General features: G+C 55.6%; 2 protein-coding genes and 1 pseudogene across 2 annotated transcripts; 1 reads left to right on the plus strand and 2 right to left on the minus strand.

The window, feature by feature from the left end:
* The first annotated feature begins 21,017 nt into the window (after positions 1-21,017).
* Positions 21,018-82,295, plus strand: TAF4 (TATA-box binding protein associated factor 4). The gene is made up of 16 exons (XM_059705156.1): positions 21,018-21,349; positions 21,426-22,424; positions 54,123-54,289; positions 55,476-55,595; positions 57,650-57,769; positions 58,362-58,484; positions 58,948-59,037; positions 59,744-59,989; positions 62,150-62,297; positions 62,637-62,751; positions 65,332-65,501; positions 65,761-65,891; positions 66,603-66,728; positions 67,128-67,184; positions 67,594-67,713; positions 80,847-82,295. Exons 1-16 carry the CDS (start codon positions 21,127-21,129, stop codon positions 81,012-81,014), a joined length of 3,123 nt encoding a protein of 1,040 aa, XP_059561139.1. The 5' UTR covers positions 21,018-21,126; the 3' UTR covers positions 81,015-82,295.
* Positions 39,045-39,637, minus strand: LOC132240212 (glycine cleavage system H protein, mitochondrial-like; annotated as a pseudogene).
* A 7,552-nt stretch (positions 82,296-89,847) lies between the features above and the next one.
* Positions 89,848-431,430, minus strand: CDH4 (cadherin 4). Its single transcript, XM_059705157.1, has 16 exons — positions 431,217-431,430; positions 429,139-429,250; positions 198,125-198,351; positions 183,404-183,592; positions 138,038-138,193; positions 136,478-136,622; positions 125,550-125,722; positions 113,765-113,902; positions 108,153-108,338; positions 102,027-102,280; positions 101,303-101,445; positions 97,771-98,004; positions 94,873-95,106; positions 94,296-94,435; positions 93,533-93,697; positions 89,848-90,746 (listed from the first exon to the last, which is right to left on the minus strand). The coding sequence occupies exons 1-16, from the start codon at positions 431,271-431,273 to the stop codon at positions 90,543-90,545; spliced, it is 2,757 nt and encodes a 918-aa protein (XP_059561140.1). The 5' UTR covers positions 431,274-431,430; the 3' UTR covers positions 89,848-90,542.
* Positions 431,431-571,307: the final 139,877 nt, after the last annotated feature.

A 571,307-nucleotide genomic window follows, 5' to 3' on the forward strand; every position in this document is an offset into this window, starting at 1 on the left:
CCAAATTTTTTAATACAAAAACCAGTTTAGCCGAAACCAGTTTGGCTCAGTGGATAGAGCGCCGGCCTGTGGACTGAAGGGCCCCGGGTTCGATTCCAGTCAAGGGCATGTACCTGGATTGCAGGCACATCCCCAGTAGGAGATGTGCAGGAGGCAGCTGATCGATGTTTCTCTCTCATCGATGTTTCTAACTCTCTATCTCTCTCCCTTCCTCTCTGTAAAAAACCAATAAAATATATTTTAAAAAAACACAGTTTAAATTTAATTGATATTCTTTATGATAATTATAAAAAGTATATAATCTTTAAATCATATATATATATATATATATATATGTTTGATGGTTTTTCCAAGTTAAATTTCAAGGCTTTAACCCAGGGATAACTTTGGAACATTCCAAGGGCCTGGAGTGATTCAAAGAATTTGTTCTCTCTTCTTAAAGGAAATATTTTAAATTTAGCCAATCTAATATACTTGAAATCGCATGGAAGGCTTTATCAAATAAAAAAATTAATAACTATATTTTACTTATATACATATATCTTAACTGTTATGAAGGTTTTGGCCTCTAAAGAGAGCAAAATAAAGTAACAAAATATTTCTTAAAATCCAACAGCAGAATTTTAAGACGAAATTTTATTTTATTTTATTTTTTATTTTTTAAAATATATTTTATTGATTTTTTCCAGAGAGGAAGGGAGAGAGATAGAGAGTTAGAAACATCGATGAGAGAGAAACATCGACCAGCCGCCTCCTGCACATCTCCTACTGGGGATACGCCCGCAACGCAGGTACATGCCCTCGACCGGAATCGAACCTGGGACCTTTCAGTCCGCAGGCCGACACTCTATCCACTGAGCCAAACCGGTTTTGGCAGGACGAAATTTTAATAACAAAAGCCTCTAGCAGCCTGCATTTTAAATAGGCTGGAGGGGGGGCATCGTTTGTGTCTTGTGAATTAGAAGTATAAGTTTACTAAATTTACTTGCTTTGCTTTTTTATTAAAGATGCCTACTTAAGCCGAACCGGTTTGGCTCAGTGGATAGAGCGTCGGCCTGCGGACTGAAGGGTCCCAGGTTCGATTCCGGTCAAGGGCATGTACCTTGGTTGCGGGCATATCCCCAGTCGGGGGTGTGCAGGAGGCAGCTGATGTTTCTCTCTCATCGATGTTTCTAACTCTCCCTGTCCCTTCTTCTCTGTAAAAAATCAATAAAATGTATATATATTTTTAAAAAAGGTGCCTACTTAAATTACTTAATAAATTAGCTTTTTAAAATATAACCAAGGTCTCATATAAATTAAGTTATATGAGAAGCCAATATTTTTATTGAAATTTATGAAAATTATTAAGACCTCCCATAATCCCTCTGTATATGCAAATAAGCCAAAGGGGATACTCTTTAAAAATATAATTCTAAGCTTAACAAAAAGAAGAAATTTAAAAATTTTGAAATATCTTCTGCTAATATTTACAGGGTAAACTAAAGATTGTTATTAAAGTATTAAATCTGAAAAAAATAAAATAAAGCACTAAATCTGACAATAATAGTAGTCACCATAAATGTAAGGGGAGTCATTTACTGTGACTACATGGACTGGCAATATCAGCCAGCATGAAAAAACAACCAGTGTTTGTTAAATTTATTGCTTGGTGTGAAAAAGACAAATTTTTTTTAAACGACACTTTCTACATATGGCCAAAATGTTATTCTGGAAGGAAATAAAGGTTTGCTTCAAATGTCTAACTGTAGTCAAAAGTCATTATGTTAGGCCTCAAAAAGAAAAATAAGTAATTTGTATTTTTGCCTTCCTAAACAATGCTTATGTCAAGTTACTCAATGGCTAATAGCAGACATTTAATTAGTGTCCATAATCTAGGATAAGTAAGTTAAAAAATAAACTTTACTTCAGGTTAATTTAAGTTGGCTAATTGATATAAGTGAATATTCAAGAAAACTTAATTGTACTGTGCAAGAAACTGTTCCTAAAGCATTAACTAATTTTTTTCTGATGGTTCATCTCATAGTAAAAATTGCTTAACATGCAATGAATCCAAAGCAGTCATATTTCTATGCAGAAAAATTAAAATTAAAAGTTTTCAAGCCGAAACCGGTTTGGCTCAGTGGATAGAGCGTCGGCCTGGGGACTGAAGGGTCCCAGGTTCGATTCCGGTCAAGGGCATGTACCTGGGTTGCAGGCACATCCCCAGTAGGAGATGTGCAGGAGGCAGCTGATCAATGTTTCTCTCTCAGTGATGTTTCTAACTCTCTATCTCTCTCCCTTCCTCTCTGTAAAAGATCAATAAAATATATATATATATAAAAAAAGTTTTCAAGACTGCATTGTAAAATTTCCCAAAGTCTCCTAATAATATTTATATCAAAAAAGGGGAGATAGTAGAATAATCCCCTGTAAGAAAACTTCCCCTGTAAGTAAATTACATCAAGAAAATTTTTACTTTAAGAAAATTATTTTTCACTTGTAATGCTGATAGCAAGACACCCATAAAAACACACATGGTGTCAAAATAAGCCAAAGAAAAATCGTTTGGGCTAAGAATGAAAGGATCCCAAGTCTAATTTATAGAATGATTCCTTTATTAACCTTTGGTCGAGAATATGTTTGTGTATTTCCAGAAAACTCCTTCAAGCCCCTGTGGATTCCTGCAACAATGGATTCCAGAGAGGAACTGACCAGATTGCTCCAGCCACAGAATAGCAGTGACCTCCAAGACAAGAGCAGAAACAGTCCAGAGATGGAGGTGGTGAATACGCCTTGCCATGCCAGCAGTCAGCAACTGTGTGTTGCTGCAGGTTGCCCAGGACCAAGCCAGAGAAGGTCGGACCTGCATTGCCACCATTTGTCCACCATCCAGAACTGAAATATCATTGCTGACATGTACACATAAAAAACTGTTGAACATTGAAATTGGGGCTCAAAAGAACTGTTGGCCCAGAAAGAAACTTACTGCAGACTGATTCCTTTAATGCCTGACAGTAATTTAAAGGAACTTAGAACTCTATCCTTTCCATTGAATTTAAAATTCTTAAAACATAGATTCTTTTTGAATTTATAAAATCAAAAAGGGTGAGATGTCAGGAGCCAATTCCAGCATGTCAGCAGAGCTGAATCATCTGGAAATGGCTGAGGACATTTCCCCAAACCTGAAAAGGATGCATTAAATGGTTGCTTGCTGCCAGACAGCTCAGGGCATTTCAATCTACATGTTATTGCCTCCTACTGGCCAAACACCTGAACAGCTGTAGGCAGTTTCACCAATCTGACAATGATTCTGTATACCTAACCCTACCCTTTGATGTGTATATCTATCTTGCCTTAGGACAATTTGTGTTAATAAATAGTAAGGGGTCCTGAGACAAGGAAAACTTGATTTCTTCAGCCAAGCTCCTCTGGCCCCCAAATGCCTTTCAAAATTGTTTCATCTCTGGATTCTTGATTAATCTACACACAGTGCCTTCTCCAGATTCCTGAACCCTTCTAGATGCTGGATCAAGAGCACCGGCACTAGATCACCAACTTACACCATACACAAGAATAAACTCAAAATGGATGAAAGACTTAAATGTAAGTCCTGAAACCATAAAAATCCTAGAAGAAACCATAGGCAACAAAATCTCAGACATCTCTCATAGCAATATGTTTACAGATATATTTCCTAAGGCAAAGGAAACTAAGGAGAAAATAAACAAATGGGACTACATCAAAATAAAAAGCTTCTGCACTGCAAAAGAAACCATTAACAAAACTAAAAGAGAGCCCACTGTTTGGGAGAACATATTTGGCAATGTTACATCTGATAAAGGGTTAATATCCAAAATATATAAGGAACTCAGACAAATTAACAGAAGGAAGACAATCCAATTGAAAAATGGGCAAAGGACCTAAATAGACACTTTTTCAAAGAGTACATTCAGATGGCCAAGAGACATATGGAAACATGCTCAAAGTCATTGATCATCAGAGAGATGCAAATCAAAATGACAATGAGGGATCATCTCACACCTGGTCAGAATGGCTACCATCAACAAATCAACAAACGACAAGTGCTGGCGAGGATATGGAGAAAAGGGAACCCTAGAACACTGCTGGTGGGAATGCAGACTGGTGTAGTCATTATGGAAAACAATTTGGAGTTTCCTCAAAAAATTACTAGGTGTACCAGTTAATAATGGCAGATATTTTAATCAAAGAAAACATGATAATTTCAAGAGAAACATCAAAAGTGATTTATTCAAAGTAATGTCCATCGCTAGCTACACATTTCTCCCATCTTTCAGGTAATTTGTGGATACCGACCCAATAGAACTTTTCTTGTTTTGAGGCAAACCATTCAGAGACCAAATTTTCCACTTCTTTGTACGTTTTGAAGTGCTGCTCAGAATGTGCATGTGCCATCGATCAGAACAAGTGGTCATCTGAAGGAGCAAGGTCTGGTGAATACGGCAGGTGGGTTAAGACTTCCCAGGCAAGATCTTTTAACGTGTCTTTAACTGATTTTGAAGTGTGTGATGGTGCATCATCACGAAGCAAAATTACTTTGCCGTGTCTTCTGGCCCATTCTGGTCGCTTTACAAACAAAGTGTGGTTCAAATTGATTATTTGTTGTTGGTAGCGATCAGTATTAATGGTTTCATATGGTTTTAGAAGCTCATAATACACCACACCTTCCTGATCCCACCAAACGCAGAGCATTGTCTTCTTTCCGAAGTGATTTGGCCTTGCAGTCGATGTTGATGGTTGACTTGGATCAACCCTTGATTTTGTGTGTTTGAGATTCTCAAAATAAATCCACTTTTCATCGCCAGTCACAATTCGATGCAAAAAGACTTTATTTCATACCGTTGAAGCAACATTTTACTGATGACTTCAGTTTTCCATTTGTCTTTCGTTCAGTTGATGTGGTACCCATTTTCCTTCTTTTTAAATCTTTCCCATTGTGCCCTAGCTGGTTTGGCTCAGTGGATGGAGCGTCGGCCTGGGGGCTGAAGGGTCCCGGGTTCGATTCTGGCCAAGAGCACATGCCCGGGTTGTGGGCTCAATCCCCAGTGTGGTGCATGCAGAAAGCAGCCGAACAATGATTCTCTCTCATCACTGATGTTTCTATCTCTCTCTCCCTCTCCCTTACTCTCTGAAATCAATAAAGAAATATATATATATTTTAAAAATCTTTCCCATTGCTTGTAAATGATCAGAAATTGTTTGCTGAGCAACGTTTAATCTTTCTGCAAGTTGTTTTTGAGTTTGACACATATCTTCATCCAATAATGCTTGTCATTGTTGGTCTTCAAACTTTTTCAGTTGACCTGGACGTTCTTTGTCTTTCACATAGAAATCACCACTTTTAAAGCATTTAAACCAGCATTCACAAGTATCTTGAGATGGAGCATGTTCATCAAAAGCTTCCCAAAGTATTTAGCAGCACTTTTCTTCAAAATAAAGTAATGAATTAAAACTTCCCGCAAATGCTCTTTTTTGGCACGAAATTCGACATTTTTAAGTGTAAAAATATGATGTTAACACCTTCAGCAAATTGACATATGAAGTTTTGAAGCTTGCTGTCAATACAACAAAATAGCATACATATCAAATCGCATATATATCAACATATGTGTAACTCCATCTATTGAAAAACATCTGCATTATTAACCAGTACACCTAATAAATATGGAACTGCCATTTGACCCAGTGATCCCACTTCTAGGAATATATTCTAATAAACCTGAAAAACCAATCAGAAAGAATGTATGCACCCCTATGCTCACAGCAGCACAATTTACAGTAGCTAAGATCTGGAAACAGCCCAAGTGCCCATCAGTAGGTGAGTGGATAAAAAGCTGTGGTACATTTACACCATGGAATACTATGCAGCAGTAAAATAGATGAATCTCTTACCCTTTGAGACAACATGGAGGGACCTGGAGAGTAGCATGCTGAGTGAAATAAGTCAGTCAGAGAAAGACAAGTATCACATGATCTCCCTTATATGTGGAATCTAAGTAACAAAATAAACTGATGAACAGAGTGGATGCAGAGTCATGGAAGCATGGAACAGAATGCGGAATCTCAGAGGGAAGGTGGGTGGGAGGCAATCAACCAAAGACCTTCTGTGCAAATATGCATAACCCATGGACACAGATAATAGGGTGCTGAAGGCCTATTGTCTGTGTCCATAGGGAGTGCGGGATGGAGGGGGTTAAGAATTATTTTAAGAGAATTATTTTTTTTAACAAGTATGCACTACTCCATAAGCAGTTACAGTTGGTGCATATAGTGCCTTCTTAAGTCTGGTTAAGACCATATAATTCACAGGTCTGGGCTGACCAGCAATTAGGGAGTCTACCTCCCTTACACAAGGAACATTTGGTTCCATCAATGATAGCGTAGCCATTATGTCTCTTTCCCTCTGTTACCCAGGATGACCCATCAAGGAACAGCTTGGCCCATCCTGCAGTGGGATGTTCACTTGTATCCTAGGATGTGTAGGCAGCTGTGTGCGATGCCTGGTTTTTCTCTCCTTTCCATAGGAAACTGGCGGGGTTCAGGCAGGCCCCGTGGTCAAAACCATATCATCCCTTTCTAATAATATGGCCTCATCCTTCAGAACTCCGGAGCCTGTCCCCGTCTCCCGCTCTCTGATTCAGCATGCTCCTGACCGATGCGGAGTGCTCACTATTGAGGCTCCTCCAAAAGTTAGTTCCTGCTTTCCTCTGCCAGTAAGGTGGTAGCCGCCACCGCCTGCACGCCTTCGGGCCATCCTCTGGAGCTTGGAAACTGGAAACGGAGGCCTCGGGTTGTCTTTCCCACCTCTCCCCCAGGTCTAGGCGAGCACCCCAAGTGCTACTCCCTGGTCCACTGTTACAAACAAATGGAACGGTTTCTCCAAAGACGATAGGGCGAGGACCGGGGCTGCAAGGAGAGCTCGTTTTAGTTCCTCTGTTGTCTGAGTTTCCTCTGGAGTCTGTGTGAGGGGTCAGGCTCTCCTTCTAACAGCTTGAGATGAAGCCTTTGTCTTTTGAGCTTATGAGTCAATCCACAACTGGCAATAACTAGTTAGCCCCAAGACCCTCTGAGCTCCCTCCTCGTTTTGGGTGTAGGCAGACTCACTACGCCTGGGATCCTCTCTGGGTTTATTCGTCTTTTTCCTTCACTAGCTAAATGCCCTAAGTACTTAACTTCCTTTCCTACAAATTGCAGTTTATTTTGGGGGACACACAACCCTTTCCTCCCAGAAAGTTGAGCAGATTTGTCGTAGTTTTTGACACTTTATCTTTCCTCTCCCCATTATGAGGAGGTATCTGTGTTCTATAGAAGCTGGGTCCCTGCCAGAGGCTAAAACTCCTCTGTGCTCTTTCCAGGATCTGGCCAAATACATTTGGGGTCTCCGTGAAGCCTTGGGGTAACACGGTCCAGCGGTCCTGTTGTTTCCCACCACTTGTCGGATTCTCCCACTCACGGGCAAAGAGGTCTCTGCTCTTACGGTCTGGGGGACATGCCCAAATGCGTCTCTTAGATCCACTACACTGAACCATTTGTGTTCAAATGGGATTTTGCTGAGGAGGGTGAGGGGTTAGGCACAACAGGATGGCGGGCCTGGACAATCTGAGTATAGCCCTCAAGTCCTGCACTAGTCTGTATGACCCATCAGGTTTCTTAACCGGGAGGATTGGGGTGTTGTACGGCGACATACAGGGCTCCAACAGTCCATCTTTAATTAACCCCTTGATTACCGATTGTAGGCCCCTCCTTCCTTCCATAGGGATGGGGTATTGCCTTCTGCAAACGATTTCCTCCCGCTGTTTTAGCTCAGTCTGTAATGGCGTGATTTTTCAGCCTCCCCTGTTGCCCTCCTTGACCCACACGAGAGGGTCCATCTTCTTTTCCTCCTCTTCCATCAGAAGAGCCATCATTACTTTTATTTGTCCTTCTTCTACCCCCAACCCTAGACCGAACCTCAAAATCAAGTCCTGACCCAGAAGGTTAACTCCTGCCTCAGGAACACATAATACTGACCCCTCGATTTGTTCTGACCCCATCGTGAGTAGCATTTTCTTGAAAATTGAAACCTGAAATCCCTTCCCTTTTACCCCTAAGACAGGGAATTTTCCTTAGATACTTCTGTACTCTTCGGTTGATACATAAGAGACTAGTGAGCAGACCAAAAAAATCACCTCTTCTCCCTCCAGCCCCACCCTCAAATTTACCAAGGGTTCCTGGTGGGACCTAGTCAGAAGCAACCCCTGTCCCCGCTAGCCCGCATCGAAGGTCATAAGGGGATCACTTTTTCCTCCATCTTTAATTCTGGACATTTTCTTTTAAAGCGTCCCAGCTTTTAACACTTGTAATACCCTTTATATTTTTAGAAATCTTCCCTTGCATTTCCCTTTTGTCTCTGCTGGCACCTGGGGTTAGCATTTCTCCATGTCTGCCGGGAGGAGCCTGACCCACCGCTGTCTGACCACCTCGTCCACAGCGGAGACCATGCTGCTTGCCTTCTGTTTCTGTGTCTCCTCCTCCCTCTCATAAAGATTTTCTGAGCGTCTCTCAGTAATCCTTCTATTGGTTTTTCATTCCAACCCTCAATCTTTTGCAACCTTTTGGCAATGTCTGGCCAGCTCTTGGTCACAAACGTGGCCTTCAAAAGGCCTTGTTCTATTGGGTCTTCTGGGTCGAGGCGGGGATATTTTCCCATCCGATCTCTGAGTCTTTGTAAGAAGGCCGAAGGGTTTCCTCCTCTTGCTGGACCTCAAGTGCCTTAGACACATTCTGTGACCTAGGAGCAGACTCCTTTAACCCCTTAATGATAAGCTCCCTGAGGTCCTGCGTTTACACTTCGTGCTTAGGGTCATTGTTACCCCAGTTGGGGTCAACATTTGGAAACTTCTGTTCTGCTGGCAAGACCCCCTGCCCAGGAGGATGTTGTCTCTCCCAGATGTTCACGTCTGCCCTTCCGATCATTCCTCTCTCTTCCCCTGTAAATAAGATGTTCACAATGAACATCTCAGCCCAAGTCTAGAAGCTGGGTCCTATAAACTGGTCCAACTGGTCTGCTAGACCCAGGGCATCTTCTAAAAATGGTTTCATCTCGTTCTTAAAATTCCTAACCTCTGTGCTGGTGAGAGGAGCATTCCCAAATCCAATTTCCTCTCATTGTATGGGAACCCCTCAGAGAGCAAACACTAGCTGCTTATAAGGGATTGGGAAGTTCTCAATGTCTTTCGTACATTGCTCTCTTTTTTAATATATATTTTTTATTGATTTTTTACAGAAAGGAAGGGAGAGGGATAGAGAATTAGAAACATCAATCAGTTCCTCTTGCACACTCCCTACTGGGTATGTGCCCGCAACCACGGTACATGCCCTTGACGGGAATCGAACCTGGGACCCTTGAGTCCTCAGGCCAACGCTCTATCCATTGAGCCAAACCGGTCAGGGCTAACTCTTCTCTCAGATTTGGGGGAGGAGCGGTTGGCTGGGCTCCCCACAATCGTTAGTCCCTGTCTCTTCTGGCTCCTTGGTCGCCCTCTGCTCCTGCTACCTCCCAGTCTGTGGAATGTAAGGAGGGGTAAACATGATAAGGGGCCCCAAGGTTTTTCCTTGAGTCCCTCCTCCTCTTTAAGAGGAGACATACTGGCCTGTCCCTGTAACCAGCAAAGGGCATACCTTTCTCCTCCTGTGTGGACGAGGTCTTTTCATTCCCCTAAGTCACTAGAGTGTGGCACACCCAGTCTTCATCTGAGCCAAACACGGGTCAAAAGACAGAAGGTCTACAAACTGGGTCTTTAGGCCATATCAAGCTGAAAGATCAGCTGGGAGCTGAGAACCAGGTATTACAGGCTGTATGAGGAGAAAGTCCTGCCGGGCTGTCTCCCACGGGGAGAGCAGTAGCCCCTGCAGAGGTGAACACGCCTTTTGAGGGGCGGAATGGGAAGGAATGGGGGCTCAGGGTACTCGGCGCGCTGATTGGTGGCTTAATGCGTGGTCCATAGAGGGTACATGGTTAGGCACTCAGGTATTTCCGGGCTGCAGGTTATGTCATGTTTGCTGTTCCTCCACCCACCAATTAGGGGAAGGGAGGACCTATCAGAAACAGCAGTACTTGATCATCTTTTGTGTCTTTTTGTCCCTGGTTGGGGACTTCCCCCCTAGAGCCTCAGCATTCTCCCCAATGGACTATCTGGGGGACTGCTAACCGAGCCTCTCTGGCTCTGCTTTCCTTGGTTTCCCTAGGCCTGGAATTCTTGTTTCCCATGTTCGGCAGGTCCTTTGTGCCTACCCTATGTGCTCACCCCCCCCCCCCCCCACTGGAGGTTTCTTGCACACCCTCAGATTCGCTTCATCCATCTCCCACCGTTTCCGTCCCAGGAGAACGAAAGTGTGGATCGGGATTCTGCACTCACTTCATGTCCAGGACACGCCTCAGTTATACACTCCCTGCCTCCAAAAATACCCAACCACCAAGGCAGTACTTACAGTCCAATTTTCCTACCTTGTGCCATGCATGAGGTTGTCTGGTTGCCATGGTGCCTTCTTCCTCTTCCCTGTGTTGGTCTCGGGCTTGTCTATGGCTTCTGCGGGGAGATGGGGCACCCAGGCAGAGCAGGCCCCTGTGGGATGTGTCTCCTCCTCTACCAGGGCCACGCTCTGCATGGGCACTGAGATCTTGGACGAGCCCCCAAACTTGTGAGAAACGTGCTAACCTGTCCAAACTCAAATAATGGACTTGGAGACACAAAGTACAGCAATAGCGAAACTTTTTAAAACATCAGTATATTTTATTGATGTTTTACAGAGAGGAAGGGAGAGGGTTAGAGATTTAGGAACATCGATGAGAGAGAAGCATCGATCAACTGCCTCCTGCACACCCCCTACTGGGGATGTGCCCGCAACCAAGGTACGTGCCCTTGGCCGGAATAGAACCAGGGAGCCTTCAGTCCGCAGGCCGACAGCTCTATCCACTGAGCCAAACTGGCTAGGGCAGTGGTCGGCAAACTCATTAGTCAACAGAGCCAAATATCAACAGTACAACGATTGAAATTTCTTTTAAGAGCCAAATTTTTTAAACTTAAACTCTATAGGTAGGTACATTGTTATTAACCTACCTGTATAGTTTAAGTACTGTTGGTATTTGGCGCCGCCCCTGCGCTGCATATCCCGCGTCTCCTGTCACCCGACCGACCGACACCCCCCACTTCTTCTAACGCCACTTCTTCAAAATAGACTCGCCCAGGCCGAAAACCGACTTCTGTGCATGGGCCACGAAGTTCCAATCGCACTGTACGTGCGCGCCCGCACGTGGTATTTTGTGGAAGAGCCACACTCAAGGGGCCAAAGAGCCGCATATGGCTCGTGAGCCGCGGTTTGCCGACCACAGGGCTAGGGCAATAGTGAAACTTTTAATGGTGGTCTTGATAGATTCGGTGTCAGGTAGGCAGGCACACCAAGGGTGGTTACAGCTAGCAATTTATCCCTAGTGCTCAAGTCCCTCCCCCGGTTCCTCATTGGCTGAGCACTATGGCAAGCACAATCTTCCCAGACACCGCCCAAGCTTCATGATTTCCTATTGGGCTGTTTAAAAAGTGGCTGTGGGCTTTGGTTGTCATCCATCCTCCCCTGTTGGTGGGCTCTTTCTAACATCCTGTTTGCCTGGGGGCTTTCCAGGTGCAAGAGCTTTGTCATGTCCACAGGCCGCCATGCAGTAATTTTCCATTCCAGGCTAAATGCCTTGCCTTGAAAACGGACCACCTCTGGCTCTGTTTCTAACATCTGGGCTCAGGTTGCCTTCTCTTACACAGCGAGGGGTTTGTTCGAGGCTTTGCAGCTCTGAGAGCTGGTGTGCACAGTGAGCCTGTCACAGTCCTTCATCAGCTTTCCCTCAAGTGTGACATCTGCAAAAAACTACACACATCGACACGTTCTGTGAAGCGAACACAACTCTTCACTGTGTGACTAGGCCACCGTTTACTGCAGATAGGGTTTGGGTTGTGTCCAGTTTTGGGTGGTCAGGTGCAGGGCTGCTCGGGCCACCCAGCCCCCTGCCTGGTGCGTAGAGGACATGCTTCAATGGGTTCCGTGGGGACAATATTGGGCCCAGGCTGCGCAGTGACTCCGCTTTAGTATAAATCGCCCTTTTCCAAGGTGGTTGAACCCACTCCACTCTCGTCAGCACGTGCTCTCTTCCTCACCAGCGAGGTAGCCTGAGTCCCTGGCATGTGCTTTGGCCTGAAAGTGAACTGGTGACCTTTTGGTGCGCGGGATGACACTCTAACCCACTGAGCCATCTGGCCTGGGCACCAGCCATTATTTTTTTGAATACATCCCCCCGCTCCATTCTTTCCTGTCTCTCTCTCTGTGACCTCAGCTGCACAGAGGTAGATATTTTTATATTGTCCAAGAGATCCCTCGGGCTCTTTAATCTACTCCCCACCGTCTTTTTCAGATGGAATAAATTCTATTAATAATCTTCCAGTTCACTGAGTTCTCCTCTGCCCTTGTACTCCTCTGTTAGGCCCATCCAGTTATTAACTTTATATTTATATATTTATGCTATTCTAATGTTTAGTTCTAGAATTTCCACTTTTTAGAGATAATTTCTAGTTCTCTGTTGTGATTTAAAAAAAAATCGTTTCACTTGTTAAAGGTACTTTTTCCCTTACATGAGTGACTATAGTTACAATAGTTACTTTAAAATCTTTGTTTGCTAATTCCATCATTGGGGTCATATTAGGGATTAACCTCTATTACTTTTTCTTTTTGAGAATAGCTAACATTCTCCATTTCTTTTTTTTTTTAAAATAAATCTTTATTGTTAAGATTATTACAGTTGTTCCCCCTTTTACCCTCCATAGCTCCCCTCCACCCAGTTCCCACCCACCCTCTGCCCTTACCCCCCCCACTGTCCTCATCCATAGGTGTACGCTTTTTGTCACCAGGTCAAAGGTCATACACATGGAAAATGTAGCTATTTCCATCCGTAACGTGTCCCTGTGCTCGGAAAGGTCTCTCATGACTTGTTCACACTCTACTCAGAAAGGGTGCAGAGCCACGTAATGGCTTTTTAAAATAATGTGTCCTCTTATGTTTAAAATGAGGATTTCGCTACCAAAAGTGAGGAGAAAGCAACACTACAGCTGCTCTCGCCCCTCTTGCCCTTCAGGTGATAGTTGTGCGTGGGGCTGCGAGCTGGTTCGCGGGCCGTCGACGAAGCCGTCTGGGCAGCTCGTGCAGTTCTGCCGGCTTCCCAGGGGCCATCGCAGCCTCGCAGGGGCCGTCGCAGCTCCATTTCTTTGTATACTGAGTAATCTTGGATTATATCATGGACATTGTGAGTGTTATTTTGTGTTGATGCTGGATTCTCTTATAATAACTAGAGAGTGTTGATTTTATTATTTTTGTGTTCCTGTTAGCACAAGGCGGTTAACTCAGGGCTCAGGCTGCAAGGCGTTCCGTGGTCCCGCACACAAGAGTTCAGATCTCAGCCCAGCTGCTTGGAGTCTGCTCCACATCTGTACTGAAATATCACCTGGAGATTTAGGCCCAGTTTACAAACAAAATTGGGGGCTCTCCTTCTCCCACTGGTTCCCTCTGGGATGCCCCTTTACTTTCCAGAGGGTGCCATTGCCTCAAATGTGTCTCCTAGGGCAAGAGGATTGCAGGTGTTTGGTTGGTGTAGTATCTGCCCTGTGTGGCGGGGATGTGGCCTGACCTTAGACTGGTAGCTGTGAAAACAGGCAGCTACCCAGTGTTCCCTCCTTCCCTGGCTCCACCAGTCACCTGCCTGCTTGTGCTCGCCCTGGCAGCTGCAGCTGCTATTCTGTGTTTAGTCTAGAGTTCACAGTCCGTCTATGGGAGGCAGTTCCATTGGAGTTTATGCCACCACACTGGAAGTGGAAACCCCAAGTGTCCATTTCTGTGATAAAAACCCTGCTGGGATCTTAGAATCCCTTTTGCACTGAATCTGTAGGTTATGTTGGGGAGAAATGAACTTTCTGATTCTTGAACTTGGTATGTCCCTCCATGTGTTTATTTTTTCTGTAATTTCTCTCAATAATGTTTTATGATTTTGTGTCTATAAGTCTTTGGCTTTTTTAAAATCCTCACTTGAGGATATTTTTCCACTAGAGGCCCAGTGCACAAAAATTTGTGCACTGGGGGGAAAGGGGGGTCCCTCAGCTTGGCCTGTGCCCTCTCACAGTCTGGGACCCCTCGGGAGATAACGCCCTGCTGGCTTAGGCCTGCTTCCGGGTGGCAGAGGGCAGGCCCAATTCCTAGGTGCAGCCCCTGGTCGGGCTAGAGCAGGGCCGATTGGGGTGTTGGGGCGCTGCCCCCTGTCATGCACAGAGCAGGGCAGATCGGGAGGTTGCGGCGCCACCCCCTGTCACGAACAGAGCAGGGCCAATCCGGGGGTTGGGGCGCTGCCCCTGTCACACACAGAGCAGGGCCCATCAGGGGGGTTGGGGCTCCTTACCCTGTCACGCACAGAGCAGGGTCGATCAGGGGGTTGGGGAGCTCCCCCCCCCTCCCCGTCACGCACAGAGCAGGGCCCATCAGGGGGTTGAGGAGCTCCCCCCTGTCACTCAGAGAGTAGGGCCAATAGGGGAGTTGGGGCACCACCCTCTATCACCCACAGAGCAGGGCCGATCAGGGGGTTGGGGCGCTGCCACTCTCACACTCAGGGCAGGGCTGATGGGGAGGTTATGGCTCTACCCTGTCACACACAGAGCAGGGCCCGTGGGGGGGGGGCGGGTTGGGGCGCTGCACCCTGTCACACACAGAGCAGGGCCCATCAGGGGGTTGGGGCGCCTTCCCCTGTCACAAACAGAGCAGGGTGGATAGGGAGGTTGTGGCCCCGCCCCGTCACACACAGAGCCGCAGGGCGATCAGGGGGTTTGGGCGCTGCCCCCTGTCACGCTGATCCCGGTGCCGGGAGGCATATTACCCTTTTACTATATAGGATAGTGGCCTGGTGCATGGGTGGGGCTGGCTGGTTTGCCCTGAAGGGTGTCCTGGATCAGGGTGGGGGTCCCCACTGGGGTGCCTGGCCAGCCTGGGTGAGGGGCTGAGGGCTGTTTTCAGGCTGGTGGGTGGCGGAAGCTCCCAACCGCTCCATTTTTCTTTTTTTTTTCTTTAATCCTGGGCCAGCTTTAGCTCTGAGGCTCCAGCTCTTAGGCTTCCGCTGCTGAAAGTAGGTATCTGGTTTGTTTCGGTTCGAAACAATGTATAACTCCAGCTCTGACTCCAGCTCTGAGATCCCAGCTTGCTGAAAGCTGGTTTCTGGGGTTTTGTTTATCTTCTATATTTGTTAAAATGTTTCAAACTGCAGGCTCAGAGGCCTGCAAGGCAGGCGGGGAACCCTCCATCACTGAAGTAAGCAAGCCTCATGTTAGTTTCAAGCTGCCTGGCTGCCTGCCGCCATCTTGGCTGACAGTTAATTTGCATATCGCCCTGATTAGCCAATGGGAAGGGTAGCGGTCGTACGCCAATTACCATGTTTCTCTTTTATTAGATAGGATTGATTTTCAGAGAGAGTGGAAGAGAGGGAAAGACAGAAAAACGTCAATGTGAGAGAGACACATCTATTGGTTGCCTCTCGTATGCCCCAAACCAGGGCTGGGAGCCTGCAACTGAGGAATGTACCCTTGCCGGAATAGAACCTGGGACCCTTTGGTCTGCAGGCTGACACTCTATCCACTGAGCCAAACTGGCTAGGGCTGTCTTTGGCTTTTTTTTATTAGTTTTATACCAAGGCATTTGTTGTTGTTGTTGTCTTAAATATATTTTTTATTGATTCCAGAGAGGAAGGGAGAGGGAAAGAGAGAGATAGAAACATCAATGATGAGAGAATCATTGATTGGCTGCCTCCTGCACGTCCCCTACTGGGGATCGAGCCCACAACCCGAGCATGTGTCCTCGGTTGGAATTAAACCTGGGACCCTTTAGTCTGCAGTCTGACACTCTATCTACTGAGCCAAACCAGCTAGCTAGGGCTGTTTTTTTTTTTTAAATATATTTTTATTGATTTCAGAGAGAAGAAGGAAGAGGGAGGGAGGGATAGGAATATCAGTGATGAGAATCATTGATCACCTGCTTTCTGCAGGCCCCCTACTGGGGATCAAGCCCACAACGCGGGTACGTGCCCTAAGCATGAACTGAACCATGACCTTCTGGCTCATGGGTCGACACTCAACCACTGAGCCACACCAGCTGGGTGGCATTTGGTTTTGCGATGCTCTTTTAAGTGGTGTCATTTTAAAAGTTTAATCTTTTACATCTGAACTGCCATTCAATGGTCAGTGCCTAATATTTTAGATTTGGATAGCCTGTCCGAACGATCAATGCTCACTACACGGACTTTGCCAATGACTAACCCATGGCTTGTTGCATTGCCCAGGGCACTTGCAGGGAACCTAAAAGTTTTCAGGGGTCGGGGCTTGAGCTTTATAAACTCATTCTGGAGCTGAGTGAGGGGCAACTTATGCTAGGCAGTAACCACAGCAACAAGCAATTCACCATGGGCATGGTGCTTAGAAAGTGGAGCCTGGCAGTGCCATCCCTGTCCAGGTAAGGGGGACTCAGAATGCCACCAGGCCTCACCTGAGAGCAAGGCTGTTCCAGGCTTGCCCTTGGGGTAGTCAGGGAGACGGCATGAGGAAGCTGGCCTGTCAGGGTGATGCCAGGACAGAGAAGTTCCCACTTGAGCTTTGAAGTAAGCTCCTCTCTGAGCAGAACTGGTAAAACCATGTACAATGGCTACAGTTAGCCCGTTGTGGGAGTCAGCCCAGAGGCTGTTGTGAGTCATTGGAGAGTTGCAGACAGTCAGCCCCATCGGAGATCTGGGGCAGTCTGTTTGCAGCAGGCCCGACTCTAATTTAGGAGCTAAGATCTGACCAGTGGGGTCCTGCTGTTCCAGAGGCTGTATGTCTGTCCCGCTTTAAGTCTCAGTCCCAGGTGTGTCCCCCACCTCTCTCCCCAAGAGACACCTTGGGCCATTGATTGACCCTCCCAAGCTTCAGTTCCCTCTTCTCCAACAGTCTTGGCTTGGCTCAGAGGCAGAGCTTTGTGCATCAGTCTGGTTTTTACGGTGGCCACTTTCTTGGCAAGGCAGAACAGAGAGGGACTGTCTTTTCTCCAGACCCATCAAGTCACAGGCTACTGTCTAGTACTCCAGCCTCTTACAGCCATGTCCTGGGGCAAAGGGGCCAATCAGGCTAAGGAATGCCTTCTGACTTATCTGATAGGTTTGCTCTCCATAAGTGGACAAGCTGGTCATCTGGTGTACCTGGTTGAATACTGCCCCCCCTCTCCAAATTCATGTCCACCCAGAACCTCACATATGACATTATCTGGAAAGAGGGTCTTTGCACATGTAATTGTTAAGAAGTTTGATAGGAAATAATTTTGGATGTAGGATGAAACTTAAATCCAATGACTGGTTTCCTAATACAATGAGAGGGCAGAAAGAGAAAAGCCATGCGACTAGAATGAATGTCTGATAAGTCCCCAGGTCTGTGATAATGTTCCGAAGGCCCTAAGAAATGAATATGTGAGTGTTTACAGATTAGCTATGTGTTCATGAGCTGGGATGTGGATGTACTTGACCAAGCACTGCTGGCTGGGGTGTAGGAGTCACCCAGATAGGACTCCAGGAACTGGGTCCCCACAGCTGCCATCTAGCTGCCAGCCTTTATTTTTTTATTTTTTAAAAAATATATTTTTATTGATCTTAGAGAGGATGGGGGAGAGAGACAGAAACATCAATGATGAGAATCATTGATCAGCTGCCTCCTGCACACCCAACACTGGGAATCAAGCCTGCAACCTGGGCATATGCCCTTGACTGGAATCAAATCTGGGACCCTTCGGTCCACAGGCTGACGCCCTGTCCACTGAGCCAAACCAGCTAGGGCTGCCAGCCTTTATTAAAAAGCTATTGTTATGTACTTCAGGCAGACAACAAAAGCACAGGTAATAGAGCAAACACACTTTGTACCTTTCGTACAGCAGAGCAAGGCAGAAATGATTGACTTAGTTATTTGTTCTTATATTAAACTAGTGGCCCGGTGCATGAAATTCATGGGGGGGGAGGGCGGTGTCCCTCAGCCCGGCCTGCACCCTCTCCAATCTGGGACATCCCTCTCACAATCCCGGACCGCTGGCTCCTAACCACTCACCTGCCTGCTGGCCTACTCGCCCCCACCTGCCTCCCCCCCGAGCCTGCTTGCCCCCAACTGCCCCCCCCCTCCCCTGCTCGCTCCCAACTGCCCTCTCCTGCTGGCCTGATTGCCTCCAACTGCCCTCCCCCGCTGGCCTGATCACCCCTAACCACCTCTGCCTTGGTCCCGCCACCATGGCTTTGTCCAGAAGGTCTCTTAGTCTAATTAGCATATTACCCTTTTATTAGTATAGATGAGTAAATCTGTTGCTTTTTCTACTTTATTGAAAAGACAGTACACTTTTTAAAAAAATATATTTTATTGATTTTTTACAGAGAGGAAGGGAGAGGGATAGAGTTAGAAACATCAATCAGCTGCCTCCTGCACACCTCCTACTGGGGATTTGCCCGCAACCAAGGTAGGTGCCCTTGACTGGAATTGAACCTCTGGGACCTTTCAGTCCGCAGGCCGACGCTCTATCCACTGAGCCAAACCGGTCAGGGCGAAAAGACAGTACACTTAATCAGTGGCCGACAAAGCTGCCAGCCAGGGAGTCTGCCTTTTGCCCATGGCCTTGCCCATCTGCAGTGTGGCAGGTGACGAGGGAGGGTGTACTGTTTGGGGTTCTGCCATTCTCACAGCAAACATTTTTTTCCCCATATTTAAACCTGGTGTTTAAATATTTACACTAGTTTTCATCCCCCCTTTTCTTTTTATGTTTAGGTGTGATCTTACTTCCAAGCTACAGAAGTCATAACTTTTCAGGGCAACAAATGAAACCACACAGATATTCGAAGAAAATGCCCTCAGTTTCTAGGGTGACCAAGGTTGACGGGCTGGCTGGTCTCCCTCCCCTCTGTTAGGGGGAGGGCAGGAGCCAAGTGGCTTCCCTCTGCGCGTGGGCAGAGCCCTGGAGAGCACCACACCAGCCTAAACTGCCTGCAGCTCCCACCTTTTCCAGGGAGCTGGGATGGTGGGGGCAGGGCACAGATTCAACCTCCCACACTTCCTGCTGTGCCGGAGGGTGCCCCAGAGGACTCTGGGGGGTGATGTCAGCACCAATGCGGGAAGAGGCCTGCTGCAGAGGGGCGGGCCCTGGCAGGCACCCAAGGACACAGAGTCCCGCCTGCCGGCGGAGGAGGCCCCGGGACTAGGCTGGGTTGGAGGATCTTCGCGGGCCTTGGGGGGCCACCGCTCTGTGGGGCACAGCAGAGCCTGAGATGGCGCGTGGACCTTTACTAAGTATCTCAGTGAGGAACCGAAATGGGCCCCTCCCCCGCAGGCACGTGGCCCTGCCAGGGCCTCAGAGTCTGGAAGCTTTGTAGCTGCGGTTTGCATTTCCCCTGACTCCTGTTTTGAGGGCATATGGAGGCCCTTTGTGTTTCCCACCATGGATGTCTACACCAGGCTGAAGTCGTCTTGTTGATACATTTGTTCAGCTCACTTTAACATTTTCTAATTAGTTAGTTGTTAGCATTTAAGATCTTACACACAATTCCGCACGTCTGCTCTTGTTTGAAAACCAGGCCACGGGCGCACGCTGTGCTCAACGTGGCTAGGGTCAGTGCCCATCCCAGGGCTCCCCGCTCCTGCCTCCTGGGCCCTAAAGTTCAGGTGCAAAATTCCGGTTCCACATTCGCGGATTCGCCCGACACACTCCCGGGAAGGCAGGCACCTTTCCCGGGCTCCAGCCTCCATTGCTCCTGGACTAGAAGCCGGGGGCGAGGGAGGACAGACACTCCGGGACCGGGGCCCCAGGACTCAGCCCGCACACCGGATTGTGAGAGCCAAGGCCACTTCTCTCCGGGCGGCTGGAGGGGGCATTAGCCGTCCACGGCGGAGGTGGGGGTCACCGTGGACACTGTCCCTGCAGCCGGAGCCTGGCCCTGTGCCTCCCGCTGCCTCTCCCCAAAAAGGGGAGAAGAAAACCACTGGAAACGTCCATAGCATGGCCATCTTTTGGTGAACCCCCCCAAAAACCGCACAGAGATAACCTTATCCGAAATATTTTATCAAGTTTCGTAAACACGATTTCAGATGACTTACAGGAAACCAGGGGCGGGCAGGTTCTCCAGATGGGTCCGCTGCCCACGGAGCACCGGTCCCCGCGGCGCGGCTGGCTTCCCATGACTTGTCTGGAGACCGAGCGGCCGGGTGACAGGACGGTCACACCGGGGAAGCCTCGGCGGGCCTGTCTCGGGGCATCGTCCTCCCGCCGCGCCCCGGAAACTGCTGCGCGGAGCCGGTCGCGGACACCACGCCGGGCCGGAGGGCAGGCCCGTGCCCGCTCCCACGCCCCCGCCCCCCGCCCGGAGCAATGGCGCCGACAACGGGCGCCACCCTGCCCGGGCCCGCGTCCTTCCCGGGCGCACGGTCTCCGTGGCGAAGGACTTCGGGGCCGCGGAGTTCGCCGCCCCGTCCGCTCCCGCCGCAGCCATTTTGGAGCGACCGCAGACAAAGAGTGAGCCCGCCCCCGCCCCACCAGGCCCCAGGCGCGGTCCCGCTGCCGTCAGACCCGGCCTGCCCGGCGGCCCGCACCCCTACAGCCCCAGCCCCCAGGCGCCCACCCACTGCAAACTACCCGGCAGCCCACCCGCGCCCCTGCCTCTGCTGCTCGCAGCCATTGGCTACGCCTTTTAAGAGAGCGCAGCGACCAATCGTGAGGCGCTGGGCGGCGGGCGGGGGACACCGCAGCCAATGGAGAGGGCCGAGCGGCGGGCGGGGGCGGGCGCGCTGCCGCGCCTGCGCAGTGCACCAGCGCGGCCCTCCCCCGCCCCCCCCCAGCGCCGGCCTCCCGCGCCCCCCGCCCGGCCGCCGCCCCCGCCCCGCCCGGCGCGCGCCGCCCCCCGCCCGCCCCCGCCGGCTGCCCGTCTGCCCGCCTGCCCGCCCGCACGGAGCCGCCTCCCCGCCCAGCGCCGGCCGAGCGGCGGCGGCGGCGGCGGGCCGAGGAGGAAAGATGGCGGCGGGCTCGGATCTGCTGGACGAGGTCTTCTTCAACAGCGAGGTGGACGAGAAAGTGGTGAGCGACCTGGTGGGCTCGCTCGAGTCGCAGCTGGCGGCCAGCGCGGCCCACCACCACCACCTCGCGCCCCGCGCGCCCGCCGCCGCGCTCGGGAACCACACCGGAGCCGGAGCGGCCGAGGGCGCGCCCGCCGCGGCGCCGGAGCCGCCCCCCGCAGGTAGAGCGCGGCGCGGCCTGGGGCGGGCGGAAGCCGCCGGGCTGCTTCTTCATCGCGCCGCCGCTTGTCCCCGCAGGGCCCGCCGCCAAGCTGAGCACACTCGAGGCCGGAGCGCCGCCGGGGCCCGGAACCGGGGCCTGCGCCGGGCCCGGGGCCGCGCCAGCCGCTAAGCCCGCCGCCCGCAACGGCCCGCCCGGCGGCCCCGGCGCCGCGCAAACTTTGAATGGGAGCGCCGCGCTGGGGAACTCACTCCGCGCCGCCGCCGCCGCACCTGCTGTCAGCCTGCTGCACAACGGGCCCCCGCCCGCGCCGCCGCCCAAGCCCGCCGCCGCCACTGTCATCCAGACACCGCCCTTCCGCGGCGCCCCCGCCGCGCCCGTGCCCCGCGCCCCCTCGCCCCCTGTGCCCCCCGCCGCGCCCGCCGCGCCCCCCGCGCCCCTTACGTCCGCCGTCGCCCCGCCGCCGCCCGCCGCCGCCAGCCTGGCCCGGCCGGCCGGCCACCCGGCGGGACCCCCAGTGGCCGCGCAGAACGGGGCCAGCGCTGCGCCCGCGCCCGTCCCAGTCCCCGCGCCTGCCCCGGCCCCGGCCCCGGCCCCGGCCCCCGCGCCCGCGTCCGCCCCCGCCCCCGCGCCTGCCCCGGGTCCCGCGCCCTCCCCCGCGCCCTCCCCCGCGCAGGCCGCCAACAGTCAGCCCGGGCCCGCTGCTGCGCCCGGGCCCGCCGCCGCGCCCGCGCAGGTGGCCAAGGCAGACTCACCCAAGACCGCGGTGCAGCCGGCGCCCCCGCCACCACAGACCCTGGCGGCCAGCTGCCCAGCCGGCGCGGGGGCCGGCATGATCCTCGGGCCAACTATGCAAGGGGCGCTGTCCACGGCCACCGGCCTCCCGCCGCCCGCCCCCGGCACCCCTACCGGGCTGCCCAAGGGCTCTGCCAGCGCGGTCACCCAGAGTCTGCCCAGGACGCCTTCGGTCACTACCAGCGGTATCCGGGCCACGCTGACGCCCACGGTCCTGGCCCCTCGTCTGCCACAGCCGCCCCAGAACCCAACGAACATCCAGAACTTCCAGCTGCCCCCAGGTGAGTGACCACTGGCGGGGGGAGGGTCTTTGCTGCCCTAGTAGGGAGTCCAGGAAGTTGTAGGACTGGAGGACCTAAGGTCATGGGTCTTGCACGGGCCTGCAGCAAGCTCAGGTGCACCTCAGCCCAGGTGCTGGAGAGTCGCAAGTGTGAGTGTGAGTTCTTGCACACCCAGTGTGATGTGGCAGCCGGGATCTGTTACCTTGTGCAGCGGTTGGCTTTGCGTTGCAAAGTTTTTGTGCCAGTGCTCACAGTTCCTCTGCTGGCCCTGTGTGCCCTTGCTTGGTGTCTCCTTTGTGGAGAGCAATAGCAGGCGCTCCCAGGCACACCTTACTGGGTTTTACAGGGTGTGGAGACATAGCCTGGTTCCATGGTTTTCCCACACTTGGTGATTTCCTCTCCTGTTTCTGGGATAAGGCATATGGCCTGTATTCTCACTGAACTTTCCTGCTCCTTTGGTGTGATGTGTCCCCTCATGGTGGGTCAGGCAGAGTGACACCCCTCCTTGAGGCTGGGCAGGTCTGCATGGAGAGGTTCTGCTTCCCTGCTAACACCCAGGTGACAGAGGTCCTGGGGCACCTTGGGGGACTCCTGGGCACATACCCTTCCTGGGCTGCAGGAATATTTCCGTCATTTTCTTGTTGAGCACAGTGTGATCACTGAAAGGACCTCAGTTCCTTTGGTTACTACCGTCAGTGACATCAGCGGTGGGCAGGTGCTCTCCAGGCTGCGGGTTTTTCGGAGGTGCCGACGGGCAGCTTCTGTGTCCTCCACTCGGTCTCCTGTCAACTCGCCATCCTTTCGGGTTCATTGGTGTGACAGTGCAAGGGCCCCACAGTCTGACTCGTCCCGCTGCTTGTTCTGGGATTCTTAGGCAGAGTGAACCTTTACATTTGTGGCGCCTGCTTTCTGTTCTGTCCGCTCCGCCTCGCCTGCGTGGACTGAGTGCTGAGCTTCTGGAGCGCTCCTCCCGTGCTGTGTAGTGACATGTGCTGGTGTAGCAGCTGCAGAGGTGGCAGGAGTAGTAGAAACAGCACCTCGTGTCCCCTCGTGCTTGCTGGAAAGAGCCACAGGTCACCCTGAGAAAGAATTCCAGCGAGTTAAGAAGGAAAGGCTTCCTGTCACCACAGGTGAGCTGGTCCTGGGGGCAGAGCTTGGCGGGCATCTGTTTTGATGGGGTGGGGCAGGGAGGGACCTGGCTGCCAGGACCAGTGCTGTGGGTGGTGGTGGGGCGAAGTTACCTGAGCACATTGTGCTTGTTTCGGAGTTTGTAGGGGTGTTTTATTGGTGGCTCTGTTTTCTCATGTGTATTTTGACCTTTTAGTAGAAAGTATGGCTAGTTGTTAGGGCCATTTACAAAAGGGAATTTGAGGTTGTGGTACATGATGTAAGCTGTCAGGAGGCTGTTTACTTGTCCGTGAGGGTCCCTTCAGTGGCCTTGCTGGCTTCAGCACTTGCCTTGTTTTCAGCAAGGACAATGCCTACTCAATACTTTCATTATCTAGACCTGCTGTGAGCTTGTCCATGAAGTTTGTGAAGTGGGTGCTGGGCCTGGCTTGCAGGGGCTGTGAAAGGTGTGGTGTTTGGGGTTCATGGGATCCCCTTGGTGTGATTCCTAGTGTAGGGACAGTGACCCTAGACTCACTTGCATCTTTTGTTCTAACGTCAGTGTGAGGGATGTCTTCATGTGACAGGTAGACAAACAACGTAGTAAAAATTGTGCCAGCTGTCTTGTGAGTCTTTGCATTAGTCCCGTGTGTGAGAGCACAGGACAGCTCATAGTGACATGTGGGTGACGAAGGCTGAGATCTGTGCTTTAAAGGAGCCAAGTGTTTTCTAGAAAACAAAAAGTTTACATCTCTTCATACCCCTCCTCCCCAGTTGATATTCTGATTGGGAACTCTGATTAATTAAGTTACTCCATTTTAATAACAGTAGAAGCAAAAAAAATAGAGTTGAAACTTCTCCCAGTGCCCCCAGAACGGTGTCCTCTTTTAAAGAGTACAATTTAATTCTGTAAACCAAAGTGACAGGTGTGAATATTCTAGCTACATCATGTAATTGATCAGAAAATACTAAATCCTCCTATTGGATGTTTCCTTTTCATTTAAGTCTTTCATCATAAAAAGGTATAAAGCGAGGTAGAAGTAACTTATAAATATGATTCTTGTTTGGCTAAAGATCATTCTTGTTACAACTGTGATACAAACGCTTGGGAGGGATTAAGGGTCTCAGGGTTGACAAAGCCACACACACAGGTGCCAAGTGAAATAACAGATTGTAGGCAGTTGAAATGTGTGAAGGAAGCCGGCCCTCTCAGAACCCTCCCTTCCTGGGGTCAGTCTGGGTGGCAGGGAGACTACCAAGACTGAGCTTGCCAAAACCAATTCAGCACGAGCCCACCGTGGGCTGACGCTGAAGTACCAAGGCCCAGGTGTGGCCTCCAAGGGATGGTGACCCTTGTCCCTCTCTCCTTTACACCTTGTCTGTCCTGCTTCCACAGGATTTGCTCTCCTGTGGCTCTAAGGCTTGGCCAGTGTGGGCTCTCATTCCAGGGCAACACCATTTCCCCCCACTGGCCCAGGGACCTTGCCCTCGGGGACATTTGCACGTGACTTATTTGAAGTGAACACTTCTTCCCTGGCCGGTGGTTCAATTGGTTGGAGCATTATCTGTACACCAAAAGGTGGCCCGTTCCATTCCTGGTCAGGGCAATACCCAGGTTTCGGGTTTGAACTCCGGTGTGGGTGTGCATGGGAGGCAACCCATCAGTGTTCCTCTCTCTCCCTCCCTCTTCCTCTCTTCTTTGCTCTCTCTAAAATCAATAAAGTGAACACTCCCTGGAGTAATATGCTTATAGAGACCAGTGTCTGCGACATTGCTTCCCTGACACGTGAAGTGAGTTATTTGTTGGTGGGGAAAGAGACAATCTAGTGGTAGCTGCCGGTGCTGCTTAGCCAGCTGAGTCGGGAGTATGGTCCCCAGCTGGGCGGTGGAGCATGTAGCGCCCAGCCCTGAAGTTGCAAGAAATGGAAATTATGGTGGCTGACTTGTAGCAAGTGCTGTGGCATGAGTGACATTCTTAGAAGCTGAGATTTTGTTACTCAAGGACACTGTTGCTTTCTGACCTGGGGCAGAACAGGTTTCCTTAGAGCCTCGGCTTTCCCGGCTGGAAAAGGGGTGGGCGTTTGTGAAGCCTGTGAAATGGTATCTGGTGAGCCCTGCACACCGCCACCACGGAGCCTTCGGCACGCACACGTTGTCCCGCCCCTTATGTTCGCCCTGGCTTTAGAACTTCACGTGGCTGTAGAGGCAGCGAAGACTCCGCTCAGCTTTGTTCCCATTCAGACTGTCCAGACGGCCGTGTTCTCAGGGACCCAGGAGCCTGCTGCTGTGGCTGACGCTGGTTCTGTGAGAAGAAACCAGCCCAGCTTGTTGCAGGGGGTCACAGACAAGTGGGCCTCGCTTAGGCCAAAGGCCTTAACCGAATTTTTCTTTGGCTATACTTAGATAACAGTGATGTTTGGAAAGAAAAAGGACTAACTTTTTTTTTTTTAATATATTTTATTGATTTTTTACAGAGAAGAAGGGAGAGGGATAGAGAGTTATAAACATCGATGAGAGAGATCGACCAGCTGCCTCCTGCACGCCCCCCAGTGGGAATGTGCCCGCAACCAAGGTACATGCCCTTGACCGGAATCGAACCCGGGATCCTTGAGTCTGCAGGCCGACGCTCTATCCACTGAGCCAAACCGGTTCGGCATGGGACTAACTTTTTGAGAGCTGTCCATGGCCAGCACTGGACAGCTCTCCTTGGCCTAGCACCTTCATACTGCCCATGGAAGGAGGCCCAGGGTGTGAGCAGGGGTCCCTCTTTCTCACCCTCTGTTCAGGCTTCCCTCCTGGCTGTCCCCAGCATCATTAGGGTGGACAGAGCTGTCTGGGTACTGGGATTGGGATAAAGTTTCACGCCGATGTGGGTGTCTTTTGGAGTTGATGGTCCTCACATTTTAGCAACAAGGTTGCTTAGTCCCCCCACCCCCCGCCGTAAAGGGGGCTGACTGCCCTGTGCTGAGGGCTTAAGGCTGAATTACCTGAGGTTGAACAGTGGGCGGCTCTTCCAGCTGTTTACAATTTGCCACACAAGGGCCCTCTTTGTGAGGGACCCATAATAAAGCGTTTGGGGAAGTGGTCTCCTGGCTACATGGGTGGTTGGTGGACCCAATGGGCGTGAGGCCTGGCTCCCAGGGCGGTTCTGGCACCACCAGGGGGCCCAATGCCTGGCCCAATGCCTCTCAGGTGCACTGAAGGAGTCGCTCTTAAACACCTGCCCAGAGTTCCACACATTTATAAATATATGATTGAAGAGCTTTTTTAGTCATATGTGAGTTGATCAAAATCTAACAACTGGTTTTGAAAATCTTGAAGCAGAGATTTGAAAGGACTCTGGAGAAAGTTGCCTCAGATTTGGGGAAATTTGCACAGTTCTCAAAAGTACTTTAACTTTTCTTCATGTTGATGCATCAGGAGTCTCAGGCTGGCTGCCTGGTCCTGGGAAATAGTGACTGCTTAGTGCTCTCAGCTCTGACAGTTGCCGCAGGCTGGAGGCCAGCAGCTGTGACTTGATGGACCTCTGACAGTCATCAGGCAGGTATAGGAAGTCAGAAGGCAGAGGGGCGGGGCTTCCGCAGCAGGCCCCTCTGTTCTGGATTCTGTGTGCCAGGAGGGTGATGGGGACTATCCTTTCCTGTGGTGGCATGGTGCGTTACACACACGTGTATATGGCATGCCTTAGAATAACTCCTCTACCCCCTGTGAGGTAGTGAGTGCTGTAAAGTTGTGTGTGAGACTGGAAACTGGGTAACTTTGTGGTGGGGCTACGAACTCTTTGAGTTAGAACTTCCGATTTTTATTTTTATTGATTTCAGAGAGGAATGGAGAGGGAGAGAGAGAAACATCAATGATGAGAGAGAATCGTTGATTGGCTGCCTCCTGCACGCCCCCTACTGGGGATCGAGCCCTCAACCCGGGCATGTGCCTTTGACCGAAATTGAACCCAGGACCCTTCAGTCTGCAGGCCGATGCTCTATACCAGTAGTTCTCAACCTTCCTAACGCCACGATCCTTTAATACAGTTCCTCATGTTGTGGTGACCCCCAATTTCATTGTTACAAATTGAACATAATTAAAGCATAGTGATTAATCACAAAAACAATATGTAATTATATATGTGTTTTCCGATGGTCTTAGGCGACCCCTGTGAAAGGGTCTTTCGATCCCCAAAGGGGTCGCAACCCACAGGTTGAGAACCGCTGCTCTATCCACTGAGCCAAACCAGCTAGGACTGAACTTCTGATTTTTACATATCCTTAGATGTCTAGTCCAAGTAATCAAAGCGTTTAGGAAACAGATATAAAAATTGCCCATACCTGAAAAGTGCATAGGTGTCCCCCCCTCTCTCCCATTTGTCTGGCTCCCTTCTCTGGCTGCCTGCCCGTCCGCACACTGCTGTGTGTGAGGACTGAGGCTGAGGCAGGAGATGGAGGCCAAGGCTGGAGGCAGGGGGACTGGAGTTTGGGGCTGAGGTTGTGGATGGGGGGTGGGGGAAAAGGCTGGGAGCAGGGGACTGAGTTAGGGGGTGGAGGCTATGGAGCTCCCCGCCCTTCCACTGTGGGTGTCGTGAGCTCAGCCCTCTGCAGCCCTTTGGGCCTGTTATGCTGGGTTGGACCTTCGAGCTTCCCTCCTGAAGTTAGAGCCTTGATGGGATCTTTCTGCCTCTCCTACGTGGCCCGGGAGGAAGGAATGCACATGCTTCTTCTGACCCCTGAACTCATGAGGAGCAGTGTGTCCATGTGAAGGGGGTCGGGTGGGATATCCCATGGCTTTGGAGAACTTGCACCCCAGAGGGCCTATATCCAAATGGTTTCTGAACCCAGAGGTTGGGGAGAAATGAAGACAGTTCTTTATGATGCCATCAGATGGATGTCAGATTTCAGAACTTGAGTGGCAAATGATAGGAGCTTCTCAGCCTGAAGTGACTTATTTTGGGGCGTCAGTGGTCTGAGTGGACAGAGCAGGACTCTAGGAGCCAGGACAGCTAATCCCTCCTCCCCAGGCTGTGTTTGTGTCCCGGTGTCAGTGTGGCAGCCGCTGGCCCGGAGCAGGCCGCACAGGACAGGGAAAGGCTGTGGCGGCAGCCAGTGAGACTGCGCACTTCGGGGAAAGAAGGTGCTGGTGAGGGGGCAGCCGTGCTGTGGACATAGTCACAGGACATGCTGATAGATTTGAAGTGAGGGTTGACTGAGATTGGGACTGCCCTCCCTGGAATCTGGGCAGTTGCGGAGGGGAGGAGAACCAATGTCCCTGTTTTGACATGTTTCTGAGGAAGTGTATGAGGAATTGAATGTAAGGCAGGGGTGCAGGGAGAGGTAGGAAGAGGTCGGAATTTGGGAGTCATGGCATCTGATGGAATTTAGAGGGTGGCAGGGGAGAGGCGGCGATTGGGGCTAGGCAGAGTGGGTCCTGAATGCTGCCAGGTCTCTGGGAAAGCAAGGTATATGTGGGGCACTTGTTTTAAGAGCTTTTAAAAAAAATTTTGTTAATTCTCACCCAAGAATATTTTTCCATGGATTTTTAGAGAGATTGGGAGGGGGAGAGACAGAGAAACATGGATATGAGAGACACATTGACTGATGCCTCCCACACAGGCCCTGACTTGCGCTGGGGATTGAGCCTGCAACTGAGGTACAGGCCTTTGACTGTGATTGAACCTGTGACCCTTCAGTTAGGAGGGCTGGCGCTCTAACCACTGAGCAACCAGTCAGGGCTGAAGAGCTTTTTTTTTTTTAACAGATTAAAAAAATATTTTTATTAATTTCAGAGAGGAAGGGAGAGGGAGAGAGAGATAGAAACATCAGTGATGAGAGAGAACCATTGATTGGCTGCCTATTGCACACCCCCCACTGGGGATTTAGCCCGCAACCCAGGCATGGGCCCTTGACCGGAATCGAACCTGGGATCCTCAGTCCACAGGCCGACACTCTATCTACTTAGCCAAACTGGCCAGGGCATAAAAGTGTTTTATAATGTAGGGATGTTTGTCATTAAGAGTAGCAATTGTCTCCTGGCTTCTTTGCCTTTTTATTTATGAAAATGGCTTAGAATGGACATTATTACTTGGGATGGGTAGTTGAGTTGATAGACTTAGGTGGCTTGCAGTTTTTGTGTGTGCAATCCTAGACTTCCTGCCGTCTGTGAGGGACGGTTCACGAGTCTATAGGTTTCTGGAGCTACATGGACCCATGAAGAAAAGCTCCCTTGGACGAAGCTACTGAGGCCAGCAGAGGTGAGGAGCTTTTCAAAGACCTTATGGACACTTAACAGAGGGTGAGGCCTGTAGAGAGGCCCTCTGGGCTGGCTCCTTCCTGTGGCATCTCTTCTGGTTGTGTCCACATGCAGCAGAGGATGCAGAGGGACCAGGCTTCTTAGAGAAATGCCACAAAGGGAAGTGTTTGCATGCCCAGCGAGAGGCTGACTGCGCCTAGGATCTGACACATGTGTGCCAGAGACCTGGGGGTAGGAGGTGAGCATGTGCCTGGTGGCCGCTGGACTTCCTGGGTTAGCAGGCACTTGTCCTTCATGGTCCTACCTTGGAAAGTCTGAACAGCTCCTCTGGGCTCTACAGTGATCACACCAGCTGGAAGGAAGGGTGAGTGCCTGGAGGCATCCTAGTCGGAGTGGTCCCTTTCTCCAGCACAGGGAGCTGCAGGAGCCGCTGTGCCTGGGGGCTGCCTTGGTGGACAGTCATCAGCCCTGACCTGGGCGCTGGCTTGTGAGTTTGGTCAGTCAGTCAGCAAATGTTCACTGAGCACCAGCTTCAGCCAGGCCCATGTCCTGCCCTCTGATGGGCTTGTGCTGGGACCACAGCAGATCCGAGTGTGGTGTGGGTGTCCAGTTGGCGGTGTCGTTTCTGAATGGAGTCTCGTTAGCTGCTCTGTCCCAGCACACTGTCTCAGGCCGGCATTCTGTCTGTCGTGTTCACATGGGCACTACAGTTCCTCTACTGCTTTGACCTGATTAGAAGCAGTCAGGTTGGTGCCACTTCGTCATGTACTTACAGTTGGGAAACTCGGTCCAAAAAGTCTGTTCTGAGAGCTCTGGAGTGAGGTGGTGAAGATGGTCCCAGACTAGCCACAGTTGTGGTGGGCTCAGGAGGCACAGGCAACCCTGAGTTGGCACCCTTCAGCGTCCTGAATTCAGGCGGGCCTCCTGCACCTTGCAGCCAACCCTGCTTTCATGTCACACTTGGAAGTTTGGAAACCATACACTGGGTGCCATCTAGGGTGCTGACCCTGAACCCCTGGTGGAGGCTGCCCTGCCCAGACATGCCTCTGTGGCTCCCTAAGACTGTGCTCCGGGATGGTGTTGGCTTGGTGACTGCAGGGCTGCCACCTGCCGGGACCTATTGCTCTAGAGCAGCGGTTCTCAACCTGTGGGTCGCGGCCCCTTTGGCGGTGAACGACCCTTTCACAGGGGTCGCCTAAGACCATCCTGCATATCAGATATTTACATGACGATTCATAACAGTAGCAACATTACAGTTATGAAGTAGCAACGAAAATAATTTTATGGTTGGGTCACAACATGAGGAACTGTATTTAAAGGGCCAGAAGGTTGAGAACCACTGCTCTAGAGAGAACCGAATCCCGAGTTGGGAGAGCCAGAGGCCCAACAACCTGTGAAAGCACAGGTGGTAAGAAGTCACCAAACTCAGTTCTGTGTCCGCATGTGAGATGGTGAGGTGTCTGTGTGTGGGACACAGGTGGGCACGGTGTCCCGTGTGATCCTTCTTGGCATCTGTGAAGGGCCACATGCTGGTGAGGTCTGTGCTTACCTGTGTGTTGAGGGCGTGTTGGTCCTAGGACTCCCTGCAGGTGTCCTCTTCTGGGGACTGGAACGCGGGCCTGGACCTCGGGATGGGTTCTTTACCTTTACCTGTGCGTTTTTATTTCTCTGAAAGAGGTCTGAGCTATTAGGGTAACTTCAACAACCACTTGTTCTGGCGGGAGGGCCTGGAGTGCTTATCTCATAGTCTTGTGTATCTTTGAACCTTGATCAAGCCAGTCTCTGGGTGTTCCGTGCTGGCTGGTGGGCGGGTAGCTTCCAGCGGGGAGGGCGTGGTCGCAGTCCCCTCAGTGCGCAGGCCGAGCACGCTCTTGGCTGCTCCTTACTCGTCCCCTGGCTGGGCCTGCTCCACTTGGGACCTCATGGTTTCTGTAGCTTCCGGAGTGAAGCCTGGCCTCCGGATGGTGGACCGAACCTGGGAGGTGTCACAGTCTTGTCCCAGCTCCTCACTGGTCAGCAGGCCAGGTCATGGCTGCCCTTTGCAGTTGCTGGCCCTTCTGCCCAGGACATGGTTTTCTGGACACCCTGCTCAGCACTCTGGCCCCAGGCCCCGTGTGCCTGCTGGACGCCCGGTGCTTCCTCAGGACGCTGTGTCTCACTGGGGCCGTGTCCATGGGTTTGGCCATCGGGCAAGTGGTGCTGAGCCTGTGAGGTGGGGCTCTGTGGGTTCTCTGACGGCAGAGGGCATGGCTGGCTGGTCTCATTCTGGAACCTGAGCATGAGTGTGGCACTCGCGTGGTGGGCGTGCCTGTGGCCTGAGTCAGGGAGTTTCCTGGAGGTGTTTGTGGTCTGTCCACTGGGCAGACAGGCTGGGACTTTTGATGGCCTTTAATTGAGACAGGGACTAAGTGAGGACAGGGCCCATGTTTAGGAGTCAGATGCATGGATTTGAATTAGTCACAGTCTTTGGTCCGGGTGCAGCCTGCCTTATTTATGTGTCATTTAAACAGTTTAATAAGCACCTATAGCCCAGCCAGCGTGGCTCAGTGGTTCAGTGTCAATTTCCGGTCAGGGCACATGCCTGGGTTGCAGGCTCGATCCCCAGTAGGGGGCGAGCAGGAGGCAGTTGTTCAATGTTTCTATCTCATCATTGAAGTTTCTATCTGTCTCTCCTTCTCCTGTCTTCTCTGAAATCAATAACAATATATTTTAAAAAATAAGCACCTACAAACACCACCCCAGAAGAGCTGGGACCTGGCCAGCGTCCCACTGCACCTTTGGCAGCCGCTGTCTCACCCCATGGTCACCACACCTTCGCTCCTCTTTCGTACCTGCTTGTGGCCTCTTCCCAGACATGGCTAAACACATGGGTTGATTTTAGCTTTAGTTCAGTAGGAAGAGCACCACGCTGTGGGTCAGCTGTTGGGACAGTGTGGCTGGAGAGCAGTCGCCTTGCCAGGGTGGCGGGTTTGGTGAGTGCAGAGTGACCGAAGATGGCTGGGGGTCTGGTATTAGGTGGGTCACACAGTGTGATGGCGATTGTTTACCAGGTGTTATTGGGAGTGGAAGGAGGACACTGATAAAAGAGCCCAGATAGAAGGATTGTCTTGAGCAGGGTATCCCAGAGTGTCCCGTGGCTGTCCCACTCCTGCTGCTGATGTCCTACTGGGACTAGTCCCAGGTCACTGTGGAGGAGGCTGCATGTGAGCAGATGGCTGTGCCTTGCATGCCCGTGGCATCTGGGACTGAGCCTCGCCTGGCTGAAAGGAGGCGCCTTGAGCTTGTGTCCCATGTCCTGTCCCCCTGATGTGTGATGTACACGGGCTCCTGGACGCATGCCCTGAGGCTTTGCCACTGTACTGGGGCCCAGACATCCTAGTTCTGCCGGTCAGCCAGCTACCAGAGGCTTCTTCTTAGGGGGTTTAGGCCATCTCCTGGAGTCTCTAATACTAGCAACATCATTAAAAAAAAAAAAAAGTAAATACAGTTTGTGTAGAGCTGCTTTTGTTTCACGGTGATTCACCCACCCACCTGCGGAAGGACGCCTGGGCTGCTTCCCATCCTGTCAGTCAAGAACACAGCTGCTGTAAACGTCGGTGGGCAGGTTTTGGGTGGACATCAGCTTTCAGCTCCTTTGGGTAAATAGCGGGGAGTGTGACTGCTGGGTCCCACGAGTCTGTTCAGTTTGGTAAGAGACCACCCAGCTGTCTTCCAAAGTGGCTGCGCCCCTGCCTTCCCACCAGCAGTGAAGGGGGGTTCCCGCTGCTCCGCTCCTCGCCGGCACTTGGTGTTGTCAGTGCTCTGGGTTTTGGCCGTTCTGACGGGTGTGCAGTGGGATCTCATTGTTTCATTTCCGTTTCCCTGATGACTAGGACGCGGAGCATCTTTTCATTTGGTTACCCGTCATCTGTGTATCTATTTGGTGAGGGGTCTGGGAAGGTCTGGGCCCATTTTTAATCGGGTTCATTGTTTTCTTTCTGGGTTTAGAATTCTTTGTATCTTTTGGAAAACAGTCCTGCATCAGATGTGTCTTTTGCAACTACCTCTCCTCTCCATGCTTGTCTTCTCATTCTCTCGGTATTGTTTTTGTAGAGCAGAAGTGTTGAATTTTAATTAAGTTCAGCTCATCACTTTTCTCCTTTCTGGGTCGTGCCTTTGTTGTAAAAAGTCACCTCCAAACCCGAGGTCCTCTAGGTTTTCTCCTGTGATACGTTCAGGAGTTTTATAGTTCTGCGTTTTACGTTTAGGTCTGTGGTCCGTTTTGGGTTAATTCTGCGTGCAGATCCTTGTTTTGCATGTGGCTGTCCAGCACTTCCAGCACCACTTGTCGAGGAGACTGTCCTCTCTCCATTGAGCTACCGTTGCTCCTTTGTCGAGGTCAGTTGACCATATTTACGGGCTCTATTTCTGGGCTCTCTGTCCTGCTCTGTTGGTCTATGTGTCTGTTCTTTCACCAGTAACCACGCTGTCTTGATCACTGTAGCTTTACAGTCAGTGGTGTCAGTCCTCCAACTCTGTTCTTCACCTTCATGGTTTCTTTGGCTGCTCTGGGTCTTTTGCCTCCATATAAACTTTAGAATCAGTTGGTCCATATCCACAAAATAATGTGCTGGGTTCTGATGGGGAATGTGTTGAATGTACAGATCAAGTTGGGAAGAACTGACATCTTGACAATATTGATTCTTCTTGTCCATGATCATGGAATATTTCTCCGATGACTTAGTTCTTTTATTTTATTTACAAAAATGTTTTTATTGATTTTAGAGAGAGAGGAAGGGAGAGGGATAGAGAGATGGAAACATTGATGAGAGAGAAACATTGATTGGCTGCCTCCTGCATGCCCCCTACTGGGGATCTAGCCTGCACCCTGGGCATGTGCTCTGACTGGGAATCAAACAGGAGACCTCCTGGTTCATGGGTCACACCAGTCAAGCAACTTAATTTTTCTTTGATTCATTCTCAGAGTTTTATAGTTGGCTTCAGATAGACCTCATATGTATTTTGTTAGATTTGTACTTAGCTAATTAATTTTTTGGGTGCTAGTGTGAATGGTATTGTGTTTTTAATCTCAAATTCATTGCTGGTTTATAGGAAAGTGACTCACTTTTGTGTATAAACCTCATAACCTGCAATCTTACTGCAACTGTTCACTAGTTCCAGGCCTCTGCTGGGACAGGGGAGGGGCTGCCCTGTGTGGGAGGGGATGGAAGGAGGAGCCCTAGAGGCTGATGGGAGGAGATGTCCAGTTCCCACTTGCAGGTGGTTCTGCCCGTCTCTGTCCTTCTGGACCAAGGGTAGGAGGGGTCCTGAGAGAGCCAGATTCCACTGCCCCTCAACCCTTGGAGTGTCAGCTGTCCTACCGGTAACTAGGCAGTGAGCAGTGCCCCTTGGGAGGGAGGGGGTGTGTCTGGGCTTAGTGCAGCGATAGACTGTCCCTCTTGTCAGTCCCTGACCCTGAGTCCTGTGTCTTTAGAAAAAATTTTGGTACACCAGGATCCTCATAAGGCAGGCCTCCTTGCTTTGGGGTTCAGGGAGCAAGGGCCCCTATGCCTGGGAGGGAGCTGGCTCAGCCCGAACTCTCTGGGGCTTTAGGAGACATTCAGGGTGATTTTGGTACTTGTATCATGGAGCCACCCTCGGCAATGACAGAGGGTGCCTCCTCATGGTGGGGCCGCATGGGCATGGTGGCCAAGGAGTGTTGTTGGCCCTGCCTGTCTGGGTGGCGTGGGAGTGGCGGATGGTGGCGGTAGGAGGAAGAAGGGCTTGGGATGAGGCTGGTTCGTCAGCTGCCCCAAGTTGGGATGCCCTGGTTGGGGAGCCAAGGCGCGAACTTCCTTGACTGTGTCACTTCTTCCCACAATTGAAGTGTGATCATGTGGGTTTATATCGCTCTGTGCTCTTACTGAGGAGACGGGGGTACCCAGCTGCCTCAGGACAGCAGTGTCCCCGGAAGTGAGAGTGAAGCCCTGCCCTACAAGAAAAGAGCACCTGTAGGAAGACAGATGGTGAACTTTTGTGACTGCGTGTTGGGAGGTTTCCTAGGACAGGAGCAGCACGCTCTTGGAGGAGGAGGTGACAAAGTGGACTTCAGCATTGACAGACGTTCAGAAAGTGGAAGGCGGGCGTGCAGTGAGGGTGCAGCTGGCGAGAGTGTGCCCAGAGTGCAGGGGGAGGACCCACAGCTCCCAGTAAGAGGACTCAGCTCTGTTAAGAACAGCAGGAGGTATGCACAGACAGTAAGAAGATATGAAAACCAGCAAGCATGTGACAGATGCCCACATCCCACAAGGCCATGCAGGTGAAAGCCGCATGGCGTACCCAGCCAATCCACCCTCAGCACGCTGTCATTACGGGACCCACTACTCCTCCTGGTGGTGGAGGTGGAGGGTGGGGAACCAACGGGGGCAGTGGGTAGGAGCACAGCTTGGCAGTGTGTAATGCCATGTCCAGCAGTCTTGCTCCACGAGAAAGGAGACACTGGTGGGAAGCTTTGGCTTCATTGATAATAGCCCAAATCAGGAAAAACCTGGAGGTGAACCAGGTGATCCAGCCACAGTGCGCCCTCAGCCGCACCAGGAGCAGAGTGCTGGCACCTGCAACAATGCGGGGGCGGGGTCTGAAACTCTGCCCTGGAGAAGCCAGGCAGCCAGCCCATCATGTCTGACCCCAAGGCGCGGGTTCTAGCAGTTCAGCTCCCCAGTGGGGATTGCTGCCCCGCCGGGACTGTTCAGGTTGATGGCAGTCTGTTCAGTCTTGATTGTGGTAGTGACTGTACAAATGTGTGCATTTGTCCAGATTCATCAGATTGTACATTTAAAATGGGTCATCTTTTCCCTGTAAGCTGCACTTCACAAAGCTGTACAAAAACGTCCCATCCCCCGTGGTTCTCCCTCCTGCCCTGATGCTGCAGTGTTTCAGGCTGCAGGGGGAGTTGTGACTTGTGTCTGTTTATTGGTTTGAAGTTCAGGTCTGCTGTCTCCTGTGCGTGAGAGAAGTTATCGTTATTGTTCCCGCAGCCCAGGGGCCACGAGCAGCCTGGTAGGAACTGCAGGTAGCACCTGCCACTTCCACCTGTCTGCTCAGGTGATGACCTCTGTCGTCTTCACTGGAGAGAGAAGACTGGGTGTCTGTGGGGGCTGTGCACTGAACCCCAGGTCTGCTGAGCCTTCCTCTGGGTGCGCTGGTTTTGGGGGTGGCCACGAGAAGACAGTCTGTACTTACAAGTCTTTAACAGTTGCTTTCTCCCTAAGTAATACATGCTCATCATGGAAAGTTGGATAAAGACAGAGAATGTGGGAAAGAAATGAGTAGTGATCTGTGGTCCTGTCACCAGAGGTCTTTATAATTGTCCCTGATGTTGTCCCGAGTTTTGATGTTTCCCACACCACATCCTTACCTGTTCTGTGGTCAGCACGACTATAATGGACGGGTAGTGAGTTAACATTCGTGCGTTCATTCTCCAGGGCTTATCGAGTGCCAACTCTCTGTGCTGGGCACTGTCACCTGTGAAGGGGGTGCTGCCGGAAGGAGAGCACGTGCCCTTTCCCTGCAGCTCAGATACAGTGAGGCAGGCAGGTGTGGAGCAGATCAGGTGTTTGGGGCTGGTTAGGGAGGCCTCTCTGAGGACGGCGGGACAGGGAGCCCCTGAATGCTGGCAGAGGAACCTTCCAGACAGCAGGCTGAGCTGGAGCTGCGTTCTGGTGTGGAAAGTGGTCAGAGGGGTTGAAGAAGTGTCAGGCTTCTTGTGAGCGTGGTGGGGGTGCGCGTGGTGGGGGTGCGCGTGGAGGGGGTGCGCGTGGAGGGGGTGCGCGTGGTGGGAGTGCGCGTGGTGGGGGTGAGCGTGGTCGGGGTGAGCGTGGTGGGGGTGAGCGTGGAGGGGGTGCGCGTGGTGGGGTGTGCGTGGTGGGGGTGAGCGTGGTGGGGGTGCGCGTGGTGGGGGTGCGCGTGGAGGGGGTGCGCGTGGTGGGGTGAGCGTGGTGGGAGTGCGCGTGGTGGGGGTGAGCGTGGTCGGGGTGAGCGTGGTGGGGGTGAGCGTGGAGGGGGTGAGCGTGGTGGGGTGTGCGTGGTGGGGGTGAGCGTGGTGGGGGTGCGCGTCGTGGGGGTGTGCGTGGTGGGGGTGCGCGTGGTGGGGTGAGTGTGGTGGGGGTGTGCGTGGTGGGGGTGCGCGTGGTGGGGTGAGTGTGGTGGGGGTGCGCGTGGTGGGGGTGAGCGTCGTGGGGGTGCGCGTGGTGGGGGTGCGCGTGGTGGGGTGAGTGTGGTGGGGGTGCGCGTGGTGGGGGTGCGCGTGGTGGGGGTGAGCGTGGTGGGTGGTAGGTATGAGTGGGGACAGTGTGCGGTGGCTCTCCCTGCCTTAATTTACCTGGATGTTACCCGTCTTCATGTGTGTGTCCTGAATGTCCTTTTCCTGTTAGTAGTAAACACCTCTGGGATTAATTTTTGCATATAGTAAGGTGATTGGCCTTGGGGGGGTCCCAGAGGTGGCCTCTTTTGGTCCCCTTACATCTCTGTCCTAGTTGGCAGTGAGCGCTCCCTCGCCGGAGCAGGAGTGCTCTTGGCTCCTGGGTCCTCCTTGCCCTGGGCCTGCAGGGGGACTTTCCCGCCAGGCTTGGGATTGCTGCGACATGTCATTGCTTCTGGGGTCTGAGTGGAGGTGGCCAGGAAGTCCATTGCAGCCACATGGATGAGCTCAAGACAGTATTGCCGGTTCAGTTTCTGGTGTAGCAGGTTTCGCCCATAAATGCTTTGATATGTTTGCATCGCTCCTCTTGCACAGAGAATCTTGGGTCCTGATGAAATGAAGCATCTATGTATCTGGCATGTGCTACCATATACTTAGCTACGACAGTGAGACTCAGTGGAAGGTTCTTTGTGTGTTCAAACTCCACGGAAATGATTCTGTGTGTGTGTAATGTTACCACTTTGATATACAATTAACTTTTGTTTGTTTTAGTTTCTATTTTCCATTTGTTTTAAAAGGTGAAGGGTTATGCAAAAAACAAACAAGCAAAAAAACCAAAAACCCCAAAACAGACACAGACAACAGTATGGTGATTACCAGAGGTAAAGGGTAGGGGGAGGTAAAAGAGGGTACGGGGGGATAAATGGTGACGGAAGGAGACTTGACTTGGGGTGATGAACACACGATACAATATACAGATAATGTATTGTAGTATTGGACACCTGAAACCTATGTAATTTTATTTACCGGTGTCAACCCAATAAATTCAGTAAAAATGAAAATTAATAATTTTATATTTTGTTATTTATTTATTTATTTATTTATTTATTTAGTTAGTTTCAGATTACTTTATTTAGGTGGGTTCATTTTCACTCCTCAGTAGATTTTATGTATTTCTCACAGGCTTCTTCACTCATTAGTTCATCTAGTTCAGAAGGGTTACTCAGTGTCATCTTGATCAGCCAACCGTCTTCATAACAAGATTTGTTGACAAGTCCTGGATTTTCCACAAGCGCTGTATTAATTTCAGTCACTTCTCCTGACAGAGGAGAATAGAGTTCACTAGCAGCTTTCACACTTTCCAAAGCACCAAACTCCTCTTGCTTGTTCAGTTTTGTCCCAATTTCAGGCAGACTACAGAAAACATCTCCCAATGCTTCCTGTGCAAAATTGCTGATTCCCACTGTTCCAATACCATTTTCTATTGTTATCCATTCATGTTTCTCTGTGAATTTACGCACCAACAGCAGATTGGGACCGGTGCGCAGCGTCCGGATGGCGCCCGCCCTCAGGCCCCAGGGCCGCATCGGGCGCCCACGCGGTGCGCAGGCTGCAGGCCGCGGCCCGCACGGCCCTTGCGGCTCGGAACGCCATGTTCACTAGAGGAGTTGCGGCACTGCTCCAAGGCCGCCCTGGCGGGTTGAGCAATAATTTTATATTTTGAATCTGTGGAACAGATTTTTGAGATGCACTTTTGGTCTGTTCCCCTTCCGTCAGTACCTTTCCAGTGCTAACTTCAGTGCTTTCTGGGCCATCCTCTCCGGATGCACTTTGTAGACTGAAACAGGTGCGAACATGCATGCCTTTGGTTCTTTTTCTCACACTAGCAGGGGCACAGGCATCAGTGTGCAGCTTGACGTTTTTCTTTTTGTTTATTAATCCTCACCTGAGGGTATGTTTCCATTGATTTTTATGAGAGAGAGGAAGGGAGGGAGAGGTGGGGAGATAAAGAAAGAGAAATATCGACCGAGAGAGATACATGATGGCTTGCCTCTCACACTCGCCTCAACTGGAGGTGGGGATTGAATCTGCAACCGAGATCCATACCCTTGACTGGGAATTGAACCTGTGACCCTTTGGTGTGTGGGCCAATGCTCTAACCATTGAGCACACGCCTAGAGCTCAGTTGAGTTTTGAGAAATGTGTGCACCTGCCTCTCCACCGTCACCATCAGACTCGATGTCCCTCTCCCCTGGAGGCCCTGCATGCCCTTGGAAGGCAATTCTCCCCGTGGGGCAGACCTTTCTGCCTTTTGCCCAGTAGTCTTTCTCACCTAAATGGCTTGAACACTGGTTGTATCTGGCCTAACTCTGTGCATGTCACCGCATGCGGCAGTGATGTGTTTTTATGGTGAGAGCATCCGTGTTTCCACACTTAACATCCACTCACCATTGGCAGGGTGCTAAAGCTCCTGTGCAGGCCCTCCTCTCCTCTCCTGGTGCACATTAGGAGAAATGGCTGAGCTGTGTGGCAAGTGTGTGGTTAGCCTCGTCAGGAACCGCCAGCCCGTCTCCTAAGTGGCTTGGCAGTGCCTGAGGGTTCTGTTGTCCTTGTCCACCAGTACGTGCATGTTTCTCACTTTAACGGGCATGGTTTAGATCAGGAGCACTCACCCTTCTTAGTATGTGTGGTCTGTGATTTTTCATAAGCACACACACCACAGACCTTTCCCTACAGCAAGATACAGAAACACTCTAGAGCAGTGGTTCTCAACCTTCCTAATGCTGCGACCCTTTAATACAGTTCCTCATGTTGTGGTGACCCCCAACCATAAAATTATTTTCATTGCTACTTCATAACTGTAATTTTGCTACTGTTATGAATCATAATGTAAATATCTGATATGCAGGATGTATTTTCATTGTTACAAATTAAACATAATTAAAGCATAGTGATTAATCACAAAAACAATGTGTAATTATATATGTGTTTTCCGATGGTCTTAGGTGACCCCTGTGAAAGGGTTGTTTGAGCCCCAAAGGGGTCGCGACCCACAGGTTGAGAACCGCTGCTCTAGAGCCTCAGAATTCCTCTCGCCCTGGCTGGTTATCGGTCTCCACCCTCATCCCAGCACCCATTGCTGCCCTGTCACAGGTTTTATGTTAATCCTCACCCGAGGATATTCTTCCATTGATTTTTAGGGAGAGTTGAAGAGAGAGGGAAAGACAGAGAGAAACATTGATGTTAGAGAAACACATCTATTGGTTGGCTCCTGCATGAGCCAGGTCCCGGTGGGGAAGGAGCCTGCAACCAAGGTTCATGCCCTTGACTGGCATCGAACCTGGGACCCATTGGTCCGCAGGTCAATTCTCTATCCACTGAGCCAAACTGGCTAGGGCTGTCACGAGTTTTATATAAATGAAACGATTCACCTGTACTGCTTCCTGTCTGGTTTCTTGCACTTAGCAGGGTTTGTGTGAGATTTCCGCAGTTGTGTTCAGAGTCTGCGCCTTCTCACCGTGGAGGAGGATTCCATGCTGGGATGGACTGACTGCTGGTTCCATCCAGGTCCAGCTTTGGGTTGTTTCCAGCTCTAATTGTTGTGAATTATGCTTCTGAGAAACATCCCTGTGAGTCTTGTGTGGACTTAAGTTTTCATTTCTCTTGGGTAGACCCAAGGCGTGGGTAGTTGGGTACAGGAGTGCCAGTGCTCTTCCCACTAGCAGTGTGTGCCAGCTAGTTTGAGTCCTCACCCAACGTCCAACGTTACTGTGGTCAGTCTTTAATTTTAGCCATTTTGGGCTGTAATGCTGGCCCAATGATTTTTTTAAAATTTAAATTCTTTATTGTCGAAAGTATTACATATGTCTCCTTTTCACCCCATTGACCTCCCCCCGGCCACTCCCATTCCCCAGCACATGCCCTATTCCCCTACTGTCTGTGTCCATTGGTCATGCCTATGTGCATGCATATAAGTCCTTTGGTTGATCTCTTACCCCACCTTCTCCCAACCTCCCCTGCCTTCCCTCTGAGGTTTGAAGGTCTGTTTGATTTTTCTATGTCTCTGGATCGATTTTTGTTCATCAGTTTACATTGTTCATTATTTCCACAAATGAGTGAGATCATGTGATACTTATCCTTCTCTGACTGGCTTATTTCGCTTAGCATAATGCTCTCCAGGTCCATCCATGCTGTTATGAATGATAAGAGTTATTTCTTTTTACAGCAGCATAGTATTCCATTGTATAGATGTACCACTGTCTTTTAATCCACTCATCTGCTGATGGGCACTTAGGCTGTTTCCAAATCTTAGCTCTTGTAAATTGCGCTACTATGAACATAGAAGTGCATATGTCCTTTACAATTGGTGTTTCTGATTTCTTGGGATATATTCCTAGAAGTGGGATCACTGGGTCAAATGGGAATTCCAATTTTAATTTTTTGAGGAAACTCCATACTGTTCTCCACAGTGGCTGCACCAGTCTGCATTCCCACCAGCAGTGCAAGAGGGTTCCTTTTTCTCTGCATCCTTGCCAGCACTTGTCATATGTTGATTTGTTGATGATAGCCATTCTGACAGGTGTGAGATGGTACCTCATTGTTGTTTCGATTTGCATCTCTTGTGTGATTAGTGATTTTGAGCATGTTTTCTTTCATATATCTCTTGGCCTTCTCTATGTCCGCTTGTGAGAAGTGTCTATTTAGGTCCTTTGCCCATTTTTTAAAAAATATATTTTATTGATTTTTTACAGAGAGGAAGGGAGAGAGATAGAGAGTTAGAAACATCGATGAGAGAGAAACATCGATCAGCTGCCTCCTGCACATCTCCCACTGTGGATGTGCCCGCAACCCTGGTACATGCCCTTGACCGGAATCAAACCCGGGACCTTTCAGTCCGCAGGCCGACGCTCTATCCACTGAGCCAAACCGGTTTCGGCTGCCCATTTTTTTGATGGGATTCCAGTGGGGTTTTAATTTGCATTTCCCCAAAGACTAATGATGAGCATCTTTTCATGCACTTATTTGTCATTTACATATCTATTGTGAAGCGTCTATTCAAATCTTCTGCCTGTGTTTTTAATTGGGTTGTTTTTATTATTATTGATTTGATAAGAGTTTTAAAAACATATTCTAGATACAAGTCCTTTATCAGATAGAATTGTTTTATAAATTTTTTTTTTTAGCCTGTGCCTTTTTATTAAAAGAGCACCTTTTCAATTTTAAGGAAGTGTGGTTTATCATTTTCTTTAAGAGTTTATGTTGGGTCTCATCAAGGAGATTTTGCCTAACTCTAAGCACAAGTTTTCCTCTAGAATTTTTATGGTTTTAGCTCTCACTCGATCCAGTTTGAGTTAATTTTGGGATAGTTGTAAGGGAGGGGGAGTTGAGATTTATTTCTTTCCTACAGGATATCCAGTTGTTCCAGCCCTGTTTGTTGAAAACACCTTCTGTCTCTGTTGAATTCGCCTGTCACTAAAAGAAAAAAATTTTTTTATTCATTTTTAGAGAGAGGAAGGGAAAAGGAGAGAAACATTGATGAGAAAGAAACATCACATCAACCACCTGTCTCTTGCACATCCTCTATGGGGATCTAGCCCACAACAGGGCATGTGCCCTGACTAGGAATCGAACCAGCAACCTCTTGGTGTATGTGACGATGCCTAATTCACTGAGCCACACCAGCTGGCCTCTCCTGCCACTTTTATTTTATTATTATTATTTTTAGTATATATTTTTATGGATTTCAGAGAGGAAGGGAGAGGGAGAGAGAGATAGGAACATCAAGGATGAGAGAGAATCATGGATTGGCTGCCTCCTGCGCGCCCCCCTGTTGGGGATTGAGCTCGCAACCCAGGTATGTGCCCTTGACCGGAATTGAACTCGGGACTCTTCAGTCCTCAGGCCCACGCTCTATCCACTGACCCAAACTAGCTAGGGCTCTCCTGCGACTTTTATTGAAAAATCAGTGGACCTTGTGTGTATGTATTGAGTTTCCAGACTGCAGAACAGAACCTGATCCATGTAGCCCTTCGGAGGAAGGCCTGGACTTAGACTGAGCCTCGCTTCTTTTTCAGAAGTGTTTGGAGGCTACTTGGGTCCTTATATTTCCATATAAGTTCTAGAATCAGCTTGCCATTTTCTACAAAAAGTCTTCCAATATCTTGCCTGGGATTGTGTTGAATCTGTATACAGACAGCCCTCGGGTTACGTCGGACTCGACGTACGTTGCTTCGTGGTTATGTTGCCATCTCCTATTTATTTATATATATAAAAAAAGCTCAGTCATTTCGATGTATGTACATATGTGCTTTGTTTGTTTTTTTTAAAGTATATTTTTATTGATTTCAGAGAAAAATGGAGAGGGAGAGATAGAAACATCAATGATGAGAGAGTATCATTGATTGGCCGCCTTCTGCATGCCCCCCCCACTGGGGATCGAACCTGCAACCCAGGCACGTGCCCTTGACTGGAATTGAACCTGAGACCCTTCAGTCTGCAGGCCGATGCTCTATCCACGGAGCCAAACCAGCTAGGGCTGTGCTTTATGTTTTTTATTATTTATTTACAAGTAAAGGTTAGAAATTGTTATCTTTCTTTTACTTTTTTTTTACTGTTTCACTTTATTACTGCTGTGTATATGCTTCATGTGAGTGATGTAGGTGCTTATGTTGGTGCGTTTCGACTTAACGGCGAAAATTGTGTTACGTCGCCTGTAGGAATGGATCTCCGATGTAACCCGAGGACCTACTGTATTAGATCTATGATATTGACATCTTAACAGTATTGAGTTTTCTGATCCATGAACATGGTAAGCCTCTCCATTTTATTTGGATCTTTCAGAGTTTCCACCAGCATTGTTTTATAGTTTTCAGTGTTTGTCCTTTGCATGTTTTGTGAAATAGATCCTTAAACAGTCATTTTTATGTTGTATAAATGGTTTTTTTGAAAATTGAAATTTCCAGTTATTTGTTGTTAACATTTAAGATACAATATCTTTTTTAAATACTGACTTTAAGTCCTGTGACCCTGCTTAACTCACATATCGGGTCTTGTAGCAGTTTTGTAGCTTTCTTAGGATTTTCTATGAAGACAAGCATAGTGTCTGCAGCACTTTATCCTTCCTGATTTGCATCGTCTGCCCTCTAATTTCTTGTTCCTGTCGTACTGCCTGGCTGAAACCTCCAGTGCACGTGGAACAGAAGCAACGAGAAGGGACGTGTGTGCCTCTTTTCCCACCTCTTGCGTTAGGTCTGGGTTTTCAGAGACACCCTTTGTTTGTGAGGTGGAGGACTTTCCTCCTCTTGCTAGTTGGTGAGGATTTTTATCACAAATGATGCCTGATCTTGTGAAATGCCATTCTTCATATATGATGCTCACGTGATTGTTCTCTTTCAGTCTAATGTGGTGAGTTTTCAGAAATTGTACTCTAGACCTGTTCATTGAAAATGTCAGCCTGCGTGGCAATGTGTGATGCCAGCAAGGGTCCTCCTCCTGTCCTCATGCTCATTCTTCGGTGGATGCCTGTGCGTGCACCTGTGCACTGTAGTGAGGTTCTTAAACACAGCACCTGAGGACTTCTAGGGCAGCGGTCAGCAATCTGCAGCTCGGCAAACTACGGCTTGCGAGCCACATGCAGCTCTTTGGCCCCTTGAGTGTGGCTCTTCCACAAAATACCGACTTCTGCGCATGGGCCACGAAGTTTCAATCGCACTGTATGTGTGCGCCCGCACGTGGTATTTTGTGGAAGAGCCACACTCAAGGGGCCAAAGAGCCGCATGTGGCTTGAGAGCCGCGGTTTGCCGACCACGGCTCTAGGGGACCTGCTGCTTTAAACCGCGGTGGCCCTAAGTCTCATCAAGACTGAGTGTTGTCTATGAAATGATAAATGAGGTGTCCTCCTGGCTGAGGCTTAGGCCACCCTCCTCTCCGACCGCTGCCCTGGGCTTTGCTTGCGTGATGTTGACAGGTGTGGGGTGGGAAACCCCACCTAAAGGTGGGAGGAAGATGGGCGGGGTCTGCCTGTCAGGGCCTTTTTGTGTGTTTTTTAAAATTTTTGTTTTAATCAGCTATTTCAGATATCTTTTCTAACCTTTAGTATTTGGAAGCATTATAGTACAGAAAAATAATTCTTTATGTGTGCATCAGCCAGGTTGACACTTGCTTCTTATTTTTTGGGCTGTTTGCCTTACTCTGGTCGTGTTTGGAGCTGGCCTAAGGGGTGTGGTTTGCACATCAGATAGAAAGGCACTATGCTGTTGACTAGTTGGGTGCTTTTCCTGTGATGCCGCTGTGCCCAGGCCTCCCGAGGTGACGTCCGAGAGTGTGTGTCCCCGAGGGAAGCTTCCTTCAACCCACCCTCATGACAGGGCATAAATGGGCCACCAAACGGCGATTTTAAGAAAAAGTCATAATGCACACCGCTAGGCGGGGGAGCTTTCATTACGAGTATTATTACATGACAGAAAAGAATTCTAACATTTTGGGCTATTTTAAATTATGTGTCTATTTACATCCTAAAGCAAATGTGAGTTAGCCTTACACTTTTATGTGAAGAAGCCATCTGTGTAGCTTTCAGGTGACGTCTGTGGCCTTGAAGCCAGTTACTGCATCTGTTCCAGGGATGCACTAAGGGGCACATAGCCACTGTCCCCTAGTGCTTGGAGGTGTGGGTGTGGCTCCTCTGCTACAATGCTGCTCACTGTGTGCCTGGTGCCCCTGTGGCCTGTCACCCCGAGTTACCCCCGCCCCTCTCCCTGGCATACTGTTGTCCTCTGCCTGGCCAGCTCCACATGCCCACATCATCTTCACGCACCCATAGCACTCTGTTCTCCCCGCTTGTCCAGATCCTGGCTGACCCCTGGCCACCTACAGTCCTCTGGTTGATGAAAGTGTTTTCTCTTTGACTGTCAGGCCTGGAGGTCAGGGGCCAAGCCCAGGACTGAATGACTGAGACTGTGTGCCTGGGGGCACAAGGTCCTAGGGTACCGAGATAGCAGGGGTCTGGCCACTAGGGACTCATCACCAAGCCCCAGCATGAGTCAGGCACTGGGACTGCACGTGCTTGCCTTGCCCGCACCTCCCCTGCCCCCACCCAAACCCCGCTCCTGCCACCTGAGTTTGTGTCCCTAGAGAGCAAAGCATGTTCTGGCTTGTTTGTATTTTGACAGACTTCAGGCTCATACAAAAGGCCTCCAGGGGACAGTTCTGTACTCTCCCCGATTCACCTGTCCTGACCATTTTATCTAAGCGACTTAATCCACAGCTGACATGGGTGGGCGTGTGCGGGATCCAGCCTGTGCTGGTCTGTGCTCTTGGGGTCGTTAGGCAAAACGCCATGTGGCTCCCACATCTTCAGTGTGCAGCGAGCGCACTGTGGGCACGGGCGTCCAGTGGGTCTTGAGCTTTCGGTGGTAGTTCACAACAGCGCTGCGTCCAGCACCAGCTGCTTACACACTCACTCACACCCACGCACATCACCTACATTCAGTCTAACTCACCCACCCACCTTCACACACACATTTTCACACACACTCTCATAGTCAAATACACTTTCACTCTCACTCACTTGAATTGTATGTTACATGTAAGCACATTTTCACATTGATAATTTTGTAATCTTAGCAAAGTGTATTAGTCAATTAAAGCTAACTTGTACTTGAAGAGAATTTAGGAGCTAAATTCCTAAAGTCATGTGTGTGGGGAGGTGTCAGGGCCCAAAGCAGCCCTGGTGGGACGAGGGCTGGAAACAGCCGCATGCTGGCAGTGAGGACAGAACCCTGTGCTGTCGCCAAGGACATCTGAGTGCTCTCCACTGAGCAGGGTGGAGGCTGGAGCAGGCCCTGCCTGGGGGTCCTGGGTCTACTTCTGGAGCCTCAGCTGAAGCAGTGGCAGCACTGGCCTGCACTGTGGGAGGGCCTGGCCGTCGTGGAGGTCGTGGCTGTGACACATGGACAGTCCTGCCTGACTGCGAGTTGCAGGGGCTGTGGTTTCTGCCTGAGCAGACTGGTCACAAACCATGGCAGGGCCACTGAGGTGGAGAGTGAGGGGCCCTGCAGCCATTGAGGGGTGAGAGGGAGGGGCCAGGGCACTTCCTAATCTGTGGTGCTTCTCTTCCTGGTCAGGGGGTGACGTGACGTGTGCTCACCACTGTGCCTAGCACGATGTGAGCTATCGTAAAGGTGAAGTTAGCGGGTTTTTGGTAAACCAGTGCAGAAGTGTATTTGCCAAGTACACTGTATTCCGTTCTGAAAGCACAGAACTGAGGAGGACAGTCTGGTGGGAAGGACTTTGTGGGCGGAGGGTAGCTGTCCTCCTGGGCTCTTGGCTCTGTCCAGACTCCTCCTCCCGATCCACAGGGACGTCCTCGAGAGTCCCCTTGGGCAGTCAGGACTCCGCGGGGCAGCCTCAGAGCGGATTCTCCGAGTATTTCAGATAGTCCCTTTCCTGGCTGCTTCGGTGTCAGCATCAGTGTTTAGGGGCAGCTTCCTTCTGCCCATGTTTCCCTGCAGAGGCCCTGCCTTTTGTACCATTGTCTTTGCAGATTCTCTGCTGTCTGACAGGCGACAGCCTAGGGACCTTCATGGGGGTGAGGGGGAGTGCAGGAGTCTGGTCCCTGCTCCTGTCATTACGCCTGGGCTATTTTCCCAGGTGATGTGCTCTCCCAGGGTTGGGGGAGCCCCTGAACCGCATGTGAGAACAGCGTGTGTGAGGGGCTGTGGCGGGTAAACTTATGCTGACGCGTGTGACGCGGGATTCTTCCAGGTGGAGGCCAGGCAAGTCCCAAAATGCCTGGCCACTGTGCAGTGCAGCTGGGCTGACCTAGATTTTCATTCCGGAGACAGTAAAACATATTGGCATGAGAAGGATCAGAAAAGCTGTAACTGGGTAAGAACACTTGAGTGTTCCTTGAAATCTGATGAGTCAGGGAGGGGAGGGCTCATTCAGTCCTTAAGACCTAGTGGTCGTGCTTGGGTGGAGATGGGAGTGGCCTGGTGGCCTTGGGCTGCCCGCTGCGCTGCTGGTGCCACATCCCACCCTGGTGGGGCCACGCTGGCCTCCCAAACAGGTGGCTGTATCAGTGAGCAGCTCGCGCAGTTCGCACAGCTCACACAGCTCCGTCTTGGCCTGCAGTGTCGCCTCTCTGACTGCCGGAGGAGGGTGTGAGGCAGCACGTGTACCTTTAAAACTGGAGCTTTCCTGATAACGAGCAAGGGAAACAGCCCGAGTTTTCACCAAGAAGGACATTAAACATACATTTTGGATGAAATCTGTAGCCACTGAAAATTGTTTTTGAAGAATGTTGAATGACATGAAATTACTTATGATACAAGAAGTAGAAAGAAGCCCGGTCAGTGTGGCTTAGTGGCCGATTGGCGACCTATGAATCAGGAGGCCATGGTTTGATTCCTGGTCGGGGCACATGCCCTGGTTGTGGGCTCGGTCCCTAGTATGGGCATGCAAGAGGCAGCTAGTCAATGATTGTCTCTCATCATTGATGTTTCTCTATCTCCTCCCTTCCTCTCCGAAATCAATAAAAATATGTGTTTTTTTTTTTTTAAAAAAAAAGTGAAAAGAAGAAAATGAAAAACTGAACATCAGCAAAATGGCCCCAGTTTTCTTCACAGTTACTAAAGCACACACGGCAATGTGGACATTGGGCAGAGTGGAAGAAGGATGAGTGCACCTGGTAACCACAGGGCAGGGTGTTTCAGGAGGTTCTGGTTCCTCATTTCTTGTTTTCTATCATGAACAAAACGAAACCCTAGTTGTCTTGTGTCTGCTTGATCGGGGTGCATCATGACGACTCCTCGTGGAGATGGGCTGCTCTGGTTCAGGTGGCTTGAGTACAGAGGAGGGAGACAAGGACGGCTCTGTGGGCTGAGGGTGGGTGGCCGGGCGGAGGTGGTTTGATCACGCAGCAAAGTCCCAGGCCACACTCCGGCACCCCTGTTCACGGTGTTTGGGGATTGACCTGGAATGGGCCCCATTGGTGGGAAGGTGAATCTGAAGGATCCTTTGAAGTTGAAGTTGTTTACTGTGTGAGGTGTGGCCTTCTCCTTCCCAATGTAAAGGTTGGAAGAATACGGTCCATGGTATACAGCCCTCCTTGGTCACTGTGGAAGTGAAGCCCAGAGGGTATGTGTGGAGCCGGAGGCACTGGGGTGTGCCAGCCTCTGCCCTGGGCACTCTGGGAGAAATCACTCCTCCGCCGGCCTCGGTGGCCCCATCTGTAAGGTGGGAGTGGGCCATACCTGCAGGGTCCCTTCCCTGATGGAGGAGGACAGAACGATGTCCCCAGCCAGGAGCTGTCTGTGAACTCAGGCTATTGCTTCTTCATAACCTTTTCTCTAACATTCTTCAGTTGCATTTTGAAGCAAAGTTGTGTTTCTTTGCTTTTGCATGAATAGATACTGTAACTAGTATGCTGTGCGTCTGTTTGAAATGAGTGATTATAATCAGTTCACAAGATCCCGAACTGTGATAATGTCATTAAAACATGCACTGATGCAGCTGTTGGTGTTGGGATGCCCCCCAGGCCACCACAGTGTGTCTGACTTTTGCCTGTGATTGTGATACATTATATCTAGGGAAGGCAGAGGAAAGCACACCCATTACAGCCTGCAGGCCTACCCCCCACGAATGCAAACAAACTTTCTTTCCCCTAAGGAGCCACAGTTTGCCTTCAGGTTAGAGCAGTTCTTTCTACAGCCTCCTGCGTTGCCTGTATGTCCAGGGGCATTTGTCATTTCTCTTGCTTATCCACTCACAGATATTCTCTATAATAAAAGCCCAGTGACCGAATGGCAGGACGACCAGAACAACCAGTCGACTGGTCACTATAATGTGCACTGACCACCAGGGGGCAGATGCTCAATGCTGGGGCTGCCCCTGGTGGCCGGTGCACTCCCATAGTGGGAGCGCCGCTCGGCTGACCGGGATGAGTGACGCTCCCATAGCGGGCTGATCCCCACAGGCCATGCCTCCCACAAGTGCACAAATCCTGTATACTGGGCCTCTAGAATATATATATATTAGAGGCCCAGTGCACGAAATTTGTGCACAGGTAGTGTCCCTAGGCCTGGCCGGCAATCAGGGCTGATCTGTGGGGCAACCGGCGGGGCAATCAGGAGGCCCCCGCTGGCATCCACCTTGGCTGGCCTGGTGCCACCCGCTCACCGGCCCTGCCCCCTGCCGCTGCTGGTCGCCTCCCTCTGCAGGGTAACTGGTGGGGTGATGGGGGGGGCGCCCGCTGGCACCCACCTTGGCTGGCCTGGGGCCTGCGGGCTGGGGGCAGCTCCTGCATTGAGCATCTGCTCCCTGGTGGTCAGTGCACATCATAGCGACTGGTTGTTCCACCGGTCATTTCGCCATTCGGTCAGTTTCCATATTAGGCTTTTATTACATAGGAGACACACACACACACACACACACACACACACACACACACACACACTCATACACTCATACTCTAGAGGCCCGGCGCATGAAATTCGTGTGCAGGTATGGTCCCTAGGCCTGGCCTGTGATCAGGGCCATCTTCCCTGCCCCTGCCACCATTCACCCCCGGTTCCCCATTTGCCATTGGGTGATCAGTGCCTGACAGCCAGGGGAAGGGACTGAGAGGTCAGCTGTTCCCGTCCACTTGCTGACCCCGCCCCGGCTGCGAGTTGCCCTGCCGCGAGTTGCCGCCCGCGTCCCCCGCCACCCACCCCCAGTTTTCTGTTTGCCATCAGGCTATCAGAGCCTGCTGGCCAGGGAAAGGGACCGAGAGGTGGTCAATGGTCTCATAGTGACTGGTCCAGCGGTCCTTCTGGTCATTCTGCTGTTAGGGTCAATTTACATATTACTCTTTTATTATATAGGAGGATATGTATATGTAAACATGTTTTTATTGATTTTAGAGAGAGAAAGGGAGAGGTAGAGAAAGACATTGGTGTGAGAGAGAAACATTGATCAGTTGCCTCTCGCGCAACCACTCTGACAGGGAATCGAACCTGCAGCCTGGGCTGTTGCTGTGACTAGGAGTTGAATCCGGCAACCTCTTGGTGCATTGGACAACACCTGAGCCACACTGGCTGGCTTGCAGATACTTTCAGTGCCTGAGAAGCTGCGTCCCCTGTTAAGGTCACATCACTCTGGCAGGACCTGTGATCCCTTTCCTGACTTTTGTTCTAACGACAGGCAATTTGCCAACAGCATATGTTTACTTATACTTTTACTTCATTAGTTTTTATTTTTTTATTTTATTTTTTATGAATGGAACTGAGATTTATTGAGAAAAGCCAGCCCTGGAAAGGGTGTCTTACTTCATTAGTTTTTAACCCACACTGCAGTTTCATGAATATTTATTCTTTAAATATTTCTTTAACTTTCTGTGGATGTACCTTTTTAATCAATAAAGCATCTGCTAATTAGAGTATATACATCAACTGCCATATTACCAAGGGTGACATTGGGTGTTAAGTGTGGGTACTGCTAAGGCTCATTTGGTCCTTGTCCCGCCAGTGCTGACTCTTGGTGTCCGGAAGGGAGGAGTAGGCTCCCACGTGGACGGATGAGGGAGTGTGATGAGTGAGTGGTGGGTTTGGGAGGATGGCATCAGGGAATTCGCCATGTTTTCTCTTCTGCGGGCTCCAGCAGAGTGTGGACCTGAGTAGTGGCTGGGCAGTCCCTGATGTCCTACCCCAGCTCTGGTGGCCCGCATGGCTGCCTCCAGCTCCTGCCTTGCCTGCCTAACAAGCTCCCTGGTTTGGGGGATTTCCACAGCCTGGTTTTTGTTTTGTTTTTGTAATTTCAGCGTGGTTTACTTTAAAAGGGATGTTAGTGGGCATAAAGGTGGTTCTTTTGGATCAAGCCTTGTAGGTGTGAGTCCAGGGAGGGGCCTGTTGTTTCTTGATGACCTGATGGGTGTTGAAGGAGCCAGAGCCCAGCACCTTCAGAGGCTCTTCTCAGCCACCGGTCAGACTCAGGAGGGTATGACGCCCACAGGACGCCCTCGCCCTGGCTTTTCCTTTCCCAAGGGCACCCTTTCCAGCTGTGCCCGAGGGGAGGACAGGGCTTGGCCAGTGGTGTGCTGAGGCCCCACCAGAGGAAGAGTGCAGGTTCTCCTCGAAGCTCCATCATTGATTGTCATGGAATTAAATGTGAACTTAGACACTTGTGTTATGTGTCTGATGGCGTCTGTGCTATGATTGCTGCTGGTTTTTGAAGCTAAAATTAATGCTCAACCTGCATGATTGGATTTGCTTTCCAGTGATGGAGTTCAAGCATGTGCTGTGTGAGTGGTTCTCTCTGTCTGTCTGTGTTGTGAGGCCCCCTTCTGGTCAGCCATGGGCACCTTGCTGCCCACACCTAGAGAGGTGAGGTGCGTGGGTGCTACAGGGTCCATGTGCTGGAGGGGAAGTTTGTTTGGGGTTTCCCAGGACAGGCCCCAGCTGCCCCTGGTCACAGGGCCAGTGCGGGCAGGATGGAGGGAACTGTGCTGGGCAGTGCTGGGGTCTGCGGCTCCAGCGGGATCTCTGACTTCTCTTCGACACCACCACCTCCTGAGCACTTGGCAATCTGTGTCGGGGAGAGTGTGTGCCTGTGGGGACTCTGCCAGGCCTTTGGCGTCCCCGCTGGCTTCCTCTGGAGTGGGTGCATGCCGAGGCCAGTGTGGGGCAGCTGTGGGGTGGCTGTGGGGCGACAGTGGGGCTGGCAGAGCCGTGGTACTTGGCTTACAGACGGAAGGCTCGGTTGCTTTTTTTTTTTTTTAATAGGTTTTTATTGATTTCGGGGGGGGAGAGAGAGAGAGAGAAAGAGAAAGAGAGAGAGAGAGAAACATCAGTGATGAGAGAGAATCATCCATTGTTCGGCTGTCTCCTGCACGCCCCACACTGGGGTTTGAGCCTGCAACCTGGGCATGTGCCCTGACTGGGAATCGAACCATGACCTCCTGGTTCATAGGTCCACACTCTACCACTGAGACACACTGGCTGGGCGTCAGTTGGTTGCTCTTTGAATCCATGAAACTGCCCTGTGCGTGTCCTCATCCTGTGCACCGTCTGGTAGGCATGTCAGTCAGAGGCCGGTGACTCCGTGTTTCACCACCGGCCCTGTTTCTCCTCAGAGCTGCTAGGCCGCCCCATAGAGCCACTGCTTCCCGGGCTCTGACGCCAGATGTCCTTTGTCCCCAGGTATGGTCCTCGTGCGCAGCGAGAACGGGCAGTTGTTAATGATCCCTCAGCAGGCCTTGGCCCAGATGCAGGCCCAGGCCCACGCCCAGGCCCAGCCTCAGACCACCATGGCACCCCGCCCTGCAACCCCCACAAGTGCCCCACCTGTCCAGATCTCCACCGTCCAGGTGAGTCATGCGTACACCCTGCGCCTGCCAAGGGCGTGTGGCAGGTGTCCTGCCCCACCACCGGGTGGCTAACCCTGGCATCCAGGACAGCCCTGCTGGGAAGAGCTGGCTCTGAGTCCCTGAGAGCTGCCCTCTCTCCATGACTCCACCTTCCCATGCCTCAGTTTCCTTCCTGTGGAGTGGACAGTGTGCTAGTGCTTACACCACAGAGCTGGGTCCCAGGCTGGGCGGAGACGTGCAGTGCTAAGCTAGTGGGCAGAGCAGGTACTGCGTGAGCGCGGGCCTTCATCAGGGAGGCACAGAGGACTTGGCACACTTGCATTGAGCAGAGCTGCCTCCCCACACACAGGCACTGGAGACTGGCGGGAGGCAGGCTCCGATGCTGAAGAGCCGGCAGGGCTTGCCCCCGTCTGGGTTCCGTGTCCGTGTCATGCTTTCCTGTGGGCACGTGTCCGCACTGTCCCGTTCCCTCTGTCTGCGGGGCTTTCCTGTCCACTGCGTCTTCCTCTGTTCTAAGCTAGTGAGTGGCTAGTGACTGAAGCGGAGACCTCCTTCTCCGTGATGCCAAGCGCGTACCCTGGGTGGCGCCCTGCACTGCAGCAGCGGCTCTGTGTGCTGGGAGACCCACAAGGGCCCCTTCGCTGAGTGGAACGGCTCAGTTTCCCAGTCTGTTCTGTTCAGTGTGAGGCAGACGTACGGTATCTGTGGTCTCACTTTAGCTGTTGGCTGTGCATATCACCGTGTGACCATCAGCATTTGCTGTCCATCTCCTTTCAAACCAACTTCATCATTACCTTGCTCAGGACTCGAGCTTCCCATGGGGCTAGTGTGACTGGTCTTAGACCCAGGGGACACGTACTTCTTAGTGCCGTTGTCACTCTTTAGTGCTTGTGGGCGAGATCACAGAAGTCCTCACAGGACCACTCCCAGGTACATGTGTTTTTCAAGGACCATGCTGATTGGATAAAGAAGTCTAAGGCATTTTCATTGTAGTAGCAAAGATGGGGAGCCTGCACTTTTACTTTGGAAACAGACATTTAGAATTAGGGTGCTCTGAGGAAACTGCGAGTGAACTTGTGGATGCACTTGAGCACTGGTTCTGTGTTCTGGATTGCTTTGGGTGCACGGGGTGGCGGGGAATTCTCACGCTGTTGCCCCTTTTAGATGGGTCTTGCTTGTTTTCCAGGCACCTGGGACCCCTATTATTGCCCGGCAGGTGACCCCGACGACCATAATTAAGCAGGTGTCTCAGGCCCAGACGACGGTACAGCCGGCCGCCGCGCTGCAGCGCTCACCCGGAGTGCAGGTGAGGCCCGGCGTCCTGCACGCAGGGACCAGGCACGGACTTGGGTGTGGGACTCAAGGCAGAGTTTTGGGAGGAAGGTGTAGAAAAAGGGGGTTCTTCTCTGACGACAGCACAGGCTGTGGCTGGGTCCCTCTTCCTCAAAGCCGCACGGACTTGAGCACCAGCAGCACTTTGAAAGCTGCCCCTGCCAGAGAAGAAGGAAAGGGTCACCTGATCAGTATTTGCTTGTAAGGCATCTCTGGAGCAGGGAAAGCCTAGGGCAGAGAGTCTGTGTGTGCACCTGTCTCCCCGTGAATGCGCCGATGGTGGCAGTGCTGTCGTTGACTGTGTCTCAGGTCTTACTGTGTGTCCTTATCACAGCGATGGGCTGTGATGCTCTCGACAGCTCAGCCTCTGGTGTCCCGGACAGGCTGGCCCTTCCCGTCACAGCAGAGGAGACCTGGCTGGGGCCAACAGGCCAGAGTGTACAAAGCAGATGGCTCAAGCTGCGGGGTGAGGTGTTGGTGAGCGTGCACTGTGAGTGCAGGTGCTGCACCGTTGGCCAGGTTTTACCAGGTGTCTTTGTGGCCCAGGGTGACTCTTTGCTGCGTTGCTGGTCTGTGTTGATCCCCGTGGCAGTTGGTGCTATCCTGTTTTTCCGAATGAGGGAACCACAGCCCAGTGGTGGCGGGGACAGTGGTGGTAGAGGGTCTGGAGCAGCCCAGCACCACACTCTTCCCCACTGGATCTTGTCTTCTCTTTCTTACCTGTGGCGTCTGCAGTGAGTGGCAGTGTTGTCTGAAACACGGGAAGGGTTGTCCAGGTGTGGGGGACTTTCCAGGATGCAGGCTTCAGCCTGGGCTTCTGTCTGGTTGGCGCATCTGATTCTACATTTTGCGAAAGGGTTTCCAGAAAGCAGGAGGCACGGTCAGCTTGGCATCCGCTTCTGTGCAGTCTGGATGTGTCTCGTGAGTGGGAGTTGGTGGGGCCAGCAGGAGCAAATGTGGGGACAGGCCCCTGTGTGAAGGAAAGAAGCCCCGCTGCCCCGAGATGGCAACCATGGCTTGCTCCTTCTTTCCTCCCTGAGATTGGAGTTTGATGTTTGCTGGCGACAACAGTGATGACTCATGCTTCATGTTACAAGTGAGAGAAGACAGACTGACTGTAAAGCCCGTCACCACCTGCAGCTCCCAGGCCTCCCCAAAGCTGGTGTCCACAGCCTGGGGCCACTGGGACACCCGAGAGCTTGGAGGCGTCCATACAGGGACTGCGTCAGCTCCCTAATGGGCACTAGGCCACACCGGAGGCGTGCGCAGGGGTTGCACTGCCCCTACTTTCAGAAGTCGTAAGAAAGGGACATTTTAAAAATTGGAGGGAAAATGTTGAAAGCTAGATTATAAATTGGAGGACCAGTTAGAAAGCCAGTTAATGTTGGCATCACGACCCTGCTGCAGAACCATGGTCGGTCAGGAGCCTGACCTCGGGCGAGGCTGGAGCTGCTGTCCATTCATTCTGCGAGGGGCTTCCTCACCGACTCCCACCCATTTCTCCTGTTGCTCCCCAGCCGCATTAGTGATACTTCACGATGAGACTCGCTCTTGAAGTGCAAGGAAAAGGCCGGTCTGGCGGCAGAAGGGGCCAGGACCCCAGCCCACTCCCTCCCAGAGCCGCCTTGCAGGAGGGCTGACTTGTCACCAGGCTCTGTACAGACCAGGTGGTGACATTTCCCATTGCAGTTAGTTTTTGAACTTTCTGAGGATGAGACCTAGTTTGCTTATTAAAAGGCCATTGGTACTGGTCACCATGTGACTTCCAGAATCCACTCCTGAGCACCAGGTTCTTCCAGCGATTGGCTTTGTTTCTATCAGTTTTTGCTGGAGATGCACCATCCTGCTTCTCAGGTGCTGAGGACAGCAGTGCTCAGGCTTGGCCTGTCGCTGTGTCTGCAGGTCCTCAGGGTGCGTGTCCCCCAGCACACCTGGCCAGCGGGGCCCCACCCCTACAGGGAGCTCTCTTCTCAGACCTAAGGCTGCTGCCTGCAGCCTCTGTTTACCTTGTATTTTGGAATCTTGCAGCCTCAGCTTGTTCTGGGTGGTGCTGCCCAGACAGCTTCGATTGGGACGGCGACAGCTGTTCAGACGGGGACACCTCAGCGGACTGTCCCGGGGGCCACCACCACCTCCACAGCTGCCACGGTGAGTGCCGTCTCGTGCACCCCTCAGGTGGGACAGCGTGTGTAGAGGGCTCCCCATGGTGACAGGCCCAGACAGTAGTGTTTGAAGCAGTCCTTCATGGACTGTGTGCATTGCGTCTATAGAACAGCACTCTTACCCATTTGGGTTTACACTTCAGTAGTTCCCTGCATGTGCATAAATCTTCAAACTGGGATCCCGCTTTATTTATGGCTTTTTCCAGTTTCTTTGCTAAGTAGTTCCGTCAGCGTTAGTAGTTGTGGTGCACTGTAACCCTTTCACTGTGCATCAGGGAGATGCCGGTTCTTCTTTGTGATGAACAGCATGCCGGGACCATCTGATGGAGTCACCTTTTTACCTTTGTGGTTTTCGCCTTGTTACGTTTCAAGGGAGGGAATTGGCAGCTGAGGGAAGTGTGAGCCGGGCCTCTTTTGGTTGTATGGCCAGGTGTCCTTGGGCACGCTCCTTGGGCACCTGCCAGGGCCATGCCCTACCAGCAGGCTAGGAGAGCACTTAGAGAAGAAACAGTTCTCAGGGTGATGATGGGCATTTGCCTGTAAGACTTTCTCACAGGTGTCTTTTTACTTGAATGCAGGAAACTATGGAAAACGTGAAGAAATGTAAGAACTTTCTGTCTACGTTAATAAAGCTGGCCTCATCCGGTAAACAGTCCACAGAGACGGCGGCGAACGTGAAGGAGCTGGTGCAGCACCTGCTGGTAAGAGCTTCGCCACCAGCCCTGTCCCGCGCGTGACACGGCAGCCTGTCCTGGGATCTGCAGAGCCTTCCCCTGCGGGGCTTCCTCCCCGAGGCTTGGGGCCTCGGGGGGAAAGTGTCGTCCCTGAGGACAGGCGTCCCTGACCCCTCTGTGCCTGCGCTCGCAGCTCTGACTGTGCCAGTGAGGTTCCCTCAGGCTGGTCTGGCTCCTGGCAGGATGCCCTGACATGTGGTCAGGGCTGGGCAGTGTTGAGTGACAGCTGGGTGAGGGAGATCGGGGGTGGGCTGGTCAGCACACACCTGGGATGCCCATATCGCCTGAGCACGGGGCACACTGACTCTCCTGTTGCCTCTGTCAGCCCAGACCTGGCAGAGAGACCAGGAGACCAGAGTAGCACTGCCTCAAGAGGTGTGTGTGCGAACTTTCAGTCCTGCAGGAATTTCATGTGAGTTTTATTTTTAAGGATGGAAAAATCGAAGCGGAAGATTTCACCAGCCGGCTGTACCGGGAACTTAATTCTTCACCTCAACCTTACCTTGTGCCTTTCCTGAAGGTAACGGCAAAGCCCTTGTCCACCTCCGTGCTGTTCTGAGGGAGGCGTGGGCACAGTTGGCACCTTGTGTTGAAAGCCTAAAGCGCCTGCAGCAGAATGTGCGGTGCCCTCTTAGATGCTTTTCAGTACTGCTGGCATTCGGGCGTCCCACTCCAAGCACAGGGCCGACCCGCGGATTGTCCGTGAGCGTGAGGGCTGATGGGACACCCACCCCAGCGAAGACCCAGGGTTCCACAGCAGCGGTTGTCCCTTAGGTAATCTCTGGTGCCACAGCATTCTTAGAGCATTTCAGAAGTGCTGCTCTATCTTTCTGGGCTCAGGGTCAGTGAGTGCTGGAGGCTGCCACCCACACCAGAGGTATCTTTAAGCTCTGAAACCGACACTATTAAAAAAAAGTTTGTATTTATTTTAGAGAGAGAGTGGAAGAGGGAGCGATAGAAACATGAATGAGAGAGAAACATCAATTGGCTGCCTCCTGTATGCCCCCTATTGGGAATTGAACCTGCAAACCCGGGCATGTGCCTTGACTGCAATCCAACCTGTGGCCTCTTAGTGCAGGGGAGCACACTCAGCCCACTGAGACACACTGGCTGGCAAAACCGGCACTTGAGCTCAAGAACTTTACCTCAGAATGGGGTGTATCTGAGTTTCAGAGAGGGGACCCCATGCTGTGCTGCCTGCCGACCCTGTGTTTGTGTTCACCCAGAGGAGCTTGCCCGCCTTGAGACAGCTGACGCCTGACTCCGCAGCCTTCATCCAGCAGAGCCAGCAGCAGCAGCCGCCTGCCCCGCAGGCCACCACTGCGCTCACAGCCGTGGTGCTGAGCAGCTCCGTCCAGCGCACGGCCGGGAAGACGGCGGCCACTGTGACCAGCGCCCTCCAGCCCCCTGTCATCAGCCTCACGCAGCCCACACAGGTTGGCGTTGGCAAGCAGGGGCAGCCCACGCCGCTGGTATGCAGGCGACAGCCCCTTACCCCTGCCTGCCTCTCGGCTCAGGGAGCCTGCAGGACAGCCTTGGGCGTTAGCTTCCATGGTTAAGCCAGCAGCCTGGGCCCCACAATTCTGTGATTCATTCCTCAGTAGCATGAAGTTAGTGTGTTGGCTTTCACCCACTGTCCATCCAGCACCTGTATCGGGGGTGATCCTGGCTTACAGGGACATGGTGAGTTTATAGTGACTCTTAGCTGGATATTACCTTTGATTGGGAGCAATGGTTCACATACAAGAAATAGACAGTGTGTGCTGGTGTTGGATGAGCAGGCGGCTGCGTGAGCCTTTGTTTCACAGTGTGGGCCTGGGTGTGCAGCGAGTCTGGGCCTCAGTGGCTCCAGGAGCTGGAGTGGCAGGCTGCTGTCATTCGTTTACTGCCAGTTTGGATTCCGTGTTCTGAGCTTTGCAGCTGGAGAAAGGCTGTCTTTGCTCCCATAGGCAGATTGGGGGCCTTTAAAAATAATTTCAAAGAGATTTTGTTTCTCTAAAGCCAGTTACAGAAAAACACAACCCAGACTTCATGGCATTTAGTAGTGTGTTTTGCAACATGGTAACCCAGAGCGCAATGAAATCCACGTGGGGCTCTCTCACCTGCACAGGTTGGTTTTGGCCTGGATCGGTGGTGAGGAAGCAGGCTGACCCGGTGGTGGGAGGTTGTGAGTAGTGTCAGGGCCGGAGGTGCCCATGTGACAGCTCCACGCTCCTTTCAGTCCAAGGGGCAGACTTCCTTTCCTTTCATGAGGCGCAGGTACAGAGCTGCCCTGTTGGCAACCCCTAGGGCTGATTTTCACAAAAGCTGGGTTCTCTTGAAGAGAGCCTGATGGGAAGCCATTCGTTCTCAGAGATTGACCTTTGGTGCGAGCGTGTGGGTGACGCCACCGGTGTTCCCTGGCTTTAGACAGAGGCTGTGTCGACCAGCAGGGACCCTTTTGCACTCAGCTTCCCCGGATTCTGTGCAGATTCATGTGTGTGTGTGTGTGTGTGTGTGTGTGTTGGAGCGGGGAGTGGTCAGCAGTGGGCAGCCAGACCCGAGTCTGACTGGTTTCCTTGAAGCTTGTAAATGTGAAAACTGGAAGCTTTCCCAGGTTCAGGCTAAACCTGACCTGAAGGCCCGAGGCGCGTCACTTTACTCATCCTGCACAGCATGGGCTTTCACAGGTGTCGGTGCAGAAATAGTTTGATGCTAGGGTACCACCCTGTCCCCTCTGTGCGTGCCCCAGAACACATCCACCAGGTTACCTTTGTAAAATTCAGAAACTGGATTTAAAAACATATATTTTTATTGACTTTAGAGAGAAAGGGAGAGGGAGAGAGAGATAGAAACATCAGTGATGGGAGAGAATCATTGATCAGCTGCCTCCTGCACACCCCACAATGTGGATCCAGCCCGCAACCTGGGCATGTGCCCTTGACTGGAATTGAACCCAGGACCCTTCAGTCCTCAGGCGACGCTCTACCACTGAACCATACCGGCTAGGGCCAGACACTGGATTTTGAAACTCTCAGCCTCAGAGGTGTGGAGCGAGGCCACATGGACTGTAGCTGTGTGGCTTTAGAAGCGGCCACAGTGTCGCTTGGCCCCTGCAGGATAGTCGGTGCTGCCAGGATTTGGAGTGCTGCCGTGTGGGAGGTCGGACCGAGGCTGGACGCGGAAGAGGTGGGCAGACTGGACAGGTAGATGAGTAAATGGGGAGCAGAGCCAGAGACGAGCACGTGATCAGTGGCAGGAGTCTCAGGTAGACAGAGCCATGCAGGCCGTGCAGGAAGAGGAGCAGGCACACCGCCGGGGCCAGGCTCAGGCCGTCTCAGGGACAGTTCAGGGCAGGATGTCGGAGATCTAGCCTCCCCCCAGTTAAAAGGCCACCTCACCTCTTAGAGAAAATGTGGAGGAGAAACAAAAACTTCACCTGTAGCCTCAGGTGGCCATATCACCGCCGCTGACCTGTGGGGGAAGTAGCCTCCCCACACTGGGTCTTAGGCCGCCTCGGTGCAGATCTGCCCTGAAGCTGGTGTGGTCCTCGCAGCCTGACCTTGCCCTGGCCGGGCGATGGCAGGAGGACGGCGGGGGACAGCTGGGAACCCGGTGCTGTTAGTGCTCATGGGCACGTGGCTCTGCCTCAGGTGATCCAGCAGCCGCCCAAGCCCGGAGCACTGATCCGGCCCCCGCAGGTGACGCTGACGCAGACGCCCATGGTGGCCCTCCGGCAGCCCCACAACCGCATCGTGCTGACCACACCCCAGCAGATCCAGCTGAACCCACTGCAGCCAGGTGAGGCCGCAGGCCCAGGGGCACTCACTGAAGGTCCTGTCTTCCAATTTTCTTACTGTTTTGGGACACACACAGCAAAAGCGACCATTTGAGCCATTTGAGTGTCCAGTTCAGTGGCATTGACTACTCAGTGCGGTCAGCCTTCACCTGTCAGTGTGGTGCAGCGAGTAAAGGCTTGAGAGACGCCATTCAGCCTCTTGCCTGTGGTTTAGGGTTAGAAACCCATTGCTTTTAAGAACTTTATTGTGGTGGGTGGGGACACGCTCCCCGACTCTCTGCTGGGCACGGGCACAGTGCACATGCACCTGCATCGGGGTTCCTGGGTCCCTTGTTTTGCAGTCCCGGTGGTGAAACCTGCTGTGTTACCTGGAACCAAAGCTCTTTCTGCTGTCTCGGCCCAAGCAGCTGCTGCGCAGAAAAATAAACTCAAGGAGCCCGGGGGAGGCTCGTTTCGGTAAGGAGTTCTGCTTGAGAAGCCATTGTGATGGTCTTGAATAGCCCAGTACTCTGAGGGCGTCAGTCCTCCGGGGTGCCTCACTCGCCCTGCTCTCAACCTCAGGGCCCTCAGAATGTGGATGGGGTCTCTGACGCGCAGCTCTGAGCCTGCTCGTGGTGGAGTTAACCTGTTGGGGCAGAGGAAGGGCTGTGGTGGTGACCGTCGTGATGGAGCCATAGGAAATGTCTCGGGTCAGAAGGCTTTCATGGGACCTTCCCTCCCACAGCCATCAGATGGCTGGAGCCGGGCCAGTGGCAGCAGGGCGAGGGGCCATGTGCCTGGGCAGCCCAGCTCGTGGGCAGCGCCAGGGTGTGGGGAGGGGGCAGGTGCTGGAGATGGGAGGTGAGGTCATTGCAGCTCAGAACTGGGAGTGGATGGAAGGTGGGAAAGCCTGGGCCTCTCCCTGGCAGGGAAGGGAAGGGAAGGGAGTCAAATGCAGAACAGAGCGAGCTGAGTGGACCTGTGGTGTCGGGTTGAAATGGGACATGGTGGTGTCACCTCCTGGTGCAGTGTAGACAGGTCTGAAGTAGCAGGTGGAAACTCCTCGCTCTGCCCACCCAAGGAGCCAGGAGCAGTGACACCTGGTGGTAGCAAGCACCCGGGCGCTCAGATCTCATCTTCTGACAACTGTTTTCCTGCAGTGACCAGGGTGCCTGGAAAAGGCCGGGTCAGGGGAAGTTGAGGTGGGCTCGGCGCATCTCCTTAGGTCAGAGAGCAGTGTTCAGGGTGGACGGGCAGGGGTCAGAGCTCACAGACAGAGGTCTTCAGAGTGGCCTCCCTCCTGATGGCCACGTCTGTAGGAATAGACAGTGCTCACAGCAGAGACAAGAAGCCAGGAGCCCATAAAATGAATAACTGATAGTTTATGAGGAATGGGACACCCAGTTTCAGAGCGCACACAGGTGCACAAACACACAGGTCCTCACGTCCAGCCACAAGGGGGTGGCGCAGAGCACCCTGGTGGTGGGGAAGCCGGGCAGGGACCATGGTGCTGGAGCTTGGAGGACACGCTAGTAAGGGACCAGCAAGACTCAGGCCCTGTGGAGGTGGCGGACATGACTTGTGTGAAACTCCTGCCAAAGATGCATCTTGTCACGAGCGGACATCAGTTAGATGGAAAACAAGGACGCACGTTAAAACCAGTGGCCTGTGACCTAAGTGTGAAGGGCATGAGATCAAGGAAGGGCTTTGGAGCATTCCAGGCCTAAGGAGGCTGAAGACACTGAGTAAAATGCCAGACGTGCCTGTGAATAGGACCTCTGCTGTGGACGGCACTCCTGGGACAGTCCGCCGATCTGGGCGGGTCTGAGCGCGGCTGGTGATGCGACCTGGTTCTCTCAGGAGTACCCTTGTCGGCGAGGACGCCAAGTAGGAGTGTGGGGGCGGCAGTGTACCCTCAGGTGGTTCAGGAAGGAGTTCTTCATACTGAGCTCCAGTTCTCCTCAGGGTCTGTGATTGTGTGATACATAAATTGATGCTCTTTTTCATTTTTAACCCTCACCCGAGGATATTTTTTCATTGATTTTAGAGAGAGTGGAAGGGAGAGGGAAAGACAGAAAAGTATTGATGTGAGAGAAACACATAGATTGGTTGCCTCCTGCATAAGCCCTGACCAGGGCCCTGGCCAGGGAGGAGCCTGCAGCCAAGGTACGTGCCCTTGACTGGAATCGAACCCAGGACCCTTCAGTCTGCAGGCCTATCCATGGAGCCAAACTGACTAGGGCAATGCTCTGTGACTTTTTTTTTTAAAGTAAAATGGGCACAGTTTTGTTTTTTTTAAATGTATTTATTTTTATTTTTTTTAAATTTTATTTTATTGCTTAAAGTATTACAAGAGTATTACATATGTCGCCTTTTTTCCCCCCCTTGACCTTCCCCCGGCCTCCTCTACCCCCCAGTGTCTTGTGTCCATTGATTATGCTTATATTTAAAACGTATTTTTATTGATTTCAGAGAGGAAGGGAGAGGGAGAGAGAGATTGAAACATTAATGATGAGAGACTCATTGATCGGCTGCCTCCTGCATGCCCCCTAACTGGGGATTGAGCCTGCAACCTTGGCATATGTGCCCTTGACTGGAATTGAACCCAGGACCCTTTGGTCCACAGGTCAGTGCTCTATCCACTGAGCCAAACTGGCTAGGGCAATGCTCTGTGACTTTTAAAAAAGAGTTCCATTTGGGGGAACTCCTCGAGCAGTGAGTAGTGTGTTGGGTTTTACTGTGAACTTGGCATTGACTGTTGGAGAGCCCCGTGCACACGTCCGTCCATATGCAAAGACTCACGCCCGCTTGACCCTGAATGGGTATTTCTTTCAAAGACCGGGGTCACTGTCAAAGAAGACCCCTAGGCTTCCTCATTCAGGTGACAGCACCGAGCATGAGACATGGCGGACGCGTGCCTGGGGAGATGTTAACCGCGCTTTCTCCAAGGGCTCCCCTGTTCCCTCCACCTGTTCATTGCCCCTAAGTTGGAACCACCTGAATGCGCTTCTGCTGCAGCCCGTGCTCGGCACAGTCATCTGTTGTTCTTATCTGAAGGGACGACGATGACATTAACGATGTGGCGTCAATGGCTGGAGTAAACCTATCGGAGGAAAGTGCAAGGATCTTAGCCACGAACTCTGAGTTGGTGGGCACGCTTACACGGTCCTGCAAAGACGAAACCTTCCTCCTGCCAGCGCCTCTGCAGAGAAGGATATTGGAAATAGGTACGTTCCTGTTTCACGGCTGTCACAGGTGTCTGCGTCCCCACGTGGGTTTGTGGGCACCATGACTTTAGTGCTTGGTCGGGGTCAAGCTGCCCTTTCCAGCAACTCCCCACCACGGGTTTGCCTGTGTTGTACCTTCGACGAAGTCGGTGGTGATGGTGCTCTGCCCAGGGCCTGCCTGGGCTGCCCCAAGGCTGCGTAAGGCAGCAAGTGGTGAGAAAGAAGTGCTTAAATGCGTGAACTATTGCCTGACCCCCAGGTAAGAAACACGGCATAACGGAACTGCACCCCGATGTCGTGAGTTACGTGTCACACGCCACACAACAGAGGCTACAGAACCTCGTGGAAAAAATATCAGAAACGGCTCAGCAGAAGAACTTTTCTCATAAGGTAACGTGCTGTTCTCTGCACCCAGCGTCCTGCTGTCCAGCGCAGGCAGGCAGCCCCGCCGGCTTGTTCCAGGTCCCCTGTAGAGCTAGGTGTGGGGAAGATCCACTTCCTGGCTGCACAGTGCTCTCAGGTGCTCTGTCCCCCAGGCTGGGGATGGAGGGATTTGTGGCGGGGGCAGAGGTGGAGGTGACTTTCAGCTTGGACATGATGGATGGGGTCTGGCACCCACTTCCCCCAGGGGTTTCCAACTAACCCTGCAGATGGGGGGCTCCAGTCTGCTCAGTGACTCGGAACATCACCCATTGTGTTTTGTTGAGGTTGCCTGCACCAGAGGCCTGGCCTCCACAGCAGTGGTCAGCATGCATCCTTGTTGCGCTCCAGCGAGTGCTGTCCCACAGGCACCGAGGAGCAAGATAGGCCGGCAACAGTGCCTACAGAGCAGCTGTTAAAATGAAAGCACGGAGCTGTTTTACTCTGAAAATGTTTCTGTTACTATAAACGTGGTTAAATGTTACTTAAAAACAAACACATAGCGAAGTGTATAAAGTGGAAACTCCCCGTGAGCTCACCGCGCCTTTCCTTGTGTAAACGTGGGGGCACATCGGGTGCGGGGCCTGCAGGGTGGCACTGTGGGCACTGGACCGGGGAGGGGTGCAGACTGTTCAGCTGGGTTTCCAGTTGATCAAAAGACCATTTTTACCTTCTTTGTAGGATGATGACAGATATGAGCAGGCAAGTGATGTTCGGGCTCAGCTCAAGTTTTTTGAACAACTCGATCAGATTGAAAAACAGAGGAAAGATGAACAGGAAAGAGAGATTTTAATGCGAGCAGCCAAGGCAAGTGCTCCTGAGTATCCTGGGACGACAGATGCCCTTGGGGTTTCTAGGGCGCTGAAGCGGTGTTTGGGGTGCAATCAGGAATGGGGCTGGGGCGCGAGGCCTCAGGAGCCATGGCACGTGGGGCAGGGCGCATCCTGGCGCCTGTCCTGTGTCCTACCCAGTCAGGTCCCTGTAACCAGTAGGCACATCAGAGACTGTATCTTAGTTTTTATGTCCAAATCGGTATTGTTTTCTGAAGAATTATGTTTGTTTTATTTTCTGTGACATGCAACACAGATTTTCATCTTTTGGCTTTCAGCATTTAAACAGTGTGCCTCCTGTCACGACCTCGGTGTTGCCATGTCGTGAGCATTTAGGTCATAGTGTATCTTTCTTCTTTCCCTCTTTGAAAAATAGTCTCGCTCCAGACAAGAGGATCCAGAACAATTAAGGCTGAAACAGAAGGCGAAAGAGGTGAGGGGCTCTTGGGGTGGGAGAGCCTTCTCAGCTGCTGGGACCTGTCCCCGTCCCCCGAAACGTGCTTGGGGAGTGGGTTAGTGATGGCGTTGGCGAGGCAGCATTTCTGTAGACGCGTGAAGTGCTTGCCCAGGTGTCTCGGAGCTGACTGCCCACTTCAGAGCTAGTGCACGTTCTCACCGGTGCGTTCCGTCTGTACTTGTAAATTTGTCCTGAGCTTTGTGCGATGAGCGCCACTTGGTTTGTTGTTTTTCTGATTGCAAAATATGCTTTCTGTTCAAAAAACGGTCCAAACATGAACATAATTTTAATTTAGAAAATTTGTGCCAATCCCTTGTCTGTGAATCACTTTGTTGAGAGCAGGAAACACGCATGAGGTGACCATCCTTGTTTCCTCTTCACACAGATGCAGCAGCAGGAGCTGGCGCAGATGAGGCAGCGTGACGCCAATCTCACCGCGCTGGCAGCCATCGGGCCCCGCAAGAAGCGGAAAGTGGACTCCCCGGGACCGGGCTCCGGGACAGAGGTACAGCAGCTTGTGGAGGTGGGGGCTTGAGGGGGCCGTGGGGCACCTGGAAGCTCACCCCTCGGGTAGTCAGACTCATGTAGGAGAATGGGTGCTCTCACATGCGTGGTTGACACTTTACATTAAAATCGATTTATTTGTGAACATCACAGGGGATGAGACTGGCTTTGAAAAGAATATGGGCGATTATAACTGTCAGGGGAAGGGCCTTCACAGGAGAGCTGTTCCTACTGGACAGGACAGGGATCAGCATAGGGGACGGTCACTCCCGGCGCCGTGTCAGTTTCCTGCTTTGTTTGTTGGCATATCTTCATATATAGTTAGAGATCGAACCTTAAAGAACGCTAATTTTGCTTTAAATTGTCAGTTGTTTTTAAGCTCAATTACAGGAAGAGAAAATGTCATCTCTGACTTGTCCCTACTTCTCTACTGTTCCCGGTGTTCTCCGTGCCCTCCCGAGGCCCGTTCTAGTGCAGCACTTACCTGGTCATTATAGGGTAGCGACTGGCGGTGGAGGCCTTGCTTTTGAATCCTGAAAATGGTTGTATTTTTCTGTTTCAAACAATGTTTTCTCTAAGTATGAAATCCTGGGTTGACAGCCTGTTTTTTTCTTTCAACTCTTTTTAAAATTTAAGATTTAATTTCTCCTACATTCTTGAATAAGCCAAGCAAAACCAGATATACGTCATTTAATTTTATAGAACAACAGACTAAAGGGACAAGTGAATCCAGGAATTAGCCATCCCTGACGTTTTCCCTGTTCTGCGGACCCCTCTGTTGCACCACTGGTTCCTTCCTTTCTAAGGAATGTCCCAGTGCCGTGGTTTCTTGACCAGCTCACAAAAGAAGGGAGACTAAATCGCGTGCTTTGCCGAACTGCACACCTATTCTAAACTAGGAACAACCACAGGTGTGTAACCATCCTCCTACTTCTTCAAGCTGTTGTTCCACTGTCTTCCAGGTCCCTGTTGCCTGTACGTCTCACTTCTCTGCCTTTATTTTTTTGAGATAGTCAGAAGTTTGTCTGTGTTGTGTTCAGACTCAGTTCTGTTGATACTTAACCTGCTTGGAGTTCTTAGATTTCTAGGAGAGTATTTTCCCTCAAATTTGGAATATCTTGGCTTTTATTTCTTCAAAATTCTTTTCTGTCGTCTTACTTTTTTCCCCTGGAACCCCCAGTTACATGTACATTCCACCTTTTTTTCAGACTAGATAATTTCTAGTGACTTATCCTCAAGTTCCCCAACCACATCTCCAGGCAGCTGTGAAGCAAGCCCCTTCAGTGAAATTTTCATTGCTTACGTATTCTGAAGTTGTAGGGTTTTCACTTAGGTCTCTATGGTTTCTAATTCTTGGCTGAGCTTCCCCGTTGCCCCTTGTGCAACCATACTTTCCCATTTTTCTTTCATCCTGTCTGTGAAAGCTGTTCGATATCTTTGTCAAGTGTAACATCTGTGCTGTCTCAGGCTCATCTCAGGTTGCCTTTTCCCCCAACTGAAGGTCATACTTCCTGTTTCTCTGTGTGTTTAGTGATTGTTGATCAAGTGCTGGCTATTGTGCCTGACGTGCTGGTTGACTCTGGATTTTGTCTTCCTCTGAAGAGCGTTGTTCATGTTTTAGCAGGAATTCCTGCCACTCGGCTGGTTTTCACTTTGGTGTTGGAAAGGGTCTGTAGGAAGCTCACGGGGTCTCAGAAGCCCCTCTGACCTAGCAGACTCACCTGCAAGCTCTGCCTTCCCCGCCAGGTTGGTTTTAGGTTTTTGGAGGGTGAGAGGGTGGGTCTTGACTCCTGGGTGCCAGGAGAGTGGAGGGTTGTGGCTCACCACAGAAGTACTGCACTGTAGCGCTTCCCTGGTGTGCCCTCTCCCTGTAGCTCCTCTACTCTCAGTTCAGGAAGAAACTGTGTATTTGATACTGATGACTAGTTTCTATGCTGACATCGGTTTTGTCATTTTGTTTTTTTGAATCTCACTCTACCAGACTTTTTTGGAATGGTTCATGGAGACACCGTTTCCCAAGTTGTCGCATCTTGATAACTGCCTTTTCCATTTGAAGGTCAGTCTGACAGCCATAAATCCTTGGCTCACATTTCTTTCCTTGAGAACCTTACATGTGTCACTCCAGATACTGGTTTCTAGGAGAAAGTGCTGTCCAGGTCTGATGATACTGCATTTCTCATGTGTATCATGTTCTTTTTTCCCAAAGATGCCCAGAGAATTCTTTTCTTTAAGCCTTTCGTTTACGTGGAGTTGGTTACACTGGGTTGGCCTTTTCAGTGTCGGTATGTCCTTTTAGCATGCAGCATCAGATCTTACTTCATTCAGAAACACTTTCTTTAATGGTGCCTTTCTATTTTGTTTTCCTTTTCAGAGATTCCCATTACTTTATGTTATACCTTCTTTGCTTGAATATTTTCAATCTATCTTTTTTTTTAAGTTATACTTTTCATTTTTCACCTTTATAATTTCTTCTTAAGGTGTTATTTGTTGTGCTTCTTTGCTCTTGTGTTCTTTTTAGTTTATTCTTCATTTCTCAAATGAAATTTTGTTTCTAATTTCTAATTCTTGGTTTTGTCGCCTCATCTCTAAGTTTTGTCAGTTCTGATTTTTGTTGTTTCATGCTTGTCATTATTTCCTTAATGCCTTTAGTTTGTTTGAATTAGCACATTACAGTTTTCATCTGTTTTTTGTCGTCTCTAGCGATGTTATCTTGCTCCTTTTTCTCCTTTTCCCTGTAGTGTCTTGTATGGGATTTGATGCCGATGCTTTCAGTTGCTCACTTTTGTGAATTTGTTTTCTTGAACTTTTAAGAGGCAGTGTGGTTTGAGGGAAATTTGTGACCTGATTGGGTTGTTTCCATGGTGACACAAGTGTGGGTGCTCATGTTCTGAGAGTCCATGGCTCAGCTCCCCACCCTATCTTTCTGCACCTTTCTCTGTTCCCACTGCCCCCTCCTGCTCAGCTTGATTTCCTGACCGGGAGCCTGGCCAGTCCTGTAAGGCTTCCCAGCACTGGGCTGCTGTGTGAGGAGACAGAGCCTCCCAGGTTTAGCTCCTGCTCTTGAATGAGCCATTGCTCTTCCAGTGAAGGCCTGCTGGCCCCTGGGTTGCAGACTTGGTGGTGCTGGTGGCCTTTTTCCAACTTGCCCTGCACCGTTTGACAATACCATTGAGGCGTGTGACTGCTGTGGTTCACCTTCACTGGCTTTGTTCTCAAGAGTGTCTGCTGGCTGTTCTGGGTTTTATATACTACTAGAGGCCCGGTGCACGGATTCGTGCACCGGTGGGTTCCCTCGTCTGGCCTGTGCCCTCTTGCAATCCGGGACCCCTAGGGGGATGTTGGAGGCCTGGGGCACGGATTTGGCCCGATTCCTGCAGGCCAGGCCGAGGGACCCCACCAGTGCATGAATCTGTGCACTGGGCCTCTAGTATGCATATAAGATCTTTGGTTAATCTCTTCCCGCCCTCCCCCTTCTCCCCTTCCCTCTGAGATTCATCAGTCTGTTCCATGTTTCCATGCCTGTGCGTTGAGCATCTGCCCCCTGGTGGTCAGTGTGTGTCATAGCTACTGGTCAAACGGTCGAACGGTTGCTTAGGCTTTTATCTATATAGATGGGCCTTTGGCAAGATGCTAAAAATGCTGCCCCTGTTATCATCTCCCTTGGATATGTTGATGAACTTCTTTCAAAGTGTTGTTATTTTAAAATAGTTTCAAACCTACAGAAGAATTTTAGGCCTAGTACAAAGGACACCCTTCATTCAGATTTTCCATTCTGAACACTTATCACATTTTCTTCTTTGCCCTGTCTCCCCCACCCCCATGTCTGTGTGTATGTGCATTTGTGTATTATATATATAGTATTGCACACTCACAGAATGGGGCAGAAGTAGGTTTATAGTTGTGAGTACACGAAACACAGTTTCTTCTTTTATTATTGTACTAGGGGCCCGGTGCACGAAATTCGTGCACTGGGGTGTGTGTGTGTGTGTGTGTGGGGGGGGCGGGGGAGTGTCCCTCAGCCCAGCCTGCCCCCTCTCACATACTGGGAGCCCTCAGGCGTTGACCCCTATCACTCTCCAATCGCAGGATCGGCCCCTTGCCCAGGCCTGACGCCTCTGGCCTAGGCATCCGGCCTGGGCAGCGGGGACCCACAGCTGCAGCGGCCCCACGATCGTGGGCTCCGCTTTAGGCCCAGGCAAGGGGCCCCTAGCTCCCGGGACTGCCAGCTTCGACCGTGCCCAGCTCCCATCGCTGGCTCCACCCCTACTTCCTGCGATCACTGGCCAGGGCGGAAAAGGCACCTGATTCTCCGATCATGGCCCCAGGGCCGCCTTTGCCCTGCCCCCCAGCTCTTAGCTCCCCCCTGGGTTTCCGATCACTGTCAGTGGCAGGGGGCTTCTTCCTCCTTTCCCTTTCGCCTCCCTGCATTGTGCCTACATATGCAAATTAACCGCCATCTTGTTGGCAGTTAACTGCCAATCTTAGTTGGCAGTTAATTTGCATATAGCCCTGATTAGTCAATGAAAAGGGTAGCTCGTACGCCAATTACCATTTTTCTCTTTTATTAGTGTTGATTGATCTCCATATGTACACACCCACACAGTGTTTCTGATATGCTGTTCTGTCATCCCCTCGTGCATCAATGCTGCCTATCCAACCTTGTCATGGGGGAGTCAGCACGGATCCGGCCACCGGCCAGTCCTCAGACTGGTCACATTTCGCAAGCTGTCCTGGCAGCATTTTTCTCCTTTTCTCTTTGGTCCAGTTCACGTGCCTTGTTAGTCTCTTCTGAGGGTCCCTATGTGGGACAGGGTTAGAGATCAGGCCTTGGGCTCAGGATCACTGGTTCTCTGCTGTGGTCATCAGTCAGTAGGCCCCCATGTTGACCTGGTGACCTCGATGCCATCTGGTTCAGCTGGCGTCTGCCATGTCACTCCTGTGTACACTCATGCTGCGCCCTCAGAGAGATCAGTCCTTAGTGAGGAGATGTTGCTGGCTGTGCAGCCCTCCTTCCCACAAGACCTCTACCCTTAGCACCCTCACAACTGCCACCTGCACGCCGACACCACAGGTGCCAATTGGGGTTGTCTGTTGTCACACCTTCCCCATCATTAGCTTCTCTCCTGTAAGAAGAGCTTCGCCTTCTCCCTCATCCCTTCATCCCCATCTGTTCACCATGCGCGCGGACTGGTAGATTCCTTTGCTCTCAGTGGGTGGTAATCAATCCTCTCGTTATTTCTAGATGGTCAGTGGAGGCTTCTTCAAGCTGCTCTCTATATCCTTTTGAAATGTCACCTTATTCCTCAGGCGTCCCATTTCTACTGGCGCAAGGGCTCTGGGCACCCCGCCAGCAGCTGGTCCAGAGCCCTGGTTCCTTTCAGGGTGGCGCCTGTGCATACGTGTGTGAGCGTATGTGCATGCTGAGTGTTGTGCGTGTGCCTGCATGTGCTTACGTGTGTGTGTACTGCGTGTTGTGTGTGCATGTGTGCAAGCGTGTGTGCGTTCATGGGCATATTGTGTGTGTGTGTGTGTGTGTGTGCGCGCGCGTGCGCGCACGCGCTGTGTGTCACGCGTGCCCCTTTCAGTATCTGAAGCCAGCTCAGTGTTGACGTCGAAATGGAGACTGGGTTGGGTACCCAGGGCCTCTCTCCAGCACGCTGCCCTGGCCTATCCCCTCCTGGTGGAAACTTAGTCTCTGTTATTCTTAGTGTGTGCGGTGTTTTGCTTATGAAACTGATTTCCCGACCATGTCCGTGGCTCTGGTCCCTGTGCGAGGATGGGAGGGCAGGTTTCCCCGGAAGAGTGTTTTGACTTAGGTGGTGAAATATCCAGAAAAACTCTAAAGGACAGACAAGGCACAGTGCTTCCACATGGGTGGGGGTGCGGGCGAGGGTGGAGGAGACCGGCCTGAGGATGGGGAGCCAGATGAGCGGGTGGGAAACTTGTCACCAAGGACGGCTGGGGGGCCTCCCCGCAGTGTTGGCGTTGCCCGTTTGGACTTCAGAAAAAGTTGTGTTATACGTGCGATGGTCAACACCAAGCCCAGAATTTTAAGTCCTCTCTCTGCCTCTCTATTAGAGATGGTGCTCAGTCTCTTGTCTTTTTATTCCCAAGTTTAAGATTATTTCCTCACGGTATTTTTTTTAAATAGTTTTTATTTTGAACTAATTTTTACACACGTAGAAAAGTTGCAGAAACTTTGGAAATTTTTTTTAAAGTTTTGGATTATTTTGTTTTTGTTTTTAAATATATTTTTATTGATTTTAGAGAGGAAGGGAGAGGGAGAGAGAGATAGAAGCATCAATGACGAGAGAGAAGCATTGATCAGTTGCCTCCTGCACGCCCCCCCCACCCCCCCCACCCCCCCGGGATTGAGCCTGCAACCCAGGCATGTGCCCTTGACCGGCATCGAACCTGGGACCCTTCAGTCCTCAGGCCAACAGTCTATCCACTGAGCCAAACTGGGTAGGGCGAGAGTTTTTGTATATCTGTCACCCAGCATTCCCTACTGTGTGTCATTGGTATTATACTGTTCACTGAGGACTCTATTTTGTTTTTCAGAATTTAATTGTTTAAATTAATAAGCTTTTTCTAAAGTGGTTTTAGGTTCACAGCAAAATTGAGAGGAAAGTACAGAGAGTTCCCTGTAGCCCCTTCCCCCCTATTCACAGCCCACCTGACGGGGCATTTGTAACAGTCAGTGGCCCTGCATTGACATCAGCACCCAGAGCCCTCGGTGTGCACTGGGGTCACTCTCGGGGTTGTAGGTTCTGTGGGTCTGGACAAATGTGTTACGACATGTGCCCACCATCATAGTACCACACAATAGTTTCACGGCCCCCTTGTCCATCCCTCCCCCCAGCCCCTGGCCACCATGGTCTTCTCTGTCTGCACAGCGCTGCCTTTTCCCCATGTCGCACAGCTGGAGTCACACAGCCTGTAGCCTTTTCAATTGGTTTCTGTCATTTAGTCATGCATTTCACGTTCTTCTGTGTCTCTTCATGGCCTAACAGCTTATTTTTTTCGGTGTAAATAATATCCCCGTCTGGGTGGACCACGGTGATTCACCCACCCACCTGCGGAAGGACGCCTGGGCTGCTTCCCGTCCTGTCAATCAAGAACACAGCTGCTGTAAACGTCGGTGGGCAGGTTTTGGGTGGACATCAGCTTTCAGCTCCTTTGGGTAAATAGCAGGGAGTGTGACTGCTGGGTCCCACGAGTCTGTTCAGTTTGGTAAGAGACCACCCAGCTGTCTTCCAAAGTGGCTGCGCCCCTGCCTTCCCACCAGCAGTGAAGGGGGTTCCCGCTGCTCCGCTCCTCGCCGGCACTTGGTGTTGTCAGTGCTCTGGGTTTTGGCCGTTCTGACGGGTGTGCAGTGGGATCTCATTGTTTCATTTCCGTTTCCCTGATGACTAGGGCGCGGAGCATCTTTTCATTTGGTTACCCGTCATCTGTGTATCTATTTGGTGAGGGGTCTGGGAAGGTCTGGGCCCATTTTTAATCGGGTTGTTTGTTTTCTTATTGAATGTTCAGAGTTGTTTGTATATTGTGGATAACAGTTCTTTATCAGATGTATCTCTTGCAACTTTTTCCTCTGGGTTTGGTTTTTTTCCCATTTCCACCAATGTCCTCTCCCGCTGCAGGTCCTTGTGGTGTTTTGTCCTCTCTCTCCTTGGTCTCTTCCCATCTGTGACAGTCCTCAGTCTTTCCTGTCCTTTCTGATCCTGGCGCTTTTGAAGGGTATGAGTTGGTTATTTGGTAAAGTCCCTTAATTTGGGCCGGTAGTATGCTTCCTTGTGGTTAAACCCAGGTTATATCATTTTGCCGGGCTGTCGCAGAAGGGGTGCTGTGTCCTTCCCAGCCTGTCACGGCGGAGGCCCCAGTGCTGGTGGTAATGGTACACTTGGTCCATGTGGGGCTGCATGGGCCTCGCTGTGAAGTTCCTGCCTGTCCCTTTGTGACTGTTGTCCTGGGAAACACGGGACTGCACTGCTGTCTGTGGGAGACACGGGACTGCACTGCTGTCCTGGGAGACACGGGACTGCACTGCCGTCTGTGGGAGACACGGGACTGCACTGCTGTCCTGGGAGACACGGGACTGCACTGCCGTCTGTGGGAGACACGGGACTGCACTGCCGTCCTGGGAGACACGGGACTGCACTGCTGTCTGTGGGAGACACGGGACTGTACGGCTGTCCTGGGAGACACCGTCTGTGGGAGACACGGGACTGCACTGCCGTCCTGGGAGACACGGGACTGCACTGCCGTCTGTGGGAGGCACGGGACTGCACTGCCGTTCTTGGAGGCATGGGACTGCACTGCTGTCTGTGGGAGACACGGGACTGCACTGCTGTCCTGGGAGACACGGGACTGCACTGCTGTCTGTGGGAGACACGGGACTGCACTGCCGTCCTGGGAGACACGGGACTGCACTGCTGTCTGAGGGAGACACGGGACTGCACGGCTGTCTGTGGGAGACACGGGACTGCACTGCTGTCTGTGGGAGACACGGGACTGCACTGCCGTCTGCGGGAGACACGGGACTGCACTGCCGTCTGCGGGAGACACGGGACTGCACTGCCGTCCTGGGAGACACGGGACTGCACGGCCGTCTGTGGGAGACACGGGACTGCACTGCCGTCTGTGGGAGACGCGGGACTGCACGGCTGTCCTGGGTCTCGTCATCAGTCACTCATGGTGACCTCCTTCAGGTTGGCTCCTATGTCCTTCAACACGACTCATCAGTTTTTAAAGGTTTTCTTTCTCACACTACAAACTGTTCCAGGCTCATTTTACTTTTCCTGCCATGACTAAGAGATCAGCTATTTCTTCAAGGAGCCCTGTTCATTTTATTGGAGAGCCATGTTTGGGGATCAGGACCTGGGCCCCGGGAGCTCCTGCTCCTGGGATGTGTTGCTTTCACCCCCGCGGCTTCCGCATGCACACACTGGTCTGTGTTGTGTTGTTCCTGCCCACGTACACCTAGCCTGAACACAGTGGATTTGTACTTGCACCTGAGGGTCAGTCTGAGGTCACAGGCTCCTCCCAGCAGCCCCTCCTTCCTCTGGGCTGACTGGCCTGTTCCGTCCTAACGGGCAGGTAAAGGGTTCAGAGTTGCGCAGCCCTGTGAGATGCCCCGTTGGGAATGTAGGTTGTCGTGGTCCTTGTTCTGTTTGGTCTCACAGCATCAGGCCCAGCCCTCACTCTGAAGTTACTCAGATGGACTCGCTCTCCCAGGGCTGTCCCCGCTGGCATGCAGAGACCTTCTCTGGTGGCTGTCAGTGTGCCGTGGGACTCCCACAACTGGGCTGATTTTCATGGCTTGTTTTCAGGTGAAGCGTTGCCGTGCCTGACAGTCTGAGCTGTACACACGCAGGTGCTGGTCCCCCACCTGCCTCCTCGTTTCCGCTCAGCACTGTGTGTTCCGGGGTCCCTTCCTCCTTCCCGTCTGCAGCTGTATTCCAGCGGTTACTTTGGCACTTAAATCTTTCCCAGTGTTTATTCCCCTGGTTTTCACTTACCTGTTTACTATCCAGCTTATTCATTTTTCTTGACCTTCAGCCCCACCTGTTGGCTGTCGGTCATCAATGAACTCAGCCTATCCCGTTCTCTCCCCTCCTCTTCTGTGTCACACCAGTTCCCCTCTGTCACAGCGTAGGACACTTGTCACTCGTCCTCCCGCCTCATCCTTCCTTTGGTGTTGCTGCACATTCTCGTATTCCAGGCGCTCATTTCCACTGTCTGTGATGTGCTGTCTGTCACCTGTCCGGATGGTGCCGTCCTGTGACAGAGTCTGCATGCGGCCTTGGGGCACGGTCTCCACGTTTGTACGCTGGAAGGGGCTTGCTTTGGCCGGGGATGGAGGGCAAGCTGGCTAGGAGTGCTGGGCCGTGCTTCCTCTCAGGCTCAGTGCAGCTCCGTGGCCTTCTGGCTGTGCACGTGGGCTGTGAGAAGCCTGATGCCAGGCTAACTCTTGTCTTCAGAGTTTGTTTTCTCTTTCTACCAGAGGACTGAGCTTTGACTCCGAAACTAAGTGCTGGGAGGTCACAGCAGTGAGTTGTGGTTAATTTCCCAGGCCCTTTCAGTGTGGGGTGTTGCTCTTTGTCCTGGAGGGTTTGCTTGGATTGTAGTTCAAGTCCTAGTGCTGACCTGCCTGCCTGCCCTCTTCAGAGCTCCCACTTCCCCTGCCCTTTTCCCGACCCTTTTCATTCTCCTCACCTCCTTTCCTGCCTTTCTACACTTTTATTTGTCTGTTCTCCCCTGTACACTTTGCAGTGAATTTACTCATTTCGGAGCTACTTTTGTCTTTTCTGTCCATTAAAAAAAATCCTGACCCGAGGATATTTTTCCATTGATTGTAAGAGAGAGGGAAAGACAGAGAGAAACATCGATGTGAGAGAAATACAAGCCCTGACTAGGGCCCTGGCCGGGGAGGAGCCTGCAACTGAGGTACATGCCCTTGACCAGAATCAAACCCAGGACCCTTAGGTCCACAAGCCAATGCTCTATCCACTGAGCCAAACCAGCTAGGGCTCTTTCCATTTCTTTTCTTGTGTTTAATTAACTCTACTGGTTTTAAATTTGTTTCTTCCCTAATTTTTGAGTTTTTGATTTAAGGTGGTTTTCCTATTCTCAGATGCTTACATCTATATTGTTTATTGTTGAAAGTGCCCTCCTGGTTTTCTTGTGTTTCCAGACAGTTTGCCTCTGACCGTGTGGGGTCCTGTGCTCTGATTTTTGCAGCGGTTCTTCAGGGCCTTGCGAGGCTGCTCTTGTTTGGTGTTTTACAAGATGAATGGGCGGACGGCTCCCTCTTCTGGCAGCATTTCAAAGTCGGGGTAGCTGGGCAGGTTTTTTGTTTGGTTAGACTGAGGGGAGGGCTCACCTGTCCTTTGATGGTGACATTCTCGTCTTGCAGGACCTTAACTTGTCCCCACTCAGTCCCCCTTCACTCTCACACACTTGAGTTATGTCCAGGGTCACTCCGTCTAAGCTAGGAACAGATGCTCTTTATCTGAGGTCCTGTGGGTCCTTTGGCTGCAGGGCTGGGCTGTCCTGACGTCCAGGCCAGGGTTCTTCCTCAGGTTCCTTTTACCCCCCAAGGCCGGACCCTCCTTTGGAGCCAGGTGCCGTAGTATGACCTGAACACTGCCCTCCGATTGGGGAGAAGTAGAAAAATAGCTCCCCTCCCCTGTAATTAGAAGGAACCTGAGCGTCAGGGAGGGTGCCTTGGCACCGGGTTTTTATAAACGTCAGCAGAAGCAGGAGAAGTGCTGGTTTCCTGTGTTCTTTGACCTCAGAGCCCTGGCTGGAGGTGTGCGGCCACACCCATGGGCCCTGTGGGTGCTTGCCCATCGGGATTTTTTTGGTAACAGTTTTGATTTCAAAAAAAATATTGCATTAAAGTATTTGTCTTTTTTCGAAAAGAAATACAGTTGACTTACAACATTGTATTAGTTTCAGGCACACACAGTGACTTGCTTATCTATATGCATTACAAGGGAGCCCGGTGATACGGCCGTCACCGAGCACACAGGTCACGTCCCCGTGGCCTGCTCCGTAACTGGGAGTTTGCAGCCCTAGTTACCTTCCTCGGTCTCGCCTGCTCCCACCCCTTGGCCCTCATCAGTTTGTCTCTGCCCATGACTGTTGCTATTTTGTTTGCTCATTTGTTTTGGTTTTTAGAAAATACTGTTCATGTTGATTTCTGACTTTTAACAGTTTTAGCCGCTCAGCTGTTCTGAAAGCAGAAACACAAACATGGTCCAGGTTGATAGTGTGTGTCAGAGACACATGGTCCGTGATGTAGGTGGTGCCTTTGTTCCTCCGAGTGACACACTCCTGCCTCCGTGAGCTCAGGTGGGGGAGAGGCCACTGTCCGAGAGCCTCCCAGCTTTCCTGCCCGACACTGGCCTCTGCTCTGCGGGCTGACCTGTTGCCTCCTCTAAGCTGTGTTGTCAGCACAGCCTTTTCAGGAGCGCTGTTTGGCTCTTACATGAACCACTCCATTGGGTAGTTCTTTCTGACAAGGAAAAGCAGTCATGGAAGGGCTGCGGGGCTGGGAGCTGTTGGGGGGCCTAAAGGGGTGCACAGACAATGTAATTTATTGGTGGAAGATGTGCCTGAGATGCCTGGGACCACCAGGTCCCCTGGGGAATGAGCTTCAGGTAGGGGGACCGGGCATGGCCTCACCTGCCACCTGCTGGCCGCCTGCAGTGCTGCGGCCTCGCCCCTCTGCTCCCACCTTAAACCTGGAGAAAATGCTGTAAAAACGCCATGGTGATTTTGCACTTGAACTATACACGAGCAACTTTAACCATCAGACTCAGAGACTTAGTTTCCACTCCACTTGGAGACACGAGAGCCGTGCAGTGGGAGTTGTGTGGTTTGTGCCTGAGTGTGCGATGGAAGCGATGGATGTGCTGAGACCACGGATGCTGCTGCTGCTGGGCCTACAAAGTGCTTCTGGGAGGACCCCCAGACCCCGTCTCTACAAGTGCCAGAGACTCAGACCCATGCCGGGTGCCCAGGGTGCAGGCTGCATCCGCTCAGACCAGCAGGGAGTCCCTCCCTTGTCCAAGTGACCACGGAGTGCTGCAGCCCAGCCAGCTGACCACCAGCCTGTCCAGTTCCAGACCTTGTCGCGTCAGGAATGTGCCTCTGTCAGTGAAGTGGGGATGATACTCTGGCCCCAGGCATCGGCCCCGCCTGAGCCCCCAGATGCGTGGAGACTGGGGACATTCACCACAAGCCCAGGAGCCGCTCTGCTGTGCCTGTGGGCAGGAGCCACCACCTCTTCCCTCTTTAGACCACAGGGGTCGGAGAGTGAGCTCTGGGGAGCTTGGGGCTAGTGTTCTGGGGTGCGGCCCTGCAGGTTGGTGTGGGTTCCTGCCCCTGCCTTGCCCCACCCTGTGGGGACTCATAAAGCACTTCAGCTCAAGGAGTGGGCCTCTCGGATGGGGCTGTCCCAGCCTGGCTTCCTCCACAGTCAGGGTTCCTTGGGACACTAAGGGAGACTCGATTTGCCCCCAGACGTGCCATCCTGGGGCCCTCACCTGGCCCTGCCCTTTCTTCTGCCCTGAGTTCTGACTACCCTGTGCACCACTAACTCGGCTCTCTCTCCTTTGTCACCAGGGGTCCGGCCCGGGCTCTGCAGTCCCCGGCAGCTCCGGCGTGGGAACCCCCCGACAGTTCACACGACAAAGGATCACGCGGGTCAACCTCAGGGACCTCATATTTTGTTTAGAAAATGAACGCGAGACAAGCCATTCACTGTTGCTCTATAAAGCGTTCCTTAAGTAGCACAGGACCTGCGGCATCTCGTTAGAGACGCCTGGGGACGTTTTTATATATTTGCAGATTACGCCTTTTTGTAACAAGCAAATGGGATATTGTTTAAAAAACAGCCACCTCTTTGCAACGGAACCGTTTTATATTCCTGTTTCTAAGTCAACTCTTCAGTCCGGAAGAAAACAAGTTTCTGTAACAGAGAAAACAGAGGCCCATGGGCACTCTTAACGGATAACTAAATCCTAACTCATCTTTGATTGAGTGGCCTTCTTGCCAAACAAGCCATATATAGAAGCTGACAGAATCGTTTAGCAGATAATTAGCTGCCCTATGTCGCCTCCCAGCGGCTTTTACATTATTTGTGCATTTGGTTTTAGTTCAGCCCCACTTACTGCCTAGGTGTGTGTCTGCAAGCCAATGACCTCATTTCATTTATTTTATTTTTGTATCAGTCAGTTGGCAAAGCAAACTGATTTTTAGACTATTTATCCCCCTTCCCCGTTCAGCACTAGGAACACGGCCCACCACGGCCTCCGGGTGAGTCACTCTCCTGCCTCACGGAGCCGGCCTGGCGGCTCCTGGCTGTGTGGCCGGCATCTGTACAAATGCATTTTATTTGCTATAGTTTGTAAAGCTGTAAAGTTAAAAGAAATGAAAACCTTTTCAGCATAAATATATTTTACTTGCACTGTGTTTTTTAGCTAAAAGTGAAAACTTAGATGAAATAAAATCAAAGTTGAGAAGAATCATCTAAAGACTTTCTCAGTGTGAATCAAGTGTTGAGAATGGCTGGTGTATTTTGTCAGTAATTGTACATATTTTGGCACATAACATGAAACGCCTCTGTAAACTGTAATTATTTTGCTAAGAGACTGTGTGCGAGCTGTGGGCCCTTTACAGATGCCCAGAGCAAGCCCCTTCTTTGTACCTATTTTTTTATTACAAATATACTAATTGGTTCTTTATATTTTCAGAGGTTATTGTATTAAATTGTCTATTGATAGTACTTTTATGACTGTAAATACTTGGCTTTCTCCGTGGGAGCCTCGCAGTAGACTGATTCGCCAGAGTGGGAGCTGAAAGATCAGTATTTTTTACCGACACCTGAGAACTGTTACACCTTTTATTTTGTCTTTTAGGAAATCCCGTCTTTCCATTTTTTCATGTAAATTTTGCACAGTTACTTGTTCATATGTAAATATTTTACTTTCAAAAATGAAGTTTTTAATTGCTATTGTTTTATATAGGGTTGAGAGAAAATTAACTCCTTTATTAAAAACAAATTTATCTGTATTTGTTTTGCCTATTTTTCCCAGTTTCCAGTTTCAGATGCTGCAAGAGACTCGGCTCTGGCTCTGCTGAGGTGCTTACTTAGGAGCCACTTGTTAGAACCAGCATCTAAGCCCCTGCCACTCACTCACCTCCATGGACGGACGCCACGGTGCAGAGCAAGGCCTGGCAGGGTTGAGCTCACACCTTGGTGGGCTCTCAGTCTGGGCCACCCCACGGGACACAGATGGCCCTGTGCTGTGTGGGCAGCAGGGCTCTTGTCCCTGCAGACGAGCTGGGGCCCAGCTGGGTGAGGCCAGGCAAGGCCTGTGATGGGCCCTGCTGGTGAGCCTGTGCGGGCGGCCTGGATGGCCAAGCCCCGATGAGGACCCATGACCACGGAGGAAGGTGGGGTCTCCTGGCGGCCCTGCCTCTGGTGTATCTAAGGGGTCAGGTAGGACCCCCTGCAAGGCTCAGGGGTCACATCCACAGCAGTGCACTGCCTCTTGAGCCATAAGTGACGAGTCGTTGGCTTAACTGGAGTTGGTGTCTACTTCTCACATTAAGTTTGGTTGGTTGGATGGATCTCCAGCAATATGTGGGCTTATTTACAAGTCACACTGGAAACCACCGCTCTCAGAGCGGTCGGTACCTGCTGTGCCGGCCGCGGCTGTGCAGCCAGTCCCAGCACGTGGGGCTTCCACAGTGGACATCTGCCGTCCAGGTCTGCAGGCTGGGTGTCCGAGAGGCGATCCGTTTCAGGCCCCTCCCCCAGCTCCTGGCTTGCGGCATCTCGGACGGTCCTGGGCTTGGGAAGCATCACCCCTTCACCTCTGTGTGGTGTTTTCTCCCTGTGCGTGTCCGTCTGTGTGTCTGAGTCTCCCCTTTTTATAGCCACCACGAGTCTCAGAGTCATCGTGAGGCAGCCTGGGACACAGAGGGACCTGTGACAGCCGTGCTTCCTGGGAGTGGGGAGGGGCTTGCTGCTGGCCATGGTGCGAACGTCAGAACTTGTCGAACTGCATTCCATAAGCACGTGTGCAGTTTATTGCACATCAAACACATCTCATTGAAGATGCAGAAGTAAATGAATGTGAATGAAAAACAAAGCTGTGTTCCAGTGTGAAGACACTTGGCTGGGACGTAGTGAAGGCAGTAGTGGCAGTGTGTGGGGGATTGGGTGCAAGTCCAGAGGGCGGGCACAGGGTCTCTGGGGCGCTCTTGGGACCCCTCCCCAGCGCAGGGGTGTCTGGGTGGCGGGGGTACCTCGCCCAGGAGAGATTGCTGGAGGCCATGGCCAGGAGGCCACGGGGGAGGCTGGGGCTAGTGCATCCATCGAGGACACACAGGGACCGCACTCCAGCACTGAGGCCACCAGGTGCCAGCCAGATGGCAGCTGGGCCCCAGGACCTGGGCTTACCTGGGGGTAGGGTACACTGGGAGGAGAATGCAGAAAGGGGAGAGAGGTGGCTTGACATGGGTGGGAGCTGGGGGCAATGGATGGGGGCCATGGAGGCTCATGGGGGTTGGGCAGGAGGGCCAGGCACAGGAGTCTGGGCACACAGAACACATGGGAGGTGGGGCAGGTGGCAAGGTCAGGGACTTGAGCGTTGGGGGTTGGGGTGCACTGGGGTGGGGATGTGCAAGTGCCAGTCACCTCTTGGAGCTGACAAGCTCTTTCTGCTAAGGGCGTGGCATGTGGGTCAGAGTCGGCACCTGCCCTCCTGAGGATAAGCCAGGGATCCGTCCAGTGGACACAGGCCCTCCCCTCACGCTTCCTCTCCAGCAGCTTCTCCACACCCATAGCCCTGACCCCAGACTCAGATGACCTGAGAGAACCCAGACCCAGGCTCATTTTGGTGGGGGCGGAGGGAGAGGTGCAGAGCAGGCTGGGCAGTGGCATTAAAATTTCGATTTTTCAATGTCAACAATTGTGGCCGATAGAAAAATGGCCCCAAAAGGTAGGTCCCAATCCCCAGAGCCCCGTGCTGTGACCTTATTTGGAAAAAGGGTCTCTGGGTGTAAGTTAAGGGTTTTGAGGTGAGGCCATTGTGGGTCCTAAACCCAGTGACAGGTGTCCTTAAGAGGGAGGCGAGGGAGGTTAGAGAAGCCTCGTGAAGACGGGCAGAGACCAGGGCGATGCAGTCCCAGCCCCGGCCTGGGGCTGACAAAGTTGGAACAGGCAGGTGGGTGCTCCCAGAAGGAGCCTGGCCCTGGGTCAGCCCAGTGACACTGGGCTCGGACTTCGGGCCTCCAGATCTGGGAGAAAAGAGATCTGTGTCAACTGCCCAGCATGTCCTGTCACAGTGACGCCGGAAACACACCAGCACTTAGTTCGGTGTGGGGGTGAGCTGGAGGAGCAAACCTCGGCTGAGGCTGGGCCTCCTGGGTCCGGGGCACAGACCCTGTGAAGTGGGCTCAGTCTCCTCATGGCCAGAGCCCCTCACGGCTGGCATTGCTGCCAGGCGCTTCCTCTAGGCAGCCGAGGGAAGAGAGGTGGCTTGGCATGGGTGGGGCTTTATGGGGCTGGCCACGGCCGGGTGGCAGGGATGTGGAGGTGCACACCGAGGGGCCTCTCCACCACCCCTCCCAGCAGGCCCAGCTGATCGGTGTTGGGCAATGGCTCCTGACCCCGGGCCTCAGTTTCCATGATGACCATTCCCTAAATTTAAAAGGAAGGGAAAGGCAGGGTGGCTGAAGCAGAGGTCTCTCATGGCTCCAGGTGCAGCGAGCTCAACCCTCCTGCCTGGTCCCTTAGCATGCTTCTGGGAGTTTCTCTGCCTCCCTTCCCCACCTCACCTCCAGATCTCTCCATGGGGACTGAGCCCCCTGCTCTTCGGGGACTCCTCCCCCAGCTGGATGACCTTGGAAAGTACGAAGCCAGTGCTCTGGAGCCCGGCCAGGCCCTGCCAAGAGGTGGAGACAGACCAGAGGAAATAGTCAAGGAAAAGCACATAAGTAAAATAATTCAGTTGCTTTAAGAAGTCAATGAAACAAGGGGTTGTGAGGACCACAGGAGGGTCTTGGGCAGAAAAGCTTCCCCCACAAAGGAGTCTGAGGACTCAGCACCCCAGGTTCTCCCAGCCTTGCAAGGGGGAGGCCACCGAGAAGAACTGGAGCTGCCGCGGGGCCTGCTCAGCAGGGAGGGATGGGCCAAGGGACCTCCTTGTGCCTGGAGCTCTGTCCCCACTCTCATCCTTGAGGTTGCTTTCCAAGCAGACAATTTCTTCCTAAGAAGCAGAAGCTGCTGCAGGCATGTGAAGCCACGGCCACCAGACCCACACCTGGAGGGTCAGCACCACGGACAGCTCCCTGCAGCTGCCCTGAGCCGCAGCAGGTGAGTGAGAGTGCTGCGGCCTGGTGGTGGGCATGCGTTAGGGCTGTGATACGTGTGTGTGTGTGTGTGTGTGTGTGTGTGTGTGTGTGATAAGAGCACTTGGGTTGGCAGGGAGGGTGGAGGAAGAGGCCCGCCTGAAGTCTGCCCCTGTGTGTGACCTGTCACTTGGCCACACCCCACTCCCTCGACCCTTTAGTAGGCGCAGGTCCAGGTTGGCCGGGTGCCCCGCGGGGCTGTCGTGAGCTGTGGGATCAATGAGTAGCATGTTCCTGGGACAGTGGCCCCCAAATTAGAGTGGGAGTTAGAGTGTATCTCCCAATCTTACCATGAGATGCTTTGTCCTGGCCTCAGTGCTGGCAGATTCGTGCGGGATAACTGTGGCCAGCCCCTATGCCCCTACACCCGTAGCCCTTCTTGGGGGGTATCTCTGCTCAGGGGCGTTTCCCACACCCAGGTCCTGCCTCCATCCCCATCCCCTAGCCTGGCCTTGATTATCAGGGGCTGGGGCAGCTCCTGGGGACCTGTGATGAGCAGCATGTAGGCGGGCAGATGGGGTAGGGACATGTGCATGTGGGACAGAAATTTCCCTCAGGGCACCAGGGTCTGGGTTAGATGGGACAGGAGGTGGGCACCTGCCGGGCCCCGCCTCTGGGCCAGCCAGCCCTCTGCTGTGGAGCCTGTGTACACAGCAGACTTCCCTCAGGGCCTGGTGCTGGGCCCGGTTACAGGAACATTTGTCCCACCACAGGAGCAGGCCACAGCACTCGCTTAGTTGTGACTGTAAGGAGCTGCTCTGCTCACAACCTTACAATTAGCAAGTGGCTCATTGTGCCTGTAATGATCACCTGCACTGGGATTGCTGTGGATGCAAATTTGTGGCCCAGGAGAGGCCTGGGAGGAGTGCTGGGGTCCAGACCAGCTCTGGGTCTGACTGTGCCACTTAGTGGGGTTTCCCTGAGGAGGGGGGAGCCTCTGTGGGTCCAGCCTCCTGGTTGTCTCTGGTGTGTGGCCTCTGCCAGCTGGCTCTGCAGCCCCTCCAGCTCAGACTCAGGCTGGGGATCAAGGGCAGGCTGGGTCACATGACCAGGCTGGGCCAATCGGAGAGCTTCCAAGGATAGCTGAGCCTGGGGGTTAGGGGGTGGACTGCCTGTCTTTGGGTTCACAGTCTGGGGTAAGGGAGGCCTGAGAACTGTAAATTTGAGCCAGATTTCCATGGTCTCATGGAGGTTTACTTTGGGGTAGGAGAGGGATATATGCTATTTTAGTTTGTTAGCTTGCATTGGGTCATCTAAGAACTTTGAAATATTGAGATACAGTGACGTGGCCCTTCATTTGCACACTTTCCTGGGCCTCAGTGTGAGGGGCCTGGCCGTTTCTGTCTGTGCTCCCAGAGCCCAGAACAGCACCAGGGACAGAGCAGGGGCGCACACAGCATTGCTGAGTGGACAGGTCCCACCGACACCAAACCCTACACGCCGGTCCACCCCGCGTCCGAGTGCCATCCGCCTTTGACCACGGGGACAGAAGCAAGCCAGGGGAGGCAGCTGTTTCAAAGGGGCCTTTATTCACTCCTCAGAGCAGCGTGCGGCGCCGGCCGCTGCGGGACAAGCGTGCACTGCTCCTCACTCGGCAGCAGGACTCGCCGCTGCACTGAAAACACTGAAAACATCGACACGTTTCCCTTTTATCCTGTTTTTTCTTCTTCTTTTTTTTTGGTACAAAATGATACAAACAACAATACAAAATAGTTGTGCTGTTGACGATTACAAAAGAAGTCGGAACGTTTGTCTCACTGCGCAATGCTCAGAGCTGCAGCGCGAATACATCACACTCCAGTATCTTTCGCCAAAACAACCACAGTCATGCGGGCTGCTACACGTTTTGTCCTTTTTCAAAAGAAACATGCAAAAAAAGAACCCGAATGGAGAAGGAGAAAGGAAAGCAGAACGCGTTCCCGTTGCACAGAGATGTGGCCCAGGGAGGCACCGGGCCGCCTGTGTACACCACGGCGCGCGAGCCGCGTCCCGGGACGCCCTGTGCACGCGAGGCTTTGTCGTGGTTGCGGTGCTACTCCTGTGAGCGCTGACCGCTCTCTCCCCAGCTTCTACCAGAGCTGTGCTCTCGGGGCCTGTGTGGGCTGTGCTCTCACTGGGGGTCTCCGGGCCTGGCACCCTGACACTTCGGATGTGCTGAAGGACATGAGGAAGCACAGACCTGCTTGGCAGACATGGGGGCCCTGGACTGGGGTGCCAGTGACCAAGGTCAGGGCCTCCTGACACGGCCCCGCAGCACTGGACTGTCCTGCTCACAGAACAAAACTCCCCCAGTACCCAGCCACGCCCCAGCTCTTTGCCATGGCTGAGTCTGGGCCCAGGCCAGCTCCCTGGTCATGGACACGCCATAAGACGTTCGACACCGATTGTACGCTTAGCTAATGCTAACTCGTTGGCCTCAGAAGAGTTCCAGCGTGGATCTGGATCTGGGAGGGGGTTGGCACATCTTTCTTTGGCCCCCAGGGGCTGCCGGGTTGGGAGGGAGAGGGCACAGCTGTCCCGCTGTCTGGGAGCAGGGACAGGCATGGGAAGGCCCCTGTGACGTCCCCAGCAGGCTGCTGCAGCCTCAGCCTGCAGGATTTAGGCAAAATGAACCAGGGGCCTGGCAGTAACAAGAGGCAGGGGGAGGGGAAGGAGCCGGAAGGAGGCACATGAGACGGACATCCACCTCGGGGCAGAGGGACAGGAAGGGTGAACAAGGAGGGGTGGGTCGGTGCACGGGCTGCTGAGTCCTGGGCTGGCTGGGCACCGCCATCCCTGAGGTGAACCCCTGGGGGCCCAGGAGGACTCGGCTGGAGAGAGGGGCCCACAGCTGCCTCAGCTGGAGAGCCACAGTCACACCTAGCACGTCGCCTGAAGGATGCACTTTCCCCAAAGAAACAAAAACAACATCCCAGCTCACTTCCTACCAGCCCTGACCCCACCACCACGCTCTCGCGTGGCCACGCTGCAGGACCAATTCTCTCCCCGACCCGACACTCTGCATAGCCAGGCTCAGGACTGGGGGCCTGGTCCCCTCCCCTTGGAAGGTCACCCCCTGACTTCCAGCTTGTGACACAGTGACCTCCCTCCCTGGGCAGCCAGGGACGGGTCAGGGACAGAGCCTACACAGCCCTTCGTGGGACAGGCTGCAGCTGCAGCCCAGCTCGGCTCTGGGAGAATGGATGGAGTTGGTGATGAGTGTGGTTTGGGGAAGAACCCTGATGTCCAATGGGGACATGCCCATGAGCACTCAAGTTCACCTTCAAGACCAAAGCTGTTCTGAAAAGAGGGTGACCATGAACGGGGACAGGCCCTAGGAGGAGGAATGACTCAAGGACCCCAGATGGAGAAGGGGGAACACTTGCCTTGCTGCACCCCAACTTCCCCAGGTTCCTCCCTGTTCCCAGGAGCAGGCCAGTTTCCTTGTCCTTGGTCAGCTGGGACTCCCCTCCCCCAGGGGGCCCTGATGCCAAGTCCTGCCCAGGCCAGTGGCACCCTTCCCCCTTCCTCGGGGAGCCTGAGGTGGACCAAGCACAAGGGTCCCCCTTGTGGGTGCCTGTCTCCTGCCGGCCGGAGGCGCCTTCACATTCGGGGTGCCCCAGGGGCTGCTTCTCACTCAGCGTGACTGCAGCCGGGGTCTCCCCAGGGCCCTGGAACACCGCCCGTCACTGTCCATCCTGCAGAACCGACTCCCCAGCCTCTGGATTGAGCCAGACTGGTACTCGCAGGGCAGTTTCAGCTGCTGGGCGTGGCCTGGTCCAGAGGAGAGATGGGCTGCTGTCTCCAGCAGGTGCCACCCAGCTGCATCTCAGGACATTCCAAGCAGGTCCCAGCCATCCATGCCGCTCAGCAAGTGAGAGCTCTGGCCGCGCAGGGTGGGGCAGGGACAGAGGCTGCCTCGGCCTTGGAGTCCGCACAGCCCCGGGCATGGCCGCGGTCTGGGCTGTGCTGTGGGTGCTCGCTGGGCCTGTGACAAGGTTTGGTCTGGAGGGGAGGAGGGCTCAGGCCATGGTTGGTGAGATGCTGGCTGGTTTGGGCTGTGGCTTCTTGGGACACAATACTTTCCTGGACCAAAGGCAGTGGGAGCCTGGCTGGTGTTCAGGGTGGGGGAGCCTAATGGTTGACCAGGGACACCCGGGGAGACAGCCAAGGACAGAGATGGCCCCTGGAACCTCACCCGCCCCAGTTATTTAAGCATTTTGGGAGGGGGGGACACGGCCAGGCCACAGTGAAAGCCATGCTCACACAGCAGTTTTGGTCACGGGCTCTGGCGTGCCCGGGGAACACAGCCACAGGAGCCGAAGCTGGGCTCCCTGCCCCCCTGGCCTCAGGCACCCCAAGGGGTCCAGGAGACCCAGGCTGCATGAGGCAACACTTGAGCTGTTGGGATTTGGATCCCAAACTATGTTTTCTCTATAAATTTTGTCAAGCGAGTCACCCACTTTTTTCCTTCATAAAAGGCCTAAAAAATAAAGAGACACATTCTCCTGATTCCTAAACCGGTGCCTTCGGAGCCAGGAGGAGCTGGGGTAGGTGCTGGGGCTGGGGTGGGGGCTTGGTCTGCCTGCTTCAGTCACTCCTGAGTTTGAGGGAAACTGATACATGTACCAAAAGGCACTTTTTTTTTTTTAAGCAGCGCTTCTGTTCTAAGATCAAGTCAGGACCCAGTGCCTCTCGCTTCCTTTAGGGACTGTCAGCTCCCGTGATGGGCGGCGGCGAGAAGTGTTCATGCCAGACAGCTCAATGTTGGGGGGCTGGGGCGGGGAGACCCCCTAGCGCACCACTAAATGACGTGTCTGCGGGGAGTCGGGAGGACCAGCGGCCTCCCCAGTCCTGCTCCTCTGTCTGTCCGTCTGTCCCTCCGAGTGCTGGTCCGGCTTTGGTCCGGGGAGAGGTCGGTCAGTCCTCGCCACCTCCGTACATGTCCGCCAGCTTCTTGAACCGGGGCCCCCAGTCGTTCAGGTAATCGTAGTCTTGGTCCCCGGAGCTGGATGAGTTGAGGGAGCTGACGGAGCCCGCGGTGGAGCCGCTGCCTTCATAGTCGAAGACCAGCAGGGAGTCGTAGGGGGGCGCTGTGGGGTCGTTGTCTGCCGCTCTAAGTCCCTGGGGGTCATGAGACACGGTTAGGGTGGAGGGTTTGCGGCCTCAGGAATAGGAAGAAGATTAGGGGAGGCAAAGCTATAGGGCCCTGCATACCATAGGTGCTCAATAAGTGCTCCCTACATTTAACCAAAGGGTATCTCAGATAACCAAGCAGAGAAGGGTCAGAAGCTGCTGGAAGTGGAAAACTCAATGTTAGCATGAGGTAGGGGGGATGGGCAGGGCTGTGGCTACATGGGCCTGTGGCTGTGTGGGGCCATGGCTGTGTGGAGCAATGGCTGTGTGGGGCAATGGCTTGGTGGGGCCGTGGCTGTGTGGGGCCATGGCTGTGTGGAGCAATGGCTGTGTGGGGCCGTGGCTGTGTGGGGCCGTGGCTGTGTGGGGCCATGGCTGTGTGGGGCCGTGGCTGTGTGGAGCAATGGCTGTGTGGGGCAATGGCTTGGTGGGGCCGTGGCTGTGTGGGGCCATGGCTGTGTGGGGCAATGGCTTGGTGGGGCCGTGGCTGTGTGGGGCCATGGCTGTGTGGGGCAATGGCTTGGTGGGGCCGTGGCTGTGTGGGGCCATGGCTGTGTGGGGCCATGGCTGTGTGGGGCCATGGCTGTGTGGGGCCGTGGCTGTGTGGGGCCATGGCTGTGTGGGGCAATGGCTGTGTGGGGCCGTGGCTGTGTGGGGCCGTGGCTATGTGGGGCCGTGGCTGTGTGGGGCAATGGCTTGGTGGGGCCATGGCTGTGTGGGGCTGTGGCTGTGTGGGGCTGTGGTTGGGTGGGGCTGTGGCTGTGTGGGGCTGTGGCTTGGTGGGGCTGTGGTTGGGTGGGGCTGTGGCTGTGTGGGGCTTTGGCTGTGTGGGGCCGTGGCTGTGTGGGGCTTTGGCTGTGTGGGGCCGTGGCTGTGTGGGGCCGTGGCTGTGTGGGGCTGTGGCTGGTGGGGCTGTGGTTGGGTGGGGCTGTGGCTGTGTGGGGCTTTGGCTGTGTGGGGCCGTGGCTATGTGGGGCAATGGCTTGGTGGGGCCGTGGCTGTCTGGGTCAATGGCTTGGTGGGGCCGTGGCTGTCTGGGGCAATGGCTTGGTGGGGCTGTGACTGGAGTTCAGTCCCTCCAGGGAGGCCTGTGGGTCTTGAGTCCATGATCATTGTCACATGGAATGTGCACCTGAGCTGGCCAGAGTCAGAGGTTTGAAGTTAACTATCCCCATGAACAAAAGCTGGCGATGTTGCAAGTGTGGCTGGAGCCCCGCCAGGTGCTACCCTCTGTCCTTGAGTGTGGCTGGCTGACTGGCTGATGGTGACCATTGGAGCAGCCCTCCCCCCTTGCCCGTGGCTGGGACAGCTTGGAGGTGCGGGGTCTAACCTAGCTCTGGGAGGTCCCCAGCAGGGTGGCCCACATGTCCACGGTGCTCACTGGCTGGCTGATGCCTCACTGCCCAACCCTTACGACCATTCAGCACTGAATAGTCGGTAGTGTGTCCATTTTTATTCCTGGAAGAATTATTCAAAAGTGAATTGGAAAAACGCTCAAAGTCACTAATCATCCGAGAGATGCAAATCAAAACAACAGTAAATAGGTATCACCTCACACCTGTCAGGATGGCTACCATCAACAAATCAACCAATGACAAGTGCTGGTGAGAATGTGGAAAAAGAGAACCCTAGTGCACTCTGGTGGGAATGCAGACTGGTGCAGCCACTGTGGAGAACAGTATGGAGTTTCCTAAAAAAATTAAATATGGAACTGCCATTTGACCCAGTGATCCCACTTCTAGGAATACTTCCCAAGAAATCAGAAACACCAATCAGAAAGTATGTATGCACCCCTATGTTCATAGCAGCACAATTTACAACAGCTAAGATCTGGAAACAGCCTAAGTGCCCCTCAGCAGATGAGTGGATTAAAAGACAGTGGTACATCTACACAATGGAATACTATGCTGCTGTAAAAAGAAATAACTCTTACCATTCATAACAGCATGGGTGGACCTGGAGAGCATTATGCTAAGCGAAATAAGCCAGTTGGAGAAGGATAAGTATCACATGATCTCACTCATTTGTGGATTATAATGAACAACATAAACTGATGAACAAAAATAGATCCAGAGACAGAGAAATATCAAACAGACCTTCAAACCTCAGAGGGAAGGTAAGGGAGGGTGGGTTGGAGGGGGGGCAGAGGGGGAAGAGACCCACTTGTTTGCATATAAGCACAATCAATGGACACAGACAATGGCCGGGGGGGGGGCGGGGGGAAGGCCAGGGCTGAGGGACGGGGGTGGCTGGGAGAGGACAGCGGGAGAAAAGGGGACATATGTAATACTTTCAACAATAAAGAATACAAAAAATAATTTAGACTGCAACAAAAATAAAACAAGGAAACTTTAAAAACATGGATTGGGGAGGGCCTACTTTCGGGCGTTTTAAAACTTTTATTACATGGGAGCCAGCGAGCGCTGCCTAAGCCGAGTGAACTTCTGGGCAGGTGTGGGAGCCTCTCTTGCTGGGACGCGGCCTGCGTTGGGGGCTGTCCTGCACAGTCTCTGCTTTTACCTGAGCCCCCACGTTTCAATAACGTCTCCCCAAGTCAGATTCTGGGGGTGTGAGTGCAGCCAGCCCCCCTGAAAATGCAGTCAGAAATGAGGGCAGGGGAGTAGGCCCCTCACCGGGTGCTGAGGGTGGGGCTCAGCCTTCTCCCCGCACCCCAGGGCCCAGTGCAGAGGGCACCGCTGTAGGTTGTCTGTGTTAACAGGGTTTCACCGTTAGGAGGGGCCCTGCTCGGGCCTCCCCACTGCCTGGGCACCCACCTCGGTGATGAAGTCTCCGATGTCCCCTGGGTGGGGCACCACAGGCCTGACCGGGTACAGGGGCTCGGTGCCCGCCGGCCGCTCGTCCACCCGCCGCACCCCGGCCGCCGTGCTCAGCACGTGCTCCGTGGCCTCCGGCTGCTGCAGCTGGCTGAGGTCATAGTCCTGGGCGGGCCAAGAGGAGTCAGGGGGAGGCTCGGCGGGCAGCAGGCAGGGCGCCAGCGAAATCCACTGTCCTATTCCCTCCCCTGGTCGCCTTCCCATAACGCCCACCTCCTCTCCGTCCAGACCCTGATTGTCCTGAAGGCACGCGGGGGGCCTGTGCCCCTGGCTGCCTTCACTGGCCTAATGGGCCCACAGGGGACCCCGCTGCCCATGCTGCTCCACTCCCTCACACGTTCCTCCTCTGTTCCTCAGAACACCCCGAGCTAGGGCTGCTGTCACCCTTGTTCTGGGCGGGGACAGGAAGCTTTAGTGGGGTAAGGACTTGCCCCGACTCCCAAAATGGCTGTGGTGAGCGCAGGGTCCAACCAGGCAGCTCCTGGTCACCCCACAGCCCTGGCACACAGGTCTGTCCTTCCCAGCCCCTGGGGCGCAGGGAGCAGGGTGGGGGGACCCAGAGCCGAGGCGGGATCCCCTCGGGGAGGCAGCGGTGCAAGTGCATGGAAACACGGGCAGAGAGGCCCCGCTGGCGAAGAGGGCTCTGCTGTCCTCACTAGACACGGCCGCCTTCCCCATGACCACGGCCGCACGGCCGCCTCACCTGGTCTTCCTCGCCGCCGCCCTCCTCGTCGTACTTGAGGATGTTGTCACGCACATCGTCCTCCGGGTCGATGAGGAGCTGCTTTGTGTGGCGCTCCTTCTCCCGCCGCTTCATCCACCCGACGAACAGCAGGACCATGGCTGTGGGGTTTGGGGGCGCCATGAGCAGGGGTGTGTGTGCATGTGTGCGGGCAAGCACCATGTGTTATGTGCACCTGTGTGAGCATGTTATGCACATGTGTGCACTGGGACGAATATGGGTGGGCTGTGCACCTGTGAGAGTGTGCATATTGCTGCCTGTTGTGTACACGCTGTGCACGTCCACATGTGGATATGCATGTGCATGCATGCAGAGCCATGTACACACATATGCGCATGGACAGCCCATGTGAACGTGCTGGGATGCATGCATGCTCATGAGCGTGCCTGCGATCACACAGACCGGTTCAACGGGCTTTCTGAAAGGTCCCTGGGGGTTGGGAGAGGTGGGGAGATATGGGCTGCAGGGCCCACCCAGGCTTCGCCTACTCCCGGACAACCCTGGGTGGTGTGCGCCTGCAGTGCTCGGCCGTACTCACTCAGCAGGATGACGATGCAGACGAGGATGGCCACGATGGCACCTGTGCCCAGGCCAGCTGCCGCCACCGCGCCAATGGTGGTGCAGTCGCCGTTCTCGTCGCATGGGCACACCTTGACTTTGATGATGGACGTGTTGGACAGGGGGGGGTTCCCAGAGTCTGTGACCATGATGGGGACATCGTACACTCCCGCCTCCAGGTACAGGATGCGCAAGCTGAGCTGGGCGTAGTCGCCTGGCACGAAGCAACAGCATGCGCTTTGTTAGTGAACACCCGGCCCTCCTTCCTGAGCACAACTTCTGAAGGAAAGACTGAATCTGACAGCATGAAACTCTCAGTCTGTGTGGCACACACACACACACACACACACACACACGAGCATACTCATGTACAGGCACACACGCATATACATACACAGGTGTACTCATGTACAAGCACACACACATACATAGGTATACTCATGTACAAGCACATGCACACAGGTATACTCATGTACAAGCACATACATACACAGGTATACTCATGGACAGGCACATACACACAGGTATACTCATGTACAAGCACACACATATAAAGGTATACTCTTGTACAAACACACACACATACACAGGCATACTCATGTACAAGCACACACACACAGGTATACTCATGTACAAGCACATACATACACAGGTATACTCATGTACAAGCATATGCACACAGATATACTCATGTACAAGCACATATATACACAGGTATACTCTTGTACAAACACACACACATACACAGGCATACTCATGTACAAGCACACACACACAGGTATACTCATGTACAAGCACATGTACACAGATATACTCATGTACAAGCACATATATACACAGGTATACTCATGTACAGGCCCACACATATAAAGGTATACTCTTATACACACACACACATACACAGGTATACTCATGTACAAGCACACACATACACAGGTATACTCAAGTATACTCATGTACAAGCACACACATAATATACTGGTATACTCGTGTACAAGCACACACACAGCTATACTCATGTACAAGCACACACATACATATACAGGTATACACATGTACAAACACACGTGTACTCATGTACAAGCACACAATGCACACACAGGTATACTCATGTATAATCACATAAATGCACACACATACACAGGAATACTCAAGTATACTCATGTACAAGCACACACATAATATACCGGTATACACAGGTACAAGCACACACATACACAGGTATACTCATATACAAGCACACACACACAGCTATACTCACGTATAAGCACATGCATACATATACAGGTATAAATGTGTACAAGCACACTCATGCACACACATGTGTACTCATGAACAAGCACACAATGCACACCCACATTACTCATGTATAACCACACACATGCACATGCATACACAGGTATACTCATGTACAAGCACACACATACACATACAGATATACGCATGTATAACCACATACATGCACACACAGGTATACTCACATACAAGCATATAATGCACACACAGGTATACTCATGCATGAGCACACACACATACACAGGTATAATCATGTACAAGCACATGCATACACATACAGCTATACACATGTATAACCACACACATGCACACACACAGATATACTCATGTACAAGCACACAATACATATACATGCACACACATGTATACTCACACACAAGCATATAATTCACACGCACAAGTATACTCATGTATGAGCACACACACATACACAGGTGTAATCATGTACCAGCACATGCATGCACATACACACACTACATCTTACCACGAAGGTAAAAGACACTGGCAATTCAAGAAAAGACACTGAACACGTGGGATGAAGAACTATCTCCTTACTATATGAGGAATTTGACCAAATCAACTATAAAGCAAAAACCTCAGAGAAAAATAGGTGGGGCACTGAGCAGACAGTTAACAGAAGAAACAAAAAGTGCCAATAAATATCTATACTAGTAAAAGGGTAATATGCTAATTAGACTGGGTCAACCGGCCATCTTTGGATGTCCGACTTTCTTCCGGACAAAGCCATGGTTGTGGGGGCCAAAGCAGAGGCAGTTAGGGGCAAGATCAGGCTGGCAGGGGGTTAGGGGTGTCAGGCTGGCAGGGAAGGGCAGTTGGGGGTGAGATCAGGGTGGCAGGGGAGGGCAGTTGGGGGCGAGATCAGGGTGGCAGGGGAGGGCAGTTGGGGGTGAGGCAGGTGAGTGGTTAGGAGCCAGTGGTCCTGGATTGCGAGAGGAATGTCTTCACAGGGATCGGGCCTAAACCGGCAGTTGGACATCCCCTGAGGGGTCCCAGATTGGAGAGGGTGCAGGCTGGGCCCAGGGACACCTGCCCCCCCCCCCCGCACGAATTTTGTGCACCGGGCCTCTAGTATGAAAGAATGTCCACCACTAGTTAAGAAATACAAATGAAACAATGATTTGGGTTAAGAAATCAGAAAGTGGTTTTCAAACAGTAATACTCCGTGTTGGTGAGGCTTGGGGACCAGCCCACTCCTGCACATCTAGTGAAACTGGAAATTGTGTCACCTTTCTAGACACATTGCACAACGCTAGCAGAACTCAGAATTCCGGCACCTTCTCTATGAGCCCACTCCCAGGAAATATATTGGTCGGGGGTCAGCTGCAAGGATGTTCACGCTGGGACGCTGGGATCGTTGACACAGTGAGAGCCTAGGACTGGGCGTGGCTGAGCACTGGAGCACAGCGGGGCCCCAGCCTCATAGGGACTCCTACAGGCGAGGCCAGGTACCCCTCTTGTGGGGCCAGCTCCCCTCCCTGCTGCCCGCCTTCCCGGGTGACGGGCCCCTGGGGGCTGCACCGCAGACTCAGTCTGATTCTCCGGGTGCCTGGGTGAGGCTCACCATTTAAGCGGGTGATGGTCCAGTTCTTCCGCACAGCGGCGGGAACAAAGGGCAGCTCAAAGACGTAGGGGCCAACGTTGGGGTCGATGTCGGCGTCGGCTGCTGTGATGTTGATGGTGTCCAGGCTGGGCTTCTCGCAGATCTGCGCCTCCTTGGGGAGCAGCTCGGGGGCGTTATCATTGATATCGATGAGGTAGATCTGGAGGGTCCCGGTGCCACTAGCTGGGGGGATCCCTGTGGGACAGACACGGGTGACCAGGCGGGGTCACTGCTGATCCTCCAGGGCCACAGGACATACCACAGCCCCACCCAGAACATCCCAAAGCTGCACCAGCACCCACTTAACCGCATACAACATATGCACAGACAGACGTAGAGCCATGGGAGCACTTGCCCGCGCACATACATGCACACACACACACGCACACATGCCATACACCTCCGTGCAGAGCACAGCTGCAGGAGACGGTGCCCACAGAGCTCACAACCACACTCAGGACCCTTCCCCCGTCTTCCAGGTTGCCTGCCCCTCCTCCCAGCGGGGCTCCCTGTGGCCAGTCGCCCTGTGCTCAGACTCATAACCAAACAGAGAGTCTTAGGAACTGTGTCCCTGGGGAAGGGAACTGGCAAGACGAGTTTGGGATTGAGGGCCTCTGCCCAGCAGTTCCCCTCTGCCCCAGCAGGTTCCCCTCTGCCCCAGCAGTTCCCCTCTGCCCCAGCAGGTTCCCCTCTGCCCAGCAGTTCCCCTCTGCCCAGCAGTTCCCCTCTGCCCAGCAGTTCACCTCTGCCCCAGCAGGTTCCCCTCTGCCCAGCAGTTCCCCTCTGCCCCAGCAGGTTCCCCTCTGCCCAGCAGTTCCCCTCTGCCCAGCAGTTCCCCTCTGCCCCAGCAGGTTCCCCTCTGCCCCAGCAGGTTCCCCTCTGCCCCAGCAGGTTCCCCTCTGCCCAGCAGTTCCCCTCTGCCCCAGCAGGTTCCCCTCTGCCCAGCAGTTCCCCTCTGCCCAGCAGTTCCCCTCTGCCCCAGCAGTTCCCCTCTGCCCAGCAGGTTCCCCACTGCCCCAGCAGGCGCCCCTCTGCCCAGCAGTTCCCCTCTGCCCAGCAGTTCCCCTCTGCCCCAGCAGGTTCCCCTCTGCCCCAGCAGGTTCCCCTCTGCCCAGCAGTTCCCCTCTGCCCCAGCAGGTTCCCCTCTGCCCAGCAGTTCCCCTCTGCCCAGCAGTTCCCCTCTGCCCAGCAGGCACCCCACTGCCCCAGCAGGTTCCCCTCTGCCCAGCAGTTCCCCTCTGCCCAGCAGTTCCCCTCTGCCCAGCAGTTCCCCTCTGCCCCAGCAGGTTCCCCTCTGCCCCAGCAGGTTCCCCTCTGCCCAGCAGTTCCCCTCTGCCCAGCAGTTCCCCTCTGCCCCAGCAGTTCCCCTCTGCCCCAGCAGGTGCCCCTCTGCCCAGCAGGCACCCCACTGCCCCAGCAGGCGCCCCTCTGCCCAGCAGTTCCCCTCTGCCCAGCAGTTCCCCTCTGCCCCAGCAGGTTCCCCTCTGCCCAGCAGGCGCCCCTCTGCCCCAGCAGGCGCCCCTCTGCCCAGCAGTTCCCCTCTGCCCAGCAGGTTCCCCTCTGCCCAGCAGGCGCCCCACTGCCCCAGCAGGCGCCCCTCTGCCCAGCAGGTTCCCCTCTGCCCAGCAGGTTCCCCTCTGCCCAGCAGGTGCCCCTCGGCCCAGCAGGTTCCCCTCTGCCCAGCAGGCACCCCTCTGCCCAGCAGGTTCCCCTCTGCCCAGCAGGCGCCCCCCCGTAGCAGTTTTTCCGCTTCTGCTGGCCTCTAGGTGCTAACAGACGCTCTGCTGAGGCCCAGAGCTCTTCAGGGCCTCCCCGCCCCTCGCGCCCCCCATGCTTTGGCCCAGGCGATGGTATGGTGGGCGCAGGCTGGGCAGCCGCAGAAGCATGTGCTATCTGCCCTCCAGGATGGCAGGGGGTGGCGACAATTTCTGATAGCGGCTGTGCCTTGGGAGGCCAGCTCCTGACCCCGACACCAGCGACCATGTTTTTTGGCTGAGACAAGTGGAGCACGTTTCTTTAATCTTCACCATCATCACGGCCACGCAGCTCGGTGCTGCCATTAGAAGCTGTGTGAGCAGCACCGGCAGGTCCTGTTGCCCCGCGGCTGGCGCTCCATTCGGGGTCTTCCACGTGCCACACTCCAGCCACGGAGCCACCGACAGTCCCCGCCTAACCTAACCTGGGGCGGAGCCCCTGGAGAAGAGCTGGCTGCAGCGCCTTCATGGACCCGCTGTCAGGGAGGCGGGAAGGAGGCGGCGGAGGTTGCCAGGACCTGGCTCTCGCGGGCTATGGCACGAACCTCACGAATTCTAGCCGCACAGCTATGCCTAGAACCTAGCAGGCACAGCGTGCCCCGTGGCCTGCACAGGCTGCTTCCTGACTCTGGGCCTCCCCTCCGCCCATTTCCCCGGTGTGTCCTTGTCCCGCAGGTCGTGGCCCCCAGGCAGCTCCTCAGAGCCCAGGGATTGCAGGAGGCCCTGGCCGCCCCTCTCCTCCCCTGTTCTGTTTTCTCCCAGCACTTCTTGCTCCTGAAATGACCTGGTTAACTTGTTTCTCACCCGTCTCCCTGGGCAGACTGCTGAGTCTCCCTCAACACCCAGGTCCCCTTTCTTCCTTCATAGAAAGAACTGGGCCTCCGTTTTATCTGGGGTCACCCCTGCCTGGTTGGAAGGCCAAGTTTCTCAGCATCCCTTGCAGCGAGGCATGGCTTCAAGACTAAGTTCTGGCCTTCGTGAGCTGTGAATGGACGTCCTTGCCCTCCCTGCTCCTCCTGCTTGCCAGATGTGGTCAGGATGGCTGGAGCACCAGCAGTCATTCTGCACCACACGGCAGCTCCCCAAAGACACGGCACGGCAGAGTGAGCCATCTCTCAGGCCGGACCCTGGTTGCCTGCTGCCAGCCTAATCGGGTTGAATTACTGTCATTACCATGCAGCTGACTCTGGTTCTAGTGAACACACCGGCCTCTGGAATGCCAGCCATGCAGAGAGGGTGTCTGTCTGCGTGTCCACTGAGGAGCAGTGCCAGGCGACAGAGGGGTCAGGGAGCAGTCACAGCAGCAGCCGTGCTGGCTGGAGCCAGGCCCAGTCCCCAGGGTCCTGGGCCAGCGCTGCTCGGCAGAAACGTGCATGTGCCTTAGTTTCAGGGGGGAGGCTGAGAAGCAGTCCAGCCACCACCGGGTGGGGACAAACCCAGCCTGACCGCACCATCCCTGGCTCCCTCCCCGCCTCCTCCTCCCTGGCGACTGTGGGAATGGTCGGATGGTGAGAGAGTCGGTGGGCAGGTAGAACGGCGATGCTCTGAATAAACGCGGGGAGGATGACTGCCTGGGGGCCCTGAAGGACGGCGAGGCCCTGGCCCGGCTGTGCACAGCGCTCCTGGCACTGTGCCTCCCACTGCAGCCTCCCCTCTGGGTGCCGGTGGGCCTCCCTCAGTCTCCCTGCCAGAGCCCAAGGCATGGGTGAGCACCCACAGCCACCCGGGGCGGGACGCACCGTTGTCAGTCGCCAGGAAGGTGGCCTCGTAGACGTTGTTTTTGGTGTAGAGGGACTCGCGGTCCAGGATGGCCGCCGTGGTGACCTGCCCGTTGGTGGCGTTCATGCGCAGCCAGCTGGCCGGGTCTGACAGCTTTGAGTATCTGTGGAGGGAGAAGCGGGGGTGAGCCGAGGGCTGGGGAGCACGGGTCTGTCCTGGAGCCCCAGCCCCTGTGGGCTGCCAGCCCACTCTTTGGGGCACCAGGTGGCTCCAGCCCCACGCAGGGTCCTCCCACGGAGGGACGGTGACAACAGGGACTCATGGTCACCAAGGTGGGCGGGCTCCACACCCTCACAAGGACCGCTGGGGCAGACTCTCTCATCACCCTCATTCACAGGTGGGGAAACCGAGGCACAGGGAGGCGAGGGACCTGCAATCATGCAGCTATAGAGCGCGGCCGGGAGCAGGACCCAGCCCGACTCCGGACACTGTGTGTCAGTCAGGACAACCCCGTGGCTGTGGCATCGCCCGTGCGGCTGCCCTGCCCGTCCTCAGGACTGGGCCCGTGGCTCCCGCCTGGAAAGACACGGCTGGTCTGGGCTGCCTGAGCCCCAAAGGGAGGGGGACGTTCTGTTTTCAGGTTTCGTGGGGCGTTCAGGCTCCTCTCCTGGAAAGTGGGGGCCTGAGTGTGAAGAGCCCTGGTCCAAGGGCCTGAGTGGCAGGACGCCCTGTCCTCGGACCCACCTCACGGCCTGCTGCATGAAGCGGTCGGGGTCCACCGCCGAAAACGTGGTGAGCACGGTGCCCGGGGGCACGCCCTCCTCCAGGCGGATGAGCTTGTGGTTGGAGGGGAAGTAGGGGGCCTCGTTGACGTCCATGACCGAGATGGTCACCCCCGCTGTGGACTGGAAGGACATCTGGATCCCACTGGCCAGAGGCGCCTGGTTGGACACCATCACGGTCAGCATGAATGCTCTGTTCAGCTCGTAGTCCACGGCCTGGGATGAGAGAAGACATCGTGTGAGCTGCAGAGGTGCGTGGGGTTGGACGGAGGGGGTGCCGCGGGGCTGGATGGTCAGCACCCACCGCCCTGTTACATTTCCCTGCTTTGTACCCAGGAGACTGGCCCCAAGGGATGCCATCCCCCAGACTGCCTTGTCTCTGGCTTCCTGCTGAGTTTGACAATGGGAGGAGAGAGTTTGGGGTGAAGGACCCCGACACCCTGCCCTCATGTCTGTGTCACAGTGGGCCGTAGCTGGACTCCCCTCCATGGCTTGGCTGTCATCAGGCATGAGGATGCCATGCCTGCCCTGTTCCCCCAGCTGAGTGTCATTTGCCCAGGGGTGACCTGCTGGAAACCAAGATCAACAGTAATTAATATAAATGCAGGAGTCCACCAGAAGGCTGAGTTTGGGCTTTGATATTCACAGGGTGAATATTTGCATTTTATTACCTACTGCTGACTCAATGGCCTAAAGCAAACTCCCCCCAAAACCTGATAATCTTACTGTTTACTAAACATTACCACTGATATGTCTGTTTACATTCCTAAAAGGCAATTGTGTATTCTAGTAAATAAAAGCAGACAGGAACGGAGACTCAGGGGAACTGGACTACTACAGTCGAGTTTTCCCCTGGCTTCTCCCATAATTTCAAAATTAATATTTCTTGTCTTGTGTGTCAATTTGTGCGTCAGCTATTTCTCCAAACCTTTGAAGCCGAAAGCCATGCTGGCTGTGGCCTTTCACAGTGTCCCCCTAGGTATCGTGGGTTGAATAGTGGCCCCCCAAAGATATGTCCCCCTGGAACCTGTGAATGGGACCTTATTTGCAAATAGGGTCTTTGCAGGTGTGATGAAGTTATAGATCTTGAGATGAAGTCACCCTGGATTGAGGCTGGGCCCAACCCAAGCACAGGTGCCCTTGTGAGAGGAAGGCAGGGAGACAGAGCACGGACAGGCACGGGCAGAGGCCAGGTGAAGACAGAGGCGGGATCGGCGATGCAGCCGGAGCCAAGGGACACCAGATGCCGACAGCCACCAGCATGGGAGAGGTGGCAGGAGCTGCTGAGCCTCCGTAGGGAGCCCCGCCCACACCTGGATCCCGGACTTCTGGTCTCAGAAGCACGAGAGAACCCATTCCTGTTGTTTAAAACCCCTGTGTGTGGTGATTTCCAGGTACCTCTTTTGGGGGTGCCAGGATTCCCAACCCCCTCACTGACTAGACCGGGTCTACAGTCTACTAACTAGGGAATTAAGTGCAAAGGGGAGGGATTAAGTACGTAAGCCGATGGGCCTGGAAAAGGACAGACGCCGGTCATGGAAGCAGGAGTGGCCCCGCAGGAGAAGCCAGAGGCAGTGGCGGAGGTCAGGGCTCTGGTGCTGATGCTCCCACTGTCCTCCCACAGCTCTCCGTTGGGGAGCCCTCCTCTCCAGGCGTGGTCTCCTGTCCACCGAAGGAAGGGGTGGTCCCTGCCGCCTCCCTCCACGGCACACGTGTCCTCATGGCTGAGGTCCCACCCCTCGCGGCGCTCAGCATGCTGCCATTTGGGTCAGCAGTGCCCCACAGGTGCCTGGGGATGTAGGGGTCATCTGACGCGCCCTGCTCTCATCGCAGCTGGGCTGCCCCCTCTCGCTGTGGTGGGACCCATGGCTCAAAGCTGAGGGGGCAGGGTGTGCGGGCAGTGCTGGCTCCAGCATGGCACCCCGGGGCACACGGGGCAGCAGGCCAGTCATGCACTGGGAGGCAGGACTCCAAGAACTGCCAGGGGCTGGTGGGAAAAATGGTGGAGGGGAAGCCGACCCCCTCACTGACCCCTGCCCAGTGTTCCTGCCACCCAAACCGCCTCAGGCTCCTGGGCCACAGCTCACTCACTGCCTCAGACACCCTGTCCCAAGGCCCACAGCTCACTCACTGCCTCAGACCTGCCCTGTCCCCAGGCCCACAGCTCACTCACTGCCTCAGACCTGCCCTATCCCCAGGCCCACAGTTCACTCACTGCCTCAGAGTCCCTGTCCCCAGGCCCACAGCTCACTCACTGCCTCAGAGTCCCTGTCCCCAGGCCCACAGCTCACTCACTGACTCAGACCTGCCCTGTCCCCAGGCCCACAGTTCACTCACTGCCTCAGAGTCCCTATCCCCAGGCCCACAGTTCACTCACTGCCTCAGAGTCCCTGTCCCCAGGCCCACAGCTCACTCACTGCCTCAGAGTCCCTATCCCCAGGCCCACAGTTCACTCACTGCCTCAGAGTCCCTATCCCCAGGCCCACAGTTCACTCACTGCCTCAGAGTCCCTGTCCCCAGGCCCACAGTTCACTCACTGCCTCAGAGTCCCTGTCCCCAGGCCCACAGCTCACTCACTGCCTCAGAGTCCCTATCCCCAGGCCCACAGTTCACTCACTGCCTCAGAGTCCCTGTCCCCAGGCCCACAGCTCACTCACTGCCTCAGAGTCCCTGTCCCCAGGCCCACAGCTCACTCACTGACTCAGACCTGCCCTGTCCCCAGGCCCACAGTTCACTCACTGCCTCAGAGTCCCTATCCCCAGGCCCACAGTTCACTCACTGCCTCAGAGTCCCTGTCCCCAGGCCCACAGCTCACTCACTGCCTCAGAGTCCCTATCCCCAGGCCCACAGTTCACTCACTGCCTCAGAGTCCCTATCCCCAGGCCCACAGTTCACTCACTGCCTCAGAGTCCCTGTCCCCAGGCCCACAGTTCACTCACTGCCTCAGAGTCCCTGTCCCCAGGCCCACAGCTCACTCACTGCCTCAGAGTCCCTATCCCCAGGCCCACAGTTCACTCACTGCCTCAGAGTCCCTGTCCCCAGGCCCACAGTTCACTCACTGCCTCAGAGTCCCTATCCCCAGGCCCACAGTTCACTCACTGCCTCAGAGTCCCTATCCCCAGGCCCACAGTTCACTCACTGCCTCAGAGTCCCTATCCCCAGGCCCACAGTTCACTCACTGCCTCAGAGTCCCTGTCCCCAGGCCCACAGCTCACTCACTGCCTCAGAGTCCCTATCCCCAGGCCCACAGCTCACTCACTGCCTCAGACACCCTGTCCCAAGGCCCACAGCTCACTCACTGACTCAGACCTGCCCTGTCCCCAGGCCCACAGTTCACTCACTGCCTCAGAGTCCCTATCCCCAGGCCCACAGTTCACTCACTGCCTCAGAGTCCCTGTCCCCAGGCCCACAGCTCACTCACTGCCTCAGAGTCCCTATCCCCAGGCCCACAGTTCACTCACTGCCTCAGAGTCCCTATCCCCAGGCCCACAGTTCACTCACTGCCTCAGAGTCCCTGTCCCCAGGCCCACAGTTCACTCACTGCCTCAGAGTCCCTGTCCCCAGGCCCACAGCTCACTCACTGCCTCAGAGTCCCTATCCCCAGGCCCACAGTTCACTCACTGCCTCAGAGTCCCTATCCCCAGGCCCACAGTTCACTCACTGCCTCAGAGTCCCTATCCCCAGGCCCACAGTTCACTCACTGCCTCAGAGTCCCTATCCCCAGGCCCACAGCTCACTCACTGCCTCGGAGTCCCTGTCCCCAGGCCCACAGCTCACTCACTGCCTCAGAGTCCCTGTCCCCAGGCCCACAGCTCACTCACTGCCTCAGACCTGCCCTGTCCCCAGGCCCACAGCTCACTCACTGCCTCAGACCCCCTGTTCCCAGGCCCACAGCTCACTCACTCCTCGGAGTCCCTGTCACGAAGGCAAGCAGAGCCCAGTGTTGGGTTTGCGTTGAAACCCCAAGGCCCAGGTGAAGACCTGGGAGAACCTGATGATCTGAGCTGGGGTGTCTCCTTGGAGGAAGTTGTGACTCCATGGCTGCAGGAGCGGGTGTGAGGGAGGAGAGCATAGACAGGGGCTCCTGAGGGAGGGGCGTGGTGACAGATGCTGCTTCGAGGGGTCTGAGAGCCGACGAGCTGTGTGCCCCTCTTTGGGCACAGCTCAAAGGTAGTGAGGCTCCAGGAGCCCCCAGGTCCAGTTTGCCCGGAGGACAGAGCTGGGGGGCTGGTGGGGCTGGGCGGGTCCCAGAAGACCCCCGAGATGACTGTGGACTTCCTCTGACAGCGAGCCAGTTGGATCGCAGGGTGGGAGGGAGGTGCAGCCAGGAGCTGAGGCAGAAGGCTGAGGACCAGGCGAGCGCCGACACCTGTGCCCAGGCGCCCCCGCGTCTCCACGCCCCTCCCCGCTGCATCAGCCCCAGACGCACAGGACCCTCAGAGAAGGGCAGCGTCCCCGTCCAGGGCACACGGGGGCCAGAACTAGACGCTGGGTGTGTCCGAGGAGAGGCGCTCTGCCCGCCTTGCTGGGCTGGGACCTCCAGCACGCACCTGCCATGAGGTCACTGGACATCCCTGCCCCATGTCCCTCTGTGGAGACAGACCCTGCAGGGCGGGTGGTGGCGGGTCGGGGCCGCAGTGTGTGTACATGGCACTGAGAACGAGCTGGGGAGCAGCCAGCCCGTGAGGACGTGACAACAACGCCTGCAGCTGCTCTGGCTGTCGCTGAGCTCCTGCTCCGTGGCAGGCGCTGGCCAAGGCCTTTACACCCAGGATCTGTTCTATTGTGAGTGTGAAACTGGGCGCCGCTCCCCACCCCCCCAGCCTCATGTAGGAAACAGCACCGAGAGGGCGGCCGGCCGTGGCAGGGGCCCAAGAACGAAGACCCAGCATGGGCCCAAGAACAAATGTCCCCAAGGCACCGACTTCCCCTTGGGCTGGGTTCCCTAGTTGTCCCCGCACTTCCATGTCCCTGTCACACACCAGCCCCTCCGGGCCACCCCCTCAGAAGGCGAGTGTCCAAAAGGATGGGGTCCCTATCAAAGAACGCAAACCCGATTTGAAAACGCTAAGATGAAACATCTCGCCTTACACACACTTTAAGTGGAAATCTCAGAGGAAAGCCCTGTAGGAAATAAAGGCAAAAATGAAAGAAAAATGGGGAAAGTGTGGTGCCTACTGCTGAGTTCTGCCTGGGACACAGCGACCATGACACTGTGTGCCGTGGGGCTGTGTGGGCTCTCAGCTCAGTGTTCTAAAACTTATTTTAAAATTTTCATACGCAGCCCTGGCCAGCATGACCCAGCTGGCTGGGCATCGTCCTGTGCACCAAAAGGTCACTGGTTCGATTCTGGGTCAGGGCACATGCCTGGCTTGTGGGGTCGATCCCTGGTAGGGGGCATGTAGTAGGCAGCTGATCGATATTTCTGTCTCACATCGATGCTTCTCTCTCTCCCTCTCCCTTCCTCTATGTCTAAAATCAATAAAACATTTAAAAAAATTTGCATACACCAAGAGTCACTTGTGGATTTTGACCAGTAGAGTCATATACCCGCCACCATGACCAGACACAGGAGTTCACCCCAGGTCCCCCTCCTGCTGCCTGTGTAACCAAGCCCTCCCCACCCCTCACACTTCTGCAGACTGTAATCTTGGTACCAAAGCCTAGATAGAGACAGTATGGGAAAGGAAAAGTATTGGCCTAAACTGCTCCAAAAAATACAGGGAAAATGTTCAGGTGGCAGCAAAGCCAGTCCTGCCACGGATTACAGAACCCTCCTCTGTGACCACGTGGCTGCGACTCAGGAATGCAAGGGTGGTCACCTTCAGTGTTCGGTGGAGGTCACCCATGACAGGCTAAAGAGCTAGCCTTCAGGCAGGGGCTGGGAGAGTAACTCTGGGGGGTGAGCGGGTCAGTCTGCCAAGTCCCTGGAGGTCACATGACCAGGTCCTCGTGAAGGCTGCCTCTGCCACCAGCGTGTTGGGTGCCATCCTTTGTTCTTGGATGTTAGGGGTGAAGATCATTTCTGTTGAACTTGTCCTGGGGCACGTGCCAGGAGCGCCTGGCAGGAAGCGAGGTGAGCACCCACCTTCACCACGGTGACCATGCCCTCGTTGGTGACGGGGTCCGTGCGGATGGTGAAGTGCCCCGAGGGGTCCCCACTGATGATGCGGTAGACGGCATTCCAGTTCGGTGATCTGGGCTGATCTCGGTCCAGCACCGTGAGGTTTGCGACCACGGTCTCCACCCGGTTTTCGGGGACTTCCCCTGCGTACTGCAAAGCGGAGAGAAGGGGGCGTCAGAACCCGTCAGCAGCCGGAGGGGTCGGGAGAGATTCTCCTCCAGCTGCTCTCCGACTCGTGGTTCCTGTGGGTGGCCCCTGGGCCCCTCCCACGTCCTTGGTGGCGCCTCCAGGGAGGCCCAGCAAGGCCGGACACTCGCATCTGCACATATCACATCCTTACCTGCGTGCACGCACACACAAGCACACGCGTGCACGCCACGCCCCTCTCCTAGTCCCCCTCAGGCCGTCCCCCGTCCCAGAGGACTGCTGCAAGAGCCAGGGACACACGGGAGCCCGGATGCGCTTGCAGGGCGGGGACAGGGCAGTGGACGGCGCTCCGGAGGAGACATCGGTTCTGCCGTTGGCGGTCCTGACACAGGCCGGGCTCGGGGTCTGCGCTGGAGGCGAGCGGGTGACCACGCCTGGGACTCAACCCTTTGACCCGTCGCAGCACCATGAGGGCTTCAAGCCTCTCCCATCAGTGTGCGTGGCCCACGTGGCAGGGTAGCTACGTGCAGGGAAAGGCATGTGTGTGTGCATGTGGGTGTTGGGTGGCCACAGACACCCGAGTCCCTTCTCCCTGCCGCGCGTCACTGCTCAGGCTGGCTTCGGGCGTGTGGCCTGTGCTGCTGTGGCCCAGCTCAGGAGGGCCCCGAGTTCAGTTGCATGCCCTGCTGCCACTGCCTTGAAATTGTAGCAGTTGTGGACAAGGGGCCGCATTCTCATTTTGCACCAGGCCCTGCAGATTGCGTGGCCAGTCCTGTCACCATGGAATGTGCTTCTGAGCCACAAAACCTGGAGACGAAGTTTGTACAAATATCCAGGGATTGCTGGTTGTATTCCCAGCAGTGAAGCCCCAACAATGACCACTGGGTGCCCTCTGACGTGCCTGCTGGGGGTCATGCCAGGCTCTGCCCATGCATGGTCTCACTGCTTCCTCAGGGTAACCCTACCTGTACCCTACTGACTGCAGCGAGAGAGGGTAAGACCCTGGGGTGCCATATAGGGAGGGGCCCAGAGTGTCAGTCCCAAGTGCTGGGCATGGTGCCAGGGCTGCCTCTCAGAAGGCACTGGTCACTGTGGGGGTCACAGGAGGGGAAGGGAGGGGCCCAGGGGCACTTGGCGCGGCCCTCCTCCTCCTGAATTCTTTGCACGGGCCTGACTTCAGTGAGGTGCCCACGCCTCACAGGCCCCTGCCACCAGCCCCCCGTGGCAGAGTGCCTGGCTTGCAGCGAGGTGACCGCCTGTTTCACACTCTGGAACAGACAAGGTGCCACTTTATGCCAAAGGAAAGCCGCCCTGTGCCCTTGAGGCTCCAGGCCTGGGCCTCTGGCGGCTCCAAGGCTGACCGCCACCCCGGTGAGTTTCAAAAGCCAGGTGTCCCGGGAGCGTGTCTGGCCACCAGCTGCTCAGGCCCCGCCGTCTAGGCATTTTTAAGGCTTCTGCAGTGGCAGGTTGCAGTGGGCAGCACCCCCTCCAGCGTCGGGGACAGGAGCTGAGGTCCCTGCGCCCGGCGGCCCCTGGCAGAGCCCCTGCACCGGTGGACCAGCCTCCGGATTTCATAGCCACTCACATGCGGTGGCAGCTCCCTCTCAGCTTAAACCACGAGCCCTGCCCCAGCTCCGCTCTGAGCAGCACCAGGCCCCACCAGGCCCCGTGGGCGCTCCATCCTCTGAAGCTGGTTTCCGTCCCTGGGAGCCATGGGCCTTGGTTCCACGGCAGGGGCAGAGCTGTGTGTCCCCGAGTCTGACTCCTTCCGACTTGGGGGTGAAGCTTATTCGAAGAGTCTGTTTTAATTCACGCCAGTTTAATGAAGATTCACAGAGAGAGGCCTGAGCTGCTCAGCCTGGCGTGGGATGTTCACGTGAGCTGCCCCAGCCGTCAGCTGTCAGTTTAATATCTCGGGCCCTCTCTCCTGCCCCAGGGGAAGGTCGGTAGCACAGGGGCCCAGCCAGCACGGCCAGCAGGCTTTGGGGGAGAGCAGGAAGCCCAGCCAGGATGCAGGGAGCACCCTCAGCCAGGCAAGAAGCCCGAGAGTGATGCCCTCGGCATCTGCGCCCCGCGGACACCGTGACCCCAAGATGGCGCTCTGCTTCTGCCCCGAGTGCTCGGAAGCATTGCTGGTCCTAATGAGTCTCAGGGAGGACTTGACCCTCCCAGCTGCCCCTCGGGCACAGGACACTCGCTCCCCGCCCCCCAGGCCCTGGGCCTGGGGTTGAGGAGGACATCTAACTAGCTCTCCCGGCCTGGGACCCGGATCTGGCAGGCGGGACCAGAGCCCAGATCGTGGCCCTGGAAGCCCGTCCTGCCAGGATCTGGTGGAGGAACCGGAGGGGCTGTGGACGCCTGGGGACCCGCCAGCACTGTCCCTGCATCTGTGGTGGCTTCTGCAGGGGAGGAGGCCAGGGGCTCCTTGGGATGTTATGATGTTTGTAGTTTTCTGTCCCGGAAAACTGCTGATTTCTGCTGGCTTCTGAGCTCGGAATCAGTCAGATTGGTGGGATTGTGGCTCTTTACTGGAGGGACCCTGGGTGCTGTCCGCCCTCCTTCTCCATCTCATCCCCATGAGGCCAGGAGAGGTGGTCATGCTGGCGAGGCCCCTCTGCGAGCCCCTGTCCACCTGGTGGGGCTGCTGGAGAGCAAATGGGCAGCCATGGAGAGTGCTCCCGTCCCCGCCCTGGCCACTTAGCTCAAAAAATGGCTTGAAAGACCCTCCCCGGCCTTTGGGTTCACAGAGCAGGTTTGTTCCAGGAAGGACAGGCTTCCTGACCTCGACACAGATCGGCCCGCAGTTCCAAGCAGCTTTTTTCTTCGAGGTTGAAGGATCATGTTGTCAACAGTAATTGTTATTAATATACGGCAACAAGAACCACTTTACTCTTTACCGAGCCCCCTGCGTGCAGGCAGGGACAGCGTCCCCACCCACCGATGAGAAGCTGAGCGACAGAAAGCCCCACCGAGGCCCCACCTCCGCGCGCCGCTGGCGGTCCTGGCTGGGGTTCAGGAGCCCCGCCACGGAGGTGGCCGTCCCACGTCTAAGGGAAGTGGACCCCCGCCTGGCGGGGCAGGTGGCCAGGGGCCAGGACGCTGGGTCTCCAGGCTTCACTCCAGGACCCAGGACGAGGCAAACAGGGGGTCCTGGGGGCCCGGCCCTGCAGCCGACCCCAGGTCGCCCTGAGAGAGTGCTGATGCAGAGGCCGGCCCAGCGGGGCGCAGGCGGCCAGCAAGCAGCCAGGGCAGGGTGTACGTGCAGAGCAGGTGAAGCGAAGAAAAGGTTTAATTAACATTTAACAGGAGTCAGATCGTGCAGAACCCGTGTCTCCTTGGCTTCTGCTGATTGTTCCTGATTGAGCTCCCTTGCTGCGAGGGGTGTGGCCAGCCCTCAGTCCCGCCCACCCCAGGGGCGGAGAAACCAGGGTTGGGGCTGCCTGTCACCCAACCCAAGGGCCACATGCCCCAGGCCACCCAATCCCAAGAAGCTAGAGGCCCAGTGATTGCCACGGGACCCAGAGCGTTCGTTGTTCGGATGGGAGATGCCAAGGGAAAGGAAGGGTGTGCTCTGCGTGAGTGCCCCTGGATGACGGTCTAGAGCAGCAGCAAAGCCCTCGGCAGTGGACATGAGGCACATGCTGGGCGGGGGTGGGGGGGTGGGGGGGTGGCGGGAGGAGCGGCTGGTGGGCAGGTTCTGTCTCTGTGGGCGCAGACATTGCTGAAAACCCACCGAGATCTGTGGGTCTCGCCCATCAGACCTCAGGACCATGAACATGACCCTGTCAGGCTTGAAGCAGGAGGCCAGAGGCCCTGGGAGCGGGTGGGACCGCCGGCTTTGGCTCTGCCGACTTGGACGTAAAAGATGGAATCAGCCAGATTGGGGCGGGAGGGTGGGCGAGGGCTCTGGTCTGCCTTGTGCGGGACCCACTGGCTCCCCATCCAGCCTGCAGCCCCGAGTCCGTGGGATCACGTGCGAGCCCTGGCTGGCTGCAAACTCCATCAGGGCACCTTGGTGCAAGAAACCCTACTGTGGATGGAAACAGGCGTGGACCAAGACTGGGAGCAGGTTGGGTCTCTCGGGTCTCCTGCCAAAACCCAGCTCCCTGGGGTACTCCCTTCAGCATCCCCTGGGTGCTCTGCACCCAACCCATGGGCGAGCTGAGGAGACCAGCCGGGGGCGCTGAGCCCCGACTCTCCAGAGCACCGCAGGCCTCAGGCCCGGAAGCCACCCTTTACTCACATCAGGGACACTGGCTTGGCTGCTTTCTGCCCTGGTCTCCATGGTGACCACAGCCGTCCTGAGGCTGTTTCCTGGGGAGCCGCCCCCTGACACCTGGACCAGGCTAGCACCAGGACAGGACTGTGTCCCTGGAAATGGCGTCCTTGCACCTGGCACCTGCCCATGGCTGTTTGAGACCCCCGAGAAGGCGGGCTGCCCAGGTCATGCACCCGCAGGGGCCTGGCGTGCCCTAAAGACAGCCATGTGTTCCTGGCATCATCACCAGAGGCAGCGCAGGTGGAGGAAAGAGGGCCAGGTGAGGGCGAGGCCATGATGTGGTCTTGGGCCTGGGTGCCGTTATTCTCCCATGGCCCCTAGGAAGCTGCTCCCCCCGTGTCTCAACTCCCGGGATGTGGCCTGAGGGTCCTGAGGGAGGGTGGAGGTTGGTGAGGGGGAGGGAGCGGAGGCCGGGTCCTGAGACCTCCACGTGCCGGCACTGAGTGAGCCTTGAGGGTTTGACAGGACAGAAGCCTCGTGACTTGTGGCTGTAACTGCTCAGCCCCACACCTAGGACGTCCCCTCATGCGGGGAGTTTGTTTCTGTGACTTGCTGGCTCTAGACCCAGCTGGACGTCCAGTACCATTCTGGGAGTGAGTGAATGAATAAATGTCCACAGAGGGGGCTCAGCCACAGGTCCACCTGGTGCGGGGCCTGGTCACAGCCACCAGCCGTGCCCTGGGGAAGGCGGCGCGGGGCAGTTTATCTGTATACCCCGTTTCCTCCTGCAGAGACCTGCCCTGTCTCTGGCCGAGGCCCCACCTGGCAGCCCCAGCGGGTGCACCGCACACACAGCCACACGCAGGCTCCAAGAGCAGCTGAGACATCGCCCCTCGCCAGGGCCCGAGCACCACTGGTCAGCTCTTCAGGATTCAGAACGAGGGTCCAGCTCGCTCTGTCCTGGGAACCTCTCAAGGTGCCACCCCTCGCTCCCTAGGGGGTGTCGCTGTGCCAGCCCGCCCCCAGCAGGCCAGCCCCCGGGTTCAGATCCCAGAGGTGTCACCTGCATCAGCCTCCCTGTCCAGGGCCTCTGCCCCGCCCCCCCCGGCTGTCCGTCTCCTCCTGTCTGCAGCAGCGAGGACAGAGGAAATGCCAAGGGTCAGGGAGTTACCTTGCATGGTCACGTCCCCAGGGGGCCCCCGGTACTCACCGTGCTTGCGATGAATTCTGGCGGGTTGTCATTCACGTCTGTCACTGCGATGATGGCCGTGGCTGTGTTCGAGAGGCCGTAGTTGAGGTTTCCCTCCATGTCTGTGGCCTGAACAATGACTGTGTACTGCTGAACTTTCTAGAAGGAACGAGGTGGGGAAGAGCAGGGCGTCAGTTGGGTTTTAGTTTACAGGCTGCTTATACTTTTCATCAAAGGAGTGTGCTCTTAGGCCAGCCGTGGGCAAACTACGGCCCGCTTGAAATGAATAAAACTAAAAAAAAAAAAAAAAAAAAAACAAAAGACCGTACCCTTTTATGTAATGATGTTTACTTTGAATTTATATTAGTTCACACAAAGACTCCATCCATGCTTTTGTTCCGGCCCTCCGGTCCAGTTTAAGAACCCATTGTGGCCCTTGAGTCAAAAAGTTTGCCCACCCCTGGCTTAGGCAGAGCTCGCAGCAGCTGGGCCTCAGGCCCGCACGAGGCCCGCTGGCCGCATGGCTCTCCCCAGACTCTCAGCGCAAGACCTGGTGGGCGGATGTTCTGTGGGAAACCGCGCAGCACGAAAGCCGGCTGCACGCCATGTCAGTGGCTCTGGCTGTTATAAGTACAGATCATAATTGGTGCCAAGATTGAGGGGGCCACTGGGTACTGCACTGGGTTTGCAAAGCCAGGGACGGGCAGTTTGCAAAGAGAGCACCACTCCCAGACACGTGTCTGGAAGGACTCGTGCCTGTAGCATTTTCAGTGTCCAGCTCAGCTGCAGGTTAGACGTTCAAACAAGCGACAAGCCCTCTCCGCTCTTTGCAGATGCGTCGATACAAGCGCACTGTCTGAACGGAGTCCAGAGGAGCGCTGAGCATCCAGGCGCATGCAGGTGTGAGCTTCAACAGGCGGGCAAAACTTGACGGGAAGCGTGAATTCCATCAGGTGCCTGGCCTTGTCCGCCTGGCGCTCGCTGAGGCCACTGGTGCGGACACCCCTGAGCAGCAGAAGTGGCCTTTTCTATGTCCCTATTCCGAGCCAGAGATCACAGGAGCTTCTGAGGTGACAGGAGAGGCTTGGTGGCAGCTCTCTGCGGGGACCGCAGCCCACATCTCACTGGCACCGTTAGGGGAGGAAGGATTCGGGGGCCCGAGGCAGAAAGGGACCTTAGGAAACGTCTTCCACGTGATAAACTATCTCAAGTCCTACTCCTCCACGAGGTTAAGGAAAAAGGCTGGCTCCCAGCCATCCTATTCAGTGAAGTGGGCTCAGGCTCCAAAAACTGGTTCCATAAAGAACTAATTATAAAGAGCAGATGCTTACCAGACTGTCTCTCTTTCCATCCATCCATCCCTCCCCTCTCTATCCATTCATCCACTTATCTTTCCACTCATCCACCACCCCACCCCGCACCCATCCATCCATCCATCCACTTACCTTTTTACTCATCAATCCATCAACCCACCCATCCATCCACCATGCACCCATCCACTTATCTTTCCAATCATTCATCCATCCACCCACCATCTACCCACCATCCATCCATCCACTCATCCATCCATCCATCCACCATCCATCCATCCATCCACTCATCCATCCATCCATCCACCATCCATCCATCCATCCATCCACTTATCTTTCTTTTTTGTTTGCTTTGTTTTTTAATCCTCACCAGAGGATATTTTTGCATTGATTTTTTTTTAGAGAAAGTAGAAGGGAGAGGAAGAGAGAGAGAGAGAAACATCAATGTGAGAGACATCAATTGGTTGCCTCCCGCACATGCCCTGACCAAGGCCGGGCATCGAGCCTGTAACCGAGGTATATGCCCTTGACCAGAATTCAAACCCAGGACCTTTCAGTCTACAAGCCAATGCTCTATCCACTGAGCAAAACTGGCTAGGGCCATCCACTTATCTTTCTACTCATCCATCCACCATCCATCCATCCATCCATCCATCCATTCATTATCCACTCACCCACCCATCCACCATCCATTACCCATCCATTCATCCATTATCCATCCACCTTCCTTCTATCATTCTCTCCCTTCATCTCTCTGTTCCTTTCTCCCTTCCTCCCAGAAGCTAGTGACAGATGCATGGATGAGCCCAGCCAAGGCCAGAGTTTTCCAGATGAGCCCAGTCCAAATTGAGAATCTGTGGAATTGAGAGTTAAGTAAATAGAAACCAATGGACATTGTTTTGGTTGCTGAGCTTTGAGATGTTCTGTTATGCAGCAGTGCTCACTGGCTCACACCCATGTCCTTCCTGTGGCCCTGAGGCTGCGTGCCTGGCTGCTGACCGCCTCTCAGGCCTCATCTGAATCAGGCTCCCCTCACCTCCCATAAACCTCCCTCAGCTCCTTACGCTGACCCCGCCTGGCCTTTGCACGTGCTCCTCCCTCTGGAACTCTTATTCTCCCCTAGTCAATGCCAACTTTTCTTTCAGATCTTTGCTCAAACCCCCCTTTCTCAGGAATTCTGACGCTCCCAAGCCAGGCCCCAGGGATGGTGTGCTGGGCCGGGTGCTAACGCTGGTCCCCACCCCCCTCACAACCAAGGAGGCAGGTGCCAGGAAGCCGGGCCTCAGCACAAAGTCAGGCTCCTCCACAGGCCCAGCGAGGTGCTGGGCGGGGGGGAGGGGCTGCGGCCCATGATGCAGGAGCCAGGCCCACCAGCCGGCCAGACGAGCCCCGAGCCCCGGCCCTCGCTGGCCTCCATGTTCCAGTCTGAGACTCCACCGGTGGTCACACCAGCCACTGAGGCAGTGAGCAGGGCACGCTGCTGTGATCTCATTGCCACCAGGAGCTGATGCCAGCCACTGCTCTCAGGACTTCGTTATGGCGCCAACGTTGCCCACACAGCTGTCAGGTCTGATCAGATGACTGAATCAGTGCCCCTCCCCTGGGAACTGACCTTAGGCCACTTCCCAACAGACGTTCCCGTTTGCTGAGACCATTATCTCTCCCCTCTGGCCCTTCCCAGGACCCAGACCCGCCCAGAGAATTCTCTGCCCAGAAAAAGCCACCTGGAGTCCTTTAAAGCCTCTGCCTCCCCATCCCCCGGCCGTCTCTGGACACGGACACGGACGCCTGTGTGCCGGTGCCATTTTGGGGCTCAGCCCATCTGTCTCCCGATGACCTAATAAAGTATAATCCCTCACCGCTGCGGCCTTGTGCATTCTTCCTTCGCGACCTGATAACAGCCAAACGCCTCTGGGCCCCTAGCATGCGTGTGCGGGGTGGACAGCAGGCTGGAGCTGCCGTTGTTGTACAAACGCACACGCAGAAACCCACCAGGCCCCCGACGTCAGGGTGTGGCCCAGCCAGCGTCCCTGGTCCTGGGCTGCTGTGCCTCCAGGTCCCAGAAGGAACGCGCTTTGTTTTCCTGTCCAGCAGAGGGCGCTGCTTGCCTGCTCAGGGCCCTGCCTCAGCCAGGACACTGCAGGGACAGGCTGGGCACGGGGACTGGCTAGTGGGGAGGCCGGCAGACCGAATGCGAACCCCAGTCCCACAGGCCCGTGGGGAGGGGCCCGGGTCCTGCCCAGGAGCCACCTCTCATCTGTATCTCGCCCACAGCTGCCCACGACCCCACGGACGGGCCTCGGTGACTCCGGTGCCCTCCCCGAGGAAACGTGCGGAGGGAAATCAGCTTCTCCGACAAAGCCGCAGGCAGCCTCCCTTCAGTTTCTCGCCGAGCCTCTCTCGTTCTTTACAAATCTGCCGCCCTCCCTCCCAGGACGGGCGGGGAGACTCAGCTGCAAGGACGCAGCAGCTTCAGGGCAGGAGGCCGGGCAGGCCCTTCCGCACCAGACGCCACCTCTGAGGCTGCCTGTCACTGTCAGCAAGACTGCAAGGGCCTGCCCGGCGAGCGTGGCCCCTGGCCCCCGGCCCGGCTCGGCCTGTCTGACCGCCTGGCGGAGGGAAGGAGACCAGGGCTGGCCACTCGAACCCTCAACCCTCACACCCCTACCTCGCCCTCAGGACCAGCTGCTACCACAAGGGGCCAGAGCGGAAAGCAGGAGGGCAGAGGCCGACAGCGAAGGGAGGGATTTAGCCCAGAGGAGAGAGGAAGAAAGTGTTAGCCCCTAGTCCTGTGACTGCTGCATGAGGTGCTTCTGCAAGTCAGCGGATCACAACCTCCCCATGGACCATCCAGGCCCTGCCTCAGAGACCCTGCAGAGAAACAGTCTCAGAGACACGGCACAGGTACGCGTACGGGTGGGCGTAAGTACCCACGTGTACCCTTGGTGGGTAGCCTGTGTGTGCAGCTGGCTGCCACTAGAGGGCGCGCTGGTCTGGCTTTTGACAGCCGGTGGGCGTCTTTCCTGGCCTGAGTGCGGGCACCAAGCAAATGCAGTTGGCAGGAGGAAATGCTGGCGGGCACCCCCTCCCCCCCCCCCCCCCCCCCGTCTTCCCCCCGCAGAACTCGGTGCCTCAGCCCCTCCTGAGAGTGCGGGAGGGGGAGGTGGCGACACAGGCTCCTTCGCGTGGCTTTTGGTTTAGAAAGTGTGCTTTTCAGACGCAGTGGTGATCGCCGTTCTCTTCCACCAAATCCCTTTCAGGAGTGGTGCTCAGAGGCAGGCCCGGGCGCATGCCGGGGAAGGTGGGCGTCCTGGCGTCTCTGCACGCGGCCACCTCTGCCACACTTGTCCCACCTTCACTCAGGGGATGGGCCTGGCGTGGTTGGGGGTTTCGAAGCCTGGATTGAAAAGCCGTAGGCAGGGCTTGGCTTCTCGGGCTCACGGGCTGGGCATCCTTCCCCTGCAGCCGCGTGAGTGAGCCTGCGAAGCGAGGGCAGCTCCGGCCGTGTTTGCGGCCCAGCCCTCCACCGGCCTGCCCGCGAGCCTGCCCCACGCCCGCCCTGGCGCAGGACTTGGCCGCTTTCAAGTTCAAGAAGAAGGAAGAAACTGGAAGTGGCCATCCCTGCGATTTCACTGCCTCTCCTAGCTCAGCATTTAAATTTTGCACGACATCCATCAATAATGCAGCCACTGCCCAGTGGTCGGCAAACTGCGGCTCGCGAACCACATGCGGCTCTTTGGCCCCTTGAGTGTGGCTCTTCCACAAAATACTTCTGCGCGTGGTCCACGAAGTTTCAATCGCACTGTACGTGCGCACCCACACGTGGTGTTTTGTGGATGAGCCACACTCAAGGGGCCAAAGAGCCGCATGTGGGTCACGGCCCTAGAACAGCACGTAGGCTCCTCTGTGCCCTCCCCTCCCGCTTCCCATGCGGGGTGCCAGGGCTGCCGCCAACGCACACTGGCCCGTATCAACCCCACGCTCTGGCCCGAGGGGACCAGCGCTGCTTGGGCGGCTCAGCCGCTGTGCCTGGCTGTGCTGCGAGTAGAAGGCTGGGAGCCGCCCTCCACCTCCAACCCGCAGCTCCTGCTGGCAGCCCCGCCCCAAGGCCGCGCTTCCCTCCTGGGCCAGTGCCCTGCTGGGACCCCTGTCCCCTGAGGCTGAGCCGGCGCCCAGGGCTGGCCCGGCCTGTGTCTCCTGCTCCCACTGCCCAGTCCTGGGGTCTGCTCGGTGCCCAGGAACGCGACCGGAGGACCTGCAGGCTGCACACTGCAGACGGGGAGCCACAGGCTCTGTCCTCGTCCACGCGGTGCATCGAGACGCTGCATCCCCAGTCACACGCCACCCGTTGCCGGCCATTCCACTGCTGGGCACACACCCGTGAGACCGGGACACCGGAGTTCAGACCAACACGGTGCCGGGGTTCCAGCAGCACCAGCCCCAGCAGCTACAGTGGCAAGAATCCCACGTCACCGACAGCTGAGTGAGCGACCGGACCTGGTCTGGCCCACGGCAGGACATGATTCAGCCACAGAACGAACGCAAGCCCCGGGGGCAGCACCAGCTCACCCCACCCCAGGCCCCTGCCCACCGACACATGCAGGGCCCAGGAGCAGCACCAGCTCACCCCACCCCAGGCCCCTGCCCACCGACGCATGCAGGGCCCAGGAGCAGCACCAGCTCACCCCACCCCAGGCCCCTGCCCACCGACGCATGCAGGGCCCAGGAGCAGCACCAGCTCACCCCACCCCAGGCCCCTGCCCACCGACGCATGCAGGGCCCAGGAGCAGCACCAGCTCACCCCACCCCAGGCCCCTGCCCACCGACACATGCAGGGCCCAGGAGCAGCACCAGCTCACCCCACCCCAGGCCCCTGCCCACCGACGCATGCAGGGCCCCGGGGGCAGCACCAGCTCACCCCACCCCAGGCCCCTGCCCACCGACGGATGCAGGGCCCAGGAGCAGCAGAGGTGGGAAAAGGTCGCCTGCAGCCGGCGTGCCCGCGAGGGGCCTGGACAGCAGTGACCGGTGAATGGCCTGCGACGGGCTCTGGGGTGACTTTGCCGGCTCCGTCCCCTGGGGCAGAGACTCACACCGGGAACCAGCAGCAGAGACAGGGCCTTTTATTTTACACTTTAATTTTCCTTTAAGGGGCATGTGGCTCTCCTGCGAGGGCTTCTTTCTTCCTGGGAGACGGTGAGTGGTGGCTGTCAGGGAGCCGGCGTCTGGAAGCCCCAGAGAGGTTGGGACCAGGATGCTCAGGGCTCCCAAAGCCAGGTCCCTGTGTGCTTCTGGCTGCGTCTGAGGGGGGTGGGGGCGTCAGGTCCCTCGTGCAGCCCAGCGCGAGGCATTTACACACACCGCCCACCATGCTGACCGCCAGACGCGTGGACCGCAAACCTCACAGTGATGAGAACGCTCCCTGGGAGACCCAGGAGAAAGGCCGGCTGAGTTTCCTCTCGAGCAGTGGTTCTCCACCTTCTGGCCCTTTAAATACAGTTCCTCATGTTGTGACCCAAACATAAAATTATTTTCGTTGCTACTTCATAACTGTACTGTTGCTACTGTTAGGAATCGTCATGTAAATATCTGATATGCAGGATGGTCTTAGGCGACCCCTGTGAAAGGGTCGTTCGACCGCCAAAGGGGCCGTGACCCACAGGTTGAGAACCGCTGCTCTAGAAGCACCTGCCCCTCAGAGCACACACTCTGGCAGGTGCCGGAGGCGGGGAGGGCTCCCGAAGGCTCAGGAGAGCCTGGGGCCACGGAGCAGGAGGGCGCCGTGGAGCCCGGGCAGGGAGCACAGCGTGAGGGTCTCCTTGGCAGGACCAGAGGCAGCCAGGTGGCCGGGGTGCAGCGCAGGGGCCGGAGGTCCCGGGGGATGACAGGCCTGGAGCCAGGGCAGGGTTCCGGTTTCAAGGGTGAGTCAAGCGCACGAGGAAGCGAGTTTCACTCGGTAGTCGCTGATGCCCCTCTAGTGACTACTGAACGGTCCCTGTGGCCCGGCGTGCGTGTCCCTGTCCTGCGCTGGCCTTGGAGGTCCCGCTGCAGAACACCCTCCATCCTCACAGGGAGCGAAGGCCGGTCCAGCCAGGCCGGCCGCAGGGCCACGCGGGCTCGCCTTGGGGGCGGCTGAGGCCTGAGGGCCGGCAGCCAGGGGAGAACCTTCCAGGCCCGAGCCCGGGGCTCTTTGAGGTCTCCCCTCCATCCCTCAGGGGCCGCGGGGTCTGGGACTCTGGATTCTGGCCGAGACCCTGGCTTGTGCTGTGCATAGAGGCACAGGCCCGCTTCCTCCTTCGGCGCTCTGGGCGCCGGTCGCGGGCGCATGGCACTGTGAGCTCAGGCACGGGCCGCGCGGAGCCAGGAAGGGGAGTCCCCTCACCCCCAGAGGTCCCGCTGCGGGTGACACCCACCGGACCTCCTCAGCACCGCCAGCCCGATGAGCACCCTGCCTGCACACCTTCGGGAGACACGGCTCGTACACACATGCGCACGCACAAAGGCAATGTACCCACATGTGTGCACACGCGCGTATACAAACACACACGTGTGCACATGTGCATCATCGGCTCCACCCTCGGGAGGGGTCGTGTGCAGAGTGGCTGTCGCACTCACACTGGCCTTTGATGTGGCCTCGGCCTCAACCAGGCTTCAAGAGCTCTTTCAATGAAACAGAAATTCCAAGTAAGAAAGCGGTAAGTTGGGTTTACCGGTGACTTTTTAAAAGCAGCTTGTGAAATAAGTGTTTCACACAGAACTTGGAGTCGTAGATGCAGCGAACAATAAAAACGCCATCCTGGTCCCCTGACCCCGATTTCCTGACTGCCCCGCGCCCCTCCCTGCACAGCCTCCCGGACCTCCGACCCGTCCCCACTCCCGTCGTCCCCGGGCCGGCTCTGGGACTCACATGCCAACAGGACGGAGGACAGCGGAAGGCCCGCAGAGGGGGCTGTCGGAGTCACCCGCACCCGCGACGGGAAAGCAGCAGCCGGGGCGGTTGTGATGGGCGCGAGCGCCCGGCTGCACGTGTGCCAGCGTAAGCCTGGGCGGGATGGGCCTGCTGTGCTGGAGGGCAGTGGGGCGGGGGGGGGAGGCCCTCGTTGCCTCTGGGCTTCTCCGCCTGTCCTGCCTCAATGTGCTGCTTCTGGGATGAGGAGAAACCCAGCAGGGGTGGCTGGAAGGCAGCTGCGCTGTCGGGGCGCCCCGCTGCATGGCTCAGCGCCCTGGTGTGGCCAAGAGCGTGGCCCCGAGGCTTCCCAGAGAGGCGCCCGCACGCCGTGCGTGGACAGGCCTCTGCGTCGGTGCGGGCGCCAGCCGGTGTCCCCACGCCCCCACGCCAGGGAGGCCCCCTTGTGCCCGGAGACCCTCCGGCGGCGGCAGGGAAGTGATGCTAGCGCTTTGCTCAGTTTTCTCCTTCTTCCTCTTCTCTATTTTGGGGGACAAGCAAGACTCCAGGGATGAATATGCAAATGAGGTTGCTGGTGGCAAAGTTGTCTTAACTGTTAACTTTCCTCTCTGAGACCACAACACTGCGCTGGGGTCTGAGAGCGGGACCCGCAAAACTGCGTCACAGCTCGGCCTCCGAGGAACGCTGGCCCGCCTCCCCCGGACGGTGCCGTGCCCGCGCAGGGCTCACGGAGTCGCGTCCTGGGAAGACAGTCAGAATGTCCTGCGTGGCCGCCATGACGCTGCTCACAGAGCAAAGGGCCAGTGGTCTTGTCACCTAAGAACGCTCCCTGGGTCTGCACCGCGTGCCGGTCACTGCGTCCGCACGATGCCCAGCAGCCCCGGGCAGAGCTGTGTTAGGCCCCCGGCCGCCCCCTCTCATGAAGACGTAGGCTGGACCGTCTTGAAAACACATCAGGAAACCCAGGGACCCTGAGAGAATCCATCGGCCCCCTAGTTTGGGAGGGAGTTTCAGGTCAATGAAGATGGGGTCCGCGCGCGCGCGCACACACACACACACACACACACACACACACTGCGCGCGCGCACACACACACTGTGCACGCATACACACTGCGCGCGCGCACACACACATGGACACACACAGACCCATACGCGCGCGCGCGTGCACACAAACACACACACACACACACACACACTGCGCGCGTGCACACACACACAGACACACACAGACACACACACGCGCGCGTGCACACACACACACACACACACACACACACGAAGACAGAGGTCGGGCGGAGGTCGTCAGGGTGGGATGGACTCCACCCACAGCCAGGAAGTGGCCTGGGCTGCGGGGCTCCGTGCACCTCACACCGCTGGGCCATCCGAGCAAAGCTACCCTCAGCGTGAGTGGAACCCGCCCGCCACACCCCATCTTCTCAGGCCCGGACCCTCATTAGCGAGCCGGGCGGATGAACGGGCTCCCAGAGGGCACCTCCCTCTGCACAAGAGACTGGAACGGCGTGCGTGTCGTCCAAGCCGCTGCCGACATTTCAGTCACGCAGAAGTGCTGCCCTCACAGGCTCTGCTACCAGGAGGGGTGGGCTCTGCCCTTCCTGGACCCCCCCTGCCCAGCAGGGAGCCACTCGGTGCCCGGTGCCCGCAGAGGGCTGCCACGCAGGGTTGGTGCTCCCACAGAGGAGGAAGCGCCCTGGCCAGTCGGTTGTGCAGCCACAGCCCACGAGCGGGTCTTGGGAGAAACTGCCCACACCAGCCCTTCCTGGCGGGAAGCTGAGGCTCCCCGAGCCACCGCAGCCAGGCACTGCCGGCCACCTCCGAGGCTGGCCCTCTGCAGCTCGCCCAGGGTCATTTTCCGGGAGGGCTCCTTCGGTAGCTGCCGGCAAACAGCTCCCCGCGCGGGCAGGATCCTGTCTTGGGTGACAGCTGGGCCGGCGCGGCGCCAGCCATACGATCAGCCCTGATGTCTGGAGGGCCTGCCTGCTGTGCCCCTGCTTGCCCGTCTCCCTGGTCAGCAGAGCTGGCTCTCAGGGACCTTGTCGCCCGTCGGCACCATCTAGCTTCACCTCCGCAGGGGTCCCCCGGTGCACCGAGGGGGAGGCGCGGAGCAAGCCAGGCTTCTCAGAGAGGCGCCTTGGCGGATGGCCGACCCCACCTGCCCCGGGCCAGGTGCCGGCTGGAGAAAGGGGTGTCGCTCTAGCCTCTCCCCAGGGCAGGCAGGCCGCCTGAGTTGGGGAGTGTGGGCATGGTGTTTGGTTTGCTTAGTGTGTGGGTGGACCTCACTGTGTCAGATCACAGGACACCCCTTCCCCCGCCTCCCCCCTCCCCGCTAATGACAACAGACTTCCAGAAGCCAGGCTGGGCTCCTGACCGGCTCCTGCAGGCCTCATGGGGCAGAGCAGGCACCTGGTGGCCACCCGGAGGGTGGTGGGGCCTCCAGGCACGAGATGGAGGTGCCTGGACTGGTTGAGGCCCCCTGAGACCAGGGTCCCGGCCCACCTTCCCCATGAAGCCCCACCCACACCGTCCTTGCCAGTCCTGGCCGGGCCGCAGGGCCTCTGTCCATCCTGCGGAGCCCAGGAGGCAGGCGAGGCTGCGCCCACTGCACAGAGGCAGGTGCCTGGTCTGGAGGCAGCCTCTGGGTGCCCACGGCCCTGAGAGGCAACTGGGGACGCCCTACCTCCTGCTGAGCCACCAGGCGGCACAATGACCTTCCCTGTGGCTGCCTGACCTCCCGGCACTTCCGAGGGCAGGGGCGGTGGCACTCTCCATGCCACAACCTGGCACTTCCACTGGTGTTGATTTGACAGGCACGGGGGTGACAACGTGCTGAGACAAGACCCGGCTGGTTTGCCGAATCTAAGGTCTAGGCTCACGGCACTTGGGGTCCCCACTGCCATCCAAACCACACGCGCCAGCAGGACACACATGCTGGGCCTGTCCCAGGCACCCAGGACATGTCATCCTGGGTCTGTCCCAGGCACCCAGGACACCCATCCTGGGTCTGGCCCGGGCACCCAGGACACCCATCCTGGGTCTGTCCCGGGCACCCAGGACACCCATCCTGGGTCTGTCCCGGGCACCCAGGACACCCATCCTGGGTCTGTCCCGGGCACCCAGGACACCCATCCTGGGTCTGTCCCGGGCACCCAGGACACCCATCCTGGGTCTGTCCCGGGCACCCAGGACACCCATCCTGGGTCTGTCCCGGGCACCCAGGACACCCATCCTGGGTCTGTCCCGGGCACCCAGGACACCCATCCTGGGTCTGTCCCGGGCACCCAGGACACCCATCCTGGGTCTGTCCCGGGCACCCAGGACACCCATCCTGGGTCTGTCCCGGGCACCCAGGACATGTCATCCTGGGTCTGTCCCGGGCACCCAGGTCATGTCATCCTGGGTCTATCCCAGGCACCCAGGACACGCATCCTGGGCCAGCATCCCGGTGTCTCTGGACTGTGTCCCACTGGAGAGGTCACGCTGGAGCTCTGATGTCCTCTATGGAGCAGGGGGCTCAGGGGACACAACCAGAGCTGAGTCAGTCTCTCCCCAGGCCACGGTGCCCACCTCACCTCTCGGTCCAGGCCGGCGGCCACGGTCACAATGTCCCCCGTCTCGCTGTTGATGGTGAACATGTTCTGGGACGGGCTCTGTGGGGTCTGGGTCAGGATCCGGTACCGCACCATCCCGTTAGCCGTGGTGCTGTCGTCGGCATCATTGGCCGTGACTGTCATCACGTAGGTGCCTGGAACAGAGAGAGCTGCTCAGAGGGAAAGGTTTGCATAAGGGCCGCTGCTACACCTGCTCACTCAGGACAGACATCACTGGTCGATCGCAGATCCTGGCTTCATCTGGAAGGTCATCCGGAAGGACGTCCGGAAGGTCATTTGGCTGTTTGGTCTAATTAGCATATTATGCTTTTATTATTATAGATAAGTCATATACAATAAAACTCACACTTTAAAAATACACAAGTCAGGGGGTTTGTTTATTCACAGTTGTGCAACTGTCTAGAATCTAATTCTGGGGCATTGCCATCATCCGAGAGAAATCTGCATCCCTTACCAGTCAGCCCCCTCCTGTTCCCTGGCCCCTGGCAACCACTGACCTGCTTTCTGTCTCTAGGGATTTGCCTCTTCTGGACACTTCCCATAAACAAAACCCTGCACTCTGTGGCCTTGTGTCTGGCTTTTTCACCAAGCTGAGTGTTTTCAAGTTTCCTTCCTTTTCATGGCAGAATAACATTCCATTGTTTGGGGTTACTCGCCCCTGTTACCGACTGAGGACTTGCTGGGGGTGGACAGCAGGCTCTGTGCTCAGGTCATCGCAGTGAGAATGACCGACACACCGTGTCCTGCTGTTCACGTGCTGGGGAGGGAGAGAGGAGAGAGATGCGTCACTGCCAACTAGGACCAAGACAGTCCGCATGCGCAGATGGAGCTAGGTGAGAAGGGGAACTCGAGAGGAACCCGGAAGGCCTCTCTGAGAGATGCGGGGGTGGGGTGGGAGGGAAGGAGGACCCTGGGCAGCGGGGCAGGGCCTTGGGGCAGAGAAGAGCTCTGCATGTTTGTGGAACAGAGGCATGTGATGGAGTCGAAGATGGTGGGGCCCATGGTGAGGATTCTGGACTTTATTCTAAGATCATAGGGAAGCCAGTATTGTATTTTCATCAGGGGAATGAGTGATCAAGTTTGTGCTTTTCAGACATGTACAGAAAACAGACTGTTAGAAGTCAGAAGTATTGGTGGTTGGAGGGTGGACAGTAAGAAGGCTAATTCATTCATTGGATTTTGTATAGGATTGGTTGTAATTAGACCAAAATGTTGCACCCACTAGGATATTCATTCATTCATTCATTCATTCATTCTTTAACACATCTTTATGAAGTGTCTTCTAGGGGAAAAATGAATGTCTGTGATCTGAGAACCCTCGAAAAAAGTTCTCCAAGTACCTCTCCCACTTATTTCATGCAAAGAATATATTCTCAAAGAATTGTGTGTAAACCCAACTTTAATGAATTTAATTATCAGCAGAATTTCCCCAGAGGGAAATTAAGTATTTTTTAAAAAATCCAGGAAGTTCTTTTTTTAGCAAATGGTGGGCTATGTTTTTAAACCAATCTTCTCCCAAGGAAAACCAGAAAAGCTAGGTAAAATCCTATATAATAAATGCCTAATATGCTAAGTGTTCGGTCATCTGGTCAACCAACCAAAGTGTAATCTTATATAATAAAAGCCTAATATGCTAAGTGTCCAGTCGTCCATTCAACCAATCAAAGAGTAATAATGATATGCTAAGGCTGCTCAACTGCTCGCTATGACATGCACTGACCACCAGGGGACAGACAGTTGACTGGTCGACCAATCACTATGATGTGCACTGACCACCAGGGGGCAGATGCTCCAACCGGTAGGTTAGCTTGCTGCTGGGGTCTGGCCGATCAGGACTGAGCAAGACGGGCCAGACATGCCCTGGAGCCCTCCCGCGGTCCCTCCCTGGCTGGCCAACCTCCCGTATTCCTCCCTGGCCCTGATCATGCACCCGTGGAGTCCCTCAGCCTGGCCTGTGCCCTCTTGCAATCCAGGACTCCTCAGGGGATGTTGGAGAGCCGGTTTCAGCCCAACCCCACAGGCCAGGCTGAGGAACCCCACTCGTGCACAAATTCATGCACCGGGCCTCTAGTATGCTAATGATATCCTAAGGCTGCTCAGCCGCTTGCTATAACGTGCACTGACCACCAGGGGGAAGACAGTCGACCGGTCACTATGAAATGCACTGACCACCAGTGGGCAGATGCTCCGACTAGTAGGTTAGCTTGCTGCTGGGGTCTGGTAGATCGGGAATGAGTGACACGGGGCCGGACATGCCCTGGAGCCCTCCTGCATCCCTCCCCGGGCCCGATTGTGCACCGGTGGGGTCCCTTGGCCTGGCCTACGCCCTCTCACAATCTGGGACCCCTCAGGGGATGTTGGAGAGCCTGTTTCAGCCTGATCCTGCAGGCCAGGCCAAGGGACCCCTCTGGTGCACGAATTCGTGCACCAGGCCTCTAGTGTAAAATAAAAACACCTGCTTAAAGGCATTAAAGAGCCACCAAGTAATGCAGATAAAAGATAAGTACCTGGAGCCATCTTTTCTTAGAAGACTTGCTGATTCTGGAGTTGGCTGCTGACAGCTGAAGAGCTACATCGAACATTCAGCAGATGTATAAGAACAGGAGTAAACGACCTGCGCTTAGGGTTGCCCAGGAGGAAAGTCTCCAGAGAACTCTCTGGTCCTAGGGCTGGACCCTGAAGGGCAGCACCCAGGAGTGAGTGTGACCTGGGAGTAAATAGGCTCTAACAGAGGTAGCTTAGGTTAAGAGATTATTAGTGTAAATTTCCATGGAGATAGCTGACATCCTACAGAACTCAAATGATCTCTGCAATTCTTCCTACACAAGAGGCAGCACCTAACTCACTAGGTGTACAAGCACCCAAACCCACTGACAACAGAGAGGAAAGCAGGCAATGGCCAGCCTGGAAGAGGCAGCTGATGGAGCAGGCTTGAAAACAAACACATCTCAGCTTAATATGTTCAAGGAATTAAAAGGATGAGATGGAATTTCTTTTTCAGAACTAGAAACTATAAAGAAATAAAACAGAAAATTTATATTTGAAAAAGTATTGAAATCAGACTGTGAATAGATGTAAAAGCAGATTAAATGTAACTAAAGAGAGAATTAATGAACTGGAAGATGCACCAAAGAGAACATCCGGACAAAAGCATAAGAAACTCAGCATAAGAAACTTGAGACGTGAGCAGGTCCACCGAATGTGTAATTGGAGTCCTAGAAGGACCAAAGAGAAAGAATGGGGCAGACACAATATTTGTGGGGATGTCGGTGGAAAAATTCCCAAAGGAGACATCAAGCCACAGATTGGAGAAGCACTAAACATTCTAAGTGGGATAAAGATGAAGAAAACACAGCAAGTCCCATCACAGTCAAACTGCTAAAACCAAAGATAAAAAGGTGACTTTGGATGTTGGGCACACAGTGCAATATGCAGATCTTGTAATGTAGAAATCTACACCTAAAACCTGTGTGACCTATTTACCAATGCCATCCCAATAAATTGAATTAAAAAAGATAAATTTAAAAGCAGCTGGAGAATTTTTAAAATGGCATAAAACTTTTAATGGAACTATAGGCCTTAAAACCAGGCCTCCGTAGAAATGATGGGTGCCAGAAAACAATGGGGTGAAAGAAAATAATGGACAACCCAGAATCCTTTATTGTAAGCTTTCTAGAAATGAGAGTGAAATAAGGGCTTATGTAGACAGTCAAAAAGAGGTCATTCCCACCTGGAGGCCCAGACGACTGGCTGGTAACAAGACCCGCCCTCCGTTCCAGGCTCATCACAACACTGTCTTAGATCTGGGCGTCCGCCTTCTTGGCTAAGCTCGGAAATCTGATTTCTAAAAACCAAAGGGCATACTTTTGATCATTCTTTTCTGGTTGCAAAGTAAAGCACACTCACGGTAACCAGTGTGCGCTCACTGGAGCCTTTCTAGGGTGCTGCCCCTGGACACGCCTCCGGCCCGCATCCCAGCCACAGAGCCCACTTCACGCCTTCCCCCCTCTGTTTTTGCTTTTTACAATCAACTTTGTTAGTCATCAAAGAGATGAAGGGAAGGCATGTTGCACGTACCGGATGAGCAAATAGAATTTTAAAATAATGATGGGACCTACTGGTGGAGACCTGACCCATAGCCTCAGGTCCTGGCGCAGTTTGGCCGTCTGTGTCCAAACGCTCTTCCAATGTGCCCACCTGCAAACCCACATGTAGGACTTCGCCGCCCCAAGGAGCAGGTCACAGACTGTCGTGCCCTGGCGCCCCTGGGGGCAGCAATGGGTGAGTCCTCAACACCTGTTTACTGAACTCCTATGATGGGCCCGCTTCACATCCCCGCAGGACAGGGCTGGGTGTGGCCTCCTCTGCTGGTGGCCGTCTTTGTGGTCCTTGCCTTGCGGTTGCACCTGTCCTCGCATGGCCATCTCCTCGGTATCAGCGTCCTAATCGCCTCTTCTCATATGGACACAGCCACGGGGGCTCAGGCCCACCCTATTGGCCCCATCTTAACTAGTTTCATCTGCAAAGACCCTTTTTCTGAAAAAGGTCCCATCTGAGGTTCCGGGTGGACATGATTTTGGGGTTTCCATTCCACCACCACAGGGAGTGGCTGGGGCTGAGGCGGGCTCATGCCGCCAGCAAAGCCCGGCGGCAGGCAGGCCTTTCTGTGGCCTCAGAGACTGGAGAGGGGCTGGGTGCTCCATCCGGTCAGATCCCGGCTCTGTCTCTCCCAGGACCCGGCTCACCTGCCCCCGAGCCGCTCAGAGCCAGGGGCTCCTCCTCTGGAAGCCAGGTGTCCCTCATGGGGCCACGGGGAGAGCGGAAGAGCCCCTGGGGGCTGGGCACCGGGGTCTGAGCAGGGTGGCTGTGTCTGGGCAGTCGTGACCCTGGCACCAAGGTCCCCTCCTGGCCCCTCGCCTTCTTCAGCTGGTGGGTCTGAGTCCACACACAGCCACGAGCCCCCAGCTCCCGGATGCCACAGGCCTCGGTGGGCAGTGCCAGGCCACCTGAATGATTTGTGCAGGGCCCTGCACGCGCTCTGCTGAGGAAGGGGCGCGTGGTAGCAAGTGCGGTCTCCGCAGCCAGGCCGCCCGGCGGTCTGGGCTGGGAAGCGGGAGGTGCCCGCCCCGGGAGCCCTCAGCCTCTGCGCAGGGGAAGGAGACGGGGAGTCTTTCTCAGCAGGTGAGACAGGACGTGGACACGGAGTGCTCTGCCCGCCGGGGCGCTGGCTCCGGACTTTATCAGTCACGCCGCAGACGAAGGAGGCCGGGCTGGGCCTCCGAGGGGCTCCTGTAGGTACTGCCAGGCGCCTTAAAGGATTAATTTCACAAGCCTCAAATTGCAGTTTAATTTGAAAACTAATTCAGCCCCATAATTGGCTTTCTGCTCAAATCACTGAGGCTAAAGATTTAAATTCTTAATATTCAGACGACTTCCGAGTGTGCGCGCCATCTGTGCATGGGGCCGTGTGCTCATCTCGGGGGTCCTCCGCCAGCCCGGAAATAAATTAATAAATAAATGGGCTCACTAATAGAATAATCTATTTAAGCGCAGAACCGGAGGTATATGGATGAAGGTTTCTTGGACTTCATTTGCTGCTTGTAGGTTTCTCTGCTATTTAATATTTCAAAGTGACATTAATTAAAAAATTTAAAGCACACAACCTCACACAGTTATAAGGGGTGAGAGAAGCAGGAATTCCACTTAGAGCCCTTTTAGAAAAGGTAACACGAAGGCATCTTTTCTCAGGAAGCTCGAGAAACTGGTCTGGGCTGGGCTGGGCGGGGAGCCACAGGGACGCCACCGGGACCTCCCCAGGAGAAGGGCCGGAGCGTGCGCTGTGTGGCTGGCGGGGAGGCGGGTCTGGTGGGAGGCACTGCTTGAGGTCTGCCCTGAGCGCTGGGAGCTCATTTTCTGGAAAGCTGGCTGCTGGGCAGTGTGGCAGGGAGTGTGTGACTCAGGGAGTCGCAGGACGGGCGCGGGCCAGGTGCCGGCTGCTGCAGGCCTGGCAGAGGCCCCCCTCCCTCCACATGGGAGTGGAGGCTCCGGGTAACCCCCCAGACTCCGCTGCCTCGCGGGCCTGACGGTGAGCATGGCCAGGTGTGCATCAGGTCCCATCCGCTAGCCTGTACTCAGTGCCAAGCTACAGCAAAAGGCCTCTCCGAGGGGGAGGCAACAGCACTCACTGACGTCAAGAAGAGCAGCTATTCTGAAGCCATTAATTCGGGCAAAAGCCCGAATAGCTCCAACGAAGAGACAAAGGCGATGGGCGTCTACGAGAAAGGGAGGGGACAGGACCATCCATGGCGGGAAGGCGTCCCTATTGGTGCAGATCTGGTAACGTTGTGTCACTGGGAGTCACAACATGTGTTTTATTGTTAACTAGGGGCCCGGTGCACGAAATTCGTGCACTGGGTGTGTGTGTGTGTGTGTGTGTGTGGGGGGGGGAGTGTCCCTCAGCCCAGCCGGCCCCCTCTCACATACTGGGAGCCCTCAGGCGTTGACCCCCATCACCCTCCAATTGCAGGATCGACCCCTTGGGCAGGGGACCCTCATTTCCCCCCATCACTGGTTCTGCCCCCAGCCTAGGCCTGATGCCTCGGCCAGAGGCGTAGACCCCCATCACCCTCCGATCGCCTGATCGGCCCCTTGCCCAGGCCTGACGCCTCCGCCAGAGGTGTCAGGCTTGGACAGGGGACCCCCATCTCCCCCCGATCACTGGCTCTGGCCCCCTCCCAGGCCTGAGGCCTCTGGCCCAGGAATCATGCCTGGGCAGGGGACCCCCATCTCCCTCTGATCGCTTGCTCCACCCCCCGCCCAAGCCTGATGCCTCTGACCCAGGCTTCAGGCCTGGGCAAGGGGACCATCATATCCCCCCAATCCCCGGCTCAGCCCCCCGCCCAGGCCTGATGCCTCAGCCAGAGGAGTTGACCCTCATCACCCTCCGATCACCAATCACCGGATCGGCCCCTTGACCAGGCCTGAGGCCTCCGGCAGAGGTGTCAGGCCTGGGCAGGGGACCCCCAGCTCCCCGCGGTTGCAGGCTCCGCCCCTGCCCAGGCCTAACACCTCTGGCCTAGGCGTCCGGCCCGGGCAGCGGGGACCCGCAGCTGCAGCGGCCCCGCGATTGTGGGCTTCGCTTTAGGCCCAGGCAAGGGGCCCCTAGCTCCTGGGACTGCCAGCTTCGACCGTGCCCAGCTCCCATCGCTGGCTCCACCCCTACTTCCTGCTATCACTGGCCAGGGCGGAAAAGGCACCTGATTCTCTGATCATGGCTAGGGGGCAGGGCAAAGGCGGCCCTAGGGCCGCCTTTGCCCTGCCCCCCAGCTCTTAGCTCCCCCCTGGGTTTCCGATCACTGTCAGTGGCAGGGGGCTTCTTCCTGCTTTCCCTTTTGCCTCCCTGCATTGTGCCTACATATGCAAATTAACCGCCATCTTGTTGGCAGTTAACTGCCAATCTTAGTTGGCAGTTAATTTGCATATAGCCCTGATTAGCCAATGAAAAGGGTATCGTCGTACGCCAATTACCATTTTTCTCTTTTATTAGATAGGATTCTGCAAACAGTTGTTTGGGATACAATGGTGCCCAGGCCGGGCCCAGAGGTGACTTTACTGTTTTAACATCCAAAGATTTGAGGCCACAGAAGAGGAAGCCTCCCCAAGAACAAACCCACACAGAGGAGACGGTCAAACAGTGGCCAGGACTCCAGACAACGCCCTCCACCCCGGTCTCCACGCCTGAGGCTCCCACCTCAGGCTTCCCCGTTACTCAGCCAATGTGTTCCCTTTTCAGGGGTCACCCAGGGGGCCTTGGCTATCTGCTTACAAAGAGACCTAAGGCTGTGGTCGGAAGGAGGGCGCTCTTGACCCCAGACCACCAAGCACATCGGTCCTGAAAGGGACAGGCCCATCCCAGGCCTTCCGCACCCTTTGAGCCTGTCTGATCCAGCTACACCAAAGAGGAGTTTGTAATGAAAGGGCGAGTCGTCTCGGGGCCTGACCACGCTGCTGGCGGCCTCGGGCACCGACTCCCCAGCCCACGGCGGGAGCCCGGCGCAGGCTGCCACCCGCCCGCCGCCCCCGGACCGGACCCACGCGGCAGCAGCGGCGGCGGGGCGGGGCGCATGCCCTCGCCCGAGGAGATGGAGGAGGAGGCGATCGCCGATGCCCCTGGGAACAAGACGGAGGACGTGGACTTCCTGCCTGGGCTGGAACTGGTCGATCTACTGGACCCCCAGCAACCGGACTGGCCCCTGGAGCCCGGGCTCAGCTCGCCCTGCGGGGGGCTAGGACTGCGCCCTCCATCTTGCCCTGGGTCCTCCATTTTTGGGGCGGCTGCCATGTGCTCAGGAGAGTGCCTTCTTCCCGGAAGCCCAGGCCCCTGCTGGCCACGCCCAGGATTTCTTTAAACTAACCAATGACAATCAAGGGACGTGCGCGCCATAGAGATGACCTGACTCGCGCCTGGCCAATCGGCGGGGCCCACAGTCCCCTCTCCTGCCCTCACTCCACCCCCCTATAAAACCCCCTGTCCCATCAGGCCTCTCTCTCTCTCTCTCGGCCACTGGAGCTTACCGTTGCATCGGTGAGTGTGGCAGGGGAGCCAAACCTAGGTTTGAAAATAAATGACTCTTTGCTTTTGCATCGGACTGACTGGCTCCCTGGAGGTCTTGGGAAATTTGAAATCTGGGCACAACAGTAAAATGGAGGGGCTTAGGGTGGGAAAGAACACGGGGTGGGCAGCCCCATGTGGGCTTGCTGATGTCCCCAGACGAGCACCCCAAGCCCTGGAAAGGCTCTTCGGAGCCGAGTCAGTCCTTCACACCCTCCCCTGGTTTCCCGTGGGAGCCACCTGGAGCCCTTGCCAGCCTGGCCTCCAGGACCACCCTTTCCTGGCGGGTTCCTCTGTACTGTGCACAGACCCGGGTGAGCCTGGGGTTGGAACTTACGTTGACAGGGAAGAAACGGGGGCCTGATCCAGGCCCTGGGAGTCTCGGGGCTCCAGAGGCCATGCTGGGCTCTGTTGGGACGTCGGCCCTTGCCCTGACCAGCGTGAGTGAGGACGTGGAGCTGGGCCAGCAGTGAGGGCTGTTCTGGGACCGGAGACGGACTCAGGGTCCCTCTGGGCTCTGAATGTCAGTCACATTTAGTCCAACACAGCCCCAAAGGCACAGGAGGGAGTGGGAAAAGCAGCCCGTCTCAGGGTCCGCGGGCGGGGGGCGGATCACTCCATCCCAGGCTCAGGGCTGCTCAGGGCTCCGGGAGCAGACACAGCGATGTCTGCCTCTGCTATCCTAGCGAGGAGAGCCAGAAGCACGACGGGGAAGACTTCCGCCATCAGTTTGTTTTACAATAAGACAAGGGAGGTTTGATTTGCGATAGAAAATCCAGGCACCTTTAGGGATGCCCTGGGCCCCAGCACACCTGTTAGCAAGCGAGCACCTCGAGCCCGACACCCCCCCCCCCCCCCCAGCTTCTGGAAGAGGGGCTGCTGGCAGCCCTCCTCCGCTTTCTTTGTCTTGCAGCTCGTTTGCCCACCCACCGCCTGCCCCTGCCCCTCAGGGACTGCAGGGACCAGCCACCCAAGGTTGTGGCAGAAATAATGCCACATCCTGTTCCCTTCGCTGACCCCAGGCTGGCCCTCACCTCAGGATTCTGAGACAATCAGTCGAAAACACAATTCACCTGTGAAACAGCAGCCCCGAGACGCTGTGACAACCGCCTCCGGCAGCGGCAGCGCAGTGATGATAAATGTTTGTCCTCCCCGCCCCAGAGGGGGCGGCGGAGCGGAGGGGGCAGCGGGGAGGCGGCCTGGCCTAGAGCCCTCCCGGGATCAGAGCTCGTGGACAGCAGAGTCCAGATGAACGCGGGACACGGTGTTACTGCAATTCTGTTCCAAGTGCCGCACGGGGCCAGCTTACAGGTGACAATGACTCGGTGTTTATCTGAACTCCACATGCAACCGGCAGCCTGTATTTTAGTGGCTGCTCCTGGCAGCCCCACGGGCCTCATGGGTGGCACTTGGCTCAGACCCCTGTCCGACCCCTCCCCATCGGAGGCGGCAGAGCGGGCCGTGCTTCTCAAACCTGGGCGCCTGCAGACACCACCTGGGCCTCTTGTCTGCCCAACCAGGCCCGCCCCCCCCTCCCCCGTGTGACCTGCCCCCGACGCTTCGCTGGTCCTGGGCTTGGGGTTGTGACCCGCAGCTGCACCGCGTCTGGGCTGCTCATTTTCCCTCTCGAACCTTGAGTCTCATCTGTGCTAAGGGGGGCGGGGCCCACTCCTTGGTAGTTACAGATCCAGAGACCACACAGGCCACTGGCTTAGCAGGAGCGGGAACGTGCCAGTGATGGTCATCACTGATGCTGGGTTAGATCTGCAGGGTGAGGGGCTCCGGGGTCCGCGCCAAGGGGACCGAGGCTCAGGCTTGGCTCACCTCTCTGGGCGGGGAGGTCTGGCCTCCACGGCTTCCTGTGGTTGGAGTGAAACCCACAGCGTGGTCCCCGAGACTGCGAGTGGCAGGGCTGCTCTCTGACCTCACGCCGCCCCAGGACCTTAGCACGTGCCTTCTCCTTCCCCAGCCTCCCTCCAGCTCTGCACGGTCCCAGCCCTTCTCTGCCTCCTGCTCCTTCTCACCCGCCAGCTCTTGTCCCACATGTCAGCTCCGAGGAGGGGCCCTCCCTGACCTACAGGGTCCCCGTCTGAGCCTCCTCATCACTGCGATGGCTCCATGCACTCGGTTTGGCTCATTTTTTCTCTGTCCCCGTCTGGACCGCGAGGCCCCGCCCCCATGCAGCGTCGCCTGAGTGGTGCTCAGTGAACATCTGCCAGATGAGCTCATCCAATGGGCCCCTCGGCCCCTCCCGTCCCAGCCGCAGCCTGGGGCTCACCTGGCTTGGAGCCCTCGTCCACGGAGCCGTTGTAGACCTGGTTGAGGAACTCCGGACGGTTGTCGTTCATGTCGATGACGTAGATGTACAGGTCGATGGGGTTCTCCACCTTGTTGCCGTTCATGTCCACGGCGTGGGCTCGGAGCTGGAAAGCAGCACAGGTGGGTCAGGGCCTGAGCGCCTCTGGGGGACACTCGGACTGTTTGCCTCGGGGAGCAGCGACAGCAAGATCCCTGGGACCTGAGACGCTGGGGCAGGGATGTTATAGCTCTGGCCCCCCCGGAGACAGGCTGGGGGGGTGGGGGTGGGAGTGGAACACATCCCAAAGCTTCTCTGAGCCTCGGTTCCCTCTTCTGTGGAGGGGGGGCCGCGAGGGGCAGGGAGGCATGGGAGGCGGGGGAGGTGGGAGTAGGGGTGGCAGGGAGGCGGGGGGCGTGGGGGAGGGACGCGGGGGGGCTGTGGGAGGGGGGAGGCCATGGGAGGGGGGAGGTGAGGGAAGCCGGGAAGGTGGGGGAGGCAGGAAGGGGGGGCAGGGAGGTCGTGGGAGGGGGGGTCCGCAGGAGGATGGATCAGGTGATGGGCAGGAGCTGGGGCTGACAGAGGCCCAGTGCTGAGGCCACCTGGGACCCCTGCTCCGCTCAGCCCTGCACCAACAGCAAGTGCACGTCCACCTACAATGGCTGAAGAAAAGCCCTGGCCAACCTGAGGCTGGACCCTAAGTCCTGCTACTGGGAGGTCAGGCCTGGGAGACCCAGCCGGGAGTGGGCTAAGGTTCACCGGAGCCATGGGCTCAGCCAGAAAGGAGAGAAGTGCAGTCAGGCCCGAGGCGCCGGCTGACCAGGGACGGAGACCTCGGGGCGGGGCCCCTGGCCATGATGGAGGGGATGCTGGGCCCGGCTGGCAGAGACCTGGAGTCGCTATTGCTTGGGACGAGGGACAAGCCTTTGCGCCCTCCCCTTCCTCTCTCGCTCACTCAGATATGCACGGGGCCCACGTACTGGCTGAGCATCCCTGTAGGCCCCAAACGAGGCGCCCTCGAGGGGCCGTGCCTCTGGGAGGGAGAAGGAGGCCAGAGGGGTGGAGTGGCAGGGCGGGCACCGCCAGGTCACTGCTCCTACCGTGCCCAGCTGCCCGCCTTGTAGCCACCCTGTCAGTTCAGTGAGGCCCCAGAGGAAAGGAGGCGGCCCTTTAAGGAAGGCCTGCGCCTGCATTTTCTCGCTGCCCCAGCCCGGCTCAGAGGCGGCAGCAGGGAGGTGGCGTGGGGGAGGTGGTGGTGGTGGGGGTGAGGGGGGCGGGGGGGAGGAGGCCGGGTGGCGCTCAGTGGCTGGAGCCCAGGGCCGGAGTGTGCAGCCCCGTGACCCCACCCACCGGACCCACCAGCACCTGGGCGGCCACGTGGACGCGGACCGTGACCTCCTTGACCACCTGGGAAGGAGGTACAAGTGCAAGTTCTCGGGCTCCCCGACCCCGAGTGGAGACCGGGGCGCGGTGCCTGCCCGTGGGCGCTGAGCGGCTCAGCGGTGAGACCCTGCGCAGCGCGGACCCGAGGTGGACACTCACGTGGTAGGAGGCCCGCTCCTCCCGGTCCATGGGCCGGGTGACGCACATGCGGCCGGACATGGAGTCGATGCTGAAGACCTCCATGGGCGGCTGGTCGGCGCCCACGCCCGTGATGCTGTACCGGATGGGGATGTCGTTGTCTTTGTCGGACCGGATCTGGAGGAGGGAGGAGGGAGAGGACGGTCAGCGGCGGCGGAGCGGGGGCCACGCTCCCCCATCACACACCCAGGCCTCAGCTCGCGCTCCGTCCACGCGCCCAGCACCGGGGGCAGCCAGTGCTGGGGACTAGCTGAGCAGCTCAGGCACCAGGGAAGGACAGCACATCATACTCCAAGGGCGCGGCTCTGCGGGAGCCGGGGGCCGGCAGGGACACAGCCTCCGCTGAGGGACGACGGCCAAGGCCCTGGCGCAGACGCTCCTGACCGCCATCAGCCTCAGGGAGACCACGGCCAGCACCCGGCAGAGTGTACGGGACTTTGAGGGAAGAAAGGTGGGGACCCAATACGTTTGTGCGGCTGAGTTGTCATCCGTGCGGGAAGGCCAGGGGCACGTTTGGATGTGCCCAGAGGGAGCATAGCCCCGGCCTCCTGCTCCTGGGACAGTTGGTCGCTCCGAGGGGAACCGCAGCGACGACCTCAGAGCAGGGCTGGCACGGAGCCGCCTTAGACACGGCACCCACGGGGAACGTGCCTTCGGAAGGTGCAGCTTTGCGTCGGAGCCCCGGGGCCCGGATCACACTTCGGAACGAAATGGACCGCAGTGAAAACCTGAAAGAATTCCACTACGCAGAATCGGGCGGGCCTCGCATCGGAATAACGCAGTTACAATTGCGTGCTGCCACTTAGAGAATTTTAAAAACATTCTGAAGTAACCACGGGGCCAGGTGGGAATCGAAGCTGCATTCAGAGGCTATTTAAAAACCGTAACAACGGTGAGACTATCACATGGCCAAGCCCAGGGAACTGGGCCGAGGTGGGGCCATCGCAAAGCCTTCACTTTGAATGTTTGATCCTTGAAACAGCCGCAGGGAGGGGAGCGGCACAGCAGGACAAGGCGGAGAGCTGGGGGGGGGGGGGGGCGCGAAGGCAGGAGCAGGAGCCCGCCTCTGGGGACGGAGCATAGAAGAGCTGATAGACCCACTCAAGAGCTGCCTCAGGGGAAAATCCTCAAGAAAACAGACGCACCTTCGGCAAATTTAAGATAAAAATGTGAGTTTTCTTAACGTTTTGTTATTTACTTCATTGGTGACTCAGTGGGAAACCTTAATAACACGGACTTCTTTTTTGAGAAAATATAAAAGTTTGAACTCGACTCGAAGACAAAGCAAACCTGAAGACCACCACTCCATCCCCGAGCAGAGCGCCTGCCCCCGGGGGCCTCCACCCCCCTAGGGGTGCGCAGGAGGCAGCCCAGCAATGCTCTCCGTCACATCAATGTTTCTCTCCCCCTCCTCCCCCCCTCCCCTCCTCTCTCTAAAAATCAGTAACACATATTAACAAGGCAGTTCTTAAAAAGCAATAAAAGACGGAGATAACTGGGCCTCCCCACTGAGGGCGAAGGTGGGGCAAGGACTCCTGCCGCAGCCGGAGGAGGTAAGACTTCCCTTACACAGGCATGTAGGTCCGTGCAAGCCTAGGGTTGCGGGGTGGTGGCCTCCGGAGAGGAAGCACACACACGCTCATGTGCACACATACTCACACACGCTCATATGCACACACTCATGCAAACACACTCACACCCGTTCATGTGCACTCATACTCACACACGCTCATATGCACACACTCATGCAAACACACTCACACCCACTCATGTGCACACAAACTCACAGACTTATGTGCCCACACACATGCTTAAAAGCACATACACTCATGTACGCACACACTCTTGTGTACACACACACTCATGCTCACGCATGCATGCACACTTACGCATGCATACACACTCATGCACTTATGTGCACATACTCACACACAGGCACATGCACTCATGTGTGCACACACTCACATACACATCTCATGGCATGTGCACACACACACATATCGTCCGCAAGTGGTGTCTTTGCTCTGGGTCCTCTGACCGCCTCACTCTCCTTGGTCAGGCAGGGCTCTCCCTGGCTCTGTCCGAGCAGCACACATCAATCCTGGTTTCAGGCCTTGGTCTGAGGACAGATGCCACCCCGACACTGTCCCCTTGGGCCCAGAAACCCCTGAACTTGGCTTTGCTCTGTCAGCACAGCTACCCCGGGTCCTCCTGCAGGTGACATGCTGGGCCCCGGCCTCCCGCCTTCGGCCGGTGGTCTCACGGATAGTGCCAGGGTCCCAGGACCAGCTCCGCCCGCTCTTCACCACATGCCTCCCTGCTGCCCACCAGGTGGCGTCCTTCAGACACAACGGCTGACCTGCTCAGACCAGCCCTGGCCAGGCAGCCGAGTGGGGATTCAGGGAGACTTCTTTGGGGGCCTGGCTCCATTCCCAGGGGTTGTTGAAGAGCAAGGTTGCTCTCCGTGGCCAAGACTCATCTTCTCCACCCACGGAGAGTTTGCACCAAGACTTGGTCACCAGGGAAACGGGGCAAAAGCCGCAAGTCTAGGTCAGAGAAAGGAAAGGCCCTGCTTGCCGCCTGGGCTGGCGCTGTTCCTTGGTGCTTGGAGAGCAGCTTAACTGAGACCACACTGTGCTGAGGAGAGAAGGGAACGCTCAGCCAAGGCTTGCTGTGTGCGAGGGACCACTTCTGCTTCCAGGAGTGCGGAAGGTTCTAGAACAACCATGTCAAACTCAAAGGCTGACACGGGCCAAATAAAAAGGTTTATGTGGCCACAAAAAAACAAAAGCTTCAATTTTCATAGAAATGTAGGTTTATTTCGATAGAGACATGCTGACTACAAAGGGCTGAAATAAATGAATCATTGTTAACATAAAATAATAGAACATTTTAATAAAAATTAGTATTTTTTCTTGAACATTGACTTAACAGACACTGAATAACTGCACAGATTAATAAGCGTCAAACAAATAAACCTATTTTTCTTGTTCTCTGAAAGTGAAATATTTCCTGTTGCGCACACTAAACAAGTCAGTACAAGACTAATGACGTGGCGATCGGCTGCTAAAATATTTGCTGCTGGTATTAGTGGAGAGAAATGGTGCACCTGTGCATAAGGCGTGTAAGGGAAATGAATGTAACATGATTATAGTATCAGTCATTAGAAAACATTGTAGTTCGTTATTAATAACTAGAGGCCTGGTGCACGAGATTCGTGCACTGGGGGGGGGGGGTCCCTCAGCGTGGCCTGTTCCCTCTCATAGTCCGGGACCCCTTGGGGGATGCCTCCCTGCTGGCTGGGGGATGGAGTGTAAGCTGGCAGTCAGACATCCCTCTTGCAGTCCAGGGCTTTCACAGTCTGGTACCCCTTGCTCCTTACCACCTGCCTGCAGCAGAGGTGGGAGAAGGCTCCTGCCACCGCCTCTGCACTCGCCAGCCGTGAGCCCAGCTTCTGGCTAAGCGGTGCTCCCACTGTGGGAGCACATTGACTACCAGGGGCAGCTCAATGCAGGAGCTGCCCCCTGGTGGTCAGTGTGCGTCATAGCAACTGGTTGTTCCACCGTTCAGTCGATTTGCACATTAGGCTTTTATTATATAGGACTAGAGGCCCAATGCACAAACATTTGTGCACTCGGGGGGGGGGAGGGGGGTCCCTCAGCCCGGCCTGTGCCCTCTTGCAGTCTGGGACCCCTCAGGGGATGACCACCTGCTGGCTTAGGCCCGCTCCCCAGGGGATTGGGCCTAAGATGGCAATCAGACATCCCTCTGGCAGCCCGGCAGCCCTCGGGGGATGTCCACTTGCCAGCGGGGAGCAGGCCTAAACTGCAGTCGGACATCCTTAGCGCTGCTGAGGAGGCAGAAGAGGCTCCCACCACCACCACTGTACTGGCAGCCATTAGCCTGGCTTGTGGCTGAGCAGAGCTCCTCTCATGTGAGAGCGCCCTGACCACCAGAGGGCAGCTCCTGCATTGAGCATCTGCCCCCTGGTGGTCAGTGTGTGTCATAGTGACCAGTCATTCACAGTCGCTCTGCTGTTAGGGTCAGTTTCCATATTACCCATTTACTATATAGGATAGAGGCCTGGTGCACGGGTGGGGGCCGGCTGGTTTGCCCTGAAGGGTGTCCCGGATCAGGGTGGGGGTCCCCACTGGAGTGCCTGGCCAGCCTGGATGATGGGATGATGGCTATTTGCAGCTGGTCACACACCCTTCAGGGTGGGGGTCCCCACTGGGGTGCCTGGCCAGTCTGGGTGAGGGGCTGAGGGCTGTTTTCAGGCTGGTGGGTGACTGAAGCTCCCAGCCTCTCCTTTTTTCTTTTTTTTTAATTCTGGGATTAATTTATCTTCTATAGCTGTCACTGGAGCTGAGAGCAGGCTCCAGCCCTGAGGCCGTTGCGGGCTGAAAACAGGTACCTGGGTTTGTTTAGATTCTATAATTGAAACTCTGTTGCCATCACTGGCCGCTCTAAGCTCTGAGGCCGCGCTGGCTGAAAGCAGGTTTCTGGGGTTTGTTTAGGTTCTATAATTGCAACATTGTTTCATCTGGAGCTCAGAGCTGAGCTGTGGCAGGCAGGGAACGTTGACTTCCTCCATTATTGGAGTAAGCAAGCCCCATGTTCATGTTCGCTTCAGCTGCCTGGCTGCCGGCCGCCATCTTGGTTGGCAGTTAATTTGCATATCTCCCTGATTAGCCAATGGGAAGGGTAGCGAAGTTACGGCTAATTACCATGTTTCTCTTCTATTAGATAGGATTATGTATAACAGGATATTGTAAAAATTAAGTTAAGAAATTTTTATTAAAATGTTTCTTACAGACCGTTATATTGGCTGGGCTGCAAAGATATTCGCTGTGGGCCACATGCGGGCCATGAGTTTGACATGCTTGTTCTAGAATATTGGTGAGTCCAGGGGCTCCCCTTGACTATAGATTAAGAGCAGGGCACTTGGAGTGCACAGTAGGCCCTCAAACAACATTGGCTAACTTGCATTGGATGGAGGAGGGTGTGTGAGCCAGGCCCAGTGCAGCTTCCTGTACAATTTCTGGGCCAGACAGCCTGTCTTTCACAGGGACATTTAATTATAAAACTGCGGAAAAGAGCCCACCACGTATTTTAGAGATTTTATTTTTGCAGAGAAATCTCATTATATTTTGACCATCGGCTCATTTGCCAAATTCTCTGGGCACCGTTCAGTGGCGCCTTCTGAAACCCGGGTGCTGTGCTTCCGGGGCTCTTTGGCCCAAGCCCCCCTCGGTACCGTGGGGAGAAGAAACGCTGCGAGTGAAGTGCAGGCCAGGGGAGCAGTGCCGACTTGTGTCTGGAAAAGGGGAGGCCTCAGGCAGCACACCCGCCGCGAGCGAGGGCCCGGCCAGCAGCTCACCGCGGTACTGCGCCCGCCCGAGAGCGCCGCTCTTTTGCGTTTGTTATCGAAGGACACAGCAGACGGTGAAGGTCGGGTTACTTTGAAAGGATGTCTACATTAAAATAGCTCACGGTGCCGGCGACTGTGGGGGCCGGCTGCGTCCTCCACTGAGGATTCTGGCGGGATCCCCCCAGGAGGAGTATGTGCCTAATTTCAAATGAACTGGAAAGTGGAGAACAGCCTGTGCTTGAATTGCAAGCGCCTCAGAGACACGCCCCGGTAGCACGGAAGGAGCAGACACCACGGGGACAGAGCCACCGGGACGCAGCCACCGGAGGCCCTTGGCTGCAGGTAGCGCCCGCCAGCACCCCGGCTTCCAGCACCACTGCCCACCCCGCGCCCTGTGCGCCCAGCCCGGAACCGAGACACGGCCCTCCCCCCTGCGGCACGGGCCCACAGGAGAGGCACCTACGAATGAGGCCTCTCGGAACTGTAAAGTGGGGTAAGGATCGTTGGGGCAAAATATGTAAGTGAGAGGCCTGGTGGAAGGGCTTAGGGGCAGGGTGGTCACAGAGAGTCAGGTTCCAAAGGCGTCTTTGGTCTTGTCCACTGCTGCACACGCTTTCCGGACACACACACACACAGCTGTGCACACATGTACACAAACTGCATGCACACAGACACACACACAGGCATGCACACACACACAAACTGCACACACAGGCACACACAGGCACACACATAGGCGCACACATACACATAAGCACACACACACAGGCGCACACACACAAAAACTGCACACAAAGGTACACACAGACATACACATAGGCGTACACATACACATAAGCACACACAGGTGCACACACAGGCACACACATAGGCACACACAGGTGCACACACAGGTGCACACACAGGCACACACATAGGCACACACAGGTACACACACATAGATGTGCGCACACATATACAAACTACACACAGGCACACAGAGGCACACATACATAGGTGTGCACACATATACAAACTGCACACACAGATGCACACTCACACAGGCACACACACACAAACTGCACACACATAGGCGCACACTCACACAGGCACACACACACAAACTGCACACACAGATGCACACTCACACAGGCACACACACAAACTGCACACACAGATGCACACTCACACAGGCACACACACACAAACTGCACACACAGATGCACACTCACACAGGCACACACACAAACTGCACACACATAGGCGCACACTCACACAGGCACACACACACAAACTGCACACACAGATGCACACTCACACAGGCACACACACAAACTGCACACACATAGGCGCACACTCACACAGGCACACACACAAACTGCACACACATAGGCGCACACTCACACAGGCACACACACACAAACTGCACACACAGATGCACACTCACACAGGCACACACACAAACTGCACACACATAGGCGCACACTCACACAGGCACACACACAAACTGCACACACATAGGCGCACACTCACACAGGCACACACACAAACTGCACACACATAGGCGCACACTCACACAGGCACACACACACAAACTGCACACACAGATGCACACTCACACAGGCACACATACATAAACTGCACACACAGATGCACACTCACACAGGCACACATACATAAACTGAACACACATAGGCACACACAGACACACACAGGCACACACACATAGGTGTGCATAGGCATACACAAACTGCACACACAGACACACACATAAGCACACACACATAGGTGCACACATACACACATACTCACATATGCAGACATACACAAACTGCACACACACACACACACGTGCATACATGCATCACCAGCCCTCCCAGGAGGTGACGACTGCTCTGCATCTGAATGGGTTTGCCCACCATTTGGAAGGTGCCTTTGACGGTGTGGGAGCAGTAAGAGATGCTTTCCAAGTCCGTGGGTCCTCTCTCCCACACAGGACGAGATTCTGTAGGGAAGTGTTGTAGCTCTTTCTCCTCGTGTGCTACTAAACTCAGCGATTTCCCAAGAAAACGGATTGTGAATTCTAGTTTTGTTACCTGTTGGGCATGTGAGCTCCCTCCACAGCTCCCATGTCTCAGGGAGTAAAACTCCCTGGACGTAGGCGGCGGGTTCGCGCTTGGCCGTGACTGCAGTGGCCAAGAGGGAATTTTCTTTTAAACTCCGACTCCACGGAGCGCAGAGGTGAGAGTCTGTTTCATCGAAAGGCACCTGCAGTCGCCGCAGCCCCGGCCAGCCCTGCTGCCAGGCCTCCGTGGGGGCAGCTTGATTTTCTAGCTGAGAAGCAGGCCTTTCTCAGGCTTACGTGTTCGCCCACCACATGCCCGCCCTCAATGCTGAGCACTAAGGATTCCCTGCACCAGTTTCTGGTCCCTACAAACACAACACAGCTGTCTCGGTCCCCAAGGGCGGCACAGCCACGCCTGGCAGCCTGCACACAGTAGGTGCTCAATAAATTTTGGGTGAGTAGACGAAACAGGGACACACTGCCTGGTGGAGGAGCGGCAGCCAGACAGCTGGTGCCAGGTCACGGTGGGGCAGAGGGACCCTGAGGGTGTGTGGTGGCGAGAGGGCTCCCAGGGGGAGCTTCACAGGAGGGGGAGGCGGGGGAGGGGGGACGTGAGGGAGGCTGCAGGGGGGTGGGCGGGGCCTCTCAGGCACAGGGGCTGCTGGATGAGGGGCAAGAAAATGAGCAGGGAAAGGGGAGGGAGAAGAGGAAAGAAGGGGAAGGGTCTGGGAGAGCATCGAGGTGCGGCCCCCCTCCCCAGGCTGGCTCACCGGGTGCAGGGCCCCCCTCTGAAGAGGACAGCCAGGACTCCCCGCCCCCACCCCGGGACTCCTTAGGGGACCATTCAAGAGAAACCCCAGAATGCCGGCCCCACCCACCGCTGGTCCAACCCATTCTGCAGATGGGGGTCAGGCCCGGAGAGGAGGGGTTGGGCCAGGTTCGGCAGTAGCTGGGGACGCAGGTCCTATTTTGGTGATGCCCCTTCCTAAGAAGCCTCTACAGCAGGAAGGGGAGATGAGGAAGCCGTGGACTCCCCAGGCCCGCTCGCCTCTCGGCCACTCCAGCCCCTCTGCGCACACGGCTCGGGTGCCGGGGCCGCCGAAGCCCCGCGCTCTAAACGCCACCGTGGCGCCAAGGTCCAGGACGAGCGCTTGGCGTTCATTGCCTTGGAAAGCGATTATGGACGCCAGCAGCCCCGCGGGCGTCTCGTTCAGCTCGCTGCGCAGTTTAATCCAAACGCCCTGGTCGCGGCCGGGGCAGCAGCATCCAGCCACGGGAAAGGGAAAGCGTTCTCATCACATCACCGACAGCGTGGGCGCGGGTGACGAGGGATGCGTACGATCGCCCCGGATTCTCGAACTTCTCTGTCAAGAGGCCTGGGGTGTCTGTGTTTCTGGCGGTACGTGCATGGCGAAGTCCCGCCTTCCAGGGCTTTCCATGAGGGGCTCGTAAGGAGCAGAAAGCCCCGCGGGTGCCAGGAGAAGGCAGCTGTGGAGCCACGCAGACACCGGTGTGCATCGCCCTTCCCAGGTGCTTTGCAATTTATAAATCACGAAAGACTCCTCAGTCGCAGGAACACAAGGAGGCCGTGAGGATGATCGGAGGACGGCGGGGGGGGGGGGGGGGTCGTCTCACGCTTCTGGAAACGCCCTCTGGGCGCCAGAGAGCAGAGGTGGCTGCTGGGCTCCGGGTGTGGGGCATGGAAGGCTCCCCACCCTCCCGCAACAGAGGCCCGACTTCCTCCTGGGGAGCGCTGTTCCCATGTGAGTGGTCTGGGGAGACAGTCAGGCATGACGCCCCTTCCCCAGCCCACAGGCAGGACCGGAGCCACACTGGGACAACCCGCTTCTCTTTCAAGCGTGGACCCTGAGTGAAGAATGCATCAGGGGAGGGTGGGGCTGGAGCCCGGGGTGCCTGCCACCTCCCTGCCGGCCGGCCGTGCAGCCCGGGCGCTCCCACAGGCTTTCTGCTTGGGTAGCTGGACTTGCTTCCCGTCCCAGTAAGGCAAGCCCCCACCTGCCCCCGGCTTAGCGCGAGGAGCCCTGAGCACGGCCTGCCCAGGGAAGGGCAGCCAGACCTACACCAACGCCCACCCTGAGCTTTTTTTTTGCTATTCCTCTCCCAAGGATATTTCTTCCATTGCTTTTTAGAGAGAGTGGAAAGGAGAGAGGGAGTGTGGGAGAGAGGGAGTGTGGGAGAGAGAGCGGAAGAGAGAGAGCGAGAGAGAAGAGAGAGAGATTGGTTGCCTTCCGCACATGCTTTGACCAGGGCCTGGGATCAAACCTGCAACCCAGGTGGGTGCCTTTGACCGGGAATCGAACCTGCAACCCCTCGGTGCTGGGCCTGGCACTCTAACCACTGAGCACACCAGCCGGGGCTCACCCTGACCTCTGGATCCTAGTGTTGGGGAGGGGTTTCCCGAGAAGGGATTCTGTGGGAATGCTTGATTGGGCAGAGCCTCAGGAACAGGCAGGAGGGAGGAGGGCGTGGTCTCAGCGTGGTCAGCGTCAGCCTTCTCCGGGGGTGGGGCCTCAGGCGTGTGAACTTCACAGAGAGAGACGTGAGCCTGGGGGCGGAGAAGCCAGGCTCTTGTGGGCCAGACAGGGTGCTCCCAGCACCTCCCACTGTGGCCGGAGCCCTCTCTCGTGTCGGGCTGGGCGGCGTGAGGCTGGACTGCTCCTGGGGCCGGCTGCAGCCAGTGTGGGCGCCTGCACAGCCACACTGCCAGCGTGTCCTTGCTCACTTTGTTCACTGCCCCCTTTCCGTCTCCCGCAGGACAGCGCTCAGGACCAGGGGTGCAGCGTGACCCACGGGCACGGAGCCAGCGAGGCCGCTCTTCCTTCCAAAGACCCGGGCGAGGAGTCTCCCTGGCTGTCGGGCGCGGAGCCATGCGCGGAGCGGCGGGAAGGCGGATTCTGCCCGGGCTCACTGTCTCGCGGCTTTGGCAGGGTCTGTGGACGCGTGACATGGCGAGACAGCTGGTGGGCTGAGCGTTCACTCTCGGGTTTGTCGTCCTGGCCCTGCCTGCTGCCATTTCCGTCTCCAAATGGCGAGTGAAGAGTCTTGTCAGAAAGTCAGCCTCATTAATGTTTAACTCATGTTCCCCGCCGCCTCTGGTCTGTGCCAGCTGGCTGGGATTTGCGATGGCCCCAGACAGGGTCCAGTCCTCGGGGAGCACAGCGGGGGGTGGGGGGTGGGGGACTTTGGCAGCCAGACCAGGGCTAGGCTGGGGGAGAGGCCAGGCGGGAGCCTGAGGGGGCAGGTCCCCACTGAGGATGGAGACCAGCTCCCAGCCCCTGAAAGAGAACAGGATGGAGGATGGGCAGGGACCAAGGGGCATTTGGGGGACAGTGAGGAGGGATGAGGCTGGACACAGGTCGAGATGGGGTGATGAGGCATCCACCAGCCCGGCCTCTGCTGAGCCCCACCTCTGCTTCCCTTTGGAGAACACTGCCCATCTGCTCTGTATGGACAGGTGGGCAGGACCCTGCCATGGGCCCCAGGCGCACCGGCCCTGGCACTGTGAGGGGCTCAGGGAGGGGCTCGTCACCCAAGCTGGGACGATGGTGATTCCCTTCAGAGCAAACCTCCTCCTTTGTCTGTCACCCGGTTTTTCCTGGGAAGGATGGCTCCACGGGACTCACCCTGCCTCTCCGTACTGTCCTCACCCGAAACAGGATTCTTATGCCAACCCTGCAGGGCTGTGGTCAGGAGGATATGGGAGGCGGCAACTGATGGTCCGCACCACCTCTGACTGGTAGCACTGAGTGCTGAGGGCTGTGCTCAGTCAGTACTGAGGGCTGTGCTCAGTCAGCACCGAGGGCTGTGCTCAGTCAGTACTGAGGGCTATGCTCAGTCAGTACTGAGGGCTGTGCTCAGTCAGCACTGAGGGCTGTGCTCAGTCAGAACTGAGGGCTGAGGACTGTGCTCAGTCAGCACCGAGGGTGGAGGACTGTGCTCAGTCAGCACTGTTTTTAATAAATGAGAGCTGAGTACTCTGAGTTGGGCTGAGTACTGACTGAGTCAGCAGTGGGCTGGGTCCTGAACTTTGGGGATGAACCAGGGCTGAGTTATTGGTGGTGCAGAAGCAGAGGTGGTGGAAGTGTGACCACAGTACGACAGCAGATGCTCCCATGACCAGTCCACAGCTGCCACGGCTACAGATGAGGACGGCAGGCTGGCCAGGCCTGGGGTGGCAGCAGGAACCACCCACCTACTCAGGAGACAGAGTGGGCGAGGAGGTCCCTCCGGTGGAGGTGAGGTGGGCAGGGATGCCAGGCGGGTTCCAGCCACTCCTGCCCAGGCCAGCGACTCCCAAGCTGGCCCTGCCTGGAGGTGGAGGGCCCGTGGCCTGTTTCAGTGACTGTCTGAAAGGCCCAGCGACACCCCCCAACCCCTGCAGGGTGATGGCCAATGTCCGAGGGGCTGAAGGGTCCAGAACGGGCGGCACTGGGGCCACGACACCTTGCTGCTGTTACCTGTGGGATTCCAGCCGCCGCTGGAGAGTTCTCTGTGGCTCCTGCCCTGCTCCAGGAGCCGACCCCGACCCCCGGGGTGCAGGGCAGGGCGGGCTGGTCTGGAGGAAGCTGCCTGTGAGCCCATGGGACACCTGCTCTGTGAGCGCATCCAAGGGGGGCAGTGAAGCTGCCTGGTTCAGGGAGGGATGGCTGAGAGGGGACCAAGGAAAGGCTGATGCTGATGGAGGGCCCGGGAGTGGTGCACCCGTCGGGCTGGCCTCGTCTGACAGCCCCGCCCCCGGGCGCTAGGCTGGCTGCAGACAGTGACTTGCTCAGTCCCGGTGGGATTTGACCGAGGCGTCGGAAACAGATGCCGGGGACTCGCCTCCCACGATTTTACCGCTAAGCACCGTCAGCTTTTCAAAGAAATGGCTGCTCCTCAGCGAAATCCAGCCTGAAACGGAGGCTGGGGCTCCACCCTCACCACGAGGAATGCATCACCGTGATTTATCCTTTTAATTGAAATCGCACTTTCTGTTCAGCTGTGGGAGGGCTGGCACACTTCCCGGCCGGGGCTCCAGGGCAGCGTGATCGGACACAGGCAGAAGGTTTACGCGGGGACACATGCGGCCTGTGTGAGGCCACTGAGGGACAGGGATGATGGATTGCACGCAAACCCCATCACAGGCATGGCCCCTAGAGCTGAGAGTAGCTGGTCTCTACAAAGTGTGAGACTCCACCCTCTTCCCAAGGGACCGTCTGCACCCTGCCTCTCACAGCCTTCAGATCTCAGCCCAAGGCTACCTCCTCGAGCAGCCCTCCCTGCCTGCCCTGCCTGCGGGTGACTGTCCAACTGCCTCTTTTAAGATCATCTGTAAACCTGGAGTGTGCGGGCTTATTCATCGCCCGTTTCCCCCTCCACTGCCTGCCTCACTCTGCGTAGGTCCTAGCACCTTGGAGAGCTCCCTCTCCCCAGTGATGGGGGACTCCACTCTGCAGGTGCCTGTCCCCTGGTGGTGATTGCACATTCTCGTCTTCCTCCTGGGCACTTACCAGGTGACTGCTCTGCCCCAGGCCTGCACTCAGCCCTTCAACACGCCTTACCGCAGTGACTCCTCCGACACCCCGAGAGAGATGGTGCCAAGCCCCTTTAGATGTAGAGAGTGGCGGTCAGGGGGGCAGAGCCAGGATTAAAATACAGAACTACCACTCTCTGCTAGTCACGTGACACCCCTGGGGGAGGGGAGAACATCTCAGAGCACTGGGCCTAAGCCTGGCCGGGGGACTCCAAGAGGGCTTCTTGGAGGAGGCAAAGTTGAAAGGCGCAGAGTCTTCTTGGTGCCACACCTTGAGCCCTCAAGTCTCCATCCAAAGCAAAGTCACCAGGTGTCAGTGACTTTGTGGGCAGCAGCGGTCAGTGCACTGGTAGCTTGTGTGTGGGGCCTCCGAGTCCAGGGCCGTCATTCCCCAGGACTTCTGCCTTGTCTCCCTCAGGCCTCAAGCCCTGATCAGTGTCTGAGCCTGGGCCCAGGCTTGGCATCTGCGCACCCATTTCCCTGCACGGTGCTCCCCAAACCGCCCGGGAAACAGCACGGCGGCCAGTAGGGGCCGTCTCACTCAGGGGCCCGTGTGGGTGTGGAATCGCAGCATAAGGCATCTGTGCGCTGACAGTCCTGGAGGAGCTGCTGACACATGGGGCCGTAGCCGCTCCGCTGGAGTCATCCGGGCATTCCCGGCAGCCCTGTGATGACCACAGATACCGGGCATTCGGAGGCTGTGGGGCCAGCTCTCTGGGTCCCCCAGGACAGTCTGGGCTTGGGCGGGGCTGGGGACAGCAGCAGAGCCGTCACTTCCTGGCATCCCCAGCAGCTTTCGGGGAAGGTGCTGTGGGGTGGGGGTGGGGGGCGCTGGGCTCACAGTGAAAGGCGGGTTGCTATGACATCAGAAAGGAAGAGCCGGACCCTCTGCCAGGAACCAGCCTGTGCTGCGCCCCAGTGGGTCACGACACCCTGGGACCCTCAGGTCAAGCCTGGGGGGGGGCATTCCCACCCCCCCTGCCTCTGCTAGGACTGGCTGTGCCGGGCCAGCTGTGGTCTCCATGACCCAGGCCATGAAAATGTGATCCTGGCGTGGGGGTCTTGGGCCCTGTTGGCTATGGGATCTAGTGTTGGCTGGAGGAGGTGGGCAGACCTCAGATTGTCCACAAAGGTCTTCTTGTCCTGGCCCTCACCCCAAACCAGGCCTGCTTCCTGGCCTTGCTGCCCAGCCTCTCCCACATCGTTTTGCTCCTGTTCTCTCCATGCCCAGCCCGGCCCACCAGTTCAGCTGTGACCACACTCGCCCTCTCTCCTCCCCAGCCACGCCGTCTCCCTTCAGCTCCCAGATGCACTGTGCTCGCTCCCCCCAGGACCTTTGCGCATGCTGTCCCTACACCTGCCTTCCTGTTCCGTATTAATGCCTGTTCACACTTGAGTTCTCAGCGTAGGTGCCACCTCCACTCACCCCAGCCAGCAACTCAGAGCACAGGTGCTTCCTGTTAGCATTCCCAATAGTTTCACTTTCGTCTTCACTGTATTACGGTGACTCCTGTTTGTCTGCCCTGAGGTGCAGGGTCCTGTGAGGGGCCTGTGCCTGCCCCAGGGCAAGGGCGGAAGGCCACAGGTTGTGAGACTAGATGAAACCTCAGGGGCCATGTTACATCCAAACAAACAACCAAAATGTGAGGCTAGTTCCCCCAAATCGGTTCTTCGTGTTCTGGTAGAGGGAGAGCATTCCCTGGGCAGATGCGTTTGGGAAATGCCAGCCGATCTCAGAGCAGCCCAAGGAGGCAGGGCCTGGCTGTGGCCAGGGGATGAAAGAAATGGCCCTGGAGTCCCAGGAGAGGCCGGGTTTGGGGCGATCCCACCTTTACACACCCGGTGGGAAAAGCCTCGTGTGGCAGCTGCCAGCGCCCAGACGATTTGACCTGACACCTGAGGAGGGCTGAGCCTGTTCTGACCCTGCTCATGGCCCCCGAGGGAGGAAGGCTGTCGATGACAAAGGCCTCACACTAAGGTCCTTCCCTTCTCAACACCCCTGCAACTGGAGCACATTCGACCCGGATGTCTTGTTTGCCATCGGATTACTATTTCGTATCAAGACCTCTTTTCTCCCAAGTCTCATGCTGGTTCATTCCAGACACATTAATGAAGCCAGTCGTAGAAACACTACCTGTCCGCACACAGGCTCTCGAAGCAGAGGCAGGCGGCTGCGCAGGGAGGAGACCCATGAGGCTCTCGCCTCCTTGGCAAGGCCTGTGGCCCGCAAGGTGCTCCCGGAGCCCCTGCTCCCGCTCCTTCCTGCCTCTCCATTGTCAACGCACTGAGTCGCATCACGAGGACACGAGGGATGGGAGGCCGGCATCGCTTCTGTGGTTTTATCCATCTTTAGAAGATTCAAGCCAAACCCAGCGACCCACCAGCAGCCTGCACCTGGCAGTCAGCCGGAGGAGGCCTCTGGAGAGCCGAGTGAGGAGACGGCCTGAGGTGCAGGGAGCTGGCCTGCACAGCCAGCTGTTGGCCCTTCGGAGGACAAGAGGACCCCGGGACCTGCTCTGACACCTGGTGGAAATGATCAGGGAAAAGGAAAATGGCCAATGTGGTCAACTGGCACACAAAACGATGGCCCTGAGACTTGCACTCCTCCAGCAATTTCTCTTTTGGTTAATCTTCACCCGAGGATATTTTCCATTGATTTTTAGAGAGAGTGGAAGGGAGGGGAAGAGACAGAGAGAGAAACATCGATGTGAGAGAGACACATCGATTGGTTGCCTCCCGCACGCACCCTGACAGGGCCGGGGATTCAGCCTGCAACTAAGGTACATGCCCTTGACTGGAATCAAACCCGGGACCCTTCAGTGTTCGGTTGACACTCCATCCACTGAGCCAAACCAGTGAGGGCTCTCCAGCAATTTCTTCTCTACCCCTACGACACCGTCTCTTCCACGCTTCTCAATAAGACACACCTTCTGCCCTAAGAGCTGGCCCATGACACGGCTTGACTGCAGAGCACCGATTGGTGGAGCCACGCTTAGGCATGAAATTCACCCCGTGGACAATCGCATGTCTTATTGTTTAAAGGCTTTACACGAACTGGCAACATAAACGTGCTGCATGCATTTATTCTTATGCTGCCAAATATTTGAGTGGACATCAAGGGCTTAGCAGTTCATCTGGTGCAGGACACACAGATTCATGGTGAAAGCACTGCACCGATGACCACAAGCATGGGTTTGAGATGCCAATAGTTCTGGTTCAAGCCCCCATCCTGCCACTTATCAGTGTGGACATGTTTGGCCTCCCGAGCCCTTGTCTCCTCATGTAGAAGGTGATGATACCTACTACATCAAAATTTCCAAGAGGGTTAAAACAAAGATGTTTGTAATTTAGAAGATTCATAGAAGAAAGTGCTCAAGATATGGGGTTGCAACTTCCTCTTTCTCTACCATCACCATCATCCCACCATCACCATCACATTTATCCCCACCATCGTTATCACATCATCCCATCACCTTCATCATCATTACCCTCATCATCCCATCATCACCATCATCACCATCACATTTATCACCACCATCCCATCACCTTTATCATCACCTTCCCCTCACCACCACCATCATCCCATCATCACCATCACATTTATCACCACCATCCCATCACCTTCATCATCACCTTCCCATCACCACCACCATCATACCATCATCACCATCACATTTATCACCACCATCATTATCACATCATCCCATCACCACCATCTCCATAATCACCATTATCATCATCAACATTGCCCTCCTCCTCCTCCTCCTTCTCCTCACCACCACCACCACCGTCACCATCACCATCATCATGATCACCATCGTCACCCTCACATTTATCACCACCATCAGCATCATTGCCAGCACCACCCCTCGTCATGGTATGAGGAGTCACCTGCTCCTATAAAGGGAGATGAAGAGATACCGCACACGTGTCACCGAGCCATGCTGAAGACTATTAGTGAGCCCCAAAGATGGACGTATCTAAGAGTACTTGTGGGGCAACAGAAAGGAGTAGCTGACCATTCCACTTCTCAAGAAGAATTCTTACATTGCGGCTGATTTCACAAGTGAAAGCTGTGGTGAAGGAAAGTTTTCTTTACTTGGCACCTTGAGACCAGCGTACTTGATCTGGGAGAGAGCCCAGTGGCCCAAGGAGGGACTCCCCAGGAGCTCGGTGGAGAGCTCAGCCAAATGGACCAGGGCGCTGGACAGATGTCCGCTTCTCCTGCACACGTTGATGAGTCTCACACAATGACAAAGAGCCACAAGAAAGTGTCCCTGGTGGCGGGAGGCGGTGTGGGTGGTGATCCAAAGAGGCCGGCTCATCCGGTGGCACCTGCTGGGCGGCCCGGGCAAGCCCCTCCTCTTGCTGGACTTACATGTCCTTTGTAAAAGAAGGTTTGGACCGAACAATCTCTAAAACGTTTCTCCTGCTTCTAAACCCTGTGTTTAAAAAGCCTTTATTGATGAGAGCATTACAGATGTCCTCCCCTGTCCCGCACTGCCCCTCTCCACTGGTTTTTATGATGATAGGAAATGCAGATTTAGGGAGAACGAAAGACATGCACCTCAGTGCATGATTCTGAAGCAGGAGGTTGTAAGACCTGCTTTATTTCTCTCGTCCAGTTGGAGGCGACCTTCACAGTGGTGATGGGCTTTAGCTCAGCCGGTCCCGCCGTAGCCCCTCTAGTGTCGTGGAGAAGACTCCGCTCACCCTCTGGGGGCCAACAGGACTCCCAGGGGAGGGGGGTGGCGGTGGGTTGGCAGCCATGCAGGAGGCTGCTTGGCTTGCTTCCCTTGGAACCAGCTGACAGGAAGCACAGCAGATCTGGCTTCTGAGTCAGGGCATGTCCAAGGGGGACGGCAGTGTCTCCCCAACTCTGTGTGCCCAGCTCCTGCCTCAAGGAAGGCAGAGATGTGACCGTCTAGTAGATCTCTGGTTGGGAGGTCTGGGGGTGCAGCTGCATTTGAGCCTGGACTCTCTGCCAGGAGCCAACGTGGGCACCAGGGATCGCCTTCTGTGCAGGCTGCTGTGGTGAATGTGTGGGATGGGGCGTGAGAACACGCTGAAGCGACGGCTGTGGGCTTGGAAGGGGCCCTGTGAATGGCGGGCCCTCCCGCAGGCTCTGTTTGTCCTACTGTTTTCATAAGAATTGGGATATTTTGTTGTTGTTGTTGGGTTTTTTTTTTTGGATTTTTTTGGCTTCTCTTGAAAAACTGGGGCATCTGGGCACAGTGGGCCCCTGGCAATATCCAGCGCCTCTTCCCTGGGGCGCCTGCTCTCGGGTCCACCGCAGTCTCCCCCACACCCCGTTGTCTCATGCTCAGCCTGGCCCCGGACCTGGGCCCTTGTAACAGAAACGGGAAGCCCCATAGCCCCAGCTCCCACCGTGCACCCGCTCAGCCTCGGTCCTTACAGTTTAACCCTCGATGGCTGGCTGTTGATGCCAGGGAAGCTGGTCCTCCAAGATCCTGTCGACTGGGCTGGCACCGCCTGGGACAGAACCGTCACAGTTTCCACACGATCACAAACGGCCACTGTTTCAGCTCTTCTCTGAATGTGGGTCCAAACTCAAGGAGAGTTCATCGGTTTTCATTTTAGCACCAGGAGGGGTGTCTCCTGGAATACTGTGTGCCTCACCCCAGATGCTTCCAGACCAGAGACACAGTCAGGGTGACGCAGCCTCCGGAATGAGGCCGCGACGAGTGCCTGGCCTGGGGCTCTAATCCCACCTGTAATGGCTGTTGTGTGTCACCTTTCCTGGCCGTCTTGGCTGAGACTGCCCTTCGAATCAGTGGACTCTGAGAAAAGCAGATTCTCTCCCTCAAGTGGGGGCCTCATCTCATCAGTTGAAGCCTAAATAGGACAAAAGACCGGCCCCCCGAGGGGGGTCCCCAGCAGACAGCTTTCGGACTTCATCTGACCATCGCCCCCCGAGTCCCCCGCCTGTTGGCCCGTGCTGCGGATTTTGGACTTGCCAGACTCCATACCTGCACGAGCCAATTCCTTATAGTAAATCTCCTTTTCTACTGCACACGTGCCTTTGGTCTGTTTCTCTGAGAAACCTGGCTATCATGTCGCCGTCTCTCCCACCTGCCGTGGACGGGCAGTGGCTCGGTGGTGCCGCCCCAGGTGGGCTGCACACGGTCTCCAACCTGCTGCCCTGGAAGTTTATGTTCAAAGATCATGGCGGGGGGCGGGGCGCGGTCTCCTGTTGCGTCTGGGGTCTGACTGGGGGCAGGGAGAGGGGTGAGGAGGGCAGCTGGCCATTCTGACAGGCCCAGGGGCCTTTGGTCGGCCATGCTTGGCGGAAGGCGAACTTTCCCACCAAAAACTTGGTGAAGCCCAGCACTCCCCAGTGACACCCTTGGCGGGCACTCCCTCTAGGGCCTCCTCAGAGCTCTTCCCACCCGCCAGCCCCACCCTCGAACCGGGCACACGGAGGGCACCCTGGACACCTGGGCGCGTGCTGGCTGGATCACGCATCCTCCGCCTCAGAGCCCGGGAGCCACAGGTGTGCGAGGCCGCTCCCTTATCAGCTTTCACTTTAGCCAACAAGCATTCTGATCACCGAGCTCTGCTCTATAAAAAGTGCCGTTTCCTCAGTTGTTGCTGTCACCAGAGGCTCAACCATGACACTCACAACACGAGACAAGATGTTATTGTACTAAAAGGAATAAGTGACAGAGGTTTTTATTCACACGACTCATGTACGCAGGCATCAGACGCTTTTTACGCTGCTCCCAAGAAACAAACATATAATTCACCAGCATCTGACGGCACGGTCACTGCAAACACGTAAGTTATTAACGAGAAGGTGTCTAAGTATAAACCTCAAAGCCCCACCTTTCTCCCTAAAGACGAAATAAGACATCTACTCACTCCCGAAGCCAGAGGAGCTGTGAAGGGAGCTGCCCGAGGAGCCTCCCAGCTTGTGAAGGTGTGTGGAGCGTGGCCAATCCCGCATCCACCCTCCCCCTTCCCTGTCGCTCACCACAGAGTCTAGAATTTTGCCCACATTTGCTGTCCCAGCCCCCCGTGCAGCTCAGGGCGATCTGGGACCAGTCTCTGAAGGATGAGACATTGGGACGGAGTGCAGGGGATGCTGGGTATTTCAGCTTTCCCAGCAACTGGCATGAAAAGGTCGTTACTACCATCGCCTTTCCAAGGGGACAAGATGGCAGGCACATGGCAGCCCTCTTGCAATCATGAGAGCAGACAGCCAGCGGCTAAGGTGGGAACCAGGAACTAAAGGGGCTGAGTCCTTGAGGGCATCGCTGAGCTGGTGAACCAGCCCTGTCTTCATTTCTCATGACACGAAATAGCCAGTGCTCAGGCCTGGAGGTCGGACACTCAGTTCCTTGCGAGGGAAGCAGCCCCAGGGGTGCAGAGGGGCAGGGTCCTCACCACCAGGCGGGGGGCTCAGAGGGAAGGCAGGGCTGGCGGGCAGCACAGGGCCTGTGTCTGAGGTGAAAAGGGTCCGTGTGCTTGGAGATCCGAGGGCCCCTCTGAACGGAAGAAGAGGACTTGATGGGCACGAAGGTGTTAGTGAGAAGTCTGTTTTTGTCGTGAGTGTAGGACTCCAGGCAAATGCCTTGGTGCGGTCGGCGCAGGTGCTCAGACCGGGGCGGGGGGGGTGCGGTGGGGCAGCCTCCCACACCTGAGGTGGCTGGACACTCGCTCTCGCACCTGCACCCTCGGCCGACCCCGCTGGCCGGCAAAGGCGGCTGGACTTCTCTTGGGGGCCCTGCTGCCCGACCGCCGAGGCCGTTCCCGCCACCAAGGGGACGAGGCGCCGGCAGCCCGGACAGTGGCGATGGCGAGGGCGGCTCTCGCATCTCACCCTCACCAAGGTGCACGCGTGCACATCCGCACCGGCTCATTTTTGGGGAAAGAAATCAGAAAAGGTTATGACCAAGTGGGTGGAGGAGAGGAGGGCTCTACTTTCTACTATGCTACTTTGTAGAAATTCAAGAGAATTTTCTAAGCGTGTTCACACGTTCTATTTAAATAAAAGGTCAATAATGGTGAACTGAGTCGGGGGCAGAAACCACTTTCTTTCCCTTATTTCTTTGTGTCGAAGAACTAAGAAATGCTATCTATACTTTAAAAAAAATCAACTGCTCCGCTGGTAACCCCACCCCAGGCTGCCCACCCACGCGGGGCACCGTGTGAAGCTGGGTGGGTCAGCGGGCCCCCCTCCTCGGCACGCGGTCAGAGCCGGCCCCTGCACAGGTGCTCGGGCTCCCCGCTCAGCTCCACCAGCAGCTGAGTCGGGCCTTGAGCTCAGGAGAGCCCACAGGCTGTGCGGCCCCCTTCAGGAACGTTAGAAGTGGTGCCAGCTGGGTGGCCCTATTTGCCCCTGAGCTGGGCTGGCCCACCGTGAGCACGTACCCTGGACCAGGCTCCTTCCAGCCACCATTCCGGTGTGGCCTCCCCTCTCTCCTCCCACCATCCCTGGCGAGGCTACTGCTGTCCCTATCCGACTGACGTGGACGCCAGGCCGCTGTGAGCCGGACAGAGGGCCAGCTGCTCCGCAGGGAGGAGGCGGTGTCACCTGTGAGCACAGGTGAGCTTGGGTTTGACTGAGCCCAGACCCTGCTTTCCACGTTCTCCCCTCAGCCCACGGAGGCCCCTCTGGCCAAGTCCGCGCTGTCCATGTGGCACAAGTGTCAGGTGGTCTGCGTGGTAAGTGCCCGGTGACACTTGGCTGTGCCACTGCAAGGGGCATCCAGGAGAGGGCACTGTGGGGGGGCCTTGGGGACCCCAAATGACCATGGGGCTCTCTGGGAAAAGCAAGGCTTGGGGGAGATGAGTGCAGAGACAGGATGGGGGCGAAGATGGGGGCCCCATGTCTGAAACAAGGTGCAGCCAGGGGATAAGGGAGGCGGACGGAGGCCAGAGATGCTCCCGAAAAAAGCAGCAGGTCTCGTAGGAGGAAGGAGACCGTGAAACTGGCCCAGGGGTCCCTGCGTGAGGAGTTCTGCTCGGGCCTCTCAGAGTCACTGTGTCCCAGTTCCGGCCACAGAGTCGGATCAGCAATACCCGCCCACCGTGCCGTACTGCCCCGGCTGGCCGGTCCATCCCCGAGAAGCCCCCGGCATGTCGCAGATGACTGTGCCTGCCACCCATAGAGCTTGAGAGCCCACGAATGTCTCTCCTCACGGGACAGAGCTGCAGGGAAGGGCTAGGAATCGCGTGTGCCATTAGCTGTCCCAGCCTGGCGGGGCTGCGAGCCCACATGTAAATTACACCAACAGGCGGCAGTGGGAATGACCCGTCCGGGCATCAGAAGTGTGCTTCCTTCTGACTGGTGCACACAGGGCTGCATCTGGGCCAAAGGGGCGGGAACAGTGAGTGTTGGCGCCCGATTGCGCCTCCATAACACACCGACCGTCTCCATGGTTATTTGGAGGCGAGGTGACCAATCGCAGAGCCGAGGGCTGCAGAACGCAAGTTAAATGCCTCTGGAACACGCAGCTCAGGTGCACACAAGCTCCGTCCTCCCCTGGGCCCCGCCCTTCCCGAGGGGACACGTTCCGGGACGCTCTCCAAGGAAAGGTCTTCCGGGAAATGGAGGTGAAGTCCGTGCAGGTCCACAGACCCCAGGCCTGGGCAGGGGGTGTGAGGGTGGGGGTGGGGCTGAGAATGGACAGAAGCCAGAGGCCCGCCAGGCAGGGTCCGGGGTCTGACGGGGACAGCCGGGCGTCCAGATGCAGCCCTGGGGCTCCTGTGGTGGCTCCCACCTGAGCACATTCCAGGGGCCCCGACAGCTCTCTAGCCGTTCAGGATGGAAAGACCGATGAGCAGGAGGAGTTGACAAGGACCCACTTTTTCTGTGTCGTGAATTAGGGGGACTTGCAAGGTCTGTGGGGACGAAGACGGGCAGAGAAGCCAGAGAGCCAGTCTGCAGCTCTGTTCCTGGGACCCGGACAGACCCCACCGGGTCAGAAACCTTCCAGGCCCACGGGGGGGACAAAGGCAACTCCCCACACTTGTAAGCCACCTGGAGGCCGGAGGCAGCCCCGCCTGACTAAAGCCTGAGGTGGAGGCCCAGGCGCGAGGACTGCGGGCTCCTGGCGCTCCGGGAGGCAGGCCGCCTGGGAGTCCACGACCCAGGCCCAGAGTCCGGCGAGCACGCGGCCTCTGGGCCCTTTTCCTGCTATAACGTTGACGTCACTTATGGAAACAAGTTCAGGTGGTAGAAGGGGTTGAGCACAAGTGTACATGACCCTGCAAGCCCAGGTTCGCAGTGGGGCCTTAGGAGACCCTCTGTCCTGCTGGTGACCAGAGGCAACCGCGCCCCCTGTGCGCCTTCTAGATCCCAGTGGACTCTGCCCGCCCGGACACAGATCTCGGCTTCCAGCACAGGCTGGCCCCTTGCAAGGGGTGAGGGGTGGCCTCTGGCTCAAGCTACACTTGTAACCAGTGAGCCTCTCTGGGTGGCAGGAGCACAGCCTCTGCTATCATAAAAACTAGCACCTCACAGGACAGAAGAAAATAGATTTGGTGCTTAAGGAAGTGGAAAATAGAATTTCCCGTCCTATTTCCAGAAGAAGGTCCCCTGAACCATGCTGGCGGAACTGCTGCTTTTGCATTTAGAAAATCGGGGAGCAATTGTGAAAGTGTTTTAATCTTGCTGGTGTTTTATCCCCTGTGAACGTCAGGGGAAATATCGTTACCAGGGAAAGAATGATGAGAGCAAACACCAGCCTTAGTGGGTTTTCAGGCTGGGAACGGTGGCCACACCTCCAGAAAGAACCTCCCTCTGTTGCCTTCCCCTCCAGGACCAGCTTCCAGGCCACAGCTCAGCAAGACCGCACGGGCGCCTCCCAGGGGTCCCAGGGAAAGCCCCACGTGGCTCCCCAACGAGGGCCTGAGCTGGTGGGTTTTGGGTGCATTAGCGCCTGCGTGCCAAGGCCAAACGGAAGTGCCTGCTCAAACCCTCTTGTAAATGAGAGCACGGAGGGCTAAGCAGATAAGCGGGAGGATGAGCGCAGCCTGGCGCTGCTCCGTCTCCTCTGCGTGAGCGCTCCACTCCTGGCCGCCACGCACTGCGTTCGATCATCTAGGGAGCAGTTTCAAAGACTTGACACAGGAAGCCGGCGTCCGGGCTTATTCCCAGGCTGGCTTGGAATCGCCCCGGCGGCGGCGGCCCTGGGGCCGGAACGCACTCTCCAGGCCTGTTCGCGGCCGCTGGTTCCAGGGAGCAGGTTTTCCACTGGGGGCGGACGGAGGAGTTCAATTCTGAGGGCGCATCCCGAGGCCTGTGAGGCTGTACTCTCCTGGGCACAGATGAGGTCACCAATGTGCTCACAAGCACAGAAGCTGCTGGAACCCCGGCCGAGGCCATTCCTGGGGCCGCCCAAATAGGTCGTGTCATGAAGCATGGTGCCTGTGACCCGCCTACCACCCCGCGGGGGTGGCCCGGCCAGGCTCTGAGACCCGGCTGCCTCTGTGGTGGATGTCAGCCCTGGTCCTGGCGATCGTCTGGGAAGACTTGGAGGCCGAGCAGCACCAGCCTTTCTGCCCGGCCTGTCCCCGTCCCGCCCTCCGGCACACCTATGCCCATGTGACACCCCCACTCCCCAAGGCAGTGCTCAGGGTGAGGGATTTCCCAGTGTCCTGTTCAGCGGCCCTGCCTGCTGTGAAAGTAGGCAGGGATCCCCTGGTTAACGACGGGAAGAAATAGTTTCAGGAGCCGTGTCCTGCGGCCCACACCTGTGTGCACGCGGACTGGGCACCCTGGTGGAGCAGAGGAGCTGGGCTGCCGCACACGGCGGGTGGGGCACACGGATGTCTGCTGTGGGGTACGAAGGAGCATTGCCTTCACTGGGGCTTCATGCGAAGCAGTGACAGCGTTGATACCGCCCACTGGCCCAGGTGGGACATGCTGTCTTCGAAATGTGGCTCAGTGGCAGGTGCCTGGCCATGAGGACGCGTTGATTCCTGAGTAATGCTCCCTGCCCCGCACAGCAGTGCCGCAGCCCTGGGAGGTGCGGATCAGGAACTTCTGAAGGCACCAACATTGCCGCCCAGCACCTGGAACACGCATTTGGTGGGTCTCCCTTTAAGGGCCCATTGGCAGCTCACACAGAGCACCGTTTAACCGTCCGCTGCAGTGTGCCCCAACCGGTGCTCCACTGGTGTCTCTTGCTCAGTGAGTTTCTGCAAGTTATTTTGGTGTGAGAGGTCGGTGTGCACCAGCTTACGGGGGGCGGGAGGGAGGTGGGAACGCAGAGACTAGGCAAAGGGGCTGTGAGGAGCGGCTCATGGGGCAGCTCTGCCAGCCTTGCCCCTGGGCTGCGTTGCTCCAGGGACTGCTCAGCTGGCCTGCGTTCCCACCCTGCTCTTACGTCCCTGCCGTGTGACCTTGGACAAGTTACACACAGTCTCTGTGACTCACTCTGCTCGTCTACAAAATGAGGGTAATGGTGTGAGGAGGAGACGGCAGTCCCTGGGGCGTGCTGGGTGTCAGTCCTCTGTCTGGGAGGTGGGCCTCGACTGTCCCCTCTCACAGACGAGGCAAGCAGGTGGCCCACAGCCACACAGTCACACAGTCGGGCGAGGCTACCGGCTCTTCTCGCTGCAGTGTTCCCACTGGGGCTTGGGAAGCAGGCAGTGCTGGGTGTGACGCTGCTGCCTCCCAGCTGTGTGACCTTGGGCAAGTGACTCAGCCTCTCTGAGGCTCCGTTTCCTCATCTGTGATGCTCACTCCATCTGACCTGGGCGTCAGGGCCGGGCGAGAGGTACAGGCGAGGCCAGTGGGTACCCGAGTGCCCCAACAAAAGGGCGCTGTGATCACCCACACAAGCGCTCGCGGCACGAGAATTGGCGAGGATTGCCGAGGGCTGGCGCGGCGGCTGGATCAGCACCCTGGTTGGCGGAAAGAGATTGGGGCCGCTGTAGTGCCGGAGGGACCAGAAGCACATTTTAAACCCCAGCTCAGTCTTGTTTACACGGATAATTCTCAGAACTGAAGGGGTTTGCCAAGGGTGTTAGCGATTCTGGTTGGAATCTGCGGCAGGAATAATTTAAGGCCCCTCTCTCCGTGTGAGGGGGGAGGCGGTCGCCTGTGAATCTGAGTCGGTCTCTAGTCGAACGAAGCGTGAAACTTGTGACCCTGGGAGCCGCAGGCCGGGCGGCGCGCTGTCCTGAGTGCGGTGGGCCCTCGGCCGCCTGCTGGTCAGATGCCAGCCCTGCGTGTTCCCAGGTGGCATGGCCTCCCCTGAGCTGTTTTTGTGAGGACACCTGGCCGCCCTGTCGCCACACCGGGGGACAGGCAGCTGCTTAGAACGAGTCACTTCTCCACACGCTGGGGCACGCTTGGCCGAGGGGATGGGGGAGGAGGCTGCAGGACTTCTACACAGAAGCAATCCCTGGAAACGCCCACGCTGCACCCTGCCACCCTCAGCTCTCCCACGGGCCTGCGGTAATGAGCCATCTTCTACACAAATGCCATGGGTTCCGGCTGGTCGGTGGCGGAGAGCGGAGAGGGTCTTCATCAAACCTCAAGGCCGTGCTTGGGATGGTCTGACTTACAACACAGGCCCTGCGGGGAGGGAAGCTCTCCCGGGCGGTTAGAGGACACGTTCAAGAGAGGGGCTCCCCCTGCAGCTGCGCCCGCACCCGTTCACCAGGCAGCAGGCCCTCCCCGCTGCCTGCAGCTCCCAGCTGCCCTGTCAATGGTTTGCTCCTCTTGGCCAACCGGAGCCCCCGGACAGCCCTGCCCAGGAACAGCTATGCGAACGGGCACCCAGGAGGGGTGGGCCGGGGCTGAGGGGCAGGCCAAGGCTGGGCTCCGCTGAGACCACACCCTCGCTTAGCTTTCTCCCCACCCATCCTGCCTGCTCCCCTCCCTCCTCTTCTACTGGGCACTTCCCCCCACCCCCCATCACACGCGCCCAGTCCCAGTCTGAGTTCTGCTACCAGGGACGGGAGCAGTGGAGGCAGCCACCTGAGAGCCCATGAACCCAGGGACCGTGGAAGGCTGGTGCGGCGCCCAGAGGGGAAACTGCTGGGGGTGCCCAGGGGGTGTGGCCAAACCACCCAGGTCGTCAAGCAGGAGCCCCGCGTGGACCGTCCTCAGGACAGCCGGCCGGGCTGCAGGCCGGGGGCCCTGCGGGGGTGCTGCTGGGCTTACCCATGGGCGGTGGGTGCCACTCACGCAGCAGCCCTGGTGAGGCTGGGCCCCTCAAGCCCCACACCCTTAGACCGTGAACGTTTTTCCATCTCTTTTCCCTTTTCAATGGGTTGATTTTGTTGGCTTTGTTCCTCGCGGCAAAAGGTCCCGAGAAACGCACGCTATACAGGGAGCTGCAGGCTCGACTCAGCATGTCCTACTTAAAAGACGAATTCCTTAAAATAAGGGGGGGGGTAGATTTTATTTTAGGTTGCCTAGCTTGGCCTAGCAATTCTTTTTCTATTGAGGTAAAAGGCCACCTAATGTTAAATCCCCCACCCTCCTCCTGTGAGTGGCAGCGCAGCCATGCTGGGTACGCACACTGTGGCCACAGAACTCCGGAACTTCTACTTCTGGCAAAACCAGAATTCTGTGCCCGGTGAACTCTAAGCATGCCCTCTCTCACTGCCTCTGGCTGGGCCAGTGTTTGCTGGGAGAGTCTCCGGAACCTGCCACAGGAGAGCGATCAGGACGCACATGGGAGCCAGCAGTGACGACACCGAGGACGGGGATGAGAACAGCTGGCACACCGCCCCGCCCCGCTGCCCTTGACGGGGTGTGGGGGGCGACTCCAACAACACGAGGCTGCTGGCATCCATGCCGACGGCCCTCGCCTTCCTGGGTGAGCCAGTGCCCTGCCTGGCCAGGGCCACCCTCTGTCTGCAGGATGGCCTGGGTCCCCTGGAGGTTCCCAGACCCGCTCAGCCCAGCCCCAGCCAGGCCCCCCGAGGTGAGCAAGAAACCCAGGGTCACGTGGGTGGTTGTTCGCAGGGCACCTGCAGCAACCCACACAGGGATCTTTTAAAACAAAACCCAGATCACCTCTCTCCCCACAGAACCTGCCGTGGCCCCAGAGACTTAGACCACGTTTTCAGCCTGGCCCAGCCTCCGCGCCCGCCGCCCTGGCCCACTGGAGGCCGGTAGCTGTGCGCTCGCTGATGTGCTGTGTGCGCGCAGTCAAGCTCTGCCCTGTCCAAGCTGCTCCCGGGCGACGCAGAGCCCGTCCTGGCGGGGCCACCGCTCTCTGTCCTCCTCGGCCTTCAAGCAGGAAGCCTAGCCTTGGTCTCCTCACCTCCAGCTGCCCCGCTGCCCATCCCCACGCCAGACTCCGCCTCCCCTCCCCCATGCGCAGACCTGGTTGGTCCCGCGCTGTGGGCACGCCAGCTGCACCTTAAAGGAGGTGTCGCCTGATTCGGCTCCTCCGACGGGGGTTTGGTTTGCTTTTAGTTCTGAAATCTGTGAAGAAACAGATCCCTTTGTCTTCCTGGGTGACATGTACAGTTTCCCACGACATTCAGGGCTGCAAGTTGATTTCTGAGCCGAGCCAGCCGGCCATCATTCCCGGAGACGCTCTGAGCTGTGACAGGAGGCGCGCCGCCTCCCGGGCAGAATCAGATCCACGCACTGTGCTTCCACGTGCAAGTCCTCAGCCAGGGGACTGCTCACCGCTGCCCCGTTGCTGACATTCACTCCCCAGGCTGTGATATTTGTCGGTGACGGATGGTTTAAACGATAATGTCATTTTTGCTGCCGTGTTGGGGGTTCCAGTCTCTTTAGGCCAGTGACAGCGGATGGTTACATAAAATGTCCTTTAAAGTAAACTTCAGTGTAAAAGGCGAGTTGGTTTAAATAACAGCATTGGGGAGCAATAGGATCCAGCTGAAGGCGGAGAGCGGGAGGGAGGAGTTGGGAAGGGCGCGACGGGCCAGCGTGACCATGTGGCCGCGGGCGAGGGCTGCCAGCACTGGGAGGGCGAGTGGTGCTGGAGGAGCTGCTCTGAGGAGCCGTGCCGGATTGCTCTTCTGTTGCAAATCTCATTAGGATGAATTTTTATACATTCCCCTAATGTGCCGAGACGTCCTGAGATCTGGGAAGGGCAGCGCCGGGACTGAGGAAATCCTCCACATCGTCAGACTGAGAGCTGGTCCGTAACGTGCCACCCTCTCCAAACGAGGCTGCACAGAGGCTTCGTCCTGACGCAGGCCCCAGTGACAGTGTGTCCTCAGCTGTGTTCCTCCCTTCCCTGCACTGAAAACAGGCCCAGGATACAGATGTACCCGTTAGGTTCAAAAGCAAAGTTGGATTCTGGGAGTGAGGATTCCTTGGTGACAGGTGGAGAAGACACAGTGTTCCTGAACCAGAGCTCTGTGGGGTGAGGGCCCTGCCGCTGTGGCCTCCCCGTGGCACCTGCCCCCTGCCACCTGGCCGGGGCATGCTTTCTAAGCTACTGTACCGGCGTGCAGTCAGCTACACCATCTCTGAGTGACCCTAATGGGGCAGGAGTGAATTTCCCTGCACTTAGCCGCCTCCCGCACACTGCGGTTTGGACAGGGACGAGCTGGCTCACTGTCCACTTTCACGCTGGAGACGCGCCCCGGCCAGGGTCACTGTGTCTGTGGCAGGCTTGCCCGAGGTGGTGTCCAGCCCAGCTCAGTCCGGCCAGCACGGTTCTAGAGCCTGCGTCCCGGCCATGCCCACAAGCGAAACGCTGGGTGGATGCTATTTAACACAGTGACAGATGATGTGATTGGCTGTGAGTCTCTGGATTTGCTGAGCAGCTCGAGACATCCGGAGGGCTGATCAAGTACCAGGTGCAGACAGACCTCTCCGTCACCTCCTGCCTGTATTTCAAAGTGCCCAGCGCCCTGCTCATCCTCTCGACTCAGCACATTTCCCAGTGGGTTTGCTGTCCGGTCCCTTGAGCCTGAGGGCTGTCATTCCTCAGGCTGTCTGTCCTCTTGCTTCTGTTTACTTTTCTGAATGCTGTTTGGTCATTACTACGTGGCTGCTTCACACACACGATCACAGCCCAGGCCGCTGCTCTCCCAGATGGCAGGAGCTGCCAAGCCTCACAGGGGACAAGGGCCTGTGGACCCCGGTGGAGAGGAGCAGATGGGGAAGGGAGATTCTGCATCCAGCGATTTGAGCTTGAACAGCCTCAAACTCAGACACTGTATGGGTCTGGGCACCCTGGTACCAGCTGCTGAGAGCAAAGCCCGAAGCTGGACTGTCCAATCGAACCCCGACTCCGGCTGGGCAGGGCGAGGCTGGTCCTTCCTGTGGTTCTAGAACACGGAGGCTGTGGGCTTGACAACACCCACTCTTTCTTCCAACGGCACAGACTTTCCCACGTTGGCTTCTCTGCACAGGCGACCCCAGCCTGGCTCACCCACCGACAACTGGAGTCCCTCCCAGGCCCCCCCCCCTCCCCCCCGCAGTGCTCCAACGGGGGCGGCTGTGCTGTTTCCATGGCGCTGGAGACTCATATACATCAAAACAAATGAGACGTTTTCTAAATCGTCTCCTGTGGCGGTTTCTTAGCAACCTGCTATTAGAGGGCCTCTGGGCAGTTAGAAAGACCTGTGCTCTCCGAAGTGCAGTTCTGGTTTCAGGAGCCCAAGCCCTGTCCACGCCCCACACTGGTCTCAGGAGGAGATGGCCCTGAACGCGTCCTTGGGGCCAGATGCCACTCTGCCCGCCCCGCCCGGCCTCATGGGCGCCGACTCAGAATCTGTGCCCACGTGTGGACGGCACACGCGTGCCCTGGACAGTGGCACCCTGAACAGCTGCCATGGTTGGGACGAAGATTCCCACCTTCATTCCGTCACCTTTTGCCCCGGAAATTAAACAGCTGCCAGAGTGAAGGGTGAGGCAGTGTTTCCCCGGCTGCCCCCCAGTCTGCTCCACTGCGGCATCGCACCCCACGTCAGACCCGCTGCGGCATCGCACCCCACGTCAGACCCGCTGCGGCATCGCACCCCACGTCAGACCCGCTGCGGCATCGCACCCCACGTCAGACCCGCTGCGGCATCGCACCCCACGTCAGACCCGCTGCGGCATCGCACCCCACGTCAGACCCGCTGCGGCATCGCACCCCACGTCAGACCCGCTGCGGCATCGCACCCCACGTCAGACCCGCTGCGGCATCGAACCCCACATCGGCACCCCGAGGCTCTGAGGCTGTGGCCGGTGCACATGCGCCCGGGACGAGGACTCGGCCTGCAGGGGCTCAATGTGGAGACGAACTCCGTCCGGCCCATCGCTGCCATTCGGCGGCTCTCGGCAGGCTGGCGGTTTGCAAGCTGGCTGTCACCACCTGCACCCCCGCCCCCCCCCCCCCCGCCGCCTAACATCTGTACCCTATTGTGCTCGCCCTACAGAAACAAACTCAGTGAGAGAACACATGCCTCTTTGGGTAACTTCCTTGACAAAGGACTCACGGACAAAAACAGAAATTTAACTCTTTTATACCGTTGACCCCTGAACAACATAGGTTTGAGCTGTGCAGGTCCACGTGTTCGCGGATTTTTCAATAAACGTGCAGTGCTGTAAATGTGTTTTCTCTTTTTATACTTCTCTTCGCAGCACTTCCTCTCGCTCACTGTTGTGAGAAGACAGCACAGAGTACACGTGACGCACTAGCACTGTGTGTCCCGCACGGGTCTAGCGGGGCCACAGGGCCGCCTGCAGCCGCGGACAGCAATGGGGTCCAGCACACGGTGGGGGGGCCCCTCCCAGAGCCAGCACCCACGTCTGCAGTCACCCCAGCAGCCTGCCTCCAGGACCGCGTGGAGTGCCCACATCCCAGTGGGGAGGACGAGGCCCCGGATCTGTGCACTGGCCAATGCCCTCCCCCACCCCCAGGGGGCGAGGCCCCACCCCAGGCCTGGGCGGCTGCTGCCTGAATGGGGAGTTCTGGGCAGAATCCTGGGTCTTTATTTAGAGTTTGACTTCGGAATGCGGACGGCTCGCTCTAATTCTCCTGATATTCACGGAATGTCGAAAACAATGCTCCTACTTTCTGAAACCTATGGGACCTTCCCCTTGAGGACAACAGCCGGTGTCAACCAGCCCACACTCACCAGCCAGACCCACGGGCCGCCTCTGTGCTCTGACCTCCTGACTTCATTTAAGACATTCAAATACTATCTGATTATTCAGAAATGTTTATTGGGGCTAATTATAAGTAACAGTTGATCAGAAATGGTTCAGCTATAAATCAATCCTCAGTGACCACGGCTCTGACAGTTGCTGGCGTGTATTTAACCACATGAAAAGCTTTTCAATTTTGCATTAAGAGGACTGAGGCTCAGGGAGAGCTCAGAGGACCCTCAGCCTCTGGTTCTCAATGGGACAGGGTCGGAGGGGCTCATTTTTATTGGCTGCCAGCGTTGCTAGGAGGCAGGTGTCAGCCAGTGACCTGCTGAGCGGGACCAGACACAGTGGGTGTGGACCAGAGGACCACGCCCCATCCCAACCTGGTTCCTCGGGCAGAGGCTGCTGGCTGCACGAAACCAGGCTGGGCCTTACTGGGAAAACAGAGGCCCCAGTGACGCACCTTCCCCAGCCCAGCCAGGTCAGCAGGGCCCGGGACCTGCATTTTAACACACTCCCCAGGCTGCAGGTCCGGGAACCAGCCTCAAGGTCTCCCTCTCCTCCACCTCCCACCTCCTGAACAAGGCCTGGGTCCTGCCCACGCTTCCCACCTACCTCGCTGGGCTCCCCCACCCTTCCTCTCCTCACCGACGCCTCTCTGGTCCTGCCCAGGCCCACGTCCACTCTTGGGCCGACTCCCTCCTTCCCTGCACTCTGGCGCAGCTCTTGTCCTTATACTTCCACCCCGACACGGCACCTGAAGGCGCCGGGCAGACAGCAAACCCGATGGCGTTCTTCAAGGCTTCCTACCCTGTGATGGGCCTCCAGAGGCCCCGTGTGACCTGCTTCCGGCCCTCCTCACGGGCCTGCTCTCCCACCGCCTCGGCTTGCTGGCCGCATTCTTGCCGCAGACTTCCGCCCCGTGGTGTGCCAAGCTCAGGCCTGCACTTGCTGCTCTTGCTGCCTGATCGCTGCACAGCCAGCTCTTAGTCTTGCAGCAGCTCAACAGTGGCTCCTTGGAGCAGCTTTCACTGACGTGCCCCATTTAAAGCATCTGCTTCCCGCCCCCCACCTGCCCATTCTGGCCTGTCTCATCCCTGGGTTGTTTTTCTCGTGGTTCCTTCCAGGTTCTGACAGTTTCCGTTCTCTCTTCTGTCTCCACCATCACGGGGTCAGCTCTCAAAGACAGGATGGGGCCACGAAAGTGTGGCCACCGTTGTGTCTCAATGATGGCAGAGTCCATGTGTAACAAATGCCTCGATGGTGACCAGGTGGGTCCCTTTTCCTCTGACCCAAGATGGACTAGCCTCTAAAACACTAACATTTCCTCCAAGGAGAAATCCGAAGAAACACACACGGTTCTTTGATCAGCCCACATTTCTGTTGCTGTTGATGATTTAGGAAGACAATCTGGACATGTTCTCTGGCCCAGCGCCCTCCTTGGGGGTCGGCCTCCTTGTCAAGTCAGAGTTTTATAGGCTTATAGTCACACCAAATGGAATGGCTGTCCCCGACCCCCTGGAAGAATTGCCCACCACGGTCACCAACGTATTACCTTCATCCTCATCGGGGAGTTTTCAAACGCTGAAACGATTTAAGGGTGGGAAGTACTGCTGCAGGGTTTCTGCCTGTTCGGTTTGTCCTTTACCTCAAAGGGTTTGAGTGTCTTGGAAAAGCAGCAGGAGTGTCGCTGTGGCTGTGCCCGAATTCTGACCTCAGGTCCTGCTGCTGCCAGGAGCAGTGGGGGTGTGGAGAGGGGCGGGTACTCAAATGGCCACATGGGTGGGTAGATGGGTGGATGGACAAGTGGACAGATGAATGGGTGGAGGAGTGGGTGGGTGAGGGGCAGATGGATGAATGTACAGATAGGATGGATGATGGGTGGATGGGCAGACAAATGGACGGATGGACAGATAATAAATTGGTGGGTGGAAGGACGAATGGATGGATGATGGATGGATAAATGGACAGATGGATGGATAATAAATTGGTGAGTGGAAGGACGGATCGATGAGTGATGGATGCATAGATGGATGAAAGGACGAGTAAGTGGAAGGGTGGACAGATGGTCAGAGAGATGAATACTGGCCTAAATGAGTATGGATGTACTAGTCCTATCCACCTGTCATCCTTCACCAACCAGTTTAGGACTGAGCATTATGAATTTGTGTAAGCCCCGTCCAAATCTGCATGTGAAACTTGCAATCTATGTCACCTTTGGATTCCATTGTTCTTTAAAAAAATTTTTTAATGGCCCTGGCTGGTTTGGCTCATGGGATAGAGCGTCGGCCTGTGGACTGAAGGGTCCCAGGTTTGATTCTGGTCAAGGGCACCTGCCTGGCTGTGGGCTCGATCACCAGTGGGGGGGTGTGCAGGAGGCAGCCAATCTCTCTTATCATTGATGTTTTTCTCTCTCTCCCTTTGAAATAATAAAAAATTTCAATGAATTTATTGGGGGTAACATCTATACTAATAAAAGCGTAGGTGGCGTCTCACCCTCACGTCATCACAAGATGGCGGCCCCCACATTGTCACAAGATGGCCGGCAGGGGAGGGCAGTTGGGGGCGACCAGGTCAGCAGGGGAGGGCAGTTAGGGGTGACCAGGCCCACAGGGGAGCAGTTAGGCATCAATCAGGCCAGCAGGGGAGCAGTTAGGGGCTGTTCAGGCTGGCAGACAGAAGCAGTTAGGAGCCAGCAGTCCCAGATTGTGAGAGGGATGTCCGACTGCTGGTTTAGGCCCGATGTGTGGCAGTTGGACATCCCCCGAGGGGTCACAGATTGGAGAGGGTGCAGGCTGGGCTGAGGGACACCCCTCAGTGCACGAATTTCATGCACTGAGCCTCTAGATAGTTAATAAAATTATATAGTTTCAGGTGTGCAATTCTATAACACATCACCTGCATACTGTGTGGTGTGCTCACCATCCCAAGTCAAGTCTCCTTTCGTCACCTTTTGCCCCCTTTACCCTCTTTGGATTCTATCAGTCTTAATGGAAAGCCCAACCTTGATCTGGCCCCTCACTTCCAAAAGCAAAGTGCCAGGCCTGGTCCATCCCAGGTTGGCCACAGCAGATGGTCAATGCTGCCTCCCAGAGGCAACAGGCGAATTGAAAATGCTGTGTGCCCAGCTCTGCCCTCTTGGGACAAAGGAGCCTCAGCGCAAGTCACAGCGGAGACAGCAGGTCGCTGCCAAGACACAGAACCCTCAGCCTCTTCCCGCTCATTTCAGGTGTGCAGACTGTTCTTGAAGCCGTGAGCTCGGGTCAGCTCCCGGCCGTCCTCTGGATGCGGATGCGCAGGCAGAGCTGAGCTCCCCGTGGAGGGGGCGGGAGGGAGGCTGCCGGCGGTGTGTGAGTGTGTGTGTGGGGGGCGGGGCACCTCCTCCCAGGTGCTCTCAGGTGCTGCTCAGCTGCCTGCTTAGTTTTGCTTTTACTAGACACTGAGGCTCTGTGGCTTTTCTTGTTTTTATTGCCCCACATTTTAGGAAAATGAAATCAGCATCTCAACTGAAATAAGCATTACAGCTCACGAACCCCCAAAGCCCAAGTCAAACGCCTAACTCAGTCGCACGGCCCGACGGCCAAATGGCTCAGAGCAGAAGCAAGCACCTCCTTAGGCGTCTCGGGGTCTGAGACACGGAGGGCCCCCACCGCCGACGCCCCTTCCCGGTGGCTGGCACAGCGAGGTTCCCTGCCGTGCTGGGGAGGCCACTATCAGCCAGAGCAAACAAGACAGAGCACCGGCCACAATCCAGCCATCAGCACAGCCTCTTTCTGGGGCACTGTTTTTCAGGTTTTTTTTGTTGTTGTTAACATACATATTTTTATTGATTTCAGAGAGGAAGGGGGAGGGAGAGAGAGATAGAAACATCAATGATGAGAGAGAATCATTGATCGGCTGCCTTCTGCACACCCCACTGGGGATCGCAACCCGGGCATGTGCCCTGACCGGGAATGGAACTGTGATCTCCCAGTTCATGGCTTGATGTTGAACCACTGAGCCACACCGGCCAGACTGGGGCATCATTTTTAAGAGTAACTTTAAAGCCAGAGTCCAACTGTTGCAGCGTTGCCAGGAGGCTGCTCTGCAGCCCGTTCAGTCACCTTCTGCAGCTCAGCCGAGGTCTGATCTCCCCACAGCCCTCCCGGGCCTCTCCCCACTGCCTGGCTTTGCTTTTGATGTGGTCTCTGCTCGGTGGCCGTGAGTGGAAGAGGTCTCTTTGCCCAGAGCCTTTGGAGCAGGCACTCCACTTGGTTCTCTGCTGCTCAGAAGAAAGGTGTCTTCAGAGTGAAACGTCTGCGGTTTGGAAGAAACCAATGGGAAAGGCGAACCTCATCGGAAAAATGACCGGGCCTCCTGCAGGGTGCAGTCACGGGATAAACTGCCCGATCGGGCATCTTGTCACCATCCCAGAAGGCAATGCCCTGTAGGCTGCCTCATCCTTGTTTCAAGGGGACACTCACTGGGGGCATGCAGGCACCTCCTGACCCATCGCTGCGTGCCAGCCAGGACCTGGGAGACGAACCCGGGACAGCGAGCTGACCTGCTGCGTGTTCCCGTGTCAGTGGCCGTCCGGCCTGCGAGGGCCTGCTCTCTGTCCGCCACCCCGGAGTCATGTGTCTTCCTGTCATTATCATCCTCTCCCGCCAGGAAGGGGAGGGCCACGTGAAGAACGGAGGACCCCCTTCCCAGGAAGGCGCTGGCAGCCCTGCCTGCATGCCCTCCACAGCCCCGGCCCACTCGTTAGCGGGAACCTCAGGGGCAGGAAGTGGTTTCCCTGATCACGTCCCAATTGTCCTGGAGGTGACTTAGCAGAAGATGGACCAGACCGGTGGGCCGGGAATGAGCCTCCACCCTCAGAGCCACCTCTCCCGTGACGACCGGCACTGCTCGCTGAGTTCCGGAACACTCCAGCCCTCACCTCTTCCTGGCTGCGCATCGAGGCCCATCGGGGCCCTGGGCGAGTGTCCGCACTTACAGACGGCGTCTGGTCTGCGGACTCGAGGCCTGGTGGCTGTGGCCGAAGCCCAGCTGGTCGGAGCTGTGGCTGGGGCCCCAATTCCAGGCGGCCAGTCTCAGCAGGTGCTTAAGCTCCTGCCCACGCAGGGGGCTACCACCGTTCACGGACCAGATGAACCCTCTGACTATGCAATCACTCAGGTAAATCTAAAACATTAATACATCCCACTGACTATTCACCAATAAATTATCGGAGCCTCTGCAGCATTTTGATTTTACTCTCATTTTTAAGGAACGTTCAGAGGCATAAATCTAGTCATGAGAGCAGTTTAAGACGGAACGGACACAGAAAGGAGCCGCGCATTTTGCTCACGACTGCTTTCCCGTCGCCTCCGGCGCTGGCGGGGATGGTAGGAGCTCCCCAAGGTCTCAACGTGGTGTACACTGGTCGTCACGGGGCAGCTGACGCTGTGGCGCAAGATCCCACAGGGCACCTGTGTGTCGGGGTTGAGCTGTCAGAAGCCACGCTAGGGTAGGCGGTGTCGGATGCTCCCCATGGGCTGGGAAGGAGGCATTCCTGCACTGCAGGTGGCAGGCAAGTGGACGTGCCTCCCGTCTCACAGAAAGAAGGGCCCTTGCACCTGGGGGAGGGCCCCTTACATCTGGGGGAGGGCACCTTGTACTTGGGGGAGGGCCCCTTGCACCTGGGGGAGGGCGCCTTGCACCTGGGAAGGTGCACAGTCAGAGGAGCAAGTCCCGTTACCTGTACAGTGTTCATCAGACAATCCCATGCGACAGGCAAGGCTTGGTTCAGGGTTTGGGGCACATCTAGTCCCCTTCCTCAGCAGGTCCTTATTATTATTATTTTTTTAAAATTTTTTTAAAAAATATATTTTATTGATTTTTCACAGAGAGGAAGGGAGAGGGACAGAGAGTTAGAAACATCGATGAGAGAGGAACATCAATCAGCTGCCTCCTGCACACCTCCCACCAGGGATGTGCCCACAACCCAGGTACATGCCCTTGACCGGAATCGAACCCGGGACCCTTCAGTCCGCAGGCCGACGCTCTATCCACTGAGCCAAACAGGTTTCGGCAGCAGGTCCTTATTGCCATATTTATCACATCTACATCCATTACAAACATTATAATACAGTGTCATATATTTTTGCTTTAAGTAGTTTGCTGTCTTTTAAATAAATCAAGGGGAAAATATAACCTTTTATATGAACCCACAAATGTATCTTTTCTGTGCTCTCCATCTCTTCCTTCAGATCTGAATTGCCAACCACTTTTTGCCTTACAATTTGAAAATGTCATTCCAGTGCTGAGTGGTCTCCATTCTTTCTTTTTTTTAAAAAATGTTTTTATTTCAGAGAGTAAGGGAGAGGGAGAGAGAGATAGAAACATCAGTGATGAGAGAGAATCATTGATTGGCTGCCTCCTGCACACCCCACACTGGGGATCGGGCCCACAACCCAGGTATGTGCCCTGACTGGGAACCGAACTGGTCATCAAGGGGCGGCTGACGCTGTGGTGCAAGATGCCACATGGCACCTGTTTGTGCTCTCCACCTCCCCATGGGCTGGGAAGGAGGCAATCCTGCACTGAACCTCCTGGTTCATAGGCTGATGCTCAACCACTGAGCTACGCTGGGCTCCATTATTCCTGCAGAGAATCCAGTCCTCATTCGTCACTGTCATCATTTGTATGTAACGCATCTTTCCTCTACTCTCAAGATTTTTCTCTATTTTTTAAAAAATATATTTTTATTGATTTCAGAGAGGAAGGGAGAGGAAGAGAGAGGTAGAAACATCAATGATGAGAGAGAATCATTGACTGGCTGCCCCCTGCTGGGGATTGAGCCTGCAGCCTGGGCATGTGCCCTTGACTGGAATCAAACTCGAAACCTTTCAGTCTGAAGGCTGGTGCTTATCCACTGAGCCAAATAGGCTAGGGCAGTGGTCGGCAAATTGCGGCCCCGTGAGTGTGGCTCTTCCACAAAATACCACGTGTGGGCGCGCACGTACAGTGTGATTGAAACTTTGTGGCCACACTCAAAGGGCCAAAGAGCCGCATGTGGCTTGCGAGCCGCGGTTTGCTGACCACGGGGCTAGGGCTTTTTCTTTTTTAATTTCAGCAGTTTGACCCTGATCAAGGTATGGCTTTCTTTGTAGTTATCCTACTCGGAGTTCACTGAATTTCCTGGATCTGTAAGTTTGTTTCTCCACCAAATTTGAAATTTCAACCATTTTTTTTCTATCTTGTTATCTCTCTCTCCTCTCCCTCTGGGACTCCAATGACATACATTAGGTCACCAGACTTTATCTCACTGAAACTCTATGTTTCAATCCTCTGCCCTGCCATTCTCTAGATTGGATAATTTTTACTGTGTTACCTTCGAATGCACTGAGCCTTCCTTCTGCCTTCTATAATCTATTTATAAGCCCATCTAGTGAGTTTTTCATTAGAGATTTTATACATTCAGTTTTACCATTTCCATTTGGTTATATTTTTAGAGTTTCTATTTTTCTGCTGATTTCCCATGTATTCATTCATTGTGACCATATTTCCCTTTAAGTCTCTGAGCATATGTATAAGAGATCCACTATCTGGGAAACCTCAGGGTTAGATTCTATGGGCATTCTTTTCCTCTTAAGTATGGGTCACACTTTTTTTGGCATACCTAGTAATTTTTTATTGTATACAGATCATTGTGAATGATACATTGCAGAGATTCCGGCTCTGTTATCTTCCTCTGAAGGGTGTCGATTTTTGTTATAGCCCGGAGTTAACTTGGCTGATCTGAAATATACACGTTTCCCTTGCATTAGGCAGCAGCTGAAACCGCTGCTTAGTTCTTTTAATCATCTCACCGTTGTTTTTCACTGGGTTCTTTGGGTCTCCCTTGTGCGTGCATAGTTCAAGGGGCAGCCAAGGTTCTGGGCAGAGTTTATAAGTGGATTTGGGAGTCTCTGCCTCTAGCTACATGTTTTATAGGCTTCATCCTTTCACATTCCAGCTGCTATGTCATTCTAACCCCATCTTCCAACTCCACTGACTGGTAAGACTGTGTTTTGTTTTGTTTTTGTTTTTGTTAATCCTTACTTGAGTATATTTTTTCCATTGTTTTTTAGAGAGAGTAGAAGGGAGAGAGGAAGAGGAGGAGAGAGAGAAACATCAATGTAAGAGAGACACATCGATTGGTTGCCTCCCACATGCTCCACAACCTGGTCCAGGGATGAACCTGTAACCAGGTACGTGTCCTTGGCTGGGAACCGAACCTGCCACCCGTGCGTGGGCCAACGCTCTAACCAGTGAGCACACTGGCCAGGGCAGGCTGGTGGTCTTCTGCGTGAGAACTAGCCACCCTTGAAGCAGGACTAGGAGTGCCCTCAGAGGGAAAGCCACACAAACACAGACCTCAACCAGGGCTGCTTTCTTCTCAAGGGTTGAGTCCCCACATTTTTGCCCACTAGTGACCACTCTCAAGTAACTGCAAAGTTCTTTAACAGTTTCCCTCCGACCCCGAGTTTATAATTATTGTTTTAGGAGTGTTAGTCTGATATACACTATCCCACCATTACCAGAAGCAGAACTTGCAATTCCATTATTGTCAGCGATGGTATAGCTCACCTAGCATGTTTCACAGGGTGCTCCTGGAAGGCTGCCTGGTGGAGGTGGCATGGGGCTGTACCATTCATTCATTTATAAAGAACTGATGACACTACTCTGTCCCCTCTGTTGTGCTTGACAGGTGGACTATCCCTCAAGGACTTTCATGTTTATGGAGAAGTCAGACCGATAATCACTGACAAGACAGTTTCAAGAACTCTGCCACCATGGCAGGCGGCGGGGCAGGGAGGGCAGGGTCCTGAGAAGTGGGGCATTCTCAGAGGAGGTGGGAAGGAGCCAGGCTGGGGTGCCAGGTGCAGTGAGAAAACACTCCAGATTGAGGGCAGAGCTCATACCCAGGCCTCCAGGTAACCAAGCACAAGATCAAGTCTGGAAGCTGCAAGAAGTCCAGCATGGCTGGATTTTGGCGTCTGGGGCAGAGCCAGATCACGGAGGCCTGTGTGACAGGCTAAGGAGTTCGATTTTTCTCCTGGGGACAACGGGGAAAGGACGGAAGGGAATGACATGACACACAGTGTGCTTGGCAAGCCACCTGCCTCCATTGGCAGTGAGCAATGACCATGTCCGTCATTCATGTTGGTTGGGTGTCTTCAGAGTGCCAGCAGGGAGGTTCCCAGGTGGACCCATGGTAAGTGTGCTGCCCAGTCACCCAGCAAACATTTGTAGACTCGCACTGAGCGCCATCTCCCGTGTGCAGATGGACATTCATGGAGAGTCTCCCTGGGCCACACATGGGACTCACCGTGTCCCTGGCAGGCCCCCGCGCAGCTCTCGTCACGGAGCGCTTGCCCAAAGACCCAGCCTGTATCCGTTCATGCAGAAGGTCAGTGCATCCTGCGGCTGGATGTGAAGCAATGTGCCCGAAATGGGAGCCACGTTTGCCAAGGCAATGTGCAGACAACCCGGTGTCAGTCCGCGTTCGCTCACCGGCATTGCTCCTGTGAGGAGCTGCTTTTACCAGGGCCCCGCTGTGCCCCCCGAGCTCCTGCTCCAGAAATGCTCTCCTGCTCGTCCTCGCCACGCGCTGCCTTCACGTTGAGCACCTGTGCCAGGGCTTCCTTCCGAATCCTTTTCCAGGCCTTGCTCCCTGGCAGGCCCCCAGGATGGGTTTGCACGACCTCCTGTCTGTTAAAATACCTGCTTCCAGAATTCAAGGACTGGCCTCCCATCCTCTGGGGCAGTTCCCACACTGCCCTGGACAACCTCGCCCGTTAGCACAGTCTGAACGCTGCTGATTAGACTCAGCTAGGAAACGCACCTCTTCTTAAAAGCTTGCTTGACCCTCACCCTGAGTGTTGCCAGAAGGCAAGCCTCCTCCGCCTGCGAGGGAAGCCCTGGGTTTCAAAGCCCGCATTCGTCCACGGGGGAAGAATCCCAGGGACAGTGAAGGGGCCGAATTCGGAGTGAGCGGCAGAGCTGACGGCCTGGCGGTTCTCGAGGCGCGAACGGACTCCCCGCTCAGAATCTCCGTACCCGCAGGCGCTTGGCACCCGAGGATGGCCCCGAACTGTCCCGTCAGCATGAAGCGCCTTAACGAGCGGATCCCAGCTGCACCTCCCCGTGCTGCTCGCTCCGCCTCCCGCTCCCTCAGCTGGGCCAGGGGCCCCGGCCGGCCGGGAAACTCATCAGCCTCCTGGAGACAGTGACAGGTGAGAAGCACCCGAAAGGAAACACCTGTCTGCGGGAGAAGAAATTAATGCGGGAAAGGTGGGGAGGGAAGCAGAAAGCGAGGCTATGGGAGTGTGTTTGTGGGCTGAGTTCTTACATCATAACTTGGAGTCCATTTGGAAAAGACAAATCTTTTACAGAAGCCGTAACGGAAATCCCGTTTCCCATTTGCTGAAGATGAAGTGCCCCAGGAGAGCCTGGCGTGGCTGGGCCCTCACTTCGGCCTGAGTACACCCTGAGGAGACCTTCACAGGAGCAAGAAGTAAGCCTCCACGTGAGGTTTCAGATATCTGGGATGCTCGTCATAGCAGCCAGCCAGGCCTCACCCACACCCCACCCTGCACTCACAGCCTGTTCAGATGGACATCTGGCCTGGAGGTGGCCCTCCCCAAAGGGCTGCTAGCAGATCCTGGGCATCCTCCAGGGAGGGCTCTGTCCACAGCGGCCGTCTCTCCTCTGGCACCTTTTACAGGTCTGTGTATGGACGGGCCCAGAGGAAGAAGGTTCCATGTGTCGGTACCGGGATCCTCAACCTGAGAAACTACAAAGCCAGGCCTGCAGGACACTCTGGCACAGCTCACCAGACACCCGCCAAGCATCACACGCGTGCCCTCTGGGGTGTGAGCAGATGAGAGTGCTGGGTATTCATTATAAACCCATTCACTCACTCTATCCTTCCTGCTATGGGGGCCAGATTTGGCCCCCTGCCTGTGTTTGTAAATAAAGTTTTATTAGCACACAGCCACACCCCTCTGTTTACATGTTGCCTATGGTAGCTTTCACACCTTAAAGACCACAAAGGCAGCCGGCAAAGCCTCAACTACTTACTCTCTGCCTTTTACTGAAAATGTTCCCCCTGAGTCAGACCAACCTGTTTCCACCAGAGGTGACCTTTACCTAGAACAAGCACAAACCTTTAACTAGCACCGAATCACAATGGAAGGCTCACTCCCTTGCCAGTCTGTTCAATCCTGACAACATCTGGGCTAAGCTTCAGGCCCTGTGTATCTATTTTTGTTGTTGTTGTTAATCCTCACCTGAGGATAATTTTCTGAGAGAGAGAGAGAGAGAGAGAGAGAGAGAGAGAGAGAGAGAGAAACATTGATGTGAGACTCATTGATTGGTTGCCTCCATACACTTCCTGACCAGGGCTGGGGATGGAACCTACAAGCCAACTATGTGCCCTTGACCAGGAACTGAACCCCAGCCCCTTCCTTCAGTGCAGGCCACGCTCTATCCACTGAGCCACACGGCTGGGGGGGGGGTCCTGCTGCGGACGCTTCAGGGTCGCCGCCCCTTCGAACACAGGCAGGCAGCTCTGGGCTGCCGTGGGCAGCGAGCAGCCGGCATTCGCACTTGCCGTGCCTGTGGCTGCTTCGCAGGAACGCCGGCTTCCCAGTGGTCGCCTACCAGGAAGTCTTGTAGCATAAATTTATATTAACAAGCAATCATTAGGGAAAAATTTTCACTAAATGACAAGTGATTATCAGATGCGGCGAGGGCCTGGCGGGTGGAGGGGCATGAACGAGGGACAGCCCTATTGCAGTGGCTGGGGTTGGCAGGCGGCCTGGAAGGCGGGAGTCCGGGGAAACTGCCCAGGTTGGGGTTTCGATGGCCGAGTGCTTCGCCACGTCCTTACCTCCATTTCACAGCGACATCCCCAGTCGGGCCACTCCGGGCGGCGAAGGCCCGGAACCCCTCCCCCGCTGGGGGCGGGGAAGGAGGGCCGGCTTTGTGCGGTGAGCTGGGAAACGCCTGTGTCACTGACACCGACACCGCTCACACTCTCACACCCGGTGGGGTTTCCCCACTAAGCTGTTCGCTGTGACACCAGCTGGTGTCCTACAGTTTAACTCACTCCTGCCCTGACCTACCCAGTGACAGCGCCACCCCTCCCCGCCCCACTCCGGCCCCGTGAAAGGCTCAGGCCCTCAGGAATGCCCACTGCGATGCCAAACCCCCATCCAGGCTGCCACCGCTGCTGACCTGTGGCTGTTTATCCATTGGAGGTTCCAATGACCCTTTCTTGCATCGCTTAATTGGCCACAGCAGCTCACAGAATTTAGGGAAACAGTTCACTCACTAGATTGCCAGTTAATCATAGAGGATATAACTGGCGACAGGCCAGTGAGAGAGATATGCAGGGCAAGGTATGGAGAAGGGTGTGGAGGCTCCATGCCCTCCCCGGAGCACCACTGCCCCCACGCCCCCGTGGCCACCACCCTGGAAGCCCTCCGAGCCAGGGCCTGTGGGTTGTGGGGGCCCTCACTACGCAGCCGGGATGGATTCAGTCATTGGCTATGAACCCCCCGCCAACTTGGAATCACAGTCCAGACTCAAGTCTTGTGACTTTTCAGCAAGATCATCATACAGTCGCGCCACCGCTCAGCAATTTCGTCATTGTTTGAAAGGCGTGTGAATGATCAGGCCAAAGACAGGTGTCGGAGGCCAAGGGCCTGAACCAAAGCCCCTCCTCCCCTCCTCCCACTCTTGGGTGCAGTCACTTGACAGTAACTGCGAGAGAGGGGACCCAGGGGACCCAACTCACGCAGCCCATCTGCCCTGGACAACTAGATGCCCCCTGGGTTTCTCTGCTCTGTCATTCGTGTAACTCTCACTGAAAAGGCGACATCTCAACCCTAGATACCAATGCAAACCCTCCCGCCACCAGGAGCAAGCCCATCAGACCTGCTGGGCAAGATCCGCAGAGCAGAGGCTGGGAAGCCTAGACCTTCCCCAAGCAGGGGCTCCCCATGCAGGAGCGGCTCCCCATATAGGAGGGCTCCCCATGCAGGAAGTGCTCCCCACGCAGGGGGCTCCCTACCCCACACAGGAGGGGCTCCCCACATAGGAGGGGCTCCCCGCCCCACGCAGGAGGGGCTCCCCACATAGGAAATGCTCCCCACACAGGGGGGCTCCCCATACGGGGGGTCCCTGCCCCACACAGGAGGGGGTCCCCACACAGGAAGTGCTCCCCACACAGGAGGGGGTCTGCATGCATGGGGGCTCCCCGCCCCACGCAGGAGGGGCTCCCCATGCAGGAGGGGGTCTGCACTTACCCGCACGAGCTGCTGCGGGAAGGGCCCGCGAGAATTCTCCGGCACGTTGATGGGTGGGATGACCCAGTCCCGCTTCTGCCTCCGCAGGCCCAGGCCACTGGAAGGTGGGTGCTGGGGCCACGGCAGTAGCACGTCGCTGGGAGGCGGGGCGAGGCCCAGGGCTGGAGTCTTCCTTCCTTTCTGCGGCATCTTCGGGGTGGGGTGGGGAGGGGGAGAGAAGAGCCACCGTGTGGTTAGGTTCTGCTCTGAGGAGACGGCGTCAGTTAGAGAATCCGAACTTTCCTGATCCACAGGGAAAGCCGGGATGATGTTGTGAGGAGGGGCTGTGTCAGGGAAAACACCAAACAAGACGCATCTACACAAAGAAACAGAATTACATTGCGGGGAGTGGGGGGAGCGGGGGAGAAACCACAAAAAATAAGAAAATGCAGTTAACTAACCCATAGAGTGGACTGAGCTTTTAAATCCCGAGTGGAAAACAATCACAAAGGGACAGACAAATACATTTTAGTTTAAAAACTCCTGGCTAGGAAAACAGGTCTTAAAAGCAACTGCTGGACTAGGAGCAAAGGGTTAACAGCCTTGCTATACAAACAGAACTTAGAAACCAATAAACATTTTGAATCTTTTTTATAACAGGAAAAGGACATGAATAGAAACTTAATAGCAAAATAAAGGACCAATAAATTTCTAAAACCGCCCATGTGTCCCGGTAATCAAACAAAGCAAAACAATGTGTCCTTTCACCTCCCAGACCGAGTGGGCACTCTGCAGGGAGAGGTGCGCTGTGCGTGAGCCGCAGAGAGAGGGCCGAGGGCGCGGGCTGGGCGGGGAGCAGACCTGGGGTCTCACACTTATGTGCACGCAAGGGTTCACGGGACACCGGCTAAGTCCCTTCATCTCGCCAAATTCCAGCCACTTCTTTTTTTGTTTTAAATATTTTTTTATTGATTCAGAGAGGAAGGGAGAGGGAAAGATAGAAACACCAATGGCAAGAGAAAATCATTGCGTAGCTGCCTCCTGCACGCCCCTGGGGATCGAGCCCACAACCCCGGCATGTGCCCTTGACCGGAATCGAACCTGGGCCGACACTCTGTCCACTGAGCCAAACGGGCCAGGGCCAAGTCTTATTTTTCAAAGGATCCAGAAGAGATGGGACAGACGCACTCAGAGGCCGCCTGTGTTCTCTGGTCACCAGCGGGTTTCATTTTACTTTACTCCTTTTATATTCCTGTGTATCTGAACGCTATCACATGCACGGCTTTCTATAATTAAAGGAGCCATCAGAACTTCATGTGTGCACGGGGCACTTACACATCTGTCACCTCCGTGTTTACTCTCAAGGCGCCCCATATGGCGCCTCAGCCGGTGTTCCTGGCGATGTTCACTTCACGCCGGGTCTCGGGCCCTGAGCCGAGAATTCACACGGCAAGGCTGACCTGGGCCAGGACAGCCAAGGCAGAGGGACAAAACCGGCTGGGGGCGTCTGAGCAATCCTGGCCGGGCCCCCCTCCACCCCCAACTGAGCTCAAGGCCCCTCGAGGCCCCCGGCTGGTCTTAGCATCGTCCTCTGTGGACAGAGAAACTTCCCACTCTGTTTTGCCAAAAAGCTGCATAGCAGTAAGTTAAACATGCACACAAAACTGCCTTGTTGATGCCAAAAAAACAACAAACAAAAAAACTTCTATACGCCCAGATGCCCAAACTTAAAGCTACTCCAAGGGAAAGCCCATCTGGCCACCCACACTCCCGTGAGAGACCCGCTGGGACGTCCCATCGGTCCCTGCTGTCTCTGTGTTCCGCTCCCAAATTTAAGAGTTTGCCCCAATCAGAGCCGAGGGCTTTCCCAGGCCACTGTCCTCCTTCCTCAGCAAGGAGCCCCGGAGGCACGTGTGCCCTTGTGGCCCTGCTGCCGCGGGCTGGGACACTGCACCCACTGCTGGACGCTGCCTCGGGACCGCCTGTCGGGAGAGGCAGGGTGGGTCGTCTCCAGAACTGCATTTAGGACAGTCCTGGCCACATGCTCTCCCGGCATCCAGGGCGCAGCTGCTTTCCACGCCACAGGGGCTGAGCGTCCCGCCGTTTCCACCCAAATCCGCACATCGCTAATTCGGTGGAGGCACCCCCACTTTACTAGGGACCCAGCAGGGGACTTCAGAGGCGCCAAGGAACACCCGAGGGTACAGCTCATTAGGGAGAGGCAGGATTTGAACCCTGGAGCCAGACTGCAAGGCCAGAGCACCAGGCGGGGAGTGACCCTCCCCTGCTGGAGGCTCGTGCCTGTGAGGTGGCACCCCTTTCCCAGTCCTGGCCTAGGTGGCTGTGCAGAAACCAGGGTCCCCACTGAAGACGTGGTGCTAAACCCCAGGCTGGGGAGGGAGCGCTCCGAGGTCCCGGCGAGTCAGCTTCAGGAGCTGTTAGAAATGCCAGGCTCAGTGCCACCTGGATCTGCTGCCTCTGGGGTGGGCCCGGAATCTGTGTTGAGGGGCCCTCCAGGCGCCACGTGCTCCACAAACTCACAGCCTTGCCTGGGACTCCTCCGCCGTCCCCAGGTCCCTGCTCAGAAGGGGCCGCGCGGGGTCTGCTCTTGAGCATGTCCGCACAGGGCAGCAGGCAGACTCCGCCCAACCCACCTCGTGCACCATGACCCGGGAGCCCCCGCCACAAGCATAGCCTCTGGGGGGCTGTCCGTGTGCCCCCACACCCCGCATGACGGTGGGAGAGTGTGCCACGCCGGCACAGCCAGGGGTGATCCCAAGTGGGGGGGGTGAAAGGATTAAGGAAAGACAGACAAGAGAATAATAGCTGGGTCTCGGTGGGACGCTGCTCCCTGATGAGGAGACGACAGCACCCACCAGCCGTGCCTTTATTTTATAGCAGATGCCACGAGGCAAAGTAGGGGCGTGATCACGTTGTTCACAGCATTCTCATGAGTTTCAACCTCACTCAACTACATGCACCCGAACTCTATCACAAGGCACGTGGGGCCACGTGTTCGGACCATAGGTTCAAGCTCACAACCACAGCCGTGGCTATGATTGTGCTGGGAGGGCCCTGCCTTCCAGCTGGGACTTGCACGTGGCAATGAGAGGACCCTGTCCTTTCATTAGTCCGAGGCTTGAACCTGGCCAAAACACCCTAACCGCGCCCCACAGGAGAGCACAGGCCTGCCTCAGCGGGGTGCTTGGGCCCCAGTAGATGCTCGCCTGAGCCTTCTGAGTTATAGACACAGAACTTTAAAGGGCTTCAAAAAGCCATTGAAAAGCCCAGACGCCCTGTTTTATCTTCATTTGCTCAGGAAGAGCTGGCCCGGCATTAATTTCCCTAGTGCTGTTTAAATAAATAGCCTGTATTTGCGACTATTTTAAAGCTATGAGACAAATGTAGTAACAAATCTGGGGAAAATCGGCGCCAGCTCTGCGCCCGCTTCAACCAGCAGGACGTTCCCACCTCTCCGGGAGGCCCAAGGTGACAGGCAGGGACTTGGATGGGGGAGTGTGTCCCGGACACCCGTGACCCGGGCCCTCTCGGAGCACGGCATGTAGCAATGCCCGGCTGAGCCCCCAAGTTCTTGGGCCAGCTTCATGATGCCCCCAAATCCCATCATTCACCACCCGCATCTCCCCGGCCCAAACCTGCACTCCAAGTGACCTGTCCTCCGCCTCCACCTGCTGGCCCCTTATCCCGCACCCCATTTTCCTGAGCTCCCTTCCCAGGCCCCCACCTGCGCCCGCCTGGCCCCTCGTCGGGGACTGCTGTCTGACTGTGAGTGTAACTATGACTCCCAGGTGAGGCCCTCAGGGACTCATCACTGTCACCTAGAGGTGGGCCACCTCCTCCCAGCGTCCCTTGCAAGTGAAAGATGAATAATGCAAGACTGACCTGGGCCAGGCTTTAAATTATCGCCTTAAAAAAACAGGAAAAGAAAGTGCCTGGGAGGAGGGCGGTCACGCACCTCCTCCAGTCACCATGCAAAGGTATAATGCAGAGCTCCTCAAACTTTTTAAACAGGGGGCCAGTTCACTGTCCCTCAGACATTCCACACATGCGCACTGCGGGCCCGGGATGAGTCGGCTGCTAAGCAGGACAGGCAGCGGCAGCAAAAACACCGGCGGGCCGGATAAATGTTTTCGGCGGGCTGCATGTGGCCCGCGAGCTGTAGTTTGAGGACCCCTGGTATAATGTTTCCTTCTCTCTGTCCAACTGCACAGACTGAGAACACAGGGTTATGAAGAGCCAGGTGTGCGCGCGGGCTGCGAGCCAGCGGGCCGGCCCCTAACACACTCGGGGGTCACTGCACGGGGGGTGTAATAACCCAGGGTTGGCCTTTGGGGCAGGAGCCCTGGGTGCCTCCCCGGGCCTCCCGCCATGAAGGTTGAGGTGGGTGTGGACTGGCTGGCAGGTGAGTGAGCGATGTGTGTTTCCAGGCGATAGGAATGCCGAGGGCCACGCAGTCTTGACCCAACAAATTAGGCTCCCCAGGTGGGCCAGGGGTCCGCATGGTGGATGTGCCCGGGAGATGGAGCACCACGTGGGAGCTCCACGGTGCTGCAGGAGCGCCTCTGAGACGCAGGGACACTAGAGCAAGGGCTGGGCCGGGCCAGCCTCAGGAGCAGCGGGCGGGAGGGAGCGCGGGAGAGCTGGGCGGCCGGGACTGGGCACCTGTGTGGGGAGCGAGGCTCCCGTTCTCCGAGAAGGTAGCGCAGTAGAAGCTGCTCCGAAGCCAGCCGAATGTGGCAACATTCTAAGGATGCCCAGCAGCTCACCCTTTGAAGGCAGGGTCCCAGATGACAGCCTGCTGTCCCCACAGGCCTTCCCAACCGCCGGGTCCTGGGCGGGCCTGCTCGACGCTTCCTGAGCACCTTAGATTCTCCCGTTTCAGAAAACGGCATGACACAAGCCCACCTGATTTGATAACGCAATTAACGGAACAATGTCCTTTAGGTTCCCGTGGGACACGCCCACCCGCATGGGGACCACTGATATCTTCGAGGCCTCTCCTCAATCAAGGGCTCCAGGTCGGCCCTGCCCCAGATGTAATCTTCAGCTTCCCTGACGCAGGACAGCAATTCCTCTGATGGGCAGCGCAGCTGGGCAGACCCCCTAATGCCGAGACTGGCTTCTCTGGAGGGGGCCTTTGTTGCAATTTGCATGAGCAGAGAACTGGGGGGGGGGAACTCCCCGACTTTTCCTGCTCTCCCGGTCTATCTCGCCACAGTCTGCACGACCCTTGTGTGTGGCCGAGGGGTGGATCCGTGCTCGCCCAGGATGGAAGGTCTGGGAGGCCCGCGAGGAGGCCGCGACCAGCCCTCCCTCGTTCCAGGGCGCATACAGCAATCTCCACCCAGCCTGTGGGCCCTTCCTTCCTTTTGATGAACTGTGTCCAGCCTTCCACCTGTCACACCCAGACCCACCGACACCGGCTCGTCAGGCGGCTCTGATGTTTGGGAACGGCCCAGGCCCCGCATGCGAACACCACGTCTCAGGGCCCTGGAGTCCCGAGGTCGCTCAGGTCCTAGGGGCTGTCCTCCGGATGAAACACGTGGGAACCCGCACTGCTTCTGTCCTATGAATGGACACGACTCACCTTAGGACTGGGCGGGGGAGCGTGCCCAGATGCCAATGCCATTTCCACTCTTCTGTGTCTCCCACTCGGCCGTCCTCCCTTTTCTGCTTCCTCATAGCTTTGGGGTAAACATGCTTTAATAAAGGAACAGCGTGTCCTCCCCGCCCCTCCCCCAAATGTCAAACCTGCTGCTGATTGTCAGCGACAATAACTCAATTTCTTAAAAAGAAAAAAAAGGCACTATAGTCTATGCAGCTGGTTCTCCTTCCCTTCAATGTATGTTTCAGAAGCGGCACAGTTTGCTCACCTGCAAACACGTATATTTGAAACACTTAGCCAGGGCACTGAACGCAGCCTTGCGCCTGGTTTCCATGGCAGCTAAGGACGGACAGAATGAAATGGTGCTTAACTGACAGAAAACAAAAGGACAGAGACACCGCCACTCTTTACCAGCAGATGCTGTGAGCCATTTAAATAACACAGGCGTGCCTGCGGCGCTGAGGAGGCACGTAGCTGAGCGTGCTCTTCCGTCCATGACACTAGGGGGCCGAACGCGTGGTTCCCCACAAGCTCCACGCTAGTCCTCATTTCCCGTCTCTTCTAAGGCGGGTTCCTTCTGGAAAGTTCCACAGACACCAGAGAAAGGTTTCCTGAGTGGCCAGCACAAGCACTTCTGCATCATCCACTGGAACGGAAAGCCTCGGCGCTAACTTTCCGCACCCGTCCCTCCTGTGTCACGGGCTCACCCACGTGAGGTGGGGCTGGCCTGCCCGCGCTTACACCTGGGGAGGGGGCGCCCAGGGCCAGGGTCCCCTCTGCCCCTTGGCTGAAAGGGTGGGTGTGGCATGTGGGCTGTGGCTCTGAGGGTGTATGCTTGTACATGTGTATGCCCATGTGCATATGTGGATGTGTATGCACATATATGTATGTGCACATATGTATGCATGTGTGTGCGTGCATGTGTGTATGTAACTACCATGTGGCTGGCCTTGTTCCCCCATTCTCACCTCCCCATTGTACCAAGACCCCCAGTATCTGGGCTGCCCCTCACCTGACTGTTGACCAGGGTCTACCCCTTGGCACAGCTGACTTTGGGCCAGATCACTGTCTGGGGGCTTCCTGGGCACTGTGGGGTGTGGAGCAGCCCCCCTTGCGCCCCCTGCGGGGACAGCCCAGATGTCTTCCCATGCCCTGGTTGAGGACTTGCTCTAGAGAATCAAGAAATCATGTTTAGTGAGAACTATCTGAAATGAAATCACCTTTCAGTATACAGGGAAAAATAAAATCACAGTAAAAATTTAAATTAGTAAGTTAAGCCAAAATGTGTCACTTTTCCCAGAGTTGTTAATGGTGGAAATGAATGGAGTGGTTCATGTTGGTGTCAGTTAGTGACAAAAAAGGTCAGTTCCATCTGCTTGGATGATTCTGGAAGGCCACGGCCAGGACGAGGGAAGGGTTTGACTGAGGCCTAACCAGACAAAACCAGGTCCAGGCAGTGGCTCCCGGGCACCCCCCACTGTCATCCTCGGGAGCTTCCCTGCCTACATGCCCTTTCTTGCCCCCTTGCTCCCCACACTGCCCTGGGCCCAGCAAGTCACCTGTGAGGGCTCGCTTGTCTTGTCCTGTCCCAGCAGGTCTCACTGAGACAGTGCCGGGCAGTGTCCTCCACGGGGACCGGCCGGGGAAGGTGACTGAGGACACCATGCCGCTGCCACTGCTGTTCCTCAGCCTGGCTGTGCCCTGGTCCAGCTGCAGGGGCTGCCCTGTGAGGCCATTTGTTGCCTGGAGCACCGCCTAAGTGTGACCTCCACCCTGTGACTCCTGCCTGCCCAGAGAGCGCAGCCCCCGGCAGCTGAGGTGCATGGGCCGGGGCTGCCATCGGAAAAGCCAGGGCAAAGGAGACTCTCACCCGATGAGAACAGTCACTCCCGCCTTCACCCCTACGAAGAGTTAAAGGCGGCGATTATTTTGGGGAGCCCTGTTCGTCTGTTGAATACCCACCTTGGGGTGGGGCACTGACAGGGCTGTGGGCTCTGCCGGCCGCTGTGCAGGTCTTTGCCGTGGAGGAATGCACAGAGCACATGGGGACAGGGGTCTCACCCCCACGGCCGTCGAGCGGGTCTGCAGCAGCCTCACGCGTGGCGCTGTCTGAGGGGAGGGGCTGGGAACGGGAATGGCCCATGACACTGCTGCCACAGAGTCGCTGTTTCTCAGCGCACAGGCAGGGCCGTCTCTGGGAAAGGACAGGAGGACCAGCTCGCTGCTTCCGGGCGGCACCTAGCGACCTCAGTTGCTTCCCCAAGATGACACCTGGCATGCAAGCCCCAGGTGGCTCCTTGGAGAAAGCTCTGGACCCGTGTGTCAGGGTTCAGGCTGCACACCAGCCCTCTGGCGCTCATGGGGACACAGGCCACGCGGGGATCCGCATGCGGCGGGCCTGACCTCTGGCGCCTCATCTCTCGGGTGGACACAGGAATGGTTCTCAACCAGGTCCTCCCTTCCACTGTTTTATAAATAACCTGGGCCCATGGAGACACACTCATGGGGATGGAGGGGTGATAACTGTGGGGATGGGGCAGGGGAGACCATGGGGATGGAGGGTCACAGGCCACGGGACACGGGGCTAAAGAATCGGGGCTCAGCAAGCCTGGTTCTCGCTATTGTGGAGACCCGAGTGGCTGAACGAAGAGGCCTTGAGGGCGTCTGGGGCGCTGGGTGGGCCCCAGGTCGGGACTCATCCTGCCTTCAGGGTGATGGGGCATCTGCACTCCCGGGGGTTGAGTCTCCACCTCAGCAGTAAGACACAGGTCCCACCCCTGATGTGAGTGCCTGGGGGCCACCACCCCCCACCTCAGACTGGGTGCCTCAACAGCAGACGTTCCCCCTCAGCTCCGAGGGCTGGAAGTCTGGGGTCCAGGGCGGGCGGGCAGGTTCCTCCGGAGGAAGGAGAGGCCTCTCCAGGCCCCTCTGGAGGTGCCGTGGTGGCCTGTCACCGCTGGGGCCCTTGGCCAGCAGAAGCACCGCCCGACCTCTGTCACAGCGCTCCCCTCTGTGTGCCCGTCATAGGGCGCCAGGCAGGTGAGGTCGGGCCCCCGCCGGCCTCGCTTCACCAGTGACGTTTGCTCACCCTGCAGACACACAGGCCCATTCTCTGGGCCTGTAGGTTAGGGCTCCGACAAGAGTTTCAGGGGGACACAACTCAGCCCACACGCCTGGGGGGCAGAAGCCCGAGGGAAGAACACGGTCGGCCGTGGGCAGTCTGACACAGGGGTGTCGCTGCGCTGAGTCTCTTTCATAAATGCTGACGCAGCCGTAAGACCCAATATTAGCTTCATAAACAACGGTTTCCTCTTTGCAAACTATACCCACAGGCCCCATTGCCCTTCCAAGTGCCACTGCGCCCGAGCTGACAAGGGGGGCCGCTTCTCGTCAGCGAGTACTGTGGCCGGGCTACTGCTCGGATCCCCGAGGCGCTCGGCACTCTCGAGGGAAGCGTGTGACCGCATTTGCATTTTCTAATTGAATTGCTATCGGCTTTCCTGCAAGACTACACACACCAAGCGTTCTCCCCACCCAGGCGCGCTTAGCCTGCCCGACGCCTGCCTGTCAGCAGTTGCTAGGAGCGGAGAGGATGGGGAGGAGAAGCGCTGCCAAATCTGTACGGCTCATCTGAGTGTAAAGCTGCCGGCCTGCCCAGCTCCACCCAGGGCCACTGAGCAACAGGCACGGAGGAGCCTGGACCTTCGGGGATGAAAGGCCCCTCCAGGGCGTCGCTTCCAGGCTCCCTTTCTAAGAGCGCCCCCAGACTTCCAACACTGCAAACTGCTCCTTTAATGGAGGCCCTGTTTCTAGAACCTTCTGCCGACAGAAACCTAACCGGTTTGGCTCAGTGGATAGAGCGTCAGCCTGCGGACTCAAGGGTCCCAGGTTCGATTCTGGTCAAGGGCATGTGCCTTGGCTGCGGGCACATCCCCAGTAGGAGGTGTGCAGGAGGCAGCTGATTGATGTTTCTCTCTCATCGATGTTTCTAACTCTCTATCCCTCTCCCTTCCTCTCTGTAAAAACTTAATAAGACATATTTTAAAAAATATAAAAAAATTGTGAATTACAAACTACCTGCATTCAAGTGCTTAAAACATCAGTGAGCAGTTAAATGATCAGAGAATGAACACCTGCCCCCAAGCCCTGCCTCATGTTCTCTGGCCCCACCCAGCTCCTCCTCCCGCCTCCCACAGGCGACCTCTGTCCCGACTGTCACACACGGGGACCCACTTGTGTGCAGTCACACAGTGTGCGTGTCCTGCCTGGTGTCTGCCTTCTCCCCTCACGCATGTCACTCACTCATGTTGCTGCTGCTTGGGACTGGGATTGGACCCCGAGCCTGGGGCCTGCGTGGTAGGACCCCCAGCTGTGTCTGTGGAGCTGGAGAGCAGCTCAGGCAGAGAGCTCTTTCCTTCGGTGTCGGATGTGCTGTGAGTAGAGGAAGTGGTTTCCTTTTACTTGACTACACGTATGTTCAATGAGTGAGCACGCCGCATCAGGGTCTAAAGACGTTGCACCAAAATACACCCCCACGTGAGTGCAGGAAAATGCCAACTGCACCCGTCCTCACCCATATGGGTGTTATCACTGTCGGTGTGGAGCCCGGGTCTGCCTTGCCCTGCGAGGCTGATGCGGCCACACTGGCCGAGCCTGGCTCTCCTCCTTCACCCGGTGACTGACATCCTCTGTGCACTCGGATGTGCGTCCTTAGTTGTCAGGTGTCAGAAATACCCTCTCCCATCCCCAGGCTCAACGTTTCATTCTTAAGTGGCTGCTTTGGTGAGCAGAGGTGTGAGAAGGCGGCCCCACGACACCGTCCTCACATGCTCTGCCAGTCGTCTCGCCTTGTCTTGCTCACGTAGATTCACAGTCCACGGGGAGCTGGTGGCGGGGTGTGCGTGGGAGGCACCGTGGGCCCAGTGTCACTATTGAAAGACAGTCCTCCCTCCCTATTCAAAGTAGGGCTTGGCAAACGTTTTGTTAAAGGGCCAGAGAGTTAAAGATTTTAGGCATTGGGGGCCATGGAGCGAAACCAAGGCTATTAATACAACACTTTTACAACCATTTAAATTGTAGGAACCATTCTTAGCTTGCAGGCCACCGAAAGGCGAGCGGCAGGCCCGAGCTGGCCTGCCGCTTGGCTGGCTGACCTCTGGTACACCTACAAAAACCAAGGGTCTTCAGCATGTGCGTGACAGAATTTGCCAAACTGTCTATGTGAAGTGGGCGAATCTTATTGTACAAAAGGGATGCCTTTATGAAGATGACCTTTTATTAAAGGTTTAAACATCTTTTTTCTGGGCTCACTCTTCTGTTCCATTTGTCCATCTGACCCTCTTCGCGCCCAAACCATACCATTTTAGCTCTAACAGTTCAGTGGTTCTGCCACAGGGGGCAACGTTGCAATCGATGACTGGAGATTGCATTGGCTGCATATGGGGTGGTGTGGGTGCTCCTGGCCTCCAGCGGGTGGAGGCCAGGGTTGCTGGCAACACCCTACTGTGCAGGACAGCCCCAAATGCCAACAGCGTGAGGCCGAGACGCTTGGCTGGGTCTACTAGTGTGTCTTGATGTCCAAGTCCCGTGTTCCTGTTATTCTAGGCCATTCTTGGCCTTTGCATTCCCTTTAAAAAATGTAAAGTCAGCTTGTTAACCTCCTACGAACAAGCAAAAACCATGCTGGGAATGTGCTGAGTCTGCAGAAATCTTTGGGTAGAATCGGCATTCCCTGCTGAGTAGCACACCCCTCCCTTTTAAAGGGTTCTTTAATTGTTCTCAATAATATGGAAGGGTCTTGAACAGTTTTGTTAGGCTTACTTCTAGTTACATGACCATTTCTATACTTTCGTAATTCATATCCGGCTCAAATTTCATTTTCTGATGATTTATTCCGGTCTGTAGAGGGAGGATGGCTTTTCCATCCTTGCTACCCTCACTCATTGACTGCAGCGTGCTACCTACAGGTTCTTCCAGATCTTCAGTCACATCGTGTCAGCTACAAATGTCAGTCCTATTTATTTTGATCTCCTTTTCTTGCCTAACCTTGGCTTGAACCCCCAGCATGTGATGTAGGAATGACCTTGTCCTCTTTCCAATGTCAAGGAAGGCCTTGTAGACTTGAGGCTTGCTGTCTGCTTTTCAGCATTAAGACACCCTTTACAGTATTAAGGACAGTCCTTTCTTTCCCTAATTGGCTGAATATTTTCATCCCGAATGAAGGTGAAATTTTACAATCACTATGCACTTTACTCTGTGTTGAATTACATGGACTAACTTCCACATGTTAAACAACCTTGCACTCTTGGACGCACTGGTGTGGCCGTGGCTTATTTTATGTATACATGGCTGGACTCGTTTGTTAATATTTTGTTTGGGTATTTTTTTTCCATCTACTTGTGAGCAGGCTGGCCTATAATGACCTCCCTGCTGTTCTTTCAAGGTTTTGGCTGGCTCTGAGAAGAGCTCGCGGTGGTTTGGACATGGTGCTTGCTTGTTTGGGGAATGACTCCTCTTGCTCGGCTCTCTGGACAATGTGTACAGGATTAATTTCAATAGCTCTTTAAGGCTTAAGTAGGATTTACCAGTGGAGCCATGATGGTGTGGGCATTTCTTTATGATAAGGATTTGAATTTAAATTTTGTTTGGAATAATAAACAGTGCAGATTTCCTTCTCATGCTAGTTTTGGTGAGCTATATATTTCTAGAATGTTATCCGTTTCACCTGTGTTTTCAAAAGGTTGGCACAGATCATACATAATATCCTCAAATGCTCTTTTAGTTTATGACATTGGTCACGATGCCCTCTTTTCATTCCTGATTAGGATAATTTGCAATTTCTTTTTTCTTATACAACCTGATTGGGTTAGTAGTTTATTTTATTGTAATCCTCGCTTGAAGATAGGCTTTTATTTTTTTTATTTACTTATTTTTTAAGAGAGAGAGGAAGGGAGAGAGAAACATCGATGTGAGAGAAAAACATTGATCGGTTATATGTGCCCTGACTGGAAATCAAACACTCAATCTGGGCATGTGCCCTGATTGGGGATTGAACCTGTAACCTTTTGGTGTACAGGCCAATGCTCCAAGCAACCGAGCCACCCGGCCAGGGCTTGGCTTAGTAGTTTATAGAGCCAGGTTTTGTCTGTTGATTCTGTCTATATATTCTCTCCTCTTGGTTTTTCTGTTTCCTTCTTTCTACTTTGTGTTTCATTTCCTATTCTTTTCATAATTTCTTGACATCGATGTTTAGATATGATTTTCTGCCTTGTCAGCCTGTAAGTTGGAGATGCCCTGGTTCAAACCCACAGCCCGGCAGGCAGGCCCCTCCACGAGGGGGCTCCACTGCACTAACATCCACTTTTCACTCCTCTCTAGAATATCGCTTCTCCCATGTAGCAAAGGGGTTGCAGTCACACGGCTCAGTTTCTCTGTCTGCAGTGCCCACTGTGGACACGTGAGGGTTAGGAGAGACGATCCCACATAGAGCAGGGTCTGTGTGACATCCGGAAGTCAGGCCAGGCTGCTTTGGGTTCAGAGTAAAAGGAAAAAGGAAGCCATGCAGGTGACGAGACTGGAACCAGGCCCGGTCGGTGGGCTGCAGACTGCCCGCCGTCTCTTATGGTCACAGTTCACACACGTGGCTGTGCAGCCCCACAGATGCTCCAGGCCTGGGGCACGGATTCCGTGTCCTGTTCTGCCAGACCAGCCTGGGCTGGCGGTGCACTCCTACCGGGACTAATCGCAACCACCTTCCACGGAGGACCAGGGGCTGACCACATCAGAGCCTCCTCATTAACATGCCTAACAAGAGGCATGTTCTCAATTAGTGCCTTTTATCTGAGGCTTAAAGGAGCCTGCTCTTTGCTCAGGAGGCACACAGGGTCTGCACCAGAGTCAGGGATGGCAGCTTACTACCGCTCTCCTGTCCTTTGGCCTCTGCCCCCGCCCCCCCCCCCCCCCCCCGCCACCTGCAGGGAGGGGCCCCGCATGGGACAATGTCCCGGGGCTGCCCTGGGGCTGGCTTTGCTCACTGCCTTTTCTTCAGGACACGGCTTGTGATAACCACTCAGGAGAGAGGAAAAAGTAGTCATCGGACCTGGTTTTCGTCACCACAGGACGAGGCCCTTGCCTTGGGGACACCTGGTTCAAGTGTCCCAAGGCGCTCGAGGCGTCCCTCCCCGTGGGGTCAGCTCACCAATGAGAACGCTGCCACCTGAGTCACAACATTCTCTTTCGCAACCACCTCTAAAAACAAGATGCAGACCCCATTTTCCTAAAGTGGGTTCCCTGGAACACCTCTCTTGCCAAAAATTCCATGAAAAGGGTTCCGTGGCCAAGAGATTTGGGGAAACTTGCAGACTGTCCCAGTGAGGTTCAGACAGCAGGTTTGCATAAGGTTTTGGGCAAGTCGATAGAAAGGATTCTGGTCAGCGTGGTTTAACTCTTTACTGCCCACGGGCCCTCTCCCGAGGGAGCTGTGAACGTCACCTTGTACTGCTTCACCGTGTGCTCCTTTGCTAACGGGCCGCACATGCAGTCCCGATGACACGCACCGCACAGGCCTCCCGTGGGCTGTCAGGGGCCTCACCTACTTTCTCCCCCCACCAGTTGTCCCTGGGGCAGGCGGCCATGAGCAGCAGGGCTGGGACCTCCCTGCTGGCCCCGCAGCCCCCACACCCAAGGCCGATGCAGCAGCCGAACATGGGACCAGCAGAGAAGGCCTAAGACCTGGCTCCCTTGGACACGTGAACCCTAACATTGAGGATTTGGGGGGCTGGCCATGGGTTGCTAGGCAATGTAGCAATGAGAGAGGCCTTTTAGGAACAGGGGAGGGTGAATTCACCCCACTCCGACCTACAGAGACAGGCCCTGCAGGCAAGTTGGGGGAAGTGAAGTCAGAGGGAGGGTGGTGAATGTCGCTCCATCTTTTTCCTCCGCCTCCTCCCTGCCTCCCTCCCTGTCTTCTCCCTCCTTCTGTCCTCCCCTCCCCCTTCTGCTGAGGCCCCTCCTGCTGTCCCAGCCACCGGGGTGGCCTGTCTTCCGGGGCCTTTGCAGGGTACAGGGGCCTGAGAAGGAAAGGCATGCACCATGACCACCGCGGCGGCCCACCTTACCTTGTGTCCAGAGCGGGGGGACGAGGTCTGGGCCACCAGCAGCCGCACCAGGGCGTCCCATCGCTGCGCCATCTGGCGGTCCCACGCGGTCACAGTGAAGGCCACCTCCTCAGACGGGATCCACAGTTCCCGGGCGGCGAAGATCGTCCCGTCTCCCCCGACTCTGAAGTCCATGCTGCTGGTCTCATACTGCGTCCCCTCGGTCCCCAGACAGTTGCTGAACTTGACTGCAAGAGGAGGGAGAGGGGGTCAGGACGCGGGGGTGTGGGCGGTGGGCGAGGGGAAAGGCAGGCGTGGTCACGTGGCTTCCTTCCAGGCAGGTCTGGTTTCTAAGGACAGCAGGAATCAGCCATGACAGGGATGTATTTTGTCAGGTCTGGGACTTTCTCTCTCCCCCTGGGGAACACGGAGAGGCCTCAGAAAAAGGAACTAAAAACCAGTGGTGGCTTTTCGATACCTAGGCCAGCTGTGCCGCGCTGTCGGGAGACCTAGGCCAGCTGTGCCGCGCTCTCGCGAGACCTAGGCCAGCTGAGCCGCGCTCTCGGGAGACCTAGGCCAGCTGAGCCGCGCTCTCGCGAGACCTAGGCCAGCTGTGCCGCGCTCTCGCGAGACCTAGCACAGCTGTGCCGCGCTCTCTCGCGAGACCTAGCACAGCTGTGCCGCGCTCTCTCGGGAGACCTAGCACAGCTGTGCCGCGCTCTCTCGGGAGACCTAGCACAGCTGTGCCGCGCTCTCTCGGGAGACCTAGCACAGCTGTGCCGCGCTCTCTCGGGAGACCTAGCACAGCTGTGCCGCGCTCCTGCGGGCATCTCGGAGTCTGGGTGCGGGGTGTTGTCCACCTGAAGCACGACCCCTGCGCCCACCACACACAAACTGCGCCCCACAGACATTGAAGGCCCTAGTGGCCATTTCCCACCCAAGACGGCCAAGTGCGGGACGGAGAAGAGCAGCTCTGGGCAGGGCTTGCATCCGCTGCAGCCTCAGGTCCGTTTTATTCTGGACACAAACCTGGCCCCTGCGAACTGTCCACCAGGCCGGCGGCCGGCGATGGGCCGGCAGCGACCGCGGGGCAGCCGGTGCTTTGTCGGTGACCGGGAGGCGGAGTGCAGGCAGCTAGGCTACCCCCCTGCCAGGCAGGCGTGGTGTTTGCTTCCCAAACATTAGTTAGGCACCGGCCTGCCCGCCCCCAGTGAGGCGCTTGCCACTCCGCACAGGGACACCCCCGGAGCCGGCGCTGGACCTGCACGCACCCTCCACGCACGCGCCCCCGGGCCGCCTTGTGCCTGTTAACTCCGAGGCCCTGCAGCCCCTGTCACATCCTGCTGATAAGAGCGATGGATAAAGTTACCCCGTATTTATAAAAATGTGAGTCCCTCAGCAATTATGGTGGGAGGATCGGTTTTTGAAGCAATTTCACTGTCACTGCTTACATGATTTAATTGCTATTTATTCTAGAAACTAAAAAAAGCTCCTCGCGGCTACACCGGTGCAGTGTTTTCCCTCCGCGTTCACCAGTTACCGTCGCCTGCTCAGAAATAACAAATAACACGTGTTCCCTCTATCAAATCCTTCACCTTCCCCAGCGCCCCAGTTACCCGCACCTCCCACTTGCCGGTTGATTATAAAACGTTTTTAAATGGGATGAAACCAGGCGTTTCTGCCTCGCCTGGCCCAGGAGAGCCCACACGTGGAGCCCCCGTGCGGACAGAGTGGGGTGTGAGTGGCCTTGGCTCCGTGGAATTGTCCCTTTGACAGAGGAGCCATGGCCTTGTTTTCATGTGACAGGACAATTCTGAGCTGCTTTAGAGCAGCGCTCCTCACGGCAAACATTAAAATCGGCAAACACGGAGTCCGCCAGTTGTGACACAGACACACAAACATGACAGCGCCGTGACTGCCGGGAGATTAGCCCTCGATGCAGAGATGAGCACCTTTGTTCTCTACGAGCAGGTTTCTAACACCAATGGGCTTGCACAGCCCGGGGTTCAGCCTCGGGATCCGGGCCATGCGTCCCGTTGAAAAAACAGGCCCTGGCTGTGCTGGCGCCTGTGCAGGTGTCAACGCCCCTCAGAGCAGCGCAGCTGGCGGCCCAGCCGGGCGGGCTGCTCAGGTGATGGCGTCCCCTGCGGCCGGGACCCTCGGGGTGTCGGAGATGATGCCACCAGAAACGGCTGCCATGTCCAACCTCTGAGACACCACACCTGTGGCTCAGTCAAGGGCTCCCCACGCGGTGCTCACATGGTCTGTGGGTTTTACACGCCAGCGCCCTTCCAGCCTGTGTCTAACTAGAACCCATTCAGGCATGAACAAGCAGGGGGCCTGCGACAACCGGAAGCCCCGCGTCCGGCTTCAGTGTGACTACGACCTGGGCGATCTGCTCCGTCCGACGGGTCGTCACCTTATATTTGTATTTGTTTTTGATCTAATTTCTCTCTTTGTCCTAAGGAGAAATTTAAAATGCAGTGGCATCGCTAGAAAGTGTTTCCCTCAATGTATTAGATAAAACCATCGAATACGGAAAACCTTGGACTGTATTCTGACTTAAATTCAGAATTACACATCCACCCTAGTTCACCTGAGGTCGCTCGGGGAAGTGCCTCGTTCCCCATGCCCAGCACCCCGCGCGAGCCGACAGGAGGCACAGTCGGCAGGCGGCATTGTCCCATTTTGCAGCTGAGGAAACTGAGGCTCACAGACACCTCACCTTCTGGCAGCGGCAAGCGGAGGCAGCGGGATCGGAACCCTGGCCTGCCACGTGAGGCTGGTTCTCTGGGAGGGGCAAGGCGACCCTCGGATGCCTAGCGATGTGGCCTCCAGGTCCTCTTGGGGACTTCCTGCCGCTGCCTAGAGAAATCTGACCCTGGGGGATTCCTGTCCACTCACGGAGGCTGCGATTCCCAGGCCTCCATGGCCACACGGTCCCTGCGTGGGGCTGCCTGTGGCTCTGCCCTCTGGGACCAGAGACCCAGCACTAACTGTGAGGCGGAACGTCGTTTCCTGGGGAGAAATCAGCTGTGGGGGTGCCACAAAGGTCACAGCCCCTTTGGGCTCCACTGATGGAGACCTGCTTGGAGGGCGCCTCCTCCATCCTGGACCCCACTCGGGATCCCTGACGCCTACCCACAGCCCGACTGCTGTGCGCATCGCTGCGCGCGCTAATCCCTCCCATTAGTGTTTAACACACTTGACAAGAGAGAGAAGATATCCTGAGAGAAGTTAAAGCCAAAGTTTAAACACACACAGTCCAGCCCCCAGGCCTCCGTCCCCCGCGGGGTGGTGGCCGGGCACCTGGACAGTCAGCGCTGGGGAGAAGGGCAGGGTGCATGGGCCCTGGCACAAGAGTCAGCGCTGCTTCCAGAGGAGGCCTGGGAGGGGTGGGGTTAGCATGACTGTCCCCTGGCCGCAGACACCAACAGATGGTCAATGTCAGGGTGCCATCCCTGCCAGCGTGCCCTGTGGGCACCGTGTGCCCCGTGGGGACCGTGTGCATGGTGGGGGGGGGGATGTGCCCTGTGGGGACCGTGTGCATGGTGGGGACCGTGTGCCCTGTGGGGACCGTGTGCATGGTGGGGGGGTGTGCCCTGTGGGGACCGTGTGCATGGTGGGGACCGTGTGCCCTGTGGGGACCATGTGCATGGTGGGGACTGTGTGCCCTGTGGGGACCGTGCACATGGTGGGGGGGGTGTGCCCTGTGGGGACCGTGTGCCCTGTGGGGACTGCGGGCAGTGGTGTTCATGGTGGGGGGTGTGCATTGTAGCCACACCCACATGAGCCCGGCCCCTTTGGGATGGGGCTTGAACCCCAGGTCTATGACTGACAAGCAGTGGCTGCTCTGAGCACGGTCCTTGTCCCCTCACGTGGGAGAAGCAGAGGGCGGGCGGCACCGGCACAGGGTAGACACTGGACAGACGCCAGCCTGCCTCCTTCACGCTCCGGCTGGCATGCTCTCCACCCATCTGAGGACGATGAGGCACTTGCCCAAGGTCACACAAGGTCATTCATTCCACAAACGTGTGGCCCCTGGTGCCAGCTCTGGGTCTGCCTGGGAAGACAGAGCGGAGGCTGGAGGGGGAGGTGACTGGGGCACAATAACTCGGATGGTTGGACCACCCCGGCTTCTGTGGGGTCATCTAGAGGGGCCCTGACTGGTCTGGGAGTGCCGGGGTGGGTTAGGGGCCCTGCAGGCTGTGCGGGGTCAGCCGGCATGTGGGGCTCCGACCCGCTGGGATCCTGCTCCTCACCCACTGGGAGCCCAGGTGCAGAATCAGGAGCTCTCGGGGTGGGCGCTGTAGCCCACGCAGCACAGGCGTGGGCAGGACAGAGTCCCTTTCCAGGCCCGGGATCTGTCCTGGGAAGATGCCCAGAGAAGAGTGGTAGCCGCTCCATTCAGTGCCTGCCAGCGTCTGCCCGCTCCTGAGCTGTGCCTGCACGTGGCCGGGCTCCGCTCCGCCTCAAAGGCTGTTCCGGAAGAGCAAGCGAGGACTGATGGCCCAGGAAGCCCTCCGCTGGCTGCATGGTGTGGGGAGCGCTGAGAACACTCACCCAGCTCGGGAATTCACGTCACTGGCGGCCCCCGAGGCCATGTGGACCCGGGGCCTGGGTCTCATTGCTACACCATGTCCTGCTCTGCAGACATCCTAGTCCTGGGGCTCGCAGCTGCTCCCCACATCTCACTGCCACCCCGTGAGGACCAGTGTTCTGCTGAGCCCGCAGGGCCCGCTCTCAGAAGACAGGTCCGCCAGGACGCTGAGCCCTGGGGCCCAGCTGGGCCCTTAGAGCCTTATGGGGTGTGTGTTCAACTACACGTGAGCTGCCTCCAGGCCTGACGGGGCACTGCCCTCGGCACCCCGCAGCCCAGAAGTCAGAGTTCCAAGTCCCCAGGTCACCGCTGCCCCCTCACCACTTGGTTTGTGAGGTGCCAGCGCTTCCTCTGGAAGCCCAGCCTCAGACGCCCCTGCCTCTCGCCCCTCCGAGCTCCTGCGGCCGTGATGGGGACACAGAGCTGAGCTAATCCCTTCTGAGTGGTTCAGTGCGAGGCCCTGTCTTCACAGTCGTGCCCGCACCTTCTCCGAGCACAAACATGCGTGTGCCCCTGCCTCCCGGCAGCGCCTAGTCTCTAACTTCCCAGGAGAAAGCGGATCGTAGGGAGTCCCGGTGAAGTGGGTGCAGGCTCCAAGGTGTCCTGTTCCAAAGCGTGCGGCCAGGGAGGGCCGCCCGGGCTGCCCGCTGACCTCCCCGCTTCACATGGCTCAGCCACCCCAGGCCTGCTCACCCGTAACACTGCCCCTCGCTCACATCCACTTTGTGCATGTGGACACTCTCCCCCCCCGCCAGGTGGCTGGGGGCTGTCCTTTGTGCCCCCAAAGCCCCCAAGGTGCTTGCTTCACCACGGCTCCAAACCTCTGCCAGGCTGTAAGTGTGGGGCCCGCATGCTGGGCCCGCCCTCCACAGTGAGGTCCCCAGAACCTACCACTGGGGTTGTCTGGCGCCCAGTAGGTGCTTAAGAAATTCCAGTTGGATAAATGCACAAATTCTGTTCCCCTTTGCTTTGAAACTGAATGTCCAATGAGCTGTCGAGCCATGAAGAGACAAGGAGGAACCTTAATGAGTGTTACTAAGTGACAGAAGCCAATCCCAAAAGGCTAATGTGATCCAACTGTGACACTGGGGAGACCAGTGGTGGCCAGGGGTTACTGGGGAGGAGGGATGGGCAGGGGGAGCACAGGGGACTTTAGGGCCATGAAACTACCCGGTGTGACAGTGTCAAGGTGGACACTTGTCATTACACGTTTGTCCAAACCCACGGAACGTTCCACACCGAGTGACCCCAGTGCATACAGAGCTCCAGTTACAATAATGTATCAACACTGGCTCATCAGCTGTAACAGCACAGGTGGGAGCGCAGCGTGGTGTGGAGCTGGGCACTTCCTGCTCCATTCTCCCATAAATGTAAAACTTCTCTAAAAATAGTCTATTAAAAATGGATATTCACCAGAGGAAACACTGCTTAGAAATATTAAAAATCCCATTTTAAAGCAAAACATGGAGCCCTCTCGTGCCATTTCGTTTACAGCAGGGAACACAAAACCACTCTTCCCTCCGGGCTCCCTCACCCCGAGCCGGACCACGGTCTGAGACGTTACTGACACATCTCCCAGGACTCTCTCCGTGCTCAGAACACATTCATTAGCCCGCTGGTGGGCAAAGCATTGAACACAGACCATCCTATCTAATAAAAGAGAAACATGCAAATTGACTATAACCCTGACACCCTTCCCATTGGCTAATCAGCAGGATATGCAAATTAACTTCCAACCAAGATGGCAGCCAGCAGCCACGCAGCTGAAGTGAACAGGAGGCTTGCTTGCTCCAGCGATGGAGGAAGCCAAGGTTCCCCGCCTGTTGCAGCCCAGCTCTGAGCTGCACTCTAAGCAACTATGTTGCAATTATAGAAGCTAAACAGACTCCAGAGACCTGCTTTCAGCCAGCTTCAGCCTCAGAGCTTAGAGCTAAAGTGATGGCAACAGAGTTTCAATTATAGAAGCCAAACAGACCCAGAAACCTGCTTTCAGCCCTCAGAGCTGGAGCCGTCTCTAAGCTCCAGTGACAGCTATAGAAGGTAAATAAATCCCAGAATTAAAAAAAAAGAAAAAAAGGAGAGTCTGAGAGCCTAAGTTGCCCTCCAGCCTGAAAATGGCTCTCAGGCCCTCACCCAGACTGGCCAGGCACCCCAGTGGGGACCCCCACCCTGAAGGGGGTGTGACCAGCTGTGAACAGCCATCAGTCCGCCATCCAGGCTGGCCAGGCACCTAAGCGGGACCCCCACCCTGATCTGGGACACTTTCAGGGCAAACCAGCCGGCCCCCACCAGTGCACCAGGCCTCTATCCTATACTACAGGCAGGGAGGGACAGCGTGAGCTGCCATCCGGGCCCCATGTGCAGCCCTGGGCAGTGGGGCATAAGCCCCGCCCCCAGCCGGGACCCTATGACTATTGGAGAGCAGGAAAGTGCCGCTGAGCCCTGGGTTGCTGTGGTGATCCAGCCATCGGTAAGTAGAAAAGTGCGGCCTGTAGGCAGCCCCCAGCTGCATCTGATCTGGGAGCAGGAAAGCAAGCCTGGCCTGTGGGCAGCCCCAAGCTGGGCCTGAAACGGGAGCAGGAAAGCCTGGCCTGTGGCAGCCCCCAGCTGGGCCTGCTCCCTGGTCACCATGGGGATCCAGGAGCAAGAGAGCAAGCCCGGCCTGCAGGAAGCTCTAAGCTGGGCCTGCTCCCTGGTTGCCATGGAGACCTAGGAGCGGAAAAGCCCGGCCTGTGGGTAGCCTCCAGCTGGGCCTGCTCTCCGGCCACCATGGCGATCTGGGAGCAGGAAAGCCCGGCTTGCAAGCAGCACCCCCATCCTGGCCATAGCTCAAGGGAGAGTACAACATGCAGTGGAGGCCAGGAGCCTGAGAGGTCAATACAGAGGGGCTCCTGCTCCAAGCCTCCATGGTGCGGCTGGGGGCAGGCCCCCAGCAGACACACACACACACACACACACACACACACACACACACAGTGCTGCTCTGAGCCTCCAATGTGGCTGGGGGCAGACCCCCAGTGGGGACACACACACACACACACACACACACACACACACACGGCAACTGCTTCGAGCCTATGTGGCATGGCTGGGGGCAGGCCCTAGCAGACAGACAGACAGACAGACAGACACACACACACACACACACACACACACACAGACAGGACGCCTGCTCCGAGCCTCTGCTGCCAGACTCTGGCCATCAGTAGGACATCCACTGAGGGCTCCCGGACTGTGAGAGGGGCAGGCTGGGCTGAGGGAACCCCACCCCCCAGTGCACGAATTTCATGCACCGGGCCTCTAGTCTTACCTAATAATAGACAAACATGTAAATTGACTGTACCTTCGCTATGCTAACCAGCCAATCAGGAGAGTATGCAAATTAACCCAACAAAGATGGCGGTTAATTTGCATACATAGGCTCCAAGCAGTGGAGCGAAGCCTGATGGCCCTGGGGCCAGAGCAGCGAAGCCTGACGGCTCCAGGACCGGCTCTGGCCAGAGCCCGGCCAGAGCAAAGGCCTGGGTCCCAGGTGCCAGAGGCAAACTGGTGCCAGCAGCCAAGGGAAGAGAAGGCCTATTGCACGAATCTCTTCATGCAACAGGCCTCTAGTTTTATAATAAAGTGCTGACTAGCCCATGCACCATTGAAAGTCAAAAAATCCCAAGTCGAGCCATCAAAAGTCGGGGACAGTCTGTGGGGCCTTACCACGTGTCAGGAACTGTGGCACCCAATCAATGCCCAGACCCCCTCCTTCGCCCCCACAGCATGGCAGCGACAGCCATCACCCAGCTCACAGTGAGAGCTCTGGGAAGTAAAGACCAGGCGTGTCCAAGCGCCCACATGTTGTCTCTGCCATCAGGAGGCGTCCACTGAGCAGGGGTCCCTGAGAGGACACCGGGCCAGGGCAACTCTCAGTAGGAACACCAGGCAGGACACACCGGGCAGCTTGCCCCCAGCACAGGGGCGGGGCCTGCCCCCCCACCCCCATGCCTGCTGAGCTCCTGGCCTCACTCTCCTGGGTGCCCCTCCCCGGCATGTCCCCCCCCGCATGCTTGTTGCTACAAGGGCACAGGAGTCCACAGTGCCCTCCATGGACCACTTTCCCTCCATCATCTCCTCCCTCTGCAGGGCTGGGGCTTTGGCGGCCTGGGCCCGGCTCCTGCTCCCTCCTCCTGGGGCTCATAGCACCCATGTGAACACTGTACATGTGAAGTGGCGAGGAAGAGATGGCGGGGCTCAGGGGAGAAGACCCTGGGAGTATCGTCTGCAACACAAGACTGCTCTTTTCAGGACCCCAGCCTCCTCTCAATAGCGGCTGTGCTTTGGGACTGAGCTGGTGAAATCGCTCACAATTAAGGCCTAGGGAGAGAGAGGGCTCTCTTGGCTGTTCCCAGAGGCCATCTCCCCAGCCCCTCCATGCTCCTCTTTGCAGACGGGAGCCCAGGAGAGGAAGGGTGGCCTCGATGGCATCCAGGCGTGGTGTGTGATTGGACTGAGTTTTATCAAAGGGCGGTGGGCTCTCTGTATGCCCTCCTCTGGGCTCTCTGTGATGCCCTCCTGTGGGCTCTCTGTATGCCCTCCTGTGGGCTCTCTGTGATGCCCTCCTGTGGGCTCCCTGTATGCCCTCCTGTGGGCTCCCTGTATGCCCTCCTGTGGGCTCCCTGTATGCCCTCCTGTGGGCTCTCTGTATGCCCTCCTGTGGGCTCCCTGTGATGCCCTCCTGTGGGCTCCCTGTATGCCCTCCTGTGGGCTCCCTGTGATGCCCTCCTGTGGGCTCCCTGTGATGCCCTCCTGTGGGCTCCCTGTATGCCCTCCTGTGGGCTCCCTGTGATGCCCTCCTGTGGGCTCTCTGTATGCCCTCCTGTGGGCTCCCTGTGATGCCCTCCTGTGGGCTCTCTGTATGTCCTCCTGTGGGCTCTCTGTATGTCCTCCTGTGGGCTCTCTGTGTTGCCCTCCTGTGGGCTCTCTGTATGCCCTCCTGTGGGCTCTCTGTATGCCCTCCTGTGGGCTCTCTGTGTTGCCCTCCTGTGGGCTCCCTGTGATGCCCTCCTGTGGGCTCCCTGTGATGCCCTCCTGTGGGCTCTCTGTATGCCCTCCTGTGGGCTCTCTGTATGCCCTCCTGTGGGCTCTCTGTATGCCCTCCTGTGGGCTCTCTGTGATGCCCTCCTGTGGGCTCCCTGTGATGCCCTCCCGTGGGCTCTCTGTATGCCCTCCTGTGGGCTCTCTGTATGCCCTCCTGTGGGCTCTCTGTATGCCCTCCTGTGGGCTCTCTGTATGCCCTCCTGTGGGCTCCCTGTGATGCCCTCCTGTGGGCTCTCTGTGATGCCCTCCTGTGGGCTCCCTGTGATGCCCTCCTGTGGGCTTAAACCCTCACTGACCTCTTCCCGAAGGGAGGACGCGGCATGTGAGGCCTGGGGAGGTTCAGGAGGGCAGGGGGCCCCGAAGCTGGGTCTGCATACGGTCGGCTGCACCTGAAGCCGTGGGGACTGGGGTTCAGGTGAGATCGAGGGCCACACCCAGAGAGGCGCTAAGGACGCTGTCTCCAGGCCTCACAATAGCAGGATCAGCAACCCGTCCGCACCGCCCCCCCACCCCGCTCTTTAGATTAAACACACACACACACACACACACACACACACACACACACACACAGAAACAAAACACGTGCCACCCTTTGCCCTTGACCTCAGATGTACAAATCAGAAGGAGGACCTGGGGCAGAGCAGCCCGACCACCAACGGCGGCGGCGGGAGGGCAGGCCCTCTTACTCCTGGCGATAAAGGTGACTGTGGCCTCAGGACGGCCCCCACTGCTCTTTCTGCCTGAGATTGAGGGACGGGGCATGTCTCGGGCAGCTCTGTGCCAGGAAGGGCCTTGGTTTCAGGAGATTCAGAAACCCAATTCCGAGGCTGCAGGTGGGCAAACGTCTCCGGATCTTCAAGGGGTGGCGTGGGCACCTGAGGCTGGGACCTTGCAGCCTCCTCCCAACTTCCCTGAACTCACAAATCCCAGAGCCTCTGGGTTCTGATCGAGGGGTCTTCCTGGGGTCTGGGCAGGACGTGGGGTCTGGACTCTATGGGTACAAATCTGGTGGCACTGAATCCACTGCCCAGGCTGCTCTGCAGGGACCCGAGGCACCAGCGCTGTGTGAGGGCACACTCCCGTGCGAGGCACACCATCATGGAGGGCACACCCCCGTGCGAGGGCACCCCCCCATGTGAGGGCACCACCCCCCGTGCGAGGCCACACCCCATGTGAGGGCACACCCCTGTGCGAGGGCACATCCACCACCGCTGTGGTTGGGCGCACGCTGGTGTGAGGGGCGGCCTGAGACGTGCAGTGCCCTGGATGGTGCAGAGCCCTGGTGCCCCTCCTGCGTCGGCTCAGAGGCCCGGCAGCTGGCAGCCCCCTGGTCTGGCAAGTCCTCGGCCTCAGTTTGCTGGGACTGAGTCCAAACACCACCCTGAATTTTACCGCCGTTCCCTCTGCAAACACATTTGCGATGGCCGCCAACCATTTTCTAAAGCAAAGAAAAAGGACTCATTTTCTCCCCTCTCAGGCACACCAATGGCCTGGCCCCTCTCTGGTCTCCCGGGCACATTCACGGCTCACTGGAAGATGCTGGGGACCCCCTAGAGATGAGGAGACCCCGGGGGCCTGCAAACGAGGATGGGAATCTCCGGTGCCTACGCTCCACCTGAGGCTCACGGGGGCCAGGCTGCCTGGGGCACAGTGCCTCCTCTAGGACAGCGGGACGATGGCACAGACAGCACACTGACAGCGCTCCACCTGAGGCTCACAGGGGCCAGGCTGCCTGGGGCACAGTGCCTCCTCCGGGACAGCGGGACCATGGCACAGACACTGCACACTGATAGCGCTGTGGGGACTCGGCACAAGGTGCCAGGGGAGCCAGGAGGGGCCTGACGGTCCTGGGCCCCGGGCGGACCCAGGAGGAAGAGGAGCCCTCGGTGAGGGGGACCGTGATCCGGGCCCACCTCGTCCCAGGCCTCCCAGGTGCATGAGGCCCCCCGGGACTGTATGGGAGAGTCCTCCAGGAAAAACGGGCCCAGTGCGGCCCCTCTGAGCTCCTTTGCAGGGCGGGCTCGCGATCAGCCGGGACGTGGGGACACATTGATGGGGTTCGGGCTAGGGATGCTCAGTGGTGGGGAGTGAATTCCACCCCGACCTGGGGAGGGAACACCCCTTCCTCTCTTCCCGGGGCTCAGGGGCACCTCCTCCTCAGCCAGGGCCGACCCTGAGGAGGCAGCGTCCTCGGCTGGGGTTTGGTTGTTCCTGATTCTAAAGAACACGGAGGAAACATCTTCACGGCCACAGCATCATGGTCCTAACAATGTCCAAGGAGCACGGGCCAGGGCTGGCGTGGGGAAGGGGCAGGGACACGGTGTCACTTGAGTGACAAGTATGTGTATTGCTCTCTCCCCTGACAATCTGTCGCGCACGCTAGAGCATGACAGGTTCTGGGGAGTCCCGGAGGGTGAGGGCACCTGTATAACCTGAACACTCTATTGTCCCCGGAAGAAATGCATGCTGGGAAACCAGGGTGTATCAGTCAACACAGGTGGGTTAAGCGGCGTAACAAAGAGCTCCCGAATCGCATGACATGCCCCTGTGGGTCAGAGGGCTCTGCGTGCAGTCCTCGAGCTGCTTCACAACGGCTGAGGCCAGGGCCGCGGGCTCTGAGGAATGGGGCTCACGCTTGGCTGTCCCGCCTCCTCCTGTTGGGGGTGTGGGGACGCACCTGCCTCTGCTCCCACGCCTTCGGCCAGAGCCAAGCGGGCATCTGGCCCTAAGCACAGGAGTGAGAAGCCAGACCCACCGTGTGTGCACACAATACATGTTAACAGTAGTGGCTCCTGTGCCTGCTGTTCCCTCGCAGACCGGCCACATTTGGGGGTATCGCTACACATTCCAACTGCGATTTCTGTCCTACGAGAAATGAGACGGCACTTATAGGACGCACGCCAAGCAAGTGCTGCCTCTGTCTACAGCAGTGGTTCTCAACTTGGCTGCACATTAGAATCACCTGGGAATCTTTTTAAAATCCTGATTTCTGGGCCTCATCCTCTGGAAATTCTGTTTCTTTGTTATGGGGTGGGGCCATAACATTAGTAACAAAGAAACAGAATTTCCGGAGGATGAGGCCCAGAAATCAGGATTTTAAAAAGATTCCCAGGTGATTCTCATGTGCAGCCGAGGCTGAGAACCGCTGGGCTAGAGGGACAGCTGTAAGCCTGCCTGCAAAGTCATCCCCCGCCCACCGCGGCCGCGTGTCCCTGCCAAGTCCCCATCACGGTGTCACTCGGGTGGCTCTTTCTCTCATGTGAGGCTGTGAGGTCCCCGAAGGTGGGGGTTGCGATGCTCCCACTCTTCTGTCCTTGAGCCGCGCGGAGCCCACAGCCCATTTCCCTCACGGAGGCCATTCAGTGTGGTGCACTGGGCCGTGTCTAGCGGGAACAAGCCTGCCGGTTCCTGCCCATCGGAGCTACACGTGGTGGTGTCTTGGCAGGAAAAGCAGCCAGTTACCCAGGTCACTTTGGAGGCTGTGGGTCCTGGCCTCGCCTGGGCCGCACACCACGCCCTCCCGGAGGAGCGCAGCGCAGCGCAGCGCCGGCCGGCCGCGGGGAGACTGCCTCTATCCCGAGGTAATTACTCCTTGAAGGAGTTCGACGGGAAATCTCAATAAAGAATTGTTTGTTAATCTAACGGTGAAAAAGCTCAGCCAAATGTATAAAAATTATATGACATTTTCCTCCTCAGTGTCAATTAAAATTTGCAGAAAGGTCAATGAACCGGGGATGATTCAGACGATGAGAACTGGGAAGGCTGGGCAGGGAGAGCCCTGGGCGACCCCGCCGGCCCAGCTTCCGACCGCCGGCTTCCTGCCGCCCAGCCAGCCCACCTGGCGAGTGCCACCGTCCCCGGTGGGCCGCTCCTTTGCAGGCTCAGACGGCGAGGAGGGCTGGGTTTTCCTGGAGAGTAAAGGCACCGCTCGGGGAAAGGCAGCCTGTGGACTGGACTCTTCTGGCTGCTGCAGAGAGAGACCTTCACTCCCTCACCGAGTCCCGCTGGGGGGCAGCACTGCCTCCAGGCCTCCTCTATAACAGGGGAAAGTGCAGCCTGCTGCCTCCAGGAGCTAAGGCCGGGAGCTGGTGGGACGTGCTGTGTGGCCTCGGACACCTCGCTCAACCTCTCTGAACATGAAATGAGATGACACAGAGAGGGACCGGGTACAGTGCCTGGCATTTGGAGGCTGCTGGGAAGATGAGCCCACCGTCTCCCTGGAGGCAGAAGGGAGCTGGTGGGTGACTACAGGGCAGCTTCCTGCCCCAGGGCCGCCCCCCCCCCCCACTTCTGTTACCAAGAAACAAAAAGCAGTTAAAGGGGGAGGACGCTGACCTTGACAACAACCAGACACACAGCCCTGACTTCTCAGCTGTCCAAGGAACACAGTGCATTGCCTTATCACCTCTCTTTCTCTGCACAAAAGCAAGGTGCTTCCCCACAGGCCCCACCCCCTTTATCTGAGCGGTCAGGCAGCAGAATGTACCTTAATTTAAAAAAAACAATGACAAGTGAACCGCCCACTCCCAGGAACGGAGCTCTTCAGAAGGAAAGAACAAAGGAGTTTGTGAGACACAGCCTGGCCTTGTCCTACACGGGGCCCCAGCACAGGCACTGCCGGGAGGAGCAAGCCCCTCTCCCCAGTTCCCACTGCTCCTCATGCGGGGGGGGGGGGGGGAGGGGGGGGGACCAGGTGCGGGGAGGGTTGGGCTTGCAGGTGAGCGGGGTGAGAGCATCTCTGTGCCTTCTGCATCCATATCTCTAAAGGCGTTTGTGATTTAAAGCGGCAACTACAGGAGGAGCCAGATAAAGATGGAGAAATGATCTCTCTGGGCTGGGAGGGGAGAGAAGCCCACTGAGGCTGAGGCTTTGGAGAAGTATTTCCAGTTATTTCCCGAGACTGTTTTGCAACATCCCTAACGCTTTCGCATGTCATGGTTCTTCCAGGGAAACAGCTTTTGTTTTCAAAGAAGCAAAAGCCTTGGCCCCGTGCCTGTCTGGGCCTTGGAAGGCGCTGCCCGAGGCTGCAGGCGGCACGCCTTCACATCAGGCGCCAGCCCGTGGGTGCCTCAGCTGTGTCAGGGGTGAACAGAAACTGCCAAAACCTAAAAAAAAATCTCTGGATCTGCTGGTTTGGCTCAGTGGATAGAGCGTTGGCCTGCTAGCGAAGGGCCCAGGTTCGATTCTGGTCAAGGGCACTACCTCAGTTGCAGGCTCGATCCCCAGTGCCTGTGGGAGGCCACGATAGGTGTGTCTCTCTCACATTGATGCTTCTCTCTCTCTCTCTCCCCTCCCTGCCACTCTCTCTAAAGGTCAATGGGAACAAATCTCTGACCAGAGCCCCCGGAAGCTCACAGTGGCCTGCCGCTTTCAGCCACACCATTTGCAGCATTGGGAACGTGGGTTGGATTTTGACCACGGCTCTGCCAGCATCTGCCACGGAGGGCCCGCCGCACAGGTGTCACCACCGTGTTCCTCTGGTGCAGGGCAGGGGGGACCCGATGAGATTCGAGGGGGGCTGTCACCTCACCCCGAACCACCCTTTGGGAGCAGTGACATGTAAATACGACATCTGTGAGGGAGAGCTGCCTTTCTTGCCGAGCGCATGTCTGCTTTCCACAGCGCCCACAGGTCTGTGGTGGGCCGTCCCCTCCGTGGGAGAGAACAATGGCCCCTCACAGATGTACTCGTCCTGGTCCCAGAACCTGGGGATAGGTGACTCCCATGCGAAAGGCTCTTTGCAGACCTGAAGTGAGGGGCCTCTGCAGGGAGGTGACCCTGGGTTCCGGGGGCCCAGGGGCATCACCAGGTCGTTGTAGGAGGGAGGGAGGAGGTCAGAGTCAGAGAGGGACACGTGACCTCGGAAGCACAGGCAAGGACCCGCCCCAGAGCCCAGGAGGCGCAGGCTGCCCACCTGGGCCTCACCCTTATTTGGACGTCTGACCTCAGAATCCTACGGTGATACGTTCCTGCTGTTTAGGCCACGGAGTCTGTGTGCTGCTACACAGGAGTGTGGCCACGCTCCCGAGGGCCGGCTTGCAGTCCGAACCCGTGTCTCCCGAGAGCAGTGCCGAGTGTGGAGCTGGAGCCGGTGCTCAGCAGGCGTTTGCTGAGCGAACGAAGGAGGTCAGCCTTGCTGGCGTGAACCGAATCAACCCCTCGTGTCTGCAGCACTGACGCACACGTGGTGGGTGACTGAGGCTCTGGCTACCCTGCTGCACCCTGGCCCTGCCCTGCTCACCACCACCCAGCAGGGGACTGCGCAGCCCGCTGGCTAGGTCCCCGCCCATCGATTTGCATCACTTTCATGACAAACTGCAGAAATCCACACCTGAAGCTCCCCAGGAGGGCTCTTCCCCAGGAGGGCTCTTCCCCAGGAGGGCGCTGCCCCAGGAGGGTGGTGCCCCAGGAGGGCTCTTCCCCAGGAGGGCTCTGCTCAGGAGGGCTCTTCCCCAGGAGGGCGCTGCCCCAGGAGGGCGCTGCCCCAGGAGGGCTCTTCCCCAGGAGGGCGCTGCCCCAGGAGGGTGGTGCCCCAGGAGGGCTCTTCCCCAGGAGGGCGCTGCCCCAGGAGGGTGGTGCCCCAGGAGGGCTCTTCCCCAGGAGGGCGCTGCCCCAGGAGGGTGGTGCCCCAGGAGGGCTCTGCCCCAGGAGGGTGGTGCCCCAGGAGGCTCTGCCCCAGGAGGGCACTGCCCCAGGAGGGTGGTGCCCCAGGAGGGCTCTGCCCCAGGAGGGCACTGCCCCAGGAGGCTCTGCCCCAGGAGAGATGAGGGAGCTGCGAGGGTGGCTGCAGCTCTGTGCTGTGGCCCATCCTGGGAATCTCTCACGGATGCTGCATGGCCTCAGCGTCCCTTCCTAGGACAGGAGCCTTGAGAACCACCAGCTGCAACTTCTCCGGGTGCTGAGGCTCAGAGAGGTGAGCTGACTTGTCTGAGGACACACAGTCAGCTGGCAGCAGAGACTTCTGGCCACTGTTTTTTCTGAAAGTTCTCCGGCTTGGTTAGCATTCCCAGGAAACCGCCGAGTCAGGGCCGGCTGACCAGGACAGCCCGGGACCGCGGCCCACCCAACACGGCCTTCTGGACTCTCTGTCTCCAGCTCCTCCCAGGCAGCCCAGCACTGGTGACGCATCTGCTCAGCCACTGTTTCTACATTTAAACTCTGCTGGTGGCAAACTTTCCACTAAATACACAGATGATCCTGCCCCCGGCCTGTTAATGAGAAAACTCTCACACGGCTACAAAAGCAGACTGATCGTCTGTTTTCTAACATTTTGAAAAAACCCCACAGAGGACCAGGTGCTGTGCAAGTGAGAACAACGAGCCAGGCCCGCCGCCCGCGCTGCGCAGCCGCTCTGGGCCCAGGAGACGGCGGGCGCTGCCCTTTGCTCCTGTTACTTGGGAAACGTGGGACCAGCTCCGTGTCCCCTGTCATTGGCTGGCAGTGGAGGTCGCCATTGGCAGTGGGCTGAGGTCCCGACCGCCCTGATGAAACGCACGGACGGCAGCTGTCCTGGAGCGGCCAGCTTGGCTCCTCTCGCCCCGGAGAGAGGGCCAGGTGTGTGCTGGGCTCCCATTTTGGGCATTGGGCCACGCTGTCCAGTGCCACGCTGTCATGTGGAGGTGGTGGCAGGGCCTGGGATACCTGTGGACTCCTGCCCGTCTCCTCCACGTGCCACCTGGACACTGCCTGAGCCAGGCCCGGAGCTGGGAGAAGCCAGGCCCCAGGCAAGGCATGCGGGCCAGGTGTGCTGAGAGCGAGTGCTGTCCACTCTTGCAGGGACGCCCCGAGTGTCCCTCTGACTGGTCTCTCACGGCCCATGAGCCGGGTGAGCTGGGCGAGTTCCCACACCACGAAAGCTCACCCCGGGCACCGTGGAGTGAGGAGGCTCGCGCGCACAGGTGTCTCTGCTGGAAAGGAGGCAGACTCGGCAGGGTTCACGTCCCTCAGCAACTGTGGGGACCTGGGCACCTAGGTGGCCACACAGGCCACACTTCAAATGGCCAGGGGCACCAGGACAGTTTTGACCTCGTGGAGATTAACCTCAGCCCCTGACTCCTGGTCCCCAGCTGGTTGACGCTGTTGCTCTTGAAAGCTGAGCTGGGGGATCCCAGCCTTGGGGGGGGGGGCGCTGGGAGGGGTCCCTGGACTCCAGGCTTCCTGACGGGGTGTCCTGAGCTCAGGGGCATGGCTGCCAGCCTGGCCACCTCCTGGTAATGACATTAACCACAGCCACTGAGCATCTGCCGAGCCCGCCGTGGCTCCCGCTAGGCCACCTTTCCACTTCATTGGGAAAGTTGAACTGGGAGTTCTGAAAGGTCACAATTAATATTTCCCAATGAAAATACAGGTAAAGCAGCTCTGAGTAAATGCTGTTCAAACACAGACACACACACACACACACACACGCACACGCACACGCACACGCACGCACACGCACACGCGCACACACACACATACACAGGACGCGGGGCAGGACTCGGAGGCTTAGACCCTGTGCCCTGGCCTTGCTCCGCTTGGCCTGCCCACTTGTTGCTGTGGACAGATGGTGTCTTCCCCACATTAGCTCAAACTCCGCGAACGCAGCCCGCACCTCACCCGTCCCGGCCACCCGGCCCCGGCTCCTCCCTGTGGAAGTGGGAGCGCCGTGCAGGCCCCTCCGTTCACTCAGACATTAGCCCCGGCCGCGCAGGAAGGAAGCTCCGCGCCACAGGTCCTGGCCACAGAGCCCGGGGCTCCGCTCACACGGCAGGTGGGGGATGGAGGCGCGAGGCTGGCAGGCTCAGCTGCTCCAAAAGGCCCCCCAGCTGACCATTGGCTTGGTCTTTGTGGTACGCTGAGCCCCTGGTGGCCTCTGGTAGGTCTGCCCCCTCCCCCCGCACCCCGCCCAGAACCGCAGGCCTGCAAACTCTGCAGAGGGGTGTCACCCACCAGGCCGCCCCCCGGCATCAGTGGGCCGGCGTCCTGCCTCCATTTTGCTGAGGTTCTTCCCAGGGACGCTCACAGCTGGCTGCCCACCTGCTTTAGCTGAGCCGCCGCAGCTCTTGCCTGTGCTGCCTGGCCACCTCTGCCATCTTGTCCTGCTATTTCCTCTGTGGTTTCCACTGCAGGGGTTCCTGCACAGGCCCAGCACGGACCTCCTGTCCGCTCACCGCCGACCCTGCGTCCAGCACGGCGTCCACTCCTGTGAGGGTCAGAGTCAAACAGGCAAGTGGAGACACGCCGGGGCAGGCGCCTGCAAAGGCCCTCCGCCGGCAGCCGGCAGCCGCAGTCGAGCTCGGGCCTCAGTGGCCGTCCAGAGGGGGTGCTGCGCCCTTCTGCCTCACCGGTTGCTGAGGCCCCAAGGATGAGGGAGCCGTGTGACCTGTGCCCAAGCGGAAAAGAATAATCTCTTGAGTCAGGAGGGCTGTGCACGTGACGCTGCTTTGGCGTGGACACGGCGGTACCCAGGCTCCGGCCTCATTCCTCCATCCCCACGGGCCCTGCGTGCTGGTATCTGGGTGGGGGCGGGGTGCTGAAGACCTCAGGGCCGTGAGCGCCCCTCCGCCTTCCTTCCTCTCCGGTCTCAGTGACCACCTGCTGGGCCCCAAGAGCCCTCAGCTTTGCTGTTCTTGCTGGTTTCTCGGGAGAAGTGTGTGCTTTGGGTGGGACAGTCAGTGGGGAGCCCGTCCCCATCACAGGCTTTGTGCTGGGTCCCCTTCTGCCTGTCGTCCTCTAGGCCCTTCATTCCCGCTTATCGTCAGCTCCACCTCACGCGCCGGTCTCTCCCGGTGACCTCCCGGTGACCTCCGGGAAACCAGTGCCCTGGGGCGCGGCTGGGCTGCTCTCGGGCTGGGACGTCACCAGGCAAGCGGTGCCGGGGACTCTAATCTCTGAAAATGCTCATCTCTGGAGCTGAAGAGCTCGGAGCACCACACAGGTGCCGCTTTGTCCTCAGGGCCACGTGGGGCTTCGGGCCGGGGAAGCCTCCTGCCCCCGGCCGTGTCTGACTGTCGCCCACACCCCACGCTGGGGCTGGCATGGTTTGGGGTCTCTCATGGGTGTGCGTGTGAGCCACGGCAGGCCTCTCTGCTGCCACCTCACTGCGCGCATCTACAGCCACAGCCACCTTCCGGAGGGACGGGTGACCATCCCTTAGGCGCGGGACCTTCCGGAGGGATGGGTGACCATCCCTTAGGTGCGGGACCTTCCGGAGGGACGGATGACCATCCCTTAGGTGCGGGACCTTCCGGAGGGACGGATGACCATCCCTTAGGCGCGGGACCTTTTGGAGGGACGGGTGACCATCCCTTAGGCGCGGGACCTTCCGGAGGGACGGGTGACCATCCCTTAGGCGCGGGACCTTCCGGAGGGACGGATGACCATCCCTTAGGCGCGGGACCTTCCGGAGGGACGGGTGACCATCCCTTAGGCGCGGGACCTTCCGGAGGGACGGGTGACCATCCCTTAGGCGCGGAACCTTCTGGAGGGACGGATGACCGACCATCCATTAAACGCGGGAGGCCGGAGGAGGTGCGAGTGCCTACGCCCTCCCAGGTCCCCGTTAGGTCACAATCAGGCCTTGGCCAGGCTGCGCTGAAGACAGAAAAGACCATGCACACACATCCCACAGGGACGGGGGTGTCCTTGGGACACGACGTGGGGAGACTTCAGTGGGAGTGGCAGCCCAAGGCCCCGAACCTTCCCGTGGAGCGGGCTCAGTCAGTCACTGGCTGAACAAATAGTTACTGAACCTTAGCACCTGGGGCCTCAGGAGCTGGGCTGCGAGGGCAGGAGCGCGGAGAGGCCTGTGGCCAGCAGGAGGACTGGGCACATGCTGGGCAGGGAGCCCCTCCAGGCCAGGCAGCCCCAGGAGGGAGGCCACGCCCTGGGCGCAGCCGTCCTGCAGGCAGCTGGCGCCTGCCGTGCCCAGTGCTAGTGACTCTGCGTGCCCTGCTCCCACGTGGTGGTCTGGGGCCTGGCTTCAGAGCATTAGCATCTGCCCTCAGCCAGCAAGGTTGTTGTGCTCGTTCTCTGCAGCCAAGCGGCGGCGACTGCGCGTTCCCGCACCGTCCAGAGGGAAGCCTTATCAGGCCACAGGCCGCAAACGCGAGGAAAGATTCAGCTGTCAGTCTCTGATGCACAAGCCGCAGTCCAGCTCTCGGCGTCCCATCGCTGGTGACATTTCACTTGGCTCTGTCAGCGCTATCTCCACGGACCTCGTGCACCGCCAGGGACCGCTGATGGTGGCGCCAAGCAAAGGAGGAAGCCGCCTGCTGATCTCGTCTTTACAGTGTCTGGGGGGTGGGGACCACAACGTCTCTGCCGGCCTGACACCCCCAGCACAGGTGTGGATGCCGCCCTGAGGGTTTCTACTTCTAACCCGGGGCCCCATTCAGCCTTCCTCCACTCAAGCTTGTCTCTTGGGGGGCCCGTGGCCCCTTTTTCCAGGAAAGCATCTCACTTCCACCTCGGCAGGTCACGGCGATGTAAATGCGGAGCCTCCTCACTCCCCGGAGCGTCACCTTTGCCTTTTCCCCTTGGCCTAGGCAAGAAGTCCCTTTCTCCCGCGTCAGCACCGGAAGGGGACACTCCCCCAGGGAGGATGCAGGGCTGAGACCCGTGGCCCTCGCCAGCCAGTGGAGAGCAAACAGCCCCACGCCTCCCAGAAAATGCAAAGCCAAGGACAACGCGGCCCTCCCGCTGCATCCTGCTCGCCTTGCAGGCTGCGGAGGGGCATGCTGGCGGCCGGGACGGTGACGTGGAGCTCCGAGTGGCCACACTGCGTTCTCACAAACTGCACCTGCCACCCCTCCACGGGCAGGGGCACCTCCTGAAGAGGGGTCCGGCTCTGGTGTGCGGGTACCGATGGGGACAATGCGTTACTCACGGCATTCTAGTTGGAAAAGCCGGGAACCCATAAAAACGTGTGCCTGCACACTCCCCGTGGCATGTGCTGCTCAGGACGCAGGTGAAAGGGCAGAGCCAGAGCCGCAGTGGCTGGGCTGCAGGGCACAGGTGCTCTGGGGGTGCAGAAGAGAAGGGGCGACCCTTTCATGCTCAGGGGACCCAGGGACCCACACACTGCTCACCGACAAGGTCCGAGCCTCCATGTGCGGACAAGCCCATGTCTTTCAGCGCCGCCCAGGCTGCCCGCTGGTTTCCACGCAGGGACTGGTGCAGAGCAGGCAATCAGGGAGGCATGCGGTGAGAGGATGACCCAGAGGCTGCGGGGGCCGCTGACGGCTGTCCCACCCCACTGCCACGCCAGCAAATGCCCAGTCCACCGGCGAGTTACCAGGTTTAGTAGTGGCCAAGAGTGAAACAGTAGGCTGTGGCTTAAGTAGTGACCAGTAGGTTAACTAGGGACCGGTAGGTCTGGGGATGGGTTAAGAGGCTTCTTCTAGATCCCAAACTAGCCACTCCCAGCCCCAAAGCCCTTTCCTAGGCTCCACCTGGGCTGGCTGCTGCCATGGATCACTTTAATTGGAAGCAGAAAAAATCCATCTTTCGTAAACCTCCCGACGCTATTGGCTTAAAGGCCTTCAGGAAATGGGCTAACCTTTGACCAGTACCCACGTGGGCATTTCCAAGGCCCCGGCTAGCACTTGCCAGATAACGCTTGCTCCCTGGCAGAAAGCAGCTCTGCAGCAGGATCTAAATCGGTTTTGCTGATCAATTGCTGCAGAAATGCATATAAGTGGATACAAATGGAGTCGCACAGAGCACGGCGGTCTTTGCCACAGAGCAGCGTTGTTACACCGTCTATCTGCCCCCGGCTCGAGCGCCGACAGAAAATGTCCTGGTTCAGTCAATACGCTTGTTAGGAAGCGTGGGCTAACACCTCCCGCGCCAGCTCACGTGGCCCCGTCTTTCTTCCCGGCTTATTTTCCCCAAGTCTGAAGGCAGATCAGCGTTAGGTTACTATCTATTCAAACAGGTCCCTATAGGAATACATCTGCCGGAAAGAAAATAAAATGCCTGTGGTGCCCCTAGAAAACATTGCATAATCCTTGATTAAACCTGAGGACATGGTGGTAAAAACAAACATAAAAGTTACACACACACACACACACACACACACACACACACGCACACACACATCTTCTTTTGTTGTTGTTAATCCTTGCCCAAGGATATTTTCTATTGATTTTTTTTTAGAGAGAGAGTGGAAGGGAGGAGGAGAGACAGAGAAAACCATTGATGTGAGAGAGACACATCGATGGGCTTGACCCTGCAACTGTGGTACCTGCCCTTGACTGGAATTGAACCTGAGGTCCTTCAGTCCATGGGCTGGTGCTTTATCCACTGAGCCAAACCGGCTAGGGACACACACACACACACACACACACACACACACACCTTGATCCCCCAGTGGACTCCCCTCCCCTCATGCCTAGAAATTTCCTTGCATCAAAAAAAGTAATGTTTTTTTTTTAAGAAACAAAGGCTTTTATGTCTTTATAGATTAACATGATAGACATGTAAGGAAGGCTGTAATAGGTGCTAATTGATCTTAAGGATTCAAATGTTTGCATCTATGTTTACACACACGCACGCACACACATGCACACCCACAACACACACACGTACACAACACAACACATACACATGTGCGCACACATGTGCACACACATGCATGGGGCTCTTCTCTCTGAACCTTCGGGACCCTGTGCTCTGTCTTCGTCTGCCCACGCTGTTCACACGGGTGGAGTTATTCTCACAATTCTGGAGGCTCGATTTGGTGTCTGACGGGGCCACTTCCACTTCATGGCGTCCTCTTGCTGTGACCTCCCAGGGTGTAGGGGTGAGGGGCTCTCGGGGGTCTCTGTTATGAGGGCACTAATCCCATCACGGGGGCTCCATCCTCACAGCCTAATCACCCCCAAAGGCCCCAATTCCTGACACCATCACATGGGGGTTAGGATTTAACATGAATTTGGGGAGACACATTCAGTCCATGCATCCTCACAGTCTCCTTAGCCAAGAAGATGTGGGGGTGTGCGAACACTGAACTGAGGAGAGGGCTCTGCAGGGGGAGGGGTCTGCAGGGAGAGGGCTCTGCAGGGGAGGGCTCTGCAGGGGGAGAGGGCTCTGCAGGGGAGGGCTCTGCAGGGGGAGGGCTCTGCAGGGGGAGGGCTCTGCAGGGGAGGGCTCTGCAGGGGGAGAGGGCTCTGCAGGGGGAGAGGGCTCAGCAGGGGGAGAGGGCTCTGCAGGGGGAAGGCTCTGCAGGGGGAAGGGCTCAGCAGGGGGAGAGGGCTCTGCAGGGGGAGGGCTCTGCAGGGGAGGGCTCTGCAGGGGGAGAGGGCTCTGCAGGGGAGGGCTCTGCAGGGGGAGGGCTCTGCAGGGGAGGGCTCTGCAGGGGGAAGGCTCTGCAGGGGGAGAGGGCTCTGCAGGGGGAGAGGGCTCTGCAGGGGAGGGCTCTGCAGGGGGGAGGGCTCTGCAGGGGGAGAGGGCTCTGCAGGGGGAGAGGGCTCTGCAGGGGAGGGCTCTGCAGGGGGAGGGCTCTGCAGGGGAGGGCTCTGCAGGGGGAAGGGCTCAGCAGGGGGAGAGGGCTCTGCAGGGGGAGGGCTCTGCAGGGGAGGGCTCTTCAGGGGGGAGGGCTCTGCAGGGGGAGAGGGCTCTGCAGGGGAGGGCTCTGCAGGGGGAAGGGCTCAGCAGGGGGAGAGGGCTCTGCAGGGGGAGGGCTCTGCAGGGGAGGGCTCTGCAGGGGGAGGGCTCTGCAGGGGAGGGCTCTGCAGGGGGAAGGGCTCAGCAGGGGGAGAGGGCTCTGCAGGGGGAGGGCTCTGCAGGGGAGGGCTCTTCAGGGGGGAGGGCTCTGCAGGGGGAGAGGGCTCTGCAGGGGGAGAGGGCTCTGCAGGGGAGGGCTCTGCAGGGGGAGGGCTCTGCAGGGGAGGGCTCTGCAGGGGGAGAGGGCTCTGCAGGGGAGGGCTCTGCAGGGGGAGAGGGCTCAGCAGGGGGAGAGGGCTCAGCAGGGGGAGAGGGCTCTGCAGGGGGAAGGCTCTGCAGGGGGAAGGGCTCAGCAGGGGGAGAGGGCTCTGCAGGGGGAGGGCTCTGCAGGGGGAGAGGGCTCTGCAGGGGGAGAGGGCTCTGCAGGGGAGGGCTCTGCAGGGGGAGGGCTCTGCAGGGGAGGGCTCTGCAGGGGGAGAGGGCTCTGCAGGGGAGGGCTCTGCAGGGGAGGGCTCTGCAGGGGGAGAGGGCTCTGCAGGGGGAGAGGGCTCTGCAGGGGAGGGCTCTGCAGGGGGAAGGCTCTGCAGGGGGAGAGGGCTCTGCAGGGGGAGAGGGCTCTGCAGGGGGAAGGCTCTGCAGGGGGAAGGGCTCAGCAGGGGGAGAGGGCTCTGCAGGGGGAGGGCTCTGCAGGGGAGGGCTCTGCAGGGGGGAGGGCTCTGCAGGGGGAGAGGGCTCTGCAGGGGGAGAGGGCTCTGCAGGGGAGGGCTCTGCAGGGGGAAGGGCTCAGCAGGGGGAGAGGGCTCTGCAGGGGGAGGGCTCTGCAGGGGAGGGCTCTTCAGGGGGGAGGGCTCTGCAGGGGGAGAGGGCTCTGCAGGGGAGGGCTCTGCAGGGGAAAGGGCTCAGCAGGGGGAGAGGGCTCTGCAGGGGGAGGGCTCTGCAGGGGAGGGCTCTGCAGGGGGGAGGGCTCTGCAGGGGGAGAGGGCTCTGCAGGGGGAGAGGGCTCTGCAGGGGAGGGCTCTGCAGGGGGAGGGCTCTGCAGGGGGAGGGCTCTGCAGGGGAGGGCTCTGCAGGGGAGGGCTCTGCAGGGGGAGAGGGCTCTGCAGGGGGAGGGCTCTGCAGGGGAGGGCTCTGCAGGGGGAAGGGCTCAGCAGGGGGAGAGGGCTCTGCAGGGGGAGGGCTCTGCAGGGGAGGGCTCTTCAGGGGGGAGGGCTCTGCAGGGGGAGAGGGCTCTGCAGGGGGAGAGGGCTCTGCAGGGGAGGGCTCTGCAGGGGGAGGGCTCTGCAGGGGAGGGCTCTGCAGGGGGAGAGGGCTCTGCAGGGGGAGAGGGCTCTGCAGGGGAGGGCTCTGCAGGGGAGGGCTCTGCAGGGGGAGAGGGCTCTGCAGGGGGAGAGGGCTCAGCAGGGGGAGAGGGCTCTGCAGGGGGAAGGCTCTGCAGGGGGAAGGGCTCAGCAGGGGGAGAGGGCTCTGCAGGGGGAGGGCTCTGCAGGGGAGGGCTCTGCAGGGGGAGAGGGCTCAGCATGGGGAGAGGGCTCAGCAGGGGGAGAGGGCTCTTCAGGGGCGGGGGCTCTGATTCTTTTAGGAAAAGCTAGCAAGACCCCCATTGTCCTGGCAGAAAAGTAGTAAAATTATCCGTACAGGTACCACTGGTCTATTTTCACTGGAGGAAAATCCCTGCATGGAGCTCAAGATGGGCCATAATGATGCCTCCAGTGTTCGTAGAGGCTGGGCGGCAAGTCTCCTCTGGCGTCAGGAGGGTGAGAGCTGGAAGGGAAGCTCTCCCTGCAAACGCCGCTGCGTGGCGATGGGCGTCACCCACAGGGCCCCGCGGGTGGTGTGCACAGCCCAGGACAACGGGAAGGCCTGCGCACTGGGCACCCACAAGGCTTCTGCTGTGTAAGAGGTGACCCTGCGAGGGCTGGGGTCCTGGAGACCCAACAGGGAGGCGCTTCTGGTGCCCCAAGTTGTGGGGGAGGGGGCTCAGAGGACTGCCGCGTGCAGATGGCGGCAGCAGGAGCTGCAAAGAGCTGAGTGGCCAGGCTGGAAGCCACATGACACAAGGGCCCCGACAGCACAGCACGAGGGGCAGGACTGGGGCGCGCCTTCTGCACCCCCACGGGGAGGATTTGGGACCAAAAGAAGGGCAGTGTGTGCCAGGAGAGCGACCGTGTCCTGTGCGGTTGCTACGAGGCGGCAAGCCAGCCACGGGCGCACAGGCTCCTCAGTCCAGGAGGGCTGGCATCCCCGGGGCACTCTCGAGAAACAACGGAAGCTAAACACTCAGACACGGTGCTGGGGAGGGAGTGGTGGTAATGACTGCGTGTGGCAGGCTCCACGCTGCGCACCGGGCACCAGGCACCAGGCAGACCACGGGGACAGGCGCACACCGCTGGGATGGAGCCGCTCCTCGGGTGCGGGTCCTGGGGAGGAGGGTGTGGAGTCAGGCGGCGGCGGTCGCCTGTGCAACAGCCGCCCCCTCATCTGCGGTTTCGTTTCAGTGGTTTCTGTTACTCGCAGTCAAACGGGGTCCGACAATATTACATGGAAAACTCCAGACAGAAACAACTCATCAGTTTTAAGTTGCTCGCTGTTCCGAGCAGAGTAACGAAATCTCACTGTCCGCTCCGTGTCCGGTGTCCGGCGTCCCCATGCTGCCTTCCCTTAGTAGCCATGTCAGCTGTACCCCAGGGCTGTGTGAAGTCACCGGATGCCACTTCATGAGGCCCCACTGCGCAAGAGCAGCGACGCTGCCCCTTGGATCCGCCCGGAGAACCGAAGGCGCGTCGCTCACGTGAAAAGGAGGGTGCGTACAGCGTTTCGGGCATCCTCTTGGGGTCTGGGACGCATCCCCTCGGGTCGGGGGACTCCTGTCTCTCTCCCGCTGTCACTGTGCGCCAGGTGGGCCCCTGTCGCACCCACTGCGGCAGGAGACGCCCCGAAGCCCGAAAAGCTTCCATGAAAGGGTTTGAATCGGACCGTTCCCGCAGCGCAGGGCGGGGCTCAGCGCGAGAGGGCCACCCCGCACCTGGCGGCGGTCTTCACCGGGAGCCTGACGCCGCGAGAAGCAAAGGCATTTACTTTTTGGTTGGATGATTAAATTCCGTTACGGAAAGTATGCGTTTCATGACATCGGCGAGTGACAAGTTGCAAGCAAGGCTCCAAACTGGCCCTCTTTGGGCACCAGGACAGCCCGGAGCGGTGCGGGGCGTTCCTCCGCCGGGCGGGCAGACGCGGTCCTCTCACCTGGCCCACACGCCTTGGTATCAGCCGTGGCTTCCCGGATCGAGGGGAACCACACGGGATTTAGCCCGCGGCGCCCTTTGTGTGGCAGAACCAGCCTCTGAAGTGCATGCTCCCCTCTGCGCCACTGTCCTCTCTGCCGTCCCAATGTCTACCTCCCACTTTCACAGATCGGGGCTCATGAGACCAGCACACGGATCTCAGGATTCACCAGGTGCCCGGGGCCACCCAGACGTGGGGAATACAGCACCAGCCCACCCAGCGAGAATTCAGGGAGAAAACAGCGGCTCAGCATCACAGCAGGCGCGTCCCGAGCCAACCTCCACGACTCCGTGGCTTCGTATTTATTCTCATAGACTCTGCTCTGTGATTTCCATCTTTATGAAAAGGTGCGGACGTTTTAAAAACCTGCCAAGAGAGAACCATTCACAATTTGCTCTCATACATCTGTTCAAAGTGCTTTCCCAGAGAAGGGTCCTGCGGGATGAGTGAGCAGCCGATTCCCACTTCCTGATTGTTTACCAACACGCTGCTTCACGCGGCAAACGTTCCCATGACAAAGGCCACAACCTACAAATTTGAGAGGAACACAGTGTCACACAGGTTAGAGCCCTGGGGTTCCCAAGGCCCCTCTCCACTAAGCAGGAAGCACACATTTCACACTCCTCCAGGCGTTATTTCGTTCTTTTTTCTTTTTTAAATTGAATTTATCGGGAGTGACACTGGTTCACAAAACCATATAGGTTCCAAGTGTACAACTCAAACATCATCTGTACATCGCCCATTGCCCCAAGCAAAATCTTTTTCCTTTCTCATTTTCCCCTCCCTGTGCCCCCTCTCCCATCCCCTTTCCCTCTGGCTGTCAGCACACTGTTGTCTGTGTCTGTGTGCTATGTATATGTGCTTTTGGCTAATCCCTTCACCCACTTTCATCCAGTCCTCCAACCCCCTCCCCTCTGACAGCTGTCAGTCTATTCCATGTATCCATGCCTCTGTTTCTATTTTGTTTGTTAATGTCTCTCTCATTTCCCACCCCATCCATCCACCCACCCATCCACCCATCCACGTACCCATCCAGCCACCCACCCACCAATCCATCATCCATCCATCCACCCATCCATCCTCCAGCCATTCATCCATTCTCTATCCATTTACCCATCCACCCACCCACCCATCCATCCTTCATCCATCCATGCATCCATCCAACCTATCCATCTTCCATCCACCCACCCACCTACCCATCCATCCATCCATCCATCCATCCTCTGTCCATCCATCCATCCATTCATCCATGCACTTATCAATCCATCCATGCACCCATCCATATATCCACCCACCCATCCATCATCCATCCACTTACCCATCCACCCACCCATCCATCCATCTATCCATTCATCCACCCACCCACTCATCCATCCATCCACCCATTCACTCACCCATCCATCCACCCACCCACCCATCCATCCATTCATCTATCCATCCGTCTACCCAGCTTACTCTCCTCCTCCCCCCTTCCCTTCATCTTCCTCTCTCCCTCCCTTCCATCTATCTCTCTGTCTGTACATCACCATCATCCATCCATCCATCCATCCATCCACCCCCCCCCCCCACCTTCTCATGCCCACTGAGGTAAACGCTATAAAGGCAGGAGCCTGTGTAGATGCCAGAGTCCAGGCTGGAGACAGGTGTGTGGCAGTGACGTGTTGAGGGCAGTACTGGATCCACCAGCAGCTGAAACCCACTGGGCCCTGTGCTCCCTCCCTCCCCTGCTGTCTGTCACACGCTGCTGCAGAAGGCCCTGTCCCTCACCGCTGCAACTCCCCAGGGTCAGTGATTGAGCTGGGCAGACAGAGGTTCTCTGAGGGGTGGCCTCGGACCTGACTGCTGTTGGGTGGCTCGAGGCTGCAGACCCAGGCAGGGTCCGGTCTGCTCAGAGACAGGCTCCTGCCAGGAAGGGCGCAGCAGTGCCATCAAAGGCACAGGCTTGGGGACGTACTGACACCTGTCCACCCCACAACCCTCTCCAGCTTTGTCCTGCAGGGGCACCCTGGTGTCTCCCAGCGTGTGAGGGTTTTGGCTCAGGGAGTGGTGGGGTGGGCTTGCCCATCATCGCCTTCATTACCTGGACAACCCCATCCTGCTCTGTGAGACAAACACGGCCACACCCCAGAGCCTCAAACAAAGTCAGCCCTGCTGTGGCCTGGTCCGGGACAGCAGGCCCAGCTCAGCAGCCCACGCCCCGAGGCCTCTGGGCCTGAGTGTCAGGGAGTGGAAGTGTGGACTCCCTGACCCAGAACTTCCTCCTGGGGGAAGGGACTGGTCTGGGTGCACCACGTGTGTGGGGACCTGCCCGGTGAACTGGGCAGACGGCTGATGTCACATCAACCGAACATGGGGCTGAGCTGGTCCTCCTGGTTCGAGCACTCGGTCTGGTCCACAGACCAGCAGTGTCAGCATCGGCTGGCACGGTGGGCGGCATAGTGGTCCCACAAAAATGCCATTATCCACTCCCCCAAACCTGCCAACATATCACCCTCCATGGCGAAAGGGAGTCTGTGGATGAGACGAGGAACCTGAGGTAGAAGACCGTCCTGATGACTGGCGTGGCCTGGCAGAGCGACAGGGGTCCCAGAGCTGGAAGACGGGTCAGGGTCAGACACGGCAGGTGTCACGCGCTGGCTCTGAGGTGGAGGAGGGGCTGGGGCGAGGGCTGCAAGGCAGGACCAGAATCCTCCCTCCCGAAAAGCACACCCACCGACACCTTCACCTCAGCCCGGCGACACCGCTTTGCCTCCAGAACTGTAAGATGAGTGGTTTTTAAGCCACGAGGCCTCTGGTCATTTGTTACAGCAACATCGGAGACTAACACTCTTGGGACTTAAAATGAAGACTCTCGGGCCCGGCTGGCGTGGCTCAGTGGTTGAGCGTCGACCAATGAACCTGGAGGTAACGGTTTGATTCTGGTCGGGCACATGCCCGGGTTGTGGGCTCCATCCCCAGTAGGGGGTGTGCAGGAGGCAGCTGGTCAATGATTCTCATCATTGATGTTTCTCTCTTTCTCTCTCCTTCTTGCTTCCTCTCTCTGTAAAATCAATTAAAAAATCAACACTAATAAAAGAGAAAAATGGTAATTGGTGTACGACGATACCCTTTTCATTGGCTAATCAGGGCTATATGCAAATTAACTGCCAACTATGATTGGCAGTTAACTGCCAACAAGATGGTGGTTAATTTGCATATGTAGGCACAATGCAGGGAGGCAAAAGGGAAAGCAGGAAGAAGCCCCCTGCCACTGACAGTGATCGGAAACCCAGTGGGGAGCTAAGAACTGGGGGGCAGGGCAAAGGTGGCCCTGGGGCGGCCTTTGCCCTGCCCCCCAGCCATGATCGGAGAATCAGGAGCCTTTGCCGCCCTGGCCAGTGATAGCAGGAAGTAGGGGTGGAGCCAGCGATGGGAGCTGGACACGGTCGAAGCTGGCAGTCCCGGGAGCTAGGGGTCCCTTGCCTGGGCCTAAAGCGGAGCCCACAATCGCGGGGCCGCTGCAGCTGTGGGTCCCCGCTGCCCGAGCCGGACGCCTAGGCCAGAGGTGTTAGTCCTGGGCAGGGGCGGAGCTTGCAACCGCAGGGAGCTGGGGGTCCCCTGCTCAGGCCTGACACCTCTGCCGGAGGCCTCAGGCCTGGTCAAGGGGCCGATCCGGTGATTGGTGATCAGAGGGTGATGAGGGTCAACTCCTCTGGACGAGGCATCAGGCCTGGGTGGGGGGCGGAGCTGGGGATTGGGGGGATATGATGGTCCCCTTGCCCAGGCCTGAAGCCTGGGTCAGAGGCGTCAGGCTTGGGCGGGGGGTGGGGCAAGCGATCAGAGGGAGATGGGGGTCCCCTGCCCAGGCCTGATTCCTGGGCCAGAGGCCTCAGGCCTGGGCGGGGGCCAGAGCCAGTGATCGGGGGGAGATGGGGGTCCCCTGTCCAAGCCTGACACCTCTGGCGGAGGCGTCAGGCCTGGGCAAGGGGCCAATCAGGTGATCGGAGGGTGATGGGGGTCTACGCCTCTGGCTGAGGCATCAGGCCTGGGCAAGGGGCAGAGCCAGCAATCGGAGGGGTCTGGGGGTCCCCTGCCCAGGCCTGATGCCTGGGCCAGAGGCGTCAGGCTTGGGTGGGGGGCAGAACCAGTGATGGGGGGAAATGAGGGTCCCCTGCCCAGGCCTGACGCCTCTGTCTGAGGCGTCAGGCCTGGGGAAGGGGCCGATCCTGCGATTGGAGGGTGATGGGGGTCAACGCCTGAGGGCTCCCAGTATGTGAGAGGGGGCAGGCTGGGCTGAGGGACACTCCCCCCCCCACACACACACCCAGTGCACGAATTTCGTGCACTGGGCCCCTAGTACACTATATAAAACAGGACCCTCAGGCCCCCCCTCCGAGCTATGAAGTCGGTAACTGCAGGGATGGTGCCCAAACCTGCATGTGGACGGGTCTCTGGGTGCCCCTGGTGCCCCGCGGCGTCCCGGCTGTATCACTCCCTCCACACGAGGACACCCACTCAGCCCTCCATGCACATCCTTGCAAGCAGCTCTCACCCACGCAACACAGAACCTGGGGCATGCAGCCCCCATAGCAGGGACAGATGGACAGCCGGGCCGCCCTGGTCCCTGCGCTCACGTGGGTTCCCGCCCATGTGACCGTCAGCGTCACGGTATCGCTTCCTCAGCCCCCGCTCCACCCACTGGTTTGCTTGGAGACAGGCTCCAAGTCCAGGAGAGAAAGGCCTGTGGGCCAGCCTGCCAGGAGCCCTTCCAAGGCAGATGCAGAAGCTCCAAACGCACCCATGCCCATTTGCGGAGGGAACCCCAACTTTCTTGGGGCTCTGCAAGGGCCACTGAGCCCCACACCTTTCTCCGGGAGGACTGGGGCTTTCCTCCAACCATGGCTAGCGCCCCAGGCTCCCCTCCGCCCCCCGCCCCCCGGGGTACACGGGCTGGGGACTCAGACACCTTCAAATGTGAGACACACAGTTATAAGTCTCCAAGAACTGTCTAATGTGTATCGTTGTCACACATTTTTGTCACCTTTGGGTCATTTAAGTAAGCCTCATTAAATGTGTGGCAGACAATCTTAACTCAGAAAGGGTCTTTTGTGTGATCTGGATGAAAGAGAAAGTCAGCGGAACCCTGCAGAAAGCTACCGCAGACAATTTGTAGGAAATGCACAGCCAATTACGCCTCATCTGCCTGCGTGAGGCTGAAGGAGGAGCGGCAGTGAGGACCTGAGGCCGGTGCTTCCCCCTCGCCAGGGCCACGAAGTCTTCTCCGCAATCTCTCCTGCATCACACATGAAAGTGACTCTATCATCCCTGCCCTGTGTCACACATGAAAGTGACTCCATCATCCCTGCCCCGTGTCACACATGGAGGTGACTCCATCATCCCTGCCCTGTGTCACACATGGAGGCGACTCCATCATCCCTGCCCTGTGCCACACATGGAGGCGACTCCATCATCCCTGCCCTGTGTCACACATGGAGGTGACTCCATCATCCCTGCCCCGTGTCACACCACACATGAAAGTGGCTCCATCATCCCTGCCCTATGCCACACATGGAGGTGACTCCATCATCCCTGCCCTGTGCCACACATGGAGGCGACTCCATCATCTCTGCCCTGTGCCACACATGAAAGTGGCTCCATCATCCCTGCCCTGTGTCACACATGAAAGTGGCTCCATCATCCCTGCCCCCGTGTCACACATGGAGGCAAACTCCATCATCCCTGCCCCTTGTCACACATCAAAGTGGCTCCATCATCCCTTCCCTGTGTCACACATGGAGGTGACTCCATCATCCATGCCCCTCGTCACACATGGAGGTGACTCCATCATCCCTGCCCTGTGTCACACATGGAGGCGACTCCATCATCCATGAATGAGCTGTCCGGGGTGAGAGAGGCCAACTCGCTTTACACTCACTCTTCTTTCTGGAAGGGGACCCGTCTGTCTCCCCAGAGAAGTGGGCTCAGGAGTGAGGATGCTCAATCCCAGGAGATGTGGGGGCTCAGAGGCAGGAGATAGGCTGTTGAGTAGCCCAGAAGGAAGTGGAATTGTGTTATCATCTCCTCCTGCCCCTTCTGATCCGGGTCTCCCGAGGCGTCTGCCTTCACCTGAAAAGGAGTTTCCAGAGCTTGGAAGGGGGTGGGGAAGGGACAGGGCGAATGGTGGCGTCTTGGGTTCCCCTCCCGGCTAGATCTCCTTTCAGAGCCGGTGGAGTAGGGTCCCTGAGTCAGGCTCCCTGTTCCTCTAACTAGGGCTCCCTGAGTGTGCCCTGCAGTGTTCTAGAACCTTCCACACACCCTGAAAAAAGAGGGTCCCCTGGAAGGAGCCTGGGCTGGTCATCTGTCTCCCTGAGGTGACATTGCCTTTCAGGAAGACTCAGCCCCTGCCTCTGAGTCCCTATGGGGGAGGCGGCCCATGAGCCCGGGGTGGGCTCACGTCGGCCTTCCGAGGCGGCAGGGTGAGGGCCGCGTCCAGGGTCAGGTCGGCGCACACCTGTCCTCGTCCTCCCATCCCATCCTCTGTCCCACTCCATGTGTCCATGTCTATTTTGGGGCAACTACCTTGTAAAAGCCACGGCTAGAGTTTTCAGAATTCCCTTTCGGCCTTCAGAGGCTGCGCTCAGGGGGCTTGCTGGGGAAGAGGCGGAGGGCTCGCCGGGCTGGCCCGCGCAGACAGCAGCCCCGGAGCGGCCTCCTGGTGGCTGGTGCCTGTGGCATCCAGACTTTTATGTGAAACCCCAACATTTTTAAATGCTGGCAACCAGTTAAAATAACACAGAACTCTGCCAGGCAAGCGAGGCTTACTTGCTGCTATTATTCTTTTGAATCAAGTTTCCTTAGATCTTTGCCCTTTAGAACTTTTTGAATAAAGTTTCCTGTTAGATCAATCCAGAATGAGAAAAATAAGATTTTATTTTACCTTCATTTGTTCCTTCTCTGATCTGAGTCTCTGACCTATGTATCATTTCTCTTCACTCCGAAGAACTTCCTAGAATGTTTCTTGCAAGAAATCGTAAACGCAGCCCCCTTAAGACAGAGCCTGAGCTGCTGCTGTCCCAGACGAACTGCCCTGCAGGTCTCACACCTCAACCCTTTGGAGGTTAAATCTGGACAAGTAACCTCTGGACCCAGGGCAACATCGTATCCCAAACAACTGCCTGCAAAGGTAAGAAGAAAGCGCACATTATGGTACCAGACGGGAATCAAAACATTGTTTAGAGTCAGCCTCACTGTTACCGGGTCTGCACCAGCAGCCGCGCCTTCCTGCTGAGGACGAAACTGTCCCTTCCCTTTCTCGTAGACACCCATCGCCTTGGTCTCCTCATCAGAACATTGTGTGGGCTTCTGCCTGAATTAAGGATTCCAGAATAGCTACTGTTACTAATCTCAATAAATGCTTGTTGCTTCTCACATTGAAGGGCTGTTTTATTTTTCGGTTAACACAAAGCAGGTTTACTGGTGACAAATTCTCATTTTTGTTTGAGAAAGTCTCTGTTTCCTTCACTTTTTGTTGTTGTTGTTAATCCTCATTGATTTTTAGAGAGAGTGGAAGGAAGGGAGGGAGGGAGGAAGGGAGGGAGGGAGGGGAAAGAGAAACATTGGTGTGAGAGAGACACATCGATTGGTTGCCTCTTGCACGTGCCCCTACCAGGGCTGGGGATCTAACCTGCAACCCAGGTACGTGCCCTTGGCCGGGAATCGAGCCCAAGACACTTTGTGTGGGAAAATGATATAGGGTTGAGCCTCGGACTGACCTGCTGGCAAAGTCACAAACAAGTCCCAGCTTAGAGGGCTCAGTCCTCTTAGCATAATTAGGCTTGACCTTATAACACTCCCCAGATCTTACCTGGGAAGCTAATGGGCTGAGGTAAGTGTAGGGAGTGTAAACATGGTCAAAACAGGTGAAACTCACAACTGTAACTATGGTAACCACTGCCTTGTTTACCTCAGACTATAAAAGGTCGGTGCGGCCTGAGCACAGGGGAAGTCCTTCCGCCTGAGTTGGACTTACCAGCCTAGCCCCCCAATATTTCCAAATTATCTCGTGTCTTTTCTCTTTCATTTGTGTGCGGCTCCTCTTCCAGATCCTGAACCCTGAACCACGCGGGACGTGGAGGGAAACATTTACGACAACTTTGGTCCTATAACCACTGAGCCCACCGGCCGGGGCTATTTCCTTCGCTGGAAGGAGAGTCTGCCGGATGCAGAAGTCCAGGGTGGTGGTTTCTCTCTCAGCACCGGGGTTTGTCGCCCCCTCTCCGGGTGAGCGTGGGCTCCGACGAGGTGGCCCCGGAACACTCCCCCCGTTCCTGTGCTGCGCACATGCTCTTTCTCTGGCACCCTCAGGCGTTTCCTCCCCGCTCCCTGTGGCTCCTGGTCCCACAGGTGGCCCCGCCTGTCCCAGGCCTGCTCTCCTCCACGTCCAGCTTCCATAGGAGGGTCCTAAGGGTCCCAGGCTCGGCAAGCCCCACCACCTGTAGGGAAATGCCTATGCAGCGGGGGCATCCCAGAAGACTGGAGATTCCGTCTCCTCCTGTGTGCCGGACCCTGTGCCAGGCCCTGCCACGTGTGTGACACACATGACAGACCTACTGTGTGTTCAAGTGGAGGGTCTCAAAGCGACTTCAGGACCAGCCGCCGCTGCCCTGGGAGCTTGTTGAATGTGCACTTCTGGTCCCACCTGGGCCTCCTGACTCAGAACCTTCTGGGTGGGTGGGTGGGGGTGCCCTTCCTCCTGACACACCTGTAATTCACTGCAAGCACATCCCTCCCACAGCCAGGCCCCCGCCCCCGCCCCCGCCCCTGCCCCCTAATGGACACAGTGCATTTTTAATGGATTAAGTGCTTTCGCTGGTGCGGGTTTAGTGCTATTGATTTTTGGTTCATGACAAATCCGTGAAGCCCTGCCTCCATGTGAGGCGAATGCCTGCTCACGTTACTACGTGTTCTGCGCACGTCTTCACGTTGAAACCCTCTGGTCAGCGTCCCTTCAGCAAAACTCAGGGTGTCAACAACCAGGCCCAGAGACAAGACGTCTTCCGAAGCTCTTTCCACGACAGGGGTTTACGTGAACATGCCACATGCCACATCTCCTCCCCCGGGGAACCAGGGAGCCGCTACCTGTCGCATCACAGACTGCAGATTGGTTCTTTGATGATCAAGAAAAAAAGAGCCTAAAACTAATGGTATAAGACGAGCATCTACAAACTGCTTTGAAAATAGATTGTGGAGTTATCATTATAACCCCGAACCCTGGAAATCACTCAAAAATATGCCCACAACAATGCGCAGTTACCATCTGAGACTGTTGAGCAACCTGTTTTGGGAGCCAAACACCCCTCTTCAGGATTCGGGGCACGGGGAGGGATGACCTTGTGTGGTTAGCAATTACGTTTACATGTTCAAGTGTCAGCTCCCCCTCCGTGCTGTGTGGGGCAGAGGAAAACCAGTCCCCGAGATGACAGGGCACAGAAACACTTGCGCCAACCTGGCACGCAGCGACGGGGCCAGAGCGTCCCACAGGCAACTCCTGTGAGGCCCTCGCCATGTCATTCCCTTCACCCAAACATGTGTCAGGCCTGCTCTGACCCAAGAATATTTTAGATGCTGAGGATGTCTCAGCAGTGGCCTCAGAGGACTGAACCATTGTCATCTCCGCCTGGCACGTCCCCAGTGGGTGTTTCTGGGCGGTAACAACAAGGAGCCCTAGCCCTCGTGGAGGTTGGTGGTGCCACTGTGCCACCTGTATCCTTGAGCAATGATGCAGGCGGCCAGAGGGCTTGCCCAAGGGCACTTGCCACCTGCTCAGGAGAGAAACTGCAGAGCCCGAGGCCCCTGGTGACTGAGGCTAGTGACACACAGCAGCACATGCAGCCCCCACCACGGCCAGAGAAGGAAGCTGCTCCCAAGCTGGGTGTCTCACCCTCCGCTGGGCCTGGCACCCTAAGCCCAACCGCCACTGTGGGCACCTCACCCAAGAAGTAATTTCCATCAAGTCCTTCCTCCAATCTCTCCACTTTCACTACAGGGTCATTTAGCTCTTTCTTGTTTGGGGAAATGCATCCTCAGTGCCTGGTTGCTCTCTCTCAGCCTGTCGCATTCCCTGGGCTGCCCTGAGCACCCGCTGTGGACTGGGGACCATGCTAGGTGCCCAGGCTGCAGGGACCTCTGCTGGCTGTTCCCTGTGGTGTCGATGCCTAGAACAGAGCCTTGTGCCTGAATGAATGAATAAATGAATGAATGGAGGATCAATGGACAAACTAATAAATGAGTGAGTGTAGGAATGAATGAGTGTAGAAATAATGAATGAATGGATGAATGGATGAACAAAGGAATATAGGACTAGATGAATGAATGAATGGACAAATGAAAGAATGAGTGTAGAAATAAATGAATGGATTAATGAATGAATGAACGAAGGAATGCGAATGAATAATAGATGAATGAATGAATGGATGGATGAATGGACAAATGAATGAATGAATGCGTGTAGGAATGAATGAGTGTAGGAATGAATGAATGAATGAATGAAGGCATGTAGGAATGTATGAATGAATGACTGTACAGATGAGAATGAATGGACAGATGAGAATGAATGGACAGATGAATGAATGAATGGGTGAGTGAGAGGAATCTACTTTCTGAGCTGATGGGCCAATGGATGCACAAACTACCCACGAACAAAAATGCAGTGATCTGCTTGGCCAGGGTATTACCTTCTGCAGAATCTGGACTCTCGGGAAGGTGGCCTGGCCTCCTGGAGAGGGGGCTGTGCTGGTAGCCGGGGAGGCCAGGCAGTACCTGCAACATGACCACTCCTTTAAACGGGGTCCTGTTTGCCCTTTCACTGTGATGGGCCAGAATAAAAGAATGTGTGTGTGTGTGTCTGCGTGTGTGTGTCTGTGTGTGTGAGTGTGTGCCTGTACTGTCGAAAGTGACCCGCACATATTTCTTCTTTTAAAGAAGTAAAGTAACTATTCCAGCACTGGAGGCACACACGTGAGTGACAATCCAGAGCCGCTGTCTCACCACGAAGGACTTGGGCTGTGTGGCAGGTTTGCTTCCAGCTCTTTCTGTGTTCGGATACACACATAAGGACACACATGCATACCTGCAGACCGTTTTAATGCGATTCCAAATGTAACATTCTTTTTTAAAGTGCTTTATTCTTGTTTATCATATGCTCCTATGTGATACAGGGAAGCTTTGTTTTATTTTTATTAACTTTTACAGAGAGGAGAGGGAGAGAGAGAAACATCACTGTGAGAGCGAAACATCAATCGGCTGCCTTCTGCACACCCATCACCGGGGATCAAGTCCCCAATTTAGGCATGTGCTCTGACCAGGCAGGCATCAAACCAGCAACTTTTTGGTGCACGGGAGAACACTCAACTAACAGCCTCACTGGCTAGAGAAAATGTAATATTCTTGTTAAGAGAACTAGTAAACTTAAATATATGGGATAAAAACGAACGTGCCCCCTGGTGCATGTTCCCCGCCCCACACAGCATTCACCGGCTCCCGCGGTGGCAGGGAGCGAACCTACACCGAGCACCGCGGGGAGACAGTGCCGAGCGAGCCACCGCTCTCCGCACCAGGCTGCCTAGAGTCACATCCTGTGGTTTGATGGCTGTTCTAGGCGAGGTTTACACTGGCGAGACCACTCTCCCTATAAATTTTACATCCTGCTTTTATGTTTAACCTAACTTTATAACCGTGTTATGCCATTTAACTCTCTTTTGTAAACATTTTTAGTCAGTGTGATTTGGTGCCAAGTGAACCCCAGCAGTGGGTTGAGACACATCTAGTAAATAAGACGGTGTAACAAAGCACAAAAGAGCAAAGTGAGAAGATCCAATAATGGTGCATACAGCTGTTTGTAAAAGCAATCCATAGCTCCTCATGCAATGTAAACACACAGCTAATTCACACCGCTTCCTCACAATTCCTGAACTTTCTTTGGAATGATTATGGGAATGGAAACATACATGTTCCCCAAATGAAAAGTCAGCCCAGGGGTTAACATCTCCAGCATGACCCTGGGGCAAAAATCAGATAAAATTAAACTTCAGGATTCCATGGATTTGAATGGAATTCTCAGACACTAAGAGTGGGAATGCATACAATCATTTTTCTCAGGTAGTATTTAGTAAAAGCATTACAAAATCCTATTATTTATAATATTGGAAAATTAGAAGTAACCCAAACATCAGTCACAACGGACCAGCTAGAGGACGGTTTCCCCTAACAGGGAAGCCAGTCACTTAGAATGCTGCTGGGGGTTTGTAACATGGACAGGTGCACGGCTTTTGCCGTAACCGGCGGTTTCCTGTGGAGAATACAAGCCTGTGCAATAAATGAACTCTAAACAGGGCGGGGCAAAAGTGGGGTTACAGTTGTGAGTACGCAAACACAGAGCTATCGTATTATCATTCATTAATTACTGTATTACTTTCCACACGGACAGCTGCATCCCTCCCTTTGCCCCGCCCTTTGTTCACATAGAGAGTAACGGGCACGTGGAAGGGACGGTGTGGAAGGGTTACGGCCATTACACAGTCACTGGGGTACGGATGCTTTTTCTTCTTTTCTGTAATCCCCACTTTTTCCTCATGAATGCTTGTGATGTGCTTTAACGAGGTTAAAGAGACAGTGACATTAAAATATGCTGACACTGATTCCAACCCCCTATCATCCAACTGGCTTCTTTTCTGTGCTTACAGACGACAGTCCTAACCCGGGAGGCCCTCTAAGCAAATCTGTGGGAGACCACACCCGTCACCCTTGCCATGGACGTCTCCCCTGTTCTCTGAGGATCATCTTGGCAGCAGGACAATAGCAGGGGCCTCCCCTGGGCATACAACCCACCAGCAACCCCAAAATGGAGCCAGTGAAGAGAAGAACACCATTTTCCATGATTCTGTGTGAGAGAAGGGAAACTGGGAGGAGCCTGAGGCAGGTCCTAAAACCACTAAGTCATTGGAAAATAAATGCGCATAGAACAACATAATTGAGCCCTGGCCAGCGTGGCTCAGTGATTAGAGGGTGGCCTGAGTACCGAAGGGTTTGATTCCCGGTCAGGACACATGCCCAGGCTGTGGGCTCAATCCCTGGTCCAGGAGCATGCTGGAGGCACCAATCCATGTGTCTCTCTCATATCGATGTTTTTTTTCTCTCTCTCTTTCTTTCTCTTTTCCTCTCCCTCCCTCCCTTCCATCCTCTTTAAAGTAAATAAATAAATAAATAAATAAATAAATAAATAAATAAATGGGAAAAAGATCCTTGCGTGAGGATTAACAAAAATAAAGATGGAAGGTTCTCCAATCTGGAGGAGAGGAGGCTGGTGGGATTCCCCTCAGCAGGGTGGCACAGGTGGCCCTTTGTTTACCTGAGAGGTGGGCAACCTGTCAAGGTCACAGGCTCTGAAGGGTGAAGCCGAAGTTCCTGCCCAGGTGTGAGTCCAAACCCACACGCCGGTCCGTGTGCCACAGCCTCAGGTGAGGCTGGCTGTGCCGAGGGCGCCGGCGACAATGGGCTGCTGGTGTCACAGACGCAGCCTCTGTCCTGGGGGCTGTGCGTTCCCCACTCAGGTCGCAGGGACTCGCTGTGGGGACTCAAGCAAGACTCAGCCCCTGTGAGTGTGGGGAGCCCCCTGGGAGGGCAGTGTCCTTCCCACCGCCCCTCACCGGCGGTCAGAAGTTGCTGCCATGGCAACCATGACGCTAACCCACACAGCAGCACCAATGTCTGCCGGGCCCACATTACTGCTTTAAAACGTCCTCCAGAAAGTCTGATGTCACCCTGGGTAGAAATGGACACGAGGGCCACTTGAGAACATAATTACATGGACGGGTGTGTTGATTGAAACCCGTGCTAATGTCTAGGACAGAAATTCCACATGTGTGAGAGAGACTGAGCTAATTGTTAGCTCTTGGAAAAACTAATAAACACTACTTCTTTCTGGACTAGCAGTGCTAAATACCTGTAATTATTATTACCTTGAAGAATGAAAGTAAACCTCTTCAAATCCCGTAGACGAGCAGCATAGGGGTGATCATATGCTGATGCTAAAATACAGCTTTCCCTAGAGGGAGAGCCTGCCTGTCTCATTCCAGGACCTGCCATATCGGAGGTGCTCAACCAGTATTTTTTTGGAAAAAATTAAAAGGGCAAAATCTGTAATAAGTGCTCCCCGGCTAATATTAAGATGAACTGCTTAACGACAGTATTTGCCCAGATGCTCCCAGATATCCAAACTTTATGCAAAAAATGTAAATACAAGTCAGATAACAAGCCGTGTCCGGTGACCAAGTCCTGTGGAAGGTGTACAAGCCGATGACTGACTGCGTGCCAGGCGTCACAGGCGTGAGAACGCAGCTGTAAAGCACACAGCCCTGACCTCGGGTGGGGACATTCGTCTGGAATAAATGTGTACTGAATGGGAACCTGCCCGAGAGGAAGGACAGGCCGGGGGAAGAAGGGAGTGTGGGGGGTGTGCAAGGCACACCGAGGGGCGACTGCAAAGGCAGGAGAGGGGCTGTCAGGACAAGTGCAGGGCCCCGCCTCTGGAGGTGGTGAGCCGGGGACTCCGAGGGAGGAAGCACTGGGTGCTCAGGACCCCAGAGAAGGGCGCCAGGTGCAGTGACCGGGCTGAGAGCAGCAGTCACCATGGGCCGGGCCCACAGGGAAGGGTCCGACTTCTCCCTAAACATGATGCAGAGCTCAGAGCAAAGCACTGGCACGTTCCAATCCGATATAATAAAAGGCCAACATGCAAACTGTCCCCTTGACTGGGAGTTCGACCGGGAGTTCGGTGGGCCCCACCTGTGCACGGATGTGCGCACTGGGCCTCTAGTTTCTGTTATAAAAACATCGACTGCCTGGCCAGCGTGGCTCAGGGGTAGAGTGTCGACCTATGAACCAGGAGGTCACGGTTCGATTCCTGGTCAGGGCACAGGCCCGGGTTGTGGGCTCAGTTCCCAGTGTGGGGCATGCAGGAGGCAGCTGACCCAGGATTCTCTCTCATCATTGATGTTCCTGTTTCTCTCCCTCTCCCTTCCTCCCTGAAATCAATACAAATATATTTAAAACAAACAAACAGACAAACAAACAAAAGAACTCATGGACTAGTAAGGCTGCTCCTGGCAGAGAACGAATAGGAGGAGCTGGAAGAGGTGGTGTGTGCGACTGGCCATCAGGAAAGCGACCAGCCCCGGACACAGTGCTGGGAGGGCGCTGACTCGGCCGGCATCACCGGGGTCAGCCTGGGGTACACCTGCGGCACCCGCTGCTGCAGCAGGCCGGGAGCTGCTTCCTCCGCGGTGAAGGCACCGTGGGATCACGGGTGCTGTGTGCCCTCCCTCAGCCGGCAGCCCACTGCATGCTGGGAACACAGTGCATGCGAAGGTCCCTAAACGTTCTTCTCCCTGGTCTCCCAGCAAGCCAGTCCCTGGCCAAGGGACTGTCCTGGGAGCAGATGGTCAGAGAGGCTGCTTAGGGCTCACGAGCTTTCCTTGCCACCTAATCACAGGCCCCGACACCTCCCCGGGGCTCCCGCAGGAAGCGAAGTGCGGTCGTGAGCGAATTGCTCCTTGGCTCCCGCCTGCACTGTGGGCAGAATGGCAACCCTTCACTTAAAAAAATGTTTTTATTGATCTCAGAGAGGAAGGGAGAGGGAGAGAGAGCAACACCGATGGTGAGAGAGAATCATAGATCCGCTGCCTCCTGCACACCCCCCACCGGGGTCAAGCCCCAAACCCGGGCATGAGCCCTGACCGGGAATCTAACCGTGGCCTCCTGGCTCAGAGGTCGATGCTCACCCTCTGAGCCACGCCGGGCGGGCAGCCTTCATTTGGAAGCAGAGTTTCACACGACTTAGATACTGCGACCTGATGTACAGCGTCTAGAATCTCAAAAATGCGTTCGAGGGAGCAGCATGCAAGAGGAAGCTGAGAGGAAGTTGGGAAGAAAGCTACAGGGCGTGGCTGCTCCCTGGCAGAGTGGAGTCCGGCTCATACCGCCGACCTTGCCTCCATCCTCCCGGGACCTGAGCTTGATGCGAAGGTGAGCCTGTGTCTCTGGGGGGCGTGGCCGAGGCCTGGCTGCAGCCCCGGGAGGGCAGATCCCAGGGGCGGGCGACGGGCACGGAGAACGAGGCGGCCCCTGAAGCAGCACCTGTGGCAGAACAGTCGGGATTTCTCCAGGACAAGGCGCTGGTTAACTCATCTTCAAGCCTAAGGCCTCCGCTTGGCTCTGGCGCAGGGCCTTGCCCTGTGACCCCTCCCCCGGTTAATGAAGACCGTGGCTGCCGGTGGCTGCTCCCCACGGACCAGAGGCGTGGATCCGCCTCCCGCTGCTCACTCCCTCCTGCCACTCAGAGGTCCTGGCTGCTCCGAGGGCTCTGGGGAGCCGCTAAGCCCAGGGAGTTGGAGGGGAGGCACCGCGGGCCCCAGGCCCGACCCGGAGGGCGCCCCCTTCCGCCGCCCACGCCCCCGGGCCTCATCTCCGGCCAGAAAGCACTGTGCTCTGCGCCTTCGCGGGATGGGGCTGCTTACCTCTGCGCCTCTGAGCGCCGCTCCCGGCTGGCGGGTGTGGCCGCTCCCTGCGCAGGGGATTCCAGAAACCCGCAAAAAGCAGCGCCGTGTAAGGGTCCCTGTTGAACAGGGTCCGTTCCGTTCCCCGCTTTGCCTGGACGCCGCCCATGGAGGCGAGGGGAGGCCTGGGGGTCTCCTCCCGATGATCCTGCCCAGATGAGGCTCCGGGCCCGGCTGTCTCACCTGCGCCCGGCCGGGCCCCCTCTGCCACCGTCCCTCAGGGACCCAGCGCCAGGCTCGGGACGGACAGCACAGAGGTCTGGGGAGCGTGGGGAAATGAGGTCGGAGGGCAGAGCTGCCCAGGGCGTGGGTGTTGGGATCTCCAGGGCTTGGCTTTTGGCTTGTTCCGCTCCGTGTGGCCTGATACAGTCTCCACATCAGGGCTCAGCCCTGGCTGTGCCCAGGCCACCTGGCCGAGGCTCCAGGCGGGCTCCGCTGCGCCCTCCTCCCACCAGGCACCTGCCTGGCTGCCACGCTCAGCGTCACCAAAGAACCGAAGGCAGATTAAGGACCCCTCCCGCTCGTGCCATCTGCTTGTGTCTCGCCCCACCCTTCACAGCCAACCACGCGGCGGCCGTTAGTGGGAAGCGCTACCCTGACCTGTAGCCAGCTTCCTCTGTGGTTCCCCCACTCCCCACCCCCCGTCCGTCTGGCTGCCCGGTGACTCCCCCGACGTCTTGCCGTGTGGAGTCGGGTGCAGCCTCTCTCCCTATTGCAATCGTCTCAATAAAGTCCTCCTCGCCCTCCCTAGTGAGCGTGAGAGCGATTCTTTCTGTAACACCTACAGCTCAATACACGACGCTGCTGCAAGATCAATGCCAGAGGCAGGAGGAAACCCAGACGGGCCGGGGAAAGGCAGGGCCGGAGCGAGAGAACACGCACAGGAACCTGAGGAGCCGACGGCAGTGGCTGGCCCCCACCCGACGCCTGCAGCATCGCGTTTGCTCAGCCAGGAACCAGCAGCCGGGAAACGGGTGAACCTGACCCCTGGTAGAGGGTCCAGTGAGGCTCTGCAGGCCCCCTGCCCGCCAAGCTGCCCCCTTCTGCCCGGGCACCCCTTCTGAAGCTGCCCCCTTCTGCCCGGGCACCCCTTCTCAAGTTGCAGTGTCCCCCAGCGCCCCCCCAACCCCCCTGCCAACAGAGAAAAGAGCCTCTTGCCACCCAGGGCGTCTTTGCCAGTCTCAAAAGGGGGCAAGAAGGGCCTGGACACAGGGCACAATAGGGAACTGACCACCCCTCTGATCTGTCATAGTCTCATGGTACCAACCCACTAGCCAAGATGGCACACACAAGGCCACCATGCCTCCTTGTGGGAACGGAAACGCAGACCCAGTGTTCCCTGAGCAGCTGCTCCGCCCAGCACCTCCCGTGGCCACGGTCACGCTCTCCAACTCGGAGCGGGAACTTGTGGGTTAGAAGTTAGGAGCAGAACTGGAGCCACTGATCAGAGAGCCCTGCAGTGGCCTGACCCGCTGCTCCTCAGACACTGGTCGGAATCGCGGGTTTAATTAACCTCCGCTGAGTGTGCTGGGTGAGGGGGCAGAATGTTCTAGCAGCGGGGGAATTACACGTGTATTCAAGTCTCTTCTAGAACTCTCTGCCAGCAAATTCCTGCCACTCTAAAGACCCGCCCCCAGTCCTGCCCGTATCTCCTCCCAAGGGGGCGTGGCCAGGACCACCTGCAGCATTTATTTCCACCTTTCTCATGCTCATGGTAGGACTTCCTGCCTGTACACGGGTCTCGACTCGCGGAAATGCGCCAGGACAGTGGCAGCCCTCCACGTGGGTCCCGGCAGCCGGCGGGCAGGGCGGCTGATCTCCCTCAGTAACACCTGGCTCACCGCACTCTTGATGCTGCGCTGTGTTTGCATGTGCCCGGGCCAGGGTCCCATTCCCCTCGGGAGGCGGCCTGTGCACCCTGGACCAGAGTGGGCCACGGGGTCCCAGCGAGTGTGGCCACAGAGCCACACGCGGCCATCACTTGCCCTCCAACGAGTTGGCCTTCAATCTCTCCATGCGGGAAGGCGCACCTGGCTGCACTGCTCAGATGCCACGAAGATCAAGAAAAGTAAACGATTTTGTGCACCTGCCTTCCTCCAGCTAGAAAGAGATGCTGCTATTATCTTTGGGCTTTTTCTATCGAAATCCAGCACTAAACATCAAAGCCGCCAAGTTTCGCGGGGAAGGCAGATCTGCAGCTCCCTCTCTCCCCCCGCCTCCCGAAGTGAACCGTCACCGAGATAAAGCCACAAAAGCTCCTCTGAGAACGCAATTACTTCAAAAGCGAACAGAAGGCAATTATGACAAAACAGAAGCGCGTTTGGGTTCAGCGTCTGACAAATCAGCTCCGAGATGACAACACGGGCGTTCCCAGTGCCAGAGAGCCGTGCCGCCCGCGCACCACGGTCGCCTTTAAAATACACATGTTTTTATTGATTTTAGAGAGAGAGGAAGGGGGAGGGAGAGAGAGAAATGTCAATGATGAGAATCATTGACCTGCTGCCTCCTGTGCCCTGACTGGAATCGAACCGTGATCTCCTGGTTCATGGGCCGATGTTCAACCACTGAACCACACCGGCCAGGCACCATGGTAGTCTTAATCTAAAAAAGGATGTGCAGTAATTGGCTGGCTGACCCCAAGTCCACCAAGAAATAACGACGCTGCTCACGGCTCTGAAAGGTCCTGCAGGGCCTGTGCCCTCAGCTCGCGCTAAGAATGTGGGTCACAGAGGAGGCTCAGTGGGTCTTCCGGGAAAGCAGCCTCGCTCCCCGGACCGTGCAGGGTCACAGCCCATCCGTGGGCGGCACGGCCGGGACCCCCATCGGGTTAAACTCCAGTTCATCAAGATGACCTACCGCCCCGCGTCTTTATCATGTCTTCGAAGAGGTCACGTGTTCAAATTAATATTGTAAACGGTTTATTTCAGGTTGGGAATGGCGAGCACTGACTAGTTGGCAAGCGTACAGAGACAATGACTGCGGGCTCTCAGCGGCGCGGCCCACGGTGCAGTGATCACCTCAACACGCGATCGCCAATCTCCTGAGTAAACAGTGGTGTCTGACTGTTCGCCTGCCACAGGCTGGGCCAGGAAGAGAAGCTTCAGGGACATTTCCATCCACGGCTCTGGATCCATCCTTCAAGGTACAGCTTCCCCCTCCACCCCTCCCAGGAGCAGCAGCATTTGTTTGTTTGTTTTCTTGCTTCTCTAACCCTCCTCACCTCCCTGTGCGGGTGTCTTATTAGCTAACGTCTGAGCTGGATCGTCCAGACGCAGGGCCCCCGGCAGCACACCAGCCCCACTGAGGCTTCGCTCAGACAGTGGCCCCGGAGGCCTGTCCTCAGGCTGGTCTGACGGGCAGGGTGCGAGGGGCAGGTGCTGACATTGTAAAATCACGTCCTCTGGCATCTGCAGCTCCTCATCGCCCGGGACATCAGAACGGTTGCCAGAGGCTGTTGCACACACATCCCCCGTGCTGGGCAGAAGCGAGGTCCAGGTGGGCGCTGCTCTCTCACCTGCATGCGTGCGTCCGTTCGTCCCACCACCGTTTGCTGAGCCTCACTAGGTGCCCCGAACGTGCTCGGCGTGGGGTGCTCCACGTCACTCCCATGACGACGCTATGCACACTCTCCAGCCTTCCTGCCTGCTGGACCTGACCTGCGGGAGTCCCCGGACACACTGCGTGGAAGCCCCAGTCTCCTTTGGTCTCTGGGAGCTGGAAGGCAGGTTCAGGTGTGAGGGTCACCTGTGCTCCCACGTTCCACACGAGCACCACTGTTCTGTGTTGCATCTTTCCAGATGTCAAGGCAAAACTCTAAACCAACCCCTTCTCAGAGCACTCAACTCAAGGCGTGGGCAGAGAGGGACAACGGGAAGGTTTGCACGCACAACACACCTTAAACTGAACACGAGGCATCTCCACGCTTCACCAGGTCCTTCTGCCAACACCACAGGACCTACCAGGAGCCCTTCTCCCTTCGCTGGTCGCCAGACAACCCCACATTACCCGACGCCTCTCCTTAGCTCTCCTCTAGACTATTCTTCCCATTGTTGCTTCCCTCCCAGATCCCTTTAGAGTTCAAATACCTCCCTCCTCTTGCAGATCCCAGTGGTCTTCTGTCTTATGTTGGGCTTTTCCCTTCCACCCATCCATGCTGGATGCTGTTGTCTTCCCATGCCATTGGCTGTTTGCTGTCTTCCCGCTGGCCTCAAGCCACTGGCCTTGGCATCTTACCTTTTTTCATCCATCCATCCATCCATCCATCCATCCATCACCCATCCATCCACTTATCCATCCATCCATCCATCCATCCATCCTCCATCCATCCATCTATCCATCCTTCCATCTACCCATCCATCCATCCTACATCCATTCATCCCACATCCATTCACCCATCCATCATCCATCTATCCATCCCACATCCATCCATCCATATATCCCCTATCCATTACCTGTTAATCATCTATCCATCCCTATCCATCCATGCATCCATCCATCCATTATCCATCCATCCATCCATCCATCCATCCATCCATCCATCCATCCCTATGTTCACTCTTTCTATCCAATTTCCATAGAAGGGTCTTCAAGGCCATCAATAACTGAGACACACACCACCTCCGACCTGGGTCCTTGCTGTAACTCCCCCTCCTGAAAGGCCTGGCTTTGCTGAGCGTACTCACTCACAGGCCCGTCTTGCCATCTGACTGCCAACCCACTTTCCAAGCAGCCAGACACACCCCTCCCCTGGCGAGCAGCGAGCCCTCTTCGGGGCGCCCCTCGCACCCTGCCCGTCAGACCAGCCTGAGGACAGGCCTCCGGGGCCACTGTCTGAGTGAAGTCTCAGTGGGGCTGGTGTGCTGCCGGGGGCCCTGTGTCTGGACGATCCAACTCAGATGTTAGCTAACAGACACCCACACAGGGAGGTGGAGGGTTAGAGAAGCAAGAAAACAAACAAACAAATGCTGCTGCTCCTGGGAGGGGGAGGGGGAAGCTGTACTTTGAAGGATGGAAATCTCCCTGAACCTTCTCTTCCTGACCCAGCCTGTGGCAGGGGAACGATCAGATACCACTGTTTACTCAGGAGATTGGTGATCGCTTGTCCACAGAGCCAGCCCAGTGTGTCGCACAGGCTCTCCTAGCACCAGGCCAGTGCGAGCCTGGGCGCCAGCCAGGAGCACGACCAGGTCTCCAGTGAGCGGAGGACCCCGTGACAGAGTGGAGGCGGGTGTGGAGTGGAGGCGGGTGTGGGGTGGGGGCGGGTGCGGAACGGGGGTGGGTGCGGAGTGGGGGCAGGTGTGGAGCGGGTGCGGAGTGGAGGAAGAGTGTGGAGCGGGGGCGGGCGTGGAGCGGGGGCGGGTGCGGAGCGGGGGCGGGTGTGGAGCGGGGGCGGGTGCGGGGTGGGGGCGGGTGCGGGGTGGAGGAAGAGTATGGAGTGGAGGTGGGTGTGGGGTGGGGGCGGGTGCGGAGTGGGGGCGGGTGCGGGGTGGAGGAAGAGTATGGAGTGGAGGTGGGTGTGGGGTGGGGGCGGGTGCGGGGTGGGGGCGGGTGCGGAGTGGGGGCGGGTGTGGAGTGGGGGCGGGTGCGGGGTGGAGGAAGAGTGTGGAGTGGAGGCGGGTGCGGGGTGGGGGCGGGTGCGGGGTGGAGGAAGAGTATGGAGTGGAGGTGGGTGTGGGGTGGGGGCGGGTGCGGGGTGGAGGAAGAGTATGGAGTGGAGGTGGGTGTGGGGTGGGGGCGGGTGCGGAGTGGGGGCGGGTGCGGGGTGGAGGAAGAGTATGGAGTGGAGGTGGGTGTGGGGTGGGGGCGGGTGCGGGGTGGGGGCGGGTGCGGAGTGGAGGAAGAGTGTGGAGTGGGGGCGGGTGCGGGGTGGAGGAAGAGTGTGGAGTGGGGGCGGGTGCGGGGTGGAGGAAGAGTGTGGAGTGGAGGCGGGTGCGGGGTGGGGGCGGGTGTGGAGTGGAGGAAGGGTGTGGAGGGGGGTGGGTGCGGAGCGGGGGGCGGGTGCAGAGCGGGGGCGGGTGTGGAGTGAAGGGCACCGCGTGGGGAGTGGAGGGCGGGGGCAGGGCTCCCGTGACCCCACTGGCAGCGATGGCAGGCAACAGGTGGAAACATGACTGCTCTCTGGGTCCCCTGACGCCGTGCCCCATGACACCGAGAACTTACAAAAGGGTAAGTCAGAGGATGAATGTCACCGAGCGCTCATAACTGCCCAGGCCGCTACATTCAGAGACTGGGCGGTGCGCTTCAGACGGAGCCCTTCACAGCACCAGTGAAGAGACTGGCTACAGCGGGAGGCCCTGAGCACAGGACAGGCTCTGTCACCGCCCGGGCTTTCGGTGAGCCTGAGCTCAGGGACAAGCAGGGGAGAGTTCCCACTAGCCGTCGGGAAACCGACTTTATGTAGGAACGTCCACCATTCAAACAGGGAAAGGTAAACTCCCAAAGCCGGCCCCTGCTGACTCAGCCTGCAGATACGTTCTTTGTATCGTCCAGTGCGCAAGCGCAGGGTGACTCGGGGGGCAGCGAAGGAAGGAGCCGGACTCCGAGGACAGAGGAAGAAATGAGTGAGCTGTGCACGGGAGATGCCGGAGGCGTCCTGTCTGCAGGGCTGCACAATCCATAATTTGTAATCGATCGCTTCTCCAAAGCACATTCAATATCCCCTGGTAGGGCAACCTAGTTTTGCAACAATGCAAATGCGATCAACATGTGAGTTATTTTTATGTCACTCTTCTTACAATGTCACGGGTGCTTTATGCTGGAAGAGAACACGGCTAATATTTCGTAAGGTTGAGATGCTTGCTAAAACATGACAGCAGAAGGAAGAAAAAGAAAAGGACAGAGAAAAGGAAGAAGGTGAAATGACCGCACACATCAGGCCAGGGCAGCGAGAGGCCCGGTCTCTCAGTTACTGCCCGGATCCAGCTTCACGGGAAGCGCGTCCCGGGCGCAGGCGCACCTGCCTGCCAGGCCCCACCGCGAGGCCGGGTCTCAGCAGCAGAGCAGGGCGTGTGAGCGCGTGTGTGTGTGTGACAGAGCCTGGGAGAGAGGCAGCCGGAGAGAGAGACAGAGAATGAAGCACCCAGCACGCCCACCTGGCTGCAGAGCAGCGTGCCCTTCTCCCCGGGGCCCCTGCTCCCCGGCACCCCGGGGGCCTTCCTCAAATCTGAGTTCCTCAGTTGCCAGCGGGTCCACCTGCCTGTGCCCGGTGGCGCAGGGCTCATTAGTCTCAATCACAGTGACGCAAGCCCATTGCCTGACCGTGGCCGTCCCTGCGAGCTGATGTCATGGAGAAGAGAGCAGGCGCGCACTCCGCGCTCCACACGTCCACGCCGCCATTCCCAGTGCAGGATGCTCCGAACCCAACCAGCCCGAGCCCAGCTCCTTCCCAGATGGGGGCCAGCGGCAGCAGGACCAGCCCTCTCTCCTGTCCATCCCCCAGATGATAGCGGGGTCCTTGCTGTCTCCCCCCTGCCCCCCCGCCCCCGCCCCGTGACCCCTGGCAGCGCTCAGCAGGAGCTTCCTCCTCATGAGGCCGTGGTTGCAGCTGCTGGAGGGAGGGCAGCCTTGGCACAGGCTTGTCCAACAGGGATCATAGCAAACCCACACGTGCTGGTGCTGGGGCGCACGGGCAGGTGTGCGCTCAGGTACACCCAGGGAGGGGGAGCGGCACGAAGAGCAAATGCCAACGGCACAGACTCCTCCGGAGCCCCTGTCCCCACTCCTTCCACACACGGGGCGGGGCCCCGGCGAGGCAGCCTGGCTTCTCGTCGGGTCGCTCCCTTCTGCCCAGGCGCAGTCGGAGGGAGAGGCCACAGAGCATTTCTTCAGCTGCCACGTCTCTTCCCCTCGGGTCCTGCGCTCTTCCCGCGATTATCTAAGCTGCATCACAGTGTCAATAACGCACGCAGATCAGCTCAGCGTCCAGCAAGGCTCATGAGGGCACAAGGCAGGCCCCGCCGCGGCCACGGGCAGACCCCGTAATTAGGTGAGAATCTCACCCTCCGCAGCCTCTCCGCTGTGGAGAGGGATGGATGCCTCTTCCGGGCCTGAAGTAGATGGTCTTCTTGGCTTCAGACACCGGTGACTTGGGAAGAAAGCAACGAGCGCCTTGGACTGGAGTTAATTCCTTATAAACAGCCGTCTCATCCTGGTGAGGGCCGGGGTGGAGGACGGTGGTCATTGTTTCCAGGTGGGCTTAGAGGAGAAGTCCCCGCTATGCGTGTGCATGTGTGTGCGTGCTTGCATGTGTGCACACATGTGTGTCGTGTCTATGTGTATTGTAGACTCGCACGTACATACTGGAGCTTATTATAAACCTAATGCTTTTCTTGAGGAATCCATTGCCTTATCAGACTCTAGGAGTCAAGCTCTGGTTTCCTGGGTCCTTGGAGCCCTCAGAGCTCCTGCCCCAGGGCCTTTGCACTGGCCCCTCCCCTGCCCGAAGCTCCTTTCCCAGCTCGGCCAGCCTCCTGCCTGCAGGACTCTCTGGTGGTTACCTAGCCAGCCCTCCTCAGGGCGTAAGGACCATTCCCTGCCGGCTCCCTGTCTCAGCTGTGGTTGAGACCGTGGTGGCCCTGACTACACTTCCTGCCTGTTGTCTATTGTGTTGGCTGACCTGCTCTCTATATGCCTCCCTGAAGGCTGGGAGTCCCTGGGGCTGGAGACCTCGCCTTCCTATTTCACCCTGAATGCTCGTCACCTCGCAGGTCTCCCAGGACGAAGTAAGTTTTGGACTGTCCTTGTGGGCTCACCTCTGTACGTTACTGTTGGATCACGTTGAGCTACAGGCCTAGTAGAGTCCCCAACACGGTTTTTCCAGCAGAAAACAGCATCCGGTAGTTTATCCCAGATGAAGAGAATAAACAGAGCCGGCTCAGGTAGCTCCCTTCCACCGACCTGTAAAGCTCAGACGGAGAAGCAGTGGCTCCTGATGGGTCGGATCTGCCTTACACCTCAGTGAGCCCGTTGCTGTTCCCGTCACTCTGCGCGTGGGCAGCAGGAAGACGAGTGTCTCCAGACAAACGCCGAGTCTTACTCACCCACTTCCACGGGAGCACAGGAAGCGCCAGGAAGCCTGTTTGCCAGAAGCTAATCAGAAATCGGAGATTAAGTTGTTCCCTTACGTGAGGCCCACATTTAAGGTCATGAAGAAAAACTCAAAGCCCACAAATCATGTTCTACAGATGACTAACGCTGGGGGCAGACTGAGACCCGAAAGCAGCCGCGTGCGACTCGTGTCCAAGTGCGCACACGCCTCTGATCTATTGTCAAACGGCTTTAAATGACACAGTTGGAGATGTTTGCCTGTATTTATTTTCTCGGGCTTTTGCGAGCGATGCTGAGAGTGCTCGGAGCTGCACAGAAGATGAAACGGGCCGGCCGAGCCTCGGGCGCGCAATCAGAGCGAGACAGATGGAACAGTGCAGGCACGAGGTGCCAGGGCTCGTCGGCTGCTCTGGGAGAGGCAGGGCAGGAAGGGGCCCAGTGACGGAAGGCGCCATGGATGTGTGAGTTTTCGGAGGGAAGCTGAACAAAAGAGCTGGAGGAAAGTGGGGGGGTGTCCGCACGCAGGGTGGGGTGCGGGTGCAGAAGCAGGGTCCGCAGGTACAAAAGCCAAAAGGCCACCTGAGCCTCAGGTCCGGATGGATGACTGTTTCCCCGGGGGACGTGCCATCACACAGGTTTATAAAACAGCCACTTGGGTCTGGAACCGGCCCCTCTACTTAGAATCCGGGGCCTCGCACTGAGCACCGGCTGGGCCTCCGTGGGAGGGGAGCAGTGCAGAGAAAGAATCGCCTTCTTCCCGCCCTCACTGCCTCGCTCTCTGCCCAGATGCTGCCCCTGGAACCTGCCCCGCATTTCCGATGCTGGGACCCAAGACCAAGGCGGCTTTAGGAGTAAGTGACCCTCTCCTGGGTTCAGGTACATGTTAGCTGGGATTAAAGCCATTTCAGAAACCAGCAGAGAAATTGGTAGTCTTCCCAGTTCACAAGTCCCAGTTCGGTCTCTTCCCCAGTTTTGCCATCATTAACAAGAACAGGTCACATTAGAATCGTGGCAAGGGCCAGGCCCTGGCTAAGTGCTTCCCGGGCACCACAGCGGACGCAGACGAGCGCAGTGGGCGCTGCCTGACGCGCGGGCCCTCATCGACGCTCCCACACGGAAACAAGCCTGGCACTTTCACATGGGCGTTGACCTGCACAGGGAAGCCAGCACCAAGGCTGGAGACATGGGCGACCCCAGGGAAGAATCGATCGAATGGGGCTGTTGTTGCTTGAACTGTACTCCGTGACTTTCAACAAAAGTGGGAAATCACGCAGGTGTTACTTGCGCAAATAAAATGAATTTAAAACAATGATTGTCAATGAAAGTGCTGCTTTCTGCTGTTTAATTTTCCTTCAGAAAAGGCGCCAGGAAGTGGGTGGGCTCTGCTGGTGATGGGGTTGGTGGGGGAAGGGAAAAGGGCACAGGACAGTCGCCTCGCCGCCGGCCTTCAGGCCCTCGCTTGCTGCCCAGAACTCTTCTGACTAGACGAGCTGAACCCAAGACCTTGATAGGAAGACACAAGTCCAGGTCTCAGAGTCAATGTTACCTTGGTTAAATCGAGTTGGAAATCAGTATAAAAGCCCAGCAGGGAAGTTGCTGTGGCCCCTGCCCCCTCTGCTCGGTGGGGCCGGCGGCCCAGGGTCTCTGTGGAGGAAGAGGTGAGCAGAAACAAAGGCGCAGAGCTGGAGGAGGAGAACGCCTCCCCATAGAGGTGTTCATCTGCTCAGGCATCCAGTGGCTCCCACCTCGAGCCACCAGGCCCTCCCACCTTCCTCAGGGATTTCTCAGCCGGCCTACCAGGAGCCCAGCCGCCAGATCTCCACAGGGCGCCTCCCCGCCTGGCCCTCCCCCTTTGTCCTCTCCATTCTCAGTCTTTCTTTAGTAACCACCTGGAGACCCCTGATGCCAAGAAGCCCTGCCCACCTTTCCCACATCCTGCAGCTGTCGCCCACCACACCTCCTTCCTCAGTTGTGGGTCACCTGGGACCCGGAAGGGCAGCTTCTCCCTCCTGCCTGATGGTGGTGATGGTGATGATGATGATGGTGATGGTGATGATGATGGTGGTGATGGTGATAATGATGATGGTGATGGTGGTGATGATGATGGTGGTGATGATGGTGATGGTGATGGTGGTGATGATGGTGATGGTGATGATGATGGTGATGGTGGTGATGATGATGGTGATGGTGGGGATGATGATGGTGGTGATGGTGATGATGGTGATGGTGATGGTGGTGATGATGGTGGTGATGGTGATGATGATGGTGATGGTGGTGATGGTGATGATGATGGTGATGGTGGTGATGATGATGGTGATGGTGGTGATGATGATGGTGATGGTGGGGATGATGATGGTGGTGGTGGTGATGGTGATGATGATGGTGATGGTGGTGATGATGGTGGTGATGGTGATGAGGATGGTGGTGATGGTGATGATGATGGTGGTGATGGTGATGATGATGGTGATGGTGGTGATGATGATGGTGGTGATGATGGTGATGGTGGTGATGGTAAAGAGTGAATCTTATATTCTTCAGCACTGATGGATTACTTGGTACAGTTCTAAGCTCTTCACACATATTAAATCATGTGATGCTCACACAGATGGGGAACCTCAGGCATAGGAAGCTGAAGTGATTTTTCCCGCATTGCTCAGCCGATGAGTGGCAGAGCTGAAATCTGCACCTAGGCCGCCTGTATCATAGGTCATGCTCTCAAACCTCCATCCCACCTGCCTTCTTGGAGAACTTACCAAGTATGGGAGACCACACACACACACAAACACACACACACACACACACACACACACACACACACACAGAGTAATGAAATAATTGTCCTGAAATAAGCAGCATGGCTCATCAAGCATTCCCAGAAGAGCTGGGGGTGGGAGGGCCCAGCATTTCCTACGATTAGATGCCACCCACTGCGATGCCTGATCTCATTTCCCAGGTGGTGGGCTGAAAACCGACACCTAGTCTTCCGCAACAAGGCCCCTCAGCTGCAGCCAATGGCAGGCAACAGGGACTCACTTCCCCTCCAGAGTGTCAAGCTTGAAACCAACAGCTTGTCCTTTGCGCACAAGCTCAAACGGCCCCAGCACTTCTCATTAAGCCTCGAGGATCTGCTGCACATGCAACCCCACACTGATGATGTGGTAATAAAAGCTCACACACATTTAAAAAAATAGAGTTTGTCTTGACTTTATACAGATCCCCCTTTGCACCAACACGAGAGTCTGTAAGTTGAGGCCTTGACCCTGGGTTTCATACGAACGGAAAGGGGGGACTGCAGTGGACTAACTGATATCTGGCTGATAGAGATGCAACATTCAGAGGGTTCTGGATGAACCTCAAGTGCACAGATGCTTGTTTTACAGTCTCCTTTTTATTCAGAAAGTGTATGCAATTTAATTAGCCATTTTTTACACTAGAGGCCCGGTGCACAAAAATTTGTGCACTCGGGGGGGGGGGTCCTTCAGCCCAGCCTGTGCCCTCTTGCAGTCTGGGACCCCTTGGGGGATATCCACCTGCTGGCTTAGGCCCGCTCCCCGGGGGTTTGGGCCTAAGCTGACAGTCAGACATCCCTCTGGCAGCCCAGAAGCCCTCGGGGGATGCCCACTTGCCAGCAGGGAGCAGACCTAAGCTGCAGTCGGACATCCTTAGTGCTGCTGAGGAGGCGGGAGAGGCTCCCATCACCACCGCTGTACTGGCAGCCATCAGCCTGGCTTGTGGCTGAGCAGAGCTCCCCCTGTGAGAGCACACTGACCACCAGGGGGCAGCTCCTGCATTGAGCGTCTGGCCCCTGGTGGTCAGTGTGTGTCATAGTGACCAGTCATTCTCAGTTGCTCTGCTGTTAGGGTCAATTTGCATATTACTCTTTTATTATATAGGATAGAGGCCTGGTGCACAGGTGGGGACCGGCTGGTTTGCCCTGAAGGGTGTCCCGGATCAGGGTGGGGGTCCCGCTGGGGTGCCTGGCCAGCTTGGGTGAGGGGCTGATGGCTGTTTGCAGTCTGGTCAAGTGCCCCTCCCCGCCCCCCAGCGATGAAAGCTCCCAGCCTCTCCTTTTTTTCTTTTAATTCTGGGATTTATTTACCTTCTATAATTGAAACTTTGTAGCCTAGAGTGGAGCTCAGAGCCGGCCAGGGCAGGCAGGAGGGAAGCCTCCTGCTAGCTCCAGCTCTGTAGCCATGGCCAGCTGAAAAGAAGGTATCTGGGGTTTATTTATCTTCCATAATTGAAACTTTGTTGCTTTGAGTGGAGCTCAGAGCCAGCCGGGAAGCTTGGCTTCCTCCATCATTGGGGCAACCAAGCCTCCTGCTTGCTCCAGCTCCATGGCTGCCAGCCGCCATCTTGGTTGGGTTAATTTGCATATAGTCTCTCTGACTGGATGGTGGGCGTGGCTTAAGGCATAGCAAAGATATGGTCAATTTGCATGTTTGTCTTTTATTAGTGTAGATAAAAGGGTGCTACTTGGCTCCAAGAGCTTCTGCATGGCTCTGGTCTAGAGGAACATCTGTATTCGCAACCAGCCGCCCAGCCGCATGCAGCAATTGGACGGAAGCTTTGACATGAAGGCAAATGCCATCAGCTCTGCATGGAGGTTGGCAGTGATTTAACTCCAGTTACATCTGCTGCCCACTCTGTGCTCTGCACTAGGCTTGGTGGAGGAGGATATGGGCGAGAAGCCAACATGGGCTCTGAGTTCATGGACCCCAACCTGGGGCCTGGCACCTTTGGAAGGTGGACATTGTGACCTCCATGGGGGAGAGTTGGAGAGAATTCCCAGCTCACCTGGGTAGGCGTGGTCCTCCCAGTTGCTTAGGGACAGGGATGGGTCACCTGGGTAGGCGTGGTCCTCCCAGTTGCTTAGGGACAGGGGATGGGTCACCTGGGTAGGCGTGGTCCTCCCAGTTGCTTAGGGACAGGGGATCGGTCACCTGGGTAGGCGTGGTCCTCCCAGTTGCTTAGGGACAGGGGATGGGTCACCTGGGTAGGCGTGGTCCTCCCAGTTGCTTAGGGACAGGGGATGGGTCACCTGGGTAGGCGTGGTCCTCCCAGTTGCTTAGGGACAGGGGATCGGTCACCTGGGTAGGCGTGGTCCTCCCAGTTGCTTAGGGACAGGGGATCGGTCACCTGGGTAGGCGTGGTCCTCCCATTTGCTTAGGGACAGGGGATGGGTCACCTGGGTAGGCGTGGTCCTCCCATTTGCTTAGGGACAGGGGATGGGTCACCTGGGTAGGCATAGTTCTCCCAGTTGCTTAGGGACAGGGGTTGTGCCGGGGTCCAACCCCAGCAGGTCCAGGGGTTCCCAAAGGCGTAGACGGAGTCGGCGAAGAAAGAATGACACGGAGACAGCGTTCAGTTGATCAGCAGCCTAGCCAGGATCTCCAGCCAAGTTCTGGTCTCGATCTCCAGAGAGGTTCTGCTTAGGATCTCCAGAGAGGTTCTGTCCAGGTTCTCCAGTCAGGTTCAGTCACCAGGTTCTAGTCAGGCTCTCCTGCCAATCTCCGCAGTCAGGTTCAGTCCAGGATCCCCTGCCATGCTCTCTCGCCAAGCTCTGCCTCCAGGCTCTGAGGCCAGTCCCTGTCCAGGATCCTCCGGCATGCTCTCTCCAGCGAAGTTCTTCTGTCTCTAGAGAACGTTCTGTGTAGGTTCTGTGCCTAGGCTCTGTCTCTCTTGGTCCTGTCTTCCAAGCCCTGTGTTCTTGATTCTGTGTTCTGAGTTCTGTCTCTGTCTCTAGATTCTGAGTTCTGTCTCTTTCTGTCTTGTTACATCTGTATTTATACCAGTTCATTTTAATCCTGTCAATCTCTATTACAAAGGTTGGGGCGTTTCTTATCTCCATTCCAGGGAGTAAAGATTATGTAGCTTAAGCATGATTGTTTGTAGTTAAATTGATTAACTACCCGCCTGGCACTTAGTTAAGGAGTTTCATCCCCTCCCTAACTTCAGGGAAAAATCCCTACCTGGGGAAACAACCTTTCTCGGAGAGGTGACCTTGGTTAAAACACAGCGCCAAGAAGGTGAGCAAACATATTAAGAACCGTATGCCATATATGCCAGGTCCCTTGAAACAGCAAGGATGGACCGGCTCCCGGCAGGGTTGGGTCACCTGGGTCGGTGTGGACAGGGGATGGGTCCACTAAGTTCCTGTAGACATGTGTGTGAGGGTCCTGGAAGGAGTGAGTGTGGTGCATATTTGATAATTGGGACTTTATATCTCCCTTGGGAAGCCCTCACCCCTGTTCTCAGGTGTTGGGTTTGAGTGGATGGACCCGTACCCACTTCCAGTCCTTGGATGGGCCCCAAAGGGCTAACCAGCATTTCCTGTCCCTCAGCCAGAGTGGTTCAGGGATGGCACTCAACCCTGGCCAGGGGATTCGGGGAAGACGAGTACCCGCCCTTTCTACAGACCCATGGGGCACTACCTTCTCTTGCCCTGGGTGGGGCACGTGACAGGAGAACCTGGACCTAAAACGAAGGACAAAAACTGCTGTAAGTGACATCAGCCATTTTCAGGTTGAATTTGAGTTTGGTTTTGTGTCTCTCACAATCTAGGCTTTCAACAGAACAGCAAGCAGGGGTCAGCATGTGATGAGAGGAAGGTGGCCTGACTGTGGCCTGACTGTTTGGGCAGCTGCACGAACACTGTCTCGTGAGGTTGAGGGGTCTGTGTGGAAAATGCTGGGGTACATGTGGGACGTGCTGGGGTACATGTGGGGAATGCTGGGGTACATGTGGGAAGTGCTGGGGTACATGTGGGGAATGCTGGGGTACATGTGGGATGTGCTGGGGTACATGTGGGACGTGCTGGGGTACATGTGGGGAATGCTGGGGTACATGTGGGGAATGCTGGGGTACATGTGGGAAGTGCTGGGGTACATGTGGGACGTGCTGGGGTACATGTGGGGAATGCTGGGGTACATGTGGGAAGTGCTGGGGTACATCTGAGAAGGGCTGGGGTGTGCGTGGGAAATGCTGGGTGCAGATATTTCCTCTGATGAACTATATGTGGTCTTTCTCTACCTTTTACTCACTGTCAAGTTCAACCCCAGGGAAGTGAGACCACGCCCATGGTTTCGCATTTATTTGAAGAGGGTGTTGGCATCTGTGTCCAGTGATGTCACAGATGCTATGGTACTGGGAACTCCTGACAAACCAAACAATTAAATAGGTTTAGAGCGCCCGGGTCTGCACACGCCTGTTCCAGGGGGCCCCAACCTCGCCCTGCCTGGTGCCAGTGGGCCTCCAGGGAGCCCCAGCCTCACCCTGCCTGGTGCCAGTGGGCCGTCAGCAGAGCAGTTCTGTCACCTGCGGGCGGGAGGGACCTCTCTCCTCTCCAGGGGTCCCCCTGCGAGGAAGTCAGCAGTCTCTTCCTGGGTGATGGCCAGCAGAGGGGCTTGGGAAGTGCCGCTTGATGTGAACAGAGTGGGGGTCAGGATGCAGAGAGATGATGGCCCTGGCGGAGGCAGATCCGCCCCGGAGTCTTGCTGTCACAGGGACGGGTAGGGGGCGGGGAGCTGTTGAGCAGGAGCTGGGAGGAGGGAAGCTTGAAGGAGGGAGAGGAAATTAAGAGGGGTGACGGGAGAGAGGAAGACAGCCTTGCCCATTCCACAGCTTTGCCTCAGGCTAGTTTGCTTCTGAGACGGTACAGGGGAGGGAAGACAGCGATGAGAAATGTTAATTACGTGAAGACACACGCATCGTCCTAAGCATCCTGTCCTCCTGGGGCTGCCCAGGGCCACCAACAGGAAGGTTTCATCAACCGGGGCACCTCCTCCCACTGTTGGTTTCCAGAACACAGAACAATGGGCACCCCAACAGCTCATCCACCAGTTCCATCTGTGCCCGGGACCCCGATTCCAGGCCCACAGCTGTGTCCCAGATGAGACATTCAGCTAAGCTCCGGGACTACGGTAGTCTCTCCCCTGCAGGCACCCCGACACAGGAGGAATCTGTGTGGCTGACACAGGTGGACGTTCCACACGCCTCTTGCAGCCGTCAGCTGAATTTTCTATGCCGCTGCTTAATTTCCTTCTGCACTTATGGCTGTTGCAGTGACATTCTTGTCTGGCATTAAAAATAAATAAATCTCTCAAGACCTAGAGTCCCAAGGCTTAATGGGCTAATTGTGGGTCTGCATTTCAATCTTCCAAATGCACTGCTTAGGGGTGCGCTCACTACCAGGAGAAAGGCATGCACTGCAGGCTGCCCTCTTACTGTCATCTGCCCAATGTTTCCAAACACCCAGGGCGAGGTGGCAAACGGGGCTCCTGCCGGGTGACGGCAGTGGCTGCCGGGTGCCGAGTTAAGTGATTTCGGGAGGCTGCATTCAGGCCTTGGACCCCAGGGGAGAGGCGCACGGGGAGAGCACGCCCTGCGGGGTGGTGATTCACGCAGCATGACGCGGGGCATCCACAAGCCGTCCGGCTAGAGCCCACACCCTGCACGCCCAGCTCAGGGCAGAGAGGCACCTGGGGGGCCTCCCCCACTCTGCACCCTCGCGAGCAAGCACGGTGCATTATCAGCCCTAAAACGCACCCTCTCTCGGGGCCCCGCACCGACACACAGACCCACGGGAGCTCCGAGAGTGGATGTCTTACTGGGAGAAGCTGCCTTCGCTCACTGCACCCCGAACAGCACACAGGGGGAGGCAGCAGCTACGGAGGCTATGGGCGGTGGCAGAGGCATCGCATTTATTCTAGAGCTTCCTGCAAACCGCCCTCAGAAAAGCACCCCCCCCGCAAACGCTGCCCACCTGTCTCGCACTCCTGCGTCATGGGAGCCTTGTTTTCCGAGTCCCGGCTGAACAGTCCAATGTCCTCATTACACCACCGCCCTTCATGGGCAGGGCTCCAGGCCTCAGCGAGCACAGAACTCAATGGGACCCCAAACAGAGGCCCTGTCATCTGCATTCACAGCCCCATCCTTAAGCTTGGCCCCAAACACCCGCCTCTGGAAACAGCACAGACCAAGATGCCGGAGCCACGGGCTGCCAGGACCCTCAGCCCCACGCTGCAGCCCCGCCCGGGTGCGTGTCCTTGAAGCAATGTTTCCTGCGAGGCCGGGGATGCGGCTGTGCTGGGCACCACACGCCTGCCTCCCCCCGTTCTGGCACCTGCAGATTCTCTTCCGGAATTTTAACTAAGACACCTACACACATGCATGTATGAGCGTCCTCTCGCCTCCCCCGTGATCCCAGGGAGCCCAGCTCATTGAGGCGGAGCTATGACGCCTCGTCCAGAGCCTCCCACCCGCTGCCCGAGGAGCAGGCCTAGATATTGTTCCATGGGTTGCTGCACGGGGTTGAGCCCAGCAGCCTCTTTTTCCAGTAACTCCTGCATGTCAGCACCACAGTCACTACTTTCCTACTCAAGTGGGCACGGGATGCAGGCATGCTCAGTGCCAACTGGGGACAGGCCGGCTCAGCGTGCTCCCATTTTACCCACAAGGCTGGCCTTGGCCTTCTGTGAGGAGACCTCGCGTCTACGACGCCGCTGGCGAAAGCGAGAGCAGCTTCATCAGGCCACGGCACACAGACCCACCTGAGGCACCGCGCAGCGAGGAGTGCCAGCTGAGGCTAAGAGGGTGCGAAGAGCCTTGCGGGACAGATGGCAACACTGGAGCTTGGGCTGTGGGGCAGGGTTAGGGCTGTTGGTAAGTCCCTGAACCCACTTCACCGTCATGGCCTTTGTCTGAGCACTTGCTGTGTGCTCATGTCTCTTATTTTATGTAACTTCCACGGCCACTCGGCAGGTCACAGACCAGAAGACCCATCTTGCAGATGTGAACAACAAGGTGCAAGAAGTTCGGAGGCTCAGCACAGCAGACAGGTGGTGCTCCGGAGCTCATGCCCCCTGCTGCCCATGACCCAGTGGGCCCTCAGCTGGCTCATCGGTTTTAGGGTTGCCCTTTCATCTGTTGAGCCTCTAGGAAGGGCCTGCTATGTGCCAGGCCTGTGCTGGGCGCGGGAGATGCATGCTGACCGTGTACAGACGCCGCCGCCTCTTAAGGGGGCAGAATGAACAACGCAGAGTGGGTGCTGCCTCAGCACCAGAGGGAGAGGCAGACAGAGAGGCCGGAGCCCTGGGGTCAGGGCCCAGGTGTGGAATGAGATGGTCGGGGGGTAGGGGTGGCCACAGGACATGCCAGCTCCCAGCAGAGCAGAGAGGGGCTGAGCTCCCCCTCACAACCTCCCTGAGGCCGTGCTGCCTGGGTTGGCTCGGGTACAAGGGCGAGCGGTAGTGACGCCAGGACACCAGGAGCAAGCTCTGAGGAGGTGGAGCAGGTCCCGCTGCTGGCCCAGCGCCGCCCTCAGGTGCCGGCTCTCAGCTGCAGACTTGCCCAGCTTTGGAATTCTGTATTCAGAGGGACCTCGTTCCCAGGTCACATCAGAAAGCAGAACAAGAAACTAACCTGTAACACGTGAGCATCTGTCTTTGAGGTGCTGTCCCTACGTCACTTCCCTGGTGCCAGCAAGAGGAGGCTGGGAACAAGCTGGCACGGTGCAAAGGCAAGCTCAGTTCCCGTGAGTTCACACCCAGATTTTGCAGGTAACAGAGGCTGTGCTGGGGCCAGGAGGAAACAGCTCTGATGAAGCCAGACTGGCCTGGCCTCCTGGGAAGGACGCCCCACCCGGGAGCCAGGCCCCCGCGGGTGGAGTTACAGCATCGGGCAGGTCGAGTTTAGTGACTGGGGACCTGTCAGGATTGTGCGCTCATGGCTGGCAAGAGCCTGCATCTGTTACCTGTGATAATTCCCTCAGCCACGATTTACATAGAGAGACAGCATATTTAACTTTTTAAATTAAAGATGAAAAGCTCTTCATTAAAGTAGTAAGTCAGGGAGCCATGCCTTTGTCTGGCGGGAGTAGCCGATGGAGCCCCTCCTCCGTGCACCCACAGCAGGTCTGAGTGGTGGGGCGCCCCCCAGCTGTCCCCCACAGGATTGCCTTGGGACCCTGCGAAGCGGCGACCCTGAAACCCAAGTGCGTTCTTCTGCTCTGGGAGCGGAGTGTGTCCAGGTCTCAGGGAGCGGTGTTGCCACCATCTGGTCCCAGACGTTGCCCAGAAAGAGGGAGGTTCAGGGGCTGGAAGTGGAGGTGAGCCAGCTGTGAGCAGGGAAGAGTGTGAGTGTGGATTTCCTCTCTCTCTTTGTTAATCCTCAACTGAGGGTATTTTTTCCATTGATTTTTTTTTTTTTTTTAGAGAGAGTGGAAGGGAAGGGAGGGAGGAGGGGAGATGGAAGGAGGGAGGAAAAGAGGAAATTAAATCTGTGACCTAGCCAGTATGGCTCAGTGGACAGAGCACCGGCCTGTGGACTGAAGGGTCCTGGGTTTGATTCTGGTCAAGGGCACGTACCTCGGTTGCAAGCTCAATCCCTGGCCCTGGTCGGGTTGCATGTGGGAGGCAACCAATCGATGTGTCTTTCTCACATTGATGTTTCTCTCTCTGTCTCTCCCTCTCCCTTCTACTGTCTCTAAAGTACCAATGGAAAAATATCCTCTGGTGAGGATTAACAAAAAGAAACCAAAACAAACAAACAAAAAAGTCCACGACCTTTTGGTGCATGGGCCGACGCTCTAACCATTGAACTCACCTGCCAGGGCTTGTTTTCTCTTCCCACCCCCGGTACTGGAGCAGGGGCTGCGGACACTTCCGGCACAGGAATGGGTAGCAGGTGTTTGGGGTGGTGGAGGGTAAGGGCTCGATCACCCCAACTCCACGCTGCAGCGGTTGCGGGGAGCAGCCACAGACGACGTAAAAGCACCGCTTCCAAGGCAGCTCTGCTCGGAGGCTACAGGCTGTGCAGGTGCGTCTGTCCCTGCGCCCCGTGGCCAGCTGTGTCCAGAGCAAAGGAAAGGCTTATTCTTAAACGCTCAGGACCTCCAGGGCCTTACCCAGTGGGGCCTCCAGGGGATGTACAAGTCCTCCGAGTCCTCTAGGATGAGTGGCGTTATCCTCCCGCCATCGAGAAAGGGGAGGCGACAGACGGTTAAATAACCTCCCAGTCAGCGGCGGCAGGCAGCTTGGCCCCAGGCAGCCACTTGAAGATACTGACCGCTAGAAACGTCTACGGGACAACTTTCCCCACAGCTGCTACGTGCACTTATAAACTTTAAAAGATGCCTGGATTCAGTTAGAGTTGCTCCCAAAACATTGTGTTTTTATAAAGGACACATGCCCTTTAAATCTGTTCTCCTGGACTTAATTAAGGAGCCAGCAGCCCCGGGAGAGGGAATCGCTGTCCGTGGTGCTGGTGCTGTGGCTGCACCCGAGGGCGCCAGCCTCCAGCCTCGCGAGGAATCCGTTGTCTGGTGATCGCAGGAGCAGTGTCGGTGTGTTGCAGGGCTCATCCACTCTACGGGAACTCTGCCCGGGACTCCACTACCTCCTCTTCGATGGCAGCCTGAGTTATGAGATAGCTCAGGGGTGGGGAACGTCCAGGCCCGTGAAAGCATTTGGTCTGGCCCTGCCAGGGCATTAAGGGCGAGTTAATTGAATGTTTGACCAAATATAGCAGACTAATTTTTTAAAAAAATATGTCTTTTGCCGGAGACCAATTCCAGCATGACAGCAGGGCTGAATCTGGGAATGGCTAAAGGATTTCCCCAAACCTGAATAGGATACATTAAATTGATTTCTTGGCTGCCAGACAGCTAATGGGCATCTTAATCTAGATGTTATTGCCTCCTGCTGGCCAAACACCTGCACAGCCATAGGCTATTCTCCCATTCTGACAATGGACTCTAGGAAACCTGACCCTTTGAAGTGTATATCTCTGCCTCGCCTCAGGACAAATTGTGTTAATAAAAAGCATGGGGTCCTGGGCTGAGGAGACCTAAGACCTTAGATCCTAGATCAGCCGTGGGCAAACTACGGCCCGCGGGGCCGTTGGAAATGAATAAAACTAAAAAAAAAAAGATTGTACCCTTTTATGTAATGATGTTTACTTTGAATTTATATTAGTTCACACAAACACTCCATCCATGCTTTTGTTCCGGCCCTCCGGTCCAGTTTAAGAACCCATTGTGGCCCTCGAGTCAAAAAGTTTGCCCACCCCTGTCCTAGATCCTAGTTTCCTTTAAACTAGGCTCCTCTGACCCTCAAATGCCTTTAAAAATTATGCTTTGTCTCCGGACTCTTTATTAATCTATGCACAGCCTTCTCCAGATTCCTGAACCCTTCTAGATGCTGGAACAAGAACCCCGGCAGTCTTTATTGATTTTTTTTAGAAAGAGGGGGTGTCCCTGTAAGGACCCTTCTTGCGTTTAATAAAAGTGTGTGACGAGCACCCAGGTGCCCTGGTGGCTGAGAACCCAGGCTCTCACACGAGGACCGGATAACCTCCCAGACTCTCTCTTCTCAATCACATAAAGGTTGCAGGGCTCTCCCCCTTCTGGGCCCCGGTGGCTCATACGTTGGGAACCTACGAAGGAGTGAGGCCTGCATCTGCCCAGCTCAGCCGGGTGTGTTTTCTGGAAGAGGCCAAGCTGTGCAGGCTCAGCGCTGCCCAAAGCGAGAGTGGCTGTGGTCACAAGGAGTCTTGCACAGAGAGGGGACGAGGTGTGCGCCCTCGGGTGTCGGGGACCAGCCTCCTGCCGGGGGAGGGGGGCGCTCTGGCCACAGGCAGCCTCCCAGGGCTGCGTGTTTCTCTAACACCGTCTTAACGTACAGCCAACCTCTAGAGCCTGCAGGGAGCAATGGGATGAAGTCACCGCCCCACTGCAAACCCTGTGCACCCTGTTAAAGCCGGGATTGTACCCCATTTCCCGAGCAACACCAACGGTTCCTTGGGGTGGATGTGACTTGTTTCTAAAAAACGAACATTCCTCGTGATTTAAACAAACCTAAGATGATGAAAGCATGCGCCCTGGGCTCTGATGAGCCCACAGCGCACCGTGTGGGTCCAGTTCATCCTGAGCTGGGCTGCCTTTGTGGGGGTTTTCCAGTAAAGGGGTGATCCTGCGATTCATCACACCAAGTCCTTTCAGTCCCTGCCAAGTGGCTCTAGAGGTGAATCTAATAACAAAGACAAGCCCTGACCGGTTTGGCTCAGTGGATAGAGCGTCGGCCTGCAGACTCAAGGGTCCCGGGTTCGATTCCAGTCAAGGGCATGTACCTTAGTTGCAGGCACATCCCTGGTGGGGAGTGTGCAGGAGGCAGCTGATTGATGTTTCTCTCTCATCAATATTTCTAACTCTCTATTCCTCTCCCTTCCTCTCTGTAAAAAAATCAATAAAATATATTTAAAAGAAAGACCAAAAAAAAGATGAGAGCAGCGCCCCCATCCCCCACCGGTAATGACACATAGCGCCTACTGATTCTGGTAACTTCCAGTCCCTTCTCTGATTCCTAACCTGTGACGTTTCTTTTGGTGAGAACAGTGTCGTGTTGTACCCAGTCACCCTCTTTTAAAATCTCCCAGGGCCCGGCAGGTGTAGCTTAGCGGTTGAGCGTTGACCAAAAGTTCACCGGTTTGATTCCTGGTGTGGGGCGTGCAGGAGGCATCAACGTTTCTCTCTCATTGATGCTTCTGTCTCTCTGTCCCTCTCACTTCTTCTCTCTCTAAAACCAATGGAAAAATACATTTTAAAAAATCTCCCAGGGTTGTGCTGTGCGATCTGAAGCTACACATTCCTGCTTTTTCTCTTTGAATTGCTTCAAAATGGGAACTGTTAGAGGCAATTAAAATTTCTATAAAATGCTTTAATTTTTTTAATAGAATGTGAAGCTACTAAAATGCAACCAATCCGAATAAAACGTTGCCCCAAGAACTGAGCTCGATAGCTAAAAAAAATTAAATTTAAAATATTCCGGAGCCTCAGAGGAGGGATTTAATTTCCACATAAACAAATACCTTCGTTTCTTCCTGCTGTCTGTGCTCTTCACCGCTCCTGGCCGGCTGACCCTGGCCCGCGTCCTCCCTCCGTGAGCCCAGCCCACAGCCCCTGACCTCACCCGCCCACAGCCCACAGTCCCCACCCCCGCTCCTCCCCAGCGCCAGCCCAGTGCTGAGGTCTTGCAGGTCTTCGAGGGACGCCATCCCTTTGTCTGCGGATCGTGTGGGTCCTCGACTCCCTCCGTCACACACCCATGCACACCTCTCGGATTTCCTAGCTTTAAAAGCGCACGCGGACCCGGCCCTCATGCCCCCAGGGAAGCTCCACTGCCTTTGAGAGTCTGCTTCTTCCCCACAGGTCGCCCGTGGCCCTGGCCGGCCCTGTCTGACTGCCCTGCCAGCGCTTGTGGAGGAAGAGGGGCCCCTAAGCCACACCCAGGGCACCGGACACAAGTCCAGGGCAGCACAGCTGCTCAACAATCCGAGACACGGCGAGGGAGGCCCGTCCGACCAAAGACAAGGAAAAGCCCAACAGCGATCACAAAGTGTGGACCTGACTGGATCCTGATTCAAACAAGCCATTTAAAACATTTTATTTTGTTAATCCTCACCCAAGGATATTTTTCCATTTTTTTGTTTGTTTGTTTTTGTGTGTTGTGTGTTTTTAGAGAGAGTGGAAGGAAGGGAGGGAGGAGAGAGGGAGGTATTGATTAGTTGCCCACAAGCCAGGGACATGCTCTTGACTGGGAATTGAGCCCGAGACACTTTGGTGCACGGGCCGACACTCTAACCACCGAGCCACACCGGCCAGGGCTCAAACAAACCATCTTCAAGGACAATGACACTCAAGAGCCTGGGGCATCTGGACTCAGTCTGCAGGCTGTGGACGGGGGCTGCCTGGTGTGAGGAGTGAGGGGCTTGCGGGGAGGGGTCCCAGCAGCACACATGCTCCAGTCACCAGAGCAGGTGGGAAAGGCAAGAGCTGAGCCACGGTGCAGCCCGTCTGAGCTCCGGGTCCGTCTCCGGGAGGAGGACTCGCCCTGGTGAGAAATGTGCATCTCCAGCTGCCCCTCTGGTCCTCCTCAAAGGAGCAGCTACGCGGATCTGGACGGGACAGCTTCCACCAAGTGCCCAGGTGACCCCTCAGGTCAGAAGGCCCCTGTTATGCCGTGTACACAGTTGCCTTTTGTATGTGACGGTTCCACACCCACATGCCTGGGGCCTGGACCACTGCAATGAGTATGCCGCACCATGCTGCCCTCACACATACGCACACCGCACACCCACATAGACCCCCACAGGCACACCCACGCACACGCGTGTGCGGGACAAAGCCCGGTCTGGGCCACCAGCACCAATCGTGGGGGCGCCAGTCCCTAAGGCCGCTGCTGCCTCGAAGGCTCTGTGGACAGTGAAGGATGACAAGAGGAAGCAGCCTGAAGTGAGTGCACGACGACCATGAAACGGAAACCGCCTCGCCGGTGCCTTCACAAGAAAGCGAGGACGGTGGGGTCGGGGCGCCGAGGCGGGTGACCCTGTATCAGACGCCAGGGCTCGGAGACGCTGCAGGCGAGGCATGACAGGCCCATAGCCACGGCCCTAAGGGGAGAGGGGGCCTAGCTCTGACGGGCCATCACATGTCAGTGCACTTCAGCCGTGTCTGAAAAGTTAACTGGTCTTTCATGGAATTTACCACCAGTTCCCAAATGTGCACTCGATGAATGTGGCCATAACTTTAGCATTTTAAGGGTAATTTAAAAAAATATATATTTTTATTGATTTCAGAGAGGAAGGGAGAGGGAGAGATAGAAACCTCAATAATGAGAATCATTGATCTCTGCCTCCTGCACGCCCCTACTGGGGATGGAGCCTGCCACCCGGGCATGTGCCCTGACTGGGAATCGAACCGTGACCTCCTGGTTCATGGGTTGATGCTCAACCACGGAGCCACGCCGGCCGGGCTAAAGGGAATTTTTAATGTGGGACTCCTTGGCCTTTAAAAAGCTGTGTGCTCCCAGGTGGGAACAACCCATGCCACTGTCCCCGAGGCTGTCGGCACAGCGCTCCGGGCGTGGCGTCTGCTATTGGGCCGAGTCACCCCAGCCCTGAACGTGGCCGGGAGGTGTGGCCTTCCAGGTCCGGCCCTTCGGGATCCGAGGTGTTCCTGGCTTCTCAGACAGCCCGCCTGCCCCCGGTCACCGGCCATAGCCGTCCTCATCCATCTGCGCATTTCATTCCTCCTGACATACACTGGCTTTACTGGCAGCTGTATTTGCCAGATTCCAAAATCCCAGTGTTATGTCCCTCCCCCAAGTGCAAGATTCAAGTTTCAGAATTTACTAGAATGCTCCTTCCCAGGAGCAGAGAGCGAGCCAGGTCTCATGAGCAAATTGTCGGTGGATAGGATTGCTGCCCCGGCCCAACCTCATTCATGCAGTTGGTTTCCGCTTTCTCCTCCAGAACGAACCTGAACTGGCACCCATCCCTCAGGGAGCAGGCGCTGGCAGTGTGGTGTCTGGGGTCCTGCTTTACCCTCACAGCACCCATCGCTGATGTAGGTCCCACCCCCGTCACCACAGGACACTGCCATGCCTCCCACGTGCTGTCTTAGTTAACGGACCTGCATCCCCCACAGCTTTCCGTCGAGGATCCCAGAGGCCCTCTGCTCCCAGAACAGCCCGGATGCTCACAGCTGTCCAGGGAGGCCCGTTCCCACTCCCCTGGGCAAGCTGTATGGAGAGGGCGCCCACCCTCACGCAGACCCGCGACTTCGGGGCCGGTGGTTCTCTATGGACTGAAGGACGTGAGGGCATCCCTGGCTCCTGCCCACCTGGCAGGCGACAACTGGCAATGTCTTCAGATGTTGCCCTTGTCCCCTGGGGGCAGGGGCAGAATCCCCCTGGTTGAGGACCACCATCCAGAGAGACCCACGTGGCCTTGAGGGGCCACACACCTGAGGGTCCATTCCCACCGAGGCTGCTAGGGGTCTGGGAGGCCCTCCATGTTGGTGTGGCTCGGTTAAAAGGGCGTCCTTGCTGCTGCCAGAGGCACCAGGTCGGAACCGGAGTGGCGGCCCCACCTGCATCAGTGGTTTGCACTTCCTTCCCTCAGCAGCGGCAGGGCGAGGAAGGAACCGACTCTGGGAAATAACTGTTACAAAAGGCCAAGGCACCCTTCGTGATCACCTGCGTCACGCGGCGTGGGGGAGAGCCCGTTCCAAAGCTGCCGCTGTGGGTTTTACAGCAGCCCTGGCTGTGGGTCCCCGGCCTCGTGCTTCTCCGACTTCCACCTCTCCACCTTCATCTCAGCACCAGATCGCAGAGGCGCCATCAGCTTTTTGGGTTTAAAACAGTTTTTTTAAAGTTACTGAAGTTAGAAGGAAACTATTGCTCAGTTTGGCAATGTGGTAAGTGACAAGTGAAACCTATTAAGGTTGTGAAATTCGCAGACATCCCAGGATCTCACTCTTTTATTGCCCAACCAAACACTGCGCCCAAATTTCCACTCGCCAGAGAAACTGTCATCTTTCCAAACCGGGGGACTGGAAACATCGTTTATGGAGTCATGTGGACACTCCGAAGGGCCAAGGCCACGCCCCAGCTTTCGTCTCAATGACAAGCACACGCCGTGCTGGTGGCCCTTCCACGCAACAGCTCTTTATTCCAGGGAACAGAGAGGCCCTTTTAGATGCTCTGCTCAGGAAATATCCCCACATGTTACCAAAAGTTCACTCAGGTGGTATGGGCCTTGCTGTTTCTTCTTATGCCAACAGAGAAAAGTGCCCAATATTGTGCAAAACTGAATCATTGTTCATCACATGGGCTGTTCCTTTCATTCCCATGGAAAGCTAATATCTCAGCGCCTCGTGTGTAGAAAGAGAGCATCCACTACAAATGAAAGCGATGAAATAAGTAACTTCACACTCATCGCCTGGAAAACGCAGCCTCCAGTGTGTGCTGGGGTGAGGACTCACACGGTGGGGTGCGACTGGTGCGGCCTCTGTGGACAGCAAGTTAGTCACGGCAGGAAAGGTGAAAATGCAACTCCGCTTTGACCCAGAGAATGCCGGGAACTGCTTTCTTTTATTTTGAGAGCACATTTATTTTTTTAAAACTGGGGACAGTGAAACAACGAAGGGCCTAGGACAGAAGCAACAGGAGAGCCTAGGCTGGACAGTCCTGGGCAGTCAGAGGAAAGGGGGTCTGGGAGACAGGCTAGGGCAGTGATGGCGACCTTTTGAGCTCGGCGTGTCAGCATTTTGAAAAACCCTAACTTAACTCTGGTGCCGTGTCACATATAGAAATTTTTTGATATTTGCAACCATAGTAAAACAAAGATGTATACTTTTGATATATCTATTTTATATATTTAAATGCCATTAAACAAAGAAAAATCAACCAAAAAAAATGAGTTCATGTGTCATAGGTTTGCCATCACTGGGCTAGGGGGTGAGCCTGGGACGAGCTGCCACTGCCCGTTGCTGACCTGGTGGCAGGACTCATGGGGTCCCTTAGAGGTTAGGGGATTCGTGCCTGTGGGGGATGAAGAGGAGGAAGGGAAAGGCGTAGGCGTGCTCCTGGGAGGGGGAGCGTACCGGTAACTGGTAACCGCTGTGGAGAGGCTTAAGCATGTGGGCCGGAGATGCAGGGCAGGCTCTGCTCTGCCACGCGGCTTATGTGGCTCAAAACGGAAAGCTTCTGCTATCAGTCAGGAAAGGTGGGTTCTGCTACACCAACAACCAGCCCCATGTCTCAGCAACTTCCCCCAACACGAGTTTACTTAAAGCCTGGGCAACCCTGCAGACCAGCTCCCTGCGGGCGCTTGATGGGTTTGCATAGGAAAGAGGCCCCGAGTCAGCAGCTCACAGGGGCTCCTGGGGACAGTCCCGTTGTCACTCACAGCTCACGGCCCCCAGTGAGCTGCGGTCACACCTGACTGGGAGGGACTGCAGTTTGGAGTCAGTCCTTTGCCCCCAGGAGCAGAGGTGGGACAATGGCCACATCCCCGGTGTCCTTGGGGGGAAGGCATGCCTGAGGCACATTCCCTGGCACGCGTGCCAATGAAGGGCTGCAGCAAACCTGATAAACCAGCGGGCTCCACAGCGCCACTCAGACCCACTCAGACGGTAGGTCAGTCTGCGTGCAAATCTAACGCAGTTTCTGTGCACATGCAACGCAGAAGGAGGACGAAAGCATGGACGCAGAGACATCACACTCCGAAGTGCTGCTTTTGGGCACTGCCACCTCTCCCACGAGGACCTGATTTCTGTAGAAAATCTAGTAACATCCACTAATTCTGGACAATGGACACCCCAGTGCTCTCTAGGTCAGTGATGGCGAACCTATGACACGCGAACTCATTTTTTTGGTTGCTTTTTCTTTGTTAAATGGCATTTAAATATATAAAATAAATATCAAAAACATAAGTCTTTGTTTTACTATGGTTGCAAATATCAAAACATTCCTATATGTGACACGGCACCAGAGTTAAGTTAGGGTTTTTCAAAATGCTGACACGCCGAGCTCAAAAGGTTCACCACCACTGCTCTAGGTCATCTGCACTTCTCAGTGCATCCTTGATTTTTGTTGTTGGTGTTAATCCTAACCTGAGGATATGTTTTCATTGATTTTTTAGAGAGAGAGGGAGGGAGGAAGAAGAGAGAGAGAGAGAGAGAGAGAGAGAGAGAGAGAGAGAGAGAGAGAGACATCCATTGGTTGCCTCTCAATTGAGAAGCCAACCAGGGCTGGGGATCAAATCTGCAGCCCTTCTGTGCATATGCAACGCCAGCAAGGCCACAAAACTAACCAGTGTGCTGTGGAAAGCAGAAACACACCTGCGGGGTGACACCCAAATGGAGATCTGGCGGAGCGGGACGCGGCTCACCTGGGCGAGGCCCCCAGCGCGTCGTTGCGGTTTTGAGGGGTGGCTCTCCTGACTTTTGTCCCAGAACAACCGAGAACTTCACGTCTGGATTAATAACCTGAACAAATATATGTGGGATGAAGGATGACGGGGGAATTTAATTATTCTCTGAAGAGGGGCGGAAAAGGCGTTTACAGTTTCCCTTCCAACACTTTCGGGGCACACGGGTGACACGGCAGTTCATAAGCTACTTTAGGCAGCCGCAGGGAATCCTCATATGTGTCCTCCTTCACACCCTTCCATTTTCGAGGCTTTGTCAGGTCTTCCTGGGACAGGAGACTCTGCCCCTCACTACCTCTGTGAGCACCCAGCATTTTATAGGGTGCACTGCACACCCTGCTAAGAGTTTATGAATGGAGGCGAGACCCACAGGCCAGAAGCTGAGATTATGGGACGGAATGCACACTGGCTGGTCTCACGGAGCCGGGAAGTGAATTTTCCAGAATCAGATTCAATATCCGGGTGTTTGTGCTCCTGTTTCAAACATGGCTCTCGGTGCTTCAGGAATATTCCTGGTTTCCAGACACAAGCACACCCTAACCAATACATTTTGGGCTGGATTTTCAGGTAATTTCTTCTCTTTCAATAAAGGCAATTCTTTAAATGTGTGGCCACACACAGACCTTTCTTTTTTTTTTTTACATTTTATTTTATTGTTTAAAGTATTACAAATAGTAGTACATATGTCTCCTTTTTTGCACTTTTAAATAACAATGAGCTTTAGCAAAAAAATAGATAGATGATAGATAAACAGACAGGTATACACATAACATGTATATGTTCAAATCATTCAACATATGGAGCACTTACTATAGAAAAGACAGTGTGCTACTTGCTGTAGTGGATCCATAGGTAAGTAAAGACAAGGCCTCGTCTAGTCCAGGTTCCCCAAAAGACGACACATATAAACTTCCAGGCACAGAGCAAGTGCTAAATAAATGTTAGTTCTCTCACCTCACTTTCTCCCTTCCATATTCTCATTCTTTTTTTTTAAATTTAATTTTATTGTTTAAAGTATTACAGATAGTAGTACATGTCTCCCCCCCCCCCCCATTGACCTTCCCCCGGCCTCACCACCCCCCGCCCAGTGTCTTGTGTCCATTGGTTGTGCTTATATGCATGCATACAAGACCTTCCGTTGATCTCTTACCTCCCCCTCCCCCCAACACTCCCCAGCCTTCCCACTGTAATTTGACAGTCTGTTCCATGCTTCTCTGCCTCTGTATCTATCTTTTTGTTCATCAGGTTATAATGTTCTTTATTATCCATAAATGAGTGAGATCATGTGGTATTTTTCTTTCACTTCCTGGCTTATTTCACTTAGCATAATGCTCTCCAGTTCCATCCATGCTGCTGCAAATGGTAAGAATTCCTTCTTTTTTATAGCAGCATAGTATTCCATTGTGTAGATGTACCATAGTTTTCTAATCCATTCATCTGCTGATGGGCATTTAGGCTGTTTCCAAATCTTGGCTATTGTAAATTGTGCTGCTATGAGCATAGGGGTGCATATATCCTTTCTGATTGGTGTTTCTGTTTTCTTGGGATATATTCCTAGAAGTGGTATTTAGACTATTCTAAAAAATTCAAGAAGAAGGCACATTTCTAAGCTCTTTCTATGAAGCCAGCATTACCCTAATCCCCAAATCAGATAAAGACACCACAAAAAAGAGAACTACAGGTCAATATCCTTAATGAACAGAGATGCTAAAATCCTCAACAAAATCCTAGCAAATCAGATTCAGCAATACATTAGAAAGATCATACACCATGACCAAGTGGGATTTATTCCAGGGATGCAAGGATGTCTCAATATCCGCAAATCAATAAACATGATACATAACATAAACAAACTGAGAGACAAAAATCACATAATCATATCAATTGATGCAGCAAAATCCAACACCCTTTCTTGATAAAAACTCTCAGTAAAGTGGGAATAGAGGGATCATACCTCAACATAATAAAAGCCATATATGACAAACCTACAGCCAATATCATACTCAATGGGCAAAAACTAAAACCATTTCCCCTAAGAACAGGAACAAGACAGGGATGCCCACTTTCACCACTCCTGTTCAACATAGTACTGGAAGTCCTAGCCACAGCGATCAGACAAGAAGAAAAAATAAAAGGCATCCAAATTGGAAAAGAAGTAAAACTGTCCTTATTTGCAGATGACATAATATTATACATAGAAAACCCCAAAGACTCCATCAAAAAACTACTAAACCTAATAATGAATTTGGCAATGTAGCAGGATACAAAATTAACACCCAGAAATCTATGGCCTTTTTATACACCAATAATGAACTCACAGAAAGAGAAATGAAAAAAAAATCCCATTTACCATTGCACCAAAAAAATTAAGATACCTAGGAATAAACTTAACCAGGACGTAAAAGACCTGTACTCAGAAAATTACAGGACCTTGAAAAAAGAGATAGAGGAAGACATAAACAAATGGAAGAACATACCATCTTCATGGATTGGTAGAATCAACATCATTAAAATGTCCAAACTACCTAAAGCAATCTATAGATTCAATGCAATACCTATTAAAATACCAATGGCATATTTCAAAGATCTAGAACAAACTCTCCAAAAATTCATCTGGAATAAAAAAAGACCCCAAATAGCCACAGCAATCCTGAGAAAGAAGAACAAAGTTGGAGGGATCACAATACCAGACATCAAACTGTATTATGAAGCCACAGTTCTCAAAACTGCCTGGTACTGGCACAAGAACAGACATATAGACCAATGGAACAGAACAGGGAACCCAGAAATTGACCCAAGCCATTATGCTCAATTAATATTTGACAAAGGAGGCAAGGGTATACAATGGAGTCAAAACAGCCTCCTTAATAAATGGTGCCGGGAAATGTGGTCAGATGTGTGCAAAAGAATGAAACTAGATCACCAACTTACACCATACACAAAAACAAACTCAAAATGGCTGAAGGACTTGAATGTAAGACGGGAAGCCATAAAAATGCTACAAGACTCCACAGGCAGCAAAATTGCAGACATATGTTGTAGCATTATCTTTACAGATACAGATCCTAGGGCAAGAGAGACTAAGGAGAAAATAAACAAATGGGACTGCGTCAAAATAAAAAGCTTCTGCACAGCAAAAGAACCATCAACAAAACAACAAGAAAGCCCACTGCATGGGAGAACATGTTTGCCAATGTTATCTCTGATAAGGGTGTAATCTCCAACATTTACAGGGAACTCATACAACTCAACAAAAGGAAAATAAACAATCCAATCAAAAAATGGGCAAAGGACCTAAATAGAATCTCTTCGAGAGAGGACACTCAGAAAGCCAAGAGACACATGAAAACATGCTCAAAGTCCCTAATCATCCGAGAGATGCAAATCAAAATGACAATGAGGTACCACCTCACACCTGTCAGAATGGCTATCATTAACAAATCAACAAATGACAAGTGCTGGAGAGGATGTGGAGAAAAAGGAACCCTCCCTCACCGCTGGTGGGAATGCAGACTGGTGCAGTCACTGTGGAAAACAATATGGCATTTCCTCAAAAATTTAAAAACAGACCTTTCAAAGTGTGGCTTCTAAACCTGGGTACGGACAAGCTGCTGCCGTTTCATCGCCCACCCAGCTTCCCGAGCCGCCCGGAGGCCCTGCTACAGGTGCCGAGGGTGGGGCAAGGGACCGCACAGTGGAGGCAGCTCTGCCACCCAGCCCGGCTCAGACTTGGCTGCCTGTCCCTCCTCTACTCTCAGGTCCACACCTGGCCACAAAGCAATGAGTCACCTCCCTGGGCTGAGGCTGCTCAGGATTTGGGGAGGTGTGGGGAGCTGAGAAAAGAGCAGGGGACATGGGGAACACCACGCTGCTCACCCATGTGCCCTTCTCCCTGACACCTCGTGCACAGAGAATGGCTCTCTGGGCTCCTGGAATGAGGCCTGACCATGTGACTGGCTCATCCAGTGAGAAGTCTCATGGCCCCTGGACCAAGGCATGACCATGTGACTGGCTCTGTCCAGTGAGATGTCTCATGACACCTGGACCAAGGCATGACCATGTGACTGGCTCTGTCCAATGAGATGCCTCAGGGCCCCTGGACTAAAGTGTGATCATGTGATGGCTCTGTCCAGTGAGATGTCTCATGACATCTGGACCAAGGCATGACCATGTGACTGGCTCTGTCCAGTGAGATGTGAGCAGCAGTGAGGTGTTCCGGAGCTCCTCCTGCCATGGTGACTATGGACACAGTGATATGGGGGGGGGGGGCATGAAGTCGAAGCCACAGAAACTGCAAGCCAACTCATGGCCTCAATTGCCCAGGACAGTCCCCACAGATAGGGGCTAAACTGTGTCCCCCAAATTCATATGGTGAAGTCCTAACCCCAGACCTAAGAATGAGACCCGAATGCAAGAAATGAAGAGTAAGAAAATGCGAATTCAAATATTAGAGTTCACTGGCCCTAAGAAAAATTAGGTTAGCAATCTTCTTAACATGCTCCTGGCACCGCAGCGTCGGGCTGACCCTCGGCCGCCGCACACATGCCAGTGCTAACATTGCTCCCAAGTCGCTGAGAACCGTGGGCCTGGGGTGTGGTTTGCTACTGGTGGCACCTGGAGGCCTCACATGGTGCAGGGAGGCTGGGCCCCTTTGAGGCCCCGTGGCCGTGGCCAGGGGCGCGAGCACCGGCTCAGGGGCCTGGGAGGAACCCGCAGGATCCTGACTCCTTTCACGGTGCTGTGATGTCTGTCACTCAAGGGGACCATTCTCTCCAAATCCAGGTCCAGCGGCTCCTTTTCAAGCTTCTCTTTGAAAGGCTCAGCATTTTGACCTGCACAGGAAGGGGAGGCGGCAGGGCACTGGCGCTTCACGGAGGGGGCTGCGCAAAGCCCGTCCACCTCCCGAGCCTCACTCTGGCCATGGCGTCTCCTTTTCCCTTGAGTGGAGGCTGCTGGGGCGGGGAGAAGGGTGGAGGGGACATGCATGCTCCGCAGTGTCCCACCAGGGAGGCCCCGGGAACAGAGAAGGCGCAGGTTAGGGAAGGACCCACACGAAGCAGGACCCCATGAGTGCAGAAGCAGAGGGGTGGCTCCTGCAGCTCCAGACCCGAGACCGGAACAGACAGCAGCCTCAGGACTTCTCCTCCCTCGCTTCCTGAAGCAGGCGCCTGCGGGACAGCGGGCTGCCCGCCTGCCGGGTACCTGGCCTTGGAAGTCCACGAGCCCATTTGCTTTTAACCAGCTTTTTACAATGGTATTAAATATGGAATGCACACGCCAAGGCACACACGTAGTCATGGAAACCAAACAACAGGCCCAACTTTGCCCAGTCCCACAGTCCACTCCAGCCCCGGGTCGCCTCCCAGACGCCCGTGATGTCAGGCAGGGCCCCGTCCGCACCATGTGCCACAGTGAGTGGAAATGAGGGGGAAATGGGACAACCTCCACAATACTTTAAGCCGCAGAGGAATATTTCTGTAGCAGAGTGCAAACAGAATTTACCTAATGCACAGAATAAATGCCTCCGAAAATCAATATTTCCAGCTGGCTGTACAAATTAAATGATGATATTCAAGTGCGAGATTAAAACAATGACTTAGGATAGAAATTGAGTTATATTATCTCACGCCTGCCTACTGCTGAATATGTTAATAGAACAAATTTGTTAGCATTCAGTCAATTTATCTCCCTAAACAGGAGGTCGAGATTCCTGTCTGAAAAGCAAAAGGAATGGAGAGAAACCTGAAATGAGTGTAGGATGGAAAGACTGCATAACCAGATGCTCATTGGGGATCGAGGAGGCCTGGGCGTCCTGCCCTCCCTCTTCAAGGAGACACGGGGTTAATTTTCCAGAAGATCCTGGCTCCCTCCCTGCGGGTCTCGCTGGATACCTGTGCAGAGCGGTGACCAGGCCTCGCACAGGCCAGGCCTGCAGAGCACGCGCCGGTCACCCACGTCACGTCCTTCCTCCATGTTCCCCTTGGAGAGGGGGAGGCCCGCTCCAGCCCCACGAGACGCCTGCGCGATGATGCTCAGGAGGCTGCAGTGTTAATGGCTCCTGCAGGGGAAGAGCCTATAATTGCAGAGAAGGGAGCAGAAGAGACTGGAACGGAGGAAGCGAGGGGGCGGCCGCTCTACATCCCGGCACTGGCCAGGCCCTGGGTCCTCCCATGCGAGGGGAACAAAAGGCACTTAGTCCGGGCACAGCTTGCCAGCTGCTGCTGCAGGGTCTCAGCCTTGGTGACAGTGCACCCTACTAATGGCGAAGCAGGGCACGCGCACTCAGGCCGGGGCTACCTGTGGACTGGAGGCAGACGGTGCCACTCCTTCCCCGAGGCTGCCCCGCTCACCTGCAGGCCCCAGACCTGCCCTCCGGTGCCCTTGGCCTGATGGCCTCCAGCTGCTGAGCTGGGTGTGCTGCTCTGGATCCTTCCTTTTCCTTAAATTCAACTCCAGTTTGAGCTGCACCTTGCGCTCCCCAGGTCGCCCCCTTCCTCTCTGACAAGGCCTCCGGAGTCCTCGCCCGGGAGCCGCTGTTCCAGGCACGGATGCTGGGTGGCTGTGGGAGAAGCCATGTGGAAAGCAGGAGACAGATGAGTCCCACCACAGCTCTGAGCCATGAATGGCCCAGCCTGAACGAGAACGGCAGCCCAGGCGGGCACCTGGCTCTGACACCGTGAGGCCCTGAGCAGAGCCGGGCTTTGCTGACCCCCGCCCCACGCCCCCCCATCCCGGCGGAACTCTGACCTAAAGAATGAGTCTGCTTTTAAGCTGCCACTTTTGTGGTCACTGTTACTCAGCAACCGAAACGAAGATATCTATCAATACCCCAAACCGAGCCTTGGCATTCTGTGGGCGCTCTGCCCGGGGACCGTTCCCCAGCCTTCTCAGCAGACCCGAGCCTCCAGCTGGTTAGTTAGCAAGTGTGGCGCTTTGCCTTTAACCAATTCCCAGGTGGGTGGAGCGTTTCCACATGCTTATTAACCAGTTCCTCTGCGTTTTCCCATCTACGGCTCTCGCCCACTCTTCCATCTCATTTCTGTCGAGGGCCCTTTGCTTACCAATCTGTCCACGAAGCTGGTCTTTCTAAATGAGAGCTGCATTTGACACAGGGTCCAATGGCGTTAATCTCATCCGATCCTGCTTCCCCTTGACCCATGTGTGTGGGGGGTGTGAGGTTCAGGGACCCACTTTGCCAGGTGGCCCGGACTCCGAGTCTGCACTCTGTTACCTGTTCTCCCATCAGAGCACCTTCTGGAAGGTCCTTTCTGGGTTAAGGCCAGGTAAGGACAGAGGGGCCTGCAGGTGATACAGTTTGGGGACCGTTCTGCCTGGAGGTGGGGGGCAGAGAAAGCCCAGCACCCTCACCTGCAAATCTGTGTAGCCTCCTGGTGGCCCTGCCCGTGGGGCGCGTCCCCGGGGAGGGATCCAGGATGGCCCGCAGCCACGGGAATGGAGTCAGTGGCTGGCCTGGGTTTTGCTCACATGAACGGTGATCAGCAGCGCCTCCTCGGACAGCAGCAAGCCTTGGGTCAGCAGCGGTGTCTCAGCTGGAGACCCCCGATCAGGGCTGGAATTCCCTCAAGTCCCCACACTCGAGTGTGCAGAAGGTGGAACAAACTTTAAAATCCTGATAAGCCTCCTGTTACTAATCAGCAGTTTTATCTAAATCCTGCTTTTGAAATTGTGCTTCCCTGACTGATGCTAGCGGAAGCAGGTCTCTACACCCAATTTTCAGTCTGCACCCAGAGGGTGTTAATCCCGGGACTCCGTACCCAGGCTGAGGGCTCGGCTCCCCCCGCCCCACCTCATCGCAAAACCACCCTCAGTCCCCGCCACCCGCACTGCTGCCCTGCCCCGACCCGGCGCACCTGGGAGAAATGGGAGGCGTCTCAGTTTCTTGTGGGTGAGATGGACTCCCTGCCCCCTACGGGCCCTCCCCAAGGATGCTCCATGAGCCCACTCAGGAAATGTACTTATTTTCATTTAGGACACATTTTAACAGCTCACAGGATTGTGTGCCAGGCACTCTTGCACTTTAATGCTGATCCATTCATTCCGTACAACAATGAGGTAGGCCTTTTGCAATGATCATTTACAGATGGGAAAACTGAGGCAGGAGAGAGCGTGCTGAGTTCTGGAGCCGAACTGAGACACATCAGGCTGGGTCCAGGGTATCTCTCCAACCCCCGACTCTGCCCCCAGAGAGCAGATGTGGGTGGTGAATTCCAGTGATGTTAATCTCATCCAATCCTACTTCCCCTTCACCCATGTGTGTGGGGCTGCAGAAATGAACTATAAATGCGGGTATTGACTGTCCCAGTGGCAGTGATGGCAAAGGCATATTCAGCACCCCACAGTGGACAGCGCCAGGCAGCTAGGGAGGCAAAAGGATGACGGTGACAGGATGCTTGAAAAGTCTGTCTCTCCCTGTCAGATCACCCGGAAAGCCGGGCTGCCTTCACCGGCTCTTAGACGAGCTGCCCGTGCTGCTGGGCCCTGCCTCCTGGGTCCAGCGTCCACGATTTGGCGAAGCAGACCTATTTCAGGATATTAAAATAAACACTTTGGGGTAGCCTCTTCCCACCAAAGCATTGTTCTCATTGCCGGCCCATTTCCTCAACCATCCCTGCTGTCTTCCTATAGATCTGCCCGGTTCTCAAAGATTGTCCTAGGTGCCAGGGTAAGGGACTGCTTTGCTAGGACCCAGCCCTGTGGGTTCTAGTGTGCAAATCACTGGGCCCGCCCCCACACTGACCGTGCCACTCAGCCTGCCTCCCCTGCCACGTGCAGCTTTAATCAACCCCGGACGACCCAGGTATCATCGGAAAAAGAGTCTAAGAAAAGGGCCATTGGGAGCAAAAGGGCCATTCACAGTTAGCTAAAGGCAAAAAATAACGCTTATGAACATATTCTACCCGGCAAATAATTCTTCTACTAAAGGAATCCAGGGTAAGAGAAGTTCTGAAGGTAACCTACAAATTCTCGGAGAATCATGCTATAGATTTCCTACAAATGGGTTCCGCGTCACGTTATAACACATTTGAATGAAATTATAAAAACCAATATTCACCCCGGGATTGCGCAATAAATAGAATTTATTAAAGTACTTGTGAGGCGCCTCCAGTGAGAAATTCATCTTCGATCCAGATTTTAATAAGGATTATATAATCATAATGAGACTGTAATAAAACCACATTACCTGAATAATCCACTTTATTACCAGTTTTATGATGAGTTCTCATTTATTACGACTCATGGGATCTTTAAGGAGTATGTAAATGACGCATTATAAAACACACGAGGACAGGAATGATGGCCCAGGCCTATGCAAATTCACCTTCCTGAGGCCTGCGACCTCCGATTTTCCAGTTCACACCACCACCAGCAAGGATCTCGACAGAAGTTCAGACATGCGGCTGTGGGTCTCAGGAATGAATATGAACGTCTCGCCATGAAAGTGGACATTCCTCCCTAGGAGATGAAACCTGAGGTCTGCGGGGTTAAACCTTTATTAGGCGGAGAACACTCCAGGCAACTGAAACCCAAACAAGCCCCACGACATGAGCAAAGCCTGTAATCTTTGGCCTCTGCTGGAAATCTCTCTGAAATGTGTAACTTCACCGTGTGGGCCATTTGTAATCCGTAATCAAGGACTAAGAAGGAGGGAAGGCAGACGGCCCCCATCAGATGTCCTGACAGTGTTTCCACCTTGGTTTTTGGGTAATTTCTAAGTGGTCTAAATAATGTGTTCTGTCTCTCAATTCTCTCCTACCTCTGGTTCTTAGCATTTCCTGCCCTTGTCCTCTCTCTTGCGCTTTAGCCCCTGCTATCCCAAAGCCCAGGATAAATGCTCTGTAGAGTGTCCAACATGTCTGATGGCGCTAACACACCCCGTTACTCTCCAAAAACCAACGTGCCACAGAACAAAGGCGAGAGGAGGCTGCCCAGCCAGCTCTCGTCACCGCCGCCCTGCTGCCTAGCTCTGCAGCCTTGGTACAGTGTCAGGTCCTGTTCACGCAGCCCTCACGCAGCCGGGACAAGGGACACGCTGCCTCTGTGTGGGAGACGCCAGGTCACGGCGACAGCTTGTCACAGTGCACCCGCCGGGGGCATGGGGACAGGATTGTCGCTCTCTTTCACAGGAATATACAGAGCCATGTGTGTGTCTCCCAAACCACAGGGGACGTGGGGCAGGAGAGGAGAGCCCTGGCCCCTCACTGCCTGTCCCCGGGGAGGTCGGCACAGACCCTGCTCAGCTGGCACCCAGCCCTCCGATGTGAGCACGCGAGACGGAAGGACTGGATGAGACAATGAGACGAAGGGTGACCGCCGGGGTGACAGTCACATGCACAGGAGGGGCAGGCCCCAGAGACGCCACAGCACAGCCCCCGCGGGTAGTGAGGAGGCACCCGTCTTCCTTCAGGGTGGCGCTCATGCTGCCGGTTCTCACCACCAGCAAACAAAAGCCACCACCTAAGGGACACCTGTGGGGGTGCCGGACATGTCATCCCCTGGAATGTGAGAACGTACACATATGCTCACTAATGTCAAACACATGTTCAACGGCATACATTAAATACGTGCAGTGTTTCGATCTATACCAGTTGTACCAGGAAGCTGTTAGTGGGTGTGTGTGTGTGTGGGGGGGGGGGAGGCAGGTCCCAGGCTTTTAGCAACAGCTCTTATTTATAAAGTGTCTTGGAGAGAGGGAGGCAGCAGGGATGCTGGGGGGCGTGTGTGTAACTGCGCACTTCTCTTGTGTGACTGTGAGGATGCAGGGGGCGTGTATACGCCTGCTCACTCTTGTCGTTTGTTGGAGTTGGTGAAAAGTTTGAGACTGTCAGCAAGCCGTCCCAAAGCCTCTACATACCGTGAAGTGCAGAGAGCCCTGCCCGTCCCCAGCCCGGAGGCCCCTCGGTCTCCGTCCTGTCACGGCTGCTGGTGTCAGTGCCCTTGACAACCGAGCTTGAGCCAGCTTCCACAGCACGTCCCGGAAGAACATAATTGGATTAGAACGTTACATTTGTTAATTTTTCAGTTGCCCATTAAAGTTGACGTGCCATTTGATTTTGACAGAAACCTTTTCATCTCGATGTAAGGCTGTAGGCTTTTTAAAGCTGCATTTGGGGAGTTCTGAAATATGACAACTGCAATAATGAAGTTGAAACCACCCTCTCCATCACTCACATCTAAGAATCACAAAATAAATCACCTTCCCCATAACATTTAAAAAGAAAGACAATCGGGGCCGTGGTCTTTAACTAAACGTTTACAAAGCCGAGTGGGTCCGGGTCCGGGTCCGGGGGACGGGCTCTGCTGAGCTGCTCGGGCTCTGCGGAGTGCAGAGGGCCGGGCTCCGGACGCGGGCAGGCTCTAGGACTGTTTCCCTCCCCGCCCCCCCCCCCCCCCCACCAGCAGCACAGTGCGCTCCAGCTCTCCCGGCAGAGCTGAGGGGCCCTTCTGCTTCTGACCATGGGGGCTTCTGACAAGTCAGAACAGATGCTGCCGGGTGGGGGGCGGCGACCCTCAGATAAGAGTGGGCTTTAGGACACGAACACCCTGGGCCTGGGGGCCTGGGGGCAGCCCCTCCTGTACCTTAGCCATGTGCTCGGGGCCCGTGAGCTCAGTGCTGGGCCCTCCGTTTCCCTACATGCCCAGCGGCGCCCCTGCCATGTCATGCAGACAGAGGTGTTTCCTCAGCCGCTCTCATGCTGGCTGCCCTCCCATCCATTTCCCACGTGGCGTTGTTTGGGGTTAAACACATTGCCCAGTTCCCCTCATCAGGCCCGGCCCTCCCTGTCTGGTTCCTCCGCAGCCGCCCCTGCGTACCGGGGGCGGGACAGGGGGACCCTTCCAGCACTCAGTCCCGTGAGGGGCTGTGCCCTGGTCCCCGGACACCTGGACCAGACAGGACCCAGGGCTCCACTGTGTGCTCACCTAGGACACCTGGGACAGAGCATGGGAACCTGGTTCCCACAGACAGTGTGTGGCTCCCCTGGGAACAGAGGCCCTCCCTGGCGACACTCTGGGGCCATGATTCGCTGGGTTCGCTGTCTGTCTGCTGGAGAGCTCATCTCAGTGGATGGGCCGGTGGGCAGACACCCCATGGGGCAGCCTTCAGGGCCTGATGCCCTTTTGTGCCGACCGAGCCCCTGAGGGCCCCAGCCCCATGCTCTGCAGGGGCCCGCCAGGAGGTGACCCCCGTGCTGGGCCTGCAGGGCGCCGGGCTACATGGCGCTTGAAAGCTTTCTAACCATCAGCCAAAGTGCAAAGCAAGCAGATGCCACGTGAGCAGGGCCTCCAGTTCCTTCTCCCAGCACCGCATGATGGGTCCTGTGCCCTGTGCGACCAGCCCACAGGGACAACGGCGCCTGTGTCCTGGTGAAGGTCGTAGCCCTGTGGTGTCAAGGGTCCTGTGTCCCCCGCCAAGGCCATGCATCTCGAAAGAACCCATGTCTGAGGCCTCGACTGTGGCCAGTGGGCCTCTTGTCACCGCTCCTAGAAACCGCCACATTCACCTCGTGGGACACTCTGGAGCTGCTCTGGGAACGCAGTTAGGGCCAACGTTCCATCTTCGTCCCCGAGGAGGCGAAGGAAACCGCCGCTGGGACTCAGCGCGGCGCCAGGCCCTGCCAGGTTCCTCCGACGGCCGGCCCTGCACAGAGGGCTCCGGGAAGGGTACGGTAACTCACTAGCAGTTAACGCCGGGCACCGTGTGGACCGGCGACAGAGCCAGGACAGGGCGGCGGAGGCGGAGGCCACCAGCAGAGCCGGGGGAGCGTGGGGTGAGCCGCCGGGAGGGCGTCCTCCTCACCTGAGCCATGTTGGGGTGAAGCCGGGGTGTCGATTTATTAAATATGTTTTTAAGAGACTCCGTGGGAGGGAGTGGAGGCGCGGCTGAAGGTGAGCGTGAGTAACCCCGTGAGAAACGCCGGGCCACGGCGCCCAGGATCCACCGCCGACAGCAGCGTCACCGAGGTCCCTGTGCTGGCCTCCCATGCCTCGGTTTCCTCCCTGTAAGGTGGGTGGCAGCAGGGCGTGGCCTGTGGCTGCTGTGGGCGGAGCTGGGTGTAAGTAAATCCCAGCAGAGCCCCGAGCTGTGCAGGCCTCGTTGCGTCAAGACCACGTGGAAGCCCTGACTGGTTTGGCTCAGTGGATAGAGCGTCCACCTGCGGACTGAAGGGTCCCAGGTTTGATTCCGGTTGGGAGCATGTACCTTGGTTGCGGGCACATCCCCAGTGGGGGGTGTGCAGGAAGCAGCTGATCGATGTTTCTCTCTCATCGATGTTTCTAACTGTCTATCCCTCTCCCTTCCTCTCTGTAAAAATCAATAAAATATATTAAAAAAAAAAGAGACAACGTGGAAAGCAGACAGGGAGCTTCAGAAGGAGCCAACGCCGGCCACCCACGGAGACCCACCGCACCCTGTGCCTTCAGACTGAGGGACCTGCTCCAGGTAGTGACAACAGGGGCCCCAGGGGTGGAAGGGGCCAGGGCAGGCCCGGAGCACAGGCTGCGGCCGGGCACAGGCAGCCTTCAGGCTGCGAACGGGCCGCGTGGCTTCCAACCTCATGTTGCCATGAAGGGCTGGGGGGCACTGGATAGAAAAGAAAAAGTCCACTGGTGTCCTATTCAAAACAATCTGCTTCTGATGAACTGAATTTATAATTTGCCAACAAACAAACAAAAACCCACCCTCAACTTCAAGCGGTCAGTGCCCTATGGGGCGCCAGCGCCTCGTTCGGGAATGAAAACTCCCTGAGCTCCGGGCAGTGAGGTTACTCAGCAGGAGAGACGGCCACCTGCCCCGCAGGCCAGGCCCCCTGACGAGGGGAGGACAGCGCGGGATGCTCCAGGCTGCTCGGCCGCGTGGGAGGCCAGCGCCGGGCACTGGGGTGCCTGCTCGGGAAGGATCTCTCGCCCTCCTCTCCCGAACCTACTTCTGCTCTCAGAGCCGCACCTGTGCAGCTGGGTCCTGAGGGGAGGAGGCGTCAGCGACCTGCGTCCACAGGCTCAGCCATGGAGCCTCCCGTCCTTTGCATATTGTTCAAACTGCAAACAGGCGACACGGAGGCGAGACGGTCCCTTCACATGGCCAGGGCACGCAGGCCTGGTTGCTGGGACTCTAGAGCTCACACAATCACACATGCACACTCCACTGCCACCCGGGGGCCTGAGGGAGGGAAAATCTGGTTTGGCAACTGATTTGAGAGAGCGCAGCAGAGCAGGCCAGGCCTCATGTGGGCCTCACAGAGCAGGCCAGGCCCCGCCTCCCCCCCCCCGCCCCCCCGCAGGCCTCACAGAGCAAGCCAGGCCCCCACTGCCCCCCGCAGGCCTCACAGAGCAGGCCAGCCCCCCCCTCTCCCCCACAGGTCTCACAGAGCAAGCCAGGCCCCCACTGCCCCCCGCAGGCCTCACAGAGCAGGCCAGCGCCCCCCTCTCCCCGACAGGTCTCACAGAGCAGGCCAGCCCCCCCCGTCTCCCCCCGCAGGTCTCACAGAGCAGGCCAGGCCCCCCCCGCCCCCCGCAGGCCTCACAGAGCAGGCCAGCCCCCCCCCCCTCTCCCCCACAGGTCTCACAGAGCAAGCCAGGCCCCCACTGCCCCCCGCAGGTCTCACAGAGCAGGCCAGGCCCCCCCGCCCCCCCCCCCCGCAGGCCTCATAGAGCAGGCCAGCCCCCCCATGGGCCTCAGGGAGCAGGCCAGGCCCCCCTCCCCCCCCCATGGGCCTCAGGGAGCAGGCCAGGTCCCCGTGTGGGCTTCACGGAGCAGGCGTGTGGGATTGTCTCACTGTACGGTATCTCCATGAAAAGAAGTTTCATACTCCAGTGCATCGGTGCCTTCAGGCAGGAAGCCAGTCAGGGCTGGACCTCGTGCCTCCACCACGTCCTGGAGAAAACAGCAACACGCAGAGTGCCAGGTCAAGGCCCGACTAGTAAAGCAGGGCCCGCCGGCTCTGACATCCCGAGTCCTCGCGCCCACGCCTCTCCTGGGCAGTGCGCGAGAGTGCAGACAGCGCATCCAAACCACCACATTTCTGATCAGATTTTCAATCAAGTTTAAGCAAATGACACTCCACTGAGGCACACACACAAACTTTCATTGGGAAGATTTCAAATGCTGAGTAGGAAACGGTTGGTATTGACAATGATTTCCGAAGGAGGCTGACCCCGCCAGCAGCGGACCTCACAGCCCACTGTCATGAGGAGCTTTGCCATCCGGAGCCCCACCCCCTTCTCTCCCTCCTTTTTATCCCTAAAATATGACACTCCCCGCTGTAGGGTCCTGAGACACCAGCTGCAAACGGGAAGTGAATGACACGCCATCTTTCTCAGACTCAGGGGGCCGTCACCTCTTTCCTGCGATACAGGCACTGCCAGAGCTGGCCGCCTCCTCCCCAGTCCACGACCCCCCAGGCTCCCGCCCTCCTCCTCTGGCCTCACTCGGCTTCAGGTGAGTCAGAATGATTCCCCTGTGCCTCAGATACGTGCGTCTCCGCGCCTCCTGCCTTCCTGTCCAGTGGCGGGAAGAACCTCCCCATCTCTGTCACTCACATGCCGCCTCCTCCAAGAAGCCTGTCTTGATTGCCCCAGCACACAGAACTGAATCTCAGAGCAGCTATCGGTGCTTCTCTATGGCTCATGTGCTACCACCTCAAAGCACTGTTACTGTCGTCCAGCTAATCTTCCTCTGCCGGGAGGCACTGGGGGGACTGGTTGATGGGTGGGAGGCTCCGAGAGCTGGCACCCGATGGACGACCACACAGCTGGGAACCAGGCCCTGAGCTGGTCCGAGTTCTCCAGCCACCATGAACCCTTACTCTTAGCAGAAGATCCCACTCACCTGCCCTTCCTCCTGCAGGGGACACCGTGTTCATGTGCCCACACCACCCCTCCCTCCTCCACTGTCTGTGGTGGGCAGGGGTTGACGGTCCAAACTGTCTGGAGAGCCTAGCCACCCGCTTCCAGAGGCCGACCCCAGAATCTGGCAGGGGAACATGCCCCTGGCAGCAGCAGGGGCGGGGGTAGGGCTGGGATGGGTCTATCTGTGGGGAGGACACGAGCACAGAGACCAACAGAGGCTGGCAGCTGTGGAGTGGCTGTCCCAGCCTGAGTGTGCGCCAGCCCAGCCAGAGCCCTCCTTCCATTCTGGGTGCCAAGCACTAAGTTAGCGCCACCTCGGTGCTGCTCTCAGGTGCAGACACAGCTGGGAATCCTGGGGCCACCATCCTAAACCCTCACGTGTGTGTGCCACCCCAGGCTCGGCCGTCCCCATGGCTGCTCCTGAGAACACCCGCTTATAGCTCTTCCAACACCCCTCATGCAGGCCACCTGCTCAGGGTCAGCCATCAGCAGGAGGGGACTCAGAGGGGCACACGCTCGGCTGCTGGCTGGACAGTGCCTGGGACGGCTTCCAGGGGGGAGGAGGCTGCTCCGGCTCAGGCCCCCTGCGAGCATCAAGAGCCTCATGGTGGGCAGACACGGGCCACCAAACAGAAGCCATTTCTGAACGTACTTCCATCTTGGGAGGGTGCAGTGCTCTCCGAGATGGCATTTGTTTATATATTGATCGATTGATCAATGCCAAATTGTTTTTAGTGACACAGAGACAAAGCTTTTGTTCCTACAACATTGTGGGGGGAGCATCACAGGAGCTTGTGTGCCCACTGTGGTCTCACTCTGTGACACTCTGTGATGGGGCAGCAGCAGCGTACCCCAAAATATCCAGTGATTTCCCTTGGGGAAGAATGATGGGTGTTCTTGTTCATACTTTTTAAAGCAGGCCTTTTATTTAAAACTAGTGGCCCGGTGCATGAATTCATGCACATTGAAAGGAAATTAATTAGAAGAAATATTTTAATATCGCTATTTGCCCTTTCTCTATAATAGAAGTGTCAACCAAATTCATGATCGACAATGACAGATGGAAACACATGCATGCGATTAGCACCAGCGAGAGCTTTATATGTATCGCACATGTGCGAGTCAACTTAGCCTTTTATAGATATAGAAGAAACTTGCTTAATTAAACCTGCTTTCTGATGTAGCTAAACTTTCTCCAGCCCAGTGAAGCACCCCAACTTCTCTTTCAGGTAATTGTCAGCAACACAGCAGTAAATAACAACAAGAAGCAGATTATTATTGTAGATCACCCAGGGAGAACAAAGGGTAAAATATTTAACTGCAGCAGTGTTTGACTACATTCTGTGCAGTGAGAAAACCTGAAGTCACTTTCAAGGTCCACCATTTCTTACTTCTTTTCAGTCGGGTCAAGTTTCTAAACTTTCTAAATCTCCATTTTCTGGCTAATGAAAAGAAAATAGGATTCTACCGAGTCTCCTATCCACCTACTCCAGGACTTCTGTGAGGATCAAATGAGATGAAGCACAGGAATACGTTTCGCAGACATTTGGTTAAAGTGTAAAATGTTTGCACCTGGCTATAAAGCAAGTCATGTTCCTGGGCTGAAGAAACTGCAAGGAGGCTAGTTGCTAGGGAGAGGAAACCAGGTGTTACTACGTGACATCAATGTGGACACTTAGCATATTAGCCTTTTATATATATAGATTATAGATTGAGATTTACAGAAAAGTCACTGAGACAGCAGAGAGCCCCATCCACCAGCACCACTTCCTGATGCCAACGCCTGCCTTCGTGTGCAGCGTTTGTGATGACTAACCGGCCAGTGAAGTTCATATTCTTTTCAGATGCCATCAGTTTTCACCTTATTCTGTCCCAGGACCTCGTCCCATGTTGTCCCCGTGTCTCCTGAGGTTCCCATGGCTGTGGCAGTTTCTCAGACCTGCCTTGCTTTTGGTGACTGGACAACTGGAGGGTTCAGGTCAGGCCCTGGGTAGGAGGGGCCATTCATGTTCACACGCACCACAGCTGTTTGCTCTCCTGGGAGCGGAGCTCTTCTGAGACCGGTGAACCCGCCCGCATGCCGGCTTATCTTCAGCTTCAATCCGGAAAAGCTCGGCCAACTCCTCGGAGTAGCCGCCAGGCTGGGAGCCTCGCCTCTCCCCCTCGGCCTCACGTGCTCACTGCCACGTCTTCTCCACTTGGATGCCTGGCTTCAAGAAGAACTAAAAATAAACCACATCCACTTACAACATAGATGCAGAGTGAGCTAATTTAGTGGCATTATCTGGAGACCGTTATTATAATCAAGATGGTTCTGTCTTGTTCTACAATCTGCTAATTAGATGTGGCACTAGAAGCTACTCTGGCTGTTAGAAAGTCACCTTTGGAGAAACTGTATGTATTTATACATGTCTGTGTGTATGTGTGTGTGTATTTGCAGTGCGGCATCTGACTTAAGAAACCACATTCTACTAAAAAACTCATATGGCATGTGGCAAACTCAGGAAAACAAAAAACCCCAAAACTCTCAAAATGGGGTACACGAAGCTACAGCTGCTTTGTAAGGAAACCGGGTTAGCCATTGGCCACCAAGGGATTCTGGATTCTTCCAGCACCTGGAGTGGCCCAGCCGCGCAGCCAGCGCTTGCGCATCTGCGTTTTCTGTGCCTTCCCACGGCTCAGCTGCGGCTCCTTTCTGGTCCAATGTGGTCCCACTTGTTTATTTTTACTTTTGTTGCCACTGCCCAGGGAGGCATACCCCCCAAAATATTGCCAAGACCGATGGCTTCTGCTTTCTTTAGGGGTTTTTGGTTTTAGGTAGTACACTCACGTCCTCAGCCGCTTTGAGTTTGTTTCAGTATACGTGGAGGCCGTGTTCTGGATTCATTTTTATGCGTGCACCTATCTATCCAGTTCTCCCAACACCATTTCTGGAAGAGACTGTAATTTCCCCTTTGTGTAATCCTTTATAGGTTACTTGACCATATCCTTCTCAAACTATTCCACAAGTCAAGAGGAAGGGACGCTTCCAAACACATGCTACGAAACCACTACCCCAATACCAAAGCCGTGGCTCCTTCGGCAACATTTACAGCCCAGCCAGCACCGGCCGCCCCCACCAGTCCTGGCCCGCAGGTTTTAATGGATCCCCAAGCGCTAACCCTGGAGGGGCAAGTGCCCCTGGCGAGCTAGGAAGCCGCCCTCGGGGTTTAGGGTCGTGGCAGCCACCCTGTGGACAGCCCAGTATCGGGGTGTCACGGCGTGGTGGCGCTGCCCTTCTCCCGCTCTGTCCTTGTCTTTGTTTAGCAATTTGTGGTCGTGACCTGTGGGAGACTCTGAAACGCCCCACGCCGAACCAAGCCTGTCCCACCCCCGTCACAGCCCCTCCTCCCGAGACGTGAACGACAGCAGGGGCTAACTTAAAAATAATTTCCGCAAGAAAAACCGCCTCGGACCTTCATCTCCAGTACGATGTTAAAACGTGAAAAAATGAACCCGAGCTGCCTCATGAAGGAGACACCCGGCCCCCACGCTCGGGGGCCTGCTCTGTGGCTTCATCCTTTCCCTCCACATTGAACCAGACACTTGCTTGGCATCAAGCCCTCGGGGCGGAGTGGGAAAGCGATGCAAACACACCGTGTGGATATGGAAGTGGAGCGTGGTCTCCCTTCAGCCTCCGGGCCGAGATCAAGGGGACATCCCCATCCCCAGTCATCAGGGAGGAATCAGTGTGATTCTGCCTCCGGTACCAATCGAGGTGATTAGTCAGATCTGCACGCCGCACAGACACCAGGCCTGGCACGTCCTGATCGCATGGCAGGCAGGCGGCCGGCTCCCGCAGGAGGTGCCCCGAGGGCTCCTGCGGGGAAGATCGGGCCCTCTCCTGTTTGGGTGAACAACGCAGGGAGATGATTGATCTTGGGTAGCTTCCTAAGTCCTCTGGGCCTCAGTTTCCCCATGTCAAAGTGAGGGTAAGGATCATGTATGCCTCATGGAGCTGAGCATTCAACAAGCTAATGAATGAGGCGGGCTCTGGCAATTAAACGAAGGCTTACGTAGCATTATCATGTTAAAGTGTTTGCCGTCGGTTAACTCAGGGTCTCTTAAGCTCACCCTGTTCGCACTGTGGGCCAGTGTGCCTCTCTGCTGGCTCCCTGATTTGTGACAACACAACTCCAGGCAGCGCCAAACATCCCTGGGACCATCAGGCTGGCCAGGAGGCACCGGGTTAGAGTGAGAGGAGCCCAGAATGCCGCCGCCCATGTCCCAGATGGGCTAGTGTTTAAGGACCAACTCTGAGCCTCCTCCAGCAGCAGACGTGTCTCTGGAGGGGGTGGGAAAGCACAAGGTCTGAAGTTGGTATCTAATAACACATGCTTGCCTGCTGAGTTTCAGACCAAATGAAGACATAAGTATCCAGAGAGAACCACGGGCTCGGGTCCCGGTGGGCATCCAGCCACGGAGCTTGCACACCGGCACGGGTCACTCCTGGGCACTGGCACGGACACCTGGGACTCGAGTGGCCTTGCAGACATCTGCGAACAGTGAGGTCCCGTTCCGAGGGCAGCAGTCCCCTGACCCAAGGTTAGGACACGAGAAAGGCCCAAGAGGGGAAGCCCCCTTTCCCCTCAAGCAGAGAGAAGGGAGGGCGTTTCCCTAGAAACCCAGCCTCAAACCAGGTTTTCAGGGGACCTGCCTTGTCTCTCTGTTGTTCCAGGGTGAGCCAGGGACAGAGCGTTCAAAGGGCAAAGTGCCTTTTCCTTGTGAGAATAAATACCAACAGTGAAACGGAATTTAAAAATGAACATTTCATCCACAGCCTTACCTGACATGGTGAGTGTTAAGGACATGATTCATTGAGAATGTGGCTTGTTACGCCTTGGATTCAATTATCCTAAAGCCAAAAGCTACGCCCGGGCTCAAGGTGAAGTTCGACCTGTGTCCTTCCCCCGACTCGGGGAGAGAGGGCAGGGCGGGGCCTACGCGTCCAGAGAGCCAGAACGCCTTCCCTTCCCACACTCAGGACCCAGCCAGTGCACCGTCCCGGGGACAGCCAGGCTGCTTTCCAGAGAGGCCGTGCCTCCGGCGAGTAGTGGCGTTCTTGGTTGACCTCCTTTCTGCTTCTCTTTGCCCGTTTTTGAAAGGAAGGCCTTCCCTTTTGCACTGCAGTCGCAGCCTGCGGTGCCCGTGATTTCAGAGGGTGGTCAGTGCCGCCGGCCTCCGCCCGGATCTGGGCCGAGCTGCTCCTTTTCCCCAAAGGACCACAAGCTGCTCGTGCCCGTCATGCTTCCTGAAGCCAGTTACTCCACTGACAGCCCATCTCTCTGTTGGTCTCACGCAAGACGGTAGGACAGCAGGTGCCTCCTGTCCCGGCCTCACCCTGCGCTCCCAGGGACGCACTGCCCTCAGTATCTGACTCACCTACTCTTCCAGGCACGCTAGCTCTCCCCGAATCCCGCCAGCCACTGCATGCTAACCCACGCCGCCCACAGAAATGCTCCCAGCGAGCTGCACGTCAGTGGGGGGACCATTGTTGGTCCCGTCTCACCAATCAAGTGGCCAGGCAGCCACACGGAGCCGCCATGATGTCTGTCCAGGAACATCAAGGACGGCATCCAGTGCGTTGCTCCGTGTTGCCCACACGGGAGGCCCGCCCCTACAGAATATTCTTTTAGAAGCTGGTTCTGGTGAGAGCATTCCCTGCCACGAACAAGGAAGAAGGAATGTTTCTCTTCTCGGTGCCTGCAACTGTCTTCACTGCTCTAATTCCCCTCTACCCTGCGGGCGCCAGGAAGCTCACAGACACAGGAGGGCCAGTGCTCAGGGAGCCCTCACTGCGTGCAGGCTGGGGAGCTTAGACCAGCGATTTTCTTTTCTTTTCTTTTTAATATGTTTTTATTGATTTCAGAGAGGAAGAGAGAAATAGAAACATCAGTGAGAATCATGGATCAGCTGCCTCCTGCACGCCCTGTACTGTGGACCGAGCCCGCAATCTGGGCATGTCCCTTGCGTAGGAATAGAACCTTGACCTCCTGGTTTATAGGTTGATGCTCTACCACTGAGCCCCTCGGCCGGGCTAGACCAGCGATTTTCAACCGGTGTGCCACGAAAATGTTTAAAACATGCAATACCTGACTCCTTAGTCAGAGGCACTAAACTCCTTTCCCTCAGTTTGTCAAATACAAATGTCAACAGCCAACACAACAACAGCCATATGATGTGAATGAATGAAAATTAGATCTATTTTTTTTTAGATTGGCAAAAAATATAATAGATATTTTGGTGAGCTGCAGAAGTACTTAGTTTATGTGACACGAGATGAAAAAGGCGGAAAATCGCTGGCGCACTTCTACCCTTGGCCATCGAGCTTCTTCTTCTCCATTTTACTTTCTGACTCACTGAGCTTCTCCTCACTACTGCGTACGCCATCCCCGGCGCGGGGCTGCCGCTCCACCGGCCTCATTGCTTTTCAAGTGTCACACAGGTGAGCGGCCTCGTCTGGCCCTGCACAGGCCGCATCTCCAGACCCCACGAACTCAAAGCTGCCTTTCAGTGTGCAGGGCGCAATCTTTAGATCTTTACTTTGAACATTTTCTTTCAGCGAAAACACTTTTGGACCAGTTGCCACAGACCAAAAGCACAACCCTGCCTCATCAGAAGCAGCCTCACCGCAGCCTGGGAAGGTGGAAAAGAGACACTGGGGAAGGTTCAAGCTTAGCAGTGGATGCTCCGGCCAGGCCCCTGCTGCTCTCCCAGTGGGAGCAGCTTCCAAGGGCAGGGTCCCTCCGAGCGGAGCGAGCCGAGGCGGCTGTGTGCCAGGCGGCTTCTCCTGTGAGGCGTGCACACCACGGCCCGTTTCCTGGCGCCCTGCTGCTCTCTCATTGCCACTCCCTCTTCTTTTGCCCGAGTTTGGCCAATAAAGATCAAGCAATGGGTGACAGGCTGGGAATGTGACCGTTAGGGCTCACACGCAGACCAGAGACCGATGGCCTGGGCAGATGCGCTCACTGGGACGGCGGCACCCTGGGAGCAGCAGGAGGGGATGCGTTCTGGAAGTGAGGCGGTGAGGGAAGCCCTCGTGTGCAGGCGAGCCTGGGAATCACTTACCTGGAGGAAGAGACCAGAAAAGCCCATTAGTGGAGCCCAGCGGCCTGTCCCATCTGGCGCGCTAACGAATTGGTGGCCTGGCAGGTGTGAGAGGGGTCATGTCACCGGTGTCCTGGCCCCTGTGCAACGTGCAGCCAGGTCCTGTGTCCGGGACACGCCCCTCTGCATGTTCCTTTAAGCTCACAACAGCTCTGTGGGTGAGCAGGGCCATGGAGAGGCGGGGCCCGGGCAGCACCCCTCATCCCTCCTGGAGTCTCAGTGTCTGAACAGGGAGCAGAGTACCAAGAACCTGCATTTCCCAAGGAGGCTGCTCCTTCCCATCCATTGAGAACTGCTCTTTGCACAGAAGCCACATATAATGTAGCGTCTGTATTATTTTGAGCTGCAGGCTTACAGGAACCTTCAACAACGAAACTGAAGCTTAAACATCAGATATAGAGAAGTAGTTTGGATCAAGATGTGTACACAGACATGGCCTGGGTAGGGCTCTAGGACAACACGATTCTGGTGCTACCCAAGACAGGCTGGAGGTCATGAACCACATCCCGGAGAAGAAAGGCATTTCTCCCCGTGCCCCTCACCACCGGCCAGTGCCACGCTCTGTGGTACCACTGCCGTGGACGTGGGCAAACACAGTCTCCCGGAGATACGCTCAGTGCGCCGTTCAAAGAGAGTTATGTGTTCCTGCCCTTTAATGCAATGAGTGCATGTCCTGTCCAGGCCCAGAGGTTGCGGGCCTCCTGGGTGTGCAGGGCTGGCCTGGAACTCGCAGGCGTCCTCAGGACCCAGGTTCACTCGGGCTTCCGGGCCACGAGGTAGCAGGACACGTGCATGACGGCCCAGTGATCCTGAGAACACGACTTATAAAGATTAAATGTTAACGTTTATAGGAAAGGCCTCCCCATACAATACCATTTTATGCCCCGAAGCGCTAGGGCCCCACAGGTCTGTTCCCCTCTCTGCCTCCAAAGGGAAAAACAAGGGCCAAACAGTCACGTCCATCCTGTGCTTTCCCCCCGTCACACAGGCATGGTCACGGGAGTCCCTGGAGGGGAGCTTGGTACGGCCTGAGATCACCTGAACCCCGGGCTAGGGTTAGGCACCGTGCATGCAGCAGAGCTATAATGAGCAAGTCCTGGGAGTGGGTTCTACTTCCAAACAAGCCTTGAGGTGTGCGCTGCGGCTCCAGAAGCAGTGAGAGCTCCAGAAGCAGTGGGCGCTCCGGAAGTAGTGGGAGCTCCAGAAGTAGTGGGCGCGCCGGAAGCAGTGGGAGCTCCGGAAGTAGTGGGAGCTCCAGAAGTAGTGGGCGCGCCGGAAGCAGTGAGAGCTCCGGAAGCAGTGGGCGCTCCGGAAGCAGTGGGCGCTCCGGAAGCAGTGGCTGTGCCAGAAGCAGTGGGCACTCCAGAAGCAGTGAGAGGTCCGGAAGCAGTGGGCGCTCCGGAAGCAGTGGCTGTGCCAGAAGCAGTGGGCACTCCAGAAGCAGTGGGAGCTCCGGAAGTAGTGGGAGCTCCGGAAGTAGTGGGCGCGCCGGAAGCAGTGGGCGCGCCGGAAGCAGTGGGCGCGCCGGAAGCAGTGGGCACTCCGGAAGCAGTGGGCGCTCCGGAAGCAGTGGCTGTGCCAGAAGCAGTGGGCACTCCAGAAGCAGTGAGAGGTCCGGAAGCAGTGGGCGCTCCGGAAGCAGTGGCTGTGCCAGAAGCAGTGGGCACTCCAGAAGCAGTGGGAGCTCCGGAAGTAGTGGGAGCTCCGGAAGTAGTGGGCGCGCCGGAAGCAGTGGGCGCGCCAGAAGCAGTGGGCACTCCGGAAGCAGTGGGAGCTCCGGAAGTAGTGGGCGCGCCGGAAGCAGTGGGCGCGCCGGAAGCAGTGGGAGCTCCCGAAGCAGTGGGCGCTCCGGAAGCAGAGGCTGTGCCAGAAGCAGTGGGCGCTCCAGAAGCAGTGGGAGCTCCGGAAGCAGTGGGCGCTCCGGAAGTAGTGGGAGCTCTGGAAGAGGTGGGCGCGCCGGAAGCAGTGGGCGCGCCGGAAGCAGTGGGAACTCCGGAAGCAGTGAGAGCTCCAGAAGCAGTGGGAGCTCCGGAAGTAGTGGGCACGCCGGAAGCAGTGGGCGCGCCGGAAGCAGTGGGAGCTCCGGAAGTAGTGGGCGCGCCGGAAGCAGTGGGCGCGCTGGAAGCAGTGGGCGCTCCCGAAGCAGTGGGCGCTCCGGAAGCAGTGGGCACTCCGGAAGCAGTGGGCGCTCCGGAAGCAGTGGGCACTCCGGAAGCAGTGGGCGCTCCGGAAGCAGTGGGAGCTCCGGAAGCAGTGAGAGCTCTGGAAGCAGTGGGCACTCCAGAAGCAGTGAGAGCTCCGGAAGGAGTGGGAGCTCCGGAAGGGGTGGTACTCCGGAAGCAGTGGGCGCTCCGGAAGCAGTGGGCGCTCTGGAAGCAGTGGGCGCTCCAGAAGGGGTGGTACTCCGGAAGCAGTGGGGGCTCTGGAAGCAGTGGGCGCTCCAGAAGGGGTGGTACTCCGGAAGCAGTGGGGGCTCTGGAAGGAGTGGGGGCTCCGGAAGGAGTGGGAGCTCCGGAAGCAGTGGGCGCTCCGGAAGCAGTGGGCTCAGGGCTTTGTGATTATTGACAGTTAGCAAGAGCCCTTGCTGGCCCCTTCCTGCCTTACTACTTACATCCTGTTACACATTTAATTTCCATTCCCCAGCACAGCCTATAATATGTTCATTATTTAACAAACACAACAAACACAACAGTAAACAAATTACTGACAGAGTCCCCCCCACCCCTCCCTTGCTGAGGAGGATGCTCTGATGGTTCCCCAAAGGAAAGTGGCCATCCTCACATGGCTATTGTTATGGCAACAAGAGTCATCTATACTAATAAAAGGATAATATGCTAATTAGACCGGACGTCTTCTGGACGTCCTTCTGGACAAAGCCATGGTGGCAGGGCCGTGGTAGAAGCGGTTAGGGACGATCAGGCCGGCAGGGGAGAGCGATTAGGGGGATCAGGCAGGCAGGTGAGCGGTTAGGAGCTAGCTGTCCCGGTTTGCAAGAGGGATGTCTGACTGCCGGTTTAGGCTCGATCCCTGCGACACCCCCTGAGGGGGTCCTGGATTGGAGAGGGTGCAGGCAGGGCTGAGGGACCCTCCCCGCCCCGTGCATGAATTTCGTGCACTGGGCCTCTAGTCATAAAATAATAATAGTTACAATGGCCCAGGGGACAACTTGGTGACACTTGAGATGTGCCTGTTGCCCCTCTGAGCACTTTGTATGTGTCACCCATCGACTCTCCCATACTCTGGAGCAGACAAACTGCCACCCTCCATCTTGGCTTATTGGGAGGTCCCCCTGTGACTGTCCCCAACTTACTGCAAAGTGGGACAGGGAGAGGCTCGCTATCCTGGGAGTTTCCCTTCAAGGCAGTGCTGCTGACCTTGAGAATGGAGTCTGAAGACTCAAGTTCTTAGAGAGATTTCCAGAGGCAACTGAAAGGGGGGCTGCGCTCTCCCGAGTGTTCACCATTAGTACAAAAACATCGCCACAGCTACGCGGAGGGGGGTCTGTGCGCATGTTTGTGGCCATGCAGCCAGCGCCTCTGGATGCCCGTCCTCCTGCACTGCCTGAGCAATGAACTGGCCGGCGTCCCTGACCCGGACCCCCTCCTGGGGCCACTGGTCCCTGGGCTTTTCTTCCAGGAATGGCAAGGGAGACTGTGGCGCCCTGCGGGCCCGCACCGGGCTCTGTGAACGAAGTCTCTGCCTGGTGCAACCGCCCTCCAACACGGGCTCCCTGAGGACAGCCCTGCTTGTGCCTCAGCTTCCCCAGTGCGGAACCTGAACCTGGCAGACAGAAATGACTAAAGAACGTAGGCTAAGACAGTGGAAGTCAGCTTTGTTATTTGTGCTTAATCACATTGAACTTGCACAAAATGCTGGTTTAAACAGTCAGCCACCGGAGTGCCGCCTCGCAGAAGAAAGGAGCGGGACGCACAGAGCGGGAATCGCCGCCTTCAATAAGTTCCGTTCTCTCCTGTGCTTTGTTACCCCAAAGTGATGCCTTTGACTAGATGTCTCTTGGAAAAAGTCTTAACTGCTATGTAATAAAATCTATTAGAGAGCAATTCAAGTTCTCCCACATATAGATTTCTGTAGACACAGGATGTTTCAGAAGAATTATTCTCTCACACGTAGTTATTGAAAAGCCGGGCTAAACATTGCGCTTCTTAAAGCAAAATTGCTACCTGCTAGGAGCTAGCGTGCCTGAAAGGAGGCGGGAAGCAGAGCCGCCCAGCAGGCCTTTCTGCCTGGCGGAGCTGCTGGCTAAGTACCGAAGGGATAATGAATAACAACGCGCTTGTTAAGTGACAAAGCTTCAAACATAAAGATTCATTTATGGGCTTCTTTCTTAGCAGCAGATGGGTTTCTAGGTCTATTCGAGGTTATAGATTTTAGCGATTTGCACACAGCACGTGAGAGCCCAGCCGGAGATTTCATTACCAAGTTGAGAGAAAATGAGGAAGATGAAGGCAGCACTGAACCAAGACTTCTCCACAGTTCAGGATGCAGAAGCAGTGCGTTCAGAATGCTCAGAGCCGGAACGCAGCCTCTAGGACTCGTCCATGGGGACTGTCCCATCGTGCCAGGGCGGCCAGGGCCCGCTGCCGTTTCTAACAGGACCTGGTGTCACGAGGTGCCATCTCTCCATCCATCTGCCTCGCTCCCGGGCAATCCCCGGGGTAAGCCGTCTCAGCAGGAGGAGCTGGGATTCCAGGCCTTGCTTCAGGGAGACTCACAGGCCCCTCCCCTGCAATATCAAAACCTGGCACCAGGCCGGCCGCTCGGCCTCCCCTGATGCCAAGCCCCTCACTCCAGCCCCAGCCCCTCTCCCAGGTCCAGCACTGTGTCCAGCCATCTCCTTTACACGCCTCCGGGGTCCCCACAGACACCTTGTTTCCTGTCTGAGTCCCCACGCCTGCTCCCCAGCAAATGCGCAGAGGCCCCTGGAGCCCCCACTCCCCCGCCCCAACCTTGACGCATGCGCATTTTATAGATTTTTCTGTTCTGATTCATAATATCTCAGAAATGGAAAAACAAAACAAAACTCGCTCACCCAGGGAGGCAAATACAACCCACAGTGCCTGTCTGCTCGTCGCATGTCGCATCCATAAACCTGCAAGAGTTCCGGGTGCTGACCTCTAACCTTTCACGCGTGGGATATTCCGGGAGAGAGTCGGTGCTGTGGCCCCGAGCCCCACATCAGCCAGGGAGGGAGGGCTGACGAGTGGAGGAGGTTGGCCTGCTTCCCTGCCACTCTAATTACGTGCAAGAGGCAGACTGAGGACAAGTCTCCGTCAGGGATCTTTAAGGCTCGCGGCCGCCGGCCCATCCCACACAGAAACATGGGTGCTGACTTCAATTCTGAAGAACTCAACTCCTTTGCCAAAATCATCAAAGTGAAGAGCAGCGTGCCAATTCCCGCCCGGAAATAACCCCCCGTTGGACAGGGATGACGCTCTTTATTTCCTAGCAGGGAGCTGGCCCACCACGTTAATTTTCACCCTCATTCACCGTGCATCCCAGCAGTCTTTTCTTCTCCGCCCCAGGCAAAAGCAGGGACAGGTGATGCTCTGATCTTATCAGATCTGCTCTGAAAACAGGAGACAAAACCCTGTACAGGCGGCCTGTGGGCAGTGGCTAGGAGCTGGCTCGGTGCCGTGGCCATGGGTTCAAATCCTGGCTGTGCTGCTGGGCAGGTCGCTTAACCTCTCGGTGTTTCGGGTGAAGGGGGTCATGACAATTGCCCCCCCTGGCTGGCCTCAAGGATCTAATGGGGATGAGGCAGCCTCTGCATCTGCGAGCCTGGCGGGCACACTCCGCGAATCCAGGGCGTCCGGAGTACCACGACTGGTCCCTGTAGGCTGACTGTGCAAAGCCTGCCCTGCCTCTTCCGCTGCTTACGGCCAGGCTGTGGTGATAAAGGGACAGAAGCCAGAGGCTGCTGAGCATCCGAGGGGGCAATTAGCAGCAGACAAATGTTCCTGCTGAAGAGGTGCGCGAGCTGGACAGACAGTGCGGGATTCCTGCTCAAGTGTGAGCATCTAGGGAAGCAAAACAGGCCCGTCGGGCTGCCTCGAGGCTTCCTGGGGAAGCAGTCTGCGGGCCTCTAAGAGGCGGACAACCCCGGGAAAGAGACGTGCACAGTGTCGAGAAGGCAGTATTGAGGCACAAGAATAAACGCGGAGCGCACGTGGCAGGCGAGGCCTTTTTATTTGAGGGGTGGTTGCGCGACAAGCCTGGGGAGGCAGGAAGTCTAGACTTCGGGACCCCAAGTACCGTCCAGATGTTTGACCCTGGCGTCCTCCCAGGTGTCTGAGAGGCCGGAGCATCTGGAAACCTGGCCGTCAGGGCGGGGCAGGCGAGGCCGTGTCAGGAAGATGTGCTACAGCGAGAAAGAGCCAAGAGCAGGTGTGGAACGAGGAGGCAGCTGAGGAGGAAATGTTGGAAGTGGCCAGCCACGAAGTGAGCAGGGCATCGGAACGATGGAAAAGGAGCTAAAAGGAATGAAAACGCATGGCAGGCCCAACACGGCTTTGGCGGCTCGGCCAGCGTCCAGACACCCAGAACCTGTGGTCAGCAATCTGGCAAGTGTGGCCTGGGGTCACCTGTGAAGCCACCAGGCATGTGGGGCCCATCAGGAGGCGGTTGGTGGGGTGTCCCTCCTCCTTCACCAGTTCAGGCCTCTTCACACCCTGGCCTCGGGCTCCAACAATGGTCAGAGTGAGCTGGCCCGGGGCCTAGGCGGCCCACGCCTCCACTCACAGCACGTGCTCATGTCCCACTGGCCAAAGCGCATCACCACTTGATCAAGCCCAACCCCGGAGGGAAAAGCGCCAATGTCGCATGCAGGCTGCACATGGTGGGCGTGTCTTGTAACCATTGCTGCACACATTTGGCAAGCTGGAGGCAGAGGTAGCGAGCGGGCACTGGTGGGGCCCACGGCTTTGAGCTTGGGGGTTATGTTAGAACAGACAGTCTGTTGGGAAGGCATGCACGCAGTCCACATTGGCTTCAGCTATGATGTGGAGGAGGGTGCTGCCCCCTTCAGGTACAGCTGGATCCAGGGCTCACCCTTAATCAGAGGCCCAGCTCTCCTTGTGGCTCTCACCTCCGCCCCGCCAGCCTCGTTAGCTGCTGGCCCCCAGCCGCTCGGGGCTCAGAGCTGAGAGGAGACATCAGCTTCTTTCTCCCAAAAGTTTGTGCACAGAAGCTGGAGGGGATGTTGGACCGGCTCAGATGGGGAGCCGAATAACTGGTTTCAGATCTCACTCCACCATTCCCTAGCTCTCTGAGCCCCCTGCCTCAGTTTCCTCATCTTAAAGTGGGAAAGATGATGGCCTGACCTACCTCTCAGGTGGCCACGGGGAGGTGTATGGCACATGGGCAAGTGCTGTCTGAGTGGCTGTTACTGCTGCTGGTGTCCTCACATCAGCCATGTGGCCCACAGCCCGTCTATACCGAGAGCGGTGCCCAGGGCAGGGACCACGCTGACTGCCTGGCTCTGAGGCACAGATCTGCCCCCAGCATCCAACCACACGCGGGGGACGGTCAGCTAAGTGACATGTAGGCCTCGGTTCCTTGGTGGAACGGAGCCCTGAGCACTGAGACCACGTGCCCAGAACTCGACCCTCCTGCCCCCAGAATGCACTGCAGCTTCTCTGCCTGTGATCTGAGCAGGTCAAAGGGACCGAACATTTTCACAAGCATCTCCTTATGAATGGGAGACGTGTAAGCTGACAGATGTACACACATCTTTTGGGAAACGTTGCTATGCGTGCATCTCCGCTTCCTCCCCCTGCCAGGTCTCTGGTAACACCTGGCGTTCTCGGGCCCTGCAGAACCGTTCCGTGGTTAATCTGCATTTTGCAGAGAAGGTGGCAGGTGCAGAGAAGTTCAGAGCCAGAACAGGCAGGAGCCACGGGACCTCGCACCTCATGGCCACGGCCACGGCCACGGGCACATTCTTCTGCAAACCAAGTTGCAGACCTCTGCTTGGGCTGAGCCGGCTGAATCTCCCAGAGAGGAGCGGGGAGACGAAGTCACCAAAGGTGAGAAGGAGAAGGCCACGGATATGCATGCAGCCAGGGGAAAGGCCATACGGGAACGCTGAGCAGGCAAACTGTCCTCTTGACCTTAGCCAATGTTCCCTGGGGGCACAACTGTGTTTGAGAACAGCTGGTGCAGGAGAAAAGGGCTCAACTTGCCATCAAGAAACCTCAGCTCTAAACCAAGGATGGTCACTGTTCAGTCGCGTGACCTTGGACCAAGTTACTGTGCGTCCGGCCCTGTGTCCACCTGTAGGACAGACGAGAAGCTGCCTGCCCCTGCCCCTCACAGATGTCGTCTGACAGGCAAGTAGAGAGCTCAGTGTGAATTAGCTTCAAGCAAACTAGCATCTCGGCTGCATGAGCGTTCTGTACAATCCACTGCCTACGTCCTCTGTGCCCTGTGCAGCCCTCCCCCACCCCTGCCCCTGGCCTTCACTGCCTTTCCCAGATGTCACACAGCTGGAACCACACAGTCTGTAGCCTTTCAGATTGGCTTCTTCCACCCAGTCATGCATTTCAGCTTCCTCCCTGTCTCTCCATGACGAGGCAGCTCATTTCTTTTTGCTGCAGAATAATATTGCACTGTCTGGCTGGACCACAGTGCCCCGTGTATCTTACTATGTCAGAGACGTTGGAAATACATTACATCAGGAAGCAGGTTTCTAAAATGCAATGACTGAGCCAGAGCTCACGACCGGCCCTGCAGCTGGGACTCCTGCCACGAGTCTGAGAAGAACGGCAATGCCGTGAAATCTCACCCGCGGCAGAAACAGGAATGGGCCACAGCAGGAGTTTTCTTAATAGGACATAAGATGCCCAGGCAGCATCCAAACACGTAAAAAAAAAGAAAGAAAACCTATTTCCAGGAAAGGACGCTAAAACAATCCCAACTGCCTTGGAGCGAGGGTTTGGTTGTTCCCCCAAGTCACGCGGGGCACAGTGACTGTAACTCCTCTCTTCCCACCCGTGACAAGAGGCCTCCCTAACATCCAAAACTACGGCGGCTCCCTGCCCACCTGTGAGGAGCAATGCTGTTCCCAGCCCGGAGGATCACATGTCTTTCATCTCAAGAAACACCAGTAGCGCATTATTCCATTACCAGAAAAATCTCGAGTTTTCTAAATACCCAGGAAATGGAGGGAGCTTAACTGCACTGTCTGTCTCTCCACAAAACAGCCTGGACCTTTCCAGAGAGCCAGGGGGACCAATATTCTGTGATGCCTTTTACGACAGAACCTGTAAAGCCGCGAGCTGACGTCCAGTGAAAGGGGCGAGAAAAGGGGCACAGAGAGCTCATGCCGTCAGAGCTGGTCGCAGCCACTGTTCCCGCTTCCCTGACACGGATGGAGCCAGAGGCACACGCATGTGCGCATGCGTGTCTCTGTGTGTGTGCGGCGCCATGCTGTGTTCCTCGCCTGATTAAAGCTGCTTTTTAACAGAACCATACCGACATGGCGGACTTATTTCCCCACCATGAACTTTATCACAAATACACTTAACCGAGAACTATAAGCAATCTTCTAAATGGACCAGAAATTCAACTTCCTGTTTATGAGCTAAATTATGGCGCCTACTGGTTAACACGTGAGCCCCTGACGCAAGGTTGGCGAAAACAGCGTCTGGAGGGAGGGAGATGCGAGGCTGCTGTCACGCCTGGTGCGGGGACAGCACTGCCTGCCTCCGTGGGGAGGGGACACGGAAGCCACCCTGGACTCGCCCACGAGCCTCTTCCCTCAGCTGTGTCCTTTGCTGCAAGAAGCCCTGACCATGAGCAGACAGGTGTTCTGAGCTGAGCCCTTCCCGTGAAATCCGCACCAAGGCTGCCCTGGGCACCGGCGGCCGGCTCTCCCCCTCACGGGGTCCCTGTCTGTGCGGCTCCAGCAGTGAGGCAGGACGGGATCCCCATCCCGCTGGAGACGCGCGTCTCAGGCTCGGCCACAGGGTCCCCAGAAGTATGGAAAGTGGGGAGACTCCTGAGCTCCTGCCGTTCGCTCTCAAGCTGGGACGTAGGGCGTGCTGACAAGTGCTCGCTAGTGGTCTGTGCCGGCTGGGTGGGGGGCGTAGGTAAGTGTGGTGGCTTTGAGAATCTGCCATAAAGACGAGTGGGACCTTGGGCAACATGCTCCCTCCCAGAGGCCAGCGTCCTGGCCACCGACTCGGAGGCGATTCCGACACCGGTGGGCTGCGGGGCGGGGCCCTGGCGTGCAGTCAGCTCCCACAGAACGGCAGGCATGATGGGGTCACTGGGACTATCCCTGCCAGCTGCCTCGCTGGAAAACAGGCTCAGGCGGGACTTTCAGACACGAGTGGATGTTTTCAGCAACTATGAAGAGTGCCAGTGTGACCGCCAGCCACGGGGCCACCTCCCAGCCCAGGACTTAGCCGAACCCACTGGGCCGGCACCAGGCGCAGCCGTCTCTTCCTCAGGCGAGGGCTCTCCAGCCCGGGCGGTTCTGGGTGAAGCCGAGTCACCTGACACGCGTTTCTTCGTTGAGTCACGGTCTCATGACAACCAAGTCTTGTCTTTTCCCGTCTTAGCCACATGTGAGGAGAAGAGCAGGGGGAGAGAACTGCAGCGGAGTCCAGCATCGGGGTAGAGATAATCCGCTGTGTTAACACATTGGCAGACATCTGGACAGAAGGTTAAAAATAACCCCTTTGAACCACAGGGTCTGATGTCTGGGCCCCGGAGCGTGGCCTCTGCTTGGTTCTTGGCAAATAGGTATCTGACGAAATCTTTTCATTTCTCATCAGCGGCTGATGTGGGGGTGGCCATGGAGAGAAATAGTGGAAATGCACGTCTCCTCCGTGGGACAGGAGCACTTACGTGGGATCCACCTGCTGAGCTAAATGGGATGCGTTTTCTAAATTAAGGAGCGTCCCAAGGGAAGACGCCTTCTTCCTCGGAGAACGCACGCGGGCAGAGTGGCTGGAGGCTGGCCTGATCGAGTGGCCCTCCCGCCAGCATCCTCCAGCCTCTCCTCCAGCTCACCCCAGCGCTATAAATGCCCCCCTCGTTTCAGAGTTTCGTTCAGTCTCTCCCCGTTGCAACAGTCTTGTATAACATCTTCCTCCTGTTTCACCGCCTGGTGCTGTGAATTGATGAGTGCGACTCATCACAGGATCCTCAGTCTCTCACCCGGAGCCCGGCGGTGCAGCTCCGGAGCCTCGGTCTCCATCCTCTGGTGAGTCCGACTCCTCACCAACCTCCGGACGCCAGGCTGCTGGCAGCCGGTCAGGTCCATTGTGATGCTTAGGCTTCTGAGCTCACCTGGCCGGGTTGGAGCCCCGGCTTCTTGGTGAGAGGAGCCTCATCTCGCCTGGCTGGACGTCGCGCTGCGGTATTTAGCGCACCTTGTCTTTGTGGAGATCTCATTTGGGTTTTCTGGCTGTTTCAGCTACTTTGCACCCCGCCCCCGCCATGGGGATCCTTGCCCTTCTGCCCCTGCCCCCTGGGAGCTCGCTCCCCACTGTGTGCCCACTGGCATGACGTTACTCGGGGGACTCTGCGGCTTCCCCAGGGCAGCGGAGTGTTCAGGCAAGAGAGACCTGTTCCACTGGACTTTGAGAAAGGTCGGCCAGCGAGATGGAGGCGGGACCCAGCCCCCAGCCTGTCTGGGGCAGGTAGGCGGCAGGTATGGGCTGACTTGGGGCAGGAGTGCAGTCAGCAGGATTGCGAGGGAGAGGGGGCAGCCAGGAGACCACGGAGGGAGGGGGACAAGTGAGGCGCCGGGCGCAGAGGGGAGCTGGGGATGAGGCAGCGTCTGGATCTGCCTGGGAACCAGGCACAAGCTCACAGGCAGGGCATCTACAAAATGGTTCCTTTAACGTAATTTTGCTCCTTTCACAATATGAAAGCAGAAAAAGGTTAAGGAATCCTGAGTCGGACTGTGGGTCCTGGCTTAGCCAACAGGACACGTCACCGAGAGTACCAGCTGTTTGCGTGAAAACGACGCTCCCTCCCTGTGAAGGGCGGATGCGGAAGAGACCCGTGTGCTGCTCCGCTGGGTCAGACGCGGGTGTGGATTCCCCCGCTCCAGGCTTCCTGGCCTCCCGAGGGCGCGGGCGCAGGAAGGCAGGCGTCCGCGTTCTGATCTGTAACGCGGTTTCGGGAAGGCTGATGGCGGAGGGCGCAGGAAGGCAGGCGTCCGCATTCTGATCTGTCACGCGGTGTCGGGAAGGCTGACGGCGGAGGAACTCAAGCACCAGCTCACACCTCATTCTCGGTAACTTTCTCGTCAGAAAGCCTTACTGTTGATTAGTAACTTCAAGTGCATGTGTGCGCCACGCTGGAACCTGGGCCGCAAGTATTAACTGGCAATCCTCTCGCAAACTCAGTTTTGAATGGCATCTTAATTCTCCATGGTTTCACGTTACTCCTTGACCCTGGGAACCGGCCCAGCCCTGAGCCGTGGGCAGCTGAGCAGAGCGGCTCTCAGCACGCACTGGCCCGAGGAAAGTGCACGTGGCCCGTAAGATGGCTCTGCACACGGCATGCGTCTCCAGGTCAGCGCGCAGGTTAAGTGAACAACTGCACAATCACAGACATGACAGGGAGGACAAGACACCAATTCCGAGAGCAGCGGTTTCGGGACAAAGTAATCAAGCCCCCGGCCCGCCTCCCGCCACCTGGCCTCGAGCCAGCACCGTCCTCTGGAAAAATGCCGCACCACCAGGCCTGTGGGCTCGTCCCTCGGGGCAGGAGAGTCCCTTTTAATTTCTTGCAAAGGGATCTACGGAGGCTCCGTGCCTGAGCTGGCGAGTCACTCTGACAGTTGCTATGTTACTTTCCAGTGAACCTAGGAGCTCATTCACCCTGCAAACTGACAAGGAGGAGATGTCTGGAAAGCTTGACTTCCCCTAAAACGCTTTTCAGTGGCGGGGAAGACAGGCCCCTCCTCCGGGGGGGTGGGGGCTTGCAAGTCCAGGCTTAGGGATTCTGCACTTTCTAATCCAGTTTGCTTCTGAGCTTGCCAATATTCCCTCTGAAATGTTTTGCATAAAACTGAGGAGGGGCAATACCACACTCAGTCTCAAAGTCCAGCCCAGCTCTGCGCCAGGCCGAGCCAGGCCCTCGGGGGACCGCCTGGGACTGTCCCTCGGGAAACAGCGCCAGCAGCCTGGAGCAGGACGCTGCTTGTCAGGGCCGCCAGGCGGGGGCGTCGCCCGATGGGTGTGGGGCTGCTGGAGCAGAGAGCTTCAGCAGATGAGAGGGCTGCCCAGGAATAGCAATATTATTCACAGAAACAGCAATAAAGTGAGCTCTGCCTGCTGGGCTGGTACTCCCACTGCTGACCTCACCCATCGCTGCAGCCTCCGGGGTCTGTCTCCAGCCTCTCCTGTCAGGCCAGCAATGAAGGGACCCCGCCAGCCCTAGGCCCAGGTGAGGGAAGCAGGTCTCACCTGCACTCACCGGCACACCCTCCACATTAAAGGGGCCCAGCAGCCCTCCTCTGCAGCGAACAATGCCAGCAGGAGGAGGCGCTGAGTGGACAGCCAGTTTCCCTTCCTGGGTAACAGCTGAGGTGCCAATAAACGTCGACAGCCCTAGCAGCCAGGGCCACATGCTAATCCCATGTTTGCTCCATGCCAGCCTCGGGTGGACAGCTCCTGACACCTCTTCTCCTTGAGTTTCACACCTGTGCACATTCACTTACCAAATATTTATTGAATTCCTACTAATGAAGCCATCGGCTGATTGGCAGAGCGTGGTGGTGACCCCAGCGCCGGCTGCTGCGGAATACGGGCGGTTTCCTGGCCTCCAGCTGCCCAGCATCCTGCCCCCTGCAGGTGCTTCCTGGGAGTGAGCCCCGGGTGGAGGTTGCTGTAGGCCCTGGGTCAGCGTGGTTGGCACTGCAGTGTGACTGTGGCAGTCACTGAGGTTCTCCGTGCCCCATCTGGGTGGTGTCGGGTTCAAATAGGTCATTTCTGACAATGCTCACTGCGGTCTCTGAGTGCACACGCGTGCCAGGGTCAGGGGACCTCATCTGCCTCAGAGACAGACAGGCGCCTGGAAAGACTTGATTCTTCAAGAGAACAACAGGAAGGAACCTGAGAGCACAAAGCGCAGGAGAGGGCAGGCCTCCATGCCTCCAGGCTGCCCCCACCCGCCTCTGGAGTCTGCTCCATGTCTGTGGCGCCATCGTCCCTCTCCAGCATCTAGCCCAGCGCTCACTATGAGCTCCCATCACCCACTGGCTCTCAGCTTCTGCTGACATGGGAACCCACTGGGGATCTGGATGGGTGGCCATCACCTGGGCTGGGGCCTGGGCTCCCTGATGGCTCCAAGGTGTGCCCGATGGAGGACTGCTGCTGAGATGAGACGGGCTCCTGGCTGGGGACCTACAGCCACCTACACCCTGACCCAGTCCCACAGGTGCCTAGAAAGCTCTGGCTCAGGGGTTCTCAGTGGTGGCTTCTCCTTGGACCCCACAGGGATACCCAGTGCAAGCACCTGCTCTCGTGGGACTCACCTCCTAGAGAAGGCGATGACCAAACAGGCCAGAGAGAAGCTGAACCCTCTACCAGGCAATGCCAGCTCCTGAAGGCACTGAGGCGGTGATGGGGCATTGGGGAGGAGACTCTCCAGGGCACAGCTGGAGTCGCAAACTGACAAAAAAAGAAAAAAAAGACAACCAAAGGGAGGTCCGGGTGAAAAGCTGTTAGAACAGAAAATGCAAAGGCCCAGAGGCTGGGCCAACTCGCCAGGCCCAGGAGGGATGAAACGTGGGAACAGCCAGACCTCAGAGGCAGGAGGTACAGGGACGGAGCAGGAGCTGAGGCAAGAGGTGTGCAGGCAAAGGGTGCAGATCACTGGGGGCAAATGGAACAAGAGAGGTTCTGCTGACCCCACTCACCCATTGCCACCACCACCACCATCACATCACGGCCACTGATATCATCACCAGTACTACCATCATCATCACTACCTCCGCCATCATCATCACCATCACCATCATTGCCATCACCATCACTATCACCATCACGGCCACTGATATCATCACCAGTACTACCATCATCATCACCACCTCCACCATCATCATCACCACCATCGTCAGCACCATCACTATCACCATCATCAGCATCACCACCACCATCACTGCCACTGATATCATCACCAGTACTACCATCATCATCTTCACTACCACCATCATCGCCATCATCACCATCACCATTACTGCCAATTTCATCATCAAATCAGTGCTACCAACATCATCACATCATCGCCCCCACCAAATACTGGCTGCTTTGCTGGTCAGTTGTCTCCAGGTGGCTCTCTATCCTCTAACATCTCTCGCTCCTCTACCCTGGTGGTTCCTTTTTCCAAGTTACTTGCAGGAGGATAAAACAGGCTACCCCTCACTCAGAGAGGGCACAGGGAAGGCAGTCCTTTGTACTGCTCAGAACTTTCCAAGAGTCCTTCCCCATTTCAGAGAATTACGTCACCAACAGCAATGCTGACTCCAGGAACCAGAGTTGAGAATCTAACTTGTGTCCATCAGCATATGTGGCTGTCACCTTCTCAGAGGTTCTACGGACAAGCCACAGGCTCCTCGCGGGTCTTCTGGCAAACTCCTGCCTGGGTGTTTACACACTGAAAATCCCTATGCTTGTGTAATTTTCATTACAGTGACACTATGCATTGATTTATTCAAAAGATGGAACAATCTGGTGTCTCTATTGCGGTGGTTAAACAATCTATACATAAGATAAAATTGCACAGAAGTTTTTGGGGTGATGGAAATGATCTAAAATTGGACAGTGGTGCCAAGAGACATATGAAAAAAATGCTCAAAGTCACTGATCATCAGAGAGATGCAAATGGAAACAACAATGAGGTACCATCTCACGCCTGTCAGAACGGCTACCATCAACAAATCAACAAATGGCAAGTGCTGGTGAGGAAGCGGAGAAAAGGGAACCCTAGTGTGCTGCTGGTGGGAATGCAGACTGGTGCAGCCACTGTGGAAGACAGTATGGAGTTTCCTCAAAAAATCAAAAATGGAACTCCCATTTGACCCAGTGATCCCACTTCTAGGAATATATCCCAAGAAATCAGAAACACCAATCAGAAAGAATGTGTGCACCCCTGTGTTCATAGCAGCACAATTCACCATAGCTAAGACCTGGGAACAGCCCGAGTGCCATCAGTGGACGAGTGGATAAAAAGCGGTGGTACCTTTACACCACGGAATACGAGGCAGCAGTAAAAGAAAAGGATCTCCTTGCTGTAGGCAGAGTTTCTTTGGGAAAATCTACGATGTGTATTCTGAACTCATCACTGATCTGCCATTTCCAATGACAAAGTAAATGTCCCAAACACAGGAGCCGCTCCCTCACTGTGCGGGGCGGGTCCTCTGGGGTATCGGGCCAGGCAGGGCAACCACTCAGGCCAAAGACCATTCACAGTGAGGGCGGGTGCTGTGGCCAGGGTCTGAGCGCTCTCCATCTCTCTCTCCCCAACAAGTTGAGTCTAAACCAGCCGTGGGCAAACTATGGCCCGCGGGCCGGATCCGGCCCGTTTGAAATGAATAAAACCAAAAAAAAAAAAAAAAAAAAAAGACCGTACCCTTTAAAGTAATGATGTTTACTTTGAATTTATATTAGTTCACACAAACACTCCATCCATGCTTTTGTTCCGGCCCTCCGGTCCAGTTTAAGTACCCATTGTGGCCCTCGAGTCAAAAAGTTTGCCCACCCCTGGTCTAAACCTTCAGGTAGACAGGAGCTGAGGGCAGGTGCCCTGGAGGGACATGCCACTGACTTCCACTTGGTGTCCAAGCCCCTGGGGAGGGGGCCTGAGGGGCAGATCAGAGGAAGAGAAGAGGAAGCTGAGGCTGAACCCCGGCCCCAGGCCAGGCCTGCAGGGGGGCTCTGGCCCTGGGAGGAACCCTTGCTGCCAAGGTGAGTGGCCGGCGAGGGTTGGCCACCTGGCGCTTCGCCTCATCAGCATTTCAGTGAAGGTCGGGGGAGCACGCACGGGCCCCCCACCCCAATGGACTATCGGCATCTCGCTCACTAAGACACGCAGAAGGTTTGGGTTGTAAATAAATAAAATGGGTCTGCAGTCCACACCACCTTTTCTCCCTGGTGGGAGCGCTTCCCCGGACCTGGCTCCATGCGAGCGAATTCCACATGCGCTCCTCTGCTTGGACGACCTGCTCGCACCCAGACAGGATGCTGACTGGGGCCGGGAGAGGCCCCGTCGCCTGCGGGGGCCTCCTGGGAGTCGGTGTGAGGTCTGGGCGCCTCTGCATGTGACCCGGGCGCCATTGGTTAGCGCCGCGCCGCACCTGGAAGACGAAGGCTTCAACGTGGCAGTTTGCGAGAACTGTAAACTGTTCCTGCTCCGCGGCATCACATGTGACATTGAAATCACTTAATCTAATATCCACAATATACTCTTCATTGGCTCCCCCCCTTCCAATGCCTTATTGTAGACGGTGTAATTCCTTCCCAGGAAGTCTGATTTCCATTTCCTCATTTTCTTCTTAATAAAACCCTTTCCCCTACAGTTAGCCTGGGAGGAGACCCTCCCTAGTCTATCTTTTAAGAAGTTGCAAGATTAAGTTAGATGCCCGCTGTGCTTCCTCCAAAGTGAGTTATTAGCACAGGTGCCTCGGTGAGAGCACAGGCCGCACGCGAGGGGAGAAAGGCGGCCCCGGCCCCGTGCACCTGCCCCTCCTGCCGGAGCAGCTCTCCCGGGGCTGCCCCTGCCGGGTCCGCAGGCTCGAGGGGTGCATCTGAGGATTCAGTGAAGGGAAGAAATCAAATAACCCATCTCTCACGCTCCCCACCTGACTGTCCTGCAACATGTGGGGGAACCCTTCAACAACCACAGACATTTAAAAACCAAATAAAGAACAAACCTCAGACAGCAAGCCCACCAGCTAAGGTGCCTCAACAACCCTCTACCTGTGAAGCTCATTACCTCGGCGACGTACAAGCCGCCGGACCTGGCATCCACACAGGAAAACCGCACCTGACGCGTGGGAGGTCCCAGCCCGCAGGTGCTTCTGCGTAACCCACCAGGTCAGCGATCCTTCCACCCGTCAAACACCAGAGACCGACCTGCTTCTCCACAGGCGGCGCGAGGAAGTCTCTGAACGAGGAACTCCATCTTCCTGGCCCAGAACGAGGCATCATCTGGTATGATTTTCTGATGTGCGATTAATTCCAAACACAGGGGGAACTCGGCGTGTGAGCCGCCCACCAGTCTGGGCCCAAATGGGGAAGAGAAGGGCTCCCAGCACCGTGAACCCACAGCCACGACGCGGCCGGGCCTGGGCACGTGCGCCGCCCGCCAGGGACACGGAAACAAACAAACACGCCCTGTTCTGGGGCTTCGGCCAGAGCGATTTTCCAAGGACACAAAATGCGTGCGTGTCGGGCTGACAATCAAGTTTACATTTTATAAACGGAATTTAAGTGTGAGTCAATTATCTGGATAATTAATTTTAAATGGCTTCTGCCTAAATCATCTAAGAGCCCATCCATGCGGCGACGCTGGGCGCGGTGTCGGGACTCCCTCCGCATGAGCCTGCAGATCCGGCCTGTGCAACAGGGGGGTGGGCGCTGCGCTCACGCTCGTGGGGCGGCCTGCTCTGCAGACCCCACGCCCAGCAGCGCTGCCCAGACAACAGCTGTCTAGATGCGGCCGCGCTGGGTCTGGGCTGGCTGGCCTGGCCGGCACACAGGCTCCAGGTGGCCGTTCAGCTCCTGCCTGTGCACCCTCCTGCCTGCTGGCCCCTGGGGGGGCGCGGGGGACGACTCAGTTTCTCTGACCCTCTCCTTCTCCCTCTGCGAAATGAAGATGAGGATGCTAATGCCTGGAGCATTGCCACGCCGGCCACCCACACGGATTAGGGTTTCGGATGAGAAGCACTCAGGTTAGTTCTTGTTATTTTTATTGATGGGACAGAGCAACCTTGTGTAGTGGCTGCTAGTTCCCTGGTGACAGGCCTTTGGGGACTGAGGGGCGTCTCCCCTTCTCCTTTCCCGACATTTGCCAGGTCCTCTGGGTCGCCCAGTCCTGCACCCTCCCCTCCCCTGCCAGCCCCACTCCCAGGCCCGAGAGCAGGTGACTGACAGGGAGGATGGGGACCCTGGAGAGTCAGATGAAAACCTCCTGCTGCAGGCAGGCCTGGGGCTGGGGCTGGCTTGGAGTGGGAGAATTGGGGGGCCAGGCTGCCTGCTCTCGCCCTCTCCGTGGGGCTGTCTGCTATGTGAGAGCCCAGACCTCCCAAACTTCCAAACGGTGGGGACCCAGATTTCAAGATGGAGTCTTCCGATTGTGGGCGGCCTATCTCCTTACAGACGCTGCAGGGTACCCACGGCACAGGTGACGCCACCCCCGGCCGCCGGTGCAGGCCTGTTCTGTGGCCTCCCCAGCTCCCCATCCCTCCGCCGCCTCCCGAGCCCCATGCCTCCGCCTCCCTCCTCTCCCTCCCCTGAGCAGGTGCACAGGTCTCTGTACACAGCTGCCACTGAAGGTCCAGGCCAGGTGCCACCCCTCCAGAGCTGCCTGTGCCCTGAGCCGACCTGGAGGGACTTTTCCACAGCCACCTGCACCCCGACAGGGGCCGGGCCCCAGCCTCAGCCTCCGGTGCTGCGCTGACCCTGACTGAGCCGTTCACCTCACTGAGCCTGGACTGCCCGTAGGTGGGACACCATTGGCTCGGCGATGCTGTAAAAGCAACACAGCAAACAGCTGCAAGGAGGGCAGTCGCCGCGAGGAGCTGCCTGGCCTTCAGGTTCACCTGCCCCAGCAGGGCGTCCGCCCAGCTCCCAGCAGTGGACTCAGAGCCCCGAACCCTGAGGACAGTCCCCACAAAGGGGCAGCAGAGTGTGGGCTGGGAGGGAGGGCCGTCCTGGCTCATGGCCCAACCCTGCAGCTCGCTCTGTCACCGAGCTACTAACAGCACAGCCACGCTCTGTCAGAGCACGTGTCCACCTTCGGCAGCCTCTGTCGGAATCCGTGTCCCACAAACCCTCACTGGTGGGGTCAGAGGTTGGTGTAAACATGTGGCACCCTGCTCGGCTCACATGAGCAGGGAGGGTGGTCTGAAAGAAGAGCCAGCCTCGGGCCTTTGGGTCCTGTGCCCACTCACTGGGCAGCACCATATGGACATATGAGTGTGGGAGCCTCCTGTCCTGGGGCCTTGCTCAGCCTCTGCTGGAAGCATTGCTTTCCTGACCTCGAAAAGATCCAGCAGCCCGAGCGTGGGTCCCACGAGGCCCAGGCCTGGGGTGACCCGGGGAAGGGGTGTGAAACATCCGCAAACACGCCCACTCAGGGTTACTCAGAACGACCTCCAAGAATCCACGGACAGAGTTTCAATCAGAACAGCATCATCGTCTGAACAGCCTCATTGTCACCCCTGTAGAAACTAGCACCCACCCACTCTCCAATCTGGACGAGGGTGCCGATCAGTAAGAGGAGTGGAGATCAGCGCTGTTACAGCGCCCGGTCCCCCAGCAAACCCCACCCACTTCCTGCTGGTGCCACAAAGCCAGCCCACGCAGAACGCCCTTTCCCCCTTCCATGGTGGGAAAGCCGAAGTAAGGCATGTTCTGAATCGGTTACAGAAATCCCTGCACGATGACCCTGGCATCTATGCAACTCTTTTTTTTTAAATATATATTTTATTGATTTCAGAGAGGAAGGGAGAGGGAGAGAGATAGAAACATCAATGATGAGAGAGAATCATGGATCGGCTGCCTCCTGCACGCCCCCCACTGGGGATCGAGCCCACAGCCCGGGCATGTGCCCTTGACCGGAATCGAACCGGGGACCCTTCAGTCCCCAGGCTGACGCTCTATCCATTGAGCCACACCAGCTAGGGCTCTATGCGACTCTTAAACACATGGTACAAACCACAGGTAACAGAGAAAACCACAGAGCAGGGCTGGGAGAAAGGTGTGAGTACACAGAACACAGAGTTCATTCTTGTATTATTATTTATTGGTTACTGTATTAGTTTCCATAGGAACAACTGTAAACCTACTTTTGCCCAGCCCTATATATGAGTAAGATGGGAATACACCGAACTCATTTGGCATGGTTTCACTTTTGCAGTTTTAAGGCTAGGAAGGATATTTGTTGATCAAACTATCAACAGCGGCGATTTTTCATTCTTAATTCTTACCCTTATTTTATCCTCACCTGTGGACATGCTGCGAGAGAGGAAGGGAGAGAATGAGGGACATCGATGTGAGAGAGAAACATCAATCTGTTGACTCCCCACTGGGGATCAAACCTGCAACAGAGATATGTGCTCTGACTGGGAATTGAACCCGCAACCTTTTGGTGCACAGGACGATGCTCAACCGACTGAGCCAGTCCAGCCAGGCCAATTCTTACCCTTTTTAATTAAAGTTTTCTGCCATCAATATACATGACTATTAAAAGTAATGTTTAGACAGCAATGAAAGTTGTTGAAGTTCTTTCTTTCCCCCTGATGAGGTGACTGCAAAATTATTTAAGCAAGATGAGCTACACATTCAATGAAAAAGTGTCCCCATGTCCTGTGAGGTGAATGTGAGCCTCTGAAGGCAGGACACGGTCCTTACTAGCACAGGGACTTGGGGAGCGATCAGGGAGTTGAGAGGAGCCCCCACAGAGCTCAGGAGAAATCTGGCTACTGGAGACGATGTAAATGAATGGCTTTAATTTCCTCTCTCCTTGGGTTGGGTGGCAGCTGCCCGCCATCCACACTGACCCTTGCCGCCAGGCCCTTCCTCAGCAGAGATGAATGGGCCACGCTGTGCACAGCCTTGGCCAGGGTTCAGGCCGGCAGGCTGGTGCCGGGCCCCAGGACGCCCCCCCACCAGCCCCCCAGGTTGCATGCCCCGGGGGCGATGCCAGGCGGCTCCCAGTCGCTTCCCAAGGCCATGTGTGGAGTGACAGAAGCTCATGAGGACCTGGTTTTTAAAAATGGGAGCGAAGACCCTTCATATTCCAGACCCAGCAGCACCGCACATCACCTGCTGTGCAATCCTGTCGCCACAGCTGTTTCCTAATGCAAATCTAAATATTTCAGGGCCTTTTCATTTTGTTCTTATGTGTGCTGCTGTCATTGCTGCGGTGGCTATTTTTCCATCACTCCACTGGACGATTGCCTGAAAAACACACAGAACGGCTTTCTCAGAGTAACAGGGAACGCCTCGGGCGCGGGTGCCCATTTGTCTCTCCAGTAACAGAGCCGCGTCCACGCCAGGGAGAGCGCGCCATAGCAAGGTTAATGCAATGACGCTTCCTGAGGCCCCGGCTGTGTAAGTCGCTTCCTCCCCAAATGGCAATAATGGGACCCGGGCACCCCTCCTGCTCCTACCGCTGGCGGCTGGCGGGCCGACTCTTTGTCCTTTTGACGGCGCCCATTACCTCCCCAGAGAGCACAATGCGTGTTTATCTCACAAAACCGCCAACACACAGGCAGGAAGCCCGTCACGGGGGAGGCGAGAGGAGCCTGCGTCAGGTGCACGGTGAGCGGTGTCTGCTCCGCGAGAGCAGCAAACGCTGCCCCACAGCCTGGATTTCCAGTACTTTCTTCGCTGTTGTTTCCTACAGTCTGCTCATGAGCGTTCACATACGACTTTGCGGCCTGGGAGAGGGCAGGGTTGCTTAATAAAAAGCCCTCCGGAGGCCTGGCGCTTCCTGGGCACCAACAGGCTGTGGGTTCCATGCCCGGTCAGGGCACGTGCCTGGCCTTCAGACTTGATCCCCAGTCAGGGTGCCTATGGGAGGCAACCGCTCAATGTCTCCCTCGCATTTATGTTCTTTATTTTTATTTCTCTGTCTCTGTAAAATCAATAAAAGCGTAAGGAATCCCCATGGAAGCTGTAACAGCACTTCCTTTCCTTCAGGACTGGTCACGCACGTCGTCTGCGGCCGGAGTCCTGGGACACGGAGGTCAGCCGTGGTCTCTGGGCAGGTGGGCATGGGGGTGGAAGAAACCAGCAGGGGGGGGGCCGGGCCATCCGGATTTCAGATCTTTCAGGTCCTCTGTAAACTGGCCCTGTGGGAAATTCAGCGCCCAGTGAAGGAAAGGGAGCTGAAGGCCAAGCTGATGACAGGAACCTGGGGAGACCCAGTGAAACCCAAAAAGTGAGTTTACAGAAAAGGAGGGAGGACAAAGGAAGGAAGAGGAGCAGCCAGGGGAGTGAGAGAAAGTGAGCAGGGGTGGAGCGTGGGGCCGAGACGCAGGTGACGACGGAGGACGAGGTGTGTGCGGGAACACGGCGGGCAGCCTGTGAGTCTGAGTCGGGACACACCCACAATGAAGCCAAAGGCCCCAGGAAAACGAGGGCGATGCTTGTCATGAGTGAGGCAGACAACACAGGGCACCCCAGGCCCCCAGGGAGAGCTCAGTGAGCGCCAGGCAGCGGGCCCCCCTCTGGAGCTGGTCTAGAACGTGAACAGGTCCCTGCATGGCAGGGCAGTGGGGCTCCAGAGGGGCCAGGCCGACCCTGCCTGACTCCACAGCCCCTGCTCTGCCTGCGGTCCATCTGGATCCTGCAGCTCCATCGTCCAGCTCCATCGTCCAGCTCCATCGTCCAGCTCCGTCATGTGGGAGCTCCTGATGGGTCTCTGTGTGCAGATGGCGGCTGGGATGTGCTCTCGGCAGTCAGGAGCAAGGAAGGAATGGAGAGAAAAGGAGGGAGAAGCATTGTTGTGCTAAGACGGGGTAGGGGGGGAAGCGGGGGGCGGGGGAGAGTTCCTCTTTAACACACACACACAGACAGACAAACACACACACAAACACCGACATACACACGCACAGCACACAGAGCCCAGTCCTGCAAGCCTGACTTGTAGTACACATGACAGGAGTTCTAGGTCTCAGATGCCTTCATCTTCACAGCTTCGCCGCAGTCCTCTCCAGAACTAACATCTGCTCCAGCGCCGCCAGCTCTCCTTGGAAACTCGCGGCGGTTAGGGGACAGGCCGCCAGGCGCTCTGCCTCGGTGCTGTCGGCTGAAGCCGTGTGATCAAGGAAGAGAGGTGTGTGAAGGCAAAAGGAATAATTAAAATGCGCCACCAGAACCAGCCCTGGATTTAAATGTTTAAATGTTTTAATTTGGAAGAACAATGGCTTCTGGAAGCGGCTTCTTCAGCGGTACTGACAACCTGCCATTTACTAATCAGCGTTGCTAACACCTCGCCGGGTTTGACACCAAACACCAGATGACAGGCGACGATCCCTAAAATAGCAGCCACGTCTCAGAGCCGATTCTTAAGTGACTGGCAGAGCAGGGGGGTCTGGAGTGTTCACTGTAGCAGCTAAAGAGCACGAACAGCGCTCACGGCAAAGAACATCCTGGGAGTGGAAGTTCAGTGCTCAGAGCCCTCCAGGTAAACCGAGGTGCCGGACGCGGAGGCCTCCAGGGAAACCGAGGTGCCAGACGTGGAGGGGGAGCCAGAAGTACCACAGGGCTCACAGCAGAATATTTACATGTTTACAAAAGCACCTCATTACCAGGGCTCCCAGTCAGGAGCTGTCTGGTCCCCGGGAGACACCGAGGTGTCAGCAGACATGTTTGATTGTCATAACTGGGGATGGGGACGGAAAAAGGGTGCTACTGGCATTGAGTGGGTGGGGCCGGGATGCTGGTGACACCCTAGTGTGCAGGACGCCCCTGGGAGAATGACTAGGCCCTGATGCCAGTGATGCCCAGGGGACAAACCCTGCACCAGCAGGTCTGTGAGTCTGGGAATACAAAACCCGCATTCCCACAAATATGGTTTTTTTTTCACTCAGCTAACGGAGACCTTCTGTGCTGCGCGCTGTATGCAGAGCTGCCCAGGCACCCTGTGGGCCTCCCCACGCCCTCCCTTCTCTGGCATGGCTGGCAGTGGCCCAGGCTCAGTGACCACAGTCCCTACCCGGCATTCTGCATCTTGTGCCCCAGAACACACGGTGCTCTGACCGCCAGCAGCTTACGTGGGGTTCAACCTGTGGCCCCAAAGTGAAACACTGACATGTCCCTGGGCCACTCAGAAGGCCCCTTTTACTGGAAATGGTGCCTCACTCCGCAGTAAGTTTACTGGAGTTCACACATCTGTTATTAGTATTTTCACCATAAACATTTCCACAGGATAAAAGCACGAAGCAGAGCACAGGTCTCCTTGATCTGACAATGATGTTTGTTTAAAATCATGACTGGAGGTGAAGTGTTTGGAGGTGCCCACACAGGAAGGCTCTGTCCTGTTCCAGTGAGTGTGACCCCCTCTTCCACTGTGCGCACACTGCCTACAGCCCTCGACCCTCTTCCACTGTGCGCACACTGCCTACAGCCCTCGACCCTCTTCCACTGTGCACACACTGCCTACAGCCCTCGACCCTCTTCCACTGTGCGCACACTGCCTGCACCCCCAGAACCCCCTCTTCCACTGTGCGCACACTGCCTGCACCCCTAGACCCTCTTCCACTGTGCGCACACTGCCTGCACCCCCAGGACCCCCTCTTCCACTGTGAGCACACTGCCTGCACCCCCAGAACCCCCTCTTCCACTGTGAGCACACTGCCTGCACCCCTAGACCCCCTCTTCCACTGTGAGCACACTGCCTGCACCCCTAGACCCCCTCTTCCACTGTGAGCACACTGCCTGCACCCCCAGGACCCCCTCTTCCACTGTGCGCACACTGCTTGCACCCCTAGATCCCCTCTTCCACTGTGCGCACACTGTCTGCACCCCAGACCCCCCTCTTCCACTGTGTGCACACTGCCTGCACCCCTAGACCCCCTCTTCCACTGTGTGCACACTGCCTGCACCCCTAGACCCCCTCTTCCACTGTGCGCACACTGCCTGCATCCCAGACCCCCCTCTTCCACTGTGTGCACACTGCCTGCAGCCCAGACACCCCTCTTCCACTGTGTGCACACTGCCTGCACCCCTAGACCCCCTCTTCCACTGTGCACACACTGCCTGCATCCCAGACCCCCTCTTCCACTGTGTGCACACTGCCTGCAGCCCAGACACCCCTCTTCCACTGTGTGCACACTGCCTGCAGCCCAGACACCCCTCTTCCACTGTGCGCACACTGCCTGCACCCCTAGACCCCCTCTTCCACTGTGCGCACACTGCCTGCACCCCTAGACCCCCTCTTCCACTGTGTGCACACTGCTTGCACCCCTAGACCCTCTTCCACTGTGCGCACACTGCCTGCACCCCTAGACCCCCCTCTTCCACTGTGTGCACACTGCCTGCACCCCAGACCCCCTCTTCCACTGTAAGCACACTGCCTGCACCCCAGACCCCCCTCTTCCACTGTGTGCACACTGCCTTCACCCCAGACCCCCTCTTCCACTGTAAGCACACTGCCTGCACCCCTAGACCCCCTCTTCCACTGTAAGCACACTGCCTGCACCCCAGGGCCAGCCAGTCCTCCAGGCCCAGGGGCACTAGCAGGCCTTTACACACACTTGCTTAGCTCCTCATTTACTTGCTCAGTTTAGCAAAGACAGATGAAACCCCTCCTACTCGCGAGCAGCCCTTGAACAGTGATCACTGTGGGAAACCCAGCCTGGTGTTCTGGGTGGTTCCACGTGTGGGCACGTCCTCAATCTCTCGTCACTGGGAAGGACACACTGATACGGAAACGTGGTGTCTGAAAACTTGCAGTAATTTCCACCTCACCGAGACCAAGCTTCTCTGAAGCTGTTTTTGTTAGTTGAAAGGACGCCAGGGAGTCTGAATGAGCACACCTCGGAAAGAACCAACGCCATCGACGCTCTCTTTTCTATGGGCCCACGGGCGTCAAGTGGCCGTGGGCAGAGGGTGCCACTCCCAACTCTGAAAGGTGTCAAGCCCCAAGACAGAAGCTTCAGAAAGGAAGTGGGTAGAGTCCTATCCGACCGAGCTCAGCAGGAACTTCCCCCTCAGACTCGGTCTCCGGCTGATGACCCGGGCCCGCGGCCTGCTCACCTGGGCTCTTCCCCATCACCACAGCTCAAGCAGTGGCCCTGAGCCTCCTCATGATGGGGAAAACGAGACATTTTGGGGGGCTAGCAATCTGAATCTGTGCTACCTAACGCACATTCTTGTTATCCTATAGGCTAGTCACTGCCCCTTCTTTAATTATCTGGCCCTGCAGGACCTGTTCACCTAAGTCCTGCTCCCATTTTACAGAGGACATAAACCATGAACAATACACCCCCAGACGGAGTTATCAGCGCTGGCGCCAGGCCAGGCCTTTAGATGTGGTCTCACAGCCCCCACCCCAACACACGGGGCTTTTTGTAAAGCCCGCGAAAGGTCCGGAAGTCCCACCCCATCTTTGGGGGACAAAGACACCAAAGGGTGTAAAGGGAGAGCTTCCTCCATATTGTCTTGCTCAGGATTTGGGGAGAAACAGTCTCCCCTGAGTCCTGTACTGGTACATGGGAAACATCTGAAAATAAGTGGGTTTTTCCTGTGCCCCCGGTACTCCTGCGTATTTTTCGGTCGCCTGGTAAATTCTGTAACACTCACACAGATGCCAGACCCCACCTTCCCTTGCTCTGGCTCGGCAAAGCACCCCAGCACCTGGCGACACCAGGTGGGGGCCAAACACAGCAGGTGCTCTGCAGAGCTTGACCCCCGGGGGGCGGACGGCTGGACCAGCCCCATCACCTGGACTTCATTCGGGGGAGATCCTTGAACAGAAGATGGTGCAAACTCTCAGAGAGACACTTAAAGTGAAATCCCCGAATACTGGGGTGCTAACTTCTAGGAAACAGTGCAAATCAAATATCTGATTAGCACTTCATAGTGAAAAACAAAACTAAAATTTATTCAAAATAGTTATTTTATTTTTTAAAAATACATTGTTATTGATTTCAGAGAGGAAGGGAGGAGAGAGAGGTAGAAACATCAGTGAGGAGAGAGAATCACTGATTGGCTGCCTCCTGCACACCCACTACTGGGGACCCAGCCCGCAACCCAGGCATGTGCCCTGACCAGGGAATCCAACCATGACCTCAACCACTGAGCCATGCTGGCCAGGCAAAATACATTTATTTCATATTTAATAAAACTTCAGTTATGATGACAACGAAATGCTGCTTTTCAGAGGGAAGACATGACTCCACAGCGCCGTGTCTTCGGTGCAGCTGGCTAACCAAAGCCCTGGCAGCCCCCAGGGTGTCCCACACAGCTCCTGCTCCCTGGGAGAGCAGCTTTCATAAAAACAGTCTACTTTCATTAATTTCCCCAAGGTGCTTCTTACGCAGTTAATGCTCCAGTAATTCTCTTTTAATGAATATATATTATTACTATTGGCAAAAAGTGGATTTTTGCATCTTGGGTGGTTACCTGGTCAAACCCCATCCTCATCTGCCAGCAATCGTGAGTATAATTCCTACAGTTTTCCAACAATCCTCTCATCGTCATCGTGAACTCCTGGATTTTCGCATTATCTGCACTGTCACTTGGCAATCAGTTTACACTGCCTGTGGGGCTTTCTGGGGCCCATTGGCAACACTGGGCAGCAGGCTAAGGCTGGCCTGAGGAGCGGAGGCGGAGGAGGCAGAGGGGTCAGAGCGGCGAGCAGAGCACACGTTCGAGTGGGAATTTGGCGCATGAGTGGTCTGCCTGAGGACGCCCTGCTCTTCTCCATCGCCTCCCAGTGAGGGAGGCAGAGTGAGCTCAGGCGTGGGGACCCGCTCTCAGGGCTGAGGTGGGTGGTCTCCAGTGATGGTGTCATCGACCCTTCTCGGTACCTGTAGGCTGCTCTTCCCACCAGCGGGCAATGCTAGCCCCTCTCCTTGAATCTGGACTGGCCAGCGGCTGCTTTGACCAACAGAATGTAGTGGGAGAGATGCCCCTGTCCCTCTGAGGATGGGTCACCTGGGCCCCTTGCAATGCTCTCCTCTGGGGTACACCCCTCAGAACCTTGTCCCCGTGCTCTGAGAAGCCTGAACTGTGACCAGCCTTGAGTCCCAGCCAATCTCCCAGCGACGCCACCACCAGGCATACATGTGCGCCACCGCGGACGTCCAGGCCACCCATGGCTGGGGAGGACTCCAGCCCCGCCCGCCACCGGATGGCAAAGGCATGGGAAACGCCAAGATCAACCATCTGCCAGCCCTGCCTGGTTACGCAGACCAAGGACAAGACAACGTGCTGCTGTCTTGTGCTTCGGCGTCTGGGAAGAAAGGCTCCACTGAGACGCGGAAATGCACACGTCAGCACTCCTTCTGGAGGTTGGCACCCGCGTCTTCAGATGACACAGCGTCAAGCACCGAGATTGTTTTGACCATTTTGACAAAAAGTCAAACTATTTTTCAGTTCAGAGACGAGTCTTTTAAAAGGTGAAAAGAGGTTCAGTCAGAACAGTCAACACGGCGGACACACTACACCGAGCAGGCAAACAAAAGAGGCGTGGACGCCCCCCCCCCCAATGTTTTCATGAAGTAAATAATCGAGTTTGTTTTCTTGATGTTTTAAGTGAGTTGCGTCTCTTGACGTTTTTAGTGAGTTGCGTCTCTTGACTAATTTTTGCTATTTGCTGGGAGCATTGAAAATGAATAGGGCTGCTTCTCTCAGGTTTCTGGGAATATTACTATTCTTTTTAATTCTCACCAGAGGATATTTTTTTCCATTGATTTTTAGAGAGAGAATGGGAGAGAGAGAGAGAGAGAGAGAGAGAGAGAGAGAGAGAGAAAGAAACATCAATGTGAGAGAGTCACATCAACTGGTTGCCTCTTGCACGCACCCAGGCCGGGCTGGGGATTGAACCTGAAACCAAGGTACATGCCCTTGACCAGGAATCTAACCCTTTGGTCCTCAGGCCGATACTCTAACCACTGAGAAAAACTGGCCAGAGCTCTGGGGATATTATTGACTTAACTAGCGGTCCAGTGCACGAAATTTGTGCACTTGTGGGGGGGGGGGCGGTCTCTCAGCCCAGCCTGTGCCCTCTCACAGTCCAGGAGCACTCAGGGGGATGTCTGACCAATAGCTTAGGCCCACTCCCACGTGGGGAGTGGGCCTAAGCCGTCAGTTGGACATCCTTAGCACTGCCTTGAAGGTGGGAGGGGCTCCCACCACCGCCACGGCACTCGCCAGCCGTGAGCCTGGCTTCTGGCTGAGTGGCGCTCCCCCTGTGGGAGTGCACTGACCACCAGGGGCAGCTGCTGCGTTGAGCATCTGCCCCCTGGTGGTCAGTGCATGTCATAGTGACCGGTCGTTCTGCCATTTGGTTGATTTGCATATTAGCCTTTTATTATATAGGATAAGATGGCAGGATGTATTTTTTGCAAAGGATATGTTTCAGATACTGTGGGGCCTTTCTGTGGGCAGTTTATTCAGCACCCCATCAGCACAGGCTGCAAAGTTTGGCCGAAAGGTTTAGAAGCACAGAATCTTCTTTTCCAGAGGCCATGTTTCAGGGCAGCTTTTCCCTCCCTGACCCACTCACCGGAGCTCTGACACTCAGATACATGTTGCATGAGCAGAGATACACGGCACCTCAGTTCAGGGCTACGGCCAATCGGTTACCCCACGTGCCATTTGGCAGTTTCACAAATGCCCGATAAAAGAGAAAACCTTGAAGAAAGTGCTTCTCACATAAAATGTTTCTTTTACCGCCAAATGTGTCGAGTTGATTTGTGAGGTCCCCTCCGGGGTCAGAACACACAGTGTACAACCGAGACATGCAGCAAGGCTTCCGACTTCCCCACAAGGAGTCACTCCGCTTGCGCGATTGGTTGCCTCCTGCACATGCCCTGCCTGGGGCCAGAGGTTGAACCTGCAACCTGGGTACATGCCCTTGTCCGGGAATGGAACTCGAGATTCTTCGATGCAGGGGCTAACATTCTAACCATTGAGCGACACCAGCCAGAGGGAGACTAACTTTTTAAAAGTCAGTCAAATTTCTCAAGTGCTGAGGCTTTCATTTGAGGCATACTTGGTAGTTTGATGCATAAATCAGGGCGCTGTGGGGTCCATTTTGCCTGTCTTGGGGTGCAGAATCAGAACTACGGGCAGACGACGGCCCATCTGGCTGGCACTGTATGTGGAAAGGAGCTGGTGGGGTCTGGCCATCTGCTGACACCGTCTCCACACTGTGGTGGCAGAGCAGAGTAGCTGCACGGACCCCAACACTGAAGACATTTCTGGTCTGGCCCGTAACAGATCCAGTTAGCTGCCTTTGGACCAGCTGGGAATGGCCACTCCCTTTGGAATGATCAGGGTGACTTCATTGTCCGAGGGACACGTGGGCTCAGAGGGACTTTCCCGGCGGTCCCCCGTGTGCAGGCGGATGGGAAGCTCCATTAGAGCCGTCATTAGGGCCCCGCGGCGTAATTCCTCCCACGTGGAGCACAGGGGACCTAAAGGACTTGCCGACAATACCAGGCAGTGACATGGGAGCATTTCCTTGTTCCCTGAACACACTGAGAATGCATTTCTCTAAGTGGGCCCAGCCAGCGCCCTCCCTCAGGCAGCCCCCCTCCAGGCGGCCCCCTCCAGGCAGCGAGGTCCCTGCCTGAAACTGATTAGGACCCTCTCAGGATGAGCAGTGAAGCCGGAACCCTGCTCAGCAGTCAGGGCCAGCGACTTGCTCCGCCCACGAGAAGAAAGCGAGGCGTGTTCACAAGTCACAGCGGTTTTGCTGTGTCACAGGGAGACAGCTGCTATTTCGTCGGGAAAATGCTATCATTTTAAGCACCGTTCCAAAGAAAACAGGGATCTTGCCAGAGGAGAGTAACATTCACCACAGAGGGAAAAACGGACACTCAGGTAGTAAATAGATTGCTCCTGTGGGCCCAGGACTAGCCGGGAGCCCTTCTCTGGATGAAAAGCCACGAAAGAGCAAGAGACGAAGGGGCTCGGAGGGGCCCCTCAAAGACACCGAAGCTTCCGCCGAATGCCTTTCTCCTGCCTTCTCCCAAGGCCGCTGCGGCCCCGCTACCACCAGGTGGATGGGCTCCCTCCTTCAAACATGAATATTTGGGGAGCAGCCCCGCATTCTGTGCACAGTGCTGGGAGCCAAGATACAGAGGAGAGCGGACCCAGGCGCGGTCCTGCCTTCCCGAGCTTCCTGGGGGGGAGGGGGGGCGCAGACAAGAATGAAACAACCACACTCTGTGCAGTAAGAATTGGGTCTTTGATCCTGGTCCCTGGCACAGAGCTTTGGAAACCCCAGGGACTTCCTGAGATGGGGTGTCTTTGTTATGCTAATGAGGACCTCACTGCAGGCTCCAGTTTGGGATGGGGCTGGCACAGGGAAGATCCACTGAAGGCCGAGGGGCTTGGCCCAGCCTGACCTTGGGGAGGGGCACAGTCACCCGGCCCAGAGTGTCATCAGCCAGGCCTCCTACCGAAAACCACCGACACTGCACAGGGAGGGACAGGGAGCTTCCTGGCTGGTGACCACTCTGATGTGTCCCAGGTCTCACCACCTGTCTCCTTTACTCTCAAGCTGCGCCCCTCCCCCAGTGCTGCTCCCGGGTTCCCAGAGCTGCTGCTGAATTCGAGCCTGAGCGTCCTGGGAACTCGGTGATTCATAACCAGCTGGTCAGAAGTACAGGTAGCCTGGGGCCCCCAAGACTTGAGACTGGCTTCTGAAGTGAGGGCCTGTCTTTTGCAGGACTTTGCCCTTTGCCCTGGGTCCGAGCTCACTCTGGGTAAAATGCCCGGATGGTGTTGAATGAAACGGAGACCACACTGACCCGAGTGCATTGGGACAGTGACCACAGTGTCCGGGGGGCAGGCATGTCCAGGCTGAGACTGGCAGGGCCTGGCCTCTTCCTGGAGGTGGGAGCAGCTTCCCGGAGGATCTGAGGGCCGAGTGGGGCTCACCAGGCCAAGACAGGGCACTGCAGGCAGAGGGAGCAGCACAGGCAGAGGCCCTGGGCGTGGCCAGAGGGGTCAGAACAAGGGGAAGGCCACCGCGTCTGGCCTCCAAGGTCGTGGGGAGGTGGCCCCAGCCCTGGGAGCCCACACCAGCGCCAGGGGCCCTGACAGACTCTCTAAATCCCAGAGGAGGGGCCCGGTGCTCTCACCTCCACACGAAAGCCCGGAACTTGGCTCCCCCAGCCCATCTGGGTCCCACGAACCCATGACCTTTGCGTGTAGTGGTCACTGAAAGGAAAGGAAGGAAAGAGGTAAATCCCTGTGAACCACTCGGCTCGGCAGCCAGGCTCTGCCTTGGCACTGGAGGTGCCGGGGGTGGGGCGGCATCTGTCACTTGGTCAACGGGGTGGGCTGGGCCGGGGCCAGACAGTGAGCAAGGCTGGGGAGGCCACTGGGAGCAGACACCTGGGCCCTGTGAGCTGAGCTGCAGGAGGTCACCTGCCAGGATGGGGCCACACCTCACAATTGCAGGTAGGAGTGGCCTGGGCCTCCCGGAGGTAAGAGGCTCAGAGCCAGCCTGTGGGTGGGGTTTGGCCCTGGGTCACCTGAAAGCAAATCCTAGCATCTCGCCCCCCCCCCCCCCCCCCCCCGTCCTTCTGCCTCACTTTTCCTTTCCTCTCCTGTCTGTGGCCCTCACGTTCCGCCCTCCATCATGTCACCCTGAGTGCACCCGGAGGGGGACTGGATGAGACAGCATCCTGGGATCTCAGCCCAGGAGGAGCCTCAGAAATGAATCCCGAGTGGCAGCGCTCCAGGTGGGGACAGGCCCGTGGTCTCAGAGATGTGGGTTCAAACCTTCCTCCCTCTGCTTTTTACTCCTGTCCGGACCAAGCCAGGCCGCTCCTCAGAGCCTCACTCTCCGCAAATGGACGCAAAACGCACACAGAAAGGATTCCAAGCCCCGGCATTCTGAAGACGCGGCGATCACACAGCCACCGCCTGTCCATCGGTTACAGTCCTGGGGCTTCACGGTTTCAGGAGAAAAGCCATGTGTCCCCACACTATCTGCTTCAGCAAAGGGCAAAGTCATTCATCTGTGGGGGCGGGGCTGGGCTGGGTGAGGGCTGCATGGCACCCACGCACCAAGAAAGGAAAGAATAAAATGGACTGGTTGTTTCCTCTCCTCCTGCTGGGGTTCCAGAGCAGTAAACGAATGAATGAACAGGATCGCTAGCAAGGCGTGTCTTTAGAAAGACAGGTGAAAGGAGCAAGCACGCGAAGGCACACGCGGGATGCGGCGGAGGCAGGAGCACCACGCACTGGGTGCCGTTTGCCCTGTCGCACCCTGGACACACGCCTCTGGTGGCTTCTGGGACGGTGGAGGAGGCGGGTGGGGCCTGGAAGAAGTTTCTGCAGCTCTGCAGCGTCCAGGGCATTCTCCGTTCTCTGACTCCAAAAGGCTCCAGCAGCAGGCACGTCCTCCCAGCCTGGGTGGGAGCAACTGCACACTCAGCTTCCGCAGTTGCCTCCTCGCCCCGGGGGACAGGGCACCTCAGGCAGCCGGAGGGGTCAGGCGCTGAGGGCCAGCATGCACTCTATCTCATGAATGAGTCACAAAGTTCCCCCAGTCACCCACAGTTCCCCCCGGGGCCTCTTTAACTTGGGGCTTAGAGCTACTAGTGCACGGGAATTCTCCCAGGGATCTATTCTCTCAGACAGCAGAGAGGGGGCACAGCGCTTTTGTAGGGCCTGGCGAAATATGACCATGCAAAATCCAATCAGGATTATTCAGAAAAACAACGGAACCACAGTGGGTCTGAGCTGCAAGCCAACTCCCATCCGGGCAGTTATCCAGGGGTCAAATGTCACCGGTGGGTTAGTTCCAACAGCGACAGGGTGGTGTGACTCCTGGAATTAAGTAAAGCGCTATGTGGTTTTAGCCCCAATGCAGATATCTCTGGAGATGGCATGTTCTAGAACAGCAGTCGCCAACCTTTCAGACCTCATGGACCATCCGTTGGTGATCGCTGTTCCAGAAGGTACAACCTAACCCTTGATGAGGTATCACACCTGATGGTCAGGACACAAGAAAGCCAAGCTTCTGCATGAAATACCGTCTTTGACAGGCAGGCAGGTGGGTGGGTCTATGCAGCTACATTTACTTGAAATCCACAGCATTTGCAACTTACCCAATAGGTGCCCTATTTTATTTAATCCTCCCAACACTGAACAGCTCTCATGCCTGCGGAAGCTGCAGGGGCTAAGACAAGGATAGGAGCCTCGAGGGTTGCTATGGGAGCAGCTCTGCCGCCCTCAGTGGGAAGGGAGGGAAGCTCTCTCCCAGCAGACATAGGCCTGCACGCACACCCTATGGCAGTTTTCTTTCCTCATCTCCTTTGGCCCAGATCCCTGGTTCCCCACTTCTGTACATACCAGAATTCATCACAGGGTCCATGCCCTCACCCTTGCATGGAGCACTTCAGAGTCAACTTGAGTGATTTTAAGAGTGATTCTGACAATCCCCATAAACATTCCAGCAGAGGCAGGACTTCCTGCCCATCTCAGGACTCCCTGTGATGGCAGTCACATCAGGCAGAGGCTTTGGCAGAAGGACGGCGGCTAGAACATGCACGGGACAGGACATTGAGATGCAGAACCATATGGAAAGGGCCAACGGTATTTGACAAAACTGCCAAGATAACAGAGCAAGAAAAGGAAAGTCTTTTCAACTAACGAGCTGGACAATTGGATATTCCTATGGAAGAGATACACTGACCCTTAACTCACTCTGTACATAAAGTTTAACCTAAAACAGGTCAGAGTTCTGAATGTAGGCGCTAAAGCCATAAAATGTCTAGAAGAAAACATAGGAGAGGAAAGAAGTTCATGACTTCACAGTAGAAAAAGATTTTTAATATACAACACATAAAGCATGAACCATAAAAGGAAAAATGGACAAATTGGGTTTTATAAAAAATAGAACCTTTACTCTTGAAAGATATTCTCAAGGAAACTAGGCAAGCCACAGAATCTACACTAATAAAAGACAAAGATGCGAACTGACCGTACCTTCACCACACCCATCAGCCAATCAGAAGAGTATGCAAATTAACCCAACAAAGATGGCCATTAAATTTGCATACTGTAGGCGGGGCGGGACAGTGCAATCTGCTGCCCGCCCACTGCCATCAGGCCTGCCATGTGTGACCCGGGGCAGCGCGATCCGCCTTCCGCCCCACCACCATCCGGGCCTGCCGTGTACGACCCAGCGCGGGATCCGGGCCTGCCATCTGTGACCTGGGGATTGGGCCTAAGCCAGCAGGTGGTTATCTCCCAAGGGGTCCCAGACTGTGAGAGGGCACAGGTCGGGCTGAGGGACCCGCCCCCCCCTGCAGTGCACAAATTTTTGTGCACCGGGCCTCTAGTGATAAATAGTATTTTTCAATATACATAGACAAAAAATTCTATCTAGGATGTATCAAGATCATTTCCAACTCAATAGTATTAAGACAAACAATGTAATCTAAGAATGGGTCAAAGATGTAAGTAGATACTTACATAGATATGTAAATGGGCAATGAAGACATGAAAAGCTGCCTCAAGTCATTAGTCTCTGGGGAAATGAAATTAAAGCCTTCCCATCTTTTCCTGCTCATGTGGAACGGAGATCCCTAGCACATGTCTAATGTCACTTGGGTACATGGATGTCACATGCTACAGCTGAGCAGACACATGAGGTCCAGAGCACTCGGTAAAGCCGATGGCAGCCCTCTTTACCAGGAGGCATCTCGGCACCTTGGAGCGTGGGGACTTGGTCACCTGGTAGACCAGGCAGCTTAAAACTCAGTTCCGCAGGGAACTCAGGGCCCGGGGGCTGTGGGCACAAAGGGACCCTCGGGCTTCTCTGGCTGGTCGTGGCCAGTAGGAAATAAAGAACACGCTTGGCTAAATGAAAGCTGGTGTGCTGGAGGGGCGCCGGCAGTACATGCAGGCCGCCCAGCGACATCCAGTTTCCAGGTGCTGGGCAGGTGCAGTGCGCGTGGAGCGGCTGCTCTGCATGTCACACCAGACAGCAGGCACTAAGGAGGAGGCAGGACTCGCGATGGATCTGTCACCGGCAACACCTTGACTGCCCCCTCCCCCACCTCCTCTAACCTCACACTGCAGTGTGGATTCAGAACACGGTGGCCCATGCAAAATGTCAGCATTCTGCCAATGGCCTGGATCTGCGGGCAATTCCCACAGCAGCCGCTGCACAGAAAGGCGATAAGGCACTAGTTCCCGCCACGCTCAGCAGCTTTCCCATTCCTCCCGCAACTGCACATCAGCTGTTTTAGCTTCACAAGCTTCGGCAGAGGCCGCCCGGCACACTGAGTGCAGGCTCGGGTGTGGGGGAGACTGCCGACACCCGCTCGCCTTCTTCCCTGCATGCACACACCCACTCCGCAGAGCCCCGAAGACACGCCCCAGAAATGATCCTTTCATTATCTCTCCTTAGTCCCACTAGCAGAGGTTTAGGGAAACATGAAGTTTCCTTGCAAGAGACATGGCACCAAAGCACGGAGAGCCTCCCCGCCCTCACCTCCAGTGTGGTCCCCGGTCAAGCACAGCAGCATCTCTGGGGAGCTTGTTCGGGGTCCCAAGAGCCATCAGGGACCTGCTGATGCTGAGACTCTGAAGGTGGGCTCAGGAATCTGTTTTAATGGGCACCTCCAGGTGAGAAGCACAGCTTGCTCTCAGCAACACTCTCAGAACCCAAGCATGCCCAGGCTCCTGGTGCTTTCTCAGGAATCACTAACCTGAGGACCCAGAAGCCAGACAGGCTCAAAGGGAGGCTTCTGAAGGAACACCTTGTGAAAATCTCGCCCACACTATCCATCCATCCACTACCCATCCTTCCATTCACACATCTATCCATCCATCATCCATCCATCCATGCATCCATTCATTACCCACCCTTCCATTCACATCCATCCATCCATCATCCATCCATCCATCATCCATCCATCCATCCATCCATTACCCATCCTTCCATTCACACACCCATCCATCCATCCATCCATCATCCATCTATCCATTACCCATCCTTCCATTCACACATCTATCCATCCATCATCCATCTATCCATTACCCATCCTTCCATTCACACACACACCCATCCATCCATCCATCCATCCATTACCCATCTTTCCATTCACACATCCATCCATCCATCCATCCATCCATTACCCATCCTTCCATTCACACATCCATCCATCCATCCATCCATCCATCCATCCATTACCCATCTTTCCATTCACACATCTATCTATCCATCCATTACCCATCTTTCCATTCACACATCTATCCATCCATCATCCACCCATCCATCCATCCATTACCCATCCTTCCACTCACACACCCATCCATCCATCTATCCATCCATCCATCCATCCATCCATTACCCATCCTTCCACTCACACACCCATCCATCCATCATCCATCCATCCATCGTCAGGAGACGTGAGAGAGTCTGATGGTATGTGTGGGTGCTGGAGACTGCCTGTAAGGCTTAGAGTGTGGCCTTTGCCACTGACCAGCTGTGCAACTCTGGGCAAGCTGTGGGCAAGATGAGGCTCAACTCTGTTGGGTTTGTGAGGTGGAGATAACAATAGCCTCTGCCTCAAGGGTTGTTTGTAATGATTAAATGAGTTAATAAATGGAGGACAGTATTTGGAAAGAGTGAGCAGTCAAAGATAAGCTGCCATTATTATCACAATTTTATTATCATGGGTGAGAACAGGGGACAATGCAAACAAGTATAAGATAATTTCTACGGAAGTGCTGGACAGTACAGAGGAACACAGAACATGGAGCAAACGGATCTGTCTGCACAGTTACCTCTGGGACACAGTAAGTAATCACCATCTCTCTCTCCACCCACCCACCCACCTCCCTCCTCTCCACCATCTTTCTTCCAATCTGACAGCCTTTGATTTGGGGTAGTCTGATTCCAGCCACTCTGCCACTTGGGGACGGGAGGTCCCAGTTGCTAAGCATGGATGCCTGCCTGGCATGGGGGTGGGGGAGGAGTAGCTAGCTATGATGACAACCGGTCTGGAGTTGGTTCCCAGGCAGAAGACCCAGCAGGGGCTGCACCCGAGGCTGCAAGTGCAGGGCCTGTGCTGGAAACCGAAGAGCAACTCGGCCTGGCAGAGAACATTCAAGGGGCAAAGAGTTGAGGCTGACAGACCGAGCTGGGCGGCTGGAAGGCACAGGGGGTCCAAAAACAACCGTAACTGGGACACAGTTCCGACTGCCGGCAGGTAAATGGATTCGGGGAAGGTGGCTTCTGCTTCCATGCCACAGCCCCAAGACCTGCGGGGGAATGGCTGTTATTTCCGGCCGCGGCGCTGCCTGGGTGGGGCTACGAGCTCCTTCCTGGCCCTCTGAGAAACAGGCCTCGGACCCCATCCGTGGAGTGGGGTGGACAGCGGCGCTCAGAAGGACACACAGCCCTCACTGCGCAGAGCCGCATTCCTTTCACAACTCAGCGCAAAAGGTCTCCCCAGCAATGCCGGGAGCTCCGAGCTCCAAGCTGCAAAGATGAGCAGAGCAATCAGGGTGTTTCCATCTCAGGACATGAAAACGCGCAGGAAGCTAAGCGATGGGCTTACAGTTGCTCTTAATTGCTGTTCCGAAGCTGCCAGATTCTTCTCCCTAATTAGACCTGGAGCTGCTACCATACATACAGGGCACACGAGTGACACTGACATTATTAAAGAAAACACCGCCTACCGGGAACACGGCAGCCAGTACAGAGAAGTTACCAACAATTAGCCAGGACTCTGCACTGGTTTTACATGAAGGTCACCACTTAGCTCTCTGTTTAGAAGAACATCTTCATTGCGAAATCCTGAAGCCCAGACAGGTCCCTGCACATGCACGGTGCTTCCCAGACAACCTGGAAAGAGCCCCTGCCTCCATCCTCTCGGGAAAGGGCCTCGGCCCACATGCTCCGCCACCCTTGCTGCTGTCAACAACCCAAGTCGCCTGTGGTCGCGGGCGACGCTGTGATCTCAGAAAGTCTGGGAGGGCCCAGCCCGCAGCGAACAACGCAAGGTCGGTGAGGATTTCCGTGGTGGTCCTAACTGGGACTGTGTGTCACAGGCAGACGGAGACCGTGAGGGAGGAGTTAGCGAACAGGCAGAGGGCCGCGAAGACCGCGAAGTTCAGCACGGGGCAGGCACGGAGACTCTAGGTGAATGCAGTCAAAACGAGGTAATAATTAATAAATCCATCTAACCGAGGGCATCCAAATGAACCCAGTCCCCATAAACTGACACTGAACAACGACAGAGGTGCCCCACTCTGCCCCACGTCCCTGCCACCAACCCTCTGGAAACCTCTCAGCACCTCAGACCCAGGCATGGGGGGAGGGGCCTCGTCAGTCCCTGTTGAAAACCTCAGCCAAGTTCAATCCCTTCTTTCTGGTTTTTCTTGAAGCATAACATCTCCCGAGGTGTGGACGCATCGCAGGTGTGCAGCCGATGGCTTTTCACAGCTGACCTTTGAGAAACAGCACCCAGAAACCCCTGCGTTCCCCTTAGGCATCACACACCCTCCACGCCAAAGAGGAACACTACCCCGACTTCTAACAGTGCAGGCGAGGCCCACCTCACTCCGTAGTTCACATCAATGGAAGCGTCCAGAATGCTTGCTCTGGCGTCCGGTTCCTTTAAATCTAAAATAGGTCTGTGCCTGTCATTCATGCCCCTTCTGGTGGTTTCCTATTGTCGAGGACAGGGATTTTCAACCGTGTGTCACAGAATTGCTAGCACATGCAATGCCTGACTATTTAGTCAGGGGCACTGCCCTCATTTCTCTTAGATTATCAAATTAAAAAAATGACAACAGCCAACACAACAATAGCCATCAGAGTGAATGCCCTGTCTTGAACCATAAATATATAGGTCCTATACTAGAGTTGCATCTTATTGGTCACATCGCATAAGGTTGCATCTGATTGGTTAATTTTTGGCACTAGAAGTCCTTATATACAAGAATAGGCACCTGATTTTGCTTCACCTTGGAACAAAAAGGGTAGGTAATTACTATTATTTTTTGTAAATCAATCAAAATTATACCTTTTTCTTTTGTCAGATTGGCAGAATATGTATTTTTTTGGCATGCCACAGAATTTTAGTAATTACTTTATGTGTGTCATGAGATGAAAAAGGTTGAAACTCGCTAGTCTAGGATTATGAAGTCTCCTCCTATTTTTGGGTTAAATAAAGATTTCCTGGTAATTTGCTTGGTGACTTTTTGAAATTGAAATGCACAACCTATGTAGCCACCCGTCAGTCAAGGTGGAGATTTCAGGCGCCCTCCCAGCAGCCAACCATCCCTCAGAAACAGGACTGGCGTGACTTTGTTGGCATGGGCTAGCTTTGCCCATCTTGGCACACCACACAGACCTCGCGTCTGTGAGTTCCACCCGCTTCTGGTCCTCACCGCAGCATACACTGCCCCGCCATGTGACGATGCCTGGTTCACTCACCCAGCCCGCTGTGGACGGGCAGCGGGGCCCAGCCAAACCTGGACTGTTGTGAACCTTCTAGAGCACGCATTCCTGTTGGCATAATGTGAGGAGAGAAGTAGCTGGGCCCTGGCAATGCGTGTGCTCAGTTTGAAAAGACCTGCCACATGGTTTTCCAAAATGGTTGGGCCATTTATTTTCTTTTCAATGACAAAAATCAGAGCCAAATGTAAGCAGAAGTTGTAGTGAGACCTTCGCACACACTCCCTGCGCCCTCCACTCGGGTGTCCCCAGGACAGGTGCATCTTCCCCTGCTGAGGCGCCTCGCTCCACTGTGCCTCGGTGACCAGGCCAGCCCACTCCTCCTCCTCCGGCTCCTTCATCCCTTTTAGCTCCAGACCCACCAGGTCCTGGTCCTGTGCCTCCCTCCCACCCCGAGGTCTACCCGATGCCCGCTGGTTCCCCTCCAGCAGGAGGGGCTGTCTGCAGGCAGGACCCTCTCAGAGAAGAGGATCCCCACTGCTGCCCACACTCCTGTGACCCACAACCCTCACCAAGGGCGGCACGGGAAAGCTCCGGTGTGCGGTCAGACGGCTCTGGTTAGTTAACACCTGAGACCTGGTGGCCAGCAGGAAGCCAAGGACCACCTTCCTTTACCAAACATGACTCTGAGAATAAAGACGGCCTGGCTGTGACCTGCTGGACTGCTGGACAGGACGGCCAGGGGCTCAGCACCTTGGGAATGGAGGTGCCCCGAGTGCCACCTGTGCCTGGCCTCAGGGGGTCACTGCTGTGTACCCCTCTGCCTCTGCACAGCATCTGTCTCCAAACTTCTCACCCGTTCCAGAGGAAAATCAAATACGGAAGTCTGGAGAAACTGACATTCCAAGAGGTAAACTGAGAGATTTCCTCCCAAACCCACGGTGCTCATTTACAGCCCGTTACACATCCACATGTCAATGTATCCCAGCCGGAGTGGGGAGGGGCGTGCTGGCAGTTGTTGTTAATAATCAGCTGAGAAGGGGAAACACTGTGCCACTGGACTCCGGGCACCGGACCGTGCTCCAGCACCGGTGGCATTTTTAGAGGAAACAGCTGGCGCTTCGGTGTGTGTCCCACACCCCACAGCGCAGGTAGGAGAGGCAACTTCAGCAGGTTTGTGGGTACAGAGGCGGGGGGGAGGGGAGGAAGGGAATGAAGGAGGAATCGATGGAGGGGAGGAAGAGTGAGTGAGCAAGAGAGAGACAGAGAGAGAGAAGGAGGGAGAGAGAAAGGGGACGGAGAGAGAGAGAGAGGAGGGAGAGAGAAAGGGGAGGGAGAGGGAGAGGGAGAGAGAGAAAGAGAGAGAGAGAGAGGGAGGAGGGAGGCAGGTGGGCAGAACACACAGACTGAGGCAGACAGAGAGCAAGCCTCCCAGAGACTGAACCGCATGCCCCCAACAGAGGCCTTTTCTTGACAAGAGGGAAATAGGCCGCAGAATCTGGGTCCCCTCCAAGCCCCAGGGTCAGCTCTGCCGCACGCATTGTCCCCGAGCCGTGATGCTGGCTGGGCCATCCTGCTGCACCATCAGTCAGTGTTTCCAAACACCTCCCCAGTGAAGCCTCTGTTTGGACCCAAAGTCATTTCCTTCCAGCAGCTGGGTCAACCCCAGGACATGCACCTCCGTGTTCACGTGCAGACATGAGTCAGGAAAGCAACTGTTCAAAGATTTCGTCCCCTCAGAAAAAACAACTGCCTTTTATTCAAGTGGATGAACCCACCGTTCTTAAAACCACATGTGGTGAACTCCGTCTCCAACATCCGTTAATGATGAAAACTCAACAAACTGGGCAGAGAGGAACACACCTGAGCGTCATGAAGGCCACGGGCGACGAGCCCACAGCTCACATCACACTCAGTGGTGAAAAGACGAAAGCTTTGCCTCCAAGATGAGGATGCTCAATCTCACCACTTCTCCACTAGCCCTGGAGGCCTCGCCAGAGCAAGGAGGCAAGAAAAACAGAAGGCACCACGCTGGGAGAGAGCAAGTAAACCCGTCACTATTTGCAGATGACATACTCTCAAATATAGAAAACCCTAAAGAGTCTCCCCCAAGCTGTTAGAGCTAATCCCTGAACGGAGTAAAGCTATAGGATATAAAACCAATATATAAAGAGCAATGTGTGTATGTACACTAACAATAAACTATCAGAAAGAGAAATTAAGAAAACAATCCCATTTACAATCACATCAAGAAACAATAAAATATCTGGGAGTGAATTTAACTAGGAGGTAAAAGACCAGTACCTGAAAACTGTAGGACACGGATGAACGAAACTGGAGACAAGTGGAAAGATATTCTGTGCTAATGGACCGGAAGAAGTATTGTTAAAATACCCATATGACCCAAAATGACCTACAGAGTCAATGTAATTCATGCCCAAATGCCAATGACATTTCTGCCCTGGCTGGTGTGCACAGTGGTTAGACCACTGGCCCCCACACCGAAGGGTCTCAGGTTCCATTCCCGGTCAAGGGTACATACCTAGATTGCAGGTTTGATCCCCAGAACAGGTGGGGGCGCGTGCAGGAGGCAACCAATCGATGATGTAGAAGAGGCAACTTCAGCAGGTTTCTTTATTTCTCTTTTTTTCCCTCTCTCTTTTTTCTCCCTCCCTTCCCCTGCCCTCCCTCCCTCCCTTCTTCCCTCCCTTCCACTCTTCCTAAAAGTCAATGGGAAAAATATCCTTGGGTGAGGATTAACAACAACAACAAAAATTTCAATGGCAATTTTCACGGAAATAGTACAAACAATCTTAAAATTTGTATGGAACCACAAAAGACGCTGAATAGCCAAAGCAATCCTGAGAAAGAAGAACAAAGCTGGAGGCATCACACCTTCTGATTTCAAACTGTGCTACAAACAATAATCAAACAATGTGGCACTGGCATAAAAAGACACACAGATGAATGAAGAGCCCAGAAATAAACCCATACCTAACGGTCAATCCATTTATGACAAAAGGAGCCAAGAATATACGGTGGGAGGACAGGCTCCCCCATGAGCGGTGCTGGTAAGAGTGGACAGCCATGTGCACAGGAGGAAACTGAACCCCTAACTTACACCATCTATGAAAGTCAACTCAAAATGGATTGAAGATGTGAACATAAGACCTGAAACTATGAGCCTCCTCGAGGAAAACCCTGGGGTAGGCCCCTGATATTGGTCTGGCAATGATTTTATTTTTATTTTTATATATTTTATTGATTTTTTTACAGAGAGGAAGGGAGAGGGATAGAGAGCTAGAAACATCAATGAGAGAGAAACATTGATCAGCTGCCTCCTGTACGACCCCCACTGGGGACGTGCCCGCAGCCAAGGTACATGCCCTTGACCGGAATGGAACCTGGGACCCTTGAGTCTGCAGGCCGATGCTCTATCCACTGAGCCAAACCGGTTAGGGCGGGCAATGATTTTTTAAAATTTATTTCACACCAGAAGCAAAGGCAACAAAAGCAAAAAGAAGCAGGACTACATCAAACTAAAAGCTTCTGCACAGCAAAGGGAACTGCCAACAAAATGAAAAGGCCACCTAGCGCATGGGAGAACATATCTGCAAATCATGTAATTGACAAGGGGGTAAGATCCACACGATACCAAACACTCATGCCCTCAATAGGAAAAGGAAGCGAGAGCAAACCCAGGCAGGAAGGCCCAGGCGGTGAGGCAGAGAGCTTAGCAGTGAAGGGAGGACGGGCCGGCCCCGTTATTGGGCCTGCCCAGCACCAGGGCCAGTCCTCGGGCCTCAGCCCCTCAGGCTCCCTCTGACTTAACCCCTGAAGTTGGGTGGGCTGCCCCTGCCCCCACCCCCGCTCAAGGGGTGATCACATGACCCAGCCTACGTAACCCCAACATTCCATTTAGACCGGCTGGCTCTGGGGAATGGAGAGGCACGGCTGCCGCCATGCAGCCCCAGAGCTTTGGTGGGAGCGCCTCGGTTCACCAGGTTTGCTGACTCCATGAACAGGGTCAACCTGGAGCTGACAGGCCTCCCTGGAGGAAGCCCAGTCCTGGATCTGGCAATGCCCTCGGCAACCAGGGAATTCCAGTGGAGTGAGCCAGATACCCCCACCCCCACCCCCGCCAGACCTAGGCTCTGTCCAGCCGGCATGCCCACTGTCGCCCACGGTGTTGGCATGTCTAGGCTGCACCCTGCCCCCAACATCCACACTCTCCTTCCCTTCCAGGCCCAACACTTGCTGCTCATTTTGTTTTTATTTTTATTGTATTGCGCTCAACAGTTGCTCTGCATGAAAGGAAACGCCACGAATGAGCTGCTCAGCACACAGGCGGAGCATGTGGCGGGCTGTGTCTGAGATGTCCCTGCTGGTGGCATCTCTGAAGCGGGTGACACAGTGCACGCTGCAGCGGGGCCGTCTGGCCCTGTGGGGAAGCTGCCTGTTGGAAACCGAAATAAAGGCGATGAGAGTCTCCCCTGAGGTTGTGCCAAGGCAACTGTCCAGGCGCCTGTCCGCTGAGGTTCCCATCTATGGGTGCAGCGTGCTCGCCTGAGGAAGGGACTGGTGCCCTTTTGAAATAAGACTCAAACTAGAGGAGCCCCGAGGTGGATGCTCAGTGGGGCCTCGTCAGGACCTACACAGGCCCCTATTTTGATGCGGTACCAGATGGCAAAGAATGAACAGGAAGAACTTGAGATTCATGAAAGTAGGGGCTGTCAGCCTCACTGATTGTGGAACCCCCAATATCTGGGATTGGTGGGTGAGTTGATGATGAGTGAGTGGGTGAATTGATGGATTCATGAATGGATGGAAAGACTGATGTTCAGATGGATGGGTGGATGGACAGATGGATGGATAAATGTGTGGTGGATGGATGGATGGGTACATAGATGGATGAGTGGACAAATGAATTGACGGATGGATGAATGGATGGATGGATGGATGGATGGATGAATGGGTAGATAGATGGATGAGTGGACAAATGAATTGATGGATGGATGGATGGATGGATGGATGGATGGATGGATGGATGAATGGGTAGATAGATGGATGAGTGGACAAATGAATGGAAAGATGGATGGATGGGTAGATAGATAGATGGATGAGTAGACAAATGAATGGAAAGATGGATGAATGGATGGATGGGTGGATGGATGGATGGATAGATGGATGATGGATAAATGGGTAGATGGGTAAAGGAATGGGTGGCTGAGAAGATATGTGGACAGATGGTCACAAAGTATTCTTCATTTTCATAATAACTTAAGGGAAAGACATTAAAGTGTCACCACATTTTCCCTACAACTCGTCTCAGTGTAAAAGCCAACAGTCCTGAGAGGAAGCTGCCTGTTCTCAGGACTTAGACTGACTGGTTCACATCCCTGCTCATGCCTGGGCCATGTGCCCTTGAGTAGGTCACTTCATTTCTCTAATTTCCTAGTTCTCATTTGGGCAAAGACAATGAATGACACTCAGCATGAGGTCTGGACAAGGACGGACTGTGACACAGTCACTCTGCACCCGCCTGCAGTGCTGTGAGCCCCGGAGTGAATTAGGATGCTCTGTTTCTAACATCAAATGTGCCCAGCCACCTGATGTGAGGGCCTCTGACAGCTTTGATTGAGCCCCTTTTAACGTTTCCCGATTGCGAATATTAGATAGTGAACGACACATTTCAAAGCCCCAGTGAAGGTGTGGGGTTAGAGAATACAGTTGCTGCCCTGCCGGCACGGCTCCGTGGTTAGAGTGTCAGCCCATGCACCGAAGGGTTGTAGGTTTGATTCCTGGTCAAGGGCATGTACCTAGGTTTTGGGTTCGATCCCCAGCCTCGGTTGGGACATGTGCAGGAGGTAACCAATGTTTCTCTCTCACATTGATGTTTCTCTCCCCCTGCCCCTCACCTCCCTTACACTCTATCTAAAAGCTAAAGCAATGGAAAAATATCCTCAGGTGAGGATTAAAAAAAACAAACACACAGAAAAAAGCAATCCTGCGATCCTGATTTAGCCAGCACCCCAAAATACTTCTCATCAATTAGGGTGCTGGACAAAGAAAGGGCCCCACAGATGTCACGTCCTAATCCCTGGAACCTGCAAAGATGGGACGACGTGACAAAGGGGACTTTACAGATATCCTCTAGCGAAGGTCCTTGAGAAGGGAGGTGGCCCTGGGTTCTGGGGGGCCGGGTGGCATCACAAGGTCCGTGTAAGAAGGAGGGAAGAGGTCAGAGTCAGAGAGGGTCACGTGACAATAGAAGCACAGGACGGAGTGATGGGGGTCATGAGCCACGGACTGTGGTGGCTCTGGAATCTGGAATACACATGTGACTGGATTGTCCCCCAGAGCCCCCAGAAGGAACATGACCCGGTGACCGGTTAGACGTCTAACCTCCAGAGCTGCAAGAGAAAAAATGGATGCTGTGCAGGCCACGGTGTCGGCGTTGACTGCAGCCACGGGACACCAAGGCGTTATGTGCCTGTTCACAAACTTCACACAAGGATTAGCTAGCAGGTCCCCTTGGGGCTCACCAAACCCAGTGTCCGTGACCGCCACCTACGTCACTGCACGTAGCTCCTCCCTCCGCTACTGTGCCTTGTCCTGCTGGGGATAGGCCCCGGCTTCCAACCCACTCACCCCTGCATGCAACATGGGTAGCTTCTACGAACATTCCTGCTACAGGCACTCGTTTTTCTTGGGGAAATGCCCAGAAGGATTTCTGGAGAAGCTTCATGAAGTCCACGTTTACCTTCAGGAAATGCCGGCAAGCCATTTTCAAAGTGGTGGCTGCAGTTTCCACCTCCTGACCATGCGTGGGTTACCACATCTCGGGTCACACCGGGCGGAGGGCGACCTCTCCAGGCCTTCAAACACAGTCCTGGAGGTGAGGAACAGCCAGCCATGTAAGGAATTAGGGGAAGAACCTTCTAGAAAGAGCGAGAAGCATCTGGGTGACAGCAACTAACCTCTGCTCTCTTGCTGCCACTGCAGGCATCTCGCGGTCACCTTCGGGGAGAGGGTGCCCCCTTGCAAGTGAGGGCAGAACACAGTGTCTGTCTTATTTGATGCTGGGTTCAGGCCCAGAATTTAAAAGGATATTAACAAACCAGGCCAGCGGGCTGATCCTGGCTGCTATGGACCAATGCGTGTGCCCCCCAAATTCCCATCTTGAAGCCCCAATCCCCAATGTGATATCTGGAGGTGAAGCCTTTGGGAGGTAATGAGGGTTTGATGACGTCATGAGAGTGAGCCCCCTTGTGGGATCAGTGCCCTCACGAGGAGGAGGAGGCGGGAGGGCTGGCTCGCTCCACCAGGTGAGGACACAGCCACAGGTTGCCCTCACCCAGGACCTGGCCTCACCAGGAACCAGGCAGGCGGGCACGTCCTGGCCGGCAGCCGGAGCTGGGAAAACACGCTGCGGTGTCAGCCCGTGTGTTGTTTCTGCTACAGTACAAGCCACTGGCCTGTTAGTGTCCTTTTGGTTCCTTTGCTGGATGTTCTTTCTCATCTGCTGGTTCCTCAATAGCTTCCGGTCTCAGTTCAAATCTCTCCTCATCATACAGGGAGGCCGCACCCCAACACTCAACAATGGCGCCCCGCCTACCGCCCACCTGTGTCACGCCCTCAGAGTTCTTGCCAACAGGACGTATCTTCCAGCAGGAAACAAAGCCTGTCCCGGAGGATGCCCGCTCCCGGGAGGGCAGTCCCCACAGTCACCCCCACAGGACCAACGAGTACCTTTCCGCGATGAGTCCACGACCCAGCGCATTCCCCGTGTCCTCTCCATGCCAAGGCCAACACCTCCCAACCAAAAACCCGGCCGAGAAACCGAAATCCTGGCTTGAAGCCCGGGAAGCAGAGCCCAAGGTCTTTTCTCCAAATGAAGATCGGGAGGATTTGCTGCAGACCAGGGTTCCGGTGACACGTCCACTTACGATCCACACAGAGAAGCACGAGAGGAGATGGCTCAACGTTGGCAATTCCACGCTCTGTCAGGCTCAGTGTGTGTCTGCCCCGGCAAAGGCCTCGCAGGGCGTGGCGACCCTGCATTACATTTATGCTTCGGCCTCAGGTTCCTTTCCCCTTTGGTTGCAGATGCGAGAATATTAACTAGTTCGTAATATGAACACAGGACGAGGGCGTGGCCACAGCGTCTGTGGTTCCATCGGTTCCACACACTGATGCTGGGAGGGCTTTTCTTGTCTCTTATTCTGTAGCTCACAGAGGGGCGAGTTCCAGTCCCCAAGGTCCTCAAGGGCACTGGGGCCTGTCGCTGAGCAGTGGGCTCTGGCCACGCTGTGCAATGGGTGACAGATGTCTAAGACGCTTGATAAAGCATGGCATCTCTCAGGGACATCAGTATGGAGACAGCGTAGCATTTCACAGGTCAGAGTGAGCGGGAGACCCTGGGCCCACTGCGGGCGGTGGAGTCGGGGAGGGGGCGGCTGTGGCTTCCTAGAGGTGAGAGGCAGGCGAGGACAAGCTTCAATGTCACCAACGGTATCAGTGAGAATGACCCGGGGTTTTCTTAGCCACGTTCTTCCTACAAAGGACAAACACTCCCCTGCTCCCCAGTCCTTGAGTCCCTGGAGGTTTGGAGTTTTCCCTGGAAAAGACTTTGATTCACGGGAAATTTGCCCCCAAGGAAACAGAGCGCCCGGGTCTGAGCCAGGCGCACCGGGTGCATTCAATGCCATGGGATATTTCCGAAAAGGCAAGAAGCATGACATTTATCAGATGCCTCGACGCAAAACCCTGTACCTTGGTGGCGGAGAGTGAAAGGCGTGGAAGTGAGACAAATCACCCCACTTTAAGAGCAGCACCCGGTTCCAGACTTTCAAGCTGTCCGCGTGATTGTGGGGAATGAAAGCAAACAGAAGAGCAGAGGAATGGGAGGGGAGGGAGCGTCGTTTCCCGTGACCGTGGCGTCATGGCCGGGCCCCTGCCGCTGGTTCACCGCAGCCTCTGCCACGGGCCCCCACCTGGCACCCAGCCCATGGTGCGCAGAGCCACCCTGTGACAGCAGCATGTGCAGACACGTCTCTCCTTAGTGCCTCGCTGAGGCTGCCAGGCACCTCGCTGCTTCCATAACTATAACCAGGGAAGAACAGGGTGGAGATAGTTACAGGAGCTGGAGAGGGCACACTGCGATTTCTAGATTCTCCTGGTAACTGTGTGCTGTCAGGCCCCGTGTTGCTGTGTTTCGATGGAGGGAGACTTCCCACAGATGTCGCTTTCCCGCCTGCCCTTGGGATCGGCGCACAGAGGTAACCAACGGCTACTGTCTGCGCAGAAACAGTCCCAGCAAAACCCAAAGCAAAGGGGAAGTTGCTGGTGGAAGAAGGAGACGGGAACACTTGAGGCGAACGCAGCCCACCCGGGCACTCGGCCCCTGGAGGGTCATTCAGAAAATGACACCCTGAGGTCTGGGCAGAAACGGGTGCTGTGGAAAGGACCCTCCCTTCCCTGGTTCTGGCTCACACAGTGTCCAGCAGATTGTTTGATTGTAGCCCTTGCACCACATGGAGGTGCGGGGCACAACGCGGTCCAAGCGTCCTGACTTCTGGCAGGTGACCACATGCCTCAGACAATGACAACCCATGGTGCCTACCAGTAAAGCAACACGGGGTCAGGGTCAGCCCTCCCTGAGCACACACTCATCAATGTCCAGAAAACACGGAAGTTCCACAGTGTGAAAGCTGTGTGAGGCTTAGGTTTGCCTGGACACACACTCCCTCAGACTCGTAAAGGTATGCTTGCTGGGAAACGAAGCCCCGAGGCTGGCAGTGGAGGAGGATTGTAGTGGTGGCAGGTGGTGTAGATCCAGCCTCTTCCTCTTCCTCCGATCTATAGACATGTGTTTTCATCTTTGAGGTCACCTCATGGTTCAAGGTGGCTGCTGGGCCTCCCGCCATCACTTCTACGCTCCACACAGGAAAAAGGTAAGAGATTGAGGGTGAGGCTCCCACAAAGTATTCCCACATAATTGCACTGGTGACACCTAGTCGTGGGGTGACACCTAGCTGCAAGGGAGCCTGGAAAACGAGCCTTTTTTGCTGGGGAGATTATTAGTCCCAAGGAAATTTGCAGATCTGTCAATAAGAAAGGGAAATGAGACTCCAGCATGGTGACCAGTGGGAATGTGGCCTACCCCTTCTGCTCTCTACTTCTGAATAGTCTTGACATTTCCCATTAAAAATAGTTTATTAAAGAATGAGTGTTTTTTTTTCTTTTAGCCATCTGAAGATCCCCTTTGGAGGGTCCAGTCTTTGAAGAAGGTAGTAGGAATAAAGCTTTTGGGTTCAGTTTACAACAAATTGAACCCCAATTAACCCAGTGTGATGCCCACACTGCACCTGGGAAATGCTGGAGGAGGTACACCAGCTTCTGGCCCCACAGGGAGTCCCGTGCCAGTGTTGTGCTTGCCATGCTTGGTGGCATTAAAGGAACACCCAATGGCTGATGTGTGTATAACACTTTTCGAAGAAACGAGGGCTCCATGCAGTGGAGGGGAAGGTTCTTCTGTGCGTACAAGTCTGCCTCCTCCCTTGGGTGGAAGGGAGGGGGAGGACTTTAGCTCAGTGTCCAGCAGTGCCCATGTGGCCCAGGGTGTCTTGCAGCCGCGGTCCAGGCACAATGGGTGAGCTGGGTGTGTGCGGGGGCGGAGGGTGCGTGGACAGCATCTCAGTTTCTCTCAGCAGACGTGGGGAGGTGGCTTCACAGACCACAACCCCCTGTGTGCTCAGGAGCCTCAGCCACAGCTAAGGGCTCACATGCAAACCAAAGTGTGCACACACATTTGCGACAAGAAACAGTTACTTTCCTAACTTTTCCAAGAGCCAGGACGTCCTCAGGCAAGAATCTGAATCAGAAAGGCAGCCTGGAGCATGTCTAAATCCAGTGTTTGCTGGAACCCACACCTGAATCCAACAGCACAGAACCTACGAGGCCCAAAATAAATCCTCGCTCAGCTGGCCTGCCCCGCCCCAGGCAAGGGCCTCTAGCCTGGGCACAGCGCTGCTTACATAAAGCCACCGGGTGGCGTGGGGGCCGGTGCCATGCTCCGGCTGCTGACGGGGTAACGGTCCTGGGCCCCAGGAGGATGAGGGCCAGAGGGGATGCCACCACGCCCCTTGTTGCTGTGATCCTGTCCATGTCACAACGCCAGGCTGATGTAGCGGCGGTGAGTGCCACTGTCCCCCTTCAATGGGAAGAGTCACCACCAACTGACTCGCGTTTCAGTGGCCCTTGAGAGAAGCAGGCGGTTCCTCCAATGCTGGCCAGTGACCCATCTCATCCGCTAATCAGCTCAGGCCCTAATGAAGGGAAAACAGGTCCCTGGGAGACAGGAGGGCCCGGCAGCCAGGGCATCTGCTGTTCCCTGAGCTCCAGCCTGCCCCCCACATTTCAGGCTTGTCCCCAAGTCACCTGAGCCTGAAAGCCAGCTTCCTCCACATTCACCTCCGACTGGACCTCCGGGCACCTCCCTAATGCAGTCCGTGCTCTCCCTGGACCCCGCAGGGGACGTGTCTCTGCTGACATTACTCTAGTCTCCCTCTCTCCCTTTTGTGAGTAACACCCTCTGGAACACCACCCACTCTTCTCTGTAAGCTGTAAGAACCAGAATGCAAATCTACCGTGTGCAAAACTGGGTCTCCGTAAATACTGAGAACTGCCAACTTCCGAGGGGCATGCCCATTCCAAATAAATAACCAAGACTGATGGGTTGAGGCACGCTCTCCCTCCCGGAGCACCCTGCACCTTTCCCTCTCCCTCTTCTCCCACAGGCATGGATCTCCTAAACTCTAAGGGTCCCCGTGAGACTTGCAACCAAGGGAGCTCCCCCAGGCTTACCCCTGAACCTGTCCCCAGTGCCCCCTTTTCTCCGGCTTTCCAGTGAGCTGACCGTAGCCCTGCCGTGCTCCCTTCTTTTCCGTATGCTGTAGAGAGCCATGCCGCCACCCGGGCTCTCCTGCTGGTTCCACTGCCCCAGCATTAATAAATGAAAACTAAAGAGTGCAATGCTCTCCCAATGCCAATGAGCATACAGTTCCTGGTGGGACAACCAGTGACCTCTGTGGGAAAAGACATGTTCAAGCTCAATGCCCGACGCTGCTGCTTCTGCTCCGCCATACGTGGCCTGCAAAGCTTGCCATACAGAGGTCACACTCCTAGTCCAGCACTCAGTTCCCTGTTGCCAATATACATCTCCATTCCATGGGTTGGGTGTGCTTAAAAGTAAGTGAATGGAATACAACCAGCATTTCAGGTGTAGCCTTAGTAATGTGGTTCTTAAATTTCCATGCGTGTGAGAACTGATGCACCCATACCACTTTTGCCTCCATCCACTCGGCACAATTTCCTGAGGCAGGTGCGGGTACCGACAGCACAGATGCCAACAAGACATGGGCTCCCCGTTTGGGTGGAAATTATTTACCTTTCTAACAAAAACCGTAGTATAATTTCCATGTGTACCAATAAAACTTTATTGACAAAAATAAGCAGAGGGCCAGATATGGTGTTCCTATTTCTAGCCCTAATCCAAGCAGCTGTCTCTCAGCCACATTATGAGGTTTGAGACCATGGAGCACAGAGTGGATTTGATAAAATCATCTAAAACATCTGAAATTAATAGGACTGTGAAATATGGATTATCCCACCCCACTAGTGAGGGAGCACCCTAATGCTCTATGGGCCTTGAGAATGCTATCAAGGCAGAGTTAGCAAGGCCTTTAAAAGCTAAGTGCTTGGAATATTAGTAACATTATTAGCAATGCCAGGTATCTATACTAATAATAGAGGAATATGCAAATTGTCTGGGATGCCATCACAGTAACGACCGAACAGCAGGCTGTGTGGGGCAACCAGACCAGCAGGGGAGTTAGTGAGGGATGGCCAAACGACTGAACAGCAGGCTGTGTGGGACAACCAGGCCGGCAGGGGGGTTAGTGAGGGATGAGCAAACGACTGAACAGAAGGCTGTGTGGGGCGACGAGGCTGGCGGGGGCGGGGGGGGGCAGTTGAGGGTGACCAGGTTGGCAGTGGGGAGCAGTTGGGGGTGACCAGGCTGGCAGGGGGGGCTTTTAGGGGTGACCAGGCTGGCGGCGGGGGGGAGTAAGGGGCGACCAGGCTGGTGGGGAGGCAGTTGGGGGAGACCAGGCCTGCGGAGGGTGGCAGGTGGCAGTTGGGGGCGACCAGGCCAGCGGGGGGGGGGGCAGTTTGGGGTGGTCAGGCTGGCAGGGGGGCAGTTAGGAGCCAGCAGTCCCGGATTGTGAGTTAGACATCCCCTGAGGCGTCCTGGATTGAAGAGGGTGCAGGCTGGGCTGAGGGGACGCCCCCAACCCGGTGCACAAATGTCATGCACTGGGCCTCTAGTATATTAATAATGCCATGTATGTAAAGGTGCTATTAGTAAATTAAGGAAATATTTATTGTTTCTCATCCTCTAAAAGTTGGTTTGTGTCGTGTGCTGTTACTAAATAACAGTAGTACAGTAGCTCCTGGACATAACTTACAGAGTAACAAATATCTGCACTTTGGGGCTTAGCGGGCCAGTCTGTTTCTCTGGCGTGGGAACCGCCGCCCCTGGGGGAGCCCCAGCAATGTTTCTTTGTACAAAGCCTCGAGGTTTCAGGCCTGGGAGTGCTGAGGGCAAACCCAGGGCTCCCCTGTCTGCGCTTCAGACACTCGCAGGCAAGACCCCCCCAGCCCCAGTGGATGGAAGACCGGGTGTTGGTCTTGCTTTTCTCCCCAGGCACGCGGGCCCCTCAGCCTCCTACATGGTGTAGGGAGGATGGGTCCCGCTGCCTGGGCCGCCGGTGAGGATGAATTACACAGTCCGGCCAGTGTCGCTGAGACTTCCTGTGGAAAGCAGAGGCCCAGGGCCAATAGAGGAGCAAAGGGTGTTCCTACAGAGATTCAGTGGGGACCCACTGAGAAAGAAATTAGAAACAAAATAAGTGCCACTAATCACAGGCTGAGGCCAGCAGGGGGCCAAGTGCCACTGTCCCCACGCTTCCTGCCCAGTGGGCCCTCCAGCGGGTGACACAGGAACGCAGGGGCCTGACCCGCTGCTGGGGAGCCTGGGGTGTCCACACTGCCTTCCCCGTGGGGGGCCTTTGTGTTGGTCAGTTGGCTATTACCAAGTCCGGTGGCACAGGAAACCTGAGGCCAATGCATGTGACACCTCTGGAGAGCTGCGCCCAGTGTGTGTCCCCACCCCCTGCAATACACGTGCGCAGTGCGTTTCTGCTGGGCGCTGGGACGGGTCCAAGGTTCTTCAGAAATGTCAGATTTAACAGCGCGGGGAAATGTGTTTCGAGTCAGGAGATGAGAACCCAGGGGAGTTGAATTAACAACAGAGCACAACATTTTACCAAGTAAGAGGCCATATTTCCTCTTTATGGGACACAGCTTGGGGCCATATTTAATCTCTGGAGTTTAATGAACTTTCAAAACTACTCAATAAATCCTCAAGGCCTGACAGGCACCGCCAGGAGGTGAATCCAGCCCTATTTCAGTGGCCTATATCATTGTTGTTATTTAAAAGGTTAATTTTCTTATTCAAGGAACCCAGTTCTCTGGAAAACAAGCGTCAGAGCCTTGCACGTTCTGCCCCGCGTCTCCCTGGGTGCTGCCTGCCGGGCAGGGTCCGAGTCCAAATCAGACTCGCAGGACGGGCCTCTGCCTCCACGAAGGGCGGGTCCCTCCACAGAAGCACTCAGCTCGGCCCGGGCCACCACCCACAGGGAGCCCATCTGGGCTGGTCGTGTTGAGATCAATCGTCATGCTGGACAAATGGAAGAATGGGTTGGACATGGACGGCTGCTTTAACCTCGCAGCCCCTGGTCATATCCGTGGTGTGAGTTGATAGTCACCCAGAGCAAATTTGTCCACAAAGTTCTGCGGGCATTTTTCGAAAGCCCACCAGGAAATTTAAAGCTGAGTCACCCCACACCTCACATTCAGACTCTGGAGCACCCACAGTTCAAAGGTGCCATGGTCATCCCATGCCCTGGTCATCCCGTGCCCTGGTCATCCCGTGCCCTGGTCATCCCGTGCCCTGGTCATCCTGGTCATCCCGTGCCCTGGTCATCCCGTGCCCTGGTCATCCTGGTCATCCCATGCCCTGGTCATCCCATGCCCTGGTCATCCCATGCACTGGTTATCCCTTGCCCTGGTCATCCTGGTGCCCTGGTCATCCCGTGCCCTGGTCATCCTGATGTCCTGGTCATCCTGGTGCCCTCATCATCCCGTGCCCTGGTCATCCTGGTTCCCTGGTCATCCCGTGCCCTTGTCATCCTGGTCCCTGATCATCCATGCCCTGGTCATCCTGATGTCTTCTCATGGAAGGCTGTCTCCCCACTGTCTCATCAATGCCTTTAGGCTGAAGGGAGGGACAGGGCGGGGTGCCTAGCAGAAGAAAATTCCCCAAACCCTGTGTCCATGGCGCCTCTTCCCTCTGGCCTGCTGGCTGCACGAGGGCATGCCTCAGGAAGTCCGCTGCACAGGCATGCTGGGCACAGGGCCGATAATCAGGTACAGTGTCTTCCACTGTGACTTCCGCCCACCAGGCTCAGAGGGCAGTCTGCTGGTGCAAAAATGCTGCTTTGCCAATTTTAACCTAAGGGCCATTCGCTGACATTCTGAGGGACTGAGGCAGGGCCACGAGCGAGACAGTGATGCTGGAACGAGGGAGCACTCCTGCAGGACACTGGGACGGGTCACTGTCCGCAAAGACCCCCCTCACAGAACCCAGGACCCCGAGCCAAACAGGGCTTCTCCTCGAAGGCTGCACGAATGGTGCTTAGCCTCGCACAGCCGTTCAGCAGGGTGCCTGGGGGCCAGGAGGCCGTTCTCGTCCTGCTGACCAGTCCCCAGTGCAACCAGCTTCCCCTGGCTTTTCTTCCCCTACAGGTGGCAGGGAGGTGTGCTTTGTGGGCATCTGGCCCTGCCTGAGCCAGCCCTGCCCAGCCCAGCCCAGCCCAGCCCAGCCCCGCCCAGCCCCGCCCAGCCCAGCCTCACAGCCCAGCCCAGCCCAGCCCAGCCCAGCCCAGCCTCACAGCCCAGCCCAGCCCAGCCCGGCCCAGCCCAGCCTCACAGCCCAGCCCAGCCCAGCCCCGCCCAGCCCAGCCTCACAGCCCAGCCCAGCCCAGCCCAGCCCAGCCTCACAGCCCAGCCCAGCCCAGCCCGGCCCAGCCCAGCCTCACAGCCCAGCCCAGCCTCACAGCCCAGCAGCACAGTGGCTCTGCCCCTCCCCCTACATGATGCTGATTCTGCCCCTTTTGGTAAATACTGCTCTCCTGGGCTCACTTATGTGGCATGTCACAGTGGGGATATTCAAGGGTGCTACCTAGAACATTCTTTGAGCTTCCAAGTGCTCTAAAGCCTCAGGGCATGTGCAGACATTCAAATTGGAACCAAAAATGTGCCCCACAGGACAAAAACTGGCGGAAGCAGCAGCGTGCAGTGGCCAGGCCACCTCTGCGAGCTCAGCTTCTCTACTCCAAGCTCCTATTAATTAATAATGCCTCCTTAATAAGTAATTTTTAATTCCAAAGTTGTTCCAGAGAATTTGGAAAACAGATACATGGAAAGGAAGGAACTAGCCCAGGAGGTCATGACTGAGAGCAGGGTCAGGCCTATGACATTCTGGGCAAGGCCACCTGTGTTGTTGTGACCAGAGGAGGTTTCGAAGTGTCGCTGGTCCCTCCACACTAGATGCCAATACCAACCCACCTCCCAGTTCCTGACTAACAGAAATGTCTCCAGACCTCGCCAGTTGTGCCCTGTGCAGGGACCAGGGCTGATCACTCTGCCTCCCGGGAACAACTGCTGTCTATTTTCTCAGAAAACAAAAGCGAAAAAGCGAGAACCACTACCAAGAAGCCTTGATCGGTTTAGCCAAGTGCAGATCAGGAAGCTTTTTAATGCGCCCCAGCCTCCATACTCTGCTGCTTAAATATCTCCCAGGGGCAGAGAGATTCAAATGCAAAACGATTTAACTTCTAGGCTATTTATCCCGAAGCTGCTTATAACTGTGGAAAACGGAAGCAACTTTCCCGTCAATATAAAGAAGTGGTTAAAAATGGCATGTTTGCTCACACAACAGCATAATTAAGGTTATATTTGGATATGTTTTGTTTTCATGAAACTGCTTCAGGAGATACTGTCAAATGGAGGAATCGGACGATTCAAATGTGTGAAATGTGTCTGAGTCTGTGCGTGTATCTGAGTGTACACACGCACCATGCATCGCTTGTCACATGTTAGCACATCTGTCAGTTGTCTGTGGCATATTCAAAATTAAGTTGTAGCACAATATAGAATAAATATGTGTATAAATTAATAACAAGGTAGAAACATGGGAGCAGGCACAGTAGAAGTATTACAGGTGGCACACAAGGTGTTCATGAAAAGATGGGACCGGATTTGCTAGCAGTGACATGTCAATCAGAAGTCTAGCATCACTGTGCACTCAGACCCCAGGTGAGAGGTCCCACATGGGCCCCTGGCCCCCAGGTGAGAGATCCCCCATGCCCCATGGGCACCCGGCCTCCAGGTGAGAGGTCCCCCATAGGAACGTGGACCATGGCTCAGAACTGCAAAGACGTGGGGCAGGCCTGCCCACAAACTGGGGGGTAGAAACGTTGCGGGATGCAGACACGGGAGCCATCTATGCGATCAAATGTGCGCTTTATATGACCCTTGCCAATATCATTTTGAGTGAAAGATAGAAAGTGCCCAAAGATGACATACAGAGATACCCATTTATCAAAATTAAAACAACCCAAAGGAAAGGGTGTATACTTTCCTAGTCAAAGAAGACCTTGGCCACAGACATTAGGTGTGCCTGCTCTTACTTGTTTCTCTGAGAACAGCCTTTCTAAGTTCTCGGAAAGACATCACCTGGTTGAGGTTTTCCCCTGGGACTCGACTGTGCAAAGGCCAAATTGGAAAAAGAGAAAGAGAAGTTAACATGAATTCTCCTGGGTGACGGATGAATGGATGAATGGATGGATGGACAGATGGATGGCTCTGATTCTCAAAGTGGGACTTTGGGCTCCCCACCCCCCGCAACTGCCACTTTTGCTCCGAGCTCGAGCCATCCTGAGCAGGGACAAGGCCCAGCAGGAGAGCACGCTTTCCATTGGTCTTTCTTCTCTTCTGAAGCCCAAACAATCTCTCGCTAAGTGGATGTTTTTGTTTACTGTGAACTGCCCGGCTGTATGCGATGGACTAATTATTTCCTGAGTCTAAAACAAGCCCCAAAAAACTGTCTACAATTTTCTGTGTTTGCTTCCTCCCACAGAATGTGTTTTCCTCCCTGAAATTTCAAAGCCCGAGCTCCTGACTGGGCGCTGGTGACGTCATCTATAAAGTACTCAGGACTGGCATGGAGCGTCAGTCACACGCGTCCCAGGGGCCTGGCGACGGAACGCTGAGGCGTCTCTGAAAGACAAACTCGGGAGGGCTCGGGCCTGACCCGCTGCTGGCAGAGGCTGGCGGAGCTGGACTCGGGTTGCCCCGTGTCCTCTCCTAAGTTAAGGTGCGGTAGCCTAGGGCCTCCTCGCCTCCCCCTCGCAGGTACCCTTCTGAGCTCCCATCTGCCGGTTCAGGTGGTGGCCCTGCCGCTCAGCGTGGCTGGCCGTTGTCAAGTAGCTGCTAGTTCACGAAGGGTGCCCCGTGCCTGCATGGCATTTGCCCAGCTCTCCCTCTTCGGGGCATGTCTGATGGCTTCCAGCGTGGCTCCAGGAGGGACAGTTCTGATGTAACAGCCCAGATGCCACACTGCTTGGCAGAGCCCCGAACGTTTCCTTCACCAAAGCTGCAGCGGGCCCACCCCGTCTCTAGCTGTTAAAAATCTGAGTTGTAGCAGCGGTGCGGGTGGTGCATGTTGAGCCGCTTCGCAGTTCAGATGCTCTTTAAAATGCATATCGCGTGACAGGGACCTGGGCTCGTGAAAGACAGCTTCTCCATTAGAACTGCCTTCCCCCCTCCTGCGAGGCGTGACCCCCTCTTCTGCGACTTGTCAGCAACACCTTGAAGGATCCGGGGAGGGGTCCAAACGGGGGAGGAGAGGTCCGGAACAGGAGCCCCTGAGTCACATGAGTTTATGCCAAGTGGGTCACACACCTGTCCACAAACACCGAGTCGGTGAGGTGGTCCCAGCTCTGCCCAGCGGCCCAGGACGGGGTTGAAACGGAGACAGTGTGACCAGCCCACACTTGGCGTCCGTTCACGCGTCGAGGCGGTAATAAAGGCATGAATGTAGCTGTAAACATTCTAATGTGCACAGTGAGATGGATTTTCCTAACAGTTCAGTGTGGCATCACCCGATTGCAGCACAGAGAAGTCATTCATTATAAGGAATAAATCGCTTAACGAGACTGGAAGCTCCCAGCAGCCTCCCGGTAAAGGTGTGATGAAGTGAGGCGGGCAACGCTGTCACTGAGCATGAATTATGCAAAAATCATACCCGTAATCCTATCTCTCCCTGCGCGCTGCTGCTTTTGTTGAATATTCAAAGGGATGGCTTCCCAGGACAATATCAAATTAGCCTGTGTAATAAGAAAAAATTCTGTGACAAAATTACCTACACAACCGTTATCAGCATTAAGTCTCTTCTTTAAACAAAGGCCAATTATCGTCTGAGTTCCTTTGAATGATCTGTCCTCACGCCAAGCTCTGCTACCTACTATCGCGGTTTTCTTTTCATTGCACATTCTGAAGTTAACACTTCATTCCTCAAACCGGCCATGGAGAGTCAAGCGAAGAGTGTTCGTGTACAGGGCTCAGCAGTGGGTACGGGCAGCACCCCCGGTCTTTCCATGGCTCCCTCAGGGATTCTTAACAGATCCCTGCACTTAAGCGAGGCATTTGAATATCCTTATTCTTATTTTTCATGTTTTATTGATTTTAGGGGAAAGAGGAAGGGAGAGGGAGAGAAAGAGCAAAACACAGATGGGCTGCCTCCTGCATGCCCCCTACTGGGGGATCAAGCCACGACCGGGCGTGTGCCCTGACCGGGCAGGGAATCCCACTGTGACCTGTGGGTGCACAGGACGATGCCCAACCAATTGCGCCACACTGGCCAGGGCTCCTTATTTTGTTCGGGTAGGGCCATGCTGGTCTGCATGTTAGGTTGCACAAAGCAGTGGTGACACTGTCAGAGGGGTGCGCCCGAAGGCCCCCCACGCTGCCTTCGCCATCGGGAAGATGTCCGGAATCTGCTAATGACCTCCAGGATCTGCCACAGATTCCAACGCTGGCTTAGCTTCGATAACTATAACATCCTTGGCGAGAAGTGCAGTATTATGCGCGAAGCTGACTGCTAATTATGGCAGCTCCATGCCGTGGGCTTGCCCATTCCTGATGAGGGAGCAGCCGGTCCCCGCACCCCACCGACACCCGGCCAAGGTGCTCCCTGCACAACCCCTTGCATATTCCTTCTCTGACCTCCAGGCCCCTCTGAGGAGCACACTGTGAAACGCATCCCGTCTCTAAGCCCCGGCTTTAATCTATTAAAGGGAGTGACTCTCACCACGCCAGGCAGGGGTGTGTCTGCACTTGCTTCTTGCACAATCTGCTCATCTCTGCAACCCCGACCTGGCATTCTCATGGTGGAGCTCAGGAGGTGGAGAATGTGCTGGAAGGCACACAGCGGGGAAGGGCTGGGTTTAAACACTCATCTCTCTGACTTGAAATTAATCCCACAAAAGAAAATCATGCCTACAACCTGTGGATTGCACCAACTTCAATTCCTGATAGTGATATGTACTCAAGTTGTACAACAGACTAGCAGCAGAGGACACTGGGTAAAGGACCTCTCTGTAGTATCTTTGCAACTTCCCTGCAAATGTGTAATTATTCCAACTAAGAAGCTTATAGATGAGCTAAGCCATCTTTTTATCTGTCTATCCAAAACTATGCATAGTGGGTTCAGGGGCGACCTCAAAAAAGGTAAGTCCACGTCACACCCCGGGAACCTGCGCATGTTGCCTTATTTGGAAAAAGCATGTTTGCAGATGCAATAGAGAATCTTGAGATATAGATCCTCCTGGATTATCAGGTTGGGACCTAAGTCCAGTGGCACAGAGGGGTGGCATACGGAGAAGAGAAGCCGTGCGAAGCAGAGGCAGAGAGACGGGAGTGATGTGGCCACAAGCCAAGGACTCCTGGAGCCACCAGGAGCTGGGAGAGGTAGGAGGGAGCCTCCACTGGAGCCTGGCCCTGCGACACCTTGATTTCCAACCCCATTCCCGGTAGTTTGTTACAGTAGCCACGGGAACCCAGTACACTACCCTTCACACCTCTAAAAGAAAGAAATCCAAGTCCCAATGAAACCTTCAGAACCAGTTTCCTAAATACATCAAAGTGGTCACATTATTCTGTGTAAACGAAGGAGTGTTTGAGCCTCTCGGCCACGTCGACCTGCTTTTCAGACATGGTCACTGGAGCTGCCCTCACAAGGTCCAGATGTGTGCTGGGGCACCCTAAGTGCTCAGCACGGGCCTGGAGGACCGTACCACTGACATGGCGCCGAGGGGTTGCTGCGACTGGGATTCTGACATGGGAGCAGCCAGGACGCCTTGGTTCTGAAAGGGACTGGAAATGAGCTAACGGGGATGGAAGGTCTTTCCAGGAATCTGTTCACTGTCCCCACAGCACTGAAGACACGAAGCGGTGAGCTGGCCACAGAAGGCCATCACACACGTGGTTTTGTGTCGTGTCTGAGTTGAGGGGCAAAATCCCAGCTTCCCTTCAGGAGGAAGCATTCAGACCCCTCTAGGAATCTGTGTGCGGTCAGTGTTGCTTACGGGCGACAGGGGTTTCGGGACGGCAATGGATCCCATCTCTACACGTACTGGAGAAGCTAAAGCAACGAGTCTCCACGCCCGGGCCCTGGACCAAGTACCGCTCTGAGCATCCCTAACACCCCCTAATCTCAATGACATTGAAGGTCACCTTGACAACCACTTTGTCCTCATCCAAGTCACACATGGCAGAGTATTAGTGCAGGAGGGTTTGTGTTCAGCCCGGATGGAAGTGAGAGTTGATGACGGCAGGGTGGGGGCAGGAGGTAAGGCAGGACAGAGACCCTTGGCCACGTGGCCACTCCACTGTCAGCTGATGCTCAGATGTAGGGGAGGACCCTCTGGATTTGTCAGAGGCCAGGAGCCCACAGCAGAAGCAGTGGGGCCAGAGCACCTCACTGGGTGCCACCAAAGACAGCCACGCCTCCCGGCGCATCCCCGAGCTCCCAACCTCCCCAGTTTCAGAGTGAGCCACAAAGTCTTCAACAAATGCAGAGGACTGCCTGCAAAATATGTCACTCCGTTGCCCCTTCCCAACCCCAGTTACCTTGGCAACACAGACATGAGGGAGGGAAGCCTCCATCACGCACTGGAGGTGGGTGTGCGTTCGGATTCTGGTCGCCCCACAGCTTCCAGCTTGCTAACTAGTGCTCACTGGTTGGGATGAAAGAGGAGTCCTACAGGCACACAAAGCAGGCTTTGGACTCAAGGAATATGCCCATCGTGTCAGAACTACACAGAGAGGCTGTCGAACAGGGATGCCTGCCAAGGGCCCTGCAGTGAGGAGAGGGGTGCAGGCGTGCCTCGCGCTGCCTGTGATCCCGGCTTTGGTTGTGCATCTGGGTGGCTGAGTAGTCTCACCAGGTCCCTGCGCCCGTGGTCTTCACCTGTGAGATAAATATCAGTGTCCTCTCTCAGGGCTTGCCTGAGAGTCCGGGCTAAGACAGGTGGTAAGGACGGCTGGTCACCGAGAAGGGGTGGGAAGAACACGCCAGAGTGGCATGCTCCGAGGCCAGCCTTTCTCCCGTGACTAAGCTAAACTCCGCCCCCGAGAGGAGTCTTCCATGACCACTGTGCCCCACGCCCACGCCTCCCCTCCAGTTTCCTCGCCCACTGCTGTCCCGGCTGTGCCCCGGGCTTGTCCTGCCTCCACTCTGTGCTGGCATCTTCTCTCCAGCCTGGAAGACTGGCCTCCTGCATGCCGGGTCCACGCCGAGCTTCCCCATGAGATGACCCCACTGCATCTGTCCTCCTCTCCTGGGGTCTCCTCCAGGAGCGCCCACATCCACACTAAGAATTCCAGGGGTTCTTCCTGTGGCCACGTTCTCATGGATTCGATGCTCATTTCATCAACACCAATGGGATGCAGACAACAGCACATCGCCACCCTTTCTACCATATTTAACAAACACTGTACAACCACAACTGCCACCAGAACCACAGTCTCTACCACCATCACCACCATCATCTGCACTTTCATCACCATCACTATCACAATCAGCACCACCATCACCACGACCACCACCACTGTCACCTCCACTATGAAGTATGGGCCACCACCACCCATAAACAGTATTATCACAACCAATAATACCATCACCACCACCACCACCATGATCTCCATCATCCCACCATCATCTTCATCATTACCACCACCATCATGGTCACCACCATCCCTGCTAACATCTCTACCATCACCATCTCCATCTTTACCATCATCTTCACTCCTATCACCATCACCACCACTATGAACACTACTATCATCATGCAACCAGGACTGTCACCACCAATACTACTGCCATCACCACCACTCTCAGCATCTAACATTCTTGGGCACTTAGTAGTTGTCAAGCAGACTTCTGCATATCAACCTATATAAACCCTGTGAGGTTGATACTAATCCCATTTTACAGCTGGGAAAACTGAGGCCCAGACAACTTAGGCAACTTGTCCAAGGCCACAGGGGAGGGAAGTGAAGGAGCCAGGACCTAGTACAGGCTGTCTGACTCAAGTTAACACTCTTTTTTTAAAAAAAAAAAATTCAGAGAGAGGAAGGAAAAGAGAGATAGAAACATCAATGATGATATAGAATCATTGATCATCTGCTTTCTGCATGCCCCCCACTGGGGATCAAGCCCACAATCTGGGCATGTGCCCTGACCAGGAATTGAACCATGACCTCCTGGTTCATGGGTCAATGCTCAACCACTGAGCCATGCCAGCCGGGCTCAAGTTAACATTCTTAATTGCACCCCCAGAATGCCCCCACACCCTTCTGAGGACTCTGGGAACTCCCTGGGCACACCATGTCATGTCACAGGGCCATGAGGGGATACTGTAGTCAACTCACACCTCATCCCCTCCCCTCCCTGGCCACTGCCTCCTCTGGGCAGCTCTCCCGGATCCGTGCATGGAGGGTCGTCCTTCTCCATATTACATGACTGTGTTCACTTTTTTACATCGCACTTTGCAGCAAGCTCCACGCCTGATCTGTGACAGGTGCTTGGCGTATGTTAAAAAACTCAAAGTGGCTGATCTGTCGAAGCCCGTGACTCACCACCGTCCAGAAGCTCCGTGACCTTTGGAGCTCTGGCCTCCCCTGCCCGCCATGTGCACATGCCCCCCACAGCCTCCTCTGCTCTGTGGTGCAGCCACCACGTCTATTCCCATCACTACCCAAAGAGGTCAGCACGCCCCACGTGTTCAATGTGAGCAGGTCGGAAGGTCTACACAGGTTTCTCAAGCCGCCACGCTGAGCCAGTCACCCCGAGCTCGCAGGCTGCCCTCGGAGGGCTCCAGTCACTTCACAGTGCTCAGCGCACCCGCAGCACCGGGGGTGGGGGTGGGGGTGCACTATCGCTGGTGACAGACAGGCCCGGACGTTCCCAGCAGCTGGCCCAAGGTCACCTGGAACAAGAACAGAGTCCCCTGTTCTAGTCTGTTTTATGAGAGGTCGGACACAGCAGGGGTTTCTATAGTTTTATCTGTGCTTTTTCTCCATTAAGGCCAAACGGTCCTGGGAGGTCCCACACGACACTCGTTATGAGAGCTGTAACAGCACCTCTGCTATTACCTGCACGGAACAAAGAACATCATTGCTGTTTTCAGAACAATAAAGGGGCCATTGAGTCCGCCTATGACAATTCACAGTGAGCAGTTAAGGGCACAGCCCATTTCCCTCGTCCAGCACCAGACGGTGCAACCGGCCGCCCCACGCCCAGACCTCCGGCGGCTTCGACTCAGCCTCAGAACTGTCCTGGCCCTGGAGTTGGCCATGGTGACAGTCACGTGCATGAAGACACACGGCCCTCTGGGCTACAGGACGGGACAGGAAACACATGTGCAGGGCTGGCGGGAGTGGTGGTGACACAGAGAGCACGCCCCGCCCCAGGCACTGCCCACGCCAGCCATCACCGCCAGCAGGAATGTGGCTCCGGGCAGTCGAAGGCACCAGCTTGCTAGGAAACAAGCCAGAAATCATGATTTCATGAAAAACATGATTACGCACTGCCATGTAGATGAGAAAGCAGAGGCCCGAAGCATCGCACAAAGGAGGCGGCCAGGCTGGCGGAGGGGCTGGCGGCTGCCCTCCGACCCTGCGGGGCGGACGCTTCAGGCTCATTTCCAGGAGCAGCGGTGCCTCTCTGGCCGCCCCCTAGACATGGCGTAAGGGATCTCAGCACGAGTGGCCATCCTTCCCCTCGGATGGGGGACAAGGCTTCCTCCTCGTCACCTGAGGCCAGGCTGTGATGGGTGATGCCGGCAGGCCCCCAGGTGCCAGAGGTCCAGCCAAGCTTGGGGGCTGCTCCTGGACGGCACCGCTTTTTGGGGAGGAACCTGCATCTTCCATCTGAATAAAGCCACTGAGATGCCGGCCCTGATGGACCCCCCACCCCCTGCAAGTGACTCGGGCCACACCAGCACCACGTGACCTCAGGTCAGGCGGCTGAGTCACACAAAGGGACAGGCCATGGAGGATGTGGTGTGTGGCCTCTAAGGACAACCAGGCAGCCGAAGCGGCTGAAACGCTGCCTACGGGACTGATACGCCCGTCTGTCAAGAAGTGGCAGAGAGGGAGGTCCGGTCAGGGGTGTGGACCACAGAGCTGGAGGCACAGTTCCCACACGGGGGCTCACTTCGGGCAGTGATGGCGAACCTCTGACACTCATTTTTTTGGTTGATTTTTCTTTGTTAAATGGCACTTAAATATATAAAATAAATATCAAAAATATAAGTCTTTGTTTTACTATGGTTGCAAATATCAAAAAATTTCTATATGTGACACGGCACCAGAGTTAAGTCAGGGTTTTTCAAAATGCTGACACGCCAAGCTCAAAAGGTTCACCATCACTGGTCTAGAATGATCTAGAAGGGCATAGACGGGGGTTCAGAGCATCAGGCCAGCCCCATGCTCCAGGCGAGGGAGACATAAGCTCTCTGTGGGCTCCTCTCTCTGAATCTCAGCATGACAAACACCCCCAGGCCCCGGCAGGGTCTCACCTCAACCTCTGCTTCCTCCGCTGTGACCCGGCGACATCTCCTGCCCATGGCCCCGAGTCTCCAGTCTGCGGACGTTACACCAGCCCCACAGGGCGCCCGTTTGTTCCTGGAATCTAAGCTCGCCCACACCTCTACCCTAATTCCTCTGCTGCTTTTTAATTCTGGCCCTTTTCCTGGGCCTCCCGCTGAGCTGGGAACAGCCCACATTCCTCTTGGTGACACGTTTAAAATGATCCATTCACATGTGAGCAGTCCTCATTTATCAAAACATTCTTCCCCAAATCGAGTGTATATGCCTTTGATCATTCTGGTTGTTTTTCAACAGATCCTGTGAAGATGTTTTTCTATTTTGTGATAATTGCAGAAACCACAGGCTCCGACATGTGGCCCAGAGCTGAGCCCTGGGAAACATCTTTGTCCTTCTGCCTTCCCTCCTCCTGAAACCCCTCCCTGGATGGCTTTGCCCTGGGACTTCCCAAATGGGTCATCATCGCTGTGCTCATCCTGCGGCCCGCGGCCTTGAGGTCCTGACCAGAGCTCTCTGCTGGCTCATGGCGAGCAGGAGGAAATGACACCCATCAGGAACGAACGAGCACGGAGGGAGGGGCTCGCTGCTCCTGACTGCAGCTCGCTCTAGTGCCCTGTCTCCAAGGCACACGCCAGTCCCAACGGGTACCTCTTCTGCTTCCTTCTGCTGCAGTCTTTCCCACCACCTTCCTGAGCCCTCGCGGGCAGGAGCTCCCGCGTTCATCACCTCACAGCTCAGGCCCAGCAGGGCCAGGTGCGCCCGCAGGGGCCCAGCAGGGCCAGGTGCGCCCGCAGGGGCCCAGCAGGGCCAGGTGCACCTTGGTTTCCCCGTGCTCCCTAACAAACCAGAGCTCACGTCTCGCTTCCCCGAGACAGTGAATCCACAGAGAGACACTCAGAGGCAGCCTCATCGGATTAATGACTGGATGTAGTGTGGGTGCAATGAGAAGAGAAAACTCGTGCGGTGGTTTCCTTCGACTTAGAACCAAGGTCCTGCCAAGAGCCCCAGATTTCAGCTTTGGGATGTCATCTGTTGTTCCTTCCAAAAAGCCACAGTCCCCGTTCCCGTCGCTTCCAGAGGAGCTGTTTGATCTGTTGTCGTAGCGGAGCTTATTACAGCTAATTACTCAACAGAGAACTCCCTTGCAGGCCTTTCCCGCCACCGTGTCATCCAGTGGGGGACGCCGCTATCTTCGGCTTTTGATTTCACTCCATCACAGCCCGCTTTCATCAGCATGCACCGCAGACTCTGATGGGAGCAGTGAGTGCAAAGCGGAGCCTTCCCGTGCCCTGCTTGCCTGGCTGGTCTCCACAGGTGCAAGAGGAGCATCAGGACGGAGGTGCCGGCTCCCCAAGGAGGGGCTGCGGGGCCCGGGACCTGGCTGACTGTCATCTGCCCCTTTGTGGGGCAGAACAAAGGCCCCGGCCAGCCCTCCGAACCTGCTGTGCTGGGGGCAGTGAGAGCAAACCGGCCTCCTTGCGGGCCATCCACCTGTGCAGTGGGAATTAAGAGTTTTCAAGGCTACTGTTTCTCAAGTCAACTTGGCACTTGGACCTACATACATTTTAGGGCAGGTTTCCCCAGGAAGGAAAGTGGGGAGCACACATACATACAGTACACACATGCACACATTCACACTTTCACACACTCACACATGCTCACACTCACACACATGTACACACCTCCACATCCACACATGTGTGCACACACACTTACACACAGGCATGCACACACGTGCACACACAGAATTTCGGGAATTGTGCAGGACGGGGGTGCTGACAAGCAGAAGGACCCTTCGTTGTACAGGACAGTGAATACGAGACACAGAGTCAGTAGCTGGGTCTAAGAGCCTGTCCCGTGCTGTGATGTGTGAGTTGCTTCTCTCCGAAAAGAAAAGGAGATGAGAAGTCACTGACACAGAAACTCCCTCTGGAATTAATGACCTCGGCTGCGAGGAGAACGCAGGGCACATTTCTCTGCTGGCTGCCTCGGTGCCTGGCTCTGATTGGACCCCCGTGCTCTAAGGTGGGGTGCCCCGTGGCCAGAGCGGGTGCCTCGGGCATTAAACGCTCTCCTCTGCTGACCCTGGGCTGGGCTGACGGAGAGCATTTGGCGGTATGTTCCCTGTGGGCAGGCGGTTTATGTGGTTTTACGTGGCCTCCTCCCTTCAGCTCCCGCACCAATGCTCCCTTTGGTAAGAATTGCTGTCCGGCCCCGGGCCAGGCTCGCTGCTGCCTCACGCCTCTCACACCAGCTCTTAAGAAAGGAAGCCGAGGTGCTCTCCAGACAAGGTAGGAACTGTCTCGAGAGGTTGGAGGTATCCTCACTCTGACAGCCAGGAAGCTGAGGGCAGCGGAGGGGGCCCCACAGTTCGCTCACCCCTTATTCAACAAATATTTGCTGAATGTTTACTCTGCCGGGGCCTTTAGGAGGCTCTGGGGACACAGCCGGGACACAGCCAGCCATGGGCCCTGCACGCCTGGGCCCGCGGTGAACAGGAGACACGCTGGGCCGTGGGAATAAAGCTCAGCGGCAGCCCTGTGCGCTGGCGAAGGGCTGGGTGTTCTGGGGAGGCAACGGGCAGCGAGATAAAGACCCCGTGCCCTGCGCTCACGGTCCGTAGGGCTGAGGAGAGGGCGGCGGACGAGCAACTCACAGGAGCAGTTGTCGGCAAGGGTTCCGGCCTCGGTGCAGGAGACCCTCCTGGGGCTTAGCTGGGGTTCTCTCCCAGAGTCCCCGTCCAAGCTGGGGGCCACGTGCGCGCTTTGCATCGACTCATGTAATACGCCTCAGTAGAGCGAGCATGTGCAACACCAAGCACTAGGCAATGTGTCCTAATGCCGCACACGCCCAAAGCAAAGAGCGACGATGAACAACTACGAGTGGTCAGCGACGTAGGCGTCAGAGGGAGACCCAGGAAAAACAAAGGCAGAGAAGCGCGGTCCCAGTTCCAGGGACCACGGACGCCAGATCGGAGGTGACCCGCAGGCTCGCAGGCCTGGCAGGGCGGGGCAGCTGGGGCTGCTTTGTGTGGCCTGCGCAGTGTTCTAAAAATGTTTGCATTGGCTGCCAATATTTTATGTGGGAGATCTCACATTTAATTCCACATTTCTGGCTTCTTCTGAAATCCGTGGTGATCCGGGGGCACTGGGTCACATTCGTGCTGCTGTGACCACCTGTGGTCCCCTGCGCTGGGTCGTGACCGCCCCATTCGTCAGCTTCCCCCAGGGGACTGTCTGGAACTGCATGAGCCCATGGTGAATGGGTGAGAGACGGAGTGTTCACCCCACCCGACAGCTCCTCGCATGTGACTCACAGCAGACGGAGGGACGCCTCCTGGGGTCCGAGAAGCTGAGTGGTTACCAACAGTGCAGGGCAGGGGCAACTGCTGGGGTTAGATCTTGGTCAGCCATGTCCTTCTAGGGCAGCGGTTCTCAGCCTGTGGGTCGGGACCCCTTTGGGGGTGGAACGACCCTTTCACAGGGGTCGCCTAAGACCATCCTGCAATCAGATATTTACATGACGATTCATCACAGTAGCAACATTACAGTTATGAAGTAGCAACGAAGATAATGTTATGGCTGGGTCACAGCATGTGGAACTGTATTTAAAGGGCCAGAAGGTGGAGAACCACTGCTCTAGGGCATTCTGTCTTACCCGCACTCAGAGAGGCCAAGAGAGACGCTCCATGTCCATGGAGAGGCAGGTCCCATGCAACAGGGAGAGGCAAGGCGGCGGTCTCCCCTCTTTCTAATGGGGTTCCCAGGCAGCGTGCTGCCCACCGCCACGCAGGGCACCTACGAGACAGCTGGGTGGGGGTGTGCTGGGCAAGGCTCCCCAGCGTCTGGCTCGGAGGGGAGCAATCACCTGAGACCCCCTGGGGGATCCAACCAGCTGGAAACGTCCTTCCTTTCTTAGCACATGTGGTTCTTGTGAGAACGTCTCTTCCTTCCACACGCTGCAGAGGGAAAGGCTAAACCTACGGAGCCTCTTTGAACTTGATTTCACATTTCTCAAATCTGTCCAGTTAATCCCAACCTAGATCCAATCTGCTGACTTGTCTCCCACACTGGCTGATTTTCAGTTGCTTTGGCTTTTTTTTTTTTAAAGAGATATTTTCTAATAGATGAAAAACATTTCTTTTCATGCTTCACTAGTGCAAAAACAGCGGAACCAATTTAGCCCGAACTTTCTCCATAGCTTGTTACAACCCTAATTAAAATATTCTCATCCGGCACAGGCTTTGGGGGACAGCATCGCGCTGTCAGTCAAATTCTGGCTGACATCTACAACCAGCTACACAGAAAAGCAACCATGCGGCTTTTCACTCTTTGTTGCCTCTTGAAGGAGCTGCAGGAAGAAAATTAATGGTGAGGGGATTAAAGCAAGGAGGGGCACCGTGCTTCTCCGCTTGGCTGAGCTCATGAATAACTGGGCACAGACTCGCAGGCACATGGCTGAGCTGGGGGGACAGCGCTGGCTCTAAGTGCTGGACCCTTCCCAGGGTCACCTAGGCAGCTCGGCTCTCCACGCAGGGAATGGCCATGTTGCTGGATGGGAGGGGGCAGGCGCCGTGACCCAAGGGTCACCTCCCAGCTTTGGTACCTCGGGCAAGGGGTGAGCCCTGCACACAGACGATGCCTCATCTTTCCCATGGAAATAATGAACGTTCCCACCAGGTGACGGCATCGCAACTCACACTGGGCACAGGACCGGTGCTCCAGAAACGCGGCTGCCCTGTTTTACCACCCCTCCTGACGAGCGCCCCGGTAAACAAAGATAAGCTCTTGAAGTAAAAAACATTAAAACAGAAATAGCTTAAACTTTCTAGAAACAAACTTTTACCAAATGCACGGTCTGCTTTGTGCCTGCCGAGACACCGGGACCCTCTCCTGACAGCACCGGTCATTTCCAGAACAATCCATCAGTACCTGGGTCACTGTCCTTAGGCTGAGAAGGCAGGGACATTTTCCTAATTTCCTAATGCTTTTCAGCTCTTACGACTTCTGTGCATGTGTGTGTGCATGTGTGTATAGAGCGATAGCCTGCTAGATGCATTATTCACGTGATTGACACATAGATATGTACACACAGAGAAGATAGGTAGCTGCATAGATGATTGACGTAGACGATAGATATAGAGGCATAGACAGATGATTGACAGACAGAAGACAGATGTATAGAGAGGTGCATAGATAGATGGGTGATTGACAGAAGACAGACACAGAGCTAGGCAGACGCACAGAGAGGACAGGCGCATGGACGTATGTGCTCACACACAGACGTGCATGTCTGCACGCAGCTCCCTCTTTGCATCAGCTACCACCTCTCCACGTTCTTGGCGCCCAGGTCTCAGCAGCCCGTTTCTCTTCTGAACGCAGGAGAGCAGGTGGCTGACCGTGTGTGACACGGAGCAGCTCAGGTGAGGCTTGTGCAGGCGCCGGGGGCCCCGGTGGTTTCCATTTCAGGGGCACGGTCTTCTGATTTGTTGTCAGTGTTCGCCTTAGACCCAAAGGTCACCCTGAGAGGAAGCCCTACCGGCACCCGCCACCCTCCCCTTGGTGCTGTGGCCGCGTCTGAGCCCCGAGGACATTTGAAGGGCTCTGGGTGACGACCGCTCCCCACGCTCTAAACATGCCGTCTCCGGTCAGCAAGATGGGATGAGTGCGTCCTCTGCCCCAGCCTTCCACCGCCGCCCATGTGGCCATGGCCCCGACCCGGAGCTCGCGTGGGGCCTGCAGCCTCCTGGGACGGCTGACTCCTGGGCCCGGAAGGAGCAGGTCTCCGCTGAAGGAACAGAATTCCTCCCTGCTCCATGGCGCGGCCACATTTGAGAAACTGGGTTCCCTCAGCGGCTGCACCAGATTGCTGAGTGTGAAGTCCAAACCTCAAAGCCAGCAAGAATGCAGTCGGCGCTGCTTTTTGTTATGAGGAAATGGCCTATAAAAGGTTAATGCCCGACGCAGTGAGGCCGCAACACCTACCGCACAGGGCACTTCTAGGGGTGGGAGCTGCCCAGTATAGCCAGCGGCGCTCTGGCTGCCTCCCCGCAAGGCCCACCCTGCCCTCCATCGGGCACTGCTCTCCCAGCTTCGCTGGGACAGGAGTGTGACAGGAGTGTGGGGTGGAGTCGGTCACCACCAGCGGACTGCACCAGGGAAGCCGAGCCGGTCAGCAGTGCCAGCTGTGGCCAGAAAGAAGATTCCAGGCCAGAGGCAGGTGGGAGGAGCAGCAGGGATGTGAGAGGGACGGTGGAAAACCTTCTTCTTTTCTCTTTTAATTATTGTCACCTTTGCTTTATATATATCAACAACAAGGACGCACCAGGAAGTCCCCTCTGGACGCCGCCACGTGCCGGTATCTCGCTAAACTCTAACTGCGAGTTCTCCTACTGACCTCCCGGGACCCCTCACAGCGGGTGGTTCTCTCCAGAGAACAGAGCAGGAAACTGCAGACAGGTGAAGGGGCAAACCAGAGGGAACCTTGGAGCGCAAAGGATCAGCACGAGGCCCAGGTCCAGGAAAGTACCTTCTTGCAAACCCGGACCTTCCCACCGACCCCGACCTGAGGAATGTCCCAGGTGCAGAGCAGGGGCAGGCCACCTGCTGGCGCTGACCTACGCCTGTGCGGGGCGGGGGCGGGGGCGCGTCCTGGGCACCACGGGCTGTGTAGCAGCATCCCTGGCCTCTCCCCACTAGAAGCTAGTAGCGCCCTCCTCCCTCCCGACAACCAAGTGCCCCCAGACACTGTCTCTGAGGGAACGTCACCTGGTGGACACCAGTGCCACAGTTTTCAGGACTGTCACCATGTGGTGGATGACCTGCTCCCACGCCTACAGGCGGGAAACAGCTGCCCGACACTGAGACCAAAGGCCCGTCCTCTAGCCACAGGGGCACGTGGGCCGGGACACCACCATTCTCCCCTGCACGCAAAGGCTTCATCAAGGCCAAAGCCAATTTCCCTTTTCAGATGTTTCCAAAGCGGCCTATTCCAAGCTCTGGCTCACAGGGCTGCCGTCTATTGGAGGTGAGCAGGGGCAACTCCCAAGTATTGCACTTCCATCAACTTTTACAGGGAAAAGAAGATGAAAGAAGCGGAATTAGCTTGAATTAAAAGCCGGCTGCAGAAGGAGTGGTTAATTTGAATGATGTCCACTGTCAATGCCGTGGAATGAAGTCGGGACTTCTATGAGGACCATATTCCGTGAGCCCGAGTACATTAAGGCAGTTTACAAGGTAATGAGTTAGATAACGGTGCGGAAATGAATTCACGGGCCCCGGTCAGAGGCATTATGCAATCCGCGAGGACTTGGCACATTGCCTGAGAGTCTGAAATTAATTCTGATGGAAGAGTGATGCTAGTCTGGGACGGGCTGCTTCAGAGAGGTCGCCAGCTGCAGGTGCCAGGCCCTGGTGGCCCCGCTCCCCGGGCACCATGTCCGAAGCCTTGACACCACCCCCTGTGACCAAGCTTTGCCTCCAGTGTTGGGAGAAGCAAAGCTGTCCTTTCCCTGAGAGGTGCGGAGCCAACTCGAGAACTGGGCCTTGGTGGAAAGTGGGGGGCATGGGCAGCTGGCAGTGAGAAGTCTGGGAGCTGAGAACACCTCGCCCTTCATTTACTTAAAGCTGGATGGGAGGAAAGACAGTGCTCCATCCCAGAAGTGGTGGATGCAAGCAAGGAGGGGCCCAGCCCAAGGCCCAGGCAATCCACTGGGACTCAGGCAGGATAAATGGACCCCTTGTTCATTGTACTTTGAGGTTTCCAGATTTCCGTAGTCCTTGACTTTTTGTGCCAGGAGTGGAGAATGGAAAATTGGCACCATTTCTCGCCCTCAGCATTGCACGCATTCACAGCGTGTCAGTCAGGTGACTTGCTCTGTGTTCAGAAGAACTCAGAAGACCAGAGAAAAGCATGCAAACAACAGCCAGAAAGTGAATGGAACATGTGACAAGAAATGGAGGTGCAGCATATGTAAAGAGCTCCTACAAATTAATAAGAAAAAGCCAAGCCACCCCAAAGAATATATTCGTGCGAGTAGAAATAAAATTGGTCAATATAAAACATGAAATGGCCAGCCCTACCAGTTATCAAGAAAATGAAAATTAAAACAAAATACTGTGCTCCAAGTACCAGATGGTCATAAACGGAAAGGGCCGAGACCACCAGTGCTGCGAGGCTGCCGGAGTGAGCACACCCATGGATTCTCTGCGGGCACTGAAACCGGTGAAGTCATTTTAAGGGCCGTTTACAGTGTTTCGCATTTTCATATGTGTTTACCAGAATGCAGAAAGACACTGGTAATAACAAGGGACACCATGGCAATAATATAAATGTCAGCAATAATAGTTAAGTAAATTAGTGGGGCACCCGGATCTGTGGGAGCCCCTCCCCGGCTGGACCGGGTCTGATCGTCGCCCGCTCCGTGAAAGGACACTGTCAGTGCGGGCGCTGCCAGGAGGAGGCACAGAGCCCTCGCCAGGCATGGCTGGTACGTACCCTTCTCGGCTCTATTTTAACTTGTGGGGTTTTCTTTTAAAGAAACGTTAGCCACGTAGTAAATGCCACGAAAGGGATGTCATTCCTGAGACTGTCCAGAAATGTCTAACACTCTCCTCTGCAACTGTCGGCTTCGTGGGCGCTTAGAATGATGGGCAGCGGGTCTCACTCACTCCAACCCCTGGCGGGCGTGGAGAGTGCCAGCCGACGAGGAGGCCAGAAGGCTGAGGCCGGAGGCGCCTTCCCCACGTCACGGGCTGCAAAGGACGCAGCCAGTTCAGCAAGTGAGACTAGAGCAGCCATGGGCAAACTATGGCCCGCGGGCTGGATCCGGCCGTTTGAAATGAATAAAACTAAAAAAAAAAAAGACCGCACCCTTTTATGTAATGATGTTTACTTTGAATTTATATTAGTTCACACAAACACTCCATCCATGCTTTTGTTCCGGCCCTCCGGTCCAGTTTAAGAACCCATTGTGGCCCTCGAGTCAAAACGTTTGCCCACCCCTGGACTAGAGGCTCTGAGCTCAAAGCCACCCGGGTGTGGCCTGGCTCCCTGACATCAGGTGTGGCAGTGGGCTGTCTGGAGGATGGAGGGGTGGGGCTCATCACGCCTACCAGGGCTGCTCACAGGAGCCCCCCTACCGAGCCCAGCGCCAGGCCAGGCCAGCCTTGCCTGCACTCAGGCGTGGAGCCGGCGCCTGGTCCCTGCTTCAGGGTCGTTCTGCCTGCAGCCTGTTCTGTGTCTCTCACGATGTGCTCTCCGATCTGCACGACGCTTCCTTGCAAAATTAGTTTTAGAAAATCAAGACGAGCCACAGCAGCGTGCTCACGGAATATGACCCTCAGTGAGGCCCGGCTCCCGGCGGCACGTCTGCCTGGCTGCGCACAGAAGCAGGTTTCCCGGACAGACACATGCTCCTTACCGGGAAAGGGCCACCCCTGGGTCAGAGGTGATACGCGCTCTGGGACAGAACTGGACAGTTACAGGATAATATGATAGTGGTTCCGACACCCATGTTTGCATAACCTAGACACCTACGGCCCGAACTCCCAGCCGGCCGCCAGCGGACGTGGAGGCCCGCTTCTCCTTCCAGATCAGGAGAACACGGCTGGCCCTGTGCCAGGACTCAGAGGCGAGCTGACTTTCCCCAAACACTCAGGCCGGGCTAATTTGCTGTACAAGCACCTGCCATTCCTGACTGAGCTCCATGTGGTCCTGAGTGAGAGGGACCTCGGGGCACACTCCATGGCAGGGGAATGGGGGTTCCCAGCGCTCCTCACTGCAGGGGAGTCGGGGATCCCGGTGCTCCTCACTGCAGGGGAATGGGGGTTCTCAGCACTCCTCACTGGGGGAGATGGGGGTTCCCAGTGCTCCTCACTGCATAGGGATGGGGGTTCCCAGTGCTCCTCACTGCATAGGGATGGAGGTTCCCAGTGCTCCTCAGTGTGGGGGAATGGGGGTTCCCAGTGCTCCTCACTGGGGGGAATGGGGGTTCCTGGTGCTCCTCACTGTGGGCATGGGGGTTCCCAGTGCTCCTCACTGGGGGGAGTGGGGGTTCCCGGTGCTCCTCACTGTGGGGAGTGGGGGTTCCCGGTGCTCCTCACTGTGGGGAGTGGGGGTTCCCAGTGCTCCTCACTGCGGGGAATGGGGGTTCCTAGTGCTCCTCACTGGGGGGGATGGGGGTTCCTGGTGCTCCTCACTGTGGGGATGGGGGTTCCCAGTGCTCCTCACTGCGGGGGAATGGGGGGTTCCTGACACTTCTCAATTGGGGGAAGTGGGGGTCCCGGCGCTCCTCACTGCGGGCATCTGGGGAGGTCCAAGTCCCTTTAAAGAACGCTGCCGACCTACACTCAGGATTCCTTCTGCGCCGTCATATGTAGTCACCACAGGAAGAATCGTGGGAGCCCACGTCCTGCTACGTTTTTTCCTCTTTGGTAAAGGATGAAGGGGGGAAAGTATGTTGATAGTGGGGTTTTTCCTTTCAGTGGTTCTCAACTTTCCTAATGCCGGACCCTTTAATACAGTTCCTCATGTTGTGGTGACTCCCAACCATAAAATTATTTTCGTTGCTACTTCGTAACTGTAATGTTGCTACTGTTATGAATCGTAATGTAAATATCTGATATGCAGGAAGTATTTTCATTGTTCATAACCCACAGGTTGAGAACTGCTGCCGGTAAAAGCCACGCGAGACTGCCTGGACCCGGGAACCAGGAGGCAGGCCTGCCACCACGGACCCGTGGGCACTCACCGACATGACCAGGGAGTGCTGGCCGGTGAAGGGCAGCTGTGGAAGGGCTCCGTGAGGGCAGGGCTCGGGCCATGTGGGCATGAGGCTGGGGGACCTCACCAATGCAGATCCGGACAACCGGGGTCAGTGAGCCAGGATGTGGGGCCGGCTGTGGGGTTGGGCACATCCGAGAACACAGGGAAGGTGTCACCGACCCTGAAGAACCCACAGGTGGCGAGGGAGACGGGCACGGACCAGTGTCAGACAGGGGTGTTTATTACATGCTCGAGCCCACCTGCAGGGGCAAGGAAAGCGGTGGGTTACTGCGTCTGGGGGCGGTGAAGACGAGGGGACATGCTGGCCCGCCGCCTGGGTATGGGGTCCTATCCTGGTGCCACCGACCATGGCCGCCACCTGCCGAGGCCCAGGGGGGTCCCTGCGCCCTGCTCCTCTCCGCCCTGGAACCCACGCTCCACGTGCTGGGGTTGCTGTGAGCCAGTCACATGGCGGCCGCTGCTGATGGCCCTCCAGAGCGAGCACCGACCCCACCCTCTGCCTCCCACCTCCCCACCCAAACTCCCCTTCCTCTGACTCGGCCGGGTCCCTTCAGGGCTCTGTCCTTCTCAGCGCCTCGGCTGGAGATGCTGAGCACTTGGCAGTGTCCTCCCCACGGCTTCACCCCTCACAGCCCTCACCCACCATGCACGCTCGTGTGTTTGCGTTCGCCTAGAAGCGACCCCCAGGGAGGGAGCATGAGACCCCAGGAAGGGCCTGGGGAAGAGCCGGCCCCAAGGCCGTGCTCAGGAAGCAGGCACCTCGAAAGGCCCCTCTCGTGCCCCAGTGCACCACCTGGCGGACCAGCCCCCGGGGCCCCCAACTTGAGGGGGAGACGCCAAGGCCGTGGCTCCTGACAGATCCCTGTCCGTCTAAGTCTAAGCTCGCGGACGGTGACTCAACCTCCCTGTCATAACCGTTGTCATGGTGACAGTGAGTTCACCGAGTGCATGCCACGCCTCCGGGTCTAACGAGATGAAGAAGTGACCCCAGGGCTCGGACACTGGCACTGCTGCCGCAGACCTGGCCCCGGGCCCCGGGCCCGCACCCTCACGCTGCCCTCACGGCTTCTGGCGGCCCGTCCGCCTACCATAAGCCCAGTCAAAACTGGACACTGACGGCTCCGGAACTTTCTATTCTCAAGGAAGCAGCATAGGTGAGTGACGGGGCCAACGCTGCTTTTAAACACTAGGGAGTGGGATTCCACTGATTGCTGGGTGGTGTCACCTGAAGTTTCAAGATACTCCAGGTGAGAAAAGAAAGAAAATAGCACACCTATCGCCCACCCTACATCACTCTGTAGATCAGTGGTTCTCAACCTTGGCTGCACATTAGAGTCACCTGGGAATCTTTTAAAAATCCTGATTCCTGGGCCTCATCCTCCGGAAATTCTGTTTCTTTGTTACTAACGTTGTGGCCCCGCCCCATTACAAAGAAACAGAATTTCCAGAGGATGAGGCCCAGGAATGAGGATTTTAAATAGATCCCCAGGTGATTCTAATGTGCAGCCAAGGTTGAGAACCACTGCTGCAGATGAGGGATGGCATCTACGCCGCAAGTGTCCCCACAGAGAGGGGGCCGAGGAGGGCGGCACCTGGCTCACGTGGGTCTCCATCTTTCTCCCGGAGAACCGAGACTCCTGGTAGAATCCGATCACTGACCAAAGGCGACAGCTAGGCATCACAATGACACAGAAGCACCTCTGCCCCGTGTTGCCGGAGCACGAGAGCCACACCCAGACTCTTCCTGGGCTGCTCTACAGGGAAAGGCTGGCAGCATAAAATCACTCTGTTGCTACGGAGATCTGACCCAGCTCTTGAAATCCAGTGACTTACGTAATTCTGCTGATTGTGGCACTTTATAGGGTGACCTCATATTCGCAATTTCAAACTCAGGAAAGCCTTATGTTGAGTGCGTGCCTATGAGCTTGTGCTAGGATGATAGGTGTCATCAAAAATTGAAATATTAACATTGACTACAAGACCTGGGGAATAAGGACGCAGCCGAAAATTACCAAGAAAAATCAATATAGAAACTGGAAAGCGGTGGAACTTTATAAATGAAAGACAACTCACTGCTTCCCAGTGGCCAGGTGGTTTGGACCTGCCCACCTTGTCGCTGGGGGAAGCAGTGAACCTAAAGCAAAGACACTCACGGGCGCTCATAACGGAAAACAGACACAGTGACTTGCCTCTTGCTTTCCATTTTAACAGCCTCAATGTCCATCTGTGTTAAACTGCAAATTACCGCCAATCCTTTCCGAATGTGGACAGAAGAATAAGGGCAAATAAAGATAGAAAGCCCTACGGACAAGCTAAGTGACCCCTAAACCTGAAGGGATTCCAGAGCAAGCAGATGTTGGGGACCTACTCCAGCACTCTGCTGGGGAGGCCCAGTGAGGTCCGTGAGGCCCGGGGAGGTCTGGTGAGGCCCGGGAGGCCCGGGGAGGTCTGGTGAGGCCCAGGGAGGTCTGGTGAGGCCCAGGGAGGTCTGGTGAAGCCCAGGAGGCCCGGGGAGGTCTGGTGAAGCCCGGGAGGTCTGGTGAGGCCCGGGGAGGTCTGGTGAGGCCCGGGAGGCCCGGGGAGGTCTGGTGAGGCCCAGGGAGGTCTGGTGAAGCCCAGGAGGCCCGGGGAGGTCTGGTGAAGCCCGGGAGGTCTGGTGAGGCCCGGGGAGGTCTGGTGAGGCCCGGGAGGCCCGCAGAGGTCCGAGGAGGTGTGGGGAGTTCTGGGGAGGCCCGGGTAGGCACGGGGGAGGAGCCTTAGATGGCCATCAGAGCAGGAACGTCCACAGAACCAGGTGCCAGGGCCGGCATGTGGCGGGTCCTCTTGGCCCCTCTCGGCTCCCGTCGGGCCTCTCCTGGCCTCACACTCTCTTAGACATTCTGCGAGCCCCTAGCACAGGCTAAGACCTGTCTCGTCCCTACGGCTGTGTCCAGAGCTCTTCTACCTGGAACGTCCCCTCTTCGTTCTTCAAGAAGACACAACCCCGAACACCTAAGCCACGCCGGTTCCCCGGAGACCGTCTCGGCACTCACCTGTTTCATCTCTGTCCCTAATGTGCCAGGCCCCCTTCCTCCCAACGATGTGACTCTGTCCTCGCCGATGGGGAATGCGCGGGATGACGCTGACGTGAGGGCCCGTGCCTTCTCGGAGCCTAATTATCTACTGTGAATCGTACGGACTTTGAAATGCACTTTGAAGAGAAGGCGCCGGGGCCAGAAGGCACCTTCAGCCAGGGCTCCAGAATAGAGACCACAGGAGGCCAGCAACTAGAACACGTCTGTGACCCAAACTGAGCCTCTGCACAAACCACGGGAGTCGGGACATCTGTCCCTGCAGCCACATGACTGGCCCCAGAACCGGCGCAGGTCCTGTGCCGTGTGGGTGGGGAGCGCGAAGGCCGGGCGTCTTCTACACACACGAGCCTCATGTCTCTAACACATCAGTGCTGGCCAGGGCCTGCCCAGCTCCCGCGCCGCTGCACGGGGACACACCTGTGCCTGCACACGCCTTTCCCCCAACTGTTCAAATGTTCGGGTTGAATATTGTTCCCTTAATGTTCTTGGCTCCCAGCCAGTCCCCTGATACAATCTGAATGAAGGTTGCTTTTTGGAAGGACGGCTACCCTGAAGTTCCTTCTACCTTAATTCACAAATTTCATGTCTCCCTTTCCAGCCTGGACATCCGTCCAGCGGCTTAGCCCCCTGCACTTGCCGAGCAAAACCCTTCCATACGAGGTGAAGGTAAAGGCTCCTCCCCAGCTACAGCGTGAAGAGCATCCCGGCAGAGTTCTGGGGTGACACCGTGACCCCATACACACAGGCACCTAGGAAATCAGGCAAGCCACCGCTTGGGCTCCATTTTCTTAATGAGTGCGGTCATTTGTGAGGGTCCGAGGAGGAGTCGATATGCAGCATTAGGACCAGGTGAGGCGATTTCAAATATTTAGGATTCTCTAATTCTTTCAATTCCTTTAAAAAAACATTTTTAATTGATTTTTAGAGAGAGAGGAAGGGAAAGGGAGAGTGAAGCATCGATCAGCTGCCTCCTGCACACCCCCTGCCGGGGATGGAACAGGCAACCTTTCCATGCTTGGGACCAGGCCCGGCCCACTGAGCCACGGGGCCAGGGCTGACTTACTGTTGTCGTTAATCCTCACCCAAGGATATTTTCCATTGATATTTAGAGCTACTGCAAGGGAGAGAGGGAGACAGAGAGAGAGACACATCGATGTGAGAGACATAACTGGTTGCCTCCCGCACGGGCCCCGACTGGGGCTGGGGATCGAGCCTGCAACCGAGGTCCGTGCCCGTGGCTGGAATTGAGCCCGAGACCCTTCAGCCCACGTGCTGATGCTCTAGCCACTGAGCAAACAGCGAGGGCAAGTAACTTTTTCCTTTTTAAGGCCATGTAGGTGAGTGCCATGTAGGATTCTGGAACAGACTTGTCACTCATGGACCCTCCGCCATCGCCCTCCAGCTCCCGCAGCCCCTGTGACCGGGAGGAAGTCACTTCTGAGCTAAGACGATAACCAGAGAGGCGGTCGTGCACATGGTCCCCTCCGGGCACCTGTCCAAGCTCACCCACCTGCAGACCGGACACGCAGGACGGGCGCTCATGCAGCGTCCTGCCACGCGGCCGCACCGCCCACGGCCTCACAGGCTGGCCCATGCATTTTTACAGAGTTTCACAAGCGCTAGAGCAGTGGTTCTCAACCTTCCTAATGCCGCGACCCTTTAATACAGCTCCTCATGTTGTGGTGACCCCCAATTTCATTGTTACAAATTGAACATAATTAAAGCATAGTGATTAATCACAAAAACAATATGCAATTATATATGTGTTTTCCGATGGTCTTAGGCGACCCCTGTGAAAGGGGCGTTCGACCCCCAAAGGGGTCATGACCCACAGGTTGAGAACCACTGCTCTAGAGCCTTGGACTAAACAGCCCGGCATCAGCACCCTCCGCAGCCGCCACGCCCTCAGGGAGCTCCCCCTGGGCCCTCGGCGCACCCTGGCCTCAGGTCCCCCTGAGCCTCCCTCCCGCTCGCCTCGCCTTGGCAGTGAGGATGTCACAGAAGGCGGGACAGAAGGGGGTGGGAGCCCACTGCCAATCACGTCCACTGGCTTGCTGCCGACGCACAGCACGGGGCAGTCAATCCGCCGCGGGCTTGCCATCCGGAAGGAGGAGCGCCGCGTGGGATCGTGCCACTCTGCCCCTCCCTCCTGAACCACGGCTTCCCCTCGATAAGCAAGACGTACGGACGGAGGGACCTACGTGTATGGAACCAAGTGGGCTTTCCCCAGCAGCGTGGAAGTGCTATCCTTTGGAATTTCCCACTCCTCCGTTGGGTCCGTAGGAGGCCATCCAGCTGTTTTCTTTGTCACTGGTGGTGTTTATCTCCCCCAAGTTCACATCGCTGAAGCAGAAGTTCAACAAAAGTGACAACAGTGGCTGATGCTGACCGAGCCCACGCAACGTGGGCATCACAACCTCCGCGGTACCTTCCGCGCCGGGGCCTCTGCGGAAAGCGGGTAAAGCCTGGAGGGGCGGCCGCGGACACCACGCCAGGACGCCTCTGTCCCGAGCTACCTGCGGGGCAGGGACCGTGTCATTCAGGTGCAGGGACACGACCCGTGGCTTACCCGAGGGCTCACAGCGGAGCCCAGCTACTGCCAGTGCAATGGCGGCGCCTTCCTGTCCCGGGAAGACCACAGGAGCATCTCAGAGTCCTAATCCTGTGTCAGTGGCCGCCCCGCCTCGGCCAATGTGGTCCTTATGGGGCCAAACGTTAGCTTTGGTGGCCGGTGCCTCAACGTGCAGGGCTTTCTGAGAAAACAGAATCCCACAGAAAGCAGAGGGCTGGGAAGCTGCCATTGGTCTGAGGGCGTACCCTCAGTGCTTGGTCCAGCACTTCCCTTAGCAACAAATAACTCGAACGGAGTCCTCACAGAAGCAGACCTAGACGATCCGAGGACCCACGCACGGAGGCACCCCTCTGTCGCACCCTGACGTGGGCCGCGCCCCTGCTCCTTCCCCCAGACGCGGCTTCCTCCCAGGTGGACAGAGGAGCATGGCAGGTGGCCCACGTGGGGCGGTCTAGTTGGGGGCGACCTTACCGTCCGTGTTCTCACACAACCGCCTCCCGGATATCCCCGCGCTGGTTGCTGTGACCTCCAGGCCAGAATGAGATGCCTTCCTCAGCCAAATGGCTGCCTCCCTCCCCCCCCCTCGCCCCCCCCCCCCCCCGAAGCCTGTGCTGGGATAACTTATCACACAGCCAACGAGGACTGTCTAGTCTCCCCTTCGCTTCAAGGTATTAAATGATAGGATTACACTCACCTGGGTTTTTAATTATGTCAAGAGGCTTTCTGAGAATTACAATTTCTTAATTAACTCATCTTCTTAAACTCGGCAACATTCTTTATATCCATAAAATGAGCCCGGAGGCAATGAGATGGCATTTAAAACCTGCAAGCAAATAACGCTTTAAATGTACGACCAATTCTGAGGGCTTTTCCCTCACGCCTTCTAAACTGGCCGATCCACGCAGGGTCCTGAGTCCATGCTCTGACCCCGCACGCAGAGGCTGCTTCTCACACTCACCGCCGCAGGGAATCGCGCTGAGCCACGGGCCCCACTCGGCCTGGAGGGGACCAGCCACGGGGATGCCGGACTGTCCTCCTCACAGGTCGGGGGGGCACAGAGCAGGCGAAGCGCGCGTCACACTCAGCTCTGGAACCCTCTACAGGGCCCCACACCTCTCTCAGCGCGCTTAACAGGACCCACGTATTTTATGTAGACCCCAAATCCCACCTACTCTGAGAGGTCCTGATGTTTTAAAGCCATCGAGTCCATAACAAGTTCAACAGTACTTATTTAATGAGGAGATATTCCAAACCAGCAAAAACGTGTCAGAAACAGACACACGCCCCACCTCAATGCGTCCCCTGGTTCTGGAGCCGGCACCTGCGCCCGCCTCCCGCTGGCTTCCCCTCGCGGAAATGGTTTGTGTGTCTTCTCACCTCCATTTTCGCTTCCATCCCGTCTGAACACATTAAAGCGCAGGATTCGAGGGTGTTTTGAAACTCATGTAAATGGCACCATTTAGTCAATCCACTCTGCAATTTCTGTCTACCATTATGTTAGGGATTTATCCATGGGGATACGTTTATATAAATAGTTTATCACAGAATCACACTGTTTCAATATGCCACCACTTACACTTCCTTCTCCTCTTGGACCTGTTTGTTTTTGCCGTCAGGAAGGGCGCGGTGCAGCGCTCCTGGGGGACCTGTTCAAGAACGTCTCCGGGAAAAACCCAGAAGCAGCGAACTCACTTAGGAGTTCCCTGCACATGAAAGGACGGGTGGAGCTTCTCTCTAAGCGCCTCCTTCTTCCAAAGATGTTATGTCGGCCCTAAGAACAGTTAGACAATTAAAAAAATAAAGGCTTTCCGGAGACCCATTAGTATAATTAGGAAGTCTTCTTTCAATTACAACTTAAATCTCTATGTTGGCCAAGAGCGTGGTACTATTATTAAAAATAAACAGTGATGGCCGGCCAGGGAGCAGTGAGACGGGCCGTGGATGACTCGCTGAGAAAGGGACATCAAGCCCCGTCAGAGGATGAGCAGAGCGGCTGGGCCGGGGTCTGAGTCAGAGAAAAGGCCTCTTCGTGCCTGCTCAGGTCTTAGTGACAGCGACACAGCCTTCCAGACAGAACGTTGCCCCCCGAGGTCTTCAGGTGCAGAAAAAGCCTGTTTGCTGGCTCCAAGCCCCTGACTTTCTTCTCAAGCTTCCCCCCAATCTCTCATCTTAAAGTAACTTGATGTGGGCTTTTAAGAAAATTTATTGGGGGGTTAAAACACAGCGCCAAGAAGGTGAGCAAACATATTAAGAACCGTATGCCGGAGAACCAAGATGGCAGCGATATAGGCAGACGCGTCCCAGGTCGTGTCCCGGAGCAAATGGAGCGAGCAGCTGAAGCTAGTAACACTCACACCGAATTGGCGAAATTGCTCAGCTGGTGAGAGGGTTTGCAGCCGGGAAGAGCAGAACTCCCCTGGAAAGGTAAAAAAAAACAACCAGGGATTTGGGCAGGAAAGTTTGCCTGACCTCTGAGCCCAGAGAGTCGGAGGGAAACCGCGTGGCAGACAGCCGCGTCCCTTGGGACTGGCACAGCCCCTGACGGGGGAAAGGAGAACCGCGGGATTCCTGGCGCCGCCAGGGAAATTGAGAGCTGGGTTCTGTGATCAAGGAGGACTGAGCCTAAAGGGGGCAGCCTGAAGAGCTGACCTGACCATGCAGTCCCGATAAGAGAAGAAGCTTACAGAAACCAAGCCTTCCCCGTTTCCGCGGCCGGCATTTGTTTGTTTGTTTACACTGAATCCTGTTCATGGGACATTTCGGATACAGACACTCACCTGTGCTGAAGAGAGGGAGAGTGTGCGGAGGAGTGGAATCTGGGGAGAGACTGGGGAAAGAGGGGGAGCCGGGAGAGGTGGTAGTGAATTGAGTGCTGAGACACCCCTGAGCCCAGGACTGGGGCAGCCACCCGCTCCTGAGAGTGAGTCTCCTCCCCCCAGCCCCCAGGCAAGGAGCACAGCCACACCCAGATTCCACCCTGTACGAGATCAAGGATTAAGATAACCTGATCAGTCCCTGGGAGTTAACAGGGTCTGGCCTATAGGGGGATTTTCAATCCCAGCAACAACATAGCGCCGGTAACTAACTATTACGCAGTCAGCTCTGGGCAGTGAACTTCCACTGGACAGAGAGGCCCTATAGCCTCAGAGGCCAACCCCAGAACACTGCCACCCAGAGGCTGACCCACAAACTGACTCTTTGCTAAACACAAAATAAGGCAGTCTGGGAAATAAATGCGGCATGCTTTAAAATAAGGACTGTGGTTTACAACACAGAGGAACAGTATATCGCAGGGAAACTCAACACTCTCCTGAATACCTGGAAGGTCTAAGGCGAGCCACACTGAAGAATAGAAGAAACGAAGGACATTCACTACGGCAATTTTTTTTTTTCTTTTTTCACTTTTTAACTAAGAAACCAATTTTTTTTCACTTTTTTTTCTGTTTTTTTTTTCTTTTCTTCTTTTTCCATCACCTGATTTTACCCTTTTAATTACTACCTTCTTATTTTTAACCAGTATTACTACTGCTACCATTTTACCATTTTTTAAAGTGGCATTTTATTTTTTCTTTATTTTATTTTGGGATTAGTGTTCACCATTCTATTTTCATCGTTATATTATTGGTTGTTTCTAGTTTGCATTCATATCCAGGGAGCTGTTGCTGGAATTTGTTGGGATTAATGGCTGTTCTATAGGAGTATTCTCCTCATATAAAAAGTCTCTTCCCCTCTTCCACTTCATTCTCTCTTTTCGCTCTTTTTTTTTCTTTTCTTTTCTCGCTTTTATTTTCCCCCTTCCTTTTTCCCAATTTCATTTTTGCACTCTCTTTTTTTGGTCCCTACTTTTCTTTTCCTTTCTCTCTTTTATCTTTTTCTCTTCCTTCTTCCTTATCCCCTAATTCTCTTAATTCAGGTGGTCACCTTTAATTGGGGTTATTAATATCGTGAATATATTTGTGTATAGTGCCTGGTACGTGGTGCCTTGTTGTGTTGTATTTTGTGCCTTTAAATCAACGCAGCAGATCCAAGCAACAACAACCTCCTGAGCACCACATCCTCTGCTGAGGAACAGCAGCTGTACGTGAAACCTCACCCCACCAGCCAGAAGAGCCACCACAGCTGTGAACAGCACCCACCAGAGGAGCTGCTGACAACTGAAGAGCAGCTGCTACCGCAACCGCCCGAAGAGCAACCACAGACCAAGGAGTCACTGCCACCAAGGGAGCAACCACTGAACAACTCAACGTCTAGATATGTCAGTGAGATCAAACATGGGTAGACAAAGAAACCCCCAAAGGAAAGAGAAGGAGGACTCTCCAGAAAAGCAGCTAAGTAATACAGAGGCATGCAACATGACAGATAAAGAATTCAGAATAAGGATCCTAGAGTGCATAAACTGGATGGAGGAAAAAATCGACAACCTCTTCAAGAAGCAAGAAGAAACAGATGAAAAAATCGATAACATATGGAAGAAGCTAGAAGAAACAGATGAAAAAATCGATAACATATGGAAGAAGCTAGAAGAAACAGATGAAAAAATCAACAACCTAAGTAAGACCCAAGAAGAAATGAAGAGTGATATAGCTGCAATGAAAAACTCCATTGAAAGTATCAACAGTAGACTAGGAGAAGCGGAGGACCGAATTAGTGAATTAGAAGACAAGGAAGCAAAACACACCCAAAATGTACTGCAATTGGAGAAAAAAATTAAAAGACAGGAGGAGAGCCTAAGGGAGCTTTGGGACAACATGAAACGAAACAACATACGAATAATAGGAGTACCAGAACAACAGAAGGATGAACAAGGATTAGAAAACCTACTCGAAGAAATAATATCAGAAAACTTTCCTGAGGTGGGGAAGAAAAAAGTCACACTAGCCCAGAGAGTCCCAAACAAGGTGAACCCGAAAAGACCCACACCAAGACACATCATAATCACCATGGCAAATGTTCAGGACAAAGAGAGAATCTTACAGGCTGCAAGAGAGAGACGGAAAGTTACATACAAGGGATCTCCCATTAGATTGTCAAACGACTTCTCAACAGAAACACATCAGGCAAGAAAAGAATGGACTGAAATTTACAAAGTGATGCAAAGCAAAGGACTGAATCCAAGAATACTCTATCCAGCAAGGCTATCATTCAAACTTGAAGGGGAAATAAGAAGCTTCACAGACAAAAAAAGGCTAAGGGAGTTTGTCACTACCAAGCCAGCATTGCAAGGAATGCTAAAGGGACTGATATAAAAATAAGAAATAAAAAGCTCAGAAAGAAAACAGCCACACAAAAAAAGAAATGGCTACAAACAAGTACCTTTCAATAATAACTTTAAACGTAAACGGACTAAATGCTCCAACCAAAAGACATCGAGTGGCTGAATGGATAAAAAAACATGACCCATACATCTGCTGTCTACAAGAAACCCACCTCATTAGAAGGGACTCACACAGACTGAAAGTGAAAGGATGGAAAAATATCTTTCAGGCAAATGGAAAGGAAAAGAAAGCTGGGGTAGCAATACTTATATCGGACAAAATAGACCTCAAAGTGAAGGCCTTAACAAGAGATAAGGAAGGCCACTTCATAATACTAAAGGGATCAATACAACAAGAAGATATAACCCTGGTAAACATATATGCACCCAATGTAGGAGCACCCAAATTCATAAAAAAACTCCTGGAAAATATCAAAGGAGATATCGACAACAATACAATCATAGTAGGGGACTTTAATACACCATTGACAGCACTGGATAAGTCCTATAGACAAACAACCAGCAAAGATATAGCAATCCTAAATGACTCACTAGATCAGATGGACTTAATAGACATCTTCAGAACACTTCACCCCAAAGCCAGAGAATATACGTTCTTCTCAGGTGCTCATGGGACATATTCAAAAATAGACCACATATTGGGTCACAAGCAAAGTATCTCCAAATTCAAGAAGATTGAAATCATAAAAAGCGTCTTCGCAGACCACGATGGCATAATATTAGAAATAAACTACAATAAAAACAACCCAAAATACTCAAACACCTGGAAGCTGAATAGCATGCTATTAAATATTGATTGGGTTACCAATGAGATCAAAGAAGAAATTAAAAACATCCTGGAAACTAATGACAATGAAAACACAACAATCCAAAACCTATGGGACACATTGAAAGCAGTCCTGAGAGGGAAGTTTATAGCTCTACAGGCCTATCTCAAAAAACAAGAAAAAATGGTAGTAAATCATCTAACTCTACAACTCAAAGAATTAGAAAGAGAGCAACAAGAAAACCCCAGAGTGAGCAGAAGGAAGGAGATAATAAAGATTAGAGCAGAAATAAATGACATAGAGACCAAAAAAACAATACAGAAAATCAATGAAACCAAGAGCTGGTTCTTTGAAAGGATAAACAAGATTGACAAACCTCTAGCCAGACTCACCAAGAAGCAGAGAGAGAGGACCCAAATAAATAAAATCAGAAATGATAGAGGCGAAATAACAACAGACCCCACAGAAATACAAATGATTGTTAAAAAATACTATGGACAGCTTTACTCCAACAAACTAGACAACCTGGAGGAAATGGACAAATTCCTAGAAAAATACAACATTCCAAAACTCAATCAGGAAGAATCTAAAAATCTCAACAGGCCAATAACTATGGAAGAAATTGAAGCACTCATCAAAAAGCTTCCAGCAAACAAAAGCCCAGGATCAGATGGCTTCACAGGGGAGTTTTACCAAACATTCAAGGAAGAACTAAAACCTATCCTCCTCAGACTACTACAAAAAATTCAAGAGGAAGGAACACTTCCAAGCTCATTCTATGAAGCCAGCATCACCCTAATACCAAAACCAGGTAAAGACAACACAATGAAAGAGAATTACAGGCCAATATCCCTCATGAACATAGATGCCAAAATCCTCAACAAAATCTTAGCAAATCGGATCCAGCAGTACATCAGAAAGATCATACACCATGACCAAGTAGGATTTATCCCAGGGATGCAAGAATGGTACAATATCCGCAAATCAATAAACGTGATACATCACATAAACAAATTGAAAGAAAAAAACCACATGGTCATATCAATTGATGCAGAAAAAGCATTTGACAAAATTCAACACCCATTTTTGATAAAAACTCTCAGCAAGGTGGGAGTAGAAGGATCATACCTCAACATAATAAAAGCCATATATGACAGGCCCACAGCCAACATCATACTCAACGGACAAAAACTAACACCATTTCCCCTAAGAACAGGAACAAGACAGGGATGCCCCCTCTCACCACTCCTGTTCAACATAGTACTGGAAGTGTTAGCCATTGCAATTCGGCAAGAAGAAGAAATAAAAGGCATCCAAATTGGAAAAGAGGAAGTAAAACTGTCCTTATTTGCAGACGACATGATATTATACATACAAAACCCTAGAGATTCCATCAAAAAGCTACTAGACTTAATACATGAATTTGGCAATGTAGCAGGATACAAAATTAGCCCCAAGAAATCTGAGGCATTTCTATACGCCAATAGTGAACTTTCAGAAAGAGAGATTATAAAAACAATCCCGTTTACCATTGCACCAAAAAAATTAAGCTACCTAGGAATAAACTTAACTAAAGAGGTAAAAGACCTCTACTCAGAAAACTACAGGACGTTGAAAAAAGACATAGAGGAAGACATAAACAGATGGAAGAACATACCGTGTTCATGGATTGGTAGAATCAACATCATTAAAATGTCCATACTACCCAAAGCAATCTATAAATTCAACGCACTTCCCATTAAAATACCAACAGCATACTTCAGAGATCTAGAACGAACTTTCCAAAAATTCATCTGGAATAAAAGAAGACCCCGAATAGCTGCAGCAATCCTGAGAAAGAACAACAAAGTAAGTGGGATCTCAATACCAGATATCAAGTTGTATTACAAAGCCACTGTTCTCAAAACTGCCTGGTACTGGCACAAGAATAGGCATACAGATCAATGGAATAGAATAGAGAGCCCAGAAATCGGCCCGAACCAATATGCTCAATTAATATTTGACAAAGGAGGCAAGAACATACAATGGAGCCAAGATAGTCTCTTCAATAAATGGTGTTGGGAAAATTGGACAGATATATGCAAGAAAATGAAACTAGACCACCAACTTACACCATATACAAAAATAAACTCAAAATGGATAAAGGACTTAAATGTACGACAGGATACCATAAAAATTCTAGAAGAATCCAAAGGCAAGAAAATTTCAGACATATGCCGAAGCAATTTCTTCACTGATACAGCTCCTAGGGCACTTGAAACTAAAGAAAAAATGAACAAATGGGACTACATCAAAATAAAAAGCTTCTGCACAGCAAAAGAAACCATCAACAAAACAACGAGAAAACCCACTGTGTGGGAAAACATATTTGCCAATGACATATCTGATAAGGGCCTAATCTCCAAAATTTATAGGGAACTCATACAACTTAACAAAAGGAAGATAAACAATCCAATCAAAAAATGGGCAAAGGACCTAAATAGACACCTTTCAAAAGAGGACATTCAGAAAGCCAAGAGACATATGAAAACATGCTCAAAGTCGCTAATCATCCGAGAGATGCAAATCAAAACAGCAATGAGGTACCATCTCACACCTGTCAGACTGGCTATCATCAACAAATCAACAAATGACAAGTGCTGGAGAGGTTGTGGAGAAAAAGGAACACTTGTGCACTGCTGGTGGGAATGCAGACTGGTGCAGCCACTATGGAAGACAGTATGGAGTTTCCTTAAAAAACTGAAAATGGAACTCCCATTTGACCCTGTGATCCCACTTCTAGGAATATATCCCAAGAAACCAGAAACACCAATCAGAAAGGATATATGCACCCCTATGTTCATAGCAGCACAATTCACCATAGCTAAGATCTGGAAACAGCCTAAGTGCCCATCAGTAGATGAATGGATTAGAAAACTGTGGTACATCTACACGATGGAATACTATGCTGCTGTAAAAAGGAAGGAACTCTTACCATTTGCAACGTCATGGATGGAACTGGAGAGCATTATGCTAAGTGAAATAAGCCAGTCAATAAAGGAAAAATACCACATGATCTCACTCATTCATGGACAATAGAGACCATTATAAACTTTTGAACAATAATAGATACAGAGGCAGAGCTGCCTCAAACAGATTGTCAAACTGCACGGGGAAGGCCGGGGTGGGTTGGGGGGCAGGAGGTAGGGGGGTAAGAGATCAACTAAAGGACTTGTATGCATGCATATAAGCATAACCAATGGACATAAGACACTGGGTGATAGGGGAGGCTAGAGGACTGTCTAGGGCGGGGGGATAAAATGGATACATATGTAATACCCTTTGTAATACTTTAAGCAATAAAAAAAAAAAAATTTATTGGGGTGACATTGGTTTCCAAACCATACAGGTTTCAAGGGTACAACTTAATAAAACATCACTGCACCATGCGCCCAGCGCCCCAAGTGGAGTCTCTCTCCTTCCCCATTTACCCCCCTTTGCCCCCACCCCGCCCCCTCCCTTTCCCTCTGGCTATCACCACATTATTGTCTGTGTCTTTGTGTTATGTTTTTTGCGTAATCCCTTCACCTTCTTTCATGCAGTCCTCCAACGCCCCTCCCCATAGCTGTCAGCCTGTTCATGTATCCATGCCTCTGTTTCCATATTGTTCATTAAAAACATTTTGAAACAAAGTCTGTAGAATAGGAATAGTAAAAACAACTGCTCTACAAACGGCTGATAGTTCTCTCCTTGGTCAAACTGAAAGGCAGACCGAGCCTGTGGCTCTTGGGGACAGCTAGAGGTGACTCCAATCCTTCCCTCTCTTGCTCCCAGCTTCGCTGCAAGCCGCACCATCCCGCCCAGCCGCGTCAGAAACTTGCAACAGCCCCCACGAGGAGGAGGGCTCCTTGGATGTCTGCCCAGTTAGTAAGACTGTAAATGCTATTGTGAAATAACCAAACTAATGACCCCCCTGCAGTTTGAGGGAACTAAAACTCCAGGGCAGAAACTCACACCGTTCAAAATCACCAGAGGAGCAAGGAAGGGCAATTTCTACCTTCACAGCAGCGCGCAGCGCTGGTGCGGACAGGCTTACATGGCGGGAGAGCGCACACGCTGGAAGGAAAATCACAGCCTGAACAACTAGAACAGCCATGGGCAAACTACGGCCCGCGGGCCGGATCCGGCCCATTTGAAATGAATAAAACTATTGAAAAAAAAGACCGTACCCTTTAATGTAATGATGTTTACTTTGAATTTATATTAGTTCACACAAACACTCCATCCATGCTTTTGTTCCGGCCCTCAGGTCCAGTTTAAGAACCCATTGTGGCCCTCGAGTCAAAAAGTTTGCCCACCCCTGAACTAGAATCTCGAAGATTGCAAAGGCCACAGATGGGACGCCAATATCTCTCATGGAGGACAATGCCACCTGCTGTCACAGTGCCCCCGTGAGGGCTGTGACAACAGGTGCACACCAGGTTCCTGAATGTGAACACTGAGGAAATTTCAGAACTAGACCCGGGGGAATCTATCCACTTCATATCATCACCACCACCGTCCTCCTCACCATCATCACTACTGTCATCATTGTCTTCTTCATTTCTCTCATCTTCATCATTTTCTTCACCATCATCAGCACCACCACCATCTTCTTCCTCCTCATTATCACCATCATCTTGATCATCATTATCTGTCTCCTCATCATCACCCAAGAGCGCACTCTGCCAGCTATGTTCAGGAAAACAACGCATTAAGCTCTTGGGCACCCATGGGGTGTGAATACCTAGATCACCCCCACTTTACCGTGAAGCCCTGGTCATTCACAGAAAAACAGTAACTTCTCCAGGGCCATCTGGTCAAGAAGAGCAGAGTCAGGATTCTCCCCAGGCTTGTCTTTCCCCAGCCCTTGGAGTGAGCCTTGTGGAGAGGAGTGTGGCTCTTCCCCATCAGCCAGACTAAGGCCCCAATCTACCTGCCTACCCACCGATGCCCGCCCTCACCCTCACCACATCAACTGGGTGTTGTTTCCATAGAAGACAGGAAGAGAGAGAGACTCTTCCCTATAAGGTCCAGCGGCAAAAGTAGGGCAGACAGACAGGCCCAGGCCCTCAGGGGCTCTCAACCAATTCTCGATGATCTGCAACCTGTCCTCTATCTCAAGGGCTGGAGATTCTGCACTGATAGCCTCCCCTATTTTTGGCTATGTGTGTGAGGACTGGCCTCCTGCCATCGAACACTTAGTAAGGACCTACTGTGTGCACAGGATTGGCACCGACCAAGGGAGACTAAAAGAGGCCCACAAAAAGACCGCCTTGGGAGGGGATAGAAAGGGATTTAAGAACAACCATGTGCTGTGCTGGGAACAGGTACCAGGAGATAGCAGGCCACCAAGGAGCATCAGTGACACGCTCACATGGAATAATAATGTTGATGGTGGAGGAGGAAAAACTGCCTACTGTGTACTAGGCACCGCGTGTATTGTACACTCATCATCTCCTTCCACCCTCAGAATAACTCGTGAGGCAGTCCGCCTTTCGCAGATAAGAACATGAAGCTTAGTGAGCTCACATAACTCGCCCAGATCTCGCAGGCAGCACGGGGCTGGGGCCTTGTAGGGTTCAGTCAGGCAGGTGTGGGGTGAAGGCACCCTAAAAGGAGAAGTTCCCAGCTGGGTGCGTTTCTGTCCTGGTGAAGCAAAATGAGGTGGACAAAGAGGAACAGGCTGGGATTCCCCGGCAGCACATGGTTGGTGGTGCGTGTGGTGCGTGTGACCAGCTCTTACGGGAGACACCCTTGAAATACCCATGGCAGCCAGACGGAGGGCAAAACCCTTTATAACTTACTCCCAAAGAGCTGCCCGGCCACACCCTGAACTCTGGCTCCGGGGCCAGGGCAGCGCTCAGATGACACCCGTCCCATTCTCCTTCTGAAGGTGAACCTGATGCTCTGCAAGTTCAAGTCTCCGGCCAGAACCTGGCAGCTCTCCGACAGTTTGCACATGCTGGATGCCATCCTGGTTTCAATTTTCTGCACATTCCTTAATGGCCTCTGAGTCGTGGGGTGCTCTGTTAATTCCCTTGCTGGGAACAACCATAGGTGCAACTAGGGTACCACCGGAGTGCCCTCGGGGCGGCAGGCATCCCTGTAACATGCCCGGTGAATGAGTTACCGACTCCGGGGTCAGCGAGCCTTTTTGTAAGTAATTCGTGACATTTAGGACATTTAGACTGAAACCTGGGTTGCAGACACAGGCGGAGGGAACAGTCATGGTGGTTATGGGGCGGGGAGAGGCAGAGCCTCTTGGGCATCCTGTGATGGGAGGGAACACATCGGGGGAGGATCCTGCTGGTTCACCCCCTTTAACACTCTTGGCAAGAGTTTCATGCTCACAACCACTGAGGCAGGGCCTCCCCTGCTCCAGGGCATCTGGAAGGTGCACAGAAGCCCGGTCGGACGGGCTTTGCCCCCCTTGGCCAGAGTTCAGCCCATCTCCAGGGAACAACACGTTTGTTTTGCCGCCTGAACCGGCTGAGGAGGACAAGAGGACTTCCTCTCACTCGGGGCCTCCAGGTTATACACTCAGTGACGCGTGGCCCCATCGGCCAGGAGCGGCTCCTCTTCCACCTCTGATGTTCCAGGAAATCCGGTTTTCCTTTTCTTACCCTCTCCCGCCGGAATGGGTTTTGAAAATTCAGATCCGTCAGAGAGTCTATGTGAGAACATCCTTCCTTTTCTCCTTGCACAGATCACGTGGGACCCGCTGGTCCTAACCCCAGACACCCACCATCCCAGGAGGCCATCACGGAAATCCACCTTTCCCTGCCCTGGCCGGTTGCTCAATGGTTGGAGCGTCCGCCTGAGGACTGAAGGGTCGAGGGTTCAATTCTCGATCAGGGGCACCTACCTGGGTTGCATGTTCGAACCCCGGCCCTGGTTGGGTTGCATGCAAGAGGCAACCAATAGATGTGTCTCTTTCACAGTGAAGTTTCTCTCTTTCTGTTTTTCTCTCTCCCTCTTGCCCTCCCTCCCTTTCACTTGTCTAAAAATCAAAGGAAAAAATATCATTGGGTGAGGATTAACAAAACAAAAGAGAAGAAGGAAAGAAGGCCACCTTCCCCCGGAAGTGTTCCTGCCTACCCCGAGGACAGAGACCCGCGGAAAGCCTGACCACAAGCAGCTGGGCTTCTGGAGCTGAGAATCGGAGTCTGCTGGCTTCCGTCGGCCGTGACCGCTGCCATCCCAGACCAGCTTTTCCTTCGTGCACTGGCTCCGTGCTCCCCGGAAGCACACCAGACTCCTGCCTGGCACCAGGCAGAGTTTCTTGCCCAGAATGTGGTTCTGTGGGGGAAGCAGCTGAGGGTTCACAGGGTGACCCATGAGGTGTTCACAGGTGTGACTTGGGAGCTGTTCACAGGTGTGACTCCAGAGCTGTTCACAGTGAAGCATGGTAGCAACCATGCCTGGGTAAAAATTGCTGTTTAATATTTTAACCCTGCTGACTTGGCTTCTGTAATTACTTGTTTGCTAAAATAATAGAAAAGTTATTTTGATTTTCTGAACTTATATAAGTTATCCCATTCGATTGAATACTCCATTGTGGTTTGAATACCCCCATTGATAGTGATCTTACTGGTCTCTTGAAACACATTCCTCTGCACCTGGAGACCATGACAGCACAATTACTCTAAATGGCCTCAGTGGCTCCAGATAATGTGTTTCCGTCGACTCGGTCCCAAGACCCAAAACTATAATTAATCTTTGTAAGATAACTAACTTGTTCAATCTAAGCTTCTGTAACAAACTGCTTTTTACAAACTAGGATCCTCATCCCAAACCTCGAGATGCAATCAATACCTTTGTGATATTTGCCTACATAAGTGTAATGTTTCGGCCAAGAGGGCACAGTGAGATTTGGAGAGCATATTGCCCCCTCATAGTCCCGGCTTTGAAATAAATGTAGCTCCTTAATTCGACTTCTTGAGGTGTCCTTGTGTGATTCACAGGGTATAATACAACAGGTGTGACTTTGGGAGCTGTTCACAGGGCTACCCATAACGTGTTCACAGGTGTGACTCAGGAGCTGCTCACAGGTGTGACTTGTGAGGTTCACAGGTGTGACCCATGAGGTGTTCACAGGTGTGACTCGTGAGGTTCACAGGTGTGACCCGTGAGGTTCACAGGTGTGACCCGTGAGGTGTTCACAGGTGTGACTCGTGAGGTGATCACAGGTGTGACGGGTGAGGTTCACAGGTGTGACCTGTGATGTGTTCACAGGTGTGACGGGTGAGGTTCACAGGTGTGACCCGTGATGTGTTCACAGGTGTGATGGGTGAGGTTCACAGGTGTGACCCGTGAGGTGTTCACAGGTGTGACCCGTGATGTGTTCACAGGTGTGACCAGTGAGGTTCACAGGTGTGACCCGTGATGTGTTCACAGGTGTGACCAGTGAGGTTCACAGGTGTGACTCGTGAGGTTCACAGGTGTGACCAGTGAGGTTCACAGGTGTGACTTGTGATGTGTTCACAGGTGTGACCCATGAGGTGTTCACAGGTGTGACCCGTGAGGTGTTCACAGGTGTGACTCGTGAGGTGTTCACAGGTGTGACGGGTGAGGTTCACAGGTGTGATTCAGGAGCCATTCATAGGTGTGACTTGTGAGGCTCACAGGGTTACCAGTGAGGTGTTCACAGGTGTACTTGTGAGTGGGTGAGCTGTGGTTCTGGGTCTCCCTGGAAACCAGACAGGACCCTCAGCTGGTTCTGCGGTTACAATCATACATTGTAAGGAATTCACCACCACCCTGGGCCCATCCTGCCACTACTCCGTCAGCACTACCGTCCGTGTGTCTGTGCGGGTCACTGCTGTGGGCAGGGGGAACACGGGATGGAGGGACACGGCCCTGTTGTTGGGCTCCAGCTCCCAGAGCCGCTGGGGGGAGACAGGAGCACAGAGGGAGAAGCCGCTGGGAGGGAGAGGCCCTGGGGGTGTTGTCGGCCCGGCTGCTTGCCCACCGCTGCCCTGCGGCTGCATGCCCTGCATGTGCCGGCCCACACTCCGGTTCCGCTGCGGAAGATCTACATCTGGAATCACAGAGACAAAATGCACCACCATTTCTCGGGCTCTCCACCTACTTTGTCAACTTCGCGTTTGCATCTCAAGTCTCATTTCTTGATGTGGAAATGCGAACTCAACGCATCTTGTTCAGCATAAATAACACCACTTAAAGCCTCCCGCCCCCCCCCCATTTAACTGGCAGGACGAAAGCAGCAGCACACGTGTTCGGGCCTTTCCTGGGGACAGAGGAGCTGACACGCGCCCTGTGCGGTGACCCCCTGCCGCTCTGCGGCTTCTCTGCTTCCCTCACGTCCTCACACTGAAAGGTGAGAAATGCTCCGGCACATCTGTCACAATTGTTTTTCCTAACCTGTGAGCCTTTTCAATGTGAAAATGCTTTAATAACAGTGTAAAAAAATTTCTTGTTTGAGACCCAGCCAACTTTTCCTTCCTGGCTTCACCTCAGCCTTTTTGTTTAATGAGTCTTTCCTGCCCGTTTGGAGTTCTGATAAACACGCGTCCCCACCTGGCTGGCAGGTGAACGCGACCCGTAGGAGTGAAGAGCCCTGACAGGCTGGTGACAGGGCACCTCGCCCATCACCCTGGCCCCACCGGCTTGAGGCTGAGCCATCCTGCAGGTGGTGACAGGGCACCTCGCCCATCACCCTGGCCCCACCGGCTCCAGGCTGAGCCATCCTGCAGGTGGTGACAGGGCACCTCGATCATCACCCTGGCCCCGCCAGCTCGAGGCTGAGCCATCCTGCAGGTGGTGACAGGGCACCTCGCCCATCACCCTGGCCCCGCCGGCTCCAGGCTGAGCCATCCTGCAGGTGGTGACAGGGCACCTCGCCCATCACCCTGGCCCCGCCGGCTCCAGGCTGAGCCATCCTGCAGGTGGTGACAGGGCACCTCGCCCATCACCCTGGCCCCGCCAGCTTGAGGCTGAGCCATCCTGCAGGTGGTGACAGGGCACCTCGCCCATCACCCTGGCCCCACCGGCTCCAGGCTGAGCCATCCTGCAGGTGGTGCTCTGTGGCACAGTCTGGGGTTCAGAGGTGGGCAGATGACTTCGCTGTCTGATTGGCACGAGCCTCGGGGTCTTCGCAGGGCTTCCCCTGGACAATGACTGTGGCCAGCTCTGTGGCCACCAGCAAAGTCTGCCTGCAGACACCATCCTGCAGGGGCCAGAGGAGCCCAGAGGCTGGCTAAGAGGCGGAGGCGGAGCAGAGGCTGAGGGCAGCGCGCTCACTCCACGCACGCTGAGCGAGCCCCTGCAGGGACTTCCTGACTCCGCCAAGATTGCTCCTCTGTAATGGACTGTTACAAGCTGGTTTGCAGCGAGCCAGACCCACCCCCCAGGTCCCCTGGACGTGCTCGCTCTGACTCAATCCCGTAGACCTTTATTGGACTTCGTTCTGCTCACTGCTGTGTCCGGGGAGGGCACTGGTAAGTGTTCAAGAAATACTGGCTGAATGAATGAGCACGGCAGCCTAGAAACGAATGCTTCTACTGCTCACCTCTTCTCCTGAACGTTACAGCGAAGGCCAATGGCCGTGTGAAAGACAACGACCACTCTGGGCCATGGTTCTGCAAGTTTTATGATCTAGCATCATTTCCCTTCCTTCCTCTCTCTCTCTCTCTCTCTCTTTTTTTTTTTTTTTTTGCCTCCAAATGGCTGTTGTGTTCACAACAGCCCATCACCCCTACAAAAACCTTCGTAAGTAAACATTCAGAGCGGGAGAGTGGTGCCCACCCCAGGGCAGAGGGGGAAAGCCCCCATCTCGGCAGGTTCCTGACCTGCAGGCTGACGCCTGCCCCTGAGCTCCAAGTGTGGAGAGCCCCACTAGCCCCACAGCCCCAACATTCAGACGGGAGATCTGAGGACCCCACTCCACAGAGCCTGCGGGACCCTCTGGGCCGCAGGTGGTCCCTGAGCAGGGCCGGCTCAGGGCATGTGACCCTCACGGCCACACCAGCCCCCGAGCTCAGAAGGGCCTGTTCTTGGCTCCATGCTCTGCTGCCACCATCTTGAACCTCTTGCTCATTTTGGAACGAGAGCCACACGTCTTCATGCTGCACCAGGCCCGCAAATCCGCAGCAGGTCCTGCCCCACCAGAGCTGTCTGGGTGGGACCTCCGGGGGCGCTCGCCTGCTGGGGCCCGGGACCAGCTCCTGCTACTGCAAGCCACCCAGCTGCCCCCGCGGCCCCGCCTCTGGTCAGGCCTGCACAGCCTCAGGTGTGGGAAGGGGCTGTTCAGGACTGAGACCTTCTGGCAGCAAAGCCTAACCTCCAGGAGCCGCAGTGCCCAGCCTCTCCACCTGCCTTGACAAGCTCGCCTTCCAGGCAAGGCCTCCGGGAGCCGCCCGGCGGGTCCCCATGAGCAACTGGGGGCCACACTCTGGATAACTGAGCGCTCTACTCGTTTTGTCTGGATTGTGCCTAAGCCCGGCTCCACGCCTCCTCCCGCCCCCAGCACAGGCAACTGCCCCCCAACAACCCGCAGCCGGCTCAGCAGGCGGTCCCAGAGACGCCGGACGTCTGACAGTCCCAGGGTGTGCAGGTGCACAACGCAGGGCGTCACTGACTCCGCTGCTCCCCGCCACCCCTCCCACTAGAGACGCACGTGCCACGAATTCAATTCACACAAGACCACTTCCACCACCCACCCCCGTGGCTCACGGCAGCTGTGTGACAGTGTGGCTGAGTGTGTGGCTGCGCACAGTATTTAATGAGGCAGAGCTCTCTGCACAGCCCTTAGGAGACACGCCACCCCTGGCGTGTCCGACCTGCGTGAAAACAGGCGACAGACACTTGAAACCAAGAGGCTCACCTGGAACCAAAGGGAAGATGCGAGTAGCATCTATATCCTCCTCCACCCCGGGCAGTGACGCTCAGCCCTGACACACGCCACCACTTCCAACTTCCATTGTACTTAGAAAATCCCGCATCACGAATGTGAGGAGAGCTGGGCTCCACGAGGGCACTGCAGCATCTCGCACGGGCCAGCCAGGGGACCCAGGTGACATCACTGTCCTGGCACCATCAGAAAAACCCACATGCCTGTGGGCGTGGACTGGACACGGAGAGCGTGGGGTGTCCACAGAGAGGAGCGCTCTGCAGCAACGCCAGGGAGGGAGCTGTGCCCTGTGCCAGTCACATGCTGCTGGTGCTGCGCCAAAGACACCAGATGCGAGAGCGCAGGCGCTGCCTGAGTCCGCTGACCTGAGGTTCATGGTGAGACGAAGAGGTGCAGAGCAGACCCCGTGGGCAGGGGTGACTGCTAGGAGGGTCCGCTGCCCTGGTCAGGCTGGGTTGGACATGTCCTGCCTATTGCCTGCTCATGACCCGCATGCCTTTCCTTTGCAAATAGTTATATGTCAATCAAAAATTTTTTAAAAAATTGATGGCATCGCAGCAGCACAGCAAACCAACGAGGTCCTGCAGAAGGAACTGAGGTTCCACAGGAAGCCAGCATGTTGCCATGATGTTTCCAAGTGACTCGTGAGTCAAGACTCACAATAAGCATCCTTCCCAGCGACCCCTGACAGACTCTTAAAACCAGCCGATGACAGCGAAGCCCTAACAACTAGGAAGACAAGACAGAACATTTCAAACTTCCCAGGAGTGACCGCCAGGGAGTGTCTGGGACGCGGCGCTGCCGGAGGGATGGCCGTGCGTCAAACCATGCAGAGGCCAGGAGAAGCAGTGAGGGTGCCGTTAGGTTTGTGAAGTTCAGCGTGACTACGGGGAGAGGATCTAGCGTCCCTATTGGACCCAGCGCGGCCAGAAGTGCACCCCGGAAGCTGCACGTGCACACATCATAGCTGCCTTGCTTGGGCTCTGAGCACCCACACATCCCCCTGGTGAGGCGTTTGCGAATCCATCTGGGAGGGAGGTGGAGGCATCCTCACCTATTTATTTCTGTCGTCCGAACACGTGGAAGTGACAAGTGCCAGGCCGAGGCAGCCTCCCGCTCTCATCTCGCAGTGACACCAGCCGCTTCAGCGCACGTGAGCAATGAACTGACATTCTGAGGCCTGCAAGCCAAGCCATGTCAGCACATGGGCTCGGACTAGAGGGGGAAGAGAGCCTGAAGGAATCGCGGCGTTTGTTTCCAACCTCTCAGGCCCTGGCGTGGGGCCTTGGGGTGACGAGGGGACCCCAGGTGTGTGGGTGTCGTCCCAGCCCAGCAGCAGTGGCTGGGAGCTTGTGCAAGTGGCACGCTCAGCCCGACTGGCCCTCTGACTCGGAATCATGTTTATGAGGTTCTGATGTCTCCTGTGACATTAAGCTTGAGAAGCCTGAAGCAAGTGAGACTGTAGCATCAGACGTCAGAGGTACACCCACACCCTGCAGCAGCTGTGAATATAAGGCTTCTCCTCTCCCCCTGGGATGGGGGGGGGGATTACAAAGTGAAAAGACAAGTTTACATGCAAAACATGCAATGTTTACTCACACGCTACATGCCAGGGGTTCAGGCTCAGTATCAGATGCTGCTCGAAAACACAAACATACACACAACACACAACACAAGGCAATACACAACACACAGGTAACATATAACAAACACACGTGCACATCTCTCTCTCACACACGTGCACACACACACACACGCACACACACGGGCCTCCTGCCCTCCAGGAGCCCACGACAGAGAGGAGACCAGGGTGAGAAGTAGATATGAGATAAAATGACAAGAGGGCCAAGCTTCAGGATTACAATGGCGACAGCTGAGCAGTTCGATGGCTGCCTGGGGAATGACCACTCACGGGAGCAGCACTGAGTGGCACCCCGCACTCCATCCGCCTAAGAAACGGGTGTGTTGATTCCCGGGGAAAGCAGCAGAAATGCGCCCTGAGGGCAGCGTGGGCTGGGGGTTCCCGGGCTGCTGGAACGCACTCCACGGCATAAAGCAGCACACATTTACCACCTGTGGTTCCAGAGGTCAGAGTCTGACCAGGGCTCATGGGGCTGCGGCCAAGGTGAGGGCAGGGCGTGTCCTTAGAGGCTCCGGGAGAATCTGCTTCCCCCTCTTCAGCCTCTGGAGGCGCCCTACTCACTGGACATCAACCTCTGCTCCGGAGCTCACACCTGTCTCCTCCTCGCATTCACCAGGGGCCCCTTCCGAGGGCTGCCAGGGCCACCTCCCCGCTCGGTGTCCCCCCGAGTCACATCGGAAACGCCCCTTTGCCACATAAGACGATGTATGCTGGGGACCAGGATGTGGGCATGGTCGGGGGCCACTACACAGCCCCACACACGGGTCCCCAAGAGGGGTGCACAGGACATGGTGAGGGGCACCTGCCTCAGGGTGCCATGGGGTCAGTTAATACAGCGAAGATTACCTGGCCCTGCCCCACCTCCATCAGCACCTTCGGAGCAGGAGGGCGGGACCCTCCGTTCTTGGGAGGAGGAGAGCTCACAACAAGAGACCTGACGTGCAGACGCACGAGACGCCTCCCCATGTCTGGTTTTTAACCTGCAGCCAGACGTCAAGCTGGCTCACCAGTCTGGCTGCTGTTATTCGGGGGAGACCTGTTTGCAAAGTCTAAAAGGTGCATCATGAATCGACAGACAGCAAACACATCTGCTCTCCGTGGCGAGCAGGGTGGACCGCATGTGCAGGTACAGGCAAGGGGCCGGGACAGTCCGTGCGGCTCCCGGACTGAAGCCCACCTGTGGCCAGCGGCTGGGATGGCTCCCGCGGGTCAGCTGCCCAGCTGTGGCAGCCTGTCCCCTCCCCCGACAGTAGGTGCACTGTTTGGGGTGGTTTCCTACTCTTGTCAATTGGGCCTGAGAAATCAGGCTAGCCTTCTCTTCCCTCCGCACTGCCCTCTAAGCACCGGAGTGTAATTACACCCGAGCCCACTGCCCACGCCCCGGGCACTTCCGACAGGGCGTCAGCCTCAAAGACCGCGTGCACGCGCGTCATTTCCAAACCCCCGGCTGCTAATGAAATCCCAAACATTCAGATTTTAATTGAACTAGATAAAGATTAAGAAGCTTAGCAGCAGCTGGCATTACGAATTAGCTCTCAGCCGAGTTTTATGTTGCACTAAATCACTGCTTTTGTAATCGTCCTAAATTGTCTTTATCTTGCTAACGCAGAGATGTTCTCTGCCGGCACCAGGCTTCCCGCGTCCCCACCGCCGGAAACAGTTTGATGTGTGAAGTCTTAGTAGCAATTTTAATAATATTGTGATCTACACGTATGATGTATATTCAATAAATTCTTAACACTAATTAGGAAAAGAAGTCGAGGCCTTGACGTGACCGGTTTTGGAGAGGAGTGGACTGCGGAGACGCAGGCTGGGAAGAACCGAAGGCGGCGGCAGAACTGCAGCGGACGCCCAGCCAGGCACCAGGAAGCGTGAACTGGGCAGCCAGGCACGGAACTGAGCAGCAGCCCCGCCTGAAGTGCACCTTCCTGCGTTTCCAGGTGCTGTCCACGTCGGCCTCCAAAGTGGGACTGTCCATCATTGCAAGCACATCCACACGGGTGCCCTTGAGCCGTGCCCAGCCCAGCTTCCCCTCGACTCCCGCGTGGGAGAGGGCCCGAACGCCTTTCTGGAGTGACTACTGAGACTGGTGGGCTCCACTTGGCTCCTTCACTTTCTAGGGCAGTGATGGCGAACTATGACACGCGCGTCAGAGGTGACATACAAACTCATTGTTTTGGTTGATTTTTCTTTGTTAAATGGCATTTAAATATATAAAATAAATATCAAAAATATAAATCTTTGTTTTACTATGGTTGCAAATATCAAAAAATTTCTATATGTGACACGGCACCAGAGTTAAGTTAGGGTTTTTCAAAATGCTGGCACGCCGAGCTCAAAAGGTTCACCATCACTGCTCTTGGGCCACAGCCAGTGAGCCGAGACTCCCCCCTCTGTGCAGGGGGCTGGCAGCAGTGGGTGGCGGACCTGCAGGTGAGGCACCGAGATGGCCCGTAGCACAGCGCTCCGCTGCCCTGGCATCCCCCTCACGGACACCTGGGGAGGGTAAGGGGGCTGAGAGTTGGGGAATCTGTGCTTCCCAGTGGCTCCTAAAGCAGGTGGGAGGGTCCTGCCATCAGTCGGCACGCAGGCAGGGCCAGTCACCGCAGCCTGAAATGGTCTGTAAGGACCCCGGGAGGGGCCTCTGCCCTGAGCACCTGCCTTCCAGGTGGCCCACCAGGGAGCCAGTGCCTTTCCACCACAGGAAATGGAGCCCCGGAGTGGGAGCCAGCTGTCCCACCCCTGCAGGGGCCCTTGGTGGGAGGAGGGCTGCACAGAGGCCAGGGCCAGGGTGGGAGCTGGGTGGTCTCCCCATCACTGTGGAGAGAACCCACAGGGGACCAGCCCAGCCTGGGCTCTTGAGGGGGCGCTGAGGCTGCAGGTGCCGATAGGAGGCCTGGGCTCACACCTGCAGCACCACAGCACCTGCAGCACCTGCAGCACCTGCAGCACCCGCAGCACCTGTAGCATCTACAGCACCCGCAGAATCCGCAGCACCTGTAGCACCTGCAGCACCCGCAGCACCCGCAGCACCCACAGCACCTGTAGCACCTGCAGCACCCGCAGCACCCGCAGCACCTGTAGCATCTACAGCACCCGCAGCATCCGCAGCACCCACAGCACCTGTAGCACCCACAGCACCTGCAGCACCCGCAGCACCCGCAGCACCTGTAGCACCTGCAGCATCCGCAGCACCCACAGCACCTGTAGCATCTGCAGCACCCGCAGCACCCACAGCATCTGTAGCATCTGCAGCACCTGCAGCACCGCAGCACCTGCAGCACCCGCAGCACCTGCAGCACCCGTAGCACCCGCAGCACCCACAGCACCTGCAGCATCCATAGCACCCGCAGCACCTGTAGCACCCGCAGCACCTGTAGCACCCGCAGTACCTGTAGCACCCACAGCACCTGTAGCACCCGCAGCACCCGTAGCACCCGCAGCACCCGTAGCACCTGTAGCACCCGCAGCACCTGTAGCACCCGTAGCACCCGCAGCACCCGCAGCACCCGCAGCACCCGCAGCACCTGTAGCACCTGCAGCACCCGCAGCATCTGTAGCATCTGCAGCACCCGTAGCATCTGCAGCACCTGGAGCACCCGGAGCACCTGGAGCACCCGCAGCACCTGGAGCACCCGCAGCACCCGGAGCACCTGGAGCACCCGCAGCACCTGGAGCACCCGCAGCACCTGGAGCACCCGCAGCACCTGTAGCACCCGTAGCACCTGTAGCACCCGCAGCACAGCCCTGAACCCCTCTCCTCCGGGAACTCCCTTCCCTAGCACCTGGGCTTCGTTCGGGAACACACCCTGCCCAGAGCTTTTGCACCTGCTGTTCCCTCTGCCCAGAAACCGTCCCCTCAGAGGCTCCTGTGTGGCTGCCTCTCCTCACTATTCAGGTGTCCCCTTCATGTTGCTTCACCTGCCAGGTGCCCCTGCCTCAGACTTTCCCTGTTTTCTGCTTTGTATCACCAGCCTCCCCCTGCAGTCTGGCTGATTCATGGTCAGTCTGCTCTGCCCTGGCCCATGGGCCCATTCAGGTCCAATCGTCAGTGCCTAGGAAGCCATGCTTGCTTGTTGAATGAATAAACACACACACTTCCCTTTAAAATCCTTCTCATAATGTCCTTTTATAAAGCTGGTCCCCAACCCAGGCACCCTGCTGCAGCGTCCCCACCAGGAAGAGCCTGGCCGGCGTCTGGGGCCTCTCACACGTTGGCAGGTTGCTGTTTGGAGCTTTGGGCCTCGTGTCTGCCTGCACAGAATGGTTTCATGAACCTCCCACAGGACCAGGTGAAAGGGACAGGATCGAACATAGAGCCCACAGTGTCGCGACGTCCCGAGACCCACGTCTGAGTCCTCACGTCAACCCCGAGGTCCGTAGTGAGGCCGCTGCCCCGCAGCACAGCGGCGGGGACCGAACTCGCCCTCACCGTTCTCTGGAGAAAGTGCCTCTGGGAGTGCCTGACAGGGGAAGCCACCCACACACAGACCGGCCTTTCTGGTCCGCCACCTCTTCCTCCTGGGCTGTCCCTGCGCGTGTGAGTCCTGGACTTCCGTACCACAGAGCCACACGCAGGGGCTAAAGCAGCAGAACGTCACCTCACAATCTGCAAGCAACGTTGGGATGGGGCCCAGGGTCTCGCTCCCTCTGCGACCTGCTGGGGGACCCTCCTGCCACCCCACCAGCCTTGTCCTGGTTGCAGACGCAGGGTTCCCACTGCCACCTTCCACCGTCCCCTGCAGGCCCTGCACAGTGCTGGGGTAAGGGTCTCCTCCCTCCCCATCAGATCACAGTTCACAGACTTAGGGCCCCTCAGGCAGCGGGGCCTGATCTCAACTTGATTAAAACGACGAAGGCCCTTTCCCCCCCAAATAAGCTACACTTCAGGACTTCAACATCTCTGCGGCAACACGCTCAACCCATAGCACTCGATGATATTCTTACTCAAAATTCTGCCACCGGGGCTACAAACTTCACCACTTTCAGAAACCACCGTCCCTTCAGTGCGGGCCTCGGGCCCGAGTCCACGCCGCGGCACGCACCGCCGCCACCGCGAGGGGCTGAGCAGCGACTGAGTCCAGACCCTTTGCCCATGACGTGGGGATTACATTCTCCAGTACGTGTTCTTTTAAATTATTCTTTAACTCTTTTTGGCAAGAGAACGGGCGGTGACGAGAGCAGCCACAGCGCCCTGTGGCTGGGAGAGGCTCGGGGTGCCGGTGGGAAACTATGTTGATTTTCAAAGAAGCCGACAGCGAGACCCCAGGCTCGACCCTCAGACGACAAATGCAGACGGTACGGCATCATTCCACATCCACGGGGCTGACCAGGACCTGCTGATGAGAATGTCCCGGAAATACAACCCGGAGAGGAGAGCGGGGCTCTGAGAGGAAGAGGCCAGGGAGAAGCGAGGCAGGCCTGGGCTGGGCTGCAACTGATCAGTACAGACAACACCATCAACCCAGCCGGCTCCTTGCACACATGCGACTTCCCTGACTTCCCTGCTGGGTCCAGCCTCCCGCCGGGACGCCTGCCCACAGAGCCCAGGACTGAGACACTCGCTGGTGTCCAAGGTCAGGTGGCTCCAAACACAAGCCAGGAGCCAGCTCCCAGATAGGCCCCGACGCCAAGTCCCCCAGGCAGCAGCGACACGTTACCGAAATCACCACACAGCAGCAGCCTTCTGGTGCCCAAGCCTTCTTGGGACTTCTGGGCGGGCGGCCCTTCGGTGGGATAATGCACCCCAAGCCGGCCCGACACCCCCAAACCCAGAAGAAGGTGAGGGATGGAACAGACACCGCCACTGCCAGGAGGAGCGTCCAGGTTGCCATGCCGACCACCATTGCATGTGCTTGATCTCCCCACAGGCCCACGGAAGTGGCGCCCAGGGCGTGTGCGTATCAGATTAAAGGCACACGCTGAAGCAATGCAAACCCGTAAAGGGTTTGACGCGCACTCATGTCTCCATCGCACGGGAGAGAGGGAATGGAAAACGTGCCTTGGCGGTGAGGAGGGCGGACACGTCTCTTCAGGCGATGGGCGGGGCTTGCTGCGCACGGGCTCTGTCCCTGGTGCTCGGTGCCGGCCCTCACGGAGCTGGCCTGGTGGGGGCCGCACGCGCTCAATGACACTGAAAGCCACGCTCGGCACCGTGCTCGATGGTGACAGCCTCTGCCACGGTACTGCTTTTCACCGCTGCGGGGCGTGCTCACCCGCAAGGCGGGTGCAGGTCCCTGTCGGCATTAGGAACCCACCACCCACCGCAGGGGAAGAGAGCGGCTCCACCCGAGGCTCAGGTGGGCTTCCCCACTCCTGCTACTCATCCCAGCCCCACGTCCTGCCAGCCCCACCCGCAGCCCCAGAAAAGCCTGCTGGGTAATAGCCATTATGAAGACACTCAAATTATACCTCCCCTCCCCCACCAGACCCACCAATCCATCCATCCTCCCACCACCCATTCCATCCACCCATCCATCCTCGCTCCATCTATGATCCATCTATGCATCCGTCATCCATCCACTCATCCTTCTGCCCGACTGGGCCTGAAACATTGCTCCCACAGGTTACGTCCTGTATCATGCACTGTCACCACACAAGCCTCAGACACTGTTTCTACGCAAAAGCAGAGGCTGCTCTGGCCCTGGCATCCTCTCCAGGCACCTGCCTCCCGGCAACTGAGGTCCAGCTCCTCCCAGCGTGGCCAGCGGCCAGGCTCCTGGCCCTTCCTGTGGGAGCACCGGCTCCCTGAGGGCGGAGAGGGCGGCAGGGGCGAGGATAAGCCAGGCTCCCTCCAGCCGGTCACTGGCCCGTGCACCTTCATGTCCACAACATGGAGGGGGCCCACCCCTCCGGCTGCTGGCACCACACCGCCTGGAGGAAGTGAGCAGGCAGCCCCGAGCACGCTGCTCGGCCCACACGGGCCACCACTGGGACCGGACAAGGCCTGTCAAGCAGTGACGGCGTGGAGGAGCCACCCCTTCTCCACGGTCCCGTCACCCCAGAAACCCCCACAGGAGTGTCTCCGATTTTTCCACTTGGCCTGGGAGAGCCAAGCAACAGCTACTTGTGAAGGAGAGCGTTTCGAGACCTCTCTCGCGTGGTCAGCGCTGGAGAGAGGAATTCCTGGCTTTGGGCCCTGTTTGCCTTCAGCAGCACCCGCGGGAGCCTTTCCCGGGAGCCCCTCTCCTCCCCAGGAGCCAGTCTGTGAGTTTTGCCTCGGCGCACGGTGGTTCCCAACTGCTGACGACGCTGACCACCGGTGACCAGCGACAGACACAGCTGAAGAGCTTCTGTTACTGCCCGTCGCCCGCCTCCTCCTGGAGCCGCCGGCAGCGTCCACACAGGGCGGTGGCTCCAGCCGCAGGCGCCCATCTGCGCGTGGCCTGCGGGGGCCGCTGCCCCAGAGCTGTGCCTCCAAGGATAGTGTCGCCTCCTGGGGCAGCACGTGTGTCCTGGACCCATGGGGACCGCAGCTCTGGCCTACCAGCCACCACCGTGGGCAGCAGGGCCTGCGGACGGGCAGGCTCCTTAGTTAGGAACTGCTCAGGGTCCACTGAGAAGATGGTGCCATTAGCAGGATCCCCAGCCTGCCCGCCCCCACCCCAGCCCGGAACAGGCCTGCCTGAGGGCAGGTCACCCTGGTCACCCCCCACAACCTCAAATGCCAGTGGGCAAGGAAACTGGGTTGTCGTTTAAGAGTGACGAAGATGATTTTTCAGCTAAAATAGTTTACATGGTTCAGCTTTAGGCACACAGGGAAAGCCATTTTTATGGGCCGGCCAGGCGGCATGGCCATCCTGGGCGAGGGGGGAATTCTGGGACATGTAACGAGAGCTCCACTGAGGAGTGCATTCCACCCAGAAAGAGAAGCAGGAGGTGCACCGCCAGCAGCTTCCGTCCCAGGTGGGTCCGGGTGGATGAGCCACCTCAAAGCTGATCACTGTCCCTCCCAATCCCACTGGCTGGAATTTTCTTTCATTCTGTGGAACTCAATCTCACAGGAAAAATCTAGCCCCCACCCTGGCTGGTGTTTCTCAGTGGTTAGAGTGTCCTGCGCACTAGAGAGTCGCGGGGTCAATTTCCAGGCAAGGGCACGTGCCTAGGTTGTGAGTTGGCTCCCTGCTCATCTATCTCATCGATGTTTCTCTCTTTCTCTCTCCCCTTCCTTTCCTCCCTTCTACGTGCTTTGAAAAGCAATGGAAAATATATCCTCAGGTGAGGATAAAAAAAAAAAAAAAAAAGAAATCTGGCCCCCAAACGAACTCTCACCCCAGCTGGAGGAGAGGTGACCGAGCCGCACCTGGGCTCCCTGGTGGCACAGGCCGCGCGGCTCTCCGGGAGCAGCGCCATGCTGGGTGATGAGGCAGCACGCTGGCATTTGGGTTTCACGTTGGTGCAGTAATCCTTTCATTTCCTTATCGGGGGTGAGCAGAGCAAGCAGGAGGCGAGGAGCCGGTTCGTGCATAGCTCCAGACTTTCGGCTGCAGATCATTAAATTGAGAACTGAAGACACTATCCATCAGTGCTTAATCGTGTTTCACTTCCTTTTATCTTCCCTTATTACAGCCTCGCACGCCGTCATTCCGCTCGCCCAGCAGAAGATGCTGACGGCAGGCGGCAGGGCAGGGCGGGGCGGGCCTCTGGGTTCTTCTGCCTCCTCCTTGAGGCCTCTCAGTCCCAGGCACAGCTGCCTACTGCGTGCCCATGGCCTCTGACCCCTGTGCCTGATCCTGCACTTCTGTGGCCACTGTGATTGTGCAGCACCCATGGTTTAGGGCCCAGGCCTGCCTTTTACAGTGATCTGACCTTGACTGTGTCCTCTGAGCTTGCTGACCAGTTTCCTCATTTGTCAAGTGGGGCCAATGACAACAAACTTCATAACATCTTTAGGAGGACTAAAAATCATGTATGCAAAGGCTCGGGACTCCCCCAGGGCACTTTCCTCCCAGAGCACAGACCACAGGAGCAGAGGGAGGGGCTGAGGCAGGTCAAGTCCCGCCCACAGCCTGAGGCTCTGAATCAGCGGTTCTCAACCTGTGGGTCTTGACCCCTTTGGCGGTCGAACGACCCTTTCACAGGCGTCGCCTAAGACCATCCTGCATATCAGATATTTACATGACGATTCATAACAGTAGCAACATTACAGTTATGAAGTAGCAACGAAGATAATTTTATGGTTGGGTCACATGAGGAACTGTATTTAAAGGGCCAGAAGGTTGAGAACCACTGCTCTAAGTAAAGTTTTATTGGGACACAACTGCACCCACTCATTACAAATCATCTGAGGCTGCTTTTGTGCAGTGGCAGACTCGAAAAGGTCCCAAGGCCGCAATGGGTCACTGTCTGGCCCTTTACAGAAAAGGCCAGGCGACATGATTACAGGGGCCTGCCTTGACCTGGCAGCTACTTTAACCCTGATTTCAGGCCTTGGAAACCCCATGGCCTTTCAGAGAATCTGTTTTGGAGTCTTTATCCAGTTTGGATAGGAGTTACTTATTGATATAAACGAACCATAACTGGGTAAAAGAGATCCACACATTAGCATATGGTAAGCACTTAGGGACACACTCTAAGAATGCACCAAAAGTACTTGAAAGTGACCCGAAACTTTCCTGATGGATTTCGGTGGTGACTGAGCCAACAAACCCAAGCCGTGTTTGTAGGTTGAAGACAGATGCTGGCATTTCTCCCAGTGCATCTCTATACTCACAGAACGCAATGACCCCTGATTGAAAACTGACAAACATGAACACACAATTTGCAAAAGCAAGCAGGGAGGGCAAAACATATTGGTCAAATGCCTAACCTCTCAGCTAATTCAATACATGCATAGATGATGCCATTGTGTGCCTGTCCCGCTGGAAAACATGTTTAAAGGGTTGGCCATCGAGAGGCCTTGGTCAGGGGAGGTGTGGGAACAGGAGTGTCCCCCAAATCCTCACCGGAAACATAAATGGGCCCTGCCTCTCTGAAACGTCCTTGAGCCACGTGGATCCAGGCCTGTGTACGAGCTGCCTCTCAACTAGAAATTCTGAATCCTGCTTCCACTGCTCCACTGTGATGAGAAGAGCTGTCAGATGTTTACATAGATTTTCATCATGGTGTCGTCTCCAGCAGCAAAGAACGTCCTTCTATCCCCCACAACACATGCGTACCACACGCACACCACACGCTCATCCATATGCATGTGTGCAACACATCACACACATTCGACACACTGGCATGTACATGTGTGTGCAGACACACGTGTATACACAGTATACCACACTATATGCATGCTTGTGCACACAGTACATGTGCACATATGAACACATCACACATGTATGTCCACATGATAACATATCACATGCATACAATGCTATGCATTGAAACTGAAGTGCTGGCCAAGCATGTGTTCCCACGGGCTTAGGCGAGGCACACCCTCAGGAGGGCGAGGCCCAATTCCCAGTCTCCCCCATGTCTGCACCCTCCCCTCAGCCGCCGCGCCCCTTGGAGACCCATAACCTTGGGGCAACTGGAGCAGAGAACACAGTTCTTCAACTGGCCCTGACTGAGGGTCCCTCTGAGCCGGCCTCTCGGTGGCTGCAGGGCGCGGGGACCCCTGGAATTTAGCTTCTGAAGCCCTTGGTACTTAGGTAAAGGGTGGGTGAGAGCAGAGTGAGGGGCAGCGGGCCAGGGTGAGGACTGAGCCGCCAGCTGGGTGGCAGGGAAGCCACCGCCTAAGCCTGGCTCCCGCCCAACGAGTTGAATGTTCCTGATGCGTGTTTCATAGAATGCTTCCGGATGCAGTGGGGACAGAGGGACAAGACAGCCCTTAGGAACGGCAGTCAAGGCCAGTGGCTGCTACGGGGCTGCCCTCAGTGAAGGAGAGGCAGGGCTGAGCAGAGCCATGCACCCAGGTTAGAACACAGACCCTGCCTCTGGGCCCGACGGGCACCCCCAGCGGCTCCAGGGGGAACTGGGGCTGGAAGCCAGTCTTGCCTCTGGCTCATCTGAAGCTGGTGAGCCGCGGAGACGGCACACAGAGGGAGGCTGTCCGGCAGGAAGGCTCCGGGGCCGTACTGTCACTGTTATCCAATTATACCCTGGGTACCTGGAGCCCACACGGCCCACGCCGGGGCAAGCCCATTGGACGGAGACCCTTCATCTTACTGTGCTTGGGTAATGGCTTAATAAATAAACTGAGGAAGCCCCACTACAGAGACGCAAGATGAAAAATATGCTGGCTTTTCCACATTATGCCCATCTTTCTCTAATTATCTAATTACCGTGCTCTCGTATTTTCTTGCCTGTCAGTTCTGGCCTCTGCCGCTTGAGAGGTGGGAGGGAACTCATCTGCTTCCTCCTGCCAAGAGGCCTCCTGGAGGGAGGTTCAAGGCGTGCGACCGGGACCTCGGTCTCTCCATCATGCATACCCTCCAGTCAGTCCCCAAGCTGTCACCCAGCACTCAGACACGCAGACACACCCAGTCACACTCACATTCACACATACACTCACTCAAACACACTCACATATACACATTCACATGTACACACTCACACACATACACACATTCATGTACACATTCACACACCCACAGTCAGGTACCCACAGACATTCACACATATACTCACACTCTCACACTCACACACGTAGACACACTCAGTCCAGTATTTTAATAAAACTATGAGACAATGGAGGGGGAAGTAAGTAACCGGCTTAGCCCAGGCAGAAGGGAAGGGAGAGGACGGCAAAAGATAGCTCAATGGGGAAATGACATTGGCATCAGGAAGCCCTCAAGATCCCACAGATGGCAGGGCCAGCCGGTGGGGGAGGGGAAGCGCAAACAGAGGGACAAAGCAGACAGGGCGAGGCGATCTAGCTGCCCAGGCAGGTGGGCGCCGCACGAGGGAAATGGGGGCTTAGGAGTCTCCAGGATCTGGGGTAAATGGGCCCGCAATGCCTATAGCTACGCTGCATCTACAGTGTTTATGAAGTGAGACACCACCACCAACAGTGATGCATCCAAGACAAGTGTGGCCCCACCCTCCCTCTGCCCAACAGCTGCGGACCGTGGCCTCTCCAGGCGCCTGTGACATTGTAACAGGCCCTGTCTCCACCACCCAGAACCACCCGTCTGGGCCTCCTCAGGTGTCAGCCCATCAACCGGCCTTGGCCCCAAGGGGAAGAGCAATTAGAGGGCGCGGGTCTGAACACCAGCTCAGGGCGTGGGCTGTGCGCGGGGCTGTCGTTTTCCTGGTGGGGACAGGAAGATGGCTGCATACGGGATCACACTGACCCACGGCTCAAGCTGGCCCCTAACCCTCTCTCCCCCAGCCCCCAGGTAAAACCCAGGCTTAGCACAGATCGGTGGCTTACACCGCGTCTAACCAGGGCCTCTAATCCGACAGTGAGACCATTTCAAGCAAAGCCCTAGGCTCCCCCTGGTACAGACAGCAAATATGTTTGGTTCAAGGCTGCAGACATGCACTCTGGTGCCACGTCCTGGCTTCAGAGCCACAGAAAGGAGGCTCGCGCTCAGGAAAGTGAAAGGGGTGATCGGACGCAGTCGCTCTGCGAGGTTCCCGTGCCCAGCAGGCACGTGCGTCGCCCTGAACGGCTGTCATGTTAACAATGCACAGCCCAGACCTGTGTTTTAAGTGGCAAAACCACAATCATCGCTGCACGGCCTGATCGCAGCTCCACATGCTCTGCACCAACGAACCAGCTGTCAGAGATGGGGCGGGGCCGCTGGCAGTGCCAGGCTAGACGGCCTGCTCAGCCAGCTCCCACCGCATTAATCCTTCCCTTTCGGCAAAAACCCAATCACTTCCTGGAGCGGCCACAGCCTCTAGCAGTCAGTCCTGGGGCGGCGCAATGGAGATTACCAGCGCACTGTGTTAGGAAATAAGTAGATAAGCGCCTGCCGCCAGGCTCCCAGGGGACACGCAGGACGCAGACTCCTTCACAGAAATGCTGACCAGTGTCTGCCCTCCACGCGGTCTCGCCGTCCGCTCCCCGCACCCTGGAGCGCGGCCAGGAATGTCCCCAATACACACACACTCCTCAAGGATGCCTCTCCCAACAGAAGTTTTAACCGGGATGACATGTAAGCAAGGAGGAATAGTATTATTTCAGAACTGGTAAGGGAGGGATGCAAAAAGAGAAATACGTAGCAGGTAGCAGCATGGAGGGGCTTTCCCAGGAAACACCCCCTTTCCCAGGGAGGAGGGGAGGCACTTTTCTGTCTGGGAGAGGGGAGCACCCCCTCTCTTGCAGCCCCCCTTCCGCTCAGAGCTGGAGGAAGTGATTAATTAGGGAGCTTCTGCCTCAAAGAGCCACTGGGGACTTCTCCTCAGAGGCAGTCCTGGCGGGATCCTCCTTTCAGAACCGACAATGGGCGGGGCACCAGCACTGGCACGGGGCACTGGGCGCCAGGCGCCAGGGGCAGGAGGCCAGGCTGGGAAAGGGCTCCCTTCTTGGCGCTTCCTTTCTAAAGGGAGGAGAGGCCACTAATGACCCAATTTCAAGTGAAAGAAGGAAGCAACCAAGCACCTGCTCTCAAGCTCCGCTCCTCCCAGCCCCTCTCCACCTGCCCAGGACCCCACTCAACCCCGCCCCCTAAGCTGCCGGATTTAAACACAGCCCCTGCAAACCCAAGTGGGTCAGCCTCAGGGTCCCAACCGGCCCCCAAAACAAACCTTGGCACACTGAAGAGAGACCTTGGCGACCCCCGTTTTTATTTTTCAATTGGGAAAAGGCGAAGCCACGATTCTCACGCCTCCACAGAACCATCTTGCTAGTGGCACCTTTTCTCAGGTCGCAGGGGAGGTGAGGCCTCCAGGCTGCTGCTGCTGAAAGTCTAATGCGTGTGCAGGTGGCAGGTGGGGACCACGGAGGCAACAGCAGGTGAGCAGGGAGACTTTCAGAATTTAAGTGCAGACCCCGGCCCTCCAGGCTGAGTCTCACAGTGGCTCAGGTATGTGGGTCCACGCCAGCCGAAGGGGGACTGAATCCTGCTCACGAGAAACCAGGAAGGCACTGCCCTGGCCGGTGTGGCTCCATTGGTTGAGCACTGTCCCAGGCACCTAGAGGTCAGTGGTTCAATTCTCGGTCAGGGCACATGCCCGGGTTGCAGGCTGGGGTGTGCAGGAGGCAGCTGATCAATGTTTCTCTCTCATCAATGTCTGTCTGTCTGTCTGTCTCACTCTCTCTCCCTTCCTCTCTCTCTGAAAAATCATATATATACACTTTTTTTTTAATCCTCACCCGAGGATATTTTTTTCATTGATTTCCAGAGACAGTGGAAGGGAGGGAGGGAGAATGGGGGAGGGGAGGGGGGAGAGAGAGAGAGAGAAACCTCAATGTGAGACGCATCAATGGGTTGCTTCCCACACTGGGGCTGGGGAACCTGCACCAAGGTAGGCTCCCTTGACCTGGACTTGAACCCTGCGGGCATTCAGCTCTAACCATTGGGCAACCTGTCAGAGCAATAAAAACATATTTTTTAAAAAACACAGAAAGGCAGGCCCCGGGCCTGTGTGGCCCTGACTCTGCCCAGCCGAATGCCATGTGAATGGGTTCCCTGTGATACAGCGGAAGACCCCAGGCCCCAGGGGCTGGGAATGATCACAGCAGGAGCCATTCTTTGCCCAGCGAGGCTCCTGAGCTGCAGGTGCACCGCTCTGCCTCCCCACACCTGCATCCCAGGTAAGGCACCCAGACCAGGGAGAGGAGGGGAGGCCGAGTGAGGAGCTCCCTGCCTTCCAACCCCTGGTGCCAGAACCCCCATGGGCCAGAATCCCTGTGGGCCAGAACCTCTGTGGGCCACAACCCCCGTTGGGCAGAACCCCTGTGGGCCAGAATCCCCCATGGGCCACAACCCCCGTTGGGCAGAACCCCTGTGGGCCAGAACCCCCGTGGGCCAGAACCCCCGTGGGCCAGAACCCCCGTGGGGCAGAACCCCTGTGGGCCAGAACCCCCGTGGGCCAGAACCCTGTGGGCCAAAATCCCCGTGGGGCAGAACCCCTGTGGGACAGAACCCCTGTGGGCCAGAATCCCCGTGGGGCAGAACCCCTGTGGGCCAGAACCCCCGTGGGGCAGAACCCCTGTGGGCCAGAATCCCCCATGGGCCACAACCCCCGTTGGGCAGAACCCCCGTGGGCCAGAACCCCCGTGGGCCAGAACCCCCGTGGGGCAGAACCCCTGTGGGCCAGAATCCCCCATGGGCCACAACCCCCGTTGGGCAGAACCCCCGTGGGCCAGAACCCCCGTGGGCCAGAACCCCCGTGGGGCAGAACCCCCGTGGGGCAGAACCCCTGTGGGCCAGAACCCCCGTGGGCCAGAACCCTGTGGGCCAGAATCCCCGTGGGGCAGAACCCCTGTGGGACAGAACCCCTGTGGGCCAGAATCCCCGTGGGGCAGAACCCCTGTGGGCCAGAACCCCCGTGGGGCAGAACCCCTGTGGGCCAGAATCCCCCATGGGTCAGAACCCCCGTTGGGCAGAACACCTGTGGGCCAGAATCCCCCATGGGCCAGAACCCCCGTTGGGCAGAACCCCTGTGGGCCAGAATCCCCCATGGGTCAGAAACCCCCATTGACTAGAATCCCCGTGGACCAGAACCCCCATGGGTCAGAACCTCCATGGGCCAGAATCCCCCATGGGCCAGAACCCCCGTGGGCCAGAACCCCTGTGGGCTAGAACCCCTATGGGCCAGAATTCCAAGCTAAGCAGTGCAGACAATCCGGTACCAATTTCAGGGGCTGCAACTACTAGCTGTACCAGTTAATAATGTGGATTTTTTTCAATAGCTGGAGTTACACATATGTTGATATATATGCGATTTGATATGTATGCTATTTTGTTGTATTGACAGCAAGCTTCAAAACTTCATATGTCAAATTTGCTGAAGGTGTTAACATCATAGATATTTTTACGCTTAAAAATTTTGAATTTTGTGCCAAAAAAAGAGCATTTGTGGGAAGTTTTAATTCATTACTTTATTTTGAAGAAAAAGTTATCGTATACTTTGGGAAGCTTATGGTGAACATGCTCCATCTCAGGATACTTGTGAACGCTGATTTAAATGCTTTAAAAGTGATGATTTTTATGTGAAAGACAAAGAACATCCAGGTCAACCGAAAAAGTTTGAAGACCAACAATTACAAGCATTATTGGATGAAGATACCTGTCAAACTCAAAAACAACTTGCAGAAAGATTAAACGTTGCTCAGCAAACAATTTCTGATAGTTTACAAGCAATGGGAAAAATTTTAAAGGAAGGAAAATGGGTGCCACATCAACTGAACGAAAGACAAATGGAAAACCAAAAAGTCATCAGTAAAATGTTGCTTCAACGGCACGAATGAAAGTCTTTTTTGCATCGGATTGTGACTGGCGATGAAAAGTGAATTTATTTTGAGAATTCCAAATGCACAAAATCATGGGTTGATCCAAGTCAACCATCAACATCGACTGCAAGGCCAAATCGCTTCAGAAAGAAGACAATGCTCTGCGTTTGGTGGGATCAGGAAGGTGTGGTGGATTATGAGCTTCTAAAACCAGGTGACACCGTTAATACTGATTGCTACCGACAACAAATAATCAATTTGAACCACGCTTTGATTGTGAAACGACCAGAATGGGCCAGAAGACACAGCAAAGTAATTTTGCTTCATGATGATGCACCATCACACACTTCAAAACCAGTTAAAGACACGTTAAAAGATCTTGCCTGGGAAGTCTTAACCCACCCGCTGTTTTCATCAGACCTTGCTCCTTCAGATGACCACTTGTTCCGATCGGTGGCACACGCACTTTCTGAGCAGCCCTTCAAAACGTATGAAGAAGTGGAAAATTTGGGTCTCTGAATGGTTTGCCTCAAAACAAGAAAGTTCTATGGGGACGGTATCCACAAGTTACCTGAAAGATGGGGGAAATGTGTAGCTAGCGATGGAATTACTTTGAATAAAAAACTTTGGATGCTTCTCTTGAAATTATCATGTTTTCTTTTATTACAAAATCCGCCATTATTACCGGGACACCTAGTGAGGTCTGCCACCGCGTTTGAGAACACTATGCTCACAGTGCTTCAAGCAAACCCCTGCCCCCACAGCACATGTCACAGCCCCACAGGCACAGCTCAGGTGTATCAAGGTGGAAGCCCCTCCTGCAATAAATGTGCACCCACAATTCCTGGGGCTAGGAAGACTATTTGTGAAATGTTTCAACAAAAAATACTCCAGAGAAACACCCGCACCTCTTGAAGACACTCCAACCTTCCCCTGAAGGTGCCCTCCCTCAACCAGGGGGGAAGTACCTGAGCTCCGATTCCAGCCCCACCCCCATCACCTTCAAAGGATCCCAGACTTCAGAAGGGGTTTCAAAGGCCCCTGCAGTTTTGGCAGCGTGACATTTTATGTCTTATATGCCACTTTTATTAGCCAGGATTGCAGAAAATTGATGCTTACCAGCCATTAACATTTCAAGCATGTAACTCTATTCCCACCCCCCACCCCCGCCTGGAAAAATAGCTTACATTTCTCTGCGGATCGATCTGTAAGCTGCCCAGTTCCTTTAAGAAAAAAAGTCATTGTGAAGATGCTCTATTCTCAGGAAAACACAAATTCTATAATTTTACGGACTTTTGATCACAATTTTATAGCCTTCAGCCCTCTACCGGTATTCTGTTTTTTATCTTAAAATGTGAGAACTGCCTAAGACTAGTTGTATAATCCCTTCTTTGTCTCTGAGGGAAGGTGGGAGCAAATGAGATAACTCAAGAGAAAAGTGTCCGCATCACACAGGGAGAAGGCTGTTGTGTGGCTACCTTTGGGTACCTGACTTTCTAACTCCATCAAAACCTCGAGGCTCCAGCATTCAATATGACAGGACATGACCCAATCAAGCCACGGCCTAGTAATAAGTAACGACCAGCAACTTCCGTCCATGAGCTGGCCCTGCGCCTCAGGGCTTTAAATAAGTCACCCCATTATTTATTCATGCAACTTCAAAACATGCCTTTTGCCAAAAGATCTCTGGCCACACATAAGAATGCAAAGGCCAAGCAGATTTTAAAAAAAAGTCATAAAAACAAACCAAACAAAATCATAAAAAGCCGTCGAATCGAGCTGCCATCCACTGGAAATGACCGTCTCAAAGGCCAGCTCAGTGCATCTGGGGGCTGGGCCCTGGGACTGGAGATGGGGGTGGTCCATGGAGAACTGGGCCCATGTGGCAGGGATCAGAGGGCTTCCTGGGGGGCCTGCAGTTCCTGCAGCCCCAGGTAAGGAGACAGGGGCGGCGGGACCCATTCCCCAGAACCAGACACCACTGGGCGGGGCTTGCGGTCTACACAGCGATCAAAGGGGCAGTGACTGCGTGTCAGTCCCAGCACCGGCTTTCTGCGGGCCAGGCACCGCTCCCCAAATCACACACGTCTTCCTGTGCAAGGGGAACTGTCACCCCTCCGAGGGGAGGTACCACAGCTCACACAGGCAAGGACCCGGGCCTGGTGCCGCAGAGCTGATGACTGGGGCATGGGGCTGGAATCCCGGAAGCTCATCAGACCCTGGGTGCCCCGAGGTGCCTGATCTCTTTGGGGAATCTGGGCTCAGGGGACAGACAGGTTGGGTGGAGGGGTGGCCTCAGGAGGCAGGCTGCCTGTGTAACTCGGGGCTCCTCCAGGATAGGCTGCAGGAGCTTAAACAGGTGACACCCAAATCTTTGCCCATCAGTGTCCCTCGCAGATTAACCCACTGGCCTGGTGAGGCAGCTGGTGCAGTGCCCAGCACACAAGGGCTCTATCGATGGGTGCTGGGGCAGAGACAGGCTTCCCGTGGGGGGACTCTGGGACTCCCCAAAGATGGCAGCTTCCCCTGTTTACAGAGTTCATTCATCAAAGGCCTGTGGTTCTTCCTCCACTGAGTGAGCCACAGCCTCTGGAAACACCTCACTGAAGGACAAAAGCAAGAAAGGAAAAAGGATGTGCCGGGAGCCGGTCCATCCTTGCTGTTTCAAGGGACCTGGCATATATGGCATACTGTTCTTAATATGTTTGCTCACCTTCTTGGCACTATGTGTTTTAACCAAGGTCACCTCTCTGAGAAAGGTTGTTTCCCCAGGTAGGGATTTTCCCCTGAAGTTAGGGAGGGAATAAAACCCCTCAACTAAGTGCCAGGCGGGTAATTAATCACTTTAACTACCAACAATCATGCTTAAGCTACATAATCTTTACTCTCTGGAATGGAGATAAGAAACACCCTAACCTTTGGAATAGAGATTGATAGGATTGGAATCAACTGGTATAAATACAGATGTAACAAGACAACAGGACACAGAACCTAGACACAGAACCTACACAGAACCTAGGGACAGAAGAACTTCGCTGAAGAGAACATGGCAAAAGATCCTGGACAGAAACTGGCCACAGAACCTAGCGAGAGAACCTGGCTGAAGAACCTGGAGACAGAACCTGGCTACAGAACCTGGATAGAACATGGCAAGAGAACCTGACTAGAACCTGGTGACTGAACCTGGCTGGAGAACCTGGCTGGAGAACCTAGCAAGGGAACCTGGCTACAGAACCTGGCTGGAGAACCTAGCAAGAGAACACGGACACAGAACCTGGCTGGAGATCCTAACCAGAACTTCGCTGGAGATCCTGACCAGAACTTGGCTAGAGATCCTGGCTAGGCTGCTGATCAACTGAACGCTGTCTCTGTGTCATTCCTTCTTCGCCGACTCCGTCCACACCTTTGGGGACCCCTGGACCTGCTGGGGTTGGACCCCAGCATCTGGCCACAGAACCTAGAGACAGAACCTATCGAGAGAACCTGGCTGAAGAACCTAGAGACAGAACCTGGCTACAGAACCTGTATAGAACATGGCAAGAGAACCTGACTAGAACCTGGTGACTGAACCTGGCTGGAGAACCTGGACAGAACCTGGCTGGAGAACCTAGCGAGGGAACATGGCTACAGAACCTGGCTGGAGAACCTAGCAAGAGAACATGGACACAGAACCTGGCTGGAGATCCTAACCAGAACTTGGCTGGAGATCCAGACCAGAAGAGGAAGGAAAGGCATTCCTTCTTCGCCGACTCCGTCCAAACCATTGGGGACCCCTGGACCTGCTGGGGTTGGACCCCAGCAAGGATGTCTTTCCCCTCCAAGTCCTCCTGTGCAAACCAGCCTGCACATCAGGACAAAGCCTAACCTACCTGGCAGGTTCCAAAGACAGGGCCCCTCCCCTCCGCTCCTGCTCAAGGAAGGAAGAAGGCACCTGGGGACAGGTGTCAGATGCAGCCTGAGGCCAGCTGGAGAGGTGGGCGGGCCCTGACCTCCTGGCCCTGCTGCCCGGGTCATTCTCTGGAAGGAACAGGCCCATCCCATCCTGGCTGCCGGCCCCTGGGTTGCCCATCCCAAGGCAGAGAGAGAGGATGCCCTAGGTACGGCAGCAGCTCGGCCGTAGGACCTGGAGCCCCAGCAGGTACCGGGGCTCCCATCAGCCATAGAGCCAGAGGGCAGGGCAGCTTGGACTGTCCCAGGTGTGCGTGAGGCTGCCTAAGTGCACCTGCAAAGAAGTGACGGGGCAGGGATAGGCCCTCGGCACGAGCTCGGCAGTCGCTTTCCGGAGCGAGCGTGCAAACCTGGGCTTGCAGCGGAGCTACACAGCCAGGCAGCAAGCACTCGGCTGCTGGAAACACAGGCACGAGACACTCGGAGCCAGAGATGCCCTTCTGCATTTGCACAGTCAAGCAGTTCTGGGGAGAGAGACGCGTGTTCCTCTGTGGAGGCCTCGCTGCAGCGGGCAGGCTGCACACTCCAGGAGCAGCCGCTGCCTCTCCAGCAGCTGCGTTAAACAATCCATCGCACACGCAGCCCCTCACACTAGCACAGTGTTTACAGTGCATCTACGTGGGACGGTGGCAGCGAGGATCCCTGTTAGGACTGCACCTGACAGGGAAGATAATGCGGGGGGACACGAGCGTGCCATACACATTTTAATTCTGACGAAACCGCTCCGTGACATAACACACTACATTGCTCCCTAAAGCCTCATTTGCTGTGCCAGCGAGAGGGAAAGCAAAGCATCGCCCCCTCCGCCCACCCGAGTGGCACTGGAAGGCGCTGACCCCTGCCAGGGCCCCCGGGGATGCCAGCGTCTCGGACCCTGTCGCCGGAGACCCGCAGGCTCCATGAGCATCGGCTTCCCTAGAGATGGATTAAATGGCCCGACTCCCAGCCACAGCCCCGGCATGTCTGACTCGGGGCGTGTGAGGGCCCTGGGCTGTGGTAACGAGTTCTCTTGAAGGTCGGGAGGGCAGACGTCTGAGATCAAGGTGTCCCAGGGCCTTGCTGCCCCCGGAGGCCCCGCCCAGCTTCTCCCGGCTCCTGTGGCTGCACCACCCGGTCTCTGCCTCCGTCTTCACGTGGCCTACCTGTGTCCCTGAGTTCCCTTCTGTCTCTTAAAAGGACCTTGTCACTGGATGCAGGGCCCACCCAGATAATCGAGAGAATGTCATCTGGAGACCCTTAATTATACTGCAAAGACCCTTTCTCCAGACGAGGTCATAGGCACCGGGCCGGGGAGCAACCCATTACAGTAGGTCTGGGAGGGGGCCCTGGGGCTTGCTGGGTTCAACAAGCGTCCACCAGTTCCTGGACCACATTTGGACATCCCGCCCCTCTGCTTTGCAGATAAGGAAATTGAGGCCCAGAGAAGGGAGGGTACCCCGATTCAGCCCCTCTCCCATGAGTGCCCCCAGCTCCCGGGGCGGCTCCCGCCATGTCAGCCGCCTTCTCCCTGGGTCCTGCTGGAGCAAACCCGCACCACAGGCCCCTCGGCTTTCCATGTGGGTCCATCCCCACGGTGGTCAGACTTACACTTGGGCAGCGAACACCAACACAAACCCAAACCCGGCGTTTCTCCAAAGCAGAGGAGCAAACACAGGAAGGCGAGTGGTCCTCTGTCTTGCTCAGAGACAAAGAGAGGTCCTTCCAGGACGGACTGGGGTCCACAGGCCTCCCTGCCCTGCGCCTGGAGCTGCACTACATGGTGTCCCTCAGGGACCCGCACCTGATCTGGGCCAAGAGCGCCCTCCGGAGCCGCCAAGCTGGTAACCCCGTCCTCCACGAGGCGTCCTGCTGGCGCGGCTCCGCCTGCGGATATCATCTGTCACTGAAGGCTTACCCTAATCCCCCTAAATCCCCACACACAGTCGCAGGGAAACAGCAAAGCCAAACAAGACGAAGTTAAAAGCAGCCGGATCAGAGCTGCTGCTGCAGAGCCCATGGGCTCACCCCTGTCTCCACAGCGCAAAGCCGGGCTCAGGACCCACAGAGACACAGCTGATTCCAGGCCCGGCCGGGCCAAGTGCCTGGAGAGGCAGGACAGGGCGCAGGAGGGCTCGGGAGTGGATTCAGACTGGCCTTCCTGTGTCTCCCACCAGGGTCCTCAGTCGCCCTCCCTCCCCCCCCCCCATTTCCTCCACGGGAAGGCGGGGGGTGGGGGGCAAGCACACCCGCAAGGGTCCCAGGGCCTGAGAGAGGGACAGAGCGCAGTGCCCCAGACACAGCTCGTGCTCAGCTCGTGGGTGGACGGACCCATCCTCACACCGGCAGGAGGGAGGCCCAAGGGTGCCACGTCCCAATCCAGTGATGGCGAACCTCTGACACGCGTGTCAGAGGTGACACGCGAACTCATTGTTTTGGTTGATTTTTCTTTGTTAAATGGCATTTAAATATATAAAATAAATATCAAAAATATAAGTCTTTGTTTTACTATGGTTGCAAATATCAAAAAATTTCTATATGTGACACGGCACCAGAGTTAAATTAGGGTTTTTCAAAATGCTGACACGCTGAGCTCAAAAGGTTCACCATCACTGTCCTAATCCCTGAACCTGTGAATTTGTTGCCTGATGCAGCAAAACGGCGACCAATTAAAGACCTTGAGGGGGAGGCGATCCTGGACTATGCCGGTGTGCCCAGTGCCGTCACGAGGGTCCATGTCCTCAGCAGGCGAGGAACCAGAAGGGCGAGCAAGAGAAGGGGATGGGAGCTTGGGACGGAGGCACAGGGAGAGGAGCCGCGCTGGCCCGGCAGAGGGAGGGAGGGCCGCCAGCCAAGGAGAGCAGGCGTGGCTACTAGTAGGTGCTGGGAAGGCCAGGAGGGGGCTTCTTCCCTGGAGCCTGCAGGAGGTTAGCCCAGGGACCTGAGCTGGGCTGCCAACATCCGAACAGCAAGGCAATCATTGTGTCAGTGAAGCCAGAGTCTGCGGCCTTCGCCACGACCCCGAGAAACACATACAGCCATGCTCTGAGCGAACGCCTCCCGGGAGAGGCAGCGTGGGCGGTGGCACGGCCTACATGCCTCCTGTGTAGCCAGGGGACGGCCCTGAGCCCTCGGGATGGCTTTCGGGGGCATTCAATGAAGACACGCTTTAGCATAAGGGAGTCCTCAAAACACAGCAGCCTGCCCTGATGGAGGTTGACAGGAAATGGCCCTTGGTACCACGCACTGGTCTAAAATAATGAAATAGGTTAGGTTTGTTTTGTTTTATTATTTTTTTGTTTATTTGTTTAAAGGAGGGTGGGGGAGGGAGCCAGCCTGAGACAGTACTAGAGGCCACCAGGAGAGGGCAGCCTAGAGCCCAGGCAAAAAGTCACCAAAATACTGAGCCTTTTGACAGAAAGCAAGTGATTTCACCAGCCCAGCTTCCAGCAGGCCAGGGTCCCTGCTCCGAGGATTAAAGAACAAGCAAGGGCCACAAGGTTTTACAAGAACATGCTCGGGAGAACTTCATCACCCTTGACGGAGAGAAACTCAGCTCCCGGCGTTTTTCACAATGGAATTCACTCCAAGTAAAATCACCCCTTCAAAAAGTCAGAATAGGAACATTCTTTGAAAAGACGAATGCCTCCTGCTTGCTCACCCACTCTCAGGTTGCAATTAGTTCTGGCATCTACTTGAAAGGAAGAAAGAAAGAAAGAAAGAAAGAAAGAAAGAAAGAAAGAAAGAAAGAAAAGAGTGAGTCCTGGCCAGGTGGTTTAGTTGGTTGGAGCATCGTCCCATGCACCAAAATGTTGTGGGTTCAATTCCTGGTCAGGGCACAAGCCTTGGTTGCAGGTTTGATCCCTGGTTGGGGCACCTACGGGAGGCAACTAACCAATGCCTCTCTCCCCCAACCCCCTTCCCCTCTCTCTAAAAATAAATGAAAAAGTATCCTTTCGGGGGGGGATTCTAAAGAAGAAATAAAAAGAGAGAGACCTAGGCACCGAGCTCGCAGGCCCTGCCACCCCCCAGGACCCGAGACCCAGGCAGAACCGACCACCTGCAGACAGAGGGTGACCTCACATGGAGCCTGGCCTTGGCCGGTCTGCGGCCTCCTTCCGACCAGAGCTGTCAGCCTTGCTAATGGTCCGAACACAGGCCTTGCTGTGTCCCCAGTGCTCCAAGCCACAGGTCAGTACCCGATGATGACGTCCCGTGCCTGCAACAGCTCAGCGCACGTGTGTGCCAGGCTTCCAGGGCCGACTGGCTGCTCAGCAGAACCCCTCTCAGCTATTTGACCAGCTCTGGCTTCGCGGGGTCCGGCTCTCCTAATCCCAGGGCCGGTGTTGCAGATGCAAGGTGCACCGGGTCTGGACCCGCGTCGGACTGGGCTGCACACAAGGACTGCCGTCCAATGGGAGTGATCTTACCTCCCTGGAACGGCTTCCATGGGGATGCCAGGACCCACTGCCGGAGGGCTGGCACGGACTGGCAGAACTCGATGTTACTACCTTATAATCGCTGTCTCACATGCCCTCATGTTAAGGTGCCACTAAAGCACGTTGTTCTGAAAGGCATCCACGCCCGTCACTCCCGTGCCGCTGACTGGTTGTGCCGCCTTCTGCAGCGAGGGTTCATCGGATGACGGCCAGCATGGAGGGCAGAGCTCAGAGGGTGCAGGGACTCTTGCCCATGGCCTTCGGGAGCCGCCCTCAGGGGCCACGCCCCAGCCTCTGTCCACAAGGGCGGCAGGAAGCAGCGACATACAGGGGATGGCGAGAGCCTCGGCGGCAGGGGCCGCCTTTCTTGTGTTTACGCGTGTCTATCGGGCCCCCTGTGTGTGCCGTGGCGGCCAGCCTTCCCCTTCCTCCAGTAGAAGCCATGTTCTAAGTATACACACTGCCCTTTCTGAACCTCTAAACCTGTGACCGGGCAACGTCACAACAGGGACAGGCTGCGGAGAAGCCCAAAGCAGCCCTGTCCCCCAGGGCAAGGCCAGCCTCAGACAGGCCTCGGAGCATGCTGGCTTCCGAGGCCTGTGGACCTGCCTTCTCAGCGGAGGCCGGGAGGTCTCGGTCCTCAGGAAGACGCATTCCTCTGGCTTCAAGAGCAAGGGGCATCCTGGTGGAGTCCTGCTTGGCCTCCACCCATCGCCGCTTCTTTGTGGGGACCAAGGTTCCCTGGAACCAGTTGACAGTGTGGCCAAAGTCCCCACGTGCTCTCCTGGCTTCCGAAAGAGGCGGCTGAGACGCAGGGGAGGGCCTGTGTTCTGACAGGGGGGCCGGGGAGGCGGCCTTCGCTTGATGGTGGGATGAGTCCCGAATGTCCTGCCATAGGACAGTCGACAGGCTCGCTGCGGCCCAGCATGCTGGACATGGACACTGACCCTCAAAGGAGTGGGGGCCGCTAAAGCCAGCGTAGACCTGAGCCCGAGGAACGGGGATGAGTAGAGGGAGCTGGAAACCCAGGCCCAGGGCAGAGGATGGAGCCATGCTCTGCGCTGGCAGAAGGAAGGAAGGCACTGGCTAGAGGGCACAGCTCTGTTTCCCCTAAACCAGGGCAACAGCAGCTGTGTGGGAGGAGCTCAGCTGCGGTCTCACCTCGTTGCCCGCACCGCTCCGGGGACGGGCATCCAGCTCTGTGGCTGTTCCAGGTGCCGCCTGGACCCACTTCCTGTGCCCCTATCCTCAGAGTCACAAGATGGCTGCTCTGCCCGAGACATCACACCCGTGTTCCAGGTGGGAAGAGGAGGTCAGGGCAAAAGGCATTGCCAGCCACGTCTGTTCTCATCTAATAGAACAACCTAATTAGATCTCATGACCAGAAAGGGGCCATAGTGCCGCCTTGGTGTAAGGGAGTCAGCTAGAGGTGGGAGCCCCTACGACAGGGCTCAGTGTGAGCCAAGTGGACAAGGACAGGCCAGGCTTTGTGAGTAGGGAAGAGGGAGAGAATGGATACCGACAGGCAACATGCAGTGTCTAATAATTCTAACCACATTAGATAAGTCATATGTGGTTGGTTTATCATTAGTGCCATTTTTCTGGACATTTACAGCAGCTCCCACTCCTCTGCAAGGTAACAGGGAACTCGGAAACACACAGTGGCAGCATTTTGTGGCTCATTCATTACTTCACTTGACAATGTTGATTGCATACCCACCACCCACATGCCGGGCATGACACTGGGTGTCGGGCGTGCCATAAGCCTTGCCTGGCTCTTACCTGCAGGTCTAGCGATGCCTTCCACTCCGGAAGTTACCTGTCTGGACAGATGTGGGTCAACTCAAACCACATGGCAAAGAGGCTATTTCCAACCTGCTCACAAAGACCAGATAAGGCCACTCCTGGCCGAGCCTGTTACACTGTGGCCAGTTCTTAGATACCCACTCTGAACACCTGTATCTGGTCTCTCCTCAGCCCTCCCTCTCTGAGTGTGCCTTGTTATGCAAATGAGCCATTCATTCAACAAGCACTGCTGGTCCACTCGCTGCAGGTAGGGTCCTGGAGCCTGGAAAGCCTCATGGGAGATACTGATGCTCTTCTCAGCATCCATCCCTCCTCCCTCCTCCCTAAAACAGAGCCAATTTGACCTGGTGATGGATCCCAATAGGTCTAAGCCCAATGTGCTAGTGCAATTCTCTGCTTCCCAGCATCCAGCCCTGGCAGCTTTGTGGCATGTGATCTAGTTCTAGCCAATGAGAGGTCTGCAAGGGCTCTGAGCAGGGCCTTCCTAACGCAGGGAAGAGATGCGATGCTGCCTCCACTCCCTCCTCTTCCTGCTCCAAACCCAAATGCAATGTCTGGGGCCACAGCAGCCAGTTTGCAATGATGAGGCGGTAAAGTGACAGACGGAAGGTGGTAGAATGCTAAGAGTAAATACTGGGCACGTGAAGGTGCCCAGATCTGCTGCTCCAGCCCTCGGCCACCGGTCTTTTCACTGTTATGTGAGAAAATGAACCCTCATTGACTTAAGCTCCTGTCAACTGGGTTTTATCCTGTTGGCCAAGAACATTCCGGCATGATCCAAACGGTAAACCAGAGCAGTAGGGCTGCTGCCCTCCCGAACCCAATGGTCTCTGTGCGAGGTCACTGACCAGATGACCTGCCATCCTCTGAGGAGGCGAGCTGGCGGGGCCGTGCCGCGGTCCTAGTCGGCTGGGGGCAGGGAGGCGTTCTGAGGCAGTCGCAGGGAACAAAGGCATCAGAAACAGCTCGCCTTTCCGCAGTGAAGCCCCTGGACCCGCTTTCCTCAGACCCCGCCCCCCCGTGCCTGGCAGACCGCTTCTGCTCACCTGCCACCCTCCTCCAGGAGCCAGGGGTCTGATGAGTCCTGCATTCCCACATGCCACCTGGCACGTCCCGTCCTTGGGGGTTTCCAGGGGAGCTGGTCTGGGTCCCCAGCACTCTGCCCGCCAGAGAGGGTGCAGTGCAGGTCACGGCTCGGCTCAGCCTCCGCGGCTGATGGTTAATTATTAACAAGGCAGAGAAACGGACACCAGCTCACAACTTCCCTGACGAGGCTGCGGCTCAGAGACGAGAACGTTCCACTGCAGCCTCAGGAAAGGGCTTGCCATCCCAGTTAGGCAATACAGTGCCCAGCGATCCTGGCCCCAAAGCAGCAACTCACAGGGGCGCCCCAGAGAGGGCAGGAAAGGAGCCGAGGAACGCTGCGAGCAGCAGCTAAACCAACGCCCGTATGCTGCCAACGTGGCGGATCTGCTGCTCGAAGGGTTTGCAATGCTATAGTATTTGCCACCCTATGGGGCAACCATTTTAAGCCCAATTAGCAGGAAATTTTTAGAATGCAAATGCTTTTCATTTAGACGTAAAACAAAATGCCACGACATTTCTCCCATCCATTTATCATCAACAAGTTAATTACCGTGCAGCTCATCACTCCCCCGGAAGCTGGTGTTCGGGCTGCCGGTGGGCTAACTCCGGTGACGGGAAAGGCCACCCAGCAGTGTCAGGGGCGGACGGCGCTCATAAACGGCCAGTCTGCGACGCTTCGCCTGTCAGGTTGATGCTAAGCTCTCTTCATTGGAATAACTCATTTAAATAGTCCTCACCTCCTCAACCTGACTCCTGCCAGAACTGCAGAAATATCACACCTCATATTTACTTCTGACACAAAGATACTGTGGGCTTGTCATTTGCGAAGTTTCCTATGTAAATAGAGCACTTTTTATCTGCCTGGTTTGAGTGTATGTCAGCTTTCGCCTTCAGGTGTAAAATGACTCCTAAGATTTACAACCTCTCTCTGAACCTGGGATCTTCACCTTCAGAAGAGCCAGAGGAAGAGAGCGGTGAGGGGCTGTTACACCCCGAGGTGCAGGGAGAACAACGGGACTCTGACCCCCCAGGGAGGGAGGTGCAGGAACCCAAGGCCCGGGACCCACTCTCCATACACAGGGTCGGGCTGGGCCTCGTCCCAGTGCTTAGAAAACGAGTCTCATGTCCACCAATCTCAGAAGCCGGGTCCAAGTTCACCTATAATGAGGGGCTCTTCGTCCCGCACTCGGTGCAAACCATCTGTCCACGCCGGACAGGCCAACTCGCGGCCAGCAATCAAGGCTTCCCCAACCCCCTGGCCAGGAGCCATGGCCACCAACACAGGGAGGAGAGACTTGTATGAAAGGCCACATTTTATCATAAAAAGGACGAGAATCTGCCATTCGCTTCCATAAGAGGTAGCACTGTCATCACTGAAACAGAGGCAGTGTTTCTGGAATTCCTCAGTCACACTGACACGCCTGCATCCTATCGGGCACAGCCCCACACCTGGGGAGGCTGGGGCGTCAGCTGCAGGTCATGCAAAGGCGGCACCTGCATGTACGCAGAGCGAGAGCAGTCTGGGCCTCCTCCGCAGGCGCCCAGGGGTGCCCAGTAAACCACAAACCTGCAAGACGGCCTGACCTTTCCGGCTTTAAATCTTCACCATGCAGGTGCCACAGAGAGCAGCTCCCGAGACTCCGACCACATGCGCCGACGCATGAGCATGCCCTCCCCTCCAGGCCAACCGCCCAGGGGTGTGTACCTTTTTTTTGTGATCAGTGACAGAGCCAGGAGCATCGCATCCCTGCTGAGCAGCCAACTCAGAAGACAACAAATAAGAAAAGCTGGACTCCGTGTAAAATGAAAATCCCGATTCACATACAGGAACCTGCAAGTCCCCAAGCTCTGTCCCCAAGGCGGGCTCTGAAGACTCACCTCCCGCACACTGAGGCTGCCCGTGCTCCCGGGAAAACCCTAGTCTCCCTCAGACACGGAACGAGGCGCTATTTTGTCGTGAGTGGTGAAACGGAGCCTGGATGCATTCTCTAATGTTCACTGCCTCCATCCCTTTGAAATCAGCTAAAAGCTGTGCTTTCTGGGAAACTGAGGCCGGGAGGGAAGACACACAGCCAAGCTGAACCTCCGGGAAGGGAGAGCTGATCAATTTCCCCTCCCAAGTCTAATAAGCTTGTCCTCAAAGGCAAACAGATCAACAGGCACAAGGCCCCACTGTCCTTTGAGTTCTGAAGCCGTGTGTGACCTGCCACCCCAGTGTGGACAGAAGCTGCCGTGGCCAGACGGACGTCCACAGTGCGCCCTCCTGCCTGTGCATGTACGTGTTGTCGGTGGGGCAGTCAGGAAAATGAACGCCACCCTGGCGAGCACAAGGTCTGTGGGCTTATTTACCACATTTCCAACAACATCATCTGCTTTGCCATGCGTCTCAAAGCAAGGATAATTTAAGAATCCAGACTTTCATACGTAAATAAACGTGTAGGAAAGTCTCTCTCTGCATATTACTTGGGTGATGCTACATCTGATTTCTAATTTGTGGTCCAGGAAATGATTCACTCCACTCAAAACTGACAGGGCTTCTGAATCATCCACCTGTGATCTGACAGGGCTTCTGAACGCCTCTCAGGTGGCCCAAGCCGCACCTCGCTGACCTCACAACCAGCGTTCTGCAAAGAGCGTGGCTCAGAGCCAGACCAGCCTGGCCTCTTACATCCAAAACTTTCCCCAAACCAGAGAAAGATGAGCAATTCCTCCTCGCCCCCACGCCCACCCTACCTTTGAGGAGTTTCTCTCCTTCCAGAATATTCTGGGAGATTAATGCCGTGTAATCTGCTTCGGAGAATCCAGCCTTGCAGGTCTCCCTGGCTGTAAGACCCCCACTGTGGGCCTGAGAGGGAGAGAGGTTAGAGCAAAGGTCAGTCCTCAGAACTCTAACCCACCCACCCCCAAAAGAGCCTGCTGTGCAAGGTCCCCGCTCCCACCAGACCTAGGGGAGGGGCGCTGGTCTGGGCCTCACTGGCACATGACAGGGATGCAAGTGTAAGGGTGTCCAGAAGACAGCAGGCGGGGGAGCCAGGAGTTAGCCAATGGCCACAGAGAGGAGGGGAGGCCAGGGAGCAGGCCCGGTCCAGCCACTTCACCCTTCAGGCCAATGACCCTGTGAGCTGGACCAGCAGGCTGTCTCCTCTCTGCAGTCACCAGGGAGGGGGTGGTTCTCCAGGGCTGGCTCAGAGGGAGCTGCCAGGAGGCTGGGGTCCTCTCCGCTTCCTCCTACTTCCTTGGACCTTGTCCACCTTCAGGGCCCCCATCTCCAGCCAGGCAAGGAGAGCTGCCCTGACTGACAGGACAGGTGTCCTGTTCTCAGAGCGCCCCCGCTCTCCTGACCCCCGGGAGGGGTCTGGACCGGGACAGGGAACAGAGGCAGGTGGGATGGCCCCTCCCAGCCTGGGAGGGGAGCTACAGTTCAGCCAAGGGACTGGAGATGGAGGGAGAAACAGCCAGCACCAGAGGGAAGCCAGTCCGCTGCCACCACCTGCCACACCAGCTCCTGCTGCAGGGGCGCAGCCCGCACCCACAGTCGTGCTTTCCAGGGCTGCGGAGCAGAACATGCCTCCGCCCCAGCCGCGCTGCTCTAGCCCCTCGAGCCACCGCAGCCGCCGCCACCCTGGCCCAGAGGCTGCCCTCATCGCAGCTCCAGGCACCCACCGCGGGGTTGGCGCGGGCGCCCCTCGCCCAGAAACACGCAGGCAGGGAGGGGCGTGGGGTCGTTCCTCGGGAAAGCGGGGCACCGCGGTTGGGTCCTCCTGCACGAAGCCCCAAGGAAATGGGGCCTGGGAGGCGCACATGCCCAGGAAAGTTTGGAGCCGCCCCCGGCGAGTGCCGAGCGCACCCGCGCCCGCAGCCTCAGGGCGGCCTGGCCCCCGGAGCTGGTTTATTTCCGAGGTTACGCCGCGCAGCCCAGGAGGAGCAGCGAGGCCGAACGGCCACGAGAGGGGGTTCCTGCAACTCCCGTGGCTCCTCCGCCTCCCACAGGGTCGCCTTCTGTGCAGCCCGCAAGCCGCCCCTCTCCGCCCTGCCCCCAGCAGGCGCAAAGCCGGGCTGGGGACCCGCTCGCCGGCTCGGAGGAACGAAGGCGGGCGCCGGACCGTGCTCCAGGACTCCCTCGCTCTGCGGCCGCCTGGCACCTGGCTCCCTGGCCGCGCTCTGAGGAGCCAGGGCCCCGCCAGCTCCCCCCAAGCCGCGGGGTCTCGGCGGCGAGGGTGTCCCGGGTCCACATCGCCGCCCACCCGCAGCGAAGGTCCTGGCTGGCACCCGGAGGACCCAGGCGGCGCCTAACCGCGAGCCCGCTTTCCTGGGCAAGGGTGGCCAAACCAGGGGTCCCCGCATCCTGATTCCCGGCCCGCTGCGGCCAGGTCCTCGCGCCCGCAGCCCTGCCCCGGCCGGTCTTGCCAACTCCGGAGGCACAAGGCTCCCGGGCGATGGAGGGCGCGCCGGCTCCGCCAGCGGTCAGCCTGCCCAGGCGCGGGCGAACCGAGCTCGGTGCAGCAGCCGCGGATCTAGGGCAGCCGACGGATGCTCCGCGGGTCCCCTTCGGGCAGAGCTCCTTCTGTCCCCATCCCAGCCAGCCACCCGCACTCCCGCACCGCGCCGCCGATCCTCGCTGCCCGGCTCCGCGCTCCTCCCAACCGCGGGCGGCTTCGCGGGGCGCGGAAGCCGGCTCTCTGCAGCGGGGCGCGCGGCGGGGGCCGTGAAACCCGGAGAGCCTTTCCGGGTGAATGCGCGCTCCGCTGGCTCCGGGGACGGCCCCGCTCTGCCAGGGCTCCGAGCGGCCAGGGCAGGAGGCGGCAACTTACCCGGAGCGCGCCGGAGAGCGAGAGCAGCAGGACGAGCACGCCGGAGACCGCGGGCATCTTTCCTGCCGCGCCGCGCCCGGCGCCCGTCCTCCCGGTGCCGGAGCCCCGAGCTCGCTGCCCGCCGCCGCTGCTCCGCGGGCTCCACGCCTCCAGCCCCGCGGCGGCGCGCTCCCTCGGGCCGTTAGTCCGCTGGCCTCCCAGCCGCCCGCGCCTCTGTTCCGCGCGCTCCGAACTGCAGGTGAAGCCGCGCGGTCGCCCGCCGAGGCCCCGCCCGCCGCCCGGCCCCTGCGCTCGCTGGCCTGACGCGGGCCTTAAAGGCGCCGCGCCCCCCGCGCCGCGCCCTCACCCCGCCTCTCTGCCAGCGCTGGGCGAGGGCGCGGGTATCTGGAGCCCGTGTTGGCTGAAGGGGCTTTGGACACAATGTGTACAAGTAAAAGTGTGTGGGGGTGGGGGATGGGGGCTTGGAGCCATGAGGATGGAAGAAGTCCCCGCCCCCAAGCCCTGGGCACCCCTTCTGGATGGGGAGCCCCTGCTGCTTTAGTCCAGCTTCCTGCAGGTGGGTGGGTGGGGGTGGGCATGTCGGCTGGGCACTCCATTCAGACCTTTGTGCTTCAGATGTCTTCTCACTAACTCCCAGACCCAGGGCGCCCTCCTGGCCATGCACCTGCATTAGCTAAAGAGAGGACCTAGGCTGGGTTCCGGCCCACAGCTCTGGACAGTGCAAGTCTGGGCCCAGCGGGCCACGGCCTTGGGGAAGGGACCAAATCCTATTGGTGCATCAGCGCGCTACTAGGCCTGAGAAGCCAAGAAAGAAATGAGAAACCTCTGGAAAGGAGAGGCAAGGGAAGTGAAGGGGGAGATTCCCCGCAGGCAGAAAAGCTGTGGGACGCACAGGCAGGCCCTCTGGTGATTCCTGAGCTGGGGAGACACTTCTTTAGGGATCATCAAGTGAAAACAGCACGGCCTGGAGAGGGAGGGATGCTTCTGCCTGCTCCCCGCGGCGTGGAGATTTAAAGAAAAGTGCTTTGTTTGCTCAGATACCTTTAAATGTCTTTGTCTTGGTTTGGGGGAGCTCTATGTCCAAGATACGTTGCTTTTGGCTTAAGAAATATGCTGCCAAGGAGGGGAAGAAGATTGAGTGGACCTTTCGAGCTGCAAGGTCAGAGTCAACTTGGACAAGAGAGCAGAACAGCCCCCGACCTCCCCCCAGCCCACACACCTGAGCAGGAGGCCTCTGGCTAGGCAGGCGTGTGCTCATCCTCAGGAAATCAGATTCTAGGAAACTGAAGAAGGCAGGGTAAGAGAGGGGGAGGTGATGTAGGGTTTCTCACCCTGTAACCGTGACTAGTAAACGGGGCATCAAGCCTGCCTCGCGTCACCCCGAACCTGCTCCGTTCCCTGCATGTGGTGGGAGAAAGCAGGGTCCCCGCTTACAGGGCTGAATGTGCCAGGCTTTTCACGTCAGACTCACACAGGGTCCTGCATCCCCAGGGAGGGTTCATGGCGCACCCATCCTGGATCCCGTGGGGAAGGTCCGTTCTGAGCCTTGTGCTGGCATCTCTGACTTACTGGGGTCCTGCCTCTCTGTGGCGCGCTCGCCTGGCCAGGCTCCTGAACTGCTATCTCTGGGACCCGCCTCTGTCTTCAGAGGCCCCGTGTGATGCCGGCTGCTCCTCAGGGGAGGCGACCGGGCCCCACACTTCCTCTACCAGCCTCCGTGACCCAGTGCACACAGGTGTGCCAACTTGAAAAAAGAAAGAAGGAAAGAAGGAAAGAGGTGTTGGATGGGGTCCTGAGGCCCATGCACAGGATGAAACATCCCTGTTGAACCCCGTCTCTTGCCACTGCGTGCCTGAGCACTTTGGTTGGACGAAGGGCACTGGGACTTCCAGGAAGGGTATGGACACCCCTTTACCATCCAGCCTTGAGCCAGGCCCAGATGCAGGCACTTGTGTGTATTAGCACACAGAGCTGCCCTCACTCCCTGCATGAGCGCTGTTATCATCCCCATCACAGACGACGGGGTGCGGAAGGCCCGGAAAGGCGGCTGGCCACCGCTGCTGTGTGGGCCTCCTCACCCAGGCCCCAGGCCCTGGCAGGGAGCATTTCCCGGTGCCACGGTGGAGGGAGCCCGCTTACACAGCAGATCACGTGTGGGAGCTGGCATCTCAAGAACAGGAGCCCGAGGCGCTGCAGTGACTGCGGGGAGCCCAGCAGAGAGCATCGGCTTCTCAGATTTGCTTCCTCGAGGCCGTGAGGGGCTTTCAGAGAGGCGGGGACTGGACAGTGGATTACAAAGGACGGTCTGCAGCCTGGCCTCCCCAAGGGGGCCCCAGACCAGCAGCATGCACTCCCAGGAGCTTGTTAAAAATGCAGAAGCAACCGCAGGCCACGCCGCAGACCCACCCTGTTGGAGTCTGCGTGCTACTGACCTGTGTCCTCACCTGAGTCCTGGGGTCACCTGCTTCAAAACCCTCGAGAGGCCCCTAAAACGCAGATTCCAGGCTCCCCGAGACCTGCTGACCTGGAGCTCCGGGGAGTGGGGCCTGGACCCGGGTCCTTTACAAGCTCTGGGGCTGGTGTTCATGCAGACGAGTGTTGGGGACCACTGGCCTATGCCACAGGGAGCAGGCAGCTCCTGGGGGCCTGGTACAATGTGCTTCATGGCCCTGCCCTGCACCCACTGACCCGGTCCTGGGGGGAGCCTGGGAGTCAGCCCTGGGCAGGTGGAGAGACACTGAGACGCTGCCCTTAGGACCTCACGACCCCACGCAGCGGAGGAGGAGCTGCCGCCCGCCGCTGGGGCGGGGAGCCCTGGAGAAGGGGAGAAGGGTGCCCTTGTTTCTCGGGGAGACTAGAAAACACATCTGGAGGGGAGCTTCTCTTCCCCTCGGCACCTGCAAACTATTGACCTTGACATGATTGGACCACACATGTTCACGAGTCCACTACGCTGGTAGGACCTCTCTCCTCCTCCCACCCGTTGAGGTGAACTGGGAAGGGGTTCATCTTTGGAAGGAAATTGAGTGCTCCCATCAGGCCTGCGTTTCCCTGCCTTTTCATCGGATGTTGATTTGTTTTTCCCCGTTTCTCATTATTTTTGTAGACACTTCAATGTTAAACAAAAACTGTTTTGTAAAGAAAGCAGGGAGATGTAGCAAAAGGTGTGTTCCTAGAATAAAAGAACTTCTGTGTGCAAATGAAGATATTCAAGGTACCGAGGACACAGAACAGATAAGCATCCTCTTAGAGAAAAAAGCAAGAGAGGGACAGAGAGAGACAGAGAGACACAGACAGAGACACAGAGACAGAGAGAGACACACACACACACACAGAGACAGGCAGAGAGACAGCAGGCCGCACAGGGAGGTAGCTCCCTCACCACAGAGGGGGCTGACACTGGGGACGGAGGGCCTGCTCACCAAGCTCACCTGCCTCCCTGCACGGCCCTGGGGCAGCAGAATGAGGACCGGCCAGCAGAGGGTGGTTCCGAGGCTCTGGAGGCAGTGGGTGGGGGGCAGGGTGGGGGGGAGGATGATAAAACAAACGTCTGCGGAGAGGAAGCCAATTAAACAGCAGAGTAGATAATATTAGATTTAGAGGGAGGGAGACAACAGGGGAGATGCTGAGAGGATGAGTAAACTGAGAGCGGCCATAAAACACCAGAGAGGCCTGGAAGCTGGAAAGAAAGTGGAAATGGACTTTACAATAAGACTCCTGCTGGGAACATGAGGCTTCCTGCTGGCCTCAGCTCTGTCCCCAGGGAGGCCTCCCTGCTTGGATGCTGTCCAGTCCTATTTAACCTGGTTTATTCTTGAACTTTCAGGGTTCATTGCTGATCGCCTCCCCCAGAACACAAGTCCCAGCGCGGAGGGTGGCTGGGCGCCCTGAAGGCCCAGCAGAGCACTCTGCCAAGTGTGGTGGCCAGAGACACGAGCCTGTCCTTAAGGAGCAACCCCTCCATTCGTCTGCTGACAACCCAGGGGTCCTGCCCAGCAGAGGCACCTCAGCTCCACAGCTATGAGATAGGCAGTGGTTTCTGCTGGAAACTGGGGGGCTAACCTAGAGCTTGGATGTTTTACAGACACTCGGAGTGTCCCCAGGACCACAGGTGCCCACCTCCTCACTGAAGATGAGGAAGATCTGCTTGACCCACCAGCCAGTCTGTGCTGGGCACGCCTGGGCTACATGGATGAGACAGCGGAGGCCAAGAAAGTTGCGCCCAGGCAGGCCCACTTCTCGGGTCCCTGCTGGACCCTCTGAATTTGTTGATTCATCCAGGCACGACAATGCTCAGGCGCTGCCTTCTGTTCCAGGGGGGCAGCTGGGACAGGAGACGCCGCCCCTGTCCCCATCGAGCTCACAGTCCAGAGGGAGGTCTGACCTGAACACAGACACCGGGCGAGGGAGTTGGAGCCCAGCCCCACATGCTTAGCAGCAGGGCCTGGCACGCCCACGCCTGGTATTCTACTCATCCCGTTACCGAGGTGGTTCGTACAGCATCGGCCTCCATTTACAGGTGAGAAATGCCCTCGCTCTGGGTTGGGAACAGGTGTCCTCGTCTTCCCAGGATGCCTGCATTTGGGGACCTCGGCTATGGCGCCGCCAGGGCTCAGGCTGCCCTCAGCTTCCATCCAAACTCCACCACATCTCCAGCGGACACCCCTGGTGGCTTATTTCCCACTTTAAAATGAATAAACTTTCGGTTTTAGAGCAGGAAAGTATGGAGAGTATACCTACCCCTCCCGCCGGCACCTGCCCGGCTCCCATCATGAACTCAGCGGCATCGACAAGCCAGTGGAGGCACAGGGCTCCTGACCAAAGCCCAGGGCACATCAGGGCCGCTCTGCGCCACGTGCTTTGACCGGGCACCCACCGTGACAGTGCCATGTAGGACACTCCACTGCCCGGAAAGTCCCGGGGCCCCACCCATTCGTCCCTCTCCCCCACCCCAGCCCCTGCACCACCGGCCTTTTACTGCCTCAATGCTTTTGCCTTTTCCGGGATGTTCTAAGGTCGCAATCACACAGTATGTAGCCTGTTCAGATTGGCTCTTTCACTTATAGGCCCCCCGTGTCTTTTTACCCCCGAATAATACTTCCCTGTCTGCATGCACCACAAGGTATTGGTCCACGCACCTATTTGAGGACATGTCGTTGCTTCAAGTCCCCCTGGGTTTTTAATAGTGGAGGCTGAACGCACTTCTTCCCACCTTCCCCTCTGTGAGTGGCAGGTAAGCCAATGGCTGCTTTCCTGACTTAGCTGGTCCTAGGGTCCCACTGCAGAGCACGTACGTCCCCCTCATCGGTGGGGGGGGGGCAGGGTGGAGCTTGGGATGGGGCAGGGTGGAGCTGCGGCTCAGGACAGCTCCCTCTCATCCCTGTCATCTCCATGGCGAGCGCCCCCTCCCCCGCCTCAGAGTGAGCCAGCTGCCCTCCAGCTTGCGGTGACACCATTGCCTTCTTTTTGTTAAAATATATTTTTATTGATCTTTAGAGAAAGAGGAAGCGAGAGGGATAAGAGATAGAAACACTGATGAGAGAGAAACATCAATGCCTCCTGCTGGGGATGGAGACCGCAACCCGGGCATGTGCCCCAACAGGGACTCGAACCCGTGACCTCTTGTTTCATAGGTCGATGCTCAACACCGGCTGGGCGACACCATTGTCTTCTGAGATGTAGATGCCGATTCACAAAGTGGCCCTCACTCTCTCCCGCTTCGGTACCTGAGACGGGAACTGGCAGGGCGCAGCCCTCCTCGTGTACAGGTGGTCTCCTCTCCTTGGATTTCAGCGACAATGGTGACTGTTCTCGCTTCCGTTGAGCAGTGATTGCTGGGAAGGCGCAGTCTCAACACTACGCATTGCTCTTAGGTGGTCTTCGTGGAGACCCAGAGCTGCCCCCGGCCGCCCGCCCCTCGGCCGCCCACCGCCGTCCAGCGGGAGCCCGCTTCTCACACTGGAGAGATGTGTTTGTGTTCCGAGGCCCGGAGAACATTCCGGGAGGGAGGCCTCGAGAGAGGGCGGCTTGGCTGGCGGCAGCTCCAGCTAACGGGTCAGGAGCTTCTGCTCCAGACGGAAGCAAGAAGAGACAAGCTTCCCTGGGCCCCATTGGGGGGCCGACCGTGCCCCTTCTGCAGCAGCGCCCCTCCTGCCCTTTGTTCAGGAGGAAACAGGACCTGGAAGAGGCACTCTGCCCCTGGTGGAGGGGGAGGGGCGCGGTGGGGGGGGGGAGGGGGGCTCATGGGCTCTTGGCTCATCTTCCCATTGGGAGGTGGAGCTGGCCTCCCCTCTGCCGGGTCCAGGCTGGTCCTCCTGATGAGCTTGGCCCAGACTGACCTTTGAGTCCCCGGAGACCAGGGAGGAAGCTGTGCGGCTCCCGGGGCTTCTGGGAGCACGCGCTCTGGGACCTGCGCTGCCAGGGAGGAGGCCCGCAAGGAGGCTGCTGTTCCCAAGAGGCCCGGCCAGGGTTAAGGCTGTCCTCGCTCTGTACCCCGTAAGCGAAGCCTGCAGGACCCCAGCCCAGCCCGTGACCAGCAAGCAGCAGAGCGAGCTCTATCCATGTCCCTTGGATCAAAGAATCCGGCAGCTGAGTCCGGCTGAATCCCAAAGCAGGGAGGTAGGACCAGAGGTAGATGTTTCATTTTTTTGTCTCTTGTTAATATATTTTTCCATTGATTTTTAGAGAGGGTGGGAGGGAGGACGAGAGAGACACTGATGTGACAGAGACACACCAATTGATTGCCTCCTGCATGTACCCTGACGGGGGCCAGGGATCGAGCCTGAAACCAAGGTACATGCCCTTGACCAGAATCAAACCTGGGACCCTTCAGTCCTCAGGCCGACACTCTAGCCACTGAGCCAAACCAGCCAGGACAAGGTGGATGATTAAAACACTGAGTTATGGGTGATCTGCCCGGCTTGAGAGGTCGGTGGACTCAGGCCACGTCCATCGTCCTAAAGCCTGCTTACGCTGCTACAAATGCTCTGGTGCAGGAAGGAGCCTCTGCTCACTGTCTCAGGCTGGGAGCACACCTGTCCTGGCAGCTGGTGGGGTGGAGGAGGGGTGTGCTCTCCCGCAGGGAAGCAGCTGACCTGGCCCCACATCTACTAACTTCCACCAAACACAGCATTGGGACCTGGAGGTCGGAGGTCCCCAGTGAGGCCCGCTGGTCTCCTGCAGATGGAGGGGAGCAGCTGTTCTCTGGAGGCCCGGCCATGCCTTCCCTTCACATATGGAACGCGTTATTCTGCACAAGCTTTTATTTCCAGGGGAAAGCAAGACCGGAATCTCCAACCTCATCTCATATTTCCCCGCCCCAGAAGGAGGTGTGTGAGGGGGAGGGGAGAAGACACAAAAATAGGAGTGAAACGATGCATTTCAAGAGACTCAGCTCATTAGTGTCCCTCCTCAGCTCTCTGCCCGGTGTCTCCTCCTGCACAGGAGTAGCTGGGGGAGAGCAGAGCTTCCCAGGAGGTAGGGCTGGCCGAGCGTGGGTTAGTTCCACAGTGATCCCCGGCGGTGTGTGTGTGTGGGGGGAAATGTGCCACCTGGTCTTGCTCCTCGCATAGATACAGCTCCCCAACAGGAAAATACACTGGGGGAGGGGATGGTTAGTGGGGGAACCAAGGCAGGCATTCCAAAACTCCCTGTTCCCCGACATTGAGGGCAGACATGGTGATGGTGTACCCCAGTCTCTGCTGAGTGACAGCTGCACTGGGGGTGGCCTCTGGGAGCTCTGCTCTCTGATGGTCCAGTTGCACATGCAGAACCTATAAAGCAAGGCCAGGGCGCATGGGTTGTATGGAAGAGGCGCATCCTATAGATGACCCTCTGAGCGTGTTCTAACCAGTCTGGGAGTCCCGTGAACAGGAGCCCCAGAACCAGCTCCATGATGCACCCCCCCTTCCCTGGCTCCCTGCTCCCAGGTCATCTTTATTGCTTTATGAATGCACATTCATTAATTTTTTTATTTGTAGTGAGAACAGTGACCATGAGATATACCTTCTTCATGAAATTTAAGATGCATAGTGCAGCGCTACTAAAGCCGGTGCAATATTGTGCAGCTGAGCGCTAGAGTTTGTTCCAACTTTCTACCCTTGACAGCAATTTCCCGTCCCCTTCCCCCGGGAGCCCTGGTCAGCTCCCGCAGCCACCCTCCATTCCCCGTAAGTCTGCCTGCGTTAGGTTCCTCACGGAAGTGGGATTGTTTAGTATTTGTCCTTTTCGTCCGGCTTCTTTCCCTGAGCCTCCGGTCCTCCAGGTGCACCTGTGCTGCTGCATATGTGAGGGTTGCCTGCTTTCTATGGGCTACGTAATAGTCCATTGTATGTATCCTCCACATTGTCTTTTTAAAGCATGGGTCACATGACCATGCTGGAGGCCAGGGTGGAGTCCATCAATCTGAGCCTCTGATGCAGAAGAATCCCCAGTGAAAACCGAGGGCCTGTGTGTTACCGGAAGAGTGGGTGGGTGCTGGGAAGGCAGATACCGTGGCATCCATGAAACAAGGAGGCTGAGCCTCACCCTCAGGCCTGGCTGTGGTTTTCCCTCACCCCCCTTACCTTGCTGGTCGCAATGAAATTTTAAAAATGTTTTTATTGATCTTAGAGAGAGAGGGAGTGGGATAGAGAGATAGAAACATTGATGAGAGAGAAACATAGATTGGCTGTCTCCTACATGCCCCTATTGGGGATCGAGCCCACAACCCAGGCATGTGCCCTGACCAGGAATTGATCAGGTGACCTCTTGGTTCATGGGCCGATGCTCAACCACTGGGCCACATACACTGACTGGTGGCACCACATTTTCTTCATCTGCTCACCTGTCAGTGGCCATTTCGGTTATCCCCACCCTGACCGCTGTGATAGCGTTGCAGTGAACGTGAGGGTGAACGACCAGTCTCTCCAGCAAACAGTGAACACCCTCCAACACAGATCCCATATTGAGCCCCAAAAATGTCTTAACGAACTTAAGGTGATTGATATCATATCAAGTATCTTTTCCAATCACAGTTGAATGAAATGAGAAACAAATGGAAGAAGGAGTACTGAGACATTCACAAATATGTCGAACCTTGAAAACACACTCTTTAACAACCAATGGGTCAAGGAAGAAATCAAAGAGATCTTAGAGAATGCCTTGAGACAAATGAAAATAAAACACAAACAACAAAACTTGAGATGCAGCAAAAGCAATACTGAGAGGGAAATTCATAGCTATAAATGCCCACATTAAAAAAAGCAGATCTCAAATAAACACCTCTAGAGCCATTAGAAATACAGCAAACCAAAACCAACGTTAGCAGAAGGAAGGAGAGAATAATGAATAGAGAAGAAATAAATAAAATAAAGGATTAAAAAACAGAAAAAATCAACAAAACTAAGAGTTGATTTTGGGAAAGATAAACAAAATTGACAAAACTTTAGCTAGACTAACTAAGAAAAATCTAAGAAAAAAGAAGAGATGACTCAAATAAATTAAATCAGAAATGAAGAGGGAGACATTGCAATTGATTCCACAGAAATAAAAAGGTTCCTAAGAGATTACTATGAATGATATTATACCAACAAACTGCACAACCTAGAAGAAATGGGTGAATTTCTAGAAACATACAATTTATCAAGACTGAGGCAGGAAGAAATAGAAACTATGAACAGACCAATAATTAAGGAGATTATATCAGCAATCAAAACCTCCCAACAAGAAAAGCCCAAGACCAGGTGGTTTCATTGGAGATTCTACCAAACATTTAAAGAAGAATTAATGCTAATCCTTCTCAAACTCTTCCAAAAAAATGAAGAGGACAGAACACTTCCAAATAGGCCAGCGTTACCCTGATACCAAAGCCAGAAAAAGACACCACAAACAAAAGCCTTCTCTGTTACCATAAGGCAGTATCCTTGATGAACATTGATGCAAAAATCCCCAAGAAAACACTGCGAAAATTAGCACAACAGCACATTAGAAGGATCACACACCATGAGGCAGTGGGGTTAATCCCTGGGATGCAAGGAGGCTGCAGCAGACAAACATCGGTCAGTGTGACTCACCCATTACAGCAGGAAGGGTACAAACCACATGATCGGCCCGGGTGGTTGGAGCATCGTTCTGTGCACCAAAAGGTTTCAGGTTGGTTTGATCCTACCTAGGTTGTGGTTCCATCCCCAGTCAGGGCATTTACAAGAGGCAGCTGGTTGATGTTTCTCTCTCATCTCTCTCTCTCTCTCTCTCTCTCTCTCTCTCTCTCTCTCTCTCTCCTACCTCTCTCTCTGGAATCAATAAAAAAATACTTGGGTGAGAATTTTTAAAATAACTCATATGATTGTCTCAATGGATGTGGAAACATGTTTTTATAAAATTGAAGACCTTTTCATTATAAAAGCTCTCAACAAACACATAAAAGGAAGACACTGTGTCTACATAACAAGGGCCATAGATGACAGACCCTCAGCGAACAGCTTGCTCATTGGTGAAAGTCTAGAAGCTTCTCCTTTAAGATCAGAACAAGGCAAGGCTGCCCACTCTCACCACTTCCACTTGTCACAGTCCTAGAAGTCCTGGCCAGAGCAATTGGGCAAGAAAAAGAGACAAGAGGCATCGAAAGTGGAGAGGCAGGAGTAAGCTATCTCTGTGCATAAAGAACATGGTCTGATATGTAGGGGACCCTAGACTCCATAAAATAACCCTATTACACTCAACAAAGGAACTCTGTAAAATTGCAGGATAAGAAAATCCACGTACAGAAGTCGCTTCAGATCATCTTTCAACAGACTGCACCCACGTCCCTGTCGCAGGCCCCGCGTTCAGGGAACCCAGCTGAGAGCAGAGAACCCTGGACACCCACGTGGATTGTGAGAGGGGCCTCCTCCCAAGGAGCAGGAGACACTGGCCCTGTGTCTTTTGAAACCACAGCAACAGTTTCTGCAACAAAATTACTAAAAGTACAGTGTTTGAGTGGAGGGCAGTCAGTATGTTTTAACTGCATTTATGTAAAATCAAAAGCCAAGTCCTGGGTTTCAAACCAGCCACTGCTATTGGGCGTTGTGCCTCAGTGTCACTGAACTGAGGAACGCTCCTGGTCCAAGGGAGACCCAGGCCTCTGCCCAGGCTGAGCTTTTCATTGTGACCAGAACCCAAGTGTTGTCTGAGCTGCGGCTGTTTTCCTGGAACAAAGGGCACAGGTCACCCAGGCTATGCAATTCCGCGGCAGCCCTGCCACATCCAGGGCACATGCTTGCAAAGCCTTCCACATAATTGCGTGTATTCATTTACATAGATTTTCCTGCAGTGTTCAAAATGCCATTGTAAAATTGTAAAATTGATAGTTCAACTTGAGTCAAGTGTATTCACATGTATTACTCAGGGCCGCGGGGAGAGGGGTGTCAGCGGCAGCCAGCTGGGCAAAGGGCTCAGTCATCTACCTTGTTCTCTGAACCCAAGGGCAGGGGTTGGCCGAGCTGGGAAGAAGGACCATCTGCAGGCTATCACCTCCAGAGCAGGAAAGTGAGTTGGGGTGGGGTGGGGCTGAAAGTGCTGGGAGGAGTGGATAACACACAGTTGCAAAGAAGGACCATGGGAAAATGTTTCCCCTTTCATTTTAAAATGATCCACTTCCTGTACACATTCGGATCCTTTTGCACTCGGACAACTTGATGGATGGATTTTCACAAACGATAGCTCTGAAAGAATCCAAAGACCGCCACTAACTCAGAATCAGACACTCAGGGTTGCAAGGAAAGCTTAACCACTGCAGGAAGGTTAGGGAGACTCTTACTCTTGGTATTTGGGTTCCCAGTTGTATTATCAGGATTTTTTTTTCAGTCAGAAGAGAGTGAATCACCACTCATACTGGCTTATGTTTTTTGTTTTTTTCAAAAAACAATATATATTGACTCAGGTAACCCAAGAGCCAAGACATATGTTAGCTTCAGGTATGGCTGGATCCAGGTGCTCAAGAGATTTCTCTTTGACCTCTGGGCTTTGTCCCCCTCTATGCTGCACATGCTGAAAATCTTAGCTTCATTCTGAACAAGGCTGTCACTTTCTAGTAGCAAGATGGCCACTAGCCACTTGCCATTTGTACCCTACCTTTTCAGTGACCCCGCAGCAGGAGAACTCACCAACTCAATCATCTTGGCAAAATGCTGAACTGAGCCTCCCGGGACCAACTATCTCTCTTAACTATCACTGGTCCAGGGTGATTCAGTGCTCTGATTGGTCAGATCTGGATCATATGACCATGTTGGAGGCCAAGGTGGAGTCCATCAATCTGAGCCTCTGGTGCAGAAGAATCCCCAGTGAAAACTGAGGGCCTGTTTGTTACCAGAAGGGTGGGTGGGTGCTGGGAAGGCAGATAGATACCATGGCACCCATGAAACAAGGAGGCTGAGCCTCACCCTCAGGTCTGGCTGTGTCTTCCCTCACCGCTCTTACCTTGACCGGGTATCATCTGTGAGTGTACATGCCAGTCTTTCCAGATTACTATTTTTAGGTGCAGCCTTGAAAGAAAAATGAAAGGTTTGCTCTAAGCGAGCAGCTTGCATCTCTGGCTAGAACCACTTTAATTATTCCGACTGGCTGCACCAAGGACCCTTCTGACTCCATCCCACCCGGGGGGCCACATGGGCAGGGTGGACCTCTGTCCCTGCACTTTCCCCAGGGAGCCCTAGTCCGTTTGCCCACCTGTGCAGAGTGTACCAGTAAAGCGCTCTCTGCTCAGGTCACTGAGCAGGAACCTGCAGGAGCCAGAGTGCATGGAGACAACGCTTCTAAATCCAAACGAGAATGACGGTGGCGACATTTCACCTTCAAGGGTGCAGCTCCAACACAGTGGGTGGAGCAGTAAAATTGGAACAAAATGGAATTCCAGGGGTGCAGGTGTCGGGGGTGGGGGTGGTGAGGTTTCCTCTGAGGCATAAATTCATATGCATTATCAAAAGTATGGCCCGAGCCCAGCTGGTGTGGCTTGGTGGTTGAGCATTGACCTATGAACCAGGAGGTTCGATTCCAGGTCAGGGCACATGCCCGGGTTGCGAGCTCAATCCCCAGTGTGGGGCGTGCAGGAGGAAGCTGATCAATGATTCTCTCTCATCATTGATGTTTCTATCTCTCTCTCCTTCTCCCTTCCTTTCTGAAATCAATTAATATATATATATATATATATATATATATATATATATATATATATATATATTCCAAATCTAAAGAAGTTGGCCGGGGTCCAGGAGACAAGCAGACACGGGATTGTGTTTACCCAGCATGCTTCAGTAGACTTTCAATCTATTTGCAGGTATGCATGACAAACTGCCTTGAATGTCTGAGTTATTGGCTCTGCTATAAATGAAATTAATAATATGAGGGGGAGGAGGTGTAGTAACAACACAACCCTGAAGCCAGCTCAGCTCAGAGCCCAGAGGTGGGTCTGCAGGTAAGGGAGGTTCCCGACAGCAGCGTGGGTGGCCGATTGAGCAGACCCCATGGGTTATCCGAACAGGAAGGAAGTCTGCCTGGCTCAGGTGGTTAGCCAGTAAATCAACCCAGGAGGAAGGGAGGATGTGAAACAAAATCAGTCCCTCCATGATGGTGCTTTTGTGAGTTTTTTAGGCCCAGTCTGGTCACCAAAGAGGCTGCTATAAAATCAGGAGGCCACCCCTTATTTGCTGATGAGGAAACTGAGACACAGTATCAGTGGGAGAATCTCCCAATTTATTAGAGGTGAGAATGGGGCAGGTTGGTGTCTCCACTGCTCATGAGGAGGTCACCCCAGCACCACTTCCTGAGTTTGCAGCAGGCGTTATAAGGGTGCTCCAGCGTTGGGCCGCAGTCACTGGCGACTGTCATGAGGTTTGGGACCCTCGTTGGTCTTGTGTATTCTTGCAAACCTGTTTCGCAGACAGCACCCTAGTTGGTACCTGTCCATGGCGGAATGAGCAGGGAATTGTTCCGTCCGACCTGGCAGCACACGGGTCATTCCTGTGCACTTTGTAAATACTCACCCCACAGCTCAGGGGGTGATTTGGTTCTCACCATCACTGCCACTTTCAGATGATGCTCAGAGAGGTGGGAAGTCGCTCTCCACACGGCAGGCAGGGCTCCCGCACGCAGTGCTCTGTGCTCGCCATGCACAGATTTGAAGAACAGTCTTTACAGGAAGCAGAAGTGGGGATGTGTGTTTTCTTAGAACATGCAAATGCACACTCACACACATTTCTGTGCTCTCCACAGGCATTTTTCCTGTTCCTCGAAATATAAAACCTGAGTAATTCACCCCAAACTCATATCCGATCATGTAACACCTCAAGCGAGGAGCAAGGTAGCAGTCGCTGGATCTCCCTCGACTCCGCACAAACACAAATTAGGGAGAACAGAAGTGGGCAGAGGGCAAGGCCACCCAGATGCCAGCTCTGCCCAGACGTGGAAGGCTTCCCACTTATTTGTCAGAGGCCAGGACGCCTTGTAATTATTGGGATAAAACAGTGCTTCAGTCATGTCCAGTAGCTAGCAGCGAACTGATTTTGAGGCACAACTTGCTGTCATACATGAACGAGGGCACTATGCCTGGCAGAACCTTTGTTTTGGCAGCTACTGAAGGCTGGTCTCTGTCAGACCCTTTGATGGGCGGGTACATTTGGGGGGAGATGTGCCTTTTATGAACATTCAAAGACCTTCGGACAGGATCGAATTGGTCCCAACCTTCAGCTCCCTCTGTCTTTAGAACTCAGGGGCCTATTCACCCAATGGCAATGTTGCTGAGCCCTATCAGATAAACTGACCTGAGTTGGCCTGAGTGTGGCCTGGGTTGACCCCAGTTGACCTAGGTTGACTTGGATTAGCCTTGGTTGACTTGGGTTAGCCTTGGTTGACCTGGGTTAACCTGAGTTGGCCTGAGTTCATTTGGGTTAGCCGGGTTGATCTGAGTTGACTTAGGTTGACTTGGGTTAGCCTGGGTTGACCTGTTAACATTGATTGACCTGGGTTAGCCTTGGTTGACCTGGGTTAACCTGAGTTGGCCTGAGTTGACCTGCATTCATTTGGGTTAGCTTGGGTTGACCTGAGTTCATTTGGGTTAGCCTGGGTTGGCTTGAGTTGACTTGGGTTAGCCTTGGTTGGTCTGAGTTGGCTTGGGTTGACCTGGGCTGATTAGGCTTAGCCTGGGTTGATCTGAGTTGACTTAGGTTGACTTGGATTAGCCTGGGTTGACCTGGGCTGATTAGGGTTAGCCTGGGTTGACTTGAATTGACTTGGGTTGACCTGGGCTGATTAGGGTTAGCCTGGGTTGACTTGAGTTGACTTGGGTTGACCGGAATTGGCCTGAGTTGACTTAGGTTAGCCTGGGCTGACCTACGTTGACTTGGGTTATCCTGATTTTGACTGGTCACTCCAGGCTCAGCCTCCCTTGAGAAGTTCTCTTGAAGGTGAGCCTTTATCCTTGGAAGGGTTGCCTTGGAGTTACATACCCTTCTCTGAACATACCTGGAAAAGATTTGTCAGGCATGGGAGATATCAGGGGCTACAGCAGGGCAATTCAGATGAGTATGAATCTAAGGGCCAAGAACGCAAGACTAAGAATCAGGACCAGAACTGAGGGAGGCCCAGGAAGTGTCTAGGGTGCAAATGTGAGGCGGACCTTTCACTGTCACTCATGCTGTGCACACACCGGGTCAGCCCCTGAGAAGGCAAGCATCCTTAGCTGCCTAGCTTGCTCTACCCTTGTCTGGGGGCTGCTGACACCTGCCTGAGGACTAATGAGGCATGAGGGGCTCACTGATGGGGAAGCTGATATACAGCGCCCCTCCCCACTCACTCAGAACCTCAAAGGCTCTGACAGGTGAGAAGGAGGTTCTAGGTGCAGAGCAGGCACCGAGCTCCAGCCCCACTCACCAGACACTGTGCTCCTCGGCTCACACATTAATCTCTGCCCACAGAGCCAGAGCCACTCTCAGCATTGGAGGGACTTAGGTTAGCCTGGGTTGACCTACGTTGACTTGGGCTAGCCAGCATAACTTCCCGTCTGGGCTTGGTACAATCAGGCTGCATGTGACCAATCTCAGTTCCTGCAGCTGAGACATTGAGAACCATTGAAAGTGTTGTCTACAGGGATGGAGGGAGGTAGATGCCATTCTGGGGACTTCCAGCGAGCTGATGCATGGGTTTGCTCCCTGCTCCTTGGTTTACTAGCTGTGTGACCTAGAGCAAGTGAGTTTACCTCTCTGAGCTCAACTTCCTGTTCTGTAGAGAGAATGAGGACTCTCTGCAGGCAGACAGTGAGGAGTGGAGACTTCGACATGGGGAGGCAGTGATGAATTTTCCCCAGGAGACATTTGGCAAAGTCGGGAGGCATTTTTGCTGTCACATTGTCACAACTGGGGCAAGCGTCGGGTGGAGAGGGGGTTGTTAATGGTATCTCATGGGTAGCAGCCAGGAATGCTACACAGAACGGTCCCACTACAAACACTCATCGGGCCCCAATGAGTGCCGGGTTGGGAACTCTGGTGAACAGCACCCACATTGGGGTATTGCCCTCGGTGGACAGCAGTGACTAGAATCAGAGTAATTTCCTAACCTCCAGCTAAAGCCAAGGGCAAGGGGACAGTGCCAGCTCTGAGGAAAGTGGCTGTCCCTTCATGAGCATAGGCGTCTGACAGTGACAGACTTGCTCTTCGGAAGTCACCTCCCCTCAGTTTAACACAGATTGGTTGTGTTTGCCATGGGCCTGGCATATAGGGAACAGCGGACAGGACCAGAGCCCGGTTCCTTTGGAGCCTCCCCATGGTGGAGGAGATGGGCCAGCATAACAGGCGATTTCCAGGGGGACACATGAGAGGAAGGAGACAGACTCGGTGGAGATGTCAGCATGGTGGGGGTCAGAAGCCCAGAACGGGCACTCAGGAGCATCTGGGGCAGGTGGAGTGTCCAGGGCTTGGAGGGGCTGTGGTGGCCTGGTGAGAACATAAGGGGCCAACCCTCCCTGGCCTCAGCTGAGTGGACCGTCGTGGATATGTGACCTGTGGGGATGCTCCCCATGGCTAGGAGCAGCCAATTGTGATCTCCCCTCAGGGTCTGGAATGGACATGTGGTGGCGGTGAGAGGCAACGGGGTGAGAAGGCAGTAGTGAGCCAGTGTGAGAGCAGGAGGCTGATGGTGTGAACAACAGCAACCAGACCGCCCTAGACGGTTTGGCTCAGTGGACCAAGTATCAGCCTGTGGGCTGAGGGGTCTCCGGTTCGATTCCAGTCTAGGTCACTTACCTCGATTGCAGGCTCCATCCTGGCCCTGGTTGGGGCGCATGCAGGAGGCAACCAATTGCTGTGTCTCACATCGATGTTTCTCTCTCTGTCTCTTCCTCTCCCTTCCACTCTCTCTCTCTAAAAAAAAAGTCAATGAAAAAATATCCTCTGGTGAGGATTAACAAAAAATGAAAGGAAGAAAGAAAGAAAGAAAGAAAGAGCAAGACCTTGAGCTATAGAAGCCAGTGTGGTGGTGAAGAGGGGACTGTGTCTATCACTTGTCAGGAGGGTGCAGCCACCTCCGCTCACAGCGACTGCTTCCAGCTCGGTCAGAGCGCCTCACACTCGGGCAGTCAGCTCTGAAGCTGCTGTGGGGGGCAGGGACGCAAAGGTGAGTCCCTGGCCATGTGGACATTCTCACCCCCACCCAAAGGCAGCCCTTCAGTGTCCAACACTCCCTGCACAAACACCGTTAGTGCAAAAACCCAAGTGTCTGGGCTCTGATCCCAGTGACTCCTCTGGAGTCCCATGCCAGAAAGCCTCCGGTCTTTTCCTTCTCTTAAAGTCAGGGTCAGTATTTCCCAGGAATGTGTGTGTGTGGGCATATGTGTGTACATGTGTATATGTGTGTGTGCATGTGTGTATATGTGCATATATTTGTGGTTCTGTGTATCCATGTATGCATGTGTGTATACATGTATGTATGTGTGTATATGTAGATAGGTAGGTAATAGATCATATTTTGTCACCAGTTCTCATATAGAAATTATATAAATACTAGTGGCCTGGTGCACAGATTCATGCACATTGAAAGGAAATTAATTAGAAGAAATACTTTAATATCTCCCTCTCTCTATAATAGAAGTGTCAACCAAATTCATGATCGATAATGAAATCAAAACACACACGCGTGATTGGCACCAGTGAGAGCTTTATATGTATTGCATATGTGCGAGTCAATGTTTATTTTTAAATTGCCAGTGTGCGTCATATGTACCGGCCGATCAGTCGGACGGTCAGACGGACAGACGGTTGGTCACTTAGCCTTTTATATATACAGATTAGGCTGAACCACTAGAGCACTTCATTTCACGTGTTTCCATTGCATTCACTAATACCCCAGTGTAGGCCTTATTTAATTCCCTTTCATTCATACTGTGCTACTATCTGCAAATTCCAATATAGCTCTCAGATCCACAGACGGCTCTAGGGACACAATGAAAAGGTGACAAAAACCCTACGTTTCTTCCAGTCACCAAAACTGGCCTTGTGACCTGGCCCTGGTGCAGCGGTGGCCCTCAGCCATTAAGTGGCGCTGTCTGCAGCTCCGCCTCCTGGCTGGGGTGGAGGGGCAGCCACTGTGCAGGGGGATCAGAGGCTCACTGGCTGACATGGGTCCTTGAGTGGGCCAGCCAGCAAGGGCCCAGCCCCAGAGGAAATAAAGATGGCAGGGGATGCCTGGGCGCGGGGTGCAGGGAACCGGAGAGGAGGAAGGAATGGATTTACAGGGACGGTGAAGGGCAGAGAGAGTATTCAGACTGTGGGGATAAACAAAGGCTTTGGTTTCATCCCTGGGAAGTAAGGAGACAAGAGAACAGGTCACATTTCAAAAGGCTCAGGAGTGTGGGATGAAACGCCTTTCCCTTCTGTGCTACCCCGAACTGCAGTCTCCAGCCTGGTCAGGAGGCCGCAGCGGGCTGCCCCTGGGGGAGAGGCCAGCGCTGTTTCTCCCCTGCTTCCTCCAAGGCTCCCCAGGTCGCAGGAGTCCAGGGCTCACACTGCTCTCCCGGCGAATGGAAAACGAAGCCCAGGCACCGCAATACTGTTAGCTGCGCTTACAGGTAGTCGCTCTAACCTGGTGGCTCCGGGACTCACGGTTTCCCTGCTGCTCTAGCCTCCGAGGTGGCGTGTGCCTTGGCTCCTGGTCCCTCCCTCCGTCTTCAAGCCCGCAGCAGTGGCTCAAGTTTCTGTTGCGTCCATCTGCCTGACACTCTGTCTTTGCTCCTTTCTCTGGCCACAGCTGGGAAAGGTCTCTACTTCTGTGGGCTCATGTGCGGACACTGGGCTCACCTTGACACCAGGGCAATCTCCCATCTTGAGGTGCAGAACCTTTCACACCTGCCAAGTCCCTTTTGCCGTGTGAGGGGCTTGTTCAGAGGTTTGCAGCATTAGCAGGGGAGCGTATTTTGGGGGCCACCATTCTGCTAACCACAGAGCCCACAGCTGCCTGGAGTTTCCACACAAGCCTTCCAACGGCCATTTCCAACCGCGCTTTCTCTTCTGTTGCACTTTTCACGATTGGCCTCTCCACCCCCTCCCACTGGCTTTTGAGTGTTTTCCAATTTCTAGCTATAAAAATATCGCCTCTGTTTTAAATGCTCCCCAAACACTGTGCACATCTTTCACATTCTGAATAGACAATATCCTAAAGCCATCTGCCCACTCAAAATGCTTGCTGCTCCCACACTGTTTGGGGAGGGAGGGGCAGCTGACCTCTGCCATAAATTGAAACCCAGAACCAGGGGTGGTGGGACTTCGCCGGGCCAGCTGGAAGGAGGCCCCGAGGGACCACTGACTTGCTCATATATCTGACCGGGTAACAGGTGAGTGTGGCAGGGCTGGCTGGCGTGGGGGCTTAGAGCAGGGATTTGGTCAGAGTGTTAACTCCCTTTAAGGCAATGCCAGCTTGACGTGGTTGAAGTCATCTCTTGACTTGTCCTTGGAACCCTACGGGCTGTAGCGGTGTGCCTAGGAGCACACAGTGGGAACAGTGCGGGCCTGGTGCATGTGGCTGGGAAAGCGCAGGCTGGGCTTTGTCTCTGTCTTTCCTCGGGGTGATCAATGTTGACTTGCTCCTGCGAACAATTCCTGGGGCAGTCTCCCTTCCCCAAGGCAGCAGTCGCTTCGGAAAGCCCTGGGAGCGTGTGTAACGGCCTGTCCTGGCCCTTTAGCGGACGCGGGAGCAGCGCAGCCTGGGCTGAGCAAATATTTAAGAGCCGCACACAGCGCTTGGCGGGGCTCTGAGAGTTCACTGTCCGCAGGACCCGGGTCCCCAGGGATCCTGAAATAACTCACGGCCAGTGTGTGGACTGCCAGACGGGCTCTCGGGAGGGAGGGGCAACAATTGTCGATGGAAGGGACGGTGGCTGATTCCGGTGGCTCCCTAGCTGGGCTGGGGAAGCCGGGGGAGCCCCATCAGGCAGCACCCTAAATAACACTTGTCAGAAGTGCACTTCTTTGTATGAGGATCAAAACGTGAAACTGGCAAGTAAATCTATAAACCTCGTTTTCTTCATTTAAAAATGTCATTCAAGCTGGGCTACGTTCTGACACATCAGGAGATATCTGTGACCGTCAAAGAGAAGCTGAAGGATGGGAGCCTCGGACGGTCTCTATCAGGCCAGCGAGACAGTGGCCCTGAGGCTCCTTCTTCACTGGGTGCCAAGATGGAGATGTGAGATAAAGCGCGCCCCCCCCCCCCCCCCCCGGGAAAGCTGGTGGGACACCCAGGATGGTCCTTACTCAACAAGATATCTGCCTGTCAGAAGTTCAAGGACATTTTGTGAGCTATGTTTTTAATCAGTGGCTATATCATTAGCCTTGCACCAATTCTGCATGTGCAATAAAAACACACCATGCGTGGGCCACCCCAGGCCATGTATTTCAGCTGAGGGACAATGTGTGATGCAAATTGACAGGTGCAGCAATGGAGGAAATAGAACAAGACATGCAGAATAAAGGACTCTTTAAGAAAATGACAGGATGATGGATGAGTGAGCATGGCTTTCACGGAAGGATTCTATTTCCTGATCCTGGAGGTTGGGATGAGCCTGTCCACAGAGCTGATACTCCAAGGCCAATGGCCACTGCAGGGTCATAGACATTTTTAACTTCACACACGTTCCTTCGGTTTCAATACAAGAGCCACTGGCCTGACATGGCCTTTAAATTTAGGTTAATTAAAATGAACTAAACTGGAATGCTCCGTTTCTGAGTCGCACCAGCCATGCTGTGAGTGCTCAACAGGCACCTGTGGCTTGAGGCTGCGGTCTTGGATGGGGCAGACATAGGACGTTTCTAGCGTCACAGGAAGGACTGTGGGCATGCCCAACCACGCCCCTGTCTCCCCAGTCTCTGCATCTTTGACTTCCACACTTGTAATAAATAAGCAGTTGCCAGTGCAGGAGAGAAGTTCTCACATGTAAATACCACTGTTGCCTGGAGTGCCTGCACACGTGCACACAAGACTTGGCCACAGGTCCCACTGAGCTGCTGTCCATGGGCCACAGGCAATTAGTGGATCACACTTCAGTGGCACGTGAGAGGTTGGTTTAATAACTGAGCGCCCCCCTCCGCCTCACACCATTATTAACCCGTCAAAACCATGAACTTGGCAAAGTGCTGAGGCTCCTGTTCATTCTCCTATTCACTGACTTTAGATGTCAATTCAAACCCCCTCTCAGAAGACCCCTTTGGTGGCACTCTATGCGTGGTGCCCTATTTATGAATTTGGACCCTAGCACAGGAGATCCTATAATGATGGTGTCATGGCCAATGACAAAGAGCACTTGTTTGATGATGCCAGCTTTCTAGTAGGATAGTTAAGGAGATTATTTAATGAGGCCAAAGTCAGTGCCATTAACAGTGCATCACTTAACATAACATTGCAGCATCTATATATATATGTAAAAGTGTAATATGCAAATTGACCAGACGGCAGAACGGCTGGTCTGCTATGACGTGCACTGACCACCAGCAGGCAGACACTCAATGCAGGAGCTGCCCCTAGCCCACAGGCTCCAATCACCTGATCAGGGCCTGCTGGCGAACCTCTCGTTCCCTCCCCCCTAACCCCCCCCCCCTGGACAGCTGGCTCTGATCACCCAATGGGGAATGGGGAACTGGGGCTGGGTGGCAGTGGACGTGGGTGGCGCCAGGGCCCTGATCAACCAGCCATTCACCCCACACAAAGAGGGAAACCATCACTGGCTGCAGTGGTGGGGGGCGGGGCCAGCTGCTGGCAGCTGGGGAAGATGGCCCTGATCGTAGGCCAGGCCTAGGGACCCTACCCGTGCATGAATTTCATGTGCCGGGCCTCTAGTTATTTAATAAAATCCTTTTAAAAGGATGCTGGGAATTGGGTGTCTAATGCTCATTACCTTAATGGTTATTTATATCTGATTCTGATTCCATGCTCAGAGCCTCCAAGTCCTGGCTGCAGTTCCTCCTCCTACAGAAATGAGCTTCCATGCATGTGCAGGAGCCCCCCCCCGCCCAGGTGTGAGTGATTCTGAGCATGTGCAGGAGCCCCCACCCCAGGTGTGAGTGCTTCTGAGCATGTGCAGGAGCCCCCCTTCTCCCCCCAGGTGTGAGTGCTTCTGAGCATGTGCAGGAGCCCCCCCCCCCCAGGTGTGAGTGCTTCTGAGCATGTGCAGGAGCCCCATCCCAGGTGTGAGTGCTTCTGAGCATGTGCAGGAGCCCCCCCCCCAGGTGTGAGTGCTTCTGAGCATGTGCAGGAGCCCCCCCCCCCAGGTGTGAGTGCTTCTGAGCATGTGCAGGAGTCCCCCTTCTCCCCCCAGGTGTGAGTGCTTCCGAGCATGTGCAGGAGCCCCCCCCCCCCAGGTGTGAGTGCATCTTAGCATGTGCAGGAGTACCCCCACCCCTCGATGTGAGTGCTTCCGAGCATGTGCAGGACCCCCCCCGCCCCCCTCAGGTGTGAGCGTTTCCGAGCATGTGCAGGAGCCCCTGTGCAGGTGTGAGCGGCTGCAGTGATGTTCCTTCGTGTGAGCAGGAATTAATTAGCCCTGACCGGGGAGAGGCGGTGCCTGGATACTGATTCAGTTTGACAAACAGTGGCATGTAAGGGTCATTTCCAAGGAAATGAGGTAAACATGGAATTAGTTTGTATTGAATTTCACCTCAGAATGTGAATCTCGGGAAGAGGTAGGACTCATCGCCTTCGGGCTCTCAGAGGTACTTGAACAGCTGGAGAACGGGCGGGTCCTGGGTGATGCTGGGAGATGGCAGGCACTTAAGGGGAGGGCAGAGGAATGGGCTGGGGTTTTCTCCAACCAACCCCGTGGTGGAGCACGGCCCGCGGGGAGAAGGGCTGGTGCCGCCTGAAGAATTCGCTGCGTGGGTTTTGCTCCTGAGGCGGGATCAGAGCACAGCCTCATGAACTTCCTCTCAGACTGAGCAGCACAGCCGCGCCTGGCCTGCTGGCATCTGGGTGACTAAAAACCAGCTCCCTGAGAGCAGGGGGGCTACTTACCCTGTTCATGCTGGGCCTCTGTGCTCACAACAGTGCCTAGAACATAGCAAGTGTCCAGTAAATAACTGTCAAATTTCTGGCCAGAACAGATTTCAAATGTAAAAGCAGGTGTTTGGGACCCTTTTCTTGGCAAGTGGCAGAAATCCAACTCAACCTGAGTTGAGAAAAAAATGCACAGGCTCATAGGTCACTGAGAGGTCCAGGGCCACTGGGCTCCAGGCATGGCTGGATCCAGGTGCTCAAGTTACTTTCTCAGGGTTCCTCCCTCCACCTCTCCCCTGCTCCCCACACCGCTCCGCACTCTGGCTTTCTGTTAGGGTAGCTTAAGTCTCAGGCATGTTTTCTCCTGTAGGGTCAAGTACTCCAGGCTTACCAAGTTGGAAAAACAACAAAAAGATAATTTCCTTCCCAGTAATTTCCAGCCAAAGACTTGTGATTGTGTCTCATTGGCCTATCTTAGGTCTGTGCAATCTATCTATATATAAAAGCCTAAGTGACCAGCTGACCGGCTGACTGTCCAACCGGTAGCTATGATGTGCACTGACCACCAGGGGGCAGACGCTCAATGCAGGAGCAGAAACCACAGGCATGGAAACATGGAACAGACTGATAAATCTCAGAGGAAAGGGGGAGGGGGGAGGGTGGGAAGAGATTAACCAAAGATCTTATATGCATACTAGAGGCCCAGTGCACAGATTTGTGCACCAATGGGGTCCCTCAGCCTGGCCTGTGCCCTCTCGCGATCCAGGGCCTTTTGTGGGATGTTGGAGAGCCGGTTTTGGCCCGATCCCTGCAGCCAGGTTGAGGGACCCCGCTGGTGCACAAATCCATGCACCGGGCCTCTAGTGAGCTAATAACTGGCCAGCGGGTGGCTCTGTAGACTCTCTGTCCTGGGTCTGGGGTCAGTCTCTCATGAGCACATGGACTCAGGATGAGACAAGCTGCCTCCTGAAGGGAAACGGTGCCTTGATGATAAGCCACCGGGACGCAGGTACAGGTCACCTTCCTCTGTGGGAAGGTCACCTGTCCCTCCAGGAGAGACATGGGCAATGGTGAAATGACAGCCTAAAGGCCTGGGTTTGGTGAACGTTTTGCCACCTGGAAGTGTTGTGATTTTGGCTAAACATCTTCCTTTCAAAGCAGTTAATTCATTCGCTGTGCTCCCTCACTGGGCTTTCATGAGAACTGAGTAGGACCATACCGTCCATGACAGGGTTTGTCACTGCAGAGCTCAGCTCAGCAAAGCACACTGTGTCCTCAGCTTATCCCACAAACACAAACACTCCTTTAATATGAATTTAGGAGAAACAAGGAATGATTTTCTAATATAAGTGTGCTCCGTGCAGTATTTGGGATATACTAACACTAAAAATTGTTGCATGGGACATGCATATGCTAGAACTGATCTATCTGGCATTTAAATTTGACTAGATGTCCTCTTTCCTGATCCGGCAGCCTCCTGTGATACTCTATAAGAGCAACAACTTCCACTCTACACTTGTCGAGCCTTTGTCTCCTTCTCCAGGAGTGGGAAGGTGGTGGTCGAGACACCTGAAGCCGTTTGGTGCCGGCCACGTGGCTCAGGGACCCACAGAGCAGTCGCTCTGAGAGGAGCGGAGAGTGGCTTCCCCAGGAGACAGACCCAGAGGATGAGTCATTTTCCAAATGGAAGGTCGAGAGGATGTGAATTACATGTATTAAGTCGTGAAGGGAATAAAGAGGGGGAGAAGGGTTTGTTTCCAAAACCCCAATTCCCAAATTAAGGAGGTATTTTTGAGCAATGGAAAGAAAATCGTCTTAGACTAAATAAAGGCACGTGATTTCATGCATTTGGAATGAGCCATGTGGAAGTCATTTCTTGAAGGCCCGAGATGCACAGACGTGCATAAAGAACTCCAATCCCCGTGTGTGTGAGCATCACCCAGTGAGTCCTGTATGCCCCCTGCGGCTGGCCCTGGCGATGCAGGAACTCACTGCCCAGCAGGGGAGACCGTAAGTCACAGTGAGTAAGGCATCTCAGGTCTGAGATGCAAACTAAGTGCTCATTCTGCCTTTCCAGCCAGCTTCGCCACCACCACTCAGGCAGGAAGCAGTAGTGGATGCGGCAATCACAGATGCCATAGTCACTGGATACAGGACTGCTGGTGAAGAGGATCTCCACACTGTCCCAGTCTCTATCATAAGTTACAGTAGAATCTTGCACTTGAACTTGATTTGTTCCGGAAGGCTGTTTGAGAAGCGATTTGTTCGAAAACAGAGTCATTGTTCCCCATTAGAAATAATGTAAATTGAATTAATCTGTTCCAGACCCCTAAATGATTCCCTGTTTTTACCTTTCTTATATACAGTGCATGTCTAATATGCTGTTTAATCTATAAATAAACACGTCTTTTCTTAAATTTATCAAACCACCCCCTCCTGGCCTTAAAGGAGTCACTTTAGCGCCTGATCCAGGGGTGTCTCTCAGGTCAGCACGCGTGCGGCATCTTTGCTGGTTCATATGTCACAGCTTCCGGTTATCCAAATGCACAGCAGTTTTCCTACCTCGTCAATTGCCTGTGAGCATTGTTCCTCTCACACCCTTAGCAACATTAACACTATTGATGGTCTCTTCACGTTTTGAAATTGTGCTAATAGTGGATTTCACCAGCAACAAAAGGATTCGCTCCTTTGTTTATTGCCTGAGAGATGCTTTTCGTCATGCGGAGGTATCACACAAAAGGGTTGTCAGGTGGAAAACCGAAGTTTGGTTCAACAAGAGATATTTTTTCTGATTGTTCGAGATGGGAGACATTGGAGAAATGAGGTTTGACTATACTTATTAGTTCTCTGGCAAAGGATAACTTAATAAGAAAAAGGCTGGTAGACACCACCTTAACCAAACGCTCCAACCTCCCAAAGGCACAACGGGCAAGAGCCCCTTCGTGGCCTGAGGCTGGGGTGTACCAGAAGAGAATTTTCCAAAAATGATTCTCCTGCATGAGATCCCGAGGAAATCATCAGGCAGGTGTGTCTGAGGGGGGTCCGCACCCTCACCACTTGGCTCAGGAGGCCAGGAGGCGGGCAACGCCAGGCAAGACCCAAATTAGAGTCAAGTCGGGGGCTGGTCCAGTTGGAAAAGGGGATTTTTGCCACTCGTAGCGGTTTGTGATCCTTAATTGATCCTGGATTTCTTCTTGGATTAAGAAATAAAGTGGCTGTAAATTTGACTGGGACAACTGGAGAAATTTGAGTACAAACAGTGTTTTAGATGATAAGATGCTGCCCCTGTCGCGTTTCCTGTGTGCGCTGCTGGTCTGACCGTCGCGGAGAATGCCGTAGTTTTGGGAATCGCATGTTGAAACATTCGGTGTGAGGAGTCCTGATGGCTGTGAGTCATGTGGCTAAAGCAGCACATCCTCCAAGTGTGGGGCAGTGTCGGTGTGTCTATGTGTCTGTGCGAGGGCGCGCTCACCGTACTAGTCTTGCAAAACCAGGGGCAGGTGTGCACACTGTGAGAGGTTGCAGGTACACTTCTGAGTCTATCTATGTACAAATACAACACACCGATGGCCATCAGCATTCTGATGGCGGAGCAGGTCCTGCAGAAATGAGAGCGCACACTCGGGAAGACACATGCCTGAGGACCCTTCGCGTCAATAACGAAACCACCCAGAAACAAGCTGCCTGGCCGTCCATCAGGGATTAGAAAGCGGGCCATTTATAATGCTGAATTCTGTACAGCTGTTAAAAAGAATGCCTTCTAAGCAGAACGGTGGGCTAGATATGACAGCCACCACTGAAACCAACTAAAACTCCCGGGAAAAACCTTTAAAATGCATGATGTGCCAGCAAGAAAGCCAATTATCCTTGGAGGCCAGCGACTGATTATTCCTGGGAGCCAGAGGTGATGAGAGCCGGGAACTGGTCCTGCCTGGAGGGCATCCACAGCCAAGTACATTTTAGAGCTCTGGGCTGCGGGGGCTAGAAAGCAAAACTCTGATCTGTCCAAGGTGCTAAGTCGGTCAGGAGCTTCTCCCACTTGAAATTGGGGCCCCAAAGGGCTGCACCCTGTATAGAGGAAGTGGAAACAAATTCCCTCTCAGGTTGGCATGGCCACTGGAACCTCAAGGCAGATCTGAGATGGGAAATCTACTCTGACACTGATAATGCATCCTCTTGGTTCTGTGCTGCTGGAGAAGCTAGCTAGGCTCACACAACGCCTTCCCACGAAACCTTTCTTTGGCTGAGTCCCCTCTGGATAGGGTCACAGTGCTCACCTGTCACAGGAGGGGCTTGTAGGGGCTCATGCAGCTCGCCTCTTGCTGGGACACATCCCTCTACTCTGCCTTCCAACCCTGCCACTTTCTCGTCTTTCTTCTTGAAAGACATGTCCCTTCTCCCCGACGCTCTGTCATCAGGATTCACCTCAGACAGAAGCCCGGCTGAACCCTTCCTCACTTCCCCAGGCTACACAATGTACATCCCTTAATCCCTGCAAGTTATGACATTATACCAGTTTTTACTTCTGTAAAGACGTGTGATGATAATGTTTTTGGAGCCAGACAGATCAAGGCTTGACTCTTAGCTCTGCCCCTTCTAACTGGGAGTCTGGTGGCCACTTCAGCCCGAGGGAACTGGAAAAAACATTATTAAATTTGGAAAAGATACCATTACCTGCCCCGGCTCCGAGCTGTAGGCCTGTATGTTGAAGGGGGACATTAATTCATGTTAAAGACTCACCAATGCAGTACCGAGGCTTTCCCCTGAGCAGTCAAAGGGTCGGATAGATTCACGGCTGGTTACCTCCCGTGCCTGTGGCACCAAAATTAACCCGGGCACCTGTGTAACTTCTGCCTTTTGCTGAGACCACCCGGAGGGTTTCTAACAAATACCCACGCCTAGGCCGTACTGGGGAGTCTGGCGGCACCCAGGCTCCACGCTGAGGAGAGTCTCAAATACCCAGGATGCTGCAACTTTTTGTGTGAATGTGATGGTGATGGGAACCAGCTCCGTTCACAAGAGCACCCTCCCTGTGTTATGCAGTTGAAGTCTGAAGAGTCTCAATTCTTAAGTGTCTATTAGAAACACAGCACCCAGGACCCCCCAACCCCCAGGAGGTGGCAGAGTCAGCTCACCATCAAGAAATGAGGAGAGCTACACTATGGATGGTTAGGAACCTGAACCATGACATCAGGTTTTAGGGAAACTACTCAGTGTGTGTGCCTTACAGAAGCAGGCCACGCACCACACACGTTCCTCCTAGACCTCGGGTTTGGCTTTATTTTATTTGGCTGTGGGGACTGGAGCCCGAGAAAGAAGAGTTAGCCCAGGAATGGCTTCCCCAGTGGGGGCGTGGCCAGAGCAAAGCGCCAGTGGCGGGCAGGGGAAGGGAAGTTTGAGCGACCATTAGTTTGGTGGTGGCCATTGTTATTCTAGAAAACATGGACTGAACCTGAGCTTTCCCAGTTGCAACTTCCGCTTTTCCATCTGGGTCAATGAGAATGACTGCGTGTTTTTTATGCAAATGTAGTTTTCAAGAGCCCATAAGGTACCATTGGTTAAACAGAATAGAGGTGCAGTCAATTCCCCAGCAGGAAACAGGGAAGTTATTCTTTCCCATGGAAAATGAACACCAGGTTCGAAGTGGTATTTTTAGATGCATCCATTGCGTATGGAGATCAGCCAGGCCTCTCGCTGAGTCACGTTTGGGTGACAAACAATTGCCGAACTACTGCCTGTGACAGCCTCTTTCCATCCACAGCCTCGCTCCGATCCTTCGCACCTTTAGTCCATGACTTAAAATAGTTGACAGGTTTGTCTCAGTCCCTCCAACACTGTGGGGGTTGCAGAGAGAGAGCCGTGTGTAAAGCCCAGCTTTTGAGGGACCCTGAGCCTGGAGCTTCAGTCCAAGAAGAAACGGCGAGTGAGCAGCCGAGGCCGAGACTTCAGCGCCAACTTCCTCTTCTGTCCCAGCCCATGGAACACAACATCACACCCACACGGGCTTCGGGTGCTCATGAAATCACAGGAAGACGCCGCCTCCTCACTCCCTCCCAGCAGGTAAAACCTTGTCGTTGCTGAGATGGGACTCCCCGGTTTCATGAATGGTTCCCCGGAAGTCCGGCGGCGTCCATCACACGCCATCAGGACACTCACACCACTGGCTCCTTCTGCACACGGCGCCGCTCTGTGCGGCAGTTTTGGGACCTGGGAGGTGAGAACAGCCAGCGGGAGTGAGACTTCAGATATTCTGGGACGTGACCGCAGTCCCGGATCTCCTACTTTACAAGGCCTGGGCCTTCGGAGGCCGTCAGGCGGATCAGAATCAGTAAAACAGGAACTCAAGGTGCTCAGAGTTCACCTCATCGACCAAGAAGAAGGGGTGAGCCCTTCCAGGGTCCCAAATTGGGTATCAGGATCTTTGGTTACTTTTTGCTGTTTATCTGATTCACACTAAAACCCCAGCTCTCACTGGTGTAAGCAGTAAGGGGAGGACACCGGCTCCTGCCACTGAGAAGTGTGGACGAGGCCTGGCTTATGTCCGCATCGATCCCATCAGGGACACGTGTCTGTCTGCTTCAACACCTTCGGGTTGAAGTGGGGGCTGTCGGATCTCCCCAGTGTGTGATTGCAGGTACTCTGGGGGCTACATGCTGTCACCCGCACATCCCCACCCCATCAGCCTTTCAGTGAAGACTTGGGGAACTGTATGCTGACTTCCCCATTTGGAGCATCGCTGTGGGCCCTGGTTTTCACTGAACTGACTAGTTCTGATTCCTTTGATGGCTGCTTTCCTGGTGATGGTGCTTTGTCCTGGTGGGCCCACTGGGAGCCTCTTGGGTAGCGTTTCTGCCTTGTGATGCTATTCGTGAACGTTTAGAAAGGCCGCTCGTCAGCAGCAGCTCCGTCCAGGAACCTCGTGACTTCCTGCCTCTGCAGGACACGGAGCTCCAGGGCCTCAGACGGAGGCCGGCCTCAGGGCCAACCCTGCGTGAGGCTGAGGCCCCTGACCCTGAAGGCTCCTTTGCTGACAGACATGGGAAGGAGTTGTTTGTTACAATGTGAGCTCACAGATCAATGACCGCACATGAGGTCGGTGAAGCACATCTTATTCCAGTGTCAAAAAGGGATTGTGTTTGCATTTAGTTTGTTTGCCTAAATGTTTCTCTGTAACTGTAACGATGGTTCTTCCACGTGCCACTGACCACCAGGCTGTGGTTGCTTTGTTGACCTCGGCTACTCCGTTCTCGGCTCCAAGCTCACTCTTCCTTTCTGCAGAAGCCACCCTGTGCCAGGCATGGAGTTGTCCTGGGAGTGGGCTAGGCCTAGGGCTAGGGCTAGGCCTAGGCCTAGGGCTAGGGCTAGGACTAGGGCTAGGTTTAGGGTTAGGGTTAGGGTTAGGGTTAGGGTTAGGGCTAGGGCTAGGGCTAGGGTTAGGGTTAGGGTTAGGGTGAGGGCTAGGGCTAGGGCTAGGTTCAGGTTTAGGTTTAGGGTTAGGGTTAGGCCTAGGGCTAGGGCTAGGGCTAGGCCTAGGGCTAGGGCTAGGCTAGGGCTAGGGTTAGGGTTAGGGTTAGGGCTAGGGCTAGGGCTAGGGTTAGGGTGAGGGCTAGGGCTAGGGCTAGGGCTAGGTTTAGGTTTAGGTTTAGGGTTAGGGTTAGGCCTAGGGCTAGGGCTAGGGCTAGGCCTAGGGCTAGGGCTAGGCTAGGGCTAGGGTTAGGGTTAGGGTTAGGGCTAGGGCTAGGGCTAGGGTTAGGGTGAGGGCTAGGGCTAGGGCTAGGTTTAGGTTTAGGGTTAGGGCTAGGCTAGGGCTAGGGTTAGGGTGAGGGCAAGGGCTAGGGCTAGGGCTAGGTTTAGGTTTAGGGCTAGGGCTAGGGCTAGGGTTAGTGCTAGGGCTGAGATTAGGGTTAGGGCTAGGGCTAGGGCTAGGGCTAGGGTTAGGGGTAGGTTTAGGGCTAGGGCTAGGGCTAGGGTTAGGGTTAGGCTAAGGCTAGGTATAGGGTTAGGGCTATGGTTAGGGCTAGGTTTAGGGTTAGGGCTAGGACTAGATATAGGGTTAGGGCTAGGGTTAGGGTTAAGTTTAGGGTTAGGGCTAGGGCTAGGTTTAGGGCTAGGGCTAGGGCTAGGGTTAGTGTTAGGGTTAGGGTTAGAACAAGACAGACACAGGTGGTGTACTTGGTGGAGCTTGTGACCTGGAGGAGGACATGGAAGGTGCCACAGGACCTGTGATCTGAGCCTCTGAGCATGGGAACTGAACCCTGGGTGAGCCGGGCAAGGAGTCAGGAACATGAATGTTTCCTCGCTGTCTCAGGCTCATCTCCTGCTCCTGCTCCTCTTCCCCATCCAGGCCCTGCTTTCAGAACCCCTTCCCATTACAGTGGCAGGGAGATGGCTCAGAGGCATGTGGGTGTCCATCAGGGTCGAGGGGGCCCCTAAGGAAGGGCTGTAGGACATGGTGTGTGTGTCCTGGGCACTCAAAGGACAACACTGCTTTCCCATCTGCTACCTGCCCCGGTGCCCGCTCTCCACCCACTGCCTCCCCCTGGCCTGGCCCCGGCTTTCTGTTTCTGTTAGGACAGTGTCCTGGCTCCCGATGGACCGATGGACTATTCCCCACAAGGATGCTTAGAAGTTTAAGACAGAAGCCAGGGGCCGTAGGACTGGAGGGGGATTAGGGCGCTCCGTCCCCAGGTGATTCCAGGAGGACAAGGCTCCCTCTGGACACCCAGGGCAGAGTGAAATGTGCTCCCTGCTGACACCTGCCCCACAGGACACTGCTGTGGCCGGCGGACTCACGTCCCAGAGCTCCCAGCGCTCTCCCAGCACCTGAGACGGGTCGCTTCTCCTCTACACATAGTCTTGTCGGTGGACTCTTGTAAATTTTTTAAGTGTTTTATTGAGATATTTAATTTTAAAATAGCTTAATTTAAAAACAAATTTTCTTATAGTGTGTATCAGGAATTAATAATGCAGAAACAGCTCCCCTAAACCTGAAGAACTCGACCCCCTAAAACGAAGAGATCCAAGCAGCACGGAACCCCATCCCGAGGGAAGAAGTAACGCGGCAACAGGTCCGGCAACGACAGGGGGCGGCCAGGGAGGGAGAGCCCAGGCTGGATGCCGGGCGTTTGTCAGAAACGGTTCCCCTTCAAGCAACTCGGTTCTGGAGGCTTCGCTCAGAAAATGAGTCAGAAATGAACAGCTGCTTTGGGTGGGGCGTCTGCCTCCGGAGAGGAGCAGCCTGTGGGGGTGGGAGGGGAGCTGCCGTGGGCGGCCCAGCGCGGCCGGACCCCTGCCCTACTCCAGGGGAGGACCCAGGACCGCCGCTGTGGTTCTGCCTGCCCTTCTGGTGAAACCACTGACCCAGGGGAAGTTTTCCTACAGGTTTTAAGTCCACTTTGCATGTTGAAAGCTTTTCCAGGGATTCCCTCAGCGGCATGGGGCGGCCCTCTCAGCAGCGGGACCCAGGCAGCGGGCACTGTGGGCGCTCCTTCGCCATTTGCGAGAGCTGAGCCCCGAGTTCACCTTGTGCTGACGACCGCATTCCTGCCTCATCCCAAGGGTCTGCCTGCTTGCCCGGAGATGAGCATCGTGCCACGGTGTGACTGCGGGGAGTCAGCTGGTCTTTCCCGGGTGCCTACCGTGCACACTTTGTTGGTTTCTTTTTTTGTTTTGCTTTGTTAATCCTCTCCCGAGGATATTTTTTCCATTGATGCTCAGAGAGTAGAAGGCAGAAAGGGAGAGGGAGAAAGAGACAGGGAGAGGGAGAAACTTCATGTGAGAGAGATACATCTGTTGGTTGGTTGTCTTCCACATGTGCCCTGGGGCTGGGGATCAAACCTGCAACCCAGGTGTAGGCCCTTGACTGGGAGTCAAACCCATAGCCCTTGGTCCGCAGGCTGACGCTAACCACGGAGCAACTGGCCAGGGCCTTAGTCTCATTTTATCCTCAGCCTCAGGAGGCAGCTCTGCATAGCTCAGGTGAGGAGCTCGGGCTGAGAAGATGACGAAGCTCGTACTGATTCATAGCAAGTCCACGGCAGAGCTGAGGGATGGAGCGAGTGGGCCTCCCTCCCGCCCCACGTGCTGGCTGCAGACACCTGCCCTGCCCGCCTGGAGCGGGTGCTGGCTCCCTGGCAGCGCCTCCCTGCTCGCCGCTCCTTGGTGTCAGTTCCTGCTCAGCGCTCTGCGGTTCTGCCCAGGCGTCCCTGCAGTGCAGGTCCCGGCCAGGCCTTCAGTTCAGAGAGCTGAGTCCCCTTTCTCTCAGGCCTGTGACTCCCCTCGCCGCAGCCTGTGGTCTGTGCTGCAGACTGGCCTGCTTCCCGAGCACACGCTCTCTAGAATGTTTTTCCATGTCACCGAGAACTGGGGGGGAAGGTGGGTGAGTGTGTCCAGGCCACACCCCTCACCCTGTGCGTCTGACCAGCTCCGAAGCCGGTGTCTACAGTGTCGCACATGACGCTCTTACTTTGTAAATTACACGTTTCTTTAGGGTGCCTTTGCAAACGTCAGTATTGATTGCGTGGAGGTGCGTGTCGGGCCTGGCTCAGTACATCTTCCAGAATTGATCTCCTTTTGCCCACCTCGTGTTCCTGTTACGTGGTTTGCCTGGAGCATAGAGAAGCTAAACAGTGAATTTCAAATGTCAGCAGGAAACGCCTGTCTGTCTTCGCATGTGCGGCAGAACGACGTCTGTCCGCAGTGCTCTGCTTGGCACCCTGGGTCTGTCACCCGCGTGGCAGTTGCTTGCATTTTCAGAGCTGGTGCGAGGATGGAAGTGTTGGGAACAGCCCCCGTCCTGTCCCCGGGGCTCTGCAGGCTCTCACTGCGGATCTGAGGTGAGCGGGCTCACGGGACCCCGTTGGTTCTTCCTTGTGACGAGGGAGGAGGCACAGAGGACATCTGTCTGGGAGTATGAGCGCCTCCCGGTTTAAAGGGGAGCAGATACCCCTCCCCACAACTTGGACATGAAGCTAATTTTCCAAAACGGCTGGTCCTAGGCTGGAAGGACCCCTGGGGTGCCCAGTCCTGGGAAAGGCTGGCCTGTCTGGGATGCCTTCCAAGGAGTTAATTACCAGAAGGTCACCATGGAAACGCATTCTACGGGAGAGCGGAACCCGTGTTGGCTGGTTACCGAGACCGTAAGTCGTGGGAAGGCAGAACCACGTCTGTCTGTTCCATCAGAGGTGTGGGCTTTGTTTTAGAGGGGCTGCCTGCCGGGGCCGTGGTCCACGTGAGAGAAGAAGCCACAGCTCTCGGGAGAGGATGGCCCTGTCTCTGCCTCCTCTTCCCTCTTCATCACCCCCTCCCCTCACTGGACGCCATGCTCGCGTCCTCTCGCATTCAGACACAGATATGTACTGGCCAGGCTCTGTGCTGGGTGCCAGAGACACAGGTGGACAAGAGAGATGAAGTCACTGCCAAAGTGCCTCCCCAAGCAGTGAGGACAGGACAGTCACAGGAAGTAGAGGAGCCCCTGAGCTGGTCATAGGTAAGGGCTCCAGGAAGAACTAGACCAGGGAAGGCCACGGAGGAGGTGAGGGAGGGTGCCTCCGTGTGTGAATGTGTGTGCATGTGAGCGGGCATGTGTCTGCGAGCATGTGTGCATGTGAGTGTTTGAGTGGTGTATGTCTGTTTGTGAATTCCCTTTTAAAATCTGTGTAATTGAGAAGTATGTTATGTAATTTCCAAATATCTGGAGATTTTCTGGATATATTTCTGTCATTGATCTTTAGTTTAATTCCATCTTTGTTTGAGAATAAATTATGTGATTCCTCTTCTTTTTTATGAATTAAGGTTTTTTTATGGCCTAGAGCAGTGGTTCTCAACCTTCTGGCCCTTTAAATATAGTTCCTCATGTTGTGACCCAACCATAAAATTATTTTTGTTGCTACTTCATAACTGTAATGTTGCTACTGCTATGAATCGTAATGTAAATATCTGATATGCAGGATGGTCTTAGGCGACCCCTGTGAAAGGGTCGTTCAACCGCCAAAGGGGTTGTGACCCACAGGTTGAGAACCGCTGGAGAGTATAACCTTTCCTGGTGAATATCACAGTCTCCTCAGGAGAAAGTGCATGTCTTGCTGTTGGTGGTGGAGAGTTCTATACGTGTCAGTGAGGCCACATGGTTTTTATGTGTCCATGTCCTGACTGACTTCTGTCTACTGGTCATAGACAGACACTGGTTATGGCAGCTGCTGAGAGAGGAGTGTTGACGTCTCAGCTATGATTACAGATTTTCATGTCTCCTTTGTGATCGATCTGTTTTATGCTTCAAGTGCTTGGAAGCTGTGGTGTCAGTTGCAATCACAGCGCATTGTTTCTTCTTGGAGAATTAACTCCTTTATTCTTATGTGTTATCCCTCTTACCTCCAGTAATATTCCTTATTCCACGTGCTGCCTCATGTAAAATTCACATGGCTTCTCCAGTTCTATCACGTTGTGTTCGCATGGTAGATCATGTGCCATCTTTCACTTTAAATGCACCTGTCTTTATATTTAAAATGATTTCTTTTAGACAGCATATAGTTGACCTCACACTTTAAAATCCAACCTGACAATCTCTGTCTTTTAACTGTTGCATTTAGACCATTTACATTTAAATGATTACTGATATACTGAATGAAAATTTACCATTTTGTTAGCTGTTTTCTATGTCTTTTCATTGTTTGTCTTTCCCTCTCTTTCTGTTTTCACTTAGTTTAACTGACCATGTTATGATTCCATTTTATTTCTTCTATTGATTATGTATACCTCTAATTTTTTATTGTTTTCCTCCTATTTACAATATAGACCTCAAGTGATATGATGCTACCTCATATGCAGAGCAAGGGACTTACAGCAGCCCGTTCCTAATCCCTCCCCCCCATTCTTGGTGTTGTCGTTGTCCAATATTTTACTTTTGCTGCACATACACTCCGTGAGCATTTGTAAGAGGATATGACCCCAAGCCATGTCTGCCGTGCCCATGTGCCCACACTCCCAGGCTTGCCCAGTTGCCTTTATCAATTAGTTAGCAGTTTAAGTTGCGTTTTCTCGCCAGGCAGCAGCTGCCTGTGTGAGAAATGCCTGGCTCTCCTCTCCCTGCAAGCATCTGGCTCTCCCCGGGTTTTGAGTTTTTTTGTTTGCTCGGCCACCGAGGTTCTTTGCTGGCTTTGAGAAGCCTGTGGCTTGCAGTTTGTTAGGTTTCACTCAATGTAAAGATGGAAGCACTCGTCTTGCCTGGCCAGAGTAAAAGCTGGAATCTTTGACTCCACTTGGCTTAAATTGTATCTCACTCTCGCTCGGTAAAGAAAAATTCCATTATGGAAGCTCGATCGTATCTGGCTATCTGGCTAGTGCATCTTCTAAGAACTGTCAGTGTGCCTGCCAAGGCTTGTGAGCATCTACACATCGTATCTCCCACTAGAAATCTTCAGGATGTTATCTCACCTTTTCATTACTTTCAAGATCTCTTTCTTTTAAACTCCACAGAAGAATTCTTCAGAATAATTCTTCAAGGTGCCCTTCGAATGGCTGGAACAGGAAGCTCTGGGTTCACATTCATATTCTACCATTTCTAGTTGATTGACAAAGTCAGTTCCTTACTTCTGCTAAGGGGGTGACCCCATTCCTCCCTTCACAGCCATGACAACCTGTTGTATGGTCACGCCCATTCAATGACCAATCCTATCTAATAATAGACAAACATGGTAATTGACCATACCTTCGCTATGCCTCCCATTGGCTAATCAGCGAGATATGCAAATTAACTGCCAACAAAGATGGGGTTAATTTGCAGGTGGAGCGAAGACTGAAGGCGGCTCCAGCTGGAGCAGTGAAGGCTTGAAGGTAGCTCTGGCCGGAGTGAAGGCCTGGGTCCCGGGTGCTGGAGGAAAACCGGTGCTGGCAGCCAGGGTAAGGGAAGGCCTATTGCACGAATCTTTTCATGCAACAGGCCTCTAGTATTTAAATAACTCAGTAAAAGACTCAAGACCATCTATTTCTTTAGGAAAGATTCTTTGGTGGGTATCCATGAAGTACCAATCCCTCCTCAATCCAGAATAGCCACATCTTTAGTACCCATGACTCTTTCTCATGGGACACAATGGCTCCTGGCCTCGTGTTCCTCCCTCCAGTCAACCTCCACCATTCAGCGAGATGAAACTCAAAACCTGAGAACCATTCCTAATGCTTCCTTCTCCTTCGCCCTCACATTCCATCCATCTCAGCCTTATCTTCCCGACTGTCTCCATCCCTTCCGGAGCTGCCGTCATCCCGCCAGGAGAGCTGTGTAACCGTAGCTGGTTTTCCCTCAGCTGTTCTCCTCCCTCCCACAAACGCTCCTTCTCAGATGGAGGCCTGGCTCTGTGGGCTTCCTGTCCTTTGAGCTTCCCACCACCGGCGCAGGTGGGTCCCTGAACGTGTCCCACAGCACCTGCGCTTCCGCCTCCCCCTCACCTGTACCCGATGTCAGGCTCGCCTGTTCCCTTCAACCAGCAGAGACCTTGTCTCCAGTTCTCCACTCGTTTTTATGACGACTGTCTGTCTGTGGGGGCCTTTGTTCATTTGTGGTGTTATTTCTAGATAGATTTAAAAATCAGATTGGGTCATTGGCATCACGTTTTAATTTTGAAATGATATGGCCCACGTGCCCTGAAAAATTTTTTAAAAATCAAACCAAACAAAAACAAAGTAAAAAGTTCCATAGATAGACTCTCTCTAAACAGCTCATATCCCACACCCTTGGCAACACCGAATTTAGATAATAAGGCTGACAACCCCATTTCCCTGAAGATAATGGGATGGTTGACCCTATCTTAGTGGTAGCAGTGACCGTGGGGCAGCCGCCCTGTGGACACATCCTTGGGGTCCATGGCCGGACGAGGATGGCGCTGCTACCCTGCATGTAAAAAGTAGCTCAGCTTGAAAAGGGACAAGTAGGAATTACCATGTCAAGAAGAGTTCTATTTCGGACTGCTGCCCTCTCCGCTGGGCACAGCCGCACATCTGCTCACTATCGCACACAGGCTGGTGTCAGAGGTGACAGTGGACAGAGATGCTCAGCTGTCTGTGCAGAATGGGCCACTTGTGCCTCCGCCATCCAGTTCACAGATGCGGCTCTCGGCAAGACCCGTGCTGCCTGTGCTCGACATGGCTCTGCTGACTGTGCGTGACCTTTGACTCACAATTCCGAGATGTGAATTTGCATAACCAGCTGCACCAGCAGCCTGCTGCTGCCCATGTCTGTGTTATGGCCCGGCGAGTAACCAGTTGCCCTTCCCATTTAGAGCAGGACCTCCTCTCTCCCTCTGCCTCTCTGTTCTCTATCCCTGCCCTGTCTCTCATGTCTCACTTTAACATGTGGACAGCCCCAAAATGATGGGGGCAGTAAGTCATGATGGGGGCAGTAAGTCATTATGATGGAGAGCAGTGAGTCATATGAGGGAGGCAGTAAGTCATGATGGGGCAGGAAGTCATATGATGGGGGGTAGTAAGTCATATGATGGGGGCAGTAAGTCATATGCTGGGGGCAGTAAGTCATATGATGGGGCAGTAAGTCATATGATGGGCGCAGTAAGTCATGATGGGGGCAGTAAGTCATGATGGGGGGTAGTAAGTCATATGATGGGGGCAGTAAGTCATATGATGGGTGCAGTAAGTCATGATGGGGGCAGTAAGTCATGATGGGGGGTAGTAAGTCATATGCTGGGGGCAGTAAGTCATATGATGTGGGCAGTAAGTCATATGATGGGGGCAGTAAGTCATTATGGGGGTATTATGCATCCTATGCCCCCCGTCTTATGACTGACTGCCCCATCATATGACTTACTGCCCCCATCTTATGACTTACTGCCCCCATCATGACTTACTGCCCTCATCATATGACTGACTGCCCCCATCATATGACTTACTGCCCTCATCATATGACTGACTGCCCCCATCATATGACTTACTGCCCTCATCATATGACTTACTGCCCCCATCATGACTTACTGCGCCCATCATATGACTGACTGCCCCCATCATATGACTTACTGCCCCCATCATATGACTTACTGCCCCCATCATGACTGACTGCCCCCATCATATGACTTACTGCCCTCATCATATGACTGACTGCCCACATCATATGACTTACTGCCCCCATCATATGACTGACTGCCCCCATCATATGACTTACTGCCCCCATCATGACTTACTGCCCCCATCATATGACTTACTGCCCCCATCATATGACTGACTGCCCCCATCATATGACTGACTGCTCCCATCATATGACTGACTGCCCCCATCATATGACTTACTGCCCTCATCATATGACTGACTGCCCCCATCATATGACTTACTGCCCCCATCATATGACTTACTGCCCCCATCATATGACTTACTGCCCCCATCATATGACTGACTGCTCCCATCATATGACTGACTGCCCCCATCATATGACTTACTGCCCTCATCATATGACTGACTGCCCCCATCATATGACTTACTGCCCCCATCATATGACTTACTGCCCCCATCATATGACTTACTGCCCTCATCATATGACTGACTGCCCCCATCATATGACTTACTGCCCCCATCATATGACTGACTGCCCTCATCATATGACTCACTGCCCCCATCATATGACTTACTGCCCCCATCATATGACTTACTGCCCCCATCATATGACTTACTGCTCCCATCATATGACTTACTGCCCCCATCATATGACTTACTGCTCCCATCATATGACTGACTGCCCCCATCATATGACTTACTGCCCCCCCATCATATGACTTACTGCCCCCATCATATGACTTACTGCCCCCATCATATGACTTACTGCCCCCCATCATATGACTTACTGCCCCCATCATATGACTTACTGCCCCCATCATATGACTGACTGCCCCCATCATATGACTTACTGCCCCCATCATATGACTTACTGCCCCCATCATATGACTTACTGCCCCCATCATGACTTACTGCCCCCATCTTATGACTTACTGCCCCCATAATAATGACTTACTGCCCCCATCATGACTTACTGCTCCCATCATATGACTGACTGCCCCCATCATATGACTTACTGCCCCCATCATATGACTTACTGCCCACATCATATGACTTACTGCCCCCATCATATGACTGACTGCCCCCATCATATGACTTACTGCCCCCATCATATGACTTACTGCCCCTATCATATGACTGACTGCCCCCATCATATGACTTACTGCCCCCATCATGACTTACTGCCCCCATCTTATGACTTACTGCCCCCATCTTATGACTTACTGCCCCCATAATAATGACTTACTGCCCCCATCATGACTTACTGCTCCCATCATATGACTTACTGCCCACATCATATGACTTACTGCCCCCATCATATGACTTACTGCCCCCATCATATGACTTACTGCCCCTATCATATGACTGACTGCCCCCATCATATGACTTACTGCCCCCATCATATGACTTACTGCCCACATCATATGACTTACTGCCCCCATCATATGACTGACTGCCCCCATCATATGACTTACTGCCCACATCATATGACTTACTGCCCCCATCATATGACTGACTGCCCCCATCATATGACTTACTGCCCCCATCATATGACTTACTGCCCCTATCATATGACTGACTGCCCCCATCATATGACTTACTGCCCCCATCATGACTTACTGCCCCCATCTTATGACTTACTGCCCCTATCATATGACTGACTGCCCCCATCATATGACTTACTGCCCCCCATCATATGACTTACTGCCCCTATCATATGACTGACTGCCCCCATCATATGACTTACTGCCCCCCATCATATGACTTACTGCCCCATCATATGACTGACTGCCCCCATCATATGACTTACTGCCCCCTTCATATGAGTTACTGACCCCCATCATGACTTACTGCCCCCATAATGTGAGTTCTTGCCACCATCATGAATTACTGCCCCTATCATATGACTTACTGCCCCTGCATCATAATTACTGTTCCCTCTCCCCACTCGGTCCAATCATTGGGCCTGTAGGACCTGCTGTGTTTGCAGTGGCTCCTGAGCCCATGAATCAAAGCATACTCCTGTTTTAGGCAGGCACACTGGAGACTGGTGTTGGCCACAGTGAGAGGACTTACACCCTGGAAATCAACAAACACCACCCGTCAGGACCTCCACTCTTCTTCTGAAAGCTGCTTGCTGAACACGTGCCAGCTCAGGAGTGCATGGGTTTCCTCCCAGAGCTCACATGTGTGTGCACCACCCAAGGCCAAGGAGCACGAGAGGGAAAGAGACACCCTGAAGGCAGGCATGCAGGGGAGAGTGAGGCCTCTGCAAGGAGCAGCCCATGAGGCTGCACCCACAGCAAGCCCTCACCCATGGCACCCAAGGCCCCAAGAGGCAGAGGCCGTGATGCAGCCCAAGGCTCGTGAACAGAACATGGAGGGTGTTGGTCTCGGATCGGGAAGGAGTCCAGCATCCCTCGGCTGAAATGTGATGGGCTTACCATGTGAAAATGGTGAGGAATGAAATAAGGGAGGTTAGAGGAAGGAAGATGGAAATCCTATCTAATAAAGAGGGAATATGCTAATTGACCCTCATGCCATTGTAAAGATGGCAGCGCCCACAGCTAATAAGGAGGGAATATGCTAATTGACTGCCCCACCCTCAAAGATGGCGGCACCCACAGCCACAAGATGGTGCTGCCCAGTCCCCTCATGGCAAGGCCGGCCTTGCTGCGCACCTGCCTCTGGAGTCTCCCAGTCCCCTCAGCCCCCCAGGGGCCCAGGGCCGGCCGAGGCTCAGGTAGCCAGGGCCACCCGAGGCTTGTGCTGTCGGCAGTGGCAGCAGCAGAGGAGTGATGGGGGTGTCACCTTCCCCTGATCGCCAGGTCACCTCCCGCCCCGGAGGGCTCCCGGACTGTGAGAGGGGACAGGCCGGGCTGAGGGACACCCCCTCCAGGGCATGAATTTTCATGCACCAGGCCTCTAGTTATGAATATAAGAGATGTTAGACTGTGGACGTAACCAAGAAATAGTTGGACTATATGGCTTTTTTATTTTTAGGCTCACCAGAATTTGTAAAGTAGGGGACCAATTGATGGATTGATAGCTTCAGTCATTTATTCAATCAGAACTTATTGAGCATTGACAAGATGTGCTCAGACTGCCCCAGCTGGTTTGGCTCAGTGGAAAGAGCATCAGCCTTCGGACTGAAGGGTCCAGGGTTTGATTCTGGTCAAGAGCACATGCCAGGGTTGTGGGCTCGATCCCCAGTAGGGGGCGTGCAGGAGGCAGCTGGTCAATGATTCTCTCTCATCATTGATGTTTCCATCTCTTCCTCTCCCTTCCTCTCTGAAATCAATAAAAACATATTTTTAAAAAATGTGCTTGGACTGTGGTATTGACATATTAGATAAAACCCCAAAATTACTGCCTATGAGGAGCTAAACATTAATGCAATCATGCCAGAATAATCAGATAATTACACACCACGGTGGGGTTTACAGACACAGCACAGCCTGTGCAAAGGTCCTGAGTACAAGGCAGCAGTGAGCAGGAAGGCGAGAAATCACAGAGTGCCAAGGATTGGTGGTGAAGAGGTCATGACCCCCACACTGGGCTTCTGGGCCTTGGTGGTAGAGCCACAGGAAGCCACCAAAGGCATGAGGACAGGCAGGTATGTGACCAGATGTGCTGTTTGAAGACCACTGGCCAGAATGCTGTCTGTGTGTGAGTGTGGGGGGCGTAGCCTGCTGCTAGCAGGTCCTGTCAGGAAAGAATGGACAGCGTGGTCGATGTGGCTAAGCTTCCCTGCCCTCTCTCTTCCCGACTCCTGCTCCGTGCTTCCCTGAGCTTGGGAAGTGGGCAAACTGGCACCTGTTTCTGCACTGACTTTCTGATTTTCATAAATGCAAATGAAAATACTTAGGTGCTCTGTAAAGACTTGGCATGTTTAAATAACCATTATCCTGTCAATGAATTCCAGGGATGTCGGGTTCATTATTCTCCTGGAGAGAATAGGCATTAAACCCACAGGGAGTCATTAAGAGATGGCTCTTTCTCTCCGTTTGACCGGAGCGGCAGTTGTAATGTATTTATTCAGGATTTAGAAAATGGAATTCAATTCCAAGTGAAAGCCTGTTCAATTAAGTAATTCCTACTGTATCTGTAGGAATTAAGTAATTCCTACTGTATCTGGTGGCCTGACCTGGGGGTCCCTGTGCCGGCTAGCAGATGTCACTACCAGGGCAGGCGCTGCTCAACCCCCTACCCACTCATTTAATCCTGTTGGTGGCACGGAAGAACCAGGCCCACTGACGCCACTGGACCCCTTAGCGCGAACGTCTTTATCCGAGCCGAGCGGGAGGGCTTCCCTTTGCCCCCGTACTCTGAGGTCCAAGTGCCGTGGCTGGACCCAGCTCCCTTTAACGCGCAGGTGTGATGGGAGGTAAAGCAGGTGGGAAGGGCTAGGCCAGTGATGGCGAACCTACGACACGCGTGTCAGAGGTGACACATGAACTCACTTTTCTGTTTGATTTTTCTTTGTTAAATGGCATTTAAATATATAAAATAAATATCAAAAATATAAGTCTTTGTTTTACTATGGTTGCAAAGATCAAAAAAATTTCTATATGTGACACGGCACCAGAGTTAAGTTAGGGTTTTTCAAAATGCTGGCACGCCGAGCTCAAAAGGTTCGCCATCACTGGGCTGGGCCGTCCCCTCTGTGGGCTGCTGCTTCGCAGCACACAGCCCGAGGTTCCGGTGACCAGGAGACTTGGAGCCCCTGGGGAAGGCGCCGCTCTGATGGCGGATGTGCTCTGAGGCCTCGGCTGCTTCTACAGAAGGGGCTGCACGGCAACGGTTGCCAACCTGAGGACAGAATGTCCCAGCCATTGGGAACGCAAAGCGAAAAATAACAGCGATTTAAAAACACGGAAACACTAAGAAGAAAGCACACGTGGATTTCAGGTTCGGCTAACCAGACGGTGCGGCAGGGCCGCTCCTGCTGTTTGCTGCACGGCTGGGCGCGCCGTGAGTATGTAGGTACGTTGTTGGGACAAGCGTCCACAGGCAGCACCTGCGTGGCTCTCACGACAATCTCAGGTCCAAGTGCACATTTGGAAATCGTCCACGCACCCTGTGCCTGACTTGAAGTGACGGCCACAGGGCTCTGGAATTTTACACCGAAGCCGCACCGGTCGCGGGGGGACCCCAGAACCCAGTGCGTGACGTCGCTTCTAGTCGTAGGAAATACCTGCGTGGCAGACAGATTGCTCTCAGGAGCGGGAGGACGCAGGGCTCGGAGCAAGAGTTTCAGAGGTGGGTGTTGACACCCAGACGTGAACTCAGACAGATGACAGGACACGCTGAGTCCCTTGACAAGCAGCACCCTCGAGAGCTTTAGTACTCGCAGGACGAAGGCAGGCCCGGCAGCTCGCAGTGTTTCTGCGCGCACGGAGCCGGCTCGCATATGATAAACACCACAATCTCTCTGGAGGGTCGGAAGCAGGTGGTAGGTCTTTGTGAAAACAAGGGAAAGGGGCGTGAGAGCTCTGGGGACCGGGCCAGGGAGCGCTGGGCTCAGCAGGGTGCTGCTCGCCTGAACCCGGATGCCAGCTCTTTGCTGATCAGGAGAGAATCCCGGAGTTCGCATGAAGGGTTATTCGCCTTCCGCTGAGGAAGCAGGAACTCGCACGTGGACTTGCTGCTGTAACTAATGTTGGCCCTCACTTTGCACTTCCAGCACCTTCTGAAGAGCCAGGAGAGGAGCAGGCAGAATGAGGTCATCAGCTGGGAAATGGGTTGGAACCCCAGGGTCCCCGTACCTGCGACCGATGGGGGCTGCTGGGATGCGGTGCAGACTATGACGCGCCAGCCGGGCGGGCGGCTGTTTGCCGGGCGCGTGTGTGGAGAGTCCGTGGGTTTGCTCCCCAGACGACGAGGGCTTGCTTCTCTCTGTGTTGAGTACATTCAAGGGACTGCACGTGCCATTTAAGAGACACGGCGTCTGGCTCACGTCCCAAACAGGAAGCCCAACTCACTCTAGCCTCCAAGTCACCTGCAAGCCCTCAGTGCCCAGTGTCCCCGGGCTCCCCTCACGCGCTCATTATCTGGTGCACTTTGTGCTCCTATTAATGGTCTGTAGTTTGTTCCAAAGAAATCCCAGCAGCTCTAGCAGAGGTTCCACCCACTCACTGGCACCTGAAACTGCTCGGGTCACGCTGACACTGTTAAGCGGCGGCTGACTGGAGGCGGCTGCACCGCTGGGCCTCTGGCAGCACCGAGGAGACAGTGCTCGCACTTTTCCGGGCGAAGCCTGGCCCAGAGACTGTCTCCACGTGGCTGGTTAACCGCATCACATCCAGGTTTCCTTCTAAGGCCTGGCCCGGTGGCTTGGTTGGTTGGAACGTCATCCCACACACCAAAAGGTTATGGGTTCAATTCCCAGTCAGGGCAACACCTAGGTGTGGGTTCCATCCTTAGTCAGGGCACATGTGGAGGCAACTGATCCATGTTTCTCTCTCACATCAATGTTTCTTTCTCTCTCCTTTCCCCTTCCTCTCTCTAAAATCAATAAACATCCTCCGGTGAGGATTAATAATAATCTGTATATATAAAAGCCTTAGTGACCGTCTGACCATCCAACTGGTAGCTATGATGTGCACTGACCACCAGGGGGCAGGCACTCAATGCAGGAGCTGCTGAGCTGTAGTGACTTGGCAGCTGGGGTTCTTGGGTGAACCAGAGAGGAGGGAACTTCATTCCAGGGTGCATCACCTGAGAACCACCCTCTCACAATCTGGTACTCCTCTGGCGATGTTGGAGAGCCGGTTTCTGCCCCATCCCGCAGGCCAGGCCGAGGGACCCCATTGGTGCATGAATCCATGCACCAAGCCTCTAGTAACAATAATAAAAAAGATTTCCTTCCTCAAGAGTAGGAAAGTTAATAATAGCCAAGTCTATGTAAAGAAGATAAAAGTTTCAGTTGGTGACCCAGGTCTATACCCAGGGGACAGCTTGTTACCATGACCTTGGCCAGTCCAAGGTGACTCACTCACTTCTCAGTTGCTTTACCAGCCATAAGATTACACAGTCAAGTGGAGGAGCTGGTGCTGTGTCGGGCTGCCTTTTTCACGGAAAGTAAATGCCCCCCCCCCCAAAAAATCACAGCTTCCCAACTTCAGGGTCCTATCTCTCACTGGGATTTAAATTTAAAATGTTTCTATTATAATCCCCGGAGCCTGGTTTCTGCAGAGTTCATCTCCCGTTGCTGGAGAAAGCAGTCGGACTTGGTAATGAAAGGAGAGTGGAGAATAGAACGATAGAGACTTTCACAAACACCTTTCCCCCATTCGGGGGGATGACAGGTTTGTTTACTTGGCTCAGGTGAAATTCTAGGCACATTGCAAGCATTTTAGAAGAATGAGAAATTGATTTTCTCCCCGTACAGCACGGAGCCCACACACACTCACAGTGTTTGTATCCTCTTTACCGTGATGTACAGAGAACCAGCGCTGCCTACGGACGTCCCAGGGCCGGGCAGCTACGTCTCCCGCCGAGCCCGGGGAGATGGCCCCGCTGAGCCGGCTGTCGGGAGAGGACTGCTCGCACAGGGGCTCTCAACAAGGGTCTCCAACTCAAACATGTAGGCGAGCAAAACACAGCGAACTGCAGAGCAGACAAACTCCCTTCTCCCCTCCCTGGGCTCTAGCCAGTTCTGAGCACACGGGAAGGCGCCCAGTGCCGACAAATATTCATTTTCCATGAAAAACCAGGAATCCAGACCTCTAATGAGAACGTCCCAAACCTCTAGTAACAATAATAAAAAAGATTTCCTTCCTCAAGAGTAGGAAAGGTAATAATAGCCAAGTCTATGTAAAGAAGATAAAAGTTTCAGTTGGTGACCCAGGTCTATACCCAGGGGACAGCTTGTTACCATGACCTTGGCCAGTCCAAGGTCACCCCCTACGGGCGGGTCAATTAAAAAGCAAAGCGACCAGCAGGATACGGAGGCTGACAACCCTGGCCTGCGCCCCTGCTCGGTCCCCAATGTCAGGTTGGACCCAAATATTGCCTCAAACTTCATCTGTGACAGGTGGTTAGGCTGGGCGCCTGCTGTGGATGTCGCGGCTTTATTCTCACCCATTTCCCTGTGTTTATTAACACTTCTACTCGCCCCGTGTGCCGCTGTGTCTCCTGACCTGTTGTCACCCAAATTATTATTATCAGCAGCCCGATCTGACAGGCCATCTCTGTCCTGCTCACATTATTATGGCACTTACCCCCCCCGCCCCGTTTCGCTATATTTTATGCATATACTAAGCTTCAAATGCATTCACACCAAGCAATTTATATAATAGAGTGATTGCTTACTGCCCTTTGCACAATTGCATTTCAAATGTCTCCTTCTTTTATTTACTGGTTCAGTCTGCACTCACTACTTGATGCTAACGTTACTTGACTTACCATTCAATCAATAATTCTGAACTCTCCCACAAATGCCCTTAATTTCCTGGCTTTAATTCCAAGAGTCATCGGTATTAACTCCCCAATCTAGTGAGGTTACTGCTTCACGCCTTCTGGCGGTTGGTTGAGAGGGACCCGTACGAAATGCAGAAGATAATTTAAGCTGGTGTTTTTCCGAGGTCTGTGGCTTCTCTCTCTCTGCTTTTCATTTCTAACCCTTCCATGTGAGCTATTTAATTTATGTGCCCGGAAGTAACCTCCTTTCAAATTCACCTGGGTCGTCATTAAAAAAACAACACACCAAGTCCCATACGTACCTAAACGTGTGATAAGCACCCCGCTCTGAGATGTGGGGCATTCAGGAAACATCTCCTATGAATTTCCCACGAAGATACATGCTCAGGCTGGGAACAGAAGAGTGCCGGGGCGATTGCTTTTTCTAGCAATTTATTTTACATAAAAGATGTGCTCTCCAAGCTGGGCATTAACGGTGGAACATTGGAAATGGACACCAGCGGGGTTTGCGCTGGGCTGTGAGGTTCCTGGAGTCGGGAGAAGCTGGCTCGCTGGAAATCGAGGATTTTATTAAAACGCACGGCCCGTATCCTCATCCTGCTCAGAGGCTCTCTAATGAGGTCGGTGCTGCAGACATGGGTTTTGAAAACATGCTGAAGGATGGCATGCCAGTCCTGTTAAATCGCAGTTCTGTATCTACTTGTTCACCTTTTCTCCCAAATGTAGCAAGATAAATAGCCCGAGCACCGGATGCCAGGTGGTCTTGTTAAAATGGGTTACTCGCTCCTGAATTAAGTCCCCAAAATGAGACTGAGTCAGCACTGTGTCCTGAGACCACACCCATGTCCGGGCATCCAGGGGCTGGCAAGCTGCTGACCTCCGTCATCTGGCCATGGCTGCTCATTAGTGTCCCGGTCGGTGCGGTCCTCGCTGTCAGAGCTGCTGCAAGACCTAATTAGACGGAACAAGTGATTTTGAACCCTCCAGGCTGTGGCTGGTGCCCACTTTGCACAGTAAATCGCGCTTCCTCTGCCTGTGTCAGGGTCTGGGGGGCGGGAGACAACAAATGCAGCCTGCCTCTGTCTGCGTGTCCGTGATGCTCACTGTTAAAGTCAGAGGCACATCTTGTTGCTGCAAAGGCTGAGGCAAGAACATCTGGCTTCGTCTGTAGTCTTTAGGCAACACCATGCAGTCAGCAAGTCTTCCCTAGAACATGTGCTGCCCTGAGAGGAGGGAGGACAGGGCAGCTTTGGGGACGCCCTGAAGCCCCTTCCTGTATTTCTGATGGGTGCTCCAAAGTCAGACCTGTCATGCCTGCTTGCAAACCGAGCGCAGGGAGCAGCCACGTGAGGCAGTGTCTCCCCTGATGCCGCTGCCCCGCCCAAGCACAGGCATCCATCACCGGCAGAGATGCCGGGGGCACTTCAGAGGGCATTGCTCGTGACGGCTTCATACGTGTCCCGTGCGCTGCCACAGTATCCGCACCTCCTCCCCACGTGTATAGGAAGCTCTGCCAGCATGCGGGTCACACAATTACCCGGAGGCCGGCCAGCGCGCACAGTCTGGGCGGTCCCAGGTGAGGAGCATCCGAGGACTGCGTGCGGGGGGCCCCACGCAGATGGCTGCACTCACTTTCACCGAATCTTTGGGAGAATTTAATTCCCAGTGAAGAGAACACGTTGTTTCTCTCCGTGCTGCGATTTTGAGGCGCTCACTCGTCCTTCCCTGGGCAGCGCATTCCTAGAGTTCAGGGTCAGTTCTGTTCCCAAGAAACGCCAGCAGCACGAGCAGCAGCGATGCCTGAGGATTCATGCAGCATCGCTGGCATCATCTGTGTGAGGGAACCAGTGAGCGTCCCCGTCTCCATGCACAGGAGCAGTTCACACGGCGCCACGCAGCGCGGGGAGAATGCGTCCGTCCGCGCAGGGACACGGGCGTGTCAGGGCATGTTGTTAGTGCAGAGGGCGGGTGCAGGGTGCCCTGCCCTGCGGAACCCTAATTTTGTTACAAAGGCAACAGGAAGACTGCATTTACTGTGTGTGTCTGTGTGCATGTTTGTATGTGTGTCTCTGCAGGTATGTGTGTCCATGTGTGTGCACACGTGTCTCTGTGTGTGCGCATACACACATCCTAGAACACTACTACACGTGCATCCATTCTCTGCTGTTATCTCTGTAGACCAGTGATTTTCAACCGGTGTGCTGCAAGAATTCTTAACACATGTGTACCTGCCCACTGAGTCGGGGCCCTGACCTCTGTTCTCTTAGATTGTCAGATAAAAAAGTGACAAAAGCCAACACAACAGTAGCCATCCAGTGTGAATGAATCAAAATTATACCTTTTTTCTTTGTCGGACTGGCAAAAAATCTGGTATGTTTTTAAAAAATATATTTTTATTGATTGCAGAGAGGAAGGGAGAGGAAGAGATAGAAACATCAATGATGGGAAGGAATCATTGACCGTCTACCTCCTGCAGGCCCCACACTGGGGATCGAGCCCACAACCCAGGCATGAGCCCTGACCGGGAATTGAACCATGACCTCCTGGTTCATAGGTCGACGCTCAACTGCTGAGCCACACTGGCCGGGCTGATGTATTTATTCCTGCAGCACCTGCCTCCCACAGCGGACATGCAGGACTTTGTAATTTGCAGCCGCCTGTGAGTGATGGTGGGTCAGCTGGCAGGAAATTCCCAATCCAGTCCTGCGATGGGCCATGTCCCACCTGGCTTCTGCAGAGCCGCTATGGGCTCTTTCTAGCAGGAAGTCGTGGTTTTTGGCTGGAGTCCCTTGGGGAACCACGCCCTTACACCCGGGACCCCTCTCTGCAGTTGCAGACACCAGCTCCAACAGCCGGGGCAGGGTCCTTAAAGTAACAGGGATTCAGAACCCTTAACAATGTCATCATAGCAACCACTCTCGTTTAGTCACTGTCCTTTCCCAGCTACTCTCCAAGCATCGCCTCAATGAATCTTTGAAACAGCAGCTGGAGGGAGACACAGTGAGCACCGGGAATGTTTGAAGGACAGTACACGCCCGACAACAGGACCTCGCTGAGAAGGGAGCCGGCTGGCTTGCAGGTGACTTTAGATGGCCCAGCCCGTGTGTGACCCCCCCGGTGTTTTCTGTCTGCCTCCGCGGGAAGCAGCTCCCGCAGAAGGAAACCCCACTCGCTGCAGGAACCTGTGAAAGGGCCTGAAATTGCGCAAGCCACACCCCCGAGGCTGCACTGGATCTCTGAGCTCCTGGGAACCAGCACAGAACTTGGCTGGGATCCCAGCTTTTCTCCTGTGAGTGGCTTAGATAGAGACGGGGCCTTCAGAGCCACTGGCCCCAGGCTCACCTTGGGGACAGGCTGGGTGGAGCCAGGAGCCCACCTGGCCGCCAGACGCACAGGCTGTTTGCGTGGCAGACAGGGCCTCCCATGGAGGGGCCGGGCCAGGGCCCGAACAGAGGGTGTCCCTCTCCCACCCTCCTGGACAATCGCTGTGGCCCAGGGCCGTCCTGTGACCCCTGAGGCTGCAGCCTGGTGGCCCAGGGGAGGAGGCCGGTGGCGAGGAGGGGAGAAGGGACAGGCTCAGAGGACTCTCTGTCCGTCCTGCCTTGTGTGGACTTGGCTGTAAATGGCCTCCTTGGCCCCTGCGCCTGTCAGGAGTTAAGGGGAGTCTGTGGCTGCCTGCGCACAGTAGGGCGGGCAGCTGCCAGGGAAGCTGGCGGTTTCTGGAGCCACACCTTGAGCAGAGGCCCAGATGCCACCAGGGGAGACAGGCTGGCAGCGCGTCAGGCCTAGTGAGCTTGGGCCTGGGGCTTCCCTCCCGGCAGCACCACCCTGGGCGGGTCCCTGGAGCCAGGCCTGGGCGAGTCCCCCTGCTGGAGGGCGTCTCTGGAGCGTCTGTCATCACCATGCAGGGTGTTGAAGACCCTGCGCTCGCTCCCGCCAGAGTGCGCTTTCACCAGGGTCCCGCTCCTAGATGCGCAGTCATCACCCGCGGGGGGCTGTCCGCTCTCCGGTTACCCTGCCTCGCGAGGTGGGACTGACAGCGCGCAGGCCTGGCAGCCGGCCACGCTTCCCTTTCATGGCGGAGGAAACAACGTTTACGAGGGAGAAGGCTTCATTTCCTCCCGCTCCGGGAGGGGAGTTTCATGCTGGACGCAGAGCGCCCCGCGAGGGCTCCGCCTTGTTCCAAAGGGTCCGAGCGGATCAGGCCTTCGTTTGTCCCCGCTCTGGTCTCGCCAGGGCTGGGCCCCTGGGACAAGGCACGCACGTGCCCGGCCAGCCCGGCCTCCCCACAGACTCCAGCGCATCCCTGACCTGGATGGACGGGCCTGAACCCTGGGCCCGGGCTCGGGGTCAGAGGCGGTGACCCGGGGAGCAGTGTGCACTTAGGTGCCGCGGACGCCCTGTCCTGTGTCATGTTCGAAAGCAGTAGACAGTTCTGAGAATAAGCTGAGCTGGCTGCTGGCAGAAAAGCTGCTAATGTGGGTGCTTTCTCGCGCAGATGGGTGCGTTGGCGGCGTCCCCAGCACTGGGTACCTGTGGGGCCCTATGCAGAGCCACACACGATCAGAGCAGGTCTGGCGGTCACATGCTCGGGACTCCTGGGGCGGGGGAGGGTGGTGACACATGGTTGCTGGGACACCCACAGTCTCAGCCTTGGTGTGGCCTTCACCTTGTGGAAACATAATCCCAGCTGCAGACGCCAGGCCAAGGACCCGCGTTGCCTCCCAGGTCCCCGTTACTGAAGGGGTGGTGTGACTGACTCAGGCCCCTGCCGGGATGGGGTGGGGGCGAGGCGGTGGCAGCAGCAGGTAGAGGGCAGGCCCGTGCCCCTCTGTCACAGCGCTGGGTGGACGAGGGGCAGGAAGCGACTCTCAGACCTGTTGTGCCCAGGCCATTCTGGCGGCAGCCTAGGGCCCTGTGCGTGGGGCCCGGGCCCGGGAGGGGCTCCTTTCCCGGCCAACACAGCGGGAGAGGCCCGAGGACCCTGTGCATCCCTGGGTCTGACAGACGCTTGTGCCAGGGGCTCGGCCCGGGCTGTGGTCTGTGCAGGGGGGTCACCTGCAGTCCCCCAGGCAGACCCTGCCTCTCTTCCGATTGCCTGCATTTCCCACTGTGACCCTTTGACGCGAGGAGCTTGAGCCCAGAGGCACCGAGGAGAGCCCATTGCTCCCCCACACCTACCATCGTCCCGTGGACGCCGCCACCACGGGTTCTGCGATGCGTTGGGAGGGATCCCCATGCTGCAGGGAGGGAGGACTGGGCTCCGCCATCCAGGCTGGGAGGGGTCCTGGCCACATGGGGGCACACGGGAGGGGGCCGGCTCTCCCGGGCTCACCATCACGTAGCTGAGGGCAGACACTTTTTACTTTTGTTCAACCAGCCAGTGCCCCTTAGTGAGTGGTCAGTGAATGAGGACTGACTAACTCGGCAGGCGATGGACGTGGTGCCCCTCGGCCTGCTCGTGGGCCCTGCAGAGCACGTCTGAAGCGAGAGGGGCCTCCGCATTCGCCCAGCCAGCTCAGCGTCCTGCTGGAAGGACGGGCCGCAGGCAGTGATCTAGACCTTGGCAGGGGCTCCGACTTGGCCACGAGTAACTCATGTCTCTTCGGAAGAGCCAATTGTTGCTTTGTCTGGCCGTGGGCCGCACCCTCCCGTGTGCCCACGTGGTGAGTCACCAGAGAGGGCTGTTGCTGTCACTGTGTGGTTTGGGTGTGATAAACCAGGTCCCAGGGGGCCGAGTGCACGGAGGACAGACGGGGAGGAGTCAGGCAGGTACCGGAGGGTGGGGAGCAGCTGCCATGGGTGATGATGTGCGAGGAACTCGGCCCTCCTGCCTGCCACGCCTTTTTGCTGCTGCAAAAGGGTGAGCTTGCTCCACAAAGGAGGGTGGGTAACATACAGCAAATCTATTGCTTTGAGACACAACATCGTTAGTGAGCTCTGGGCTGGTTAATTTTATTGTCAAGTTGCCGGGCCATGGGGTGCCCAGCTACGGGTCACACATTATCCTGGGGCCTGCAGGGGGTTTCCGGATGAGACTGGCATTTAAGTTGGTGGACTGAGGAGAGCAGATTGCCCTCCCAGCATGGGTGGGCCGTACCCGATCAGTTGAAGGCCTGCATGGAACCAAAGGCCTCCTGCCCCCTGCAAACTTGAGCCACACCACCATCGCTCTTGGGTCTCCAGCTTGCCAACTGCAGAGCTGGGACTTCTCAGCTTCCATATGGTGAGAGCCAATTCCTAATAACCCCCCTCCGGCTCCATGTACATGCTGCTGGTGTTTGGGTCTGTTTCTCCGGAGATCCATAAGGAACACAAGCCCCACGGCAGGAAAGCCAATGGTTCAAGCAAGGCTGCACCCAGGCCAGGTCAGTGCTGACGTGTGTGTGTGTGGGGGTGGGGGTGGGGCGGGGGGGCGGTACAAGGAAGGAGTTTGCAGAACCTGGGGAGCCGTGAGACAGCCTTGGCCTTCGTTGGTCATGGCAGATACACCCTCGTCCTGGGCCCCCAGCTCCCTGACTGGGGATCCTGAAGCTTCCATCCCAAGCTCAGGTGTGGGAATCTGCAGTGTCGGGAGCACCACCCAGGCCCATCTCTTGTGAGGGCAGGATCTGCCAGGAACCGCAGGTCCCATCCCCTCCAGTTCGGACCTCGCCCTTCCCTGGGCTGCCTCTGCTCCCCACTTTCAAAGGCATCACCTCTTCCTCGTCCCCTCAGGGTCTCCCAGACGACTCTAAGTTCCCCTCCCGCCCAGCTTCAGGGCCTCACCGGGCAGCTCCGCCTTCGGGCCTCGCCTTTCGGACAAGGGCACCCAGGTGCTCTCTGAGGCGAGCAGAAAACAGTGATGCCTCCAAAATCGTGTTCTCTCACAGGAGTGCAAGACCCCCGACGCCACAAAGGGGAGTGAGGGCTCTGCAAAGGAGCTCATGTGGTGGGCGACTCGCCTCCCTTCTATGGGACGTCCACACTGACCTCCGAATGGACCGCCCCCCAGGTTTACTGGTACCAGTACTGGTGTAAAGGGGCGGGAGCCCGGCGGGAATGGCTCCGTTGGTGGGGGCACCGTCCAGGGCACCCAAAGGCTGCTGGTCCACGCCCACTCAGGCACACACCTGGGCTGCAGGTTCGCTCCTCGGTACGGAGGCAACACATCAATGTTTCTCTCTCACACGGACGCCCCTCCCTCCTTTCCTCTCGCTAAGCATGCCCTTGGATGAGGATTAAACAAACATAAAACAGGTGAGGATCAGGGAGAGCATTTGAGAAGCACACATGAAAGAAAACCTTGCTTTTTATATTATGTGGTTTGGAGCTGGTTTCTAATTATAAAAAGCCTCATCGTAACACGAGTTACACACGGGTTAGTGAGGTTTATCATTAGCGCAGGGTGAGAATGTACGGGGACACCCAGTGTGTGGGAAGGTTAGGCTAAGTCTAATTGCCCCCAAAAGATCACAGAGTTAATGTCTAAGCCAAAGCCTGCACCACAAATTCCAAAGCAGCAGAGTCGGAGCCGAGGACAGTGTCCTGCAATTGCAGTCGCTACCAGGCAACCCGTCGGCTCCCTTTGCCGGCTGGTCTTACAGGACAAATGGCGGGGCGGGGAGGGGGACGGGGGGGACGGGGGGGGCGGCGGGGGAGGGGCATTCCCTTTGCTGAATAAATAGGTAAAGTGTGTCAAGAGCACAAACATTTATTTTCCCTCAGGCTTATAATTTCCTGCTGTGTCTGTGCAGAAGGGGAAACACATCTCTGTCTTTTCATAATTCACACGCCTGGTGTGCGGGTCTCCTCGCGGTCCCCATTGTTCATCTTTTCTCTGTGAGATGAGGTTGGAGCAAGTCCATACGCTAGTGTCCACAGTTAGTGCTTGCTGGACACAATTGGTATATTACATGTTTTAAAAACTGAAAAGGAAAGAAAAAGCATCACTCCTGAAATAAAGTTTTGGGCGTGAAGATAACCGCTACATTCAATATTCAGGACCTGTTTATCTTATGATTATTAAGGAATATTAGAAATATTTGCAGCGGTAAGATATCACTAGAGCCGTCCGTGAGATAAATTAGCAGCAAGGCTATCTTGCTTTTGATTTATTGCACAGAAAATATAAATGTGGTCCTATGAGTATCACTCAATGAGTGAAAAATGCGGGAATGGCGTATTGTGATTATTCCGGGCTAAACCCCCTGTCCAGTCAGTGAGCAGACTGATGGCAGGAACTGCAGCCGGTGTGACCTCCTTTTCTGGGGGCCTGGGCGTTCCTTCCCAGCTCTGTGGCAGAGGGCAGGTTGTGACTGTGAAAGGCGGCACCATTTCTTGGCTGAATGGTCTCACAGGCCTCTGGCTGCTAAGCTGATGCAGGTTGTAATGACGTGTTGGGCACTTGGCAGAGCTTGATAGTAGCCCCTGCTGGGTGACCTGTGGTTGTGCTGTTGTTAGTTATGTGGGTGCTGCGGATGCAGCTGTTAGTTATGCGCATGTTCAGTGTGTGGATGTTAGCTAGGAGGATGTTAGCTAGTGGGTGTTCGCTCTGCAGGCGTTAGTTATGTGGGTGTTCGTTATGCAGATGTTAGTTATACAGATGTTAGTTTTGAGAATGTTTGTTATGTGGGTGTTAGTTATGCAGGTGTTAGCTCTGCAGGCGTTAGTTATGTGGGTGTTCGTTATGCAGATGTTAGTTATACAGATGTTAGTTTTGAGAATGTTTGTTATGTGGGTGTTAGTTATACAGATGTTAGTTATGAGGGTGTTAGATATGCGGGTGTTAGTTATGTGGGTGTTCATTATGCAGATGTTAGTTATACAGATGTTAGTTATGTGGGTGTTAGTTATGCAGGTGTTAGCTCTGCAGGTGTTAGTTATGGGGGTGTTAGTTATGGGAGTGTTAGTTATAAGGGTGTTAGTAATGCGGGTGTTAGTTATGGGGGTGTTATGTGGGTGTTAGTTATGTGGGTGTTAGTTACGAGGGTGTTAGTTATGCGGGTGTTAGTTATGCAGGTGTTAGTTATGGGGATGTTATGTGGGTGTTAGTTATGTGGGTGTTAGTTATGGGGGTGTTAGTTATGCGGGTGTTAGTTATGAGGGTGTTAGTTATGGGGGTGTTAGTTTTGCGGGTGTTAGTTATGCGGGTGTTAGTTATGAGGGTGTTAGTTATGGGGGGGTGTTAGTTATGGGGGTGTTAGTTATAAGGGTGTTAGTTATGCGGGTGTTAGTTATGGGGGTGTTAGTTATGGGGGTATTATGTGGGTGTTAGTTATGGGGGTGTTAGTTTTGCGGGTGTTAGTTATGAGGGTGTTAGTTATGGGGGTGTTAGTTATAAGGGTGTTAGTTATGCGGGTGTTAGTTATGGGGGTGTTAGTTGTGGGGGTGTTATGTGGGTGTTAGTTATGGGGGTGTTAGTTTTGCGGGTGTTAGTTATGCGGGTGTTAGTTAGGTGGGTGTACGCTATGCGTAAGTTAGGTAGATGTAAGTTATGTGGATGTTCCTTATTCATATGTTGCGGGGTGCACACAGGTCCCCATGCTGGGCTGCTGTTCCCCTGTGTCCTATCTGATGATTGGTCACCAGGCTCTCCCCTCACTGGCATCTACTCTATGGGTAAATCATAATGAAATCGGCCAGATAAACCAACCAGAATGGGTACATTTTACACAAGAATAAAGATTTAAAAATCAAGAAGGAGAAATTTAAAAATTTAAAGATCAGCGCAGGGCTCAGCGCTGCGTTTCATCTGTGGGTCATGAGCTTGTGCGTGCCGCCCAGACTATGAGGGGCGTCGTGTCCCCAGGTGTGGAGGACCCTTGTGGTTTGTCACCACACACAAGCATCACAGCCCTGTCCCTGGACATTCCCAGACATGGCTGGCATGAGGTGCCAAGGAAAAACGTTTTAGAAACTGGGAACCACGGTCTGACATCAGAGCCCTGAAGTCAGGGCTGGGGCCCACGCAGAGGCGGTCAGGGGTCTGTCCATGGTGCACCTGGGTGAGGGCAGGCTCACCCGTGGACGCAGTTCATCGGTGCTGCAATCCCACTTCTGAGAGGTCATTCCTATCCTCACCTCCATTTGCCACGTGTGGATCCCGATGACCAGAAGTGACAGCCCATGTGACTTAGTGGCTGTGTCAGAGCTGATGCGACCCCAAGTCTAGGGGATGTCCCAGGGCGTCCTGCTCCTCAGATGCCAGGAAGCCAGGTGCCAGCACGGCCCCAGGGTGGGAGGGCAGCCGTCTGTGAGCGGTTACCTGAGGAGGAGCCGCCTGCAGACACATTCGGGGGTTGTTGGTGGCTTATTTTCTCTGCCCCCAGCCTCGCCTCCTGGGCAGTGAGGAGCCTCTGGCTGCTGACACCTCACCGCCAGCAAGATCATCGTCTCTGTGGGCCACGTAACACCTGCTTCTCGCCGCACAAGGGACTCAGGACACAACACAGTCTCCTGTGCCACAGAGCGGACTCGCACGCAGCTGATCGAGGCCCCAGGAATGGCGAAGAGCAGCTCGGGCTGGAGCCCGGCGCAGGCCCCTGGCGGGGTCTCTGTACGTCGCCTTTCCTCATGGCGGATGAGGTTGTTGATGTGTTTGGGAGATGAGAGCAAGAAAACAGGTGAGCCCCTCTGGTGGCCCCTCCCTGTGGTCACTGCACCTCACTGAGCCCACTGGGGACAGCCTCCTGCGGCGCCATCTGCGTCCAGGGGCGGAGAGTGCTGCCCGACTCAGCGCTCTCCCACCCCCCTGACCTGGGGCGCAGTTCGGCCGCCATCCAGGCCGGATGCCTCCAGGCCCAAGGAGTGTAGTGGCCAGCGAGTCCCTCCATCTATCCGTTTCTAAGAACTGGAATGCCTCTCGGTTCCCACTAACACAACGAGCTGCCCTGCATGCACGCAGCCCACGGCCGCTTCGTGACCAGCCTGGACGCTGCGCTGGCTGCCTCCAGGTGGTCTGGGCCCCAGAGTGTCGTTTCTCAGCTGCCCCAGGGGGCCTGATGAGAAGGGGGAGCAGTGGGCAGAGCCCAGCGGGCAGAACTCCTGTCCCGTCAGACAGCGGGAGACGCTGCCTCAGAAATAAGCCAGGAGACAGAAATAAGGTGCAAACCCCCTAAAGCGATAGAGAGCACTTTGACATTTAGAGCCAATCTGGTATCAGAAAAAGATTTTTTATCTCCGCTTCTAATGCGCCCGTTAGACTATGGGTCACAACTCAGTAAAGCAAATGAAAGGACTGGGTGTGGGCCCCGTATTTGCACGTGATGGAGACAGCGCACGGAGGCCTACTTCCAGGTCTGCGAATGAAAGAAGATTCTCACAAGAGGTAATCAAAGAAGTGAGAAATACCTCCGCCGCCCTCTGCTGCCACCGCGGGGGGCCAGGTGGCTGTGCGGGCGATCGCTCAGGGCGGAAGGATGCCTGCAGGGGACTCGCGTCTCCCTCCCTGGCGGTGGTGTCTGCCGCCCGGGAGAGTAGAGCCCAGAGCCTCTGTGTCCCGGGGCCACACGGCCTCTGCTCCAGGCTGCAAAGTAGACACCAGAGTGCAGGGCCGTCAGTCAGCAGGGCCCTCCTGGGCGGTCGGAGGGTCCAGGGCCCTGCGACGACCAGTGTCGGGGCCCCGGCTGGGGAGGGAACAGGAGGTGGGGTGACAGGTAGGACGCACAGGAGCGATGAGTCCACAGGGGCCACAGTCAGCAGGAGGCCCCGCCCCATCCCGGCCCGCTGGGCTGGATACATCGGTGAGTGCTTTCTGATGAGCTTCTTGTAGCCCACAGTTCCCCCCGCTTCATCCCTCCACAAACCAACCTGCCCGGTTAATGCAAAGGGGCGTGTCTCCCTCCTGCACCCCTGACCTCGGGCTCAGTCTGAGGGCGCAGCACCGGGGTCTGGACCTCGTGACCTCATGTGGAAAGAGGCACCTTTATAGATAAGCCCAGGGCAGGAGCTGCGGCCTCGCCCACCGTCAGAGGCTGAGCGCAGCTGTGGTCCCCTCTCCTCTTCCTGGACACGCGCTGGTTTCTCCGCACACTGGAGCCCCGCCTCTGGCAGGATGCAGACACGTGACTTGGTGATGAAGACCAGCAAAGAGCAGCAGCTGTTCAGGGGGACGCCCCTCAGAGAGAGCTTCGCCTGCCACACGTGGCCGCCTGGTCAGAGGCAGCGTGAGGGGTGTCGGCCCTTCCTCCTCACCCCTCCCTGCCGCGTGCTGTGAGCCTGCGCTGCTGTGCTACGTCCAGCCTGGTCTTCGGACGTGAGGGTGGCACAGTTCATCACCGCCGCACGTGTGCTTGGCTTGGTGACAGGGACACCAGGCATTTCTCAGCAGACACATTAAGCACACGTATGCAGGGGAGTCTCAGGCGAGCTCTGCTGGTTTGTTCCTTAGGCTTGAATCTCTGCCTGCTGATAGTCACATCAAATCCAACTTCTGTGCCAAAAAAATAAAAGGGACAGGCAAAGATAAACGACTTCCATAAGCTAAGTACAGGTAAGGGGTGGGGCTGTTTAGGGGGATGGGGACACACATGCACGCACACACATATGCACGCACGCATGCACACCTCCATGCACACACGTGCACACGCACACACACACATACACACACACTGGTATACTTAGCACTCGGGCACAGGCTGGCTTGCTTCTCTTCCCATCCCCCCCCTCCCCACACACACACACATTAATGATGCAGCGATGGCATGATCAGGCATGATGCTGACCTCCTGCACTAGAGGGCAACACAACCCCAGCGTAAGAGCCTCCGCTTTTTTGGTGACGGGAAGCGTTTAATAAGGTGCCGCGTGGGTCTTACAACGAGCACCCGCTCATTACTCAGGTGTAAGGAGGCTGGGAATGCAGCGTGGCTCCGCCTCTCACAGGGCGTGGAGCCCTTTCCTACCTCTCGCAGCTGCTGGCCCTGGGCACGCCCTGCTCTGTCTGGGTGCCTTCTCGGAGAGCAGAGGCTTTCCAGGGGCGCAACCCACCCATGCCTGGCACTCCGGAATGGAATGCCCGCTGAGACCAGACAGGCTGACCTACAGGTCACCAAGCCACCGCGGTCCAGCCACGACGTGGGCCAGAGCTGACGCCTCCGGCCCCGGGCCAGGCTGGCTTTCTGGGCATGGCCTGGTTCTGTCACTTCCTTCTGTGCCTCCTGCCTTGGGAGGGTGGGAGGGGGAGGGGGCTGCAGGGGTTGAGGGGAGGCTGCTCTTTGCGGGTCATTCTCCGGTCACCTTCAGAGGACGGGCTGATTGTGAGGTGTGGCGTTCCCTCTCCTCTCTGCCCCCGAACGTCCACGGGGCTTGCCCACCAGGACTGGTCTCCGCTGGGCTAAGTTAGTTCTGGAAAAGTCTACTCGGTTAGCCAGCGGGGCTCCGGCGTTCTTCCCACGCTGCGCAGGAGGGAGACGCTTCGCAAACCTGAGAAATTGCCGCGCAGACTCGGCCCTGGAAACTGATGACGCAAACCTGCCTTCCGCCCCCAACGTGTTAAACTGTCACAGCCGCTCGGGAAGGGGAGGAAGCGGCCGCTGCAGGGGTCAGCGCCGACGGCCACCCTGCACACAGCGCGGGTTTCCCCGCAGCAGCGCTCAGGCCACCGCGACTGCCAGGGCCGTGTCCCCGAGGACAGGACACTGCCAGCGCCTGGCGCAGCGTTTCCAGTTTTGCCCTGAAACAGCCGCGCTCTTTGCGGTGAGTGGGCGCCCCGCTCCCCAGCCGCCCTTCCCAGGAGAGCACGGGCACGTGTCGGCGGCAGAGGGGCGGGAACACGCACATACGGGTTCCATTACACGCCAATAGCCTTTGGGAATGTGTCCAGCGGTGTTTTCAATGTGACCTTGGCGTCCTGCGTTCCCAGGCCTGTCATTGGCGGCCGGGGGGCCGAATACCCTCTGGAGCCTCCTCCGGCCTCCCCTTCTTCTTTCTGGCTCTGAGCCCCCACACGCATGTGTGTGGTCCAGCGCAGGCTGCCGGCTGTGCACACGGGTCCCTCTGGCTGGGCACCTCCCTCTCCTATTCGCGGGGGGAGGCCATGGCCTGTGGAGCTGGAGTGCTTTCCAGTTTCCTCTGAAATGCAGCTCATCCTCCCGAAGCAGAAGCAGAAGCAGATAAAAATACTCAGAGGGCCCAGCCTTCACACGCACTAAATGCTGGCACGGCCACTCCACAGGGCCAGGAAGTCGTCGCCGTGGTTAAATAGACTTAATTAAACACGGGGAAAATCTAATACTAATTCAGGTCCCCCCCCCCCCACCCCAACCCGGTTCCTGTCTCTGAGCTGGGTTGCTCCTCACTCTCTTATTTTTCTTAAAATATATTTTACTGAGTTTTTTACAGAGAGGAAGGGAGAGGGATAGAGAGTTAGAAACATCGATGAGCAAAACATCCATCAGCTGCCTCCTGCACACCTCCTACTGGGTACATGCAACTAAGGCACATGCCCTTGACCGGAATCGAACCTGGGACCTTTCAGTCTGCAGGCCGACACTCTATCCACTGAGCCAAACTGGTCAGGGCCTCACTCCCTTATTAACTGGGAAAACACACTGGCGAGAGTCAGAAAGTCAGATGAGAAGGATGGAGATGCGTCTACATACAACCGAGCTGTGTTCATGGGCCAAGGACAGAAATGGTTTTGTAGTTCCCTGGCTGGTGACTCAGTGGTTAGAGTGTTGGCCTGTGCACTGAAGAGTCGCAGGTTCGATTCCCTGGCACTGGTAGGGGTGTGTGTGGGAGGCAACCAGTCAATGTGTCTCTTGCACATCGATGTTTCTCTCTTTCCCTCTCTCCTCTCTCTTCCACTCTGTCTGAAAAGCAATGGAAAATATATCCTCAGGTGAGGATTAGCAAAAAAGAAATAGTTTTGTAGCAAAGAAATTGCATGAACATTTGACCATGCCCAACAGCTGTAAGGTGTGTGTATGTCTCACATCTCATAATTGATGTGAAATATATTAATTGGGAATGGGAACACTTAACACTTTAATCTGTCCATTCACATGTGTATGCATATGTGTATGTGTGTGTTTGCATATGCATATGCGTGTAGATGTGTACATGTGCATGTGTTTGTGCATGTACACGTGTGTGTGTGTGTGTGTGTGTGTGTGTGTGTGTGTGTGTGTAAACGCTGGCTTTCAGACTGGACTTTCCACATTGGAAGCTAACAAAAAAATGTGACGAATCCTCCTTGGCCAGAAGCTTCCCAACAACTCTCAGACCTGTTAATGTGCTGGGGGACACACCGGCTGCACAGAGGAAACCTCTAAAGATTTAGTATTTATCACGGAAATGTAACCTCTCTTGATACCGACAAGAGAGTGTGAAATTATTAATTCAATTTCCCACACTCTGTGTCTCCAAAATAAAAAAAGGTCGCAGAGCCTCCGACGCCACTGCAGTCCCGAGAAGCACCGTGTGCACCACGTCCGCCGTGTTTAAACTTGTGCTGCTGCTTGTGAAGTTGCATGTGCACTTCTACGAACGCATCGCAGCCACGAGAATGTCGGCAGCCTCCAGGTCAGCGAGGAGGGCTTTGCAAGGTAGAACAGAAGCCCCAGCTTCCGCAACACCAAGGGTACAAAAATGTAACTTGGAGAAATGTATCCCACAGACACAAGCATGTGGGTGTTCCCAGAGATTTAACTAGACAGCTGTTCACTGCATTGTTGTTTAAAACACTACCACCACCACCACCAACAACAACAACTATAAAAATAGAAACCTCCCAAACGTTTCTTCTATTCCAAGAAACTTACACAAAATTTCATTGTGGAAAAAATACTTCAATACTTGGGGTAAATATTTAAGTGAAACTGAGCTGTATCGCTGCCATTTGGGCTTCTAAGCACGGGGATGACTTACCGTCTCCGGAATCTTGCGTGCCTGGAAGGCAGGGGTCTCGGTCCCATGCGGGGGTGCTGGAGGGAGGAGGACAGGGCTAGGAGCCAGAGAGGCGCGTCTGCCCACCATGCGCATTCCCCGCAGAGAGAACAGGCCCGGCTGGTCAGAGGGCACTGCAGGGAGGGCGAGAGTCTGGTGTGGGGGACGGGATCCCCTGGTGTGAGGGCCTGGTGGTGGTAGTCTGCGGGTGCAGCCAGGGACCAGGGTCAGGGCTCACAGGCCACCCCGTGCCTGGCTGTCCTGGATTGTGCAAGCCCAATTCCTAGTCGATTCTGTAAGCCCTTCCAATACGTTAGTTTTCTATGGCTGTGCAACAAAAGAGCAGTGTGTTGTGCCTTAACAAACACAGACTATCTTACAGTTCTGGAGGTCAGAAGTCCAAAATGGGGCTATGGGCCTAAAGTCAAGATGTCAGCAGTTGGCCTCCTGCGGTCCTGGGGGAACCCGTTTCCTGGCCGTTCCAGACTTTAGAGGCGCCTACATTTGCTGGCTCATGGGCACGTGCTGTTCCCACCTCTGCTGCATCATCCCCTGTTCTTGAGACATGAGCCCCGCCGCCGCCTCCCTCCTACACAGTCTGCTGCGCTGACTGCAACCTCACAGCATCAGCATACTCTCCCGATTCGTGATCCTCAGTATAACTCCATCTGCGAAGTCTCCATTTCTTATAAAGGACATATTCTGAGGTTCGGCCATTAGAAAGTGCACATCTAGGAGAGCAAGGTTTTCCTTGGCAGTGCCTTCTCTGCAGGATTAAGCCAAGGCTGTGCTTGTTTTGTAACCAAGATAGTCACCAAGTGTAACCCGGGATAGTCACCAAGGGTAACCCGGGATAGTAACCAAGTGTAACCCGGGATAGTAACCAAGTGTAACCCGGGATAGTCACCAAGGGTAACCCGGGATAGTAACCAAGTGTAACCCGGGATAGTCACCAAGTGTAACCCGGGATAGTCACCAAGTGTAACCCAGGATAGTCACCAAGTGTAACCCGGGATAGTCACCAAGTGTAACCCGGGATAGTCACCAAGTGTAACCCGGGATAGTCACCAAGTGTAACCCGGGATAGTCACCAAGTGTAACCCGGGATAGTCACCAAGGGTAACCCGGGATAGTCACCAAGGGTAACCCGGGATAGTCACCAAGTGTAACCCGGGATAGTCACCAAGTGTAACCCGGGATAGTCACCAAGTGTAACCCGGGATAGTCACCAAGTGTAACCCGGGATAGTAACCAAGTGTAACCCGGGATAGTCACCAAGGGTAACCCGGGATAGTCACCAAGGGTAACCCGGGATAGTAACCAAGTGTAACCCGGGATAGTCACCAAGGGTAACCCGGGATAGTCACCAAGGGTAACCCGGGATAGTAACCAAGTGTAACCCGGGATAGTCACCAAGTGTAACCCGGGATAGTCACCAAGTGTAACCCAGGATAGTCACCAAGTGTAACCCGGGATAGTCACCAAGTGTAACCCGGGATAGTCACCAAGTGTAACCCGGGATAGTAACCAAGTGTAACCCGGGATAGTCACCAAGGGTAACCCGGGATAGTCACCAAGGGTAACCCGGGATAGTCACCAAGTGTAACCCGGGATAGTAACCAAGTATAACCCAGGATAGTAACCAAGTGTAACCCAGGATAGTCACCAAGTGTAACCCGGGATAGTCACCAAGTGTAACCCGGGATAGTAACCAAGTGTAACCCGGGATAGTAACCAAGTGTAACCCGGGATAGTCACCAAGGGTAACCCGGGATAGTCACCAAGGGTAACCCGGGATAGTAACCAAGTGTAACCCAGGATAGTAACCAAGTATAACCCAGGATAGTAACCAAGTGTAACCCAGGATAGTCACCAAGTGTAACCCGGGATAGTCACCAAGTGTAACCCGGGATAGTAACCAAGTGTAACCCGGGATAGTAACCAAGTGTAACCCGGGATAGTAACCAAGTGTAACCTGGGATAGTAACCAAGTGTAACCCGGGATAGTAACCAAGTGTAACCAAGATAGTCACCAAGTGTAACCCGGGATAGTAACCAAGTGTAACCCGGGATAGTCACCAAGGGTAACCCGGGATAGTAACCAAGTGTAACCCGGGATAGTAACCAAGTGTAACCCGGGATAGTAACCAAGTGTAACCCGGGATAGTCACCAAGGGTAACCTGGGATAGTAACCAAGGGTAACCCGGGATAGTAACCAAGTGTAACCCAGGATAGTAACCAAGTGTAATCTGGGATAGTAACCAAGTGTAACCCGGGATAGTAACCAAGTGTAACCAAGATAGTCACCAAGTGTAACCCGGGATAGTAACCAAGTGTAACCCGGGATAGTAACCAAGTGTAACCCGGGATAGTAACCAAGTGTAACCCGGGATAGTAACCAAGTGTAACCCGGGATAGTAACCAAATGTAACCCGGGATAGTAACCAAGTGTAACCCGGGATAGTAACCAAGTGTAACCCGGGATAGTAACCAAGTGTAACCCGGGATAGTAACCAAGTGTAACCCGGGATAGTAACCAAGTATAACCCAGGATAGTAACCAAGTGTAACCCGGGATAGTCACCAAGTGTAACCCGGGATAGTAACCAAGTGTAACCCAGGATAGTCACCAAGTGTAACCCGGGATAGTCACCAAGTGTAACCCGGGATAGTCACCAAGTGTAACCCGGGATAGTCACCAAGTGTAACCCGGGATAGTCACCAAGGGTAACCCGGGATAGTCACCAAGTGTAACCCAGGATAGTCACCAAGTGTAACCCGGGATAGTCACCAAGTGTAACCCGGGATAGTCACCAAGTGTAACCCGGGATAGTCACCAAGTGTAACCCGGGATAGTAACCAAGTGTAACCCGGGATAGTCACCAAGGGTAACCCGGGATAGTCACCAAGGGTAACCCGGGATAGTCACCAAGTGTAACCCGGGATAGTAACCAAGTATAACCCAGGATAGTAACCAAGTGTAACCCAGGATAGTCACCAAGTGTAACCCGGGATAGTCACCAAGTGTAACCCGGGATAGTAACCAAGTGTAACCCGGGATAGTAACCAAGTGTAACCCGGGATAGTCACCAAGGGTAACCCGGGATAGTCACCAAGGGTAACCCGGGATAGTAACCAAGTGTAACCCAGGATAGTAACCAAGTATAACCCAGGATAGTAACCAAGTGTAACCCAGGATAGTCACCAAGTGTAACCCGGGATAGTCACCAAGTGTAACCCGGGATAGTAACCAAGTGTAACCCGGGATAGTAACCAAGTGTAACCCGGGATAGTAACCAAGTGTAACCTGGGATAGTAACCAAGTGTAACCCGGGATAGTAACCAAGTGTAACCAAGATAGTCACCAAGTGTAACCCGGGATAGTAACCAAGTGTAACCCGGGATAGTCACCAAGGGTAACCCGGGATAGTAACCAAGTGTAACCCGGGATAGTAACCAAGTGTAACCCGGGATAGTAACCAAGTGTAACCCGGGATAGTCACCAAGGGTAACCTGGGATAGTAACCAAGGGTAACCCGGGATAGTAACCAAGTGTAACCCAGGATAGTAACCAAGTGTAATCTGGGATAGTAACCAAGTGTAACCCGGGATAGTAACCAAGTGTAACCAAGATAGTCACCAAGTGTAACCCGGGATAGTAACCAAGTGTAACCCGGGATAGTAACCAAGTGTAACCAAGATAGTCACCAAGTGTAACCCGGGATAGTAACCAAGTGTAACCCGGGATAGTAACCAAATGTAACCCGGGATAGTAACCAAGTGTAACCCGGGATAGTAACCAAGTGTAACCCGGGATAGTAACCAAGTGTAACCCGGGATAGTAACCAAGTATAACCCAGGATAGTAACCAAGTGTAACCCGGGATAGTCACCAAGTGTAACCCGGGATAGTAACCAAGTGTAACCCAGGATAGTCACCAAGTGTAACCCGGGATAGTCACCAAGTGTAACCCGGGATAGTCACCAAGTGTAACCCGGGATAGTCACCAAGTGTAACCCGGGATAGTAACCAAGTGTAACCCGGGATAGTCACCAAGGGTAACCCGGGATAGTCACCAAGGGTAACCCGGGATAGTAACCAAGTGTAACCCAGGATAGTAACCAAGTATAACCCAGGATAGTAACCAAGTGTAACCCAGGATAGTCACCAAGTGTAACCCGGGATAGTCACCAAGTGTAACCCGGGATAGTAACCAAGTGTAACCCGGGATAGTAACCAAGTGTAACCCGGGATAGTAACCAAGTGTAACCCAGGATAGTAACCAAGTGTAACCTGGGATAGTAACCAAGTGTAACCCGGGATAGTAACCAAGTGTAACCAAGATAGTCACCAAGTGTAACCCGGGATAGTAACCAAGTGTAACCCGGGATAGTCACCAAGGGTAACCCGGGATAGTAACCAAGTGTAACCCGGGATAGTAACCAAGTGTAACCCGGGATAGTAACCAAGTGTAACCCGGGATAGTAACCAAGTGTAACCCGGGATAGTCACCAAGGGTAACCTGGGATAGTAACTAAGGGTAACCCGGGATAGTAACCAAGTGTAACCCAGGATAGTAACCAAGTGTAATCTGGGATAGTAACCAAGTGTAACCCGGGATAGTAACCAAGTGTAACCAAGATAGTCACCAAGTGTAACCCGGGATAGTAACCAAGTGTAACCCGGGATAGTAACCAAGTGTAACCAAGATAGTCACCAAGTGTAACCCGGGATAGTAACCAAGTGTAACCCGGGATAGTAACCAAGTGTAACCCAGGATAGTAACCAAGTGTAACCCGGGATAGTAACCAAGTGTAACCCGGGATAGTAACCAAGTGTAACCCGGGATAGTAACCAAGTGTAACCCGGGATAGTAACCAAGTGTAACCCGGGATAGTAACCAAGTGTAACCCGGGATAGTAACCAAGTATAACCCGGGATAGTAACCAAGTGTAACCCAGGATAGTCACCAAGTGTAACCCGGGATAGTAACCAAGTATAACCCGGGATAGTCACCAAGTGTAACCCGGGATATTCACCAAGTGTAGCCCGGGATAGTAACCAAGTATAACCCAGGATTGTCACCAAGTGTAACCCAGGATCGTAACCAAGGATAGTCACCAAGGGTATCCAATTGTAATTGCTGACTAATCTGAGGTTTGCTGGGGCAGAATGGGTCCTTTGGGGTTCATTCATGCCCCATTTGCATATCAGTGTGTCCACTTAATAATGATGCAGAGAACAGACTGAAGGGTGTCTGCCCAAGGCTCACATGGTTATTGCTGGGGGGAGGCGGAAGGGGAGTGATGGATGGCTTAATTTTTCTCTGTTTGTCTACCTCTCCCTTCCATGTTTTCTATTTTGGTGTTACTGTTGCATTTTGTATTACTTTTGTTACAAATTCTAAAGTCCTATCATCCAAAATGTGAGAAATGAGTGTAGGGCTAACCCATCAGTCCTCACAGGAAACTGACCAATTTGGATACGAGCATGACATTCATCTTTTTGGCAAAATGACCTAGTACTTTCAACTTAATTACCAAAAGTCAAAACATTTTCCTATCCACAGTCTAACTGAGCTGCCTTTTCCTACGCGGCTATCTGTATAAGCTGCAAAAATGGCGATTCTTTCTGTAAAAGCTAAGAGGTTCTTGTTGGAATATTACACTTTAATGGTTTCTGACCCTGGTGAGCCTGAGACTCTCCTGTCTGTCCCTGCCTCTCCTCCAGCCCCACCAGGCCAGCCTTTCTGGGGACCAGTCAACACTCGTCTGTGAGGGGTGATGGGTTCCTGCCGCCTTCCAAGTAGGGTTCACGGGAAGAATGAGCCTAGGACCCAAGCCCGCATTTCCTGTGGGGCCAGACAGTCTCCATTTGGGCTTCTCCTCTGGCCGCGGCGTGCTGTGTGGGGTCACTGATGCGTGCCGTGCGCCCCTCATCTGCGACGCGAATGGACCTCTTCCCTCTCCCTGGAAAGCCCTCTCACTCCCAACATCACTCCCACTGTCCTTTCTCACCTGGTTAGTGGCAGCAGGCTCCACAGGACCTGGGCACACCCGCCCCTGTCTGCTCTCAGTCATCAGGTCACAGACGAATGTGGCCAGGTCACCCCTCTCACCACCTCCCACTGTTCCCAGGTTCTGGGGATGCAGTCAGGTCACCTGCCATCTGGTGAGCGCCCAGGCCCCTGGCTCTGGCAGCTGATTGCGTCCTGGCCTGGCCATGCCCCGTCTGGCAGGAGGTGGGGACTGGGTCAGTCCTGTGGAAGCTGCTGTGTCCTGAGGTGCTCCCGGTGGGGGTGGGGCAGCCCCACAAACCTCGCCCAGCCTTGGGGTCTGTGGTTCCATCGTCTATGGGCAGCTGTTTTCTATAAGTACGAGGGTCACAGGTCCAGGGGAGTCCAGACCACACCCTGGAATCACAAAGAGGTGCCACCAACAGAGTGGGAGACGCGGTCCTGCTGATGGAACCTGTGCTCATGGCCCCCCCAGGCCCCTCACCTGGGAGCCAACCCTGTGGCCCAGGATTTTCGGAAACATCTGAAAAAAGGTGTGGTGGGAAGACTGGCCTTCTTCACCAGAATGACACTTTCTCTTGGCAAAGAAAGGCGATTCCTTCACATGTGGGCTACAAATGACAGACAGACGCAGACACCTGCAAACACAGAGACATATAGACACACACATGCACACACTCACAGATACACACACTGACACAGACACACACATCCACATGTACACACACATCCACACTCACAGACACACTCACTGACACAGACACACACATACACATGTACACACACATGCACACACTCACAGATACACACACTGACACAGACACACACATCCACATGTACACACACATCCACACTCACAGACACACTCACTGACACAGACACACACATACACATGTACACACACATGCACACACTCACAGACACACTCACTGACACACTCACTGACACAGACACACACATACACATGTACACACACATCCACACTCACAGACACACTCACTGACACAGACACACACATACACATGTACACACATGCACACACACTGACACACGCACTGACACAGACACATATATACACACAGACACATGCACACACACACCCCCCCAAGGCAAAGACAACCCCGTCTTCCTTTTAGACCTGACGCCCAGGAAGAGGAGGGGCTCTGTGGTGATCCTATGAGGTCCCTGCAATCATCACTCAGGCAGATTTGGCTGCGCGGAGCTGAGGGCAAGCTGAACTCGCAGAGGGAACACGCAGCCCCGAGCGTTTATCTGAGGCTCCTCTGAAGGCAGCGTGCCCGCGGAGGAGGCGCACACACAGCGGCAGGGTGCGCACACACTGCTGTGTCCGGAGGAGTGAGGCCGAGTCCGTCCCCAGCTCCTTGTTCTTGGCCTTGGCTTTGACCTCCAGGCATCGCTGCCACATGGGTGCCGTGGAGACCTCACAGGCGCCGGGCTCTGTCTGGCCAAAGGCTGGGGTCTGATGGGAAGGATGAGCTCTGACTTGCTGGGGACCAGAGGGCTGACAAGTGGGGAAAGACTTTCCGCCCGAGACGCCACCGCAGACCAGATTGCTTGAAGGGTCAGATGATGCCGGCCCAATGGCCACGTTGCAAAGTAGCTTACCTTCTGCCAAGGGCTGGGGGAGCAGCGTGCTCTGCGCACCGTCCGGGCGCCGTCTTAGGCCCCGCCCCGAGCGCTAGCGTGCAGGCCCCGCCTGCATCCGCATCACTATCTTCCCCACGAACGCGCCGGAAGAGAGCCCGGGAAGACTCTGTTCGGGAGTGTCAGTGGCCGAACCGAAAGGCCCATTTACCGTGTGAAGTGTGATGGAATTATACATGTAAAATGTAAGTAAAGGAGAGGGGGAGCCACCCCAGGCAGACACGAACATTGTGCCCCGGGGGAGCATTTAGCAGCAGCGGGGTGATTGCGAGCCGGAATAGCTTTGCAAGGTTATAACTCCGGCCGCTTCGAATACCTGTGCAGCCCTGGCCAGTCGGGCAGTCCTGTGCACTGGAAGGTTGTGGGTTCGAATCCTGGTCAGGGCACGTGCCGGGTTGTGGGCTCCATCACCGGTGGGGCACGTGCAGGAGGCAGCCAATCAGCATTTTTTTCACATCGATGATGTTTCTCTCTTTCCCTCTCCTTTCCTCTCTCTAAAAGACATAAAAACATATTTTGAAAAAAAACCTGAACAGAGCCTATGCATCCCAGTTGCCCCCGGATGAGGGCTCTCCACGCCCAGAGAACCGTCTAAAGTCCACTCCAACTCTCACGGGGTTTGCGTCTCCTTCATTTCCAGCCGGGCCTGCCGCACGGCCGCCGCTGCCTCACTTTCTAAGTGTGAGGGCCTCACTGCTGGGATGCCCTGAGCAGGTGGCTTCCCAGGAAGCCGAATGGCCTCCTTCTGGTGCCCAGACGCCTTCAGACTCCTCCCCCCTCACGGGGAGGAGGGCACGGTGACCGCAGGCAGGCGCTCCGCACGAGGACTCGAGTCAAGGCCTGTAAAAGGCGCCTGTGCTGGGAAGGTTTGCGTGAACGCCCGCAGGCACCTTCGCACTGATGGCACTTAGGGTCGGTTTCCAGGAGCAGAGCCTCCCGGCCAGGCAGGCACCGCCGTGTGAGAGCCGTCGGCGGCTGCGGCTGCGGTGCGTGCTGTGGGCAGTTAGCAGTTGCGCGTAGGAATCACGTCTGCCGGGCTAGCCTGCCGCCCGCTGCCTCTGACTGCAGACAAAGGAGGCTGCGCTGGGAAGAAACAGCCACTTGATCCCCTTCCACTGTGTCCTGGCAGCAGGCACTCGCAACTCATCCCGCACCCCGGGCACGGCTCGTGAGAGGCTGGGCGGGCCAGGAGTCAGGGAATTGAGGCTGATGGGAACAGGCCTCCTGGCGACCGAGTTCCGAGCGAAGTCTGTGGTGACATGGGGACCGGTCATTAATTTGCGGTCCCCAGAACACACTTGGAATCAAGTTCTGATGTTTCTTACAAGGGATTCAGAGAAGTCGGCCAGAGAAGGCTGCCTGTGAAAGTCGCCGTCAGAGGCAGCGCGGCCGTGCCAGCCACGGGCTCGGCGTGGGCACCGACGCTGCGTGGTTCCAAGACAGCCCGTCCCTGGTCACGAACATCAGAGGAGTAACAAAGTGGTTGTTGTTCTTTCATAAGGCAATGGACCCTCAGTGCCCACCCAGGGCGCCAGGTGAGGCCAAGGTCTCAGGGAGAGAGCCCACACAGCCCTCCTCGTTGGCCAATCAGAGGCCAGGGAGCGGTCGCCACCTCTCTTCCGCAGTGGAACGTGGGTTGCTATGCGATGCCAGGCATGCAGCCGGCCATGCCCAGGCTTTCATCTCCTTGGCAGGGGCAGTTCTGGGAGGAGACGATTTAAACAAACAGCCACAATTCACTCTAAGTAAGATTACAACCAAGGTGGACAAGCAGGCGTTGTGCCAGCGTGCAGCGAGCAGCCAGCTGTCCCCTGCTGGTCAGATCACTAGGCTGACTCACTCAATGCAAACTTATGACACCCCTTTGTGACAGTCACTACGTTTAAACTCCCAAACTGGCTAATGTCCAGAGAGAGGAAGGCAGGGATGGAGGGAGAGAATGAGTCCCAAGGGTTGAAGTTAAGCAACTGGAAGGCAACAGGAGACGGCGTTCAGGCCGCGGTCACCAGGCGGGTCGCTGTCTGGGTGGCCAGGTCCCCGTGCACAGGCCTCGCCGTCCCCTGAGGCTATGGAGGCTGAGTGGGGAGCATCGGAAAGGCCAGAGAACTTTCCATGCACAGATGGACAAGGTGCCTTAGGATTTTGCTCAGAAATGTATTTGTAAAACCTCCAAATTGTCTTGGCCTCCCTTTGGGAACAAAAGTCTCAGAATCGACACTGAGTCTTGACACGGAGAACCACAGACCATGTCCCTGCTCCACGTGCTCACCTGCAAGTGCGCTTGTGGCAGGAGAGAGTGGGCGACCGAGGCTGGGGAGCCCTGAGGACAGAGGACTTAGAAGGGCAGTGGCTGGTCTCAGAACCCACCGGGTATTTGAGGAACAAAACCAACAGTCAGGGCGACTTCACAGGCAATAGCACTGGGAGTCCTGCAAGCTGTGCCATCGGAGACAAGGCTGCCCAGGAAGAGCTGCCGGACAGACAGAAGTGATGCCCATTTGGAGCACGAGCCACCGTCCCCAGCAGGGCCTGCGGGGTCTCACCAGCTGAGGGGCACCCTGTTAGGACCGCAGTGCTCCCTCTGCTGCGTGCGAGGTGAACCGAAGTGGCCGAGGCCGAACAGCCCCAGCCCGAGAGGACGAGGTGAGCTGGACCCCGAGCAGCGAGGGAGCGAGGCACCATGTGCAGCTGAGCAGCAGCCCTGCTCTCGGTCACTAAGCCCCTGCAGTGCCTGCCGGGACCCACGCCCCCACCCGGAGCTCTGCAGTCTACAGCGCCTACGCCTGGGCTGCCGCAGGGGGACCCGGGCCTGGCCTGTGACGCCCGCCACGGCCTCCCCTGGAGCGAGCAGGGCCCCTTCCCGGCGCCCGCGGCCGGCCTGCTCTTGTTTGGACGTGTTGTGACCGTTTCCTTCTGGGAGAGTGTTTCTTCACTCCTGTCTGTGGGACCGGTGGCCCTCTCACGGGACAGACCGCCTATGCAGAGGGGAGCGGGGGGCATGGTGCAGAGCGCGGTGGAGGGAGACGCGTTCCTGCTCTGTGGACCGTGGCCGGTGTCCTTCGGTTCTCGTACTTTCTCAGGCAGAGGAAGCGTGCAGAGGGCACGCGGTCCGATTTTTGTGTCATTTCCAACTTGTATTTGTCACCGCGGAGTTTGGCAAAGAAGGCTGCGTCTCTTCCAGGAAGCAGGCTCAGCAGGTCGCTGTGACTGTAGCTAGAATTCTCTCCACTCCACCAGAGGAGCGGCTCTGAGTCCCGTTCTGGGGGATCTGAGTGAGTGAAGGCAGGATTGAGGCCGGGTCACACGGGGGTCTTTGTATCCAGGAAGTGGGGGCCATGCCCACGATCTCATCAGCTGTTTGCAAAAGCCCAGAGAAGAGGGAGGCTGCTATTCCCCACTGTGCAGAAGAGGAAACTGAGTCCCCGCAGGGTGAGGCCGCCCTGGTGGCCCCTGCGCACTGCTCACACTCAGCCTCCACCCGGGCCTGCTCCCAGGACAGCGCCGCAGGGTCACGTGACGGGCTCATTCCTGAAGGAGCCTCATTAGGAATTACTTTAAGTTCATCCTCCCTTGCTTTCACTAAAGGCAGCATTATGACCCCGGTAAATAATAATATAAACACAGCCCCTTTAAGACGGAGCCAGGGCGGCCACAGAGAACTGCCCTGCAGGTCTCACACCTCAACCCTTTGGATGTTAAAACGGCAAAAGAACCTCTGGACTGGGCCTGGAGCAACATCGTATCCCAAACAACTGCCTGCAAAGGTAACAAGAAAGCGCACATTATGGTACCAGACGGGAATCAAAACATTGTTTAGAGTCAGCCTCACTGTGTTACCGGGTCTGCACCAGCAGCCGCGCCTTCCTGCTGAGGACGGAACTGACCCTTCCCTTTCTCGTAGACGCCCATCGCCTAGGTCTCCCGCAGGAACACTGTTTCGGCTTCTGCCTGAATTATTATTCCAGAATAGCCATTCCTATTGATCTCAAATAACGCTTGTTGCCTCTCACTTTGAAAGGCTGTTAATATTAAGCCAGCACCAATCCCCTTTCAGACAGACTCGGTGGACCTGATCATGTTCATTCCAAAGTGTTTCCAAAAGCAGCTGCTTATTAAACGCTGGCAGGAGCGCCTCATTTCCGATGCTCCCAGTGCCCCCATCTGCTGCCTGAAGGCATCCGGCTCGAGCAGCCGCCCGCGGCAGGGACCTCGCCGGGCCACCCTGCGCATGTTGTCCATGTGCCCAACACCCGAACAACGGCCTGGCCGTCTGCCTCTTCACAGACACCTGGAGCTTCTGAGTGAGAAGAGAAACAACAAGCCCAAGGGCCTGCGTTAGCAGTTTGCACTGGGACCTCAGGAGACACCTGGGAGCTGGCGTTCCTAAGGCGGTGACGGTCCAGGATACCCTGCGCACATCTGGATGGGGACGGAGGTGGGTGGGCTGTGGGCTCCGGCGGGAAAGCGAGCGTCTTCGGCACTCAGACCCCCATCTCGGTGTGTACAGAGCGGCAGGCCAAACAGCGTCTGACCGTGAATCTCACTGTGGTGGGCGGTGGTGTGGGCAGAACCCCGCCTCTCACGTCTCGTCGGGAACGCCGAGGAACCCACACCGTGGCAACATCTTTCTCGCCCTGGGGTGCTGGGAGCCATGCACAGGAGGGCCGCTTGGGGGCAGCCACATGGATTGGAAAGGTCAAACCAGCGACATGCGTCTCGGGGTAGGACATGCGCAGTCGGCAGACAGTAGGTGGCAAGTTTCTTGGAGAAGGAGGCCCATGGCCCCCAGGTGGGTGGGGCTATGGTTGGAAACAGCAGGAGGCACAGGGTTTAAAAAGCTCCTGCCCATGGCCAGAGGGACGGCCATGAGCGAGGGCCCCAGGCTCTGGAAAGTCCTGTGACCTGGTTCCTCCACTTGGAGTGGAGCCTTCTTTAGACCTGGAGCCGTGTCCTGCAGCGGGAGGCGTGTGGGTGCCCATAGGCACCAGTGGGTACCCATGGGCATCCATGGGCATCTGTGGGCACCCGTAGAGATGGCTATTGGAACATTAGGGGCCGGTGTGTCTTTGCTTAAAGGGAAGCCTCCTAGCACCTGTCTGTCTTCACACGTGTACATATTTGAATGAAAGAGTTTTTGAAGGTAGAATGAGCACCCAAGTGGATTGTATATTTGTACTAGAGGCCTGGTGCATGAAATTCATGCATAAGTAGGGTCCCTTGGCCTGGCTGGCAATCAGGGCTGATCTGTGGGGCAACAGGCAGGGCGATTGGGGGCCCCCCTGCTGGCACCGGCCTTGGCTGGCCTGGGACTTGTGGGCTGGGGGCAGCTCCTGTGTTGAGTGTCCGCCCCCTGGTGGTTAGTGCATGTCATAGCAACTGGTCGTTCTGCTGGTCGTTCAGTTAATTGGCATATTAGGCTTTTATTACATAGGATGTTTTCTTGGAAACTGGAATAAGCAAGAATTAAGCAGGTCCTGGAGGTGACTAGGTAGTTAGAGTGTCCAACCCTATTGTTATGAGAACATTCAGGTCCTTCTAGGGTGTGAGCAAGTGATGAATGGAGTCGTCAATGCCAATCTATATTACTCCTCTGGTGGGGGGGCCCCGGGGGCACTCCGTGGTCTCCGGCATCTAGGCCATTTTTTAACATCACAGCTGGAGGGAGGGGTGTCCCTTGAAGGTGTCCTTGGCTGGTTTTACATTTCGCACCATTGCTCCTGCTTCACTAGGAGAGTCTCCTGATGCAGCGGGAAGAGGACTCGGCCAAATCAGGACAGCCGCTCCCTTCCTGCCGGCCCTCCTGTCAACCACCCTCCTGCCTCCCAGGTAACTAGCCTCCCTGGCTCAGGGTGGGCCTCTCCACCGGCAGGAGGGTGCAGGGCTGGGCCTCACCACCGGCAGGAGGGGTGCAGGGCTGGGCCTCACCACCGGCAGGAGGGTGCAGGGCTGGGCCTCACCACCGGCAGGAGGGGTGCAGGGCTGGGCCTCACCACCGGCAGGAGGGGTGCAGGGCTGGGCCTCACCACCGGCAGGAGGGGTGCAGGGCTGGGCCTCACCACCGGCAGGAGGGGTGCAGGGCTTGGCCCTGGGTTTTAAGGGCCCTCAGGTTGGAAGAGGAAGAGGTGGGGAGCTCGGGGCTGCTTTCCTCTGCAAATTTCAGGACCCCAGCTCTTACTGTCTGCTAGCTTTGAAGGTCATGGAGAGGTTGTTTTCTGGGCCATGTTCTCGGTTGAGGTTTTTTGAAGTGGCTGGAACGTGGCCTCATTTTCATAAATGCATTTCTAAAATGGGGGGCTCATTCCTGGCAACCTCCGGGTGCCCAGGGCCAGGCGTGAGGCGGGCTGTGTGTCAGCCCGTGGGAGCCGCCCTCGGCCACGCTGCTCCTCTTCACGGGACTCAGGCACGGGGAAGGCTTTGTTACCATGTTTCCTGTTACCCTGCTCACTGTACACGGGCGACCAATTTTTAAGCAATTAGAATGAAATGCACTTAACAGTAATTTTAAACGCAATTTCAGTTACGTTCCTTGTGAACCTGATCTCCGTGCCGTGTGAGGGCTGGGTAAGGAGGGTGCCCAGTGCGGGCTCCCGAGGGAGCGTCGCTGTGCCCAACACAGGGCCAGGGGGCAGGGCTCCATCTGAGTGTTTGCACCCGGGGGCACAGGCCCAGGCTGGCTGCCAGCGAAGGCCTGGCCACGGCCAGTAGTTCTGCTGTTCGGGACTTTGGGCAACAGCTTCCGGGCCTGTTTGCTGGTCTATGAACGGCTGTCAGGGGCGGCCCACCCAGCAGAGGGCCCTGTGGTCGGAGTGAGATTGCGCAGCAGCCTGAGCGATGTTGCCCGTGATTCCGGGAAAGTCAGAAGCGACTGATTTGATCATCCCACTTGGTAGCACAGCACCACTGTACAGATGGGAAGACTGAGGCTTTGGGAGTCTGGGGAGTCACCCGAAGGCCTCCACAGGCAGGAGCCAGGCGCTTGCTGCAGCCAGCGGCTTGGGGAGGCTCCGTGGCCTGTCTCGGGCCAGCAGAGCAGCATGTCTGCCAGGTGCTCCGCCTCCAGGCCGGCCCAGGGGGGAGCATGTCTTATGCCCACCTGGGCCCCGCCCGGCGGCTGCCTGCTCAGGGGCCCTGACCCTGCGTGGTGACCTCACAGCAACGAGGAGGTGGGCAGCAACTGGCAGAGACTCGAGGGGTTTCCGCACCGCAGAGAGCAGGGAAGCCTCAGGCCGGAGGTGGAGGCCGAGGGTCCACACCAGGAACTGTAACTGGTTTGTTTCCAGAGAAACAATTTAGATGCCTTACTTGGAGTTAACATCTTGTGGCTCTTAACATCCTAGAAAACCTGGACTATTAGCCAGGTTTTAGTTGCTAAGGTGCTGAGCAGGCGGGCACGCTCAGAGCTGGATGCCCTCCCTCTCCACAGCCCCCTTCCTTCTTCACACAAAGGCGCCGTCTCCCTTCTCCTCACGCCTGTTCTAGACCCAGCTCTGAAAATGGCAAGCCTGCCCCACAGTCTCCAGGCCCTGGGAGTCCAGCTCAGCACACGCCTCCCACCTCCCCACCGCCCTCCCCTGCCCCTGGGGTGGACCGGCCACCCCATCCGCAGCTCATGAGCTCACAGCTGGCACAGTTGGGTGGGTGCTCGGTGGACACATGACCAGAATTGGACGATCAGGTAATCAATCCATTGTTATGCATTGAACTGGTCCCTACAGCCCCTCGCCTGCCCCCAGCCCCCAGGATCTGCCCTTACCTGAGGAGAGGGTCTGCAGGGGCGAGCCACGGAGAGGAGGCCATTCGTGGCCTTCTCAGTGCGCTCCTACTGAGGGGACGCGTGGACAGAGATGGCACTGACGGAGTGCGCGGGGTGGGGGCAGGTTAATCCAGGAGGCACTTACAAGTCAAGCAAGACCAGCACTGCCAGCTGACCCTGCGTGCCGGCCTTACCGCGTGTCAGCCCGGCCCGGTTTCTGTTTGCTCCGGTGGGGCCGTAACCAGCAGCCTTTCCGAGGCCTCGGCACCCACAGGGCGGTCACGGCGGGCGGGCCTGTCCCACGCAGGCAGGGCACTGCGGCTGCCCAGGTGAGGCGGCCACGGACAGGGCAGCCAGCAGGCAGGACCCGCGCCTGTTAGATGTCCTGGGCAGGACGCGCAGAGCAGCGGCACAGCCTCTTGGGCGAGATGCTTCTTGGCCCGAGTCTCCTGGCTCAGTGTTGCCCGGTTCGGAGGTCCCAGGTTGGAGTCCTGCCAAGCGCCCTTCCCACGGGCCCGCTCTGCATCCGGCTAGAGCAGTGGTTCTCAACCTTGGCTGCACATTAGAATCACCTGGGAATCTTTTTAAAATCCTGATTTCTGGGCCTCATCCTCCAGAAATTCTGTTTCTTTGTTACTAATGTTGTGGCCCCACCCCATAACAAAGAAACAGAATTCCCGGAGGATGAGGCCCAAAAATCAGGATTTTAAAAAGATTTCCAGGTGATGCTAATGTGCAGCCAAGTTGAGAACCACTGGGCTAGAGAGACGCCAGCTCTGGGGGGACCACCACTCGGACAGGCGCTGGCTGGAGTGGACCAGTCGCATCTGTGGGTTTTTCTTTTCTGAACTTGTCACCTGAGACACATGGGCTGGAGTGACACATGAGGGACCGATGGTGCACGGAGGCCTTTCTGTGTTGCCCCTCCACTCCCCTGCCAGCCCCAAGGAGCGTGTCCTGCAGAGAAAACTGCCCTCACGCAGTGTCCCCGCCTCCCTTATCCCTGCAAGTCCTCCAGGGCAGAGGGTCGGGCTGTGGGCACGTTAACCATGCTTTGTGCCAATGCCTCCACTCCCGCTGCCCAGGGGCTATGGCCGGCGTTCCCATGGAGATGGGTCCACCAGGGGGCTTCCCAGGGATGTGGGACTGGCCACACTCTCCTTGAGGGGGCATTCCAGGCAAAGTACATCCTGCTCCCCTCCCCGAGGTGGTCCTCCCTCCCCGAGGTGGTCCTCCCTCCCCGAGGTGGTCCTCCCCCTCGAGGTGGCTCTCCCTCCCTGACGTGGCCCTCAGCAGCGTACCAGCGGGAGTGCCCGTGACAGAGGCCTGCTGCAGCAGAGACTCCAGACAGTTCTACACCCAACGGATTCTCCAGCTTCTGAAAAATAAGCAAGTGCAAGCCCTTCAGAGATGCACTCTCCTTGGTGAGCAACCCAGCCGTTGCGTGGTTTTCACTCTCCAGCCAGGAGAGCAGTCCATTTCCCGAGGGAGCAGAAATGTGTCCCTGTCACAGCTGTCACATGTGTGGACTCTAGTTGCCGGGAAGGGAGCTCCCGGCTTAGGGTGGCGGCGGAGGAACAGCCACAGATGCCCACGTCCTAGTCCCCAAGCCTGTGCGCATGCCCCCTCCCACGGCGATGGGGACTGTGCGGACATGAGGAGCTGAGGACCTGGAGGGGGACGCGAGGCTGCATCCTCTGCTGGGCCCGATGTCACCATCCTCAGGGGCTTGGAGGGAGCAGGGGGTCTGAGCCAGGGTGAGGTGGGCATGCTGCCTGCTAGCTTGGAAGGTGCAGATGCCGCGAGCCAAGGAATGCCTGTGGGCTCGGAGCCTGCAAAGCAGGACAGACATCCTCCCGCAGCCTGGGCTGGGACACAGCCCCGGGCACCTGATCCCACAGGTGCGGCCTCCCAGCCGGGAGAGAGCGGCTTGTGCTCAGCAAAGAGCCTGCAGGCATTCCTCCCACTCCTCCTCCTCTCTGCTCTTCCTCACAACATACAAAAACACAAGGTAGGGCCTGGCCGGCGTGGCTCAGCAGTTGAGCACTGACCTCTGAACCAGGAGGTCATGACTCAATTCCCAGTGAGGGCACATGCCTGGGTTGCGGGCTCGATCCCCAGGGGCGTGTAGGAGGCAGCCGATAAATGATTCTCTCCCATCATTGATGTTTCTATCCCTCTCTCCCTCTCCTTTCCTCTCTGAAATCAATAAAAATGTATTTTAAAACAATATGACATGGGCTCCGGGCAGGGAGGCAGGACTCAGGAAGCAGAGCCACCGCAGTGGCCAACCCTGGTGCACCCTCTTGGTCCCCGCCTGCGTTATCGGTCTGGGATGCACACGTTGCCAGGTGACAGGCCAGGCTCATGGCTGGGCTCTGTCTTCCCCAGAAGCGCGGTCTCTCCAAGAACACAGACGCTGTTTGCTGCACAGTGCCCCCCCCCCCGGTGTCCCCCCCCCCACGTGCACCTGCCCGGCGGCACTTCGCAGCCACTTGGAAAATGACAACCGCCTGTTAACAAGGCCAAAGTGCTGACAGCAGGGCCGTATTTTGGAATCATCAGTTCAAAAGGAGATACAGTGAGTGAGGGAAGCTGCGCTCCCCGTGCCAGGGTGTCCCCACCCTGGGAAGCAGGCTCTGGGCCCCTCCCCCGTGTGGGCCCCTGGCTGCCCACAGTGGACAGGCTGATCTCAGGGAAGTGCTCCCCTGCTGGCTGGACCTGACGCCCTAACCCTTTTCATTGTGGCCATTCTTCCAGGTGTGCCCTCACCCCGGGAGCACTGCCCGCTGCTCCCAGGAGCCCTGTGGTGGTACCTGAGCTCGTGGGACCGCCGCCCCCAGTGCATCTAACCCTTCGGCCCCGGGGGAGAGCTGGGCTGTTTGGAATCATCCCGGAATGTCACTCACGATGAGCTGGAGGGCTGGCCATGATGGGAGGGATAGTCACCTGTTCATCACTCAACACAGCAGCTTAAACACCCACCCCCTCCCCCCGCCCCCTCCGCCAGCACAGATTTCGTGGACGTGGCTGTTCTAACTTCCCACGGGCAATCACAGTTGTAAGAGCAGCCACCTCACCTGCTCTTTGTCCCCACCACAGGCACGCGGGCACACACATAGGAAATAATCGCAAAATAATGAAGTGCAATGTTTTCTCAGAAAACATTCTGCAGAAATGCCGGGTGTGCCCCTGACCATCTCGGTGAGTGTGCATCTCTGGGTAGCATCTGGCAGCCATTTCCAATACACCCCGCCTTCCAAAGTCCTGCAGAGAAAGGACCCTTCAGCCTTGGAAGCTTGGGAGGGTGTGTCTTGGGCACCTGAGGCGGAGGCTGGAGGTGGGAGGCGGGATCTGTCCAAGGTCCTGAAGAGGCTGAGCCTCCTCCCCAGGATCAGCTGTGCCCAGGACAGGGACACTGTTACCTGGGAAAATGGGGAGTCAGTTGGGCTGTTTTATGATTTGCCAAGGAGAGGTTCCCGAGCCCAGCAGTGTGCGCCTATAACTCCAACATTACAGCGGGAGCGTAAAGCAAGGAACGCACTCTCTCACCCACCGCCATATGTACATGCCGGCAGAGACTCGCCTCACCGGGCACCCCGACACCCATCACCCCGCAGGTCCCGTGGGCTCCCTAGAGGAGCCCTGAGGGTCGCTGTTTAAATGAGGAGAAAATTGGTTATACATCAACTTAATTTTCAAGGATATTAATCCAAGGAGAACCCAATTTCATATGAAACAGTGGCTCCATTAACAAGTACCAGGACTCCCAAGGAACAGAAAACACGTCTCTTAAGCGAGAGGCATAGAGACGTGTGAAATCGTGGCGATATCACATTTTAGGGAGTGTTTTCCCCAATCCTGCTTCCTTCTTGGTTTTCATTTATTTCAGCAGTTTGGCATAACAAGAAAAAATTGTGTGCTGGGGGCGCACAGCGGGGGCAGGGCCGCGTGTCTCCAAAGGACGAATGTCTCCTGTCCTCCCCCTTCTCCGCCCCCTGGTGGGGCCTCCCTCCCAGGACAGGCGGGTCCTGCCTCCCCAGGGCCCCCCTGCTCTGCTGGAGGCGCCTGGACTTTGACCTCTGTGGGGGAGGGGAAACCGAGGCATAGTGGCCCCTGCAGCCTGGGCCCCGATGGATGGGCAGCCTGCCCGGGGCAGGGGCATGTTTGGGGGGTCAGTGAAGAGCGGTGCAATCGGGTTTGTTGATTGTGTCACTGAATTCCCACCACGGGCTCTGGGGCCCTGGGGCCTGAGCGGCCGCCTGTCCTGAGCTCCCAGGGCAGCCTTGCCTACGGAACTCCCTGTATTTGCTCTTATTTTCTTACAAAAACATGACTTTTTTCTAATCACAAAAGAAAGTCACATCTTTGTGTTCCTTTGGAGAGCACAGGCGGCCCTGAGCAGGAACAGAAGCCTGGCCTCCCTCTCCCCCTCGCCTCCCCCGCCTCGCCTCCCCCGCCTCGCCTCCCCCACCTTGCACAAGGCAGTGGCTCTCGCTGTGTCCGTGAGGCCACACAAACCCAGGTGACCCTTTATTCCCAAATTTCCATCTCGCCTTTCCCCTGTGTTCATGCAGCGTGGGCATTTTCCACCTTCCCAAGTATTGCTGAGACTGAGCTGGACAGTCACAGTCCACCTGTGGCCGTGGCGTAGTGCCTTACAGCTGGCCCTCTGTGGAGTCTTCCCGGAGTTGCCCACGTGAGCCGCTTCCTGCGGAGGCTTCAGTTGGGCCCGTGGGGGAATCAGTGGTGTTTCCGGTTGAGTGGCACTGCTGTCCCGCAGCTCGGACTGGACTGCCTGCCGAGGCAGGAGTTCCCACCCTCCCTGGGTCTCCTGGCCACAGGCTGGGACGAAGCTCATGAGCCAGGTGCTGGGAAGGGTTCCTGAAAGGCTTGCGCCGCCCTGGTGTCACACACACAATCCCACAAGAGGTGGCAACAGAAGGACAGGGTGGTGGTGGCGCCGCCACCCTGATGTCACACACACAATCCCACCAGAGAGGCGGAGAAAGAAGGACAGGGTGGGGGTGGCCCGCCCAGGTCTCAGTGAAAGGAAACATGATCCGAAATGAAGCCAGCATCATTCACAGGTGATGCTTCTCCCCCAGCTTCATGGGGCGCCTGCGGCGTGGGCTGAGGGGGCCTTCAGGACAGAGGATGGGAACCCCCAGCAAAGCCACGTTACATCCATCTGAAGGGAAAGCTCAGCACTGCCAGGTGTGCACCCAGCGCCTGGTACCTGCTTGGCTGAGCGTGACGCCCGCCAGTCCTGCCCGAGGAACAGCGGCCACTGGGGCCAGAGAAGACACGTGGCTGGGCAGAGCATGACCCTGAATGCTCTGGGCCAGAGGGTTTTGGTGCAGAGTGCTTGTTTCTGGAAAGTTCTGTCTCTCGGAACCACATGCTGAAGGAGACTTTTCCAGGACGCCCTGGGGAGGAGTGGCTGAGGTCACCAGGACAGGTCCGCAGCCTGGGGGTTCCAGGACGCCCTGGGGAGGAGTGGCTGAGGTCACCAGGACAGGTCCGCAGCCTGGGGGTTGCAGGACGCCCTGGGGAGGAGTGGCGGAGGTCACCAGGATGGGTCCACAGCCTGGGGGTGGCAGGACGCCCTGGGGAGGAGTGGCAGAGGTCACCCGGACGGGTCCGCAGCCTGGGGGTGGCAGGACGCCCTGGGGAGGAGTGGCGGAGGTCACCAGGATGGGTCCACAGCCTGGGGGTTGCAGGACGCCCTGGGGAGGAGTGGCGGAGGTCACCAGGATGGGTCCACAGCCTGGGGGTGGCAGGACGCCCTGGGGAGGAGTGGCGGAGGTCACCAGGATGGGTCCGCAGCCTGGGGGTGGCTCTTGCAAGTGGCTCAGGGGGAGTTTGTGATAAGAACCAGGGAGACAGCAAGGGACCGCAGGGCAGGAGGTGCCGGCTTCCCGTGGAGAAATGGAGCCAGGAGGGGTTCCTAGTGGGAGCCGGGCCCTTGCTCCTTTGTTTCTCCGAGTGGGTGGGGCCAAGCGTGGCTCCCTCCAAGTCCCTCGTTCAGCCACTGGCAGGAATGCACTGCTTCCTCTCTGGCTCGAGTACATGTGTGTTCATCTAAAATGAAAGGCCCAGTGACAGGCTATGAGCATTAATTGAGATCAACAAGACCCGCTCTTCCAGATGCACCGGTTGAGGCAGGAGCCCAAATGGTGTTCCAGAAGGCCACAAAGGGAAGGGACAGTTCCGTCCTCAGCAGGAAGGCGCGGCTGCTGGTGCAGACCCGGTAACACAGTGAGGCTGACTCTAAACAATGTTTTGATTCCCGTCTGGTACCATAATGTGCGCTTTCTTGTTACCTTTGCAGGCAGTTGTTTGGGATACGATGCTGCTCCAGATCCAGTCCAGAGGTTCCTTTGCCGTTTTAACATCCAAAGGGTTGCGGTGTGAGGCCTGCAGGGCAGTTCTGGGTCTGCAGATACAGCTCCATTTGAAAGGGGCTGCGTTTACATGACTTTGCATGTTCTACAGAGGGACACACAGATGGGCACAGCCTGGCCACAGACGTGACTCCCATGCTCCTCCTTGTCCCTCTAGACCTTCCCACTGCAAAGGTCTGGCCGCCGGTGCATGGGGGCACCCAGGAGCCCTTCTGGGTGTTGGCCTGGGTCCACCCCGGGAGGCCCCTTGCTCTCCTCCTGCAGCCTGTGGGCAAGCCCGCCCTGCAGCCCCACAGCTGACCGCAGTGTGTCAGCAGCGACAGCTCTCAGGGAGCTCTGGCCGCAGCACAGAGACGCGCTGCCCCCCCCCACCACACACACACCTGTGCCCTCCGCCCGTCATGGCCATTTGCACCGGCGGCATGTGTGGACACTGGCTCCACGGAAGGTGTCATTAGGTGTGATTGGGAGTCAAGCTGCTATTTCCGTAACGGGCTCACCATCAGGAAGCGCGTGGCTGCCCGCTGTTCCCATAGACCAGCGGTTCTCAACCTCGGCTGCACCTGAGAATCACCTGGGAATCTTTTTAAAATCCTGATTTCTGGGCCCCAGACTCCGGAAATTCTGCTTCTTTGTTACTAATGTTGTGGCCCCGCCCCATAACAAAGAAACAGAATTTCCGGAGGATGAGGCCCAGGAATCAGGATTTTAAAAAGATTCCCAGGTGATTCTAATGTGCAGCCAAGGCTGAGAACCACTGCCATAGACTCACCTCCGCCGCCCTCCAGAGCCACGCCTCCGACAGACACCTTCATCCCGGCGGTGACAGGTGGTCTGCATGCAAGGCGTTCAGCTGGTGAAAATGCTGTGGATGCAGATGCAGAGGGAAGAGCACAGTGTGAGTCTCTCCTCCCAGGTACTATTGTTCCTTAAAAACTTTAAAGCCAGCCGGTCGGTTCCCCTTCCTGACTCCAAGGTGGCGCGGCCCAGCGAGGTGACCATGCAGCTTCCGCAGAAACACCAGCGGCACGATTCCCTGAAACGGGCACTGAGGCCCTGGGAGCAGCCACGAACATGTTTATGGAATAAGCTGCTTCTTAATATTTTCTCGTGCCAAGTTTGCAGGAAATAAGCCAGCAATGCTTCTGGAATATTCTGCTTTTCCCTCCTAAGCAGCCTCCACTCTGAGCTCGGCTGCCCCCACAGTTCCCAGCACCTAAGACTCCAAACTGCCCTTCAGCCCTGCGTGGGTATAAGCTTCTTTCAAAGCCAGAAATTGGGTGGGCCACTTCCTGGCTTACACCCCTCCTTGTGCCCCAGTTGGTTATCGGCCCCTCCATCACCTGCCTCCGTCCTGCCAGCATCCTCTCCCTCACTGTCTCATCCTTGGCCTGGTGACAGGTTCCCGCTGTCACCTGTCTTTGTCTCCCTGGGCCCTGCTGTTGCAGGCTCCTCCTTCTCCCCTTCTCTGCTATCCCCTCCCTTTACTGGCAGCCTTCCCCTGTTCCGTCCCCCTCATTCTCTAAAGCAGTGGTTCTCAACCTTCCCTTTAATACAGTTCCTCATGTTGTGGTGACCCCCAATTTCATTGTTACAAATTGAACATAATTAAAACATAGTGATTAATCACAAAAACAATATGTAATTATATATGTGTTTTCTGATGGTTTTAGGCAACCCCTGTGAAAGGGTCGTTTGACCCCCAAAGGGGTCGCGACCCACAGTTTGAGAACCGCTGCTCTAAACCCTGACCCACCTTGGAGTCTGAATGGAAATCGCTGGCACTGCTGACCTGCCTCTACCAGCACCCACCTCCTCTGGCTCCACAGCACTCTCTGCCCTGCCCAGTGCCCACCTCTGTGCCAGCAGGCCAAGTGCCAGAGAGCTCACACCACCCAGGATCCTGGGACAGTGTAGACCAAGCATGTCAAACTCACAGCCGGCAGGCTGCATGCCACGGGGCCTGCTGGCCACGAGTTTGACATGCTTGGTGTAGACATGCCCCAGCTCCCCCACCCTCTGGCACGATGACTCCCAGGCACACATTCTCCCTGGCTCCACACAGCCCTCCAGTGGGTAAGCCCCAGTGTCTGTGGTGGCCATTGGCTTGGTGACACACCTTTACTGTGGCCCTTCCCTCCCCTGCACATCTCCGGGGCCCTGCTGAGGTTTCCTGGAACTCCCTTCCAAACAACTTCTTGCACTTGAACCCTAGCCTCAGGCTCTGCTTCTGGGGGAACCTGAGTGAAGGCAGGGACCCTACTCATGCTGCGGTGGGTCCCTGAGGGCTGTGACGGTCTCACCCACCACGCTAAGAAATTTGGGGGGATGGTGGACTCTAGGGCACTGGTTTGGGGCCCCAAATGTGCCCCATCATTTGTATTGAAGAAATAGGGGCAGACATGCTGAAGAGGCGCTGTCAGCTTCTCTCCTATGGCTATATGGGGTGCGCCCTCCTCAGGCCTCAGGCAGGGTACCTGTCTTCAAAACACGTGAATGACCTTTGCCCTTCTCTTGTTGGAGAAATTCACAAGCTCCTTGGCATTTTGGGATCGCTGCTGGACACACAGTCATGCACCCGTTTTTCCTTCCAAGTTTAATTAATCGAAAATACATTCTCCTGCAAGATAAGCCTATATATGCATATGCGGAGACTGGGATGTCCTTCAGGTGTTCCTTTCTGCTTTAGATCTCATTGTGAGCATTTAAAAATAGAAAAAAATTAAGGTTATTTATTGACAGAATTTCCTGGCACAGTGTTCTTTCTTTATGCAAATGACTGTTATTACTATGGAAACAGTACCCAAACAAACAGAAATTACCCGAGATTTCCTATTGTCAAAGTTCACTGCTGAGATTAGGCAGCTGAGGTGAGTCCAGGAAGCATGGGGAGATTATATAATTATCCAAGAGATATGCTAATCTTGCTGAAGAAGATGGCTTTTTGTTTCTTTGGCCAACCTTGACCCTGAGCCCAGATGATGCGAGCAGGAGATGGCCCACTTTCTCACTGATGGGCAGGGGAGCTGCTGTGAGATTTGAGGCTGCTCTGAGGACTCCAGGTGATTCATTCTCCGGAACAGGAAACTCGGTGCCACATGAGGGTGGCGAACAGGTGAAACTCCCACAGACGGTGTCTGCATCCATGTGGCTCAGGGAGGATGCTGTCAGGGCAGAGGGACGACCCAGATGCGAGCCCCTCCCCCTTGGGAGGCAGCTGGGACCAGGGAGGAGGTGCCTGTGGTCCTGGTGGTCCAGGTGGGATTGACCAGCCAGCCGCCCTGCAGAGGGAGCACCATTCTAGGGCAGAAATGGGCTCTCCGGACCGAAACAGGAGAATTCAGACAGGATGCGAAAGAAGAGGGGAAGCAGACAGACCCTCCTGACGGACGCACGCTTGTTTCAGGAGGCCTGCCCACCACAGCCACCCCTGCGGGCTCCCTCCTGTCACAGGTGCCTGGAGGTGGAGCTAGGGCTTCCTCCTGAGTTGCTCACAGTGGCCGTGGGAGAGTAACCCCACGTGCGGTAATAACACCCATGTTGACGTGGGTGTTCATCTACAAAGCACTCCATGTCCCAGGTCACCCATCATCAGGGAAGAAAGCCTCCTCTCCGGTGAGAGGGCTCTGCTCCCAGGAGCCTCCAGCACCGCCACAGCCAGGGTCAGGGAGGGTCCCTCTGGCGCCTGTGTGGACGCCCTGCGTGCGCCTCCCAACCCATCTGTCTTCTCGTGGGTCCCCGACTCTGCACAGCTCCGAGCAGCTTCCTGTTCGTGTCCTTTCTCAGACGTCCTGCAAGGCCCTGGCCGACCCAGGACGCTGCTCTAGCGATCGGGAGCCATTGGACTTTTTCCTTGGTGTTACCAGCCTCCTGGGAAATATTTTCCTTTCAAACAGGAAAAGGAGAAGAGGAGGAAGCACCGTGGAAAGTCCAGGGCCTTCCCGCCAACAGCGAGGCTGGGCCCCGCTGAGCTGCCCAAGCCGCTTCCACCGGATGGACCCCTTATAACAAGCAGCCTGGACACGCCGGAGGCGAGGGTCATCGGTGCTGTGGGGCCACTCCGTTAGGCCACGCTTCTCCTTTTCTTTCACCCCAAGAATTCGGAGCCACCAGGAGAGGGAGACATCCAGGTGGGGGTCCCCGCAGCCGGCCTCAGGCCCCACTCCAGACCTGGTGGCTGGGGCGCTCTGCTCTAAGTCCCTCTTGGATGGGGACCCCCTGATCACCAAATGCCCCGGGGGCCTTGGGTAGGGAATGATGGTGGGGGGACCATGGGATGGGGGAGATGGGGTGAGGCCTGGCCAAGCACCAGGCATTGCTGCGGCAGCTCCATGTGGGGGAGGGGATCTATTTCTGGCCTTTTTTCTCCTTTCTTTCCCTTCTATAGTTCTTTTATTCCTCCTCCTTGCGCCCCCCTGCCCCTTTTTAAAATAAAGCTTTGCTGGCTTGTTGCTTTTCTTTTCACTGGATAATGGGACAGGGAACCAGACCATCAGTGAGGCAGCTGCCACTCATAGATTTGCTCAGTTTCCACATGTGGATCCTTGTAAATCACCCAGCATCAAACACAGAGATTAGCATGTGAAAGGTACAACCCTGAAGATTATTTTATCATCCTCAAATACACTCTTTGGGGAGAGGAAACCAAAGCCATCACTAGACACACTTGCCCAGGTGTCAAATGCCTCCTCTGGGGCTTGGGGCGTGGGTGGGGTTGGGGGGAGACTTGCCAGAATGAGATCAGAGTAGAAACAAAGGACACGCTACTGTGCTGGGATTCAGGGAAAGGCAACGCCACCAGCTTTGGAGCACCGTTCCTCCAGCACGATCAGACTCGATGAGAGAGAAGTCTGAGCACAGCATGCACGGCGGGGGAGACAGGGCGGCCACGCTGGGGGGGCGTTCACTGCTGGGAGGGAGATTTGCAATGTGCGGGCACCTCGGAAACAGGGAAGCTCAGGTCTACGCAGCAATCCCACCCGAGTTCCTGCCCTCGTGCCATGCACAGTGTGGAAGGCTGCCACTGCCCTTTGTCAGCAACAGGGAAGTTGTGGGGGAAATATTCACCATTGGGAGGGGACCAAGTGGGGACCGCCAGGCAGTAGTTGTTATAAACAGGCCAGACCATGCATAGCAGCGTGGACAGATCTAACAATTTATAGTCTACTGAGGAGGTCAACATACACAGTCCGATTCTTGTGTAAATTATCACACACACACACACACACACACACACACACATACACACACACACACTATACAAAAGCCATGAGCTACACATCAAAATTATTGTACCAGTTCCCTTTGCTATGGAAGGTAGAAAAGAGGGAATTGATATATAGGAATAAAAAGAAGTGAACTTCATATTTTAATGTTTTATTAACATTTGAAGTTAAGCAACTAATCCTATCTAATAATAGACAAACATGGTAATTAACCGTACCTCCAACACGCTTCCCATTGGCTAATCAGGCGATATGCAAATTAACTGCCAACCAAGGTGGCGGCTGGCAGTCAGGCAGCTGAAGCAAATAGGAGGCTTGCTTGCTCCAGTGATGGAGGAAGCCAAGGTTCCCCACCTGCCGCTGCCGGCCTCTGAGCTGCACTCTAAATAACAATGTTGCAATTATAGAAGCTAAACAAACCCCAGAAACTGGCTTTCAGCCAGCCCGGCCTCAGAGCTGGAGTTGCAACAGTGTTTCAATTATAGAAGCCAAACAAACCCAGATACCTGCTTTCAGCAGCCGAGGTCTCAGAGATGGAGCTGAGCCTCTGAGCTAAAGTCGGCTCTCAGCTCCAGTGACAGCCATAGAAGGTAAATAAATCCCAGAATAAAAAAACAAAAAGAAAAAAAGGAGAGGTTGGGTGCTTCAGTCACCCGCCAGCCTGAAAACAGCCCTCAGTCTCTCACCCAGACTGGCCAGGCACCCCAGTGGGGACCCGCACCCTGAAGGGAGTGTGACCAGCTGCAAACAGCCAACATCCCCTCACCCAGGCTGGCCAGGCGCCCAAGTGGGACCCCCACCCTGATCCAGGACACCCTTCAGGGCAAACCAGCTGGCCCCCACCCGTGCACCAGGCCTCCATCCTATATAGTAAAAGGGTAATATGCAAACTGACCCTAACAGCAGAAGGACTGGGAATGACTGGTCACTATGACACACAATGACCACCAGGGGGCAGACTCTCAATGCAGGAGCTGCCCTCTGGTGGTCAGGGTGCTCTCACATGGGAGGAGCTCTGCTCAGCCACAAGCCAGGCTGATGGCTGCCAGTACAGCGGTGGTGGTGGGAGCCTCTCCTGCCTCCTCAGCAGCGCTAAGGATGTCCGACTGCAGTTTAGGCCTGCTCCCCCCTGGCAAGTGGACACCCCCGAGTCTTCCAGAGGGATGTCTGATTGCCATCTTAGGCCCAATCTCCTGGGGAGTGGGCCTAAGCCAGCAGGTGGTCATCCCCTGAGGGGTCCCAGACTGCGAGAGGGCACAGGCCGGGCTGAGGGACCCCCCCATCCCCCCCGAGTGCACAAATTTTTGTGCACCGGACCTCTAGTTAATGAAATAAAAGAAAGAAGGGAGATAGGGAGGAGGACAGAAGGTAATACTGGAGCCAGTAGGGTTTATCCTGAGTTTGATGACCCTCTTTTCTCTATGACAGGTGAGGTTAGCTTTAGCCAGGTGCAGCCAGGTGAGGGTTAGCTTTAGCCAGGTGCAGCCAGGTGAGGGTTAGCTTTAGCCAGGTGCAGCCAGGTGAGGGTTAGCTTTAGCCAGGTGCAGCCAGGTGAGGGTTAGCTTTAGCCAGGTGCAGCCAGGTGAGGGTTAGCTTTAGCCCGGTGCAGCCAGGTGAGGGTTAGCTTTAACCAGGTGCAGCCAGGTGAGGGTTAGCTTTAGCCAGGTGCAGCCAGGTGAGGTTACCTTTAGCCAGTGCAGCCAGGTGAGGTTACCCTTAGCCAGGTGGCCACCAATAAGGCAGGCTGGCAGTACCATTCTGTCCCACCTTTGAAGCGATCTCTTAATGAAAGGAGGATGCTGTTTTATTTTTCTAAAGGAAATATTAAGAGTCCTGTATGTCTCCCCATTAGACTCTCAAAGTGTTTTGCCGTTTCTGAAACCAAGTAAATCAGCAGATCTTTCTCATCAGAGCCCTAACAGGTGTTCCGAAGCTCTTTCTTCTCTCTCCCAGACTTTGTGAGCAGCGTTTCAACGTGATGTTCTTTGGGAATAAGCAATGTGTTCCTTTTGCATTGTCATTGCTGCTCAATTTACCTGATAGTCAATGCTTCAACTTCTCTAGAAGTGTGGATATACTTATAGAGTTTATGTGGGGTGATATATACTCTACAGGTTAGCTTCCAAATTTGGACTCTTAGAGTTCCCTAATTGCAATGCCCCATTTCTTTTCTCTGAACATTTCTAAAATTTCCTTTTTTACCTTTGGTTTTTACTTTTTTGACTATGATGTGCCTAGATAGATGCTATGTGTTTCTATGTTTGTGTGTTCATCCTGCTTTGGGTATAACAAGCTTTTTAGATCTAAAGACTGTTCATTTTCCTCAAATTTGGAGCAATGTTGACCACCATTTCTTCACATGGCACCTCCCTTTGGGATTCCAATTGTATCTATGTGAGACCTTTTATATTTTATACTAGAGGCCTGGTGCACGAAATTTGTGCACTGCGGGGTCGGGGGGGAGGGTGTCCCTCAGCCCAGCCCATCCCCTTAGGGGATGTCCAACTGCTGGTTTAGGCCCACCCCTGCCAGCCCGGTCACCCCTAACTGCCCTCCACTGCAGGCCTGGTCTCCCCAACTTCCCTCCCCTGCTGGCCTGGTCCCCCCCAACATCCCTCCCCTGCCAGTCCGTTCTCCCCTAACTACCCTTTCCTGCTGGCCTAGTCACCCCCAACTGCCCTTTGCTGCTGGTCTGATTGCCCACAACTGCCCTCCCCTGCTGGCCATCTTGTGGCTGTGGGCACCACCATATTTGAGGGTGTGACAGTCAATTAGCATATTCCCTCCTTCTTGGCTGTGGGTGCTGCCATCTTTGTGACAGTGTGAGTGTCAATTAGCATATTCCCTCTTTATTAGATAGGATTCTCCCATAGGCCCTGTGTTTCTCTCTCTCTTGTGTTAATCCTCACCCTTGTGTCCATGTCCCATGTGGGTGCTTTGCCTGTGGGTACCTCTCACTCCCTGTGCCCCATGTGGGTACTGTGCCCATGGGCTCCTCTCACTCCCTGTGCCCCGTGTGGGTACTGTGCCCATGGGTGCCTCTCACTCCCTGTGCCCCATGTGGGTACTGTACCTGTGGGCACCTCTCGCTCCCCATGTCCCCTGTGGGTACTGTGCCCATGGGCACCTCTCACTCCCTGTGCACCGTGTGGGTACTGTGCCCATGGGCACCTCTCACTCCCTGTGCACCGTGTGGGTACTGTGCCCATGGGCACCTCTTGCTCCCCATGTCCCGTGTGGGTGCTGTGCCTATAGGTGCCTCTCACTCCCTGTGCCCCGTGTGGGTACTGTGCCTATAGGTGCCTCTCACTCCCTGTGCCCCGTGTGGGTACTGTGCCCATGGGCGCCTCTCACTCCCTGTGCCCCGTGTGGGTACTGTGCCTGTGGGCACCTCTCGCTCCCCATGTCCCGTGTGGGTACTGTGCCCGTGGGTGCCTCTCACTCCCCGTGCCCCATGTGGGTACTGTGCCTGTGGGTGCCTCTCACTACCCGTGCCCCGTGTGGGTACTGTGCCTGTGGGCACTTCTCACTCCCTGTGCCCCATGTGGGTACCGTGCCTGTGGGTGCCTCTCACTCCCTGTGTCCCGTGTGGGTACTGTGCCTATGGGCGCCTCTCACTCCCTGTGCCCCCTGTGGTGTGGGTACTGTTTCCATGGGCGCCTCTCACTCCCCGTGCCCCGTGTGGGTACTGTGCCTGTAGGTGCCACTTGCTCCCTGGACCCTGCTCTGACTGCAGCACTCTCCTTTGCTCCTGGTGTGGGGAGGCCTGGCAGCTGGTGCGGTGGGAACAGTGCACTTTGGCGGGAGAGAGGTTGGTGTGCTGGCCTGGCTCAGGCTCTGGGACCCACTGAATACTTTCATTTCATGTTCATTTTCTATGGCTTCTCCCAAGTCTGAATCCGAAAGTGAGGTGTTTGGAAACCCCAGTTACCAGTGTTCAGATGTGGCCTCATTATGTTTACGTAAACGCACCTCTGCCCTCCCTCTGTCTGGTTGTAAGAAATGGATGTTGCCCCAGCTGGTTTGCTCAGTGGGTAGAGCGTCAGCCTGCAGACTAAAGGGTCCCAGGTTCGATTCAGGCCAAGGGCACATGCCTAGGTTGTGGGCTTGATTCCCCCTCCCCGCCCTCCAGTAGAGGGTGTGTAGAAGGCAGCCAATCAAAGATTCTCTCTCATCACTGATGTTTCTATTTCTCTATCTCTCTCCCTTCTTCTCTGAAAACAGTGAAAAAAATATATAAAGGAAAAGAAACGATGTCCCCTGGCCCTGTCTCCTGTCACAGGTCAGGGACCACAGCTTCAGCATGTGGAGGGCGAAGTGAAGACAGTTATCTTGGACAGGGCTCTCCCCCAGGGTCCTTGGACTGCAGGGACAGGGGAGTGTGGCCAAGAAAGAGGGGGACAGGGGAGTGTGGTCAGGAGGAGGGAGGGGGACAGGGGAGTGTGGTCAGGAAGCAGGAGGGGGACAGGGGAGTGTGGTCAGGAGGAGGGAGGGGGACAGGGGAGTGTGGTCAGGAGGAGGGAGGGGGACAGGGGAGTGTGGTCAGGAGGGGGGAGGGGGACAGGGGAGTGTGGTCAGGAAGGGGGAGGGGGACAGGGGAGTGTGGTCAGGAGGAGGGAAGGGGGACAGGGGAATGTGGTCAGGAGGAGGGAGGGGGACAGGGGAGTGTGGTCAGGAGGGGGGAGGGGGACAGGGGAGTGTGGTCAGGAGGAGGGAGGGGGACAGGGGAGTGTGGTCAGGAGGGGGGAGGGGGACAGGGGAGTGTGGTCAGGGAGGGGGAGGGGGACAGGGGAGTGTGGTCAGGAGGAGGGAGGGGGACAGGGGAATGTGGTCAGGAGGAGGGAGGGGGACAGGGGAGTGTGGTCAGGAGGAGGGAGGGGGACAGGGGAGTGTGGTCAGGAGGAGGGAGGGGGACAGGGAGTGTGGTCAGGAGGAGGGAGGGGGACAGGGAGTGTGGTCAGGAGGAGGGAGGGGGACAGGGGAGTGTGGTCAGGAAGCGGGAGGGGGACAGGGGAGTGTGGTCAGGAGGAGGGAAGGGAACAGGGGAGTGTGGTCAGGGAGGGGGAGGGGACAGGGGAGTGTGGTCAGGAGGAGGGAGGGGGACAGGGGAGTGTGGTCAGGAGGAGGGAGGGGCATTCTTCTCGACCTCAGGCCTCTGACCTCTGGCCTCTCCCACGTGCGGAGGAGTAATATTGACCAGAGCCAGAGTGTGGACGTGCTTTATGGTAGCTCTGCGACTTGGGGACCCAAAGGTCCGGGTCACAGCTGCCCCTGGCATGGGCAGGGCAGCGAAGGGCAGACACCACGCCGGTGTGGAGGAGGAACCAAGGGAAGGCACCTTCTGGGTCAGCACAGCCCAGCGCACAAGGCGGAGGCGAGGATGAGCTTTTTTGTTCAAAGGGGGAGGGAACCACGGAGCGCGGGTCCTTCCAGCCCAGTCTCCGAGGTCGGGCTCTTGGGAGAGGGCCGTGATCTGGCCATAGCGGGCACTGGTGTCCCTGAAATGACCAGTGGGTGCGCCTGTGGTTGCCTCGTCGGACAAGCAAGCGATCTTCCCGGGGGGGGGGGGACTCAGAGAACAGTGTCGGGGGCCATCTTCACGGTGGGTCCCTGTTTGTGGAAGCAGAGGCTGTATGCCTGGTGGAACTCAGGAAGCCGCAGAGCCATAGCTCCCAGGAAGCCCCGTGTGGAGGGAAGGATGAGAGCTGGTCTGGCCTGGAGGGTCCGAGCTCCATCATTTCTAACCTTGGCCAGCGGGCTCGCTGCCTGGGTCTGGGTTTTCTGGGCTGTAAAACGAGTGGAGGAAGCACCAGCTTCAGAGTTGGGGCTGGTGGGATGGCCAGATGGGTGAAAGGGTGAGTGGGGGGGAGTGGGGAGGGGGGATGGCTGGGTCAGGGGAGGGGGGATGGCCGGGTTGGAGGAGGGTGGATGGCTGGGTTGGTGAAAGGGTGGGCTGGCCAGGTGTGGGGGAGGGGAAGATGGCCAGGTGGGTGAAAGGGTGGGTGGGGGGGAGGGGAGGATGGCCAGGTGGGTGAAAGGGTGGATTGGGGGGAGGGGGGAAGGGGGGATGGCCGGGAGGTGGACACGGGGCCTGTGTGGGCACAGGTTGTGCAGATGTGACCTGGTGGCAGCCATGGCCTTGGACCATGGAGGAGGTGGGAGTTGGGAGACCGCCCCTGAGGTGCTGATCCCAGCAGCACGATCTCTCGGTGGGAAACTGGGCTCGGACTCTGCTGCTGTCGTAACTGGGAAGCTGCTCAGGCTGCAGTGGCAGCCGGGCCGGTGCAATGCCAGCTGCTGACCTGGCACAGCCCACGGCACCCAGAGGACGGCCTGCTTCCCGCTTCCCTATCTCGATGGGTGCGTCTGGGCGGCTGACTAACCCTCACCCACACTGCAGAGGCGAGGCGCATTCCTTGCCTGCCGCTTTGCCCCAAAGCCGGCCCGCCTGGCCACCTCGCCCTTTCTGTGGCCGGGGCCAGGAGCTGGGCTTGCTTCTCTGCTGCAGGCTCTCATGAGGCTGCGATCCAGGTGTGGGCCAGGGCTGGGGTCTCATCTGGAAGCTCACCTGGGGAAGGACTTGCCTCCAAGGCCAGGGCTGCGGGACAGAGGCCTCAGTCCCATGTGGCTCTGGCTAGGGTCACCATCAGGGATCGCTGGGGCCACCTCAGCACCAGGCTGCTCAGAGGGTTCTAGAACGTGTCCTTTTCAGCTTGTCAACCTGGGCAGGCAGGAGGCACTCAGGTGTGAATGGATGCTGAGTGCCATTCATGTCCGGTGAGGGAGGCCAAACAAGGGCGACACTGGGCAGCAATGCACAGCCCTGGGGTCCCCAGCTGAGGCCGTGGGGCACCCCTTCCTCAAGCCAGTCTGCGTGCTTCCAGCTCAGTAGTGGCTCCAAAGCAGGGGCCTGTGTGAGCAGCTGCAGGAAAGACGCTGTGGTGGGCTGGCTGGGCAAAGGAGGTGGGACTGTTGGCTCCGCTCGCAGGCGGCTTTGCCGGGCCCTCCCTGGGGAGAGATGTCGCATCCTGATAGAGTAGTTGGCTAAAACTCTGCCTTTCATCTGAACTTGGGGATGGGGGTGTCCATTCACCCAGAGTGTCCATGCACATGGCCCGGGGTGGGGCCAGGTCATCGTCTCTGTCCCAGCCCCCCGGGCGGGTCTATCATGCAGCCAAGGGGAGAAGCTCCGATAGATAAGAAGCAGTGCTAAGGCTGTTCCAAGCGACCGGAACACTCCCACGTGGCGGAGCAGGCCTCTTCCCCCGCCCACGAGCTGTGGAGAATGGAAGGGGCTGCATGAACCTGACCCAGCGCAGGCACGCTCCCTTCGTGCCTCTAGGTGAGCGATTCCAGCCAGGAGACTCGCAATGGGGAGCAAGGGTCACCCCCGCCCCCTGGGTCGGGAGCGCAGTGACCCCGGAGGACGCGGGCCTGCTCTCCGTAGCGGGGGTGGACGGACCGCATCACACCACAGGACAGGAGGGTGCGGGTGAGCATGGAACATGGATGGGCAGCTACAGAGGAGCCCCTCACCTGCGGGTCCGCTTGAGACACCAGGGTGCAGTTTGTTCATGGAGCATTTGCAGTGACGAGGCAGGACACACTGGGGGCCATGGAGTGAGCTGGATGTCACCTGCTCATGCTCCTGGGGCACCTGGCTGAGTGGAGGCAGGTGGACTGGTGATGGACTGCTCCAGGTTCCAACCCAGCGTCCCCCTGCTGACTCTCCTGTGCAAGGCAGACACCCTTATCGCACCCAACCTCACCCGGCACCAGGGGGCATTGTAGGGCATAGCCAGGCATCACAGGGTATCACAGGGCATAGCAGGGCATCATGGGGTGTAATGGGGCATTATGGGGTGTAGCGGGGCATAGTAGGGCATGGCAGGGCATGGCGGACATGGTGGGACATGGCTGGGCATGGTGGGGCATCGTGGGGAATGGGGGGACATGGCAGGGCACACAGCAGGTGCTTCATGAAAGGTAAGGGCTCTGCTTGTATCTGCTACCTGCTGCCTCAGTACCGCTGTGTAAGGAACAACCCTCCACTAGTGGCTTGTGGGGACCACTGCAGTCTATCTTCCCACGAGTGGACGCGTTGGCCGGGCGGTCTGCTGCTCTGAGCCGGGCTCAGCGGCCTCGGTGTGTTGATGCATGTGTCTGGGATCCGTGGCTGGCGGCTGGGCGCTGCCAGGCCAGGGTGCTTCCTGCTCCCGGCTTTGGCGCCCCTCCCGGCGGCTCTCTGGCTTCTTTCTGGAAGGCTGCCTGAATGAGCCCTCGTGGTGGGGCTGGGGCTGGGGACAGGAGAGAGCTGAGGGCCTTTTAAGTTTGAGTTGGGTCCTAGGGGCCCAGGCAGGTTCCCGGCTGAGCCCCGAGTCTGTTGGAAGGAACACAACGCTGTGGGACAGAGGTGGGGCACGAGGTGGCCCCCACGGGGGAGGTAGGACGCCCATGGCAGCAGGTGTTCACGGGAGACAGCATAAGGGGAAACAACAGAACCTGTGGAAATCGTAAGAGACCTCCCCCAGGTTATGTCATTTCTCCTCTTGCATTGGGAGGAAGTTCAATGGAAACAGTCACGTGTGGTGAACTCTGCCTCTGCCTTCAGGCCTGCAGGTGCTCCCCAGGGGCAGTCTCTGCTCCCCACGGGACAGCAGAGGTCAGAGGCTGCAGGAGGCTCAGAGGTGAGAGAGGCACCATGAGAGAGTGGGGTGCGGCGGGGCCCCCTGAGCCTCCCTCCCCTCCCGGGAGTCAGTAGCCTGAGGTCATTTTGGGGCCGAGGTGTTTGCTTTTGACCGTAAGTCAGCCCCAGCTCAGGGAACCGAGGCTTCGTTGGGACCATCTGGGAGAATCATTGCCTGGTTTGGCCAACTGGGGACCCGCTCCCTCACCTCTTCCTCTGGGGACGCCCTAAAACTATTCTCTTTCACGTAGAAGAGCAATTTCCTCTGATGGAGGCCCCGGGCTCTCTGGGTGCCAGGCTTGTTTTATTATATTAAACATTTAAATAAAAAGCTGTGGGTGCCCCCCTGAGATGCTGGGGGTGATTCATTTGTTTTCATTTTGCATGTGCTAGGGCCCTGGGGACTGCTGTTTGTAAGCAGAGCCAATTACTGTCATGAATGCTGCATGGGCCCTGAGAATTAGTCCCAGTGGTCATGAACGGTGGTGACGGGAAGTTTCCCACGCTGGCAGCTGCTGCAGGGTATTATTGCCACCCTCCCCACCTGGTCCCTGTCTCGCAGCCCCTGAGCCTTGCAGGGCGCTTAGGTCCTGCAGGGGCCAGGATGCGCTGGCCAGGGTACTGGAGTTAGGACGTCTGTGACCTTCCCCCCTGCTTCTGGCTATGTGATCTGGAGTCTCATGGAATTTCCTTAAGCCTCAGTTTCAACATCTGTGAAATGGGCAATTGTCCTGCCTAACCAGCTGGGGTGCCTGGGAGACCCATACAGTGTCCCCAGAACACAGAGGGCTCTGTGGGCCTCACTGGCCAGGCCACATCACCTCCTCTGCTTTACACCACCTTCGCTGGCCCTGGAATATGCTAAGCCGTTCAGTCAGAATTGGAAAGAATACCGTACAATCTTTCCCCAGGGGCCAACTTCCAGGTGCTACTCAGCGAAGTAACTCATCAAAGGTCAAAGGCCGAAGCTGCAAACCCAGTGGGCCAGACACCAGGGTTCGGGCTCATGGTGCCGTCCACTGAGCCTGGACGGGCCACACTGTCCTCGCCTCCCCTAGAAGCAGAGCAGTTCGTCTGCTGGTTCTCCCCCCGCCCTTGGTACACCTCTAGCCCAGAGCCAGGAAAGGGTGTGGGGACTCCAAGAATCTGCTCTGGCCTGCTGGTCACCCGAGCAACACTCACCCGTGTTTTAAAACACCAGGGCTCATTAGTGGGAGGGGCGGGCAGGATAGCACAGACACAGCGGACCACGCGGAGGGCTGTCTGCTGTGCTGTGTGCATGCCTGACGCTGATGGAGAGACGTCAGGATGATTTCTCGGCTTGGGCATCAGGCCTGCAGCCTCCAGGCTCTTACCTGAGATGCTTAAGCAGCGGGTGAGAGACACAGATCGGCCCTTGAAGTCATAATCCTGTTTGTGATTTGGCCTCCAGTTGCCATGGGGATGATTATGTTATCAGAGGATTATCATCTCCTGTGAAGAGCAGCTCAGGGACCAGACCAGCCTGGAGGAGGAGGCCTTGCTGGGAGCCAGTCATTCTGGGAGATGGAAGCGCAGCCCCAGGAGCAACACACCAGTTAGCGGGCACGAGGGTCCCCAGATTCCCTTCTTCCAGTAACGCGGGTTGCAGGTTTTTAAGCTCAAAGCTCGTGTTAGGGGAAAAGGCATTGCAACAAAGAAACAAAAAAGGGCAAGTTCAGGGGAAGGGTGAGGAGAGCAGAGGCGAGAGGAACGTTGAGATGTCGCAGGAAACACAGAGGGCTTCCAATAAAAGGGCCAGCCTGAACAACACAGCGGGGAGAGAGAAGTTAACTGTTGCATTACAAGGGGAAAGCAGACTGTATCACTGGCAAGAAACATGTGTCCATGCATTAGAACTGAATGCAGGGGAAAGTTTTCAGTGGAGACGGACTTAGGAGAAGGACCGTGATGTGAACTGGCTGCCGGGGAGCTGGTAGTCCTGTTGACCTTATTAGATTATCAATTGACAACAATTGAAGTGACTGAGATAAGCATTAGACAAAAACACCACCTTTAAAATGTTTTACTTTTTGTTTTTATTTTTTGTTAATTCTCACCCAAGGATATTTTTTCCATTGATTTTTAGAGAGAGTGGAAGGGAGGGAGTGCCGGAGGGGAGAGAGAAAAACATCTATGTGAGAGAGACACATAGGTTGGTTGCCTCCATATGTACCCCGACCGGGGCTGGTGATCGAACCTGTAACCCAGGTATGTGCCCTTGGCTGGGAATCGGACCCATGATCTTTCTGTGCTGGGGTGAAACCTTTAAATTTTTGTTAAGTTGAGAAGTGCATGCATTGGTGGACACCCTGGTCTTATACACCCTACAAAAGACCTCGTCCAGAAGACGGTCTCATTTCAAGTTCGAATTTCCTTTTAAACTGTAAACAGCCATATTGTTTTCCAGGTGGCTTGGAGCCATCTATTCTGGGTTTCAAGCTGTGCTGCCTTTCGGGATGAGAGAGTGCATATCAATGTTCTTAAGGGACATTTCATATCAGAGGCCCAATGCACAAAATTCATGCAGGAGTAGGTCTTCCTTCCCCTGGCTGCCGGCTGCCGGCACCAGCCTCCCTCCAGCACCCAGGACCTGGGCTTCCCTCGCAGAGGGAGGCCCTGCCCACCCGCCGCAGACTGCTGATCAGTGGCCTGGGCCTCCCTCTGGAGGGCAACCGGGTGATGGTTGGGCCCTCAACAAATCACATTACACCCGCCTTGGCTGGCTTGGCACCAGTGGGTGTCAGAGCGTGGTCCCAGATGGTCATACGGATGGTCATCTGGATGGTCCTTCCGCTGTTCGGCTGTTTGGTCTACTTGCATATTATGCTTTTATTATACTAGAGGCTTGATGCACGAAATTCATGCAAGACTAGGCCTTCCTTCCCCCAGCTGCTGGCACCAGCTTCCCTCTGGCACCCGGGACCCGGGCTTCCCTCTGGCAGCTGGCAGGCACCCAGGACCTGCTTGGGCTTCCCCTCATCCAGAAGGATGGAAGGATGTCTGGAAGGACATCCAGTCTAAATAGCATATTATGCTTTTATTATTATAGGTAGGATTTTTTGACCATCACACTGAGACTCATCTGTATCAGTCAGCAGCAGCTGTAATAATCCTGAGTAACGAACATCCCCCAACCCCAGAGGCTGGAAACAAGGAGTGTTTCCTTCTGGTGTGTGAATCAGCAGGTCACTTGCCCAACTCCCTGGCAATGCTGATGCTGCAGGTGACCTTGAGGTCAGAATTATCAGAGCCTCCTGGTGGCTCAAGTGCAGCCTGCTCTGTGCTGTGACCGCTGCATGGTTTCCCCCTAATTAACTTAATAGCCAGCATCTACTGAGTTTTTCATGGGCAAGATGATCTCATGGAATTTACCAACCACCTGAGGCACAGAATGGCCCTCTGCCCATGTTACAGATGGGGAAACCAAGGCTTGGATGACCTGCCCAGATGCAAGGACACTGAGTCTCATTCCAGCACCTGTTCCAGTAACCACTGCTCTGTCAGGGAACAGGTCCCCCGGAGGTCTCCCTGCCTCCAGTCCTTACAGCTCCTCCTGCAGCCCCACGCATACAGCAGGTGCTCACTAAATGCTTGCTGAAAGAATAAATCCAACCTGAGGCTCCAGTGAGTTCCCCTCTTCTTCCTCTGAGGTGTCTTCCTAGGAGACAGGCAGGGGGACACAGGGTCCGCAGCCAGGCAGGGGGACAATTTGGAGACTTCTCTTGTCATCCGCCTGCTCAGCAGTTGAGAGTTTGACTCTTGTCCTTCCCCCGGGGCCCAGAAAACACCAGCCCAGAGACATGTTCTGTACATTTCAGAACATGTGACTTTTCTTCTATAAAACCAAGGGCACAGCCACCCTCCGCCCACCAAGGACACAAAGGACACCGGAAACGGGACCCTGAAAGCGCCTCGTTGCGCCAGGAGCCGGCCGTCCGGGAGCGCTGCGCGGCCCTGCAGGTCCCGCTGTGGAGAGGAAAGCTTGCAGACCTGACCCGCTGCGGTTCTGTATGGAAACTTCCCCTCAGGAGGGGGTCTCGGCCACAGGGCACCTTGCAAGTCACTTTGTCCATCGTCTAATCGACTAGTTAATTGAGGACCCAAAAGTGGGCACCGAAGAAAAAACACCGACAGGAAGATGGATGGTTGGCTGGGGAGGCGATGGAGGCGTCATACTCTCCTTTCCTAATAATCTGAGTTAATATGCGATGATCAATCACGCCATCGCGGGCATTTTCACCAGCCCTTCACCGCGTAGTGGTTCAGTGTCTGCGCTCTGACGTGTTCTCAATACCGGCCAGAGAGGCGCCGGCGATAGTCATCTCTGAATGCCTGCAGCCGCGAAGGCAGGTCAATGCCTATCAAAGTGGCTTCGACTTCAGGAAACTGCACCTGACGAGGGGGCGGAGCTGGGAAGCTGGTCTGGCTGGACCTGCCCACAGTCCTCGTGGACCACACACACGTTACTGCTAACATTCATGGGGTAGCCACCCCCTCCACAGCGCCGCCTTCCTGTGTGCTCGTGAGCGGAGCCCTTCCCGGGATCTTCGGGTCCAGGGAGACATTGGAAGGAGTGTGTGGTGCAGACCAGGAGGCGGTGGGAGCTGGAGGCCCTCCCTCCCACCTGCGGCCATGAAATGCCCAGAGGGGCTTTCTTGCCTGGAGTCAGCCCCTCCCTGGGGGTCCCCCACAGGAGAAGACAGCAGAGACACCGGAGACCCTTGCACTGCTATTTCCTCCCCACCTGACCCCCCAAACTATGCCTCAGGCCTTGGGGAGCCCACTTTACCTAGAGGCGGGGGTAGGTGAGTGCCTTGGGTTTCTCCGCCCTCTTCCCCTCCCTCTCTTTGCAGGAATAGATTTGCCGAGGGACTTGGTGCCACACCCTCTCCAGGAAGGAGAGGTGGCCCGGCAGGTGATAGAATGCCCCCTCACCTGGCCATTGGTGACATGTGGCCTGTCTGAGCCAGGGAGACACAGTGAGGGGTTCTCTTGGGTCACGCAGGGAGGCGCAAGCTTTTGTGTTTTCTTGGGTGAATCTCACCTGGGGCAGGTGAGCCTGGAGTTGCCAGGTGAGCCCGAGGAGGAGGCCTCGGAGGTGGGGCTGGAGGCACCAGGCCTGCGGGCGGCTCTGAGCCCGGGATCCTCAGGGCTCCCCCTCGACCTGAGCAGCACTCCCGCTGGTTTCGTTTCTTTTCACCGGCAACCGCTTCCTGAGACAGCCTGCCTACCCGGCATGTGCTGTGGCAGCTCCCCCCACCCCTGCCTCCCCCTCAGTGCCCCTCACCCTCCCTTACCCTTTGGGGTCAGCTGGTCACAGGGACGCACTGTGAGGCTGGAGACTGTTCCTGCAGTGAGTCTGTCTGTCCCCGGAGCGAGGTGACAGGAGCTGCCTCTTGGGCCAGGGAGAGGGACCGAAGCTTTGAGGGAGCCGGCAGGGGCCCCAGGCCCAGCCTCCCTGCTCCTTTGCCGCAGGCAGCCTGGGGGCCGCTCCTCAAAGACCAGTGTGGGTGTGACCGACGGCAGACTCAGGTGGCGGGCGCCTGCTCTATGCACGCGTGTGCCAGGGGCCACGGCAGGCTCACCGGGCCCGGGAGGCTCGCCCTGCACAGGCCTGGGTCACAGGAGACCCGGGGTAACTCTGGGCACAGATCTGTGAGACTGCTGCTGGGCCCAGCGTGGGGGCAGAGGGAGCCCGATAAAGTCTGCTCCACGCGACAGCCAGGGCCTCTGACCCACCAGGCCCCTCCACCCTCTTCCCCGGAGCTCGTGCCTCTGCCGCCTGCACTGACGGCCACGCTGCAGTCAGTCCCACGTCAGGAGGGACACTGGCCACTCACTGTCACCCGGGAGGACGGCGCCTTCGCTGGTTGACCTCAACCAAGTGAACAGTCAGTGGGCCTGAGCGTCAGTGCTGGGGTGCCCAGCCCCCCGCCACACACACACCCCAACCCTAAGGACTGGAAGGCCCGCGCCCACCTGTGCTCCCAGAGAGTCCAAATTGCATCTTGACTCAGGGAGTCGGCATGAGTGCCCCTCGCAGACGTAATGTGTGAGAGCTGCCTGGTCACCTCGCTGAGGTTCAGTCCCACCGTCTTCCGGGAAAACCAGGGAGTCTTTGTGGGGGAATATTACAAACTGCGATAGGAGAGTATGACGCCTCCATCACCTCCCCAGTCAACAGCGCAGCCCTGCACACATGAAAGTGAGTGCTCACGGAGCACCGTCTCCCCGGCGGCCTTACACCCAATCACAACTCACCAACAGCCCTGCTGCCCGGGTCCCGCACCACAGAGACCGACTCCGCAGCAAGGCTGAGCTGGGCTGCACACAGCAGCTGATGACGGGAGCCAGACACACAGGGTCCGCACGGTACACCCCGCTGACAGGCATTCTTTCGAAGGCAGAGCTGGGGAGCGAGGAGGGGGCTGGGCTGGTTGGTCAGGGGGAAGCTGGGGCACCACTCTGTGTCCCCACCGTGAGGGGTTACCAGAAGCTAAGCTTGTGCCAAAGCGTGACTTGTACACCAAAAAGGTGAATTTTACTGTAGGAAACTTAAAAATAATAGAACTGGTGGCCAAAGGGGAAGAAGTATTTGCTATGGTGGATGGACTTCCCCCACCTCCGTGGAAGCCGTGTCGGGTGCAGGCGGCCACCCTGGCTAGGAGCCCAGGGTGCATGCTGTCTGGCCCGCAGATCGGGTAGCTCTGAGACTGACCACAGGCCCCGGTCAGCAAGGAGCTCTGACCTCGGGCGAAAGCAGAGAAACTGGGCAGACACCCTGGTGAGGCTCGGAGACAGCCCTTTCCCTGTGGGCCCTTGGGGTGAGAACAGCAGGCGCAGAGGGACGGGGAGCCAGTGGGAGGGCCGAGGCAGTGCGGAGCGCTCCTGCAGGTGAGAGACCCGGCTGCCAGAGTCCCCTAGCGGATACACAAAGTAAAATTCAAGTTAAAGTTGTGAGGAAGCAGAGGCAGGCAGTTGGAATGGTTAACTAACCAGCTTTGTTGTCTGCTGCCTCTACTTGGAAACCAGAAAGAGGTTGGAGCCCTGTGTTTCCATCAAGTTTTCAGCTCTAAGTCAGAGAAAGTCTAACTTGATAACTTAAACCAGCACGGGAAGGTCAGTGTGTCCAGGGTGCTGGGCAATGGCCGGTGATGAACTTTGGGGAAATACTCTTGCATCTTTCTGTTCTGCCAGCCTGTCGGCTTTAATGCCAAGACTTGCCCCTCATGGTCACAACGTGGCTGCTACAGCACCGGCCATCTCATCTGTACTTGGTATCACCCCAGGCGGGAAGAGAGAACAGTCTGTGCCTCCTTTTAAGAGATAGAAAACCTTCTCCAGGAGCCCTTAGCAGACTGCCCTCCACGCCATGGTTTCAGGAACCTTAAACACATCCTGCGGAGAGGACTGGTGAACTGGTCACGGGTTACTGCCCACAGGGGCTGGACAACGAGCTCAGCTCCTCTCAATTACATGATCACCTGCTGCACGAACACAATAGATTTTTGTTCTCTAATTAAGAAGGGGGGCAAGTTTGGGTCCACAGTAGCTGCCAACCCCTTTTACGGGTTACAAAGTAGATTTCATAGAATGTTTTTGGCCTTTAATTTGGCACATCCTACTCCACATGCTCACAGAGCTTTGGGTTGAAATGGGAAAGTGATTGCTGACTCACGTTTAGGAAAAGAAGTGCCCGGGACCATGCAACCCTTAGGAGAAGGCTGCCCGGCCGTGAATGCCGAAGGCATTGAGGGCGGGCAGCCTGGAGAGCCAACCGTCGGGAGAAATGCCGATCCTGCCATGAGCTTTATCCAACAGAAGTTCGATTATGTTCATTATATTCCTGTTCCTAAGACAGATGGGCACGTCTATATTTAGAAATACATTCAACAAGGGGTTTCATGGCAACCAGAAAAATGTTTGCTGATTACTCTCCAGTTAACTTTAATCATTCATTCATTTGGTTAACTAGACCATCTTGCGCAGTTAATTGAGACTTCCCATTTGTTCTTGCAAAGCCAGAAAGGAAGAGAGAGAATCGGGCTAGAGGAAGGCCTCACGGTCCAGGGAAGTCAGACCAAAGAGGCACGGCCGGCGATGCCGGGGGCCACGGGGAGTCAGGGGGTCCCATTAGTTCCTTCAGCCGATGCTTCTGAACCTCTGCGCTGGGCATGTCAGGGAGATGGAGAACCGGACGCTGCTGTTTAAACATCTTCTAACCCAGCAGGGGAGGGGACCCGTGTACACACACAATCACGGCGCACGGCATTATCCTAAGTGGCTGGAGAACACTGGGTGAGACCAGCAAAGTCAGAGAACTGAGGCTTCCAGACAGGGGGTTCCACACGGTTGTTCTGATCAAGGTCTCGTGATTGAAAATGTGAGGGCCTGGACATTCCTGGGGAGAGGGCAATAGTGAGCTACATTTACTGCAGGAAGAAGTGGCCCTGGCCAGTGTTGCTCAGTGGTCAGCGTGCCAGCCTGCACACGGAAGGGTGTTAGGTTTACTTCCTGGTCAAGGGCAAGTACCTAGGTTTCAGGTTCCAGCTCCTGTTGCAGTGTATGTGAGAGGCAACCATTCGATATGTCTCTCTCACATCGATGTTTCTCTCTTCCTCTCCCCTCCCCTTTCCTCCTTCCCTTCCACTCTCTCTAAAAAATCAGTGGAAAAAATATGCTCAGATGAGGATTAACCAAAAAAAAAAAAAAAAAAAAAAAAAAGGAATAAGTGAACCAGTTTGTGACCTTTTATAACGCAGGGTGGGCTCTGTGATTAAACAACCATCCACAGATTTGGTCCACAACCGACCACCAGCCAGCCCTCGGCCAAAGCGCCCAACCCTCCTGACCCACAGCACCCCGCTTCCAGCCACCTGGTCTCTGTTCCCCGGGAGCACAGGTGGTTAGCGATTTATCACAACAACTCGAGCGCTGCCTTCTCAGACCCGGAGAGACCTCTGGGGTGAGATCTAAGATAAGAGACGTAAACACCTTCTGCCCTTCTGGAAAATTCTTCAGCTGTTAAGGCCCATATCACACCCTGAAATATTACTTGACCCCGCATGTGAGAGCGCTGGCAGGAGCAGCGGGCAGGAAGAGGGGTCCTTCCCTTCCCTCCTCCCACCTTGCCAGCTCCCAGCAGCCCCGTAAAACTGTCACCTCCTCAACTTTCACCTTGGATTGCATTAAACACCAAGGTCATTCTCAGCCTATTCCAGCTGGTCCTGAGGTCCGCTCGGTTTTCACGGGCCCGCTAGCGTTCACGGCGGCATGTGAAAACCTTACTGCTGTACCGGAAATTTCAAACCACGAGCTAGCTGGCTTCTGCCATGTGGAGCGAAGGCTCGGACCCGCCTCCACTCCAATCGGAGCCCCGACAGGCTGCGGTGCTGCCGGGCCCACGGACCCCAGGAAGCTGATGCTCGGGGTGACTGTACCTGCGGCTCAGGGACCCGGGAAGAGCCTTTCCTGGTTACTGTCGCAACCACGTGGCAATGAAATCCCCACCAATTCTAACAGAAACGCTCCTCCACTGGAAACCCCTCCGCAGGCCCCGGCTTGGGAGTGTGGCCTCACAGACACCACGTGGGCGTAAGTGGTCATCACCGACAGACCGAGGCCTTCGGGCCGGGCCCCTGGGGAAGACTGAGTTGTCAGCTGCCTGGCCCATTTCCTGTGCGGCCGTTTCTGACCCCCGTGGAGGTGTCCACGTCACTGCTGGCCTTGGATGGAGAGATGGGCTGCAGGATGGGCCCACTGCACCTGGTTGAAGAGGTCAGCAACCCGCACCTCACCTCCACGCAGCCGACTCAGGGCAGCCCCTCCCTCTCACATTCTGTCATTCATTCACTCAATATGTGGGTGGTTGCTTAGCAAAGGGCATGTGTGCTCTTGTTTTCGCCAACCTCGGAGGGTGCTGGGTTCTGCACGTGGCACTTCCACACTGACACGAATCTCCAGGACACCCACACGGGCGCGAGAAAGCAGCCGTGGACAGCTCTCCCTGCAGGGGGCGGCGCCTATTCCGCTTCCCACGCTTCCCACGCCATGGTCAGCACAAGAGGCCACCTCCCTGACCGGCCCTCCCAGAGGCCGTCATTCTGCCATTGAATATTATTTTGATAGAAAAACAAAAGCAATAAAACAGCCACTGCAGACAAGCAGTCGTGTCTACTCATTTTCTCCTGCAGGTTCCGTTGTGCGGACACGCATTTCCTGACAAAGAGCTGTCCTGCCTGTTAGGACGCACAGTGCGTTGTGCCTCCTGTTCCCGCGGCCCTGAGGCCGCGCATCCCGTCCCGCAGGTCCTGCTCCTCCGGGTCCCAGACTTCCAGTCACCATCAATTTCCCGTCTGAGGGTCGGCACCGAGGTGGCCCGTGGAAATCATCTCCACTTGCCAATTCATGCCACTGTGTGCTTTCATAGCATGTCTTCTCTCAGCTGAGGGATCTGTGTCCGTGGGTGACTGTAGCCTGAACCAGAAGTTTTCATACCAGTTTCTGCCTCAAAACTCCACCCTCCCTGCTGCCCCAGCGTCCCCCCAAAGGGAAGGCTCGGTTGTTGGAAGGACAGGTGTACCCCACAAGTTTCCCAGAGAGATGAGCCACGACGGAGCAGATGCAGGGGGTGCATGGCGCACACCCTGCCTGCGTTCCCATGAGGCCATCGGGCCCTGGAAGGGGGCGCCCCTCCTCGCTGAGCCCAGCGGCACCCCTCAGGCTGAGCCAGCTTCCTCCGCTCACGGAGCCTCTGAGCTGCTGGTGGCCCAGGTGTGGAGGGCTCCCTGAGCCTCTGGAGAGGGAGAGGAGAGTGCTGAGGTCGGGGTGGCTGAGGGGACCTGGGCCTAGTGCAGGCAGGAGAGGAAGTTCCCCCAGGGCACTGTCAGGTGTCAGAGGGGGGGCGGGCCGAGTGGGGATGGCGGGTGGAGAAGGGATGGTCATACCCATCACACAGCCTCTGTCTGCAGCCACCGCCCTCGCTCCCAATGCAAGGCCCAGCTCCACCTCCGCTGTGGCCAGCGCCAGCGCCAGCGAGGCCATTAGCACTGGTTAAGGCTCCAGGGGAGGCCCCTGTGTTCCCACGGCACCTCATGTCAGGCCTCCAGCTGCACCCCAAGCCGGGGCAGGTCCCGAGGTCCCTGACCTCTTGGGGCCAGGCAGGAAGGGGAGCCTCACTGCCCCGCAGACGTCCCTGGAGGCGCTCCTGGGTCTGTGCCAAGGATCCCGAACTTAGCGGCTCCCGGGACGAACAGCCACTTCGAGTGGCAGGGAAATGAACAATCCATCGCCAATTATTTGAAGGCAAATCAGTTTAAGTGTAAGAAATAAAAGGCAAATTGGCAATTGGCTTTTGTGTGAGGCCTTAAGTGGGTGATTTGTATCGGCGAGGATGCTACGAAGGCTTCCATGAGTTGGGGAGGACCCATCTCAGGGCGGAGGGAGCTGGGAGGCTCACGGGCCAGGACCTGCGCCCCTTCCAAAGCTGTGCGGTCCGCAGTGCGAGGCCCAGGCTGCATCCTGGAAGCCAGTGTCAGGGCAGCTATGCTCACACCACACTTCCTGACCGGCACGGGCGTGGCTGCTTCCGGAAGTCTTCCTTGGATTGGGCCCTTCCCGGAGCCCCGGCCGAGGCTGTGTGCTGGCTCTCTCAGGTCCAAGTCCTCAAGGGTAAACCCAGAAGCAATTGCCTCTAAATGGCCGAGGTCTCCTGGGACAGAACCCGCCACGGCTCTGCTGAAAACACGCCCCAGAGCTGCCCTCACGGAGGGAGCTTCTCTGGAGCCCCTGATGAGCCCCTCTGACCTGACCCCAGAGGCGCCCCTGGAACCGCTGCCCTGCAGCCTGGCAAGCACCCGCGGCAGCGCGCCCTCCCGCCTCTGCCCCCGCCTTCCCTAAACAGCATTTCTAAGCCTGACCGCCTGGTGCTGGAGGGCCTGCCACACTCCCCACCTGGTGTGGCTCACCCTTCACCGTCTACGGTCCAGCAGGTGGCTGCGCCCCGTGGCCGCACAGATGGCGAGGGGCTGGGACCTCCCTGCCTGCCGCGGGAGAGCTGGCACCGAGGCCTCTGCACCCCAGAAGGGCGTCCTGCTCCTCCTCGCCTGTCCCAGTGTCACACGCAAGTCTCTGCAAAGACTGTGTCCCGAAGGGCACTGCGCTCACCAGCACCTGGACTGAGCCTCCTGCTGCCTTGTTTGCGCAGGTCCCTTTGGGAGGGGAAGGCCGGAGCAGGGCGTTCGCAGGGCTTCTCACAGCCTTGCTCAAGCCACGTGGGCAGTGCAGTGTTTCCGGGGGCCTTCCCCACGCGTCCCTCAGTGCCCTCCGTGGCCCGGGTGTGGTGCTGTCTGCACACACATGTGCCTGCGCCCGTGTGGTCACCTCTGCACCAGCAGGGCAGGCTGCCAGCATTTCCTTTGAAATTTCTAGAAATCCAGGCTGAGCCACGGAACCCCTTAGACCAGGTATTCAGGGCCCAGCAACACCTGCGAGGCCTGAGCCACTGGTTGGGGGGTGGGGGGGGAGGAGTAGCCCTGGGCCCCTGGTGTTCCTCCCACCAGGCACCAGGGGCTGTGATGGTTGTGGTCTGCTCTATGCCCTCCCAGCCCCCACTGTACCACCCACCATAGCTTGTAGTGGCAGCTGGATTGCTGGGGGTGGGGGTGTCCCTGACATGTGGCCCTCATCCGGGGCAGTGCCCCCACGTCCCATGTGGCATAGGAGCGGTGGCCCCTTAGATTCCATCTGCCTGCCTGGACAGAGGCATGCCAGAGACTGTGGCTGGGGGTCTCCAATGGCTTTTCTTCTTAAAGGTCCCTGTGCTCTCCCCAGGTCCCGGGAGGGGGTGGGGCGTGGGGGGGGGGTGGCGGGGAGGCCTGCAAATGGCTGAGCTTCCATCTGGTTAAATTTCGTGTGCATCCGAGTTTGCCTTTGTCGGGGTTGCCGCCCCTGGCGTTGCGCCTGGCAGAGCAGTTCCGCTTGTGATGAGCCCAGTGGTCCAAAGCGCCACCTTGCAGAACAGCGACCAGGCTCCCTCAGAGCGAGGGTGACGGGCTCCTCTCCCCACCCGCGGGACACTGTTCTGCTTCAATCCTTATAGCCCACAGTCAGTTCCCAGCAGACCTGCTGTGGCAGCCGAAGGTGCATGGAGCTGGGGGAGCTCGTTTCATCCGCCTGCAGTGCGGCTGGTGCTACTGTTCACCGAAGGGAAGACAGTCCATGGGTGCCTGCGTGCAAACCTTGCCGGCCAGAGGCTCGCCTTTTCCTAAGGACGCACCCAGCTGGCTCTCATCTCCCCGACCCTGCGCAGGCTGCAAAGTCACAAATACTAGTACAGCCCCAGACAGAATTTGAGCATGAACTGCCTCCTCACCCAAGGCAGGAAGTGCTGAGCACTAAGCAAAGCCCCCCTCTGTCACGGCTGCACAGACAATGGGATTAAGTACAACCAGGGACGCAATGAGAGCCTGAGGGGCCGAGCAAGGAAGGCCCACAGCTGCCCAGGCAGAGCCCGCCCCGTCTCCGTGGCCGCTCACGTCCATGCACCATCACCTTCAGATTCCGAGCCTGAATGTTCTTTGCTCGATTGGAAACAATGAGGGCAGACGTATTTCGGCAGGTCATTGTTCTAGGCCCAGTCTTTAGTGTGAAAATGAGAAAGGGCCTGGGAATCGGGCTGTCACAGTGAGTGTGGGAGGCATATAAGGCTCCCTCGGGGCCAGGTCTGTGCTTGAAAAACACAAGTGTGTTCATTGCTGGGGGAGAGGGGGGAGGGAGGAGAGAGAGAGAGAGAGAGAGAGAGAGAGAGAGAGAGAGAGAGAGAGAGAGAGAGAGAGAGAGAGGAGAGGCAGAGAAATGGCAGATTTAAAAATCCTAACTTAGATTACAATTCCCTATTTCCCCATAAGTAACTTATATACGAGTTAAGTTGATTTTTGGAGCAAAGGAATAAATTTACACATCGGCTTTTAACACGTCAGTTCTCTCTGAAAATTCATCTCCATAAAAGAGTAACCATGTGTGCAGTATTAAAACGTGCGGTTGGGAGGTGTTGAGAATTGCCATTTCCATGCCGAGGGCTTGCCAGAGTAGCTGCCTGCACTCCCCTCGCGGACAGCCTGGGAAGCAGGCCTGCCCATTGCCATGTCCCTCATGGCGGTGCCAGCCGTGGGCTTTATCCCAGTGCCAAGCTAGCAGCACAAGTTGCTAATATGCAGTTCTTTTGTGTTGCATCCAAGTCTCACATTAAGCAGTTTGCACCTCAGAAAGCATTATTGGGCTTATGTCTCTGGAAGCACTTTTCATTATTCATATTTAAATTATGTTCCTTTGAGAGGGAGATAAAGGCTGGAAAATTTTAGCTAGAGACAAATGGTGTAGGTTGTGAAAATCTCAGCCTTTCGTCTCTGAAGTTATAAACCGTTCCAACAGGAACCGAGGTGCTTAAATAGCAGAAGGTCTGAGTGGGACATATTTAATGATGGACGTGATGGGAGGGTTAGATATTTTAAATCAATGACTGTAAACGTCCTTATTTCATTGGGTTGAGCAGGTGGTTGGCGGAGATAGGGGTGTGCGTCCCTGGGCTCCAGGTGTTGGACAGAGAGGCTCCTCAGGGGCGCCTGACTCAGGAGCAGGGTGTGTCCCACCCGCCGTCACGCGGCCCAAACCCAGAACACGCCCGTCAGCTGAGGCGTAATCGTCCCCAAGGAGAACAGTTCCCGCAGGAAAAGGGAAGGTAACCGCAGGCCATGCTGTTGCTACTGAAAAAGTATTTCCACTTTGATAGCATTTCATAAGAAATCAAAACAAGAAAATAAATAAAAGACTTTTCTTTTAAATTCTTATAACAGTGATAACTCAGAATAAACTCTTTTTAAAGGAAATTTGTAAATAGTGAGTTCGTTACCACAAAATAAATGGAAATCACAGAAGACCCCATTCTGGGATGGAGGCTACGTGATCTTAGGTGTTGCTGAGCCGAGCAGCTCGGAGGAAGACTGGAACTTTCTAAGGACAGACGTGAGGGTTCCAGAGCTAACTAGGTGCCAGGCTCACTGTCCCGGGCAGGGCTCGCACCCCGGCGACCACAGGAACCAGCTGCGTGCCTGCTGGAGATGCAGGCTCTCACTGCGCCTGAACTGACCGAGAGGCCATCCTGATTACCTGGGGGCCTCAAACCCCGTGACTGGTGTCCTCACAAACAGAGGAGCAGAGACAGAGGAGGTGACAGAGCAGAGATGGGGTGACGGTACTCCAGGCCAGGAACCCTGGCCGCCATGGGAAGCTGGGAGCGGCAGCAGGGAGCGGCCTGGAGCCCTCGGAGCAGCCTGCCTGCTAATGCCTTGACTTTGGACGTCTGTCTTCCAGACTCCAGATGGTGAGAGGGTTCATTCCATGGCAGTCCCTCTTGTGTGGCACTTAATGTTGGCTGCCTGGGGACTGCCACACCGAGGGACCAGGTTAGCAAATGATGAGCCAAGCCACCAGCCCCAGGCCCTGCCCTCCTTCCCCTGTAGGTGGGACTCACTTAACCCGTCCAGGTGCAGCAGGGCGGCTGGCCCCCTGAGCCTCGCAGGAACCCGCTCTCTGCTGCCTGTCAGGTGAGCCTGTGGCTGGGGGAGAGTGGTTTAGCTTTCCACCTGTAGGAGGTGATTGCCTCCTGTGATTTCTGAGACCTGCCTTCTTCGTTCTAAAAGGCTGGGCTCCTTGGATTCGAGTCTGGAGATCAGACGGGTGGGAATGGGGAGAGCACAGAGGAGGCATTTCAGGAATCCATGCCTATCTCTCGGCTCCCAGCAGTGGCTGCACAGGTCGCGTCCCCACTGGGTGCAGCTCCACCGGCCTGGGCAGCAGAAGCCCAGCAAGTGTCCCTTCTCAGGAGTCCGTTTGTGGCTCAGGGGTGCAGATTCCCCTCAGCCATCATGGGACCCCAGCCTGGGGCCTGCCAAAGGCCCCCAGAGTTTCAGGGCACGCCCAGCGCCTCCTCCCTGCCGGGTTGTGGGCTCCTTCCCTGGGTGGACCCCAGTGCGTACTGTGAACACCATGGTTTTGAATGTCCTTGTTGTGCAGCCCCAGCTGCTGAGGCAGCATCGGGCTGTGCCAGTGCTGCCCGAGCCCTGCCTCATTTCATCTTTCCTAGAGCTGCCCCATGCGGCAGTCACACCCATTGCACAGATGAGGACACTGAGACTCAGGGAGGGGAAGTCACGCCTGGGAGCTTCTCACCGCTGGCAGGCAGAGGCCGCGGGAGCCGCAGGAATGTTGGCCGACCACTGAGCCCAAAGCTTGATTCCCCACAGGTGCTCAGTGACCTTTACCAGTGACAATCCAGTAAGTGGCGGGTGAATTTCTTTAGTGACATAAATATACCAGTCAAGTGCCTATCAGTAGGGTTTACACAAAGCAACTTAAAGGGATCCACTGAGCACTGAGCACCTGAGCACTGAGCTCCTAAACACTGAGCACTGAGCACCTGAGCACTGAGCAGGAAGTGCCAAGCACTGAGCACCTAAACACTGAGCACTGAGCACCTGAGCACTGAGCACCCGAGCACTGAGCACTGAGCTCCTAAACACTGAGCACTGAGCACCTAAGCACTGAGCACTGAGCTCCTAAACACTGAGCACCTGAGCACTGAGCGCCAAGCACTAAGCACCTAAGCCCTGAGCACTGAGCACCTGAACACTGAGCATTGAGCACCTGAGCACTGAGCACCAAGCACTGAGCACTAAGCACCTGAGCCCTGAGCACTGAGCACCTGAACACTGAGCATTGAGCACCTGAGCACTGAGCACCAAGCACTGAGTGCTGAGCACTGAGCACCTGAGCACTGAGCCCAGTCTGGCAGGCTGGCCTTGCCTCCCTTCCTGTTGTCTTCTGCTTCGGGCAACCACCGGAGTCAGAGGGGCTTCCGAGGGCTCCAGTCATTTATTGGCCAGGAGTCTCCTCTTTGGTGCCAGCTGAGGGCCTCCACTGGGGCTGGAGGCCTCACTGTCCCAGGAGGGCGGGGCCAGGGGCTGCTCCTCTTCAGGGACGCGGCCTTCCTCCCAGCATGGCCCTGGGCTCCAGGCCTGGGTGGGAGCTGCCTTCTATGACTGGCCTCTGTTTTCACCAATCTGCTCAGATTCAAGGCCAGGAAACGCGGGAACCCTACTCCCTGGGGGGTCCTGAACGTTACCTGATCAGATGATTGTTTGGAGAAAGCGGCATTTTGGGAAAGGACTACCTGCCAGGGCCTCGGAGAAGCCTCACTCAGCTCCACCACCAAGTGACGCGCCTTCTTGGGGCTCCGGAGATCCAGTGAGCATCCCTGTGACACCCAGCTCATGCCCGGGAACTCCCCAACCTGGCCAGTCGCTTCCTTGCCCTGCCCGGCCCCTCCCAGACTGCATGCCAGGTCTTGGCAGGTTTTGCAGATAAATCAGCCTCAGAGCTCCGCTGCCCAGCTCTGGGCCTGACAGAGCAGGCGAGAACCACTGTGGCCCGTGAATGGACTGTGCGAGAGAGAGCCCTGGTGAACGAGTGAGGGAGGCATGTCTCCCTTCTCTGGTTTTCTAGTTGCCCGGTTTTGAGAAAGTTGCCCAGTGGCTTTGATGGGCAGTTTCCCCTCTGGACAACAGCGATGAGACTGCCTAAGTCACAGGTGTGGTAGAGGGTGGCACCACCGCCTTCGGAAAAGCAGGTGGAGCAGGGGACGTACTCGGCGGGAGGGTGGCCGGTGGGAGTGCAGGCAGAGGTGAAGGAAGTGCTAGAAAAGCACAAACGCTATAGAAAGTCCCCACTTAGCGTCGTTGATAGGTTCTGTGACTAATGACACATAAGCAACCAATTTGACTACAGGCTAATTGACATAAGAGTTGAGTTCTTCCATCAAGGTTATAACAAAACAACAGTATTGGAGGACCTGCTGTGTATGGCGCCTCCTGGAGGAGAGAGCTGGGACTGAACCTTAACTTAGGGCTGAAGACCCTTAAAGAATGCCTCAGAGAGCAGGAGCCGCTTCACCCAGGACCCGAATGCGCTCCCCGTGATTAGTTATCCACTTAGCTCAGTAAATCCCCTGCAAGGATATGATTCATTGTAAATAACTATTACCATGGAGATGCCATGATTATAATAATTTCAGTGTTTACGCTACATGAGTATTTTTAAGCATATGTATATACCATTGTGTAGTAAATCCCTAAGCCTTCTAATGAGCAAGACTTTGTTTAACAAATATTTTTTTTTTTATTGATTTCAGAAAGGAAGGGAGACGGGGAGAGAGAGAGAAACATCAATGATGAGAGAGTCATTCATCAGCTGTCTCCTGCACAGCCCACACTGGGGATCGAGCCCACAACCTGGGCATGTGCCCTGACCAGGAATCAAACCGTGACCTGTTGGTTCATAGGTCGACTCAACCACTGAGCCACACCAGCTGGACATGAACAAGCTTTTAAATAATATTCTGATTTTTATTTTTGTAAGCAAAATCTTGCAGACAGAGTCGGGAACAGCGTGAGACTGGGAAGGCCTGTGACAAGGTCTGCTGCCACTTTCATTTCAGCTGGGTCTTGGTTCTCAGGACGCGGGGGGTGGACTGATCTCACAGCAACACGGAAGGTGGTTGGCCTTTCCCCCTGTACTTTTAGTGAGTGTTCAGTGGTGTCTTCCGGGCCACCCCACTATGACATTACTCTGATGGCCAAGGACATGCGTGTTGCCCTTTCTTGAGTTTTAAAATGTTCTCAGCTTTAACTTCTAATGTGGTAAATGCTGACAGACACAGGCAGCAGCTCTTTGGGGTTCTGAGTCATTCTCAGAGACTATTAGGTTTGACAAAGATGATCTAAATTGTATCCTTCACCCTTGTGCCCAGATAGGACCCATACTCTTCCCTGGGGGTACAACAGCCGACCAGGGTCTCCGGGCTGTCTGGGGAGAGAGAGGGAGGAAGGAGGGGGAGAGGGAGGGAGAGAGAGAGGGGAGGGGAAAGAGAGAGAGGCTATTGGAGTCTGCACTGGTTGAGTCTCCTTGTACAATAAAACTCTAAAACTTACTGGATTAAAGCCAGCTAAGCTTGATTCTGAGGCTTGGCCCTTGGGCTGAGCTGAGCTGGGTGGTCCATGTGCTTCCAGCTGGGCTCTCTGGCCTCTGCGGTCCACCATGAGCGTCCAGGCAGCTCAGTGGCCAGGGGCTGGCTGGTGTTGGCCACAGTCCCTTAAGGCTTCTTGAGACTCTCAGGGCGCAGGACACAGACCCAAGGCATCAGGCAGCACTGAGTGGAGCCGCTCTGCAAACTGACTACCACCAGATACCCCTCTGGGGCCTGTCACGTGGCCCCTGGCTCCCTAGGGCCTGACCCAGCTCTCTGGGGCTCCCTAGGGTCTGGGTCACTTCCTGGGGCTCCCTGGGGGTCTAGGCTGTTCCCTGGGGATCCCTAGGGTCTGGGCCGGCTCCCTGTGGCTCCCTGGGTTTCTGGGCCAGCTCCGTGGGGTCTGGGCCGGCTCCCTGGGGGTCTGGGCTGCTCCCTGGGGGTCTGGGCTGCTCCCTGGGGGTCTGGGCTGCTCCCTGGGGCCCCCTGGGGTCTGGGCTGCTCCCTGGGGCTATCTGGGGTCTGGGCTGCTCCCTGGGGCTTCCTGGGGGTCTGGGCTGCTCCCTGGGGCTACCTGGGGGTCTGGGCTGCTCCCTGGGGCTACCTGGGGGTCTGGGCTGCTCCCTGGGGCTACCTGGGGGTCTGGGCTGCTCCCTGGGGCTCCCTGGGGTCTGGGCTGCTCCCTGGGGCTTCCTGGGGGTCTGGGCTGCTCCCTGGGGCTACCTGGGGGTCTGGGCTGCTCCCTGGGGCTACCTGGGGTCTGGGCTGCTCCCTGGGGCTGCCTGGGGTCTGGGCTGCTCCCTGGGGCTGCCTGGGGTCTGGGCTGCTCCCTGGGGCTTCCTGGGGTCTGGGCTGCTCCCTGGGGCTTCCTGGGGTCTGGGCTGCTCCCTGGGGCTCCCTGGGGTCTGGGCTGTTCCCTGGGGCTGCCTGGGGTCTGGGCTGCTCCCTGGGGCTCCCTGGGGGTCTGGGCTGCTCCCTGGGGGTCTGGGCTGCTCCCTGGGGGTCTGGGCCGCTCCCTGGGGGTCTGGGCTGCTCCCTGGGGCTTCCTGGGGTCTGGGCCGGCTCCCAGGGGGTCTGGGCCACTCCCTGGCGGTCTGGGCTGCTCCCTGGGGCTTCCTGGGGTCTGGGCTGCTCCCTGGGGCTCCCTGGGGGTCTGGGCTGCTCCCTGGGGCTGCCTGGGGGTCTGGGCTGCTCCCTGGGGCTACCTGGGGGTCTGGGCTGCTCCCTGGGGCTCCCTGGGGGTCTGGGCTGCTCCCTGGGGCTTCCTGGGGGTCTGGGCTGCTCCCTGGGGCTTCCTGGGGGTCTGGGCTGCTCCCTGGGGCTCCCTGGGGGTCTGGGCTGCTCCCTGGGGCCCCCTGGGGGTCTGGGCTGCTCCCTGGGGCTCCCTGGGGGTCTGGGCTGCTCCCTGGGGCTTCCTGGGGTCTGGGCTGCTCCCTGGGGCTTCCTGGGGTCTGGGCTGCTCCCTGGGGCTGCCTGGGGTCTGGGCTGCTCCCTGGGGCTGCCTGGGGTCTGGGCTGCTCCCTGGGGCTACCTGGGGTCTGGGCCGGCTCCCAGGGGGTCTGGGCCACTCCCTGGGGGTCTGGGCCACTCACTGGAGCTTCCTGGGCTTCTGGGCCAGCTCCGTGGGACCTGGGCCGCTTCCTGGGGGTCTGGGCCCCTCTCTGGGTTCTAGGCCAGCTCCCTGTGGTCTGGGCCGGCTCCTTGGGGTCTGGGCCGGCTCCCTTCCCGAGCGGAGGACCGAGGATCACCCATGGACCATGTATGGTGCTGTTCTGAGCAGAGCACTTGTTTTAGGCAGAAACGCCAGACTTTGCCTTCAGAATGTGCACTCTGTCCTCCTAAGTGGCATTATTTGTAAGAAGCAGATGTTTGGATTAGAGCGCGTTTTCCGGGAATCCAGGGCAATGCGGGCTCCGTGATGGCTCTGAAGCATGCGCTGTGCTGCCGGGATCTGGATGGTGCCCAGGCCGTTCACCTGAATGTTCGGATTTGGCGCTTGGCAGGCAGGCCCACGACGCCTGAGCCTCCGCTCCACTCACATCAGTCGTTTCCAGTAACTTGTAGCACATAAACACAGCTGTAAAGGGGTTAGGGAGACATCAGCCTTTGAGCGGCCAGACGGTCCTTTTTTCAGCGGCAAAGTGGGCGCTTCCAGGCCCCGTCCGCGTGGCGGGCGGCTTTTGACAGAAGCTGGATGACAGGACCCAGGGAGCCGTCCTGTGCTGGACCGTGGCCACGGGCTCTCACGGAGGAGAGGGCCGGTCCCTCTCATTATTGTGACACAGGCCTTTTTGAAATGGCGATGTTTGATTTTAAAGGTAAGGACGGAGGCACTGACTTCCACGGGGGTGGTGGCAGGGGCAGTGGGGGTGAGGGGATGGTGCGTGCAAGATGAAGAGGATCAGCTGTGTCTGGCTGTGAGGGAAGAACTCCTCCTCATCTGGAGGAGCCATCCCTGAGGGGTACCACGCGTGGGCCAGGCTGCGGGCTGCTCGCCCAGCGAGGGGCCGGCACCCCTTGTTGCCAGGCCTGGCTCCTCTGGGCCCGCTCCTGGGGAGCTGGGCGGCCTCCCGGGTCCTGCCAGTGAACCGGCGGCGGAGCTGGCTGTACTGATTCCCCAGGACGGACGCGAGGCTCCTTTTCAGGATGCGGCTTCCGACCGGGAATCCAGGGCCCAGGAGCCACTTTGCTGATATTGGGAGACTCGACGGTCGCTTCCTCTTCCCGACAGAAAGTCCTCGTCAGCGTTGATACCACTTTGCTGTTGTGACCGACTTGTGCACAGGACAGGGTTGGGGGGAGCGGGGAGGCCGGGGAGTCAAGAGCAAGGCCATGCTCTGACTGAGAGGCTGGGAGTCTGTGGGCAAAGACAGCATCCATCCAGCTTTTCCCATCTGATGCACAGTCATTCATGACCTTGCCGACGCTTGTCCTTTGCAAACCGATGTCCTTTTAATGAAAAATTCCCCAAACACCTCGTGCCACGTGTTGGGTGTCAGGAAACATGGCATCGCGCCGGGTCTAGAGGGTCAGGGTCACACGGCCTTCTTAGGGTTCTGCGTGGAGAACATCCCGGTGGGAACTCCGAGGCTCTTATCAGGAGGGCACGTCTTGGGGTCCCTTTGGGGACGGGCTGAGCTGTAAACTGGAGAAGAATGACCTGATCGCCCGCTGCAGCTGAGACCCACGGCTGCCTCCCTGTATGCACCCCCGGGATTGAACTGCAACCTAGGCCTGTGCCCTGGCTGGGTGAGACCGCCACCTCCTCACAGGCTGTGCTGGCCTGCCCTCTCTGCTTGTCCTGTGGCCTTCCGTTTGGTGTCTGGGATGAGGCTCAATCAACCGAGCTACCTGGCCAGGCAGCCGGATCTTGTTTCTAAGCCAGTGAGTTGGTGACCGAGTTCTGTGGGCTCTTGGAGCCTCGGTTTTCTCCCTGGAAACAGAGGCAACTATAATTACATGGCGGGGCTGTCCTGTGATTAACGTGGATGAAGGCAGTGTTTTTTCGTTATTTTAATCCTCACCCAAGGATATTTCCCCATTGATTTATTTTAGAGAGAGAGTGAAAGGGAGGAGAGACAGAGAGGATGTGAGAGAGACACATCGGTTGGTTGCCTCCTGCACTCCCCTGACCGGCATGGGGGATCTAGACGTGCACTTTTCTCCATTAAAAGCTACTTAAGTGACAGAACAACCCATTGCAATTAGTGCATGTCCTCTGGATTAGATTTGAACAAATCAATTGTAAGAAGACATTTTTAGGGCCATTGGAGAAATTTGAATGGGGATGTGCTATTCTATGACATGAAGGAAGGATGCTTCTTTTCTTATGTTGAATGATGTTACTGTAGTTTATAAGCCTCTTCCCCTTTAAGAGACAGGTACTGAGTGCCACACTAGCGACACTCACACTGGCAGGAGCCGCTTACATGCTTGAGCGAAAGGCAGCTGCCGCAATAGAGCTAAACAGTAGTAATTATTACATCAAGGCGGTCACGGAGGTTTCTTATGCTAGTCTCTCTTCTTGAGCGTTTACCCTTTTTCACAATGAAAAGTTCAAAAACGACTTTATGCATGAAACCCTTCTCGTGGACCTAGAACTTTGCGGGGCCCCAAGCTCAGTAGGTGCAGCCATTCTCTGTCCTTAGTAGACACGTACTGTTCTCTGGCCCCTCAGGGAGAGGGGACAGTGAGCGGGTGGGCGTGGCCGGGGCCCTGGGGCGCAGCATCCTGTGGGGAAGGCCGGTGGGCTTCATTCCCTGGTTGCTAGGTCCTTTACGGTTTTCCAGAGAGCAGAGTGTGTGTGGGTCTGACCACAAGAGGTCGAGATCGGAAGTCAGTGCCGTTTTCACTGTGTGTCAGGGCGGAGGACAGCGTGACCCCCATGCCTTGACTCTCAGTGTCCCGACTCCCCACCTTGACGGTCACTCAGATCCCACGACCTGCTTCGCCAGTGGGCTGTGCGTGAGCGGACAAGCTGGAGTGGGAAGCTTGTGGGGCATTGGCGTGTCTGCCGAGGTCCTGCCCCTGCCGACACCTGCTTCTCCTCTGCCCCGGATTCTGTGACCAGAGCAAGGAAGGGGCCACAGGACAAGAGTGTCCCCGGGACCCGGCGGAGGCGGCCGGCCCGTCCAGCACATCCTGTGAGCAGGTGGTGGTCTCAGCCGGCACACCAGCTAGAGAAAGCGCTGTCCTCTCCAATTCTCCCCGTGGGGCTGGGAGCCACAGCTTAACAGAAAGAGAAGAAACCACAGCGTTTTCAGCTGCAGAATCGCAGGGGCAAGCGATGTCTGTGGCCTCAGTCACGTTTCCCTAGGGGGTACGGTCCCCCAACCACCAACAATGTGTTCTCATAGTCACTGCCCTTCCCCCCCGAGCATGTCACAATGGATCACAAAACCCTGGAATTGCCTTTAAATGCTGCAGCCACACAGGCCACTTCGTAAGTCCGAGGGAGCTTCGGCTCGACAGATGGATGAGGCTATATAAAGAGGCTGCACGAAGGAGAGCCCTGGTGATTGAGAAATGCTGGTTCCTGGGCCCACGCTGAACCGCTGGATCAGAACTTCCAGCTCGATGCCTGGGCATGCATCACACAGCTCACCCTGACGCTGATGCGCATCAGTTCAAGGCACAGGGGCCACTCTCAGCCCCTCCTAGGGGAGCCTTTCACCCAGAACATGGCGTCCTCCAGAGGCTCAGGCTGAGCTGTGCCTTGAGAGGAACGCGTGCCCGGCCTGGTCCTCGGTAGGCATCCTTCCTGGGTAGGCATCCTTTCTAGGTAGGCATCCTTCCTGGGTAGGCATCCTTCCTGGGTAGGCACCCTTCCTGGGTAGGCATCCTTCCTGGGTAGGCATCCTTCCTGGGTAGGCACCCTTCCTGGGTAGGCACCCTTGCTGGGTAGGCATCCTTCTTGGGTAGGCATCCTTTCTAGGTAGGCATCCTTCCTGGGTAGGCACCCTTCCTGGGTAGGCATCCTTCCTGGGTAGGCACCCTTCCTGGGTAGGCATCCTTCCTGGGTAGGCATCCATTCTAGGTAGGCATCCTTCCTGGGTAGGCACCCTTCCTGGGTAGGCATCCTTCCTGGGTAGGCACCCTTCCTGGGTAGGCATCCTTCCTGGGTAGGCATCCTTCCTGGGTAGGCATCCATTCTAGGTAGGCATCCTTCCTGGGTAGGCATCCATTCTAGGTAGGCATCCTTCCTGGGTAGGCACCCTTCCTGGGTAGGCACCCTTTCTGGGTAGGCATCCTTCCTGGGTAAGCACCCTTCCTGGGTAGGCATCCTTCCTGGGTAGGCATCCTTTCTGGGTAGGCATCCTTTCTGGGTAGGCATCCATTCTAGGTAGGCACCCTTCCTGGGTAGGCACCCTTTCTGGGTAGGCATCCTTTCTGGGTAGGCACCCTTCCTGGGTAGGCATCCTTTCTGGGTAGGCATCCATTCTAGGTAAGCACCCTTCCTGGGTAGGCACCCTTCCTGGGTAGGCATCCTTCCTGGGTAGGCATCCTTCCTGGGTAAGCACCCTTCCTGGGTAAGCATCCTTCCTGGGTAGGCATCCTTTCTAGGTAGGCATCCTTCCTGGGTAGGCATCCTTCCTGGGTAGGCATCCTTTCTAGGTAGGCATCCTTCCTGGGTAGGCATCCTTCCTGGGTAAGCACCCTTCCTGGGTAAGCATCCTTCCTGGGTAGGCATCCTTTCTAGGTAGGCATCCTTCCTGGGTAGGCATCCTTCCTGGGTAGGCATCCTTTCTCTCACCGACACCTTTGCCAAGGGCAGGAAAGACCGGGATGCTCTCCTGGAGTGAGTACCCGGCGACTCCCAGGGCCATGGGCAGCGGGGGCTGGTAAAGGAAGCTGGACCAGCCCTGGCGGAGTTGGGACAGGAAACCCTGCCCAAAGCAGGGAGATGTCCTCCTCTGCCTGAGCAGCTGCTGAGCACCTCGCTGGCTGTTGCTGTGTGAAGACCGCGGGAAGGAGCCCCCGAGCAGCTCCTGGTGACTCTCGCTGCCCTCCGTGGTCGTTGTCACTAACACAGGCATGAACCAGTTAACATCAGCACAGGGACAGCCGTGAGAGCATCCAGTGAGTGCTAGCTACCATTTCACAAATGTCACCCATGGAATTGCGCTCCGCGTGCGCCTCCTGGCACCGAACCCTCCCACCTCCCCATAGACAGAACAGTCTAAGTCAGATTCCTGAGGAAGGAGCTGTCCTGCATCACCCGTGACAAAGTGGCGCAGACGGCCGTATCTGTACCAGTGAGCATGGGCAGCCCACCCAGGGCACGGCGGGGTGGCGCAGACGGCCATATCTGTACCTGGGAGCATGGGCAGCCCACCCAGGGCGCAGCGGGGTGAGTCTCAGCCTAGGATTCTGTTTCTTTTCTAAAAGTGCACACGTGGGCACACAGCCGCGACTTCCGAGAGTGGCGTTGGCTCCTGCAGGACAAGGCAGTCACGTCAATCAGATTGGGAGGCTCGGTGGCTCCGGCTCCGGGAAAGCACACTTTCATGCAAAGCGATTTCCTGTGAGTGACGTGTGCCTGTCCCAGCAGCACTGGGCTTGGGGCCGCGGGCTCACGGGCAGCCTTCCCCCAGCGGGGCCTCCTGCCGCCCCTCCTGCCTCCCGCAGGGCCATGTCCCGGTGCCTGTTGGACGCCGTCTTTCTCCCCGTCCAGATCATCTGCTCTCTGAGGGCAGAACTGAGTCTGGTTCTTCTTCACCGTTTTATCTGCATCTCCCTGAGGAGTTGAGCACACACCAGGCCCCAGGACTACTTGTTGAATAGATGGACGGTGGGTGGAAGGAAGGAAAGCTCACCAATAGGGTAGATCTATCTATTATCTGTCTATCTCTCACCTATCAATCTAGCACCTATCATCTATCTACCTACCAGCTATTTATTATCTATCTATCTATCTATCTATCTATCTATCTATCTATCTATCTATCCACCAATGATCTATCATCTACTTATATATCATGTATCCATCTCTTACCTATCTCTCATCTACCTATTTCTCTATCTCTCCTTCTCTGTCTCTCTCATCCATCTTCCTCCCTATCTAGATTTATTACAAGGAATGGGCTCACAGGATCCCAGAGGCTGGGAAGCCCCTGGTCTGTGGTCTGCAGACTGGACACGCAGGAAAGCGGATGGTGCGGTTCAAAGCTCAGGCAGGTCTGTGCCAGCTTGTGTGGTGCCAGGTGCCCCTCTGGTGGCACTCAGCACAGGGAATGGGGTACAGCCTCAATGTGCTTGCCCAGCTGTAGAGTCCATGTGGGCTTGGATGGTGCCAACTCTGATGGGAAATGGAAATGTGTGTCCTGGGGACGACTGTTGGCCCAAGAGAAACCATGTTGTCATGGAGGGACCCGGCTGCTAAAGACGTGACTGAGTGCCCTGCCCCCGGTTCAAATCCCGGTTCTCTGCTTACCATTGTCTCAATGGCCTCCTTATAAAAGGGGTGCTAGGAGCCCCGTCACGGGCTCCTGGCCCTTGGACCCGCCCAGCAAACATCCACTGAAGGGAAGAACGGGCAGGACACGCCTTGGGAAACGGCAAGGGACTCAGTGAGAGCTGGGTTCCTGCGCATGCCTGCCGTGTCACGGAACTAACCAACGTGTGCGACTGTGTTTTCTGAGTGAATTCACATGTAGTGTGTGCCGGTGTTTGGTGTGTCCAGTGTGGTTTTTATTATTTTTTTAATATTTGTATTTATTTCAGAAAGGAAGGGATAGGGAGTGAGAGATGGAAACATCAATGAGAGCGATCCCCTACTGGGGATTGAGCCCACACTGTTACCGGGAAACCCCTGGTTGGGCTCGGGCTGCCTGTCACTGTGGCCAGTCATGAAGGCAGGGTTGAATCATATGTGGCGTTTATTGAGAAGGCCAGCCCACCACGAAGACAGGGTGCTTACAAGCATCAAATCCTGCCTTCCAGCAGGTGCAGGGGGCAGGCTAGGGGGCACGTGCAGCCCTGGGGGTCCACAGATGTCAGCTATGGTAGCCACCAGGCGAAGAGATGATGATGAGATGATGTTGATGAGACGATGTTTTGACTCTTGGTGGGTCAGTCTGACCATACTTATGGGCTCTGCCTGCTGGATTCACAGCTAAGTCACCTCCCTAATCACTTAGCACAGGCCTTGAAAAGGAAACTTAAGGAAAACTTAACCCCCAATTCATATATGAGAAAATTAACCCCCTATTCACATAAGTATATGTGTTCTAAGATTGAAAATAATATGATTATTTCTCAGATTAATTCAGGTGCTCTATTTATCAGATTATAGGTCCCTCTATCACAACCTGGGCATGTGTCTAGACCAGGAATCGAATCCTGAGCTCTGGTTCATAGGTCGACGCTCAACCACTGAGCCACACCGCCCCGGCTGTGGTATTTATTTTATGTGTGTGCTATTGATGGAGAAAAGAATCTGAGCGAACAACTGTTGTTAACAAATGACTTCTGTTAAAAGCTGACACTTCCCAGTGGCGGTGTGAGAGCCCCGCCGTGGTGGTGGGGTGTCTGCAGGACTCCGCTGGTGGAGAGATCCTGGGAGGAGAGGCTGGGCTGGCGTAAGGTTTGTGGGCTCTGGGCTAGGATGGCTGGTCTGTGGACCTTGGTTTTATTATCACTCTGAAGCTGGGTGACTTTGGGAAATTTCTTAATCTCTCTCAGCCTCAGTTTCTTCATCTGTAAAATCTCATAGGGTTGTTGCAGAGTGAGTGTGACAATGAGTGCACAGCAGTCCTCCTTATATGCAGGGCCCCCAGCGGTGACTGAAGCAGCGAGTAGCACGAAGCCTGTGTGTGCTGTGCTCTCTCCTGCGCGTGCGCACCTATGAGGGCGTTGGGTTTGTGAATGAGGCGCAGTGAGATGAGCAGAGGCTGACAGTGGAACACAGCAGCTGTCACCACGTGCTGTAATAAAGTCATGTGAGCGCGGCCTTTCTCTCTCTGGCAGCTGGTCTGATAACCCGGGCGGGTGCTGAGTGGCTAAGGGCGGGCGCGGTTGCGTTCAACAAGGAAATGATTCAGGTCCCAGGGTGTGGAAGCTTTCATCGCGCTACTCAGAATGGTGTACAACTTTAAATCTACGGACTGTTTGTTGCTGGAATTTTCCATTTAATATCTTCAGACTGTGGTTGATGCCAGGGTAACTGAAACCTCGGAAAGAGAAACGGATCGGGGACCCTGGAGCGCTTAGCGTGGTGTGTGGACAGAGCACGGCTGGGACGCGGCGTGTCTTGCCTGCTGTTTACCTGAGGGCTTCTGATGTGTTTGGGGCTGAAACCTCTCTTCTGTGGACCTGAGGATTCAGGCTCTGGGCCAAGGAGCGCCCCTCACATCCCCATCTACCCGTCTCCCTGGGGCAGGTGGTGTCATCAAGTCTGTGTGTGATGTTAAATGTAAGATCTAGGTCCGTTTATCTTTGGAGGAAGTGCTGTTTTCGATACCAGATAGGGGTTGGCAGTCAGTTACTTGAAAGGAGAAGGAAAGGAAGCTGGGTGTTGTCTGGCACAGGCAGGGCGGCCGGAACCAGCTGCAGGGAGAACACACACCGTGGCTGTTAGCAAAGGGAAGGGATGAAAGGAAGTGAGGACAAGGGGGCCCACAGGACAGCCCCTGGAGGAGCCTGGAGCCTGCAGCAGCCACAGCCAGAGGGTGCAGGGCGGGGCAGCGGGGCGGCAGGGAGGAGCTGTGGGGGCTCCAAGCTCACAGGTATTAAGAAAGCAACAGGAGGGCCCTTTCAGATTTGGCTCAGTGGATAGAGCATCGGCCTGCAGACTGAAGGGTCCCAGGTTGGATTCCGGCCAAGGGCATGTACTTTGGTTGCAGGCACATCCCCAGCAGGGGGTGTTCAGGAGGCAGCTGATGGATGTTTCTAACTCTCTATCCTTTCCCTTCCTCTCTGTAAAAAAAATCAATAATATACATTTAAAAAAAGAAAGGAAGAAAGTGACAGGAGAGAACCTCCATAGGAGTGACTAGCAAGCGGGGACCTGCATTCTTACCTGGAGGAGCAGGTAAAGCCTTGTTGGCCGTGCGCTTTTGCTCGTGTGGCTGTGAGATTTGGGGGCTCGGTGGACACCATCTTCCTCCCTCCTCTCCTTCTCCTTCCACCCTCTCTCCTCTCCAGACCCAGCTGGTGATGGGCACAGGCCCCGTGTGTCGGGCTTGCTGAGCGTGTGGCCAGACTCAGGTGCCGTCTCCCTCTCCACACCAGCCGGAACCGCCGGTTACTGCTACCTGCTCTCAGACCAGGACTCTGAGGTTCTTGAGGCAAATGACCAGCTCAAGCTGACTCTCACGGGAAAGGGGCCAAATCATGAAACTCAGAGGTGGTGCTCTATCTATCAGATTATAGGTCCCTCTATCACAACGTATGCTGTGCCCCGACCAGGAATCCAATCCTGAGCTCCCGGTTCATAGGTCGACGCTCAACCACTGAGCCACTCGCTCGGGCTGTGGTATTTATTTTATGTGTGTGCTATTGGTGGAGAAAACAATCTGAGCGAACAACTGTTGTTAACAAATGACTTCTGTTAAAAGCTGACACTTCCCAGTGGCGGGTGCAAGAGCCCCCTATTCCTGGTCAGGGCACAGCATAGGTTCACAGCCACCTGTTTCAGGACCCCGCAACACCCCTCAGAGCACCTGCTCGGATGGAAAGCCGCTCGACGTAGACTTGCTCACGGATGGGACACCCACCTGCAAACAACGTGCATGTCCACGGACGGGTGGGCGGGCCGGTAGACAATGCGGCGAGTGCACACAGTGGGATATGACTCCTCCAGGTGTTGCAGAAGACCAAAGAAATAGCAAGCACGCTTCCTAGAAAAAGGGAGGGACCCTGTTTATTAACACTAGTGGACTCCGGGAATAATTTCCAAATCAGAGTGAGTAACATGCAGAGGGCTTCACATTAAATAACCTTCTGGGGTCTTTGTCTTGCAGATATGGTTCTGCCCCCTTTCGTGGGCTTACAGGAAGGCCCCCAGGTGTTGGGGGTCCCCAGGCCATATCTGATGATCTGTCCTGGGGCCAGCGATAACAACCTCCCCGCCCCCACCCGCAGTGCATTGTTCACAGTTTTTATGGCCTGACACACCTTGCAAGGCCAGTTTCCTCCTCACAGGAAGAGGAAGGAGGCCCTGAGTCATGCTACAGCGTGGAGACACCGTGAAGACACGATGGTGAGTGAAACTGCAGGCGCAGAGGCCACGTGCTGTCTGAGTCTGTTCATATGAGATATCCGGAAAAGGCGCATTTCCCCAGGCCGAGGGAGAGTGGGGCTCCTGGGCTTGGGGTGCACGCGGGGTTGACTGCGAAGAGGAAGAAGGTTCTACTTGGGGGTGAACCGTCTGACTCTGATTTATAGGGATGGTCCCTACTCGGTATAGTCTCTACAAACCATTGAACTTGCACTGAAAATGGGCGCATGTCACCCACGGATGTAAAATATGCCTCATAAAGTTGTCCAGGGACATAAAAAGCAGCCACGTGGTTGGGTTGGGTTTCTCTCTTCTCGTTTAAGAGGAGCCGTGCTGGCTGTGGGCGGTTCACCCAAGTTCAGGGAACGCTCCAGAAATGAGCACCGCCTGCCATTCGTGTGTGCTGTCTGTGACATTTCCTGGGAAGCGTCGCCATGAAGGAGCCACAGGATGAGAGCTGGGCAGGAGGAAGGGTGGCGGCAACCGGAACCGGTGCTCCTTTCCCGATGTCCGCTCTGCCGGCCACCGTGGCGCCCAGGCGGGAGGGTCAGGCGGAGCGTGCGCACCTGTCTGCCCTCGTGTTTCCAGGCTGAGCCTCGGCGTGTTTGTGAAATGATGGGCCCTCCGGCTGCCGGGGGGTCTCGCTGCACGGTGTCGAATTGTTGCAGGGCTCCCGCGGCAGTGACGCCGCGGCTGGCCTCCCCCTCGTATCCCTGCCCAGCTCTCTGCCATCCCGGCCGTCCTGAGCTGCGGGGACGTGGGGGGCTACCCATGCCCCTCAGGTCAAGGGCAGTGTCCCGCCTGCTGCTTGGCTGCACCGACGCTGCCCCCCAGAAAGTGTCCCGGCTGCTGGAAGTCAGTCCTCTACTCTCCGGGACAGACAGCCGGCAGGTCACGATGGCGACACCACTTAGCACAAACCTGCGGGAAGGCCAGGCCTGGGAGGGCAGGGTCCCTAGTGCTGGAACCAGACGGGCCTCCAGCAGGAGGGACAGCGGTGGGGGAGGGCATGGCAGCCTCCCGGCTCCTGTCACTGAAAAGCCCGAGGAGCCGCTTCAGCCACAGGCACCAGGGCCCACAGCGTCAGTGGCCCAGGCTGCTTCCTGGGGCGGCCTTCACCCTCACTCACGCTCTCTCTCTGGGTGACGAGAGGCCCCCCAGGGACAGCAGGCGATGTAACTGGGATTACGGACCCGGGCAGGACAGCACTGCTGGGGCCCGGCTCCAAAGAGTGGAAGGGGCCCAGGCCTCCACTTCTTTAAAAGATGCCGGGCATGTAGGCTCCACGTTTCTTCTCAAGTCAGTCTTTCCTCAGCTTGTCTTTATTGTTGAAAGTACTACGGACGTCCTGGGCTTTTCCCCCATTGCTGGCCGCCCGCCCCGCCCAGGCCTGCACCACAGGACGGGCTGTGCCCAGGGGCTCTGCGCGTCTGCAGGGCAGTTCTTTGGTTACACGCCCCCTCCCACCCCACGGGATGCTCAGTCTGGTGCGGGCTGCCATACTTCTGCATCTATTTTGTTCATCCGTACATTTTGTTCATTAATTTCCACAGATAAATGAGATCATGTGATACTTATCCTTACGGTTTCTTCTTGTATATGTTTTAGTAAATTATGTTTGGTAATTCCATCTGTTTACGATGTATCAGCATGAATTCATTCATAACATTCCCTTCTCGCTTCCTGACTCCCCAGTGCTAGTGCTGAGCTTTTTAATTCCTAATATTGGGACTTCTAACTTCTCTCTCTTTTTATTTATTGTCGCTAGGAACTTATCAATTTTAGTAGCTTTTCAAAATGGTTGGCTTTTTCTGTTGTTTTGATTATTTGCTCTTTCTTTCATTGATTTCCACGCTCACCTTTGCAATTTCCTGTTTTGTAATGGCTTTGGGTTTGACTTGTTCCTTTGCTAGCTTTTCAAGGTGGGCACAGGTCAGGGGTCACCGCCATGCTGGTATTTTACTTTCAGCTGCTGGAGAATTCTCAGCAGGGGCGGCCTGGCACGGTCTGATTTATGTTTAAAACCACAGCTCAGGAATGCAGAAGGCTCACATCAGGCCTGCCTGGGCAGTGGCGGCTCCCGGGAGCCGGGTGGGAGGCTGGTCCGAGGGCAGCAAGTCCATGGAGACCGTGGACCAGACGTGCGGAGGCCTCTGAGGAGCGAGAAGCAGCCCGAGTGAGGCTGGTGCGGCAGCGGGAAAGGGCTGCCTTCGGAGCCAGGGGTCCCGCTGCCTGGTCTCAGGCCCAGCGCTGCCACCCTCCGGCCACCTTCAAGGGCATGTCCGCTCACTGTTTCTGCAGCTGGAGAACTGGGTTAAGAACCAACCAAACCCTCTCAGGGGGTCCTTCCGAGGAGCAAATAAAATCATCCGAATACCACTGTGGGCGGAGGGCCTGGCACAGGAGCCCTGGAGCACAGGTGTCATCCAGCCAGGCCGTCCCAGGTAGGCCAGGCTCCAGGACGGCCAGGCTCCAGGAAGGCCAGGCTCCGTGCAGACAAAGGGGCAGGCGGACGAGCGCCCGAGCTGCTGGTGTGGCTGGAGAGGAGCCTCTGGCCTCACCTGGGGAAGCCCGTGTCCATGGAAACCCCTCTGTCCTCCAGGCTGGCCTGGTCCTTTGTCAGAGGCTCTGTTCCAGGCCTGAGACCTTCACCTCCACCAAGAAACAAAGGAGCGAATCGGCCTTCAAACCTCTGCTTGACTCTCTTCAAAGAACAGGTCCTTGGAGCTGTTTTCTGTCCTTGCTGTTACTCTCACCTGAGGCTATTTTTCCCATTGATTTTTTAGAAAGAGTGGGAGGGAGGGGGAGGAGGGGAGAGACAGAGAGAAACATGATGAGAGAGACACATGGATTAGTTGCTTCCTGCAGGTGCCCCCTTGGGGTATGGGGGGCGGGGATCAGAGCCCTTGGTCGGGAATTGAACCCCAGACACTTCATCGCAGGCTGACGCTCTAACCACTGAGGAAAACCAGCCAGGGCTGCAGCTATTTTTGAATCTAATTTTTATTAATCTTTTAACAGGATCCGATTCCATCGAGTCTTAAATCTCTCACACAGATGAGTGAGCATCCATCAAGTCCTCACTCTCTAAGCACATTCAGACAGATCTGAAGCAATGAGCTTCTTCCGGCTGGAAAAGCTGAGCTTGCCAACCAGCTTTCCGAACCACGTTAGCCTCTGGCACACAGCAATGAGTGAGCCCCACCCCAGTGAGCCAGCACTGCCTGCAGGGAGGAGCAGTGTCCCCCCTCCCCCCATGAGGATGAGCCAGCACTGCCTGCAGGAAGGAGCAGCGTCCCCCCTCCCCCCATGAGGATGGGCAGGATGAGTGTCCGAGGCCGGGCTCTGCACAGAGATGCTGTAGAGCCTCCTGTGGACTCGGAGCGCCTTAGCAGGGAGCTGTGGCTTCCTGCTGGCCTCTGATGGCAGGTGCGGGTCAGGCTTCTACATCATGTTTAAGAAATGGTACCTTGGCATCTTCATCCCTGAACAGTGAACCCCAGGAGAGTTCCGCGTGGGCCCTGCTGTTCAGGGTGCCCGGCTCCTCTGATGAGAAGCTCCTCTCCCACCAGCACGTTCTGTGACTTCGGTTTCCACGCCGATGCTGCAGTGGATGTGTCGACTTGACTGGGTCACGGGGCGCAGACACTTGGTCTAACATGGCCCTGGTGTGTTTGTGTGGAGTGAACATTTGAATCAGTGCACTGAGCACAGCAGATTGCTCTCCCGGTGGGGGCGGAGTGGTGGTGGTGGGGGGTGCTCACCCAATCAGCCGAAGGCCTGAGTGAATAGAGAAGCCGACCTCTCACCTAGAAAGAGGGAAGTGGTCCTGCTGGCCCCCTTCAAGCTAGGACCCCGACTTCTACTGCCTAAGTCCCTGGGGGCGAAGCCAGTTGGTCCTGGGACTGAACTCACGCCCTCAGCCGTCCCAGCTGGCCCACTGCAGGCCTTGGGCCTTCTCAGCCTCTAACCATCGGAGCCAATTCCTTATGACAAACCTCTCATCTGCAGTGCCCTTGGTCCGTGTCCCTGGAGAGCCCTAACACACATGCACTGATTTTACATCCACATCTATTTCTGCATATGCTCCCCCCAGGGCACCTTTGCTCTAAAGCAGTGTCTTTGCAGCCAGGACCCCTCCTCTGGGACCCCCCGCTCGCTGTGGTCAGGGCGGGCGCTGCCCTTTCCCACCCCTTCCCTCCGCATCGGCACGAGGTGAGCGGTCAGGACACATGTGTTGCTCCGCTATTACTTAATAGCGCCTGTCTGCACGCATAACTTAACGAGAAATCCACCTTATGCCCTAACTGCAATAGAAAGGCCAACGGAAAGGAAAGCCATTTCTAATAAATGCGCATTTCAAAATGTAAACATTCAGGACCTGAACCCTGGCTCCTCCTCAGGCGAACGCAGCGGCACCTAGAAAGGCAGACCTGATGGGAACATCTGTGCGGCAGCCCAGACCCAGCAGACTCTCCACCACGGAGAGCAGCTCCCTGCGGGATACCCACGCCTGAGTGCAGCCCCTGAGTCCCCACAGAGGTGCGTTCCTGGGAAGTTCGGCGGGTGCCACAGATGCGTTGTGCCGCTTGCAAACCAGCCGTAGGACCCCAGGCTCTGCTGCTTGTTTACAAGCTTCTTCCTACGGCACGAAGACCCCTGCCCCCATCTCTCTCTCTCTCTCACTCACACACACACACACACACACACACACACACACACACACACACTTCAAATACAACAGCCTGCTCACACTGAAAACACCACATTGATTTAGTTTAGTGATTTGCAGCGATGCTTCCCTTTCCCTTGGGCCGTATTTCTATCCCCCAGATCAAGTAGTCTTTGGACTGATGTTCACAAAACCTTAACCAATCAGTTAAGGGGGTGGGGGGAGCCAGGATCAGTCAATTGCTTTCGGAGTCATAAGGAGTTCTGTCTCTTCCCAGCATCCATGCTGCATTGACCGCCCCTCCGGAGCACGGGGTTCATATTTTAAGGCAGAGAGACTGGCCAGAAGACAGAGGGCCTGTGGCCACTCAAAGTGGGGACACCTTTGCCACACTCCCGTGGGCTCTGGGCCTGGTGACCGCCGCTGGGCGGTGCCAAGGAGCCAGGCCAAGGGGGGCAGCGAGGAGGTGGGCCTGCTGAGTGCTCGTCATGGTCTAGTTGCACAGTATTTGCCTTTGTTTCTTGGGTGTGGATCTCTGCGTTGGTAAAAATGAAACTCATCTTTCAAGGAAATCAGCTTTTTCAGTTTAACCTCCCGGCACGACAGGAGTGCACAAGCCCCGCCGGGCCTCCCGGGAAGGTGTCTCCTTTCCAGGGATGTGGGGACCAGAGGTCGGGCGGGACGGTGCTGGGGTGCTGGAGCCACAGGTGCGGGCGCCTACATCCTAAGCCTCCGGGAGAACCAGGGGGAGGCGAGGAGGGCTTCTCCTGTGTCCTCCGCTGGTAATGGGCCCGTGCAGAGAGCCGGAGCCACTCAGCACTTGTAACTTTTTCTTTGAAATGCAATGCGACTTCCAAAACCACTCACAAGACATTGGAGGTGCTCGTGCGCACACATCATATCGTATGTAAGTCAGAAACACGGAAGGAGGCTCATACAATCACAATGCTCATGTGTGCACGATGCTCATGTGTGCGTGTGTGCGTGTGTGTGTGTGTGTGTGTGTGCACACATCTGTGTTTTGAAACCGAATAGAGAACTGCCCTTTCTTACGGAATCTTCTAGCATTTTAAAATCACAGCAGCACCCTCCTGCACACACAGGGGGCCCATAACACACGTGGAGATCACGCCTGGTCCCAGCAAAGCAAATCCCACTTAGGAATCTGTGCGCTTGGCTGGGCCACAAAAGTGCAGAGGGTCCTTTGAATTCTGCTCTCAATGTCCTCACCGGCCAGGGTTGTTCAGTAAAGGATGATTTTCTCTCTCCTGATAATTCGTCTAAAATTAAAAAAAAAAAAATTTAAAGACATTAACTAGAGGGCTGGTCACTTTGAGCAAAATAACTGACAGAATTTGTTGCCGATAATACAATTTGAGTTTCCAAGTTCAAATCAGCATTTTGGAAAACTTGTATCTATCACTCCTGAGCTTAGCAGCCTCCCCCAAAGCAGAGACTTTGGGATGGGATCTGGTGATATTTGCGAATGTGAGTTTTTGATAATATCAGTGGAAAATCTGCAACAATTTGGAACCCTTGTGATCCAGTGACCGGTCCTATGTAAACCCATTATGGGCAAAAGGTTCAGCCGGTCAGATATGCAAAGGCCAGATGTAACGTCAGATCTGGTTGATCTAACCGTTCAGAAACTGCCTCTTGCTGAGTCCTGGTGTAGGACCAACTGAGAATGCCCACGGCATCTGAACGGTCCGTACGACCCGCGGGCATCTCCAAGGGCTGGCGGAAAGGCTCTCCCTGGCGGAGGGGCGGGGAGCCGCTCAGGGCGTGCCGTCGCTGAGGGAGCAGGGCTGTGGAGGGTCAGGCCTGGGTGGGTCAGGGTCCTGACTCGGAGGAGAAAGAGGCTTGGCTGCAGGCGGCCGTCAGTTTGCACTCGGCCTTACTGCCCGGTTGAGCTGACCTTTTATGAGGCCAGAGTGGGAACCTGGAGGGTGAGGTCTGAGCCGGCCTCAGGGAGGCAGGGGCACCGTGAGCTGCTTCCCAGACACAGGACACGGCCCGGGGAATCCTCCACCGCCGCTGCTCTGCACCGGGCTCGGGTAAAACTGAACACAGTCCTTCAAAGCCTAAGTCTGCTCCGCACTCCATCCTGGGGGCTTCCGGCGGGCCCAGCGACTGGCGAGCACTGACCGTCCCCGCGACCTGGTGCTGCCGCGGGCGTGCAGGCGGCAGGGGCACCTCCTGGGTCGGCCTCGGTTCTGGGCCGAGTCAGGCTGCAGTCAGTTCCGGGTCGGGGACCTTCTCGAGGTCTGAACCCAGCACAGGCGCTGGTCTCTCGGGTTTCACCTCAGCCTGGAGGCCCGGCTGCTGGTGTTGGGCCTTGTTGACAAGGTGCTTCCCTCGTCGTGCGCCTCCTTCCTGGGCTGTGACATGATGCTGCTTTTAAAGTAGAAAGATGGTGGTTGTACTGTGGACACCCCACTGCTTTCCTGGCAGAAGAGGGCTTCGTCCTTTTATTCGAGAGGTGACCTCCTTCCTGAAACTTCTGGGCGAACATCCTTGGTCGCACCGAGCTGGGTAGATTCTGGGAAGCCCCCTGGAATAGGCTAGTGAAGGGCACCCGCCTCACTGGGTGGGTGGGAGCCTTAGTCTCGTGAATCTCCTCCACACGCCTCTGCTTGTCTTCGTGTGAAAGTAGCGTTTTAGGAACTTACCAACCGAATAAGGCCCCTCCCTCCAGCCTGGGGTAAAGGTCCGGCCGGGGGCCTGGAGCACTGGGAACACTGAGGAGAGTCGGCACCAGCCGGACCCTTGGAGAAGCGCTTGGGCGGACCCCCCACCCCCCACCCCAGACGTGCCAGGTAGTTACAGACGTAGTGCCTCATACACTCTTGTTCGTTAGACTTGGTGGAGCTGCGGACACGGAAGCTGGGGGAGCTGAATGCAGAAACACTGCGGGTGTTCAGTCCGGAGAAAAGGCGCGTTTGAGAAAACAGGTTAAAATGCAGTCATGTCTAAAAGTGCCCTAAAGAGAGAGATCGATTATTGTTTGACGCATCAAATAATAACAAAATTGCCAGAAACCTCCAGATTTTCACAAACAAGAGCTCTGATTGAAATGCACCCCTTGGGCTTGAGTCCTGTGGGCAGGAGCGTGGCTGGCGCTTGCGCGAGGTGCTGGGAGGCTCCGTGCGGGCGGCGTGCTCTCTGTGTTTGCGGGGAACACTGGGCCCTTTGACTTCTTGGCTGTGGGACAGAAGGGCTGATTCAGGGGTGTCACTGCTAACCCCTGGGCTCCTTCAGTGCATCGGGCGCTCCCCTCAGTGACGAGTTGGAGAGGCACAGCTCCGCCCTCAGGAAAATGCATGCGTCACCGTGAGAGGGTGCTGAGTGCTGAAAATTAAGTAAAACCAGTGTTAGCACATCAGAAAAGATGGGGTCGGGTCAGCTGGGTGACCAGGGAGGTCATCTCTAAGATCTCCAAGTACTGGCTACTTGAACCGATCCAGCCCCGGGGGGTGGGGGGGGTGGGGGAGCACTCTGTTGCAGCTAGAAGGGAAGTACCAACCGCCTGGGGGCTGAGAAGATGGCCTGAGGGAGGAATTCCGGCAGATTAGGAGGATGACAGGCCAATGCCCGGCAGAGTGAACAAAGAAGGCAAAGGTGGGAGGCGAGGTCAAGCAGAAAGGCAGGGGCCATATTACACAGTTAAGTTGGGGTTTTATTCGAAACACACCCATCCACCCTCCCATAAACTTTGCTCAATGGGCCTGCATTCTACTCTCTGAATGCACAGAGGCATTCTCTTTTACCTGGTGGCTCTACCCCTGTCGCCAGAGTCCTGTCTTTCCTTTCAACGCTTCCTGCCAGTGTTCTGAGCTTCTCACTACCCTCACCACTCCCTGCCAAGTGGGGACCCTGAACTAGCACCTGTCACATGAGCCACAGGAGCTGTCTGGCCACGTGCTCGCCATCCGGTGCCTTCTCGGCTCCACCGGGTCCACGGCTCAGCCAGGCATCACTGACACGCACCAGTCGTAACTCTCCAGAAGCCCCTCACTTGTTAGGTTCCAGCCGCCTCTGCGAGCAGCGCTCAGAGGATGCCGGAGCGCCTTAGGCTTTGTTCCTGCTGAACATTCCGATTTCTGCAGTTATTTTCACCCTTTGTAATTCCACTCAATGCAAAAAAGAACAAAACTAGTGCAAAGGATGGTAATGAAAGAGCGAAGGGAAGCGGCGCCTGAGTTGGGCGCAGAGAGCTCTGTGTGACTGACATTACCATCTGGGGAGGTTCGAGCAAGGCCTTATTTTATCCAAACTAGGTCAACCTTTGCCTTTCTCCCTCTTGCTTAATCGGTGCTTGCTGGCTGCGGTTTCCCTGGTGCCTGTAGTGAGAAGAGAAGTGTGTTCCAGCGTAATCACACAGACACGAGCTCAGCCAGCACGGGCAGGGAGAGCAGGATTAGGAGCAACCACACAGCCCAGGGCTGCTCGCTGCCCAGCCAGGGCCCGATGGAACTGAAGCTGTGGAACAGGTCCTCGGCCACCTGCTGGAGGATCCTCGTTAGAAAACCGAGGATGGCTTTTTGCGCCATAAATCTGAAGGCCTTTTATGGTATAAAATGAATTGGTATTCATGTGATGACTATTCATACAGCTTTGAGGATTTTACCTGAGAGATAAAGGCTCCAGGTGAGCAGCATCTGCTTCCTTCTGACTAATCCATCAACCCAGCCATTGATCTATTCATCATCCTATTCACCCATTCATATATTAATCCATTCACCCATTCATTCATCCACTCATCCTGCCATCCATCCATCCCTCCACACATTCATCCATTTATTCATTATCCATCCATCCATAATCCATCCACCCATCCATCCATCCATAATCTATCCATCCATTCATCATCCATCCATCCATCCATCCCTCCACACATTCATCCATTTATTCATTATCCATCCATCCATAATCCATCCACCCATCCATCCATCCATAATCTATCCATCCATTCATCATCCATCCATCCATCCATCCCTCCACACATTCATCCATTTATTCATCATCCAT

This window comes from Myotis daubentonii, chromosome 8 (assembly GCF_963259705.1).
Source record: "Myotis daubentonii chromosome 8, mMyoDau2.1, whole genome shotgun sequence".
Classification (NCBI taxonomy): Eukaryota; Metazoa; Chordata; class Mammalia; order Chiroptera; family Vespertilionidae; genus Myotis; species Myotis daubentonii.

Bases quoted from the DNA above. Each gene is read 5' to 3' on its own strand.
- TAF4 (XM_059705156.1), top strand. From the start codon at position 21,127: ATGGCGGCGGGCTCGGATCTGCTGGACGAGGTCTTCTTCAACAGCGAG. The intron at 54,290-55,475 runs GTGAGTCATGCG...CTTGTTTTCCAG, and splicing joins TCCAGATCTCCACCGTCCAG to GCACCTGGGACCCCTATTAT. The intron at 59,990-62,149 runs GTATGCAGGCGA...GCTCTGCCTCAG, and splicing joins AGGGGCAGCCCACGCCGCTG to GTGATCCAGCAGCCGCCCAA.
- CDH4 (XM_059705157.1), bottom strand. From the start codon at position 431,273: ATGCCCGCGGTCTCCGGCGTGCTCGTCCTGCTGCTCTCGCTCTCCGGC. The intron at 183,593-198,124 runs GTAAGGTGGGCC...CCCACCCCGAAG, and splicing joins CCCCCCGCTCTGGACACAAG to ATGCCGCAGAAAGGAAGGAA. The intron at 98,005-101,302 runs GTGCGTCCCGCC...TCTGTCCCACAG, and splicing joins CTTCCTGGCGACTGACAACG to GGATCCCCCCAGCTAGTGGC.